Source organism: Eleginops maclovinus, chromosome 7 (genome assembly GCF_036324505.1).
Source record: "Eleginops maclovinus isolate JMC-PN-2008 ecotype Puerto Natales chromosome 7, JC_Emac_rtc_rv5, whole genome shotgun sequence".
In the NCBI taxonomy this organism is placed as follows: Eukaryota; Metazoa; Chordata; class Actinopteri; order Perciformes; family Eleginopidae; genus Eleginops; species Eleginops maclovinus.
In genome coordinates this window covers 2,631,467-3,062,761 of record NC_086355.1, presented here as the reverse complement: position 1 = coordinate 3,062,761, position 431,295 = coordinate 2,631,467, and the positions used below count along the sequence as shown (strand labels likewise).

The following is a 431,295-nucleotide window of genomic DNA, read 5'->3' as shown; positions in this document are numbered from 1 at the left end:
CTTTATATGAAGATATGTTATGTTATATGGAGTGAGCTGGTAGCTGGAGAGGTGCCAGTTCTCCTCCTAGGCCACTGCCGAGGTGCCCTTGAGCAAGGCACCTAACCTCTATCTGCTCCCTTGGCGCCGGGTACCTGGCTGCCTCTCTGCTCTGCCACCTCTCCTCTGCATGTGGTTGTGTGTGCATGTATATCCTCTGTGTGTGTGCATGTATATCCTCTGTGTGTTTAACGTGTGTCAACACAACAGAGTAGAGAAAGCAATTTCCCTGTAAGGGATTAATAAAGTATGTCTTCTTCTTCTTCTTCTTCTTCTTCTTCTTCTTCTTCTTCTTCTTTATTTGTCTTTAGAAATGACCTTATACTGCATTTCTTTAATTGCATGACCCTGTTGACCTGATTGCCTTAATTGGTTTGTGTTGAAAGTGTTTTAATGTAAGGTCCCCTCCATGTTGGGTCGGACTTCCTTGAAACACATCTCCAGGGGTTTATCCTCTAATAAACTTAAAAATATAAATATTGATGGTGCTGTCAAACATATGAATAATGATCTGTACAGAAGATTACATTTAAATGTAAGTTGTGTTGCTTTCAGGGCGTAGAGATGTTGGCTGCATAATGAGACTGAATAGAAAGCATTTGATCATTATCTTTAAGGTCATTTTCATCAGGTGTACTGACAAAGGTCAAACAGCAGTCATATATTAATGTCGTATAGTTTTTCTGTAAATCTTGCTTGCATCAATTTGCGGAAACATGTACTTTTTTATGTTAATGGGAGCTTTCCATTCAAAGGCTTCAACTTAATCAATTGTAGACGTTTGACGTTTTCATGGTGCAGTTATTGATGGATTTCCTAAGCTTTCATTTTCAGATTTCTATCAGCAATATCATAAAAGGGACGTTGTTCTTCACAGTGTTGATTGACAGCTAGATTGGAAGAGAGCGAACATATGGATCTTTCCGGAAAGGATGCAAATCATTTTGATGACTGCCTCACAGAGGAACTCTTTATCGGTTCCAAGCAGAGGTCTCTTTGCTTCAATGACGTCTGGGGTTTCAACCAATTTCTCACAGCGTTGGCATTTAAAAAGATATCATTAAAGAACAAACTTATACAGGATGAAGAGAAGTTCAACCCAACAAAACAAGGAGGTCATTGGGAGGCTTTCATAAGAAACACAGCAACACAATGATGAGTTGAAGAAGCAGAGGTTAGGTGGAGGACAGGCGGACAGATGAAGGCAGAGAGCACGTTGACGTCACGGAAATAAAATCCTGAATGGCCCAAAACACAATTATCCATAAAGGGAAAATGGCTTCTGTTAAGGGCACTTAAATCTGACCAGGCCTTGACTTTGTATTAACAGCCCTGTGCGCTCCGTTTCTTAAGCTCATATTGCACTAGTTTAAAAAAGCTTGATCCTCCCCTCCAAGAAAACCCAACAAAAAAGCAATGCAAATCATGAAAAAGTGCCTGGTCCCTATGAAAATCCTCCGAAGGTAAATAGGGGTTGAGAGGCTGTTTGTATCCTTAATCAGCCGGCTCTGCTCGCATCCCAACAACAGCACTTTATCTCTGGAGACCTGCGTGACCCGGAGACTGCAAACTCAAGAAACTGCAGTCTCAAAGTCACTCCTCAGCAGCAGCATATCTACAGAGTGCCCATAGAATACACAGGATGAAATGTAAAGAAATAAGAGAGAGAATACAACACTAAACCAGACTCCTTCCTACTAAAACTACTGCTACACTGATTTATAAATGATCTCATTGCTTCCGCTAAGAAAAAATAGTCCGTTCGACTACCGTGTTCCTGTCAGTGTTTACTTCCTGTCTGTCTTCTGCTGATTTCTCTGCCCTCCATCATCTTGTAAACTCTTTGTTTACTTCTAGAGACAGTTAAGCACACATGAATCCAAAGTATCGTGCTGCTCTCCACAAATCAAGCTAATGTTTATTGTCGACAGTTGACGTTAAAACGACCGGACTTCTTTCCGCGGATTGATATGACTGCATATAGTCCCTTGATCCTCCTTAGCAATGGCCTGTTAGCCAAAATCCACAACCTCTGGAACGTCCAAATTGACCAATAAGAATGCAGTATTCAACTACGCTGTGTAATGAATCATAGAATAGTTAAGAAAAGTTTACAAAGAAAGCACTTGCAATCTTGTTTTAGTAATTAAGTATTAGGAATTACAAGACCTGAGGTCTGAAGCCTCATTTGACCTTAAGAAACATACAGACGATAACATAACGTTTGTTCTCAGGGTGGTGAGACTAAAACAGTCATGAATCCAAAGATATCTAACCACTATTAAATATCTTCTAGGGAACACTAGTATCAAATCAGATTTCAACAACCCAATAAGAGCGAGCCTTGGACACGTTTCCCAGGACCTTGATGCTAAAAGCAACGTTTAGAGTCTTTAACATGCTCGTCAACGTCGAATTGCAGGCAAGATTCTCTCTGACGTCGATGTGAGCGGGGGTCCCTTTGAGGTCCGGTGCAATTTCTCATAATAAAGCCATCAGTGTCACATCTGCTGAGTGGTCCATTTGTTTTCTTTCTGAGACGAATGTCAAAAATAAATACAAAAACTGCTTTCACCAGGGCTGGCCGTCAGCTCAGCCACCCGGCAAGGTCGACTCCCATTTATTTTACTGAGCCAGCAGCGATGCCCGGTGCTTCTAAAATAACTTTAAAACCTGTTGTCAGGCTCTGGATACTCTGTCAGAACTACTCAGGTTTATTCAGACAGACTATTATTGTGTCTAGTCTCTATGTTTGCCATGAAGAGTTGTGACGGGGTTTTTTTCTCCATCATTCAACTGAATAATATTACTGCTGTAAAATCTCTTTCCGTGGGCTAAAAGCTTTCATTTTGAAGGGATTATTTGAAACCTCAGGAAGAGTGCAGTATTATGACCCAGCTTTGTTGAATACTTTATCGTGATTGGTCAATTGGGACATTCTGCAGGCTGTTAATTCTCGCTAAGAGACCGTTGCTAAGGAGAACAGACCATTGCTAAGGAGGATCAATGGACTATTTGCAGCCATATCAATCCGCAGAAAGAAGTCCGGTCAATTTATCGTCCGATGTGGCCAACTAACATGTGTCTTAATCCATCAGGAAAAAAACTAAGAGGAATACTTCTGGATTACTTATTTTTATATATGTGGAGAGCACGAAACATTGGATTCATGATGGTGAAACTGTGCCCAGTAAAGAAAAGTAAACTGGAACACGGTATAGGCTCTGGCTGTATTTACAGACTGGTTAATTGAAAAGCAAAATGTTGGACAGTTTTTTGGGATACAAGAGAGGGATAGAGGTTAAAAGACAGCGCTCTAAACGTTGCGTGCCAATTTGTTTATAATGACATTGACCTATTGACGGAAAGCATGTTCAATATCAGAGCAAACATTGAATTATCATTAAGCACAAAGTACAGCAGATGGGAAGCCATTAGTTCTGCAGGTTAATGGACCATAAAAAGAAAATAATGGACATATCAAATGTTGACCTCAAGGAGTAGACATTTCACAGTTGATTAAGTACTAACCATCATTGCAATGCTTAGAGTTACTCCCCTTATATAAAAAGCAGAACGGTGTGTGTTGTAGAGAAACAAGTGAAAAGTCTTTTGGAAATCTGTTACTTTATTGTCCTTACTGCAAGGGGAAACATTGTACGTATGGGCACAGAAAATCAACGGAGGGAACAATGACTTCTTGGCATTATTGTGACAAATTCCCACACAACACGGGTCACTTCGGGTCTCTCTATTATTCCACCAGTGTGGGCTGTCACTACAGAGGCCCCTTAACAAAAACAAATGGAAACAGCAAACAAAAGGTAATGGTTTTTCCCTCCAGAGGAGGATGAACACCTAATTATATCGATACGTTAACACCTAACTGTGTGAAGCGCTCATTCAAAATGCTCCTAACATACCAGGAAGTATTAATCATAGTCACACTGAACACAGGAAAGTGTTTGGTGCCAGCCAGAACATTTAGACAGTCTCACTTGGAATGAGTTCATAAAAAAAAAAAATCACCACAATAATGAAATGGTTCAGTAACAGCTACTGCAAATATGTCTTATTCAGCACAGCACTGTTTCTAACTCGGGGTACAAATGTAAACAATATTTAAATTGGTGACCTAAGGGCTCGAAGTGATTCAGCTGGAATGCAAAATTACAAACAAACTAGTTCCCTTTAATTGTGTTTCGCTATCCCTGAGAACCTTATTAATGAAAGTGTTGAATAATAAAACACAAGTCCAGCCACAGATAAAATATTTATGGTGGTCGAAGCGTGGGAGTTGAACACACACAACAGAAAATGCCACAAAAGTAATGATGATGGTGTTATGCGGACAGAAGTGGGAGGGGGTCTGGAGACTTCGTTAGTTCTTGGGATGTACCACAAATTCATCCCCTGAATTACGATGTTAGGCACGGGGAGAGCTAACGGAACCGAGCATTTCCAAGCCAAGAGACACATGGAGTTTGGTCAATTGGGCTCCTTTTAGTTGTTCAGTTCTGTGTCAGAAATGCATGGGAATAAAACAGAAAGGTACTCTTAACAAAATAAAAGATAACAAACCCCTGAATGCCCAAAGTGTAAACCAGAGGTCTGATTTCTTCCAGCGTCTCCCTGAAAGCAGAGAGGATTGTGAGGTGGAATCCATGCCTATCTTTCTGTGGACGGAGGGGAAAGATTCATGGACTGTTTACCATCACCATGCAATATTTAGCTCCCCCTACACTGTATGTAAATGAGCCTCGCTGAATCCCCTCCCAAAAAAAATAAAGGACAATGCAGAAGAATATTTGGCGTTTCATGTTCATGTTTGTTCGTCTCTGGTCCACAACCTGAAGACACTGCACGGGCACCAGGCCTCTGATTCCCCATAATTCTGCAAATCCAGCATCATGTTTTCATCTTTTCTTTAGATCTTTAAGGCCACAGTTTTTAGCAAACCAAAAAAAATAAATGTAAAGCCAAACAAACAAAAGCCAGGAACCGTTCAGAATATTGATCCTTGGGCTGAGGTTCAAACTGCTTCATAGCTACCGTGCCTTTTTACTACAGCAGCACGTTTTACTGGGCTTTTTTTTAGGTGTTAAATGCAGTTTTTTATCGAGTAATCTGCAGAAAGGCAATATTCTGGATGGTTCTGGATGTGACACATTGAAATATTGGAACAAAGAGGTGTGTGTTTCTATTTCTAGAGACACAGGAGGGTAGATGGGACTGTATTCGGACCCCTGGGTATTGACAGTCAGTGCAGCCCACACCTTTAACTATTGATGCCCACCACCCACCACCACGTCGGGCCCCACAGGGCTGAGCAGGGGTCAGTATTGCATAGATAAAGTATAGAGTGAAGCTTTTCACATAAAGTAGTCACAGTGTTTGGGCCAAAAAAAAAAATCTTGTTTTTGTCCGTGTATTTCCCGCCCCTCCCTGAAAAAGGAGTCTGGTGTGTGTGTGGGGGGGCTCTCTGTTGGGTTTATTACAAACGTGATCACCACGGTATAAAAAAGTAGCTGAGGTCATCAAGTCTCCCACGTCAGTGCTGATTGGGCCCCTGTGTCAGGGTCAAGGGTCACAGTGCAATGACAAACTGTGCAGTGCAACTCCCCCTCCCTGATCCCCCACCCCCCCCCTTCTCAGAGCTCTTCCTTCTTCTTCACCTGATCACGTCCTCGGAGGCTGCGCATGAAACTGATGAAGCCCGCCTCCTGAGGAGAATCAGACGGAGAGTCGGGGTTAAAAATCTCCTCACAATTTCACCGTTTTCATCAATAATTAAATGCCGTTTCCTGTCATTTCCAGGAGTCCGACAGCTGAAGGACATTAAGATTTAGGACTTTTTAATTACACTTTTAATTCCAATTTACTCAAATTGATGCAAAATAACAACATTGGTGCTACTGGCTGTAAAACAAATGGTAATGCACTGTATCTGGAAAGATGTTTAAAAAAGAATATTAAAAACTGCGGTTTCTATTTTTTAAAAGTCAAATTAAATATCTGAAAAAATGGATTCAAGGCATTTTAATATCAATACCATTAGCATTTCAATTCTAAACCCACTGAACCTGCTGGATGACACCAACAGCCCCTCAATGGTTCGGGTATTTTAATAAGGCTTAAGTCCTTAGCTTACGTATGCGATGCATTTTCTAAGTAACAACAAAGAGAGAGAATGAGACGAGTTGTTGCAGAACTTACCCCACGATCTCCGTTGTATTTTTCCACAAACTTGCCGTAGTTGTAGTGGTTGAAGGTCGGGTAGCCCTCCACTCCCTCCTGCTTACAGAGCTCGTTGTTCTGTCCTTTTGTGCAGTCTACAGCCGCGTACACAATCTAAGGGAAAACAGAGCAATAACCGTCAGTGGGATGTTGTACAGCGCATGCTACATAAAACAGCTTTCACAGAGAGAGAGAAACACAGGGATTTTAGCCTTTGCAGACCATTTACATGCACACAAACCCATATAACACACAACAGGAATAGGGCCTCTTTGAATGGGTGCTGCAGGTTCAGGTGAGCTGAGTTTATCTAAGGAAATTAAATAGTAAAATATCAAAAATCAACGACTCATTTATTGTATGTGGTTCAAAAATGCAGAGTCAATTTCTATAATATCAAAGTGTAAATGAATAACCCATGATTGTCCTGTCTGTGGATATTAAACCCAGAGGACACCCTTGCCTTTGTGCAACCTTTGTAGAAGTTCATTAAAAGCTTGGTCTCATATTGTTTTATAGTTCTGTCACAATGATTTAACTCACAGCTGCATTTTTTTATTGTGATGGTTTCCCTTTCTCATAAGCACTCTGAACCGTTTGATCAATACTACGAAGGAGTACACACATCACATAATGAAATGGTAATAGAGACTCATTATAATCAGCTGTAAAGTTGTAATCTACTACGACAACTTCCTGTTTCCGGCCTTGTGGCAACAAGCTGCTCACATATTCCTTTTTCCAGATTTAGACCACGAGTTCCGCCCTCCAGGTTACAGTGAAGTGGCAGATGCATTGCTGTTCAGCGGGCTGGTGGGGGGATAAAATCCCACAACAATCACTCGGACATAAAAACAACGAGAGAGATTTATGTTCCGGGGCTTTTGCATCGATTAGTGACAAGCCGCCCCGATGAGGCGTAAAAAAGCCACCGCAGCGATACGCTCAGCTTGGACAGCTCAAATGTCCGCCTCTCTGCTGCCGAGCGCCGCACATTGAACTTGTCATCGTCAAATAATCGTTTCCCGTCCACTTCTGTGCACGGGCTGGATGTGGAAATGACAGCGGGAGAAAAAACGCGTCCTGTGTGCGGGAAACCGTGAAGCGAACGCTCAACACTTCTTGTTATAATTACAAAAATACAAGAGCCCTCTTCCCCACAAATGCAGAGTATCTGCATCAGCGCCGAAGTATTGTTCGATGAGCACACACTGCTGTTGAGTGGGGGCTTTGTCTGCCTCAGCAGCTGGGGGCACAAAGGGAGGGTAGAAAGTCTAGGAAGACAGAGCCTATAAAAGGGATGCGTCAATGTGCTCCCACATCAAAAGGGATCCATGCAGAGTATATTCAGCAGGACTGAGGTGGTGTTTCACCTTTAAAAAAAGCAATATAGTCAACAGAATTTTAGCTGACAACATGGCCTGGAATCATCCTATTATTCATGCACCTGGGCAGCACCGACAGAAACCGCTCTCAGACCTCGGAGTTATTTTGAGACACACACACACTTTGGGCTGCAGCTGCAACGAGAGACATGATGTAACTGCCATGAGACTGCACTTATACTATCACATAAGTATGCTACAAATAACTATCAAACACGACACGCAATAAGAAGAGGTTCATGTTACCCAAAACTAAGTCAAATATGAAACAGAACCCAGTCATTTACAGAGCCATGGTCAGCTGGAAGTCATTCCCGGTCCATATTATTAAAGTACAGTTCAAAAGTTAGGTAAGAAATCATCACTGTATCATAAAGAAAAAACTGAACTGGGTCAGAGGGGATGTTTGGCTTAATGGTGGTTAAATAGGATGAGAATTTTCACTTCATATTGAATTGCTCTCGTGTTTTATGTGTGTGTGACTGTGTGTGTGTGTGTGTGTGTGTGTGTGTGTGTGTGTGCAGATGCGAGGACGATTAGCCAATGCTCTTGCTAGTGCTAACAGGGATAAGCTGGTGCCTGTGTGGTATCAGTCAGAGTTCCCGTGGATCGACAGGGAAAAATGAAGCCGTACGGTCGCCGATTTCAAAAAAAGGTCTGCGGCAAATCCAGTCCCTGATCGATCTTCAGGCGACAGGAGCCCCACATCATTTCATTGATCCCATTTCAGAGGAGCTGCACATTACCATTCGGCTCGGTCTCAATCCGTCAGTGTCACGCTGGAGAGCGGAGCAGTAATAACACGGCGCTGATAAACTCACACTTCCCCCTGATAAGTCTGGAGCTACAGTAAATCAAAGACAGGAATAATCTCCCCCTTTTTAGTTTGATTATTTATCTAAACACAAATTGAACCAAACAGACAGGCCCCATCGAGCTCAATTAGAAGAGAGGGAAAGAAGGCGAGGAACTCCACGATACTTCAGAAAGACAACAGAGATTTGAAGATAAAAAATGAACTGAAAAATGATAGAATTCATTAACTCCGTGGACGTCTTTCAATTACACTACACACTATTCTTTTATCTGTGACAGCTATTTGCAAGGTTTGTTTACCCACACACCTCCTTTAGTAATGATATAGCATGTAAATATAAAGGACACCTTATAAAACATAGCTGAACGATGATGTTAATTATCTTAATGCCACTTTTTGTGTATTTTAGCGTTACCTAACTGTTGACTATTGGACGGGTTTCACTCCCTTTCTGTATTGATTGTATGCAACTCCTGCAGAAAGGCTCCCATGTTGAGGTGGATATGTGTGACTTTGTATTACAACGACGGGCCTATTTTTTGTAGCTCTGGCCATCATTCACGTTAGATATAAAAGCAACAACAAACTCTTAAAAACAACCTTAGATTTGGAAGAAGGAACAAAAGGAACGTCTGCAATACTCAGTCATTGCACAGCCGTACCTGCAGTGATTCCTCTTTCAAAACGTTCCCAGATCTAATTGGTAATTAGTCTTTATAATGGGATGTTATTACTAAGAGGACGTTTTGAATGATGATGATGTACAAAAATATAAACCAGGTAGAAAACTCCATGGCTTTGATTGAGGTCTTCATCCCGGATGGGGAACAGTGCAATTAGCACCTCGGTCACGGTCAGCATCTCTCTGTTCAGACCATTAACTTAACGGTGTCAGCGGTGAAGGCAGGTCAAGTCCATAAAAAGAGGATATAATGCTCAGTTTGTTCACAGCTCTTCCAGCCAATGGGCTCCTTTAAAGCTGCTATTGATTAAAAAATGTGGGGGAAAACACAAACAGCTCCGAACCGACCCTGAACACTGCCCCCCCCGCTGACATACAGCACAGAATGTGGAGTTTTAATTGATTGCGTCTTCAAAGCCGGAGCTAAGTCCATGTTTGTCTTTGGTAAATGACGCGAGGGCAGCTAATAGAGTGTGATCAGCACCGGCCATGGACAACCCACCGGGGCTCGGCTTTATAAATAGAGAGGACGGCCAAGTAAACACATGGCCAGTTCTCAAGATCTACTCCCGTTCAAACACAAGCTCACACCTCCGCTGGCCACTGGAGGGACTACGAGAGGGGAGCTATCCTGCATTTGTGTAACCTTCACAGGTATGAGGGGATCAGCAACTGGTGGAGGAATCATCGCACAGATCCTAACTCCAAAGCTGGGGAACCGTGCCAAAGAGCCTCAAGCTGTTGTGGTCTGAAAATACTGGATATTCCGAAAGTTTTCTCTTAAAACCCAAAGTCAATATTCTTCCAAGAGGTAGGAAGGGTCTGAAAGGGGCCCTATTCTGCTCATTTTCAGGTTCTTATTTGTATGTAGTGTCTCTCCTGGGACATGTCTCCATGCTTTAATGTTCAGAAAGCTCTTTATGTCTCTCATACTGCCTGTGCTGCAGCACCTCTTTTCACCCTCTGTCTGAAACCAGAGCCCAGTCTGCTCTGAATGGTTAGCTGGCCGGCTCTGTTGTGATTGGTCAACCACTCAAGAGATGTCCCGCCCCTTAGCCTATCACGTAAAATGTGTTGGAGCGCAAGCCAATAGTGATACTTTGTGATGTAACTATGTTCAGGAAGTAAACAAAGGAGTCCAATGGAGGCGTTTGGAGGGAGGGAACTTTGGGATTTTAGCCTTTGCAGACCATTTACAAGCACTCAAACCTATAGAACCCACTACAGGAAAGGAACAAACCCATAAAAGCAGAATAGGGCCTCTTTAAACGCTTGTTTCTGGATGGCTGTTTAAAAAATGAAGCTCCATCAAGGACATATGGAAGCTTATGCTTGTTTGTGTCCCAGTTAATAAGTCAAACCTGTCTTACAGTTGATTTAATTACGATGATGTCTCCCTATAGAGACACCATATCTGTATTGTAGGGTCCCATACTGCAGATGTAATCTAAGGGCACTCTAAGAATGATGGAATAAAGAAAGGCATGTCAAAGATCCTGAAGTTGCAGCTGAAGGGCACGGAGTTATGCAGGAATAAAGCAACCTTATTGTTTCTGAAGAATTGTTACGGAGGGTTGCCTCAGAAAAATGGATAACTAAGTTATCGGGGATACGTCATCGTTCCTCACCATCTGGCAATAATTGTGGAAAATTCCAAACAAATGAGAGTGCAGCGTTGCCCGAGCGCCTGGAGAACAATGTGCATTAAGCATCTGAGTGAAACTTAAAGAGCAACAGTATGATGTTGTTTTTTAGAGTGTCACTTTGAGATGATATACCCGAGCTCAAAGTATTTCTAGACACGCAATAGTTCTTTTTTCTCTTGGTGAGAGAGTGAGTCACACAGCTACAGTAATGAGGTTTTGGAAACACTGAGGCCTGCAGGCATAGAGGGTTTAAAAAGGGTGAGAGCAGCAATGGGAGGGTGTCACAACACCAAGAGGAATGAAAGGGAGAAGAGATGGTGGAGGAAGAGTGTTGTGACTGCATGCACCTCGGATAACCTGAAGCTCCAGGAGTGCAGGAGATCGGAGGAGACTGTGACGGCTCCAGAGTTTTATTCTCTCACACTGCCTGCTCCTCTGTTCACCCCTGTCTGAAACCAGAGCCCAGTCTGCTCTGATTGCTTAGCTGGCCGGCTCTGTTGTGATGTGCCAACCACTTAGAGATGTCCCGCCCCTTAACCACGTACAATGTGATGGAGCGCTAGCTAGTAGAAGCACAAATGTTCCATAGTGATGTCATTATGTCCCGGAAGTAAACAAAGACGTCCAATGGAGGCATTTGGAAGGAGGGAATTTTAGCCTTTGGAGACCATTTACCTGAACAAAAAGCTATATAGAACACACTACAGGCAAAGGAAAATCCCCCAAAAAGCTTAATAGCGTCGCTTCAATATAAAGTCGAGGTATAAGAATACAAAGTTATTGAACACGGAGCAGAGGGATAATAAATGAATCAAAAATAGCTTGTGAGTTATCCAACTACATATGTTTGGGTCAGAGACTTTAAATCTTATGGCAAAAATAACTGAGCTGTGGGATTGCAAGACATCCCAGTTTAAGGGAACATGCAAAAAGCAGCTCATCCACTCTGCAGACATTCATGTCATTGAAACTTATCTGACACATCATAAAAACAATGCATGTGTTCCTAGAAAACCATATCAAATAATAGCTATTAAAGTGTCTTTTACTTTGAACAAGTCAATTGGACTGCATTAAATAAGGAAGTCCCAATAGATAATGATGATGCAATGCCAGTTCTTGCTTACTTTCCTACTCAGAGTCCCAGCAACATATCGATTCAGGTTTCTCTCTCGAAGGTCTGGCCGGTCGTCTCATTGACACAGAGCATCTTGTGCACTTAACCCAAGTAGAACTGGAAAACGGGGCGCAGTCTAGGAACATTTAGCTTATGATGGGAGATCTCTCGTGACTATCTAAAGGCTTTTAAATGATCTGTATTGGAGCAGAGGCTCAGCAGTCTGTGTTGTAATGATTTGACACCTGCTTGAGACACCATGTGCAATACGCTGCTCTTTTATGTTACCTTCTTCAAGGTGTTTTGTTGAAACATGCCAAACTGGACTGAATTAGTCTCTTATTTGGGTTTCTTCTGTGTGTGATGTGCAGGTTGTTAAAGACAGAATATAACCAAACTAAATCCAAAGAACTGCGATAGGAAGGAAACCTGAGTACGCCAGCCTGGAGTAACTGGAGCGTGTGTATTTTCAGTCTTTACAGAGTCTTTGTGCTAAGCTAAGTTAAAACACAGCTAAGCTCTACAATTTCACTGAACACACACACACACACCACCACACACAACTGTTGTCTTTATCTTAAGGTGTCACACACCCTTACTGCTGCTGCTGGGTGTAAATGTGTGTGTTAAAAAAGCACCGCTCACCTTTCGGTCCTCTTTGAAGAGCTCTGCTGCCGTGCTGAAGTGGGGCACAGAGTTTTTACAGTGTGGACACCCTGAGGAGGACAAGAGGGGATATTAGTACACAGCTTATTACGACACATTTACACAATTTGTAACTTAAACAGCAGCTTTATATCATGAAGCATATTCAGGATATACACCAACACATGAGCGCATACTACAGTTTAAAGAAGCAGAAGTTCAATCATGAAAAAAGAGAGAATTTGGAAAAACTCAAACTTAGAAAAAATGCCACAAATGTGAAAAAAACGACATTTTGGGGGAAAAAGTGAGATTTTGAACAAATAATTGTCAGTAATGATAAAAATTGAAAACTGAAAATAAGTCAGACCTTTTAGGGAAAAAGTGATCATTTAGAAAAATATTCTGGAATTCAAAAAAAGTTGAAATTAGGGAAAACAATCTGAAATTTGAAGAGAAAATCAAAAGAAATCTGCAGACAGAATTTAGGAAAAGTGAGGAATTTTTCAGAAAAAAAATAGCATTTGAAAAAGAAAATCAAAAGGAAAAAAAGTGTGAATTTTTAGAGTAGATGATCAGGGCCAGACGTAAAATATAAATAAAAATGAAGATCTAATAAACCAAAGAAAAGCGGAAACCATGAAGCAGATTCAGGCAGTAGGCGTTCAGATTCACACTGAAAGTATCAGCCTACAGAACAGAACAGCTCACAGAGGAGAGAGAACATCTGATCCTTTACAAGAAAAGGAAATCAGGGCTCTACATCGTTTACCGAGTCCCAAACATAAAGCAGTCCTACAGTTACTGAGAGGTTTACACCGCATTAGAGATGGTTCACTTGTACGTTACAAGGCTGTTAATCTCTTTATTGCTGTCATAAACACAGCCTCTCCGCTCCAGCAGCTGTACATTCACAGCGAGTCGATACTAACACAAATACACCGCCAGGAACCAGCTCACATTTACTGGCTGCAGTTCACTTCCAGCAGGTGGAAACATGGGAGCGGATTCTTGCTGTGCGAGGGGCTGGAGGATGTGTTGATGCACTTGCAGTGAAACAGTGCAATAACTGGGATGAAATATTCTTCTTTCTCTGAATTTCTGTAAAAAAAATGTGTGTTTTTTTGTTGTTCATGTTGCTGTGGTCCGACATTGGAAAGGTGAAAATGGCCAGTACAGCTTTTGGTGTGACAAAGACTGTCTAGCGAGAAAGAAAGACAGCTGGCAGTCGGGGGATAAGTGTAAAGGGTCGGGGATACTTTGGTCCTTCAGCTCATGACACATTATTCTAAATATGTCGATTATTTCTTAATTCTTTTGAAGGATACATATTTTTTGGGGGGGTGACAGTTTTCCTATGAATGTATTAGTGCTAATTCTGACTGTGACAAAAGGCACAGGGTAGAAACTGTGTCCATGCAACAGCAGAAGATGCATACCTATGGAAGAGGATTATGGCCCCATGTTTTTAATCAAACTAAAAAACCTTTCGGTCAGATCTTAAAATATGTGGCCCTAATCCTCCTCCGTACACAAGACACAAACAAGAAATAAAGTGTCCAGAGAGATGAGGGGATCTGGTTTGAATCTATCCTGCAGGTCCTTCCAATCCTGCACATAACAAGCAAAGACCCTCTGACACATGATTACAACATGTGCAGCGAAAAGTCTTTGGTGACGTCCAGCACGTTAGAGAGGTGTTGGATAAGGTTGTGCATTTTTGTATGCGAGTTTCAGCTGTTTGGTAGAAACTCCCCTGAATATGATTATTAAAAAGATAGAAGTATAGCAAAAACTGTGCAGTTACTCACTGTTGATCCCACTGTAAATATATTCCTCAAGGCTACAAGTGCACTGACTGGCTTCACATACACAGTTACCTCAATTATATTAAACATCCACTCTGCTACCGTCCATTTGCCAGCCTTTTCCCAGCTGCCTCCCTGAGCCAGCCTTCAGCAGGGTTCAGAAACCCATTTCCTGCTGAAGCACCCTTTAAGCTGCAACATTAAATGGCCTTTAAACCTCTAAAGGTTCTGTCTCAATTCTGAAAGGGATAAATCAGAAACCACAGCGCTGTGTCTGGCTTCCCCTCACATGGAGAGGTCAGAGTGACACCGTACGATAAAAGCCCGGGTTTTCACATCTCAGATAACTCCTGTCCTCAGAGGTTCTAGAAGCAGCTCAGAGGCACGTCTGCTGCTGATAAACACACTCTAATGTCTCTCTAACGGCACACACATTTCCTCCAGTTTTCTCATTATGACTGTAGATGAAAGCAGAGAGACAGCCAGGTCTTTTCTCCATCGCTCATTGATAGAGAAATATGCAATAAAACAACACTATAGAAGAGATAGCCTCGAATGGGTATTGAGACGATGCTCTAAATGTATAATTGAATGCATGTAGAGGTAAAAGGTGTGCAATGTCTTGTTAGAATGATCAGTATTTAGGGTGTAAATTGGGACAGTGCATTGAGCCTGAATGCATGATGCCGGGGTTTCAAGGTTTCAAGGTTTCAAGGTTTTATTTGTCATATGCACAGCAGATACAGCGTATATGTTGGCAATGAAAATCTTATGTCGCGTGCTCCTCCAACAACTCAACATACATGGTGCAAAAGATAAATAAAGTAGTGCAAAAAGAGAGAAGAATATTTACAATATTAACAATAAAGATTTGAGGATGTGAAATATATACATATGTGGAATACATTGAAAGTATTTAAATACTTTACACTGTTGAATGAGGAGGTATGGACAGATGCATATATTATGTATAACAGATATATATGGCAGATATGTATAATATATAGATATGTGTACTATAAACAGATATGTATGGCAGATGTGTATAATATATATGTATGTGTGTACTATAAACAGATGCGAGTAGACACCCACACAGCTCAGGAGTTCAGTAGTCTTATAGCCTGTGGTATAAAACTGTCTCTGAGTCTGGTGGTCTTGGTCCGGATGCTGCGGTACCGTCTGCCAGACGGCAGCAGACAGAACAGATTGTTGCTGGGGTGATGGGGGTCCTTTAATATCCTACCGGCCTTCTTCCTACACCGCTGGGTGTAGAGGTCCTCCATGGATGGCAACTCCGTCCTGGTGATGTGCTGAGCAGTTTTCACCACCCTCTGTAGAGTCTTACGGTTGAGGGCGGTGCAACTGCCATACCAGGCGGTGATGCAGCCAGTCAGGATACTCTCGATGGTGCACCTGTAGAAGTTGCAGAGTATCCTGGAGTCCATGTTGAACTTCCGCAGCCTGCGGAGGAAGAAGAGCCGCTGTCGAGCCGTCTTGGATATGACCCTGGTGTGATGTGTCCATGTCAGGTCCTCACTGATGTTTACCCCGAGGAACCTGAAGCTGCTGACTCTCTCCACAGGAGTCCCGTCGATGGTGATGGGTGTGTGTGCTTCTCTCTGCCTCCTCCTGTAGTCCACAATCAGCTCCTTTGTTTTGCTGACGTTGAGATGGAGGTTGTTGTCCTGGCACCAAGATGTCAGGGCTCTGACCTCCTCTCTGTACGCCGTCTCGTCGCCGTCTGTGATCAGGCCGATGACGGTCGTGTCGTCAGCAAACTTGATGATGGTGTTGGAGCTGTGTGTGGCCACGCAGTCGTGCGTGAACAGGGAGTAGAGGAGAGGGCTGAGCACACAACCCTGAGGGGCTCCGGTGTTGAGGGTCAAGGTGGAGGATGTGATGTTCCCCATCCGCACTGCCTGGGATCTGCCCGTCAGGAAGCTCATGATCCAGTCACAGAGGGCGCTGTTGAGCCCAAGGTCCCTGAGCTTAATGATGAGCTTGGAGGGCACAATGGTGTTGAATGCTGAACTGTAGTCAATGAACAGCATTCTCACATAAGTGTTCCTCTGGTCCAGGTGGGAGAGGGCAGTGTGGAGGGTGAGGGAGATGGCATCATCCGTGGACCTGTTTGCTCTGTAGGCAAACTGCAGGGGGTCCAGTGAGTCAGGGAGGGAGGAGGTGATAAAAGTTTTGACTAACCGCTCAAAGCACTTCATGATGATGGAGGTGAGTGCAACTGGGCGGTAGTCATTGAGGCAGATGGGTTTTGTCTTTTTGGGGACAGGGACAATGATGGACTCTTTAAAGCATGTGGGGACTACAGACTGGAGCAGTGACCTATTGAAAATGTCTGTGAACACATCTGCCAGCTGAACTGCACACACCTTGAGAGCACGGCCAGGGATGCCATCAGGTCCTGGAGCCCTGTGTGCGTTGATCCTTTTCAGAGATCTACACACATCTGCACTGGTTAAAACCAGTGAGCAGGGATACTGGGCCTTTGGTGCCTCCACAGCCGGGGGCTTCTCAAAGCGTGCATAAAATGTGTTCAGTTCATCTGGGAGAGATGCAGACACATCACACGCACATCGGGGCACAGTGGCATTTTAAATATGTAGAAAAATGTCACATGGCTCTTAATATATCAGGGTTTTCTCTAGAAGAACTATAGTATGAGGATGAGGGTGCTGATATATAAAGCCCTGTGACAACAGGACGGCCGTACAAGATAGCCCCATGGACGTCGCAAACAACAATCCTACGTCGGAGCTCCGTAAAAACAAACTGACAATTCTAAGGAACATTTATACAATGGGAAAAATGGACATATATGCTACGATTACAGGGACACTTTTAAAGAAACATGGGAGGAGGAAACTGGGATTAATAATGGGAGCATTATAAAGGAACTGGACTGTGTGACATGACTGAAATGTTCTGGTATATGGATATTTTTACTAAGAACATTGGACTTTGTAATATGTAGGATGACCTTATATATAACCCATCTTTTATTTGAGTTGTGTTATTTACGTGCTCGTGGTATTGTTGATTTGATTTCTTTACATTTTGTTTTTCATATTCTCATCCTGAAATTTAGAAAAATGGTCTGAAATTAAAAAAGTCAAAATGGGAAAAAAGACAGATCTTTCAGGAAAAAGTGATCAACAGTCGAAATTTTGAGGAAAAAAAATCAGGAGTGGGAAAAGGAAAAAATCGGGAGACAAAAAGGAAGGCGATCAGGGCCGCACGAATAAGGAGAAAATAGAGGGACATTTTTTTAAAAGTCAGATCATTTAGGAAAAAAAGAAATAGTCGGACATTAAAAAATGTTTGGGATCTGAGACCGTATACCTGTTGGGACCCCTTGATAAAGAAACCATTCATGTAAATGGTGAGTGCTATTGGATGTAAAGGGGAATGTGAGAAAACATTTGGACACGTATTTTTGGAGTAATTATACCATTTCTGACCAACAGGAATATTGTTTTCTGGCATCACTTTAACATTTTACGGGGGAAATCTGCATTTTGGTTTTAGGGCGCACGCCGACAGTACGAGGGAGCAGAAACCCTCTTACACAGAGCCCTGGTTATACCATTTCTTTGCATTCTAAACCTAAAAAGCAAATTGTGCTTATACGTTTTCTAACTTTTAGGCAACTAGACTAAATATGAACTCCTGTTATGGGAAAAACGACTTCCTGAACGAGCTGGAGAAAACAGAAGATGGATTTGATGGAATTCATTTTTACTCAAGTTTAATTGTGCAGGTTTGAGGGGTGACTGCAAACTTCTGTGTACAAAACATATGTTCTGTCTGAAGCATCTTAGCAAGCAGCTGCCTCTCATCAAACGCTCTATTAGACTACCTCTCCGATAAGACACCAGGGTGCAGATGGGGAGGGCGGGGGGGGGGCAGCAGGTTGCTGCATCTGGAGCGTCTCTTTGTGGACGGAGAGAGCTGCCTGACCGCTAAGCTTTGAAGCCCTCAGACACAGAGGCCAGAGGTGCCGGGTGCGTGGATGTGGGGATTGATAATGAGCCGATCTGTATTCCTCCTGCCTCTGTGTTTGCTTTGAGAACTGAAGAGTGTCAACACACCGGCTCCTTCAATTATTTAAGTTCAGCAACACAGGCTCTTTTTGGAGGAGTCTCATTTGGACGAAAAACAGGCGAAATATGGCCAAGTCTATCCGTCTAATATCTTTACACTCGATATAAGACCTAATAACTGAAGAAGTCAGTGAGATATAGGGTCTTGTTTTTGGACAATGCATCTTAAGTATCTTGTTGTCTTGAAAACATCTTATTCTCAGATGAATTTTGATTGGAAAAACACCAACTAACATCAGAAAACTGAAACCTTTGAGCTTTTCTGGCTCATTTAGTAACACAAAAGGTCCTGATTCTGGTAAAGGTATAAGTTCTCCCAGCTAATAACAAGATCTGATTTATGGAAATACCATCTCATTTCCCAAAATCTTACCAAGCTGATTTTCACTTGTTCTTTTGGCTGATTGTCTTTACTAATTAAAAGCAGAAATACATTCTTTTCGTTATTTTTTGGAGCAGCATTTCCTCCAGTGCTGGAGACAAACATGAGGAGTTGATTGAAAAGGGTTTGACCCACAATTCCCTTCACTATTGATGCCAGAGAACAGTTTATTTGAATGTCAGAAGTCCATTAAAAGCTACACTTCCTGTCTCCAGGAAAGCTGAATTATGAGCTGGAACTTTCTCCTGTTTTTCACAAATCTATTCTCAGTCGTGTGAATCATACCTCAGCCTCCCGGAGGCTTAGGCGGGGTTTATATATACTGCGTGATCGGGAGGCTGACAGGCAGCTCTGAGTTATGTAACGGCGCTGATTTAAACCCAAAGATATGATCACACCGGGTCCAAACGGAGACGGACTGGGACTCACACGCAGTTAACATTTCAATCAAAACAGCAACACATATAACATGTAGCCGTGGCAATAACAGAATAGCCTTTTCAGGACGTGTGATAATTAGTGCTAGCTCTTACAGGGAGCGTAGAACATCACCAGAGCGTGCTTCTTCTTCTTCAGCGCCTCTCGGAAATCCTCCAGTCCAAGATGGCTGACGCTGGAGGGCTGGTCTTCCCAAGACTGCTCCGGTGGAGGAGGCGCCGTGGGACTGAGGACACAAAGTAGTGATTATTAGTGAGGGTAAAAGTAGAAAGATGTAGTATGCGTATAAAGGAATAACCCTATGAATACAAAAGGATGTATTAAAACACCCGATGACTTAATGTCTGTTGACCTCTTCTTGCACACTTTCCCTTAATGGCGTCTTTAGCAGCTGGACTGATGTCATCGCAGGACGATTATGTTTCTCTGTGACCCTTTGCAAAGATTAATGCATTACTGGGAGAGGAAGCAGCTCAAGCCTTTAAACTCAGGACTAAATTACTGCCATGTCGTGGAGTTTGAGTCTGAGTGTGATGCCAAAAGCACACCAGGCGATACAGTCAAGGCAATGTCGCATTTTTCTGCGCAGGGAGGCGGGATTAAGTGTTTCAGGCGGGAAGACATTCTTTGTGACACGGGTCAAAGTGTCACAGGAGATTAAGGAAGTTAAATGAATGTTTTTGGGTGTTCCTCGACTGCAATCCACTGCAGAAAGTGTCCCTAACTTTTAGTTTTGCAGCAGTTAGAAGAGTGTAGAAGTCAGACAGAGGGTGAAAAGAGGTCCTGCAGCACAGGCAGTATGAGGAAAACAAAGAGCTTTCTGAACATTAAAGCATGGAGACATGAGTGTGTGACTCACTTGTGCATGAACTCGATGATCTTGTCTTTGCTCCGGAGGTGTGGCAGCGTGTACTTGTCTTCACCTTTCTCGAAATACTTAACGGTGGGGAAGCCGGAGATCTTGAAGCGCTCTCCCACAGCTTTGTGCACCGTGGTGTCCACTGCTGCCAACACACCCGGACTCTGTGGAGAGGAGACAACAGGGAGACTTAGGAGGTGATACAATGACTGTAGCGGCTAATTAGACCGATGACAGTCCTTTACGCTAAACTGTTACACGACCACAAGCCATTTCAACTTCCACAGAACAATCCAAGCTCCCCCTCTGCTAATGAGCACACACTGGTAGAGTATATAATAGCGCTGCATTAGTAACAGCAGCGGAGGAGGAAGGAGGGGAGAAATAAATGACATGCTGGGTCTGGAGGGCTCAGGGTGAAAGAGGCTTCAGTCCATCCATATTAGATAATGGCTTTTCCCATTGACCTCCAGCGCTGGGCAGAGAGCCACAAGGAGAAGGTCCAAAGCATCGGGCCGGGGAGACGCTCACGGATGAGATAATTGCAGCAGTCACCAGGCTGGAGGTTTATAGGCCCTGCCCCTGGCTGGGGAGTGTTGGATTACCACAGAGGACAGAATGGCGGAGAGGAGGAACACACCCGACTAATCAGAAACACATCGAGAGGCGGGCTGCAGGACACAGCGACCAGCAGGACGGCTGCACCGGCCAGAAAGCCTTCAGGCCAAGAGGAGGGATTGTTAGGAAGTGTTAATGAGGCGCTGCAACGCCCGGGTAGATCTGTGTGTGCAGCAGAGTGTGAGGTATGGAGAGTGGACGACAACACACGGGACTCTTAAGCGTGCATGCTAAACGAAGGTCGGGAAACTTACGTCCGCAGCTTTGTTGAGTATTTCAGCAGCTTCATCATACTCTGGCTTCATCTTCTTGCAGTGTCCACACCCTGGAGGAAGCAAAACACACATTAGAGCCCAAACCGTGACAGATTAATGAAACTGAAAGCTGATATTTAACAGACAACTCTTTTTAAAATGACACACATCTTGGCTAGAAATCCTTGAAATATGGTTATTAAAATGTTTGGATATTTGAGGCACAGTTTGCTTTCAATAAAGTAAGGTAAATAGGAAAGTAAATAAACATCATTTTACATTTTAAACAGGAAATATAATCACTTTTTACCTAAAAATCTAGAAAAATTAGGATCCTAAATAAATGAAAACTCCTCAAAACACATTTTCCGTAAATAATTGGTTATATGCTAACATCAGCTACCTAATCAAACAAAGGGAATTACCTCTCAATAAATAACTGTATATATATCCCTGAAGAAATGACTCCTAAAAAACTAGATCTCAGTGATGCAATGATGATGCAAACTTTCCCAGCATTACGTCCCGGAGCCGTCGGCTTGAATCAATAACTGCTGTAACTCTCTGGGGTTTTACAGATTAGTCAGAGGGGGGGTTACTGCTGACAGGCTGAGGGTGAAACCATAAATGAGATGACAAGAGTCTCTCATGTTTTACCAGGAGAGTTCAGTCATGTCTGATTACTTCCTACATGACTCTGCGTAAAAAAAGCTAGAGGTAGAACAAGAGGGCCTGGGTGAGGGCGAGAGGGGATACAGTAGTGTAGGAGGGAGAAACAGGGGGGGAGATAAGGTTTAAAGGGACCTGGTATGCTCAAATTCAGGTGTATATCAAATGTAGTGTCTCTCCTGGGACATGTCTCCATGCTTTAATGTTCAGAAAGCTCTTTATGTTTCTCATACTGCCTGTGCTGCAGCACCTCTTTTCACCCTCTGTCTGAAACCAGAGCCCAGTCTGCTCTGATTGGTCAGCTGGCCGGCTATTTTGTTATTGGTGAACTGCTGAGAGATGTCCCGCCCCTTAGCCTAATCACGTACAATGTGTTGGAGCGCCAGCCAATAGAAGAGTGAGTGTAACATAGTGATGTCACTATGTCACGGAAGAAGAAAAGCCATGAAATATCTTTATATAACAATATTTTGTTCTCAATAATAATCTCACTGATGTTCAAAATGTATAATAATATAAACTATGATTTTTAAAAGTCACCTTTCTGATTCTAATGGGAGTCATTGAATTAAAATAGCTCCAGATTTTTTAACCTGAGGGCCAAAATTCAAAAGTCCATTACATAACTTCCCCATCAGCCCAATGTATTTCTCCGTCCTTTAATCAGGAAGTCAGGCAGCATTACTGTGTTGTTGCACCATATAACTCTGTATCATGTGAGAGTTCTTGTGTCTGCTTCCCTTTTTTTCAAGCTTTATGAAATATACTCCCTGTTGGTGTGAAGGTGTGTTTAATATTGCATGAGCATTTTATTTTTGCATCCAAGACGAGTAAACACCATATTTGTCTCACACAGTGTGCAAGATGTCCATGTAAGGACGTAATGAAGACGCCGTTAGATTAGAAATGAGCGCAGCTTGTTGTTTGCTCGTAGCGTCGCTGCGCACAGATGCGTGAAACAATCTCGGCACATTTTTGGTGTTCATTTCCAAACATGCTAAATTGTCCTTGTCAAATCCGTTCAGAGATTCCTTTCTTCAAGATACAACGCAGAGCTGGCACAGGCTATTAATCAAGAGCGACATGCCTGGTGGAGGAAAAGCTCCTCTCTTTTAACCGAGTCACTGTGGTGTGTGATCCTCAGATCGGGTAGTGACTGAAGGACTTTGTCTGACCCTTCAAACTGATGAGTAAGAGAGGAACCAAACGTCCGTCCTGTGCCTTCAGAACGAGTGGTGCATGAGGGGCATGGTCACTGTGTGTGTGTGTTCAGAGATGAACTGAAATATTGCTGATTCAGAGAGCATGGAAGTACACACTGACCACACACACACACACACATCTCGGTAGCTGGGATAAAAACTGACGCACGCAGAGGAAACGGCTGGTGAGTTTCCTCAGTAAATGTTGGATTTTTGAGGTGCTGTAAGGTCATATTCCACGGGTCCACTGCAGCAGTGTGTTAGCCTGGAGCTACTTACTAAGTGGCCAGTCAGGGGGGTTGTTAGATTCAGTATAATAACTTCCTGATCTCCAAGCTGCAGCCTGAAGCAGACATTAAAGAATCCCACTGTAAAATATAGCCATATCTGCGGGAACAAGGGTCAGCAGTTCTGGAGGAGAACTTTTGGTCCCAAACATATCCAGGCTCACTGTGGGGATGTTTAGTTGGAGGTTTTGCCGACGTAAAGAGCAGCACGCAAACAACCCCCGCTGAGTGGTGTCCAGAGGACGCAGACAGAGGGCCGCTCTGAGAGGTGGACAGAAAATGCGAGCTGATGGTGGCGGTATGGAGACCATTAATCTCACTCTGACAGCAGGCCATTAAGAAAAGCTGCATTCAAGCAGCAAGGCTAGGCATCTGTCAGTGTGTGTGTGTGTGTGTGTGTGTGTGTGTGTTTATGTAAGACGGAGAGATATGCGGTGTAATTGTGTGCCGTGAATGCTCGTCTCATGGAGTGAAATATGTTTTTGATGTGTCTACATTGTGCAGATATTTGCGATTGTGTGTGTGTGTGTGATCTGAAATGATCTGAAGCCGTTTGTTTTAGCTGACTGCCCTCAAGTGTGTGTGTGTCTGCATGGTGAGTCAAGTGCAGGACCGAGCAGCTATGAGTCCACATGAGGACAGGGAGGACTATGGGCTGTTTGAACAGAACCATTGTACCATTTTTCAAACATTTTATGAGGATAAAGATTATGAAAGAAATCTGTTATTCAGTCATGTTTTCTGCCCTTAAATAACTTAATAGACTTGTGACATTAACTTCATTTCTGCCAGTGAGCTCGCTAATCTGTCTGATAAATCTTAAAAGAAGTAATGTCTTTTTTCTGGAGAAACTTCACATCTACAGTCATTAATCTTTTATTACGAATAGAGCAAAGTCATAGAGCTAACATTATGTTCCATTAGGAGAAAACGCACTGCACTTGCAGCACGACGCAAATATAAAAGCACATCTTCTCCAACGTGAAGAACCCTCGCACAGCGTTTACTAAAAGACACAAAACGCTGCAAGAAGCTCAGAACACAAAGGAAACAAACTCAGACAGTTTGCCAACTTTAAAATCCCCGAACGCCGAAAACGCGCTCGGCTCTCGGCTGTGTGCGTCACTTTATAGCGTCCCCCGGCTTCCGCTGTGTTTGGAGCGTCTGCAGCGCTGTGTTCTTGCAGTGCTTTTGGAAAACGATGAGAATGTTTCGTCAAATTGGTGAGGATGTTTCTTCAATTGCATGTGTTTTGGAGCATTAGTTTGGTAAATATTTGCAGCGTTTCTGAAAGTGGGAGTGTCATTTTCAGGCTGTTGAAACACGGTTGCCCCTGTCGGCCATCGTAGATTGGAGTGAAGATGGAGATTATCTTTCTAGAAGTTGTGACCTTATTCATACCAAAAACAGAACTAATGTTCATTTGTTTTACTGGAAATAAAGCCAGCTTGAAGAGTTGTTAACTGAAGTCAACCTTGCATACACTGTAAATCATCTATAGCTTATCTATACTTCTATGAATTGGTGAAGTAGGTGATGCTCAGCATAACAAAACAAACCTCGTTTTGTGTCCTTTTATTTTTAAATGGATGTTTTTAAAATGCAAACAGACTGATCTGATTAAATAAATGATGTCACTTGGCTCTTCTTGTTTGGCGGATCCAGAAATCCCACGACGTAATCTGCACTAGGCAGTTGTTTTAATATTTGCGCAATCATTTTTGGAGTTTTTAGGCTGTAAATAATGACGCTGCAGAATGTAAAAGGGGGGGGGGTGTTGCTGGAGGTATGAAAACTGCAGCAAAGTATGTGAGGAAATCTTGAAAACAATGAATCATCATTACGGCGAGGGAAAAGGACGCTCTTGTTAGTTATTCATTTATTAGCGGAGGCTGATACGAGGAGGGGGGAGGAAGGGGGTGAACAGTGGGTGAAGGTGATGGAGTTAGCTGCAAGAAAAAACTAGAAGGTCCAGAAATAGCAGCAGGGTTTGGTGTTGTGTCACACAATGCGTTTCTGAGCAGGGGGAATATATCTGCATGACTTCAGAGCGATGGGCTGCTTTTATCAGCACGCTGCCTCACACGCAGGACCAAAGACAACTCGCTGACAAACCCTGGCATGTCTCCAAAGTTCTGCACAGAAACGGCAGTATGGTGCGTGAATACAAACTGACAGGCGGGCTTACGTGAACCATATGGCAGCGGAGGAAGAGTGTGCTGTGAGGATCAGCTCCAGAGATACAAAAGAGCTAAAGTGACAGCAGCCGGAGCTCTTCGTTCCTCTCCTGATTTCCAGCCTCCGAGTATTAAATGTGATGATGACGATGATGTGTTTTGCGTGACTAAATAGCGGTTCAGCCCGAGAGGATTGGCAAAACAATGTCTAACACAGCAGGAAGGAATGTGGAGCTCCTCACACACTGCTGCACTGATCCTACTGTCCAGACTGCTTTCTGTATCTCTGACGGTGAGGAGTGGGTTGTTAAAGGACAAGCTGGCAATTCTCTACATGCACGTCTTATTATTGACAATATAAAGCATGAAAAGATCACAACTCACCGGGAATTAATGCTACAAAGAACATTTGACTGTGTCCACATCATTCACCTTTGCAAAAGAGCTCCAATGTTTTCTAAAAACTCCTCTCAGATTTACTTGGTGACTTCATGTCGTAGTTTAGGCAATGTCACATACTCTCTCCTGGAGCTATAAATACCTAAAGGAGCAAATGTGTATTAATCTGTGTCATGATTGTGCAGCAGACGCAGATAAAGAGAGACAAATATACATCGCACCTGCAGCTTGTTCATACGTCACAGTGAGTCAGGGAAATGTTGAGTCCAAAGCTGTTGCAAAAGCAGATACCATTTTTTACAGGCATGTGCTTCACACACACACACACACACCCACACAAAAGTTCTAACGCTGAGCCCTTGGGACAGACTGACAGGCTGGAGGCTGTAGGTACGGGATGGATTTGTGTTAAATGTGGTGTGTAAAGTATTCTAGATTAATGACTAAATGTTCTTATTAAATAACACAGCAGAAGTTCCTAACAGCTGATATTACATTTAGTTTTAACAGAGGAAATAGAGTACACGTAAATGGTCTGCAAAGGTTAAAATCCCTGTGTTCCTCTCACACACATTCAGAACTTCTCGGCTCCTATTGGCTAGCGCTCCAACACACTGTGCGTGACGGGCTAAGGGGCGGGACATCTCGAAGCGCTTGAGAATAAATACAATATGTCCTCTTTAAATTGAAGTGTGAACCGTGGCTGACCTGAAGTTTTACTACTCTTTTGTTGCATGAATGACACGCTGTATCATTTCACACATTTGAACATCTATACTGCTGATAAATGAATAAAGTTTGTCCTTAAAAATCAAACATTTGCTCGTTTCTTTTTGGAGATGTGAACATTTTTGTATATTTATGGCTCTTTTGGGCACTGTGTGATGACATTGTGATGATGAAATAATTGATTGATGATTAAATAATCTTTGGTTGTTTTTTCCAACTCCCCCCCCACCCCCAACCCCCCGGGATAGAGGCAGTATTCTGGCGGTTCTGCTCCGTTACTCACAGGGGGCGTAGAACATGATGACGGCTGCAGGATGCTCCTCCAGGAAACTGTCGAAGGAGTCGTCGGTCAGGTGGAAGACCGGGGAGTCCGTTTCCGTCCACGGCACCTCTGGGGTCTTCGGCTGGGGGGGCTGGGGGCTGAGACAGGAAGGAGGTGGGGGGGACAACAAGGACAACAGGAGTGAGGGACTTTTTTAAAGACCAAATTCCAGCATGCTCTGTACGAGGCAAAAATCAGACACAGCTGTAGAAGCCTCTCCACTCAATGTCTCACACACATCTGGACCAATGCAGCCCCGCCTTGATGACGGAGCACAATGCACCAATGCCAAGAACGAGTGGACATACAGTAAACAAGTGCATGCAAGTCATCCACACACACACACACACACACACACACACACACACACACACACACACACACACACACACACACACACACACACACACACACACACACACACACACACACACACACACACACACACACACACACACACACACACACACACACACACACACACACACACACACACACACACACACACACACACACACACACACACACACACACACACACACACACACACACACACACCTGCCTGAGCCCCCATGAGGCTGGATATCTTCTATAAACACTAGAATTGTGCAAACCCGAGGTGCTGCATCTCCTCCAGACGTTTATCTTTTATCCAGAATGTCATCGGACCAATATACATCTCTCTGATACGTAAAGAACTCGGGATCAGGGTTTATCTGGGGCTGGAGCTACACACAGGTCTCATCAGATCACATCTTCTGCAATATGAAGGTGCACTTCTGTCTCCCGCTGCATGTATACACCCACACCCACCCCATTATTGCTGCGCAGGACAGATATGATCACAAAGGACCCTTATTTCTGCTTCCATTTTTCACTAGACTCTCTGATATCGAGTAGACGCCAAAGAAATGTAACATACAAAGCAGGAATGAAGTTCTAACCTCCTTTACTCCTGTTTTCTTAAAGATTTAACAGCTGTAGATTTGCTAACTGTGTAGAAACTCCTGTCAAGCCAAGGATAATAACTCACTCCGTTGGAAGAGGAGGAAACATGGAAAGTCAGAGGGGGGTGAAACACCCTTTAGGAGAAGAGACAGCTGAATGCAAAAACTGGGGAAACAAGTAGGGGGTGATACACGTGGGAGAGGAGATAAAAAAAACCCTGAGGCAGGGAGAGCTACAAGAAGAGCACAATGGAAACAATGCCTCGAAATATGAACGCAGCAAATCCTGAGAAAGTTTGGAGGAAAAACTGATTTTTCCTCGTCTCAAACCGATCACAGATGTGTCGAATCTTGCGTGGAGGCCAATCCTCCCACCCCTTTTACCATATGGGACGTATTTATGTGCAACTGAAGGTCAGTCCATCTATGTTTTGTGGGTTAGAAAGAAGATAAAATCTCACCTATCCTCTCATTTTCGATCAACGTAAAACACAACTGTTCTGTCTGCTTGATTTCCTGCCCGGCAACCCCTCTGACTGACACCGCTGGGCTCTGAATAAGCAGAGCAGTAACAGTTTAGGACGGGGAAGGGACCTGCTCTGCCTCTTGGGGGCTAAAGGGAGCGTCGCCGGGATATATCCTCGGGATATAAACTCTCCTCTCCGTACCCTCTGCAGCCCGGTGGACGGTCATGGCTTTAACACAAATGGAAGATGGGGGAAGGAGAGCATGGAGGGGGAGAAAGCGGGTAGAGCGTGAGGCGAGGTGAGAAAGAAAAATGAGACAGAGCAGGTGTAGATTGATGACACCCTGTCAAGGTGAGTCGGGGTTAGGAGGAAAAGGTGCGATGAAGAGTGGAAAGGTGATGCCAGACATTCACAGTGAGACCCTAAAGCAGTTTGCTCATTGCAGGACGATACTCACTTCTTCATCCAGTCTGCAATATCCTTTGCTGTGCCTCCGTAGTTCTCGTAGTGGTGGAGGAACTTCCCCTTCCTGAAAGACAACAGAGCACAACACAATTAGTCCAAACCATATGTCAGAGGATATGGATTAGTGCTCTGGAAAGAGTTTAAAAACCACAGTCAATATAAAAACTGTCGAATCACACAAACACATTTTTTCTGCAGCCTTACTTCACTGGTTATATTCCTACAACATGTTTTTTATTTAAAGGGAATTCCCTCCCTAAAAACCAGTTTTCTTTTATAAACTCACTTAATTACAGTTGTAGTAAATACTCAAGCTGTAGTCAATCAACGAAAAGGCTTTACAGTTCAAACGAGGCTCCAAAATAATGGATTGAGAAGTCATTAAAGAAAATAAAGTCATTACAATTTGGTAAGATATAAATTTAACGACCAGCTTCAAAATAGTCGGTCCTTTACCGTATACCAGAGTGTATGGGTACCGAAATGTTAAAGAAGAAATAGCACCTAGAGATAATTAAAGGGGCTCTGTTTTGCTTTTCTTAGGTTTTCCCTTTTCTGTAGTGTTATAAAGGTTTCAGTGCATGTAAATGGTCTGCAAAGGCTTTTACACACACACTCAAATATATCAAAATATAGCGCTCCAACACATTGTACGTGATAGGTTAAGGGGCGGGACATCTCTAAGAGGTTGATCATCACAACAGAGCCGGCCAGCTAACCAATCAGAGCAGACTCGGGCTCTGGCTTCAGACAGAGGGTGAAAAGAGGTGCTGCAGCACAGGCAGTATGAGAAACATAAAGAGCTTTCTGAACATTAAAGCATGGAGACATGAGAGACACTACATACTGATATGAAGCTGAACACCAGCAGAATATGTCCTCTGTAACCAAAGTGCTGATTTAAATCAAATACAATCTGATCCAAACATTTACAAGCAAGCCTAAGAATCTAACTGGGCATTTTAATATTGAATTGCAGAAGATACATCTGATTCTTCATCACTTCCCGCATAACTTACTCGGAGAAAACCAAGTCATTCAGCTCATATTTGATGGTTACAAACACACAACATAGTCATGCATTGGAAACGAGCTGAGAGCATTCACTCCGCTGCACAGTCTGAGAAGATTAAAACAGGTTAGCAAATTTCAGCTGACTTCATCTCCTGTTCTCTGTGACTAAAAGAAGGCTGATAATTGGCGGCTCAGTGCAGGAGGATCAGTGTCAGCAGTGAGTGGCTCTGAGCAGAGAAACACAGTCACAGAGTGAACACTATTAAAGGTGAGACACGATTACACACACACTGGATTTTGAGCTTAAAAACGTGCATTTTAAATGACCTGAATGCGAGGAGCTGCTTGGAATTCAATCAGTGAGATTCATGAGCGACTCTTTGTTCACCTGCTTTATCTCTGCTGCTGTAAATCCACTGAAACCTTGTTAAAAAAAAGCTAAGTCGAGATATGTCGTTGGGTTTTTATTCTCGGTTAAAGGACACGGCAAAGACAAAGAAGCTCAAATAGTTTCACTTTCATTGTTGGTTTAATTGATAGGAAGGTGCTGCAGTACTGGCCGGTAAAGCTTCCTTAATCTGCGGCGCTGAAAAAGGTAAAAGACCTTGAACACTCGTTCCTGCAGTGGCGAGATAACTCCAGCGGTGTTGATGCCGATTTACCCCGCAGTGATTAGCTGCTGTTTATCAGCCAGGCGCTCATTACTGGAGCCGATGGCCTCGGATGGTCGTTAGCTAGCCCTGCGCTGACACTAATGCACCCCCGGCTAACGGACTGGCTCCGGCTCAGCTACACATGAGTGCATGGGCGCAGGAACACACAAAGAAAGAAGTGCAGGAAGAGGGCGAACACACACACACACACCGACTTACCACAGAGGCACTTAATCAGTCCCGGTCTAATTAAAAGGCCAGACTAGAATGAGTGAGTGCTTAATGCGGAAATGAGGGTGATAAAGCTGCTGCAGGAATAAGAAGACCAGAGCGGGAGCGGCACTGTAAATATGAGGATAGTAATTCTCTGGCTGGGGGGGGGGGGGGCTCTGCATTAACAAACACCATCAGTCTCACTCTCACCCCCTGCTGTGCTACAAGCTCCAGTGCTATAGTAGTAAACTGGAATGAGTAGATTAGCCAACGGCGTGCACTCCTTCCAAACACTAAAGAACAAACGCTGAATCGATCCCGAAGCGGCCGAAATGGGATTTCTCCGCAGGGTGGCTGGCATCTCCCTTAGGGATAAGGTGAGAAGCTCAGTCATCCGGGAGGGACTCGGAGCAGAACCGCTGCTCCTTCGCGTTGAAAGGAGCCAGTTGAGGTGGTTCGGGCACTTAGTGAGGATGCCACCTGGGCGCCTCCCTAGGGAGGTGTTCCAGGCACGTCCAGCTGGGAAGAGACCGAGGGGTAGACCTAGGACCAGGTGGAGGGGTTATATCTCTTCGCTGGCCTGGGAGCACCTTGGAATCCCCCAGTGAGAGCTGGTTGATGTGGCCAGGGAAAGAGAAGTTTGGGGCTCTCTGCTGGAGCTGTTACCTCCACGACCCTGACGGATGAGCGGGAGAGGATTGATGGATGGATCCTGTTTAAAGAGTTCTTTAAAGAGTTCTTTAAGATGAAGAAACTTTGGAACGGTGTATTAAAGCCTTTACATAGTGTGCCGTATTAATTATTTAAACCCCTGGTTCCTCTTTAGTGTTTGGGCAGCACTGCGAGAGGGAAGGCAGCCCCACTGTGTGAGAGAATGGGAACGCTGCGATGGCACTGTGTGGTTCCTGAAGCAAAGGGCTCCGGGTGAAAGAAGAAAACTTTGGGAAATATTTGGACATAGCGGGATATCTTATTGTTTCGCAAAGGTCATGACCAATCAAATATGAGAAAGCTAACATCCCTTAGGTTCAAACTAACAAAACAATCCAATAGTAGTAACTTTCTCCAGTTGTAAAATCCTGTCTCAGAGGAAAATGAGCTCTTTAACTCCTAGATGTTTCGGTTCAAACAACCAATTTTCATTTTAAAAGTCTTGCTGTATCTTAATCCCATCTAGAAATACTACAACCAATGGCAAACCAGCCAGTTTACATTTCTTATGTTGTCCGAACTTAGATATTCATTGTAATGTTATGTATGAGGCAGAGGAAATCTCAAAACTGCCCCAATATTCTCATTTTGTGACATGTCTCCATGCTTTAATGTTCAGAAAGCTCTTTATTTTTCTCATACTGCCAGTGCTGCAGCTCAGCTTTTCACCCTCTGTCTGAAACCAGAGCCCAGTCTGCTCCAGCTGGCCGGCTCCATGGTGATATTCTATCACGTAAAATGTGTTGGAGCGCTAGCCAATAGGAGCCGAGAAGTTCTGTAAGTAAACAAAAGGAGTCCAACGGAGGCATTTCAGACAGGGGGGGGGGAGTGTGTGGGAGAGAAACACAGGGATTTCTTTGCAGACCATTTACATGCACTAAAACCTAGAAGGAGGACGAGGGAATGATTAGCAATTTTGTTTGATAAATGGCTTCAACAATGAGTCAATAATCCAAACCGTTTCCGATGCATTTCTTTTTCCATTGACTTCTGCCTATTCCTTTCAGCTCTTCTTCGTAGCCCAGCATACAGCACCTCCTGTGTGGACTCTAATGGCACTCACATCTTGGACTTCTTCATGTGAAATGACTTTGTCCAATTTTCTGAGAAACTTTCCCCTTCACACCTGTTAAAGCAGGTTCTGAACCTCCATGGCACTTTGTAAGTCTGACACCACCCCGTCTCTCGGTGCTTGAGAGGTCTTTCTGTTTGAAGTGTTCCGACACTCAGATGTTCTGAGCCTTGGAAGTGTGATGCTGAGCCCTAAGTGAGACGGATGAGAGGACTGCACTCACTCAAAGTAGCAGAAAGTCGGGTAGCCTTTGACGTTGTACTCCTGCTTGAGGCCATCAAACTCGGCCGGGTGAACGTTCATCCCCGCCAGCACCTTGGGAATAAACAAAGTAAAGGAGAAAATAAGGTGTTGGTTGTCAGAGAGGTGGAGAAAGCAGAGACACAAGAAAGAGAAAGGACATCAAAACAGGTGAGCTATGATCAGAGGGCTGAAGCATAAAACTATGGTCACTCCAAGTATGAAACAAGTCTTCACTGAGAAAGGACAAACTGTAATTATAATTGATCTTTTTCAGTTTAATTAAAATAAAAGGACACGAAAATACGCTCCCCGGTATAAATCAGAACCACCTTTTATTGGGTGCAGCAAACTTACAATGGTAATTAACTTTATTTAAAATATAGCTTTTACTGTAGACAAAACACTAAGGGTTGTGCTTCACTAAAAGCTTTGATGTGACATAAATTCAAAGTGTTTCGCCTATTTTAGACATGCTAATGCTAAGCTCAACGTTGACAGATTTGGTTGAAATTCTATTATATAGCCTTGGCCTTCAGCTGGGGGCAATGTTAGCATGGTTTGTGTGTTTTAATGCTAATATTAGCATCCTAAAAAGCTCACAGATAGCTAAAATTGTTGGTTTACTCACATTAACTGGCTAACATGTGCAGTTAGCATATTAAAACACTCCATGACGCTGTGTCCGAGTAGCCCACAGTCTATCCAGTGAGTCAGACTTTAGCATCTAATCTTTAGTGGGTGTGTACATATATACACTCCGCCTCTGTGTGAATGTGTGGGAACTTTTTAGCACCACAAGAATGTATGTGTTTAATCCAGCTGACATTTCCCAGGTTTCTTCAGAAGTATTGCACAACAAAATATTTGAAGGAAAGCCAAAAACCGATTTCAAAACGTCCATGAGTCTTTGTCCTCTTGAATCATTCAGTTATACAGTGGGGCAAAAAAGTATTTAGTCAGCCACCAATTGTGCAAGTTCTCCCATTTAAAAAGATGAGAGAGGCCTGTAATTTGATCATAGGTATACCTCAACTATGAGAGACAGAATGAGAAAGAAAATCCAGGAAATCACATTGTAGGATTTTTAAAGAATTAATTGGTAAATTCCTCGGTAAAATAAGTATTTGGTCACCTACAAACAAGCAAGATTTCTGGCTCTCACAGACCTGTAACTTCTTCTTTAAGAGGCTCCTCTGTCCTCCACTCGTTACCTGTATTAATGGCACCTTTTTGAACTCGTTATCAGTATAAAAGACACCTGTCCACAACCTCAAACAGTCATACTCCAAACTCCACTATGGCCAAGACCAAAGAGCTGTCAAAGGAGACCAGAGACTAAATTGTAGACCTGCACCAGGCTGGGAAAACTGAATCTGCAATAGGTAAGCAGCTTGGTGTGAAGAAATCAACTGTGGGAGCAATTATTAGAAAATGGAAGACATACAAGACCACTGCTAATCTCCCTCCATCTGGGGCTCCACGCAAGATCTCACCCTGTGGGGTCAAAATGATCACAAGAACGGTGAGCAAAAATCCCAGAACCACACGGCGGGACCTAGTGAATGACCTGCAGAGAGCTGGGACCAAAGTAACAGAGGCTACCATCAGTCACACACTACGCCGCCAGGGACTTACATCCTGCAGTTCCAGACGTGTCCCCCTGCTTAAGCCAGTACATGTCCAGGCCCGTCTGAAGTTTGCTAGAGGGCATTTGGATGATCCAGAAGAGGATTGGGAGAATGTCATATGGTCAGATGAAACCAAAATAGAACTTTTTGGTAAAAAATCAACTCGTCGTGTTTGGAGGAGAAAGAATGCAGAGTTGCATCCAAAGAACACCATACCTACTGCGAAGCATGGGGGTGGAAACATCATGCTTTGGGGCTGTTTTTCTGCAAAGGGACCAGGACGACTGATCCGTGTAAAGGAAAGAATGAATGGGGCCATGTATCGTGAGATTTTGAGTGAAAACCTCCTTCCATCAGCAAGGGCACTGAAGATGAAGCGTGGCTGGGTCTTTCAGCATGACAATGATCCCAAACACACCGCCAGGGCAACGAAGGAGTGGCTTCGTAAGAAGCATTTCAAGGTCCTGGAGTGGCCTAGCCAGTCTCCAGATCTCAACCCCATAGGAAATCTTTGGAGGGAGTTGAAAGTCCGTGTTGCCCAGCGACAGCCCCAAAACATCACTGCTTTAGAGGAGATCTGCATGGAGGAATGGGCCAAAATACCAGCAACAGTGTGGAAACCTTGTGAAGACTTACAGAAAACGTTTGACCTCTGTCATTGCCAACAAAGGGTATATAACAAAGTATTGAGATGAACTTTTGTTATTGACCAAATACTTATTTTCCACAATCATTTGAAATAAATTCTTTAAAAATCCTACAATGTGATTTCTGGATTTATTTTCTCATTCTGTCTCTCATAGTTGAGGTATACCTATGATAAAAATTACAGGCCTCTCTCATCTTTTTAAATGGGAGAACTTGCACAATTGGTGGCTGACTAAATACTTTTTTGCCCCACTGTATCTACCTGACTGCACACACAACCTCCGACATCGACCTGAAGTGCATGACACACAGCAGAGTAACGTGTACAACTTTGCTGACCACTATCTCACTCTTCAAACCTGTCACTTCTCCGCAGAATTAGTCTCCTGTAATAACTGCCCTGCCTCCAATAATCCACTTCAGTCTCGCAAACAAACCCCTTCATGTTCTGTGCGGAGAGCTTGTATGCACACTTTTCATTTCCAGCTAAGAGGCTTACATTTCACAATCTAAAATGCTCCATAATCAGACAAACATGCACTTAATTATCGATTCCTGCTCTGTGTGAGGCGAGCACTACTTCACGCTCTCCTCAGGCAGCTGCCTCTCTGCCGTCCTCCCTCTGATCCGTCGTCTTCAAGTATTTGTGAACACAAAGCATTTGTTTCCCTCGCTGATCGCATACGCCTCTGGTTGCTTTTGTGCTGGCATCTCACCAGAGCTCTTAAAAAGTGGAAACGGAGCACCCTATTCCCCTCATTTCTTATTTGCTGCTTTAATACTGCTTGTCTGCAAACATGGGTATTTAGGGGGCCCTTGAGACCAGGGAGGGGGGAAGAAAACCGGATAAATACAGGAGGGAGGAGGTAGAACACTAAGACTGGAGAGGCTAAACTGATATTCAATCTATATGGGAAGTGATCACATTAGCCCTTAATTGAGGCTGCGTTGCCAGGTGAAATATAAATGAATTCCATGATTATAAACCTGTAAAATGATTTGAACAACTCATATAATTGACAACAGATTGAGATGCAAAGTTGGTAAAGTGTTGAAGGAACTACTGTGAGTGTCAAGAAACAGATTAAGTTTGAATCAAGTCCAGCAGAGAATTCCCTTCAAATTCCATCTGGGTTTTAAACGTCTGAATTAAAACCTATGGTAAAACCATGTCTAAAAAGGTAGTGCACTGGTGGGCATTTTTGCAGGAATTACAACAAGGGGAAGCTTTGATTTAGGCCAGTCAGACAGATTGCACTCCTGCAGACTACCAAGCTAACCTTCCAGACATCCACTGCTGACACATCTCATATAATCAGCAAACATCAGAGCCGCAGATCAGAGATCAGTTATTGCAACAGAAACAGCGGAACGAGTGGGAGCTGCAGACTCACATATTTCCCCTTGGTCTCGGTGGCTGCTTGCTGAAAGACGGGCTGCATCCGTTTACACACGCCACACCCTGCGACACAGATAGAAAACATGAGCAGGAGTTATGACGCGATGGGAACCAGCTTGCTGACGGCATCGATGCAACTGTCAAAAACATCCCATAATCTGCCAGCGGGGGGTTTGTCAATAGCAGCTTGCATTGTGTCGAGAGAGAGGTGATGAACTGACACATGGAAACACATAATGAATCTTTACCTTATTACTGCATATTTTTGCTTTTTGAACCAGAATGATTGGCGTTATAGGAAGAATTCAAGTATCATTTTAGTGGAAAATCAAATTAAAATGTTGTAATCTTAAATAATCCATCTCCAACTCTTTTTCGATTGCATTGGAATTTATTCTGCAAATAAAAAATGCCCTTTTATGCAATTTCTGTACGAGCATTTGGAACAGAAAGCATAAAACAATAGTGAGAAAGCAGGGAATAAAGTCTGGTTATTTCCCTTCATGTCGATGACAAATTTTAGTCTAATCTATTTGTGTCTTGACTCTAGGTCAAACAAAATGTCTCGAATTTATCACTAATTAAAACACGTACATTACAACACAGTATGTTTAAAAGGGTAACGAACGCCTGGTTTAGATGTAGAAAATCCCATTGTGGTATTGTTTCCTACAGTGGTGGAACATATTCACATAGTCCCAGACCTTTTACCTAGTGTGTCACTCACTCCTCCCCTGCATGCGGCCTTGCTCCTTATTATTGCTGTTATATGTCAGGCATAGGTTCCTACGGGATGTTTTTCTGGCTCCAAGGACATCTAGTAGTCCATTTTATCAGGGATACGTCTCCCCTTTAACACATTCTCTCAGCAAGGAGTCATGGTGCTTTGTTTGTTGATTATTCTCTCAGAACGAGCTATATACTTGGGACAGGGGGTACGAAATCCTCAGTATTGGTAAGGCTACAGCTTGTGCTCCTGAACGTTCCTTTCCTTTAACACCATGTACGCCCGAGTCCATTAACACACTATGTGCTCTCTCTATATACGGCATCTTGTATGTGTTTCATTGTTCTGCAGTCTCTTTTGATCCGAACATGGTTCCAGCGCTGCGTGGAGAGCAGCTCTCAATAATGAAAGGACTCACAGGGAGCGTAGAACATCATGAGCACCGGCCTCTCCTCTCTCTTCAGCAGCTTCCTGAAGTCCTTAGGAGGAAAGGAGAGAGCGGAGGAAGATTAACAAGAAGCCTTATCATCTATTAATGAAGGATAATTAGATAATGTCATGTGAGGAAAACGTTATACTTTGTCTAAATGAATAAGAAACAACCACATTTCTCCGAAAATATGACCAGCAACACTTGTTTTAATGTAATTACAGATGTATAAGGACTTGGAAACATGCTATATCCTGATGAATATATTGTAATTGAGATGTGAAAACATCCATATAGGGGTAGTTATTATATAGAAGGCTTTGGACAGTAAATCAAATGGCTAAATTCAACATTTTCCTCAGTATTTCTCCGTTTAAAGAGCTCTAAAACAACCAAGCACACCATCCTCCTGCAGCACTTTATTAGACTGAATGTTACACATCAGCAAACGCAGTTATTCTGACAGCAGGTGAATCCCCCCCCCCTCCCCGACAGTTTCCTCTGCTCCTCACACTTCCTAATAACTCACACTCAGCACAATCTTTTGTGGACGAGCGAAAACCTACAGAGCTGCTGTCCCTTAATTCACAGGGTGTTCAGAACGCTGTATCTCTATAAGTGTGTCAGGTTGTCAGGGGAATGTGCCATGTAACCTACTGGACGAGAGCTGTCTGGATTTCTTTCGGTAGACTTCCTGAAGCTCTTTGATGATAAAGCCCTGATATTGTACTTCTCCTGTGTGGGATTTTTATTGTTGCAGAGGTGGACATGCTGCTGAGTCAGCTTTAGAGGCGGATCAAACCCTCAGCAGGACAGGAGAGCAGGATCCTGCATCACATTACCTGCTGCCTCCGTCTAATTACCACAGTTACTGTCCATCAACACTAAAGAGGACGGATAACGCTCATTTCCAGGTTGTGTTTAGTGCCTGCTGCTGTCTCCAGGTTCAAAGGTTCAGAGGTTTTATTGGTCATATACACAGCATATACAACGCAATGAAAATCTTATATCCCATGCTCCTCCAACAACTCAACATACATGGTGCGGATAAGATAAATAAAATAGTGCAAAAAGAGAGAATATACGCAATATATGCATCTGTCTAAACCTCCTCATTCAACAGTGTACAGTATTTAAATTACTGTACAGTGTATTTGAATCATTTCCATGCTTTAGTGTTCAGAAAGCTCTTTATTTTTCTCGTGCTGCAGCACCACGTTTCACTCTGATTGGTTAGCTGGGCGGCTCTGTTGTGATTGGTCAGCCGCTCAAAGATGTCCCGCCCCCTTAGCCTTTCACGTTAAAGGTGCTGGAGAGCTAGTGTTGCAAAGTGATGTTCAGGAAGGTGTTGTTCAGGTCACTCCTTACCTTTTCTGTCTCTATGTGGACGATGTCTTTTGCCTCGGGGTTCTCCTCCCACAGCGGGGGTCCCGATGGGTCTTTTAAGAATGCTACCATGGACTGAATGGAGGAAAAAGAAGATGGAAAAGTTAGAATGATGAACAAAGGCAACACTTGGATCGTGCAACAACTTGTCACTGGTGTAAGAATAATTCTGTGAGTAAAATAGCGTTGCACAATTCATTTAAAATGTTATCCAAATCACAAAATGGACTGATGCGACATTCAAATCACAGGAAGGATATTTTTGGACACTAAATATGTTAAAGTACCACTTTCTTTTACAATTTTGGATAAAGATCCTCCTAAAAACTAAATCAAATCATGATATTTCAGAGATATTGAGAAGAAATCTGCAAAAAATGATCGGAATATCCGTCACAATGTTTTTAATGGTGCAGCCGTACTGCCGATGATTTACTGGAGCATTGCAGCAGGAACTCCTAAACGTAGTGGAGGCAGCGCTGGAGGCAGCGGCAGATGGAAGACCAACATGTGCGTCCATCCAGGAGGTGTCGGAGCATCTCTCTACCTTTAAGTGTCTGGTAAGGGGCTCGGTAAAGCTCTGTGTAAATATAATGAACCATATGTCTGTGCCGGCGACAGCAGGAAGTCTTTCATTCAGCAGCGCCACTACAATGACACTGTGAACACGGGAGGAATATTAAACGACCATGAAGTTATCATCAGGATTATTTGGGGATGTTTTAAATGTTGAGAGTTTTAGTGTTTTGTCGTTTCAGACGCCTTTCCATCTGCCAGTGGAAGAAATATGGGCGAACAACACTGGCAAGGAGGAGAATAACTTAAAAACAGTCAGACATAAAGCAGCTATTGCTCCCAGATGTCCTGATGGAGGAAAACTCCAACAAAGACAGTCAGTTTAGACGATCATTTCGGGGCTTTTTATGCAGAAATCTCACAGGGGTTTCAATTACATGGCATGCACACTTGGGTCAAAGAGGGCCGTTTAAAGGAGAGGGACCATTGATTTCTCCTGCTTTAATAACAGCTGTAGTGAATTTATTCAGTGAGCTTTAGATACATCTGTAAATTGGCCACACTATATGATGATACGTGGCTGCTGAGTGATGTACATGCTCTCTAAATACTGTATTTGGCCTCTTTCCGCTCGCCTTCACTGGATGTTCCTGTATGTTAAGTGTCCTACAAAAGGCTAGGACAGCGGACAGTGTGTGGACATATTGGGGATTTCAGTATTGATTTCCATCCTCAACAGCCAATAGATATCTCTCAGGCGACGGGAGTACCGTAAGAGTCTTTGTTCACCTTTAACCTGTGAGAACTTTTTATTTAAAAAACACTTGTTTGAAAAAATGGTGCTTATTTAGACATAAGGTTGCACGAGAACATGTCAGAAAATATCGCAGTCTTATTATTTGAATTTGTATTAATATGGCCACTTACATCCTTAAATGACAGAGAAAACAATTATAACCCTGATTTAAAAAACAGTTACTAACTGAAGCGTATTATTGAACATATCAGCAGCACTTTCTCATTAAATTGACTACAAAATAAAAAACAACTTCATCTTGAAGCTTTGGAAATGATTCACTATGATTATAATTAAATAGTTATAATCATTACGGTTTCCCATTGTAGCATGGGTGTAATATATATTGGTAATATGGATGTAAAATTATGTGTTATAAAGGTGTAATAACAGTGGGATATGGGTTTAATCTTGGTGTGGGTGGAAGAGGTGTATGAATGGGGTAATCACAGTGAAATATGGTGTTATATGTGTGTATGACGGGTGTAAAGATTGTGTGATAAGGGTGTAAAAATAATGATATATGTGTGTATAATGGGCGTAATAATGGTGTAAAACCAGTGGAATAAAGGTGTGATATTATATCAAATGTATACCCTAAATGGGTTATGTTTCTGAGGAGTGTTATTGGAAAAGTGAAGTTCAAATTTGCAAAAAACAATTTGTGAAAAACCATAAAAAGCCTCAACACATTAGAAAAAAGCAGTTCAACAGTTTTTAAAATGGTATGTGCGTACATGCCGCCCATTAAAGGGTTAAGCTTTCAGGTTGAACAACAAAGTACACAGACACACTGCACTGGGAAAGTCTTATACAATAGCTGGTTTAAAGAAAGCCGGTTTGAGCGGGTCACTCACCTTGAAGGTGGCGGGTCTGTTGTACTCGGTGTGGAACGTCCCGTCTCTGCAACACACAGCAGGCGCGGCGCTCAGAACAGCAGGGGTAAACGGCGAACAACATAATTCTGCGAACACGGTGCTGCCTTTCCAGAAAGCACTGATGTGTGGGGAGCTGTTTGACAGCCAGCTGAGTTTCTGGGTACTACTCACTTATAATGCAGCAGCTCCGCTCCCCCACGCTTCGAGCTCGGGTCCACCTTCACTTTCTTACAGAGCTTACGGCCCTCTGAGTCCCTGAGAGAGAGAGAGAGAGAGAGAGAGAGAGGGAGAGAGAGAGAAGACTCACACAATCACTTTCATAAAGAGTCATGCATTGAAGGAAAGGCATTTGTCCACAGAGGAAAGGTGGAAACATACTCAGTATTCGGTTTACAAATACACACGTTTCTTTTTAAATAATAAACACATCTTTAAAACCAACTTTTTTAATCAAACTATGATTAGTCCTCCCCAATTAGCTACTGGAAAAGGTTGTCAATGAATCATTTTTACCAGTCTTTCCTTTTCTTAGCCTATTTAATCTCTCCTTGGTGAAACTAAACTAATGTATATCTGCATAAAAAGCCTCCTCTCATCGTTCTTTATACAACACACATCATTTCTCCTCTGTTCAGTAACCGCTCGTTATATTCCTTGTCCTGCTAGTATATTACCTTTTATATTACGTACTAATTCTGTTTAAGAATATGCTTTGTCGGCAAGTTTTTTCCAATAAAGCTCCACTGAATATTAAGGAAAGTGGATGCTGCGAGAAGACATAACCGCATTTACATATCAAAGACCAATCGAATCACATGTATGTTCAGTGCTGTATAAACCAGGCTCTATTTATTAGTTGCTCCGCTACACATACATGTGAAATCGGATTATTATGCTGATTAAAAACCTATAATGAACCACTCGTACGCATACAGAAACTCAGCTTTAAAAGAGGCTTATTTCTGTAAATGAAATCTGCAAAGGAAACACATATGCATCTCACCACCTACACACACTTCACACTCGCTACAGAGAGGTTATATGAGCGGCTTGAAGTGCTCTTCCTCTAAGGTAATAAAAAGCCAGGTATATGTGCATTCACTTAGAGAGAGAGAAAGACATGGAGGGAGATCTGAGCTGGAGAGGAGGCCGGATGCTAATAAATTCAAAGAGAATCTGGAATTCAATTACGGCTCCGCGACCCAGAGAGAGCCAGATATATGTTCGGTGCATTTCTGCTTTATAAGAGGAGCGGTGTGCATGTGTTGACAGACAGTCCTCCAGGTAACGACTGTGTGCTTAATGCCATATTCTGCTGACTCATGAAGGCAGATGGCACCGGTCGGGGCCGGCGGGAGCAGATGTGACCTTGACACGTATCTGTGGAGGACGCTCAGTCATCCGATTTAAAACCAGTCTGCCACTCACTGAAAAATTGCCACGAGTGACAGAGGGTGAGAGGACAACACTGTCATAATAAGCCCCCAATTAAAAAAGGGACCCTTGTTTAAGTTGGCTTTTAATCATTCACAACTAGACATAAGGTGAATGAAACCTGGCAAGCTTCCTCTGGTTGCTCAATAAGTGACATTTGTGATTATAAATCCCTTTAAAGTTGGACTGTAGGGATAATTTCACAGAATAAATGAACCAAGGATCCCAAATTGAGATGGTGATGAATTAGAAAACCTTCTTATATGATATAACCTCAAACTGTTTCTAAAAAAACATCCTTCTGAGATTAAAAATTGTACTTAAATGTGTTTAAACAGAACCGAGCTGTACAGTCTGGGCATGAAACACCGTCAGGTACTGTGAGATTGCACATTTGGAAGGAATATGCAAAGGTAAGGTTACATTTCTTGACTCTGACTAGTACAACAATGGATATGGGGTTTTAATCCCTTACTCATACGGTCAGATACACACAGTCAGACTGTTGCATGCCGTTATGACTGCCGTTTCAGTGAATCAACCAATGACACAGCAGTACGCCTAACTCTCAGGACAAATAGAAGACCAAAGGAGTTAGAATGACTCACTCGCCAATGTTCAGCACACAAAGGCAATTAATGGCAGCTCATCAGAGACCCGTCCACCGGATGAGAGCCATTCATCTCTAGGGAAACTTCAGTGTATGCGTCAGCGAGCAGGAAGTATACAAATGTGACGGTATAAGAGGAGCAGGAGGAGGACAAGTAATAAGGTGCTGACAAACAGATGAGGTGAGGATACAGACACTCCAGTGCAGCAGATTTCAGGAAAACAACGGTCCAATCACGTGATGTTGGAACAAGTCACAATGTTCCAGGAGAAATATTGGTAAAACGGTATGATGACTCCAGAAATATGAAGATAGTGTCAGATATCTGATCAGACAGCAGAGACAGCTTACGGAGAATAAATAGGGGATGGGTGTCCGGTGGGTCTGCCGGGGGACGAGTGGCAGGCAGCAGGCTGACACTGAGACTGAGATTTCTGATCCTTTCTTTCACTCTCCTTTTTTCTGGAGAGGAAGTAAAGGAACTCTGGATTTATTTGTTGTTGGAAGTGCAATATATGACTCAGCAGCTTTAAGATATGAAGACACTATTATTTCTGCTTCGCTCGAATGCAGGATTTTCACCTGAAAGTGGGCGGGGCTTATTTTGACCGGAAGTGACGTTAGCGCCTCATGCTATATTTTTCTTTTTCGTGAGAAGAACATGTGGATTTAAATAAAACACTTTGAGTTTTCATCTTACTCCTTTAGTTCAAAGAGGCCTTGAGTTTGTTCCGCATCATCGAGGAAGTGCGCCGTTCCAAATATTCTGTTCAGAATGAGTTTGAATCATTTTTTATTTGAGGTCTTTGCTTGTTCCAGCTGGGTCTAACATTCTGTCCAGTTCAGTACTAAAGAGGTACGCTATTGTTGAAATGTCCATTGCCATTTCCAAAACCTTGGCAATCAGGTTGAGTCCCTTATTGTGACGGATTAATTATGGACTCATCACGCAAAGAGGATGAAGCCCTGCATGCCATTTAATTACTCTTCCGTCCTAATCCGTGCTGTGCTGTGCTTGTTTGTGCTCAGTTATTCCCATTGATCCAGATAAGATCATGCTTTTTGCACCGTGTTTTCTGTGAGCAGTACATCCCTTCCTGTATGAGATCATCCTTCCTGATGGATCCCAGTTGGCCAACACTCAGGTGCCTGTCATCTGTTCAAAGTGTGTCATTCTGGCCCCGGTGGCCCTCTTCCCTTTGGCAGCACTGACCGCTCTCACGCTGTGATATGCGGCCCGTTCTCCCTCTCCCTCTGTCCACCGTGAGCTCGCAGCTGGAGGGTCGATTTGGAAGCGAACCCTTTTGAGATGGTGCTGAAACATGTAGCACAATGCTTTCCCTCCAGAGCCTGGCTCCGGATCCCTGTGTCCTGCAGTGATGAACCCGGATCACTCTGGCTGACATGTCAGGAATTTGGCTTGGTTTAAAACAGAAATCTTATTACTATTATGTTGGCAGAGGAAGAAAGAAAACAGTCAAAAGTAAACAGTAAAAAATAGAAAACGGGTCGTCTTTGAAGAGGAATGTGGACGGTAAAACTTCTGACTCTCTTCCTCTCCGATCCCGGATAAGCCTGAGAGACATTGTGAATGCTGCAATGAGCGCTCGGTGTCAAAGGGGAGTTACAGCCTTCCTCACAGCTTCCTGTTTTATGATACATCCTTTCCTCTCCGGTTCACGCAGTTGATGGGTTGACAGGTAGGACAAAAATTAAATAAAGTAAGTGGAACCGAACACCAGGAAAAGAAAGAAAGAACAACAACAAGCCAAAGTCAGAACGCTGGGGAGCAGAGCAAGCTGTGCTGGGAGGGAAAAACATCCACGGAGGAGAGTCTAGCATCGGATTAATGTAAACACTTCCACTGTGAGGGCTGGAGATGGATGGGCTCTAATGTGAGGGATGACAGATGCATCGTTCTGCGGTAAATGCAACAAATGACTGCTTTAAGTTAAATAAATACCTGTTTTTAGATTTTCTGTTAATTGATTAATTGCTGAGGTGACATCATTAAATAGCTTGTTTGTCCAAGAAGGTCAAAAACTTTCTAATATTACATTTTAAATGATTTATTTTACTAGTATAAGTGTCATTGAGAAGACTTAAAACAGTCACATCATAAACCAATCACAGTCAAAACAACCTCAGACACAGTGGCCTGCTTCAGAGTCATTTAGAGCCGCTTTGAGTCTGTTCTAAAGGAAGCAGCTCTCTGAGTTTTGCAGCTGGTTCCCAACCACAGGCGCAGCGTGGCTAACCACCCTCTTCCCCAGTTCAGCACGGACTTTTTGGGACGGTTAGAAGAGACAAGTCCTCAGAGAGAAGCCGATGAGATCCTGTGCGTTTGCGGTTCACGTAGATCCAAGAGATGGGGAGGAAGAGCACCGGGAAAAGCCTTATATCGGAGGGTGAGCCACAGGGTCAGGGAAGACCGTCCCCCACCAGCGTATAAAGTGCAGTGGTGCGTCAAGGTTTGTAATGACGTATCCAAGACACGAGATAGAGAGGGATTTATGATTATCATTCTCTAGGTATTAAACCATTTGGTATGAAGTCAATTTCTATTATACTAAAAAACAAATTTAGAGAGAGCAATTTCCTCTCTTCAGTGATCGTGTTTAATTCGTTTTTGATGAGGGAAACAATTATCGTGTCAGTTCCATTTATTGTTTTATTTATGCTCCTTGTGTTTGAACATTTCCAAATGAGATCAGATTTATGTTTGCAAGGGTCCCAAAAATGTGGATATTACTCAAAGCAAGGTATTGAACCGTGGGCCATTAGTGCCACATTGGTCCCTGAATTTGAACTAGTGTCAAATAACTATGAGGATTAGAAATAATGACCCCATGGGCACATGTGTGGGGTTTGAATGCATTATTTGTTAGCTGTATCCTATATACTTTTTATTATTTAGACTTATGTATTTTAGTTATGCATTCAACCAGATTAAAACAACACGACTCAAAGAAATGTAAAGAAACACAAACCCTTGGCTTCACTCTTGGAGGGCAGAGAAGAAGCATGGCCTCCATTAATCATTAACCATGTTGAGATAATATGTACACAAAAGAGGAGAAGTGAAAAGGGAGAGTTTAAAATGGTACAAAGAGAAGTAAAACCATTAGACCCCGAGCTTCAAAACCTCTCCAATAGGTGAGCTGTGAAATTGCACCCTTACAATAGAGCCGCTGGAATAAGGTCATTTACACCCGGGTGAAAAAAAAGGAGCCGTAAATTGTGCAGATGGACGACGGTGGAGACATTCTTGGGAGTAGTAAATTGCTGCGCCTTTTTAACTGCTGTCAGAAAATTCCTCGTACAAGAGGGGCCGTAAAGTTGGAGAAGACAGGGAGTCAATGGGCGTGATGGAGGGAGAAGAGGTCCCACATCGTGTTCTTGAAAACCCCATTACTTACCCACAGTTGACCCAGGCGATAGTCCCCTGGCCCTTCACTGTCTGGGCCACATCGGATAGCAGTTTCAGGTGAGAGTCCCCTGATGTAGCTGCAGACACAGAGAACAAACCACGGTCAGCTTTGTCACCAAAACCAGTCAATAGCTCAGGACGAGCCGGCGGACACAGAGGACACTGTCCTGTCAGAGCGAGGGGAGGGAAGGGGGGGGGGGGGTTGAGTTACAGTGAGGCTCGGTGTCTCACTGAAGGAGTACAGAAGAAAGAGATCACTGAGTTTGGGATGGAAGAGGGGTTTCTTATGGCTTTCAGGTGGTGTAAGTTACATCAGCTTTCAACATGGTACAATAGTGTGGCTAAGCAGGGGATGGGAGGATTATACGGGCGGGGGGGGGGGGGCGGGGGGACAAAGACGGTTCGGGAAACGGACAGAGCTCAGCAGGTGTGTTTTGGGGATCTGCAGTTTGTACCTGCCGCATGCTGCTTCCTACCGTACCCTCAGACATGGACGACATGGAGGGTTTATGAGCGCTGGAGACTGGAGAGTCTGAGCTGTGCACTTTGCTTTGTGTCGGGAAAGTGGAGTGAGGAACTGAACCAGCTACAACAACAACAACAACACCCGGTACTATTACAGATTTCCATCGGATATGGAAAGCAAAGTAGATTCCTGCGAGTAAAGTAAACATAGTGTAATATTCTAGTCCTTGTGTAACATAATACATCATTAATAAACTGCCCCCCCTCCCCAACCCAGAAACCAAATGTGTTTTATTCCCTGCATAAACAGAACGATTCCTCCCAGCGCTCCAGGCAAACGCTATATTTAGACTCGGGGGGGCACTGGCATGACTCCCCAGGGTCTCACTCTGTAACAAAAACATCTGGCAATTCAGCCCCAGTTTACTGTATCACCGTGTATGGAGCACATAGGGCGGGTGGAATTTCAAATATGCTCTCTTGGGGGCGGGCAAAAAATGTCCTATTGCAATAAAGGTAATTCATCAGGTGCAGCATGTGGGGTGTCTGTATGAAGCAACAACGTGAAGCCATGTGTACTGTACATCGCAATACACATGAAATAGCAAAATATATGGTGGACATTTTGACACACTCAGAAAGGTGCAGGAATGAAATCTTAAAGGCCGCATTTTACCCCTTTTTTTGAACGGTTACATGTGTGAAATAAGGTCAGTGGTTAACACGAGCTTAAAGGTTGCATGTTATACTGTATTGTAACAATATATTATAGGTGTCAGATATATTCAAAACATGTCTCCATCACACCAAACAGAGCATTACAGCGTACCCTAAACCCCTGAAGGTGAACTTTGCAGCTGGAGGGGGGTTCAGGTAAGAGGGTGGACGGGGCTTACCGTGGTTTGGCTTGTTGCTAATGCCGTACAACCCACCAATGACGTATGAAACCGAATCCGGATTTTCTGAGCGGCTCTCACATACTTGGGTCAGGAGGGAAAGAGAGACAACCTTTTCTTCTGAAACTTTCTGAGACTCTTAACACAGGGGAGACATATCTATGGATTCTATATATTTTTTGCAAAATAGGGGACCCGTTTGGATTCTACGACATAAAATACATCAGTAAACCACACACTTTTAACGTCATAAAAACCAGTGTCTAAATGAGTCGACTAAACGTCTTCACGCCCAACATTAGCCGCCTTTAGCTTAGCGGTGGTGACGTGAAGTCATGTGACCGTGCTGTAGTTCCTTTATAGCCCAACATTAGCCTCCTTTAGCTTAGCGGTGGTGACGTGAAGTCATGTGACCGTGCTGTAGTTCCTTTATAGCCCAACATTAGCCGCCTTTAGCTTAGCAGTGGAGACGTGAAGTCATGTGACCGTGCTGTAGTTCCTTTATAGCCCAACATTAGCCTCCTTTAGCTTAGCGGTGGTGACGTGAAGTCATGTGACCGTGCTGTAGTTCCTTTATAGCCCAACATTAGCCGCCTTTAGCTTAGCGGTGGTGACGTGAAGTCATGTGACCGTGCTGTAGTTCCTTTATAGCCCAACATTAGCTTCTTATTTCTGCATACAAGTGGTTTTAATATGTAGGGATTAGCCTGTTGAACTATACATACAAGTATGATAAACGTGTGTTTGCCACAGAGCTTATTTTCTGCAATATTCCCGAATCCATTACTTTTGGTCCAATGAGCCTTTGCCATGCTAACTCTTTAGCCTCTGTTGCTACGCTCACTGTTAAACTTTAAGCTAACTGGCTAACTGTGACCTGCTGCAGAGGCTGGCGATGGGCAAGAACTGTGCAATAGTGTTTTTACTCAAGAGGGGGAATGAGTTTAATGTGGCCTGAAGCGATCAGATAATTGGCCGGTGAGGAAGACATTAAACCAACGTGGAGGAAAACGTGCGAAAGCCGAGGAGCCTTTGGTGTCTTTAAAGAAGGAGCGTCTCAGTGATGCTGCAACCAGTGATCAATCAGAGCCGGCTCGATACGTGGAAGCCTTTATCCAATGACCTCACTCGGGCCGATGTGGGCCATGAATAATAAAACAAATACATCTCGGCCAGAGTCCTGTGTAATTTATGGAGGAATCAGAGGGTCTTCTAAAGGGAAAATTAGTCATTTCTAGCAGCTCCATGCGAGTGCTTCCTAGAACTATGCAAATGAAAATGGAATTGAAGCCTAGCGTAAGGGTACCCAAATGTTGTGGAAGAAAAAGCTGCTTTAAAGCTTTGTTTTATTTTTCAATGCAACGCTTAATCTGTAATTCTAAGAGATAAGTGTTTCCAAGTTCATTACGGAGATAAAACCCCGAAATCCCCCCCCCCCCCACCCCCCCTTAAAGCAGGCTGCAGGCTACATCTGCACAGAACATTAATTTTTAATATATTCTAAGATACTGGGGTAAATGTTTTTTAATCTGTTCTATCAGATTTGGGCAAAGGGCCACGGTGCAATTGCATTCACTAATTATTACACAGGGAAGGAATTCTAATTAATTGAGTGTTTTACTGCAGAACGGGACAAACCAATGAAGAACCGCACTAAGGCATGGCTGTCAGGTGCTCTTACACTCACTGTGTGATGAGGATGGTGTGCTTAAGGTAGGATCAAATGTTGCCTGTATGGTATTACACACTATTAAAGGAAATGGCATTCAGATGAGAACTTGTTTCAGTTACAGATGGTTTCAGTTGTCTAGATGAAGATGTTAGAGAGACACATTATGTGGGGAGAGGCAGTCAAAAGTTTATAGTTGTAACTCATTATTTACTGTTGTCACAAGTGATTTACTAATGGAAAATCGAAGCTGTTTGGATGAAACTGTTCAGGTTCAGTTTCAGGTTATGTATTTGTATCAGTAGGTAGATTTGGCTTGCAGATAAAAGACAAGGGATCCACCACGACACACATTTTAAAACAACACAAACAAACAGACTGTCTTTTAAATGTGACTAAAGGCTTTAATGGTGACGGCTGCTAACCAAGTACCTGTGAAAATGTACGCTTCATTCTCCCCTTATGAAGAAATTCTGTTTAGTTATGCACTTGCACACGACCATAATGCATCCGCACTAAAGCATGGTTTACTTTTCAACACATTAGGTTTAAAAAGTATGATTTAACAATTAAAAAAATGATCAAATGCATCATTAACTTTAGATTGTGGTCTTCTTCTCGACACATTGGTCAACATATTTTGTCTGTGAAATATTACACATGACAAGTGTTCATTGGTTTCTTCCAGCGACCTCTACAGTGACAAGCTGTTTGAAAGTCAGACTCTTTTCCCATGACAGAAACAGGGATGCTCAACCAAACATGTCTGCTCTCAGGTAGTAGCAGAACCCATCACCGGCAGGATCATTATCCTGACCAACATATGCAACAGGATGCTGTTTCCTCTGACCTGTCTTGGTGTACGCCACCATGACGTTGGTTCTCGTCCGGAGCAGCTTCTTAAAGTCTTTGTGGTCGCTGACCTTCTCTATGAGAGGAGACACCTTCAGCGCCTGGAGCAGCGGCAGCAGCCACACCTGGAGAACACACACAAGCATTTATGTTGGAAAACGTATTGAAAGCTGACATTAGATGGACGGATCAATCGCATTTTATTTGTGAGGCTCTCTAGCACACATTAGTTGCCTCCAGGTTGTACAGCTTCAACACCCTCTGTCCGTAAACCCTTGTACAAATGGAAAAGCCCTCCTATGAACTTCACTAATGCTCTGAAAAAGCTGCTAAAAAGGAAAAAGCGTTTTCCTTGGGCAGATGAAAAAGTTTGTTGAATGGCTCAAGAACGCAGAGGAGGAGTCCGCGTCTGAGGAAGAAGAGACAGACGGATGACCTCCGGCTAAAACTACCGCCTTGATTTGTATTTTTGCATTATCATAGCACCAGATGCAGTAGAGGGGACTAATTGCCGAATTCTGTCTGTATTTAGTTGTCCGTAGACCCTTCAAACCCTCCAATGAACGTCACTGATGCTCTGAAAAAGCTCTACTTTTTTAGCTGCTTTCCTCTTAAACGTTGCTGTTATTCTCCCCGTCAAAATGTGAGTTTTAATAACCTTCACAGGCAACCGTTGGGGTTTGGACTTTAAGACTTGTTGTAAAATTAAAGTGTCACAAGCTATGTTAGGGATGAGTTTGATCTAAGTGACAGAGGTCGATGCAGAGCTACACTTCTAAAGCAGTCCGTAGGAGTTGCTGAGAGCCATGCTGTACCTCTTTACTGTGCTCATACTGGCCATCACCCCCAGTTTAGTGTTATATACTCTGAAGTGGAAGCTATAGGAGAGCTTCAATACATCTTATATGGAAACTGATTTATTTTTCCAACAGACAGGATGTTTCCTTCAGAACGGACCTGTGCAACAGATGGGTGCATCTGCTTCATTAGTCCGAATGGCGCATTCGACTTTCCCTAAGTTGGGCTAATGGTGTGTAGCACCTAATATGGATAACAAAGCCCCATATTGAGAAGCTTGCACTTTAATCAAAGAGCAGTAAAAAAAAAAACAAGAGTGATTACACTGGAGCCGTATGAAGTTAATTCCCTGCATTCTAATGGTCTCCGTGCCATCACCATTCATTAAAAACCTCTTAGTTTCTGCCTACGGAGGACTAAATTAGACACAAAACATCGTCTGCTCGCTCAGCGGATCCGGCCTGATGAGTGATATCACCGGGAATGAAAACAAGCACCTGTCAGGCTCATTTTCTCATTTTGATTCACAACTGGGTGCTCTCCTGAGGGAGGCTGATGGGAATCTTAAAAAAGGACACTTTGCACATGAGTACATTTGTAGATTAACAGAGAGGAGGCAGTGAGACGAGCAGAGCCCTTGTGTTTCACACTAACAGATTTTATTTGTTTGTGTTGATCTGGTTTTATTTTGTCACTCGATGTCAGTGCATGAGGCCGATCAGGTTGATGCAAGGACAAGATAAACACAAGCTGTGTGACCGTTTGTTTTCAGACATATGGGAATCACACTGCGGAGGGGGGGGGGGGGGGGGCTCAGCAACATGTCTGTGTAGGTGAGCATTTAGAGAGCGAGGGGATGTTAGGAAATGATTGCAGGCTGTGTTATTGCCTCAGCCCAGAAGTTGTGTTTTTTGGGGGGGATATTTATCAGCAACAAACAATATAATGACTGCCTGATTGAAATAAACTCTGAGGATGCTTAAAGGAATCCTCCGATTGAAAGCTCCAGGAAAGTTTGCTAAATCACAGAAGTCAAAATATAACACACATTGTACGTGATAGGCTAAGGGCGGGACATCTCTAACCGACTGACCGATTAACAACAGAGTTCACCAATCAGAGCAGACTGGGCTCTGGTTTCAGACAGAGGGTGAAAAGAGGTGCTGCAGCACAGGCAGTATGAGAAACATAAAGAGCTTTTTGAACATTAAAGCATGGAGACATGTCCCAGGAGAGACACTACATACTGATATGAACCTGCTAATGTGTCTTCTTCAATACGCAACGAGTTGTTGTCTCTCTTCTAATGAAAACATCTCCATCGATGGAATATTTAGTTTAACATAAATAAATATCTGCTTGCCATATAACTGATTTACTTTTGCAAACTGCCATCTCTGCACAAACCAAGTGTAAATAGACTATTGAGTTTTCTACCGTCACGGTTTCTTAGAAGTATTGATTGTGTTTTGAACAGTAGATTACAGTATTCAACACGCTGTAAACCGACTGACGCTCATTCACAGATTTAAAAACAACTACAGGTAATCAATAAGCAATGTGCAAACACACTATTAACCTCCTGCAGCATGACATGTACAGGCTTTAAGCTTCCCCCACACCATCGGGGAAGCTGAACAACATAGATGCTATTAAAACAATATAGCATGAGGCGCTAACGTCACTTCCAGTCAAAATAAGCCCCGCCCACTTCCAGGTGTAAATCCTGCATTCGAGCAAGGTGGAAAACAATGGTGTCTTCATGTCTTAAAGCTGCTGAGTCATATATTCCACCTCCAACAACAAATAAATCCAGAGCTCTGGTTTCTTTACTTCCTCTCCAGAAAGAAGGAGAGTAAAAGAAAGGATCAGAAATCTCAGTCTCAGTGTCAGCCTGCTGCCTGCCACTCGTCCCCCGGCAGACCCACCGGACATCCATCCCCTATTTATTCTCCGTAAACTGTCTCTGCCGTCTGACCAGACATCTGACTCCATCTCCATATTTCTGGACTCAGTAAACCCTTTCTGACCCACAGAGAGATTGTTTTCTCGCATCTCTTTAACATTTTACGGGGGAAATCTGCATTTTGGTTTGAGGGGGCACGCCGACAGCTTCCCTACAAAGAGTTATAATGACTGTTTCAGAAGAATCGCTCAACTGGAGGATTTTTAACAATTAAAACACACACTAGCAGCTGAAATGGAAAACTTGAATGAAGCAGAGGATTCTATCCAGAGTGCGTTTTGGGCGATATGAAGGATGGAAGTAACAAAAATTAATTGATAGTAAGAAAGCGCTGCGGGGAGGATTTATGCTCTTGTCTGTGAGTTATCTCCTCGAGTGTTGCTGATATCTTCTCTTCTGCTCACTTTGTACAATACATTTCCAACTTGAACTGCAAATGATTAATGTGAGAAAGTGATGATGAACGACATTTTTATCAGATCACGGTGGTGTGAATAAAATAAAAACACTTGTAGAGTTATCTCTCAGTGGTTCAGTTGAAATGAAATTCATCACATGGACTTCTTTAATATTACTCTCATTTAAAAAGGTCCTTATTTGTATTCACGCTCTATCTGCATTAAATGTTTCCTTTCAAAAAGGGACAACAGCATTCAAAACTTGGAAGAACATTTCAGAGGTAAATGATGTACTTTTACTCCACTGCATGTATTTAATCCTTTAGTTGCTAGGCAGATTAGGAATAATGATGGTAAATATAACCAGCCCTTAAATCAGACTGTAGTTCACCTGCAGTAAATCCAGCAGCTACCCTGCAGTATACAAAGCCATTCAAACTAGCTGCACCTTTACCAGCTCTGAGAACACTTTGATGATCAATCATTATAAAACATATCAGAGATATTATTCTGAAATGGACCAATCAGACAATGACTACTTTTACTGTCGCTACTTTAAGTACATTTAGAGGAGAGTACTTTCTACTTTCACTGGAGGAACATTTAGAATACTTTCACTGTGACAGAGTATTCCTACAGTCTGGTACTTCTACTTTACTCAAGTACAAGACCTGAGTACTTCTACTTTACTCAAGTACAAGATCTGAGTACTTCTACTTTTACTCAAGTACAAGACCTGAGTACTTCTACTTTACTCAAGTACAAGATCTGAGTACTTCTACTTTTACTCAAGTACAAGACCTGAGTACTTCTACTTTACTCAAGTACAAGATCTGAGTACTTCTACTTTTACTCAAGAACAAGATCTGAGTACTTCTACTTTACTCAAGTACAAGACCTGAGTACTTCTACTTTACTCAAGTACAAGATCTGAGTACTTCTACTTTACTCAAGTACATGACCTGAGTACTTCTACCTCCTCTGTTGAATACAACACAATTTAACACCTCTAAATATATGAAGCATCAACCTCTCACAGAAACGGACCACTATGACCTTAAAGACGGTTTATTGAACTGTATTTTGGACGTATGTGTGCCTGTGCACGGATACTGACACGTGTGATAAGCAAATTACAGATCATACGTGTATCAGGATCACAACATTAAAGGGAAGAGTTCATTAAAAATGACCTTGTCGAATTCACCGTTTCCACCGTGATCAAAACACAAGCTCTGTTCAAACGCCACGTAATCTGCTCTGTGTGAAGGCGCTCACAATCAGACGGCAGCGTAAATGTCAACTGGCATGTACTAAGTGTGACCTCTGAAAAAATAATCAATTTCCATAACTGTTATCTACCTGGAACTCTTTCATCATCGATCAAACAGGAAGCGGGATAATGCCTTTTCTGATCACATGACTCTAAAAATCTATTACGACATTACACATCCTCCTTCCTTATTTGCCATAAAGGTACGTCCCGTTACGTTGCTGTAAATACTGTGGCTGTTTCTAAGCAGCAGGTTCCCGGCCTCTTGCCTCTGAGCCCACACCCTCCATCTGGTGCCACAAACCTGCTTCAGAAATGCCATATAGTTCTAAGGGGCCATGCTAAGTCAGCACAAAACACACCGGTGTTTATCAGGCACTTGCCTCAGGTTTCTTGGGGCCTAATGAGCCATCAGGTGTGTGTGTGTGTGTGTGTGTGTGTGTGTGTGTGTGTGTGTGTGTGTGTGTGTGTGTGTGTGTGTGTGTGTGTGTGTGTGTGTGTGTGTGTGTGTGTGTGTGTGTGTGTGTGTACTGGCTGAATTTAAAGACAGGGCATCCGATAGCACACGCTAACACTGATCCAGAGGCTTCTTAGCTTTCAAATGAGCAGAGGAAGAGGCAATTAGCAGCTTCAGCATCCATTACAGTTCAGCTAGCAGCAATGGAAGACAGGGAAGCCGCTACGCCTGCTAACGCGCTAACAAACGGCTTCTGTTGAGATGATTTCTAATAACTATGCACCATATAAAACATGAACTGGTCCAGGCTTTGTAAATGCAAGGTCTTTTCTGTTCTATATTATTTCGAAAATAGATCATTTTGCAGGTTTTATTCGACTGTTGTTCAGACAACATTTGAACACATCCCCCTGGCTCTAAGGCAAGTTTATTTATATAGCACCTTTCAACACAAGGCAATTCAAAGTGCTTTACGAAACTGAAAGACATTAAGAGCATTTAGAAGTAGTGCAGCATAAACACATTATCAAAAGGCATTTAAAAACAAAGATAACTAAATAAACTCAACAGGTAGAAAATACATGAATAGAAGTTATACTGCAGAATAAAAGTTACAGTGCAGAGTTAAATAAGAACAGTTCAATTAAAAGCAGCGGCAAGAAGAAATGTGTTCAGCCTGGATTTAAAAGTACCTGCAGGGTTCTGGGAGTTTGTTCCAGAGAGCATATTAACTGAACGCTGCTTCTCCTTGTCTAAGGCAGGTAACAAAGATAGGTGTCGGACATTTGAGAAACTTAATTAAAAGTCAGTCCCTTCATTATTAAGATAGCTTTTCAAAAATGAGTTGCAGCCACCCTTAGGAAAATCCTGCTCAACGCAAACAGATACATCAAAATGCATGCATTGGGTAAGTGGTGAAAAAGAAATGCTTCCCAATAACCAAACTTTTCTTTCAGATAAACAGGGAAGCAGAAAATCTGTGTTGGGGAAACAAATCAATAAGGGCTAACCTTGCTTATTATGTGAACCTGGTAAACAGGTCGGGTCACACACATCGATTATTCCTGGCTGAAAAAACATTTGGAGTTTACCCGCCCTGGGCCACAGATAAATTGTTAAGTGTGTCTGCTGTGTGTGTGTGTGTGTGTGTGTGTGTGTGTGTGTGTGTGTGTGTGTGTGTGTGTGTGTGTGTGTGTGTGTGTGTGTGTGTGGAGAAAGTTTGGATTTAATTGTTTTGACAGACAGACCTCTACCACCCAGACAGATGACCTCTAAGCGCTGCAGTGGTTTGTAGCGTCTATTGAGGTGCAACCTCCATGTGCCCTGCTGTGCTACTGTACCAGTACACTACACACACACACACACACACACACACACACCCGCAGAGACAACACAGGCTACTAGTGGTGGGTGAAATTAGTCACAGCTTTATAGCAACTGCGGTATGTCATTATCAGTGCTGAAGCTTGGATTTATTTCCTATTATCCATTATTTTCAGTCAATAAAATATCCAAATTATTGTTTTAAAATAGGCAAATCACAATATCATAGGGTTACATTTCAAACTGCTTAATTTTTCTAATTCAAAAGTGTCAAAAGTACTAATTTTACAATGAAATAAAAGCCCATATTCTCGCACAATTCAGCAATACAACACATTCTTTGAAAATGCAGAATCCTCCACACCCAGACCAGAAATAACCAAACATTAAATACGATAACTTAAGGAGTGTCATTTCACTATACCGTGCATTTGGTGTGGCTGTAAAAACAAAAAAGCTGCAAATCAGCATGTTGTCACAATTTCTTTTCACAGCCTGTATGTTGTGGCACAGTTCCAACATGTTAACCCGTGTCACTGTACACACACACACACACACAAGATCCACTCCACCCATGTTTGCAGTGGCTGCTCTGCAACAGGAAGCGGAACAGGACAGCGACTTTTTTATACTCGTGTGACAATTTATAAGGAACACTTTACAATATGGATGTAGTATTTCTTGCTGTACTGCATTTGTTTCAGCTATGTATCCATCACACATTGACAAGGGAATGTATGCAAAGCACATGCAAATGATCTTACCTCCACTTGAAAGTGCTCTGGATACAATCTTCAAATGAGGGATAAGCTCCAGTGGACCGTGTGCTTGGAATACTAACTAGGTCTCTTTAATGGAGACAGGTATGTAGCCTAACGCACAAAAGAGTACAAAACTCAACATTACATTCAGACAGTAAATCAAAGTTTCATTGTGAACTTTTCCCCTGAATTGAAGCTACAACTCTTCCCAACACTAAATAAAATACAGACAAAACAACACAGGACTCACACCATATTCAAATGTAACACTCACATAGAGCTTTTACTTAAGTTATCAAGCAAAAATACCAAACATGTGAATGACTTATTTAAGTGTTTCGGACCGGGGCAATTTGAATAGTTTGGATTTGGAACATTTGCATATGCATTCTCATTATCAGATAAGAGAAGCAGGCGATAGAGCGTGAATTGTTAGCTGCAGCCCACACAGACCACACACTTTCCATGGAGGCAAGAGTAGTTTATATTCCCTCACCAATTCACTTCTCACAGTCACATGACACGGAGGATACTACACTTCTTCCAAAGGGCACATCTGTTAAACACAGAAACTAGAACACCCCCAGCAGAGAGTAGCAGAAACATTTGTTCCATGTCACCAACATTCAAACTTTCAATTCCCTTTACAAACTCGGTCGGCTGAACAGATCGGCTTCTGAGACTGTGAGTCATGCTGCGTTATTAACACGTAGCTACCGAGTGGATGAAACTAAAAAGAGCAACACGTTAAAAAGGGTATTTCCTGAGAAAAGGTTCTCAGATCAAGCTGTTTTCCAGGACGTTAGTTTTGGCCAGAGGTGTAAACTAACTACTGGATTTAGGTACTTTGAGGTACTTGTACTTAACATTGTTTGAGTACTTCTACTTTTACTCAAGTACAAGATCTGAGTACTTCTACTTTTACTCAAGTACAAGATCTGAGTACTTCTACTTTTACTCAAGTACAAGATCTGAGTACTTCTACTTTTACTCAAGAACAAGATCTGAGTACTTCTACTTTTACTCAAGTACAAGATCTGAGTACTTCTACTTTTACTCAAGAACAAGATCTGAGTACTTCTACTTTTACTCAAGTACAAGATCTGAGTACTTCTACTTTTACTCAAGTACAAGACCTGAGTACTTCTACTTTTACTCAAAAACAAGATCTGAGTACTTCTACTTTTACTCAAAAACAAGATCTGAGTACTTCTACTTTTACTCAAGTACAAGATCTGAGTACTTCTACTTTTACTCAAGTACAAGATCTGAGTACTTCTACTTTACTCAAGTACAAGATCTGAGTACTTCTACTTTTACTCAAGTACAAGATCTGAGTACTTCTACTTTACTCAAATACAAGATCTGAGTACTTCTCCCCCCTCTGATTAAGCTGACCAGTGTCCTTTATATTATTCGGGAATGGGTCATTGTGCACAATGACTACTTTTACTTTTGGTACTTTAAGTATATTCAGAAGCCAATGCTTTTGTACTTTTACTTGAGTAACATTTTCATTGCAGGACTTTTACTTGCATCAAAGTAGTCCTACACTCTGGGACTTCTCCCTAACCTAAAGTACACAATCCGAGCACTTCTCCCACCTCTGGAGTTATAAGCTACCAAGTGAATGAAAGCAGCACACACTGAAGAGGTGTTGCTGAGATACAGATAAGTTCCTCAGGTCTTGTCGGTGTTAACGTGTTCCTTGGACGGTAGTTATGGCTCTCTCGCAGGGGAGGGACCGGGTACACAGGCGACCGTTGGCCAGGAAAACCCCGCTTAATGTGGGCAGCTACATTCAAAACCCCGGTGATCTTACCCCAACAACCGCACAGCTCTCACATCATTCCTAACTGCTTACATTGTTTCCAAGTTCAGTCAAGGGCTGTCAACTTTACCTCCTGCACCGACAGGCTATGGACACGGATTTCTAATGTCGGTTCTCCCTCCTTAACGCCTCTTAACGGACACAAATCCCTCCGCCATGTGCATAAAGGACACCGAACAGCCCTGACCGTTTACCGGACACACAGACAGGGGTTTGTTTGACTCACCAGCAGCACCAACATGAACATTTTCGCCTCTCTCATCCGACTCCCGTGGCGCTGGTTCCAAGAGGCCATGATGCCGTTGCCACGTCTGGATACGCAGGCGCAATCGCTTTTCCACGGATTCTTTGGCACCGCGCAAAGCTTCATGGGAAATGTAGTTGTTATGGGGAAGATTCGGCTCGAGGTGTTCCACCCACCTGGCAAATCCACCATGGATAGCAATGAGTCAGAGGGAGGAGAAGTACTCAGATCTTGTACTTGAGTAGAAGTAGAAGTACCATAGTGTAGGAATACTCTGTTACAGGTAAAAGTCCTGCATTCAAAATGAATTGGTTCAGTTAAAGTACAAAAGTAAAAGCATAAAAATATACTTAAAGTAACAAAAGCACGAGTATTCAGATAGATAGATAGATAGATAGATAGATAGATAGATAGATAGATAGATAGATAGATAGATAGATAGATAGATAGATAGATAGATAGATAGATAGATAGATAGATAGATAGACCTTTTTTCAATTTAAAATTCTGACTGTTTTCCCAAATTTCGACTTTCTCAGAATATGAAAATTCTCACTTTTTCCCCTAAAATCTAATTTCTCTTCCAAAATTTAAACTTATTTCCCCATTTTTTTTAATACATTTCTGACAATTTTTTCAAAATCACATTTTTTCCCACAAAATCTAACCTTTTTTTCAAATGACTGACTTCCAAATTGAGACTATTCAGATGTCCTCTCTCCTCTGTCAGCTGTTCTGTTCTGTTCTAATACTTTAAGAGTGAATCTATACGCCTACTGCCTGAATCTGCTTCATGGTTTTCTCTTTCTTTGGTTCATTTGTTCTGTTTTTAATTCAGCAGCTGAACCTATGTGTTCATAAAAACGGAGCATTTTCTGTCAGCTCAGATTTTATTCCTGCTTCAGATATTACTTTTATATTGTGGTATTTAGAATAGGGTTTCTGATTACTTTTTTCTACAGGTATCTACTAATTGTAACCTATTACCCGTTAAAGTCACCCTCTCAATCCTGCATGTTACAGAGCATTGAGTGCGAGTCCTAGTATTCTACACGTTTTGTTTTTATCACCATGATGCAGCCATATTGCAACACAACTAATTACACAAGAGGGTAATCAGTGAATTGGCTTGTGAGTGAACGGCTGTTAATTAGCTCTTTATCAAATCGACTTCCGTTCCTTTGGTTTAATTATAGCTGTGAAACGTGTCCATGCACGGTATCTCATTCATGCACTGATTGGACCAATTCACTTATACAAAAGAATACATAAAAAAAGGAAAGTTTGAGAACAACAACACAAACATTTAATAAATCCTAGTTAGTTAAACTGAGGTATAAAGAAAGAAAACTCCAAAATAATTGGTTTGTTATTTTCTTGATATTTATTTTCGATTGTAATTGTTTCACTCTGTACATAACGTACCCTCGATGTTTTGTGTGTACAATGTTTGAGGTACATATATATTTTCCTGAATAAATAAATAAAACGACACAATACACATGGATCATTCAAGATTACGTTGCTCTACATGCAAACTAAAAATTAATTTAAATGATGTATGGAGATTGGCTAATAGACTGATATTACCCAGCATACATCTGGCTGCCTTAATGGCTGCTTGCTGAGGGACTGCTTGGATTTGAACCAAGGATCTCCTGTTTACCAGACAGACCACATCACCTCTTCGTCTGTCATCAAACAGGAAATGAAGATGCCTTCAGAAGAAATCTAAAAAGATAAACAAACCTCAGGTCCTGGATCTGTTCAGTCCAAACCTCAGGTACTGGATCTGTTCTGTCCAAAGCTTCAGGTACTGGATCTGTTCTGTCCAAAGCCTCAGGCACCAGATCTGTTCAGTCCAAAGCTTTAAGCAGCAGACCTGTTAGGACCAAAGGCTCAGGCACTGGATCGGTTCTTTCTAGAAGGACTGTCTCAAGAGGGTCAGAAGGAAGGTTTGCGATAGAAACCAAAGCTGTCCAGGGAATAATTATAAAAGAGTTCTCTGGAATCGAAGAACAACTTTGGGATAATATGAACAATAGCGATTGAGGTTCTTAAATCTGACACCTCCGAGTGGATCAAAAGTATTTCAGGAGACATAGTTGAAGACGTTAAGAGCCTGGAGGTCAGGGTCTCTGAAAATCCCATGTTAGAGCCTGGGGATGAGCCCGAGCCGTGATTGAAAGGAGTCGGCACAAAGATAAAACACTTTTTTGGCAAATAGTTTGCTAAACTGTTCCTTTATCGGATGGCGGCAGAGATGAGAGAAAAATCCTTCCCCGAATCTCACCACGATACAGAGGAATCAATGAGATCCTTTGATGAGGAGGTTGAGGAGCTGCTGTGGAACGGGGGTGAGGGTGGCAATGAGGTTGAGATGTATGCAGGAATATAAAAGCTTTTAAATGGAAAAAGCCTGATGTTCACAATATCAGTCAGAATCCTTGCACTGAAGCTGGTTTTAAGGATTTACAACACATCAAAGGTAAATAGCACACTTGGAGACCCCAAGGACGTCGCAGAGTACCTTTTTCAGAAAGTATGGGCCAAAGTGGAAGGAGTTGATTTTCTAAAATCACCCCGGAAACTTTCAAGAGCATCGACAAGATGGTTTACAACGATCTGTGCGACCATTGGGGCGATGCGGAGACGGTGCTGGTTAAAGCCAATCTAAAAGGAGAATTAGTGTATAATGTCGTGGCCTCCATCTTCAAACACCACCTGACGAACCAACCGAAGAAACGCGGCGCCGTCTGCAAGTTCTTCCATCGTGTAGGCCGAGCGACCAGGAAGCCTTTCAGATGCTCTCCTGCATCTGCTTGGGCTATTTAGAGGAATTTAATACAGAGCTCAAGCCCTGCACCCCAAACGTCGCTTCCCATCTTAAGCCAACTTGAGCTCTCGGTACTGGCTTTTCTCCAGGAGATCATTACACGCAGCAATGGGGCGATCTGTGTTCTGCCCTAAAGCTGCGTGGTTTCATCATTTTACTAAGTATTTAATAGAAATATTGGAATTGAATCTTCTGCCTGTGTCTCTTTGATTTGCCGTCAGAGCTGTAAATATACAACATAGTGTGTTTCAACCAAGTCAAAGTGTCTGTAGGAAATACAAAGAGAAAGTGTGTGTTGTGGGAAAGCCACACTAGCTATTGAGTGAAACAGGTAATAATCAGAGCTGTTGTCAGAGCTGGAGTTCTGCTCACCCAGCTTCAAACTAAGGTTAAAGAGGTACATCAATATGTATTACAGGTGAAATGTGAATGCTTTACAATATTCTACATAATAAGGAGTGGAATTTGTATTTTAGTGGAAGATTGACAGCAACATGGCTTTCAGTGAGCTCAGAAATCTTCCTTCTTTCTGAAAAACACAACCCGGCACTGATGTGCTGTCAGAGCCAATCAGCGCCTCCTGACCTGCATATAATGTTTGTCACTTTTTAACCCCGAGTCCGCCATGTTTTCCACACAAACAGTAAAACCAACATCAGACATGACGTATAAGATAGAATACAATTGAACAAACCAACGTTCTACCATAACAACATTAAATACACATTTAAACTTAAAACAAAGCTGTGCAATGAGGAACATGTCAATAATTAAATGCAATGAGGAAGAGTTTGTTTGGATCTTGAGCATTATCTCAAATCTAAAGAGGCATCTCAAACCTGCGGCGCTGCTGGGATTTGAAACCAGGTTCTCCTGTTTACCAGACAGGCCCTTTGACCCACTAAGCCACAGCATCTCCGTGAAGGCCCTCTTCTTTTTCCTAATCACTGCAGTAAAAGTATTTAGCAAACAATAAACAACACGATCTGAGGGCTAACTGAAAGGATGAGGTAAGACGTTAGAGATACTTTTCACCTCTCTTTATGAACTTACATTTGAGGTACATAGAGATAAGATAGTCAGTCTTTGGTCATCCTGAGAAGAATTACATCAAATCTAACGAGGAATTTAAGTTCAAGGGTTTTTATGATCATGTGCACGAGCTCCTCCAACAGTGCAACACATTAATAAAATAAAGCTAAAAAGTAGTGCAGAATGAATAGTGGATTTAATATAAACAAAATAAGCTAAATTATGCTTGGCATGATGAAAGTATATCAGAATACCTTTAATCGTCCCACAGAGGGGACATTTTCCAGCAGAAAGAGCCAAAGACAGCTTAATATTACACCAAGATACTAAAAAAACACATCACACAAACGCAAAATACACAAAAATAAGTATATGCAGGATTCTATGCAAGTGTATCTAAGTTATATAGAATACAATTCGATCCAGAGTTTAACCATATGTGTTTACTGTTTGAGTTTAAAAAAGGTAAACACTTCAATGCCCTGCAGAGACCCAGACAGCAACATGTGTATTATATTATACTAGAAAGGTTTGTTTACTTTATATTTCGTGGATAAATCAAGGTTAGGTTACTCTTTATGCAAAAATAATATTTAAATGTATGAATGGAGTTAGGGTTATATTTCCCAGCATACATCTGACCGCCTGAACAATAGGGTACACTGCAATGGCTTTGATCCAGAGTGTATCCTATGTGTTTACTGTTTGAGTTTCATTGAACAACACAGTAAACACTTCAATGCCCAGTGGAGTTGTATTGCCAGGTAACCCGCGGAGTCCCAGACAGCAACCTGCAGGAAAAAGCTTTTCCCAGCAGCCTCTCTGTCTCCCAGGTCCACGCTGTGATTCACTCTCAAACGCTGCCTGCTTCAGCTCGGGACGGACGCGTTGTTGCGACACTCTTCCAGCTCTCCGGGGGTGTCGAAGCGCACTTCCTTCCCGTTGCGATTTCAAATCTTTCCCGTACTATCCCCCCCTTATTCCCCCCCACCCCCACTCACCAACCTCCCCCGGCCCCCCCCCCCCCCCCCCTCACAACTCCCCTCTACCCGGTGGTATCGTCCGACTCTTGCGGAGAGAGAGAGCGCAGTTGTCGGCTGCAGGTCGCCGGAGAGGGACGCACCACATCGGCTGAGGACGTAGCACTAGAACCCGTCTCGGTTCCGTCTCTACTGTTTCTATCTGTGTATCTGCCTGGCATTTGTCATCAACTTGGGGAATTAAAAATATCTTCCAAGGTAAGAGGAAACCCACTTTTTTGTCTTTCTTTTCTTTGGAAAAATAACTGGTAGAAAAACACTTTTTTAAGCTGTGTTGTTGTGCACCCTGTATCCAGATTTAGATTTACAGGCAGAATGGATTGAGTTCATATTTGGATTAAAAATAAAAAATGGACACAATAGCCTGCTTAAGCTGGAGTAACCTGCTTAGAAAATAAAAAATATATCCCTCTATCAATAATGGATTTTCTAAGCTGTGTTCACCACGCTGTGGGGTCCGTTTTTCTCTGGATCATTTTCTATCAAGGTTTGAGCATTGTGGCGGTTTCCCTTTATTCTAAGCCTTTAACACTTTTCTGCCCACTTTAACTGTTTGAGGCGAGGTGTTTTGTCCGTTGATAGCATGTGTTATTCAGAGCAGTAAGCGGGGTCCTTTATGCCAAGCCAGTTTTACTTTCCACTCACGTTTCATCCCAGGATCAGAGGAGCGTTTGTGGGCTGCAGGATCAGCCTGTGCAGCCACATTAGACGGTCTCAAACTTACTTTGTGCTGCACTGTAGTCCCGACACAGACCAGATGCAAACCTCAAAAATAATCCTATGGGGAAACTTGATTGACATACTCTCTCGGGAAAGTGGAATGTCTAAGTGCTGTGCGTCTCGCTTGCATTGTTTTTCCTCAAATTGTCTCTTTTTTGTTCGAAGTAGCAACCTATTTTGAGCTCAAACTTACCATCTACTTGTCTTTTTTCCTAAATTAGCTTGAGCATACTGTCGTCCTTCTTAAGACTGCCCATAATGACCTCATTGCTTATCAATTCCAATTAGCACATTGCCTTTTTACGCGCGGAATGTGCACCCTTTGCGCACATTCAGGGGGTGATTTCAATTCATGTATTCTTTCCAAATCCCAGCAAACCTTCGTGGGACTAATTCTGCATGAAAACACTTCAATTCACCCCAGAAAGTCATTATTCATGAGCCTGTCACATGGATGAATTGCTTGTCCATTTTCTCCCCCGAAACATAGCCTTCACAGATCTGTTTTATTCTGCGTTCTGAAGATGGATGAGAAAGCTGGGGATGTCTCACAAATAAATACAGTGTTTTAAAATGAGACAATGTCCTTCCTACATGTGTTTAAGTTGATTATTCTGGAGTGCATTGTTGGGTCGGTGTTGCAAGGCGACAGAGGGCAGTGTTGAGCAGCTCTGTGCGGCTGTGAGAACACCTTGCCAGGTGAAGTGTTCTGCATGTATCTGCTGTATCCCCGCACAGGAAGAGTTATGTGTTCTGTATCCTGGAGCAAAGGTGCAGCACTCATCACGCTTTCACACATTTACACTTATGGGAACATTGCTTTAATGGAGTTTTGCTTGTGTTGCCGTTCTTTTTTTCCTTGCTTGATTAAATGTCAAGCACTTGTGAACAACAGGGAACAGCTCTCAGAGACAGTTAGTCCATGGCTGGAAATGAAGGCTTGAATATCACATTCACTTTTCAATTAATCAAAACCTTTTTCCTCTTGAAAAAGCCCTTTTTGTGTGTGTGTGTGTGTGTGTGTGTGTGTGTGTGTGTGTGTGTGTGTGTGTGTTGGCACCAGAGTAACCAGCACAGCCACTGGGGCTTTTAAAAGCTTCACTTGTTTTTTAATGTGTTACATTTTATTGAGCCTCAGTGGTTCAGTGTATTCAACAGCATCAATGAAGAGCCCTGTATTATTCATTAACACTCAAATGGCTCTCAGATGCAAATGAGAATGGCTGGTTTGAGTTTAGGGAAAACATGGATATAATGCATTTTCTGTGGAGCTCTACTTAATTCTTTTTGTTTCAATCCACTCTCCTTCTCTTTGTTGTGGGCAGAACACATTTATATAGCAGCTCCCAAATAATTTCATAACTCTAAATAATGATCCAAGCACTTGCTTCAGTATTATCCCTCCAGTGGAAGAAGTAATACAACACAGCATGCATTCTCCCTGTGTGGAATTGAAAACGATTTTTATTTCCCTCATTCATCGAATACCTCATTCATATTTTGATTGATATTCTTCCATTCTCACGTGTTTCATCGGGCCCACATGCTTGTCTTACGGATGATTAACACTTTTGTTATTTCGAGAGCTGTTTTAGTACCCTGGGTCAGTCTTTTCAAATGGAAATCAGGTTTTCATCTTTGATGAACTTATGAGTGCTCTTGACAGGTCCTGGTGGGGGGGTGGGGTCTGGACCAGCAGAGCGAAAGAGATCTGAAACAAAACTGTATTGACGACACCCCCCCCCCCCCCTCTCAAAACACCTCACTTTCCCTTATTTCCCTCTGCCTCTCCTGCATGTCCTTGTAGTTACAATATGAGAAAGTGGTTTTGATTATCCTCGGGGATCTGTCCGTGGCATCTGATGTCGACATTAATAATTCATTTTCATTAACTAATATGATGTGGAGTAGATGAGCTGACAGCTTCTTCATCAACATTTTAATGATGCATATTTAACTGTGCCGTGTGGATTATATCTGCTGGCGGGAATTATTCAAGAGGGGACAAACGGATATGAAAGTTTAATGTCTGGAGAACTTGATCCCTCCCGCTCGTCCATCCGATATTACCTTTCTTAGAAAAAGGAAAACAAAGCCATGTTCAATATAGACTGACCTCCACCTGTGTGTGTGTGTGTGTGTGTGTGTGTGTGTGTGTGTGTGTGTGTGTGTGTGTGTGTGTGTGTGTGTGTGTGTGTGTCTAAAGAGATAACAGACAGAGGCAGATAAGAAATATGATTCAGTCTGGATTGAGGTCACACTCTTCTACCTTCACATGCCTTCAGATCCATAAAACTAGAAAATCAGTTTTAAAGAAACCTATTCTTTCCAAATCCGAGCAAACGTTTGTGGGACTACAGTAATTCTCCATTTCTATCCGAAAGATAGATTCTGAGGATGGGTGAGAGTCCAGGAGACAGTTGGGGATGTCAGACAAATAAATACTGTGTTGTAAAAATGGGACAATATCCTTTTTGGCGTGTGTTGATTATTCTGAAGTCCGTCCGATTCTAGGAAGTGCAAAACAAAGCCATGTTCACTATAGTGTGACCTGTGTGTGTGTGTGTGTGGGGGGGGGGGTTTAAAGCGACGGATAACAAATATGATTCAGTCTGGATTAAGGTCACATTCTTCGTACGGTTACGCTGAGCTTAAACAAGAGCTTAAAAAAGCTTCAACTTAATATTGTTGCTCTCCACTCACCTGATACAGCTGTGTGAAAGCTGTTGACACATGTAGTCAGTGTTTCAGCTTCCTCAGAGACACCCTTCACATGTCTCCAGCTCCTTACAACTAGAAAATCTGGGGAAAAAAAGAATCCTTTTTCACAGAGCTGACGGAGTGTTTTGTTATTTCAAGGTGCTGCTTTTCATCGACCAAAACCAAGACGGAAAGCGACAACTTGTACAGCGAGACATTTTCCTATCTGTCATTCAGCTGTTTGGCTTTTCACCCACGTCAAACAAGCACTCACAGGAACCAGACCTCTGGTTTATTTATGCGCCGTAACACCCCATGCTCTTTTTCTCAAATCGTTCTTGAAAGCGGCCTCGACAAAAGATGCATTTCCACGCTTTAAAAACCTCCAGAAAAAGATGCTCTGAGAACAGCTGGCCGGAAAATAACATGGCTCTGCCTCATGCACACAGTTGTATTGGTGAGTGTAGTTCTGAAACAAGTATTGAATCAATATTTTAGATGATAAGTTATCATTGAGGGCTTTTATGATGCAACACTGTCTGTTAACTCTGGGGATTTGCTGCTTATTCTCTGTTTGATATGATTATTAATGGAATATACTTAGCTTATGGACTGTCAAACTGAACAAAGAGTGTGAAAATGTCACCAGGAACTTACTTAGAATGAACAATTAAAAGTAATTTCAATATAAAAAAACAGAAAGGATGCTCTGAGAGTGCTACAGCAGGGACGTGCTCTGCCGGTCTTGTTTTTGCCTGGTATGTGAGAGTGAAGCGGGGAGATTTTAGACTTTTAAAGTGGCCTTCTCGAGCAGGATTCACATGGTAATTAGGTCAGGGCACGCTGAGGAAAAACAAAGCTGTCCACATGCAGAGAGAGCAGAAAACATGCCGCGTTTTTGTCAAGATGTTTTCAAGGAGAGTACAGATGCTTGTGGCTCCCCATTCAGAGGATATGTCTATATGCTCCACGTTATGTCGACAGGTTTGTGGGGCTGAGGCTCATTGTGGCAGCCCTGTCACAGTGCTCTTTATACCCAGAATACAAAGCCCTGCTGCCTTGTCACCTGATTGTGATTATTCTGTCCTATAGCGCTGAAAGGGATGTTGCAATTTTCCGTTCAGTCTCTGACGTCTGATTGAGGTCCTGCACCCGAGTGCGTTTTATTTCAAATGAAATCATTCCTCAGCTTTTTGACGTCTTCTGCACAAACATACACATTTTATTGGGGCTTGCCTTTCTTTTTTTGAGACTTCTGTGACCAATTTCAGCACCATCTGCAGCTTGACTGATCCAACCCTAAAGAGAATATGCCTTTGACTTTAGTTCAGTGCTTTATAAAAACAGCTGATTTCTATCCCAGACGTACATACAAATGTATGGCTGCTGTCCTTATGATTACAGGAGATTCAGGAGGTTCCTTTTTGAAACAGCAGTAGAAAAGTCAGGCCCAAGAAAATGTTATAAAAATGGTCAGATTTGGTATGTTGAACACTTCCAGAGGGACCAACTCAAATATCATTATGTGCTGAGAGATGAGACCTCATTTTGAGTCCATTATAGTTATATACTTTTCCTAGGAGCGAAAGTAAGGACATCATATCATCTTCGACTAGCAGCAGTACTCGGTGTTCTGATTGCTAGACCTAATCGAGAGACAGCCGGTCCATATCTGTGAAGTCTTCCCCATTTCATGTAATATTTCAGACCAATATTCTTCAGTTTGACCAGAGGCAACGGGTCAGGTGGTAGTTCAGTCTTTTGTTCAGGTTGCGTGTGATAAGCAGACGAGTTGAGCCTCTGGATGCAAATGAATAATTTCACGATGTCTGTCTGGGTCCCTTCAGCCTCCCCAAGAAGTCATTGTTTCTGAGCGCAGGGTGCACTATGTGTGTGTCTGTAACCTGGCCTCTGTCTGCCTCAACACACAACCTCATCATGTGTGAAATGCGATACGGCTGCAGCGGCCCTGCACTCTTGTCTGCAGCCGTGCTAATTAATGCTTGACGCGACCCAACAGTCTCAATTTGTCCCGGGAATGTTATCATCGTTGTTCGCCCTCCCCTTTTCCTGTGTTGTTATTACTGTACCTCGAACAGGGTGAGCAGAGATTAGGGGCGAGCTGTCTGTCAAGCAGGAGTATAGAGACACATGATACACAAATATAGGAATTTCTAATGTTTGTAATTGAGGCTTTTTTATGCAATATTGTCAAACATTTGCTGTTTCTAGCCTCTTAAATCTGAGGATTTGCTGCATTTCCTCTGTTTTATGTGATTATAAATAGAATATCTTTCATTTTTGGACTGTCAAACTGAATAACCAGTATTGAAATGTACTTACACGAAACAGTTAATCAATTGAATTGTGGTCTTACATTATCCCAAATGTCTCCAACAATTTCCAAACCTATAGAAATTGGTATTTTTATTTCAATGTGACAGTGCTTCTCACTTGCACATGCTTCGACAATGTGTTTTTCTGCCAGAAGCTCTCATAAATTCACATTTCTACCCATTTAAAGCCACATTTTAATGATAAATATGAAGGATTTCACTCATTGGATGTCTGGATGATATGTTATCAGAGCGAAGGTTAGTATTAGACGAACGGTGGTGGAGAAAAACAACTCCCACAATCCCACGCTTCTTCAAAACGATACTAAACTCCATCTTTTCTTATTGTTTTCAATCAGAAAGCCTTAGTGGCAGAAAGTGGCATATTATGCGTGTTTGGATGAAATTAAAATGCTCATTTATTGCAGCCCTGGTTTGGTTAAAGTGCTGAAATCATCCTGAGAAAGTCCCACTGCTTTCCTCCTCTATTGCTCATTTGAAGGACATTTTTCTGAACTGAAGGTGTTTTTCTTAAGGCGTCAAAGCATTCAGTATTTCCCTTGCTCTCACTCACTCTCATTGTTATCCCCGGTGGTATTAGAAGAAGTGTAAGCATGCGCTCATACCTGCCTGTGCGCATGCGTGCATGTCTGAGCAATTTGATTTTTCTCTTTGTATGTGTGTGAAGCGGACGTGAAGGCATGTGCCTTTTCTCTCCTCTGTTCAAGGTCTGAGCAGGGCGAGAATGAAAGGGGCGCAAGAGGAGGAGAAAGTGCTCCCACAGTTGATTTGGCCATTGTGGGGGGAGGAACACTATTCCTATTGATGCTCTGGACGCATGGCTGAAACCCCTAGAAGCTTTAGGAAGAGAGCTCATTCAAGGCTCGATGTGACCCGGAGGACTGGGTTGGAAGATGGGTGTTGAGCCCATTGTGGGGACGGTGGGAACATTGTCCCTTGCTCTGCTGCTTTAGAAGCACTCTGAACCCCGGGCCCTGAGTGGGGTGGGCTCTCAGGTTGTCTTTAGCTTTTAAAAGACGCTGGAGAGGTCTCTTATGTGAGAGGTGGCGTGAGTTTAGAAAGTTTTCAAAGAGATCTGAGAGAATGTTTTCCTAGAGGCTCTCATCTGAGCAGCTATTATGATTTTATTCCTCTACATAATAGAGATGTGTTTCAATATAATACCAATATCCTCTTATGAGACAGATAAATGATGAACTGGTTTTCTATCTAGTGCCTTCCTGGTTCTTATTTGTCCCCCAAAGACCTTGAAAACCAGGTATTTGGACTAAAATATACCTTGACACATCATTGTATTCAAGATTCAAAAGCGTTATTGTTATATGCACAACAGTAACGCCGTAGTTATTCAACACAACAATAAACTTAATGCATAAAAAGAAATAAAATAGTGCAAGGGACATGAGTAAAATGCATGAATCAGGAAACAATACACGTGCAAAATGTAATGAGATGAGACAGAAAGTCAATTAAATACTGTGCAGTGTAAAACATATATGATACATTGACAATGCAAAGTGTAAACTGTGCATTTACTTACACCAAACACAAGTAAATCACGTCGATAGGTATGTTAGAAGTCTTATTCTGATATAAAAGTGATGCATAAACATGTTGTTTACTGCACTGAGTGTTGTTGTGTACATTTGCGTTGAATCCTCAGCTTTCCTCTCAAGGATCTCTACTCTGAAAAGCTTCATTGTGCACTCCTTTTTAAAGAGACCCTCCTAATGGAATAAGGCTCATTTTCCCCTGCCGTACCCTCCAAAAGTGTTATTTCTTCCAAATGGAGTCACAGGGCGAGAGCTTCTTGAGTCTGTGCTCCGGGAAGTAATAGGTTTGCAGTAAGCCTGCCAAACAAGGCCTGGATTAGCAGCACACAGGCAGCGGCTGCCGTGCTATTAATCTGCCGGTGGATTTTCACGGTGACAGGAGAAATATTGACTTCATCATATGTCTCACTTATTGTTCCATTGTGTTTGGGATTATTTGCATTTTTAAGAGGCTGTCGTGTCAACTGAACAATAACAGCGATGAGCTAAAGCGAACCTGATGTGTTTACCTAAAGTTGTATTAGCATTGGTTTGTCTCCGGCATCATACTTTGATTAACTGCAGCTGATAGCTCGTTTAACCGGCTCATTAGAGAGCACTGCACATGCATCTCTGCTGGTCAGCTGGTCTCTGTTTGCATATCTGTGTGTGTGTGGTGTGTGTGTGTGTGTGTGTGTTCCTACGCTGTATTTGCAGTAATGGCCAGGAAATCAGCAGTTAGCGTTAGCAGGCAGCTGGTCCACGCTTTCCCCGTCAGCGACACCGCTCCTGCCCCGTATGGCTCGTGTAATTGGACCGCCACATGTCAGGCCTAATGATTTTGCAACACTTATTATGATGAGCGCAGTTGTCCCCTTTGTCAGATGTATTGGCTCATTCTCTTCCTGACTCTCGATTGGATTTGTACGAGCTCTTTCCCCCGAACAACATTTCTGAACGTCAACAACCCTTCGCACTGAGGCTGGACCATGTCATCATATTAAACCTGACAATAGGTATTAGGAGAATCCATACGTGCTTTGAATTTTCTCCCTGGTGATGGCTCACTTGTGATTTCTTCGCTGAATGATTGCACGATCAGATGGATTTATGAACCTGTGCACTGAATAATGGGATAAACTTTGGGTTATTTGATTGGTGGTTGTAGCTCTTCTCAGTGTTGATTAATAATGATAAATAATATTCTTCTTTCTTAATTCTTTCTTAGATTATTATATATTTAATATATATATTTATTAGATTTTGGGGATTTTCCCCCATTTTTCGGTGTTTTTGCTTCTTTTTTTTATTTCCCTTTTTATATCTTAGTATCTTTGATTACTATCCATGCAAAAGTAAATAAAAACATTTAAAATAGTATTAATTATAGGATTCAGGGATGGTTATTGCATTTCTGTAGTAATCTGTGGGAAAAAAGGTCTTCCCGTCGTCCCCTATTTTTAGCTGTTGAAAAATTTCCGACCGATCTTTTTTGACCTTATCGGTTGTTTGATCGCAAACTACTGGGAAACACAACAAAGACATCCAAAATGTAATGCACTTGAATTCAAAGATACACATTTAGCAACCTTGCAAAGTTTCGGATGGTTTCTCTATCATTGTGTTCGTATATTTTGGCTTATTTTTCTTCTGTGACTTTTGTATGCGTCAGTGCTGGCCCTGAGCCAAAGACACAAAGCCTGCATGCTGGATGATGACATTCCTCAGCTGACATTCCCTGCTTTCAATATATTCTATACCCTCTACCTCCCACCTTGATAATATCATCTTTATGATTGAGCAGTGTTTCTCTCTCTGCTTTTTAGGGCTTCTGGTCAATCTATTCCTGGATAAAGAGAGTGTGTTTCTGAGTGAGACACGTTGTGGTTGTGAATTGAGAAAAGTGTGACAAAGGGAAGCAATAACACAGACCACATACTCCTTTGTGTGGCGTCTAAAAGGCCTATTTCACATCTCAGACACCAACACATCTCAGAATTCTCACAGAGAATCCGACCGGGCTATTATTCAGTGTCAGCGTCTGATAGCTTTTCCTATTCGACCTGGGTAGCAATGAGCTGTACTCCAGCTTAACCTGCCAGACGTTCAGGAGGAATTATTCTACTCCGTCTTTTGACCTTTTTGTTCGGCTCTTGCCAGAAATCTCTTGGTCTTAAGCCAACACACCGACTTGAGTTTGTCTCCACCAAAGTGGCTGATTTGTGATTCGTGTGTGCGGACTTGAAGCTTGCAGGGGGGGGGGCGGGACGATGCTGGAGGAGCTTTAATCAAGAGCTCATTAGTCAACTGGTGCTGAACATGGAGAACATGTGTGACCACAGCAGAACAGCTCTGAGTGCAAGACCCTTTCAGAAACAGACCCTGGACCTGGTTTGATGTTTGACAGCTGCAGTGAAGTGCATCATGGTTCCACAGCATTAACACATCTGAGGCTCAGGCTGGGACCCGCAACATATATCTGACATGAACCCCGGAGAGTTTACAGAATTACTTCCGACATCTAAAGTGAACTGTGCAGGACCGGAGCAGAACAAACAAAAAGATGGAGGAAGTCTAGCCAGGCCACACCAGGGGCTGTATGACCCAGAAACATGACATAAATGTGCCAATTAAAAATGTCAAGAGGCCCTATTAAATATATATACTATATCATGCTTCTTGGGGTTTTCCCTTTCCTGTAGTGGGTTCTATTGGGCTTGTGTAAATGACCTACAAAGACTAAAATCCCTTTGTTTCCATCTCTCCCTCCATTGGACTCCTTTGTTTACCTCACTAACATAGTGACATCACTATGTAACACTCGCGCTTCCATCGGCTAGCGTTCCAACACACATTGTACGTGATAGGCTAAGGGGGCGGGACTTCTCTAAGCAGGTTGACTAATCACAACAGAGCCGGCCAGCTAACCAATCAGAGCAGACTGGGCTCTGGTTTCAGACAGAGGGTGAAAAGAGCTTTCTGGACTTTAAAGCACGGAGACATGTCCCAGGAGAGGAACTGAATACTAATATAAGCTGAAAATGATCATTATTTGTCCCCTTTAAGCAAATTGCACTTGTTTTTATTCATGCTGTTCCTTTTTATTGGTTGATTTTTGTTTATTTTGGGGTTTTTTGTTAGATTGTTTGCTGGTTGTTTATTTGTTCCTTGGCATTACATATATTTTATTGCCTTTCCCATGTGTTTGGGACATGTTAGTTTGGATCCTCCAAAGGGTTTTATAATATATTTCTGACAAACATGTAAAACAAATGTATTTAAATAAAAAAGTGGAGCAAAAATGTTCAATGCTTATTACTTCCAGCCTCCTCAAGCTTCAAGGGTTCGGTCATCAACACATTTTTCGTGCCCCACTACTCCTGCACCACTGCTGCGCTTGGATCCTGGTTGGCTTTGGTTACTATGACGATAGAAGTGTGGGGGGGGGGGGCAGGAGGGTCTGCATCAGAACGAGGCTGACGGAGAGAGAGAGAGAGAGGGGTGTGTGACAGTGATTAATGTCCTGGCAGAAGCAGAGACAGCGGGCTCTCAGGGGCCCGTCGTCACCGTCTCCTCAACTCCCCCCCCCCCAAAAAAAACCACAACAACCAGGTTTAATCACAATCACGTGAATTATTTATTAAAGAAAGATCCATTACTTTTGCGTGAAAGCCGGTGTGAATTGAAACGTTGGATTATAAACCGAGAAGGAAATGAGATTCACCTGTGTGGCTCTCCGGGAAAAGAAATCAATCCCCGCTCTCCGGCTGATCTCCAACATTTGTCTCTGCCGCTCGCCTCTCATTCACAAACATCAAACGAGCCGAGGTGGCCTCCACCCCCTTTCCCCAGGTGTGTCGGGAAGACGGACTGCTTGTCGAGAGTCACGTGGTTCCTTCGGTTACAGCCTGTTAACAAGGAAGGGAAGTAATGGAGGGCCAGAGGACATGCGTCTGTGAGATAGAGATAAGCAGCCGCGCACGCTTCCACGTTTGCAACCCCAACGAGGCGTCTGGATATCTGGCCAGCATTATAAGCATTGCACCTTATTCCCCCTCCATATTGGACACTTTTCTCTATACAGAGGCGACCTCAAAGCTGGACCCTCTCTCATGTCCTCCCGCCTCGATCTCAAGGTCCATTAAAAAAAAAACGGTCTTTTGAGGATCTTGGACTCTGAGAGTTTTCGCACTTCACCGCACTTTCCCTCCCCTGCGCCTTTACTACACCGCTCCCCCGTATCACTGCGGCTGAAAGAGTCCTCTGTTAGGCCCATTGTGTGTGTGTGTGAGAGTGTGTGTGGCCACCGTGTCCATGCGGCTGAAGCTCATCCCGGCAGGAAGGCAAAAAGGCTTCTTCCTCTCCAGTGACCTCAACACCTGCATGGCGCCCCTCAAGCTCTCTCTCTGGGCCTCGAGCCTGTGCATTCACATCTTCGTAACGCAGCTCGAACTATGTGAGGCGTATAGTGAAGACATGATGAATGAGCTCCAGGCATACCGGAGTCCTTTGTGTATTCATTCGGCTACAGGAGGTAACATTAGCCTGTCATTTTTTACACACCTGTCTGGCTTCTTCACTTAAACTCAGTGGAATAACCTCCAAATTCTCCACAGGTATAACTTCAAGTCTAGCATTTTGCAGCGATGTGTTAATCCGCTGTTGGATGTTCAATGTCTACACTCCCTCACAGCAGATTGCTTTCGCCAGTGTGGGCCAACAGCCTCGTTCATCACCAACCACGATGGCAGCTTTAGTCGAGCCTTTTTTTATTTATTATTTACTACGGCTGAGGTCCCAATAGTGACCCTGAAGCTTCTCTCTATTACAAAATGACAATTGTAATTGATCACTCCCTTTTGAAGTTGTCAACCGCATTTTACAAGCTTCATCCTGTGAATGGAGATGGCTTCAGTGTCGAAGGCCAGTCAGAAAGCAGCTTTGTGTTTAAAAAAAGGGACCGAAGGATCAATCTCTCAGCTAAACGCAAGAGTAAATGTAAACATGAGAAGCTCTCAAAAATGAAAGGAGGCTCATCTAATGGTTCACATTCAAAACAGCAAGATTAAATGGTGTATTAAATTACATTTCCTGCTCATATCTGCTGCATCTGTGCGGCAGCTAACCATCTGTAACATAAAGTCTGGCTCCGACCAGAGTAGGCAGAGTTTTAAGTATCCTATCTTGTTTTATTGAATGCTTGAGAGCAAAATAACTCCAAAACAAGGTTTAAAAAACCCACACGGCTCATATTTTCTCACCATCAAATGTATAAGGTCTGCATTAGCAAACATCTGTCCAGCCTGCAGACATTAGCAATGCATCTGGTTCAATATTCACTCTCATTGTAGCTCTTTTCTGCACCAAAATACCCTAAGATAGCATATTATGTGCAGTAAAACCAAAACTATGAGCTAAAAGAGGCAAAACAGCTGTTTTTTAATCCTAAAAGTTACAAAAGAGTGGTTAATTTTATATAAAGTTCAACATGGGAGTCTTTTCTGCACCAAAATACCCTAAGATAGCATATTATGTGCAGTAAAACCAAAAACTATGAGCTAAAAGAGGCTGTATTCTGATCCTAAAAGTTAAAAAAGTGTGGTTTATTTTATATAAAGTTCAACACCAGACTCTTAAATAGATTCAGTACCAACAAGGCTCTCTTCCCACCTTATTTTGCAACTGGTTTGGTCTGCTCACACACACCTGGCTGGATAAAAGACTCCACGATGAAGGCTGATAGATGAACACTGATAGATGAACACTTACGTCACGTCACTAGCAATTATCACGGGGTCAAACAGGCAGGTGTGTGTTATATAGGCCCATGCTGCTCTCTCATTTTCTGCGGCGCTCTCGGGTTTTTTCGCTTCTCATTTTTAGCTCGAGTGAATTACGATGCCCTCGGGGGAGCGGTGAGGAGACAACAGGAGAGAGATGACTCTTCCTGCAGCGCTTTCAAACTCGGTTTTTTGTGCAACTTTCACATTGCATTCGTGGCTTTACTGGTGGGAAAACTCTGAAGGTCTGCAGAGACGGCAGGCCGGCACCACTCAAAAGCTGGTATTAGCGGCAGATGTGCTCTGCAGTGAGGTTGCATCTAAATATAAAAACATGTCGTATTTAACGTGAGTTTCATATGTGGCTTAGCAATATGTTGAGATGCTACTTGATGCAACAGTGTTATCTAATAATGTATATAACGGTAAAATCAGACATTTTTGAACTACTTTTACTGATAAATCATCTGTACTTTTACTTAAGTAATATTTTGAATGCAGGATTTTGCTTCTAATGCAGTATTTTATCATTAATGTATTGATACTTTTACTCAATGCATACTTCTTCCACCACTGAGTCAGACATGTTTGGGTTGATGGACATGAGGAAAACACATCTGATTGTTTTGCAGAGACAGGAGCTTTAATCTGCTGCAGCTCCAGCCTCTCTACTTCTGGAAGGACTTTTATTTTATTGATCCTGGCTGCAGGGATTAGCTCCCATTCAGCCTCAAGAGCATGCAACTCTGCTGTCTGGCTCGCAGTGCAGTCCAGGTGTTGAGTGGGGTTGAGGTCATCTTCTTCCACACTAAACCTTGTGCACACGCAGGATAATTGTCATGTTGAAACTGGAGAGGGGTTTCAATGCTAATCATTATAAATATTACACCTGATGCATTAAGATTTGCCTGTTTTTTGGAGCTTAGGGACTTTGCTTTTACCGTGGAAATCAGTCCCACAGCAGAATAGCAGGGAACACCATTCAACACACTATGTTGTTTTCTTTTAGCCCACTCTCTTAGCTTCTGTTCCTCACAAACCCTTCCTCTCTGTCCTGCGTTTGTCCCACAATAACCCGCCGCGGCCACCCTCTCTGCCCTTTCCTTGCTGCTTTGCGACAGCGTGCCCCGGCTGGCATGACGCCCAGACGCCCTTGGGCGATTTTACAAACCGGCGGTGATGGCAGGCCGTGCCCACACGTCTTTGACTTTGCTGAAGATGTGCTCCCTTTTCATTACGGCGGCACAAATGACAGAGGGCCGCTTGTACTCTGCGGCGAGGGGTGATAAACAAGACATAAAACACCGGCTGTTGGTCAGGGACAGCCAATTTGTGGTGGTTGGACTGTGTTTAACTTCAGGTGTCCCTCTGAATATCTTTCTCCTGTGCAGTGATTTGTTGTTTTATCATAGGGATCTGCAGGCGGTCAGAATGAGTGTTTTCCATTTCTGTGAGTGATTTGTATTAGCAGCAAAGTCCTGGTGAGCCTGCAATTCATGCAACACCACAAATGATTTTTTAAATCTTCAACAAGTAATGCATTTGAAATCCTGGCACACGGTGCGATCTGAGGGAGATTGGAGTTTTGTCTTTGTCATTTCGACGAGTTGGCTCTGCAGGTGCTGCAAACACAATATAACCGCTATTATATTTGAGGCTTTTGTTTATTCTGCTGCTCGCTTGTGCTAGGGACACAGAAAGCCATGTGCTGTACGGTGTGTCTGTGGGTTTATCAGAGAAACAATGCAGCTGATTTTGGAACGAAAGCAACATCTCTTCAGCACTTCAGGAGCAACATGTGTAATAGTTTCATTATAAAAAAACATAATCAAATCCTTTGGGAACAGTAGAGAAACAGCAATCAAGGTATTGTTCATAATTATAGAGTCATCATTTCAGAATAGTGATTATCTTATTGTGATCTCCTCAGTTGCTTCATCAGGTTACCATCGAAGTCTGTCTCAAAGGCTCTGATTATGGCGTCAGGAACAGTGACTTTGACGTCCTCTTGACCTTATATTTATCGAGCCTTGATTTGGTGTGTGTGTATGAGTGATGTATGCTCATTTTCAGGTTCATTTTTGTACTTATTATCTCTCCTGGGACATGTCTCCATGCTCTAATGTTCAGAAAGCTCTTAATGTTTCTCATACTGCCTGTGCTGCAGCTCCTCTTTTCACCCTCTGTCTGAAACCAGAGCCCAGTCTGCTCTGATTGGTCAGCTGGCCGGCTCTGTTGTTATTGTGGAGATGTCCCGCCCCTTAGCCTATCATGTACAAAGTGTTGCAGCGCTAGCCAATCGAAGCACGAGTGTTACAAAGTGATGTCACTATGTTCAGGAAGTAAACAAAGGAGTCCAAACTTATATACCAACACCCCCAAAAAGCTGAATAGGGACTCATTCAGTTTCAAATGTAGGTCCCACTCCTTCTTAGTAGCTTTTTAATCTGAGCAATAGCACAAGACAAGGTATCATGATATAAGGTCCATGGTGGCAGAGATTACTTTTCCTGAAAGCTAGTAAAGCAGAGCATATTGGAATTATAATAAAAACCAATTGTAATGCAGCTCGATCGATTCCATGAAATGTAAGCCGTGTTCCTTGAGATCTAAACCACGATGGAGACTTTGTGATGACGGAGGCTGCAGAGCGACCTCTCTGAAATGAAATATTCTGAAGTGAGATGACCTGGCGGGGCTCCAGCGTCGTGGCCCTGCTTCTGCTGACAACAGCCATTTGATACGGAGGACAGAGGACAGTCCTCTGCGCTGCTGTATACGTGAATGTGTTTTCTGACACTCCCTGTGATCTAGTGCGGCGCCCCCGGCCTCCAGGGACACCAAGACAGCCGGCTGGCACAGCAGAGTGACGGAAAACTAAAGGACTCAAGCCGTCCTCCTCTTCCAGCCGATGCCACTTCTCTGTGTTTCTGTGCCAGGGAGTCGGATGCACCACAGGTGGACGGTTTCAAAGCACACTGTAGACCCGAGGCTACGAGTAAAGAATCGACGATGTGCGAAACTGACAACAGTGAAAGAGGGAGTTTTTTGGCCGACGATAAAAGCATCTCTTCCCTCTCGGTCAAATCCGCCTGTGAGTGGATGGATGCTAAACATGCACTCATCTCCTTCTGCTGCCAAGCTTTACTGTACCTTTTTGACTTTGTTAATGTCTGCATTCTCTATAAATCGCTGACTGAGTGAAACCCATTTCAGGCGTGCCTTTTTGTCCCATAAATGATTCATTTCGGAGCATTAATTGTGCGGCATCCATCAGGATTAAGAGCTCATCATGCTGTCTCCGCACTAGTTTGTGGCTTATAGTTACTTACTGGAATGGCACTAAATTCAAAGGCTTCAATCTAATGTCTTCATTTAGAGGCACTGAACATGCTTTTTATTCATCGGCTTCTTACTAAAGGTCGAGTTAAGTCACTGAACAACACCCTTTAACCATCACTTGAGATAAGAAACTACTTCTCTTTGGTGCAGATTTGGGACAAAATGTTATGTATACATGCGTTTGTTCTTGTTAGGCAAGCTGCCAACATGATTAGACCTCTTAGATGTGATATTGTCTTTGGTTTAATGATCCCACTATTCTTTCCTCTTGTGTTTTAATTAATATAAATGACACTGATCTTTATAGACATTCATAAAGACATTTATTCCTGACCTTTGAAACTGTAGTCTAACTAACATGTGATGAACTGTAAGTTAAGTTTAGCCTGTTCTATTCAGGCGAAATCTGAGCCACTTTCATGATTAGATCCAACATTTAAGACTAAAGGTTTCTTTGGTTTATAGATTCCAGCATTGTTCTTTGCGTCTTGAATTAATATCAATGATATAAACTTTAACTGCTATCGATACAGAAGTTTATAAGTGGCCATGCAATCAGTGATCTGATTTCCAGACGGGCTTATGTCTTCAATTCAAAGCTGGAAGAAGTACTCAGATCTAGTACTTGAGTAAAGTAGAAGTACTCAGATCTTGTACTTGAGTAAAGTAGAAGTACTCAGGTCTTGTACTTGAGTAAAGTAGAAGTACTCAGATCTTGTACTTGAGTAAAGTAGAAGTGAAGTACCAGAGTGTAGGAATACTCTGTCACAGTGAAAGTATTCTAAATGTTCCTCCAGTGAAAGTAGAAAGTACTCTCCTCTAAATGTACTTAAAGTAGCGACAGTAAAAGTAGTCATTGTCTGATTGGTCCATTTCAGAATAATATCTCTGATATGTTTTATAATGATTGATCATTAAAGTGTTCTCAGAGCTGGTAAAGGTGCAGCTAGTTTGAATGGCTTTGTATACTGCAGGGTAGCTGCTGGATTTACTGCAGGTGAACTAAAGGCTGATTTAAGGGCTGATTATATTTACCATCATGAATCCTAATCTCTGCAACTAAAGTGGTTAAATACATGTATTGCAGTAAAAGTACACCATTTCCCTCTGAATTGAGGTGGGGTAGAAGTACAAAGTAGCAGAACATTGAAATACTGAATAAAGGTGCCGTTAAAGTTGGGAACAACACTTGAGCAGAAGCCTTATTCATGCTCGATAAGCTTTGATCTCCTGCCTGTAAAGAGGGAACATTGAACCACAACTTTTATTTGTTGGTAGGGTTGTGCCTTTCCTCACTCGGCTGATGAAACTTGATTAATTATGCATCACTCGTGCGCATTCTGCAGAGGGCACCTTAAGTTTATTTAAGGTGTTAAAGATGTTGTGTTGGCTCCAACATTTCTTCCGGGTGAGTCCGTAGGAATCTGTTGGAGCTCCGATTGAGAATGCACACTGACACGTTCAGACAGTGCAACACGCTTTACTGCTTCCCTTAATTCCCCCCCTCAGGCCGTGCTCTCTTTGAACCCAAATTAATAGCCTTCTTTACTGCGTCACATATAATTTGAACCTGTCTCTCCGTTCTGCAATTCAATCTTAATTGCAGAGCGCCTCCATTTCAAGAGTTGTTAAGCAAACGGCGCGTATGACGGATGATTCTGTGGCAGTAAACACTGAATTACTTAATCAAACCCGCTCTATCTTCCTCCCGCCTTTCAAAAAAGTCAGGAACCCGTCCTCCGGGAGAAGAGTTCGATAAAAGACAGGGGCGTTGTGATCTGCCACTTGCTTTTCTTTGCTCACATCCTTCTCTGCGCGATGATGAATGGGGGTTTCATTCCTGCACTTTAAGAGATGGATTGGGAGCTTGATTTCTCGGCACCTCGCATGTTAAGCGGTCTAATTCTTGCCGTCTCCTGCCCTTCTCCTTGTCACACTTTCAACATTTATCTCTGTCTGTTTTACTCTCTCCTATTTACCGTGTATCGCCCCGTATCATCTTTCACTCTCGGGCTCTTTTTGTGGCGCTACTTATTCCTCTGTCTGACGTCTTCCTTTTCAGCAAATGTTCTGCTTCTCACCGAGCCGCCCTCCTCTTTCGGCCTCTGATCCAGGAGGAATTGATTAAAACCAGACGTGGCCTGGTTCGCGTCTTCCGTGTCCACCTGACCAAGGCCGGCTCGGGAAGATGAATCACCTGCAGCTCCTTTTCTATCAGTCCACTCTCCTTCACCATCCTTCACTCTCCCGGCTGTCGACTGCAGGATGAAATGAGCGCCGGGCTGATTGTGTGTAGTTTTAGGAGATAATAAAAGCTTTCCTTTTTTTTGCCAGCTTTAGTATGTATGCAGGGTTTAGTCAAGGGAACTGTTGGTGTGAGTGAGGTTCTCTCAGTTTGTGCATTTTCTGCTTTGCTCCCCAAACGGAGTTAAAGGAATAGCTCAAATCAATCTTTTGAGTGTTAAATATTTTAGGTGGACCTTACATGTATTTTTTAAGCCCTAACCTTTGCACAGCGTGGATTCACAGCAGTTAAAACTGATTCATGGTTCATTAGTTGTCTTTAACAACACAGAGTTGCACAATAAATGTAGCTTTAGTTCCTTTGTGGAGAAGAGAAACAACAAGAGACTTTCTAAGATGCTTATTATTATAATATAGAGAAGGCAGCAAAGGGCTTCTGGTCAGAATTGAACCTGGGCGGGGGACATAAACTCTACCAGGTGAGCTCCCTGCATATGCACCAATACGTCTGGCATCTTAACATAAACACATTGGACATCAGAAGGAAAGAAAACCTTCAACTTTGACGTTGTTTGAGCACCACAAGTGTCCTTTGCTGCAGGACTCTTTCCATCCAAGTTTCCATGGATATACCTGGACAATTTCTTGCCGTGAGCCTGGATCTGTGGGCTATTTTAACTGCTGCGAATCCACAGTTGCCATCCTCCACAAAGGATCAAGCAACAAACCTGTAAGAGGCTTCCTTTCAAACCTGCAGGATGTAAGCGTTTGAGGCGCAACAGCTAAACATAGAGTTTGAGGCAGGCTTTTGGAGAGGCTTCAGAATCATACCTGCACATACCTTAAAACTGAACACCTTTGGGATGAGACGCTATCACCTAGCATCCGTGTTGGACATCCATAAACCTCTAATGGTTTGAATGGGAGCAAATCCCTGCAACCAGGCTCTAAGATCTGGTGGATAGCCTTGGTTTGGAACAGATTATGGGTCATGGTTTTGAGTGAAAGTGCTTAACCATCACATAATGGTTTAATGCCATCCTGTCCACATACCTTTGAGCATGTAGTGTACACTTTCTAGGCTTTATTGAAGTTTGCATTTCCAGACTGCCATGTGTTTTATGCATCACCGGCCGAGTTAATTCTAATTCTCCATAAATGTCCACGGGGAGAACCTCTACATCACATTAGTAGTTCAGGCTGTGTTTCCCCCACTGCAGGCTGAAAGCTGTGCTGGCTTAATGCACATAATACATTAGGCTGATGGGAACATTTCACTCCATTTTCTACTTGTAATTTACATAGTGGAGGGTATAAAAGCACACACAGCTCCAGCAGTTGATGCCCTCTCTGTTTGCATCCTGCAGCTGCAACTAAATGTAGTTTCACGTCTCGTGCACACAGGCGCTCCCCCGAAGGTGCGTTTTCTTCTGGGTATGCGTGGTGCTGCAATGCGCTCTCATCCCTCTCGTCTGTAACTCTCACTCGCCCACTCTTTCTTTCTTCCTCCGTACTTCGGCTCTGTTCACTTCTTCCCTCGATGGCGTCCGACCGACAGGGAAAAGCTGCCCTCCCGTCTGAAAGCAGGTGTCCTTTGGCATAATAAATAATTCCTCACCTCCAGTCCTTGCGTTGCTATCCTCAGGGCCTCATATTGAAGACATATGCATGGGAACAGCAGGTGCAAAGTGGTTCTCTTCTCCTTTCAATACCTCATACGGTGTGCTCCTCCTAAGAGAGAACTTCAGGACTGGATGAAAGAATTCAGTTCTGTATTTTCTGAGTGCAGCTGCTCTCCACCCACCAAAGTCTGGGGATTTAGCGAGCATCTCTTCGCCCGGTTTAATAATGTAGCGGCTGTCAGAGTTTTTCTTTGTGGAGGTAGAAGAAAAGTGAGAGGAAAACGGAAATCAAGAGCTCGGGATAATGAGGGACGGAGGGTTTTGAGTGTGCGCCGTGTGGGATATTCTCACAAAGCTTAGTCAGGAAGGTTCAGGATTAGACGTGGGGCGCACATGCTGTACTCTGACTCTTTATGAATGTGCTGCCCTGGTTCATTGATTCAGCTGCTGTGATCTAAGAGTTGTGGTTTAATCTGTGTCAGATATTCAATCCATCTTCTTCTTAAAATCCTCAACTGTTTTTTTAGATTTGGGTTAGAGTTCGATTGGGGTCTGCTTTGAAGATTTTGCTCGTTTAAACAAAGTTGAAATTGAGATCCCCTTGTGTTTGCTGAGTATGCACAACCTGTAGCTACAACTTGAAAGTGAGATGAACCGCAGAAGATATGAAATATTGATTGAATATGGAACGGACACATCAAAAAAAGAGGCTTATCACAGTTGATTTGCACGGCTAACACTGGAGATCCGGTCTGAAGAGTACGCTTAAAGGGATACTCCTCAATGAATGCACAATGCAGGTAGCTAATCAGAAAAAGGAATATGAAGAGACAAGTGTTTCAAGAAGACATTTTTGGGCAATTTGGGTAAAAGAAAGTATCATTCAGGTGGAGGGAAACCGAGCCGATAAAACTCCCCCCGTAGGGTCCAGACTCTGGTGGTGGTGGTGGAGGCATGAAAGGGATTGATGGAGGTCCGGTCTGAAGAGGAGGGGTTTAAGCTTGATGTGAACCCTGGATTCGGAGGAACCAGGAGGTGGAGGAGGGAGCGTCGAGTCAGGAGGGGAGATTTAAAGGTTTAACGATGCGCTGTGATTGGCTGGGGAGTGAACGCCCCCGATCGCTGATTGGAGGGTTGAGCGCCTACGGAAATATGTGAATGACAGGCTGTAAAGACGCTCTTCCTGACTGAGCTTCAAAGAAATAAAATAAAGATATGATCAGAGGTTTGACTGGGACTTTACACAGTTGTATGGTTAAGCCACTGAAACCCGGCTACCCTAACCCTTCTGTTGTTTACGTTGAATCAAAGAATCGTAAAGCAAGAGGGTTATTTTTCCCTCCCTCAGCTGTGAGCACTAGCCGGTTTAAAATGCCCTCGTTTCATTGATGTTCAGTCCCAGTTTGTTTCCCATTCTTCTGTGATTCACAACCCCAGCCTGACTGTGCCATTATGTAAATGTGTGGAGGAAATGCTGTCTGAATGTAAAGCAGAACGCATGCAGTCACTCATCCGACCCGCGAGTCACATCGTGTTTTGCTGCTTTAGCTAATTTGGGGTGAATCACTCCGAGGCGGAACAAAGCAACACTGATTATTACAAAAAGAACCCCATGATTTGAGTGTGTGTGATAAATGTTTAGCGCCACACACTTCAGCAGCCTCACATTAGGATCTCATGTGTGTGTCAAATGCTGTAAAACACATCCAGGTGTGTGTGTGTGTGTGTGTGTGTGTGTGTGTGTCTCTCTCTCTCTCTCTCTCTCTCTCTCGCTCTCTCTCTCTCTCTCTCTCTGCCCGTTTGACACAAATTGTATTTCCATTTGGAGGCTGCACAATTTGGACGTGAGGATCAATATGGGGCTCGATAGGTATAACGTTGGTCCGAGGCGGAGGTCGCTGCTGCCTGCAGACAATTCAATCCCTCCCACAATGCACTGCACTCTGCGCCCCAACACAACTATAGCAGTAATTGGAGTTCACTTACACACACACACACACGTGAGAAGCCTCCACTGCTTACAAATGCCCAAGGGCACAGAAACAGAGACGTGGAAAGACCTAAAGCACTTAATGGATACAGACAGAGACTGTTCCATTACACACACACACACACACACACACACACACACACACACACACACACACACACACACACACACACGACTACACACTAATCTACAGCCGAAGGACCAAATGAAGACTCTGTTGGAAAGACTTTTATCCCAGAGCAAACACCTGGTCCAGGGGAGCGAATGCACGGCCGGATCAGTGCTACTATTTTAAAATGACAACATGCTGCAGGTCTTCTGTATCCCCTCTCTCTGATATGGCTCTTATTTCACTTCCTCGCTGACTTGTTTGCTATAACTGAATTCTAAAAGAGACTCCTTTCAAATCCACTATAACAGAATTTCATAACAGTAAAAGTAAATAAGGTAAGAATCCTGCCAGAGCTGCAAGATATGTGATAATCTGCCGTTTGTGAGCTCTGCAATGTGCGGATAAAAGTCTGCATCCACATCTTATCAGAGATATATCGAATAAACGCTGATATTCATGGTTATTATGGGACTGAAGGCAAAGGCGTGTGAATCAAAAGAATACGGATCAATGCATTTTGCAGAAACATTTTCGGGCCAATAGAAGAAGCCTAATAAAAAGGCATTACATCTAAAAACTAAAAGGTCAGAATTCTCCACGATCTGTTTTAAAGCCTGACTACGATATTTGTGTTCAAATTAGGATGAGAGAGATTTGCATGTATTTGTTTTTTTAAAAGACCGATCTTGAATTTGTAAATGGAACTTGTTGGTTTCTTTTCTACCACCAAGTTTTCCATCAAGATTCAATATTTCAATCTGTAAGAGGCGATGTTTCTCACGATTGATGCATTTAGATAGCGTTGTTAGCTCCTCATTATTCCTCTGTTTGGTTAAAGGCTCCACAGAAAGCATCTATCTGGTATTTTGAATAGTTCTCTGATGTCTACAAAGAAGGTTTATAACTTTAGTTGATCCAAAACATGTCCAGATGTGGTTTTACAGGCCCATTTACAACCCTATGATTTGATCCTAGAATGAAACAAGTTGAATTTCCTTATCTGGGGGCTCATTTAAATAATGATGACGAGCTCTGCTCTGATTGGCTGGTTTACGAGCAATCCATGGCTGCCTCAGAGCCCACAGAAGTAAGTGAAGTTCGCCAAACTGTGAGAGATGAACCATGGAGGCTATTGGCATCCAACCTCACATGTGTGAGCCTTTATCGGAGGAGGAAACCGAGGAATCTGAAGAACAGCCAGTTGGTCGGAGATTGGAGAGCAACGTTACTGAGTGGTGAGTGTTAGCGTTAGTGTTTCCAGCAGCTGGTGTATGCAGATGTTGGGGCTGGACTACCGTGTGTTACGTCACACACAGGGATTGTTGTAATTAGTTTTACCGCTGTGATATGCATATTCAGGATTTGCACGTGAAGGAGGAAACAGTGATGTGTGAGGTTCACGGTATGTCAGTTCAATGTACCGAACTCTCCTTATGCAACTATGCCGAGGTAAATACAGTTTTCCATTCTATGGCACCTTGAAGATAAATGCTATGTGCTGGGAGCTCTGGACTTCTTCTAAGGAAATGGCACTTTATTACAGACAGACCTTCTTGAACTTGATCAATCAAATAGAAACACACACACACACACACACACACACACACACACACACACACACACACACACACACACACACAGATAAGAGGTCTGAAATTGGTTTTGAAGGGCAGGAACTCTTGTATTAATGCAGCAATTATTAAACCGTACGGAGGTGTTGGTGTGTGGGTGCATGAACACAGCGGCCATCAGCGATGCTTTTATTCCCTCCGGTCTCTACATCCAGTCCTTGTTTACTGTAACTTAAAGCCATTTGTCACCACTCTTGCAATAACACCAGCGACCTCTCCACTAACCCTGGGGGGGGCAGTCGTCTCTGAGAACAGGGGGGTGCGGGGTCAGAGGTGGAGTCGTATATAAACAGGTGTCAAGTGCTATGATGGAGAGCCGAGGACATATGAAACTGTGCTGGAAACCCGGCCCGTGGAGCCGGAGGAGCACGGAGCTGAGTAACCGGTGTAATGGATGACTTCGCCTGTCAACATGATGCCATGGTTTCAGGTTGTGCAAGTTAAAACGCCTCGTCTGTATGAGACGACCTTTTAGGGAGCTGTGTGTGTGTGTGTGTGTGTGTGTGTGTGTGTGTGTGTGTGTGTGTGTGTGTGTGTGTGTGTGTGTGTGTGTGTGTGTGTGTGTGTGTGTGTGTGTGTGTGTGTGTGTGTGTGTGTGTGTGTGTGTGTGTGTGTGTGTGTGTGTGTGTGTGTGTGTGTGTGTGTGTGTGTGTGTGTGTTACCATGTGAACCACTACACTGTAAAAAAAGGAAATTACAGTTGTTGTACTTACACACAATTTTATTGTAAGCTAATTCAGAAATACAATTTTGTCATCTAACAAATAAATTAATGTTTGCCCAACTCAATATTCTCAGAATTTGGTCAACAAGGAAATTTGATTCACCAAAACAAGATTTTTTGTTTCCCTCAACTTTCTAACAAGATTAGAAAGATTCTAACACAAAAAATTAAGTTTCCTCAACTGTATGTTCATGGACACGCCTACTACGGGGTTTCCTTCCTGTCTCCATGGACATACACAGGTCTCCACGAGTCGACCGTTCTACCATTTTCCCTCGAAGTTGAGAGGATTGCCAGACGTCAGATTCATATCAGGTAATTATTGTTATTTCTCTAAAATATGACTTAATAGAATGCGTAAGGCAAATAATTGAAGATAGATTTGGTCGCTGAACTAACCAGCGTCGTATATTTAATGTATTTCAACCAAATTAGCAAAGTTATTAGCTGATTTTAGTTTGCTAACTTAATGCTAATTTTTGAACGTGATGTTCTATGCACAGTCAGTAGCAGCAAATTGCTAAAATATTCAACTTAATTGTATGTACTCTATACACATGTTGTATAAGGACCGCGTGTGTTGCAGAAAGAACTGTCTGCTTAACAATCAAGCAGTAGTAGCTAGCGATAGCGACAGTAGCGCTAACATTGGTTGTAGAGGGAGAGTTAGAGTTTGTGCCCTTGTGCGGTAACCTACATACAGGGCATTCGTAAATTGTCACTCCGAGCACATTCTGAAACTTTTTAACCGTTCGAAACACTTCCCAGAAAGACAGTATTTCACCAGTCTCATGATACTGTCAAATCCATAGACTGTATATATCGGTTAAAACGTTTCAGAGTGTGCTCGGAGTGGCAATTTACGAACGCACCCATAGACTTATATATTGACTGATATATTTTTTCTCTCGCGTTAATGAATGCTGCTGTGGTTTTGAATTTACTGGTTTACTTTTAATTTGACTGTTCAGTAATTCATGGAAAATAAATATCTAAACTTAAAATTGCTAAAATATTCAACTTAATTGAATGTACTCCATACACATGTTGCATAAGGACCGCGTGTGTTGCAGAAAGAACCATGGGATGTCTGCTTAACAATCAAACAGTAGTAGCTAGTGATAGCGACAGTAGCGCTAACATTGGTTGTGGAGGGAGCAGTAGCACGAGGATAGGCAAGGGCTAGGTTGTGGGGTAACCTACATACAGGGCATTCAGTACTAATATATAGACTTATATATTGACTGATATATTTTTTCTCTGCTGTGGTTTTGAATTTACTGGTTTACTTTTAATTGGACTGTTCAGTCATTTATGGAAAATGAATATCTAAACATAATCTGCACTTGAATAATTTATGGTGTCAACAGTGCAAGAAAGATGGCCTGCACTGTTTTTTCCTGAGGAGGTAATGTTTTCCTTTATGTTTTGTGTGTATGGTTTTCCCATGTGTATTTGTGTACTGAAACACTCATTCCTGTGTACTAGGCTATATGGTTAATCTTCTGATACACTATCATTTGAAAATGTAGTCTTTTCATTCAAATGATGAGATGAAAGTCTTGTAATGCATTGGCAGCTTTAGACTGGCATGACTATACCACATTAAGTCCTGGTATGGATATTATAATTATAAACTGTTTTTTTTTTTGTGTCCAGATATCTAAAGAATTTTATAGAGTCACCAGCAAAAACCTCCATGAAACTTGGAATGCATCTCTTGACAAGTATACGTCCCGCCTGATAAAACTTTACCGAGCCAGGAAGACAGCTTTTGGTCAAGATTTGGAAAAGTTACTGAATTCACTTGATGAAGAGGTGGGTAATGTTCCTCAAACTAAACTGTATGTAAAAAAGAAAAATAACCTTAAATAATCAAAATCACATGACATTCGATGTTTATAAACAGAGATTCTTAATTTGAGAGTTATCTTGCTGCATTACAGTGTGTGTCTGTCTGTGTGTGTGTCTGTCCATGGTTGTATGCACGTGTTCACAGACGGCAGACATTGCGCGCCATAGAAGGACGACAGCATTGAGAGGCCTTCCCATTTTTGTTAGAGAGGATGCATCAGAGTTCTTTCTGAAGTGCATGGTAAGTCAGTCCAGAGCATTTTGGTGTGATTAATAGATTTGCAGTGCCTCTTTCATATCTCCCCAGAAGCTGGATACATATTGACTGGTAGTCTTGTCCTAAATGTGACTGTAAACAACTAAATTAGCTTATGTGTTGACCGCAATTGTAATGGGGTGTTGGTATCACTAAAACATTTGCTGTGTCTGTTTTTTCCCACAGAACACAGACCCTGAGGAAGAGGTGGTTGGAGGAGTGGCAGTTGCCATACTGACTGTCTATGACGATGATGATGGCACCGAATCCCCACCAGTGACTGAAATCAATGTCATCTTGGAAGGGGCAGTTATAAAACACGACCTACCTGACCTCGCTGCTGCCTTCGCCTACCTGTTTGGCCTAATGTATGCAATGGACATAAGCTATCCAGAGAAGATGAGGTACACCTTTGAGGCCATCCAGACTATCTTTTCCGAGCTTGGTTCAAGATGCTCGCAGCGCACGCGATCCTTGAAAGAGAAGCTTTTGCTGTGAAGCCTGTGTATGATTTACACTCACACACACATACACACGAACGCACGCACGCCCAGCTCTGTCATCACTCCTCCATGAACAAGCCTACACCAGCTCTTTCACACACACACACACACACACACACACACACACACACACACACACACACACACACACACACACACACACACACACACACACACACACACACCAGTAGCCCATTGATGTTGGAAAAATAAAAACAAATTGTATTCAATTAATTTGTTGTGTGTTGAATGATGGGGAGTGGTGAGGGGGATTGGTAGAACTAAAAAAACTGAGTTGGTAGAACTCCTGGAATCTATATGTAAAACTCATACAACTGTGTTGGTAGAACTCAGAGCTTAAAGGTGAAACTCAAAAAACTGAGTTGGTAGAACTCGGAGCTTAAAGGTGAAACTCAAAAAACTGTGTTGGTAGAACTCAGAGCATAAAGGTGAAACTCAAAAAACTGTGTTGGTAGAACTCAATATTAACATGTGAAACTCAAAAGCCTTTGTTTGTAGAACTCAAAATTTCTATGCAACACTCCAAAAACTTGAGTTGGCAGAACTTAAAAATCTTTGTACACTCAACCACAGTGAATTTAAGTTAAGAAAACTCAAAAAACCAAATGCATCACGTTGCCTAGAAAATCTGTGTTCTGTCAACCGTTTTTTTTTTACAGTGTAGGGTCTGTTATTATTTAACCAGTGTAATGGCCGTTATCACACGCCTCCTTTCTCTCTCTGTCTCTTTATCCCCATTAGCGTGTCCATTAGCTACTCTTCCTGGGGTCCACACACATCGTCTTAAACCAGAGCACTCTACAATAACCGACAGTATTTTATATACCATAAATGTACTTTATTAGATGCTCTTGTGGCGCACTGTGTTTCAAAAATCCTGATTGTTTTTTGCAGAGAACAGGCAACTTAGAGGAGCATTTCCAAAGCGTGGATTGGCATGGACCGGGTTAAATAATCAGTACAAAGGAGGATTAACTGCACTCCTTAACATCTGATTCTCAAAGGTGTGAAAGTGACATGAGAGGACAGTATAACTGTGAGACTACAGTTCCAATGTTCGACCCTATAACTCTAATAAATGCAGTTTTTCTGACAGATTTGAACCCATCCTTTTACTGCAATGCCGGTACAGCACACTGCAGACTAAACTATTACACTTATCAGTTATTTGCAACCTTCCCTGCCAATAGTTAGCTAATGTCGGCTTTGTTTTGGGGGTGCCTCTTAAAGGGATAGTCTGGCGAATATTGAGCCCAGGGTGTTTTTCGGCATGAAAACTGATCAAGTAAGCCCTCCAGAGAGTTTTGTTCATCAACCAGTATTGAGCTTGCCCAGAAAAACCGGGAGCAACGCTAATAGCCAAAATGGCTTCGATGGGGGCAGTGAGCAGACCGCTTCCAAAACGGCATTTTTTAACCACTAACATTGCTCGAAATAGCACCAAACCTCTGCTGTAGCACGACTAGGGTCCCTACAGATAAAACGGCGCACCAACAATGTAGTTTGCGAACCCGAAGTTTATTAAAATGAAATGTTTTACAAGACTCACCAACTGCCCCCCATTCCAGCTCTTCTCCGAGGAAAGTCCGCACACGTCGATTATCGAATGCACCGGAGTTCAGTTCAGGGAGGAATGTATAATTCCATGGAAATTCATATCTAGTGAGTGTTGACACAGAAATGAAAGGAGTTGCCTGTAACTTACATGCAACTCCTTTCCATGGACATACATCATACATTCCAAATCATTCCTCCTTGAACTGAACTCGGGTGCATTCGATAATCGACTTGTGTGGACTTTCCTTGGAGAGGAGCTGGAATGGGGGGCAGTTGGTGAGTCTTGTAAAACAGTTCCTTTTAATAAACTTCGGGTTTGCAAAGTACGGTGCTGGTGCTCCATTTTATGTGTAGGGACCCTAGTCATGCTACTGCAGAGGTTTGGTGCTATTTCGAGCAACGTTAGTGGATAAAAAATGTCGTTTTGGAAGCGGTCTGCTCACTGCCCCAATCAAACACTGTAAGCCATTCTGGCTATTAGCGTTGCTCCCGGTTGCTCCGGGCTCAATACTGGTTGATGAACGGAAAAAACTCTCTTGAGGGCTTACTTGATCAGCTTTCATGCAGAAAAAGACCCTGGGGTCAATATTCCCCGGACTATCCCTTTAAGCTGATTACACACAGGGTAAGATCTCACAAAACAGCTTCACCTTTGTGAATGTTTTTCCCACTCTGTTGGACATCATTCTTCTCTGTTTTTGTTGGTGTTTGTCTGGTTTTGTCCGTAGGCTTTGAATTGTAAGTGTTTTGTTTGTTCATCCACCTTGGGCTTTTTAATAGCCTGGTTTGAGTGGAGGCCATGTCTTCTGTTGAAACTGTTGACTGACTGTGATTGGCCCTTTTTTTTAAATTCTGATCAGGACCGGATAAAGGTCTATCTCTTCCCTGCATGCATGGTTTGAAACATGTGATTTTAAGTTTTCTGATTGAAGTGAATCCAAAAATTCGACTGATGCATTGTGTCAGCCATCAAGGCGGTACCAACACGTGTTTTGGGTCGTATGGAGGCATGAAAGTGACAGCTCATGACGCACAAATACAGCCTGGTGATTTGGAAACAGTGTCATCCTTGCAGGGTGAAGCTGGCAGACGCATTGTTTACCCTGCTGAGGTGCGTGGGCAGAGAAGCTTCTTATTTATTCCTAAACTGAAATTGGAAATAGCGACATTCCAGCTGTCTGAGTTAACACACATTACTGATGTAAACAAACCTTTACTGCACCACGAAACAAGAATACATGACTTTATATTGACTTCTTGTTAGTGTTTCAGTAAGACTGCTCCAATATATGGTTATTCGGTGACGGAGTGACACTTCTGACTTTCATAATAACGTGGCATAATCTTTTTTGAGCGACCATATTTTTGTCTGATTCATATTTACTGCTCTCGCTTGGGCACGCTCTCATTGGGTGTCAAAAGCATCATGATGTGTGAGGATATCGGTGCTGGGCAGATGTTCTTGAGTGTTTTTGAGAAGAGTAGTTGATGGAAACATACAATAATCTACTTGTTATTCTGGAGACTTTTTAGAAATTTGCTTAAAACTTGGATAGAAACATAAATAGCAAGAACCTTATTGCCCGAAATGATCAGTGAATGTAAGAGTCTATAATTTCACACAATCTACCACAGGTTAAAGTGCCGGTTGGTCAGTTTTTTAGACTTTATATCAGTGGAAAAACATTGATTTCTTTAACCTTTTTTGTACTGAATTGTATGTGAAAACTAATTGTGAATTTTAAACGTTGTATTTATTAAGATAAGCTTTTGATAGATATGATTTCCCAATGTTTATGGGCTTTGGGAGCACCTGTAATGGAAGTTTTCAGGACCCTAAAATGTTTGAATGCCCCTGAATAAGTTTACATGCTGCTAGGGTCTGATGTGACTTCAGAAATAAAAAGTAGTTCAGTTTGTGCCGCAGCCCCCTGCTACAGTCTGATGTCAACTGGAAAGCTGTGGGCGGTAACTCGCTGCTAATTAGACATATTTCATTTCCTACCCTGAAGGAAGTGTGTGTGTGTGTGTGTGTGTGTGTGTGTGTGTGTGTGTGTGTGTGTGTGTGTGTGTGTGTGTGTGTGTGTGTGTGTGTGTGTGTGTGTGTGTGTGTGTGTGTGTGTGTGTGTGTGTGTGTGTGTGTGTGTGTGTGTGTGTGTGTGTGTGTGTGTGTGTGTGTGTGTGTGTGTGTGTGTGTGTGTGTGTGTGTGTGTGTGTGTGTGTGTGTGTGTGTGTGTGTGGTGTGTGTGTGTGTGTGTGTGTGGACTTGTGACCTCCTGCTGTTTTGTAAGTTGCCTCTTCGCCTTATTCCCACTCAGTCTTTATCAAACTCTGTGATTCAGTTAGCGATAACCGGAGCCTAATGAGGAGGATTTCATTTTCACGGCTGGATGCGATGGCCAACGTCGATAAACACTTCTTTTGAATGGAGACCAAGGGGGGGGTTTCGTTGTTTTGCAAAACAACGCGTGTGATCTCGACCTCATGACTGCTTTGTCTGCATCATGCTGCTTTCAGAACAACCGCTGGTTTTAGAGCGCCTCGTTTCGACACACAAAGACTAAGAACTAAAGAGTTCACAGACGGAAGCAGCCATAAGTAGGCCTGTTATAACGTGGTGGGGAAGAAATAGAGACAAATGCATACAGTAATCCCCACCTAGTGCCAGCATGGGTGAACGAAAAGGCCTAAATTGGTTCAAATCTATCACGTTGTTAGTTTTTCAATATCTTTTTGTTGTGACTTTGGCAGGAAAACCACGGGTAAAACTTCACATTGTCTTGATTCAATTCAGACTCTCAGCCAGTCTTGACAGTAATCCATTATGCCCAATTACAGGACCCTGGAACTAGCTCACCTAATTACAATTACACCTGGCCTTTGCCTGCTATGACGAGCCAAAGTGCCTGCTGTAAACTACCTAGTGATAAGGTTTGTGGGCTGTGTTCGTTGGTTGCTCAAGCTAGACTTGCATATCTTAACAATTGTGGGATACATAGCCACCAAACTTGGCTCAGGCATCAACACTTTTCCTCTCGTGCAAACATGCAGTTCATATTTGTAGTGTCTCATCAATCGTGGAGTGAACACCTTGGTTCCCACCGGAGGAATTTGTGAAAATGCCATCAAGTCAAGTCCTATTTGTTTATAAAGTTGGATTAAGAAGCTACAGCCTTCACCACCCTATGTGCATGGACCTGGAAATCAATGTCCACAAATCCCCAGAAACCCTTTTGACTGGGTGCAAAAGGAAACATATTCAGGAAGAGCAATTAAGGACCGCCGGACATGCAATATGTTGTCCTCAAACCAAGTGATTTCTCAACAGCCTGCATGATGTCATCTAAATCTGAATTATATCACAGTCATGGGTTACACATCCAAGCAAAAGGTTCATTCATGAGGTTGAGCATCATCAGTCTAACGCCACACGAACACGTCTTTGTTTTAATTGAGCTAACTGCCAATTAACCATTTTTCAGTTTCAAGTTTACAGACTTGTTGCTCTGACAACCTTTGAATTGTTAACCAGCTTTCAAAGACCTACAAAATCAAGACTCATGTCAAATCATCATCATCATCCCTGACACTCTGATGTAATCTCTGTTGCGTTTGTGCACAGATCAGTTATCTAATCAATAAAGTATTTACTGAATTTGAACAGCATTGAGTATTCATAGACTTTTTTGACTGTCTGGCAGATGCATCCCTGCGGGGGGGGGGGGGTGTGTGTGTGTGTGTGTGTGTGAGAAAGACAATCAAACTATAGGTCACACAGACTAAGCAGTTTATGAGAGTTCCCCCTCCTCACTTGTTGCAGTGAATAAAAGCTGAGCCCACACTGACATTGGAGATTACGGGGAGTTTTTTTTGGTTTGTTTGAGCCGACACTTCCTGCTGCTCGGCCCTAAATTCTCAGCTTAGTTTAGCTTAGCGCCATAGTAAATCCCTTTTACTGCTTTTCTACCTGGCTGTTCGGAGTCTCAGAGCTGGACAGTCTGGGGGAAGAACTCTTTAATATCAGTGTACGTTCATTACCAGACTGGGTCGGACAAAACAAGAGATTTAAAGATGTCCCATTGGATTCTTGAAGCGTCTGATGGACATTTCCCAATATTTCTGATATTTTCTGGACTCATTTGCATATAGTTATTAGTTATACAACTTTTAAAACTTGATACCAATGCACACTTTGCACTATGGTTCCAATAGCCTTTGTTTGACCACCTGCAAAGAGTCTCTAAACATCGGTTTCATGAAATCATTTTGAATACTGAGAGGCCTCCTGCGATGTTATATATATGCAAATGATATGCAGATCTTTGGCTCTTGCAGTATGACATGGTGGGCTTCATGTTAGAGGAATGATGAATTGCAAACCCAAAGCCAAACGATAAATAATAGAGTTCCCACATTAATCATAAACAGTCCATGGTGCCAAGAGAGGTACACAACCAATCATTAAAGCCCAAGTCGCTCAGACTGTAGGTCCAAACATTCAGGAGAGGTTTTAACACAAACTACATTTATGACCAAGGAAATTAAGATAGAAGCTTTCACATGAGCAGTCCAGAGTTTATCCCAGGTTGCTGGAGAGCATCATTTCCTGCAGCATCACATGCTAGTATGAAAATGTTAGGGCAACGAGCCAAAGCAGGCTCACAGAAATAGAATAACATGATTTTATAGGGAAGCCCCAGAGACAGGAATCACGAGCAACAACATTAAGCAAAATGAATAGTTCAGGACCCTTCACAGCCTTTGTGTAATGAATTTGAATAGCTCCCATAAGGACGGCGATATAGGATTCCCAGAACAACAACACACATCTTTGACTCCTCTGTCATCTCACTGAACAAATGTCCTTAATGTCTCTCCATGAGCCTGTGGTGATGTAATGTGTCTGGTTGTGTTTGTGCGGGTAAATCCTGCAGACTGCTGGACTTATACAGTAAGCCTAATATTTATGCCTTGTTTATGAGTGTGACTATAGCTTCAGTAGTCTAAAACCAAGCCGGTTCTAGTCAGGTAAATGGTAAATCTGCAGATCAGTTATGATCCAGCAAAGTTAGGCACGATACAAGAGAAATAAATCAGAGTTTTACACACATGATTTCTGCTGTCTTATGCATTCAAGCACTTTCATCCCAAACATTTACCTCTCATATATTTGTTACGTATTGTTAACCCTAACCCTAGAACTACTGAAATGTATAGAAATATACTACAGAAATATATATAAATATACTACAGAGCTACAGAAATATATAGACATATACTACAGAAATATATATACATATACTACAGAGCTACTGAAATATATATAAATATACTACAGAAATATATATACATATACTACAGAGCTACAGAAATATATATACATATACTACAGAGCTACAGAAGTATATATACATATACTACAGAGCTACTGAAATATATATACATATACTACTGAAATATATATACATATACTACAGAGCTACAGAAATATATATACATATAGAACAGAGCTACTGAAATATATACACATATACTACAGAGCTACTGAAATATATACACATATACTACAGAGCTACTGAAATATATATACATATACTACAGAGCTACAGAAATATATATACATATACTACAGAGCTACAGAAGTATATATACATATACTACAGAGCTACTGAAGTATACATTGTCAGGTTTAATGCGTTGGAGCTGTTTAACTTTGGTATTGTCTAACCCTAACCCTAGCAGAGGAGCCGTGTGAAAGGTCTCCGAGAGTTTTATTTAGTGTGTGGTTTTTTCTCACTTGTTGTTGGTGGTGGGGGTGCACTGGAGCTCGGGTCGGGGGTCGTGGTGGTTTTACCTGTCTGCATTAACCTGCTCAGTTGTGGAGAGAGAGAGAGAGGGTCATTTCTACCGCAATTTTCTACCGCAATTTTCCCCCACAATCACAATCGCCTTCGCACTTGCACTGCTACTACTTGGACTGTATTGTTTGCCTGTGTTTGGAATAAGTGTTCAAAAGATCTGAAGGAGCTTTGAGCACGTACAGTATGTAACACCTTGCAGCTGTACGAGTTTTTGAGTGTAGTTTTTAAGGTTTGTACGCCTGTGAAGCCAAAGACAAAACTCCTCCTCAGTGGAGAATAAAGATCTGTACTCTATTCCAAAGCCTTTGCCAAAAACAAATCAGCTTTTAGTTGACAAGTTTCAGCAAACACAATCAAAGGCCAATCAATGAGCATGGTGTCTGAATGCACATTAAACATATAAGCAGAAGTAATGAGTCTAATTGGAGTGAAACAGCAACCCTCCCTCTATGATTCACTTTTCTCCTTCTGTGTGGAAGTGAAGGACGAGAGCGACGAGTGACGAGACGAGAGCGGTGGCAGGTCTGAGCTGCTCTTACAGGTTGCCGTAGAAACCAAGCCGGTGCTATTTGTTCCAATTCGCTCTGCGGCGTTGAGATCAAAAAGCTCGCAGCCCAAAGTGCTCTCTGCATATTAGCAACCGTGTCTGATTCGACACCATTGGGCTCCTCGTTTCCATCCGTGCTGTAGATTTACTGTCTCTCTGCTGTGTTTCATATACCCTATGTTACAGTGGGTAGATACTCTATCCATCCAAAACTGGGAAATGATCTCGTCACCATTGTGGTCCGGCATTACACAATTACACATATTCATAAAATGCAACAATATACAAATGTAAGAAATCAAAATGAGCCTTGGTTACAAGTGTATACAAATTCACAATAGAAAGGAAACACAGTATATCATTAGAGTATAATTAATACACAAAATAACGACAATATTAAATGACTTGAATACTCTACAATATACAATCTCACTAAGCTACAGAAATATATAGAAATATACTTCAGAAATATATAGAAATATACTTCAGAGCTACAGAAATATATAGAAATATACTTCAGAGCTACAGAAATATATAGAAATATACTTCAGAGCTACAGAAATATATAGAAATATACTTCAGAACTACAGAAATATATAGAAATATACTTCAGAACTCCAGAAATATATAGAAATATACTACAGAGCTACAGAAATATATAGAAATATACTTCAGAAATATATAGAAATATACTTCAGAAATATATAGAAATATACTTCAGAGCTACAGAAATATATAGAAATATACTTCAGAAATATATAGAAATATACTTCAGAACTTCAGAAATATATAGAAATATACTTCAGAGCTACAGAAATATATAGAAATATACTTCAGAACTACAGAAATATATAGAAATATACTTCAGAGCTACAGAAATATATAGAAATATATAGAAATATACTTCAGAAATATATAGAAATATACTTCAGAACTACAGAAATATATAGAAATATACTTCAGAGCTACAGAAATATATAGAAATATACTTCAGAACTACAGAAATATATAGAAATATACTTCAGAGCTACAGAAATATATAGAAATATACTTCAGAGCTACAGAAATATATATAAATATACTTCAGAGCTACAGAAATATATAGAAATATACTTCAGAACTACAGAAATATACTTCAGAGCTACAGAAATATACAGAAATATACTTCAGAGCTACAGAAATATATAGAAATATACTTCAGAACTACAGAAATATATAGAAATATACTTCAGAATTACAGAAATATATAGAAATATACTTCAGAGCTACAGAAATATATAGAAATATACTTCAGAACTACAGAAATATATAGAAATATACTTCAGAGCTACAGAAATATATAGAAATATACTTCAGAACTACAGAAATATATAGAAATATACTTCAGAGCTACAGAAATATATAGAAATATACTTCAGAACTACAGAAATATATAGAAATATACTTCAGAACTGCAGAAATATATAGAAATATACTTCAGAGCTACAGAAATATACTTCAGAGCTACAGAAATATATAGCTTTTGTCAGGTTGAAAGCGTTTGAGCTGTATTTAACCCTGTTATTGTCCGGTCTGGATGTAAAGGCACCTCGCAGGTCCTTTAGTCCCCCCCCCCCCCACATGGAGTCTCTGTTTAAATGCCATTCCTGCCCCCCCCCTCCATTGAGAAGTTGGCGGTTTGTTTACGATAGTGCCGGCCCTTCTTTGTGGCTCGCCGCTCTGCCCATGAGAAGGAGGTGAACAGCTAGTTAAAGACTCACCCCTCCCCCCCTTCTCTCCCTTTCTCTCTTCCTTCCTCCAGGAGTCTGAAAAGGACAGACGGCCCTCTCAACCCCCCCCCCCCCCCCCCCCACACCCTCCACCCTAACCCACAACCCAGTGATGCTTAGCTGGTGAGTACACTTTCATCGTCTTCATTTGGAAAGTTTTCTCGCAGCTTTTCTTGGAATTCCTGCCGTGTGTCTGTCAGGGAGTTTGATGCTTTTCTGCTGCAAACTTCTGTCTGCTCTTTTGGAGAGCCGTGAGGGACTGCCTATTATTCTATTCCTCTTATTATCACTCCCTCTAAATGTCTTCCCTCCCCCAATATCTCTGTGGACTGTCTAGTGAGAGTTTTTCTGGTGAAAGCCTTGAGTGAGTGATTTGAGAGGAGGGTGAAAGCGGGAGAGATGGAGGAACTCATGGAACTGCTTTCCTACGGGCGGCTAATGGATGAGTGTTGCCTCTCTTCTCCTGGGCAGACGTCCTTGAAGCTAATTGACACTGTGGGGTGAAATCATTGTTTGGATGAGGACACAGTCACCTCCACAAACACACCGTATGCTATTAGTGTGATTATAGCAACAGTGAGACACTATACTGTCATCAGGACACCCCCCCCCCAACAACTGAGGCTTTCTGATAATATCTATTAGGATTGTGTTTTTATTTGATAGGAAATGGAGGAAACATCGACCTGAAACTAATCTGCCCAGACTGATCAGCATCTAGTCCAGCTGCCAGCTCATAGACCCCAAAGTGTTACGATAGGAGTGTATAGTAGGGGTCTGCAGCACACAGAAACTGCTGCATGCTCATTTGCATATGTTGCGCAACTTGCACAATAAGCAAAAGTTGCGTTAATTAGCTTTGAGGAGTAATTAAAAACATGTTGTGTTTTTAGTTTGAGACTGCATACGTTTGTAACTGTCTTGTTTCATTTCATTATTATTATTTTACACGTTCAAAATAAAATACAAATGATGTGGAAAATAGTGAACAAATGGCTTGGCCAATTTGGAAGATGTTTGAGTGGTTTTAAGATAAGATAAGACTAGATAAGATGTACCTGTGTTAATCCCCGTGGGGAAATTCAGGACTTTAAGCAGCAACAGATGGAGAAAGAACCAAAAATGAACTTCATTAATATCTACAAATCCCTTATTTGACCAGGTAAGTCTCGTTGAGATTAACACTTCTTTTCCAAGAGAGACCTGGCCAAGAAAAGCAGCAACACCAGTGTTACAACGAACAATTCAGGCAGACGAATAAAACACAAAACACAGAAGAAGTGGTAAAAACCAGTCAGTATGGAAATAAAAGATACCGTTTAAAGCATAAAAACTGGCACAATTTTAAGACAACTTCTTAATTTAAGGGATAAAAGAGCAACCACAACCACCAAGAGTATTCTGTTCCTTTTCCTTTAAAATGGGGCTGCAAATTTAAAAGCTTTTTCCCCTAATTCAGTTCTTCCGTTTGGAACTAACAGCTGTAGGAAGTCATCGGACCAACCAATGGGTAAGTCTGCGTGCACACGGCGATGGGCATTTAGCAGCAGTGTACGAAGTTAAGAATTAAGTGAAGGTGTTTTGAGGATAATGAGTCCATTTCTCCATTTTCAGGATCAGAAAAAGCTGTTTTAACCAGAAAATGGCAATATTTGCACATATTTGATTCATTTTGGGTCGATTTTAAGGATTTAAGAGACTCTGGATAATTTTGGGCAGACAAATGGCACTCAAAATCAGCCCACCAAGAGTACAAACATGGCCACTTTCTGGTTAAAACTACAATTTCTGATCATGAAAATGTCATAAATGGACCCCCAAAACCCCCCAAAACCCTCCAAAATGGTCCAAATTGGCGAAGTCATTTTTTACCCATTGTCCAAATGCTAATTAAGCAACTTGTGCAAATTGCGCAACATATGCAAGTCAGCATCCGGCAGTTTCTATGTGCTGAGGACCCAAACTATACATTTCTATCATATAACTTTGGGGTACTAAACTAATCTTATCTATACCAGAAAACACTTGGATTGAGACGAGTTGAAGCTGCATGTTTTTCTGGATGTCAGATGTAATGTCCGCATTAAGGTTTTGCGAGAGGGTTTATTCAGCTGAGTAAACGAGGTCCTCTGTGACAGGAACAGAGCAGAACGCGCCTCTATTGACAGAACATGAAGTGGAGCATTATTTGCTGGCAGGCCTCGAGTATTCCCTCAAAGATATTGATGTTGATGCCGAGCAGCTGCACCAAAAAAATAGAAGTATTATTGATATTCAAAATATTCACCAGGTGCAAAACTCAAAGTTAGATGTAGACTTTTTAGACTTAGCACATCTGGGTAACACATCTGGAATCCACTGTTTGATTACTTGGAAATGGTGCTATTCTGGACAGCCTTCTAGGAAGAGGTCGGCAGAGCTCCGTAAATTAAAACAAGGCAACCACAAACACGTCTCATTTCTGTAGATCAATGTATGACATCAGTCTGGTAAAATCGAGCCCTGCTTTGTTTGCATTGAATGGAATAATGAAGACTTCGTAGATCATACTCAATCTGTTATTCTTCCTCCAGGCATTATTAGAGATTAGTGAGTAAACATCAACATGAGAAGACTGAGCAAACTCAAGCTCATTAAGTGATTTCGGCCCAGAGCGTGTCTTTACGGGAGGGAAAAAGGCAAGTACTTTGGGATGAGCACAATCCAATTCCTGAAGAAAGCACGGACCACTTCTGCTCCTATCTCACCCTCATCTCACTCTCTGTGTGTCTCATGTCCCAGAAGGCCCGCGTTGGCATTTGCTTACGTTTTGTTGTTTCGCTCCCTATCCTCACCCTCTCCTCTCCATCTCTCTTACTGGTCCATTCAATTTTCCCTAATATGTGTCATTGGAGCGGCGATGGCCTCTTTGAGTGAGCTCCTCCTGGTGTTTCCTGGTCCTCAGGGAGGAGATCGGGGCCTTGGCATGTCCTCTCCTCCCGGCTCTGTGGTTGTTTGCTGATATTTAGTTCAGGATGACAAAAAGCCGGAAGAAAACAAGCTCCTTTCAGAGCGACAGAAGACCAAAGGGGTGGACCGAGGAAAAAGAGAGAGAGAGACCTAGAAAAAAAAGGGGGACAGGGGGACTCATCCCTGGATGGGGATTCTCTTTAAGGCTTTCTGTCCGAATTAAGGGAGTGTCATTATCCCTGGCAAATTACCACGCTCCCTTTGTGGTCCGGGCCATGGTGCATTAGGGCATCTTAAAACGTGGCCGAGCCGTGCCCATTCAGCTCACAAAGAGAGGGGGCCGCTGGCAGATCCTTGGCCTGGCTCACAGAGGAGGCATTCACACCACGTCGGTGGGGGGGGATGGTGACGTGGTGACGGTGATTGAGGGGGTCTCCTGAGATGAGTTAGGATCGCTCGATGTGTGACACGGTCTCGAAGCGCACGCCAGCGGATGATATCATCACTTGGCTCCGTCTGGGTTTTGATCAGCTGTGGAAAACCCCGATCAGAGCCTCATGATGGTGGTTTCCATGCCAGTTCTGTCAGACCTGTATCCATCCATTACCCATACTCGGGGCTTGGAGGCAGTCTTTTCAATTGACTAATTGCCTATTAGCCGCGTAGCAACAAATCACCTGCTCGCTACAAATGAGTTTTATTTATTTTGTTCAACTTTGGGGATTTTCCGTCACCCTGTCAGTTAAACTGCAGTCAGATCGTTGTCTCATCGTACCGACAGAAGAGTATGTACTTGATATAACGTGGAAGTTATTTGTATGTTAGCCGAATACGTGCACCAGTGGTCGCCCAATAAGCTCTTTTCAGATTTCTTATTGATGAAAAATCTGTCATAAACTCGGGTTGTCCTGTGTCTGACAACGTTTTTTTAAGATGCCACCGGCCGTCGTATAGCTCACTGGGTAGAGCAGACAGCCATATACTGGGATTTGATCCCCATGGTTCGAATCCGGCCTGAGTCCCTTTGCCGCACGTCTTCCCCTCTGTCTCCCCGTTTCTGAACTGCACTGTCACTGTATTAAAGGCACTGGTTGCCCAAATTAAAATAAAAAAATGATGCCACCAATAATTAACGGCTTTGATTTATTGAATTTATCAACCCGTCCTTTAGTCCAAAGATGATATAGAAAATCACCGACAAAGCTGAGGTTGCAGATCTGCTCTTTTCTCTGATTCATATTATATTAAAGGTTTAATATCTGTGGGTTCAAGATGTCACCTTGGACTCTAGAAATAATAGATTAATGAAAATAATTCATATCTCCTTCCCTATGAAGTGTAAAATGTCTTAAATGTAATATTAATCCAACAGTTATATTAGTTATAATCACTGTTCAGACTTGAGTCCTTCCACAGTGTAATTATAGTACTTTAAACAAAAGACCCTAACGTTATGCAACCAGACAAAGGCTTTAGAAATGTAGTCTAATGGACTATCCTTCATTTTCAATCATAGAAACTGCAAATGACTGGCGATTAATGTCTCTTATACGTAGCGCTCTTATGAGCTCCCCGTCTCTTTCCAATTCCAATGAGAAAAAAGCTAATGCAGTTGGAAGCGACATCCATTAAAAGTTCAGCACCCGGCGTCTTTGTTTCGAGCATTCTGCCTTTTTTTGTGCAGCCACTCTGAGCGCTTTGAGCCTCACAAAAACTCCAGTGACGCCACAGTAGAAATGGCATGAAAAGCTTGTTCTTGGACAGTGTCTGTCAGAGGGAAATGATCATCATAAAGACAGAAAAGCTTGTCAGATCGGCCAGTTGGACACCGGGTGTTTCTGCTGATCAGTGCGAGACTTTTCTCGTCTTCAGTCGTCTTTATCCTTCGCGTTATTGCTGTCAGACTGAGCGGTGACAAGCTTATTTTTTACAAAGCCAAAGATTAAGAGTGTTCCTTTTGGTGCTTACAGTGAACAAACAATGTCAGGGAATTTACAATAGCATAAACGTTAGATAAAGTCCATGCTAGTCCGTCGTACAGCGTTCAGTGTGTAAGAAAGCCCCAAAGTATAGAGGCTCATGTCAGAACAGGTTCCCCTAGCCGGTCCATTTCTCAATTTGCTGCTCAGAAACACAGTGGTCTCGCTTTAAAATGTAAAGTAATGAGCAGGTGCACAGTCCAGGGGAGAAGAGGGAAGACAGAAAGAACTGGGGGTGCATTGTCTAATCTGGTCAACGCTTTAATGTTTCAGCGGGTCGTTTAAGATGATTGGATGAACCCCGGTGTTTTTTGATCACTCCCACTGGGAGGAGAAGAGTTGGTACCACTTTACAATAAGACTACTCTTATAAAGGGTTTAGTTTGTGATTCATTTATTAATTAGGCTGTGAACACTTTATAAATCATTAATAAGCCTTTATAAGACAAGAGATAAACAGGGCAACTGTGACCTTGCCAAATAGTGAGCCCACATTTATCTGGACTGCCAAGACTTAGACTGGATACTTAGCTTCCTTCGTCTTCTTCATCAGCCAATGAGAATCAACTCAGTGAACAAGAGATTTAGTTTATCATGTTGTGGACAGTCCCCATTAATTAACTGTCACAACAAACTGTAAATAGGGCAGCTTTAGCCGACATGGCTAATTTCCAGCTGATGTCCCCGGCCACATGGTAACAGACACCATAAAATCACAAACAAAATCACAATCATCAACAGGGTTAAATAAAAAGAAAGGACTAAAGACAAGTTGATAGAGACAAAAGGATAAAAGAGAACAATAAAATGCAAGCAACACACGTTACTACATACATGTCACATAGCATAGCACGTCACAGTCACTTAACAGACACAAGGGGCAACATCCATGAACACAACATGTAACACACACGCCCTATCCAGAACAGACTAGTGTGTGCAGGTGTAGATGTCAGGTAGATACCAAGGATGCTGACTGATGAAGAAGAGGAACGAAGCTTCTGTAGGTAGCCAATATAAGGCTTAGTCATCTTGCCAAATAGTGAGCCTGTGTTGATGTATGAACACGATGTTAGAACTGGTTTATAAATGGTTCTTAATAATTAATGAAGTGTTAATAAGCTAATTAAGAAGCCATTATGCATCCTTTATGAACCCTTTATGAATCCTTTATAAGGGCAGTCTTATTGTAAAGTGGTACTGGAAAGATTTAGGAGCTGATCTGAAGAGGAGTGTTGCAGAGTGCTTGCAACATAAAGGTCTGTCAGTCATGGACGGCATCTGCTACGATTCCTCTCCTTTTTGGAGGAAGTTGAGTCTTCAAACGTCAGCGGGTAGCTCAGAGGAATCACACTTGATCCTCTGGGCCTCAAATGGAGTGCCCACTAACAATTCAACCTGCACCGTGAGCTGCTATGTCCAAGCCTTCAAAGAAAACTAAATAAGAGGGCTGCTGCTGAAGGCACAGTAAAACTCCCCGTGTGTGAAATGTTTGTTCTTGGCACCTCGGCTTTTATTTATCATCTAATCAACTTGAAGCTTTACCCGGGCGATTGATGTCTCCTTCATTTTATTTTCCTCTCCCCGATAGGTGGGAGATTTGATTATTTTCCAACATTGTTTCCCTGCTTTATGGACTCAATCCCTCTGCTGGAAGAGAAGAAGGCAGGGGGGAGGCTGTTTTGTCCAGGGGTGAAAAAACCCTGAGCCTATAAATCGTGCACTGATCTTTGGATCATTAAGCTGTGAGCCCTTTGGTCCTTTATCACCAGGCCTGGATCCCAGTCCATAATGGAGGCTAACTGGCTAATGATTAGCTGTCCGCCACAGCTTCTCTTCCACTGCCCCGTCGGAAGCTTTGAAAACATATAAATCGTCCCTAAAATCGAAGTTGGAGTATTTTTCAGCTATTGAGTTTCCCACAAAGCCTAATGATGAATATAAATGGATAAACTCTACGTTTCAAACACTGAAAAGTTATAAAGATATTCATGTAACAAGTCCACAATAGACAGTGGAGCAATGTGCATATTGAAAATCAGCATTTAGCTCGTCTCAGTGCTGCAACAGATCACCTTGTGTCTACACAGCCTCCAGCCCGATGGATCTGAGAGGAATATCATTCAGTGAAAATGAAAACTGAGAGGCAGTGTTGTAAGTGATAAATGGAGTGCATTTATATTGCATTTCTCCAGTCTTTAAAACCCCTTAAAGCGTTTTACATATGCAAGTTATCATTCAAACCCATCAATGCAGAGGCAAGGTGCCACCTGCTCCAGTCTCTTGCCCAGGTATACACTCACATGTTGGCTGGGATTGAACCCACATCCACTATGTTGGTTCTTGTGGAACGATGCAGGCGTGTGATTGACAGAAGTTTGTCCTACAATCATTAATAATCACATTTCTTCCATTTGCAATGCAAAGGACTTGGAGGCAGTCTTGCTGTGGATTAATTGCCAATTAGCCGCATAGCAACGAATCACCTGCTCGTTACGAATCAGCCCGTGGTTTTTTCAACTTTGGGAATTTTCACCCCGTCGATTAAACTGCAGTCAGATCTTTGTCTCTTACCCACAGAACAGTATTTAATTAATATTATGTATTAAGTTATTTGTTTGTTGACCGAGTACGTGCACCAGTAGTCGCCCAATAAGCTCTTTTTAGATTTCAAATTGATGACAAATCAGTCATAAACTCAGGCTGTTCTGTGTCGTACGTCAGACAACGTCTTTTTTAAGATGCCACCAACAATTTATGGCTCTGATTTAGTGAATTTATCCACATATCCTTCAGTCAATACATAGATATTATATCAATCACACAAAACTTGGAAGTTGGACAGTTATGCAAAATCAGACATATTCAGTCCAATTAAACCGTACATTTTTTGGGGCGAATGATTATTAATTCAATCAGTATTGATAAACCGTATGGTCAAAGTTCAGGTTGGTGAAAATAACTCGGCCTCTTTGTCCCTAGAATGAACTAAATTGGGGATATTTCTGAAAAACGCGTTGGGCAAGTATAGTTATTGGTATACGCTTCAACACTGATAACAGCCAACCTCAACAAACACATTAACCAGGTCAAGTCGGTGCCTATTCTAACCAAATTGTATGTATTTGTGCGCCTACAGACGGACCGTCTTATCTCATATACCGTAAGTTGAGGTTCTGCAAATGTGAGACACACTTTAGATTTCGGGCCATAATCAAACTAACTTCATTGGTCTCTGATGAGAAACTTATTTCAGTCCTTTGCATCAGTCTAACATGCAACACACACTCACATCTGCCTCAAAACACACTGCTTCCTGCACTGGTAGCAATGTTTGCAATGGACTATAATTCATCAGGGATACTCGGCTGCTCTGCAAGAACACACAATGCTAACGGTACTCCAAAGAAGGTAACGGGCCCGTGTTAAAATACTCTGATGAAGCTCAGTTCCTTTGCTCTACACTTCCTGTAGCAGCCCTGACTTTACTTCTGGAGTTTGTAACCCCCCTCAGGAACAAGTGTAAGCCCAGCTTTAGCGTCTGTAAATTCCTATTAGAAACCCTTGATTTATTTTCGGGCTAAAGCTACCTCTCCTGAATCCCGTCCACGAAACAGAACTTAAGCGTCAGATTTTTCGCTCGGTAGGAAAACCACTCTGACTCTTCCCCGCCGCCGGGTTGTGGGCTGCTGGCTGTAAACTTGGTGCTTAATCATTCAGTAAGGATTAGTGGCACTGTGTGTTTTCTAATTATAGACCTGGACTGTGCACTCTCCTCCTCTGAGGGGTCAGTATCCAGCCCACCAGGCCCTCAGCCAGCGGCTTACTCACAGCTACTCTCCACATGTTTATTCGCCATTTTTTTGTCCATTGTCGTCCTTTATTTTCCTCCACGCTTTCATTCCTGTCTCTCTCGCACAACAAAGACATTTGGATGACATAAAACTCAATGAGGTAGCTGTCAAAATAAATCACTTCCTGTTTCAAGAAGGCACCAAGGTTTGTTCTGAAAGGAAAGTCTCCCCCCCCACACACACACACACACACACACACACACACACACACACACACACACACACACACACACACACACACACACACACACACACACACACACACACACACACACACACACACACACACACAATCAATCAGTTCTCTTTCACTTCTTTTTATTCTTAGAGAACAATAGGTTTGATTAACTCCCTCTGGGAAAGCTCATTATCCATTTCCATTACAAAGGTGTTGGTGAGACACTTGGATTTGAAACGCATGAGCCAAAAAATCAAAGGAATATATTGATGCCCATGAGCTCTGAGAGACAATAAGGGGAAAATGTCTGAGCTCAAGCATCCGGTTTGACAACGGCACATACGTGAATCCTCAAAAGCTTATATTAGATACAGTATATATATATGTTTGGTGCTTTTAAATAAGAGCTGACAGACAGTCTTGAGTTTTGTATTCAGAGTTTTATTTTTGACCTTGTTATGGTCTCTCGTGCTTCCATTGTTATGCCAGATCAATTCCAGATCTTCAAGGGACACCTAGGAAATGATTCAATCCATGTTTAATCAAAGCTCTGTTTTAGGCGTCAGTTCAGATTACTGTGAATACCATGCCGCAGTCTGACGTGGAGAGACCTGTTTATTTTCTGCATCATTTCACATTTAATGATGTAAGTATTTCATTTAGAGGTTATTACGCTGGTTGCTTTATTGGTGTTTCATATGCACATGGTTTTGTCATGTGAACACGGGTGTGCATGGTGCTGACTCACCCTTTGCACCCCAGCAGATGACACATTATGTAAAACTGCTTGTGGAATTCAAAGAGCTATATTCTACTCATTTTCAGGATTATATTTGACATGTCTCCATGCTTTAATGTTCAAAAAGCTCTTTATTTTTCTGCTCTGATTGGTCAACCGCTTAGAGATGTCCCGCCCCTTATCCTACGATGTGTTGGAGCCAATAGAGAAGTAAACAAAGGAGTCCAATTTGAGGCGTTAAGTTCCTCTTTTCTATATCCAGGTTAGATATCCAGATCACATGTTTAAACTAGATGTAATGGGGACTAAAAGTGTAGTTCCTACGCAAACAAATCAACGCTCAAACTAACAAGAGCCCGCATATAGGAGAGAGTAATGCGTCACAGTGTTGGCTTTTGATTTGCTGGATTAGTTTTACTTGCTTTTTCCACACCCCCACGTCTGAATCAAACCTTAAGGACGCTTTATTTCTGCTTCTCACCTTGTTATGCCTTTTTAAAAAGCAAGCATTGGCTTCTTCATATCAGAACAGGATTACATGTAATCCTTGCTCTTGCACAGGATGACCTCCTCCTCCCTTTTCAGTGGAACATTTCTTTATAGAATAAATCACTGTGAGGTTTGGAGCTGAGGAGTTTTCTTTGTGTTGTCAAATCTCCCGGTTCCTTTGTGTGTCCCCGGGCCAACATTAGGAGGCAGGATTAGTTCTGCTCACAGTGGATATGAAGTGTAGCAGGAGGGAAAAAGACACACAGACAAACAAAAGAGCTTTAATTGGAAATATGTGGCTGCATTAAACCAAACAGGCTCCATCAATTAGTTAATGGTTAGTCTGGTAATGAGATCTTTGGGAACCGGTCTCTTTGTACAGGTGACGGATAGTTGCAGCTGGATAAATGCTCATGTTTTCCCCTCTGAAGATGTCTTTGCTGCTCAGATTCTGGCACATTATAAAAGCATGCGCACACACTCTTTGATAAAGATATCCGTGCCATAGCTCCCAATTTACAGCTCAGCTTGATCAAACTGCTCATTTACAGGACTAATGAGGAAATGAACAGAAATTAAAGAATCATTTGGTTGTTGTTTTTCATCAAGAGAAGAATCTGCATTTCTGAGTGTGATCGAATGACAATTACAACACAACACGGCCTCTGAAGGCGAGGGCGGCGGCTCCCTTTAGGATTAAGAAACGTAGCGTGGAAGACGTGTTGTGTTTTCCAGCGCGGGTAAACAATGATCAGACTTGTTTTCATTTTCATCACCAAATTTCCTGGCATTATGCCTGGGTCACGCATCGGGAAGACTGTAACGAGAAATCGTGTTGTGAGACCACACAGCAATTAAAACAGGATACAAGATGTGTCTTTTTTCTAATTACATCACAATGGATTTAATTATAGCGCCGTGCTTTGCAAAGGAACAGCGTTAGCAGAATAGCGTCAGGCATTGATCGCCCGTCTTTTTGTTTATGACAGGATGTTCCCTCGCTCTCTGGACTGTAATCAGTGTTCGAAGACACTCTTTGATACGGGAAGCAAACACCGGCGCCATTTGGGAGATATAGAGGAGTTTATGAAACGGAACAAATGATCCGCCGTCTTTATATCTGTCTGTGCTTCAGTCTTACATGAACCTGTCTCTGAAGAACAGGAATCATTTACATATTATGATCTTCTAAATTACAACCTAATGATCTGCTGAGCTTTCTGTGATGATGATCTCACAGAGAGTAAACGACGTGTGGATTCTTAAAGAGGCCCGCTTATGTTTTCCCTGTGGTATGGTATATAGGTTTCTGTGCATGTAAATGGTCTGCAGAGGCTAAAATCCCAAAGTTTCCCTCCCAGACTTCTGCCTTAAATGCCTTCATTGGACGGCGTTCTTTACTTCTGTAACATAGTGACCTCACTATGTATCACTTTTAGCTTTCCAACACATTGTACGTGATAGGCTAAGGGGCGGGACATCTCTAATCGGTTGACTAATCACAGCAGAGCCAGCCAGCTGACCAATCAGAGCAGACTGGGCTCTGGTTTCAGACAGAGGGTGAAGAGAGAAAAATAAAGCATGGAGACATGTCACTAAAACTAATATGAACCTGAAAATGAGAATATGTCCTTTTTTAAAGATAAAATGTGCACAAAGGGAAGCTTTTATAAAAACCTTGAACCTACGCCAGCTGCGAAGCAGTGTGCTCGACTTCCTTTCTCCCTTCCCTTCTGTCTTTGTGAGACCAACAGGGACTGACAGCGCCGATCTGAACAGTTTAAAGTTTGTAAAATGGAAATGGATTTGTGGTTACTTCTGTTCGAGACGCTTTCCCTCTGCGAGAGAGAGAGATTGTTTGGATGTTGCACATGTGCTGGATCGCAAGAGCTTCTCAGAATCAATCTCCACTAAAAGGTTAGTGATCTGATTTGTCTTCCCTGCTCCCCTATGCAAATTACCAAGGATATCACTTCCACAATGTGTCTGCAGCAGTGGCAGAATATCCCCCCGGAGGACCGAGCCGGCCGTGAGCCATTGTTATGGTAGACAAAATGTTGCCTGGTTTTCCTGCAGGGCCCATTATGTTCTGCACAGCCTATCAATTGCAGGCGCAAACATGCCAGGAATGGTATTGCTAAAATAAACAGAAGGACGCCCAATTAAAGGAAATCAAAACAGCAGATGAGGAGTTATCTTTTTGGAACAGTGGTGTTCCTTCCTCCTGTGACTTCAGAGTGGAGTGTCTGCACAATGAAAGCTGTTCTGGAGAGATTTGTGTTGATTTTTGCCACAGTTTTTGAAGTTGCATTTGTGCAAAATGGCACTGGGAATCAAGAGTGCTTTTATATAAATCTGTCGAGGGTAAGCAAAACAACATGATCCCCTGTGAGAGACGCACTGGGGGGATAATTGCCTCACGATAAATATGGAAAAAACAAAACAGAACAGTGTCATGTATCAGAGTTCTCTCCAGGCATGTTTATTAGCTCAAGATGTGAACGTGACTCCATTTCCTCAGACAAATAGACGGTATGTAGATATGTATTCACGTTTCTTTACCAGAAAAACAATATGCTAGTCACAAATACAGGAAGAAATTCACTCCAATTGTTTCTTTAATCTTTATCTCTACAGGTATGGCAGCCATTCCGATATCTGATGAATTCCAATTCCGTAGTTTATAGAATACGACAAAATGATAATCATAATTTAACTGAAAGACAAACCTATAAAAACCAAGTCAAGAGAAAATGATGATGCTGAAGTGGTCTCTTAATTACTGTAGTATGTATATGTACATGTATATACTTCACCTGCACTACGTTTAGACTGGTCTAGCAACATAACCTGCACTCAGTTATCTAATTTATCTAATTTATCCTAATTTATTCTAATTTATCCTAATTTAATTGTATTATTTTGTCTATTTATTTTAACTTGCATTGTTGGAGGAGCTCAGGACCTAAGGTATTCATTGCCATAACTACTATTTAGCTACTGTGCATATCGTAATAAAAAACCCCTTGATCCCTTGAGTCAGCATGATGGGTAGAAAAGGATTTCAAACATCCATATAAACTTTCTAAAATCACTGAATAACGTATCCCACTTCTCCACTGTTTCAGTCAGAGTTTAGCAGAACAGTTCATATCATAGTTTGTGGTGTTTTGGGGATCCTGGACATAAGAGCGGCGATTATGATGCGATGTTGGGAAGAATTGTAGACATGACTTTAAGCCACCTTTCAACCCCACATGTTCTAAAACATAACGTAGACCTCGGGTTGAGTGCTTCCTAAAAGGGAATGCAGGGGTGGAGAGACGCACGCTGTGAATTACTCTTAAGCGTTTGTTGACATGAGACCCAGAGCTGCCCTCGCCTCGTTTTGCCTGATTAGATTCTCAGAGTGTGTGTTGACTGCCTTCACTGTTGTCCTTCGATCACATGAGATGGATTTCCATGTGAACAGGAATAAGGTGTGTGTGTGTGTGTGTGTGTGTGTGTGTGTGTGTGTGTGTGTGTGTGTGTGTGTGTGTGTGTGTGTGTGTGTGTGTGTGTGTGTGTGTGTGTGTGTGTGTGTGTGTGTGTGTGTGTGTGTGTGTGTGTGTGTGTGTGTGTGTGTGTGTGATTTAATTGTAATAAACAAATAAAAATGATGCTGAGATAACATCATGCTTTTAGCAAGTTTGTTTGCCAGACGCCGTGCAAAAAACCCCCGATTACACTCCCTGTTTTGTTTCCCTTGAATGGGGATGGTTGTAGCCGCTCCGTCCACACGCAAATAAATAAGACGTGCCATAGACCGCCTGTGGTTTGTACACATACATCTATAAACAACGACTGTTCTCCAGTTTTGGGGGAACGGAGCCCTGTGTTGATTTTGGAGCTCAACTTTTACTGAAAAACAACAGCATCTATTTTAAATGTAAGTAGGTTTTCATTTGAATGTGTGTGTGTGTGTGTGTGTGTGTGTTGATGCTGCAGCAAAGGCTCTTATTTTGAAAGGTTTCTATCAAGCCACCTAGACGCCTCAAAACATACCGTGTTTTACTCACATTCAACAGAGAAAACAGGCCTTTACAATAGTCAAAACAAACCGAACAAAAGAGGCAAAACTCACATGAAATAAGAAACGACTCAGATAGTCTGTCTGTCTTTCTTTAGGCTTCTATAACTTTAAAGGTAACTTAAACGGTTAAAAACTGTGCCTCGATGACGTCTTTTCCGACCATCTCTGTCTCTTTAGAAGCTGCTGCTCTGGGAATTGTAGTCCTTTAAACAGTTTTGACTACAGATGTCACGATAAGGTGGCCCTGGCCCCTGATGACGTACTAAAACCGCTCAAAAAGAAGCTCATTTTTAATGTGAATTTAGAATCTAATCCCCCTGTATTTTCTTTGGGTGTTGTTAATCTGACCTGCAGAAGTGTGTGTGTGTGTGTTTACAGTGTCTGGTTCTCATCTGTGGATGAGTGTGACTGGATGCTTTTTGTATCCAAGATCAGACCAATTAGTGCGGAGGTGACAGTGTGTGGATGTCCCTGAGGCGCTGACCCGTTGCATCCGGACATCTGAGAGTCTGAGGAGACTTGTTAGGATGCAGCGGTCTCCTGCGCTCAGTCTGCAGCCAATTGATTTTTCTCTGGACAGCACTGAGTCCACACACACACACACACACACACACACACACACACACACACACACACACACACACACACACACACACACACACACACACACACACACACACACACACACACACACACACACACACACACACACATACTGTACTTAACAGATATCCAGTCGGCTGCACAGACGTCTTTATTTCTGCCTTTTTACCGGCTGTAATCGGAGGCTTTTTGAAGGAGATTGATTGCCAATTTTTCTGTACAACTGTCAACAACTAAATGACTGGTTCCTCTGAATTTCCTCATTTTGGAATCACAAAGGCGCTCTCAAGGCGACAGACATCTGTGTGTGGTTGGCAGGTGAGCTTTTATTAATGCTTTGCAGCCGATCCCCAAATAAAACAGTGGTAGCGGGTGATGGATGCCCACAGCTGAAATCCAATAAGATGGATTTGTTGGGAACTGCTGCTCTTGCTCACTCAGTCACAGACACACACACACAGACACAGACACAGACACACACACACACACACACACACACACACACACACACACACACACACACACACACAGAGTCTCTCATCCACCAGCAGGGTTCAAAATCAGTCGGCAAATCAATGCTCTGTAATCAACGTGGGAGGCACATTGCTGCTTTTAAAAGGAAAACCTCCTACCAGTTTCTGCCCGGTCTGAAGTGGATTCACTGTGGCAGCCGGTGATCAACAGCGTCACACACATCAGGTGTCGGCCGTTATCTCCTTTGTCCGTGTCTGTTAAGTGTTAAAATGGCAGCCTGCTGGACAGACCACTTTGAAGGAGCCTGCTCTTAATTACATTCACACAGGATTTCTATTGGATTCCTGTGTGGCTGCCTGGCAGAGAGGACTCACTGCGGTGAATTACTGTACTTTTAAACTTGTACTTTATTGTGTTTTAAAGTTTAGCTGGAAGAATTATTAAAGCCTTAATGAATGAATGAACCTTTAAGGAGCTTCATCTCAACATATAAAGACACAAGGAGGACATATTATGAACATTTCCAGGTTCATATTTCTACTTTATGCCTCTCCTGTGACATGTCTCCATGCTTTAATGTTCAAAAAGCTCTTTATTTTTCTCACACCCAGTCTGTTCTGATTGGTCAACCGCCTAGAGATGTCCTGCCCCTTAGCCTATCAACTACATAGACAGATAGAAAAGATAGAAGTACTTTATTGATCGCAATTTGGGAATTGTTTGCGTTGCAGCAACATAAAGACATTACAATAGAAATAAAATACCATTTAAAAAAAGAAGTAGAAAATATACATGTCGGACTGAAACTGTGCACAAAATATAAAGCAGGATGTCATTGAGTGTGCAAGGTATGGAATATTATTGTATGAGTACAATGTGTTGGAGTGCTAGCCAATAGGAGCACATGAGGTCTTAGATCCTGTTGAAACATCAATGCATGATCAGTTTAATATACGTTTGTTTGAGGATGAGGAAAGGATGCAAATCGATCGTATTTCCAGTCCAAATCCCGCAGATCCTCTTGACAAAACACTGATTTCAAGCCCTACTAAAAAAAAGTCCTGGTGCCGAGGTTCAGTCAGAGTTTGCTAGGCAGGAGGACGCTGCAGGTGACGGAGTGTGGGACACACACCTTTTTGTTTTCTTCCTTTGACTTGAGTTATCTCTGCCCTGTGGGTAAAACTGTCCCAGCAGACAACAAAGACTCTGATGGATTGACTTTAAACTTTTGAGGAAGCGCATCCATAACACTGTCTTTGTGTCAAAGGCATCGGCTGTTTGTTGGTACGTTGTCCATCAGACTATTTCATTGATGAAAAAGTCATACAAACAGAAGAGGTTGAACTAAGAATGCACATGACATGCATTGGTTTATAAGTATGAATTAGATAATAATGCTGGCTTGCACAGCTGATTTAAACCTATGATATCAATTTGAAGATCACAGACGAGTCATGTGCCATTTTTTGGGTACAGTCACATGGCTCGCTTCTGGAGGGCACTCGCAGCCTGTTTTGTTATTTAGGTTTTATTAAGAGATATTAGTTTGCTGCAGGGCAACAAGTCATGCATAACCGGATTAAACAATTCTTATATAATAACAACTTCATTAACTGGGAAAAAAAACCAGCGTTTTAGACGTGGAGGTGTGCTGTACCTGCAGCAGAAGTGTTGCTTATTATCTTGTGATAGTGGCTCTTAATTAAATAAATGAATACAGGAATAAATCAAATAATAAATAAATCAAATATGGAAATAAATGTAGTAATAAATGCTGTATTCATTCCTCATTTGTATGACCTCATACTTCTTTAGCAAACATACAGAAATAAATAAATGTAGAAGCACATTAAATATATATAATAATGTGCCTTCTGTTTTATTCTCAACTGTTATTAATGAATTTATACATTCAGTGACTTCTTTCCATATTTATTCTTTCATTTATTTATTCTTTCATTTATTTATTCCTGTATTTATTTCCACAAATGGTTTAAACATCCTATTTACACGTTTTGGGCTTTGAAGAGGACATGCGATGCTAATTAGTGGTTCATAATTGTGTTTAGTGTCCTCTCCTGGGACATGTCTCCATGCTTTAATGTTCAGAAAGCTCTTTATGTTTCTCATACTGCCTGTGCTGCAGCACCTCTTTTCACCCTCTGTCTGAAACCAGAGCCCAGTCTGCTCTGATTGGTTGGCTGCTTCGTGATGTCCCGCCCCTTTCTGCTACACTTGATTTTGAATATTCAGCATGATTATCAGCAAAGGTCGCAACTCCATATATATTTGAGCATTGATCTTGTGATTTGATAAGTTGCATGCCATGTAAGAAGCAGAATGAAGGCAGATAACGAACGAGCCGCCGCACTTCGAATGTGACGACGAGGATGAATAAACCATCCACTGCCCTTTGTTACCCTTGGTTTTTCTATAATTGCTGCCCTTGATGCTTCCAGTGTCTGTTGTTTGACTTGTTATTTTCATCAGGCACGTCTTCCAGAGATGCGATCAGACATAATGTTCAATCTGGATGTCTGTAGAAATTGAAAATCCAAAGCAATTGTTGTGTTTCTTTCGGTGGCAAATACAGACAAATAGGAAAAACAGCTCGTGCAGCAGAGTGTGAAGAGCGACACAAGTGGTGTGTGTTGTGTCTGGATGAGCCCAGTGCCGCCGTCGCTTTGTGACACACACGCTCACACACACACACACACACACACACACACACACACAAAGAGCTCTTTAAACACTGAGCAGCAGCTTGTCATCAGGCGGCCTGTGATTGATCGCTGTGACACAGTTCAGCAGTGTGTCATTATTCTGAGAGGCCTTGGAAATGTGGCTCTTCTTAGATGAACTGTCATCGCTAATAAAACATAACTGTGGATCAGCTGCAGACTGATGCTCGGAGAAAGGACGCACAGCATTTGTATCAGTGTGCTTCTGTGGTGTTTAACGCTGCCTTTCCCCTCTTTTAATATTCGATCCCCCCCTGTTGGAATACTAATTCAAACATTTGCTTCGATGCTCCTTGAAGGTCCGCGTCCTGCGAGAGGAGGCTGGCATTTGCGTTGATCAGTCATGCGCTCAGATCATGCCTTCCTCAGCGTTCCCGCGTGTGCCGGTGGTGTCAATTAAACCTCGAGGTCCGCTGTGTGCTCCGGCAGGCCTCCTCCGTCTGATGGGGCTCCACGCAAAGAGACCATCCATAATAGAATTGGTAATGAGACACACTTGCAGGAAGAGGGCTCGGGTTATCATCCCCATCTCTTCTGGCCCTCAGAAATAAAACATTAGAAGCAAACCGGACCAAACCCCCGAGCCCGGCTGCAACACACAGAGCCCATGGTGCATTCAATTCAATGCTAGCCGGCTTCCTGGTGATCAAAGCTGTGTGTGTGTGGGTGTGGGTGTGGGTGTGGGTGTGGGTGTGTGTGTGTGTGTGTGTGTGTGCGCGTGCGTGCGTGCATGTGTTGATGTGGTGTTGTAGAGTTAGATCTGTCAGAGCAGAGAGGAAGACGGCTGACATGCAGAAGACTTCATTAGCACTCTTCTTTCTGATTGGTGTCAAAGAAGTGAAACCGATGAATGATACTGCTGTGGACGAGAGAGCTGTGCTCTAACGTATATAAAAATAAGTAAAATAGGTAAGAAAAATGCTAGATTTTAAAGGCTTTATTGTCAAAAACGTTTGTAAAACAGGTGAAAGCTGTTACCATACAGTCTAAATGTAACGTGTTCTTCTCGGTTTGTAAGACAGATTACAGAATACACTTCTGCCATGATTGGAATAACAATGGTGGAAGGGTGAAGCATATGCAAAGGAATGACCCACAACATTTTGCAGGGCATCCTTATCACGCATTGTGGATTACTGTCGTTAGTACTGCAGGATAGGGTGTAGTGTGGAGACAGGGAAAGTTCACGTGAACAAAAATCAATACACTGTTTAAAAGTCCTGAGGGAATACATTGCAACATTTTCAACGACTCTCGTGATGAGTGTACGAGAAGCTGCAGGAGTTGTTGGAATAAATGCCACAACCGGGAGATTGTTTTCCACAGAACAATTAGGGAAGAAAGTCACTTCAAGACTTGGCTGTAGTTGTATTCAATATTTCCTGTCTTTAAAAAACTGAACGAGGATATTTTCCTTTCCCATTCAGCCAAAAGCAAGCGGTACAAAACGATGTTGTTGCCTTGTGAAGTGTGAGATCTATATATCTTTGAAGACGGATATCTATAAATAAGATAAGAATATATATTCGAAGCGTTGCATTTATCCCGATTCTAAAAATGAAGGGCAGTATTGTGATGTTTTTTAGAAGCAATCCGGTGACATTATAGATGTGTGTGTGTGTGTGTGTGTGTGTGTGTGTGTGTGTGTGTGTGTGTGTGTGTGTGTGTGTGTGTGTGTGTGTGTGTGTGTGTGTGTGTGTGTGTGTGTGTGTGTGTGTGTGTGTGTGTGTGTGTGTGTGTGTGTGTGTGTGTGTGTGTGTGTGTGTGTGTGTGTGTGTGTGTGTGTGTGTGTGTGTGTGTGTGTGTGTGTGTGTGTGTGTGTGTGTGTGTGTGTGTGTGTGTGTGTGTGATGAGTGGCTGAGCGTCCCAGCTGCTGAGTGATGGGGTCAGTGTGTGGGATTGAAAGCAGCCAGGTCTAGAGGTCTACTCTCATTGCCCTCCCGTCTGTCCCGGGCCCGGCTGCTGCTGATGGGATCACGGCTATGGATCAGTACTGCTAATACACCCCCCCCACACACACACACACACACACACACACCCAGCCCCTCCCCTCTCTAATTGCCAATCTGGGTATTGCCTGCTGCTCACAAACACAGCAGCTAATTGCAACGTCAGCAGAGGCGAATACCAATGATTTGGGAGGGTGAGGCTGGAAAGTAATGCTTCCTGATTCCCTTTTTTACATCTTCTTTTATCGTAGCGCCGAAGCAATCAGTCAATTACACATTTTAATCATTTATAAAGCAAAAAAAGACCCAAATTATAAAATTCCTTCGTCTCAATTGTTTGGATTTTCTGTTCCTGTTGGCATTAGTCATACGGAGAAGCCCTATGTGATGTTTGCTCTAGTGTTGGGATGACTGGCATGTCTACACACACACAAATGAGGATTGGATGTTCATTAAAGCTTAAACTCATATAGGATTGAGGAAATAACCTTGTGTGAGGCCAACGCAAAGGTTTGACCAGATCTGTAGAAGTATAACACCTTTTTAAATACTATAAATTGTTTTCAAGACACATTTAAGTCTCAGCAATCTCCTCCAACTTTGTTTCCACCATGTGTGATGATAGACTGACCGTACACTTTCTACCCGGCAACAGACACCAACCATTTGTTAGTAGAACTTGATGAAGACCAAACAAGAGCTTAAAGAAGAGTGAGCGATATCCAACGGGATGGGAGAAACAACTCCAAATATTGCTTTGTGTCTGCTGGATGTGTAGCTGGTGTTTGTCTTTGTGCCAGTCCAAATAATCAATGTTTCCCAGTGTAATGACTGAATGATCAGCCCATGTCTGAATACATGAAACACACAAGCTGAGTTTGAATAAAACTCATACTAAATAGATTTTGGTTTACATTAGACTAAGTAAACATGAATTATTCTTTAATAATTTCACAAACTCAAGTAAATATCATCCCACTCACCAGCCAGGCAAACCGCATCAACACAAACACACATCAGCTGATAATTAGCTGTGTGCTTCTGCGCGAGTGTGTGTTGCATCCTGCAGCTTTCCTCATCGCAGGAAATGATACGTTTTGATCCGCGCTCTCTTTGAAGTCGGATGTAATAAATTTGCTCATCAATTAAGCCTTCTGGCCCGGCCTCCTGTGCGGGTTTTGTTTGCCGTCCGCTTCAGTTAATTACATCGAGTCGTTCTTCAGATTGTTGCTAATAAGGTGAGCGGCCAAGTCTCTGCTTAGCTGTCCTGGAGGAAAAGGATGCGGGATGGACCACCGTGTTTCCAGAGATCCTGGACCTCACAGGGCGGCGATGTGCGAGCTGCTGTGGGATTCCTCGGATTGGTTTCGTGACATTCCTCCCTCTCTTGATGTCTTGGAGTGGAGAGATAGCCGCGTGCCGCTATCTTGTGGTATCAGACGATCCGTTATCGGCCTTACGGGTCTGTGAGTCGTCACGTAACATCACGGACGCCACACTCACAGATCTGAAAGCCGAGAGACCACCAGGGAGGAGATTGAGGATATCTCAGGCTCTTTCAAAACTGACTTGTTTATAATTCCATTGCTACTTCAACAGATGTCCTTTCACCGACTTCTTCTTCTCCTTCTCCTCTTCTTCTCCTCCTCCTTCTCCTTCTCCTTTATTTCTGTCTTTCTTCCAAAGTCACAGAATTACATTCCTTTAATTGGACATTATATCAGATAAATGCCTCCCTATTATTTGCATTTACTTTTTAACATTGAGTTTAGACCGTTAGAATAACGATAATTGGTTAATTGCATTTATTTCATCTTCGACATCAAAGACAAACACAATTTGAGTTGTTGTGTTTTATACAAATACTATCTTAGATAACTGTTAACTTGCAAATATGTGTATGTGGACAAAGGGAGTCAGACATTTCCTATAATGGATCAACATTAATACAACTTTATATAAATCAATGCTTTTTTTACTGACATTTTCCTTCATTATTATCTCTTATAAAGTTGCAGTAAAGCGTGTCTCCCCTTATTATTGAATATAATCAAAAGGAAACAGATAGATTCATCCCTTCACTAGTTACAGTTTCTGTGTGATATTAATTATTGTCATGTGCACAATAGCTACAGCATGGTTTTGGCATAGAAAGTCTTACACGAAAAAGACATAAGTATTGTGAAATGCAGGAATGAGTAAGTTGTGTTCATGTAGAAAGAATAAGATGAACAGAAGGTGAAATAAAATACTGCCTTTTGTAAAAAATATTGAATTATTTAGACTCTGAGAAAAGTTCCATAATTGGTTAATTGCATTTATTTCATCACCAACATCAAAGAGAAGGCAAACAATATCAACAACAACAACAACAACAACAACATGAACTGAGATGTAATTGGACTCTGTGGTCCGTCAGGCTGCGGCTAAAGATGACTTCCCTTATCAATTAATTGTTTACTCTGTAAAGTATCTCACTCTGAGGACGGGGGCCCACTGCCGGCTCCCTAAGGGGTCCTCCTCCACTTTCCCATTGGTCTGAAATACATAATAAACAGATAAATGATGCAAATCCTCACAATGTGGGATCCGTTTCTGAATCAGATATTCTTCACCCGTCCCGCAGCGAGGACATAAGCTGTGTTTCAGATGCAAAGGGACAGAGCAGATGAAACAGACCCGTGCATACATGTAATACAAGCAACCAGTAAAAACAAGTGTAAGGAGCAGCAAAACAAAAGGACGAATATCTTGAATGTTTAATACGTGACTCTTTATTTGTTCCTAATGAATCAACTAATTGATTAAAGGCAGATTTCTGAAGTACTCGTCGCTTAACGTGGATCTGAAAGAAAGTTCAGACAGCCCGTCCAGGAAAGCTTATTGAATCTGAAAACTACAGGCAAAAACCAAAAATCTGGCTCACCTTCACACTCTGTCCTAGAAAGAAGCCTGGATAAAAGCCCCCCCATCGCCCCGAATCTCGCCTCGTCTCCGTGACCTTTGCCTCTCCAATTAACACCCTCCACTCTGCGCGGCGGCGCTCCTCCTTTGTGTCCGTGCGGAGGCAGAGATGTGTCGGACAGACCTTTTTGTTTGAGCGGTTATTCATGTCCCGGTCGTCTTTGTTCCCTAATGGCCCGTCATCTGGACCCCTGTCCCTCTCGACACCCCCCCCCCCCCCCCCCCCCACCCCTGACACATCGCTCTGCTAAACAACACGGAAAAGGCCACCATGACTCTGACGCCTGGAATTGTACGAGAGGTGATATCAACCTGTGAGGGAAGGAAAGGCAGTGAATGCATTGTTAGGTTGTGTTGAATGAATCTCTACTTTTATCACACGGCTTAGTCGAATACTCGATGCTGATTGGTCAATTTAGACATTCCATAAGTCTGCTATTTTTTGCTAGTAGACCGTTGCTAAGGAGAGCAGACCGTTGCTAAGGGTCAAGGGGAATTCAGTATGTACTGTCATATCAATCCGCACAAAGAAGTCCAGTTGATTTTGGAGGGACGGCAGTGGCTCTGACAGTAGGGACATGGGCTTTGAAGTGAAGGGTCGCCGGTTCAAGTCCCGATCGGACCAAGTGTGAACCGGTAGCTGTAGAGGGGGCCAGTTCCCCTCGAGCAAGGCACCGGAACCCCCAACTGCTCCGACAGACATTTCCATCCATCAGAAAACACTAAAACAGGTTCTTCTTAGGGAATAAAGTTGTTAGTGAGAATGATATATCCCTGCTCCAGCTGTTTTAGATAAAGATAGGAATAATATCCATAACCATTGAATTGCTGCTGCTTTGCATTTATTCAAAACCAGGTCTTGTAATCTTTGCTTCTCATAATAAATAATACCTAAAACATGCAGAAGTCTGACGAAAGCTTCCAGTGAACATCTAAAGACATCATCAGCGGAAGTCACGCTCACCTTTTAAAGAAGCAAATTGCTTTTTGAATGCCTTTTGTGTAAACGTGTGTTTGATGCTGCAGCCCTGGCATCTACAAGGCTTTTGAACCTACTTTAGGACTGTTTCATCTCTAGGCTCACTACCCCCCCGCTCTCTATACTGCAGCCTGCATTATAACCCTCTAATGGGAAAGTGGTGGCAGGAATTGAACAGTCTCTTACCACCCGAGCTCCTCTGAACTAGTTTTGTGAGTTTGAATCGATACGAAGCCTCGGGCCTCCCAGTTCACACAGTATCAGGTAGACACGGGGAGAAACGCAGTCGATTATATCACATTATAGTTGTGTGTGTGTGTGTGTGTGTGTGTGTGTGTGTGTGTGTGTGTGTGTGTGTGTGTGTGTGTGTGTGTGTGTGTGTGTGTGTGTGTGTGTGTGAAATCATAATAGAGTTTCTGAGGGCCAAACAGAGTGTGTTATTACAGACTGGGGATATGGCGAGGTATAGAAACGCTGGATGTTACAGGTGGATGTGTTTGAGGTTGGAGTTTGAATCCGTGTGTGTGTGGAAGGGAGAAGCGCCGTGTGCAATCAAAGCATGTTATAACACCGCAGGCTGACTCACCGTTTACTGACCAACAGACTCCGTCTAAAACCCGTTAGACTGTAATCAAACTTCAGTCCAATCACACACTTCTCCTGGCTGTGTGTTTTACTACATGAGGCCTTTGATTCAGAAAAGCTTTTACAAGAGGGTGAGATTTTCAGGGTAAGGGTTACTTTAAAAATGCACACACAGAGGAAGGTTTATAAAAACACATCTAACCCTGCAGGATTTTAGTTTTTGACCCAAAAATCACACCTTAATGACAACCCACCTCCTCATGTATGAGCTTTAGACCCGATATTACAGTCAGAACTCCTTGCTTATTTACTATAAGTGTACTTTATCAACTTAACAGCGATATTTGTGAGCGTTTCCTGAAAATATTCAGATTATTTTAGCACTGTAAAAAAGTCCATGGCACTTACATAACTGTCTAATAACAATTCCACAAGGCAATAATGAGCATGTGTATGTGTGGAAATGACATTACACTCCACCTGTTGAAAATCAGGATTAATAAGTATTCAAAATCTCAAATGACTACTCTCAATACCGATAAATATTGAGTGTCTAATATGTAGTGAGTGATTTCAGCTGTAAGATCTCCAGTTTCATGACAACAGACGAAATTTAATCAGCTGTGACGATATTGCAGAATATATGGGAGTTATTCAAAGGAAATTCATTTAAAGAACGGGACAAAGATTGACCCAGAAAACATTTACAAGGAAATCTGACGCAGCAAATGGGGATAGCATCACATAAATCAGCCAGGTTTTAGAAGTCTTCCATTTGGGAGTTTTTTCTTGTCCAATCAGAGGGTCTTAGCACATTCGCATCTGTATTTCATATCCTGAGACAGCCCCCTGAGACAGATGTGAAATGTGTGATATTGGGCTGTATAAATACGCTTTGATTGATTGATTGATTGAAGGGCGACTATCAATCTAATACGGGACATGTTCTCAAATTGTGGGACGCTGAACTGATGATAGAGATGCTGGGTTGTCCCACACAGCCTCCAATTTGATATCTGACACAATCCAGACAGTGCCTGCCAACCCATAACCTCATCAGCCCTGTCACTCAATGCTGCCCCCCCCCCCCCCCCCTCCTACACACAGGCATTTCTCCAGGCCGAGGTCAACCCTCCCTCCGTCCTATAGAACACCCTCTCTCCGGTTGTGCCTGCCCTCTCAAGCATGAGCGGAGAGACTCAATAACCTGACCCCCCGCTCACCCTTTCTTTCCTCGGAGAGAAAGAAAAAGGATCTTCTATCTCGCTCTGTAACCATCTTCATCGCACATTCCTGCATCCTCCCCCCCAAGTGTGTTGTCTACATGTTCGACCCCGTTCCCTTGAGGCCCACACTCCCCACCCTGCCCAACCCTCCCCATCACATTGCAGGCATTAAAAGAGATTGGTGGGGTTGTGCTTTTCAGGCGAATTAGACACGGTCAATGTAGCCTCGGCCGGACCAAAAAAAAAACCCCCCGGGGAAGAATGGGAGCGGGTGAATGGGATGGGAATATGGTGGCAATATGCATCTGTTGGGGGGGCTGTCGACGTTCATCACGATGTTTGTAAGGTCCGTTTGATTTGCTGGTTTGATTAAACTGGAGACTTGTTTGAACAGAGAACAGCTTTTACTCCGTTGCTTGATTTACACCCGGAGTTTGAGGCATCGATCTTGTGCTTCCTCGAAGAAAACAGGTGTTATTTCCTTTCGATGTAATTCATTTTTCTGTTCGAGGGAGAATCCCTGTGAGCTTTTGGATGAGGAGGTATTGGTATTCCTGTGCCATATGAGCTAATGATGAGCGTTGGGAGGATCGCAGCGGGGTGTGCGGGAACACACGCTCACGTACTTAAAGCTCTGGAGGGGCTTAAATTCAAATCCTGCTAAAAGATGCTTAACAATGATGTCTTATCACTGCTAACGAATCAAAGGAAATGGATCCTTCCTCTAGGGTTTGCTGCAGAACTCACCAATTAAATCTGCTTTCTGTACATATCGTTCCAAACAGTGGTGATGTTTTCACCCCGTGGCCGCCAGACTTCCTTCCTCTCCATAATGGCATCAAATAGGCAGGTTTAATACTCCACTGCTTTCCACTGGGCCAGAAGCAATTTAATCAGTGTCATAATAGATGAGATCGGGCCCGGGGAGTTAGCATTGAGCTGTAATTAGAGGCACTCCCCACGCAGGAGGGGTTGCGATGACGAAGCAAAGGCGCAGTGGACTCTCAAAAACTAGGGAGCAGACGGCAAATCCTATAAGGAGTGATGATAGGAGATACAAATAGGAAAGGGGAGAAGGTTTTACAGCTGGTACGAGGAGGATCAACACACCTGTCGAGAAACACGCTGCCCGGAGGAGTGCTCTTAGAATCACAAGGACATTTGGAAAGATTTGGATCCTACTGACCTCTTTACCTGAGTCCTTTTGTCTAGCTGAGGTGAAGAGTAACATCTGGAGCCATGTACTGACACCACAGTCTGCACAGGTGATGAGGGGGAAGAGATGTAGCTTTTATTACGCCTTTTAGTTCATGATTTACCCCTTTTTATATTCATAGTTTCTTATTGCAATACAGTGCTGAAAGGAGGATGATTGCTGATCTCTCTGGGGGTTAGCATTGCTCTGGCTCAATTAAAAGCCAATAGCGTTTTGACATTGGATTTTGGATTATTGCAGAAGGTAATCTCTTCTGCAAACAGAGATTTTTGATACCTACATGCTCTCTTCAGCAGGATTTTGAAGCGTAAATGCAATCTCTAGAAGTTAAAAGCTAATGCTAGACTTTAAAATCGAACTACACCACGGTCACATGACTTCACTTCAACTCAAGCTAAAGGCAGACTATGGTAGGCTAGGTATTCACTGACTTTTAACCTCTCTTAAGGTTCCTTTAACCACAGACATTGTTTCAAGAATCTAAAGCCTAAAAAGGACCGCAAGACACGAGAACCAGAAGCTCCCAGAAGCTAAGTTGTTTTGGAGTTTTAGGACTTACTGCTGGTTCAATAGAAAACAACATATATTATTAAATAGCGGTGAGTCCTTAAGCCTGGAAAAACACTGGACAGTACAAGTGTGGCTTGCAAGCACCAGTTTTCCTTGCACTACATTTCATTTAGGTGACACTTTTATCCAAAGCAACTGAATAAGAAGTAAACATGTATGTAGTGTCTGCAAAGGAAATGCATTTTCTAAACAATTTAGACAGAGACTGCTTCCTATTTCACCTCTTTGGTGTTTTAAACAGTTTATTAGTGATTTATTGGTTTATTGGACTTTATTTTCTGTGCCTTTTTTCAAGAATGAATGCCTTGATTTATCCAAATTTAAATGCATGAAGAAGCAAACTCAAAAGCAAGAATCCTGCAGGTGTCAGTCACTACGAGCTATGCCTTAGCTTCAATTTAAGCCAAACCTCCTAAAGTTCTAGAAGATATGCATATATATATCTATTCATATCAAAATGCATTTCCCTCGTTTCTGCGCACTCAAAGCCTTTCATTGTCCTAAGCACCTCTCTTCCCCACACTGTGTTTCATCCAGCCCCCCCCCCCCCCCCCCCTTTGGGAGACGGTTGAGGTCTGAGCTGAAATCCACTCAACCTGGTTCCCGCTGCTTGACTACCAACTTGCAGCTCTGTTGCCATAGATACACGTTGGCATTGGCAGGGACTTGTGAGAGAGTCTGAGCTCAGGAAGAAGGTTGAGATGCACCGTCTGCAATCTCCATAAAGAGTGGAAACTATGTTCTCAAAAACCCGCCTTTTGTTTATCCACGCTCCCGAATTATTTAAGCACAAAGACACCTTTGAGTGTAAGTCCCTGAGAGAGTTGTTGTTCTGCTTTAGGTTTTGTTTACAACAAGCTGGTGAAATATTAATGCAGTTCACCTCAACAGGAAACACACTGCCTCCAGCTTTCAGACGTTTAGGTCAAAATGCGTGTCTCCTGTGAATAGTGGAGAGAGGATTAAATCAAATATTGTACTTCGTTGCGGTTTAGGGTCGCGCTGCTTTATTTAATTTACAGTTTGACTTTATTTCCACACAAGCATGCCAGAGGAAAGGATCCTAGTTTTGAAACACATTCATTGCAGATTTCAGTGTCATTTTAAGATCAGTAAATATAATTCATCCAATGGGTTTTTCTAGAAGAGTATAGCATGAGGCGCTAACGTCCCTTCCCACCAAAATTAAGCCCCGCTCCCTTTCTGAAGCGGAAAAAATAATGGTGTCTTCATATCTTAAAGCTGCCGGGTCATATAGTGCACCTTAAATAAACCCAGAGCTCTGGTTCCTTTACTTCCTCTCCAGAAAAAAGGAGAGTAAAAGAAAGGATCAGAAATCTCAGTCTCAGGGTCAGCCTGCTGCCTGCCACTCGTTCCCCCTGCAGACCCACCGGACATCCATCCCCTATTTATTCTCTGTAAGCTGTCTCTGCCGTCTGACCAGACATCTGACTCCATCTCATATTTCTGGACTCATTAAACCCTTTCTGACCAACAGAGAGATTGTTTCCTGGCATCACTTCAACATCTTACAGGGGGAAATCTGCATTTTGGTTTGAGGGCAGAGACCCTGTAACCTGGTTTAGACTAAACCCTGGTTAATCTATAATCTCACAACTTTTAAAAATAAACTGTTGTGTTAAATGATGTGGATTAAGACAGTACTTCTTTGTTTTGTAACACTTGTGTAAGCGTGCAATACGTTTTCACTTATCGAACAAAATTTGACCGAGAACAAGGGCAAGGAAATATTTTATGAAGCTAAATAAATCTGCCAATAAAATAACTTGATAGGAGTTATTTTACCTCAAAGTGAGCTGAAAGTCATCCCAAGTGTCAGAAATATCGTCAACATGTATTTTTTATTACTTCTAAACAATTAGAAGAGGAAAAGTGTCTTCAGGGAAATATCAAAAAGGCTCCTTTTTATCACCAGCAGCTGGAGAGGAGAGTCAGTTCAGGGTTATCATTTTTTTATTTTACTCTACATATCATCTCGGGCAGTCAGTGTGTTGTCAGCGCTGGTATTAAAGAGACCATAGCAGCAGCTAAATGGACCGAATTGACATTTGCAGATATGTCCTCATGCCGTTTAATGTGCTGCAGCTAAGCAGCTAATTAGCTCTCAAGACGTTAGCGGTGCCCATAAAGGTTTTGCTTTGATGGCTCGTTTGGTAAATGGAAGTGCAGGACAAAATATGTGATCATGTTTGTTAGTAAGATAAGAATGGAGATTTGTGCAGGATGTCTATGTGGGTTGTTGTAGTTTACAATGTCTGTTGTGTTGTGTAGCATGCTGCCGTCTGATAAAATAGCTGCTTTATGCCAATATACTTTAATTAAGGGATTTAATTGGATGCATGGGATAAAGTTTATAGGATTCAAAGGGTGAGTTTTATCACCTTTAAATGTTGTGTAAATCACAATTCAGTACATGCAATCTACTGTTTATGGCTGATTTGCTGTAGCACTTATAAGAAAAAGGAAATTACGCTGGATTTTGACGCTGGAAGATTTGAAAAAGACTTCATAAAAGCAAAGCAAGTTCAGAAATAAATGAATAAAGTGTGGCATTATCTTTTATTTCAGCTATGCTTTAAAGGCTGCATTAAAAATAAACGTGTACGGGATCAATTCTGCATGTGGAGAAGCTTCAGTAGCATGATTACACTCACAGAGGGACAGAAACCCCCCCTTTCTGAGCTTGTTGGAGCCGCTATGGCTTGAAAATCTGCTGTCCTTGGGTCAAATTTGACCTGTTCGCTAATGTTTTTATGTCGGGATAAAGGTTTGTTTTATCTTAGTGACATAAAAATAACACGTTTGATCCCTTATATTAGGTCTTGGGTTTTATTCACATTTATAGCATCTCTTCTGGGGTCAATTCTGTAAAATCATTCAACATTTTTACCTTTTTTCAACACAGAAATTAGGTTTGATTTTGTGTAAATGAGGTCTATTGACCATACATTTAAAAAGGAAGAGTAATAAGTAGGACTACAGGAGCTATCACACATATCTGGGTGAGTATTATACAATATGCTTCATAAATAGTCAAGCCAGGATCAGAAACAGTTCATACAAACCCAACACACGGGTTAAATACTTGAGTGTATTTGCAGCTTATTGTTCTACTAGCTGCAGGACTTTTAGTATGTTTGCATTGTGGCTTTTAAAGCACGTCTTCCTCCACTTCAGACTCCATTTCCACAGTTTTTGAGGCTCTCCTCATCACAAAGTTATTGACAGAGAGACGTGTCTGGACATGTTGTTTGTCCAATACACACAGGAGTCCTCAGCATACAGTGCAACTTTAATCAGTGTTTCCATCAGGGGGTGTGTGTGTGTGTGTGTGTGTGTGTGTAGTGTGTGTGTGTGTGTGTGTGTGTTGGGGGGTTCTGCTCACCCAACGGTATGGATTGTTGAGAATCCTTGCTGACAAACGTGCTAATCCAGAACACAGCAGGACAGGAAATTGGATGGACTCTATCAGGCTTCTTCGGATTGGCTTGAAGAGCCAAACTTGGTACACACACACACACACACACACACACACACACACACACACACACACACACACACACACACACACACACACACACACACACACACCTAAGGAGGGCGATGTCGGCACACGGCATGTGTCAGGTCTGCCCACTCGCTCGGACCCAATAAGGAGTGTGACCAGCTGTCCATGGCTGGATGTTTCCCGGTTTTCAGAGTTTGTGAGAGTGTGTGTGTTTGAGTGTATAACATGACTTTCTTGACATCCACGCACTAACTTCCTCCTGCTGCTGACGGTGTGTGTTTCTGTGTGTGTGATTATGGCAGCTCCTCCAGCAGAGTCTGAACCAGCAGCAGGTCATCTGTCAGGATCTCCTGCCGGCTGCTCTCCGGCCAGCTCTCAGACTAATGAGAGGATCTGTAGAGTCAGTCTTTCTGACTTTCAGGACTCGCTGATTTAATGTGAATTATGTCCCTGCCAACTCCACTGCACGGGAGGAGAGGAATAAAGAAAATGGGATGTCTTAGTAACGGAAACTGTAGGCATTTGATTTCACAAGAACTAATCGCACATGTCAACCTGTCCTCCTCCTCATGTTTCATGTCGCTCTCTACTACAGATTATTCAAATTAAATGTTCAAATTAATGTAGGGACTGCAAAAGAAATGCATTTTCTAAACATTTTAATTTTAGCATTAATTGGATTCTTTTGTGCCTTTTTCAAGATTCAACGCCTTAATTTAGCTGAATTTAATTAATCACAAACTAGGAGTTTAGAAAGTTAACATCTCAGCTTGCACCTCCCCACAGCTCATTAGTAAAGTGTTAATTAAGACATGAACAGCCAATCAAGAGAGGCTAAAAAAAAAGGGAACATATGGTCCCAGTTTTGAGTTTTAATTGAATCTAAAAACTGCAACTTTTTGAACAACACTTAGAGCCAAAATGAAGGTTGAATATTTAACAGAAGCATGCACTGTGCAAACTCTGACGAGGAATTTGACATCCAGAACTTAAAGTTATCATCTCATTCAATGAACTAGCTTGCAGATAAAAAATAACTCTGAATTTTAACTTAAAGAGTGTTTCTCTTCTCTGAGATGTGTCAAATAGTGGATTCTACTTTTCAACCTTCCATCAGTCAGTGAATTTCTTGCTTTTTTGTGCAGACAGAGAAAAACCGAGCTCGACTTTTGTTGGTCCTGTGATCTGAGACACTGTAATGTGAGATTGCCAAGGTTTTGGTAACAGAACCCAAAAGCAGAGAAGCAGCAAATAGCACTTAGGGTTAAATGGTAGATTACTTGGTTGTTGGGCCAGAAAACAGTCTGCAAATAGGAGCGATCAGTCACCAGCTCCGCACGTCACTTTCAGCTTTAACATTGACTTTTTATCCCCGAGAGGAAGAGTGTCTCGCAGCCAGGAAAACATAGAACCTACAGGGGGGTATGACAGTCTAGGGTACAAATATCTATCAGATGATGAAGAGGACTCTCAAATGCTAATCCGACAGACAGAACAGGCAACCATTTAAACGCTGGCAGACTAATGTTGATTAACTCAAAGTGCACACAGGGATTTAGCTAATAAGAAACACGAGAAGAGATGCAAGGCAGTGCTGAGGTCGGATTAAGAAGTCTGAAACACAAAGACAAACAAAAACCAGGAGGAGGAAGAGAGTGGCATGATCTAGTTTTGAGAATCTCGACTTGATGGCACACTCCAACAATCATGCTTGCTCTATAAACAACAAACAACTCTTTGAAAATCAGACATCTGCCTGCAGGAGGGGGGCATGTGACACCACAGATTTAAGCTTATTTCCTCTCTATTGTTCAGCCTGGATGGCAAAAATGAAATGTGTGAATGAAGGAGACATCGCTGACTGACTGGTCTCGCAATATGACCTAATTTATCCTACTCTGTTTCATTTTGCACTATTTTTGGTTTATTTAGTATCTTTTTTATGTCCTATATATTATATGTTGCGTTCTTGGAGAAGCTCGGGATCTAAGATGTTCATTCCCATAACTATGCAACATCCTTTGAATCCTTGAATCTTCGACAACTTGACTACACCCAGCTTTTAGAAAATACTGTGACATAATTGTGTGTGTTTGGTCAGTAAATTTGAAACGATAGCTACGTTAGCTAGCTAGCTTACAGCAATAATATCTGAAGGAATCCTGTGATCACGCTGTTAAAAGACAATACAACTTACATTTTAGGTGAGTTTTCAGGGACAATTGGCCAACTTTATTAACCTTCAAACCAAACTCTTCAGTCCCAGCTGTGTGCCTCACTTAGTGTCTCGTAGCGTTTAGTTTATGCAGGTAAACTTTGCACATGTTCGGTCAAGTTGGTGATAGTTTTCTAAATTCTGCATGTGTTGTTTGTTTCTTCATTTCCATGTGTGTTTTTTGCACATTTGTCTTTCTATATTTGCCTGGTTTTAGAAAGTGCAACATGTTCTCTTAATGGAAATGTTTCGGGGCGATGATGCACATTTGCACCTGTCGGCCACCATACCTTTGATACCCTAAAAAGGCCTTGATGTGGGCCATTTATTTGGTGGGAGCAGACCAATATACCAGGCTTTTTAGCAACACAAATGCTGCTTAAGTATTAAAGGACTCGATTGACAAGAAGCCTATGCACGATGAAGAGCCTGACTGATATACGCACCACTCAAACGGGTCTTTCTGGGTTGCTTTTAAAGGCAGAACATTGCATTTTCCTTCTGAAGTACTTTCAGTCTGTGCTCTTAACAGAATGAGTCAGGTCCAGAGCGTATTGAATACTTCCACCTGTTTCTCCAACTGTGTGTGTGTGTGTGTGTGTGTGTGTGTGTGTGTGTTGGCAGTAGCCGGGGCCCTGTTGACTCCACTGTTTTGTAATGACAAACACAGGCCCTGCGCGCATTTGCCTAATTAGTTACCAGCTGTACAGAGAGGGATAATTGATTGCGAAAATGGTTGATTTGCGACTCAACCAAGCTAATAATTTGTTATTGATTGACGCATTAGCAAGGAAAACACTACAGAAAGAGACGTAGAGTGCTGCAGGAAGTTGACGCTTTCAGTTTTTAATCTACTTAAATGATATTACACCTTGCTAAGCTAACATCATAAGGACAGATGATGAACTGCGGGGTTCAGCTCTGCACCGCACACTCATACGTTACGACTGGAGGAGATTACATTTACTCAGGAAGTGTGTGTTTTGTGTAGGAACAGAAGTGTGTGTCTGCCGGCTGGCTCTGCACCGGGATAAGGAGGTCAGAGGAGGATGACTGGATATTAGTCATGTGTTGATAAGCCTCACAAACCTGCACTGAAATAACTCAGGAAGTTAATCGTTGTGCAGACATTTTCACACTTTGGTGTTTCTGCTTCATCGACTCGTTGGAGCTCTCGCCTCATTGAGCGGTCCACTCATTTTCTCATTTCAATCAGCCATTAAAGGAACTCTCAGAGTTTAATTACACATTTTAAATAATTATCTCAAGGTCAGAGGTGAGGTGTTTCTTTGAGATGAGGAGTTTTTCGTCCTTCATGCCTTCATTCCTCTCTTCTTTTCCCTTCAGAAACGTCCATAGTATTTTAGTTCTCGGCTTCATATTTTCCTCTTTTCCGCCACCCTGCAGTTATCCTTGCTTTCATCCCACGGATATGTACTTTTTTACCCAAAAATGATTTCTTTTATTCTCTCTCTGTGGCTGGATTTGAGAGCCAGGAGCCCAGAGGAATTGAAAGTTGGAGAGAGGAAATTATTTTGAAGTAGCTGAAGAGAAATCGCTTGTTCCCTTTGAAGGCAGGTATGAAAATGTGCCGCTGAAGTCATCCTCTCTTCTCCTCCGCAGCTGTATCCCAGAGGCCCACCTTGGCAGTTAGAGGAGAGGTCATCACCATGACGGCGTCCTCGCAGGACCCCACCTCCTCGTTAATGGCCGGCCTCCTCTTCCTCCTCCTCCTCCTCCCGACGGTCTTCATGCAGAACTCGGCCGACCCGACGACCCCGTCGCTGTTCGACCCGCTCTACCAAGCCGAGTGCACCAAGAAAGAACATCCAAAGGTTTCCATCCAAGGTCAGACACGAGGTTTCTGTTATTTCTGATGACTCTTAGAAACTGTTTTCTTGGGACAAAGCAGGTCATGGTTACTGAGAGACAGCTTAGTTATTCCTCACAGTGCAGACCTGTCTACATTTCATAGTGAAAAAAAGCTGCTTGTCTTTATTTTAGTGTCAGTTTCACTTCGTTTGGATTGAGTTCTTTTTTAGAAACAGGGACCCTCTGCTCTCAGTAATGATGCTGACTCTCATCTGGTCGCCCCGCTGCCCCCGCAGTACCTAAATATCCTGGATAAACTGACTGACACCTTATCGGTTAAAGGATAATTCTGTCTTTTTCTATTTACATCTTGGCACTTATTTAGTGTGGGGCTGTATCACGGATATGTAACCAGATGGGATGAGAAGCACGATTAGAAAGAGTGTGAAAGTCCCTGGAAGTGAAGACACATTGATACCAAAACTTTACTAAAATTAATGAGAGTTCAAGCTATGAAAGTACAAGTTGAAATAAGATAGAGTTCTTGTTTTAATGTTGTGGGGTCCAGATGTTCGGAAAAGGATTAAGGGCACACGTGAGATTTCAAAGGTGAATTTCTCTTTTCAATTCTGACTTTTTTCTCACAATTCCCTCCTAAAAAATGCACTCTTGGTCAGATTTCTAAATGTATTTCACACGCTGCTTCCAGAAATGTTAAGTAGATCAAATAATTGTTACGTTCCCTTCTATAATCTAGGGGTACAAAGGCAAGTAAGAACATAACAAATAACCGGGCGAAAAAAAGGAAGAGGAAACTGATTTGTGAAACCAAAAGATAATATTTTAATTAAAATTTGCAAAAATAAACTTAAGACGACATTTCATATAGAAGTGAGTGATTAAAATACACACAGATACACGTCTCTCACACAGAGACACCACACACTACCCAGAGGAGAAGGGAAGAGACGGCCTTTATGCAGACCCTGATTGGTCGATTGGGAGCACCTGAGGAGAGGCTGCACCTTGAGGGAGAGAATCAGGGGGAGAGGGGGGGAGAGACACAAGCAAACAAAACAATAATCCACAGAATGCGTTCAACTTTACCGTGACACTTAGAATTTTGAAAGTTTTATGTGTTTCGAATGGGCTTCAATAAAGCAAAATGTGGCTCTTATGCGTCTGAAAGAGAAGATCTTTCCGTCTACACGTCTCAGTCACTCAAAAATAATTGTGTGCCAGCTCAAATGAATGTCTTCTTTCAGCGTAACAAAATAAACTGTTTCCATAAACATGGTCCTGTGCCAGTTGCAATAAAGCCTCCCAGTTTAGCATTCATGCGGGCCGGCGTGCAGCTATAAAAGTCACAAGAGAAAGCGAGAGGGCGGGGGGGGGGTACAAAATAGAAAATGATTGTGCAGAATAATGGTTGCTCGATATCTCCCTCGTTCATCTGTACAGTGGGCCAAGAAACAAGGTTCTTCCTCGGGGCGTGAAATGGAACGGAACAGTTTGGGGCGCTGACTCTCAGATAGATATGGCGGGATGAAAAGGTAAACACGCACAAAATTGCTGTGTTTATTTGTGAATAGGGCTGTTTGTGTTCCCCTCTGCCAAGAGCGCTGACTAAGATTGGAGGACGGCGGAAAAATCGCTGGAGGACGGAAACACAAAACAAAAATTGAAGATATGGCCAGAAGGTTTTCTTGTGATTAGAAATATACTCCCCCCCCCCCCCCCCCCCTTGCACCATATAGCAGACATTTCCTCCAGTGGTTTTGTTCTTTTTGGACTGCAGTGTTGTTCCCTGCCAGGCCTCCCTCTGTGATTTAGGGCGTCTCAGCCACAATGTGGCTCTGAACCCCGTCTAATAGAAGTGGAAATGAAAAAAAAAACCTTTACACTTTCTGTGTAATGGCTGTTACGAGAATTAAAGCCATTTCGTTTCGGACTTTCAATCCAAAGAACGGGTAAAAAGGCTTTCTATCGTTCGCTGAGGTCACCTATAGGCTGGGTCTTTGCCTCCTCTGTCCCGCTTCACCCGACCAGGCCTCCTGTGAGTCCTGTTTCTGGACACTTAAGTATTCTCTTTAGCTGCTAATCTACTGTCTCCACCAGCTCGACGTGTCAATTGGTGCTGAGCAGGTAGTTTAGTGAGATTTTTAAATTAAAAACGTGTACTGATGGAGGTGGAAAACTACGCAAAGAGGAAAGTGAGACTACAACAGATATGCTGCAGCCAGACAGTTTAGTAATGAGCTGAAAGTCAACTAAATGCTCCCTTTTACTGTCACATCTTTGCTCTTTTTAAAAGCATATGCCAGCACAACATCCACCTGTAGGCCCCGCGGGGTAGTTATTTATAAACCCGTCAATGTTCTAAGTAAAATATATGTGCGGGGTGTGATGACTCCAAACTCAAACTTGGTCTAATGGAAGTGAAAATGGAAAAAAACACGTTGCCATTTGATCCTTTGTTCGGAAAATCAGAGCCTTTTTGTCTCAGACTTTCAATCCAAAGAACGGGTTAAAAAGCTTTCTATCGTTCCACGCTGCGGTCACCTATAGGCAGGGTCTTTGCCTCCGTCGTGCTTCACCCAACTGGGCCTCCAGATGTCCAGATTAGACCCTCGCTCGGCCGGTGCTTCACTTCAAAGGCGTGCCACTTGAGAGCGGCCCTGGCGGCGGGCAGCTGCAGGCCTCTCAGAGACCATTATGTGGAGGTAGCCGCACAGAAAGGGCCGGCACAATGAAAGTGTCAGGGAGAACCTGAGATTAGCCTCTGTGATTGATGAGCGTTTTATAGCGGCTTGTTGAAGCACTGCCTCGGTCACCTGGAGGGAGAGCAGGGAGCAGCCGTGTGTGTGTGTGTGTGTGTGTGTGTGTGACAAGTTTTTGTTTGTGTTTGTGTTTTTCTGCTCTCTATCTAAGTGGGCTATTGTGTGGCAGTTAGCTTCTGCAGTGATTTTTAATCCTGGCGGTGTGTGTCTGAGGGGATCAGTCGCCCTGTGGCCCCGGAATCGGGCCCTCCACTGGAGCGTGTTATCTTTAGAGCCCGGCTCCATCCTCTGGCTTTAAGCATTTCTGCTCCGGCTCAACAGACACTTTGAGCAGTTACACATTCACTCAGACCTGAGGTTTGTCATTTATTGATATTTCCATCAAAAGCACACAAACTGTTTCACGTGATCGGACAATCAATCCTCTTATAAAGTAAGTACTTTCTTGAAGTTAAAGAAGCTCATATTAGTATTTTCTGACATGTCTCCATGCTTTAATGTTGAGAAAGCTCTTTATGTTCCTCATACTGCCTGTGCTGCAGCACTTCTTTTCACCCTGTGTCTGAAACCAGAGCCCAGTCTGCTTTGATTGGTTAGCTGGCCGGCTCTGTTGTGATTAGTCAACCTGCTTAGAGATGTCCCGCCCCCTTAGCCTATCACGCACAGTGTGTCGGAGCGCTAGCCAATAGAAGCATGAGTGTTACATATTGATGTCCTGATGTTCCAGAAGAGGGATCACTTTAGCCTTTGTAGACCATTTACATGCACACAAATCTACAAAAACTCACTACCGGAAAGGGAGAACCTCAAAAAAGCTTAATATTTATCACAACTTGGTGCAATTGGAAGATAAAATCAGTAATGAAAGAGATCTTTGAAACCATGCTGGATGTTTATAACTGACAGTGTGGGCAATCATTTGACTTTTTAACAAATTGTGCACAGTGGAAACCAGTCGTCATGTCATGAACTTTTAAGTTGAACATAAGCAGTAAGTTACTTATTTACACATCCAGCAGAAGCAACTTCATCATTTATTTAGAGTCGTGTTTCTGGACCACTCAAATATTCTCTCTCTATTAGCTCAGTTCCACTAACTCCCGAGGGAAGTGTGTGTCTCTTCAGCTGCTAAATGCTCCGCGATGTTCACCGGCTAACTGTGTGTGTCTGACAATTGGTGCTGAGCAGGTAGTTTAGTGCTGATTGCTGCAGGCGAAAAACAATGCAAAGAGTAAAGTGAGACCCTAACTGTAATGCTGATGCCTGGACAGTTTAACAACAAGCTGAAACTCTCTTAAATTCTCTGCCACAATTGAGCACTTATTTGGACATAATAGAGTGAAGACTGCAAGCTAGTTCAGGCAGAAGTAAATCCAGATAAATGCATGAAAATAATACGGGGGGGAAAAAGAGATTTGCTGAATTTGTGCAGGTTCATAAAATGCTACATAACCATAAGCCCTTGAAGCAAATTTTCTTGGTATGTCGGTTCATTTTGCATCAGGTGTAAGATTTAAATGTCAAAAACTAACACGGTAAGTATTTTTAACAACACAAAATAAAATGTGACAGGTTGTAAATACAGTAGCTGACAGCAGGCAAACATCCACCCTGAGCATCAAGCCTCCCCAGAAGCTTCCCTCTGACAGCTTAGCATCTTTTTCCAATCTCACCGTAAACACGTCTGCTCTTCTAGACGACGTGTCTGTGTTTTATGCTGGGAACACAGCCCTAAAATCACATGAACTCCACCCGCACGCACGCACTGTACAAGCCGCCAGCTTGTGATTTAGATGGATGATAGCGGCGAGAGACTGCGGGTCTGATGAGAGCGTGGCACGAGGGCAGAAAGTGAAACGCTCTGAATCTAGATATGGAGTTATATTGGGAGGGGATTTATGGCGTCAGCTGTGCATTTTTTTTTGTTATGACTTCCAGAGAATTGTGTAAAGGGGTCGAGAAATAGATAAACTCTGCCTCTTCATCACACCCAGAGCAGGCGATATCCATCAAGGCAACGAGATGTTTCATAAGGGAGCGTGTGTGTAGGAAAGTGATGGTGGATAATAGGACCTTTCGGCTCATTGTTCTTCATGGAGCCGAGGAGGAGGAGGTGTCTGATGGAGCAGATTGGCTATTCTGCTCAAATCACTCCGAAGAGGAAATAGAAACGGCGAATGTCGTCGCTCATTTCCTGTTCAATTGCTTGTGAACCTTGTCTTTTTCCATTTGCTTCTCATAGCCTTTCTCATGTCCTGCCGTCTTATCTCCTCTGCTCTCTGATTCATTCTCCCCGTCTTATATTCCCTTTTTCTTCATCTCTCCAACGCCCTTTCCCTCTCGACTCTATAATAGGCAGAAAAATGTCTTCCATCTCTCTCACCGTCGGGGTAACTGTGCTGTCGTTACGCCGCCATCTGAAGAGCTCTCGAGGCAGATCGATCCAGGCCGTGAAAAGTTAGCTCGCAAGAAAAAAGTAACGGCCAAGTTTACATTCTTGTCTTACTCTGCCACCTGTCCGGGTTGCCCTCCTCACTCCTGATTACACTGGGTCTAATTGGACCGGTGCTATCAGAGCTGTGATGTGTTTTTCAGCCGTCCATCAGGCGGCTAAATGGAGCTGCGTTTAGAATGCTGCCGGGGCCGGCCTCTCACCCACTTGTCAGGGATATCTGATGCTTAAACCGAGAGATATCAGGGAAGATCAAAGAATAGAAAACTTTTAAAGGCTTTATCGTTGCAGGAGAGTAGAGAGGCTGCAGGTGACTGCTCTCTTTGTCCATGTTGTTTCATGTCCCACTTACGAAATGTGCCTCAATGTGAAATGCAATCCCAAGGTTAAATCTGCCCTCATGGTTGAATAAGTGCAAAAATCAAGGCTGCAGATGTATTATTCTGGAACATTTTGCTTGAATTTTCCCTGAATGGAACAGAGTTAGTGGCTTAGCTCTTTCTCAAATCATTTATTTGTATTTATTCTTGCAATAAGAGGTGCAGAGTATCTCTTTTGGGAGTTGCATATTGCATTTTATGACAGCTTAGATTCTGATTAGGCAATTTGGACATTTCAGAGGTTGTTAATACTCGATAACGCACCGCTGCTAAGCAAAATAATGACCGTTGCTAAGGAAGAAGAAGGGAGAGAAGGAAAGAGGTTAAAAGACGGACTTTTGGACATCAGAGAGATCAACAGAAGAAGACAGACAGGAAGTAAACACTAACAGGAACACGGCATTGTTTATGGACTTGTTCATGGAAACAGAAAAAGTTGAACTATGCTTTCGTCATTTCAAATTACGTTGCTGTCGCCGCAGTTAGTCATTGATTGGAAATATTCCCTCAGAAGCTTTATGCTGCTGACAGTAAACACAGGAGCGGTTAGAGCCAGTCATAGAGGATCGAAATGCACGTTAAAGCTTTGAAAACGCAAAGGGTTTGAAGGGGTAAACGCATATGTTGTGTCGCCTTCTTAAACACACTGCAACACATTCATTAGGGATCCTTTTTCGTCCACAAAGACAATTCAAATGTGTTCTTAATCGATGTGAATCAGCTGTGGGCCAACAGGAGGACTACGCGGGATCGTTTCATCGGGGAGATACGTCTATGGATCGGCCGTGTGGAGGGAATATGAGCCCCATCTAGTGCGCCAACAAGGGTACCATAACTGACTGAAATCCCGGGTGCTTTTATTTCTGTTGTTTAGAAACGAGTCGTGGAATATGTGTTGTTGTTATTAAGTTGACATGTTATCAAAGTAAAGTGTATACAGATTGACAATCATTTCAGGTACAGTTCGGGTATGGGTTAGGGTTAGGGTTAGGAGAGCTTATAGTAGATCCCACCACAGTTCCTCCCATGCTCGTAGTTCTGTCCTGAGCTAAGTGGTTGGGAGGGACTACACGTAATTTAAACTACTCTTTTCATTTTGCACTATTTTTTGGTTTTATTGTATTACCTTTTATAATATGCTGCATTGTTGGAGGCGCTCATGATCTAAGACGTTCAATGCCATAACTACTATGCAGCTGTTGTGCATCGACAACAAAAACCCTTGAATCTTGAAACCTTAAAAATGTACTCTTAGTTGAAGAAGAATCTTGGGGAACCTTGACGTTCTTCAAAGAATAAAAGTATCAAAACTTGGCAAAGACAGCCGGAGCCCTTCAGAAAGATGTAGGCCTAAATGCTGTGTGGACTTTTATCTATCTGGCATTCCTGTAACACTCAGGGCTTCATCCTCAGGGGTTCCTTACTGGTAAAAAAGTATTTTTGCCTTTATGATGGTCATTTATTAAACCACAGACTCATTCACCAGAGAATAGCACTTCAAAGTCCATCGATAATCCTATCATTATTTGCTCAACTCTTACGCTGCAGGTGCCAAATAACGAGTGAACACGAGTCCCTCACGGTTCTTTCAGAGCCATTGCATGACATTTATGTAGCAGGTACTTATGTTTAAATGCTGAGATGTTATTACTTTAATATAGATATAAAACCAGCAATTTCAGAGCTGGCATGTCTGGGACTGGTACAACTTGTCAGTAGTTTTGTGAACCAGACAGACATCTTTACTGGGGTCTGACTGAGAGGTTATTAGCCGGCTCCTTTCCTCCCGTAGCTGCTCGGTCCCTGGTCTCTGCAGGCAGTTATTTTCGCAAACCCCCCCTATCTGTGAGCTCAGTCAAGGGGGGAGGAAGGAGCGCTGGGGGGATAGAGGGAGAGTTGTGGTCCACTGAGGCACTTTCCCCAACTATCACCTTCTGCAAGTGCAGCCACAGTGACAATCAAAAGTTGGAATAGAGTAGATAGTGGAGATCGGGACAGGGAGTGAGCGTGAGGAATGGCAGACAGTGATATGAAGAAGACCAAACAACACATATTTCAAGGGATTTTGTCCAGATAAGGCAGAGGTGTGAACAGATCTGGCACTGAAGGAGAGTTCTGCTCCGTGTGAACTGATACACACTTTAAATTGTGGTTTTTAAAGTGCATTAATGTGCTTACAGTACATTGAGCTGTATGTGGTGCTGAATGGATTCTTTCCTGTATTATTATTTTTGCCACAACTGTTATTTTCACACTTGAAATATGAGTAATATTCTCGGAAAGGAAGAACATTGCTGTGGGTTGAGCTACATTTATTCAGAAAGCAATCATAGAGTTTGTGTGCTAATTGACACTGGAGGTGATGCTCCATTCACAGAATCATCTGCCAGATGGTAAAAAGTCTCCATGTGACCGCTTTCATTAACAATTTTGGATTGACTACCTTGCCCCGAAGATAACCGTTTTTATTATTTCCTATTTTCAGCGAGTCTTCCTCCCATCAGCCCGGAGGAAGATGATAATAGACAGATACCTTCAGTGCAATGTGTGTCATTCATCGCTCATTAAACAGAGCAGTGCCCGAGGCAGGAGCTCCGCTAGGCGCCTGATAATAATGCTAATGATAAAACAAACGTGATATATTTCAGGATGTTATGATGTGAACATGTCAGATGGGAGGATACAAAAAGTGTGGAAACTTTCTGAAACAAACTATTTGGTATAAAGATAATCTCCTCTCCTGCATTTTCCTTTCAGTCATAGCCCTCATGTTCTACCAAAGGGATTTAAAGCCTTTTCCAAACCTTTGTTCATCAACTGAAGCTCGGTCTGATCAGTCTGGCTACAACTCCCCCATACTCTTAGTTTCGGTCCCTGCTTGACGGAAATTGTTTTCGGAGTCATGTTAGACTGGAGTATAAGCCCTACCTTACTCTGTTTGTTATTCCTGTTGTCAAAAGTCAGGCAGCGTGGTCAACAAAAGCACAATTAGAGAATCACGTCACATTAAAATACAATACACTTATTTTCCCCCAGGACATTTGTTCTCGACTCCATCCTGCAGTTCCACAGAAAACCAAAAACCACACGTTTCTAGTAGTGTGTCATATAGGTTTTAGTGCATGTAAATGGTCTGAAACATCTCAATTGGACTCCTTTGTTTACTTCCAACAAAGTGAAATCATTATGCCACGTTTCTAAAGAGGCCCTATTTTCGTTTTGTGGTATTCCATTTCCTGTAGTCTGTTCTATAGGTTTTAGCGCATGTAAATGGTCTTCAAAGGCCAAAATCCCTGTGTTCCCCTCCCTTCCTGAAACGCCTCCATTGGACTCCTTTGTTTTATTTCCGTAACAAAGTGACACCACTATGTAACACTCAGGCTTCTATTATCCAACATTGTACGTGATGGGCTAAGGGGCGGGATATTTTACGCACATCACAACAGAGAACCGGCCAGCTGACCAATCAAAGCAGGCTGGGCTCTGGTTTCCGACAGAGGGTGAAAAGAGAAGCTGCAGCACAGGCAGTATGAGAAAAATAAAGAGCTTTTTGAACATTAAAGCATGGAGACATGACCCAGGAGAGATAATAAGTCCCGAGATATTAGCATTACATGTCCTCTTTCACACATGACACACCTACTGACCTTTTGCATAACGTGCTCATGGCCAACATCTATATCAATCAATGTGAAACGGTCGCTGTGATGGTGAATAATGTTGTACAAATCTGACCCGAGCAGCAATCTCTGATGCAAGAAAATAAAGCCAATAGGGCTCACATTTTACCCTCCGTGCTCTGTCGCCAAAACCTCTTCTGTTCTGTGAAACGTTGTATTTTCTTTCACTTCTTAAACCCTCTGTATTTGAGTTTCCACCGAGCCCTAAATGGCTGACACCATCCTCTTAGCTCGGAGATGAACAAAGTTTGATGGGCTGGCAAACAAACGAGCCCAGGGGCTTGAAATTTAGCGGGACTAGATGAAGGTAAGATTGGATCTTTATCAAATGGCCCCCTCTGAGCTCCAACTTCAGGGGACCTCAAATTCCATCAGCTCTTAAGCGATAAGCGATTCTGATAGTGCTCGATCTGTGTGGTTTTCCGTGTGTGTGTGTGTGTTTGTTTTTCCTGGAATATGTCGTGCTTTTGGTTCAATAATATGTTGGCATTTTCCCGCTTTGACTGCTCTTCATGCGGGCCCCTGTCTATTAGCCGCCTCAGATCAGTCGGCGTGCCACTTCTCTCTGCCCACATGCTGCTCGTGTGGGAAGGAGCTGAAGAAGCAGATAGAAGGGTTATGATTTATGTCCGTGCGAGACGAAGTGTCTGAGCCACTGTCCTATCCCTCTCCTCATCCCCGCTGGCAGCCACGCATTAATCCGTCTGCCAGCGGATCGTGGAGGGGGGAAAAGAAAATAACACAATAATCGTTCATCAAGTCCAGCTTCGGGGCCCCCGTGAGTCAACCGCGAGGGAGGGAGCATTCATATCCATCCTGCTTTATTGTCCCCTTCCTTTGGACCCACCGGCGGCCCCGACAGTTATGAGGGTAAGGGAGTGAGCGGCACATATTAAAGCACTTGTAAGCAGGAGGATAAATGTCTGAGGATGAAAGACCCCTCACCGTGGAGCAGAGTAAACACGCAGCAGCCTCCCGCACACCGCTTTCTTTACAGGAAGAGATATTCACGATGCCGGGAAATGTTTATATGCATATAATGCTTCGGAGTTGAAACTTGAGATGATTCATGCCCCACATTAAAGTCTCTGAACTGGCTCTAACTGCTCCTGTGTTTACTGTGAGCAGCATAAAGCTTCAGAGGGAATCATTCTGCTGTTATCTCTTCCTCCGCTGCACATTCTTATTTTATGCTTCATGTCATGTGCTCCCTTTAATGGGTTTATTTTATGGGAACAGTAAGTCACTTAACAAACATTACATTTCTATTCCTTGATGTTCTTTTAGAATGTATAATGTTCACCCTCTGTCTGAAACCAGAGCCCAGTCTGCTCTGATTGGTTAGCTGTTGTGATTGGTCCACCACTTAGAGGTTTTCTTTAGAGACCATTGACGTGCACACAGACCTACAGTGGGGAGAACAAGTAGTTGGTGTTTGTGAGGTTGGTGAGGACTCGAGCAGCAGCGTTCTGAATCAGCTGGAGCTTTCTGTTAGATACAAGTCTAAGTTGCTAAAATAACTTACTTTCATAGAAAGCTTGAAATAGACCTACTGCCAACACAAATGATGAAATCATTTACCTACATTTGATAGTTTTTTACTAACTACACCTCATCTCTAGTTATTGGCCGAGCCCTCTCTGTGTGGCCCTCAGTGGAAAAAATTTGGACACCCCTGCCGTAACTGAAGGGCTCTAAACGTCTCGTGAAAGTGGATTTTCAGGATACAGCGATTGTGTCTTCACTGACACGTTGAGGGACAGTCTGCAGTCTGTGTTCACAAATGCTGCGGCTGAGTGCAGACCTGGGCCGGTGTCGGACCCTCTAAGTGAACTTCAGGTGTGTTTATATGAGAGTTTGAGGCTAACGATGGCTCAGCACTCCCCCGCTGCCCTCTGCTCCTCAAACCCCGTCCTCTGCAGACATTAATCAGAGACAGACGTGCAGATGGTGCGGCTCGCCTCCCCGCCCCGGCCTTGTATGGTTCCTGCACTGTGTCAGAGACTCTCAGCCGCAGATTAATGTGCATATGTGTAATATAAATATTTATACAGGCGCTAAGAGATGGTGGGTGTTATTAGAATTACCCAGGGTCATCCGGTGATCTATTATGCATTCTGAGGTATCAGGGATTCAATCCTATGTCCATTATTCATTTTGATAGGTCGCATTAGTCTAGGATGTGTCTGGTAATTGAAAAATATCCTGTTTGTGTTTGTCCTGTGTTCTTAATGAGAGTAATGGTGCTACTTCTTGACTCCTAAGCTCATAAGTTTCCTTTAGGGCTATAATAATAATTTTAAAAATGCATTAATAATATGTAGGTTTTACTTGGCAGACATGATTAGAAATTGTAATTACTTTCTGACGATTGAAAGTCAATGCCTTATGGTTCAACGTGCATCAAACCTGAAATGTTTACACCAAATAAAATCACGTTATATACAGTGATAGTTGCTCCCACGATCCTCCACTCTCTTTTAGAGAAATCTAAGTAATGTGTGTTTAGTTTTAGAGAAAGATGCCTCACTTTTTCCTGCTTTTTTTAGGCTTTCGTGCATGCACTGCACACATAAACAGACCGAGCTGACGGTGACCCTCCCCATTTGTTAGAGACCGTGCAACAGTTGTCATTCTTGCAGACACTCATCACCAGCTGTTAAGTGTGCTGTACGGTGTCAAAAAGACCCAAATAATTCCTCTGGTGTGAGTTGCATTTGTAAATGACAAGTTGTATACTCTTTTTCAATCAGAATAAGTACTGGGTGTACATACAGTATAATATAAACATTGGTTTACCACTTTTTAAGCATGTAATTGGTCAGTAAGCACAAGCCACAATTTTTCAGAGGTAGGATTCACTAGTTTTAAGAGGATTGCCGTTTGGAATTGAGCTCTTCTAATTTATGCATCAGTATTTATATTTTATACATCTCTATTTTGATCTGTTATGATTGTTAGTGTTATAGGCACCAGGAAATGCCCGACCTCACCATGTTTAAATCTCAAATCAAAATCTCTCTCCCCTTTTCAAAACGGCTTTTAATCTGTGAATTAATGGCGTGTTTTAAATACATGAATTATGTTTTGTTCCTCTGGAAAGTGTCTTTGAGTTTTTAGTTTAGTTTTTAATAAATGGATTATTGATTATGTGTGTTCCTGCCGACGGACTGTAGCTGGAAATGGGTTTTAAGATAGAAATGACTTCATTAATTCCAAACTGGGAAATGTTTGTGTTGCAGCAGATAGAAAATACAATACAAGGCATAGCACACCATTGGAAATAAAAAGAAGAAATAAACAATTCTAAAGCGTAGAGATCTCAAAGAATACAAATACAAATACAAATGATATATATATATATATATAGTCGACTATGAAGATAAATAATGTTTAAACTTTTTAGCTATAATCTATACAAGTGGTTGAGGTTAAAGTATTTGTATGCATGGTCCTTATTCGATAAAGACATGATAATATGACTGTTCTTTGCTAAATGGATGAGTCATCACCTCCCTTCGCTATAAAACCCTGAGTCAAGATCAGTCTGACAGCAGCGCTCCAACATCTGGAGGAAACAGGTTGTAGCAGATCATTCCACTGAAGTGTGTGTGTGTGTGTGTGTGTGTGTGTGTGTGTGTGTGTGTGTGTGTGTGTGTGTGTGTGTGTGTGTGTGTGTGTGTGTGTGTGTGTGTGTGTGTGTGTGTGTGTGTGTGTGTGTGTGTGTGTGTGTGTGTGTGTGTGTGTGTGTGTGTGTGTGTGTGTGTGTGTGTGTGTGTGTGTGTGTGTGTGTGTGTGTGTGTGTGTGTTAAATCTGGAGCACCATACTGTATCTGCAGCCGTCTTGTCTTTGCATCACTCATATATATATACGTAGTGTCTGCAGATGACAGAGCCATATGGGCCCCATCACTCCTGAATCCGGTTCCTTTTGCACGTGTTGTTTCACCGAGACTTTCTCCAACGCTTTGATGTCGCCGTAGCCCCGGAGCTCAGACTCTTTAATGTCTGAAGAGAAAAGAAAGGTTTTAAATGTTTGATGATTACCTCCCTAATGACTCCTGTTATTGGTCTTTGTGTCACTTCAACAGTCGTATACATTCATTTGCGCACATGAAAGGCATTGAAATCTTAATTAAAAGCCACTTCTTTGTCATTTTTCCTCAAAGCTTTGTTGGAAAAAGCTATTTAACAAAGTTCTTGAAATTGGTTAAGGGAGTGTGAGCCCCCACCGACCGCTGTGATATTGTGTACAGCATGGGAAACATGGGGAATCCCTTTATGCCGCGTACCAACCTCCCATGTGGGGAAATCCGTTTAAAGGGTCGGCGCTTCGGGGTCCCACAAAGATTGAAGGGGAAATGCTCTTTTCCTGCCGGTTTCAAAGTGACTTTAAAAAGCCCCGCCAGGAGGTGCTTTGAAATTTAGATTTTTAAAGCCAGTTTCAAACTGCGTCAGTGTCCAGACGTCAGGATGTATCAGGATTTTATGCCTGATTTGACGGCTTTGTCCCTGTCTGCAGGACACACATCTCAGCACCAACATGCTTTTCATGCACTTTCTACCACTACAGCTGCAATTAGGACTCATAGTTTGTCTCTTATACATTAATGCATCAATCGTTTGCTCTTAATAATTGATTCTTAGTCTAGAAAATGTCAAAATAGCGAAAATATGATCACACAATTGCCTTCACAAATTTCGCTCATGACTCCCAGTTTCTCAAAGTTCTACCCATTCATTTAAAGACATGCAAGGCATTAAAATCACAATTGAAACCCATTTATTTGTCATTTCTCAAAGCACTACTCAATTGTCAAAAATGCTGAGACATCTCCAGGTCAAACGGCCGAAAAACTGAATAGTTTTCTAATGATATAGAAAGGGAAAAATGAAAGACCCTCACATTTCAGAAACTGGATTCATCTTTTTAATTCAATAAATAAGTGTGTTATTTTCCAGCTGAAGAAGCGCAAACACTTCTATAAAGAGCGTGATGTGAAAGCCTTCCATACTTTACAGTTCATGAGTATATGTCACAGCTTTTATCCCCTGAACTATGACATAGTTTAGCTTTTCTAATGCCTTTCTTCTCCTCTCTCTTTCTCTCCTCAGCGCTCAGTCCGTGGATCTCCTCGTTCTCCCTCCCCGGCGTGAGAGACTTCTCGCAGCTCACCCTTGACCTGACGAGGAATGAGCTTATTGTGGGTGCCAGGTAAGACACAGTGAGATCCACTCAGCCGTTCACCCCGCGGAGCAAATTACTGAGAATGTGATACCCTCTCCGACTTACTCATGCACCGTGGTTTCCAGATAATGACGCTTCTTAAGTGCTCGACTGGGGCCTCGTTGGACCGAGTCGAGCTTTCGGATTTGGCAGTAGGGGAGGAATTAGGAAGAAATACGTCATGTTGCAGTAATGTGTGGGTGTGTGTGTTATCGTAAGCTGACTTGAGTTCAACCTTTGCCCAATTTGAACCTTGATAAAAACACACAGATGCACCTCTTATATTCAACTCAAAGCAATGACTTAAGACCAAATCCTCTTTGCAATAAGCTGACAGCGGCTCAGATAGCCTGTCTTTCTACTTATTGTTTGCATTTTTTGGAGAGGATTTGTCATATTGTGCACACACTTACACATCTCTTGTTTTCTCTCTTCAATCCAGGAACTTCCTGTTCAGACTGGACCTCAGTAACATGTCGCTGATACAGGTAGGAATGCTAATACATCTGTTTCTCTGCTGAGGATTTGCATTTCGAGTGGTCTTAAAGTTGTTGTTTTTGTCTGGGAAACAAGATATCTTTTTTCTGCGAGTTCAATCTTGATTCAAGTGTGTGTTATTGTTTTGCACAGTTTGAAAACACAGAAGATTGCACAATGCAGGGAGAGGCACTGGGCTTATTTGGAGCCTGCACCTAAATAATGTCAGAAATAAACAATAACAACTTAAATTGAGTAAACATGGCAAGCTTTAACGACAAATGTATACCGACATGCATCGAATTTTCAAGTGTGATGAGATGAACGGTCTCAAACCAGCGTCCTATCGGTTCCAAGTCCCTACAGACTGAGCCACTGCCGCCCCAGTAGAGCATTTCCTTGGCTGGAATAATGGCCTCTAACATGAGCACAATATTCCATCTGTTATATCTGACATTTTAGATGGTTTAATTAAGTAATGTATAACCAACAGTCAAATAAAGTATATTTGACAAAGGTCCCAGGTTGCAGAATTGGTCAAATGTCCACTAAACTAGTGATTATATTGTCATTTTCTGCTGTGGTTTCTTCCGTACCACATTGAGAAGAGATTACAAGTCAATAAAACCGTGTTAGTCGGTAATATGACACTCCTTTCTGTTGATTTTCAGTCTCTGTAGCTGATGCTTTATGCCCGGTGTTTACATGACCATCGATTTATTCCAAACTGCTAGAAATATAACACAAACATCAGGGGCGTGTCCAAACCACGGTTGTGTTACACAAGTTAATGACAGGGATATTTATTTACATGTTCTAAATGTGTTCATATGCAGAGGAAAGAACATAAACATGTTGTTATTGTCCTCCGTGTCGCAGGGGATGTAATTAAATAGTTGAGTTTCTGCACATAGACATGAGTGTGTGTCCTGCCTATGGGTGTATTGTGTGAAAGGCCTGTGGTGGTGTGTGTGTGTGTAAAGTTGTGGCATTGCCAGGGTGTTAGCTCCGGGGCGCAGGGTTGCGGTGCGCTTGCATCAGGCGCCACAAATGACGGTCCCCCGACTCTGTAAACCGGAGCCTCTCTGTCACCCTTAAAGAAGTCTGTTCACATGACCGCAGGATATCCTCTCCTCACTCTGCCAAAGTTTTCCACTCATACACGGCACATTTAATTTCATATTCTGCCGAGGTTATTAAGTTTAATGCTGTTGCTTTTAACTCTGTAAAGTATGTAAGTGAAGAGGACATTAGATTAAAAGGTTCATATCAGTGTGTAGTGTCTCTCCTGGGACATGTCTCCATGCTTTAATGTTCAGAAAGCTCTTTATTTTTCTCATACTTCCTGTGCTGCAGCACCTCTTTCCACCCTCAGTCTGAAACCAGAGCCCAGTCTGCTCTGATTGGTTAGCTAGAGATGTCCCGCCCCTTAGGCTATCACGTACAATGTGTTAGAGCGCTAGTCAATAGAAGCTCGAGTGTAACAAAGTGATGTTGCTGAAGTAAACTTTTTTGCCTTTGCAGACCATTTACATGCACAAAAACCTAACACACTGCAGGAAAGGGAAAACCTCCAAAAACCGTATAAAGAGAGGTCTGAACTTAGAGAAAACGGTGTCATTTGATACTAAAAACACAGGTATTAATGCGCAGATATTGTGAATGTGGTCGACTATGGTGTACTGATATAAATATTGAGAGGGTAGGAATCTTGAAATGATTGGTGTCCTATGAAGACTAGTTTTAGAGGATGTTGAAGCATGTTTAGGGCGTTTTCATCTACATACCGTGGGATGTACTGGGCTCTAGTTTGATTCCTCCCCCCTTTCCACATCCCATTGCTTATCTTTCCCATTGTTAATATTGTTTTGTTCTGTAGTACACTTGCGTCATCATCATCATACCAGTTGCAAAATCCCAAAGCCGGTATAAAGGAGGCAACCTTTGCATCCTCCTCTGATCCATCTTGATCAAACATCGAGGAGGATAAAGCTGCACGCATGCACAGATGGAGAAATGCTTTAGCAACCTCACTAGACTTCAATGGCCGTGCACCTCCGTGCTTTAGTACAAGCAAGCCCTGCGTGAACCCTGGACTTTGGGGTCAAGTGTTCTTGATTCGAGGCCTGTGGGAGCCTCTTCAAACCACAGTGCTTAAACTCAAGCTCCAACTACTTCCTCGGTCCTGATTCAGCCCACGTTATGAGCTGTTTCCTCGCAGGGTTGTGTAACGTTGTTTTGAATCTTTTTAAAGGAACCATAAGTAGGTTACATTCGCAGCATCGGTTACATTATTATTTCAAGGGACAAAGCCCTGCATTATTTTACACTTACATTTCCCCCGTCCTCCTCACAGGATCAGGGCACATCACCAGACTCGACGTTCTCCTGACAAAGTCTCCTTTCACAGCAGCCACGACTGAATGACACGATGTGTACAGCTGCCACCCGTGTGTCACCGCGGATATCAATGCGCCCTTTGTCTGCGTGTCCTACTTGTCTCGTTCTGGAGGAGAGAAGTTGACTTATGTGGGTTTTTTTATTTGTTTTCCCCCGTGTCGTGTTGTTCTCTGCAGCTCTGTGAAGCCTTTCTCTTTGTCCTAAAAACTGCCAACATCCTTAGGAATCTTTTAACCATCACATACCCATACTCTAAACGTGTCTTCACCCCCCTCGTACACACACGCCTACACATTGCTTATTGTGAGCTATAGGGATAAATGACTTGGTTCCCTTTTTTTCCATCGGCCAGTGTGGAGGTGTCACGCGTGATGCCAAGGCTGAAATCAATGAGAGCGATATACAAACGGCCCAGTGAAGCAGAGAGGACGGTCTGTACCCCCGGTGCTCAGTAAACCAGAGCTGTCCAAAGCAGCGGAGGAGGCCGGCATCTTAAAATACTCTCTTTCTTTTGTTGTGTAACCCACTGGAAAACAAACCCAGATCTACTGTACCACTGCCAGCGCTAGCCTCTGATTCAACATCAAAGGCTCATTTCTCTGACGCATTTTGTTTAGATTCCTGAACCAGAATATTGAATATCCAAAACCACCTGTCAGAGGCTCAGGCTCTTTTTATCCTGGGTTTGTTTGTTTTAATTCAGTTGTTGGCACTCCCTCATTTCTTGTGTCTCTCCTGGGACATGTCTCCATGCTTTAATGTTCGGAAAGCTCTTTATTTTCCTCATACTGCCTGTGCTGCAGCACCTCTTTTCACCCTCTGTCTGAAACCAGAGCCCAGTCTGCTCTGATTGGTTAGCTGGCCGGCTCTGCTGGGATTGGCCAACCGCTTAGAGATGTCCTGCCCCTTAGCCTATCACGCACAATGTGTTGGAGCGCTAGCTAATAGAAGCGTGAGTATTACATAGTGATGTCACATTGTTACGGAAATAAAAGTCTAATGGAGGTGATTCAGGAAGGGGGGAAACAGGGATTTTAGCCTTTGAAGACCATTTACATGCACTAAAACCTTTATTACACACTACAGGAAAATGAAACCCCAAAAAGCACAATAGGGCCTCTTTAAAAACATTGCCACAAGATGAATTCTCGATCCAGTTTAAGTTAGAGGTATAGGTATTACGAATGTGATAGTTGATGATGTAGAAAGCATGTCTGAGTGTCTGAGCTCATCAGTGTCCTGAACACCTGGACTCCACTCTCCTAGGAAAGAAATGACTGGTCATACATTAAGCTCCTCATACAGTACGTCAGTGAGGCTTTTTATCTTTCGCATTTTCTCAAAAAGGCCGTAAACGTACCCAACTACACTTGCACTCCAGCCACCGCTGCATTGTGACACCCCCCCACTGCACTCCCAATGCTCCTTTACAATTTGGCGGTCTATTTAAGCTGTCAAAAATACGCGGCAGCTTCATTAACTCTGCAAGTTTCTCCACAACTATCACTGCTGGGCTCTAATCAACGTCACCCCTGACTCCAGGGGGGGAAATATCTTCTGTCATCACTTCCAAAACTTTCTCCCGGTGCAAGTTTTAATGTAAGCTGCAGGGGCTGATGAAGACACAGGCTGGAAGCTCAACATTAACTCTACTCCTGTGAGGTACAAAGAAGCTGTCAATATGGAAGTACGTTAAACATTCATGCTGTGTCTCAACTGGTTCTAAAAAGAAGCCTCATTATATAGAAGTCTAGGAGAAAATTACACAACTTCTCACTTGATTAAAGAGGCCCTTTTGTGCTTTTGGGGGGTTTCCCCTTTCCTGTAGTGTGTTCTATATGTTTGTGTGCATGTAAATGGTCTGCAGAGGCTAAAATCCCTGTCTTCCCTGCTGCAGGTATTTCATTTCCCCCCCATCTGAAACTCCTCTATTGGACTCTTTTGTCTACTTCCAGAACAAAGTGACATCACTATGTAAAACTCTATAGCACTTCTGTTGGCTAGCACTCCAACACATTGTATGTGATATGCTCAAGGGGCGGGACAGCTCTAAGTGGTTGACCAATCCGAACAGAGCCGGTCAGCTAACCAATCAGAGCAGACTGAGAAAAAAAGGCAACTTTTGAAAGCTTGGAAACATGTCACAGAAGAAGAAAAAAATACAATTATGAGCCTTAAAATGAGAATAATAGATCCTCTTTAATTACCATTACTAAACCTATTCCTTATAATGGTTTAAATTCTTCCTCAATTCAGCAGGATGTTCACTTGATAGTCCTATTTAGAGTAAAATGGATGATGGTGAGGTTATCTTGTGATCAATAAGTTGTGATTTGATCTGAGTATTTTATCCCTTCAAAGTTTGCTTTCAGTTTATGGAAGTTAATTGCCAGAAAATGGTTTAGCGGAAACTTGTCCTGTCGTTGTTAATATTGGCAGAAAAAAAGTCATGGTACTGATTTTATTCTGCACTGAAGCGGTCTGGAACCATCACATGATTCTGGTATTGTTTTGAGGTCCTTACTGTGTGTCTGAAAAGCATTTGTAAATTTGCAGGCTACACACTTCTGTCTTAAAGTTAGTGGTGTTATTTTGTGACTGACAAACCACTGATAGATGCTATTTAGGACGATGCATAGGGCCAATTTATACAGCAGCAACCCCTGAAGAGTGAACTCATGCATATCATCACAGCTCTTGTTTTCTACCATTTTCTCCCACCTAGCACAACCTTGAAGTAGTTGTCCGAGTCCTTCTGAAAAGAGGACAACGTGAAGTTTGTTTGTCACCTTTCAGAAAAAGTTCTCCCAAGTTTAAACCACTTTAGGTATGCTGTGTACTTTACCCCCATAGTCAAAGATACAGCCTTATCTCAACTCCACTCTAACCGGCCGAGTCAACCTGTAGGAATGGGCCGAGCGCCGTGGGACACAAAGCATGACTGGCTTTACCTTCAAATAAAGAGCGGGTGAAAGTCACACTGACGCGGTGGAGAAACGACTTGCTGATTGATTGAAAAGCAAACCGAGGAGGGTGGCCCTTTTTCAAAACCGTCTAATCACAACGCTGCTTTCTCCCCTTTCCCATTCATCCGCTGGGCCCGGTAACCCCACACCGATTCCCTCTCTGCAGTGTGAAGCTATTAGAGACCCTATGGTGTGTGTGTGTGTGTGTGTGTGTGTGTGTGTGTGTGTGTGTGTGTGTGTGTGTGTGTGTGTGTGTGTGTGTGTGTGTGTGTGTGTGTGTGTGTGTGTGTGTGTGTGTGTGTGTGTGTGTGTGTGTGTGTGTGTGTGTGTGTGTGTGTGTGTGTGTGTGTGTGTGTGTGTGGGCATCCAACAGGCTATCCATGACGGCACCAAATTAGAGAGCCAGCCCAGACCAATCACACCTGGAGCCAAAACAAACACTGAGTGACTGCCAGCAAAACAGTTGAAGGGCAGTATATGTGTGGTGGGTGTGTGTGTGTGTGTGTGTGTGTGTGGAAGGAGACAAGTGTGTAAATGCCAACTGTAGTCTTACGGTTCGAGGGGTTTTGAAGCGGGACAATGCCAGAGGGGGGATGGAGGAGGGTGAGGGCCACCAAGGTGCTGATTCCAGAGCTTTTAAAGGCTCTGTTCAGGCACCTGGGAGAACACCTGCCACGGACATTAGCGAGCAGGCGAGCGTAGAGGAGCAACTGCGAAGGCAATCAGTGGAGAAAGAGAGAGACAGGAGAAGGACAACGACAGAGAGAGAGAGAGAGGGGGGAGGAAGAGGGAGGCAGGAGGATGAAAGATAACAGGGAAAGAAGAGAGCAAAGTCACACATGCAGAGCTGAGAGGAAGGCGAATGAGAAAGAGGAGATGAGTGAATATATAAAGGAGAGAGTGTCAGGGAGGTGACGAGCTCCCAGTGTTTTTTCTCTGGATATTTTCTCTGTGGACTCGTAGAAATATAGTTTCCCCAAGCACGCAATACCCGAACAAGACGTGTCCGTAGAGAGTTTCAGAGACTCACTGTGGTGCTGCTGTGCATGAGGAAAAGCAGAACAGAACCTGGAGGTTTCCAAAGAATAAGCCAACAAGTCTCCACTATGCATGATACCAAGAAGAGATGGAGAAACAGAGCAAAAACAAAGGGTTCAAAACTGTCCTAAGTGGTTTTGCATGATTAAAAATACCCATTTTAGATCACACTGTTTACAATTATGCAGGATCTGAGAGGAAAAGTCCAGTTTAGTTTGATTTGCGGTTCAAATTATACTGCAGTCACACTTCTAACTGGAATCAGCTGCTCCATTCATATTTTGCCCTCAATGGTTCATTCACTCCTTGCTTGGCGACCAGCTGACCTTCAACATCCAATGGTACTCGTTCTGTTATCACCATCTCCAGCTGTGTGGTTTTCTGGTTGAATTAGAAGAATTTAATATTGAAAGATGTGCTGCTCCGTGGAGAACGAGCCTCTTTCTCTGTGCTATAAATAGACACTTTCTACTATTACTTCCTTTATTTCCTACACTATCTACTGATGAAAACAGAGGTTTTCCTCATCAACTTTGTTTCTGATATTTGGAAAACCTTACTTAAGAAGTGTGACAGGCAATGTGTGTGTGTGTGTGTGTGTGTGTGTGTGTGTTGTTCTCCTATGCAAAAAGTGATTATTACCAACATTTCTGTGGATTTTTACTTTTGGTTTGATCTTTATATCACATTTTTTTAGCTACTTTGAATAAATTGATTCAGTTTTTTATCCGACCAACCTTTATTTACCACGTTGCTATTTTCCCAGCTTCTGCATTTAAATGTCTGCCATCAAAACTAATAGATAATGGACACAACTTTTGAAAAGCTAAGTTGTAATAAAAAGGAAATATCGATTAAAGTTGGGATTTATTTTTTAGATTGAGATTTTTTTTACTCAGAACTAAGGGTTTATAAATCAGGAGCTTCTTTATAAAGTCAAATCCTGACAACCTTTTGACACTACTTCAGAATAAACAATTCATATATATATGTGTTTACTTTGGTGTCACAAGCGCTCAGGAAGAATTAATAGGCATTTTATACCTTCAGAATAATTACACTGCAGGCGCATGTTCTAATTAATGACAAACAATTAGAGACGGGACGAAGAGGAGGCCCTTCACTAATGACTCTTATTACCGAGGAACGCTGTCACACACTTCTAATGGATTTAATGAATGGACACACTCGAGATACAAGCACAGCAGGTTTACCAGCTTTTAAAATCCATTAATCAGGAAAAATACAAACTCTGCGACACAGAACCACAGCTTCCAGATGATTTGAACAACTAGATTTTGTGCTGAGCGATCTGTTCTTGAATAGACATCACACGTTCTTTTTATAAATAGTTTTCATATCATACATTTTTAAGGTTATTTGAAAGCACCCAAAGACTTTAGACGATACACAAACACCTACCCTCAACATTTGAGAGGATATGTGTCAATAAATCGCTGCAACTGACTTCCAGTAAGTTTAATTGTGTGTTGGATAGAGATGTAGTGCTGGTATTTACTGTACATTTACATATTTCACAGTCTTGTTTCATTTTGTGCTGTTGATGTGTATTCATTATTACATCATGTGTACTTCATTTTTAATGCAATATAATGACTTTTTTAGTCAACCCCTTTTCCTCCTCAGCTCTTCTACTGTTACTTTATATATATATATATATATATATATATATATATTATAAGTACTACATTCAGAACAATAGCAAGGTTGAGTTTCACGTTGCTTTTTGGGCCCTAAATTGTTGGGAAACAGTCAATATTGGTAGCAAAAGTGACAGAAACAACCGTACAATTTAATTTTCTCCCCTAAAAATGGTCTGTCTGCAAAATCGGTCGGCGATGCATCAAAGAATCGAGACATTTCCACACACACACACACACACACACACACAAACGCTTGCATCACCCACCCAGCTACCTCACCCTGGGACCGCTCAGCGTTCCCACTTGTTCAGAGCTGTGTAAATCAGATGCTGCTGTGTATTCTTAGAGTGCGGTGTCTCTATCCTTCCTCCTCCTCCACCTCTTTTCATTTATAACTCCTCCATGTCTTTATCTGGTGGGTCTGACGGCCATCCACCCACACGCTCCGTCCTCACAGCTCCCACTGACGGAGCTCTGTGTGTGTGTTGTGCTCGCTCGGCCTGATCTCCGCCGCAATCACAACAGCAGGAGGGAGGTGTGTGTGTGTGTGTGTGTGTGGTTGAAACTGTGCTGTAGAAAATCTCAAGTATTCGCTGGTGGGAGAAGGAGAAGGAGAGTCATGGTTCTGATTGTCTGTTTGTTCTTTCTATGGGATGCTGATCTGCCAGATGTGCAAAGAGCAATGCCGCTGCTGCAAGCAAACAAAATGCAAAGAAAATAACAGCAACTTTTGATGGGCAAACTTTTCAAATCTGACATCGGAATGAATGCCAGTCTTTCATTCTCCTTTTTCCTTTCATCTCACCTTCTTTTGTAGTTTCAAAACTATACACAACAACACTAGAGCTCTGTTTAGATGGCTTTTCCTTCCTTTCTCATGTTGCAAAGGTACAGACGGAGAGAGAATATTGATTTGTGTCCTGCTTAGGTCTTTCTGTAAGACGATGAATATAGAAAATAATGTCTTTGTTTAACTGGATTGCTTATCCTGTTGAGTTTTGTAAGTCACCATTGTCAGCGCTGCCAGGAAAGGTCTTCACACAATGCTGCTCCGTGCCCATTTCTCACATATCTACACATGCATTTCTATCTTTTCCCTTCACCTGCACTCGCACACATTTATCTGATGAGTTTGAGGCTTCAAAGGCTCCAGCGTTGGCCTTGTGAAAAGATATTGAAGAATGTGACTCCTGCGATCAGCCGGTACAGAGTCACAGCTCCACTGACCTTTCTTTCTACTGAGCTTAAGTACGAGCATTGACAGAGATGGAGGGGAGAGAATACGATTGGAAGGGAGGTAGAAGTATGCAGGAGTGAAAGGAGTTTATTAACATTCTCTACACTACAGTGACATTTCTGCAGGATTGATGCAACCGAAAGAACATCAGGTTTAATAAACTGAAGAGCAGAATAGGAAGTTACAAAAAGTACAGCCAAGGAAAAGATCCAAATAGAGGCAGCCATTGTTTATTTTCTTTGGTATCAAACACTCACCTCCTGCGGGTTTGAAAGGTTTTGAGATCAGCAGCTGTACTTTCTCAGCTGGATGGACTCCAACAGGGACAAAGCATCATGGAAAACTAACGATATTTAAGATGTGCATGAGATCAGCTGTTCAGTGAAGTGCTCAGTGGGTTACACACATATCTCTGTCAAAATATGTAGATTTCGTTTGTTAGAAGTGGGTTAGCTGGGTATTGTTGTTGATTAAAAAGAAAGGAAAAAGACAAACAAGATGGATAAGATTGTTCTCTATCTGCAAATGGAGATGTACTTTTCTGATTGCAAATAAAAGGACGGTGTGCAGGAGACCTTTATTTTGCATTCTTCATCTTTGGTCCTCTCATAAACTCCTACCTGCAATAACAGGTGTGCATAAGCCTGCTCTCTAACAGTATGCATACACTGAAAAACTGTTGACCTTTTATTTTTCCCTTTCCTGTAGTGTGTTCTATAGGTTTGAGTGCATGTAAATGGTCTGCAGAGGCTAAAATCCCTGTGTTCCCTCCAGACAGTTTCCTGTTAAGGGCAAATAAAGAAAAAAACGGCTTGAAAAAAGTAAGGAGCAGAAATACAACTTTGAAGCAAAATATAAAATAAACTTGTCGAAACGAATAATCAGAATCAGAATGTTATTCGTCCCACAGAGGGGAAATGTATTTATTTATTATCTACAGCAACAACAGAGCCAAAGACAGCTTTAGGAAAATAATAATAATAATAATAAAGATACAAAATTAAAAAAGGACATTTAAAAAAAGAGAAATAATTAGAAAATACACAACCTGTAAGAGATACAACATAAATGAAAGAGGAAAGCAAGCCCAGGAACATATACTGTATGTGTGTAACCTGCCCTCACATGTGGACAGTCGATCATAGAAGAGCAGCAGCTGGAGTAAATAGGTGTTTGCTCGACTCCCTGCAGTGCGTGCAAAGGTAGAGAGGTCTTTGTCAGTCCATCAGATAATCCCTGCAAGACGGCAACACCGTGGAGGGGGAATGTAAACAGCATATTACTGTCTGGATCTTCACATATCTGTCTCCCTCCAGCTGCATTAACCCACCCCTCCACCTATTCTCTAAATCCCATCTGCTGGAAATATCACCCAGGATATCTCGGTGACATTTCCTCCCAGGAGAACATTATATTTGCTCCTGATATGGAAGTGCCGTCGCATTTCTATCAGGTTCATTCCTCTATTGAATCTCTCTCTCTCTCTCTCTGTATGCGTCCATTCTGTCGCTCCGCTTGCTTCCCATTGTGCGGTTCGATTGTCTATCGCTATGCAGACCTTTTACTTGAAGCAGTTATTGTGCTGCGGACGATAATGGACGCACACGACAAAGCTGCTCGTTCATCCAAAGCGCTCCTGACGTCACGGTACAGCTGCTGGAAAACATTCGCAGGAGAAAAAGTTCAGCTTGACTTTTTGTCTCCAAAACACACACACACACACACACACACCGCTCTGATCCTGTAGGTTTGGAGTTGCACTGTTCCATGAGGCCGAGCACAGTTGCATTGCTCTTTTTGGAACTGCATTGTGGGGGTGATGGGGTTTGTGGAAAGGGAGGACGGTGTTTTTGCTCGGGGTGATTTCACTCTTTCCAAAAATACAGTTTTTATTGGATATTTCATGCCTGATTAGAAAGTCCAGTCACCTCGCCCTTGTCAAAACCTGACTCTATGAAAATATATGAGACTGTTTTATAATGTAGATCAATGTCAATGAGCTCCCAGGTCCTGGCAGTGTTTAAAATGCATATTTTTGGGACCTAGAAGTCAAGAATGTATTGTTATTTTAGCTCTTTTGTTAAGTTTCATATTGATTTTCTTTCTGAATTGAGACTTTCTTAACAGGATAATGAATTCATGCTTTCATAATTTGTATTGCTTTTATTGCGTTCATTATATTTGAGTGTTTTTTCTTTGCGTGTTTTCATCTTCACTTTGAGAAACCAGCAATAAACCCCCTCTTTCAGAATTGGTTATTTTTTATGTTGTCTTTCTTTATATATGCTTAGTCAAAGAAACATCCCTCCTCCCTGATACGAAGGGCCCCAAAGAGGTCTTGTTTTTTTTCCAGGACAGCACTTGCTTGCCCTCTAGGTCACCTCTATTTCATCTTGTCCTTTTTTCCACGAGGAACACGTCTTCTAGTTGTTTGTTGTCCTTTCGCTGAGAACACATCAGAGACAGGAGCTCCCCAGTGTGTCTGGGGCCTGGGGTTGGTCCTTGCCGCCGTGTTTGTGATGGGGTTGTTAGAGTCGAGCTCCCACAGCTCGCTGATGATGAGCGGCCCCCAGGTGGCCGTCCTGCTGCCTGACATGATGGCCCGTCTCTTTAGTGCTAAAGACCTCTTCACCAGATGTGAGGCTGGGAAACAGGCTGACAGCGGTACTCAGGAAAAACTGTGGAGCTACACTGTGTGTCTTTAACCTTCAGCAGAGCCAGTGGAAAGAACTCCCTCTAGATATTAGAACATCTCCCATTACACACTGAAAGATTCTCAGCAAATAAAAAAGAAGGTTGTAGCACTTTGACTTTTTTTATGCGCATTTGGAATACTTTATTGTCCATTCAATTCAATAAATGTAAATGTAACGTGGTTTTGGCACCGGCAAATAAGATAAGATAACACTGACCATACACAGTTCAACATACAGTTCAAACACACAGATGTAAATCATTTAAATATGTTAAAATGAGGTGATGGTATTCGTAGCAGCATGGCAAAAGAAGGGTCTTATATAATGGAGTGAAATGTGATAAAAGGCAGAGCAGAGGGAAATTTAATAGGATATGATGATGCTTTATTATCAAATCCACTCTGAAACATCTCTTGCATCACAGCAGCTCCTTTTGCATGACACATGTTAAGAGATACCGACATTTAGCATAACATTTAATAACAATACGTGCCTTTTAACGTACATTTGATGAGGGGTTTAACTCTGTATTTAATTTGAGGATGCACAATTACTAAAATATATTGGAATAAATCTCCAGTAGTTACCCAAATCAAATTGTCAGTCAATTAACCAAATTCAATTAACTGAAATTAAATGTTGAAGCACCAGACCTCTCAGCTCATATATCACAGTAGCATGAAGTATGTCACTTGAGGTAGAAACCATCAGGTCTGTCAGACGTTTCCTGCCGGAGGGAACAGCTGGAGGACAGTTTGCTGATGTTTGGTCCCATCGAGCATCTTTTCCCTGAAGGTCAGGAGATCAGAGCTGAGGTCAGGTGTCACTGTTTGCTCCTTTCAAACAGGAAATTCCTCGTGCAAACAGGAGAGTTTGCTACTCGTCCCACATGACCCGAAGAAACATGAATGCATTTGTTGTTGTAGCTGTTTTTCTTAGACATTCAAACTGCTCTGGGACCAGACTTGGCCTCCAGTTAAGCTTAAGACACACTGAAGGTAGCATTAGTGTGCAGTCATGCATGTTGCATATATTTGAATGATTTCTCATCTTTATTATGCATGGTACATTCAACGATTCAGCGCCTCTATTTGTCATACGCACAGATTTGGCATTTCAAATCTGAAGTCCTAGGTTCTGTTTTTGTATTATTAACGTGTGCATGCTTAGTTATTTTTTAACATGTAAATCTATTCTCTTTACTACTTCTGCTGTTGTAATAATGTACATTTCCCCGTTTCGGGCCAAATTAAGGAATTCTGATTCTGCTTCCAATGCAACAATCATTATATTTAGCATAACGTGAAAAGATGTAAAGCAGTTCAATAAAATGGGAGTAGGAATATTAAAAAATAAACGCATATGAGATTAAAAAAAAAGGTCAAACAATGTAAAATGAAATATTGTAAAGTAAAGTATATATTGTGTGTACTGTACACTGAACACTTAACTGTTGACTTGAAGGAAAGGTATTATCTCAATGTAATGCATAATTGTTTTAGGTTAGTTGAAAGCAATGATATTAAGTTGACCCGACTAACCCGATGCAGTTATGAGTAATCTGTTGACTCAGTGCATTTAATTAAAGTCAACGTTTCAGTTTCTTCAGTGTCTGCAGAGCTGAAGGGCAGAGTGGGATCATGGAGGATGTTATGAATGAAATGAAAGGCCAGGGGATGAACATTAAGCCCCCCCACCCCCACCACCCCTTGACTCTCCCTCAGTATCTCCCTCCTCCTCCCTCTGCCCCCGGTTTGATGACTCATGGCTGATTTCCTTCACACTCTTCATTAATTTCTGCAGATTGGCCGAAGATTTAATTATTGATGCAGTGTTTGTCGGAGCAGAGGGGTAATCTCTGAGCTGCAGAGCGATGGGGGGGGGGGCAGTTTGTGCTTATGTGCTGCAGCATGTCTCTAATGGTGTGTTTGCAGAGCTACCTGTCCTGCATGTATACGTTTCTGCTTCGCACCGTTGTTGGATGCTTTGTCATGAAGCAATGTTTGGAGTGCTTAATTGAGACTCTGATTGGATTATGTTGCAGGTGATGGATGTTTTTACTGAGTTTGTAAAAAATAGTGTGTCTGATTGTGCGTTTGCAACATGCAGAAGATCCTAAATCACTTTTATCCGCGGTCCTAATGAAACAACTTAATTACATCCTATTTATCGGACAGTAATCCTTGTGATGGTTGATTGTTTTTCCTAAAGTTTTAACGAGTTTCTTTGATATGAATGTTTGTTTTATTGGACCCTAGGTTTCTTTATTTATTAATGTTTTTCTTCTGATACGATTCATATAGACGTCTCTACCTCATTATACAGTATTTCCAAGTGAAATTAAAGGTTCATTAATGAAAGATTGTATTATTGATCATGTAGACACTGATTTGAAATATTAGGGTGATTAGCCATAACTCGCCAAACCAATATTGTGAATTTTCTTGAGCTACAGTTTTTTATATTTGGGGTTACTAATTAAAACTGTTCCTGAATCTCGATCTGTATACCTCTTTTACTTCTTCCCTGGTTGTTTCAAATCGATGACAGCTGTTGTGAACGTGCCGTAAAATAATGATTGACCGCTTCTTCAATCCTAGTTTTGCTTTAGTGATCGTCTTCCTCGAGTCAAGAGAAACTGCTTTACATTACTTTACATTTTCACTTATAGTTATGATATATTTTTAATCTACAGATCAAATCTGCATGTAATCAGTGTATATTGATTAACCTTATGTATTTATCCAGGAGAAGTACTCAGAATCAGACTCATTGAAGTAGGTTTACACATAACAGGAATTTGCTGTGGTGCAAACGGTGCATAAAAAGACACAGGAAGAAGAAAATATTGGGTTTTTTATATAAAAATAGTGTTATTTTGAAACTAATCAAACAAATAAAAGTAAAGACAATATTTACTGAAAATATGAGTAAGAAAGAGATCAAAAATGAGTTTACAGAGAATCCTGATGGACAACACATTAGAAACATACTGTATTTGGTGACAATCTTTAACAGCATCTAAAGTATCGGACAGATTCCTGCTTCCCGGTCATTAAGGAGCACTTTATATAAATGAGTTAATGGATTATTGCCCATTCCTTAGGAGCGTTATGTAGTTTAATACCATGTCCTGTACTACCGGCTCCTCTCAGCGGTGTGTGGGAGTGTGCAGCTCAGTCAGGGTTTGGGGGAGAGCAGAAATAATCCTGTGTGCTGGTTGGCTGCTCACAGAGAGTCTGCTCTCACCTGTCAGCCTCCCTAACGGGGGAGTCACAGCGAGGGGGGGAGGGGGCAGGACGAGTGGGCAGCCTCACACTGAAGCACTGTGTTCAACGCTTTTACATCACAGGAAGAGGAAGCAGGTTGGAGTCGCTTGAAACTGTTTAGTTTGGAAAACACTCCGATAAACACTCTTTCCTTATGGAATAACTACAGAATTTATTCAACATTTGATTGTATTTCTTTTAATCCAACCTGTATCCATCCTTCTCTCCACCTTTCTTCCTCAAGCGGCATCTTATTGGTGCAAAAAAAAACCTGGAAGATCTTTAAATGCATCTTTGAAATGAAATAAAAAGCAAACGTACAAACTGTAAAGCAAATATTTCATTTAGTTTATGAGATGTATATTGCCTTCTGCATTAAACAACACACTGTTATATCACCAAGTTTCAACATCAAGTTGTTTGTAATGAATGCAGGGATCCGATTGTCAGTGATTGATAAGATATTACATTTGAGTAACACCTTTGTTTAATAAAATCGGGTTTATATGTTCGGTCAAAGCTCCTGTAGGACCGTTAGGAGATTAAACACTGTCTAATTAGTCAAATGTGGCTTTTTATTTAACAATTCAAAGTAAAAAAAGGCATTAAATAAATATTGTCATATAAGGACAGCTGCCTTCTGTCCTCTACATTTTCTTGGACCTATCTAGAGCTTGTCCTTCCTCACCTGTCCACCAGGTGTCCTCAGAGTCTCCTCACCTGAGCCTTGCTCTCTCATTAAAGTCTTTACTGCCCGATATTTCACATGCATTTACAGCTTGTTTGTTTTAACTCTACCTCCATGTTTGCATCCTTTTGCTTGTCCCAGTTTATACTCACTGCATGTCTGTTGCCAAGTAGGTTAACATTGAGTCCCTTTAATTCAACCTCTTCATTTGGATCCTCTACTTTTGACACCAAAAGAGTTCTTTATATGAATATCTTCTATCATCTTTTATACAAACTCTTGGAGCATGAGTTGTTGTTCTTTTCTCAACATAAGCACTATAACTTATCCATCATGCAGCTGTGATTTAGATTGGTTAATATCTCAAATCTGCCTTCAATATTTAGTAGACACAATTTGTTCCAGTATGCCACCACAGATGTTTCCTACAATACCCGTCTTTAGTGTGAGATTGAATCATTTTCAGCGGGGCAGTCAGGCATATATGTTGAGTTTGACTCCACGCTGAATACACAGAGCTTTAGGGGGAAATATTTGTGTCGAAGCGCCGCTTTTCACAGTTACAGACAGGCGGAAATATCACAAGTTGTCAGGAGTGTTTGTAGCGTTTTGTTCACGGCTGGATGAGTATTTGCTGCTGTCTGTCTGTCTCTGCACCCTCTGTGTGTCTCAACAATGTGAACATTCACTCTGACACACACACTGAACACTGCACCCTCCATGGCTGCAGCAGTGTGTACATGAAGGTGTGTGTGAGAGAGAATGAGACACAAAAGGAGAGGATGTGGGTGTGTCGATGAGACAATGAGCTGCGAGACAAAGGACTGTTGAAAATATTATTTCGTCCATCTGTGGTTTTGTATTTGGCTTTGGAGAATCTATCTGTGTGTTTATAGCAGTGAATGTGGACCTATGGGTGTTCATTTATCTAATCAAGTATGTGTTCATCCAGATATTCATTCATTTAATTGCAGTGAATGATCAGTTCGCCTTATATTATGGTTAAAAAGTGCTTGGTTGGAGATAAATTAATGATTATAATCCCGGGTTTTCACAACTATAAGAGCGGGTAAGACAAACACTGATGTCTCACCTGTGAAAAGTGCCTGTGTGTCTTTGCAGGGGGTGCCGATTGTGTCTCCTCTGCACCTCATGGAAATCGACTTGTGCCAGAATGTGCCATATTGTCTAGGTGTGTTTACGTGCTGGGTGTGGGTTTATTGCTTAAAATAGCAGATCATGTGTGGGGAGGAAAAGGCTGGAAATGAAAGGGAGGAATCCATGAGGAGGAACTAGCTGCAGGATGACCTGAGGAAGGAAACACCAGAAGCTTGTGAGGAGGAATTTAAGACATTGACAGCCCACAGAATATAGTTTCCTCTCTTTGGCCCATAACTTTGACCCAGTTTATCATTTTGTACTCCCCTCGCTGAGCACAGCTGATAGAGTGCGCTTCACCTGTTTTATTTTGTCATGCAGAATGTTGACTATCCTCTCAGAACCAGCTAAATACACGGGACCGGGGACTGGGATCTTCAGAATTGGTTTGTGCAACCGCTGTGTCACCTCGTGGCTGCAGCACATGTCCTAATCAATCCTCCGGCCGTTAATAAATCAAATAAATCTATTAAAGTTCCAGCTCTTCATGTGTTTGGACTCCATGCTCCAGAAGTCTCCATTATACCTGCTAATGTGAATGATTTATACACCTTTTTATTGAGTTTTTATGCCCGATGCGTGTTGATTTTAGAGATTGAATGTCCTAAAAGCATCCACTATCATCCACATCCATTTAGTTAAAACATTCTGTCAGCTGTACATATGAAATTAAAGCTTATTCAAGACTTAACGAGGCTATTATTCCAAATTGTTTAATATTTTTGAAGATATTTTCCTAGACTAAACTGACTCGATGCCACTGAATTGGTATGCAAATCTATCTTGAGTATAACAAGTGGCAGACAGCTCCTATTCAAACAACCATTACTCCCCTGACACACTTATTTACAATATTCATGAGTTATAATTACACATAATGTTAGCAGTGTGTCGGTGAGAGGAGGCCTTATCAACACAGCGCCACATTTCAGGAACGACCACATTTCAGACTGCTGCTCGGCAATTCCTCTTTACTTCATTAGTGTTTCCCGCTCCACGTCTCGCTCTTTCTCCTCTTTGTTTCTCGTCGGAAAAAAATAGAACTCATTCTCGAGCGCAGCCGCAAGCTTTCAACAGGAAAAGTCTTTGCTGCCACTAATTGTATTTTCTGCTGTTTCGTCTCTCCCTTTCCTCAAGGCAAAAATGCCGGAGGGGAGATATTCTTATTGTGTCTTAAGGAGCCGTGAGATTGGGAGAAATGTGGTGTCAGGCTCCGGGGGGTTGGAGGGGGGATTGATGGCTGTTGGTTTTTCTAAAAGATGGAAATGAACTCATGCATTTTAGGCTACAGGCAAATCATAAACAGGGTCTGACGCTCTGGGCATGAGCAACGGAGACTCATTAATTCCCGGTGTTTCCTGCATCAAGGATGGTGATTTAAATTCAAAGTGAAGAGCTGTTATTCCTCCAGATTTACAAGTTGTTTATGTCTTTAAAAAAATCGGAAATGTGATTCTATTCACTGTAAAAATCAGTATAAAAAGCTGAATAGAACCCAGACCAAATATTAAAAACCTATTGTTGGTTCTCCTCTAAAGGGCCGAACTCTAATCAGGAATCATTGGGTAAACCATCCTTTAACAAATAGGAAAAACAGGACTCATGTTCCCCTGAATGCATTTTAGGAGCCATTCAGGGAACACCTAACTTCAATAAGCATATTTTTTATTCAGTGAGTATTTGCTATCAGTCTTTTCTCAGCAAGAAAACCTGTTTTTTTCCCCAAAATGTCGTATTATTCTAAACACCAACACATTTTTTTACTTAATTTATTTCATTTTGGTGCATTTAACTCTTAAGTCACTGAGATGTTCTTCTACACAACTAAAGGAATAACTGAATGTGTGAAAGAATGGTGTTCCCTCACTATTTTTTACCTAGATTGTAGTATTTTTGGGTGAAATATTAAGCAGTGCGACAATAAGCCCACCCACTAAAGCTCTTTAATTCCCCCCGTTGTTAGCAGCCAGGCCACGGAGCGCTCAGTGCAGAGTGGAGGTATTTCAGAGAGCATGTCGAGGTTGGTGTTCTCACAGCCTCTGAGTGAGTGTGGCTTTGTTCCAAAGTGGTGTGAAGAAGAGATGGACAGAGAGGAGAGGAGGGGGAGGAGGAGGGAGAGGAGGGAGGCACTTTCTGCTGAAGGTCAGAGGGTTAAGCCGATGGGGATGCTTGGAGACGGAGCCCTGCCGAAAACATGGTAATGCCCCGAGCCATGATTCACCGCAAAGGCATCCGTCACCCTGTGTGTGTGTGTGTGTGTGTGTGTGTGTGTTTACAATGACGTCATGCCATCAGTCCCCAGGCTGGCAGGCAGGCAGGCAGGGGCTGCAGGGCGGAGGAGACGTGTTTTCATTTCAGCTGCAGAGTGATGGAGCTCTGAATGAAAGCTGCCACGCTGTGCTCATGGGAGGAGGATCCGAGGTCGGGGCTGAGTGTTCGGCGGCGAGACAGTGAAGGTCCCGCAGAGCGCATTAGCCACTTTTTTTTTTAACTTTGGATTTCATCCGTCCTCGCCTGTACTTCATGTGCAGTGCCCCGGAGCTCAAGTTTCATTTTAATCACAGTTTACTCAGCCCTCCTCCGCTCCCCGGTGCGGGCTGATACAGGTTAATTGAAGCGAGCTGCGGAGGGAGAGGAGCTGTAACTATCAATATGGACCAGAGCCCACTTACCGCTGCTCTATCCACTGCAGGAGCTAAACATAGCTTCAATAACGCTAATGCATCCGTCTCAATGTACGCCTAAAACCTGCGCTTATGTAAGGTTGTAGAGTACAGAGATTTGATCAGATTTTTAATCTGCTTGCAGCTGCCCTTATCAATAATTTACATTACCAATAAATTAAATGACTAAAGCTAATGTGTAACTCTTGTGGCAAACACACACCTATCACTGGATTGGTTTCTAGTTCACTTCCACAGACCTGTTTTCCAGCTGCAGCAACAAACCTAGTGACCACAGTGATACATTTGGCAGCTAAACAAGCAGATGTTCCCCTCAGGAGTGGGTGGAGAACATCCGGATCTATGTTATCAGCCTGTTTGAAAGAAGTGTTAGCAGCTAATTTAAATACTTGATTCTGATTGGTCAATTTGGACCATTTCAGGGGGTGTTAATACTCACTAACAGGCCGTTGCCAAGGAGAACAGACTGTTGCTAGGGCACTGATTTAGGGACTATATGCAGTCATAACGCTGCACATTCTTCCTTACTTCACACAGTGGATTACTGAAGGACGGAATACAAGAAGACAACGGGGGCTTGTAGCTAAAAAGGATGGGATGTGTTGTCTTTGTTTTCACTCTAAATCAGGTTTAATTTCACCTTTACTCCACAAACAGTTATTTTTACCCTAAAGAAAACCTTTTCCTTACGTTTCTCTTCAAAACCTCAGTCTCAACTCGTTGTTTTTAGGTTTCTCTTTGATTTTGACCACGCAAGTGTCGTTTTATGTGTCTCAAACATTAGAACATAAGCGGATAAGCACCGTTCAGACCCAAGTAACAGCATGAAACTGCATGCCATCACCATGGGTGCAGAGCCTAAAACTGAGCAAATAATAGCGTGAATGCGTAACTCTTAATCATGACTACACACATGTGCTTTATATGGGATGAACATTGAGGTGCAGCTCCGACAAAATCAAGTTGAATTAAACATTTTTGCCACTAAGAACTGTTTCAAAACAAACTTTTCCCGTCATCAAAAGACTTTATAAAGTTATTTTGTACAAATATATGTTCTTTTAAAGTGTGTTTCTGTGCAGCTGATGAATGCAAGTCTCTTTTAGCTTTCAGAATTACTCCCTCAAGGACAATATCTGTCTCTTTAGCGAATTAATATTCCACTTTCTTTAGCAGCTAGTTGCTCATTTTGTCTGTCAGCCACTTGTGCTGAGCAGGTGAGTTTGTTGAGAAGCGGAGCTTTAATTTGTCACGAACAATCAAACATCACAAGCTGGTTTATTTCCTCTGCAGCTCTGGCAGTTTGAACAATCAAAAAAACAACCCATGAATGTCTATTAATATAAACTTAATGTAAAAGCAATAAAGAGAACTCCCAGACTGGCTCATTAGGCTGTGCAGTGCTCAGTTCTGTCTGGCGGCTTCACTCATCACCCAGGATTCATGCAGAGGCTATTCATCCAAAATCATGAACTTCCTCTCCTTCGAGCGGCATCGATATACTTCATGATCTGTGAAATGAAAGATCTATTTATACTTTAAACAGAAAGAGCACTCAGCAGATTAAAACTTAACATTTTGTCCCAAGAAAGACTTTTAGCAGGTCTCATTAAATGTACGTTTGGATTCCTAAAGAGCAGAATAGACCCTGCACTGAGCATTTAAGGAAAGAAATATATGATTAACTTAAAATCTATATCATCCCTGCAGAGTTCCCCACTGATTCTCGGGGCTTTACAGTGTTAGTCCCTTCTGCTGCGCTTTAATTAAAGCATAACGAAGATCCAGAGTTATATAACTGCAGGGCAAATTCACACCTGAAGAATGAAATTGTCCAAGACTGCATGTGGGTGTTCAAGATGAGCGACATAGTTAATTTTCAGAGTCATTTTCAGGTGTATATCAGTATGTAGTGTCTCTCCTGGGACATGTCTCCATGCTTTAATGTTCAAAAAGCTCTTTATTTTTCTCATACTGTCTGTGCTGCAGCTCCTCTTTTCACCCTCTGTCTGAAACCAGAGCCCAGTCTGCTCTGATTGGTTAGCTAGGCCAGATCTGTTGTGATTGGTCAACCGCTTAGAGATGTCCCGCACCCTTAGTTTATCATGTACAATGAGGCGTTTCAGGCAGCGGGGGATTGTGTGGGAGAGAAACTGTCGTGCTTTTGCAGACCATTTACAAGCACAGACACCTATATAGCACACTACAGGAAAGGGAAAACCCCAAAAAGCACAATAGGGCCTCTTTAAATTCCCTGTTTGTTTGAGCTCTCCATTTGGCTCCTGTAATACTGACCCAGTTTAGTGTTGACTCTGCCTTGGCCTCAGTTGGCGGGCTCCACTGCATATCGGGTCACTAACTTTGTCCCACTGGCCTGTTGTCCCGGGGAAGTGCAATTCATACATTTTTAATAACGATCTGCCTCGGCTCCTCTGGTGACTGACAGGGAGGAGAGAAACATATGAAGACAAACAGATCAGTTTGATGCTCGTCTTACTTTTAGACATTGAGGCCATCTTCTTACACAGGCAATGCGATCAGAGAGGAGGAGGAGATGGAGGAGGATGAGTAAAAGGAGGCCAGTGACACCCAACAGGGGGTCTCCTGGCACCTCGCACATATACAGCGCATGCCAAGAGAGGGACATCTCTCTAAAAAGGCCCAGTGCTACCCCGGTGGCCGAGCAGCATGTGTGTGTGCTCATGCATTAGTGTGTTTGTCGTGCAGCGCTGCCGCCTGCATCTATAATTAAGCCCTAGACACAACCATCAACAGGAATCTAATTGGCCGGTAGGAGTAAAAAGGAGGGGTGCTGCAAACTTTTCTGAGCAAGAGGGGGAGAAAAAGCGAGAGAAAGCCATTTACATGCTAATGGCGTCCCCAGCCCTTCTCCCGCTCCCCTCCAATGAGCTCTTGGCGGGCAAGCCGGTCGCCATGTTTACACAATAAACAAACAGCAGTGAGGTTAGAGTCCCTCTGCCTACAGTACTAGCAACAGTCGGCTCTTGCGTAACTGTTGTGTCGCGTCTGCAGCTGACTGCTTTTTTCAGCCTCTTTCTCATCCCTGTTTTCTTGTTTTTTGTCTCCCAGGCGACAGAGTGGGCACCGGACGAGGACACCAGACGCTCGTGTCAGAGCAAAGGCAAAACAGAGGTAACCCCCATCCCCGCCCCCAATTACAACACACTGCTGCCGGGCTCACAGAGAGAGGCCATCTTGATATCTCCTGCTCCTCATGGGGAGGCTCTGCACAGAACAGAGCCTTCGAACGAGGCTGTTTTTTCTGGCGCTGAACACAGAGGGCAAAAGGGAAAGTGCACGAGAAAGAGGGCAAGATAGTGAGACTTCCTTTCAGATATACCCAACGGTTGCTGCTTCCTTCCTTTGTTTCCATCAAGCAACACACACTCAACAAAGAAAATAGACCTTTATTATAGTCAAACCAAAAGAGGCAAAACTGAAATGAAATAATAATTAACTTAGAGCATCTTCCTTTCTTTACGCTGACATAACTTAATCATAACTTAACGGATAAAAAACTGTCTCTTTGTAGCACAGGTTGGCCATCTATGTCCCTTAGGATGCTGGGAAATGTAGTCTTTTCTCGATTGGACTTCAGATATCACGATTACGTAACAATATTTGTCCCTTTTACAAAAACAAAAGGCTGTCTCTAACACCAACGAGGCCTCAGCTTTCTTTCTTAATTTGTTTTGAGAATATTTGATTGCAGCGTCACATTTATCTCCCTCTGTGCCGAGGGGGTGATATCTAATACTCAAAACAATCAATCCTTTCTGAAACCTGCTCCACTGCATTCACGTCGAACACAAAACACCACCATTTCCTCCCCAAAAATGATACTTGCTTAAACCGTTTCATCACCAATAAATCTATTTCACGCCTTTTGTTAAAACAGATTTGGCTCTTTTCTACGGAAACACACACTGCAGCGCCTCGGTCGATGTCACAAACAGGCTTCCATTCAGCTGCAAAATACTGTTCTTGTGTCTGAACAATAGCCTTACAAGAGGGAAATGTGCAGACTCTGAATTGCTTTTGGTTGCGTGCCGGTCTGATACCAGAGGACCGGCTCTATTGTTCTCCTCGGCGACACGTCAGAGAATATTTATCCCGCCAGCTCAGCTTTTTTCTCCGCTCCTCTGCAACTTTCTGAAAGCTGTTTTTGTCTCGGCCCACTTCTCTCCTGCAGATTGAATGTCAAAACTACATCAGAGTCCTGCTGGTGAACAAGACTGAGGTCATGTCCTGTGGAACCAATGCTTTCCAGCCCCAGTGCATCACCAGAGAGGTACGGATAAGTGTGTGTGTAATGTTGTTTGAATTAGGTGAGAAAACTTGTCTTTCCAAACCTCTTTCCCCTTAACCCCAGTAAAAAAAAACGTCCTGGACTTCAGTGAAGATGTGAAGGAGAATCATCAGGACTCAGGAAAAGAGGCTGCACTTATTTATGAAGCAGCGATCGATGGTATTGATGTGTGTCTGCTTTGAGGAAACGACAACTCTCCGCAGATGGACTCCTCAAAAGCACTTCTAGATACTTTGCCCCATTTGTTTCATGCAGGGTTTTATAAACGTGGATAACAGTATTATTAATTACAATAAAAAAGGTTTGGTTGCTAGCCTTTACCCTCACCCTGATTTCCACACTGATGAGTGTCATTATTTAACACAAATAAATAAATAATACTTCATGCAATCACTTAATCTACTATTGTGCATATCACCATTAAAACATGTTGAATTAGCAAATAAAAAGCTTAAACTCTGAAATTGGACTAGTTTAAAGCTTTTACAACTGTTTTAAGTCAAACGTTAATAGTGCACCTTTTAGTTTAACATATTGCTCAAAGATTAACACATAAAAGCTCTTCAGCAAGATATGGCATCATTTGGAAAAATAATAATAGCTTTGAACACTTGCATGAAAGGAAGCATTGAAGCTCCTTTGCGTATCATCTAGAGAATACAAACAGCTGGTATCATGGCTGACTCGTAGGTTATTTCTGGGTCAACCTGACTCTCCATCTCCCCCTGCATGACAGGTGGGGAACCTGAGCAGCGTCCTGGAGCGGGTGAACGGCGTGGCCCGCTGCCCGTACGACCCGCGGCACAACTCCACGGCGGTGGTGACGGAGAGCGGAGAGCTGTACGCCGCCACCGTCATCGACTTCTCCGGCCGGGACCCCGTCATCTACCGCAGCCTCGGAGGCATGCCCCCCCTCCGGACCGCGCAGTACAACTCCAAATGGCTCAACGGTACGGCAGCAGCTAACACATGGGATGTTCACGGTCGCTCTCACTCAAAATGGTATTAAGTGTTGTGCTGAAGTGAACCTTTGAGGTACTTTTCTTGAGTATATTTAGCTAAATATTATTTTCAATTTGTGAAAAACAGCCATCACTAGCTCCCAGAGTCCAATGTGATGTTTTGAAACACTTAGTTTGGACCTACATATATTCAATTTACCACACTATTACACAGAGAATCATTTCAGAGCGTTTCAAACACAGATTTTTAAACGGAGAAAATAAGATATACTTTTCTAAACCCAAATTGGGAAATGTTTACGTTGCGAGAGCATGTAAAACAAAGTATAGCACATAATTAGAAATAAAAGAGTCGAAAATACACAATTATACAAAAGAAATATCTCAAAATAGATGATAAAACACAACTGAAAAAGGGAAAATCTAAAAGTTAAACAGTGTAGATAAAAATCTGTGAACTCTACAGCTAACACAATATAAAAGTAGAATATTATTTACATTTAGTGTGCAAGAACGACATATTATGTAGGTTATGTTTGAGTTCCAGCTTTGTTCAGTGTTTTATTTTAAATGAGAGGAATCTAATCCCATAGAATAAGTCATCCGATGGGGTTTGAACTCTCTCCAAAAGCACACAAGGTTAATGTTGTATCAAACAATCTCTGAGAGTCCCCGCTGTGACCTCAAACTTTTCCCCCGGCCTGCCATCAGCGTCCGATGCTCAAAGTATGTGAGTAACTGTTGTGTTGCCGCCGGGATGGATCGATGTGACAGCGGTGCTTTCAGAGGATTACAAACACTGTTTTGGATTTGAAGTTGTGTGGAACACACGGTACAGGTATTTGTGGGATTTATAGAGCGGCAGGAGGACATGAAGTGCTCTCAGTCCCGCTGGTGTGGGTGTCAATAATCTCCCTCCTGCTGACTCTGTGCCTCCCCCCCCCCCCCCCCCCCCCCTCCCCAACGAACAAGCTGAAGCAAGAAATCCATTCAAACACATCCTGACGGCAGCACAAATGTAGATGGACCTTCCTCTGGCGGAGGCGGCGGGGAGATTACTAGATTCGTGGCAGGGCGCAGGAAAACAGAAGTGGGAGTTATTTCAGGCGTTCATTTTTCTGGAAGGAAAGGTCAAACTCACTTTCTGCTTCACAGACACTGATGGGCGGCACTTTGGAGACTTCTGGTTGAATTTGCAGCTCAATAGATAAGGGACTGTTAGGAAGAAACTTGGTGTTTTGTCTAAGAACAAAGTCCAAGCTCTGGATTTAAAATTGAGGCAGAAACATGCATGACAACACCTTGTGCAAAAGCAAACGTACACACAGGTGGAGATAACAAGGAGGTTTATCTGCATCGTACTATAGGAAAGAAATCAGAAAACATAGAGAATAAACGGCCAGAGCTTTGTTGTGATTGTGATCGTGCCACTGGCTGCAATTCTGAGGTGACAAACTGTACTCCAAAAATCAATGACACGTGAAATTGGTCTTTGTGGTCTTTCATCGAGTACATGAGTGGGTCATACTTCAGGTCAGGCTTCACCCAATACATTCACTACTGTCCTACCCTCATTAAGTTGGGTATTGCATATTTGCTTTCTGTCAATCATGCACACAGATGCAGAAAGAACCCTAGAGAAACTAGACACCATCTTGCAAAGCAGCTTCAAACTTTATCCTGATCTTGAGTCCAGACCTGGAGAGTTGTGTGAATGCATCTTCAGTGATTTTGGTTTTAAGACATTTTTTTGGACCATCTTGAGTAGTTTTGACGCTCAATCTGTTCCCACACGATCAGACTCGAGGGTTAACCAGTCTAGCTGTCCCTGCAGTAAATAATCAAACCCCTCACAGACCATAAGCTTTGTAAACGATAGAAGAGCAGACCAAAGTGATTCTGCTGCAGCGAGGTGCATGTGTGTGTGTGAGAGAAACAAGACGAGGGCTTTACAGCGGCTTTGACATTTTCAAATTGCTTGTTTTGTCTGATCAGCGCTCCAAAGCTCCAAAACCAGAATATATTAACTCCAGTAAGAAAGTGAGAAGCATTAAACTAAAGCTTGCTATTCTCTGGTTGATTAAAGTCTTAACCGATGAATCCATCATCAGAGGTGTTGTGGTAATTAGTTGTTGCTTAAATCAACTATCATCAGATCTAAATGAAACAAACAAATACTCACGACGAGATCAACAAGATCTGTGACTGCAGAGAGTTGGTCAGAGTAAAGTGGAGACAGAACTGGAGAAGTAGGATGGATTGGGAAGATAGAAGCAAGCGAAAGTGGGAGAGGTACTCAGGTGTGTGTGTGTGTGTGTGTGTGGAAGATGCGGTTGAGAGGGAAGCAGAGAAGATAGACTGAGCAGTCAGCAAGCGATGTAATTATTCTTCACGGCAGGGAGAGGGTGAAATTACAACACACAGCAGGCTTCACACCACGCAGGGTCTCTGCCTGTGTGTGTGCGTGAGTGTGTGTATACATGTATCTAAGCCGTGTGTGTGTGCACTTCCACATCTGTCCATAGCTATGTGAGTGTTTAAAAATGGACACACACAAAGATGTGGGCGGAAATAGATGAGTAGCAGAGCGGAGAGAGTCCTCATTAGCATAATCGCAGACACACTCACACACACGTGTTGCACTTCATACCATCACACACACACACATCACGTCTGTTAGGGTTATGGAGTTGAGTTCCCGCTGGATTGGGGGTGTGAATGAAAATCTAATTTCCAGCTCTAAGCCTCTCAGATTGAGGCGAAGGCAGGAAGGGCTGTTGGATCCAATCAATCTGCTCCCTTATTGGATTGGTTGCCTGCCAGGCGCAGGCCGACTGTTTTCCATCATGCATCTGAATGACACGAGGCGCTTCAGAGTCAACAGTGGAATAATGTTAACAATGCGAGGAAGAAGCGGATCTGTGCACTCCAAAGTGTAAGAGCCACGAGGAAGGGAATATTTAGAATCCTTTACTGCTGCGACTAAAGCATGGAAACAACACGTCAGGATTTGAGTTTTTATTTTAGGTTGAATGATGTCGGCTTTTTGAGGATTCAACCCCAAAAATACAGGTTTTTTAATCGTTGTGGTTAATTGCTTTCACATTTTGTAGCCCTTTATCTACAGATCAATATACGGAGCAACTCTTCCCCAGTTTATAAAGGTGTCTTTGCTTTTCTTAAAGACCTATATGTAACAACACATTCATCTGTCTTCTCCCACGCTGAATTGTATTTTTTTAAATGTTGTGGTCGTGTTTTGGCAATTTGAGGTAGCTTAAGAGCTATAAAAATATAAGGAAATGTTTATTAGAAGCCAACAACTATCAACACGTGAACCCAGAATATGCACATTTATTTATTTTTCACTTTTCTAGAAAAAGAAATGATCCAATTCTGACATTTAACATCCCTTTTGTACAGTTATATATATATATATGTCGAACCCCAAATCAACATCATAATTACCTCAGTCTTCGGTCTCAAAGGCCTGTGCTTCACACGCCTTAGGCAACGGTGCACTGTTAGTAAAAAGAGCTGACATTGAACACAACCCACGGAGAAAGAATATATCCTGCAAGACACATATTAGAACTCGATAATTTTGGTGATTTTAAAAGCGTGCATTAAGACCATCTGTCCTGTTTGGATATGAAATGTTTTGCAGAGCCCGTTTTGCATTCATGCAGAATCCTGTCTGTGAATTCTAAGCAGCCTCGCTCTGTAAACTGTATCCGTGTTTGATGTAAAGCGCTGTCACGTGATGCAGCACCTAACCATCCTGCCAGAGCGAACAGTCTGTTTACTGCTCTGCAGGGTGCGGAGGAACTCGTCACATTTGCACCCACGCAGCTTCAGTAATATTATGCAGAATCCGTGCGCTCCACCTGCCCTTTGCCTCACACACACTGCGTACAGTATGCACACTCACACACAGGTATGCGAACACACTCTGTTGTGCATCCACAGAGCGGCTCAGGCAGGCTGTATAAACACATTATCTCTTAGCCTACAACACGACAACATGCATAAACACCATTAGATCCTTCACGTGGCCTTTAGCTGCAGGGAGGCAGCTGTGAGCAAAACGCTGTCTCTTCAGTAACACACTTCATCTGCATGCTTGTTATCATCGATGCACTTGTTTCGTTTGGTGTACAAGCTGTTGCATATATACACATTAAATGATACCTGAGGGTGTCATGCATAATGCTAACAATTATACCAAAGAATCAGCTGGTAAAAATACAGGTTTTAATTAAATCGGTTTAATATTATTCCACTGACGGGGACCTCCACTTAATTTCATTTAAACTGGGATATTTGTTTGTATCACCTGCAGAAATAACCAGCAGCCATCCGACGTTTAACTTACCATGATATAACATATTCGTTTCATGTCATAATACACGGAAATACAAGAAAATATCCGATTAATAATCATAATTCATCTCAGTTTTTTTTCCATTCTCACACCAATCTTTACCTCCATGCACTCGTGTTTTGACTCTCAAACAAAGAGACAAAGAGCACAATAAACAAAGTTAAAGAGAGTTATTGGTCAATAGATATCCCAAAATATTATTACTCAGGACTCATTCAGCCACTCTGAGCTGACTGTGATCTTTGTGATATTTAAACCACCATGTAAAGCTCCTATTGGCTATAGCTCCAACACATTGGCAAAGGGGGCGGGACATCTCTAAGCGGTTGACCAATCACAACAGAGCTAACCAATCAGAGCAGACTGGGCTCTGGTTTCAGACAGAGGGTGATTGAGCTGCAGCAGGCAGTATGAGAAAAATAAAGAGCTTTCTGAACATTAAAGCATGGAGGCCGTGGAGACACTACATTTGGAAAGATTTCAACTCTCCCTTAGCTTGTGCTCTTGTTAAAATCTCATGCCACAGGTGCCTCCACCATGCAGTCGGTCAGAACCATGGTGTTTTTCTAATCACAAACTGCAGATATAAACTGGGATAGCAGGGGCAGCAGCAGCTGTGTGTTCAGCAGTTTTGTCTCCTCTCTGCTTCATTTTTAAAATCTTATTCCCTCATAAAAAGCCTCACCGGCCCCTGAGGCACATTCCATTAACAGGTCATCTCCGCTGTGTGTGTGTGTGTGTGTGTGTGTGTGTGTGTGTGTGTGTGTGTGTGTGTGTGTGTGTGTGTGTGTGTGTGTGTGTGTGTGTGTGTGTGTGTGTGTGTGTGTGTGTGTGTGTGTGTGTGTGTGTGTGTGTGTGTGTGTGTGTGGGGGGGGGAGTGTTTTTATAACTTAAGCTTCTCCTTGTTTTTTGGGGGGTTTATAGGCGTGCATGCATCTGTGCAAATTAAGGTTTCATTCCTTTATTTATGTTTGTGCTGGCGCGAGTATTGTGTGACATCACTTACGGTTAATGGGTCCCAGTGGAGAAGTGAGGCGACGGCAGCATGGGAGGTTTTCTGTTTCTGCAAACTCGCCTGAAAGCGCCATAAACTCCGGTGTGTTGATGCACAGATGGATGTGTTCTTTTGGGAAACTAAAACTTGGAAAAAGTCACACTGATGTTGCTGTTGTTATTCAGTTACAGAAAACACAAGGGATTTAAAACTATTTTCAATCGCGAATAATTCATTATAAAAAAGGTGTATATCTCTTTCAACATTGACTTTTCTACCCTTTTATACCCGAGTAACTAGGCAGAATCACCCCACCTGGTTAATAAAATGTGTTTGTCTTAGTTTCTTTGAATATTTAGACAACTCTATTTACTCCAGTTCCCCAAGTTGTCATAATCATTTAAACTATAAAGGATAGAAAACGCTCCAATAAAAACCCTTAATGGAAATGGATTATCCAGAGTCACGAAGACATTGTCTCTGAACGAGATGCTGCTTTGTAAATGTGTTGTTTTAAATGCTCCTCCAATCTCCTCGGTTGTAATGAGGTGCAGAAATGTCGTCTACAAAACAACTTTATGTCTGCACATGAAACCCAAACCACCTGTGTGATGAGAAAACAAAAAGGGAAGCAGGGGATTAAAGAAGTTGCTGATCCTTTAATCCTTTACCTCCTCAAATCTAGATGTTAAATCCGCCTCCATGTGTTGGATGTTAGTCTAATTTGGATTTACAGGTCTAAGCTGTTCCCTCTGCACGCGTGCTTATGGCAATCCATAAGCATCCAGTAATGAGTCATGTGTTTACAGAGGATGACAGTAACATCTAACCGTTATTGAGCCAGCTTCACGTGAAGGACCGTTAATCACTCCCAATGTCTGCCAGGGTGAGAAAAGCAGCGCGGACATCCAGTTAAACAGACATAGAGCCATAGATTTACCATCAAAACATCAGGCGGATTTATTAGTCACCATTTTTTATTTCCTCCCCCCCCTCCTCCTGCTCCTCTCCTCTCATTTACACATTTGACATTGAGGCTCTTTTCCCAGGCCATCTCAGGAGCGCACCACTGGAATTTTTTTATTTGCAATCAATATTGAGTGCAGGGTTCAAAGCAACACCAGCTAGAAGATAAGTGTTGCAAATATTCCCCTGGAGTCACATGTAATAATCCTCCCCCCTCCTCTCTCTCCCTCCTCCCCACAGAGCCCCACTTCATCTCGGCCTACGACATCGGCCTCTTCACCTTCTTCTTCCTGCGGGAGAACGCCGTGGAGCACGACTGTGGGAAGACGGTGTATTCCCGCGTGGCTCGAGTCTGCAAGAACGACATCGGCGGGCGGTTCCTCCTGGAGGACACCTGGACCACGTTCATGAAGGCCCGGCTCAACTGCTCCCGCTCCGGGGAGATCCCCTTCTACTACAACGAGCTGCAGAGCACCTTCTACCTGCCCGAGCAAGACCTCATCTACGGCATCTTCACCACCAACGTGTGAGTGCACTGATCTGTTTGCACATTTTTACCCATATGGTTGCTGATGTGCTGTCAGTTACTCACTCAAACTTCTGGATACATTTGCACCATTTAACCCTCCTGTCGTGTTCAGGTCATATTTGACCGATTTACTACATTCATTAATCATAAATATTGTGTTTTACATATCATTGCTTCAATGCCTTGTGATATCGTCAATAGTGTTGACCGGGAACACCAACGTAAGGGGGGAGAAACTAACAAGCATGAGGGTTAAAGACATATTATTCTAATGTTCAGATTCATCTTGTGTTTTGTGCCGCTAATGACGACATGTTTTCGTGCTTTAACGTTCAAAAAGAGCTTTTCTTTCCACCCTCCGTCTGAAACCAGTGCCCAATCTGCTCTGATTGGTTAGATGTCCGGCCCCCTTAGCCTACCACGTACAATATGTTGGAGCGCTAGCCAGTAGAAGCACGAGTGTTACTTAGTGATGTAACAAAGGAGTTGCACATGCACCTGTATAAAACCCCCAAAAAGCGCTAAAGGGCCTCTTTAACCCCTTGGCCGAAACCTTTCTATTAAAAACACTTGCCTTGCACTTATTCAAACATACTTGTTAAATGCAGCGCAATACATCCAGACTGGAACATTTTTGGGTGAAATACTGCTTGTAGCATCCGTACCGACACGGTGGAACTTATTGTAGTGAATCCTTATCCATGCATTATACTCCAGCACACCCCTCGTGTTGAACAGAAAGGACTCACAGCCCCACACAGCAAGCTGCAGCTGTGCTAAAGAGCCCCATCATCACCAGAGAGAGACTCTAAAACATCAAAAACACTCCAACTTCTTTTCATGGAGCCCTCAGTATTCATCACTTCATAAAGTTTGCTACTCCAACACCCCCCTACCTGTACAGAGAGGCAGCATGCGGCCTCCTGCTGCTGCTAATGATCAGTGTGCAGCTCTGGCTCTACACACTTCTCCTGACATACACTCACTCTGCTGTGTGATTGCTGCAGGTGGGGGTGTCGCACACTTAAACACAGAGTAAACACCGAGCCAAAGTGTGGGGATCAGAGTTCTTTCTGTACGTTTTTATCTTCAGTTAAAGTGTAATTGCAGCACTTTAGGTAGGACTGGAAATTGACTGTTTTAACGGAGTGTGTTCAGTCTGTCCGACTCTATAATCCACAGTGAGATTTTTATTTTCTAGGATTCTGAATTGATTCGGGACCTCCGCCATTGATATTTAAAAATCTAAAATAATTTGCCACAACATTTTTTTGACAGCAGGAGGATAAACGCCTCCGTTGGACTCCTTTGTTTACTTCCAATACATAGTGACATCACTCTATAACACTCCTGCTTCTATTCGTTAGCGCCCCAACACATTGTACGTGATAAGGTCAAGGGGGCGGGACATCTTTAAGCGGTTGGCCAATCACAACAGAGCCGGCCAGCTAACCAATCAGAGCAGACTGGGCTCTGGTTTCAGACAGGGTGAAAAGAGGTGCTGCAGCACAGGCAGTCTGAGGAAAATAAAGAGCTTTCTGAACATTAAAGCATGGAGACATGTCAGAGTAGAGACAGTACCTACTGATATGAACCTGAAACTAAGCATAGAAAGTCCTCTTTAAGACGTGCGTGCGTGCGTGTGAACGAGCATACTTGCTGGTATTCAGGCGTATTGTGTGTTCTGTCGGGGGACAATCCTGCCTCTCACCTTCTGCTCCCTCACCTGTTATCTGCTGCTCACCGACACATGGCTGCTCTCCCTCAGCCTGCAGCCATCTTTAGCAGCACTTAGAGAGACGAGGAATGGAATGCTGAAGTGACAACAGAACGAGGGGGAGAGAGAGATGAGAGGAGGTAATGAGAAAAATCAGCGAGCTCCCAGCTTTTGTCCGCCGTCCTTTGTCTCCTCCTTGGTCTCCGGAGCAGCTCCTCGGTCCTCCCTCCTCGGGGTTGGATATGTTAATGTAATCACCACAAACACTGTCTCCATCTGTCTGGCCTAAATTGAACAGGCTCACAGCTGCTCCCAGGAGTTTGGGGCTGTAAGACGGAGCAGGAAGAGTCTGAGTATTTATCCTCGCGGTGTGGGACAGGTCTAAATACTGCAGTCGCCTCGGCTCCATGTGTCCTATGATGCTCTTTAAACGTCCACAATGGACTCTTTAATGTAGTATTTACTCCTCTATTGAGAGGCTCGGGAGGGTTACTTTAAACATGTATTCTGTTACAGGTACTAGTTACAAGTAGAACAATGTAATACCTAATCTGCGTATCAAAATATAAAAGTAACTGCTTACTTTCAGCTTGTTTCGGAGTATTTAGGCAGAAAATGCAGTTTGCCGCCTCTCAAATATGGAGAATCCCTTCATTTCTCTCTTACCTATCATATTTAAGTCACTATTTTGTGGGTTTTAGGCATTAAAATACAACATTTTTGACACTACACTTGACTTTTAACAAACTTTGATTAACAATTTGAACTATTGTAACTATTGCAACCAATCGATTTGTCTAAAAAAATGATCTGCAGATTAATTGAAATGAAAATAATTGCTTGTTGCAGCCTTAGTAAAGAAATAATAAGCAGAAGCAGAAATAAACAACTTATTAAACTCCTTTCCACCTCATAAAATCACACTTTTCCACCCCTATACTCAGCATTAGGCCACTGTTTCTTTCATTAAGCAGTTTTTGTACTAAATGCTCAACTGATTCTGAAATTGGACGAGTGCCCCTTTTATCAATCCATCTCAGTAAATAAAATCCAACAGATCAATCAGTGAAAGCATGAACCAGAGGACGAGAGGAGGAAGTAATCCTGCTGTACTTTCATCCAGGCGCTCAGCAGCCAGCGGAGCCTGTCGGGCGCCGATGTAGCGTGTAGCATTGCTTCAGAATAACGGACACTTAAGACCTCCGAGCATGGCCCCGTCTTTTAATTAACTCCGGGCCCCCTCATAGAGGACGGGGTCCTTCTGTCGTGGTCGCGCTGAGGTGTCTGATCTGCCATTAGTAACTCATTACGAGGCTGCTTATCTGTCTGTGGGTGACTTCACCGACCCCCTCCACTTCCCCGGTTCTGAGAGGGCTGGGGGCGGGAGATGGAGCCCCGTTAATTGATAAGCAGTAGCAATTATTTGACACAATTATGAGAGGAGTGTAAATGACATTTTTATTTGAATATGTTTGGGTTTTTTAATTGTTACTCATGCAAAACAAGCCATTTGACCTTGGGCTCTTGGAACATTCGAGGGCCATTTGTTTTCGGATTAATTGAGAAAAAATAAGAGACAAAAAGGCATTTAAATGATTACAATTCTGGGCTATTTTTCATTTGTTTACCTGAGCAGCATTGAGCACTTTTCTTTTAGAGAATTCGATTGTTAAAAAGTCCCTTTTTGTTTGTTATATAAGTTTGTGTGCATGTAAATGGTCTGCAAAGCCTAACATCCCTGTGTTTCTTTCCCACACTCCCTGCCTGAAACGCCTGGAGCATAGTGACATCATTATGTAACACGCACTTCTTTTGGCCGGCTAAAAAGAAACAACTGGAACTAAATAACGTCATAAAACAGAATGACAGTTCAGTGATTGTAAGGCTAAACACTTATACGTTATAACCCTTCTAATGCTCACCCTTTCATGCATTTTACACTTCAAGCACACATATGTTCTGATTTATTCACACCGGTTATAGACCTTGAAATCCCTCCAATCCATAGAAAATATGCAACCGACTTCCAAATGAGATCAGACTCGATATGGCAGATAGATGATTTGTGAAGCTCGCCACTTCACTGAGAAATGTTCCTGATTTTACGTCCTCTCTACCTGCCGACTTCAAATCTACCTCGAACTAAACTGCAGTCCCTCGGTGGAAGACCGAGCCTGATCTGAATGCAGTTTGACAAACCTGCTCCCTAGCTGTTTTATTATTGCTTTATTTTAATTTGCACTTTGTTCCTTCACTCACTTTGCATTCGACTATAGAAATGCTGTGGAAATAGGTCAAGTGAGGCTGAGAGTGAAACAGCGCGGTGATGAAATGTTCCCATGCTCCACAATGCTATTATACTCAGCCAAGTGTACAGCAGAAACCCACCGCCTGCTTCCTTGTGAACCTGTGCTGGTGCTTTATTGTCGGGTGTAGGTGTTGCTGACTCAGTCTCCCTCCGAATGTGGCTGTTCCGGGCCAAAGCTGTTGCTTTTTGCCGGCCTATTGTTGTGCGGTATAAAAATATGTACGGATAATCCTGGCAGCCGGGCTTCAATTTGTGCTCCCTGCAGCCGAGGAGCTGTGCTGACTTCGCCATTTTTCCTTTCTGCTGCGCTGCAGGTATTCACCGAGGGTGAAACATTGGCCCTAATGTAGTTTTAGCCGTTCCTTTTTTCACATAAAAGGGGGTTAGGCGCATTAGCTGAAAACCTGGGGATTGTGTGCAATGCATGTGCGAGTGCCAGTGTTCTTGTCAAGTCGGTTATTGTTGTGGCACAGAAGCATCGCAGGTTCACCAAAGTGCTTTTCAAGACAGGTTAATAATGCAATCTTAGGAATATTTCTGAACTGCAGAACAGAAACAGACAAAGCAGACCCACACAAAAGGTGCGTTTGTCAGTGGATGGTCCCATTCCCCCAGCTGGGAAGACAACATCCAGGCTTGTTTAGAGCATTTCAACTACATGTTCACGGGAGTTTTTGCAGACAGAAACACATTTTTTTACACCCTCGGCCCTCTCCAGCAATACTAACGAAAGAATTAAATGTGTGTAACACCCTCGGTTACTTGGATCTGCTCCACAGTTTAATGGGCTTTTCCTCGGGCCACTCTGCACCCTTCAAGTTTAATGAACATTAGGCCAGTTGTTTTTCTGTAGACCTGCTGAATCAAACAAAAACAAACAAACCAATCCTTTAAAAAAGCTCATGAGCAACAGACCGAAAGCCACTGAATAAATAAAAGCATGGTATGACGGATCATGTAGTCAAAACAACTAAGAAAAAGAAGAAATCATGAGCACCAACATCTCGGGGATCTTCTTTAAAGCGTTCAACAACAACCACACCAGCATCCAGCGTCTAAAGATAAGGCTTTAGACTGAGATGCATATCGGCTCTTATGTTTACCACACACACTCCCTGGTGTTCGTACAGATAGTGGCTCAGCTCGTCACCTTTCTAACACTTCTATTTTGAGTTTAAACCCCACATCAAACTGCTTGTGCTTAGTCATTTACTTAAGAAAAATACTGGCTGTATTCTATATCTTTCTCATTGCATACAAATCTCATGCAAAGAGATGGAGGGAACATAGGGATTTTAGCCTTTGCAGAACGTTTACATGCACAACGCACTCCTGAAACAGCTGGGTACTCGAATATATCGTTGAGCTCAAACAGTGGATTTGTAAGGGACTATTTTCAGCCCAGGATTATTCCACATTTGGTGCTCTGGTGAGTTTTTCCCTGGGTAATAAGTCAAAATAAACTCCAGTGTGTTTCTGGTAATAATGAAACATGTCACTCGGTGCGACGGTGAGGCTCACTGGTGTATTTTAAATAGAGTCTGAACAACAAATGGGCTCCATGGCACGGAGGGGATAACATATATCAAGCTTGCATGCACACACAAAAAATCAGTCGGATCAGATTACTGTTGGTTTTGTTTTTTACGGGATTTCATGACAGTGGAAAAATGTAGAAAACCACCAGCTGTATAGCTTTATGTCACACTAAGAATAAAAAAACTCAAAATAAATCTAGTGTTGCATTCATGCAGCTTTCTATTGTTGTTCCTGGAGGTGGATGACGGCAGAGGATATCAGACGTCGATTAAATGGATTTAACGGTGATGAATTCTGTAAAACAAGACAGGGAATCAAGCGGCATCCCAGCAGACTCCCAGTGACTGTTGGGATGAGATGAGTCGTGGGAGGAAGAAGCGTCGGTCGTAATGAAAGTGATCACGGTGGTGCGGAGAGCGGCAGCAAACAGCATAGCAGATGTCAAACTGCTTCTCAATCACTTTCAGGGCTTTTAAGGCTGACTCAAAGCATATGGGCTGCTTCCATTAGTGCCATGGGCTGTATTTCTTCCAGAGCTTCCCCCTGTTCTCTTGGGGCTGCAAACAGGGATGTATAAATAAGAGCTGAGAGCTGAACCATGCTGCTTGTTTTGACATGCATATTGCAGAGAAAAATCTCCCTATCCACCATCATTATAAAAGAGACGTCTGTAGAAAATGCAAACAGGGTCATTGATCTAACTGACTGCGTTATCCATGATGCCAATACTGCCACCCTAAGTAGCTATTGATGAGAATGTATCCAGGTTTATCCCTGACGCTTTTGGCTCCTCTTCAGAAACCGTAACTAGTTGAGATACGATCTCTTGGCGTGAGCATCTGAGTTCCCCGATGAACCATCTCAGTTTCTATGTGGTTAGTAAATTAAATGTGGCCATGGCGGCAGGTTTCCTAAAGTGTAAGGGTTTACGATACCACTTTACAATAAGACTACACTTATAAAGGGTTTAGTTTGTAATTCATTTATCAATTAGGTTGTGAATGCTTTATACATCATTAATAAACTTTTATAAGACAAGAGATAAACAGGGCACCTGTGACCGGCTGCTTGCCAAATAGTGAGCCCACATTTATCTGTACTGTTAAGCATTATATTGGCTACCTAGCTTAAGAGATATCAAGATGGATGGGAGGGGGGAATCAACTCAGTGAACAACAGATACCCAGGAGGCTGTCTGATGAAGAAGAGGGAGGAAGCTAGGGAGCCAATATAAAGCTTAGTCATCTTGCCAAATAGTGAGCCTGTGTTGATGTATGGAAACTATGTTTAATCATTAATAAAGTGTTTAAAACCTAATTAATAACCTAATTATAAACCCTTTATGAATCCTTTATAAGGGTAGTCTTATTGTAAAGTGGTACCAGGTTTTCCCACCTGCTCAAATTGAAAATGCGTGTCAATGGGCAAGTCAGCTGGAGTTTTTGTCACCTCAGGAGCCTAGGGGGCGAGATGGGATACTAACTTTGGTGTAATGAAGACATCGACAGAACCGGACATATTTAGCTTCTGTAATCATGTAAATGTATGAGTGTGGACTCAAACTTCTGGGATTTAGAGCAGATTTAAATCCCCCTGATGAAGTCATCCACATTCAGTCCCTGACACAACATTTCTATCTATCGAAACCATGTTAGTCCAGTGAAGTTGAGAGTCTGGAGTCCTTTTCATTAATAATAATAATAATAACTTCAACTTATATAGCGCCTTTCATGGAACCCAAGGTCGCTTTACAAATAGGGAGGGGAAAAGGGGAGTGGCGGTTAGGGATCAAATTTTCATTGGGCTGCTTACCCTGGATAAAACCAACGTTTCTTCCGTACCAGACGAGGATTTTCTCTGCACTGAAAAAGTCATCTCTGTTCCCAGTTTTCAGATCTAATGAATAAATCTATGTCTGCATCTCACTGTCGGAGCAGGGATCTGAAATATGGTGTGCAGTGTCAGGCTTTCTGTGGTTCTTCAATGCGAGCTGCAGCACAACCACAAAGCCACAGTACAACTTCCTATTCAAAGTGTGTGTGTGAGTGTGTGAACTCTGTGGTGGCTGGCTGCCGCTCACTCATTACAGCTGATTTTCCTGTGGTTTCCTGCACTTAAGAGTTTGGTTTCTGCCACCGCTTCACAATCTCTGCCTCAGTGCTGTCTACATAACGTCCTTTGAAAGAAAAAGGAGAGAAAAGTCATTAAAGCACTCTTCCACCCGTCAGTAATGACAGAACACATCAGCTTTCTCACCATCCTGAACTGGATTGGACTGAGGGAGTGGTTTCCAACACAAAAACAGATCTTAGTTATAGAAATAAGGATGTTGAACCCAGAGGAGAAGTATCCAACGAATCATGATTAAAACTCTTCATGTTTTAGATCAGATAAAGTTCTGATTAATTAGCAGATTGACCTTCTGTTCTTCCACTATCTTCCCTATGTGTTATTCCTAAAGGTCAGTAATGAACATCCATTTGTTCTGATGTAAATTCTTATGAAAAAGTGCTGCTTGTAACCCTCAGATCTTGCCTCTCATTCTCATACTTTTTCTTTAAAATAGTTTGCAGTAGCAAGCCTCACTAAAACTTGACCCAAACCCTGAGACGCAGCTTTTTCCGTGAGTAGCAGCGCTGTCTGATTCATACTCCAACGAAAACAGCTCAAACCATAAAGTCAAACAAAGGTTTTCCTTTCTCTCTGTGTCTCATGCTGTTTGTTTCTTACTTTCTCACTATTGTATTATCTCTCACTGTCTGAGTCATAGTGTGGATCTGGGTGTAAGGGGAAAGCAAAGAGGGGAAAAAAAGCAGTAAGCAGGAGCAGGCAGTTAAGAAACTCATTACCTTGCAGCACATTTTGGAACCGAGAAGAGCGCCCTGATAACAACTTTACTTCACTGCCGGTTTAGCCGGATTGTGACACCTGTGAGGCAGTGTGTGTGTGTAATCTCTGCCTCCCATATCTGCCACTTAATGCTGTCCACATTCACTGTGCGGCGCTGATAGCATAGCTTAGCCTCCAGCGAGCGCCTGTTTAGTGCCGGTATAAATGATAGGACTTCCATTAAGGGGATGGAGCGCATTACAGAAAGGCTTTATTGCACAGCTGCTGATTTCTGATAGAGCTACACATTTACTACCAACTTTAAACTGTTATGAATATTATTGTTGAAATAATTTGTATTTCCTATCTCTCTTTCTCTCTCTCCATCCCTCCCCCTTATATCCTCCCCACCCTATCTTCTCCCCCTATCCATGTCACTATAAAGCAACAGTATTGCAGCCTCGGCGGTGTGTGCCTTCAACCTGAGCGCCATCACACAGGCCTTCAACGGGCCGTTCCGCTCCCAGGAGAACCCCCGCTCCACCTGGCTGCCCACCACCAACCCCATCCACAACTTCCAGGTGAGTTTAACGGCCCTATTTTACTCTTTGGGGGTTTCATTTTCCTGTAGTGTGTTATGCAGTAGGTTTAAGTGCATGTAAATGGTCTGCAGGGGCTAAAATCCCAACGTTTTTCCTAAAGGACTCTTTTATTTACTTCAATATAGCAGAGACATTATTATGTAACTCTTTAGGACTCCAAAACATGGTATGTGATAGGCTAAGGGGCGGGACATCTCTAAGCGGTTGACCAATCACAACAATCAATCAATCAAAATGTCTCTGGTTTCAGACAGAAGGTGAAAAGAGGTGCTGCAGCTCAGGCAGTCTGAGAAAAATAGTACATTTCTTTCTAAAAATCACATATTTCTCTCTAATCTTTAAACTCTTGCCTTTGATAGGAAACAAGTTTGAAATCCAGTCCAGGCTTTTGTGGGAATAAAACATCTAACTGGAAGAATGTTTGCCAAATGTACTGATTGCCTCAGCTTTCTGCATAAAGATATTCAAAATCAACCCAATTACTTTCAAATCAAGCCTCCATCCCAACAAATCTACAGAGGAACAATTATGTCTCAATAAAGTCTTCTGTGCAGTTCGTGTTGAACCAGTCCATATAACTTTTGTATTTATTCAGAAAAACCTAACCATTCCAAGCTAAAACTTAAAACCAGTTTGTGACTAGAGCTTGCTCACTTCTTACACAGCACTGGGGGACTGAGGTGAACCTTTAAGACCTGAACAAAGGGATCAAATAGACAGCAGGTACCGTCTAAAATAGAAAAATCATTGCTATACTAAAAAAAATGGGAGTCTACAAACAAATCAATCTCTCATTTTAAGCCCCAAAAAACGAGCAGAAGCTGCAAACCACATCTTGTGCAGCCAGACAAAGCTTTCAGAAGGCTGCTGTTTATTTTTATTCTCGTCACCATCATTGTTCAGTAGTTTCACACCCCAGAAAAACTTGCAATTACTGAGAATAGAATTAAGAGTTGAACAAAAATCTAACCAGACAGTGTATTGATTTCCTAAATGCAATAGCTGTGAGGTGCTTTGCCATTGTTTCTTTTTTCCGGCCTGCTTTGTTACAACCTCTTTTGACCCCTCACCCCTTTTCCTCCCCCTCCCCAGTGTGGCACCATAAACGACGAGGGTCCCAACGAGGGTCTGACGGAGCGCAGCCTGCAGGACGCCCAGCGGCTCTACCTGATGAACGACGTGGTGCAGCCGGAGTCCGTGGATCCGCTCGTCATGCAGGACGACGTCCGCTTCTCCAACCTGGTGGTGGACATCGTGCAGGGCATGGACACCCTCTACCACGTCATGTACATCAGCACGGGTGAGTGAAGGGGGGAAGAACACACCTTATCTTATCAGGGTGGGGTATTCCTACTGAATACGCATCCTGAAGATGAAAGATCAAATTAACTACAATATACTTTTCCTCAGAATACGGCACCATCTTGAAGGCCCTTGCTACGCCCAATAAGAACCTGCAGGGGTGTTACCTGGAGGAGATGGAGCTCCTCCCAGCGGGGGTGCGAGAACCCATCCTCAGTCTGCAGATCCTGCACAGCGACAGGTCGCTCTTCGTCGGGCTCAACAACCGAGTCCTGAAGATCCCGCTGGAGAGGTGCTCCACCTACAAGACGGAGATGTGAGTACTGCACAGAATCTGCACAATGTAGGGAGGAATTGATCCAGGAAGTTAATGTTGTTGTTAACAAAGGGAACCCAACACTTGGTATTCATAAATTTGATATGGAGATAACTTGGAAAAAAGAGCAGAGGAACTGTGGAAGTAAATAATCTGTAAGATGGAGGATTACATTCAAGCGGAAGTTCCTCTTACCTGTGTTGCTAACCACCGAAACACACCTGCCAACAAGTGATGCAAATCTGTCCTCCATGAGTAGAATCATCTTCCTTTTGCACAGAGATGCACACTCTTCATGAGACTTCTCAAAGAAAGGGAAGTCTCATTCTTCTAGAAAAACAGGTCCTCGTATTGTGCCTCTCTCTGTGCATTACCTTAGTTTAAAGTCCTTAAGTTGCAGGAAAAGTGAGGGAAACTTTGATGCAATTTGATAGGCTTGGGATGCAACTGTACTGTAGTTCCCAAATGTTTGCAATGCAATCTTTCTGTCCTGTCGAGCATCAGTGATGGGAAAGGACGGCCATCATTGTTGCAGGTCAGAGCGAAGCCATATTTATAAGCCTTTATCCCGTTACTTTTGCAAAATACCTGCAGCCTGTAGCGGTGTACTAAGATGCTCAGTGTTTAGTGAAACGGCCGAGGCAAACACCTGCATTTTCATACTGTTCATTCTATTTAGGCTGCAGGGTGCTACTCCCACATACAGTAATGAGCCACCTGAGGTAATGTAGTCCTCATTTTGCAGCCGTGTTGTATACACAGTGTACTTTTTATTGTTCTCTTTATCCCTTTTGGCAGTGGATTGATTTTTACTCTGTTTGGTTTTCTATTGGAGGTAATTATGTGTCCTCAACGAGGATTAATGTCCGTGAGACGTTACCTATAATCATTACAGTCCATATGGGACCAGACAAATGAGCGGGGCGGTGTCGGCACCCTGGAGAGAATAATTTGTTGTGTGTTTCCTACAGTGATGGAAGTTCTGAATAATTCAGAGAGAGATGCTTCTGGCTTTTTGTTTGTGTCTGAATCAGAGGACAAACAAAAAGTGTGTGTGTGTGTGTGTGTGTGTGTGTGTGTGTGTGTGTGTGTGTGTGTGTGTGTGTGTGTGTGTGTGTGTGTGTGTGTGTGTGTGTGTGTGTGTGTGTGTGTGTGTGTGTGTGTGTGTGTGTGTGTGTGTGTGTGTGTGTGTGTGTGTGTGTGTGTGTGTGTGTGTGGTACAAAGACACATAGAGAAAGAAAGAGCTCTGCCATCTTCAACTCCGACGTGATTCATGTGAAAATGTGCGTCTGGAGGGCGAGGAAGAGGAGGAAAGCTCGCCTGCTGTTTGTCCAACCTTTCTGTATCTCATCAGTGCTCTCAATCAGGATCCTCAGCCTGGCCACCTCAATCCTTCAAAGTCAACTGCAGCTTAACATAAATATGACTTGGTGCTATTTTCAGTGTGTGTGAGAGTCTGTGAGTGTGTGTTCCTATAAGAAGGGCATAAGAAGTGTGATTTGTGTGTGTGGGCTGATGCCTGGATGAGTTTTCATATGCCTGATGAGTCAGCTCGCTATTTTATACTAAATCCAAACTCCCAGACACACACACACACACACACACACACACACACACACACACACACACACACCACACACACAACACACACACACACACACTGACACACCAGCAGCAGAGGAAAACCTTTGCATTTAATAAGATGTGGGTGAGATATGCAGGATGAGAAAGACACACAGAGGAACAGGAATGAGAGAAAGAGCCAAGAGGAAAACACAGACACAGCGGGGGTGAAGCGATAACAAGAGTGGGCTTCAAGGGCACCAGAAGGGGGGAGGAGGAAGGGAAGAAGGTAGGACTTTTTAATCCAGACTGCCATGTTCTCCAACGTGGCTACAGGTTAGGACTCATGCAGAATAGCCTCCTTCCAAAGCTGCAAATGATTCTAAAACTTGGGTCTCTTCTTCTGTTCATGCAGGTGTCTCTTAGTATTCAGATGTGAAAGAATGGGTGCTTTCATTGCTTTGATTCCAGGTTATTGGTATCAGCATAGAAGCACATTTCAAAAGCTCAAAGTACCTTTGCTGCTTGAACAGAATTTGTCTGATGCTTCCTTTTGGCTTAGTTGTAAGTGAAAAAGATTAGCTGTCATTTCTGCTCAAGGAAGCAAATGTTGAATCTGAATGTGCAGCGTGCAGCAGAAAGGGCTAATGGGTGATGATGAGTCTAAAAGGAGGCCAGGTAGCTTTAGCTAATACCTACATTAGTAAAACATGCTAATTGCAATTAGCTAGAGCCAACGGTAACACATTATCCCAGAGTAAAGGCTCAGGGGAAAAAGGGATTGGGGCCATTTAGAGACTTTGGTTTGAAAAGTAGACAAATATATATTTTAGGTTGTAGTTTAAAGTATGAACTTTAGATTTTATGAATGAGTGTGTGATGTCACGCTCCTCCTGTAGTGTATGAGGCTAGTGATGGTCTTTAAAGAGGCCCTTCTATGCATGTAAATGTTCTGCAAGGGCTAAAATCCCTGTGTTTCCTCCAAAGGGAGTTTCTCTGCTACACACCCGCCCGAAACGCCTTCATTAGACTCCTTTGTTTACTTCTGTAACATTATTACATCACTCTTTACTCGCACTTCTATTGGTTAGCGCTCCAACACATTGTACGCAAGAGGCTAAGAGGCGTGACATCTCCAAGCGATTGACCAGTCACAAAAGAGCTGGCCAGCCAACCAATCAGACTGAGCTCTGGTTTCAGACAGAGGGTGAAAAGTGGTAATGCCAGAGTTGACAAAGAAAATGTAATTTGTGGAAAGTCAACCTGAGAAAATGTTCGAGGATTAGCTCTCTTTTAACACTTTGGCAGGTGTAAACCTAAGGCCAGTAACATAAAAAGTTTCCGTTTACTCGAGGTCAAAACCAGGTAGGCAGGGGAGAAGTGAGAGAAGTATATAATAGAGGATTGGAGATGCAAGCAAGTGTACAGAAGGCAGTAGAGGTCATTACAGGTACAACTCAGTCAGGCAGAGGAAAGAAGAAAGTGGCAGGAATGCACTTCAGACATTCATGTAGGTCAGTATTTGCGCGACTGGACTATAGGTTGGAACAGGTGTGCAGGGGAGGTCAGATGAGGGGTAAATGATAGGTCACTGCAGGGTTAGAAGAACCTGAAACGATAGGAGTGTAAGTAAATGACGGGGGGGGGGCAAAAGTAGATAACATTAGGAAATGTGAGAGGAGGAGCAGGCTGACAGAAAAGAAGAGAGGGTCTCCCAACGAGGGCAAAGGGTTTAACTGGTATGTGCTTCTTACAGGTTCTCAAAGCAATTATCCAAATGTTTTCTTCTTTATAGATACTTGAGGTTAGAAAGTTGCCTTAACTTTTCAATGGAGCCTTTGCCTTGTGCTCCAACACTTTTTCGATATTTTCTATTTAAAGAAATATCAGCATTGTCGTTTTTCTGTTGATTACTGTTTCTAAAGAGTGACCGGGCAGGTAAACGTTTCAGAACGAGGAATTGGAAATAATGAGGATCCACTTTTTTGCAGCTTTTACTGCCCTGCCCTGCCCCTGGGAATTCAAGTCATCTTTAAGTGCCTTCAGAGCTGAGCTAGAATCACCTCTCACTGCAGTACCTGATCATGGACAACACTTACTGCTATTTGGTTGCTCTAAAGAAATCTAAAGCTGCTGATTGAAAGAATTATTGGCCAACAGGAAGGAGGCTTCTACTCTGACACTAAACCTGGTCCCAATGTGCCCGTGCAGTATTGCTCTGTCTGCAACTCTGCCAGATTACAGACTGGTTGAATCAGGGCTTGTATGCACGGGAACATCCCCTCCCAACACATTTGCATCCCTAGATCTAACTCTCCAAGACTTTTATCGCACATTTTATGCTCAGGTTCAAATTAGTATTTCGTGCCTCTGCTGTGACATGTTTACATACCATGACCACATAGAGATGTCCCGCCCCCTTGGCCAATAGAAGCGCGACTGTTACATAGTTATGTCACTATGTTCTGGAAGTAAACAGGAGTCCGTTGGAGGCATTTCAGGCGCGTATGTGAGAGAAAGTTTGGGATTTTAGTCTTTGCAGACCATTTACATGCACACAAACCTATATAACACACCACACTAGTGGATAACAAAGAAGGAGAGGCATGATTTATGAAGTCATAACAAATCCTTTTTTATTCCACACCCTCCAGCGGGCCTGTGGCTGTCCAGTGATGCATAATAACCTCATGTTTGTGAGTGCTGGTTTCTAACTGTTTAAACATCCAGTTAAAATGCTGACTCTAACAGTTTAGCTCACAGCAGCGTAAACAAATGTTGGCTTGAATGCAGTCGGAACACACAATTGCATTTTAGTGCTTTTTTTTGTGTTCAGTTTTTCCTTTTGTTATCAATCAGTTTGAGCAACTCCAGTAAAACATTTACATCATCATCTCTAACTGAAGTGCTTTTCTGCTAAAGCTGTCGGTGATTTGTTTCCTTTTAGCTCGCAGACGAACGCTGTGCCCGTTCGTCCTCTATGTGGTGATTGTATTTGACCTGGCCACAATCGGCACCTGTGGCAAACAGCAGCACTATCTCTCTATCTCGCCCGGTTAGTGGAGTGATTTGTGTTGGCCGCCGCAGCAGCATGCTAGCTCTGCTGCAATGTTGCATCCATCCTCCTTTCCCTGTGATGAGTGAGGTCGCTGCCAAATAGAGGAACACTCCCGGGCATTGGGTCTCAAACAGCTCTTTTAAAATAAAATGTGTTACTATTGTTTTCATTACCAGGACAGAGACAGACAAAGGACAAGAAAATACATTCAAAATAAAGTGCAGGAAGATGCACAATGGAAGAATAGACAATATAAATGTGAGCAGAGAACAAAAAGCGAGAGAGGTGAAAGTGGGAGCAGCGCTGACACATCATTTCAGAACTGCAGGTGGAGGAGGATGGAAATGTGTTGATTTAATCCATGCATCTGGACTTTCATCACAGGGTGCCTCCTTCTTTCTGCATCTTTAAGCAAAAATAAAGTTAGGAATAACTCAAAGTGTTGCTTGCATTTAAAGCCTTTATTTGAGATAGTGGAGAGAGACCAGACGAGGGTAAAGGAACGGAGATGGAGCGTTGAAGGAAAGGGCAGTACTTTGCAAAACATTTGTCAAAAAGAAAGGTGTCAGACAAGAAGACTTTTACAGTAAGTTGCATTCTGCCGTAAACGATAAGACGAAGGAACAGATAAGAGAAATATGTATATAGAATAAACTAAAGGCTGAAAACATGAGCTGTCGGGGAACAGATCGGGCTTTCTGCACACGATCCGCTTTAATCCTGCAGACAGACCATTTATTTCACGGCCTACATAAACATTACATTTTATTACAAGAGCTACACTTGTCCTGCTGGCAATTCTTACATTCCCTCCTCAAGGGGCTTCAATTTGCAGAGTGTGTATGAGTGTGTGTGATTTACAGTGACCTGGCAGCTCATCCTGCATGCAGCAAGACTTTAAAACGTCAGGAAACCACTAAGTGGGTATCGAGGAAAACCAGTGACCTTCTGTGTGTGTGTGTGTGTGTGTGTGTGTGTGTGTGTGTGTGTGTGTGTGTGCTTGATAAACCAGTGTATGACGCGTTGCACAGACACCGGTCTCTATAGGACTCAACCAGTGGACAGTGATGGGGAGGAGTTCACACGCTGATCTCTGGAAAACCCATTGTACTAACTGTGGCAGCCTGTCAGCCTTTAGAGCTGCTGACTATACGGACTATCGGAGGAGCTCTGCACCAGCCAGGGACTGAGAGAGGGGGGTTTTTATTTATGCTCCAGCATGCTGTCACTTTTATCACAGGGTTTCTTCCGGCTGCAGCCCGGAGTTATCGCTCTGCCTTGTCTGCACAGCCCTTTATGTCCTGCTCTTTCCTTCAGCCTTGACTTGAACCTGCACAACGTCTTAACCTCCAGCTCGTCACACTTCATATCCCCTGATGCTGACAAAATCAATCTACTCTGCTGCCTTTTTGGGGGAAAGTTTGTAACATAGATGAGTGTTTGGACACTTTGGTTCCAGCAGAATATCTTGGTTTTCCAAGCTCAGAGGAAAGCAAGGAAAGGATTACCTGCAGCCGTCATTATTTGAGCTATAGCTGATACTGTGCAAGCTGGTGTCTATATTCCAGAATATCTGTGTTTATTTGTGAGGAAGACGAAGATCCTACAGTTTTGTACAGAGGCAGCTTGTCCTCACTTCGAATTTCCAGCGGATTGTTCCCCTATCCTCTCTGATCATACGTCTGGTCTCTCTCCACTATCTCAAATAAAGGCTTTAAATTCATGCAAATCTTTACATTTGAGTTATTCCTACCTTAAGTTGCTTAAAAATGTTAAAAGATGCAGAGAGAAAGGGTGCCCCCTTCGAAGAAAGTTCAGATGCATTGATTAAATCAACACATGACGTGTCAGCGCTGCTCCCACTTTCTCCTCTCTCGCTTTTTATTGTCTATCCTTCTTCTATTGTTCCCTCCATTGAGAGCATCTGCTGGCACTTTATTTACTTACTCTTGAATGTTTTTTCTGTCTTTGTCCTGCTAATGAAAACAATAACAACACATTTAATTTGAAAGGCGCTGTTTGAGACCCAGTGCAGTGGAAAACCTCTGCCTCTCTTTTATGTCTTCATGATGATGCAGCTTCTTTTTATTCATCGGGGGCTAAAATTGAACACGGAGGACAGCAGGCGCTTTTTGGCAGACAGCCATTTCCCTTTTGTTTCCCTGATTCTTTTTTTTGGGACCATCAGTCTTCAGTCTGGCTCCTACTGGGCCTAATTGGATGTATTAGCGCTGAGTGCTAGCAGGAGTTCTCTGTGTTTTCTGATTTATCACGGGCAGACTTCCTAAATGGTCAACCCAGCACAGCGGGAGGGAAAAGCCCCAGGGATGGGCTCCCTCCCCCTTGAGAGAGGATGAGGGCTGAGCGCCTGTCAGTGGTGGTCCCCTGGGAGCGGATCCAAAAAATGCCACCACTCAAAGGCTGAGAGAGGCTAGTGTGTTTAGACATATGTTTCTCTGAGTCAGAGACAGCCTCTCCTAATGTAATCCCACCCTGTCAGCGCTTACAGCTAATAATGGCAGATTCAAATCCATAATTTATCACTTCGACTGATCATATTTGCAATTATGCACCGGCGGCGTGCCATTACAGGCGAGGTGAACTATTGTTTTAATGTCTAGTTGTTAAAGAGCCGGTAATAAAAGGAGACTCTGGTTCTAACAGCATTCACAAACGATTTTAAAAAGCCAATTACACCCCGCAGAGGGAATCGGGTATATTTATCTCCCGATGCCACTCCAGCAGACACATTGTTACGCAGACTGGGAGGTTTTCTCCAATTTTTTGTCTGTTTAAAATTGAACAGGCTCCGTTCCAGGGCTCCTCTGTTTTGATAGAGCCACCAGCCATGTTCCCCGCTGAATTAAATATCATCCTGCTCCCTGCAGACTTGTCAAAGAGATGCTCTCACACCCACAGCACTGAGACACGCCCTCACTGTGTACACAGACAGCGGGTTATGCAGAACACACACACTCACACAGCCTCACATGTGCATACTCATCCCTCTACATTGAGCAAAATGATCTTTTTTATCCCTGTATTTTCCGCCCACACTACCTCTAATTGACTTTTACATCGGCCCTGGACAGGAAGTCAGTGAAAGTGCTTGGCTGGTGCTTTTTGTAGCTGCATAAAGGTCAGAGTAGGAGCTAAATGCTTCGGCACGCCCTCCTTTTTCCACCCCAATAGTAAATCCTCGTTTATTTAATGGCCTCTGCTGGAAGAAAATACTGAGACTGCAGATCTGTGCAGCTCCGAAGTGGAATACAGTGTTTATGCTTTACATGTCACTATAATATACACTTTCTGCCATCAGTGTAAAAAGAAATCAATGTACTTTACGGTTTTGCACTAAAAGAGAATGACGCAATGTATGTAGGGATGTCAATCAAAGCTGAAATTGGAATTCCACAGTCGATAAAACTCCACGAAGACGGAGCAAAATGTTTTGCCTTGAGAATCAATACCAGTTTTTAATCTTCCCTTCAGCTTTCTGTTACCGTCAAATGCAATCTGTTTTAGTGTTCTGCAGCTTTGAGCAGCCACTTTCTTCCCTTTGTGCATTGCATTGTGGGATAGCAGTGTTTATAAAGCAGCTTTTGGAGATGTGGAGCAAAGATTTGAGACAGAGAGCTAAATCCAAATAGGTGTTGTTGTAAGACTAAACCTGACTGAGCATAGGTTGAGTTTTAGCTGTGTGTGCTGCAGCTGTGCAAACATCCCACCCCGAAGCATTTATTATTATTCTGACCTGCACTGCAATCAATTTCCCAGCATGTCTTTCCAGCTAATTATTATTTCTGGTTTTAGAGCTCCCACTGAGCGCCGCTCTTATTTCATATTTTCATCAGCATTTTCCTCTAAATTCCTGCAAACACGGTGAATCCAGCACCAACCGAGTGTCTCTCCGGGATCAGAAGCCTCTAAATCTGCGTCTCGGCGCACTTTACCCAGAGCTAATTAGACCTCAAACTTCTCCCAACACTCCCTTTCATACAACCTAATTTATTCCATCCTTGAAATAAGCACACAGTAATTGTTCCGCTTAGCTGATTGCTGTAATGGTGTGTGTGTGTGTGTGTGTGTGTGTGTGTGTGTGTGTGTGTGTGTGTGTGTGTGTGTGTGTGTGTGTGTGTGTGTGTGTGAAATCAGAAAGCCAAATGAGGATTCTGGAGACATGATGACCATGCATCGCAGACACAACAAGGTCGACCTTGAGCTCAAATGGCACCGCCGCCCTTTAGAACGCACCGAGCTGTGGGTTTGTGTCTGACCTCATTGTGATTATTGTTTCATCATTATTTGAGGTGGCATCCGGCGTCGCTTAATTAAAGTGACACACACAAAGGTTAGCGGTGGATGTGTCGTGGAGGGAGGAAGTCGTCCTCTTCCGGCTGCCCCTCTCTGTTTCCTCTTGTGTCTCTTTTTCTCTGTCCTCCGTCCCTCTTTTGTGTAGTGCTGGGTGCCATCGAGCCATATTTGGGATAAAGAGTAGGTTTGTTTGAGAAACAAAGTCAGATTTCCGAGAAAGAAATTCAATCAATCTCTGAAATCATATTCGCCTCTATACACATTCAAAAAAAGAAAAAGTTGGCAAATGTCCCGAAAAACTCTCTGGGATTTGCCCTCCTCCGGCTTCACACAAGATTAAAAACTTTCCCAGATTTTAGTAGCTGCAACTTGTGTTATTTGTCAAAGTTTTCATCATACTCAATGAGCCTTCGAACCCCACCCACTCCTGTCTTGAGTGATTGACATCTGACACAGGCAATGGTGATAGCCCTCTCTTGCTTCCTACACTGCCATTGGATAAAAGCCGAGTTTCAGAAAGGCGTCTGTCAATCAAATGCGAACATCGGCTCAATACACGGTTTTGCACAAGGCGGACACCTGGTTAGCCCTCCTCTTGTGCCTTTCTTCTCCCTCTTCCCCTTTGTCTGCGGGTCACCTCTGATGTGCTGGCTAAGCAGGAACGTCTTTATTGGATCTAAGCCGACCTCTGTGAGACCTGGCACAGCAAGCTCGTATCAACACTTGGGAGATTCCTCACCCTCCAGGCTGAAACACTACAAGGCTCTTCAAATAAACCATGAAACCCCGCGCCAAGGAAAGAGAGAAAACACAACAACAACAACAAGAATCTGTCCTTTCAGCTGAAGGGAGCTACAAGGAGTGGAGAAGGATGAGAGAGAGGGAGGGGAGGTAGAGAGTGAAGAGGGGAGTCTTTGAGAGAGTTATTCAGTCGATGCCTTTATCCCGCGTTCCTGAAGCATCCGGATCAGCTCTGCAGCTTAGCGTCGTCATTAACAGCTTTAGATTTAATTAGCCGTCATTAAGCCTCTGTTTTTCTGGAGGAGCTTACAGATATTTAATCACTGTTTGGGCGATGTACCGTGTATGTTGTTGTTTGCTGAGGGAGGAACAATGCAAAGAAAAGTCTGGGAGTCATTTATAATGCATGAGCAGTGTAAATACAGCAGGTCTGAGGCTGTCACAGTGGTTTTAAACGCTGTACCTTGACTTGATATTATTAATTTGTTCTTATGGGATTTTTCTGTATTCTCAAGTTTCCAAATGTCACAGTTTTATTATTTCAAATTAACTTTTATTATTTGTATTTGTTTAAAACTAAACCCAACACTGAAAACACAATCCAATGCTAGGATTTCATTTGGATTTATTTATTCAGTCAGTATTTATTTGCTTTGGTTTGACACTATTTTGAAACAGTGACTTATAATTGATTATTTCTAAATATATTTGCATGTTTTGAGTTAACACAAAAATTAAGATTCATTTTGAATTTTCAACTTTCTTAAAAATGTCACTATTTTCTCATTTTATCGAACCCCCTTTCGTTAGTAGAAAATACCTATAACTGTTCTATTTTTACCATCAATTAGTACCCTATAGTGTTCAATGCAATGGCAATATTTCACCTTTTTCTGTGATTTGATGTCGGGCACATATTTCAAGGAGGTTGAAAGTTGCTTCTTAAGCATTTTTGTGAGTGACTTCTAATTGATTATTTCTAAATATATTTGCATGTTTATTTGAGTTCAATACACTAAAAACAACCAACGTTTGCGAAACTATTTACTACATATATGCGTTTCTCTAAAGAAAATGATTTTAGAGTTTAAAATCAGAGAACCTTGGTTCCTCCTGTTCTGTTCTCCAGGCTTCTTTCACAATCTGTGTAGAGTTGCAGTGTTTTGTGTTTTCAGCTTAAAAGGAGTTTGAAAGTTGCTTCTTCAACATATTTGTTATAAGTTTATGTAGTTTATCCTTCTCTAGGGTAATTGCAAAATCTGTCCAGGGAATACAGATGTAAAATAGTCTTTTGTCTCACTTGTAATCTTTATTAATGTGTCTTTAACTAAACACCGTCCTCCTGTCCCCTGCAGGCTGTGTTTGGAGGCCAGGGACCCGTACTGCGGCTGGGACTTCAGGCAGCGCAGGTGCACCACGCTGGAGGAGAGCTCTAACATGAGTCAGTGGAAGCAGAACATCACCGTGTGTCCGGTAAGAGACACGTCACCGCCCAACTTACTGTAAGAAGGGCTGACGGCGTATCATGTGACCTCATGGGACCCTTTAGACTCAGGATCCGTGCTGTGATGTCATCCTCAACATGTGTCATTGTTTGGCATCATCCATGACGACTTGACTGATTGGTTGAATTTATTTTAGCTTCTTAATATCATTTTTTTCCAACGTTGACAAGCTTTTTGGAGGTGTGTGTTGTACAGGACAGGATAAAGCAAATCAAAGCAAAGGAAGGTGAATTGGACCTAAGTGGAATGGATTAGATTGCACTTAGATCAGCTAGGCTGAATTTGGCTGAAGTGAAGCCAATTGAAGTGCATTTATTCTGCTATAAATTATAGGGGGAGTGAATGTAGAAGCTATAATCCTCAGAAACCTCTCTCTCTTCCTTTAAGAAGGAAAGTCTGGCAGAAAAACTCTCCTGCTTTAAACTCCGAGTGTAGGATCGGTGATGTTTGCTGACCTGATCTCGCTTTCTTCGTGACTCACAGCTGCGAAACCAAACCACCAATGGCAGCTTCGGACCGTGGGCGCCATGGCAACCCTGCAACAACGATGACGGCGTGGACGGCGTGAGTTCCTGTTTGTGTCGCTCCAGGTCATGTGACAGCCCGGCGCCTCGATGTGGAGGCAAAACCTGCGAGGGCTCCACCATCGAGGTGTCCAACTGCTCCAGGTAGGAGAATATTAGTGGATTTTGACTTTAGTGATGATGTGTCTTTATTTTCTCCCCTATCAAACAAAGAAAGGTTATCAATTGTCCCTCTCAGGCTCCCTTAGAGTCAAGATGGCTGCAAAGATAACAAAAACAAGGATTTCTTTTGCTCATATGATGCATATTTACAGTGCACTGTCTTCCAGAAAACTACAGCCCAATCAGAAATGAACCACAGAACAGAGCAGATGAAATCCTGTTTCTAAAACTTTAATAAAAGATTATATTTTAAAGAGATGTTTCTGGTTTATAAATAGCTAAGAAGCCTTGGAGTATAAAACATTTCTTATATGCTTCAGTAATATACACCTCAAAGGTCACTTAGATCTTTAGGAAGCAGTACATCATGTTGTATTACACTGTAACTGTATTCATGATACTTTGGTTTTTGTCAATTTTTCATACTTTCTGTTGTCTTTTGGGTTTTACCTGTTGCTGTAAGGCCTTTATATGTAGAGCACCTCTCTATGTTTGAACAAATAAGTACAAAAAATCTTGCTTTGCCTAAAACAAAGTTGAATTCAAATGGATTTGCCATAAAAAATGTTTGTAAAATGTGTAGGAAGTACTTTGTGAATAAAAAGATGGCACCAAGTGAAGGTGGGTTAGCTTGGTAGCTGGTTGTTAGCTATAGCTGGATAGAGTGGCTCAGTGCACTTGTAACATTGCTCTTAATTATTATATCTTTATTGATCAAGGAGCATGCATGAAATCACATTAATCCCTAAATGAAGAGATGTTGAATACCAGGTTATAACTGAAAGTTCATTTCCATCTGCAACAATTAAAGCAGATCAAAGTACAGATGTGTACATTTGTCAATTTAACTATAATTTACAATGTGTTTAAACTCTGAAAGTAAAGTAGAATTGGTTATTTTGTGAATGAGAGCGCTAACATTTTAGCTATGCTATAATAGCAGCGATGTCCTGGCTGACTTTCAGTCCTGGGGCTCAATTTACGCCCCGAGAGAAAATGAGAAAGATCCTGAACGTGAGGAATCTTATTAGAAAATGTGGGCGACACCCAGGTTCTCAATGTGACACCTCTCATCACCTCCGTCTGCAGTGGGGAGGTGGTGGGGGGGGGGCACAATCAGCCTTCAGAGACGCAGCACAGACAAAGGGCTCAGCCACCTTCATCTCACCGAGCCGATGCACCAGATTTAATCCGTGGTGCCGAAATTGAATTGTGCTTTTGCAGAACGGGGCAATTAAATCATGAGAAGTGCTACCCAGGAACAAAGCACTTTAGCAAATTGAATGAATGTTTCCCAGGCAGTGTGTGTGTGTGTGTGTGTGTGCATGTCTGTTTTCAGAAGCTCTGAACCAGAGCGATGATGAGAAGAATCTAAAAGGCACTTTTCTTTTCCCCCCCTTGTGCTTCAGAGAGCATCCGCTGGGAGAATAATACCAATAAAGCATTGCTGAATAATTACGCAGGATTTGGGACGTCTGTGAAACGTGTTGCTAATGCCTGGCCATATGTCTGTTGCCATAGAAATGGAGGCTGGACGCCGTGGTCGTCATGGGGACAGTGCAGCACCACCTGTGGCACGGGCTTCGAGCTGCGTCAGCGATCGTGTAACAACCCCTCCCCCCGACACGGTGGACGAGTGTGTGTGGGGCCGAGCAGGGACGAGAGGTGAGGAGACACACACACACACACACATTTTTCCCTGGTTCTCAATTTTTTCCTCAAAATTTCTATTTTTTTTGCAACTTTTTTGCCAAATTTTCATTTGTTTTCAGAATTTCCCTATTTCCTTAGAATTAGATTTTCTTTAATATTTGGACTTTTTTTCAGAATTTGAATTTTTCAAAGGTTCTCACTTTTTGCAGTTTTTGTTACAAACACTCAAAATGTTCCCCTCTGCTACCTCCACAGGTTCTGCAATGAAGGCGTGTCCTGCCCTCAGCCCATCTTCTGGTCCCCGTGGGGCTCCTGGACCAAGTGTAGCACCGAGTGTGGGGGGGGCGTCCACTCCAGGGTCCGCAGCTGTGAGAACGGCAACAGCTGCCCAGGATGTGCGCTGGTAGGAAACACACTCAGTAAAACAAACAGAGACATAGGAGAACATCTGTCAGCCTCAGGGGGACCGTCTCCCCGCCTCTCCTAACATTTAATAGTTTTGTAATATACCCAAAGCGTTTTTCTGTCTTATGTAGCGTCAGAGATTGGTGTTAAATTGATCTGATTTTAAAGACTGATGCTTAATGATCCCCTCAATCAACACCTAGAGACAAACACATGGGACACATTTAGATAAAACTCAATTCAACACTGGCTGCTCTTAAAAAACTGACAAAAGCACTCGTATAAATGAACGAAATACGTAAAGTAAGAGCAGCGAAACCAATCAATCAGGACATACAAGTGACTGAAGTGAAGATAATTGTTCATTATAACAGATGAAGTGTGAGAAGAGAGAGAGAGATTTATAACCGAGGGGGGTTTTCTGTGACAAGCATCAAGATAAATCCTCAGCAGTATTAATGAACTAAATAAAGGAAAACATTCTTGGTTAAATTAGGAATAAAACCCTCTGACTCCTCCCGCCCCCCCCTGCAGGAGTACAAGGCATGTAACCTGGAGGCGTGTCCTGAGGTGAAGAGGAACACACCCTGGACCCCCTGGATGCCAGTCAATGTGACTCAGGGGGGGGCCCGACAGGAGCAGAGGATGCGCTACATGTGCCGCGCTCACCTGTCCGACCCCCACGAGCTGCAGATCGGACGCAGGAAGGTGGAGACGCGCTTCTGCCCCAACGATGGGACGGCAGCCTGCGAGACAGACAGTAAGTCAGAGACAGATAAGGAAAAATCAACCTCAAATTTATAGAGATTGACTTACGGGGGAGCTATCTTACAGTTGGTCCGTTTATTGTAGATTTCTTATTAATATGAGGTGATAAAATGTCTGTTTCCCTCTCTTCCCAAATGAAAAGAGGATTAAAAGAACAAGAAAGCAATTACATATTAGCAGGGCTTTACTTTCTCTCCTTAAGCTAAACATCACCTTGACAGTTTTGATGAGAAAAATGGACGCACCAAAGATAAGCTTAATCATTCTAAAGAGAGGAAAACTAAAATGGTTTGCAAACTCACTGCCTTTCTCATATCTCTCCAAAATACATAAACAAAAATTACATAATTTAAGGATGGCCCGGCTTCTCTTTATTGAACCCTTATCTATCTAACCAAGTCCCCAGGAAGTGCACCATACCGTTAAGCAACTTGTAGTAGTGGTCAAACAGAGGTACTACAACTTATGTGTCAGTCCAGGGCTCAAAAATACGTTTTCCCATTGACTTACATTGGGAAAGAGATGCCTATGGTCCCAGATAGGGGTACTTTTGATCTCAAGAGGCATGCTTTTTTGGCTAAATGCACAACTGAGCAACTGACCAATTAAGCCAATTAAGAAATCTTCATCCTTAAAACTGTAATAAACCAGTTAGAAAAGGTATGTATCTATGTATCTCTCACACACACACACACACACAAACACTCCCTCGAGGCAGCGGCGTGCAAACGCTTCTTCCAGTCGGAGCATGACATGTTGAAATGGCCCTCCGTTAGCCGTGTCAGCCCCATACATGCTGTTAGTGACGGGGTCTCAGTGCAGCTCCTCCATATCCACTCAGCGACACAGGGTCACAGTCCACTGCTCTTCACTGGTGGCGCTTTCATGCCTCCTTCCCCTGCCCTGAATCGATTGCTTGTCTCCGCCTGTCAGCCTCCTGTGGGGCCACATCGACTCTGACAAACTGATGAAACGCCGACAGAGGGGAACAGGGGGACGTATGAGAGACACAGATAGTTTGAGAGAAGGACATACGGAGTGAAATGCCTCCTGGCAAAGTCAAACACACTGTGTGACTTTCACTCAAGAGATCTGCATGCTTCACATCTCCCTTTATGATCTAAAAACTCTCAATCTGACAGCACTGCATACATTCATTTCTGGGACTTTTATCTACCTTTCTTCAGGCTGAACAATCACCCGAGAGACCACCACACTATACACACTGTTGCAACGGTGTGTAATTATTTGTCTTTATGCAACGCTGTTAAATCTGATTCTGATCCTGGTACTTGTCCCTGCAGCCCTGGTGGAGGAGCTGCTGAAGACCCCGGTGGTGAGAGTGCCCGGTGCCGGCTGGTCGTCATGGGAGACGTGGTCCACTTGCTCACAGAGCTGCGCCAAAGGATACCGAACCCGCCGGAGATCCTGTGCCGGGCCAGAGGGGAAGAGCGCCCCCGTGGCGTGCCGAGGGTCGCCGGTCGAGTACCAGGACTGCAACGTGCAGGCGTGTCCCGGTGAGTGGAGACAAACCAAAACAAGGGCGATGCTAATTTAAAACTCATTATAGTATTTTAAAAAACAGTGGTGCAGGAATGAGTCTTTAACCCGGAAATTAGTTAGCATTTTACCACTTCCAAGTTTCCTTAAAAGTCGATTTAAAGCTGTTAGGTGTTTTACAAAAGGGGGTTACTAATACGTGTCTAAATGAGACGACTTAACATCATCACACCCAACATTAGCCGCCTTTAGCTTAGCGGTGGTGACGTGAAGTCATGTGACCGTGCTGTAGTTCCTTTATAGCCCAACGTTAGCCTCCTTTAGCTTAGCGGTGGTGACGTGAAGTCATGTGACCGTGCTGTAGTTCCTTTATAGCCCAACGTTAGCCTCCTTTAGCTTAGCGGTGGTGACGTGAAGTCATGTGACCGTGCTGTAGTTCCTTTATAGCCCAACATTAGCCTCCTTTAGCTTAGCGGGGGTGACGTGAAGTCATGTGACCGTGCTGTAGTTCCTTTATAGCCCAACATTAGCCGCCTTTAGCTTAGCAGTGGTGACGTGAAGTCATGTGACCGTGCTGTAGTTCCTTTATAGCCCAACATTAGCCGCCTTTAGCTAAGCAGTGGTGACGTGAAGTCATGTGAACGTGCTGTAGTTCCTTTATAGCCCAACATTAGCCTCCTTTAGCTTAGCAGTGGTGACGTGAAGTCATGTGACCGTGCTGTAGCTCCTTTATAGCCCAACATTAGCCTCCTTTAGCTTAGCAGTGGTGACGTGAAGTCATGTGACCGTGCTGTAGCTCCTTTAAAGCCCATCATTAGGTTTTTACTTCCGGAAATTGCATTTGCCTAGTGTGTGTGTGTGTGTGTGTGTGTGTGTGTGGCAGGCAGACATTGAGGCAGAGAGTTGGCTCCCCTACATGCTGTTAGTGAGTGAGTCACAGTTAGCATGAGTTTCATTATTCATTTCTTTAGAAAAACTTAAACACCGTCCTTATTGTCAAGTTTGTACTCCTTATTTTTGGAAACACAGACATTATAGATATGGCTCTGTAACATTCATGTACATTTTTGGTCCACATTTTCACATGCTGTTGTGTAAAACTGATGGAGAACAGATTGGGTTTTATGATAGTGCTTTAATATAATGCCAAACGAAAATGTAAATGAAGTTCTCCATATGTTATTGAATCATTAAATCGAGACCTTTTTAGTTCACAAGCTTTGAAGGGGAGTGATAAAACAACATCATATTTAATTGCTTATCTGTCACTGTTGGATTTGAGTTTAATCTGATCCTAGCGATCAAACGCTGCAATCATGACAGTTAAAACACTTCATGTGCTTTATGTCCACACAGCGTGTCTGTAATAGAAATTGAATGCAAATAGGGTTCAGATAAAGTCACTTTCTTTGCTAAATGAAGGGTTCATATAGGAAATACTTGCACACTAAGAGACACAGAGAGAGAGCGAGAGGAAAGGTCAATGGTGGAAGTGATACAGCGCTGAGTGGAACATTAGCTTCATTAGCTAATGGTTAGCTGCAGCAGAGCAGGGAGAGTCCTTGGACAAATTAACTTATCTTCTTCTAAGTCCTCATCAAGCCATAATCAGCTGACCTAGGACTCTGCTGACCACAAACTGCCGCACTGACGGGCTCCACTTATTAAACCAGACTCGGCACACACACACACACACACAGACACAATGGCTAGCGATACACAAACGTCCTCTTAAGCTCTCGCTATCTTTATTCAAGAGCGGTGCCAAATGAATTAAGCATTTATGATGGGATGGTGCAAAGCTGATTACATTCCCGTAGTGTATTGGCATCCACGTTAAATCCACAGCTGTTAGCTTAGCAACTTTAGCTAAGAAAACCCTGCTTAGGCGGCATTTGGTAACTTCCTGCTGCGAGGGAGCCAATCAGGAAGCTGGGGGTAGGAGCTCTGTTAAGAAAAGGCCAGTGACAAAAAGAGACTGAGTGCAAGATAGTAATTGATGAAGAGATTAGAGAGCAGGGTGGAGGCGGTATAGATTGCTGTGGAGATTGAAATGAATAGTGTGTATGGAGAGTGTAGTGTGTGTGTGTGGAGGGCATACTGCATCTGTGTGAGAAAAAGACCGACATTGAGTCAGACATTGACTCACAGTTAGTCTGAGTTCAATTATAAGTTTCGTTATAAGAGCTTCTGGCCTAAAAAACTTTTAAGTTATTCTGAAACTCCATGAAGGTGTTTTTCCCAACAGTATGGTTTGTAAAATAATCAGTGTATTGTGTGTGTGTGTGTGTGTGTGTGTGTGTCTCATTAGCAATCTGAGAAATTTAAAAGCATTTGAACACAGTTTTAACACTGATGATAACCAAAACAGACATCAAATCCAGAGTAGTGTGTGTGATACTTCCAAAACAGATCAGTCATACAAGTCCAGCCCTAAGACGTCTGGTAAGTTCAAGTCAAACCATAAATCAGACCTATCAGGGTCAGGTTTTAAGTCCGGTCGGTCAATAACTTTGGAGCATCCAGCTTAAACCAAAGTCCCTTTTGTTCCTGAGCGGCCAAACTAACACACGAGGACACATTTGACACCTTTCAAGTTCATGTTTCTGAACATAAATTAGCCACGGGGGAGGCAGGGCTGACGATGAGAGAGCGATAGAAGCAGGAAGTCAGTCCGGGTTTGGTTCAGTTCAGTAAACAGCCAGTCAGAGTGGTGTCCAGCTGTGAGTTAGTCAGATCTAAGTGGTCACACTAATCTACTCAGCTAATAGAGGAGTCTGCGGCGCTGTGACGTTACCAGGCAACGGCGCCTCTCTCCGTCAGCGAGACGCACATCAGCAGCTCAATTAGCCAGTCACGCTGTCCTGATTAGATCACACACTGAGACATTAACGGTCCCCCCGTGGGGAGACGGGTTCAATCGATAGGACGAAGCAAAGACACAGTGGATTATGATCGGGAAGAAATGTACTGTTTTGTAATGTACAAATTAGAAAATATAGTATATGCACAAGGTTATTGGAAACTGCATTGTATGAAGTGTTTAACAGAAGGCTTATTGAGTTTTTTCTCTCTCTTTTGAGACCCTGTAGCTGCAAAATTCACAGTAAAATGTAAATAATGAATGTATTTCTAACAAACAAGCTTAGTAAAATGCTCTTTCTTAAATAAGAGTCAAGTTTATTAGACTCAATGATCATTTGTAATGCTAAAAACATTCATAAGAAACCCTAAAAAGCATTTCATAAGCAGATTATAATCTGGTCACAACTTTATTAAGGTGCTTATACATGTCTAACAATAACATGTAAATGATTATATACTCTAATTTTAAGGGCCTTATTACGGTTTACCTAGCGCTTATTACAGCAACATTAATATAAAGCGTTACCTCACATGTTAATCGTTTGAAGGACATCATTTTTTCTAATATGGTTGGTGGTTTCCACGATGCCAGCGTCACTAGATTGACTCAAGAGGTTAGCCATAGCCTGTTAGCATTAGCAACGTCCAGCCTTGTAATGAAGGTCTGCTCACAGTCAATGTGTTAAACAAATGCAAAGGAAGGGGCCAAAGTGGTTTAACTGTGACCAAATACACACAAATACAAACAAACTAGCAGATCTGGGGGTTCAAGTCAAGTCCTAAGTCCTCAAAAGTCAATTATGATGCAGGATTTCAAACACTGACCAATAACCATCCCTTGTGTTGCAGTAAAAGGTGCGTGGTCCTGCTGGTCGTCCTGGTCCCAGTGCTCGGTGGGCTGCGGCGGCGGTCACTACCAGCGCACGCGTGCCTGCAACAGCCCAGCGCCCGCTAACGGAGGGGACATCTGCCTGGGGCTACACACTGAAGAGGCGCTGTGCAACACACACACCTGCGATGGTAAGGTCACGCATAAATTCAGACTGGAACCCTGTCCTGCGCCGCCTCTCATCCCGCCTCCAGACAGGCAATCATCTCTCTCACCGTGTTGTTGCTAGACCCTTTCATCTTTGGCTGATGAATAAACCAGGTCTTACTGTAGCTGCAGAAGAGAGTAACAGTTCATGCTAAAAAGAAAACAACCCATCCTCACATCGTGGTGTTTCTGCAGCTCTGAGCTCCACCTTTGGAGAGTTTTTAAAAGATCTTTACTCGAGTTGTTTAACTTCAGAGTTATTTTACATAAAGTGTCCAAAGGTTTGAGAACCTGTGCATGTAGAGGGCATGTTTTTATACTGGTAATATGCAAAGAAGTGTCACACAACCATTTCAAAAGTTTAGTTTAGAACAGTACCATTTCAGAATCCGTTCACCTGAAAAACAGCTGTTATTTTCTCTTCTTTACAGTCATGTAGTTTTATTAGTCGGAGTTTCAAGAAGTTTATTGTTGATGGTATTGTTTTGGTCATGCACTTTTCTTCAATGCCTGATGACGATCCAAGCTCCCTGAATTACATCTCCAAGCTGTGCATTGGAAACCCATTTCTGATTACCAGCTGGTGAATGGGATTTTGATTACACTGCAGAAGCATCATATCCTTCCAGAATTGGGGCTTCTTCTACCGACCGATAAATACTTAGTTTCTGTGTGAAAGAATCATATCGTTATTCAATGATAAGCCTTTAACAGACACAAACAATCTCAGAGGTAAACGCCTTAAAACCTGGATAATGAAAAGCAAACTATCAACACTCCACTTTGGCTGAGGTTTTTTAAGCATAAAGTGATTATTTAATAACTTTAACACATATTAAATAACACAAGAAGACACAAAACAAGTTTGAACTATTCTTTTAACTCAGCCTTGCTTCCGCCAAACCCCCCGCACCATGATGATAAGATGTGAGATGTATAACAACCCCATTCCATTCTGCTACAAGGACACTGAAATATTCATGAGCCTGTTAATCCACCAGGAGAGTCCAGCATCAGGAGTCATAATCAGGATTCAGCCCGACTCTGATTCTGAGGCTCAGCCTTCACGATTTGTCACCAAACATGTGATTCCCACCTTGTTCAATTTGCTGGAAAACCAAAATGGCCTCGACAGATAATCACTGCCAGAGGGGGATTGCAGATTTGTGTTTTACAGGGACGATGGATTTAGCTAAGATGTTTCCTTCTCATGTTGAATCAGCCAGCCTGTCATTCACCTGGAAAATGTCCCTTCAAAGTCAGCCTGGCTTGTAATTACAGTTAAAAAGGGAAATGGCTGTTTTATTTCTGTCTTTATCGGATTAATTGCTCCGTATTTGACATGAACCCAATGGGGTATTTATGTATGACTGTCAGCTAACAATCACTCCAGCCCCGATCCGTCTCCCCGTCCATTAGTTTATTGACAGGCACAGCATCAGCCATCTATCAGGGGTCCTGCGGGTGCCACCACCACCACCCCCCCCCCACTCTGCATGTGTAATTAAAGACAAGCTGGCTGTCAGTCACGGGCATATTTGAAGCCTCTGTCGCAGGTCATTTGATTAAAGTTTCCAGCAGTAATGGAGGACAGCGGGACAGAGTGCAGGGACAGAATACTAACGAGGAGCCTCGGGTTCCTCCGGACTCAACAGTACGATCACGCAGGTCGTCCGGGTGACAAAAATAAATGGGAATAAATGAAACAATTAAAGTGGGCTGTGTTGGTGTTTTAAACAGGTGTGTGTGTGTGTGTGTGTGTGTGTGTGTGTGTGTGTGTGTGTGTGTGTGTGTGTGTGTGTGTGTGTGTGTGTGTGTGTGTGTGTGTGTGTGTGTGTGTGTGTGTGTGTGCGTGTGCGTGTGTGTGTGTAGAGGGTTGTGCATTGAGAAGGGAACAGATGGTGCAGAGGGAGCAGCCTGACGGTGAGCAGCTGACTGATAGGAAAGGTAAAGGAGGCCTGTCTCTCTGCCAACAGTCTACACCCTGAATAACAAACCATCTTCTTCCATCAGCCTTTCATCGTCCTGCTTTTAAACGGAGGGTGAACGAGTGCATGGTTCAAAGGGGGACGTTTGTTGGGAATTTCTTCTTGGAGAGCAGCCTTTGTTTACGGCTCGGTCGGCTGCTGCGGGGAAACGGCACTAAAGCTTGGCTCAGGAGACAAACATCTCCACTATGCACTAAACAAACTCTCCGCGGGGTCGACTCTCTCCCGGTCCTGTTTACATCACAAACTCTCTCTGGTGTGGTGGGGGCTGTTTGGCTGGACGGTGGGTGCCGACAGCTTGGGTGGGCGCGTTGGTTTCCAGGAGTTGGACATGGCTCTGTGGGTTTGTATTGATCTCCCTTTTTTCCTCTGTGCTCAGGTGGCTGGATGGCCTGGTCGCTGTGGTCCGCCTGCGATGACTCAGGCCTGCAGATGAGGAGCCGGGTGTGCGGGGCCCAGGGCAGCAGCCCCTGTGTGGGGAACAGCACTCAGCGCCGAGACTGCAATGAAATACCCGGTGAGTCAGACGGAGATTCACACTGACTCCTACTAAACTGTCTGAGCTTTCAAAGGTTCCTCGAGTGCAGCAATTTCACGGGAATATTGAGGAAACAACTTGTGAAAATCCCCAAATAAACTGCACGCTCTCCACTTGTTTTACTAGCTTTTTGGGTAACCTTTGCCAGGAAAAGCCTTCAAATTGAATCGTGTAATCTCTTGTGTGATGTCCTCTTTCTTCTAGTGTTTGAGTCTTTTAAACATGGTCACACATTTTCTGTTATACATAATAAAGCAGAAATAATCCAACAGCTGAGAAATGTTAACAAGCCTAGCAACTGGTAAATAAAACACCTACGTCGTTTAGTCCTCCTTTATGCCAATTGGCTGCTTCATTCATGTGATTTGAAGACACTTGTTTGTTTGTCATCAAACATGTACACAGTATCATTCAGCGCCATCAGTCATCCTCTTCCCGTGTGTGTGCAACCGTTGTCTTCGTGCACTAAATGAATCTGCTGCAGTTTAATTAAGCGTAATAGGACCGTGTGAATCCTGCGAGTTAGCGCTTTACCCCGCTGGCCCCGGCGCACCTTGTTATGCTGATGACTCGCTCAGAAAAGTTTCTCATGAGATGATCTTTCATGGCCCGCCAGCAGAGGCCTCTCCACGAGCAGAATCCCTAATGAGTCCAGACGAAGGCGATTAATATTAATGGGTTGTCACAACACCAAATCACAGCTAATTTTTATTGCAGATTTCAACGAGGCGCTGGATGGATTTGTTAAGGTCATACGCAGAGGGGAGGCGGCTGTGAGCAAACTGAAGAATTAGGCCAAAAAATTAATCAGGAGATGCAATTAAATCTGCACACACACACACACACACACACATTAACCCTGCCTGCTCCCTTTTAGGATTTGAGGGGTATTTGTAGCTTTAAATTATTGCATTAGATGTAATGTATGCATCTTTAACGCATCTAGGTTCAATCGTATCTTCTTTTAGGCGGTTTTCTCCAGAAACGTTTGAAATTCATGCAAAAGAAACCTCTCAATGGACGGTTTGCGCAACATTTCTAACAATCATATTCACTGTTTTTGTGTCTGCATGCGTCAACCCCCCCGGTGTTTGTTGAATGCTGTTTCTGCAGAGAGTGTGTGCATGTGTGTGTGCATGTCTGACCCTGTGTTCCTCTTCTCTGCAGTCATTCTCCCTGCATCTGGTTTTGATAAGGACCAACACTGTGGAGGTGAGTGGATTAAAAGCTGCCTCACTTTGTTCCTGTGTGCATGTTTAAGGTTGGCCCTGTGTGTTTCCTCAGATGTCCGTCCATGTTGTGTGTTTCCATGCATTATATGTGCATTTTCGTGTCTGTCAGAGGAGCGAGACGAAAGTAATGTGTGTCACAGGGATGGGCCACAACTTGGCACATCTTTTAAAAAACGTTGTGAGACTCATGTGCAGACTAAAGACTCTTTTCACAACCCTGTATGAAACCAAAACGAGCGACCAAGGAAGTACAAATCCAAAAGTACAAACCTGATGGATTGATTTCCCCACCAACACCCCTGCGTTAGGCGCTTTTGCTCTGCCTATTAAGAACTTGTCTTAAAGGGGCCCTATTCTGCTCATTTCCAGGTTTCATATCCATTTTCCTATCTCTCCTGGGACATCCTTTAATGTTCAAACAGCTCTTTATTGTTCTCATACTGCCTGTGCTGCAGCACCTCTTTTCACCCTCTGTCTGAAACCAGAGCCCAGTCTGCTCTGATTGGTTAGCTGGCTAGCTCTGTTGCGATTGGTCAGCATAGAGATGTCCCGCCCGTTCGCCTATCACTCACAATGTGTTGGAGCATTAGCCGAGAGAGAGAGAGAGACTTTGTTGATCCCAATTTGGGACATTTTTAGACCTAATCCTGGCCTTTGCAGACCATTTTACATGCACTAAAACCTATATAACATACTACTTTTACCTAATTCTGAATTTAAATTGTATTGGATGTATGACATAAAGCCAGGGGGAACAAAGAAGGATGTGATGATGTGTTTTAAGACTCCACGTATCCTCTTCTTCTCCCAGCATTCACCTCCATCCACCTCATCGCCACTGGAGTGTCCTGTTTCCTCGGGGCGGGGCTGCTCTCCTTCCTGATCTATGTCTACTGTCAACGCTTCCACAAGCCTTCGCAGGAGTCCGCCGTCATCCACCCCACCACCCCCAACCACCTCAACTACAAGGGCAACACCACGCCAAAGAACGAGAAGTACACACCCATGGAGTTCAAGGTATAGAATAGACAACACAGGTGGAGAGAGGTGTTGCTCTCGCACACACACACACACACACACACAGGCTGAAGACTCAAGGGCGATGTGATTCATGTTTTATTTAGAGACTTTATTCAGGCATTTATCTCAATGGAGCGCTAACCGCAGAAGATGAATTACCGTTCATTTTTTATTCCTCCTCGCTCTCCTGCAGAACCTATAGGCTTTACGCCGTCCTGACTGCCCGTAAACCAAGTCCTTATTAATGGGTCCCATTAGCTATCCGGCGCATTAGTAAGGCCTCGACCTCCCATTGCTATCGCTCCACTGTGCATTCACATTTACAGAACGTCAAGAAACTACGTTCCCCAGAGGTTTATAAACATTCAGTGCAGTTTTCTGGCCTCTCCACAACTTTCATTGGTGGTGTGTGTGATAATAAACTGCAGATACATTAGGTTTTAATAACCTCAATCAAATAGAGTTTGATGTTTGTCACCACTATCTCAGTGTCCGTCAGCTCCAATAAGTCTGTCAGCGCACAAACGAATCACTGATGAAAGTAAATTAGATTTGGATAATCCCACATCTGACACTTTTCTCTCATGACTGCGCATATATTTTCCAAAGTTCAAAACTAATATAATATTCCACGTCTCAGAAGCAGCACAGTAATTCATTTCATTCAAAGGTCAAGGACCCTCCCAATGGATGCTTTTCTCCACATGCTGATACTGCTCTGTGATTTTGTATTAAAGCATGTGCTGTTTTTATGGGATTTGAAACGAACCAAACCCTACGATATTTCAAATTGGACTTTTAGTTTTACACGTCATGTTTACGCCTGCTGTTCTTAACACATAAACTACAACTATGGGGCTCGAGTGGTCTCAATAACATCTGTGTCATTCATAAATGCAGATAAGCAAAATAATTCCACTAGTTTGTGTTAAAACAAGCAGAGAATGGAGATCTATGAAACACATTTTCGATCCACAATAGAAACTGATGGAAGAGAGAAGTTCCTTTTATTTCATTTGTAAATGAATTATAGAATTGAGAAGTCTCTTTTTATTATTATTATTTTGCTTATTTGCAGATCCATTTTACATTTGCTAAATATTTTCATTGCATTTGTGGAAGTATTTACATTGACAGATGACATTTTTACTCAGGGATTATTTGTCTGTTCACACAAACATTATTGAGACAAAACTAGCCCCACATTCGGCCAGAGACATTTCCTTTAAGAGAAATGCGCTGCAGCTCCAGAAGCAATACAAATATCAAAACACATGCTTGACAAGACATGTGCAGCATTTAGAAAACATTCTCCAACTTCACGAAACATGTGCAGGGTTTTCAAACAGCGTGCATAAACGAAACGCTGCAAGACACAAAAAACGATGCACGTTGTTTGGACTTGTTGACGTTCAGCCAACTGTTCATAACTGTGTTACGTCAGTACATTTGAACTGACAAGGCTCTCTGTCGGCCTCCGTAGAGTCATGTTAACCGGACCTGTGAACCTGCCAGAATCAGAGACCCTCACCAAAGCGTGGCGGGATCACGTAACCACAGCGACCCGTCCCTTTGTGTCGACACGATGATCGTAATGGCTGTTATTGTTTTTGTGGCGCTGACAGCGGTGCTGAGAGCCTGAACTCATTAGCTTTAACGACAGGGGGGGGCCGCCAGACAGCGGGATGTGCAGCCGCTGTGACGGCGCTCGGCTGCAGCGCTGTTCATCCTGCAGGTTCCTTCCCTCCAGGCCAATTTATGATGCCCAGCGTTTGTGTATTTCAGCGACTCTAACCTGATTATCCTTCTGCCTCGGTCCCAGGAGCTGTTCAGATGGATTACATTAGTCTAATGCTTCCCCTGGAAAGTGTTCCACCTGATGTTTGGCTTTTACCGTGGACTCAGCAATTGCATTAGAATAATATGTGGGTTTTTAGTCTTGTTTTTATTTAAGAGACCTGCAGTGAATTCCCGCCATCTCGTATATTAGAGCAGTGAGTATGCTTGACATGAACTAAATTAAATTTGTTAAATTGGTTCGCTTTGGTTGTGAATACATTCAGAGCACACAGGCTATAACCTCGAGGCTAGTGGAGGTATTTTATTCACCTGGGAGCTAGAATTACAGATATTATTCTTACTTCTTACATTAAACAGTGTCCACATTGTGAAGAATTCCAACTTTCAGACTTTAATTGAGTCCTCAAAACCTAAAAAAAAAGCTGAAAAAATCCAGCATAAAAACTCAAGACACATATGAGCTCATTGTTTGAATGAAGAACAAGTTTTGAGAGCGTTTTGTAGTCAATAATATGGCATAAAATAACATGATTCAGGGTTTTGTATAAACCTGGTAACAGGGTCTCTGCTCCCTCTCTCTGACGGCGTGCGCCCTCAAACCAAAATGCAGATTTTCCCTGTAAAATGTTAAAGAGATGCCAGAAAACAATCTCTCTGTGGGTCAGAAAGGGTTTACTGAGTCCAGGAATATGGAGATGGGGTCAGATGTCTGGTCAGACGGCAGAGACAGCTTACGGAGAATAAATAGGGGATGGATGTCCGGTGGGTCTGCGGGGGACGAGTGGCAGGCAGCAGGCTGACACTGAGACTGAGATTTCTGATCCTTTCTTTACTCTCCTTTTTTCTGGAGAGGAAGTAAAGGCACTCTGGATTTATTTGTTGTTGGAGGTGCAATATATGACTCAGCAGCTTTAAGACATGAAGACACTATTATTTCCCGCTTCGCTCTGATGAAGGATTTACACCTGAAAGTGGGCGGGGCTTAATTTTGGCGGGAAGTGATGTTACAGCCTCATGCTATATTTTTCTAGAAAAACCCTGGGATTCATTCAAGCTTTGAGTATTTGCAACATGAATGTTTGAATACTGTAATATGCTTTTATGTCACTTAGTTTTACTCAAATTGCCGCTATGGTTTGTGTTTATTAGTCTTCATCTGTATTTATTTGCTAATGTGAGTTTGTATTGTTTTATCATTGCATGCCTTTTCCTTTCAACCTGCTCTTCCGCTCTTGCTCTAACACTGTAAATGTAGATTCTGATTCTTAAATCTTTATTTTCCCTCTACTGTTTTTTTCCAGACGCTCAACAAGAACAACCTGCTGCCGGATGAAAGGTCCAACTTCTACCCGACGCCGCTCCAGCAAACCAACGTCTACACCACCACCTACTATCCCGCAGCACTCGGCAAATTCGACTACCAACCAAACTCCTCCCCTTCGCCGTGTCGGACCTACAACCAAAACAACAACAGCTGAGACTCGCCCCTCCGGCTCTCCGAACCCCCAGCCACCGCCGACAACGGACACCACCCCAAATGCCACGGTGATATAACTGAACCGACGTGAACTGTAACGGACAGGTTCCTCATCGCCATTTCCCCGTCGTCTCTTCCGCATGGTCGGGTCCTCAAGTTTCTGGAACTTTCCATTTGGCGTTCGGACGAGAAAAAGGACTGGTGCAGTCAGGCTCTTCTGCAACCGGCTGGGGGGGTGTTATGGTAACGGCCTGACTGGATATAGCAGTGTCAACTCAAAGCTTCATGGGGGGATGTAGTGGAAAATTCCAGGAGGACGAGTTCTGGCTTTAGACCGATTGCACAGGTGATGAGTTCATATCCACAAATCCACACGGACAGAACCGTTAAAACAAAAGACATTTCTCTGGATCTGGGTCACCGGTTTTTCTCTCCATAACTAACCACATTCTGGGCCTGCGAAGAACTTTGAGTCCCCCAACAACAGAAGCAGTTACTGCAAACAAACGGAGCGTATCCTCGTGTCCTTGCAGAGCGAGAGAGCAACAAAACAAAAGACTCAAACAAGTCGATGATGAAATTAATTAGAGATCAATATCAACCGGGTTGTTTTGGGGGCGAACGCACGCCCTGCATTGTGGGTATTCCACGTGACGGAAAGATAAGAACTTCTGAGTCGGTTGTTTTGTAAGAGTCACAGCCCTCAACGGACAAGGACGGCCAGGATTGTGGGAAGAACTGTACATAAAGCTTTGGGAATGCCTTGGGTGCCTGTATGCAAAAGAGGGCAGGGGCCAGATCCATTTCTACTTCTTCACTTTTTTTCTTCAGACTTCTGAAAGGGAATCGATTGATTCTCCAATCGATTCTACTGAGTGCTTAATAGCTCGGTGGTCATATCAAATATGGCCAGTGTGCTGAACAACTGGATAGGGGGTTTTTCTATGATGGTAGAATAAGCTAGTAGACTGGCACTTGTTTTTTTGAAATGTTTGTTGTGTTCCTAAACGAGCTGTAGCATAGGAGGACATATTTTCTTTGAGTAAGATAGAGCTGATTAATTTCTTGTTTCTCTAATTTCACTTCTGAATGAACACATTGCTTTGTTTTTCTTGAGTTTGCAAAAGCGTCTTCGATATGTGAAATAAAACAACGATAAAACAACACAAATATTGACATGTTTTTTACACAGAACGACGGTAACATCACACACATTTGGGGCCCGCTTTAACAGTAAAGAGTAAATTATGCTTGCTTAGGTGTGTGTGTGTGTGTGTGTGTGTGTGTGAGCACAGAGGGTTTGCTGTATTTTGTACAATGTAAATGCTTTCATACATATGATTATATATGACGATGTGTGTCGAAGACGTGCATTTTTTCCCACATCCTGTCGCAGGCGTTTCTATATTTCATACCTGAGGAGTCGGTCATTGTAAGTTAAAGCATCGCAGGAGGAACTGACAACTATTTAAAGTCAAAGCTTGGTTTATAAAGGGCATTTTCACAGCTATATTTTATTATTATTATTGCCTGATCGATGAATGCTAACCCAGCAATGCTTTTCAGTTCAGCTACTGTACAACGCACGAGACCAGAGCTCTATCTGTATATAGGAGCGACCGGTGTAAGGACCTGCAGAGGATCGTGTAAATGTATCTGTATATTGTATAGCTAACACTGTTTGTTTAAAAAAAAGAAAAAAAAAAGCCTTATAGTTGTTTAAAAAAAAGTGCAGCAGCTAAGTACACACCGACCGTGGGGTTTGTTTGGGGACAGAGCTCCACAACGTGACCGCCCGCCCGTGGCTTATGACCTGAAACAGCTGCTCACAAAGAGTAATGAGATAAGGGACAGAAACAAACCATACAGACAGCAAATAGTCAAATATAATGAACATGTAATTTAAAAAAGTCATTTCGATCCAAAAACAAGCCTTTTATAGGCGTCGTCTGAAAGCCAGCGATCTGATTGGTCCCCGTCGAGCTCTGTCCCCTGTGATGTGAGGCTCTGTGCCCTTCTATGCAACTTACCAGGTGTACTGTTAGACCTGTCATGTAGACTGTAATCACTGCCTTTTAGACACTGTGAATTTTTTGGTACCCTATATTTTTGTATATTGTACATTATAAAGGATAATAAACCTTGATGCCAACACACCCGCGTGCTCCGTGTGCTCCGTCACAGTCCTGGGGAAGATATTTAAAAGCTAAGAGTGTGGGGGGGGGGGGTTTTCCCCAAATAAGAGACTTGAAGATGCTGCGGCTTCACTCTAGAAAAGATGGATAGAAGTACTTTATTGATCCCAATTTGGGACATTTTTTCGTTGCAGCAGCATAAAAACAAGGCCTTATAATTACAATAAAATAGCATTTAAAAAATATACATTCAGGACAAAAAATGCACACAAAATATAAAGCAGGATATTATACGTACAATAAGTGTGAAAGGTGTGGAATATTAAATAGAATAAATACAGAGTGTATGGTATGGTTTAACACACAGTCGCCAGGGGTTAATGTTATAAAAGCCAGTCTTGTGTTTAGGAATGACTCTTAAGGAGTGGTATTTTTATCCATAGAGGTATTTTAGAAAGCTGCGAGGGACACGTGAGATTTAAAAACAATGTAAATGAAAACGTACCAAAAGCCTCAAATATTCATACTATTGTAAATAAATGTCAATCTGTTTTCAATAAACCACATTTTACTTTCATATTACCGTTTTCAAAGCAAGTAACAGTTAATGTAGTTTGTTCAGAGACACCGGGAAGGCATGAAGTTTAATGACAGAAAGCAATCCAAACTATGGATTTGTAAATGAAACACAGTGAAATAAATCAAAGAGACTCTGTTTCTTAATGAATTGCATCTTTCCACCAGAAGGTTGAGGGTTGGATCCCGTGTCGACGTATCCTCGGGCAAGATACTGAACCCTGAGGGGCTCCCGATGGCCGACGGTGTGTGAGTGTGTGTGAGTGTTGGCTTCCCTAGAGCAAGTGGTGCTGCTCTGCATGAATGAGGCGTGAAAGGGTGAATGACTCGTAGTATGTGAAGCGCTTTGAGGGGTCGAGGAGACCTGATGAAGAGCTACTGTCTGTTTAGCATTCACCGTTCTATAATGCTATCTTGTATTGCATGGGTAACACTGATTGGTTAGCATTCATTGGTTGAAATAATACATCTTAAAGAGGCCAAACTTTGGGAGAAAGTTTGAGAAACTGTTTTAGTTCTGCCCTATAACAAATGGCTGCGGCGCTGTAGGAGAAGAGAGGAGATGGATGGGACGAACGAGCCGAGTCATCAGGCTGTGTCCGGCAGAGAGACCGTGGATCACTGCTGGTGCCAGTGGCCGAGACACCAGTCCTCTGTCATCACACCACCATCACTCTGCTGCAGAGAACCAGGAGCAGAGCCAGAGAGCAGCTCCTGGCACACGGGAAGAGGAGGGAGGAGTACTCAGGTCTGGTACTTGAGTAAAGTAGAAGTACTCAGATCTTGTTTTTGAGTAAAGTAGAAGTACTCAGATCTTGTACTTGAGTAAAGTAGAAGTACTCAGATCTTGTACTTGAGTAAAAGTAGAAGTACTCAGATCTTGTACTTGAGTAAAAGTAGAAGTACTCAGATCTTGTACTTGAGTAAAAGTAGAAGTACTCAGATCTTGTACTTGAGTAAAAGTAGAAGTACTCAGATCTTGTACTTGAGTAAAATTAGAAGTACTCAGATCTTGTACTTGAGTAAAGTAGAAGTACTCAGATCTTGTACTTGAGTAAAGTAGAAGTACTCAGATCTTGTTCTTGAGTAAAGTAGAAGTACTCAGATCTTGTTCTTGAGTAAAGTAGAAGTACTCAGATCTTGTACTTGAGTAAAAGTAGAAGTACTCAGATCTTGTATTTGAGTAAAGTAGAAGTACTCAGATCTTGTTCTTGAGTAAAGTAGAAGTACTCAGATCTTGTATTTGAGTAAAGTAGAAGTACTCAGATCTTGTACTTGAGTAAAGTAGAAGTACCAGAGTGTAGGAATACTCTGTCTCAGTAAAAGTATTCTAAATGTTCCTCCAGTGAAAGTAGAAAGTACTCTCCTCTAAATGTACTTAAAGTAGTGACAGTAAAAGTAGTCATTGTCTGATTGGTCCATTTCAGAATAATATCTCTGATATGTTTTATAATGATTGATCATTAAAGTGTTCTCAGAGCTGGTAAAGGTGCAGCTAGTTTGAATGGCTTTGTATACTGCAGGGTAGCTGCTGGATTTACTGCAGGTGAACTACAGTCTGATTTAAGGGCTGATTATATTTACCATCATTCATCCTAATCTGCCTAGCAACTAAAGGGGTTGAATAAATGCAGTGGAGTAAAAGTACACCGTTTCCCTCTGAATTGTAGTGGAGTAGAAGTACACAGCAGCAAAAGGTTGTACAGTACTTAGTTACTTTGCCCCACTGAACACGGGACACATAATAACATCTGATAAAACTCTGTGCGTCTGCAGCCCTCACATAAATAACTGAGTGCTCCCTCTGTATTTTGCATGGAGGAACTATATCATTGGATGTCAGATGTAGGCGCACTTTTCATCCCTTAAAATAACCCCACATGCCCAGGATTGCACATATTGCATAAGAGCTTCTCATTTGGTTGAATGCAGCCCTCGCTGTAGCTCTCAATTACAGAGAGCGGCCTCTCTGCAGCTTTATTAATGGCCGCAGTGAAAGCATTAATCAGTCGGTATTCTGCTGACGGACAGATGCAGTGATCGGCACTCTGGCGGGCGGCCAAGAGGAAGTTTGCCGGGGGGAAGCTGTGGGCTGGAGGAGGCCGCTCAGATAAGATGGGGATGGGGAGGACTCAGGGAGGAGACGCTGCTCGGATTTATAACTCAGCCTCCGAGTGACAGTGAGGGATGAGAAACACCAGATCCAGCTTTGTGATGATCCCTGGGTTTCGTTAAAAAGAGGGGTAGCAGCTATGTGGAAAATGACTCGGCATCTTCTAGAAACAAGTTACTGAGAGCCACATTAATCATGAGCTCTCTTTGAATCATTACCAGTGTAAGCGAATGGAAGAAATACCAATACATATTAAAGGTATTTCTTGCACTTTTATAAGAAACCGTGGGGCCAGGTTTTGCAAAGGTCTGACAGGTTTATTAGTTGTATTCACGGCTAATGTTCCCACTTAAGGAGCTTAGACTGCAGAATATTTTTGCACAATTTCTTGCAGCAGCTTGTTACAACCCGGCTCTTGGGCTGCAACAAAAACCTGTGAGCCGAGTCGAGGGGTATGAATATATAACGATTTATTTACAGATAACAAATAAAGACTGCCACGCCGCGAGAGGAATGAGAGCGAGAGAAGAGACTCAACGGGATGTCTTTTAGCGGGCAGCACTCGAACCTGCAACAGGAAGCACAGAACAGAACCCCTGGGGGTGTGGAGGGGTCGTCACAAGGGCTATACTGCTTTATGGCAACGAGGGTCCTCAGAAAAATGGTGTTTCCATATGTGCACGCGTGTTAGGGGTCGACAGAAGTGGAAACAATAATGAGAAACACCTGTACAATCCTTAGAGGGTAACAGCTGATCCTCTAATCCCTCTCCTCTCCATTTCTAGACGCATGGGGGAGATGAAATCTGTTTCCATCAAGTTTAGAAACAGAGGTACCAGCTACCTGAAAAATGACTCAGCATCTTTGTCAAACCATGCCCTGAGAGCCACATTAATTATGAGTTATCCGTGAGTTATTAGCTACCTGAGAACCAGTGTTTTGTTTTGCAGGTGGAAGAAATAAGTCCTTATCAATAAAGACATAATAAGTATTAAACGTTTTTACAGGAATTTAATAAGGAATGCTGCCGCCAGGTTCCTCAACAGCTCTATTCGTTGTAACTACAGGCTTCCTGCGTGTTCAGTCATTATTCATGCTCAGTAAATGAGTAATAAACCATTAATAAGAACTGGTTAATGGAGAACTGGTGTTTCTGGTTGGTGCACATGCACTACAGTAACCTCGTTTGATTTAGTTTAATAACAACTGGATCAAAAGACTCTGCAGAACATCGCTCTGTAATCCCGTCTATAGGATGACTACAATGGTGGAAAGTAACTAAGTCAATAAAGTACTAAAGTACAATTTTGAGATGCATGTACTTGAGTATCCCCATGATCTGTTGATCTTCTACTCCGCTTCACTTCAGAGGTAAATGGTGTACTTTTACTCCACTACCTTTATTTAATACCTTTAGTTACCGCTGATAACTTCCTCCAGATTCAGTTCACAAATGAACGTGAACAAACACATATATCAAGACGTAATTGATCCCCAGGAGGGAATTCAGAAGTAATGCATGCATTTTTCTCTCCATAAAATGCAGTATGAGGGCAACACTGTGGCGCTGGTCTTGTATATAAGATACGGTATGTTAATCAACAACCTTTATCCAAAGCGACTGACATACTCTCATTACTGAGGACAATCCCCACAGGAGCAATTTGAGGTGCAGTGTCTCGCCCAGGGACACAACGACATGCTGACCGCAGTGGGACTGGCCACCACGCCGCAGCCTCCCTACCTGAGGGCACCCACCTTCTTTTAAACCTCCCTACGGCAGATTTCCCTTAAAAAACCATCAGAAACTCAATCGCCCCGTAGACTTACCTTCCTAAACTCAGGGAGAGACGGTTATTTGACCATCAGGGAAATATTAAGGCCTTGTAGGAGGAGGATTGTCTCTGATCTTGATTATAATGCTGGTGATGCTTGTGTGTGTGGCGATGACAGACTAGTCTTTATGTATTCTTTAAATTGCTGGTTTGCTGATTGTTCATTCATCTCTGTTACTGTGCCAAATGTTATATCATGTTCTGCTGCACAACCAATAGCCCTGCGGAGCGCAATGAAGTTCAAGGTTGGCTTTTAACACGTTCCTTTTGATACAGAAATCCCTGTGATGAATGTTGGACGTCGCAGCGGCTCAGTGTTTCTGAGAGAAACTTCAAACACTCTGAGCGTCCAGCATTGATCACAGCTGCACGCTTTCACCAGCTGATGTTTTTCCATGTTGTCATGTTTACGGAGCGGCTGTTTTTGATGTGTGTGTGTGTTTGTGTGTGTGTTTGTTCTCACACAACGAGACAGGATGGGCAGATCACACAGCATCTGGAGTGGCGGCCAGACAACGCTCTCAGGGTCTGCAGGGATCCAGACTGTGTCGCCTCCGCCATCACAGCTCTCCACAGAAACACATTGTTCCATATGATTCATCAGCTTAGCATTAATCCACTGGCCAGTTCCTCTGTGTGTGTAAGTGTGTGTGTGTGTGTGTGTGTGTGTGTGTGTGTGTGTGTGTGTGTGTGTGTGTGTGTGTTTGTGGTCTGAGCAAAGCCTGTCTGCAAGGGGAATTGATTAGTATTGGAAGTTTAATCAAAGGACTCAAAAAGCCACTCAAGTGCAATCTGTTGAAGAATAACGTCAGCCTCCAGGTCTGTCTCTTCCACTGACCAGCAACACTACCTTATTCCTAGTTTACACAACTTTAGCCCTGCTTATTTCTGCTCCATTCCTACAAATCAAGTGTGAAATGCTTGAAGTCCAGCATTGGGTTTTCTAACATGTACATTTTCATCTCTATGCTGCTCATTTTCAGGTTAATTTGAACATGTAGTGTCTCTCCTGGGACATGTCTCCATGCTTTAATGTTCAAAAAGCTCTTTATGTTTCTCATACTGCCTGTGCTGCAGCACCTCTTTTCACCCTCTGTCTGAAACCAGAGCCCAGTCTGCTCTGATTGGTCAGCTGGTCAGCTCTGTTGTGATTGGTCAACCGATCAGAGATGTCCCGCCCCCTTAGCCTATCAGGAACAATGTGTTCGATCACAAGCCAATAGAGTGATGTCACTTTGTTCCGGAAATGAAATCCAATGGAGCCGCTTTAGCGTGGGAGAGAAACTCCCTCTGGAGGGAACACAGGGATTTCAGCCTCTGCAGACCGTTTACATGCACTAAAACCTATAGAACACACTACAGGAAAACCCAAAAGAATAATTGGGCGTCGTAAACAAAGCCTGCAACACAAACAGCATCATCGTTTGCATTCATGAAGCAAAAATCAGGCGTAAATTTGGACACAGGTAAAAAGGCCAAAACTAAGACTGACTCAACTCTGTCAACAAGTCTTTGAGAAGCAGCCCTTAGAGGTCATAAGGTCGTGGAGCTGAAGAAGTACTATGGGATGCTCTCCTGGCGATTAATTGTCAGAGGACAGCGTGGGTTAATGATGGCCGGAGTTAACCCCGGCTGACAGAGAGCGATGAGAGGGGGAGACGCAGCCGGCAGTGATGGAGAGTCCTCTCCTCCTCCTAATAAAGCAGAGAGGGGAAACCTAACGAGGTTAAATCTCCTCCAACGCCTCCCTGTCTCAGAGCCCGGCTCCCGCATTAAAGTAGCCGCTGCAGAGTGTCGCTCATAGACGGACGACGTTAGGGTTTATGGTAGTCGCACAACGCAGATTTGAGGGAACCATTTAAGTTTTATTCAATCTACTTAACCAGCTGACGGAGGTTGTAAAGGCTGGCAGCTGCACTGAGTGGCGGCAAAATTGATGACGGGGTCGTAAATAAAAGTGCTGACGGCACGGAAATACTGACGGGGACACTGGTACCACTCAGTGTAAGGCGAGGTAGAGTTACCTCGAAGCTCCTCCTGCATCTGAGGTCCTCTCCCATGTACTGCTTGTTCACATTACGCTTTGCATTCTCTGTGTGACATTTCACTCAGAAACCCTCTGCAGTCTCCCGTGAATGATCTTGGTTGATCTGAAGTGATCACAAGATGTTTGACGTGGATCATTTATACAGCCCACAGCTCCGGTTCTACATTACAGTTTCAGCTTATCCCTTGTTTGTAACACAGGAATTTCAAAGCGCTTAAACAACAAAAAAGGCAAAACATGGGTATTAAAGTTTCAGGAAAATGACAAAGTGACAAAGTAATTGCAAATGGGTTTCTGTCTACGCATTCGCCACACGCTCCGACAGGCTTTTAAGCAATTTCCCTGTCCTTGTGCTTGTTTGATGCCTTCTCCTGCAATGTCACTGAGCACACACACACACACACACACACACACACACACACACACACACACACACACACACACACACACACACACACACACACACACACACACACACACACACACACACACGTGCATCAAAGCCATTGTGTTGCTCCATTTACTGACAACTTCTCTCAAAGTAAAAGCTGCCATGAGGAAAGTTTTCTCTCCTCCGTGCCCTCAAAATGTAGACATTGCTACCCCCAGATTACAGGGAGCGTTTTAATCATACGGAGCCGAAACAACACTGTGTTGTATTCACAGCAGCGCGTTTACACAGGGAGCGGCACTGGGGTTGACCTCTGACGGCTTCAACGCTCCACGGCGCTGCAGAGAGAGAGAGACGTGCTAATGAAAGGAGCACGAGGTGAGTCTTCAACATCTCTCTTTCCTCCCTGCCTCGGGGCATCATTACTTGCCGTACTAATTTAGCTTCACTCCCCCACCGCCTCCTCTCCTCTCCCCAATAACTGAAATGTTCTGTACAGCTGAAATGCCGCATGCTCTGTAGCAGGGCCTGAAAAACTGACTTTGCATCCCGTTCTCCTGTGTGATCCGCGCTGCAGGTGGGCGTTGGGAGCCAGGAAAGCGTAGAATTACAGTCTGGCTGTGCACAGTTCTGCTCGGCATCCCAGTTGTGAAATCAGTCAAAGCGGAAAATAGCTGCAAAGCTTCTGAGCTGTGAGCATCGCTAGAGGAGCTGACAACACCACGCATATCTGCTCCCCTGCCCCGAGCCCCAGGTACAGCCAGCAGAGGTGAATCATGGCTACACTGTGTTTACCCCGAACACGACAAACAAGGCTCACTGTAAAAAAAACCTAACCCATGTTTGCGCTCGGCTCTGGTTGGGATTAGGAGGTTTAGAGCACCTTCACAGGAACAGATTGTGCTGTTCGCTGCGCAGGGTGTGAACATGAAGCTCTACACGACTCAAATGAATTTAGATGGATTCACAAAGCCTGCTGTGTGTGTGTGTGTGTGTGTGTGTGTGTGTGTGTGTGTGTGTGTGTGTGTGTGTGTGTGTGTGTGTGTGTGTGTGTGTGTGTGTGTGTGTGTGTGTGTGTGTGTGTGTGTGATCTTTCAGTTCTATTTTTCTGATTCAAGTTTTAAACTCAAGGACTGTTTTGGAAAGGGAGGACCACTCTCACTTCTTCAAAGACACTTTTTGAGATTTAAAACTTAGTTAAGGCAGCGGTCGGCCATATACACTTTTTGAAAGGAGCACATTTAATCTTGGAGTTTGAGGTTATTCAATTAAAATAAGTTTAATATATTGTCAACATGCGTCACGTCTCATACGTCTACGGCCCTGCGCATCAGACCCCAGGCCTCGGAAAACTATCCATGGAAAAAGCCCCAAAAAAGTCACGTAGAAAATAGAGAGCTTATTTCTGCACGTGCAGATTCCTGATTGCTCTTACAGCCGACTCACAGAGCATTTGCTATGTCCTATGTCATCATTTTGGGGTAAAAATCGCAATAGACTTTTAGCATTTACCTTTACAAACAAACTAGTTGCTGTAAATATAAAACGGTATGAGTTGTGTTGTCAAATATGCTTTTTTGCGGCTCTAGAATAAACTGTATTCGGTGGCAGTGGGGGACACAATGGCGAGGGCTTTTAGGGTGCATTTCAAAGCTAATCTTATCGTTTAAGGAGCTAAAACCTCAGATTACTGCAGCTTTAGAGTGCTTTGTGGCAAGGAGAGTCCTCAAAAATAATGCAAACACGTGTGTGGCATGTTTGGGATCTGCAGGAAGCTGGACAAAATAATGACACGATCCACAAATGGGAAAAACAGGTCCTCTGATCCATTTCCAGAAGCGTGTGTTTGAGACTATGTGCTCTAAAAACACAATCATCACTGCTTGCATTAAAAGGAAACAATTGAGGGAAAGAAAGGCCATTTTTATGCAGCCTTTTCCTCTCTCCAGCAGAAGATTTAAGACCCAGTGGAGTGTCTTTTGGGCGGATAACTTGGCTCTTAATCGAACTTCAATTTTCTCTTGTTCCCTGGAGCATTCCTCACCCACACACATATTCACAGCTCTCTCTGTGTCTCACAAACAAACCACACGTGTCTCTGTGATTTCAGGCGGCTTGTGGCATCTCGCTGCAGCTCTCTGACGTCACTCTCCGGCTGCACCTCGGGAACACAGCCTGGACTCTCACACACCCTTCAATTCTGGCCTGTTGGGTCACAGAGGAAAACCCCAGATCTCTCACAACGACCACAAAGACTCGGCCATTTGATTTTAGTTCGATTGTAGTCCTGCAGCACTGAGACAGATAATCACATTCAGCTCGTTCTCATTGTACAGCTATTCTGTTGACAGACTGTTGTTTGCTGTCTAGACTCTGACCTCAGCCTCCACACAAGTACAAACCAAGGTCATCAGAGACAGGAGAGCGACAAATTCAACCATTTAAAGAGTTTTGGTTCTTGTCCGTTTCATAAGGAATATAAGCTGGTACAAAGTGTGTAGCAAACTGGAACAGCGGCACTCAAATATACTGCTGAAAATCTCCCTTAATTCAATGATGCAACACCTTTTGACCGCATGGTGATGTCAGACAGCTAAATAATAGGATATTAAGTGCATTTAACTGTAACCATGAACACACAACTGTGTCAATACACACACACACACACACACACCAGGTCAACCTGAGTTCAGTGTTTGTCCCGAGGCCAGGGTTCGATCAACGACCAAATAAGAACGATTGACTGTTCATTGTTTTGAGAAGAGTCAATTAAGGCGACCCTAACGAGCTGGAACAGACGACCCTTCAACAATAAGGAGGACTATACTCAACGTACACCATGAAAACACCAAACAACAACAACCAATTATTTCAACCAGCACATATTGTCTGAGTGTCTAAAGTCTGATGTATTTCTGTAGGAACGCCAAATTAATGTAGCTTGAAATCCTCACTGCAACACCAAATGTATATATATCTGCCTCATATTACTCGAGACAAACGCTCTACTTACAGCTGTGTGAGTAATGTTGAGTAAAAATAAAGTGCCCAGCTGTTCTGGGGAATCAGCTTTGAAAACATGAAGCTCATGGTCTGTTTTTTTACATCATAAATGGGATTTGAAGACTTTTCTAGAATAAAATGTACATTTTAGCGAGGAAATTAGATCCATAGACTGTTGGAAGTGTGTGTGTGTGTGTGTGTGTGTGTGTGTGTGTGTGTGTGTGTGTGTGTGTGTGTGTGTGTGTGTGTGTGTGTGTGTGTGTGTGTGTGTGTGTGTGTGTGTGTGTGTGTGTGTTTAGTCTTCCCTTGTGTTCCTTTTCATCGTTGATCACTTTGTTTGGTCTCCAGTTTTGTCTGCATGTTTGGATTCCCCTCGGCTGACCTCCCGTGTCTCCTAAGTCTTCCCGGTTTGTTTCATATTCTGTTTGCCAGTTTCCTTTTGTCTCATCTGCCTGCCCCTGCAGTTTTGGTATGCAAATGTATATTGGTTCCTCATATCAGTTATGGATCTCCTACCTTGACTTGAAAAATAGTCAATAGTCAATCCCAGCTGATCATAGGTTGTATTTACCGTGCAACATGTCATAAACTCACTGAAGATCTTTTCATTAATTGCCTGTGTGATTTAACTTGGAAACAGCATTAATTAAATGTCTGCTCGTACAGCAGGGAGGATATGTGTTCTTTTATGTACTTTGACTCTCATCTGACTCAGTTAATGAAGTCCTCCCCTCTGTGAGACACGGGTCAGACGGAGTGTGATTTCTTCAGTAAACTCTAATTAAGATGTTGTATTTGAGCTTGTGTTGACTGTCTGGCTCTCTAAACTCAAACCTTTGGATTGTGTTCTGATAGAAAGTTAAATTATGTGTTCCCTCGGAGCCTTTGTGGTGCTTCGATGTGCGTCCACATGCCGCTGAGGCAGGGAGACTTCACTCAGCGCTCCGCCCTCACAGAAGCACCTTCACTCACCTTTGATGAGGAGGAAGGGCACGGAGAAACAAATGGTGTTTCAAGTGGCGAAACAGCTGCATATCATGACAGGAGCCCACAGGAGCCTGCTGAGGGCCCAGACTTCCCTTTCAAAAGCCCATCTACATTAGAGGGGGACGGCGTCTGCAGGGGAGGCGAGCGGTGATTTGAATAGGCAGCCTGCCGGATCAAAGCCTGTCACGCTGCTCTCCTGGCTGCAGCCTTTCCGCTTGCATGCTTATCATAATTGCTCTTGCTCAGAGGACATGCTGCTTCCGTCAGGGCCACGTCCTGCTGCATTAGAGCTGAGGAGCCGAGCAGAACCTGGCTCCGCAGGTGGAAGCCTTTTTTTCCCCTCCCCTCAGAAGATCTCAGAAGAAGAAGTTGGACACAGGGAGTGGGAGGAATACTAAAGAGGTGCTTCATCAGCGGCAGCATCATGGCTCATCAATTTCAGACAGCCTTGACCTTTCTAATGTGCGTTGACCTTTGAAAATTAAATGTAACTTTCCTTTCTCTTAAATTTAAAACTCCTCCCAGAATCTAATGAATATAAAACGTGTCTCCCGCAGGTTTGGAAGATGTAAAACTTCCCAGTTAACCGAGGCGATGGTGACCTTGAGCTGTAAGAGTTTTTACAGACATTTCGTGACGGAAAACCCTCAAGAGGTTTCTACAGTATGACTTAATGCCCCTTCTGGTTCTCATTATTGTCCTTTTTAAACAATACATCTCTTCCTAAAATCGAGGCATATGTTTGTGATCTTGTTGATGAATTCTTCCAAAAGCTGAAATCCATAGTAACCTTTCTTTATCCAAGCAGACTGAAAATATCATTGATCCTTCAAACTTTTTTAAAGTCACCTTTTAATCCCTGAAGCGGTAATTCATTACTGAGGAAAAGTACTTGGAGATCAAGTGCCCTCACTTGCTATTGGCAGGTCTTTAAGAGTTAATACACGGCGAGGTTTTCTTGTTTATAAATGTTCAAATCAAGCCGTTTATATTTGTAGTCTTTTTGGTTATTCAGCAGGAAGCAAAAAGAAAATGGATGATGTGCAAGTATGTGGGCTATTTAGATGTAACGGTCACATGTACTGTACTTTTAGAGAGCAGGTTCTTAAAAAACGGTTGAATTCCTTCAACCCTGAGTCTCAATGTTTGTATGTTTTAAGCTGTATTTAGCCGAGTCACATGATTGGACATTTTTTTACCTGAACATGATGAGTGGTTTAGGTTTATGAGATCAAATATATAGATCCATGTGACTTACAGTATAATCTTAATCAGGTGCGATTAACAATGAGGATGCACAGCAAGAATCCTGCACCTTTATTTGTGATCTTTGGTCTCAGATTTCCATGAAAAGGAAATAATAACCCAAACTTTTTTAAGTGTAAGATTATTAAATCCCAAACTGGGACATTTTCGAGTAGCATCAAACAAAAGAAGGTATTGCAGATAATTAGAAATACAAATAGAAACATCTCAAAATAGAATAAAAGAAACCAGCTTTAGAGTAACAGGACATAAACAGTTCAGTGAAGGAGTGGAATATTACTTTAAACACATTGAAATGAGAAGCGTTTTTACTTTACATTTGTAGGAAAGAAGATTTTATTGGCAAACTGAAGTCAAAACAAGTGTAGGAACTCTTCTTCATAACTGCAGGTAACCATGCTCACTAATTACCTGTGCATGCATGTGAGGATAGCTTCACATCTGTTGCCTAGCTTGCAGTGTGAATGTGTATCGTCTGGTGATTTTATACATGGTAAAATGTAATTAATGAGCACATGGGACTGTTATATGGTCCACTGCTGTCATACAATAACAGCCACAGCCCCATAAACCTGTAAACAAACCGCTCTGTAACCACTGCATCCACCACTTAAGTGTGTGTGTGTCTTGTCTTCCTCCCATAAGTCTGTCTCCAGGTTATTATGAATGCTGCTGGAGCATTTACACCTTTAATATGTTGTGTTTTCCCACAGGAGCAGGAAAAATACCTCAAATTCACCGGTGATGAATTGGCAAATTAGCAGCCAGCTGTCAAATGCGGGCAGGTTGGATTTTTTTTGCAGCCCATCGCTTCTAATCTGAAGCACCGAGCACTTTTGAATATGTTGGAGATAAAGTAACCGGCTCTGTGATAGCACGGCTGCTAAATGAGCCATTTGAGAGCATGGCTCATTTTTCACAATCATCGAGAAGTCAATTAAGGGACTTCTGGGACACCCAAGGAGACATTGAGGTGCGACAGAAAAAGCCACAAGAGGAAGGAAAAACAAGTAGTGACTCAACAGAAACACACCAGGGAAATGTTAGGAGCAGCGTATGAAAGGAGGAGACAAAAGAAAGGGTATGAAAACATCAGAAGCGGTGACAGCGACACCGGTTTCCTGCCAGACAGCTGCTTTTATAGCACTGACAGGCAGCGACAACAAAAGCTGAAACACCAAACGTGCTGCTGGGTAAAAGAAAGCCTTTGTTTCCCTGTGAGGCTCCATCCCGTCCCCAGAGAGCTGCGATAGCACGCACAACAAACCAGAGGCAGGGATCGGAGATGAACTCCAGCTGAAAGGCAGTCGATAAACAGTGAGTGAAATGCATGCATCATTACCGTATCGCTCTCCGACAAGAAACACACCTCCAGGCACCTCTGTGGTCCCGGGGAACTTTAGGGTATTTGCATAGGGTTTGGATGAGGGCTCAGTGCGAGATTAGAAGTGTCTCCTCCTTTCTAACATCCCTCTGTGGGGACAGAACGACTCCTCTGGTTGTAGTAATTCTCACTTCAGATCAAACTGGGATGACTCCTCTGTAGGCGAGAGCCTCCCGCAGCTTCTGTCTGTCTCTGATATCTGAGAGTGACGATTTGTTTTGGTACACTTCAAGATCTGATTGGTTCATCCTTGGATTAAAGAGGCCCTATTATGCTTTTGTGTCCCTTTCCCATAGTGTGTCATATAGGTTTTAGTGCATGTAAAGGGTCTGCAAAGGCTAAAATCCCAGTGTTCCCTCCAGAAGAAATGCCTCTATTGGACTCCTTTGTTTACTTCCATAACATGCTGACATCACTATGTAACACTTGTGCTTCTATTGGCTAGCTTTCCAACACATTGTAGGTGATAGGCTAAGGGGCGGGACATCTCTAAGCGGTTGACCAATCAGAGCAGCTCTGGTTTCAGACAGAGGGTGAGGTGCTGCTATATTTATGTTTTAGTAGATGGGTCTGTAGAGTAGGTATGACTGATTCTGTTATGTTTTGTATTCTTCAGATGCTTTATTGAAATGTAAATATTTGCTGTTTATTTAATTCTGTTGGTTTTAATTAGTTTTACTTAAATTTCAGAAGAATAAAGTATATTTCATCTAAAATAATCAAATCGTTTTCTAAGAAATAATGAAATAAATCAACAGATTTTATTATAGAAAGTTGATTTATGAGATATTTGTGTTTATGAATTGAAACCCTGAAGGGCAAAACATCCCAAAGTCTCATTTTTAAAAGTTTGATATTAAACGTTCCCCAAAGTGTTTGGCTGAAGCAACTCAACAAACAAACAAGGGATTAAATGCATCCATTATTACCAACCGAACACTGTTTACTCTGCTTATTTACATTGTTCATTCATATGCAGGAGTTCGCCTTCCCCAGTATTATCTTATCCATTACATTTATAACGTTTGGTTTTATCGCAGTGCACAGGGGACGCAGGGGACAGATGCAGGAAGAGAGGAGGAAAAAGCTGAAACTGTGTCAACAAACTGAGGAGCCAAAACAAAGCGAGGTCCTTCCCTCTGCAGGAATCGTGACAGAATCATGTGACAGCTCCTCTCAAACTAAACAGACCCCCATAAACCAACAGTGGGTTCAGTTCCCATCCTGCAGGCCGGGCTTTGCACATGCTATGCAATAATTTGAGGCCTAAAAACATCCAGATTGGGGCCAGAGTCATTATATCCGAAAGTCATTTCAGTCCTGAAGTCCCGGCCCGGGTCAGGAGTCCGAATGGCATCAGTTCAAAGGATCATGAGCAGAACAATCGTTTGTAGACGAGGTGAGATTAATCTCAGTGTCTCGCAGTTCAGAGAGACGCTGATGCTAATGGGAAGCAGACTGGAGACTTCAATAGCGCCAGAGACATGAGCTCATCTGCAGCTGGGCCACCAGAGCAGGAGGGGGACGATGAGGATGTCTGTACACGCAGCAAACAGCGACGTCATGCCTTCAGGTCATGCATGCTCATCCGGGGTTGTATCCATAAAGGGGAAGCAGGATACAAAGAGGTTTCTGGGAAAGCAGGTGTCCTCTGAGAGCTTCCTCCACTCCTGCAGAAGTGCGAAAACATTACTGAGCTGCCAAAACAACACAGCAGAGGATCTCAGGGCCCACCAGGGTGTGATGGCATCTGCTGCTTAAAGGAACAGTGGCGTCCAAATATAAATACAGTATATTGACTGAAATATTTCATTTAGTCTAAAATCCATAGACTGGTCTCTCATGACACAGACAACTTGAGTATTTCCATGTTATGCTACTGTGTACTTCTACTCCACTGCATGTATTTAACCCCTTTAGTTGCTAGGCAGATTAGGATTAATGATGGTAAATATAATCTCCCTTAAATCAGACTGTAGTTCGCCTGCAGTAAATCCAGCAGCTACCCTGCAGTATACAAAGCCATTCAAACTAGCTGCACCTTTACCAGCTCTGAGAACACTTTAATGATCAATCATTATAAAACATATCAGAGATATTATTCTGAAATGGACCAATCAGACAATGACTACTTTTACTGTCACTGCTTTAAGTACATTTAGAGGAGAGTACTTTCTACTTTCACTGGAGGAACATTTAGAATACTTTTACTGTGACAGAGTATTCCTACACTCTGGTACTTCTACTTTACTCAAGTACAAGACCTGAGTACTTCTACTTTACTCAAGTACAAGATCTGAGTACTTCTACTTTACTCAAGTACAAGATCTGAGTACTTCTACTTTACTCAAGTACAAGATCTGAGTACTTCTACTTTTACTCAAGTACAAGATCTGAGTACTTCTACTTTACTCAAGTACAAGACCTGAGTACTTCTACTTTACTCAAGTACAAGATCTGAGTACTTCTACTTTACTCAAGTACAAGATCTGAGTACTTCTACTTTACTCAAGTACAAGATCTGAGTACTTCTACTTTACTCAAGTACAAGATCTGAGTACTTCTACTTTTACTCAAGTACAAGATCTGAGTACTTCTACTTTACTCAAGTAGAAGATCTGAGTACTTCTACTTTACTCAAGTACAAGACCTGAGTACTTCTACTTTACTCAAGGACAAGATCTGAGTACTTCTACTTTACTCAAGTACAAGATCTGAGTACTTCTACTTTACTCGAGTACAAGATCTGAGTACTTCTACTTTTACTCAAGTACAAGATCTGAGTACTTCTATTTTTACTCAAGTACAAGACCTGAGTACTTCTACTTTTACTCAAGTACAAGACCTGAGTACTTCTACTTTACTCAAGTACAAGACCTGAGTACTTCTACTTTACTCAAGTACAAGACCTGAGTACTTCTACTTTACTCAAGTACAAGACCTGAGTACTTCTACTTTACTCAAGTACAAGACCTGAGTACTTCTACTTTACTCAAGTACAAGACCTGAGTACTTCTACTTTTACTCAAGTACAAGACCTGAGTACTTCTACTTTACTCAAGTACAAGACCTGAGTACTTCTATTTTTACTCAAGTACAAGACCTGAGTACTTGTCCTACCTCTGGATATGCAACATCTCAACATATCCCAAAATGACTGGATCTATGTTGTATATTTATTGGTTTGTGAGTTTTATTCATCCCAAATATTCCAACAGTTTTCAAACCTAGAGAAATTTGAATATAGGTAAAGGTGCGTTTGATTCGACCGCCTGTAATGGTATAGGAATCCCTATGAAGGGAGACACAGATACACATCTTTCCCAAACTACATCAAAATATGGACCCAAATGCACTGCAGCTGTAACGACTCAGCAGGGAACCAGCTTTGAAGATGCGGGACTCAAAACCTCACGTTTACCTGCAGTCAAAGATCAGGAGAGAGTCTGAGCAGGCAGCAGAGTTATCCGGGGCAGGGCATCCCGCTGGAAGGCAGAATAAAGTGTGGATGAGGGGTGGGGGGGAAGCTCGGATGGAAGGTGAGGTGATGGGGATGGAGAGGACAGGGGGCAATCTGCAGGGCAGGAGGGAGGGGCAGCGTCTGAGGTAAACACATCATTAGTTTTGGAAGTAGAAAACAAAGCAGGCGGTGCTATCGTTAGCATGCATGGTGCAGCTCAGCAGCGAGGATGGAAACACGGCTGAATGATGAGGAATAATTCACAAATGATTGTGATTATTTCGACTGATTTAGCTATCACGATTATACCTAGAATGAATCATTTATGAACTCATAATCCCACCCAGAACTCTCAGGTCTTCTGGGAGGGGTTTGCTTTCTGTCCCCAGAGTCAGAACTAAACCTGGAGAAGCAGCGTTCAGGTATGATGCTCCAAACATCTGGAACAAACTACCAAAGGTCCGCTGCAACTCCTACTCCTTTTCAATCCAGGCTGAGACTTAAGAAGAAGAAGAATGGGAGGATGAAACCCTCTTTATTGTCACATACATGCACACAGCAGAGCACACACAGTGAAATTTGTCCTCTGCATTTAACCCATCCTAGTACTAGGAGCAGTGGGCAGCTATTGTGCAGCGCCCGGGGGGGTTTGGAGGTGTCCAGTGCCTTGCTCAAGGGCACCACAGCAGGGCCTAGGAGGTGAACTGGGACCTCTCCAAGTAGCAGTCCAGCTTTCCATATTTTCAAGTCTGTTCGGGGACTTGAACCGTACGGTTCCCAGTCCAAGCCCCTACTGACTGAGCCACTGCTGGACAGACTTTTCTTTTTGCCTCTGCTTTAGATTAAATCAAATAACTATCTGACTGCATTGTCCCTTTTGTTCTTGTATTTCAAACCTTTCTTATTGCGCTTGTTTTCTGTTTAATGACTGCTTCTAAATGATGTGTTTCTGCTGCAGTGTATCCTAATGCTTGTTGATTTATTCCCTTGTGTTGAAATGTCCTAATTGCCTTATTATTCACCTAAAACATATATTTAAACGATCACGGGGAGATATATATTAAGAGAGTATCCAACAAGCATTTGGTGTTGTTCGTGGTGCCAAAATAATGATACAGTTTTACTCATCTTGTAGAATCTGCTCTATGACGTCTTCTGTGTCTCCAGAAGAGCTGAGAAGTTTACCGGAGAGATGATACGTGTTGCATTATGGGACATGCTGCAAGCAAGGCGGGCTTATAATGTGCAGTGACACCTTGTTAACTCTGTATTTAGCACGATGGAGTGTTTACGACACCCCCATGCACACTGCATGAAACAACCACCTGTGAGCAAAGACTAGAGTTCATTCCCTGTAATGAAAGGGAAATAAAAGGCTCTAATTGACATGTACAAAGTGCAGGAATAGCTAAAAAAAAAGACAAGTTAAATCTTAAGTCATCTTGAACCTTTAGAAACCAGGAGGACGACAGCATCTTAAAATGTTTATTTATTAAGGTGCTGGAAATATTCAACAGTCACATTTGTTCATTTTGCTTTTTCACAGAACAATGTATAACCCAGAGAGTCCGGGAGACTGCAGAGTGTGTGCTGCAGGACACAGGAACATGACCTTTAACAATATATACAGATACAGATAAAAGAGTCACAGTGTGTGTGTGGGGGGGGGGGGGCTGAACGCACAGCACTGGGCAATTAAGGCAACACGTCAAAAAAGGTAAAAAAAAGACAACCTTTTTCTGTACAAGGAGAGTAAGAAATACAAAAAACAAGCACCAGGAGAGACGTCACGGAGCCTCCTCTGACCCCCAGAGGGACACAAACACTTCCTTTAGCTGCTGAACGAGACAGAGACAGACCACGGACGTGTTGGAGACGGCTGAGTCTGCACGGGACAGATGTTTTTCATTCGCCTTCATGTGTTTCTTTGTGGTTTTGTCCCTCCAGATCTGGAAGTGGTTTTTTGTCACATCTCCAGTTTTGTCAGTCGATTCATCCGAGCAACAAGCAACTTCCTTTTTTCCCCCCTTCAGGTTGAGTTGTCTCTCAGCGGAGACTCCTGCTGGTGCTTTGGAGGAGGAGCAGCTTGGCAATAACCACGTAATCCTCCCGACGCCGGTTTAATAAAGTGATCTCCCTCAGGCTGAAGTCGTTTCAGCGACCGTGTTTTAGTGTTGAGACATTTCCAATAAATACTGGCAAGCTACGGAGTAAAATGTTTCAAAAGACTGTAAAAATGATAGAGTTAGATTAAAAGGCAAATCTCCACAAAACATTGACACATGATTATCCATAAATAGGCTGAACAACTTCAGAAGTGTGAAGGTGTGACTTCTCCTTTTGCTGCTTCCTGGCCGCCATCCAGTCGTCAATTTGGTGAATCAATTTTGCATAATGTTCATCTAGAGAGGGCCGTAAAAAATTCCACAAGTACCCGCCTCTCTATGACAGTATCACAGGTCCCCCAGTAGCACTAAACTAGCAGGAGGTCGCCCCGTTTAGCCCCGACTCAGCACAAATCCAGGCCTGCTGATTGGCTGACGAAGCATTACTTCCTCGTTAGGGGTCGACGCTCGATGCTGATCTGGACTCAGCGTCAAGTGGCTCTAGAAATACGACATAATCTGTAAACAACGACCTCTAACAGTCCGTCATGCCGCGCCTGGTTAAGAAAATTAAACCGTTCACAAACGTTTGTTTACACACAAACACAGACAGGTAAATAAAAACAGGTGATGTGTTAAACAGTCATATGGCATCAAGACGTCTAAAGAGTAAACAATCCATCAGCAGTGTTAGCATTATATACATACATACTCAAATCTAAAATAACAGTGGGGGGGGTGTCTCCACTTCCCCTTCGCCTCCCTTTTTTCTCCTCTTCTTTTGTGCAAGATTAGTAATTTAGTCCTCAAGTGTTTGTTGTTGTTGTTGTTTTAGTTGTTGTTGTTGTTGTTGTTGTCCTCAGCGGTGTCAAACAGAGACAAAGACGTCCAGGTAGAGGCGGTCGTACGACTCCCTGAAGAAGAGGATGAGGACGAGGCTGAAGAGACAGGAGCCGGTGAGACACCAGTTCAACCAGGACAGATCTGCAGGAGAGAGAGAGAGGAATGTCGGGTCAGATGTTTCGGTTTGTATCTCTTCTGCGATTCATCGTAGAGCCAGGTAGGTATCCTGCTCAAAAACATTAAATCATTCACAAGCAGCTTAAAAATATAGGCTTAAGAAGGAGCTTTCCCTCTCCTGTGCGTGTTATATAGGTTTTAGTGCATGTAAATGGTCTGCAAAGGCTAAAATCCTGTGTTCCCTCCATTGGACCCCTTCCAGAACATGGTGTCATCACTATTCAACACTCACACTTCTACTGGCTAGCACTCCAACACATTCTGAGTGATAGGCTAAGGGGCGGGACATCTCTAAGTGGTTGCCCAATCACAACAGAGCCGGCCAGCTAACCAATCAGAGCAGACTGGGCTCTGGTTTCAGACAGAGGGTGAAAAGAGGTGCTGCAGCACAGGCAGTATGAGAAAAATAAAGAGCTTTCTGAACATTAAAGCGTGGAGACACGTCAGAAAATACTAATATGAACCTGAAAATGAGGAGAATATGTCCCCTGAAGGGGCCTTAAAGAGACAGGTGCTTCATCTGTTGCAGACAGAGGGTGGATACAGGTATATTCAGACTCACAGCGGGAGAAATTGTGGGTAATGCATGTAGAATTACTTTTAAACCTGCCTCCGTCCAAAGGGACTGACCTGAAAACATGTGAAAAATGAGCCGTCTACGTACATCCAGAAAACCCAACGAGAGCTACTATGAAGAGACATTGAATAATTTATGAGCATCACAAAGGGCTGATGGGTAATCAATCCCGGACACACGGTGTAGTAAATAAGCACAGCCGTCTGTCACCGCCATTCTGAATAATTCAATGATGCCGGTCGTGTTCCCCGTTATCATTGACCTACACTTGAACCAAAACATGGTGCAGAATGAGCTGTTCTATTTCCTCAGCTTTGTTCAGGCTCCATTAGACACCGAAGAGCTCCTCAAGCTGTCTGCAGTAATGCTGAGTGTGGAGGCAGATGGGGAGCCTGCAGCTGCACCGAACCGCTGGCATCTTAACTTATCAGCACTCGGACGAATAAGCTGTTCTTGTTCGGCCTGTGTGCGTTTCCCCCGGACAAAAAAAAACACCCCAATCAATAGTCTTTCTTCTGCTGCTTCTTTCACTTGCATTAAGTGGCTCTCTCGCTGTGCCGTGTCTCAGGTGTCCTGACAGAGGCGTTAAGCAGAGTCTACGGTGCACGGTGGAAACCTCTCAGCCACGACGGGCGGTGCGGTGACAGCAGGCAGCTGCCGGGGCCCTGATAACAAGGCGGACTAGATTTAGAGAAATCAGGAAGTAGCGGGGGCTCTGCAGCCACAATGTATGCCTTAGTTCTGCAAAAGATAGCAAATCATAAATATAAATGTGATGGAAACTTCTGGAGCGATGGAGTTGAAACAGAATGAGAACACGGGCTGGACACTGAAGGTTTATTATGGAGTTAACGGCCGGAGAATTGACACGACAGTTGCTGCAGCCACGAGGTGACAGAGCGGTTGCCCGAAGATGTCTTCCGTAGCCCGAGGTTTTAACCAGTTCAGAGTGTATAATCAACATTCCTCATCAGCGTACTAAACAAATATGGACCCTGAATCTAACTAGAGCTGTCGTCCGTGGAAAAGAAAGTACGCCAGGGAAGCTACGTCCCAGATAAGAAGGGCTTCTAGATGTCCCTGATCAATAAACTATCTCATGTCAGCTTGTGCTCGGTCAGAAACTGGCCTCAACAGCGCGCCCAAGCTGCCCCTCCTTAAGGGAAATAACAACACCCCAAAGCCAAAGAACTGTGCCATGGGAAAACAGAAAGAGGAAGGAGAACATGATGAGCTGTGTCAAAGGTTTAACACCTAAGCTAAATATTCCCTAACAATAAATAATACAAAAGACACAGAGAACGTACCGACCCTGACGCCCTGTTGCACAACTCCCATGCCCGATATTGCCATGAATGAGTGTTTGCACCCGATGTGTGTCAACTCACGTCAGCTCCACCTCAATTCCAATATCAATTAGCCGACCGAGGCATAAAGACTTCTCGTGATCAATGCACGGAGAGATCGGCGGTCTGATTGTAAATGAAGAGGTTTGGCAGAAACCCTTTGTGCTTGATCCTTCACTGCTTGAGAGAATGAAGGGTGAGAGGTGTGAAGATGAAAGAAATGGATGAACGGAGGTAGAAGAGGGGGAGGTGGAGGAGCCTCATTAATCAGCAGAGATGGAGCCGGACAGCAGGAGCCCCCGTGAGGACGCGGGGTTTATGGAGTCGTGTTTATCTTCTCCGTCTCGCTTTCTCACGTGCAAAAACACTCGTAACAAAAAGTTGGAGACACAGCCTGTGATGGCGCGCTGGGTAATTTGGGAAACTCAATCAGGTGATGTGATAAAATTGGAGGGGCGCTGGAATTGCTCCCGTCTGATCTTTAAGGGTTGGAGTTCTGAGGCAACAGCTGAGGTTTGTGAGCAGACTGAGATGAAGGGACAAAATGAGAGCAAATGAGATAAAAGAGAGCCACTTTTCTCTGATTTCTGGAGGCCACTCAGTTTCCCTCCTCGCTCTAAAGTTGATTACAGTATTAGATTATAAAGATCACTCTTAAAGGGCAGATATATAAGTTCTGTTTTTACTCTATTGATTAGGGTGTACACTGATTGCTGAAGCACTCTGAGCTGCTTTATTAATGGCTGATTAATCAGAGCTGGACTGATAGAGTTAGTAGACTCAATAGACTTCATTTTACTAATTGCTTATTTTCTTATGGATTTTCCTTTGGTTTTTCCTCCATTTGACCACATTTTAGCAAATTGGTGCTAACGATGCTGTCATTTTGAACACTAATGATGCTTACAGGCTCCACAATGGTCCGAATTATTCCAACTTCTGTGTCTTTATGAGTTTATAGTCATGGTGTGGATCAACATGGACGCTGCAAGGACGATATATTGTGTATTACTGCTCTAATTTAGGGGGCTTGAAAGGTCATTTTCAAACAAAATGATTCCAATCTGCTCCAAAATGTAAGGTGTCCTTCCTGCGCTCATGCTTCACTTCTCCACAGAGTTACATTCAAATCGGGCCAGTAGATTTTCCCTAATCCCGCTCACAGACCAACAAGCCGACTAACCCTAACCCTCAAACACGTAACTCCTTGGCGAACGTTATTAATAAACAGCTTTGTTAGCTTCACAAAAGCAGACTTTGATATATTCTGCACCCTAAAAGTGAGCATGACGTCTAACTTTTACTCTAAATATCTTCCAAACTATTTATTCCAGTGAGTCGAAAGACACCTGTTGCTGTAATGAGTCGAAAAAGAAGTTAGAAAATGAACATACAGTATGTGAAGTGTTTACATAAGATGTTATGCAGATAGAATTAAAAACATGCTATAAGACCCACCATAACAGTCCTCCATCAACCCTACGTGATGATGCCATTGCTCACCGGCTCATATAGCGGCTGTATGATGGTGATCAGAGGACGTTAGCTCCGGACAGTTCATCATATTAACGGCCTATTACCGCGGCTGCCAGCGTCAGCACATCGCAGCTGCAGATGAAGATGAAGACAGAGACGCGGGCCGACAGGCGTCTTATGGCCTAAATCGCTCTTAATTGAGGTCAACGCAGCGTTATAATGAATGAGGGTCGGGCTGTGAGGAGACCGGCGTCACACCTCGAGATACAAAGATAAGCTTTGTGTAAAGAGAGAGATCGTCCGTCACCAGAGCTGCTTTACACTGAGAGGGGCTCGTAATGCAGGAGGAAGGATCCTTAAAGAAGTGCTGGAGCAGTGTGTGGTTTTAAATAGCAGCTTTGCAGTTCAACATTTGTAATGCATGGACTGTACGTTTAGAAAGTTAGAACACCACTAGCTTGGTTTGTCGGGAGAGGTAAATGAGTGGAGGAAATTCAGCTGATACCAAGAGGAATAACATTTAGAAAGAAAGGAATACAAAGAAAGCCACATGGGGAAACTTTATATTACATTACGAGTCATTTAGCTGACCGATTTTGAACCCAAAGGGCAGAAACGTGCATGAGGTTTCAATTCATTCACATGACGCATGCAGTGTCTGGGCATCAAACCCATGCCCTCTCCGATTGATCGACATTCAGCTTCAACTCGAGCCAACGTAACGTGGCCAATCATCAGGTCATTGCAGATTGCATGAAGCCTATTGGAGATACCTGTGAAGATGTATGTGATCTAAAGTACCACTTCCTCTTTATGATGCAGAAGTATGAGCTGCAGGCGGGTGAGCACTTAGAGTTGCCGTATGATTCCTGATGAACAAAGTAGTACCCGGAAGAGTAACTGTGCTTCTGTTCAATTACTCCTTCAGTGTTGCTTCTCACTCACGATACAAGACTTTCTCTACAAACCAGCAGAGGAAGAAAGGCTTTTCATTCTCTCAGGAGCGACATAGCTCTACAAAGAGAGGCTGTTTGTTTCTTAAACACCTCCACAGTCTTAACAGGGGGTGGAAAAAAGTTACTCTGCAAAGGCATTTTCACATCTGACGAGAATGCAAAGTTTAGCAGAGAGGGGGAATAAAGAGACGTGGCAATTATTTCTCTGAGCTGAATAATTCCCCCCATGCAGGAGGCTCTAACATCTTCCTCCTCCTCCTCCTCCTCCTCCTCCTCTACAGAACCTTTGAGGCTCTTTTGCTCCACAATACCTCTCTGCTGCTTTGTATTCTGCCCGATGCACGGCGCTAAATGACACACAGCAGATGAAATCGAAAAAGAGCAACAAGCGCAGCTCCACTGGCCGGAGGCTCCATTCATGTTTGGGAGTCACATGGTTCAGAGAGTTTGGGGATTTTCAGAAACAGGACAACAGAGTCGAGAGGGTTCTTACAGAGCTCAACGAACCAAGACCGGCCTCTCTCATGGATATTAAAATGGACAAGGAGGTAAATTCATAAACACCTCGCCATGAGAATGCATAAGAAGCCAGAAGGAAAACCCCCCCTTTAAAAATGAACTTGAAAAAGAGATGGGAATCTTTAGAAGGCCAGGGCTGGCTATTGTTCAATATCTGGAGGTGCAGGGGATTCGAAAAGACGAGGCTCATGCAGAATTCATCAGTTTTAAAAAGTCTGCATAATATTTTGCTACATCCATTATGCGACCACAGAGAGGAAATTACAGTAATGAGACGACCCGGCAGAACACTTCCAATGGGAATTAACATAATAATCTAATTAAACTTCTCAGGACTGATCTCCCTGCAGGCTCAACTGAATACAGTGGATATCTAGCAATGCATATATTTTCTTTCTGTCAAAATGTGTCGATAAATTCAGTCCAAATGGTTATAAATGTAATAAAAACTGCTGAAAATGACTAATGGACCAAACTCACAATTCTGAATAATTCATTGATAAAGTTTTAGAATTCAAATGCAAAAATATACGATAAAATGATAAATAAATAAAATGTTTTTGGATTATTTTAGGTTTTAAGAATACTTAATGTCTACTAATTTGTTTATTTTACAGATGGAAGACAAACCATATGTAATGTCATTTAAACTTAAATTAATGACCAAAAACATAACAATATTGGCTTCCAAAGAGTAGTATAAAGTACCATTTAACTCTGATGCACTTTGAGTTTTGTTTACTCAAATGAAATGATTATTAAATGATTATAAGACTGAACAAACTCAGAAAAAGTTCCTAAAAATTGTACTTCAGTAAATGTGCTTCGTTGCTCTTTTTCCCACATAAAAGTTACTTGATTGCAACTCATTTTCCACTGGAAACCACAAAGAAATCCATGTTTTTGTTTTTAATCAAGTGAAATAAACTCTCATACCTTAAAGCTGAAGATATTTTTCCATCCACACAGAAAAAGCCTCACACACACACACACACACACACACACAGTCAATTAAGGCGACCCTAATGAGCTGGAACAGACGACCCTTCAACAATAAGGAGGACTATACTCAACGTACACCATGAAAACACCAAACAACAACAACCAATTATTTCAACCAGCACATATTGTCTGAGTGTCTAAAGTCTGATGTATTTCTGTAGGAACGCTAAATTAATGTAGCTTGAAATCCTCACTGCAACACCAAATGTATATATATCTGCCTCATATTACCCGAGACAAACGCTCTACTTACAGCTGTGTGAGTAATGTTGAGTAAAGATAAAGTGCCCAGCTGTTCTGGGGAATCAGCTTTGAAAAAATGAAGCTCATGGTCTGTTTTTTTACATCATAAATGGGATTTGAAGACTTTTCTAGAATAAAATGTACATTTTAGCGAGGAAATTAGATCCATAGACAGTTGGAAAGTGTGTGTGTGTGTGTGTGTGTGTGTGTGTGTGTGTGTGTGTGTGTGTGTGTGTGTGTGTGTGTGTGTGTGTGTGTGTGTGTGTGTGTGTTTCCACCTGCAGTTCTTCACATCTGGTATATATTTCAGTCCTATCTATGATTGATCACCCTGCGGACCGCTTCACAGAATTCAAAATACATGGCCTGTCATCTGGATCACAATTCCTCTAACAGTCGGAGTCATCCCTCAGCTCCTGTCCGTCCGTCTCTCTGAAAACTACAACTGAATTAAACGAACCCATGCAACAACATCCCTCCAGCTTCATTCTCAACACTTCAAACCAGGTCTCTGGGGGGGGGGGGGGGGGGTCACTGCTTTACAGCGGGTTGTAAGGTCTCTTAATTCTGGATATAATTTAAAGAGGCCCTATGATGCTTGAGGTAGGCCTGAAACGCCTCGATTTAACTTCCGGGAACAAAGCAACATCCCTATGTAACCTCGCGCTTCCATTGGCTATCGCTCCAACACATGACGAGTTAAGGGGCGGGACATCTCTGAGCAGGTTGACCAATCACAACAGAGCCGGCCTACTTCAAAGGTGGGCAAGTTAAAACAACTAAAGGGGCGGCAGTGGCTCAGTCTGTAGGGACCTGGCCTTGTTCGAGGTGACCCAGGAGGTGCCAGTTCACCTCAGTGGCACTGCTGAAGTGCCTTTGAGCAAGGCACTGAACCCCTGACTGGTTTTCTGGGGATCTTTGGACAAAAATAAAGTAAAAATAAACAACAGACAAACCCTTTAATACTGTATATCTTGCTATTATGATGCCAATGTTACTGAACCTCACATTATGATGTCTATATGAGTCTTCTGCTCTAACAAACTGTGGTTGAACCAGCAGAGACTCTACTCTGTATCTGCAGGCAGGTAGTTTCTGGCACTCCCGCACTGAGGTTGTGTTCTGCACGCACGCATCACAGCGCCTGCAGCGGTGTGAACCCTGTGACAGGAAAGCTTCGATGCCTCATGCTCTCTGAGACGACTTCAGGAGGTGGGGGGGGGGGTGAAGGAAAGAGCAGCAAAAGCCTCCGTCGTCTCAGCTTGATCTTCTCCTCGGCTGTCGCAGGGAACTGTCAGGATCCATCTCAGCACATCACACACACTCTGGTTCGCCCACACAAACACACACACTTGTGTTGACGCTCAAAAAACTAACTGTGCACCCACACAGGGACACAGAGTGCAAACACACACATTCAGATGCAAACACACACACGTTGATGCCAAGCAGTCCGAGGGAGTTTTGTCAGTGGAGGATACATCGTGGATTTGTGTGTGTGTGTGTGTGTGTGTGTGTGTGTACTTTAAGCTCCGTCTATCCACACCTGGCATATATTTCGGTCTAATCTATGATTTATCACCACTCTGACACACTTATCGGCTCAGAGGATTTAAAAATACATAGCTTGTCATCTGGATCACATTTTTTGGACAGTTTGAGTTTTCCCACCGCTACTGTCCTTACGCCTTTATGTGACGGTGATGGGGAGGAGAAAGACAGGAAGTGTGGGGTACTATACGTAAAGAGAGTGGGTGGGCTGACATAGATCAGACGCTGGGACAGCTGGGACTCACTGCTCAGAGTATTGGTGCCCTAACCTCCCTTACTGTTCTATAACTCAGTTGCAGTAATCCACTCAACAGCCCTCCAGCTTCACTCTGACAAACTTATTCAGTCATACCTGCATCTGCACTAAAGGCCTTTCTTTGAGCATGTCAATGGTCTGCAAAGGCTAAAATCCCTGGACTGACATCAGTATAGAATAGAAAACCTTATAATTACATAGTGATATACAACCAGATTTGGAGTGCAACTCTGTCACACGTGCACAGTAAACGAGAACACGCCAGAAGGGCAGACGAACGTAAACCACAGACAGGGGGAATAATAGTTATAGAACAATGGCATAGAAAGCTATAAAGTGCATATAAATTAAGTTATGGAAACAGTATTGCACTTAGGTATGTACCACTTGCACTCCAACACGTATAAACTAAGGGGCAGGACATCTGTTAGCAGTTGACCAATCACAACACAGCCAGCCAGCTAACCAATCAGAGCAGACTGGGCCTTCGTTTTAAGACAGAGGATGAATTGAATAGTAAATTGCCATCTTAATATGGTTGCATTTTCAAGGATTTAAATGTTTGAGGCATTTCATTTGCTGGTTTTGTGTCGCTGGCTGTCACATCTATTAGCGGGCCCCAGAGGGCCTTTGATCCCCACGGCTGTTTATGTTAGGCGATATTAAATCCACCTGCACTGACGCGAATAACTAAGATACAGGATCGAGATAAAGCAGCTGTCAGAAGGACGCACATGAATATTTACGAGAGGCTGAGGAAGTATATCTCTTATTTACTGAAGCAAACAGACGGAGTGTGTCTGATTGGCGCCGTGATGCAGCCTCACTCACGGCAAAGGTTAATGAAAGTGAAGACAGGCGGGCAAAGATCACAGCGGAGCAAAGTAGGGCCTGAGTACACACACACACACACACATACACACACATACACACACACACACACACACATACACATACACACACACACGCACGCTGACATGGATGATTGAGCTCAGTGTACTTTTGATTTAGCTTTCTCCTGTGGATGCCAGAGGAGGGAGAGGACGACTGAATGATTATGTTACATTTTGCTGCCAACTGGAAGATAAATCTGAGGCTAAATTATAGCGGGGAGTTTTCTCTCTCTTTGTCCTGATTGTGTCAATTGCACTGCAACCTAAATTTTCCCGCCGTCCGCCTCTTATCGGCAGAATCTGCAGGGACTGGAGATGGATTTTTGGGAAATAATAGAGCCTGTGGGATTAGGGAGGAGGGGGAGCCCAGTTTGGCACCACTGAGGTAAGATAAAATGGTAAAAAAAGGCCATAAAACAAAATAATGATATGTATTTTTGGGTTATATGACTTTAAAAGTGCTATAAAAATGAAATGTATTATTCTATAAATTCAGTTGAGTTCAAATTATTCCTAAAAATGATATAAAAGTAAATACAATATACTAAAAGAAAAGAAATCAAACACTACAGCATCAGTGATTTTATCCACATGCAGTCCTGCTTTCTCACCTGTACAGTAAAAGCTGAGGAAGAAGAGCAGCAGGCCGGTGACCAGGTTCCCCAGGAAAGTGACCACTCCACAGGTGATGCCTTCAGGGACCGGGTACACAGTCTCGATGAAGAGCTCGAAGAATATTGGCACGCTGCTGTTGATGAAAATGCCCACCAGGATGCAGGACGTGTACAGGATGGCTGTGGAAGGATAAAAAATAGCATAGTTCAACAACAATAAGTCACAGTTTAATTAGGAGCTGTGATATGGGAATCAAGTCCCATCGGAGCAACTCTTTTTAAAAGGGATGGCACACCGATCAGGTTTATGCAACAGCAGCGGTGATTTATGCCTCCGTTGACGGCTTCCCACTGAACCATTTGTTCTCAGCAGCGTAGATTTATGAAGAGCCCTCAACCTGAGACAACATTTCATTTAGAATCCCTTAAGGTGGCAATTTACCAGACACAAAAAACAAAATATCGTAGGTGTACGGATGGAAAGAGGCCAGCTGGCGAAGAACTCCAACCTCACCTTTCACCATGCTCTTCAGTCTGTTTCTAACCTACTTAATGTATGTTGTAGAAAGTAATTAAGTATATTGACTGTGCTCATTTATACTTCTACTACATTAGAAAATATTCTACTTTTCAGTCTTTACAACACTGCAGGTTCATAATAACAACAAAACATATAACATCTATGTTTTATTATGGGTTAAGAAACCAGGAAGTCCACCTTTAGCAGCTGCCAAATTAAAATGATGAACAGACAATGCATCAGCAAATATAATCCAGGAGTAGGATAAATATTCATTATACAAAGAGCTATTCTGCACAATAAATACTTAAATGATGACATTTCCCAGCAGTAAAAATACATTGCAGGACTTTTACTTGTAGCAGAGCAGTTTTACACTAGGGTATTACTACTTGTTATGAGTACAAGATACTTATTACACCTCTGTCTGTATCACATTCCTATGTTACGCTTCAAACTGGTAACAAGAAAGCATCAAAGTTTAAAACCAAGCACTTCTTATGACTCACTGCATTGTAAGAGACTCTAGTGTGTGTGTGTGTGTGTGTGTGTGTGTGTGTGTGTGTGTGTGTGTGTGTGTGTGTGTGTGTGTGTGTGTGTGTGTGTGTGTGTGTGTGTGTGTGCGTGTGTGTGTGTGTGTGTGTCTTCAGGGTATTTAGAAAACCTTCAGTGTTTCCATACCTTTCTTAAAAATCGAATTCAAGGACTTTGCAGGACCACTTTCCTTAAATTCACAGACCCAAGGTGGCATAGTTTGAAACACAGACCAAGGTGAAGAACAGTTTGAACACTGGAAAATATAAAATAACGAGAACCAACAGAAGATAACAGCTTCTCTTTATCGAAAAAATGTTTTATCCTCGACAAAATATATGAATTTGAGAAATCTGACCCGTGTTTTTGTGGAAAAACCTCAAGGCTTTGATATTTCCTCCTCTTATTGACCCCCACCCACCCACAGGGACCCGTGGGAACCACAGGCTCGCTGTGTCTGGATCTGATCCCAGCTGCAAGTCCTGTGGCCGGGGCCTGGAGTGCGAGTGGATGTTGAGACAGATTAAGCCATCACCTCTGGAGCATCACGGCTCCCTCCATCTCTTATCGCAGCAGATTGGTCCAAACGGGCTCCCCATTAGCCTGCACGTCCCTCTAATCACGCCGCCTCCGGGGGCCCTGGCCGCCCGGCTGCGTGATGCTGGGGAGCCAACCAGCCGCTCAGGCTGCTGCGAATAAAGACATGCTGCCCGTCTTTATTCCCCTCTAATGAAGCGCTGATATCAAACACTCAGGGCGCTCTAACCACCGCGCCACACTCAATAAGGTTATCTGACTCCTAGAGGGCGGAGAGACGTCTTCAGAAGAGAACATGTGGGGATCACAGCAGCACAGGAACAAGGGACGGGTCTTGCTGGCTCAAGGAGAAGATTTTTATTTGGAGCGAGATGTTAAGTCGAATGCAATTTTTTTAAGGAAGGTCAAGCCTATATTTGATATGTCCTTATATGCTGGTTTTTATCCTACGCTTGTAGTACCTGCCTGTTTGACTGTACAAACAACAGTAAAATATCTTCAAATGCAGATGCTACGTGCAAAAAAGGTGAACCAAGTGTTGCTCTTTCTAAGGGATTTGCAGGGATCAATGTGGACATTTTTAGTTCTTTCTTTTTGAGGCAAAAGATTTAACTTGTTTAGCCGTGTTACAAAATTAGGAACGAGCTACAGAAAAATGATCACACGGTGCTGTAAGATTACTTGTTTCTCCTTAATGACCTTCAGGATGTTTAGCTTGAAAGAAAGGACTACTGTTATTTAGTTTTGGACCCTCAACCTTTATTTGCTGAGTTTCAGATGCTTCTATAAAGGCAAAGATATCAGTAATGTGGAGGACACGGTGCGTGCAAAGTTTTGGTTGTGCTGCAGCTTGATTTCCTATCCTCTGTAAGAAGGGGTCGAACGACTTGTGAGGAAGAACGGCTGTCCACAGGCAGTTCCAACTTTAACAGACTTTATCGCAGGTCGATGAACTGAACATTGATGTAGGTTTAGTAGGGGTTAGCGTGTTATTCTTTCGTGTGGGTTTGTGTGTAAATGTGTGTGAATGTGTGTGTGTGTTCTATTTTTCATGCAGGCACACGCATGTCCACAACACACAGACTCCGCCAACACTATAACACAGTTATGCGGTTATAACACAATAGTGTCCGATCGCCATCAGTCTCCTTGCTTCCACTGAACAGCAAGTGCACGTTGCGAAATTGCTTGAGACCACTTGTAATTCTGGCTAGGGGTCACATGGAATAGTCCAACTAACGGGGGAGTTTTATACAAGTAATATATATAGATTATCCCTTAATCCATCCGCCTTTTTAAACCAGCAATAATCCTGTTGTCATTATCTGATATATGCATCTTGTTGTGTGCAATTTATTGTATGTATTTGTGTGTCCCTACGGTCTGAAATTAAGCAAATCAAACCCCTGTTAACGTTCCTTTTGCATGTGTGTTTTTGAACCTGCATCTGAAACTGGGGTTAGATTACATTTAAATGACTTCCTGTATAAAAAGGGCAGCATGACTTTGAATAAGTCATGTTAAGTTCATTTGAAGGATATCAAGGATTTTATAAAGCACTACTTTAGAACAGAAAACACAGATCCCACTGATCTGTGTGTGTGTGCTACGGACCGTCCCATACCCAGATTATGAGGTGTTTTGGCAGACCGGGCCACAGACAGCATCACACCCCCCTCCTGTATGATACGGCAGGTGGATGAACACGAGTCGGGTGTGAGACAGAAAGAGAGCAGAGCCAGCGCCTGCACAACGATGATGGATGATGATGATGGCTGGAACCAGTGGATATGAACGACTGGTGCTGGTCGGCTTATTGTTCTGGCTTTGGAAACAGTCCGCTGCTGTGTTAAGCACTGCTACTCTACTAATGGATTGCTTGAGTGTTACCAAAAACACCCACATACATCTTTTTATCGTCTTGGCTCTGTTCTATAGCATTCAATCAAAAAGTTACTACAGACATTTGAAAAAATAATCAGATTTTTTTTAAAGTCGACATTTTTAAAAAAAATCCAAGTAAAATTAAAAAAAAGTCGAAAATGTTTAGAAAAAGTGATGTTTTTTTTTAAAGAATCGGAAAAAACTGAAAAGCCGACATTTAGAAAAAAATCCAGAAATTAGAAAAAAATACGAACATTTTGAAGAAATATTTGTAAATTCGAAAAAGTCGAAATTTGGAGAAAGAACATCAGAATTTTGAAAAAGGGCAGTGGTGGCAAAGTGGTTAGGGGCTAGGGGCTTGGCCTGGGAACTGGAAGGTCACCAGTTCAAGTCCCCGAAAGACCAAGTGCCACCGTGGTGTCCCTGAGCAAGGCACCGTTCCCTACACTGCTCCCCGGGCACCGTACATATGGCAGCCCACTGCCCCTAACACTAAGATGGGTCAAATGCAGAATTCTCGAATTTCCCCACGGGGATTAACAAAAGTACATCTTAAAAGGAAATCAAACGCAAAAAGAATTGGGAGACAAAAAGTGTAAATTGATTGATTAGAATCATGATCAAATAGTGGGGCCTTTTTAAAGGTGTATGCAGCATTTTTCTGCATAGAATGAATGACCTGAATGACCCCTGAACCGACTACTGAGATGGATTCACTCTCTGGGTTGTTTCAGGGTCTGCCGGCTGCTCTGACTGCATGTGAAGTCACCTTGACAGTGAAGCTGCTGCGGACCTACCTGCAGTGGAGGGCAGGTGAGTGAATGAGCTCAGACAGGTGAGAGTGAACCAGGTGGAGGACAGAGAGGCTCCCGCCAGCATCAGCACCAGGATCAGCTTCAGCATCCCCCGAATGGAGTCTGCAAACCTGAGAACGGGTGGGAGGAAGCAGGAAAATCAATTAGTAAACAGACAGCTGTTAGACACGTCTTTTTAGATGAGCTTTTTATTAGCGACACCCCCTACTTTTAAACTTTATTATTTACTCATTTTTATATTGTTTTGATTCATTTTAAAAGGTTTTTACTTTGATTATTTATTTTACAACTTTATTAGCAACATTTCCTTTTAAATTGGTGTTTTAATCTTTTCACATTTATTATTCTTATTATTTATTTTAGTTTGAATTATTATTATTATTATTTATTTATTTTAGTTTGAATTATTATTATTATTATTTATTTTAGTTTGAATTATTATTATTATTTTAGTTTGAATTATTATTATTATTATTATTATTATTTATTTTAGTTTGAATTATTATTATTTATTTTAGTTTGAATTATTATTATTATTATTCCATTTTAATTTAATTTAATTTAATGTATTTTATTTATTTATTTATTTTATAGGTTTTTATATTCGTATTTATTGGTTTTGGAGACCTGTTAAAGCACTTTGAGCTGTTGTATGAAAAGTGCTATACAAATAAAGCATTGTTATTATTACAAAGAAAGAGCCCAACATATCCAAGATACCAGTCCTTAAACTACACCGGTACAAAGTGAGACGAGACAGCTGCTTCAGAAACAACAGGCGTCCTTCGTAAAAACAAAGAGCAGCTCCTTATTCCTTAACGTCTGCTTCCTCCGTGTCATAATCTCTTACTGGAGACATGCATTGTTTTGTCAGATCATTTCCTCTCTCCCACTTGTTCCTTGTCATCACACGAGCATGGACACTTCTCTGCGAGTTGATTCAATTTGTTTCAGCAGCTAAGAGGCCTATTGTTATATATCGTAGAAGACAAGCCACTGGGCCATTCCCAAACCCCAACTCTCTGGAGCTTTGTGGTTTCTCTTTGTAGCCGTTTTTCCTAAACCCGTCAATGTTCATTAACTCCTCTCGGCTCCTCTGGGTATGCATGTGTACGCTCGTGAAAGATTAGATGAAGCTACTCCAGCCCGAAAGCAAAGACAGACACTAATTACTTTTGTTGTGTTGCTCACAGACAAGATGCTTGAGAAAAGAAGGCTGAACTCCACAATGAACTTAATGCAAGAATAAGAAAAGGAGGAAATGGCTTATTAGTTCAGCTAGGTTGTGAGAGGTTTGTCAGCATGCTGAGCGCCAGGGGAGGATGGCAATCATCCTGTGGACGGATAATGAGAACATCTCCACTCAGACATTCTACGTTTGCATTTGCAAAACTTTCATTTCTTCCGGGGTTCAATGGGCTGTCGTTTTCTGTCATACTGTTTTCTGTTATTGGCATCACTTTGTTTTAAAGAATGCGCTGATTCTAGAGCGAGTCAACACTGCCAAAACCTTTCATAATCACCTTGTTTTTGTTTACTGCTGAGTGACTTAAAGAGGCCCCATTATGCTTGTTGTGGCTTCCCTTCCCTGTAGACAGCGGCTGTCTTCTTCTACGTTTCTATCAAAAACTAATAAATGATAGTTTTTGATTTAAAATAAAAGGGATTACAAAGGAAGTGTTTGTTGTTCCTGTTTGTTATTGTAGCCTATGGAAAAATCCCACTTAAGAAACAACACTGTGTAATATTTTTACACCAGACCAACGTTACACGTTTCATCTCGCGCAGCCCCTGGTGGCAGCTCGCGCACCCCTTTGGGAATCCCTGCTGTAGAGTGTTATACAGGTTTTAGTGCATGTAAATGGTCTGCAAAGGCTAAAATCTAAAACTCCCACACACTCCCTCCTCTGACTGAAAAGCCTCCATTGGACTCCTTCAGGTGACATTACTATGTAACAAATCTATAGGCTAGCGTTCCAACACATTGTAGGTGATAGGCTAAGGGGCGGGACATCTCTGAGCGGTTGACCAATCACAACAGAGCTGGCCTACTTCAAAGGTGGGCAGTTAAAACAACTAAAGGGGCGGCAGTGGCTCAGTCTGTACGGACCTGGCCCTTCGAGGCGACCCAGGAGGTGCCAGTTCACCTCATGGGCACTTTCGAGGATCCTTTGAGCTAGGCACTGAACCCACCTAACTGGCAGCCAACCAATCAGAGCAGACTAGGCTCTGGTTTCAGACAGAGGGTGAAAAAAGGAGCTGCAGCACAGGCAGTATGAGAAACATAAAGAGCTTTCTGAACATTAAAGCATGGAGACATGTCCCAGTAGAGGCACACAATAAAAAAGCTAAATATCCACAACTCTTCCTGACCTTGTAATTGTGTATCCTGATATCCATAGAAAGAAGATAAGTGGTCGTATTGAATTACCGCCCAGCATGTTGCACTGGAAGAGGCAGTGCAGTCAGATGGCTAAATGTTTGAACACAGAGAGTCAGGTCTCTCTGCCCACAGTTACACCCCTAAAATCTGCATCACCCATCTGCCACTGACTGGCTCAACCCTTCATGCACCACCATTGATGCCAGAGAGGGAGGAAACCCTGGACCCAGCCAAACCCCTCATCACGCTGCAGAGAAACACGACTATCAACCCCAATCTGAGCCTCTGAGCAGGAGAAAACACAAGTAGCTTATTTCCTAAACTAACTCTGAGTCCCTTTGATACAGAGCTTTGTTCTAGATAACACAGCTGCATGACGGCTTTGAAAACCACCGGCTTTTAGTAGAGAAATAGCAATTTAAATAAACTATCATTATCTCAGAAATGAGTCAAAATAAAACATGTTTTTAAAGGTAAAGACTGCAATATTCTATCTATTTCTCACTGTCACAGTAACAAGTAATACCTTAAAAAACTCACAGGAAAATGCATTATTTAATCCTTTTTCAGAAGGTAGGCGTTAAAAAAGACAGTGCCTTTAAGACCTTACAAATATTAACGTCTTTTAATAGAAACTAAGGACAGAGAAGCGAAGTCTGTTCATCAAAACAATGTGTTGTTGTTTTGTTGTTTCCACAGGATTTGTTGCAGAACACCCAGAGGTTTGCACAACTCTACTGCACTGCAGAGCCGTGTCACACTCCTGAATGAGTGACGAGGGGCATGTCATCTGATGAGGTAACGGCAGAATTAAAAGTCTATCTTTTACTCTGCTCTTACAGGATTTATCGGCCATAAAGATAGCATCATTTAACATCATGTGGAGTCTGATTCAATCCTAGTGCCTGCGGGGGGAGAAAGATGAATATCATCTTCAGTGGGATGTTATCCGCCGGGCCGGGTGTGTTTTTAGTGAAGGGGTGTGCAGTAAATAACCTCACAGGTGAATGATAGGATGACCAGTAGCAGGGGGAAACAAATCAGGCTGATACCCATGTGTTCCATCTCCTCTCATTAACCTTGAGGATTGTCTGGCCTTTCTGACACCAAGAGAGTCACCTGGTTTCCTCTCACCCTCTCTTTTCCCAGGGCGTGTAATGGGAAGCTAATGATGATGCTTGTTAGTTATTCTTTCCCACTTCCTCAAATCGTGTAAAAAGAAAGCGTACAGCATCGTCCAATCAGCTTCAGCCTGAGCCACACAATTAAAGAGCTCCAGGGTAGTTTGTCAAATGTTTCCGTGACGGGTGCCACGCCTCGGAGCACCCACCACTAATGGAACCCGCTGCAATCAGCTCTCTGCCATTCAGCTATCCACCGGCAAGCTATGAAATGTTGTTTTTTTGGCAAAGGGCAAGTGCTAATCCCCCAAGACATTACGCTTTCCAAGAGGCCACTTAAAAAGTGAAACTGCAAAACCTGCAGCACAAAAAGCCTTTAAAAGAGGGGACGTTTCCTGCCCCCTGTGGCAAGTTGTGCTCAGCATTGGAGCGGTGCTTCGCTGGGGGAGATAGTGGCAAATAATAAGTCACATCTTGACATTAATGTCTTAAAATGCTACTATTGGGCGAGACAAGGGAGGAAAAAGTGCTCTCTGCTCAGTTCATTACCACAATCTAATGGAGCCATATTGCAGCAAAGCGAAGAAGAAGAAGAAGAATAAGGAAAAACGCAGATAAGCAGAACTTAATTTAAAGGGAGTAATAAGAGAAAGAATCAATTAATAAACGGTTAGATTTATTTCCAACATTCTGAGGTATTTCTGTAATCAAAGGACCTCTGTCTCGTCTCTACGGACGTTTCCAATCAAGGACAAGAAGGGCAGAAAGTCATCAACCGGTCTGATGATAATTAACGAGAGGAGCAGCACTTCAATCAAGTCGTAGCTTAGCATAGCATCATTGGGTGTACACCACAAAAGGTGCGTGGTTACACGGCAACAAAAACCTTTAGGATTCTGAGATAGTAGACGATAGAAGTGGAAATGATGATTATCAAAGTAACAGAATGCTATATAACTACTCAGAGAGCCTTTACAACTCTGAAACCTGAACTAGCTTAGAGTTTTTAAAGTCAGGCTCACATTTTACTGTAGGTCAGGAAAGATATATAAAGATGAAACACTTTTTGACGGTTAAAAAGGACATACTTTGGTATCAAAAATGCATTAAGATGTTATTAAGTATGTTGTCAGATCAGTAAAACATCAAATATATAAATAAACATTGTCTATTTATTCAGCATCATTGCAAATACTTACATAAAAGCTTTACTAGCAGATATACACAAAGCAAAATATCGATATGAGTGTGTTACATAAACGCTTAGAGATGCATCTGTACATTAAAGGTCTAAACACAAACTGAATTGAAGATCATTATTGAACCGTGAAGGTGCTCTAAAAATGTTAAGAATAAGGCTTGCAGACATTATTGAATGCTGGTGTCTAAATTGCAGGAAGATGTGGTTGTGTTTTTATATCTAATAGTTGTGTTTTTCTATGTTTCTGTGTCCTGGCATTAAAAAGAAAATCTAAATCCGAGGTGTCAGGGTTTACTTTCCACGTACAAAACGAACCCTTAGAGAGGATTTTCTACAACATGAAAGTGAATAATATTCCTCTCAGTCATCTAATGCTAATCAATACTCCGTGGCAGGAGATTCAAGACCTTGGACCAGCATGTAGAGCAACGCTGGATTTTTCTCTTTAACTACCAACTGTTGCAGCAGAAGAGCGCCCGATCAATTCCTCCCGTGACTCAGGGTTTATGTAATCAACACCAATAATTCAGCGGCTCTGTTTACATACACTTTCATCTCGTGCTGCAAACAGCTTCATTGATTAACTGTGGGAGTTATGGGCTCATTTCCCTGATTACAGCTTTTAGAAAACACTGGGCCTGCCTGGAAGTGCTGATTGGGCCTCGGCCTGCGATAAACATATATCCGTCAGAGCGGGGGAATGAATCCTTTTGCTTTTGCAGAGTCCACACTTTGTCTTATAGTGCCGAGGCTCACGATCCATCAGAGGAGCTGGAGTGGCCGTTGCATTAGCATCTATTCCCGTCACTCTAACAGAGCAGCATCCCATCATATATTAGAGGAGAGGGGATGAGATTAGGGGGGCAGGAGAGAGACCTCGACGCCTCCAGCAGCTATTATTTATATTCGGTTTAATATCACAGACGAGGTTATGCTTTCATCTTGCTTTGTCAGAAGGATTAGGGTCAGATTTTTGGAAAGGTGCATGGGTCAATAAAGAACTTGTCATATTTTAAGCTGATCTGGGTAACAAATAAGGTTTAGCTTCATTAGCATTGAACTATCGGCCGTTTGTGCTCCATTAATAGGTGTGGGCATGATCTGTAACGACCCTTCAAGTCAGAAAACAATAACTCAAAGCTTTGCCATTTTTTGGCTTTCACTGACTTGTCAAATCAGGCAGAGACAAAAGCAGATACTTCAAATCTCCTTTGTAGCTTCCATGTTGTTTCCATAATGTGACTCAAAGCTCATAAACACACCATCCAAGGAGCACCTGAATGCCCCATTTGCCCTAAAGGAGGTCCGTGTTCTCCAGAGGGACATTGTAGATAGGAATAATATAAACCATACAGCTGTCCTATTTCCAGGCGGGAAAATGAAGTACAACATGTGCAGGACGTGTGTTCAGAGATGTGAGGACGATTCACTAGCTCTTAATCTTCTTGGTGTTGAAGCAGAGGAACAGCCAAGGCTATCAAACTGAGCGTGGGTGGTTTATTTCCATGCTTTTGTAAATAAAAAAGGCTAGTTGTGTCACGCCAGAAGAAGCTTTTATCTTACATATTCCCCCAATATTGGGAATAAGATGGTAAACAACCTGTTATACTGTAGAGAGGATAGGTGTTCCTCTAGATAAGGGATGCATGGTTATAGCTGACATGATTTTGATCAATATTAAGATCAGGAGGTTGAAGATCATTCATTTATTTTAAGGAAAACCTTTTTTTATTTCACATTTAATAACCAGAGAACTGCTTTCACGTCTCATAAGCGCTACATTCATGCTTATGTGCAAAGCTTTGTACCTTAATTAGTCCTAAAATAACCTGAATTAAGTGCATTTTTTCTATTTAAACTGAAGATCTACGTTGTCTAATACAATACACCTCTGGTATGCGGGTATAAAATGAAGTCAGTTTGATAAATATCATATTATTTTGCAGCCCTTTCTAGATATGCATGTAATAGCAGTCTTGTCTTGCTTGGACAAGTTAACCTAACTATCGTTCCCCTTCAGAAACCTATTCAATGAGCCTGCCATGTGACACCCTACAAAGGAATCAACTGATGTAGGTGTGCAGCTGCTCACCTGGCCATTGCCACTCCGACCACGCATCCTCCAACAGTCGACCAGAAACCAATCCAACCGGCGTTCACCTGTGTGTGAGATAAGAAAAGGGGGGGAAGGAGAGAAGGTTATTCAGTGTTCAACATGCAAACTGTGACGACAGAAAGGGAGAGCAGTCCCTCAATCATGGGTGAAACTATGAGAGCAGCTGTGAGAGTGTGTTGTCCTTTCTTATTTACACAGAGGAAGGCCAAGAGATAACGTCAAGAGAAAGGACGATACGGAGAAGGGACCGCGGCAGAATCAATATGAGGTAGAGTGTCGCACGTGTGCATACAAACACACACACATGGACGCAAAGCCAATCAGTGTGTAGCACCCAGGCGAGCATGTCTCTGAGTGCCAGTGAAGGTGTTTGGTTCCCATCAATCTCCCCGAGGCAATAACTCACATTCAACCAAATCCAACCAGATGGAGGATGAGTCGGCGAGGGGAGCAGAATCTCAAGTGGGATCTGGAGCTTTCTGCTTAATCATGCTCTGCATCGACCCGTCATGAAAGTGTATAATGAAGAAAAGTGGACTATCAAAGTTATTAATTGTAAAATGTCTAGCGGCTGAGTAAGTGATGAATGTCATTATGTTTTCTGTTTGGCATTGAAGTCACAAACATGTCACCCACAGCCTAAGTCCACCTGTAGCTGCTGCTGCTCATTACCCATGCAGGCTTTGCAGCACCAGAGGTTTCCAAGGCGTGCAATGTCGCATGAGTTTGTGCACCAATTTAGGAAGCCGAACGCACATTTTACTTGCCAAGCCAATTCAATTCCGAGATGCAAATGACTGTGTTTCATGTGTGGGTGGTGAGTTAATTAACTGCAGTATTCTTAGTGCCTTGGAAGCCTAAAAAAAGAGGCCAGATTTGAAGCTTAATCATGTCTGCTGTATTGCGATTGTGTCAATAAGCTTACAGCTGACTGGTGAGGGGGAAGCCAGGACTCGATACTCTTGACACGTTCATGTGTTTTTTAGCTATTCTCTCTTCCTCTCTCAATCTATTGTTGCGCAATACTTTGTTTAAAGCCAATATTCAGCTTCTTTATCTGTAGCTTTGGTTGTACATGGAATTGTTACACCAACGCACTTCATGTTATCCTAGAAAATCCCCTGAAGTGCTTCATGTGAAGACAGAGGAGGCTTTGTCATTAAGTTCAACAGTCCTCAAGAAATTCACAAGTGATTTTCGAAGGGATTAGAAAGCTGTGATCAAACAAACAGAAGTTATGTGCATACTAAATGGCGTTTTGCACTAAGAGGCTCTATTATGCTTCATCCTGTAGTGTGCTGCTATATAGATTTGTGTGCATGTAAATGGTCAGCAGAAGCTTAAATCCCAAAGTTCCTAAGCAACACTCACGCTTCTATTGGAGTCTAACATGTCATGGTGAGCTTGGGAAAGACATTTAACCCTAAATTGCTCCCATAGTGTCCGTTATTAAAGTGTATGTGAGTCGCTTTGGCCTCAGCTAAATGACACGTAATGTAATAGAAAGGATCCAAATGTGGGTAATTCAGTGAGGCATCTGAACAAAGAGCACTGGGATATGATCAGGCTAAGGGGCGGGACATCTCTAAGAGGTTGACCAATCACAACAGAGCCGTCCAGATGTCTAATCAGAGCAGACTGGGCTCGTGTTTCAGGCAGTATGAGAAAAATAAAGAGCTTTTTCAACATTGAAGCATGGAGAAATGTCACAGAAGAGGCACTAAATACAAATATGAAGCTGAAAATGAGCGTGTAAGAGCTCCATCTTAGCACAGCACGGCACCTGTTTCAAGAGTCACACTCACGTTAAATCCTCTTTAACGATTCCCAGTTCCAAGTCAGACCCAAACCACCAATTATACACCTTAGCTGTTGCCTGAGCATTTCTACTTTCATCATCTGTTCCCCGTTTTCGTCTGACTTCTGTCCTGGTCTCACCCCAATTCCCACATCCTACTTATCACAGACCCTGTTTTCAAAGGATGCCGTCAAAACATAATAACGGCAGGAAGGATGGACTGCCCGCATTTGAGAATAATGCACAATCTCAGGTGGAAAATGGAAACAAGGTTGGCAAAGCAATCACCGAGATGTGCTTCTGTCAAAGAAAAAACTGCCCAACTACGTTGTTTTTATTTCTTTTTCTGGCCAAGTGGCAGCCAATATGTCTGCAGGGCTGGAGTCAATGGGGACCGGCCTAGAGGAGCAGGGCAGGGTTATTCTCACTCGAAAAAACACTGTCTGGATGGAGGTAAACTCTTTCACTTGGGGCAACAGCTCACTCAGCAACGCAGAGGGTAATATAAACCTGGCAGAGTCATTTAACATTGGTCTTGTAGCCACCGTATTTCATTCAAACGACTTTATACTCGGTCACACGACGCCCAGTGTGAGCCAGGCGCCAAGAGGACTAAATCACCGGTGAAAAGCAGAACGAGGAGGCATCACCTGTGCACCCTCTCTAGTTATTATTCACATGGAAATCCATAACAGCATTGACAAAAAGGTTCAGTCGACAGCAATTGCTCGACTTCCTGCAAAGAATAAGAACACTTGTCCATTTGTTATTAAAAAAAAAAAGTGGTACACAGCAAAGATCAAATCCACATTGCTCTGAATATTAAGTATGAGCATCGAGGCACCATCCCTGACCTCTGCTTTCAGAAGGGACCTCGGTCTCCCTGATCCAGGCAAGGTCCTTCCTTTCAAATACCATGGCCACATCAAAGTATCATCAAATATAAATCGTTCCTCACCTAGTGTCCTTCCCATGTGTTTGCCTTGCACCTTTTAGAAGTTGGTTCCAGGGGTAAAGATTGAGGCTTTGACCTCCACCAATGGTTGCATTCTTCTCACGCTTTCTTTACAACACAGCTTGATTCAAAATGTTCAGCACCACCCAAAAACCTAGCCTAGGCGCAGTCAGATCACCTCCTGCTGTTTGCCATCCATCTAATCCTTGCCCCTGCCTCTCTGTCTTTCATTAATTGAACAAAACTTTGCAAGCAGTAAAACTCCCCAGGTGCATAGTAAACACTCTTAAAATGTCAGTATTGTGATGAAATTCTTTGAGCAATGAACTGGAACACAAGAAGTTCAATAGAGAGCGTTGAATAATGCCAGACACCTTTGATTTATACATCTACTAATCTGATAAATGACTGCATGAAGCAGAAGTATAGCAAACATATGCACCTTAAAACAGCCCTGTATGTCTGCAATACAGAAGTCATTATGGGATATGACTCAGAGCGCCAGACCTGCCGCCTTTGAGCAGCAGCGGAGATGGATAGGAAATGGAAGGAAAGAGAAATACCACTAAAAGTCGAAGCAGAAATGTGAAACTAGGACACAGAGTGTGCAAATGAACCCTGATGGATGGAAATTGGCTCGTAGGAGGTTAGCATTACATCAGATCCTGATGGGGGAGCGACAGGAGGTAGGTGTTGCACTTATCCGAGGAATCAGCATGGTTGCATCCTGCCCGTTCGGAGCAGGATCTCGCCTGCCTTGCTAACTCCGACTGGAGCTGCACGTTGTATGAGGACAGACTGACACATGCTACACAGGAAGGTTGCGCAATTCGTCGAGACGTTGCGCAATATTCAAATCACAGGGAGCACAATCATTTTGTAAAGAATAAATATGTGTTCAAATACCATTTTTAAAGGGTAGATGTAATATTTCTGGTACAGATCCTCTTAAAAAGCCACAGCATGATTATTTAAATGAAAGTAGTAGAGGTCCTGAGGAGCTGGTCTGGCTCAGTAATCCCTTTGACTCCTGATGTGTCTTTTAAGGGACAGATCTTAAGTACCACCTCAAGAGGTGCTTTCCCTGTTATAATGGTTGGTTTGAGCATCAAAGTTATCCTGAGACATTGGAAGACCTCTGGATATGAAGGAATGGGTCAATGCAGTGGTTGAGACTGCATCATGGATGTATAATAAGAATAGCATAGCGTCACAAATTACCCATCATGCCTGGTTGTTGAGAGCATAGATCATGCGCAATTGAGTTTTCCCTTAAGCCCCGCCCCTGATCTCCCGATCTCGGCTCAGTAGAATGAATCAGGATTCAGCTTTTAGCGCATTTGACTACTTTTTAAAACCTAATGATTCAAATAAGGGCTATAAAACTGTTAATGCTGGGTAGTTTATTTAGTATCCGCCTCTTTCCCAAAGTAAGTCAAAGGGAAAAAGCATGATCCTGATGGGGAGCGACAGGAGGTAGGTGTTGCACTTATCCGGGGAATCAGCATGCTTGCATCCTGATTCAAGCATGCTGACGCCCAGTGACGTCACAGACTGACACGTCATTTGAATTGGTTAAAAGGCTGTTCAAATGGTACTCCTTGGGAATGTTTCTGAACACATATAAAAGCCGATTAAGAATTTTTAGTTTCAAAGGTAACCAAAAGTCCACAATTTGCTCACTTTCGCCGATCGAAGTCATGATCATTCTGTCCTATATTGTCATCTTTTCCACACAAAGCATCGTATTATTGAACTGCAAGAAAAAGTAGAACCAGGGTATAACATCAGTGTGTGTGTACACCTGCATGTAACCACCAATAAGCAGCAAAATGAACTAATTATTGGAAAGCACGAGGAACTTAATGGAAAGTATGAAATTGGTATTTTGCCATCAATGCGTTGTGCCCCGAGGCTTTCGCCGCATACTTTTAATTAACCAGAAAACAGTCAGTCACATTTTTCATGGCTGAGGCAGAGATAATAAAGAGCGAGGGAACAGGGCACAAACAAAAAATAATTGTGCAACCAAAATGCACCGAGGTTTGGAGACGGAAGGAGGACAAATATATACTTACCATCTTTTGTTTGTTCAAAGTGCTTATACCTCGCTGAACCACATGTTTCTGTGAGGATTGGGATCTGACTGAAGCGTACAGCAGATACTGAAACAGTTATTTGATTCTGCGGGTTCAAAATGGGTTTAAAGGGGCTTTATTCTGACCATTTTCAGGTTCATATTTGCATTTGTGCCTCTTGTGACATGTCTCCATGTTTAATGTTCAGAAAGCTCTTTATGCTTCTCATACTGCCTGTGATGCAGCACCTCTTTTCACACTCTGTCCGAAACCAGAGCCCAGTCTGCTCTGATTGGCTCTGTTGTGATCGGTCAACCGCTTAGAGATGTCCCGCCCCTTAGCCTATCACGTTCAATGTGTTGGCCAATTCTAATTATGTATGTGTATGTGTTGCTGCTTTAGTCGTCCTCCGCCTCACTGTGTTTAGAAACACATCTATCCTGTTTTATGTTTAAGCTCAAAGTGTTCCACCCAGGGATATCCTGTAGCTCAGCTTATTATTTATAACACACTTTCTTATTAACTAGTATGAATGAGAGCATAAGTCTTTCAAGAACAAATGAAATCTAAGAACAAGTTGGTGCTGCTCCTCGCTCAGGTATAAAGACGGAGGTGTGACGACTCGTCCTCCGCTCTGCTCCGTGTGATCTCCTCTCCAGCAGCACCTGTCTGATGATCACCTTGAAAAGACGCTGCCTTCATGTTCTGTCGAGACCTGGGAGATGTGAAAGTATACGGCGCTCTCTCTCTCTAACCTGAAACACAATCTACGGTCTTTGTTCCGTCTGAAGATGGCGAGCATCAATGCAAATGGAGAATTGTAGCAGATTGGGCCCTTCATGAAAGGTGGACAGAAGCTGATTGTAAAGTAGAAGAAAGACAGAACGTTAATTCTTCTGTCTGAAATATGACCTGTTTTTTAATGGTGAGGGACAGTTAACTTTAAGAGAGCGAGTGAAAAGAGGCCCTATTAAACTCATTGTAGTTTTCCTTTTCCTGTAGCGTGTTATAAAGGTTTTAGTGCATGTAAACGGTCTGCAAAGGCTAAAATTGTTCCACTCCCCCTGCTTGAAACGCCTCCATTGGACTCCTTTGTTTACTTCCGGAACATGACATCACTACGTAACACTCGCGCTAGTATTGGTTAGCGCTCCGACACATTAGACTAAGGGGGCGGGACATCTCTTAGCGGTTGACCGATCACAACAGGGCCAATCAGAGCAGACTGAAGGAGGAAACTAAAGAGCTTTTTGAACATGACAGCATGTAAACATAACACAATAGAGGCACGAAATACTAATATGAAGAATGAAAGGCCCCTTTAATAAACCATTGCAGTAAAGCTCAGTTACCTGGAGGCCTTTATGTGTACAGAGATATACTCCTCATGTTAGTGCAGGAGCCTTGGGGTTAGTTACACCTGAACATCTCCAGTATAACGACTCTACTTTAAATAGCTATCCTGTATTTCTAAAGAGCGTCACATGGATAATAACAGGCACCACTCTCTCTCAGGAGACTTTCTGAAAGGTACTTCAAGATGCAGCCAGAAGAGCAAGTGATTTGTTCTGTTTATCATAGGAGCGGCATATAGTTGTAGAAAGCTCTGTGTAATCCTGGCACGCTGTAATGCAGAGGAGCTTCTGTTTCTCTCAAGCAAATTACCCACCGAGAGGGTAAACAAATTGAAGGCCAGAGAATAAGTGCTCACTATTTTATCAGCTTGAACTTTTGGATCAGAGGGTTTTTGCAGATTGCTGTACGGATTCGTTTTTTGCAAAATGTGGACAGCAAGCAATGGTGCCCACATTTGTTTTGTTAGGGGCTTAGTGCGTGTGTTTGGCGCTTACCTGGCTGACTTTAGCAGGCGTAAGCACCATGTCCAGGACTCCTGTCCAACCGGCGATCACTCCTGTGGGGACGGCATAGGCCAGCGCTATCATCAGGAAGCGCAGGTTACTGTAGGGGACACAGATTTAGGATCAAACTCACATAACAGTCTTATACTTTGAAGAGGTGTGACGATGTATCACTGGATGTGTCCTGGAAAACTCAAAGCCAACGACTTAATAAGAAGTTATTGTCTGTTAGTGCACTTGAAGCCAACAGTAACGCCTGTAAAGAGCTAACAAAATAATAAAAAGGCGTCTCAGACAAGAACGATTCCTGAATGTCTGTAAAGTACAGGACAAACTCTAGTTGATAGCTGCACTTCTTTTTGTTGAAAAGACGTTGGTTTGTTGTTTTGTTCCCCTCTGGTTTATTTATTATCCACACACACTCTTAGAAAATAAAAAATGGCAGATAGCTTTGTAGGCAGGTCGGTCCCATTGCTGTCCTCTGTGTTCAAAGAGCTTTACTCTTCAAATACACAAATCGAGCTCCACAGGGAACCAATAAATGGTTCACAGCACATCGATAATTCATTGACACAGTTTCTTGTTTTGTGTTTAACACGCAGAAGTTTGTTTAGAAGAGTAGTAGCAGTAGTGATCGGTCCAGACTTATACTGGGTCGTGGTCAGTTTTAAAATACCAGAGCATACCACGTTGTGCACATTTCAATTGGTTTTGGTGCACATTTGGTAGTCAGACTGAGGTCTGTTACCTTTTTACTATAAAATAAATAGGGTTAAAATAATTTAACATCCTGCAAATATCTTTCCAGTTGATTGCTAAATATTTAAGGGGTATCAGGTTGTGAACGTCAATAAGACAGCTGTCATATCAAATATGTTTTGCAGGTCCAAAAAAAAAACGTATGTGGTGTCAGGGGGGCGAAGTGGATCCTTTGATACTCAAAGATGCCGACCCCTGCCCTAGCCCTGTAATCAATGCAATATTATTCATTTACAAGTGATTCCTTTTCTATCCTGGTTCCAGACTACTTTCCTTTCCATGGATGTTGTCTCCTCAACACTAGCTAAGTGTATTGCCTATGAAGCCATCAGGTGAAATCAAACTGTGCAAACAGGTGATAAAATAAGCTCCCCCCCCCCCACTCCCGGCTGTAAGGAATAGCTCCAGGCTGCAGATACTGAGCTACAGGGTTTGATCGAGCCGTCTGCTAACGCCTCACAGTGTGCTCTGATCCACAGGAAACACAAAGGGAAAGAGACACCTCCATATGCCTCGTCGTTATGTATGCATATCCATATCTCTGGCAGCCCTCCAATCAAATGCAACCCAATTACAATCACTCGGAGCACCCTGCGATAATCACCTTCGCCCAATGAGGTGGCGTGCTGATTTAAATCAGTGCCACCTCCTCGACCCAAACAATATGATTAGAATCGTTGGGCGTCTGACAAATGAGCCGAGGCTGGCACAGCGGGCGACAGATTCATGGATCGTTTTGTTTTCCCGTTCCATTTTCTGTTTATGGACGCTGAAATTTATATATCGTCGTTCATTATAACGCAGGCCGCATCCCGCAGTATCATGAGGGACATCTGGAGAACACCTTGGGGCCTCCTGCATCCCCGCATAGCCTTCAAACACACACACTGATGAAGTTCACACACACACCTACAGACAGTCTTTGTGTTGCAGACTACGCAGGTAACTTGTCCCCAGACACAACGCCCTGTTGCTGTAAACATACACACCCTTTTCCCTTTCCTGACACTGGTGCACAATGAATCTCTTTTATCCGCAGACTGCTCTGAGTCGCAGGAAACAGACTGTGCTGCTGGCCTGTCTCGTACTAAGCAGTATGAAGCTACTTGGCCTTGGGGACAGTATTGAGGCACGGTCATAAAAGCACCGTGATGGAGCACCCTCTTCCTCTTCCTCCCTGCACGCTTTTCATTAACCTTGCCATAACAGCAAGAAATCAATATCCATGCACCTTTTCTCCGAGTCTGGGTGCTTATTCAGATAACCAAATGTGAGCTAGCGGACTTGTAAGTGAGGGGAAATGTGTTTTCCCTTTTCCTCTCCTCATGGTAGTAAAATATTTCCCAATAAGCAGCCCCAAAGCTGGCGGTGTCATCAGCTAAGTGCCATTTGTCCTTGGCAGGCCCGGCTGGAGATCAATGCATCCAGACGACAACTTTCAGAGCTGGAGTGAGTGTGAGGGGGCCGGGGGATCATCACTTCTCCGGGGGTTTGGGCTGATCAGAAGTCAATGCTAACTTTCGTGCAGAGACGTTCAGGCGTCTAATTAGACTGCTGCTGAGGAGGCAGATGTGAACAGCTGGGAGCCTGCATGAAGCTGAACATCATTAACCAGTGCTCACACTCTGATAGGATAAATGGAGGAACAGGAACACGTGTATCAGAGTCTCTGAGGAGTTAGCTTCCACCTGCAGTAAGGGATGAGGCCATGACATGTCGATTCTGATTCTTTTCAAGCAGATCCACATGTGACCGATCCACTTTCAATACAGTTTACTCATCAGGGTCATTAAAACATGCTTTATGCTGCATTTATTAGATCATGGAAGAACAAGACTACCTTCGTTTTTACTCACGTAGCAAGCTCTAGTCTTATGTTCCCTTACATAAGCGTTGGCTCATGTTTACGCAGATTTGGCTCAAGTATGCGTCTACAAATCAGAGAGTCAACGGTTTGATCCCCAGCCAATGCAGTCAAAGAGTCCTTGTGCAAGATATTTAACCCTAAATTGCTCCCATAGTGTCCGGTATTAAAGTGTATGCAAGTCACTTTGGATAAAAGCCTCAGCTAAATGTCACGTTACGTGATAAAAAGGATCCAAATTTGGTTAATTCAGTGAGGAATTTGAACAAAGAGCACTGGGATATGATCAGGCTAAGGGGCGGGACATCTCTAAGCTGTTAACCAATCAACAGAGTCGGCCAGCTAACCAATCAGAGCAGACTGGGCTCTGGTTTCAGACAGAGGGTGAAAAGAGATGCTGCAGCACAGGCAGTATGAGAAAAATAAAGAGCTTTCTGAACATTAAAGCATGGAGACATGACCCAGGAGAGGAACTGAACACTAATATGAACCTGGAACTTATCATAATATGGCCCCTTTAACAGAGCCCTTCAAACGTTCTGTATCAACCCATGGCTCTTTAAAGTTGTATTCCTTTCTTTCCGAAGTTTCAGTCTACTACCTGCATGAGTGCACGTGGAAACATAAGACTCAGAAATCAGTTTCCTGTTTGCTCCGGGTCCATCCCTGCAGGATATCTCTCAGTCTAGATGCTGCTGGATGGAGATACAGCGCCTTGCCCAAACAGGCCACTGGAAAGCTGCCTATCACGGGTGGAACAGAAACCCTCTCAACTGCATGGCCTAGTTACATTGGCCCGTCTGTGTGTGTGTGTGTGTGTGTGTGTGTGTGTCTGTGTTTGTGTGTGTGTGTGCATCTGTCCAGAACCATGCACTGGGTTGATATCAGCCTGGTTCCTGTTATCTATCTGAGGGGAGCTCTTAAGCCTCTCTGTGCTGGTCGGAGGCATGTGGAAAGCATGGCACTGCAATGAAGCAATTTCATTCTGCAGGGGACCGGATGCAGCCAACAAGGCAAGGCCAAATCCCCGGCTACCCTCGCCCAGAGTGTCCTTCCCCCTTTATTCTGCAGCCACTGCCATAGGCTACATTCCTCCACATGCGAGGCAAACAGTGCCTGCTGGACCAATACTGCCCTGGTGGAAAGAGGGAAGGGTATTTACAGTGGGGACGGGTGCTCATCACGTGTTCCCCAACAATCAGATTAATTTGTATAATTTGGTCAAATGTGGTGGCAGTGTATGAGTGTAAGAATAGCCGATGCTCCTGCTAGTGCTAATGGGGATACTAAAAAAGAATAAGAGTAAAAGAAGGACAAAATGATGCTAAAACCTACCAAACTGCAACCAAACCAGGACTAAAGTATGGATAATAAACTTGGGATGCCTGCTTCAACGACAGCGATATGTGTAATATTTTCTCATTGCATAAGGGAGGCTTACGTAAGGTCTTGGACAAGGCTTGGATCCTCATTCGGCCCCCCCCTCCGAAAGAAGGGTCTGATTAAATCATGTGTGATTGTGTTCAACAGATACTGTGCTTTAACTTTCACAAAATGTGTTTGGTTTGAATCACTTTTTAACAAAGCCGCTGAATAATTCAATCATGGTCTTTTGTGCGCTATGACTTACTGTCTTTTTGTCCCACGTCTAATGTCCCCCTCTTATAAATTAACTAGCACCCTCAGTAGAATTGGTTTAGTCGGCCACTGCCTGTTTGATTAGAAATACAGGTTAATATTTTATTATTTGGCAGCACTAGTGAAGTAGGCCTTCCAGCTGTGAACTTGTTTTGACATATAGACACCCATGGTGCTGCAGTCGTTGGAGAGTGATTCAATCACAGTCCCTACCTTTTCTCTGAGCGGTTTCCCACCGAGGGAATAAACAAAGGTGGTGAAACATGAATAAATGCATCCCAGCAGTGCGATTCAGGCCCTTGTCATCACAGACTCTCTTTGTGTAACCGCATGCATCAGCGCTGCCTGGAGAATACCCTGACGGTTGACCCTGATGCAGAGGATGATGTTGATTTCAGAAGCAACCAGTGTATTATAGCTAAGTAATTAATCTAGAGGGAGAGGCTGGGGTTTCTTTGATAACAACCCAAGCAGATGGTGAGTGGCAGACCCCTTCATTAAGATTCCTCATCCTTCTCCAGCCTCTGTCACTTTAACTTTCGGAGACAAGGAGCACGCAATGCAGCAGCAAATAAGAGAAGTATGCTCCTGTCGGCTGCCGTAGTCTCAGGTCATACAACAAAACAGAACCTGAGACTCATTTTAACAGCCAAACTTAATCAAGGACACATCAAGGAAGGCATAGTGAATAATGTTTGGACATAATGGTGCCGTAGATTGGTGGTAGTGGACTTCAGTTTTTAAAGAGGCCCTATTATTGTTTTGGGGGTTTCCCATTCCCTGTAGTAGGTTTTTGTGCATGTAAATGGTCTGCAAAGGCTAAAATCCCTGCCTGAAACGCCTCCATTGGACCCCTTTGTTTACTTCTGTAGCACAGGCTAAGGGGCGGGACATCTCTAAGCGGTTGCCCAATCACAACAGAGCAGAATGGGCTCAAGATACAAATATGAACCTGGAAATTAGCATAATATGTCCTCTTAAAATACAAACACATTTGAGGGGATTTAACTTTCCTTAAATCCAATTTTTTGAGAAGGTGGATCAATATGATCTAAAAACTCTTTCCCATTGGAGCCTCTGGAGTCTTAAAGAGGTGAAAGGTGATGTTGGTCTATCAGAAAGACTGTGTGTCCTTCAGCAGGTGTGTGTATTAAGGTGAATAAGTGTGTGTGTGTGTGTGTGTGTGTGTGTGTGTGTGTGTGTGTGTGTGTGTGTGTGTGTGTGTGTGTGTGTGTGTGTGTGTGTGTGGTTGTACCTCAGAAGTCTGCAGATGCTGCTCCTGTAACTGAGTCTCTGGCTCGCAGCGGCCACACTGGGAGGGATGGGAGGACGTGTGGGGAAATATATCAGGACGGCCACAAAAAGCACAGCAATGGCAGCCAACTCTGCGGGAGCACAGGGACCAAAGATCAAACACACACATGTTAGTACAAATAGAAGACGGTCACACTCATTTGTCATGAAACTTAGAAAAGCACTGGTTAATATCCCAACGAGAAAGCAACCCTTTTTGCTATTTGGTGGTGTTGTAAAAGCTCCATTGTCATTTCTTAACCTCTCAACCTGTGGATTGATCGAGCGGCGGCTGCCTCACATCGATCTGAGCTTTCTTTTGATGACCTCTAAAACTTTAGCTGCACAAACGTTTGTCTGCTTTGTCCTTTTGAAAATTAATATCAATACTACCTTGGGTTGAACAAAAAGCTGCAGCCTCGATCCATTACTTGTTTCTCCTTTCGGCGTGCTTTTAATTTTCTGAATCAGTTAAGCATAACAGTGCCAGCGATGTAATTTGCAGCGGGCGGTTATGAACAGTGTAATTGGGCTTTTTTGGCATTTCTGTTAAATTTCTGGATCCCCCGGCCTGATTGTTTTTGTGTCCCTCGACGGGGCTGACATGATGTAGAAATGATGTGCTATCGATCCTTTGTGCCCCCGGAGGTTCTGGCTTTCCGTTAGTACCTGCATACATAACCATCTGGATCCGGTCCCGGATGAAGTTCTCATAACCTGCCGTCACCGTCGCTGTGGCCGTGTTGTTGGGGGCCGGCACCACTAGAGGTCCGATTATGAATGAAGCGGCCCCTCCCAGGTAGGAGAAGAGGGAGGCCACGGCCGTCGCGGTGGCTCTCTGGTCCGGCGCGAACCACGTGGTTGAGAGGAAGGGTCCGGCGCTCATTATGGTAGGGCCCGCCAAACCGTTCAGAAACTGGCCTCCGTGTATAAACCTGTGAAGGAAACAGGAAGGAGGAAATCACTTTCATTTACCAGGAAAAAAAGGACAAACATCACCACATTTTTGGAAATTGTTGTAGTTAGCATTAGCCTTAGCAGTTAGCATTGCCCTGGTTCCCTTGACCAAAAGGGATTTGCGAATATTGTAGAAATAAGATCTGTGCAATACAAACATTTGGGATACTTGCACGGTAAGTCCAGCAGGATAATCTCCACATATTAACATCTCTTTTATGCTTTTTGAGGCCAGAAATGCAATCACAAGAAGTCAAAACGGAACTACATCACAGTCACATCACCACCGCTAAGCTAAAGGCGGCTAATATTCGGCGTGATGACGTTCAGTAGACTTATTTAGTCCCTTTTTTGAAGACATTTAGATGCTTCAGACATTCATGAGTGCCACAGATCTTATTTAATCTTATTGCAAAAACACGTTGACTTGGGAGACATGCAACCAAAAGTGTTCAAATGCTGACTAATTTCTGGGTTTTAGGGCTCAGTCCTGCACCACTCGATGTCAATAACTGTAATCGTGTAATGAGCTTTGGTGTTCACGCTCCTAATACATTTTCCGCAGCACGGGGACTCATTTAAAATGCATGTTAAAGAATAGCAATAAGGTTATTATATGATAATGGTGAGACCAGACACTGAAGGTACTTAAGTGAATCTGGCTCATTAAAGTCTAACACCCATCCAGATGTGACAAATCTATTTTTCTCAGCTCGGCTGCTTTCAGCGAGGGTAATGACGCTGAGTCTGTCTCTGGAAGGCTGAGTGTGAATCTGCAGTGACCTTGAAAATGTACCATGGGTATATTAATGAAAATCTGATCCCATATGATATTTAACTTTACGCTGTCCCTGAACAGGAGGGAGCTTTCTGCTGCCAGCTGTTGCAGGGAGGTTGCACGACACTCAGGTGTGGAGGACTGTGACGCCTTTAAAGGTTCGTAAAACAACCTAATCAGGAGTTTAAAAAATGTCTAGGTAGGAGGACTTCCTGCGCTCAAAACAAGTTTGAGGGGGCTCTCAGAACGAACCCTGATGAACTTTAGCATCCAGCCATGGGATTTAAACAGGTTTAATGGGTGGCAATCAACCAAAAGATCACTACCACCTGGAGATGGTGCTGTGACTTTGTGACCTACAGGGGGTGTAGACAAATACAATCAATAATCATAAGTTTGTGGCACAATTTACAGAAAACCTGTTGTTTTCCTTGAAGATTGTGTCTTTTTTTTGACTGAAAACTGTATTACAAAGGCCTTTCCTTTGTGTCGGCCCTCTTAATAACACACTGCAATCAGATGTTAAACAACAAAGACGACGATCAAACGCGGCTGCAGCAAAGAGCCTCGGTGCTACCGGCGTAAAAACAGAGGAATGAAGCTTTTAATAATATCTGATGAGATAATGACAGGCTAAGGAGTGGAGATGAGGTGTAATTATCTCTGGGGATGGAGCAGACGGAGTCCAGCACGTATCAAAGTACAGCAGCTTCAGACTGAGAGGTGTGAGACAGATGTTCTGTAAAACATCCCTCTGTCTGATTGTCTGTGAGCCCAGCAAAACTGTTCTTAAGTACACATTTGAGGTGCTTGTACTTTACTTGAGTATTTCTATTTAATTTGGTACTTTATACTTCTACTCCACTACAATTAAAAAGGGAAGTAATGTCATTTTACTCTACACTATATTTATCTACCAGCTTTAGCTACTTTTAACAAAATGCATCTCTAAAAATTAAACTCCAGGACTAACTCCACATTTAATCATTATTATATCATTTAAGTATTTTACAGAAAGTCAATCAGAACTTTGTCAGCAAATAGCAACAATATTATGTGGAAATATCACATAAATAAAAGAATTACATACACACATAAATGAGTACTTTTTATACTTCAAGTACATTTAGCTGATACTTTTGGACTTTTACTCAAGTAAAGCATCTGGATAATTATTCTTCCTTGGCTCCCGTGTTTAGTCTGTATTTTATTCTGGTGTTTCTGCATTAAGATTGTCAATTTGACAGCTTGAAACTTTATCTGATTCTTATTCAACATAAGTGAGCGCCGGCTGGAGGGAGAGAACTGGATGTGTGGAACGTAATTCCAACTTAACTTTAGGACCTAGTTAACACCAATCTGGAAGACTGAATAACACCAATTAGTTATCAGTAGAAAATGAAATAACATGTTCAGGTCTTAAGGGCGGATGATAACCCCTCCACATTTACTATTTAATATAATACCAGACTTTAGTTAAAAAGCTGGTTTTATGAGACTGTTTTGAGACTCACTGACACACATAGCTGTAGTCAATCAATGTCAAAACATCATTCTGACAATTCTCGAAAATTCGCTGTGTGGGGATGACAACTGTATTCAGACAGGACTCAACACCAGTGCTGACGAAACTGCGGCCACACTGTGTTCAATCTTTGACTGAATAGAAAACAATATTTATTCTTATTTTAAAAAACTATGCGATCAGGGAATAAGGGAATGAAATCTTGACAGAAATCTGACGCCAATTTTCCATGTGCTTCGACGTGTTGCGTTCAGGTACAACGTGAATATTGTTGAATATCCCAAACTGCATTTATAAAGGAAAACTCTTCAGGCTTAAAAACTCTAGAGATCAGATCCTAAATACTCTGTTGGTTTTTTTTATTCACCCTACTCCTTCTTTCTTTGTAGATGAGTCTCATAAACTACAAGACATCCATCAAGTTGGCATTCCTCAAAACATTCTTCCCTTTCGATTTACGAAAACATGCCAAAAAAATAAGCAAATCCCCTCAAATCCTTTTGTGATTTCTCAAACACAAAAAGCTGCAGTTCAAGCTTGTTTGAAAATGGTATTAGAAGTTATATATCCAAACATCGATCCAACATTATGAGCCCTTTGATTGAACTTTCTGAACTTTTGAAAACCATGCATTACAAAGTTTGCTCAGTACTTTATTGAGTCCCGAGTGTTCCTGTGCATGCGCTCCCAGGCAGGATGTGGCTGTGGAGATTGCCTTTAATGTGACAGGTGATGAGGACGGATGGAGAGTAACGTGAGGACGAGGGGTCCCACGGGGCGGCACAGAGGCACAACTGGATGATGTATTTAATAAGTATTGATGAACCCTGTCACACAGACTCTGACCGAGGACAACAGACACAATATATCCATCTCAAAAGGGGTCGGCCAGTCCTGTGTTAGTCCCATGACCTCCTGCTGTGCGTGTTTTCCAATCAGTGTCTGAAGGAGTCTGAGATGCCACTGATGGACACTTACTAATCACACACGATTATATTTATCTACATATTTAAATAAAAAACAGAGGCAGAGAAAGGGTGAGAGAAAGCATGCAAACACAAGGGAATCACGAGGGTGAAAAAAACGTCTTATCTTTGATTCGAGAGTCGACCTAATCACAGCGAGGTCTAATCAGAGCGCTTTCTCTCCTCGTGTGAACTTCACCAAACAAACTGAATTGTTTTAAAAGTCAAATAACTTCCACAACAATTCCTTGATTTCCCAGAAGAAACAAAGGATCTTAAAGCTCAAAACAATAAGGTATAAAGGGGTTTACTTCCTCGAGAGGCTTGTGTCTTAAAAAGGAAAGGAAGTCAAGGCGCCTATCAAACATGAAAGAGCACGAGAAACAATCGCAGCTCTGCAGGGGGCTGTCGAGGGAACTTCTAAAACTGGGAGAACTTTAGTCAAAACCCATGTTTGATCGCTCTTACAATGCCCTTGAACTCATCACATTAACATTTCTGGAGACTCCACTGTGAGGATCCCTTCCTGTTTCTGAATCACCATCTAAGAAAGCGGGGGTCCAACCTACACTAGTTACTTCTTTATAAATTACACAGTAGTATTCATAAACCCACTCTTCAAATAAATTCAGTCAATACAAAAAAAATTCTAAGAAATCTGAGTTGATACAAAAAAAGTTGGAAAACTTATTTGCATATCAAGCTTGAAATAAACCCTTCATATTTCCCCCCTAATCTGAGGCTTCTGTTTAAGGGATGAGCTGCAAACCCTTAACGAGATAAGTGAAACCCTATGGAGAGCCGTCTTAACTTAAGACGAATAATTGACCTACATTTAATTCAATCAATCAGTCAACCCTCACATCGGACAAGCAAGAGCTTCCAAAGCAACCCAAAAGTTAACGTGGAAAAATGGAAGAAACCTCTTCCAGGACGGACAGACGTGCAAGAGATGTCATGTGTCAATAACAAAAAGGGAACACAGGTAGTCCAATGCATGTGTCCATAATAACAATAAGATGGATCCAGGTGGCAGCCATCAAAGAAGTACTAAGTTATAGCATCAGCATCATGTTGCTAACTTATGAGGCGATATACCTCACCTCTACTGATTGGTCGAGCCCTTTGTGCATTTCTCCGTATGTGGCCCTCAGTGAAAATATTTGGATACCCCTGATCCAAAGCATACTTATAATATGACTTCATGAAAATGCAGGTCACCACACAAAGCTCTTAAAGCCTGATCCTGTTCCACTCCACTACTGCAAAGCAAAGAGTGACATCTACTGGCGATTCGTGCAGCTGCACGCTCCCATCAGCCTGTCTGTCCTTTACTGGGATCGTCCTCCATGGCATCCATTAAAACATGGCTTCAAGGGGTTTCGACCTATCACATTTAAGATGCAAATGAGGCTGAACTGTGTCAGATCTCACATTTGCAGAGTGATTCAAGTTGTCTCGTTGAGATCAGTGAATACGGGATCTAAAGAGCTGAAGGTCACGGCTGTGAAAGGTTGGCCTTATCGTCCAATGGGAAAACAGCTGAGAAGTCTCATCTGGGCTACCTTAAACTATGACACACACCAAGAACTGACATATATGCGTTAGTAGCTGTATTTAGGGAACCAACACATGCTGGAGCTGCTGGTTTCTCTACCGGACTGAGGCTTCAATGTTGCTGAGCGCTGGACAGTCCTGCCCAGTCGTGATTTTGCAGCCCTGTTTCTGTTTGATTCCATTTCCCTTTTACAGTAAAGGTCTCGGGCAATAGCGTGTTTTGCCCGCATGCTAGACTGATGTGCTTTGGATAGGATCATCCAACAAAGGTCCAGTAGATTTGCAATGATGCTGACCAACATTAACGAAAAATTGAAGTGGTGACAGATGACAAATCTGTGAGAGACCCCACATATTACGGCATGTTATGACAGTTTAGTCCTCTGGGTTCCCTCACTAACAGATCAATATTTGTCATTTGAAATTGGTGCAGCAAAGATGGACTTCAGAGCAGATTGGGGATGTAAAATACACTGTTTACAAACCTTAAACCACAGAAATTGCCTTTTTAAGGGGGAACAGAACCAAAATTGCAGTGTGCATTGTTTGTATGTTGAAAAATTGCTTCATTCTTCACTGTTAGGAGGAGGGAGACTGACTAGACAAGATTTCATGCAGTGTGTATACCACATTAGGAGTGTTCTTGGCAGAGGGTCTGGAGAAAATTGAAGACTTCAGGATATTAATTTAGAGATTGTTATGAAGCTTAAAACAAAGCATGGTTGCTATTTTGCTGAAATCAAAGGTCTATAGCCTATTATTAGAAGGGAAACGCCATCAATTGCAGATATAGGACCATTTTAACTTGTGAAAACTGTGGTATAAAGCAGTCTGTGACTAAGGGGAACGTTGTCTGAGATGGTAGTTATCTTGGCTTGGAGTTACACCTTTTGTTTCAAACTCAATCTGACATTTACCAGTCCAGTAAAAATCATACGGGACGTTAAGTGTATGGTCAGTATAAGTGGCTCTTACGACAGCCTGAACGTCAGGATATCTTGGCCTCCCACGCCTCAATTTATGACCAACAAAAGGACGACATAAGACAGAGTACACTTTAAAGGGGTCGAGAAAGATAAAACAAATAGTCCGTCCCCTAAAGGTAAAGGGTTTTAGTTTTGATTTACAGATATAACTTCAACTACACCTATAATTCCTGACAGACCATAAAATAAAATAAGGCTCAGAGTTTGTGAGTGTGGTTGACTTCGCCGAACAGGTACAGTAAATATAACCTCCTCAAAATTTAGACCGCTCCACTTTTATAACGGAGGATGACCGTTATAACAGCTTGGTACAGAATTAAAGGAAGGCCCTGTTCACTGTCAGACCTGATGTAACGCAGTGATCTATGAAAGGTTTGGAGTCCAAGATGACACGTAGCAATCATGCTTAGTCTACATGCGTGTTTGAGTGTGTAGAAGTGGACTTATGTAAAAAGACTTCACCCTTAAAGGTGCCCTGTTTAATTTCTAACTTTTTTGTATTTCATTCCTCTCCTGGGACATGTCTCCATGCTTTAATGTTGAGAAAGCTCTTTATGTTTCTCATACCGCCTGTGCTGTAGCACCTCTTTTCACCCTCTGTCTGAAACCAGAGCCCAGTCTGCTCTGATTGGTTAGCTGGACCGGCTCTGTTGTGATTCTTAGAGATGTCCCGCCCCCTTAGCCTATCACGTGCGATGTGTTGGAGCGCTGGCCAATAGAACTTTGGGATTTTTGCCTTTGGAGACCGTTTACATGCACTAAAACCTATATAACACACTACAGGAAATGGCATAATAGGGCTTCTTTAATGTAATGCTGTGGAACACACACACACACACACACACACACACACACACACACACACACACACACACACACACACACACACACACACACACACACACACACACACACACACACACACACACACACACAATGATAACACCACAGATCCAGCTGCAACACTTGACATTTCACAACAGATTTGACTCCCTCTCAGCTTCAATCATAAGGGATTCTTTCCCCTCCTCTTCTTCCTAATCTACCTTAAAAAGTGGGGTTCTTATTTCACTGAGCCTGTATCACTTCACCCCCGACTCCTCACTCCACAGCCTCATGAGACACAGAGGGAGATAAATGGGAAAGTAAAATGGATTTCCTTCTCATTTAAAACCCAAATGTAGTTTTTTATATAAATCCTCGAATCCGCAGAATCAAAAGCAACTGATTCTGCGGGAATACAATTTCCTCTATGCATTGATATTCGCCCGCCTCTCTGTGGAGCCCCATGGTAATCATTAGACAGATTACCGCTCACATAATATTCTATGAAATGACGTTTTGAAGAAGCACATTATGATTGAGTGACCTTCTCTGGGACACTCCGACATTGAGAATAATGGGATTTATTTAGGGGGAGTTTTCCAATGATGGCCTGTCAAAGCGCTCTCTTGTACGGGAAGAAAAAGGAGGAAAGGAAACGTAGAATAAGAACATTATTCCAACAGAATTAGACTGTCTTTGTATTTTCCTGACTGTCGCTATATGTACTTTCAGTTCCATAAAAACACTTCTTGACGGGAATCAGTTCAGCTAAATACAAAAAGACAACCCTATAAACTGCAATTATATTTAGCAGTTCCTGTTCACTGGTGTTGCTCCTGCTGCTCGTACTTTCATCAGTAATAGCAACACGTCTTATGAATGGTAATGTCTGTCTTACAAGATTTACATGTCTCAACAACTAGTGGATGAATAAATGTTTTCATTTTATTGGACATTTTACTTTTACTTCATTCTAAAAAAAGAGCAACTGCATTATTAAACCCAATTTTCCTTGGGATTAATAACTCTGATTCTGTTAGAGACTCAAGGCCATCTCAGGAAGAATTGCCAACACTTTGGAGACCTTAAAAAAAAAGTAATATATGAACCCTTAAATACCAAACACCTGCAAAACTAATTAAAGTGACACAGACTCCTTTGTGTTTAGAGCCAATTAGCAAATGTTATCAACATAGATGAATCTGCCATTATTTATCCAAGTCATTCTTTTGTGTTAGAAAATAGTCAAATATTCCCAAGGTGACATATAGAAGTTTCTATCCGTCCAAAATCCCAAAAAATATGAAGTTTATCAGGGGAGTTCTTCCAGAAAAATAAAGTATAAGGGCAATACTGTGGCGCTGATCTTGTAGATAAGATCATGGCGCCCGTATACGAGGTGGCGTTGGACGTTAACAACAATCTGAGCTCGGTAAAAACAAAGCTGTCTCTGCCGTCTGACCAGACATCTGACACAATCTCCAATATTTCTGGACTCATTATACCGTTTCTGACCAACAGAGATATTGTTTTCTGGCAGCACTTTAACATTTTAGGGGGTAAATCTGCATTTTGGTTTGAGGGCGCACCACGTCAGTAAGAGGGAGCAGAGACCCTGATACCCGGTTTAGACTGAACCCTGATTGTTATATTAACTTAAACCAGGGAGGGCTTATAAATTGACTGAATCCTTTTTCAAATGGTGTCTGATTAATTTCCCGTGGATTAACTAATCCACTAATCTTGTAAATTAGATCACAAATCATGGAGCACTCATTAGACGAGGAGAGGTCCTAACTTTTGGCAGGCTGCTCTTCTAGTCTATAAACTGATGCACGTAGCTGGCGGTCTGATGGAAAAGTTTGCATAATAAATCAAATTATGTAAAATTATGGAAGGTTTATGACTGCACCGAGGATCACGAGTCACTCTCTGCCCTCTTTTTCCAAAACCTCTCAAATAATCATCATCAGAAGGAGGAGGCTCACCATCTCCTGAGAGGCTGTTCCGTCAGAGGGAGGCTCCGCAGGGCCGCTCCGAGGAGCATCAGGAACCCCGAGAGGAGGAGCGACGCCCGCAGTCCTGGAGGACACAGAGAGGGTGATGAGGAGGGGAGAAAGAGTTCATGTTGACAAATAATTAAATGGGGTTCAGAGGCTAAACACGGTTATGGTCACCACCTCGTTCTCAGGTTTCCTTGAAAGAGGCCGTGTCATGCTTTTTGGGATTTCCTGTAGTGTGTAATATAGGTGTTAGTGCATGTAAATGGTCTGCAAAGGCTCCCTCCAGAAGGAATTGCTCTCCCATACACTCCCCCCCCCTGCCTGAAACACCTCCATTGGACTCCTTTCTTTACTTCTGGAAGTGACATCACTATGTAACACTTGTGCTCCTATTGGCTAGCACTCCAACAAATTGTACGTGATAGGCTAAGGGGCGGGACATCTACAACAACAGAGCTGGCCGGCTAACCAATCAGAGCAGACTGGGCTCTGGTTTCAGACAGAGGGTGAAAAGAGGTGCTGCAGCACAGGCAGTATGAGAAACATAAAGAGCTTTAAAGCACAGGTGAAAGAAATACTTCACAGACCAAGTTCCTTTCTGCGTCAAATTGTTAGTTTCTACTCTCAGTTACCCCCCCCCACATGACGGCCAATTGAGGAAACTCTCTCCACTTCCCTGTTCTCCTTTTTCCATGCCGGTTGCAAAAGCTTGAAAATTCACATTGTCTTTGTGAATTCATCATGTCAGAATTCTAGTGCTGCAGACATACAATGGACTATTCCTCGTGCACGCGGGTTAACATTTCCCTGCATTTGTACAACTTAAAAGTCACTAACCTATAATCCTCAGAGGCCTTTAAAGCAGGACTGGAGTTTCACCACCACTCACTGAAATATGTGAATGAGCTCCTTTTGACACCCCCTGCACCGTCAGCATATGTACCTTTAGCCTCCCTTGTGACTTCACCACACATGACTTATTCCAGTACCCCAGCCTCTGTTGGATGGCAACTATACTGTGCTGCTGTTCATCACCAGCCTCCAGCCTCAAGGAAGGGAAACTCCCAGCGGAGCACTTTCCACACTAACAGGTTGGAGAAGAGCCACTAAGTGTGTGTGTCTGTGTGTGTGGGTGTGTGTGTGTCATACACAGACAACAGGCCTGAGGCAGCCCCTGGATGTCCTGTTGGGTTTTTTAAACGAGGTCACACCCCGGCTTAATGCAATTTGTGAGTGCTGAATGAGCTGCACTGACTCGATATGTAACTCGGAGGCAGAATAAGCTGCACGCTGGGTACAAATTGAGTATTATCTTTACAGGTATGAAGAGAAACTGGATTATTTTACTTTTTATACAGTCTTACATTTATTACCACTCACTTAGAGCAGCAGATGTGATGAGCAGGCTTCCTTATCCTTTCCCAAAGTCGAATTCCAACACTTTTCAAGGTGCATTTTGAAGCACCTTACAACTGTTGTGAATACACCTGTATACAGCATACAGTATGTTAGTATACTGATTATTGCACTACTTACCCAGTTTAAATTAGAAGTGTTTGTCCTTTTAACAAACAATATGATTTCTTTCTAAAAGAGGTTGAAAACAAATCACAACAAACGTATTTGTTTTCAAATGTGTCGCCTTTTAACAATAAGACTGAGCTTTCTTGTTAAGCTTAATTAAAAGAAAATGCACTTTTAAAATATTTGAAACACAACATGTCACTGTTTTCAGGGATTTCCCGCAGCTGTAGAAACCGTGGATGTGATAGCCTTTGTTTGAATTAAACAAACCACACACGCAGCAACCTCTAATTGTCGATGAATCAGCATCACAAGGTACGTTTTGCAATGTCTTAGTCTTTGTTTGATGAGGATCTTGGTGACTGTGGTGTTGCTACTGCGCTGTAAGTGTTTATGCTGTCTGACGGTGCAGCCGGGTCGCTGTACAGTCGGTCAGGTGGTGCAGGGGAACTGGTTAGGTGAAGTGAGCTGTGACTCAGCAGCTCAAGTCAAAAGCTCTACTGCATGCCAAGCATCTTACGAAGGGTTCAGAGGTTTCAACACCATTGTGAATTTAGAAGATGTACCACAAGTTGTTTTTTTATGCATCAGCACTTTTAACTTTCACATTCGTCCTTATCTGATGCACGACAGAGGACACTGAAAAAACACTTTGCACTAAACTTATGTTCATTTTAAAAGTGGCAGGGGTTTCAATACACTGTTTTTAATGCCAAGTGTTCAAATTAATATACAACTAAAACTACTTCTGATCAATTTTCTTGTTGAGTATGTTATAAAAAGACCAAATACTTGCTTTGGCTGCTTGTTGATGTCTCTGTTTAATACCAAAAGCCTTGACTACTGGGACCATTACACGTATTTATAACAGTGTTTACAGAACTTACTTTTCTGGACTTTTACTTGTAACAATATAGTGTAGTAAATAAGTAATACTTAAGTAAACAATCTGAATTGATATGATATAACAGCTATTGAAATATGAGAGCTCATGAAAGCATTTTGAGGATGGAGGCTTGTTTGTTAAACAACTATAAGGAAAAAGTGAATATTTAGCTGTGATCGACGTCTACTCGAGTTACAGGATCTGACGGATCAGTAAATAGTCTGCAACCTCAGACAACTGACTAACCTCTGTGTGAGATAAGACTATCAAGTGGGTATCAAGCAACAACAGCAAACATTTGAGTGACTCATTCATCAAACATATTAACATATCAGGAGTTGGGGGGGGGGGGGGGATTCAAACAAGAGGCAGACAGTTATGCTAGGATCTGTGGTGTAAAGAAACTAAGTTCATTTACTTGAGTATTTACATTTTTTGCTAATGGTGTACTTTTCCTCCACTACATTTATTTAACCCCTTTAGTTGCTAGGCAGATTAGGATGAATGATGGTAAATATAATCAGCCCTTAAATCAGACTGTAGTTCACCTGCAGTAAATCCAGCAGCTACCCTGCAGTATACAAAGCCATTCAAACTAGCTGCACCTTTACCAGCTCTGAGAACACTTTAATGATCAATCATTATAAAACATATCAGAGATATTATTCTGAAATGGACCAATCAGACAATGACTACTTTTACTGTCGCTACTTTAAGTACATTTAGAGGAGAGTACTTTCTACTTTCACTGGAGGAACATTTAGAATACTTTTACTGTGACAGAGTATTCCTACACTCTGGTACTTCTACTTTACTCAAGTACAAGACCTGAGTACTTCTACTTTACTCAAGTACAAGACCTGAGTACTTCTACTTTACTCAAGTACAAGATCTGAGTACTTCTACTTTACTCAAGTACAAGATCTGAGTACTTCTACTTTTACTCAAGTACAAGATCTGAGTACTTCTACTTTACTCAAGTACAAGATCTGAGTACTTCTACTTTTACTCAAGTACAAGATCTGAGTACTTCTACTTTACTCAAGTACAAGATCTGAGTACTTCTACTTTACTCAAGTACAAGATCTGAGTACTTCTACTTTACTCAAGTACAAGATCTGAGTACTTCTACTTTTACTCAAGTACAATATCTGAGTACTTCTACTTTTACTCAAGTACAAGATCTGAGTACTTCTACTTTACTCAAGTACAAGATCGGAGTATTTCTACTTTACTCAAGTACAAGATCGGAGTACTTCTACTTTACTCAAGAACAAGATCGGAGTACTTCTACTTTACTCAAGAACAAGATCGGAGTACTTCTACTTTACTCAAGTACAAGATCCTGAGAGTACGTCCTTCAAGTATATATTTATAGTGCATTGTTTGAGGAGTCTAGGACTTAAGGTTGTCCTTTCCATAACAATACAGTAACGACTGGTTCATCAACATTTTAAATATCGAAAATTCAGACAGCACCATTATTTCAGTCTCAGGACACAGTGTACCAAACTCACCTCTTTTATCCATCAGCCACATAAACAACAGCCAAGGGACGAATCCCACCGGGCCCCACAGCACCAGAACCGCGATGTCAGACTTGGTGAAGCCGAAAGCGTGGACGGCTGAGTTCTGGATCGGGCCCCAGAAGTTCCACACCATCCCCTGCATGAGAGCCAGCAGGGAGAACAGGGTCAGAACCAGCCATCTTCTGCCGTACACTCGGCTGTTAACTGGGGCACTGTTTGTTATTGTTTCCGCATGAGAAGGGACGAGAAGCGGCTCCCTCTCGGCCTCGGTGCTCGGACCGGCACCCATCGTAAGTAAAGAGTCTGTGTTGTGTTAAAAATCCACGTTTCAAAGGCTGCACATTAACGTGAAAAAGAGACTTCTGTCGAGGACAACAAAATAAAAACAGCCGATAGCTTCTTGTTTCTGTCAGTTAACTATACTGCGCATGTGCAAACGGAGGTTTCCTGGGTAGTGGAAACTGTGGTCCTCTGGCAGCCATTGTGGCTCGTCAGGTTTATTTAGTTTCATTTTATTTTCATATAAAGTAAATATATAAACAAATAAAAAGGAAAAATACAGTTTCATATCTCACATTAAATCCATCCCTCCCTTTTTATAAATATGACTATAATAGAAGAAAAGAAATTGGTGAAGTTTTTGCTCCTGTTCCAGAGCCGGAATGGAGTAGTTTCACCGTTACGGGACGTATGAAGAAGCCTGTCATGTGACGTTTGTTTACTTCCGCCCAAAGCCTCCACTGCACGTGTAGTGAAAGGTGAGTTGTTCGTAGTTGTTATGTCTCTACTATTTCTGCGAAGTTAGCTTTCAAAGGATATTAGCTCATTGGAAAGGAGAGCTACGCTTGTTTCAGATCGTAAACAGAGACCCTGGCTAATAATAGTCTGCTTCTGCTAAGACAAGTTCAGCGGATAGTTTGGCAATTTGAGAAGTTCATGTTCTTCTTAATGTTATCTGAGTTTTCTGCTAACGTCACAAAACGTCAATATTCTTTCATGTAATTCTAGATAGTAATCCGAGATGAGCATTGTTGTCATGAAAGTGCTTTACAGTGAATACGATCAGACAGGAAGTAAAAGTCAGATACGTGATCCTTTTATAGACGAAAACAAAGGTGAAGTATTGACAGCAACATGTCAGTTTACACACTTATATGCCTTAACTGATGATGTTTTTTAACTCAAACACATTGTCAAACAATAATGAGGATTTTTGAAATCTGACAAAGATGTGAACTAGAACTTTGTTTTCCACTTTATTAAACAACTTATCAAATATACCAGAAAAAGGCACATCATACACAAGTGATCAATTACGGATTAAGGTGTGTCAAAATTGGTGAAATTGTTGGGCTTTTTTACTTTTACAACGTTTAATCCCACACAAAAACAGTTATTCAGAAGGCATACAAATTCCCCTTTCTCCTGCTGAAGTTAGGAAGCGTATAAGGTAGTAGGCACAGGGATAATATCTAAACCAGTTGTTTAATAGCTAAGCTGCTTAGTGTTTTAACCCACAGACCATGGCTGCCCCTGACTCTGTTAAAGCCTTCAGCCCAGAGAAGGCTCAGCAGATTCTGCGTCACCTGCAGCAGCCAGCAGTGTTCACGACATGACCGACGGCTGGCCGGCTCTGCGCTGGACTGCAGAGCACCTGTCCGGCTGCCTCCACAAACTCATCCGATTCAGACTGGGGAGAAAAGAGGAGACAAACAGTAAGAACAGGAGATTTATCCTCAATGAATAAAGCCATTTGTATTTATTGATCTGGATTCAACATGCAGAATCTTAAAGATTTCCTGATTGAGTAATCAGTGGTTTACTTTAATGCAAACTTCCCGCTGTTAGACATCAATCCAAAGCACTTTCCTAATGGCAATGCAATTTCCATTTCCATTCAAAACCTCCTCCATTATTGATCATTTATCAATTTCAGTTTGGTAGACGTTTTCTACCGTCACAGAATTTTCAGTGAGCAGATAATAATTAACTGCTCATATACAGATTAGAGTGTAGTTAGCATGACGTCAAAAACATCACATAAGAAAACTAAACACTGAGGGTCGTAGGCCTGGAGCACCTGGTGTATTTTGGCTTCCATGTGGCTCTGAAAAAGCTGCCGTAATGATTCCTCCTGTGATAAATATCAGAGAGCCTGTCCTCTGATAAAAGCCAGCTAATTAAATTTGGGAATAATTTTTCAGCTGCAACAGCTGACAGGAGGGCATTTCTCAGGAGGGATTATAAATGCCATCACTCAACCATTGACACACTTTGTTTACTAGAACAAACACAGGAATAAATCTCTACATCTGTGATTTATTTTTCTCATAGAAATGGGTGAAATTAAATTCCATGCCTCTGTGATGATGCATAATGCCGTGATGCTGGTTTATAACTTGTGTTGTTTTAGCATAAAACAGTGGAATTGTTTACAGAAACTGTGCCATCATTTTCCAGTGATTACTCTCATTCTTGTTCTTTTTCTCGCTCTCATAGCGCCTCTGTTTGAAACCCAGTGTTCCTACGTGGAGGCAACACTGGAGCACTTCCTCAGCTGGACCCGGGGCCAGGCGGAGGGTGATGTAGGGCCTCTCTGTGAATACCCCAAATCAGATTATTGGGCCTACGCTGACTACAAATACATCGCCTTATTGTTTCAAGATCAGCCTGCCATGTTTGAGGTAATCAACTTCCTGTGAACATGGATGTTGTTAAATCACAGGTGTCTCTACCGGGACATGTCTCCATGCTTTAATGTTCAGAAAGCTCTTTATTTTTCTCATACTGCCTGTGCTGCAGCTCCTCTTTTCACCCTCTGTCTGAAACCAGAGCTCAGTCTGCTCTGATTTGTTAGCTGTTGTGATAGGTTGACCAATTAGAGATGTCCCGCCCCTTAGCACCATCACGTACAATGTGTTGGAACGTTAGCCAAGAAGAAGCGCGAGTGATACATAGTGATGTCATTATGTTATGGAAGTAAACAAAGGAGTCTAGTCAAGGTGTTTCAGGAACCTCTGGATTTTAGCCTTTGCAGACCATTGACATGCACAGAAATCTATATAACACACTACAGGAAGGGAAACCCCCGCAATAAGCATAATAAGGCCTCTTTAAGAGGGTTTTCCATTATGTGTGTGTGTGTGTGTGTGTGTGTGTGTGTGTGTGTGTGTGTGTGTGTGTGTGTGGCGTGCGTGCGTGCGTGCGTGCGTGCATGAATCTGTAGGATTTGGATTTACACATGACCCAAAAGCATGATCTCACATCCTGTAGAAGCAGACAACTTTAAATAGAATATTCTTTATGTGATATTAACTTCTAAACTCATGGCAAGTTTATCAACAAATTCAACTTTTTTTAGAAAGAGCCAAAATATTAACTTTTCTAGTCGTTTTTCTTAGATACTCTTAAACATTTGATCCATTTTTCAATTTAATGTTAAGCCGTTGCTCATCACGACTTTATATTAACTGCTATTCTCGTCCTCTGGAAAGTAAAGACATCAAAGTGCCATCCTTTCTAAAGCCACTGCCACAAATTAATTTCCTTTTTTATCTCTGTGCTAAATCTTTATTAGGCATCCACCTGCAATTATTACCAGCTGACATTCATGCCTTTAAGACAGGCAGGCGGGCGGGCGGGCGGGGGCTCTTTACAGGATAAATGGTGCTGGGGAATAAAGTCTGAGATTGACCAGTCTGTCATTTAAAGCTGCCTGCATGTATGGTAATGACTTCATTATTCACGATGCTGTCGGTGTAGCTACACCTACACTGACAGGACATGATTGACAGACCGGTTTTCTTTAAAACATGACAAACACTGCACAGAGACTTCCGTTGGTTGCTTATAATAGGCCTTGTCAAAGCGGATGATGAGGTGGGGGTGAGCTTATAGCAGAGTCGTGAAAATGTCATGTCATCACGGACAAAAAGCGCATTAAAACTAATTATTTTTCCCATTATTTCAGATTGATAATAGGCATTTGAATGTGTGTTGCAGGACGTACAGTGGTCCGAGTTTGGTTTCGAGGGACGTAATGGGAGGGAGAGCACTGTGTGGATCGGCACAGAGGGGGCCAACACGCCGTGCCACCAGGACTCCTACGGCTGTAACCTGGTGCTGCAGGTACAAGGACGGTAAGGAGCACCGTAGGTAGACTGAAAATCAAATCAAAGTTTATTTTACAGCCCATATTCTGAAAATGTGTCTGTTTCAGTGGGCTTTACAGATTAACAGACATAGTAAATGATACATAAATGAAAAGAAGTACATCTGAATAAATAAAAGATCAAATACAAAACAATAAAATACAGTGTAATACCGTAAAATGTAAGGCTCAGGAAGACACGCATAGGGAAATGTCTTCTGGTGGTTTCCCTGACGTCCAGTGCTCCTCTTTCTTTCCCTCCCTTCTTCCTCCTTAGTAACACTCATTATTTTGCTGAGCAAGCGATGTGTTATCGAGTTTTAGCAGCCTCTGAAATGTCCAAATCGACCAATCAGAATCCGGTGTTCACAGTGCAATAAAACTTTAACTAAATTGACTTCAAACAACGATCTTACCCTCTTTTCTTTTAATCTGAACTTATACTATGTCCCGTGTGCAGGAAGCGCTGGCACATCTTTCCTCCGCGGGACACCGTCCACCTTTACCCCACCAGGATCCCCTATGAGGAGTCCAGCGTCTTCAGCCAGGTGGATGTCCTCCGCCCGGACCTGAGGAGGTTCCCTGCGTTTCACAGAGCCGGGGCCCACATTGTCACTCTGCAGCCCGGGCAGGTCAGGACTCTTGACACAGTATTGTTTTGCAGGTCCTTCATTTTAGACTTTTACTGGGATCGTATCGCACTGTTATGTTTATTTGATGGTAAATGCAGGTGGGTATTGTCGTCTATTGGTCACCAAATGTGTAAGTTACGCTTTCCTTTTTGCTCTGACTTTTTAAAATTCAATAACCGTGTACACTTTAGGTTAGTTTGGTGATTTTCTACTCTAGCAGGCCCCCAGTTATTGTTTTATTTCTGTCTTTTAGAGGTATTTAAAAGGTCTAAAAGTCATTAAATGTGCACTTTAACCATGTTCAGATGCCCTGAATGCACCACAGAGATGACATCATTTGCTAAACGTCATCAGTTCTGCTCCCTTAAGGATGCCGTTTCTTTTTGTTTTGCGTACATTGAATGCTAAATAGTGAATTAAATTAAGAGTTGACCTGTCATAGTGTCCACTGCTGCCAGAAAATGAGCAAAACCTGAAAGAAAAAGACAATTTCCTTCGCCATAAATATAAACTCAGTCCCCATTAAGGTGGTACATTTTAATTTATGACCCAATGAGGTGTTATTGCGGAAATTGTTTATATGTTAAAGTTGGAATAGTGATCGAGGCATCATTTTGTTCTTCCTTTAACTGTAGTAGAAGCTTTTCTGCTCATGAAAAGAAGGGTTTTTACAGAACAGATGGTTTTCCTTCCTGTTCTTACCTAATTTTAGACAGTAGGAAGACTTGAGATGAAATTAGGAGTACACATTTTATCACATTTAACAAACTAAATCATGTTAAACAATCTCTTGGTCCAGCTTTTAAATTATGAGGGATTCCTTAATCGACAGTAGACTTAACTAGTGATTCATTAAGATTGAATGAGGGAATTAGTCTAAATATTGATGAGAATAATTGTATGTTGCAACCATTATAAGACTATTAAATAAAACAGCTTAATCTGATCTGAAAAGTTATAACAAATACAAATCTCCTGCAGGTACTGCATGTTCTCAGTGAAACCATACGGAATAGTAAAGTAATAGATAAATAAAAAAGGTGTCAACAATTGAAATAAGTCACCACATTATTTTCCTCTGTTGTGTTTTTCAGACTCCACCATAAGTCTTCTGCTGATGTTATGCAGCACTGTAGATCTATTATGGGGCAAACTGCTTGTGACACCGAGGCAATAACCATGAAATATTGCTTTATTGGTCCTTAAGAACAGAACACCTGAAAGAAAACTCAACAGTGAGATTTATTTGCCGTGATGTCCTCCATAAATGTGTGAAACCAGGCAACTGTCGTGACTTGGGTCCCAATTAAGATGAGGCCTTTGGTTATATTGCATCACCTTTAACGGACTGCAGATTTTTTATGGCTGGAAGTGGAAAGTTTAGTCAGAAGCTTCAGGAGAAGAGTAACAGGGTCAAGTGACAGGTGATCAAGTGACAGGGTCTGTCAGAGTGCCGTCATTTTCTCTACTCCAAAATCAGCTGAGTGCAGAGAGGGCAGCATTTATGATCGAGGTGTAGTGCAATCAGAAAATGGCTGTCACGGTGTCCTGATTTCCCAGCCTTCTGTAACTTTTAAAGTAGTTCCCAACTCTGACTTACTGCAGAACTTTCTGATGTGTTCGTTCCACTTTGCCTTGTTTCAGATTCCAGCTGCATTGTTTTTGTTTTCCAAGAGTCAAAGTGGTGACAGAGCAATTAGCCTTCTGTCTCTTTCCACTATCTGCTGGGGCCTGAGCACACTAAATACGCTCCTATCAGCAGCGGCACATCCAGCTGTCTGGTAACTCTGAAGGAGTGGGGGGGGCGGCGTGCAGGTAGGGGTCACCACTGATTGGGCCGCTCGATTAAACACCTTTAATATCAATTAAGAATTGACTTTATTATAAAGATTAAATAATCAATATAAAACTTGTATTGAGACTCCTGATACTGGTTTTGTCTTCAGGTTTTAAATCCAGCGCACGCCTTTCATTTACAGTGTTGTTCGTTGCCCCCCACCCACTAAAAGCCCACATTTTCTAGACAGTCAGGTAAAGTTCAGAACGAGCCAGGATGAAGGAAAGCGAGACTTTTTTTTTACCCAAACAGAGTCTATTTAAATTATTTTTCTCGATTATTTAAAATATAATTACACTTGTATTTCTTATACTTATTTATTTCATCTTTAATTTATTTAATGTATTTCTTTCATAATTTATAGTTACTTTTATTTTATTTTATTTGAAATTTAAAGAAAATACATTTGAATTATTTCATTTTAGGATTTAAAGTCAAAGATCATTCATTTAAATAATTGTGATCTCAATTTTGCCCAGAATAACGGTGATCATGGTTTTTTCCATGATGAGCAGCCCTGTAGGAAAATCATAATGCTTTTTAAGGTCGATTGATAATGGGAAAAGAACTGGGTAAAATATCCTAACTGTATTTAGTTCCCAGTATCACAACCTGTTGTATTATTATCACAGCAAAAAAATACCTGGCCAGTGATTGAATTTGAGAGCACAGATCCATTTCCATTCATTTTATTTATGTAACAGGACTGGGAAAGTGGTAGCGCAGCAATCAAAACAGAGGCAGTGATTGAATCAAAAAAGGCTTTATTTTTACTTAACTCAAAAATACCTTTCAAAACCAAGGCTAAGGTAGCTGGGCCGCTAACCGACTTACCAGCTCTCCAAACTTGTTCTCAGAGAGGGTGCTTCCTGCTGCCTCCGTATGCCAACACTAACTGAGCTTCTCTGTCTCCTTTGTCTCCCTTGAAGGAGTGATTAGCACCTGCTGTGTGGGTCTCCACACCTGCTCCCAATACTGCTGATTGGGAGAGGGTGGAGCCACCTGTTGGGGATGTAGGTGCCTCCAACTACCCTGCCTCTCAGCCCCTTACATTTAGTACAGACACAAACAAGAGGACATTCCCATCTCACAAAGAAGTGAAACACAATAATGTAATAACATTAATACCACTCATGAGACAAAAGTAAAAGAACAAATCAATAAACATTTAATAAATAAAGACAAGAAGACAGAAAAAACAGTTAATAAGATCTCTATAATATTTCAGATAACTAGGCTGAGAGTCCAATACATCCAACAACCAAAAACACACACATTTGATATCATTCCAAATCGTGCCACTCTTCTCTTTGATTCTTTGTGGCGACATTCTTTTTGAAACACCTTAAATCCAGATCACTCCTTGATTGAGTTTTACCCAGAGGAATAACTGAACGATCGCTACAAGTTCACTTCGATTATTTCCACCATTGCCCTTTTGAAATACTCCTGCAGCTGACACCGAGTGTAAAGTTTTGGTATCTACAGCCATCTCCTGATAGATCGCTCCACCTCTGCAAATCAAATCAGAGGACGGATCGTTCCTCTTGTCTTGTCAGACGGCCGCCAGCGAATGAATCAGCACTGCTGACCAGGCAGGGAATCAATAATGAGGCTCCCTCATTTCAATAAAGCCGCTGTATTGTAAGTCACTGTGCTGAGGGGGGAGAAGGCGTATGCTGCCATCTAGAGGAGGATCATCATGTAGATGTGCATCACAGGACAAAAAGGAAAAGGAGTGGGTGAAAAATCGAAGCCTCTGCTGACGTGTTTATCTCCTCTGCTCAGGTGCTTTATGTCCCCCGACACTGGTGGCACTATGTGGAGTCTTTGGATCCCATCACTGTCAGCATCAACTCCTGGATCGAGATGGTAAGAAAACCCAATCCTGAGCTATTCAACCGTCCTGAAATAATAAAAAGAGAATCATCATCTCTGCTTTTTGTCTTTGCCCTGAAAACCTCCTGCTGATGTTGATCCTCACAGCGCTCAACATTTAAATCAGGCCCCTCTCACTTTGAATAATGAACCGGTCCGACAGTAAGAGATTCCCTGTCATTACGATGAGTGTGTGTTCACAACAAGGATTGTGTGCTGCATTGAAAAACCTCCCCCACAGCCACACGAATGTTTATCTAAAGAGAGAGTTCCTCTTCAGCTTTCCCTGCAAGGTCAAAGACAATCTCGCTGCAGACTGTCTCCATCATTCAGGGTAATTATCCCGAATTCTCACTCTGCTCTGTCTTCCCCTTCAGGACGAGGACGATGTGGCGAGAGTTGGTGAAGCTGTGACCAAGGCTGTCGTCTGTGCGTTTAAACGTGATGAAGACCCGGAGGACTGGCTCAATCCCACCGAGGTAGCAAAGAAATGTTCACTTTTACAGTTCAATTATCCAGGGTTGGATCTCTGGGCGATCAATGGGGTTGATTGGCAGTTCCAAGTCTTTTTATTTCTATTTTACAGGATAGATAAGAGAAATTAATAGGTCATAACATAACAGTCCAAGTACACCTAATATTTGTCTTCTTAAAAGGCCCAATGTTGGATTCAAACCTAAAAAAAACCTCCTACCTCCTGCCCCACAAACATTATGCATTGTATAAATGCGCATCATGTTAACAACTCCTCCTTAAAATATAATATAATATCCTGCAATGTGTCATATATTGTCATATATTCACTGTACAAAGTGTATTTAGTTTTGTATATTTATATTTGGTGTAAATACTTTTTTTCATGTTAATTGTTAAACTTATATCCTTATGTTGTTTATGTTTGCACCTCCAGACACCAAAGCAAATTCCTTGTATGTGTAAGTGTACCTGGCAATAAACTCGATTCTGAAAATGAAAATGATGCCGTGCACAGTTATCATCACCTTCATCAGTGTGGATGGTTGTATGGAGATGTATTGCATTTGGATATAAAAGCAACCACACACAGGAGGCCTTTTTAAGTACCTGGCTGCTGTTTTTTGGATCTCTCTGTGACAGCTTGTCTGTGTTGTTCCTGCAGGAAGGCGTAGCGTCCCATGATGAGAACATGCAGTGTGTGAACCTGGCAGTGAGAGCTTGTGCTCAAAGACAAGGAGGCTCCTGCCACAGAAAAGCGACCCAGGACCCAAGAGACAGCCGCACATTAAAGCGTGACTCCAGTGGACAAATCAGGAGAAACAGCAATTTGTTCTCAGATTCTGCACCTTTCAGTATTCCCTTCGGACCACATCTCATCCCCGTGTGCTGTCAGCAAGAGTATTCTCTGGAAACCGAGAAACATTTGGAGGTCAAACCTTCCCGAAACTCTGAAGTCAAATCTCCGGAGGCCTGCACCGTCAGCTCAGATGCAGCACAGAGGACAGCCGCTGTCAGAGTGCAGCAGGACAAACATGAATGTAGCGATGGTTCAAATCAAAGTACACCGCGTGACGGTGCAGTTTTGACATCACATATCTCTTCAGAGGATTATGAGGAACCTGTGCACAGAACAATAACCACTAATGACCTTTTGGACTGCCTGCTGCATCCTGATATCATCGCCCGTGTCGCTGAGCTCTTACTGGAGCGGCAAACAGATAGTCACAGAGACACGCACCGTCCCAGCTTTAATATTTACTGTAAAACATTTTATATACGATTTTCATTACAGCTGTAATGTTTGGCTGTAATGAAAATCGTATGCTCTTTGCATAATGATGGTGCTGCAGGAACGAGTCCTAAAAAGTCGGCATTTTTGCATTGCTGTTTCACTCTATTGGTTTTGCTTCGAAACAAGAGCTGTGGTTAACACAAGCCGAAGAGATTTTCATGTTGTCTTTTACCAAATAAAATATGTCAATGTTTTCCCTCACTATTTTTGGTTCTTGCCAAGGTACACATAGACATGCTGGGGATCGAACCTCTGACTTTATGATTGTTAGACATCCATTTACCCCTTGAACCAAAGCCACCAGTACATATTGCCATGAAATGTTGCCGGGCTTGCCAGTTTTAGGACACCCACCTCCGACAAAATATATAATAAAAAAATACATGAACAATAACCATATATTTTTTTAAATGTTCATGTGATCCACTGAGCCCAAATCAATGTGTTTTCTGCTGTATAGCTCAGTGGTTAGAGCTGGCAGCCCATAAACATATACCCCCCACCTCTGAGTGACATAATAAAAAAATACAATTATAATTAAAAAGAAAAAAATACAATTAAATAATAAATAAATCTAAAATTGTATTAATAATAAAAAATACAAATATTTAATAAAAAACATATATTAACAATAAAATTAAAATAAAATAATGATAAAAATATCACAGATTCAAATTAAAAATATAATAGAAATATCAAACAAATAATAAATATATATACTTTTTAAAAAATGTAATAATTAAAAAAATACATATTCTCAATGCAGTACTTTTATTTGTAATTGAGTATTTTTACACTTGTATTTCATTTTAATAAAACAAATACAGATGAATAATAACACTTTTACTTGAAATAGTGTATTTTATTCTCTGGAATCTGTACTTTTACTCAAGCAAAGAATGTGAATACTTTTTCCATCACTGTTACCTAAACTGAATTCATTTCTAATTCCCCTTACCCTAGAATTGAGCGCTTCAATCGATAATTCTGAGTGTGACCCGTTCTGCCTTTTCTGTTCATCACAACAGTTCCATTCAGTGTGCAGGCTTCGATTCGTCAGGGCTGTTTGTGGACGGAAGTCGGCTTTTTTTTTGTTTCTTTACAGATGTCTTCGCGGTCGGATTAATTCATACATTGATGTCAATATCATACAGTCCACAGGTAATTGACATGTTTTACTTTCACGACAGTTCAGCGTAATGTCATGCGTCAACTTGACCGATAAAGAGGTTTTTTTAGCTCAATCGGCTAGTTAGCATAGCAGGCTAATCTAAGCTAGTTTTGCTACAGCTGTTCTACTGTGCAAAAGCGGCTTGAATTATGTTAGTTAATATTCGGTATTTGATGTTGTTGGCACTTACTGCTAAATGCAATTGAACATTTTGTGTTTAAGCTTGCTTAGGTGGATTTCCCATCGTCAAATTAGTGTTTTTTATAAAGCTCTTATTGCAGTGTGTTTTTCAGTTCTTTAATTTTCATGAGCTTGTTTCTTTTGTCATTCATTTTCAAACTGGCTTAAGTGGTCTTAATCTTAAATAAGGACTCCTGTTATGATTGGTACCACCTTTAGCTCGCAAACCATACGTTTCTGCCCTGTGTACTTGCATGAATTGCTAAGCATGTTGTGTGTCAGTTAACCACTGGACTAGCAAACTTGGCAAACCCTTTAGTCATTGTTGGATTCTGAATAGAGACTGGACTCTCTGATTATTCTGCAAAATAAAAAACACGATGACACTCAAATCAAACAAAGTGTAAGGTGTCTGCAGACTATCAGCTCATCCGAGTGAAAGTGAATAGTATCCGGTATGAATGAAGACGGTGCCATAAGGGCTTGGTCCTTTTAGCCTGTCAAGTGACCAGCAACAGGACTCATGCTACGGGCCTGTTGTGGTCACATGATGAGGCGGAGAATGTGATGCTTCCACTTCTGCTTTTTTCTCTCCCACGTTTTAAATGATCTAAAATGGCATGCATCGCAAACTCAAAGTCTGTAGCTTTCTTCAAAGGGTGAGTCTGAGTGAGAATTGAATGGGTGTTTTTTTTACAAAGTTAGTAGCTAAATAAACAAGGAGTCTGCGGCTGTAGGGTGGAATGATCAGCTGACTGTTACTAATCAATCACAATCAGCTGTTCATATCATAGGTTCATGTGTCAAGCAGTGGAGGAGGAAACAGATGGAAAGATGGCTGGATAATTAGAGAGAGAGAGAGAGAGAGATACTTTATTGATCCCAAATTAGAGAAACTGCTTTGTTACAGCAGCAGTGTGTTCAGGCATTAAAATATTTCAAAGTTAGAATAAAATACTGTATTTCACACATCTTCTAATACCACTATACCTGCTGCATTAATGGTAAACACTCTTTGCGGTTGGAGCTGTTGTTATATTACAGTTAGTATGGTGGCGATCACATGAGTGAGATTATAGAGCTTAAATACCGTTCTCTTTAATTACTGCTGCTGTTTGTGATTGAGTTTCATACCGTTGCATTTCCTTTTAGCTCATTCTCATGTTTGACGTAGTGTTTTATTTCCTGTCAAATTCTGTTTTCAAATTCACATTGTTGTGGATGCAGTTTTGAAGGCAGCAGTAACAGAATGTTCATAAAACTACAATTCGGTTTAGTCTGTCTTACATTTAACATCCAATATCCGTTATAGGTTCACTAGATGTACCTGAAAGGTGGTCCCACTCTATAATTGCCTTTTAAACAATTACACAACCAGTCATTTTTGGAAGGTCCTTTATTAACTGCAGGAATTGATTAATGATTTGCTGGAAACAAACATCTAAAGCTGAAATCTGGTTTAGTTATAGTAACGGGTTTTTAGACGTTAAAGAATACCTGTGATATAAATGAAACATAAAAGAGCAGGTATGTGATCTCTGAACAGGGTGCCACATCGACTTACATCATAGCAAAAGAAAGAAATTGGAGAAGGGTGCACAGATGTTTTAAGCCGTAGGAGCGTTACAAATAAATGACATTACAAACATGCTGGACATATTTGCTGACAGCTTTGTAAGTCTTCAAGTCTGTGTGTTTTTAATCAGCCTTTATTTTTGAATTGTTTATTGAAGGCTCTATACATGTTTAGTTGTCTGATGTGATTTGTGTAGTAATATTCCATTCAGAGCTGTTCGATTAAGCATGTTAATGAATAATCTAGGTGAAAGAAAAACCATGGTGAATATTATTTCTGTTCTTCTGTGTGATTTAAGTACTCTCGTGTGTTTAAGAACTGTGGTGTAAAATGAAGACCATAGTGCCAGGGAAAGTGTATTTATATAGCACATACGAAGTGCTTTACAACAAATACAAAGAAAAACATTAAAAGCGACAGAAAAATGTCCTTAATAAAAACAAACAAACCAAAATAAATCAAGCTAAAATAGAATAAGGCGGGTATAAAATGAATAATAAAAGTGACAGTGCAGTGTAAGTTTTTGTTATTGGATTTATTCCACAGCCAAGCAAAATTATATATATAAAAAATCCATTTCCAAAAAAACCCTGTTTGTTAAAGGCACTGAAATGAGTGGTTTTGTAAAGAGTGATGTAAAAATGAAACCACAATCTTTAAATGGTATTCTTTGTAAACATTTCCCCTGAGTTTTTCTGGGAAATGTGATTCTGTTTGTGCTTCTTAATCAATTAAGAGGATGATACGGGTATAACGATATTTCTGATTGTATCATGACAGTCCATTGAGAGACGATAAATCAAATTGACTGATTCTACTCCTATCGGTCTCTGAATCCACAGACAGCAGAGTACTGTAGACGGAGACACATCCTGCATCATGATGTGAAGATGAAACACCATTTAATATTCCTTATGATGTAACCGTGTCACCCTGTAGTGAAACTGATCAGTGGCACATGCTGAAGATGTTTTCTGTTTGCCTCTCCAGCCGCAGCAGCAGTGAGATGGCTGCTGACGACAAGTCCTTGTCTTCCTCCTCTACGGACTGGAGCGCGGATCCGCCCATCATCTCGCCAACAAGCCCCTCCCACCTCACCCACTTCAAACCACTGACCCCGGAGCAGGACGACCCCCCACTCCGCTCGGCGTACAGCTCGTTTGTCAACCTGTTTCGCTTCAACAACAAAGGTCAGGCAGACACGCTCACAAGCAGGTTCATGAAGTTATGGATGAAGCTGCGTTATGTTTTCTGTTTCCCCAAAGAGTGTTTGTGAGAGTCGTAGACATGAACCTTAAAAACCAGTCCGACTTTTTTTTTAATATATATATATTTTTGGGGGGCTTTTTTGCCTTTAATCGGATACGACAGTGACAGGAAATTGGGAGAGAGAGTCGGGGTGGGATCCGGAAAGGACCACGGGTCGGGAATCGAACCCGGGTCGCCGGCATACAGTGCAGGTGCCCCAGCCAGTTACACCACGGCCGGGACCCAGTCCGACACGTTGGCAAAATCAAGATGAATGCACCTGCCGCCACAATCTGCGCCTCTGTAGTGTCAAAAAATATGTTTTTTAGTGCATAAAACTGGAGTTTGTCAAACCAATTATCATCCTCAGGAAGTGCAGCCGCTATAATTCAGGGGATGGGATCACCTAACTTTGGGCTACAACTTGGACCTATTTTTTTTGCCCCTATTTCTTTACATTTTGACAAATGAACACAGCAATTTCCTTTGTGTGATGTATTGATGAATGCTCATGTTCATTCAACAGATTATATTATGATATAAAAGGATTATTATTATTATTCTAACCGAGGCCTGGAGCTGAGTTATTGCAGCAGGAGTTAAATTGAAAGAAAAACAGGTGATTAGAAATCCTAAATCCTAAAAATATGATTTTCTTTTTAGTCTTTTTCATTTAAATTCAAAGTTTTGAGCCTTTTCTTAAACCTCTATTTTACAAACTGGCCCTGAAGTCTGGACATTTATGGGATGTTCAGAGCTTTGTTTGTCATGTTTGACTTCAGTTAGTAAGTCAGTACAGAGAGGTCATTTGTCATAAACTCCTTTCCTACACGTGGAAGTTGCTGGAGAAAGGGACCTTAAACTATTTCCTTTTCAAACTGAATTATGTAATGAGTCAAAGAGCATGAATTCTTATAAAACAGCACATGTATTTACTGACTCTTACAAACTCCAAATCCTTTAATTACTACAGAATGAAAAGCAGAGTACATTTATACCACAGCACCAAACACTGCAGCATGTGAGATCCTCTCCGGTAGTGTTTTGTCACTGCCTTACCCAGAGTCTCGTGAGGTCATGTGATCTGAACTGCGTTCCAGGAAACAGTGAGCCACATGACTCGTGTGTTTGAGTCCCACCTCTGCACACACACACCACACTCCTCCCCTCACTGTGGCAACACGAGGCTCACACAGACGCTTCTTACACATTATTTTTAGCAGTTATTAGAAATGAGATTACAAGCGCAGTTACTTCTATCTCACATCAAAAATAACTATTTTGACAATAAACTCATAGTTTAGGTACATTTTCCTGCTGAGATGGTAAAGAAAAACCTCTCAAATATAGAGATTTCACACTTTTCTCTTATTTTATTTCATTTTTAACTGAATAAATTAGAGTTGTAGTTGAAAAAAGGACATTTAATCAAAGATAGATAAGTGGTTATGTTGTGATAAGATTAATATTTCTCTCAGAAGGTTGACTTTCATCATTTCTAAAAATATATTCAAATATAATGAATGCTTGTGACATTAAACTGAAAATGTCCCCTTTTGTTGTGTGGATGTCCAATCAGTGTTGATGGTAAACATAGTTTTTCAAAGCTGTCATCTCCTCAGTACTCGCTATAATGAGGGTAAATCTGGGATCAGTGTTATGGGAGATTTTGCATCAACGTTCTCAAAGGTCAAAACTATCCGGAAAACAACAGAAAAAACGTACCTTTTTTTTAACCAAAATTTGCTGAGGCTTTTTGATGTGTTTTCTGCACTGTCTCTTACTGTGTGTGTGTGTGTGTGTGTGTGTGTGTGTGTGTAGAGGAGGGACGTCCTCCTTCATCGCTCTCAGAGAAGTCCGATGTGGCGTCGTCCCCCTCCCCTCAGTCGGAGAGGAGGAGCTGGTCCTCCAGTCCAACACACTCCCTCTACAACTCCATGACGCACCACAAGCCCGAACACCTCCGCCGCACCTCCACCACCTCCGGTAAAACACACACACACACACACACACACACACACACATACACACACACACACACACACACACACACACTCATGCAATACGTATTGATAGCATTGTTAGAGCTGTTTTCTAGGCTTCAACTGTTTTTTTACAACTTTTGCTGCAATTTATTCTTAATTTCTTGCAGCGTAAGTCGGCATAATGTATCATAGACATCAAGTCCCTCAATATCTTAAGTGTCATTAATCAATTACAGTCGTAAATTGAGTTTTTAAATCTGTAAAATGTTGCTGTTTATTTACTACAAGTGCTGTTTCTGTCACTGGCAATCAAACACAGCCATGAAGACTTTTCTACTGGAATTAAAAAGGAGGATTTACATTTTACAGGACACTTATTTGATTCCATCTGTCTTTACGATGCTATTCTTAAACTGTACTGTATGAAAACTAGTGATTTAGTGTCTGTTGCTTCACACACACATTGATTGCATTATCTGTACTTTGTAAATGGACTCAAAGCCTCTGTCTTGTAGTGAGTAAAGTCATCTAACACACTGATAACAACAGCTTCAACGGTGCTTCAAGGAACTGCAGTTAGCGTAAGACGTGAAGCGCTTGAATTTAGCTGAAGGAAAGTTGTTGAATGACAGTATTTATACATCCTGCTCTGTTAAAGAAAAGGTAACAGTGAGGCTGCAAAACTAATCAAAATGTTGATTCTATCTTAACATGGTCCAGTGTACACTCTTTGTTTGGTGCAAATCCTCCAAAAAATAGATCAATTTAAGGTGTTTTTCAGTGATAATGTGAATCCCTTTTCCAAGATGATCATTACCTTTTAAATTGCAAACCACCAAATCTTGCAGCCCGATAACAGACAAAATGTGCAATACATATTTGTCTTTTAGAGAAAACTGCAGCTAAAAAAGGAGCATTTAATCCTATGTTTTATGATGTTTGGGCTTGAGGAATATATTGTCTATATTGATTGAGTGAAAAGGCTGTAACGTGGTTCTCATGTCTTTTCTGATTACAGTGGATTGGCCAGGTGAGGGTCTTCTGCTCCGTGTGGTTTTTTACTAAAGATGCTTTGAGCTTTAACAACAGAGAGTGGCCTCAAACTGTTTCAGTGCATGCCAGTGCTTATTATTAGTCTTTGGTTTGCCTTAAAGTTTTCCATTCAGGTACTAATAACAATAATTGGAATGATGTGAATGACTTCCAAGCTAACATTTCTATCCAACATGTTTTTGTTTATTATTGCATCATGTGGTCTTTTATACACATTTGCAACTTTTTAAGCAAGTTATTCCTGAGGTGTGAGAGTGCATTGTCAAATGTTTGTCTCTTGGTAAATGCACTGCAATGACTAGGACTTGAATTATCACCTTGCATTCAATATATTTATAAAAGATGAAGGCATATTTCAATGCATCAGGACGGAGAAGTGTATTTTTCTTTTTAATTCTGGTGTTTATTTGTGCTCTTTGTGTTTGTGTCATGGTTTTAGATGGCAGCAGGAAATCAGACACGCCTCTGAGTAATCACGACCCCCGCACAGCCGTGCAGCTCCGCACTGCCCTGAAGAGGCTGAAGGAGATCATGGAGGGGAAGAGCCAGGTATCCACACCTGAACAAACACATCCTTTGCTTTACTTGTGCATCTGGACGTGTCTCAAACACATATATATAACCACTGGCTCAGCAGGAAACACTTTGAGTGTTAAAGCAGTGTGCTGTGGTGTTTGTGCCCCCCGCAGGACAGCGATCTGAAGCAGTACTGGATGCCGGACAGCCAGTGTAAAGAGTGCTACGACTGCAATGAGAAGTTCACGACCTTCCGGCGCCGACACCACTGCAGACTGTGCGGACAGATCTTCTGCAGCCGCTGCTGCAACCAGGAAATCCCCGGGAAGTTCATGGGCTACACGGGTAGGAGACATCAGAACCGTATTTTGAAAATACAAGCAGAATGATTAAAAGAATGATGTGCATTTCAAATTATCAAACTGGTGGTGTAATTATAAAAAACCTTCAACAAAACTTTGCAGTTTTTAATATTTGAAGTCCAGGATTGCGTATTGAAAGTCCTCTTGTGTTGTTTCAGAAACTGTGGGTCTATGTTTGTTCATATCCCATCCCCCAGAACTTCCCTTTCTGTGTTCATTCACTCTCTTTCTTCCTCCCTCTGACTCCAGGAGACCTGCGGGCGTGCACGTACTGCAGGAAGATCGCTCTCAGCTACGCTCACTCGGCCGACTCCGGCTCCATCGGAGAGGACCTGAGCGCCCTGTCTGACTCCCCCTGCTCTGTGTTGGTGCTGGAGCCCAGCGAGCCGCGCACGCCTGTGGGGGGGCGGAAATCCAGCAGGAACACCTTCCTGGAGGAGGACCTCACCTGGCAGAGGTACACACACACACACTGGGTGAAATGTGTGTCTAAAATCTCATATAATTCTACTTATTTATTCAGAAATAAGGCTGCATGATGCCTTCTGATTGAATGCCCGATGGGACGATGTCACAGTATCTCACATTAAGTTGATTGTAGTGAATATCGTCACATTAGTGAATTGTAAAAGCTGTCTAGCTTACTATCATAGTAGAGAATTAAAACATTGAATACATTCAGTAATTATCATGTGAATAGAGCAGACTAACACCATGTTGCTGGTTATTTTAAATCCTTTATTCATGCACACGGTGGCTTTATGTTTCTGAATGAAATGTGAACGATTCCAGTTTGTTTGAGTGCCATTTTAGGAGATTTCTGGATGATTGTAATGTGTGAAGATCTGGATAAAATCATGAATCGCAATTATTTCGACCAGGATAATCATGTCATAAGTCTTCATGTCATTCCTCCACCCATCATCTCTGTGTACCAACAACCAAGAAACCTGACTTTGTTTTGCACATCTTGTTTGCTATTCTACAGATTTTCATATTATGATTCTGCTCATGATAGAAACACACTGCCCTAGTTTTTCCTTCCTGCCTCACATCTGTTCTCGCTCTTTTTCTGCTGTGATTTTCTGCTGTTTAAAACGTGCGTGTGTGTGCTTGGTGTGTAACTGAACCCTGTGCATGGTCAAGACTTATGAAACATGGCATGTTAGATATGCTAACATTAAGAGGAATTAAATGCTGTTAAGTAGTGGCATAGGATGTTAAGGAAAGACATTAAGAAGACACAAGACGTGTGGAAAAACTGTCTGTAATTATTGAACAACTTCAAAGTAGAAAAGAGGAACCATCTACGAGGACACGTTAATAAAGCATGACGTTTTGGGCACTTTTTAACCCATAAATTGACCTTTTTTAAAGATGTAACTAACCATGCACACAGGTTGATTGTTGAATGATTGTTGAAGACTTTTTCTTGAAAGCGTCGTAAAATAACCGTGAACTTTGTAACCCCCTTGCAGTTTTTATCGCTGTGCTTCCTGCTTATTTTCTCTGTCAACCTGCCTCAAACACAATCTGTTTCCTCTCTCTTTCTCCTGGCATAGAAAAACTCCTATTGGGATGAGAAAGAAGTGAGTCTCGCTTGTTTGTTTTATTTATTTTTCTGTCTGAGCTTTAGCTGTCTGCAAGTAGACGCTTTCGAGCTCTATAGAAACATCTGCATGCTCAAAATCACAGATCAAACCGTTTAACTCATAACCAAGAGGAGGTGTGCAGACAACTACAGGATGAATATGATTAAAGGTGCTGTGTGTGTGTGTGTGTGTGTGTGTGTGTGTGTGTGTGTGTGTGTGTGTGTGTGTGTGTGTGTGTGTGTGTGTGTGTGTGTGTGTGTGTGTGTGTGTGTGTGTGTGTGTGTGTGTGTGTGTGCATCAGTATGATTCACCAGGAGCAGCAGAACAGCGGGCTGACTTCCAGACTCACAACGCTACAGGAAGACGTCGGAAAGTCACCCGCGAGGAAGAGGTACCGCCTTCCCTGGAACATATATTGTATTCCTGCTGGATTTAGGAACGTTTCTTTGAATGATCCCTGATGTTTGTGTCCTCCTCAGGTCCGCCAGCGTGACCAACCTGTCTCTGGACCGCTCCGGATCCTCCATCGTTCAGGCCTACGACAGCTCCGTCAGCCCCCCCTCCAGCAGAGCCATGTCCGGCACCAAGAGCGGCACCAAGCTGGACCACAGCGAGGAGGAGAGGAAGATCCTGCTGGTGCTTATTCTCACACTTTCAATACCTCGTTTAAAGAGTTGACTGATTCTTTCTCTGGCCCTTTGCTCTGTCTGTGCTTCTTATCCCAATCAGTTTCATCCGAGTCAGAAGCCTGTGAATCTCCGCTAACCCCTCCTGCCTGGACTCAAACACTATGCCTGTGAACTTGCTAAATTGAAGCATGCTGAACTTGTTGGCTAGTGTTGTTGAGGCGGTGAGGAGGGGCCAAATTTCAAAGCTATGTTTACGACAAAAAGGGACAAATCATAATTATTCAGCCTTTAAAAAGAGCAAAAGAATACGACCATTACACACCGAAGAGAGCAGGTTTGTTATGTCCCCGGCATTGAATTAATTGATCTAAAAAAGGCATTAAGTGCGTTTAAAACGTCTTATTTGGTCTTTTAAATTCTTAAAAATCTTAAGACAGAGGAGGTGGGGTATTGTGATCATGTTTTTGTTCAAAGTTGCATTTCAAAATCCTGCTAGAAATCTACAGAATTGACAAACCCTCAAACTTTGCTGTCCCAGTTCCACATTTGTGTGCAAAATCTCTTCATGCAACGTGATTTTTACATACTGCCGTTCTTGTTCTGCAGGACTCCTCGCAGCTGAAGGACTTGTGGAAGAAGATCTGCCACAACAACACGGGGATGGAGTTCCAGGACCACCGATACTGGCTGCGGACCTACCCCAACTGCATTGTGGGAAAAGAGCTGGTCAACTGGCTGCTGAGGAATGGCACCATCTCCACCAGGTCTGATCTCACTGGACAATCCTTTCTGTGTAAAAGCTGCTCCTGGTCTTGAGTTTTACTGTGAGCCCTCCCTCTCACCCTGGTGCTTCTGTGTTGCAGGGCACAAGCGATCGCAATAGGTCAGGCGTTAGTGGACGGCCGCTGGCTGGACTGCGTCACGCACAATGACCAGCTGTTCAGGGACGAGTACGCTCTCTACCGCCCCCTGCAGGTAAATCACTCATTCGATGCAATACTGCTACATCTCACAGGTTTACACTGATTGATTGAACAGCGTCCGACCAGTATCTTCACCCAGCGTCTCTTTGTCTGGTCTCCAGAGCACGGACTTCTCAGAAACGCCGTCTCCAGACAGCGACAGCGTGAACTCTGTGGAGGGACATTCAGAGCCGTCCTGGTTCAAGGACATCAAGTTTGACGACAGCGACACGGAGCAGCTCGCAGACGAGGCGGAGGACACCATGCCCAGTATGTATCGCATGTTGAATGCTTTAATAGACCTTTATTTTTACTCCTGCAGCTTTCATAGTTTATGTCATTGCTCTTGGAACCAGACGCATGTTTTAAGGAAGCTTAGTTTGCACTGTTGGTACACTTTGGGATCTGGGTTTCTTTTGATGACATTTCTGATCTTTTTCAGAATTTATACCAACCAACAAATACATTATTGGAGAGAACAATCAGTATATTATTCCATAATGAACATAATCATTAGCATAATAGTCCAAAACAGCTCCATTTCAACCTAAATCAACAGTACACCTGCTTGCAATTACAGCTTTCTGTTTGAAATGACAGTGTGGCTTAAGTATTTGAATCAAAGCAGAATCCAGAATATACCACAGTTTGTTAGTATTTGTAAACTTCCTCCATCACTGTGTGTTTCTGTGAATCCCTGAGCTTCCCCTCTGTCCACAGACTCAGCGAGCCCCAGCAAGAGAACATCAGTCAGCAGTTTCCAGTCAGCGGTGGACAGCGACTCGGCGTCTTCCATCAACCTGAACATGGAGCAGAACAACGTCAACTTCCACATCAAGAAGCAGGCCAAATACCCACACGTGCCTCCTGCCTCTGAGCAGAAAGGTAAATAAATAATATTGCACGATGTAGTTGCTGTGGAATAAAGACACTCTCAGGATTTTGATTGGTTCCCTGTTTCACTTCTCAATTCGGTTTACCACAGAAACTTCTCTACTTCCAGCATTTTGAAGTTTTTTCTTTTATATTCTGTACTTTTCTTGTTCAAATTCTTTACTTTATTTAGTTGTTTAAGCATCCAAACTACAGAAAGTGATCATTAAATCTGTAAAACCACCAAACACTCAAAGGTATGACTTCTAAGTCCTGTGTCTCTTCTTCCAGCTGAGTACCTCCTGCCTGAGGACGGAGGACAGAATATCGTCATAAGTGATGCCTTTATCAAGGGTAGGAACTCTGCCGCACATCCTTTGTCGGTTTAATCAGATAATATATTACATTTCCTAACTGGTGACACAAAGCTTCTACTCCCTCTGACATTGTATCCCCGCAGAGTCTCTGTTTAACCGTCGGGTGGAGGAGAAGGCCAAGGAGATGCTGTTCACTCCGCTGGGCTGGCACCACAGCTCTCTGGATCAGATGAGGGAGGAGAACGGAGAGAAGAAGGCCATGGAGAGGCTGCTGTGAGTCGGGATAGAAACCCTGTCTGTGTCCTGAGTGTTTATACATCACAGCAGCAGTCCACTGAGGCTGGAAGGAGAGGATTTATTCAATTTAATCTTATTTCAAACTTAATCATAGTAAGGAAATCAGACAAAACAAGACCTTTGAAATAATCTAAACAGTCTTTTACACAAAAATAATCAAGTTATAAAATAGATAAAGTAAAAATATGATAATTGATCCTCCGAAGCTGGTAGTGATTTTATTTTTGAAATATCTTGATTCATAAAAAGTCTAAAAAATCCAATAAAAATCTAGTGTGAAATATATTTAGGGAGGTGTTTCTACATCAGCACTTTGTTCTATGCCATTAAACAATGCATATATAGAAATATATATATTATTTATCTATAATTTAACTTAAAAAAACACTGCACTTATTTTTCTGGTATTTAATTTGAGTAAAAATAGTCTTAACTGAATTTATATGGACTATATATATATATATCTATTCATTAAGTTACCAGAAAACGTGTAAATCTAGTTTTGTTTTATTTATATCTGCACTATTGATAATGTGGTCTACACAGAGAAAATAACAAACAGGAAGTAGTAATAGTAGCTTTTGAAATCTAATTTGATCAGACATGACATTTCAAAACGAGTGATTTAATATTATCCTCTCACCTCATCCTCCACCTCTCTTTGTCCAGCTCTGCTAACCACAGCCACATGATGGCGCTGCTGCAGCAGCTGCTCTACAGCGAGTCTCTGTCTCTGTCCTGGCGGGACATCATCGTCCCCGTCGTCCGGCAGGTGGTGCAGACGGTTCGGCCCGACGTCCGCAACTGTGACGACGACATGGACATCCGCCAGCTCGTCCACATCAAGAAGGTCAGACTGCTTTTATACGTCACGCTTTGGACATCACATGCACTCAATTAACGGCTGATAAGTCTGTGTGCTTTGATTTTACTACTGAATCTCCTTGTTTCTTCAGATTCCAGGAGGCAAGAAGTTTGATTCCACGGTGGTAAACGGCTTTGTTTGCACCAAGAACATCGCCCATAAGAAGGTAGAGTCAAGTCCTCCTCTTTCACCTTCTTTGTCCCTTTGAAACCAGCAGTAATGTCTGGAAAATGTTGTTGTAAGTGTTGATATTTAACCTGATTGTTGTCTGACCTGTGCTCAGATGAACCCCTACATCAAGAACCCCAAAATCCTGCTGCTGAAATGCTCCATCGAGTATCTGTACAGAGAGGAGAGCAAGTTCTCCTGCATCGACCCCATCGTGCTGCAGGTCAGTCAGTGCCTCTATCTACAGATTTAAGGTACCTCCTTTTGTTGGTTTTTACTCAGTTTACATTTACTGAATGAGAGACGCAACTCAAGATGCATTTCTGGAAATATTCAGTTACTGTTTACCCCATAAAATCTGATAAAATAATGAGCTTCAGAACCAGAAAACGTTCTTTATCCTTGTTAAGAGTAAAAGTAAAAATATAATAAAAACATAAAGATACTTATCTATATATATATGAGAAGTTAAAGTGGAAAAAAGGTAATAAATCAAATAGAATCAATAAGAAAAGTAGCCTGGATATTAAAGTAAACACAGTGGTTTAATATCTTACCATCTAATTATTGTATTGCCTCAGACCAACCCTTCTGAAGCATCCGTTTACACTGATTAAAAACAGAGAACATGTGTAAAATCTTTCTTCTTTATTTAGTAATAATGTAAAACAAGAGTGGGACTGGAAAACAAAAAATGAAAACATGTGATAGAGCAGAAGAAAGCACAATGACTCAGTTCAGAAAAACCAAATCAAACCAAAACAGAAAAGGAGAAGAACAGGCGAAATGACTTCCCCAAACGGGTACCTAGATTTGTTGTTTTTGTTTATAACTACAGATTTCACAACCAATTTGCTTCGGTTTTCCAAAACAAACTAAACATTTCTCTCCGTCTGTCCCTCAGGAACGAGAGTTTTTGAAGAACTACGTGCAGCGCATCGTGGACGTCCGTCCCACGCTGGTGCTGGTGGAGAAGACGGTGTCTCGGATAGCTCAGGACATGCTGCTGGAGCACGGCATCACGCTGGTCATCAACGTCAAACCGGTCAGTGTAGTGTCAGCGATATATAATTGGTACTTTGAAGCCGTCTTATTTTTACCCATTTTTCTGAATTCAGCAAGTCCTGGACCGGGTGAGCCGCATGACGCAGGGAGACCTGGTGATGTCCATGGACCAGCTGCTCACCAAACCTCGCCTGGGGACCTGCCACAAGTTCTACATGCAGCCCTTTACCCTGGCCAACAGTAAGAAACTCCTCCTCTCTTAAAGAATACTTTTACGTCGTGTTTATTCGTGAGGATGGTTCTCAGACGAGAGTAAATCATGATGGTTTCCCCGTCCCTGCAGATGAGGCGAAGACTCTGATGTTCTTCGAGGGCTGCCCCCCTCACCTCGGCTGCTCCATCAAGCTGCGCGGCGCGTCCGAGTACGAGCTGGCCCGGGTGAAGGAGATCATCATGCTCATGGTCTGCGTGGCCTACCACTCCCAGCTGGAGATCTCTTTCCTCATGGACGAGTTCGCCATGCCGCCCAGCCTGGCTCAGAGCACCTCGTTCCCCTGCCTGCTGGAGGGCACCTCTGCAGAGGAGGAGGAGGAGGAGGAGGAGGAGGAGGATGGAGAAAGCAGAATGACAGATATGAAGGGAGAGAGCCAGGAGAAAACTGAAGACTCTGCACAACTTGAAGAGGGAGGGTCTGAGTCCTTATCCAAGAATGGAGATGTAGACACTCTCCAGGTGAAACAGACCTCCCCTCCTTCAGTCCAGGAAGAGGACTCTGGAGGTGCAGAGAAACTGACCTCCTCTCCGCTTTCCAGTCACTTCGCCCCGATTCTACCGTTCTCTCTGCCGTTCCTCATCGAGGAGGATCCGGAGACGAGCTCGGACACTCTCATCATGCAGCCGGAGGGGGAGACGATGGAGGAGGGGAGCTTAATGAAGGGGGAGTCACAGGATATGGAGGAAATGGACAGTTCGGAGACCACCACTACACCCAGGTTGTTCCGGGACCCCCTGCAGGACGACACGGGGATGTTTGTCGCCGAGCAGGTGGCGTCGACTGATGACCGTCTGAAGTCCATCTCTGCTGTCTTCAAGCAGGAGCTGAAAGACATCATCCTGTGCATCTCCCCCTTCATCACCTTTAAAGAGCCCTTCCTGCTGATGCCTGCAGGGATGCACTGCCCCAGCAGGGACTACTTCCCCGAGCAGGTACCTCTAGTTGTTGGTTTATATTTACCGAATGAGCGACGCAACCTGGGATGCATTTCTGGAAATATTCAGTTACTGCTTATCCTGTAAAATCTGATAAAATAATGACCTTCAGAATCAGAAACCCTTCTTTATCCTTGTTAAGAGTAAAAGTAAAATTAAAATAAGTAAATAAAGATATTTATATATATATGAGAATTAAAGTAGAAAAGAAAGCAAATAAAATATTAATAACATTCAATAAATAAGAAAAATTAAGAACGTTTAAAGAGAATGTAGAATAAAAATATAAGATAAAATCAGTTAAAATAAATATAGTTATATAAACATAAGAAGTTTAGGATAAATACAAATGTATTCAAACAAAGGAAGATAAATAAAAATGTGCACATGGGAATTAAAATCAATGGAGTAGTGTAATCTAATTATATTATTGCCTCAGACCAAAACTCCAGAAGCTAAAATGAGTTGGTTTACACTGATTAGAAAACAGAGAAAAAGTACATTCATTCTTTATTGTGTGGTAATCGAACACTAAAAATGACAGCATAAGAAAGCAAGATTTCTAAGTTCAGAAAAACAAAAGAAAACAGAAAACAGAAAACAGAAATGTGTAAAAACTGTTTTTATTGTGTGTGAGTTTGGACGAGCTTTGTGTGCGAAAGATACAGAGAGTCCAAAGAAAAGTAAAGGACATTGTTTTCAGGAACTTTGGAATAGAATGAAAATAAAGGCTGAAATCTGCAGTTTTTTTGGCTTTTTAGCTTCAAAAATTAACATTTCAAAATAAAAGGATTTTATTTATATATATGATTTATTTGTGGAAAGCATACAAACATAGACCCTCTCATGTACGACTCATTAAAGGAGTGAAAGAGACCATTCTACCAGGGTCAACAATACCAAAAAACAAACAGACAAAAAAAAGACCTGAACAACAAAAAACAAAATTTAAATTATTATTATTATTATTAATAATAATAATCATTATTATTATTATTATTATTATTATTATTATTATTATTAATAATAATAATAATAATAAATAATAATAATTATTATTATTATTAATAATAATAATAATAATAATAATTATTATTATTATTAATAATAATAATTATTATTATTATTAATAATAATAATAATAATAATAATAATAATATTATTATTATTATTATTATTATTATTATTAATAATGTGGATATGTTTCTGGCATTTATTTAGACTGAAGTTAGTTATTGTCTCATGCTCCTGTGTGTTGCCCCCCCCCCCCTCCAGGTCTTCCTTTCCCCTCTCCTCAACAAGGACTTCAAGGAGCTGGACGGGCGCCGGAAGCGGCAGCTCCTCAAAGACTCCGCCCCCTCCTCTCTGGTCAACGGACAGACGAACGGCGCCCCCCCGCCGAAGCAGCCCGTGGACGTCCTGCCGTCCCACAGCCTCACCAGCACCCGCATCATCGAGCAGCTGAGCGGCAGCCAGGATCTGGCCAAGATGCTGGCGGACTACCGAGCCAAGGGGGGGCGAATCCGACAGAGGGAAGCCCCCGACCCCTTCAGCAGCGCCGGCCTCCCAGCTCCCGTCAGCGCCCCGACTCGGACTGCCGAGGCGGCGGGGAAAACCCTCCTGAAGACCGACAGCGAGGAGGAGAAGACGGGGAAACTGAACGACGTGAACTGGGCCCCCAAGGTGAGCACTGGGGAGACTTTGAGTCAATATAAACACAAACAGAATGTGTGATTCTCTCTTTTAGGGGAAACATATTTACAGTCATTGCTAGTAATCTGCTTCACCAGTCGTAGGTGAGTGTAAAACCTCTCAGTAATGGGTCTTACTTTACCTGGAAATAAAATGCAGAGCTCACAACTAACACTGGACTGCATTTCAATAAAAAAGTACTTAATACTTTCAGTCATTCATCAGCCAAAAACGACATGATTTTATGCCGTTTTATTGGACAAACAAGAAGAAGACACTTGGACAGGATTTCTGTTCACTATTTCCTTATATTTAGAAAAGAATAACAATAATGAAAACAACTGTTCATGAAAATTCAAATAAAACAATCTAAATTCAAAAGGTAAAGCAAGGTACATCATTTCCATTTTCCAGCTTCACTCCTGCTGAATATTTACAGGTCTTTGTGGTTATTTTATATAACTTTTAACCCGTTTATGTCTCTGTTGTCCTCAGCTGGACTGTCTGAACCCCGTCAACCATCAGCGGCTGTGTGTTCTCTTCAGCAGCTCGTCAGCGCAGTCCAACAACGCGCCCAACCCCTGCGTCAGCCCCTGGTAAACCTGTCCGTCCGGAGTTCACTATTTCAATCATTTCACGCTTTGTTTTGTTTTGAATTTGCACTCATTGCTTTTGTTGTCAACAGGATCGTCACGATGGAGTTCTACGGCAAGAATGACCTCTCTCTCGGCGTGTTTTTGGAGCGATACTGTTTCAGGTAAGGCAAAAATCACCTTTAAATAAAATTACAAAGCTTCAATGAAAGATTTGTAATCAGAGAGAAACTCAGGGACTAAATCGGAGCTTTGGGGCTAATTTTTTAATCCTAAATGGCTTGTATACATTTCTGTAACTTGCAAATATGTAGCTTTGTCAACCGTTAGTTCGGTTTAATTCAAGTAAGCCTTACATTTAGTGTAATTAATCTCGTTGTGTGTGTGTGTGTTTTGCTCCAGGCCGTCATACCAGTGCCCCAGCATGTACTGCGAGACTCCCATGGTGCACCACATCCGGCGCTTCGTGCACGGCAGCGGCTGTGTGCAGATCGTGCTGAAGGAGCTGGACTCTCCGGTGCCGGGTTATCAGCACACCATCCTCAACTACTCCTGGTGCCGCATCTGCAAACAGGTCAGTAACAACCTAAAGTACCCGGCAGAAGAGATGTTGGAGAACGGGTTAAGAAAGACTAAATAAAAACAGAATGTGAAACTGAAACCAGTCCCAGGTGAGACTTCCCTCTCGTGACTCTCCATCTCTGCCTCTCTTCCAGGTGACTCCCGTGGTGCCGCTGTCCAACGACTCGTGGTCGATGTCCTTCGCTAAATACCTGGAGCTGCGTTTCTACGGGCACCAGTACACCAGGAGGGCCAACGCTGAGCCCTGCGGACACTCCATGCACAAAGACTACCACCAGTACTTCTCCTACAACCAGATGGTGGCCTCCTTCAGGTGGGTCCGCTGTACTTCAACCACCATTCATACTATGTGTTGGATTTCTGTGTGAGATTTTTTTAGGAGCGTCACATCCAGTGGTGGAAAGTAACTCTTTATTTATTGACATACTTCTCCCCTATATTTAAGGGACATTTTTGTTCTTTTTACTTAAAGGCAAGGCAGGTTTACGGCAGTTCAAGGTTATAATAAATGTCTGGATACTTTTTTAACCACTAGTAACTTAAGGTAAGTACTTTATTGATCCCCATTTGGGAATTGTTTGCGTTGCAGCAGCACAAAAAGAAAAGGCATTGTACATCTGAATAGAAATAAAATAGCATTTAAAAAAAAGTGGAAAATATTCATGTTGGAATAAAAATGTACAGTAAACTAAATCTAAAGTAGGATATTATATATACATCAAGTGTGTAAGGACTGATGGAGCACCTGTTTACTGCTTCTCTCTCTCAGCTACACTTCTGTCCGGCTGCTGGAGATTTGTCTTCCTCGTCCCAAGATCTTCATCAGGAACCTGGGACCCTCGAAAGCCAGCATGCAGCAGGACCTGAAGGACTTCTCTCTAAAGTAAACAGCTCTTCACTTCATTATGATTTAGTTAAAATACATTTCCTTTAACCCTGATGTGTGTCTTGACCATGACATCCACTGTTTCCCTCTGGTTTTCCTCAGAGTGACTCAGGTGTATCTGGCCATAGACGACCGCCTCACCTCCCTGAAGACCGACACCTTCAGTAAGACGCGAGAGGAGAAGATGGAGGACCTGTTCGCTCAGAAAGACGTAGGTTTTTCCCTCCTGTGTGTCTCACTTCTGGGTTCAGTGGTTGTTTTAGACTCATGGTGGTGTTCCTGTGTGTGTAGATGGAGGAGGCGGAGCTGCGCAGCTGCATCGAGAAGCTCCAGGCTCGGCTGCAGGCCTGCTGGGTGGACTCTCCTCAGCAGGTGCAGGCGGTGCTGGAGTCTCTGGTGATGAAGAAACAGAGTCTGTGTGAGATGCTGCAGTCCTGGAACAGCAGGTGAGAGTCCATGGAGACCCCTTTTTATATGTTTTGATGGATATAATGGTGTATATTGATATAAAAGCACAAAGTACCAAAGAATGAGGGACTGCTATTTTTATATATTAAAAGGAGCTTCCAGGCTCCTTATCTCCTCTTGTCCTCACTTTGTCGCCTCTCCTCTCCTCTCTGCAGACTGCAGGACTTGTTCCAGCAGGAGAAAGGCAGGAAGCGTCTCTCCGTGCCCCCCAGCCCCGGCAGGCACAGACAGACCACCACAGACGAGAGCAAGGTCTGTACCTTTTTCCCCAAATAAGCAATATTCCTCCTCAGCAGTTTGCATGGCTAAAGTCATTCTCATGTGTTCTACAGAGCGCACTGGAGTCCTCCCCCCGTAACCCCTCACCTGTGGTCCAGAACGGAGACAAAGGTGAGTTGTCTGTCTCGTATTTATGTCACCTAATGAAGGATTGAAGGTGACTCTGACTGGTGTGTGTTCCCTGACAGAGGACCGTCACCTCTGCACGCTGCCCTCCACCTCCTCCTCCCTGCTGCCGTCGCCAGGAGACTCCTCGTCTGAGCCCTTCACACCTGGACCCTCCTTCACCGAGCAGGACTCTCTGAGCCTCCCAGAGGGTAACCACACACACACACACACACACACACAGACACACACACACACACACACACACACACACACACAGACACACACACACACACACACACACATAAATGATCCCTTGTAGCTTACAGTATGTGTTTACATTCTCTCTCATTGTGTCCAGATGTGTTTGACGGACACCTGCTGGGCTCCACTGACAGTCAGGTGAAGGAGAAATCCACCATGAAGGCCATCCTCGCCAACTTCCTGCCCGGCAACAGCTACAACCCCATCCCCTTCCCGTTGTAAGTGACGCCTTTTTCTGAGTGCTGAGCAAATGAGTGAAGACACTCAAACAGACGTTGAACGCTCGGTATATTTCACTTGTTTGTTGTCGGGTTTTGCAAAAGCATACATTTGTTACTCCCTCGTATAGGAAGTAGGAAAGCAAAGATTCCCCCTAACAAGATAAGATATTGCTAAACTGTCCATTTAATGTTTGATCAGATGTGTTGAGAGTGTATTGAGAAATTCAAACATGAATACTACAGGAGTCTTTCAGCGTCTTTTGGTCTGAATGAGTATTACAACAACAACTATTGTAGTCCCATATTCCTGTTTTTATCTCCTGATGTGTAGGTATCAGCACCTATAACTCCAGCATCACAAATATGTTGCCAATGAGTGATCTGTAAAGACAGTTTCCTCATGCTTTAACGTTTGTTGATGTGTGCTCTGTGTCCACAGCGACCCGGACAAACACTACCTGATGTACGAACACGAGCGAGTCCCCATCGCCGTCTGCGAGAGAGAGCCCAGCTCCATCATCGCCTTCGCTCTCAGGTGACGAGCGCCTCCTTTCTGAGTCTTACCTCGGCTTTAAGAAGGTCTGATTTATTGTAAAACGTGGTTTGTGTGTCATGTGTGGCTCTCCAGCTGTAAGGAGTATAAGACAGCGCTGGATGATCTGTCTAAGGCGTCTAACACGGGCGGGGACGAGACTCCACAGAGCACCAGGTACAGAGGAGCCATGTGGAAGTCCCTCAGGAAGCAGGGGTGGAAAGTTACTAAGCATCATTGTTATAGTATAATATTAGGATGTATAATATACTACAGATATATTAGAGGTTGTTTCATTTGGATGGTTGGTGATTTTTAGTCAAAACTCCAGTAGATCATTCATTCAAACCTGGTCAAACCAAACAGAGAAACAACTCGTGTTTAAAATGCAGGAAGAGCTCATAATCTTTTCTCCTCAGCGCCGGAGACAGTCGGGCTAAGAGCAGCCCAGCGAGGCCCAGCGAGTCGGCCTCGTCGCAGCAGAGCCGCAGCAGCATGGACACTGACCCCCTCAGTGAGTGATCACTACATTAATAATAATAACCCACTAAGACTTTTAAAACACTCACCATGCTCCACTTTTAAATGTGTTTTGTGCAGAGGATGCAGACTTGGCAGACAAACAGAAGAAACAAACCATGAATCCACACGTCGAGCTACGTGAGTATTTCTACTATCACCTCTTTCATCCTCACGAGGCGGCGAAGGAGGACGTTTTCTGCTCTGGAATTACTCCTAACAACCTATAAATATACCGTAATAATTCCTGCATTGACGTTAAGTGTGTTAGTATCATGCAGCAGATGCACTGGAATGATTTGAAGTGTCCCCTGGGACTTTTATAATATTGATCTTAATGTAAAAGCAGGATTTTAATGATTAATTATGGAAGAATCTGCTCACTAATTGATTGTATTTTAGGGTTTTTAAACATTTACAAAATAATCAGAAATGCTGTCACAATTTAACCAGCCCCACATTTACAATATGGCATCATAATCTCAAAAGAAATAAACAAATTCTTGCTCCGTTTCTGAGAAAAAGCAGGAAATGACCAGAATTGATTTAAATCCCATTAAAATAAAATGTCATTTCCATTCAGTGGAGAGGAGAGTACAGTTTTCCCTCTAAGCTGCAGATTTAGCATATGTGCATGCCAATAAAACTCAGTAACGTAAAGGAATCTCAAATTTGTACTTAGTTAAATGTCCTTAGTCCTCAGAGGTTCGCTGACCTGTTGAAGTCCTCGGTTGTGAATGGATCTCTATGTCTGATCTCTTCTCGTCTCGTCACACATTAACCTTTTTCTGTTGTGGGATTCTGCAGAATTCTCCGATGCCAACGCCAAGTTCTACTGCCGGATCTACTACGCCGAGGAGTTCCACCAGATGCGAGAGGAGATCATGGAGAGCTCGGAGGAGGACTTCGTCCGCTCGCTGTCGCACTGCGTCAACTGGCAGGCTCGGGGGGGGAAGTCTGGAGCCGTGTTCTACGCCACAGAAGGTTAAAGATAAATCTCACAGATAAAATCACTGGCAAATAATGGGTTTCTGACGGGGTTTATGCATCATTCTTTGGATTGAAATACAAGATGTGTTGATAAGGGAGGTTTATTGTTGGTTAAGGTATTTTTATGGGATTTGATTATGAAGAGAAGCGCATATTGGAAACAGATTTGTCCTTTCTGAACAAAAAGAAGAGGACATTGTCACGTTTCTGAAAAGAAGACTTGATTCTCTAATAAAGCTGTCATTCTTTAATTCTTATCACTAACCCAAAGTGTTAGTCAGTCCTTCAATCCGGATCCTCTCCTCTCTCCCTCCCCTCAGACGACCGGTTCATCCTGAAGCAGATGCCCCGGCTGGAGGTGCAGTCCTTCCTGGACTTTGCTCCGAACTACTTCACCTACATCACCGGAGCCGTGCAGCAGAAGGTACGCAGCACAGAGCAATCTATATTTATATCTGGGGTTTAGTGGCTGAGTTGAAGTGAATAACAAACCCTTCTCCATACCTCAGAGGCCGACGGCGCTGGCCAAGATCCTGGGCGTCTACAGGATCGGCTACAAGAACTCCCAGAACAACACGGAGAAGAAGCTGGACCTGCTGGTGATGGAGAACCTGTTCTACGGACGCAAGATGGCTCAGGTAAAGTGCTCGTTGTGCAGTGAAATGTTCTCTGTTTGACTGTAATATATGTAGTCTCTATATGAAATCACCATGTGTGTGTGGCTCTCCAGAGCTGAAATGAACCCACCCTCCTGCACCGTCCCTGATGTGTGTCCCCTCCCTCTGCAGGTGTTCGACCTGAAAGGCTCTCTGAGGAACCGCAACGTGAAGACGGACTCGGGGAAGGAGAGCTGCGAGGTGGTCCTGCTGGACGAGAACCTCCTGAAGCTGATCCACGACAACCCGCTGTACATCCGCTCGCACTGCAAGGCCATCCTGCGGGCCGCCATCCACAGCGATGCCTACTTCCTGTCCAGCCACCTCATCATCGACTACTCGCTGCTGGTCGGCCGCGACGACGCCACCGATCAGCTGGTGGTCGGGATCATAGGTGAGGGGAGGAGGGGGAGATAACCTTCAGGTGTTAGTGTAAATATTTTAGTGTTTTAAAGTATGTTTATGGTTGTCCTTCTGCTCTCCCCTGCAGATTACATCCGGACCTTCACCTGGGACAAGAGGCTGGAGATGGTCGTCAAATCCACGGGAATCCTTGGGGGTCAAGGTGGGTTTTATTTTGGCGGGGCTGTGCTCCACATCCTGTTTCAAGGCTCGTTTTTAACACTCTCATTAAATCCCATTTTATGAATCAACTTCTTACATTTTGCGATTCAATATTAAAGTGAAGCCTTATCAATTTGGGATAGTTAATGCTTATATATTTAAGAGTTTGAAAAATGAAGAAATTGAAATACTACATGATGAAATACTCTGTTTGTTGCATGATGAACACATGTGGATCTCTACAAATGAGAAAACAATACGCAGAAATATGCATTTGAAGTAAGAAATAGGCAGTTACAAAATCTCACAGATTTATTTGTATTTTTAGTGTAGTGACTGAACTGGTTGCTGTTTCTCACAAACACATGTATACTTTTACTTATGAATGGCATTAAAGTATAAACAAAGCCTGCTGATGAGGTGGAGGGTTGGGAACAAAGGGCATGTTTTTGAGTAAAATAGGAGAAAAGGTTTGTTGTTTATTCTGTCTAAAGACTTTACATTTAAACCTCTGGGCTTTGAGTGTTTTTGATGATTGGTTTACAGATGTTATGGGTCATACATTACTTTTAGGATGAAGTGTATCTTCTATATCTTCGTTCTTTTACTTTCAACTGAAGCTTTGAAGTAGAAGATGCATCTGTTTTGATTGAATAAGATATCTGCTGAATTTGTACGTTGAAGATATTGTACTTGGTGTCTTGAATGTTGTTTCCTGTCTCTACCGTCGCTGTGTCTTTGTCTCTCAGGGAAGATGCCCACTGTGGTTTCTCCAGAGCTGTACAGAGCCCGGTTCTGCGAGGCCATGGATAAATACTTCCTGATGGTACCGGACCACTGGACCGGTCTGGGCATCAACTGCTGAGCGGAGCGTGTGCAGAAACACAGAATCCAACAGGAAGTCCCTCGCCCTCGGGGTCCAACTCAAGCACACTGGACTGTAAATGTTCCCCCTGTATATAACGCAGCACCGCATCATTCCACATGAAGAGGATTTTTACCACGTCAGTATTACAGATTATAATTTATCCCCTGTGATCGTAGTTTTATTGGTGCCATGAGTCCACGCTGTTTCAAGAGGACCCGCTGAACACGTCCAGGATCATAGTTTGGTTAATGAACTCATTAGTGTAATTTAAAGTTTGTAAATGTACAGAGAGTATGGAGCTATTAAAAGATTATCAACACTGATTTGTTGAAGCTGTGGGTGATTTTTACATTTACAATAAAGCTGTTATTGTTCACACTGAATGATTGTTGTTTACAGCTTCTCAAGTCTGTATTAGAATGAGAATCCGAGGATGAAAGCCTCTTTATTTTGTCACACAGCCCAGCTTTTAACCCATCTTAGTACTGGGAGCAGTGGGCAGCTATTGTCTCCGGTGCCTTGCACAACGACACACTCCAGGAGGTGAACTGGGACCTCTCACCAGTCCACACTCCATATTTTAGGTCTGCTCGGGGACTTGAACCGTCTACGATTCCCTGTCCAAGCCCCTACTGACTGAACTTACAGATCTTAATTGCCTTAGCATTTTTTTTATAATTTTGGTCAAAGAAACGCAAAATAATGGAGAGATTAATCCCCCCAAAAAGTTTTATGCAGCCCAAATAAAAGTCCATAAATCTACATAATGGAAATATTTAGAATTATATTTAAGGATATATGAATGTTTTTATAAACGCATTGAATGGTTTCTAAATCCCCAAGATTAATAAAAATGAAATATTTAAAATGATTTGATTTCAGATAAAAATGCTTTTTAATAATTACTTTTTTTGCCATTGTTTGATTTTTTAAAAACTATTATGGGATGCTGTATACTTTTACTTTATGTTGACCACAAGTTCCCTCTGTTTAGGATTTTGTTTACTTGTTAGTTTTATTAATATTAATATTATTATATTTCAACAAATTGATCCTAAATTTGCTTCAGGATCAAGAAATCAAATTCTCAAAACATGACCAGAAACTAAAAAGCGATATTTTCCACACTGTGAGGAAGGATTGAAACACCATATGAAAGAATAAACAACAACAACAACAACAACAACAACAACAACAATAACTTCAAACTGATTTTTATATTTGAACAATTTCTATAAAACAGCGTGTGGTACTGCATCAGGAACTGTATGAAAGTCATCAGACACTCGACCCACGATTGTCCCGGTGAAGCTCATCTTTCTGGTAAAATAACATTAATAATAATAATAATAATTATAATAATAATAATAATAATTATAATACTGGCAGACAGGTTCAGTGTCTCAGGGACAAACCGTGTGTGTGCTTATCGCCTCCGTTATAATTAACTGCAGCTGACAGGGATCTGAAATTAAAATAATTACAGTCTGGGAAATATTACTGGAGAGGTCACTCAGACGTTTTTACAAAGGTTTGAATCCACATTATATACAAAAGCAGTTCAATTTCATATCAGTACCTAAAGCTAACACCCTCACTCACACACACACACACACACACACAGAAAGGACAGTCTGGAAATATTTGTATTACTGTCTGCAAAGCCCTCGAAAAGATCCCTTCTGCACACGGTGCTTCCTGACAACAGTGAGGATTAATCCACCGCTAAAAGTAGTCCTCAACAATCAGATGTACTAAGGAGTCATTTCACCTTCATATTTAAATCAAAGCAAGTATTTTTGGGCATTTTTTAAGGATTTTTGGTGAATTTCTGTATGAATTCATGTCTTTTCGAGGGATTTGTTGACAGTAGAAATATCAAATATCAGCAGCTTAGAGGAGAGAAGACAGTGGAGGGAGACATCATTCACAAAAAACAATAATCATCTGCATATCGGTTGCTCACACAGAGCAAACCCTTCGTAAAATGTGTCTCTGTAACCTAAACGTCCACATTATGATCCACACATTAAAGGACTAGTTCACCCAAAACTGCAAAAAGGCATCTGGTTGTCGTCGTGCATTCAGTTTGCTTTGTGTTTGTCAAGGTTTTCAGATAATTCCTGCCTTCAAGACAGTGTTTGTGTTGATGAAAACAATAGAAAATAAATAATAACTCAACAGTGATGAAGAGAGGGCAATAAGGGATGCAAGTTACCAAATAAACAAATACAAAAATGTTGTTTTATCCCATTTTAACACCGGAAAAGCTGGAAAAAAGAGCCAAAATTTGCATGAAATGTTGGAAAGATTGCACAAAAAAAGACGAAGAATTTAAAAAACAATTTGTGTATTTTTTAAAACAGTAGCTGATGTTTATCCTGTTGATTGGCTCACAGTTTCAGCTAAACCCAGGACAATGTCATGCAAAATGCACAAAAAATAAGGGTTTAGATTTCATAAATCTGACACAAGTATCTCAAAGCGGACAACGGACAACGTGCACGGCTCGATTCCACCAGCGATTTGGGTGAACTGATCCTTTAATCAGCAGATTGTTTTTATCATCTCATCACAGAAATTAAATCAACATCAAGGCACTGGACACATTTCAGACAATGGCACATAGCTGGTAGACACACAGAGGGGGGAGGAGGGGGGAGAGTGGTCAAGGCCCTGTGTTTACATTGTAAGTGCTGGCAGTATCTGTACCATAGATAATGAATACCACAGGGAGCTAAAGGGAGCAAGACATCAGACATTTGGGATTCTGCAGGACATTTAGAGGGGGGGGGGGTGTTAGGGTTCTCCGTGTTTACTGGGGGGGGGACAAAACAGTGCAGGGGCTGCAGGAGGAACTGCATCTGATTCACACTGCTGCTAAAACCCTGTGCTCAGTCAGTGGGTGCGTCTCAATTCTCTTAATTGGTCCTTATTTCCAAAAATCGTCCATTAATTGAGTCAGACTTCTGCACATCAGAGTGATTTTCCCCTTCTTTATAGTAGTTTAGATTAACAAAACCAACTCCAGTTGTGTATAACTCCAAAAAAGGGAATGCAATCATTACAGTTTAATAACAAATCTCCTATAAAACATCCTTTAATTTCCTTTCCGTCTCACTGAAGAGCGGTAAAGCCACGCATTATGGGGGGAAATGAAATTGAAAATGAGTTGAAATGTCGGGAATAAGTTCTAACTTTAAGTATATGATTAAATATATTTAATAAAATGCTATTAAACTCTCTTAAGACATCTTCAGACCTTCTTTTGTGATCTTTAATGACCTCTTTTAACATGTATGGCAGTCTTTCAGCTCTCTCAGTCTCTTCAGATCTTCATTTTTAAATCCCGACGTTTAAAGATAATCATTTCGATTTTAACTTGTACTTTCAAAAACCTTCCAGCTACTTTAAATCGTCAGAAAATTACGAGACATTCTACTTAGTATCCGTATTATTTTTAATATAGAAATGATAGAAAGAAACTCAATACATAGGGACACAAATCAAGTATTTAATTTAAGTATTTCAAGTATTACCGATAAAAATAGTGTGCATACATTTCATAATTTCTCTACAATTGTGTAACTTGAATCCTGAATCACCTCACACACATTTAAGGGGTGCAATTAAGGGAATTGAGATGCACCCACTGTGTGTCATAACTGATTTTCTCGTGGGATATTAAAACATCTTATTCACATTTCAGCGACAGATCAGCGAAACCTAAAAGCATTTGTGCTTCAGTCGTGTTACAAAAGTACCTCTCCATCAGTTATTCACCAGTGGAAGTCAAATATTTGGTACAACAACACGCCGGGAAATCAAATCATAGAAAGGTTCAAATGACGACTTCATTTTTTTGTACAAACAGTTAAAAATGGCTTCTATTTTTTTACATTTATTTAAGACAAAGTAAGTCTCGGAGGCGGCGCCGTGCGGAGACCAAAGTACCGAGGTCGGTTTGGATTTAAGCACCCGTGAGTTAAAGAACAAACCGTGGTGTGAGTTAATCATGCAGACCCCTCCTCTTCCTCCTCATCTTCCTCTTCATCGTGGAGGTCATTGTTTTTGGAAAAAAAAGGGGGCACTGAGAAAAAAAGCTCCCGGTGCCACGCAGGATTCTGTACAAAAACATCCAAGTCTCTGCCCTCCTCCCTCAGGAGAAGAAACACCGCATGGTCCCTGGGATGGGGGAGGAAGAGGAGGACTTGGGGGGGGCGGAGCGAAAGAGGTGCATTGTGGGTTCGATCCCAGCCCAGTAAAGTCAACATGTCAATGTATCCTTGGGAGAGATATTGAACCCCTGGTTGCTCCCGATGACAAAGTGTGTGTGTGTGTGTGTGTGTGTGTGTGTGTGTGTGTGTGTGTGTGTGTGTGTGTGTGTGTGTGTGTGTGTGTGTGTGTATGTGTGTGTGTGTGTATGTGTGTGTGTGTGTGTTTCCTTGAGCAAAAATGGCACATTGATCTGTGTGAAGGAGGAGGAGATGTTGAGGGGTCATTGGATAAAGCGCTATCATGTGTGTGTTGAGGTTGGCTGTTATGCACTGTGTGTGTCGTAGGGTGTCGCTGTCTTATGACCAGGTATTGAAGGTGTGTGTCGCCACAGGAGTCTGTGTGTGTGTGTGTGTGTGTGTGTGTGTGTGTGTGTGTGTGTGTGTGTGTGTGTGTGTGTGTGTGTGTGTGTGTGTGTGTGTGTGTGTGTGACCCCCAGAGGAGCTCGAGTATTAGGCTGAAGATCCTACAGTCCGAGGCGGGAGGGCAGAGAGTTGGTCAGAAGGTCTCCGAGTCCTCCGAGTCGTTCTCCGTGGTTCCCTCGCTGGAGGGTCTGGAGTTGGGGTTCCTGGGGCTCCGTGGCCCGCGGGGTCCTCCGACGCCCGGGCCCTTCACCCCCTGGTGGGGTAGCTGCCTCAGCAGGGAGCCAGGGGACGGGGCCCCGGAGCTGCAAGGGGAGCAGAAAGGCATCATGGTAGCCAGAATGAGAGCCAGACAGTCAGCCACCTCTCTGCTAGGAGCGCAAGCCAGAGCAGGCGTCAGACCTGAGAGAGGGAGAGAGAATGTGGGGGGGAGAGAGAGGGAGGGAGGAAGAGGAGGAGCGAGACGAAGACATGGAGGAAGCGATGGAGGCGAAACAGAGACAAGGGAGGGACGAAGCAGCATTCAATTAGTGTTCAGCCAGCTGACACAGTACAGACATGAGGGGGGAACACACACACACACACACACACACACACACACACACACACACACACACACACACACACACACACACACACACACACACACACACACACACACACACACACACACACACACACACACACACACACACACACACACACACACACACACACACACACACACACACACACACACACAGGGACTATCAAAGCTACATTGCATTACACAACAAATACATGGCAGAAAAGCAACTTGTTCTCAGCTTAAATCAGGGCTCCCACTGACGGCAGGACGGGACATTTTTGGGGGACTTTTGGGATTTATTCGCTTATTATTAAACACTTTTAAATCTTCCAGACCCAAAACAATCATTATTTTACACAGAAAAGATGCACAAATTGCACTTCTTTGTGTCTGAGAACTATAATCAACAGGATACACAGACACAAGTGTATCCCTTACATCATTCAATGAAAACGGACGCCTGGTTTTTACAAAGAGTACGAACTTGTTGAGTAAAAACAAAGATATTTAGATCTGTTTGATCGTGTTTAAATCCCTGGAATATTCCATCATGAGTGGGAACCCTGTTTAAAGACATTTATTGCAGCGCACATGGAAACAAAATCATTTCAAATCATTCTCTAATAAAGCTGGAAGTAAGAGGACCTTCATGCAGATCCATGAGCACTGCATGCAGCTCAGAGAGGGAGCAGGGGGGGGGGCTTCAGGTCTTCAGGGTCACCTACCGTTCTCGTCCACCGTCTGGACGTTGGCTCCTCGGCTCAGCAGCTCCTGCACCGCCTTCTTCAGCCCGCTGCGAGCCGCCAGGTGGAGCGGACTGACGGGGAGAAGAGGGAGATGTTGTCCGAGGAAAAGGAATATTCTGATCCCACTTTCTCACCCCTGAAGTTAACCTCGCCCTGGTTCCTTCTTTAATGCACAGAGGGATTAGATACTCACGTTTGCAGCGCTGCATTGGTGGCGTTGATGAGCGCAGTGTCCGACAGTTTCTCCAGAATCATCATCACACAGTCCTCCTTCCCCTGTGAGGAGCAGGGGTTGGATTATAGAGAGCTTATTCTAAAATAAAGCACCTGTATCGAAGCCATGGATGCATAATAAGAACTGGATACAGCGTTGGAGGCGGGGCTTCGTTCATTCCTAGCTGCTCATTGGCGCATGAAGACGAAATGGCCTGAGATTCTCGAGAGCAAAATGTCACAAATTACCCATCATGCCTGGCTGTCGAGGGCATAGAGCATGCACAGTTGATTTTTCCCCTTAAGCCCCGCCCCCGATTACCCGTTCGGCTCAGCAGAATGAATGGAGAGGAAATAAATCTGGGTTCAGCTTTTAGAGCATTTTAAACTTTAAGGACCTAATGTTTTTAATGGGATATAAAAGGGTTCACACTGCGCAGTTTTTTTGTATTATCCACTGATTTATAGGCGTCTTTTTCCCAATGTAAGTCAATGGGGAAAAGTCTTTCTGGGCCGGGTGACGTCACGGACTGATACGGAAGTTGTAGTAACCACTACGAATATTTTCCTGGGGACTTGTTTGAAGCCCAAGGTCAAGGTTCAAGGGTTTTTATCATCATGTGCACAGCTACAGTGTAGTTGTGGCATTGGAAGTCTTAGGGCACGAGCTCCTCCAACACTGCAGCATATTATAAAAGGACAGAGTACTTTAAATTAGAGTAAAATAGAGCAGGTGTTTTGTTACACCTGTCAGAAAAATAAATAAGCTATAAGTTATAATCAATGATGCAAGGGATGCTGAAAGTGAATAGAGTTGAATATAAAACAACAGGGTGTCAGATAGAGATTAAATATGGTAAAGTGAATCAAATACTGTTTGCTCTGCTACTATTAAGAGACGCAGCCAGATAAATGCTCTGGGTTATGGAGGCACTTTACAATTCCCCCTGAGGACGAGTAAAGGATTCAGATTCTGGAGATGGGGGGTTGCAGACTCACGTTACTGCAGGCCAGATGCAGAGCCGTGTTTCCGTCTTTGTCCGTCTGACTGAGGGTGGCGCTGGCGCTGGTCAACAGCACCTCTGACACACACACACACACACACACAAATATATTAAAAAAACCATCACAGGATCAGAGCGAAATCCCTCTGCAGACGGTGAAAGCAAGGTGTGTACCGAGCGCTCCGACTCTGCCCTTCTCCGCCGCCATCATCAGCGCAGTGCGACCTGATTGGTCCACAGTATCCATAGGTGCATCATGGGAGAGGATCAGCTGCACGCAGTCGACATGACCAGAGAATGCTGCGGCGTGAAGAGGAGTCCTGCAGGAGAGAGAGGAAGATGCTTCAGTAAGAGTAATAACAGCACACTGTGGGGGTACGATACTGACACACACACACACACACACACACACACACACACACACACACACACACACACACACACACACACACACACACACACACACACACACACACACACACACACACACACACACACACACACACACACACACACACACACACACACACACACACACACACACACACCTCACCTGTCTTTAGCATCTTTGCAGCCGGCGATGTCCGACCCCATGGCTTCCAGCAGCAGGGCAGCACACGGCTCGTGATCATTCACCCTGTATACACACACACACACACACACACACACACACACACACACACACACACACAAATACAAGTTTAGTGTTACTGTAGAGGGTATTTAATGATCTGAAGAAATAAAAACAACAAGTTCTAACTGGCAGGATTAAACTTCCTCACTCTAAATCATTAGTGATATTTTATGAGCTTCAATACTCACACAGCACAGTGCAGCGGAGTGAACAGGTTTCCTTCAATACAGCGGCATCCTTTCTGCTCCAGAAGAACCTCCACACACCCCTCGTGACCTGCAAACACACACACACACACACACACACACACACACACACACACACACACACACACACACACACACACACACACACACACACACACACACACACACACACACACACACACACACACACACACACACACACACACACACACACACACACACACACACACACACACACACACACATTGAAAGCCACGTTAGCAAAAGAAGAAGGATGGAGTTGAATGCATACTTAATATCTATGCGTTACATCATATTTCCATCTATATATTAATGGATGTGCAGACTGACCGTAGTAGCAGGCCCAGTGCAGGGGGGTGTACCCGCTGCTGTCCCTCAGCAGGGGGAGCACGGGGGGCTCGGAGCAGGCGATGCTCAGCAGCTCGCTCAGCCAGGAGGCGTGACCTCGAGCCGCCGCCAGGTGGATGGGGGTCCGACCCCGAGAGTCTCCGATCAGAACCGAGGCTTCCTGCTCCAACAGACACTGGATGCACTCCTCCTGCCCACACAGCAGCTGGGGGGGGGGGGGGAGGTAAGATCAGATGGAGCTGAGAGAGCAACAGGCTGCAGGTTTGTGCAGGTGTAGAAGTAATCAAGCTTCATAATACCAAAATGTCTGTCATTTTATTAATTTGATTTACTGTCCAACCGTCAGAGAAAATATCCCTCAATCCGACATTTTTATTTTAGTTAAGGATGACAGCGATGCTCACCCCGAGGTGCAGGGCGGTGAGGCCGTGTTTGCTCGCTGCGTTCACCTTCGCTTCCCTCTCCAGCAGCAGCGACACGGCGTCCACGTGACCGCCGGCCACCGCCAGCATCAGAGGAGTCCTGCAGGAGGAGGAGGAGGAGGAGGAGGAGGAGGGGAGGTAAGATAATTAAAACTATACCTTCTTAGACTTAAAAGCAAACATTTTTCGAGGACTTTTCAGGTCAAAGTGAAAATGAAAGCCACTCACTGTCCCTGAGCGTCAGCAGCATCCACCAAGTCTGCACCATCCACTTCATCCAGCAGGAGGCGCACACACGTCGTGTGCCCGTTCATCACTGCAGGAGGAGAAGAAGAAGGAGAAAAAGAGACAGAAATGTTAAACTATAATTAGATCAGCAGAAAGTAGATCATCTTACAATTATTCACAATTACTAAGTTGCTCCACAGACGGCAAAGCTCCATAATGTCTCCTCTGTATCGACTTTACGCTGTTCCATGAAGGGGAAACACACACACCTCCACACACACTCCTCCAGACAATACTTTATTCTATCTGTTGAGGTTCCAAAAATCTAAACAGCAGAGTGTGTTCAGTGTTCCTCTCTGCACTCACCTGCCAGGTGCACGGCGCTGCGTCCGTATTGGCTGTCGGTGGCGCGTGGCGACGCCCCCTGGCTGAGGAGTGTGTGAACGCACTCGGCGTGGCCCCGCAGGGCGGCGAGGGCGAGTGGTGTCCGCCCTGCCTCGTCCCTCTGATCCACCTCTCGCTCCCCCTGCAGCAGCACCTCCAGCGCCTGGGCGTGGCCGTGGTACGCCTGCAGAGACAGAGACGCTCTAAATTAAACCTCTAAACAATGTGTGTGTGTGTGTGTGTGTGTGTGTGTGTGTGTGTGTGTGTGTGTGTGTGTGTGTGTGTGTGTGTGTGTGTGTGTGTGTGTGTCACTCACAGCGAGGTGCAGAGGGCTCTTAGCGTTCAGAGCCTCGGGGTCGTCTTGGTGACTGTCGTCTCTGTCCAGCAGCTGCAGGTCACACACACAGACATGAGACACACTGTACACTCAGATAACACACACTTTATTCCTTATATCATACTCAAGCGGTCCTTCTGTGTGTCCTGGATTAATACTCGAAGCATTCTGTACATTTATAAGTCCAGGCTGAAGCAAGAGAGCAGAACACTGGAATGTCTTTGTGTCGTGTGCAGAGAAAACATGATCAGACAATAAACAGACAAACGCCTCGAGTCACAATACAGCTACTTCCTCTGTGTGTGACAGTGTGTGTGTGTGTGTGTGTGTGTGTGTGTGTGTGTGTGTGTGTGTGTGTGTGTGTGTGTGTGTGTGTGTGTGTGTGTGTGTGTGTGTGTGTGTGTGTGTGTGTGACAGTGTGTGTGTGACAGTGTGTGTGTGTGTGTCTGGACACTGACCAGCTCCAGACAGTGCCGATGTCCGTAGGCAGCGGCGTAGTGCACGGAGCTGTAGCCCTGTTTGTCTCTCAGGGACGCCGTGGCTCCGCTCTGCAGCAGGAACTCCAAACATCTGGAAACAGAAACACACACCTCTGTTATTATTCAGGACACAACACAGCTCAACATCTGGGGGGGAAATGTCATCTCAATGTGTCCGTGAGATAAATAATACGTGTAATACTTAGGCTTTAACTAATTAGCCTCAACTTTTCCAGTAAACTCTTCCTTGAAAAAGCTTGTTAAGATGATTTCTGACAAATAATAAACAATAAATGTAGTCACTGTTTCTGCTTTAGAATTTAAACAGCTGTCTCAGATTAGCCTGTGTGTCATTATATATAAATGTGCAGACTCACAGCGCCGCCTCCTTCTCTCTCTCCGCTTGAACGCCTTCGCTCTCCGGCTCCAGGTTCACTCGCCGCCTGACGACCAAAGAAGAAATAAGTGAGATGAAGAAGATGAAACAGACCCCAGGTCTCTCACTCTCACCTGCACATCGTTTCAACTCTGTCCTAAATGTTGACTGTATTATAATGTCCAATAAAAGAAATGCAATACAGAGTGTCTGCCCCCCCCCGCCCCCTCACCTGCGGTCCAGGTCCGAGGCCGCAGCGTAGTGCAGGGCGGAGCGCCCCCACTGGTCGGTGGCGTTGATGGCGGTGCCGCAGGCGACCAGCGTCTCCAGACACTGATAGTGACGACTCGCTGCCGCATAGTGGAGGGGGGTTCTGGGTAATTACAGGAAGAGACAGAGAGGTAAAGAATTAAAAAGGCTTTTCTGAAATACGGCTGGCCTCTTCATTCTATTATTAAACTCATACATCTACAGGAACAGATCAGCTACTCTAAGGTAGAAACACTTTGTCTTTATTTAGCCCTTAAGACTGACGTTTGTGTGTGTTTGCATGAAAAGGGACTTTCAAATGTCAGGTTGTTGATCTTCTTCATTTGCTATTTATCTTGACACCACAGAAAATCGCATTAACTGAAGTGTTGTAAAACCTGATCTGTGTTTTATCCTCTCACCTGCCGCACTTATCTCTCCGGTTGTGATCTCCCCCGCTGCTCAGCAGCAGCTTCACACACTCCACATTACTGCACACAGGAAACAGGAAGTACCGTTAGGATTACTACAGAAAAACCCTTTAGACCGTATAAAACTATGCGTTTTGTTTTTGATTACAGCTTGAAAAGAAAGGGTTGGAGCAACTCAATCTGATTCTAAATAACCCCCGGAGACATGTGTGAAAGTTACTGCTTCTTATAACAGATTATATCAGGATTTAGAAGAACTAAGGCCTAATCTTTTTAGTTTTAATGTTAGTTTCTATATTTCTATTTCTTGAAAACATTTATTTTATGATAGTTTTTTAAATATCTTCTATAATAAAGTTAGTTTTCCTCATGTTTTACAACTTCATTCCCCTAACACTGTTTATGCATGCACTAAAACACACTAACACAGGATGTGTGTGTGAACCTACTGAGAATAACTAAGGCCTTTTTAGTTTTAACTGTTGATTTATCGGTAAGACGAGGCGAGTAACACAAGCAGGCAGACACGTTTTAACATGGTGATAAAAGAGGAAAATACTGGATGTGTTAATCCTTTTTTAGACAAATGTAGAATGAGAATTGTAATACCAAAATTTAAGAAAAAAATGACGTCAAAATCAGTAATTATTGGTTTGAAAAATATCAAAATAAGGAAAGAATAAAAACTGTCCACACTCAAACATGCTCTGCACATTTCTCCTGAGCTAACTCTCTTTCTCTGGTTTATTGTTCAGGATAAACTTTCTACGACCTTTTCTGATCATCTGACTTATTGAGTTGAGTTCTTGTTCTTAAGGCCTTTCAAACCTTCCTTTTAATACCCAAAGTATATGAGCTAGTATAGGGAAGGCTGTGTCTCACCCCCCGGCGGCGGCGGCGTGCAGGCAGGTCCTCCCCAGGCTGTCCGGAGTGTCGATCTGGAAGCCTGCACACAGGACCGAGTCATTACACATTATGCTAAACCTCCGGCCTGAAGGGGGAAGCGCAGGGAGACGAGGGAGGCAGAAAACACACAGCAGCAGCAGGAGAGATAGACAGACAGACAGACAGGAGGGGAGAGAGAGACAGGTGTCAGTGCGACAGGTGGGGGGGAAGGTTAGGTGAGGCTGGAGTGCAAACAGGAAGACAGGAAAACACCTATCAGCTACGAGTTGGACAGAGAGAGGGTATGTCCTATATTAAATATAAGAGGAAGGAAGAGACAGCTTTCACCATACATCATAAAAGGGTTCTGATTAACAGAAAGGACTCCAGGAGAGTAACAGGTGCCAATATCCCATACGTGTTATTCATTCATGTGAGTTTGTTTAAGCTACCAGCAAAAATATGTTCGAGATCATCCAATAAGTAAGTAAGTAAGTAAGTGAGTAAAGAGGTAGGCAAGTGAGTAAGTACATCAATAAGAAAGAAAGAAACTAAGTCAGTAAGATATGGAAGAAAGCCAGTTAGTAAGAAGTAAGGAAATAAGTTAGTAGGTAAGTGAGTAGATGATAAGCTAGTAAGGAAGTACGGAAGTAAGCAAGCAAGTAAGTATGTATGTTGATTAGTAGAAGAAAGAATTAAGTAAGAAATGAGGAAGAAACAAAGGAAGGAAGGAAGTACAGTATGTAGGTAAGTTTAAAAAGTGCTTAAGAAAGTCAAGAAGTAAGAAAGGAAGTAAATGGAAGTTAGTATGGAAGTAAGAGGGTTACTAAGTAAGAAAGCAAGTGTCTGAGTAACTAAGTAAGTATGTAGGAAAGTAAGTAAGTAAGTAAGTTGGTAAGTTAGAAAGTCAGTAAGGAAGGAAGGAAGAAATGAGGAAGTACAGTGTGATGTTAAAAACTAAGTAAGTAAGAAGTAAAGAAGAACGACAGGAGGGAAATGTGAAGTAAGAGGGTTACTAAGTAAGATTATTAAGAAGTCAGTAAGTTAGAAAGTAGGTAAGAAAGGAAGGAAGTTAGTACAGAGTGTCAGTTAGTTTAAAAAGTATGTAAGTAAGATAGTAAGAAGAAAGAAGAGGGTTACTAAGTGAAGAAGTAGATAAGCTCGTAAGGAAGTGCGTAAGTATTTGTGTCTATATGTGTGGGTTTGATGCTAACTCAGATATGGGGTTTTTCAGTTTCTATTTGTTTGAAAGTATCCATCGCATGAAGGAACCGTAGCGCCACGGTTTCACAAAGTGAATCAGTGTGTCGTCGTCGTTGTCGTCTTGTCTCTTGGCTTCAAAACCTTTCCTCGTTAGAATCTGTCTAATGTTCCCGCTCTCAGATGTAGAAGAGACTTTGGCGTCTGATTTATCTCCGAGTTTAACAAAGACAAAAGCTCAGCAGCACTTCTGCTCACACACACACACACACACACACACACACACACACACACACACACACACACACACACACACACACACACACACACACACACACACACACACACACACACACACACACACACACACACACACACACACACACACACACACACACACACACACACACACACACACACACACACACACACGCAGCAGCTGGAGAGGCTCCTCACATGTAAATGACTTCTTTGTTGAAAGCAGAAAACAGCGACTCAGCAGAGACTCATGAGGAGGTTCCTCCTGCTGCTCGCCTGCAGACTCAAGATCTCCAAAACTATCAAGAAGATACTGTTCCTACTCCCAGAGGAGGAAGAGTACTCCTCTTCATGTATTCCATTTTTAATTCAGATACACTGTAACATAACTCATTATTGTATTTCAATATTTTTCTATTTGTGTTTCTTGAAAACTTTTATTCTTGAATATTTTTAATAATATAGTTTTATTTTTCCTGCTTTTTTACAACTTAATTCCCCTAACCCTGTTCATGCATGCACTAATACACACTATAACAAATTATGTTTGTGTGTAAAAATAATACAAATAGACCTGGTTCTTTACTTGAGTCAAAATAATAATAATAATAATAATGAAAATAAAAATGATAATATGGTCTCAAAATTCTTCTTTACAAATAAATCCTGAATTCAAATTGTTATTCAAGCAGAAGTACATAAGTAAGTGGAGTAAAAAGTGGGATATTTGCCTCTAAAATAAAGTTGAGTAGAAGCATAAAGTATCAACAAATACTTAAGTAAAATACAGTTATGTTAAAACTGGAGGGATTGTACTTTACTGTCCACCACTGTGCTGATCTTATTCCTCCTCTGTCAGAAAACAACAACAATACTGAGTAAACGTTTCAGATGCTGATCACAAATCTTCTGGCAGTGTGAACGCTTTAAGAGGAGGATCAGCAGAGAGGAGCCATCAGTGAGTCATTACTCTGGGAGGCAGAGAGAAGCCTCGTTGTGTTTCTGGAACATTGTGACTTGAATTTGGCCGAGGCTGAATATGTGTTTGTGCAGGAATTCACCACGGAGTTACAGACAGAAGAAAAGCAGCAGGCCCAAAGATAAAGTTAAGAGAAGGAGGCTCTGAATCTGAACATCACCAGGAGAACATTTCAGTAGATACTCACTAACTTCTACTGACACAGTACAGAGATACACCTGGGTGACAGTTTAACCTGGATGAAGGAGGATTGATTGCAGAACTCCCTCTCAGTTATCTTTTAGTAACGATGCAAATACAAAAGTTGCAGAACTCCTCCGTCTCACGTTCATTTCAGCCGCTGTCTGCACTGCTCTGTTCATGTTTGCATCTTAGCTGTGTTTAAGGTGTTTAACAACACCTAAAACATATAATTCCTGTTGTTTTCAAGTGTATTTTTCCACAGAATATGGATGAATGGAAAACACTTCTGCTGTATCGCACATTTAAAATGTACTTCATATTTTAAGATTTTGAACGTTTGACTTCTAAACCTTTATCGTTTAATCTATAATTCATATCATCTGACCTTTTATTTCGATTCTTACGGCATGTTTTCTCCTTTAATGCCGCTAATGTAGTGTCTGATCCTTATCTTAATCTGGAAAGAGTTTTAAAATCCAGACTCCAGTAAATGTGATCATGACACTGGCTCTTTGTTTCTGTTTGGTTCACCTGAGGAGAGCAGCTTCCTGCAGCAGTCAGAGTGAGCGTTCAGAGCCGCCAGGTGCAGAGGGAACATGTCGTGGACTCCTCGCCTTTAGAGAAGAGATGCAGAAAGTAAACAACAGTCTCTTTTCACTCATTGAATGCATTCAACAAACAACTCTGAGCAAACAAACCTGGTGCAGTCGGCCCCGCTGGTGATGAGCGTGTTGATGAGGAGTTCATGACCGTATCGAGCAGCGATGTGCAGAGGAGTGTTTCCATCTTTGTCCACGCAGTCGATCTCCCCACCTGACACAAATCGTAAATATATTTAAAGAGAGAATATGCAACAGGTTTAAGTTCAAGTCACAAAGACGATCATAAAGGGGTCTCACCATTCTGGATGAGAGTCTGTGAGCGAGTGAAGCGCCCGTGAACCGCCGTCATGTGAAGAGGACTCTTCCCGTCACGACTCTGGAGAAAGAGGAGAAAAAAACAACAGATTTATGGTTTAATTTGCCAAATAAATGTAGCTTTCAGAAACAGGAAGGTATGACGTACAGTGAGCTACTTAGAAAATAAATCAATAAATTGCCAAAAATAAATTACAATTAAAAGGATTTTATTAATTTATCTTTTTTTTACAATTATTTAATTGATTTACAATAATTCTATTTATTTTGTTGATATAGAAATAAAATGTAATATTAAATAATTTGACTGTTTTATCAATTATTAAATTGATTGATAATATTTGTATTTATTTGATTTTGTTCATTTAAAATAATGTAAGTGATATAAAAAATATTTAATTGATAAAGAATTATTTTATTTATTTAAAAATGTAATGCATTGATTTAAAATGATTTATTGAATAAAACACATATTTTTAATTTCAACTCAAACCCAGCAGACACAAAGCAACAGTAGCATTAATACTTTTGTCTCTTGCAAATGAAAATGCAAGATGAACTCTTATGTAAGCTCTGGTTTGGTCTTTACCAACTCCTTAATTGAGCATTTACAGAGAGAATATTGGACTTACTTTCAACAGGTCGACACAAACACACCTCAAAGTGAATAACAATGCTCCATAAATCCTGGATGACTTTATTATACGAGACATTCGGTGTACCTGTACGTTGACGTCCGCCCCGTTGTTGACCAGGAACTCCAGACACAGCGCTCCGTGTGTGGACGCAGCAGCGAAGTGCAGCGGGGTGAAGCCCTTGTTGTTGGCCTGACTGACGTTAGCGCCGTAATCGATCAGCTCGCTGACCACGGCGTCCTGACCGTTAAAACACGCCACGTGCAGCGGCGTGTTCCCAAACGCATTCGACTCATCGATCTGTTGTCACAGAGAACAAGACCAAGACGGAGGGTTGTAAAATGCACGTTTGTAATTTACTTTTTATTTCGAATATTGGCGTTCATGTAAAAGTCCTCACAAGTATAGAAGGACCAACTTGTGTGTGTGTGTGTGTGTGTGTGTGTGTGTGTGTGTGTGTGTGTGTGTGTGTGTGTGTGTGTGTCCTACCTCCACAGACAGGTTCAGCAGGTGTTTGACTACGGCGATCTGCCCGCTGGAGGCCGCTGTGTGGAGGGGGGTGTATCCCCGTTTGTCTTTACAGCTGATCTCTGCGCCCTGACTCACCAGCAGACACGCCACGTCCAGGTGGCCTGCAGGGGGCACCGCAGAGAAAAGGAGAAACGGTCATTGGTTAATAGCTTAAGGGGACATCTCCAGCTACAGTACACGTTTGTATACATCTAAAACGGATTTGTTGTTGTTGTGATAACTCAGTAAGGTGTTGTTTTACTCGTCTCCAGCTGTAATGAAAACCTCCTTTATTCATTGGGTGACTCAGAAAGAGGCGCTGACTCATTCCTGCTCTAATCTACTTCCAGGAAATGAAAGGCGTGATGCGTGCTCAACACACACTCCGTCTCACCCATGAACGCCGCCCAGTGCAGCGCCCGGCCGTCCTTCTTATCGAAGGCGTTGATGTTCGCTCCTTTAGCCAGGAGCAGGTTCACCATCTGAGAGATGGAGAGGAAATCAGACGGTAGAACAAGATGTGTGTGTGAGTGTGTGTGTGTGTGTGTGTGTGTGTGTGTGTGTGTGTGTGTGTGTGTGTGTGTGTGTGTGTGTGTGTGTGTGTGTGTGTGTGTGTGTGTGTGTGTGTGTGTGTGTGTGTGTGTGTGGGTGCTGGTCTTTATATAACACCACTGTAAATACATCGCTGGGCAGTGGTTGCATAAACACTGAGCAGAGACAGAAGGAGCCGTTCAGAAATCTGCCGCCTCTCCTCGCTTATTTTAGACTCAGCATATTTGTGAATGATTCCCTGCAACAAAAGGAGCGTTTCAAAGTGAACAGCCCACTTAATAACCTCACTGACACAGCTGCAGTCGCCCACCTGTTTCCTCTAACCAGAAGTAATCCAACCAGAATAGCACAAAGGCTGGTTACATCACCGCCTGCTTATTGGGGACTCTGCTGCAGCAGGAGAGTGGATTCTTGTGTTTTCTGTTAGTGTTTGAGTTTCATTTCATTGTAGCTGAGCCTTTTATCCACCGTGACTTCCAATAAGTGCAATAAACCATACAGATACAACTCAAATATAAAAATGCAGATATATCAGCTTCAAATCAGCAGAACCATTTCAACTGCTGGTCGTTAGATTTAAAAGTGCTAATCCAATTAAACATTTTGTGTGTGTGTGTGTGTGTGTGTGTGTGTGTGTGTGTGTGTCAGGTCTAATGGTTAAGGTACAAGAAAGACAGGTGGGTCAGTCTGCGATGGAACATGTAGGGAGGTGCGTCACATTTTAATTTCTCAGTGGAAACAATTCAATCATGCCTGGGGTTTTTCCTTCCCTGCAGTGTGTTATAGTATGGGTGTGTGTGCATGTAAATGGTCTGCAAAGTCTAAAATCTCTGGATACAGGACATCGCTGAGCAGTTGACCAATCACAACAGAGCTAATCAATCAGAGCAGACTGGGCTGTGGTTTCAGACAGAGGGTGAATAGAGGAGCTGCAGCACAGGCAGTATGAGAAACATAAAGAGCTTTCTGAACATTGAAGCATGGAGACATGTCCCAGGAGAGACACTGAATACCAGTACCTCTGTGTGGCCGTTGAGCGCAGCGTGATGCAGGGCGGTGCGTCCGCCGCGGTCCGACACGTTGACGCTGCTCAGCAGCGGGCTGATGACCTCGGCGCATCGCAGCGCGTTGTTGGCCGCAGCGACGTGCAGCGGCGTCTGCCAGTTCTTATCCCGAGCGTTCACGTCGGCCGAGTGACGGAGCAGAACCCTCACTGACTCCTGAGGAGGAACAGAGCGCTTAATAACTCACTCATCAGTTGCTTATCTATCAGGTATTTGCATAAACAGTATTAATGTCTATTTATGTTCACACCCGACCAGAGATAAATAATACTGAGGGTGTTTTTAAAGGTCATCTTCGGCTTCTGAAATGAAACGTACTTCACAGGGACACAGAGTGAGAATATGTGGGTGAGCATGAATTATAAGAGAGATTTAAATAGAAGAAATGGAAAAACTGACACATGAAACACTACCGGAGGAAATGTGTGAAATGAACCTGATGCTGCAAATAAATAACATGTAAAAAAGGTGAAATATTTTCCGAAACAGGTTTTGAACCGCAAATGATGTAGTCATTATTGGATGTAGCATGTATTTATTGTGGGAGAAAACATTACCACAAGGTCCATCTCCAAACAAACAAAGCATATTGACAACTGCTACATCAGCAGACTCAAGACACCGAATATTTAGCTATTTAATCATGTTTTATCTGAGGTATGTAGCAGACAGCTGTGAATCATTTAAAGCTACTCAAGACCTTGTAAATCTAACTGAGGATACTCAGAAAGCTGCAGGCCGTAAATGTCCTCCCTCTTTCTACCTTGAGGTCAGTGTAAAATATCCCACAATGGACGGGAAATTATTTTATCCAAAGCATGAATGACATATAGTTCTGTGAATGGGTGATTTCAGACACAGCTTTACAACCCTTCGATGTTTTCCTACGATGCACTTTAAACTTCTCTGGATCTAAATGAAAGAAGATGAAGAAGATTCAACTTTATTGTCATTGCACAGAGTACAAGTACTAGGACAACGAAATGCAGTCTCTGCATTTGACCCATCCTAGTGTTAGGAGCAGTGGGCTGCCATTATGTACGGCGCCCGGGGAGCAGTGTAGGTAACCAGTGTCTTGCTCAGGGACACCACGGTGGCACTTGGTCTTTCGGGGACTTGAACTGGTGACCTTCCAGTTCCCAGGCCAACCCCCTATGGACTTCGCCGCCACCACCGCCCTAAAGGGCAGAGCACTGAGGTTCCTCCTGCAGTTATTCCAGCCATGCTGATTTTCCAGTCTGTGCACTGGGAGAGATGGCGACAGACTAACTGGTCCAACCCACATTCCCTACGCTATTGTAAAGACCAAAGTAAAAGATGCTGAGTGAGCATGCCGGCATGTTTTCAGGTAAATATCACAGCTGCACCTTTACACCTGAGACACAGTGGAAAGGAGAGGGTGTGTTAAAAAAAAAGCTATTTATTCAAAAGTATTTCACCTGCTTTTTTGACATTAATAATCATTTCCACGTCACTTCTAAGATTACTTATCTTTTTGTGAAGATTTATTGCCACTGGTTCAGATTATTATTATTAAGATTTGGTCATCACATAAATCCTAAAAAGAATGAGCATATTTCCTAAAATGTTGAACCACATAAAAAAAAATAGAAATTAAGTGTGTGTGTGTGTGTGTGTGTGTGTGTGTGTGTGTGTGTGTGTGTGTGTGTGTGTGTGTGTGTGTGTGTGTGTGTGTGTGTGTGTGTGTGTACCTCGCTCCGGGATGCCACCGCCCGATGGAGGGGGGTGAGCCACATGTTGTCTTTGGCATTGACCCGAGCCCCTGCAGAACGAAGAAGAAGGGAGCAGAGAAAGTCAGGCTTTCAAACCGAACACTCTTCTATGGGTTTCAAAATAAAAGCTGCGATACACAGGACTGCAATCATCTAGTAAGATTTAAGACTCAGATATATATATTAAATGCCAAAAACAGAGACCAATACATGTGTGAATAATTACCTGCTAACGTATTAGAACGCCTGTATGAGTATTGTACATTCTTCAAATCAAAAACAGAACAAGGCTTTAAAATGCTGGCCTTTGTAAGAATTAGGACGGTAATTTAAGACGTAAATCCTATATTTAAAGGACCTTTTTTCATTGTCAATTAACCCCATAAAGAGACCAGAAATGCTGTCTGTTAAGGACAGGGTTAAGGGTCTATGGTTATTGCAATAAACACATTGCAAAAGACTGCCATTTGAACTCTGGGGTTTTTATTTAGAGTTTGATTTATTTGAGTTATTATTTATTTATCTTGTTTTTTTTGTATCATTATTTTTATTTTACATTTTTGAATCTTTGCCTTTTGTTTTCATTTCAAATGTTGAATTTGTTCTATATTTTTTTTATAATTAAACAGGTCATTTAGTTTTCAGAAAGGCAGACACGTTCTGTCTCATTATGTCAATATGTTTCCCATAATTTCCTGATATCACGCCGCACTAATCCTAACGCAAACCTGAATGAGGCGTGCTCCTCTGAGCCTCAGCGCTCCGTTGTTGTGCACAAAACAAATGTTAATAAATGTAATATATTAACACATCAATGACACACAGGTGCTCTCTACACACTGCAGTTTATTTTGAGTCAATCCCACACACACCGACCTGCTGGCACAACTACTCACTGCTACACCTAATGTGTATTCATCCGCTGCTGAAAATAGTCCTAAACATATGCACCATTTATTCCTGTTTGGATAATATCTGGTGGGAACTACAGAGCCCTTCCTCTGTAGGAACCAGTCGCCTTGAGGTGTAATAGGAAAGGAGAAGACTAAAGCTAAAGCTTTCTTTATGATCTGGCATTTAAAGGACAGATGTGATATGCAGAAACACTGACTTGTATAGAAGAGGTTGCATACATCGGGAAAGTAGCAGGCATTTTTGGAGCATTTTTAAAAGAAACATGGAAGATGAAATTCAGAGACGGTCGATTATTTACCAGAGAGGATGAGGAGCTCGGTGATCTCTGCATCTCCCAGGAAGGCGGCAGCGTGCAGCGGGGTCCGCTTCTCTGCATCCTGCAGGAGGAGGACGGTGATAAAATTGTCATATTGTAAAAGTTAAATATGGTTTCAACCTTAAGCAAGAGCCTCACTTATTCTAAAGGGCTGTGGTTTAAGAGAGTGGAGGTGAATTGAAGGAGCTTTTTTATACAAACACAGATATAAAACCCCACCAAAGCAACAGTTTAGATATCTTAACGCTCCAAAGAGCTGGAGTAACACCGGATTTAGGTCGTAGGAGCAGAGGGTAAAAATAAAAAGGGCACTCAAAGATTCCTACAGAGCATTTAAAATGTAATTTCACAGTTTTCTAAATCATTCATCCCTGATACACAGCACCAATAAGACTTGACCTCTCTCACACTCACACACACACACACACACACACACACACACACACACACACACACACACACTGTAATGTCCCTTATCATAATCTGTGACTCCTCCATAACCGTGCACAGAGGAGGAGTGATATCAGAGCTGAGAGCTTCAACGCATCCATTGTTCCTGCTCCACCACATGTGCCAGAAAGACAGTCCTGCATCACCCTCTCCAGACTCCGGGGAGAGGGTTGCACTCTGAACTCTGACCTCCTCCCCTCGTAGCTGAGAGCAACAGGAAGTGAGGTCTGACGACAACTGAGCCACGTTTTTATTTCCCTAAGAGCTGATTTGAAGCAGAGATGCATAAAGGAAAGGGATATTTAATCTTAATGTAGATCTACATTTGACTCAAAGTACATATTGAGACAGACTTTCAACTTTTAGATCATGTGTATAAGTATTAGGGTGTAGTACAAGAAAAACTAAGCTATTCATCTTAAGTTATAGCCATACAATGGAGATGAATACATGCAGCTATCAGTAAAATCCTGCACAAATGAATGCAGGATCTCTCAGTGTTCATATGCACGTGTTGCACAATGCATTGCTGGGTTATTGTACACACACTTTCTCACAAGTATGACTTAAATGTCTTGTAATTTTGATTTTGCATGCCATAATTATGACGTAACAGACCCAGTTACAAAATATGCATTTGGCATTTGATAGAGATATGTTCTCTCGTAGGTTTAAGTCATACATTTAGAAATTGTGAGGAGGTAAATTATGAGGCACAGATGCTACCTTTGTATCTCTAGTGTTGCTTTGAATCAATGCATGATGATTGGTTCCCTTTTTCTTTGTATTTTTTCAACTGCAAGAGGATGCAAACGTAGCAAAGTGAGGAAGAAGAGCGAGTGAACATTCATGTGAACAATACAGGATTTTAAATATGTTAACTTTGCAGATGTTCAATAAGAAAGGAAGTGCACTCACTGAATGTTCCTTAAATGGCCCCCTAATATGAAAATATATATATTCCAAAAAGGTTTTACAAATAAAGGACTGGGAGAATGATTAGTGAGGGACCCCACTGTGTTGTTGTTTACACTTTGTTTGTTTGTGTTTCCTCACCAGAGCATTGATGTCTTCAGATTTATAGATGAGCATCCGGATCTCCTCAGGGTCTCCGCTGAAGATCGCCTGGATGAGAGGAGGCTGGGGGTGAGGAGGGAAGGGGAGGGGGGGGAGAAAGAAGACATTAATCACATGACCATGGCCAGAGGCAACATGGCCGACATGCAGAAACACACAGAGCTTTTACAGTGAAGGAATTCATCAGAGAGGAGACGTGACCAAATGGAGTGTTAGGGGGACGATTTACCGCATGTTGCACAAGAGGGGGGGAGCATGATGTGTGTGTGTGTGTGTGTGTGTGTGTGTGTGTGTGTGTGTGTGTGTGTGTGTGTGTGTGTGTGTGTGTGTGTGTGTGTGTGTGTGCGTGTGTGTGTGTGTGTGTAGGAGCAGCTGAGCTTAACTTAAAGCGGTTTACAGAAGCTTCTACTGTATACAAAATGCATCTTAATACCGCGAGGATTTTCTTTTCTTTTAAGGTGAAACTCACTTCCTTCATGAAGACGGGAGTAAAATATTTTCCCCGAACAAAGGAAATGTTGTTGGAGAAGAGTTCTTTGTAGATAAAAATCGCAACAATAAAACGTCTGTGCGGAGAAAGGGCTTTAATGAAGGGCACCGCGCGGAGGTCATGTCTCTGAGGCCCGTATTTTCTTTACCAGATCCCAGATAGCAGGTAAATAGAGGACACACACACACACACACACACACACACTCTCCCTAACCCTCTCTCTCTTCTCTTTCTCCTTTATTTCTCTCCTACCGACTTATCTACCTAATTTCCTTATTTGCTTTCTTCTGACAACGAACTTAGTTACTTATTTACCAACTCGCTCAAGTCCTGACTTACTAAAGGACTCTCTTCCTTACTCTTTTGTACTTCTTCTCCACCACATTTCAGACGTAAACAGTGCTTTTTGTACTCCATTATATTGCTCTTAACTATGGCAGAAATATAAGCAGCACCAACTATAATGAGAATGATGCAGGAAAAAGGATCAAATGCAGTTCCAGCCTCTAAAATATGAAGATAATTCAGATTAAAAGATCATGTATTTGGGTTTGGACTGACAAAACAAGACTTATAAATGAATCACATACTCATTTAAGGGATCATTTTCACTATTTTCTGGCTATTATCTTCAGTTGCAGACTAGAATGCAGGACATTTTACTTGTAGTGGAGTTCACAGTGCAAATGGGATGGATTTTACACGATTCAAATCCCTGGTTTGATCCTTTAACACCGGCTGACAGAGTCTAAGAGCTACATTGATTATTTAAGAGAGTAAAAGTCGATGTCAGAGCTCTGCAGAAATGTAGGCTGCAGGTTCGATGTGTTCCTGATGATGACTCAGATCTAACAGAGAGAGGCCTCACTTCACTTCCTGTGTGCCGCCTGCCTCACTTCCTGTTGCACAGTCCGTCCTTCTCAGAAACAAGAGAGGAACTACAGAGTCGTGTTTCACTTCTGCTTTGAGGAACACGGCACACACTTCCTCTGCGCTGCTTTCTGCTTCTCATTTTTATTTTATCTGGCTGCTTTAATGTCACAACTAGGGCAGGTTGGAAAAAATAACCAATTGTGATTATTACGACAGAAAATGCTATTTAGATATGATACAGGATATTACAGCTAGCCAGTAGAAGCACACGTGTTACATAGTGATGTCACTATGTCCCGGAACTTTGGGATTTTAACCTTTGCAGACCATTCACATGCACTAAAAACCCATATAAAACACTACAGGAAAGGGAAAACCCCCAAAAGCATACTAGGGATGGAAGGAGAGCAGATTTAGAGTAGGGAGAGGAGGAAAAGTGGGGGTCTGTGCCTTTAAAGAAGCAGCCGATGCTTGGCAGCATATGGCCTCTTTAGCTATGCTTTTCTCTCTCTAAGTGCTGCACACACACACACACACACACATTAACACTCAGCTGGCAGCAGAGTGTGTTTGAGAGCTGGGGTGGGGGGGGGACTGGTGCTGGCTCGAGAAAAGGAAAAGAGATTTAGGGAGCATCCGCGAGAACATTTCCTCGAACGCATTCCAGCACACCGAACAAGGCTGATAAATATTTAAGATGACTGAAATATCAGACAGTATTTGTTTATAATCTATCAAAGATGGTTTTAAATATAACACAAATTCCCTCGAGGGTGGGATGTCTTGCATTTGAGAGATCAACGTTTCAATGTGAGAGATGAAAATAAACAGGAATTATCGAGCACTAAAAGAAAACCCACTACAAAACCAAATGTATTGTCCAATCCGAATCCAAATGATGGCCAAATATACATTGAGATTCAGCCTGTATTTCTGAAACTCAATAGACTACCATCTCTTTTTGCATATCTGCTAATATTAGCTAGCTAAATTGTCTGAAAATCAAAGTTTAATATGTTTCTATGGATTTGGAGCTGTAATACTTTTCTGATGCAAACTTCCTACTCAACAGTGTGTGGCTTTCTTTATATCCACAACAAGCACTATACAATATCCACTGTATGTTTCATTATATTTATTAAAAAACACAATTTCCCATGAGTCTAAGAAGTTCTCAAGCCATAAATTAGAAGCACGGTGGAGAGATTTAAGGATAAGGAGGAATCCAAGTCACGATCCTTCATCTAACTTCATTTTGAAACAAGAAGATTGAAATTCCTAGTGAAGCAGAAGCTGCAGAGAACTGGCTTCACTTTCACAGAAAAGACAGATAAGTGAAATGCTGACGGAGAGCATTGAGTCACAGCAGCTAGCGGCAAACAGGAAGTGACATCATGACCTCAGCTCTGATCTAATATTAACCGAACACAAGTGTGACTGAAACATTACAGATCTCACATGCATATTTCCTCATCAAAACTATGATGAATGTGTATCCTTAACACAACCAGTGTCTCCCAAACCTCATAAGAAACAATTACAGTGAGAAGGAGTTCCTGGAAAAGACATAATTGTATTAAAAGTCCATGAAAATAGCAAGAACATCTCCTAAATGCAATATTCACGGGGTATAGTCTGCTCATAAATCATCCAAATTGCATGTTTTACACACTTCCTGCAGGTATTGCATTCACTATTTGGGTTAGCTTATCATTTATTCTGCACTGTTATTGTTATGCATCGACTATAACATGAAATATCAGTCAGATGTGTCACTTAACGTCAGACAGGGTGCGTTTGTTTGTACAGTTTTCAGGAAAAGGGACTGAAAATACCTCATTTTCACTCTATTCCTCTTTTTCTTAGCCTACACAAACTTCCTCCATCAGATAACCTTTGTTTTCAATACAAACACACACACACACACACACACACACACACACACACACACACACACACAACCACAAGCTAACCTGCAACACCTTAATGTCTCTCACACACACACACACACACACAGAGGCCTAACGCTAACCGGCTCATCTCCTTCCTCTCGGGGTCAGCGACACACTTCCTAACTGTGCAGTGCTTCATAGAATAAAATCAGTATTCCTGCATGGTATTAGTCTTTCCCTCGGTTTCCCGCTCACACTGAATGTTTAACCCGTGTTTAACAGACAGGAGACAATAGAGGAAACCATTGGAACAACAGGAGACAAGAGAAAAAAACGCAGGAAATCTGACAAGCGTCTGAGGGCACTTCCACTGCAGAGACACACTTGCGTCCGGAAAGTCAAAAGTCAACAACTTCCTGAGCTTCCTCTGGATCTGTTTAGCGGAAAATATGAGCTTATTGCCCAGAAAAACGTCAGTATGGTGCATGTAAACATCAGGAATCAGGAAGTGGTCTGTCCTGAAAAGTACAAAGGTGTCAAACTTGACTTAAACCGGACTTAACTCAATATCAAACTGCATTCAAACTTTGCTGTCAAACCCCTGCAGTGTAGAGAAGGACAACATTTTCCACTGAAATTACTCTCTGAAAAAATGCTGCAAATCTCTATTGGGAGTGACTATAAAAAGTGTATAAAATGCATAAAAATATATTAAAAATGTCTTCAATAAGGATTAGGATGTTTGTAATTAAAATAAACACAAAACCTTCTGATTTTTGCCCTTTTATGAACGTTTTTAGATCCATCTTGTTAATATTTGGGCCATTTTTGCCCTTTGCTCTCCTTAATTTCAGGCAATACTGTGGCTAAAAATCATGAAGTACCAAAATAAGGAAAATACTAATACTAAGTGAAGTATAAATACCATGAAGTTGTACAAAAGTGCAGTACTTGAGTGAATGCAGGTAAACAAAAGCACTGTTTGCTTTTATTTGCAGCAAACCCGACATGTAACGGGACAAACCCTCTGAGCATAATTGAATATCAAAGGTTATCACATAGCATGATAGCAGATTTTCATGTGACCCCCCCCCGCCCCACTGTTGAGCACATGATGAAACAGTGAGCTGGGGCCTCCACTTATCATCCTCATCAGCACGTTGTCTGAAAATAACAGGAAGTCTCAGTTTCATAAAACAACTTCTTCCCTTCCTTGAAGTTAACGGCACATCTGATACGCACTGAAAGAGCTGCGTTGCAGGGCTAACTCTTACTGTACTTTGTGCAACGTTATACTTCTACTCCACTCCATCTCAGTACTGCAGTTTGTGAAGCTTTGTGAATGTCTGAAGTGTTCCTTTATACGTTAAGCAAATGATCCCCCTTCACAAGTTAAATAAAGTCTCTAAACGCCTCTTGGATCAGCTGGAAATGCATCGTCACATGGCTGAAAACAGGCTGTTATTCTGAGGAAGTTACATGGGTAAAGCTAAGGACATGCAGTGCACTGATCTTATAGATGGGGTGGCATTGCTGCAGATTAACTACCCAACAGGTAGCAGTGATGTGATCCTAATAACAGCATATTAAGTAGAAAGTAAAACACTGAATACAAGCACTTTTACTTATCTTAAAGTGAAATCTAAATACAGTGTAGCTGCAATGATACGTGGACTACTCTAGAAGTTGATCGACAGAAAGTTTTTACAAATATAACAATTATTCTGATAATCGATAAATCCTAAAAGCAAAATATGCAGTTTCTTTATCCTCTTAAATACAGAGATGTCCTGCTTTTCTCTGTGTAAGATAATATTAAAGTAATACCTCTGGGTTTTGAAATACAGTAATTGACAATGGACAATTTTTTAGGTGCAGACCTGAAATACAAGACTTTGAGTAAAAATGTAGTATTTTATTAGTTATAATTAAACTATTCCTTGATTTTTACACTACTGTTCGTATTTTATAGACTCACCAGGTCAGTTATTAATAGAAATAAAGAATAAACTAATTCATCTCGATCTGCTAGACCTTATCCCTCTCTGATACGCAGTTTTACAGTCCACTTCTGATGTTGATTGAACAATATTTGCAATAGTATTCCTTAAGTAGCTGCTTTGGAGCTTTACACTGTCACGCCATCTTATTCAGCAGATTTAGATGTTTAAATCTCTACTTTTCTGAACACTTTAAGGTCTTTTCAGAGCAAAAGGGAGATCGAAACTCTGCTGAGGAGCGTCTTGTGACAAAAGCAAAAGCAGATCAGCTAAACAGACCTTGAGGTTCTCAAAATGTCTCCTTGGCATGACATCTGATCAGAAATGCATGCATTTGGAGGTCTGCTGCATGAATGTGTGCTCTTTGAAATATAAATCTGCATCTTCTTAACTGAGGATATTTGTGGTGTGCAGCTGTGATGCTTTGCGGAAGCACACAGAGCAGGAAGTGAAGTGGGCTGTCCTAAATTTAAGCGAAAATATTACCGACAAATGCAGCATAAATCACATTATTAAGGTGCAGTTTGAGCAGCTTTATCACTGCATCCCATATCAGTCTGCAGTGGATACATATGGGTATTTTTCTCAGCTGTTCCCAGAGTATCCACACACAAGGACTTCATAAATACATTCATATCAAGTGTGATGATGAAGCGTTAAATGCATGTTATAAACCACACTTCACTCTTCAGAGCTAGGCTCGTTTTATTTTAGAAACACTGCTGCTACTCACTATCGACTTGAATGTGTACTTCTGTAAATTGTAATAATTGATAATACTATATGCAGGTCTTTTTATATAATAGTGCTATATTGTCTTCGCCTGCTGTATCTCTACCTTTCTGTAACAACCTGAATGTTTCCTTCGTGGGAAGAATAAAGGAATTCTGATTGAGATTCTGATGCCTGTTTTGATGCTAAGCTAACAGCTCTACCTGTTCGGCCAGTTTGAGGACAGCCATCTCTGGGTCCTCCTCTCCCCGGTGCTCGGAGCACCATGCACGGCTCCTCTCCTCTCCTTTCCCCGGTGCTCCTCTCCTCGCCCCGGTTCTCCTGCAGCGGGGGTCGGTGCGGCAGACTGCCGGTGCAGCAGCAGTTTTGTAGCGGCTTGTCTACCACACACACAGACGGTGGTTGATGGTGCTGAAGGCCGGGGCCGAGAGAACCAGGGCCAGCAGCCCGGCTTCTCTCACACTATCCGCGGGTACGCCGCTGCGCCGAGGCGGGGGAAGCAGGAACAATTTGACCCCAAAATAATCCACATTTACGCACTGGTGGTGCACGGAGCTCCCCCTACATACACCCCCCACAGAAGCCTCCTCCTCCCCGGTCTGCAGAGCCACAAGCCTCCCGGAGAGAGGCTGAACTCAGCTGAGACACACAGGAAGTTGGAGCCTCTTCCTCCTCCTCCTCCTCCTCCTCTCAGATGCAGAAGTGAGGAGCAGCTTCCTCAGCATCAACAAGCAGCACCTCCTCCTGCTGCCCTCCTCTGGACACACTGGGAGGAAATATACCATATAAAAACAGCTGAGGCCCACAGAAGGAATAAAAGAATGCAGTAGAATCTATTTTCAGCTAAAGATTATGATATAAAAAGAAAAATGGGAAATTGTGTTTTCGTGTATCATTAAAAACCCTCAATCTTTTCAAACTCATTATTTGTGGAAATGGTTCAATTTTATACAGATATTAATTGAAGCTAAAACACTCTAATAATATTTAAAATAATAATACAATTTAAAAAGTTAAAATGAGGACAATGATTATAATAATACAAATATAATATATTGTGTTAAATGATATGAAAAATAGAACTATATCATTGTTTTGAGACATGAAAAGAACAAAAATAATCAGGTTTATTAGATACTTTGAGTCAAAGTCGATTTTATGTGAATTAGAGGAGAGAGAAAGGCAACTTGTAATAAAAACGGTACCAGGTAATGCTCTGTTGGTTGGTTCCTTTCACCAAATGGAAATTATAGTCCACAATCTCAAACTGTCACTTCATGTAACCTCCATAATGATTCACTGTGGAAACATGTCTTATCACAGTCATCTCTCTCTCACACACACACACACTCTCTCACACACACACACTCTCACACACACACACACACTCTCTCTCACACACACACACACACACACACACACACACACACACGCACACACACACACACACACACACACACACACACACACACACACACACACACACACACACACACACACACACACACACACACACACCATGTATTTTTCATGGAGCCGCATTCCAAAGATTCTAAGGGAAGGAAACAGGATTGTGTCTGGGAGATGAAAACAGAACTTCAAGATGCTTTTTATCCACAGGTTCACCACTTTAGGTCAGACTGAAATATCGTAACAACTACTGGTATAAAATGTAATCCAGATATTAAAGATAGGGTGATTTCTGCTGACTTTCAGGAAGATTTTATATCATGTTATTCTATCAATAGCTCTACCAGCTAATGTTCAAATGTAATGCATGAAATCAACTTTTCAAAGTGTGAATTTCACAGAAAGGTATGTGTCACAAAAAATACTTTCCCCCAGGATAAATATGAGAAAGTGTTTGTCCTGATTTACAGATATTAAACTGAGTTGTTGTATAAACATTATACCTGCTTAGCATGTGTTAGCATTAGCTTATAGCATGTTAGCTTGTTAGCCTCAAAGATCATCACATGATAAATGCATGTATTCAACCAATTAGCCTCACAGCAGCAGGTGACCCGGGTCAGACATGCAGCTCAACCAAGTGTGAATAATGCCGAGCAATAAAACACACACACACACACACACACACACACACACACACACACACACACACACACACACACACACACACACACACACACACACAGTAAATGTTCGCATAAGCTTCTGGTTTTAAGGCATAACAAGTTTATTTAATTGGCCAATTTCAACAACAAGGCAATGCGAAGTGCTTTTAAAAAATCATTAAAACCACAGGACATAAAGTAACATTGAAATACGTTTTAAAAGCTAAATTAATACACATTAAAAAGAACTAAAGTAGAATAAACCCAGTGCGTGAGATATTAATAGTTATTTGATTCATTATAAAAGGATTCCCCTCTTCTTCAACCTCACACACACACACACACACACACACACACACACACACACACACACACACACACACACACACACACTTCCTCCTGTTATGTCAGGGTAATCTGGGTCAAAGCTTGAAGCTGGCTGCAGCAGCATGGGTGAGAGGGGGGAGGTTTTTTCCACTGTGTGTCTATGAGCGGTCATGCATGCTTTTTTTAGTGCCAGTGATTCCCATTCATTCCTCCTCTGTATAATGGAGGGGGTCACACTGGAGGTGGTGGACAGTGACTGATTACATTTACTCAAGTACTGAATTTAGGTACACATTTAAGGTACTTTAACTTTACTTGTGTATTAAAATGAATGTGCTCTGATTGTTCCAACATATATATCTTTATACAACTTGTGTTATCACACTCCTGATTGTGGTCCTTGCAGTTTACGGTCATTTTGGTATCATATTTAGTCTTTAGCCACATGGTAGGCCTACTAATGTTCTTTTAATAGAATGGAATAGATGGTTATTTAGAAGACCTATATTTAACAATAAATATAGTAGAATATAAGTAAGAGACTCAAACAGGTTTCCATAATTAATCAAATGACGACAGAAAGTCTGCAAATGGAAAATTCCATACAAGATGGGCGTGTGTTGCCCTGAATATACGTGGTTAAACTGGGATTGGTTGTTGTAAGAACTGAAGAACATCCAAATGCTATTGCTAAGTTCACCTGTAAGAGACCCCCTCACTCTCCGTCTGTTCCTTTCTTTTGTTGAGTTAATTTAGCATTTAAAATGGATAAAGTCTGAAGCTCACATCAGTTTCTACAAGCAGTCTGTGGCAGGAAACTGGACTGAACTCAGAGTTGTGCCTCCATTATGTCAGATCGAGTTCCCCACATGATGTGAGGAATGGGTTCGAGCTAAACGAGGCCACAACAGACACCCCCCCACCCCCACTCTCCTTACACTATCTGGCTGTTGTGTCTCTGCAGGAAGATAAGGAGGATCCTGCCCAACAAAAAGTAACCCTTAAGATTCCCATGTAGTCTAAAACCTCTAAAGGATTCAATGATGCATCTGTTTAGTAACGGATGAGTGGAACAAACACAAGCAGTTCAATCATATCGTCATCAGTAACTTTTTATTCAAGAGTTTGCTCTAAAATGTTATTCCCTGAAGCCTTATATTGAAGCACTTTTTACTTTTGCAACATATTCCATTCCTCTATCAGCAGAATGTGCGTGTATGAAACAATAGGAGTCTTTGGTGGTTTTTTGAGAGCTTTGATTATCTTACAATGAAGATGCTTGCATAATAAAACATATGAAGTCAAACTTATGAAGTGTCTGCTATTGTTATAGTATTTCTTTTCTGCGATTCATTTCAAGGTTTCTCAAACGTCAAGATTTATAATATTTGTGTTTGGAAAATAAAATGTGACAGTTTCACTTTGGGTAATTGTAACAGCGATTCCCACTTACTTCTGAAGTATGATGAAGATGAAGATTCAACTTTATTGTCATTGCACAGAGTACAAGTACTAGGACAACGAAATGCGGTCTCTGCATTTGACCCATCCTAGTGTTAGGAGCAGTGGGCTGCCATTATGTACGGCGCCCGGGGAGCAGTGTAGGTAACCAGTGTCTTGCTCAGGGACACCACGGTGGCACTTGGTCTTTCGGGACTTGAACTGGTGACCTTCCAGTTCCCAGGCCAAGCCCCTATGGACTTTGCCACCACCGCCCACAAGTATGACAATCAATTGATTAATAAAGAAATAATGAGCAGATGAACCCTTTAAGAAAATAGTAATTGGTCAAAGAATTAGAAGGAAAACATGTCCAGACAGCAGATACAGGGCTAAAGGAAGAGTTTTTTTCCCTATTAATTGGATCATGTATTTGATTGGATAACCTTGAGGCAATTTTACTAATAAATCCCCAAAAAATCTTGTATGAGAAGCTGCTTCAACTCATGAAAAGAAAACCCGTAGAAACAAACTGGAGTTTTATACACAAACATTTTATTCGGTTAAATAAAGCAACAATCTAGTAAGAACAGAGTTGTGAAACGAGGAGAGAGGTGTGTGTAAAGACAGCAGGCGGTACAGAGGCCTTTAATTACACACTAACGAAACAAATTGAAATATTTAAAACATCGTGATAACTTCTCTGTATTCTTCACATCAAGGCTCGTCCGACCTCGGCCATTCCTCACAAGGAACAGTCAAAAAAATAGCAAAAAAAACAATACATTCAGACTCTACAATGTTCCTTTTATTTCTCCTAACTTCATGCTAGTTTTTCAAATCAGGATGAAGAAAGTTTGCATGAAGCAGAGGCTGCATGTTGGGGAATATGACAGTTGCTTAATAAAAACCGACTCAGTCCTGGACCGAGAGTACAGACGATATTGGACAGTGGAGGGGGGGGGAGGAGGAGGGGCGGAGGGGAAGCAGAGTATTTGATTTATTTATTTACAAGGCGTAGTCCAGCTCGTAGCGGACGTACATGTTCTTCTCGTCGTTGTAGACCTGTGGGAAGTGGGCGATGAGGGCGTCCTGCGAACCGATGTAGATGGAGTTGTAGATCTTCCAGTAGACGTCTCGCACCTTCCTGGCCGGGTGGAACAAACCCTGGAAATAAATACGTCAGAGTTAGTTTTGAATGTTGATGTTGCAACATTGCCCAGTTTTGACTGTACTTTCCTGTGTGTTTCTACCTACTTTAAATCCTGTGTTGATTACAAATCTAGCAGTGTGTTTTTGTTGTGTTCATTCATTGGAGGAGTGGTTTCTCACGGAGGTCTGAAGAGATGAACTGTATTGCAACTCTGCCAACTACCTCGCTAGATTTAGAGGATTTTGGAGCCAATCGTGCTAGCTCACTTTCATTGGAGCAGAGTTTGGTTTACTTTTGCTGTGCTTCTCCAATCTTAACCACCCTTTACAGTTCTTGGACCACACTTGGAACACTATCTATAATTATGCCAGCTGTTTTTATGGATACAACTAAAGTATGACATTTCTTTCATTGGAGGTTATCATTGTTTGGTATACAACAGGTAAGATAAATCATCATCCTAATATCTACTAAAAAGGGAATATATTCGACAAATCAATATAGTGTTCCCTCCTCTTAGTTTTAAATGTGTTATTTAACTGTATTTTCTCCTTAATTTGGACATTTTTCATTGTTTTGGGGCGAAATATTGGCTTATAGTGGTTAAAAAATGTCACCAGGACAGTATTATTTGAATCATTATTACAAGAACAGTTGCTAAGTATCTAGAGCATGTTAAACATTTCTCCGTGAGGCTCCTCGTGATCCTCACCTGTAAGCAGTACTGCAGCATGCGGCAGGGCCCGATGGCGACCCGGAGACCCTCGAGGGCCCCCATCACGGCCTGGATGACGTGAGGCGACGTCTCGAACACGTTGGGCCACACGTAGTTCAGGAGGTGGTTCAGGGAATCCTCACAGCCGAACCCGTAGACGCCCAGAGACATGTGCTGCACCACCGCACTCGCCGTCTGTCTGTGGACCAGATCTCTGCGGGAGGACGGGGAGGACAGGTGTTAGTCATGTTTAAATATGCAAGTGAGATGTCATCTTATTCTATAAGTGCTGGAAGCTGGATCTCACCTGTCCATGAGAGCGTCCTCCAACAGCGGGGTGACGGCGTAGATGTAATCTTTACCCATCTCTCCGATGTACTCGAACAGGAAGGAGAGAGACTTCAGGACGCCGTTCTGCACGTTGAGCTCTGGCACACGGTACTCGTTCATGAGCGCCGGCAGAACGGTGAACGGGGAGCAGGTCTCAGCCACGATGGCGATGGCCACCGTCGTGCAGACTCTGTTCTGACGCTCCTGCACCTTCAGGTTGTTCAGCAGAGTGGCCAACACATCGTGAGGGCTGAAGGGGAAGAGGGAGAAGGGGGGAAAGTGTTAGGTAAGATTTTAGAAGAGAAACAGGAAACACTTTGATCTTTAAAAATAGGAAGAGAGTTTCTGCAGGCGTTCGAAAGTTACATTTAAGGCTTTAATGGCACAATGCATTTTGTTGAATGATCAAACAGAGTATGAAGATGTGAGGGATTACTAAGAGAAGATCTGGCCTACATTTATTTAACAAAATAGTTGAACGATTTATAGTGGTCAAATACAGGACGGAAATAAAAGGACAATGCAAACCAAGCATAGTGCAGAATTGAGTCGTTAAACTAAAGGATATTTGAAAGCTGGAAAAGACATTCAACATTTTGTAAGCGTTTATTTTATACATTTATGAAACTCATTAAAAGGCTCCAGATACAATAAACCTATATAAATAATCAATAAATACAAAAAGATTGAGTCCAGGGATGACAGTTGTAATGAGACTCACCCGATAGCTTTGGCGATGTAGCCGAACGTGTTGACGGTGGCTCTGCGGATGGCTTTCTTGTGAGCCTTCAGCAGCTCCAGCAGCTCAAAGCAAATCCTCATCCACTCCCTGGCTGACACGTACTCAGCACCCCTAAAATACACACAAGAAGTTAGTAAAAACCTCTTAATTACACACTGCAATCTGCTCAAATAAACTACAATCTGTGGTTTGACTCGACTGACCTGTCGGCGATCCTGCCCACCAGGTCGATGCAGTTCTCCTGCACCTTCTCGTGTCTGTTCTTCAGGATGGGAGTCAGACGAGGAAGCAGGTCTTTGATTGGTGGAGTCATCTTGTGCATTCCTGCAACCACAAGAGGAATTATTAAGCAGCTGTCCAGGTGTTTACTTTTATAAACCATGAAATCTGAATCAAAACTAAACAGGTTTTCACTTTAAAGGGTTTCATAGGCAAATCAGATTTAAGACTAACCACAAAAGTGTCCATGTTTCTGATTAAAGTAAGTTCTAAGTATGCATTTTGCAATGTAGTAACGACTTAGCGTCTGTAAAGGACATCAATTACTATTAGCAGACTGCTGTTTTTACTTTATTCGTTATTGGTTGCTTTATTTTAGTTGTTGGGCAGATTTCGTTTTTAGAAATGAGAAAATTGTCACTTTTTATGATGACAGAAAATATATATTATATAAAGGAGACATACCGATGACGTTAACGATGGCCTTCAGAGCTCCCAGGATGCTACCCAGCACCTCGGGGTATTCCTCTCCCAGGTACTCGTACAGCACAACCCCCAAGTGACCCATCAGCTTCTCCTGCAGAGACAGAAACAGAGCACGCATTAGCATCTAAAATAACTTAAATAGTTGTCTTAGAATATCTGTGTGTTTTTATAGCGTACCTCCTGGCAGGTCTTCATGACGACGGCTGTGCGTGAGATCAGGTCTGCAGCCTGCTGACGGACTTTAGCCGACTTGTTGTTGAGACGCCACAGCACCGTACCGCAGATCTGAGGCAGGTAGGGCTTCACTCGCTTCCCGAGGGCGTTCACCACGGTGCCGAAGCCGTTCAGCATCACAGAGTCCTGGAGGAACACGAGAAGGAGAGAGTTAACAAAACACAAGACCCTGACTTTATCTAGTAATCATTGGAAAAAATGTGAATATTTTAGGCCAATATATATATCTCTATAGCACCACTTCTTTGACTACTAAACTGTTGCAAGATCTCTTCAGTATCGTGGCTCTCACCTCGGTGGTCTGTTCCTGGAAGGCGTAAAGGATGCCGTCGATCAGCTGCTCCTCCAGCTTGTGGTCGATGTCAGCGGCACCCAGGTTGCCCATGATCTTCTCGATGGTCTCCATCACCATCTTCCTGTACTGCTCCGCCTCGTCCTTCAGGTCATCAACGATGCGGGAAATGATCTCTGCTGCTCCCACTTTGTTGGCCAGCTCCACCGTGGTGTCCACCAACTGTGCAGAGGGAGAAAGGTGGTTAATAAATCATGTGAGGGATGTCGTTTCAGAAGTTCCCAAGAACTGCTATAGCATATTACATCTTGACAAGACCACGCCCTTTGATACAGACTAAATGTTAAGGAAATTAACTGGTATTCTTTACATGCAAGTATAATCTAAAAAAGAAAAACTCAAAAGATGCTCTTGAGATTAAGCCAAACGCCCCAAATAAAAAAAGGCACTTTTGCTTGCTTTACTTATATAATTTGCTTTTTCAATGTGCATAAGGTTTGATGACATGTTGGCATAGCAATTCAGTTCCTTTCAACCTTTAATGAGGTAAAGTAAAGTCATATTTTGTGTACAATTCCTAATTTGTTTTCATTCAGCATATATTGTGTACACAAGCGTGCACTGAAACTGTACAGATGTGTCATAAAAATGGCAATGACGTAAAATAAAGCAATAAATACGATTCTATAAGTGGAATATCTGATTGTGACCAACGGGTGCAGGTTGAGAACAGACGAGAACTGAACGTCTCGTCTGATAGTTCTCGTGTTGGGAGTTAATCTAGCGAACGACTAGCCCTGATCTGACCATGGACGGGTTGAACAGGCGAGAATAGTTCGCAGTTTCCATCTTTAGATGGTAAAATATAACCAAATATCAGTCGTTGTGGATTAAAGCACCAGCTAAATGACGTGCAGTAAGATCTCAGCCTCTGTAATTGACTTTCTTTTTAGTTCAAGATGATTTTCTGCACGTTTACTAACCTGTCTGTAGTTGCGTCTGTCCAGAGCCATCCTGTGCTGCCAGAAGTGTTTGAAGAACGGCGGCAGAATCTCAGTCTTGATGTAGTTTGCCTCCACACCATCAGTGCCACAACACTGCTTCACCACCTATAATGAGAGGAAGACACAAGAGAAGGTCAGAGAAGGAAACTGAGGATCTTTACTATCGAGTTCAGGCAAAAAGCTGATGTAACCAACGGGTGCAGGGTGAGAACAGAGTGGACGCGGAGATCCTCTCTGCTAATTCTCGTGCCGGTGTTCATATAGCGACATACTAGCCCTGACGCAGCCATGTGGGGACTGAACAGGCGAGAATGAGTCGCAGGGAGTCAGCTACAGGAGTAAGGAAGACAGTCATTCATCTGTTACCTTGAGTACAATCTTCTTCATCTCCTCGTCAGGGGACTGGAACTCTCTGATGAGGATCAGCATCACCTCTCTGGTGTAGTAGTTTGCGTACTCGGCGTCCATCAGAGGGATCAGGTAACCGATAGCTTTGAGGAAAGCAGCCAGACCCTGGTGACAAGGAGGGAGAAATAAGCTGTGAATAAAAACTCTACACTGGAATCTTGTAGACTTTCATAATAACAAACTTTTCATGGTGCACTTTTCTAACACCTACGGTCAATTACATAGTTATATCCAAAACATACAGTATTTACCGTGCACCGATAATATTATTACTGTTGCACTTCTTTTGTCACATTAAATGAGGTGTCATTGAGCTGTAAACAATGCAACATGCAGGCTTAGTGTCTTTCTTATCACCTTTCCTCTGTGCTGTCTGATACCCTTCCAGAGGGGCTTGAGGACAGAATCAAAGGACTCGATACCGTAGGGTGTGGCGGCTTCAGCGAGGGCAGCGATAGCCAGAGCGCTGATGGTCCTGACCTTCTGCTGCTCGTCCACCAGACCTGCAGCATGACAGTCAAAACGTCAGAGATTAAACACAACGTATTTCAGACATTCTGACAGTGTTTGTTGCAATGTTATGAAAAGAATCGAAGCAATAAATACAATTCTATAGGAGAAATATCTGAATGTAACCAACGGGTGCAGGTTGAGAACAGACGAGAACTGAACGTCTCGTCTGATAGTTCTCGTGTTGGGAGTTAATCTAGCGAACGACTAGCCCTGATCTGACCATGGACGGGTTGAACAGGCGAGAATAGTTCGCAGCTTAGATCACCTGTAGCTTGTTCAAAAGTTATAACTTTTACTCACTTAATGCTTAGCTTTTGAAAATATAACCTGAAATGGCTCAAATAAACAACATTCAGCACTTTAAAAAGGTTCCCATTTGATAGGTATCAGCAGTGCAAGTCTAAGAAGACCCATTTATGTGCAAACCATGACTGACCGTGTTCGATGATCTCCACCAAGCTGCGCAGGTGGGGTAGGATGGCGCAGCCCATGAGGATGGCGATCTGCTGCACGATCTTGATGCCTGTGTGTCTGGCCTGCCACGACTTCTTGCTCTTACACACAGCTTTGAGGAAAGGCAGGAGGGAGGGAATACCGAGAGCAGAGGCCACCACGGCGAAGGCTCGGGCTGTCGTGTTTCTGACATACTCGTCCATGTTGTCGATATCGGGTCTCATCGTGGAGATCATGGTAGCCAGACCGGCAGCCTGAGGGAGACAGGAAGGAGTTGAAACAGTTGTCCGTAATAACAGTGTTTATCATTATTATTCATCTATTTTATTTAACTGTGACCAACGGGTGCAGGTTGAGAACAGAAGAGAACTGAACGTCTCGTCTGATAGTTCTCGTGTTGGGAGTTAATCTAGCGAACGACTAGCCCTGATCTGACCATGGACGGGTTGAACAGGCGAGAATAGTTCGCAGGAAGTAAGGCAGAGTGTGTGGAACAAACAAAAAGAGGTTTCCATTACCTTTGCCAAGTTGGAGATAATTTCTCTGCCTTCTACTCTGGCATAATAGTCTTCATCAATCAGCAGAGGCTCAATCACCACCAGGATCTGGATATGAGGAGGACAGTTAGGATCAGAAACATACAAGTTGTTTTCACATAGAAGGAATTGGAATATTTTCCTATAGGGCTTACCTTGTGTACGTATGGTCGAACCAGGTCATCCAGTTTGTAGAGGATGCGGTCGATGACTTTGACCAGCAGATGGCGCTCCTGGTCCTCCAGGGTGGGGGACATGAGGAGCGGCAGGATCTGATTGAACAGAGGACCTGCTCCAAACTCACGAGCTTTATCTGTGATCTGGCGAAGAGCAGCCTAGAGTGGGACGAAAAGTAGATCTTTAGTCATTCAGAGAGACAGTAAGACAGACGGGCTTCGGTGTCAACAGATGTGATGTTTCTGTCTGCTGCTCCCAGCAGAGCATTACGGCCGACACTTCGACCTCCACTGGAAGCAGCAGCTCCTCAGAGAGGAGCTTCTTTAGCAAGCAAATATTCACACTGCAGCCACGGACAGGCTGAGCGCTGGGTGTGGATCTTGCAGTAGATAGTATGATGTGCTTTATGATAGCACATCCTTAGATTGATGGCATGAGAACAGATAGACAGGATTGTTCAAGGAGAATATATAGGACATTTGGTGAGGTTTAAGAAAGGGATATTGATCATAAAGCGCACATTTATCTAACCTTCATTTGATTTGGACAGAGGTTCATTGTGCGCTCTAGGTGATTACAGGTAAACTTTCTTTGTTTCACCTGAACCAAATTCAAGAAACCCTAACAGTTTTTTCTGGAATTCTGGAGAAACCCTTGCAATCTTTCCTTTAAAAAAGGAATCACTTGTCCGTGCAATAGCTGATTAATCTCATTTGTATGCATGTTTTATTTCCTCAAATCCCTTTGCAATGAATGCATGATCAAATGGGTCCATACAGTGTCAATGCACACATCTTTCTCCTCTTTCAATAGCATGTTTAATATACTGGTGGTTTTGGGGTGGGATTTTTAGGTGTTCAAACATTTTTCTTCAGAAAAGGACTCCTGATAACATTCCTGCAGCTACAAACCTTTCTCATAGGCGGTGTTCCATTTTTAATCTTCAGCAGCAGCTTCATGATCTTCCTCTCTTTCTGCTCCTCGGGACTCAGCGTGGACTCATCGACCTCCACCTATCAAACAAACAGAGATACGCTTTAGCACACACGTTGAACTTCAGACAGGACAAACATCAAGCTATCGATTCGACAGCGCTTTTACCTATATAATGTGCGTAAATGTGATGACTCACCAGCAGTTTGTCAAAGTACTGGATGTCGTCAGGTTTCAGGAAGGGCAGGTTGCCTGAGGGCTGGTCGTTCATCTGTTTGGTGGTGCGGTCCTCCACCTGCATGTGGAAGCCTGTCATGCCGCCGATGGGGGTCGGTGTGGCGGACAGTTTACGGGCTGGAGTACGGATCGGCACGTACCCTGCTGGAGGAGGCAAGACCTGTGGAGAAGGACACACTGTCAGTACTTTGGCTATCTCTAAATGATATTAACTTTCTAGAAAATGTAATGCAAGTGTTACTGACCTTGTATCCCTCTGGGAACATGGCATCGAGCTCATCGTCTGTGAGAGGGCGATTCCTCTCATCAATCTCACGCTCCCACCTCCACGCCTGCAGCTGCTCTGGAGTCATGCTCATCAGGTGACCTGAGGAACACAGAAGAGGATGCAAATTTAAAACACAGTAAAAACCCACTGAATGAATATACGATTTCCATTAGATTGTAAAACAAGAACCAACGTTAAGGCGTATTTACCTGGTGTCGGGGTAGCCATGTTCATAGCTGGCGTTCCGATGGGAGTTTTTCCCGGGGTGAAAGTTGGTGTTGAGGATCCCATCTGACTGGCGGGGGTTTCGTCCCACCGAGACTTCCTCTTACTCGCCCCTGGGGTCGGAGTCTCGCCCACCGACTCGTCTCCTCTGTCTGTGCGCGGGGTCTCAGCCCAGCCGCTCCCGTGTCCCGGGGTCTCCCTCTCTGTCTTTGGGGTTTCGTCCCAGCGGTTCTTTCGTACACTTCCCGTGGCTCCACCGTGGCCGGGGGTGGCGTGGCCTGGTGTGTCTCCCCTGCCCGGGGTGGCAGCGCCGGCGGGGGTGTGGCTGGGAGTTGGGTCCCACATGCGGGTACTGGGAGTGGCCCCTGGGGTGTCGCTGCCCTTGGGGCGGCCGGGGGTTTCATCCCATCGGCTGTTTGAAGGTGTGTGTGCAGGGGTGTGTCCCGGTGTGTGACCTGGAGTCTAAAAATACAAGAGCCTTAAAATAACATAGATTTTATGCTGCCAAAGTGCAGTTTGCTCTCTTGCTTGCAGAACAAAGGAAGGCCCACACCTGTATAAACTAGCAGCATTACTGGACCATGAATTACAGTTTTATAGCCACAATTTCACAACTCTATTCTTACACCATTAAAAAAAGTGCCCTTATGTCTGGATTCCCTTAAGCTCTGTCATACTGAGTACTTAAACAGGAATTGAACAAGATATACATCGCTGCTGTAAGGAGACTAAGTTATTCATCAAGCAGTAAGAGTCTGAAACTTGAGGGACTTACCTCAGCAGAGTTGTCTGCCTGGTCCCAGCTGGACACCTTTTTGGGTGTAGTATTTGTGGGGGTTTGGTCAGCTGTCTGGTCCCAACGGCGTTTACGTTTTGCGGCGGCGGCAGCAGCAGCTTGTGATGCAGCGGACCCGTTGACCACTTTCAGCTCCCCGGATTTGGCCTTCTCTACCATCTGCTGACGAATCTCTCTCTGCAAGCAAACAATGCACAAACGTTAGGCAACCAGGTCCCGAAAAAACATTTCAAAATGTATTAAAAGAAAACCAGGCAGCCGCTCACCTCCTCTTTGGAGAGGTTCTGCTCCAACATGACGTCCACATACGACCTGACTTGCAGCTTGGGGTCCGGCGTTTTGCCCCCTGCGCGAAAGAGCACGAACAAGAACATAGGACATTCATTAGTACACACTCTCGGGACCCGAGTGATTACAAACACAGCAAGCACAAACACAGCCAGCTATCCCTGACTCTCTTTACCAACAGATTAACTTACGTTCCTGTTCTTAGTAAGAGCTGATTCACAAAACATTCCTACTGACTTGCATACAATTATACACATTTGTCTTTCTTCTTACATACAGTCATAGCATTCTATTGAAAAACAAGCAGATACATAGAGAGAAGAGCTGAGGTTGAGGTGTTTTCTTTAAGTGGATTCAGAAGTTATAGCCATCACTGATGCAGGGGTCCTGGGCTGTGCTCTTCAGAATACGTACACTTTCAATGCCAAGGGTCCTTCTGCAGTCAGACTTCAACCGGCAGAAAAGAAGCCTAGAAAATTTCTCTTTACCATTAGTAACACTTTGGAAAAGGGTTTGAACTCACACACAACAGTATACCACCTGTGTTGCAATGATTTATGGCACTCAAAAAAACAAAAGTATCTTCTTGGGGCTTAACCAAAAAATAAAAACGCTGCATATAGGGGGCCGGGTCCAGAATGTGTGTACTAGCATATAAAAATGAAGTCAAGATGTTGAGGCTACATCTAGGAATAACATTACAAAATATGAGAGTCTACTCTGACATTCAAATATAAAAAAATGCAGCATTGTACATTTAAATCTTGACTTCCTTTTCAGGTCTAAAGTAGCTCATAAAATATGTAGGTAAATATTTGGGCAATACTTTTCCATCATGAATGCATGGGAAATGTTACCTAAATTTGCAGAAAAATTATAAGTCAAATTAGAAAAAACTAAGAGGCTCTTGGGGGTTGAGGTTTGTGGTGGCTTGCTGCATCTGATTCCCCAAAACAAGTAGCCAGTGGACCCTGACCAAACTGACCAAGTGCACATTTCTCTGTGATCCCCATAACCTACACAGGATGAGTTGCTGCACCCTTAACAGAGTGCAGTACAGGACTGGCATAGCAGTACTGCTGTAGGAGAGAAATTAAGGACAGTTAGTATGGGCCTGTGGTATCGTGGTACACAATTTTTCTTGATAACATATTTCTATTTTACAGAGTGTAAAATAAAAATATATTTACACAACAACTTTGTACAAAGAGCTATGTCTACATGCAGGCTTCAGATAAGACCTACTGAGACTGAACCTCTCAGGCCGTTTCATAAAGTCTGTGTGAAGATGCAATAAAAATGGGAAGGAATATAAACTAGCTCCCTGATTGTTGAATGTGTCACACAATTAAATCTAGACTGCCTTTTTCAGGCGCAATATAAACTAAGTTATCTATAAAATGGTTTAATGAATGACAAAATAGACAAACTAAACCCAAATAAGCCCCTTTCCTCAAATGAATAAGAAAAACGGGCTACTTTTAAAAATCGGTAAAACCAACTTCTAATGTCCCGTGCAAGGACCTTGCATATCTAGCACGTTTCTCAAGCCCAAGAGGTGGTTAAGTTACCACAAGTCTCTTAAATTACAGCCCAGACAACGAGAAACTAGGAAGGCATATTATTATTTAACCCTGATATAAGTCTAATGATCTGAACATGCCTGCGCTAAAGTGACCACGCATATTTCTCTCCACTGCCTGGCTGGGGATCTAAAATGATCTATGAGCGAGCTGGTGGTTTTTCATCAGTCACTGAGCTCTGCAAAGCAGTTCATTGGCAGGTGAATTACACCGTAGCTAACCCTCAAACATGATTTTTTAAGCTGGTATGCTACGACAAGCGGACACTTCACCGATCCTAATTTAGGCTGATGTTCACATGGGATTGTTAACCCTTCGACTCACACACAACCTATCTGCGACCCACGTTTGTTAGGTGCAAAACCCCCTTTTGAATATTGAACACCTAACCACCTCTCCCAATGAAAAGCATGGCAACCCTTCCTTTTCTTTTATTGGACGCAACAATTTCAATTTGCACATTTAGAGCCCATACTGACATTTGCTGCAATGTTGAAAGCCGATACAAATGCAGATCCTATATTAGGAAAAAAGAAACAAACAACGACACAAAATGTTCTCTGAACCTCAGAGGATTGACCACGGGGAAGGACTGAAGTCTGGGAAGCAAGCTGTTGCATTGTGGTCGAAGGGTTAAAAACAGCAAAACTATGGGTGCGAAACCATTGGTCATGTGGGTCACAAAAAAGTGAACCATGAAAAGGGGGAGAAAATGGGGAAGGTGTAATGAAGTCAAAAAGTAGCTGAATTTACCGTCTGCAAAAGGGTCGAGACGCTCTGGGGAGATGATCATCATTCTTCGCCGGCCTTTGTATTCATCTTCCCGCTCTGCTATCTTCTGTGGACGATGCTCTGCAAATGGGTCATACTGCAAAACAAGGATAAGGGAAGAGAGTGTAAGTGTATGTCTGAACCACAAAGGTAAAAAGCTTTTTTCGAGGAACACATTCAAAACAAAACTGCCCAAATTCTGCTTTATTCTAGGATTTAATAAATCTCACTTTCACACACCACAACATCTATTTGATAACACAACAGTGATGAAAATGTATATTTAAGAGGCAGTTCATTAACACATACTTGCTCGTCTGACTGAGGAATGGCATTGAGTATCGCCACCGGCGCATGGTACCCTGGCTTCTTTTGTCCCAACAAGCTTGTTGATGAATCCTCTTCATCATCCTGAGGAGAGACAAAGAAACAAGAGTCTAGTCAAATCTCACCAAAAAAGGCAAGACTCTCCTAGCTCACATACAATAGGCAAAGAGGGGCAGTCAAGCTCCCAAAAAACTGTGGAAATGAAAAGGAACAGTAATATTTAAGTACAGTTTTGAATGCAGAGGGCTAACTATGAATCTGAAACGTGTTTTTCGGCTGGCCCGGGTTATGAAAATACTTACATCCTCCTGTTCATTGGCAGCAATGGAAGTGACATATCCAGCAAAGCGACTGTCGCTGCCTCCATAGATCTCCTGATCAAAAAAGCCAGTGGAGTCGAGGCCCACTCCTTGGTCTCCTTCCTCCAGGAGATTGGCCTTCATCCCCTGGATCTCGAGGATCTGGGCCTCGATGTCTACATGGAAAGGAAGAAAGTAACGAAAGCGTGAGAAAGGGTCAAAACATCCCGGGCTGCAGTACAAATTTAATTTAGTTTTAGAGGAATGTTAAAATGTTACTGGTAGCTTAAGTACAGGTTTTAATGCAGGATTTTTACATACAAGTGTTGTATTAGTACTTTAATAACAGGGAGAGGTGGCAGAGGTACTCAGATAGTGAGTAATTGTGCTGAAGTACACTTGAGTAAATGTACTTCGTTACTTGACATCAATGCTTCCAACGCAACTCAAATCACATTAGGTCAACATTTTGAGTCCTTCTACTTCTGTTTTCTTTAAGCCTACTTCCATTTCACAACATTTACTTGTTAGTTTTAGTAACTTTATAAATTCAGATAAATAATATCACCAACGGATTTATAGTTATAGATTAAGATCAAATTCATATTTAAATGTAGTGTAAATAATTGTCTTTATTCGTTTTTAATGCAAAATGTTTTATTTAAAACACTTTGCTTTATTACCGTTATATTTTAGATCTACTCTTGCAACTTATTTTCTTAGATTATTTATGTTTGCACAATACCACACCAAAGCAAATTTCTTGAATGTGCAAACGTACTTTGCAAATGTGCCAATAAACTTATTCGACTGAACGCAGGCCTTATGTGTAGCGTGTTGTGTTGTTAAATGAAGCTAATGCTAACGGTGCTTTTATTTGTATTCCAACATTAATCAACAATATATATTGATTAGCTAGATGTACCTTTTGAGTAAAACACGTGTTTGTCTACTTGTGTGATTATGAAGCCAAGTCTGGTGAGGAACTTATGTGAATATATCAAATAAAGTGTTGAATAATGCATGTTGTCTGTTGCTAAAAAGAAGCTACAATGCTAACTAGCAACCAGCGCCATTATCTAGACCGTCCGCGTTGCGTCGCAGAAAGGCCTAGTTTTCATCGCGTTTGAACACAATTCAAGACATCAACATGGGCTACAGAATCGGCAACGTGCATGACCTAATTTCTTGAAACATAATATCTTGAAAAGTAATGTTAAAAATAACGTTTTTATTGATATTTTGCAAGTAATTTACCTTCGTGGGTTTTGGCGATCTTCGCCATTTTGGTGGTGGATTGAGTCTGCCACCGGAAGTGTGCTCTTCAAGACTTCCGGCTCCTTCTAGCTGTTCTCAGATCCGTTTAGGAATGATTTTATTTATATTAAGTAATACTAAATAACAGAAATCAGCGATTTCATCTTTGTAATGAACAGATACCAAAATGTGGATACACATATATACAATAAATAGGCCTACGTACAAATTCAAATATATTTCCTATAAAATGTGTTTAGGAATGTATTTATTATCTATTAAAGATTTTAAAAGAAGGAAAACATTCATCTGTAGCTTTTAAGGAGGGCTGAGAGAATTGCTGGTATATTTACATATGTCACTCAGTTCTGAAGTTGTTGCGCATTATTTATTAGCCATGGATTTATACTTACCTACGTATTTGTCATTATTTGTATTCCAGTATAACTATTGTGTGCCTTTCTTCTATTTTCTAATATGTCAGCTTATTCTGTGTTCATTAAAACATTTGAAAGGTGGAATCAAGTAAAGACATGATAAAATCTCAAATCTAAACATGTACAGTTATAAAGTATAAACATATCTACAGCAGAAAATAGATGTATCACAAATAATACACAATATAAATATTCCGGATTAATTAAAATGATCCATAAAAGACCAACAACAAAAAAATGCAGCAACAGAAATAGAGATTTATACTCCAGAGCAGAGAGCAGACAGTATTTGAATTGGAGATAAATTAATAAATATTAATAAGGTACAATGAGCTTGGTTGTAGCTTTAGCGTAGTGGTGGAAGTCTAGGATTAGGGTGTGGGGGTCCAGGGTTAAAGACTCAGTCACAATACCATTTTATGCTCCAAACATTTTTATCTTAGTGCATGTTTTTTTATTTACACACAATATACAGTTTTTACATGTAGGTTGCAGCCATGCGTCTGGAGAGGTGCACATGCATGCAGTTGGGGGTTCAGTGCCTTGCTCAAGGGCACATCGGCAGCCTCATTCAATGTGAATGGGAAGGTGCGTCAAGCGTCAACGCAACGGAACCGTGTGGACGGGGTGACGTCAGGCGTTACCGAACTGCCTTGTGGTTCCGTCGCTTCGCTTTGGCTCCGTTGCTCGCGGTGAAAGTTGAGAAAAGTTCAACTTTTCAAGCGTCGACGGAAGCGCCAGCCAATCAAATCCCGCGTATATGCCCGTACAAACGCTAGGGCGGGAGATCAATGTGATTGGTTGCTGGTAGCGTTACCGCCAGACACGCCCACCGGCAAGCGTCAACGCAACCGAAACCGTGTGTACTGATTATGACTCATGTTACACACTCGTGACATTCTTTCGTGAAGCGCCTGACGTCACCAATGTCTGTTGACGGAGCCAATGGAATCCATCGGTAGGGCAAACGTCATCCAATGGTAGGGCGACATTCGGAGAGGGGGCGGGACAAATGTCAATTTTCCCACTGGCAGAGAGTGAAGAAGTCCGTCAAAGCAGCAAAAAGGCACGATGGCGAGAGGTGGTGGGAACCTGAGGAAAGTGGCGGAGTGCATCAAACACTTTCCTTCTGCAGCCAGCCGGGAAACACACATTAGGAACAGCGTAAGGTAAAGTCTTTAATATATTATTTTAATCTGGGTTAAAACTGGGAAGTGTCAGGAGAGGACCCTCCTCTCAAAAACAAAGAGTTTTCCACAACACCGAAAATACCCAGATGGGAAGTGTCATCAAAGGTGTAAAGTAACTAAGATTTACACAAGTACTTAAGTGCAATTTTGAGGTACTTGTACTTAAGTATTGTTATTGTGTTGCTACGTTGTCCTTCAGCTCCACTACAGTTCAGAGGTAAATGGTGTACTTCTACTCCACTCCTTTTATTTAGTACATTTAGTTGCTAGGCAGATTAGGATTAATGATGTGAACTATAATCCCTTAAATCAGATTTTAGTTCACCTGCAGTAAATCCAGCAGCTACCCTGCAGTATACAAAGCCATTCAAACTAGCTGCACCTTTACCAGCTCTGAGAACACTTTAATGATCAATCATTATAAAACATATCAGAGATATTATTCTGAAATGGACCAATCAGACAATGACTACTTTTACTGTCGCTACTTTAAGTACATTTAGAGGAGAGTACTTTCTACTTTCACTGGAGGAACATTTAGAATACTTTTACTGTGACAGAGTATTCCTACACTCTGCTACTTCTACTTTACTCAAGCACAAGATCTGAGTACTTCTACTTTACTCAAGTACAAGATCTGAGTACTTCTACTTTACCCAAGTTCAAGATCTGAGTACTTCTACTTTTACTCAAGTACAAGATCTGAGTACTTCTACTTTTACTCAAGTACAAGACCTGAGTACTTCTACTTTTACTCAAGTACAAGATCTGAGTACTTCTACTTTACTCAAGTACAAGATCTGAGTACTTTTACTCAAAAGTACTCGGGTCGTGTTGTAAATATAGCAGTTTAAGTACTTAGTTACCTTTTATTTTACAAACAGCTATTCACGGACATTGTTTCATAAACCTGCGTTTTTTTAAAGTTAATTGACATGCTTACTGGCAGTGGTGGGGCGTTATTAAGTACTTTTAACATCAATTAATTCACCTTAATGTACTTAAGTATACATTTTAAGTACTTGTGTTTTTTTTCTGTATGCCTACTGTCACTTCAATCAATAACATTCATAAGTTAGTTGTAGTTATCCTACATATTTATATAAATGATATCTCCAACATAAATTATGATATGTTTTTTACAGATTAAGATAAAGTACATTAATTAATTCCATTATATGCACATGAATGCATCAATACATCAATCATTTTGCACTTTAAGTACTTTAGTGTCTGGGATCTATGTATGTAGTTTGGAAAGCCTTACCCTTTTTCCAAGAAAAAGAGGTAGCTATATTTGTCAGGATTTGTAGAACCTGTGACTGCAGTTGCAACTGCACAGTGTTTTGCAATATCTCTGGACAAACATTTTTTTTGTCTGGGGCCTAAAAATCCTACACAGGAAAAAGTGTTTTCCTGCCAGCTGACAGGTGTTGGTTTAAGATAAGACCCCTGCACGAAGCCCCAGGTAGAGCACCAGGCTTTGAACCCAGATTTTGTAGTGTCCAAACAGTGGAAATACATCTTCCATGTTGGTATGGACGCCATGTGGCCAAAAGACATGGTGCTACAGACTTTCATCAGGAAAGAGACCTCTGTAAATCATCAGATTGAGCTTAACATGTCATTTCAGTAATTTGGTCCTAAAGGTTGCGGTTTTCCTATTCTTTAACGAGAGCCCGCCTCCAACCCTGTATCCAGTTTCTGTATATATATCCATACGCTGCACTCTCTTTTTTCAAAACCTGTAAAAAGATCCAAGTGAACCTCTGACACAATGTCCTGGAAGTGCTACATGATTAGAAGAGAGGTAGTGTACACACTGGGAAAAGCATTTTTTGAACAGTTTCTTTGCCTTTTTGGTCAAAATGTTGCCGTTAAACTTGTGATCTTCAGACTGCAAACCACCCTTTTTTGTCCTGCATTCCCAGTAATTTGGTCTTTAATGTGCACACTCACTGTCCTCCTCCTTTGCCCCAATTTCTAAACCCCATCTCTGGATTTCTGCAGCCATACACTTGCATGGCTTGTCAGTCTGAGGTCGGTGCCATGCTGTATCACATTTCAGGTAGTAGTGACCGGGCTCCCAATGAAGTGACCAGCAGGCCAATAATGGAGCAGGAATTCCAAAGAGTGCGTCACAAGAGGCACAGAATAGGTTAAGCTGATGATGATATTAAGATGACATTAAGTGGTGACATAAGAGCTGCCTGAATCCAAACCCATGCCCTGGGTTTGTATGCCAGGGACATTGTGGAACAGGGAGCCACAGGTGACAAGTCCAACTATGCGACCCTGCAGGACGTGAGCTGAGTTTTATGGTCGGATTGAGGTTACAAGCCATCCAGGATTAACAGTCCTCACATTCATGGAATCTCAGAGTTACGTCAGGCTTAGAGAACATGATCACACTGATCCAAACAAATCCGTAGTAGAATAGAAAGGGATAGAAGTGGAACATTTTATTATTCTGATGGTTCAGTTGATTAAAACATTTGAGAGATTTACAAATCATAATTTGTCTGATCAACATTCAAATATATATGAATTGATTAATAATATATGAACAAATCAGGGAGAATCAACAATCAGATTTGAATACGGAAGAGGATGAGGACCACATGACAAACATTTTGGGATGTGACTTCTGAAATTAAAGTCAGAATTCTTAGGAAAAAAGTCTCAATTCTGGGATTTTCAGAAAAAAATATGATTATTTTTACTCTCCAGTTCTGACTTTTCCCCCCAAATTTTGACTTTAATCACAGAAAAAAACCCATTTGATCTCAAAAAGTTGTTCCCAGGTCGTCCTATAATCTTGATACATGAAAAAGATGTATGAAAACTATTATTCTATCCACAGACAAACTGATTAATCAACACATTTTTGGCACTAGATAGAATACGCTGGAGCCATTGTGTAGCCTAGTCATGTCAATACTCCCCCAGGCCAAACAGAAAATACTGAATATTTTAAAGACGGGCAGGGTTGGTGTCCTCGTTCACCTCGTCTGGTTTTCATTTAATGGCCTCTGTGTCAATGTGACTGAATCAAAGCATAGCAGGTGTTGCAAGAAGGATTTGTATGGAAAATATCCAGATTCCCAGGAGTAAAGGAGTGTGTCGCAGCTTGTTGCTTTCATTCTTGACTCGCAGGTATTAGAGGGTAAATAGCATCAAGCTTTTCAATCAGTTTTATCATTGATTGTACTGACACCAAGAAAAAGGGTTATGTCTGAGGCTGGAATCAAGCAGAAAACAACTAGGCAAGATTATTTATAGCACCATTCAGACACAATGAATGTCAAAGTACTTCACCAGGGCATTTAAAGATATTAATGGCTTCAAACACAAGTCGTTAAGATTATCGTTTAAAAAATGATTAACAAAAAAAACAAGCAAATAAAAGTTGAAGATTACAAAGAAATAGCATTTTAACAAAACAATAAAACTAAAAGTAGTTTTATAAAATGTAAGGATAAAAATCAGCAATGCATCTCATTTTTGGATAAAATAAGCCATTAAGCCCTGATTCAAAATCATTCAGGGATACTCTTTCACAGATTAGGAGAACAAAATCTATCTTTTCAAACTAATTCTCCAACAATGTTTTTGGAAACAACAAAATATAGTTAGTGTTTTTGGTAATTTGTGGTTATTTAAAGTGATCTTTCCCCCGGTGTGTGCTAATGTTGTGTTTTTTTTCCTCAGGTACCTGTCACCATGTGGGGTCCTGAACACTCATATGGCCCCCCGGCCGGGTGCAGCCATGGTGGGGCCCGTCGTCACGTTACCTGTCCGCAGCTTCTTCAACCTGGCCGACAGCTTCTCCAAGAGGAAGGAATACTCGGAGAGACGAGTCATCGGGTGAGTAAATGGTTATGTGATGCAACATGTTTTTGAAAGTGTTTTCATTTACTGGGTTTTGCAACAGCATACAGCTGTAACACGAGTAGCAAAGCGAATCTTCATTAAAAGAATCAGTCAGCTAGTACAAAACTGCGTCAATAACAAATAACCAAAGGGAATTATTATTGGTGAGGACAATATTATTTGCTTCATATAAATACAAAGATGCAGCTTGAATACAACGAAACAATAATGATAATTAATTGAGGAAAGGGTTCAATCAATTTCCCACTGAATTAAAAACAAAAGGCACCACCTATCATAACCCTTCACACGTTAATGTATGAATGATTGTTTTAATGCCTTATCTGTTATGTGTGCACTTCTGTATGACGCACACAGTGTTCCATTTGAGATAAAGAGTTAAAAAGATAAATCTGCTTGTATAAATAGTACCGGCCACTGCAGATATTTCCCCTCAGCTGGGGGATGAAGTTATAAAGTGATTGGGTTGAAAACACTCTCCATCTGTGTCTCATTTATACCTTTTTTATGTGTCTCTTTCTTCTCTCCCTCTATCTGTGGTCCTCATCGACTTACTTAAATGAATCATTAGTCTTGTTGCATGCCTGCCTTGTTTAGTGTTTAATGTTAAGTCACAGTCACTGACCTTCACCTGCTTCCTGTCCTGTACACACACCAACACAAACACACGCACACCCGGAGCTTATGACTTGTTCCCCTCTCCTCCTCCTGCCTCCTCACCCCCCCCCCCCCCAGGTTTTCCATGCAGGAGATCTATGACGTGGTGAACGGGGTGGAGAACTACCGCCTCTTTGTTCCCTGGTGCAAGAAGTCCGATGTGGTGTTCAAGCGCGCCGGGTTCTGCAAGGCTAAAATAGCTGTGGGCTTTCCACCTGTGATGGAGAACTACACCTCCCTGGTCACCTCAGTACGCCCCCACCTGGTCAAGGTGAGGTACTGCATCATAGGCCATGATTGCTAACTGCATACTGTCAGAAATCCACTCTTGGTTTGCATGGTAGAGAAAAACCTTGATATTCTAATTGCCCTTGGTTTCACAGCATTGCTCGTGAGCATCTCAATTACTTTCGCTTATGATACTTGCATAATACATGTCTTGTACTTCATTTTATACAACAATTGAACCAGATTCAACCTTAAATACTCGTTCTTTGCAGAAAAACTCATTGCATTAACATGTATATTGTGTCTCTTGCCAGGCGGCCTGTTCCGATGGTAAACTGTTCAACCACCTGGAGACGGTTTGGCGTTTCAGCCCTGGCCTCCCGGGATACCCTCGTACCTGCACAGTGGATTTCTCTGTGAGTAGATGCAATGTACAGCATAACATGAGTTTATTAAAACAGGGGAGAGTGTTGACCTCTCGTGTGTGATATGTATTCTTCCAAATGTTTGGATTCTCTGTGAAGTTTCAAACTCTAATCTGCGCACTGGACACAATTTTTGTGTCGCAATTACATTAATTACAAGTTGCAATTACATATAAAGTCAATGCAAAGACGCAGATAGAGGCAAATTCTGTGCAGCACAACTTACACAAGCGGTGCAATATTGGGCACACCTGCAGTATATGAAATTAAGCTCCTAACTTTGTCCTGTCATCTCTCCTCAGATCTCCTTCGAGTTTCGCTCCCTCCTCCACTCCCAGCTCGCTCACGTCTTCTTCGACGAGGTGGTGAAGCAGATGGTTTCTGCGTTCATGCGTCGCACCTCCAAGATCCACGGAGCCGAGACGGCCATCCCTCAAGAGCTCATGTTCCACGAGATCCACCACACGTAGCGCTGCACAAACACCGACACCAAAACAGACAGAAAACACAACGCCTAATGCCAAAGTCAGGGAGAAAATGTAGAGAGGACGAAGAGACTTCTAGTATTTTAACTGATAAACTGTCATGCCTTTCTCCCAGCAACGACCAATTTAAACCCCAACGTTTCCCATTTCTCTCTTTTTATACTTTTAATACATTATATCTTTTTGATGTGGATCCACCAGCTCATTTTCATCTTGGTGCTTAAAACAAGTGCAGACTTGCTTATTTCAATTAATTTCCATTATGGGAATTGAACAATAGGTGCCTGGTTAGGAAACTTGAGATCACGTGCTGTCGGTCAAGATTAAAGAGAGTATCTGATCACATCCTGCAACGATTAGATAATAATTGGCAACTTTTAAGAGCTGTTTCATGCAAAAATGTCCTTGTAATATATCAGAGGGAAAGATAATGTATTAAAAGTGTCTTGTTCTCTCTCAGTAACAAGAAAATATTCAATGTATGAGGAAGAAAACCCACAAATAAGCAATTTCTTTAAGCTGGAAACCGAACATTTTTGCTTTAGAAATGACTGAAACGCTTGCAATTATTTTCTATAGAAAGACTAATTAATCAAATGACTAATTGGGTTCACCAAACACTGGTTAAAGCAACACAGGAGGCTGATGAAAGCTTGTTTACTAAAGTGGAAACAAAGGGTTGAAGATGTAGTTGGAGGTTACCTATGGATCTTGTTACAGAGGTTAAAGAAATTGAGCGACATTCATCTTAACTAGAGATGACGAGGTTTATATAAGCAGAAGCACGAACTACCAGCGGGTCCAGATGGATGATAAAAACATCAATGCTTTCCAGTGATTACCTGAGCGTGAAGGGCACAAAGCAACTAACGAATTTAATATTTAAACTCCTGCTCCACCAGGCAAAGAAAAAGAACCTCAAGGGCTAATAAACAATAAGCTTCCACCTTCACCGTGTCACCACACAACTGTATATTATAAGAATAGGTCTCTGGAATCATGCAGTTAAGATGTGTACAAATGACTGCAGATAGATGTACTTCATGTACTGTAAACTATCAGAAATACACACACCTTTTTAGAAAGGGTGCTGAACTTTTATTTTTGCTTTAGTAGAAGACAGTGTTTATTTCTTCTTTATGTTACATATACTGAGCTCTCAACAACATTTAGAGAGCAACGATGGACAAGATGTTGGTTCACACCACATGCAAAGGATAACTGAGGGATAACTACAGTGTTATTAACCTAAAATATAATGATTTTGCTGTAATTCTTGTGCAGGAAATGAATCAAAACGATGCCGAATTAACTATATCTTGATGCCAATTTGCAAAAAGTCAAAATGAATGCTTTTTCAGGTCTGTTTGCGAGATGGAAAAACAAGTACATTTTAAAATGTGTGTTTTCTAAATGGAGTTTGGATCGCTCATGCTAGGCTAACAAAGTAGCTGCTCACTCGACACTTATAACTTCTTATAAATTAGGTATAAATAAGAAATACTTGTTATTAATTATACACATTCATATCTACATACTGTTAACTTCTAAAGTATATAAGCTCCCTGGCATTTGAGATGTTCATTATTATATAAAGCGTTATTTTCGCGGTATATTTCGCTCTTAAATTGCAAAACGTACATTGATTTAATGTAAATACATCAAGAAAGGAAAGCTATGCATTTGGTGTGAACAGACCACTACAATTAAAGCTAATTATACGACAAAGTGTGCAATATCAGTCGTATATGTTACTTTTAAATGCAATTAATGCTGAAAATGCATTACTCACTGTCAGTCATGACACCTCCAGCTGTGCCTCCTAACAACATATTTATCTGTTTATTTTTTAGACATTATACTCATTTTTATCATATTTATTATCTAGTTTAAGTGTAAATGTTGGTTTGAAGAACCTAAAACACTGCTTTTAAATAGAAATGGGTGTGTGTGTGTGTGTGTGTGTGTCATGAGAGGGGGATGTAAATGATGTTTGTGTCTTCAGAAAGATGTACCAACTGCATGATTTATAAACTATTTTTTCAACAAAACCAAAACCCTGACTCATGTTTTATTTTGTTTTTCTAACACTTGATACTGAGGTGTGTTCATGGTCGCAGTGAGGGGACAGGAATAGTGTCATCATGTGAGCGGTAAGAATAGAGCGGTATGAAGCACGCTGAGTCTGAACACTTTACAAATGTCACCGCTCTCAAAGAGCAGAGTAATGTATGGCCTCACTGTGACCTCTGACATGATTTAGTAAAGTCAAGTCAAATGTTATGTCAAATGCTTTAGACCTGACCAAATCAGACTCGAGCTTTTGTCCTTAAAAAAATGGGACACCTTCCCTCAATCCCAAATATTATAATGTATATAATCAACATGCCACAATCAAACACATGTCCCTGAATTTCCTGCATTCTCAGCAAGTCATCACTTAATCCTCCAGAGGGGTTTTCACTTTCCTGCAGTGTGTTGTATAGGTTTTTGTGCATCTAAATTGTCTGCAAAGGTTAAAATCCCTGTGTTGCCTTCAGAGGGAGTTTCCCTCCCCCTCCCCCTCCCCCTGCCTGAAACAACTCCATTGGACTCCTTGGATTACTTCCAGCATATCGTGACATCACTATATAACACTTCTATTGGCTAGCGCTCCAACACATTGTACGTGATAGGATAAGGAGTGGGACATCACTTAGCAGTTGACCAATCACAACAGAGCCAGCCAGCTAACCAATCAGAGCAGACTGGGGCTCTGGTTTCAGACAGAGGGTGAAAAGAGGTGCCGCAATGAGAGAAACAAAGAGCTTTTTGAACATTAAAGCATGGAGACACGTCCCAGGAGAGACAACAAATACTAATAGGAAGTTAATGATGAGCATAATATGACCCTTTAAACGTTTTTTATTTGGAGGGGCAATGCATATGTTCTTAATATTAAATGGTGACACTGAAAAATATGCGAATGTTTCCTCTATCTCTATAGCATACACAAGCTCCATAATAGCGATTTAATTAGTATCTTAAATGCTGTTTCTGGCTTTAACAGCAAACATTTGAAAAGAACTCGAGTGACAAAAATGTCTGAACAATTGAATTTATTAAATTAAAAAAAGGAAAGAAAATCACCGTTAATCATCGTCTACATTGTACAAACAGAAGGTGAGTGAGCACTGCTGTATGCGGTTTTCACACAGGAACAACGTCCCGTGAGTTTAATGTAAGTATGTAGAGTTTTCTGGATGTGACTGAAGTTAAAGCAGAGCACATGAGGGGAGAAATGAAGGCCAATGTTTAACAGCACAAGGACACACAGCATTTCACATTTAGACTGTGTAACTCGAGCCCACCACCCTTCACTTTAAGTCAGCATACAGGAAAGAAAACACACATGCATGAAGATGACTCCCACAGACATCTGCGTAAACATTACTCTGAATTATACAGTTTCTTACACTGGTAATTTAGGCACTCGTCACCCAACTGAAGAAGGAAAAAAAAGTCACAAAAAGCTCAGTAAGAAAAATGGTTTAATTAAATCGTAATGTTAGCTTGGGGGGGAAACAGAACAACAGATATATAAAAAACAAAAACAAGAATTAACAAAATACTACGACAAAAATAACTGACAATCATGGCTAGGCATCTGTTCTCTTAGTGCTAATAGAGCATCAACACTAAAGACTTTATAAATGTGTATAATCTTTCTTTCTGTAGCCATTAGAGTGGAGTAGAGGTGTAGTAACTTGATGGGCTCCATCCTCAGGGTTCTTCAGACTCCTCCAGAGGAAGAATTGTGTAATTGGTTGAAATTCAGGGAGGGCGGGACAAACATTTGCAGCTCCAACATACACTCATGGCCAGTCAGTTTGGACAAAGTCTGGCGGGGGTGGGTGCAGTTTTCTTAGAGGATTTTCCCCCCTCTAAGCCCCCACCCAGCACCGCTCTGCCTGTATTAGTCTGTACAGCGGAGGTCAGGAGGGCTGGCTTTAGAAACCCATGCCGCCTCCCATGCCACCCATTCCTCCCATGCCGCCCATGCCGCCGGGCATCTCCTTCTCCTCCTTGGGGATCTCCGTCACCACGGCCTCGGCGGTGGAGAGCAGGGAGGCGACTCCTGCAGCGTCCATCAGCGCCGTCCTCACCACCTGCAGGGAGAGGACGTTATTAGTTAATGCTTTAGGCTTGATGCATATATTGCGAGGCTTATTTTCCATATCATGTTTAAAGCTAAAGGATCAATTCATTTGAAGATGAACATCTGTCGGCACATTTGGCAGTAGAAAGTGGAGCCTTTATCTCCCTGTGGTTTAAATATTCTGGATCTGTAACAAAAATCTTCAGTCCATATTGTAAATATCAGATCTAAAGTGAGCCTCCCAACCACTAGGTGGCAGTAGAGACCCTGTTTAGATCTCATATTACGCTCTAAAATAAAGGGTAAATGTGATGCGAGCCTTACCTTGGTGGGGTCGATGATGCCCTTCTCCACCATGTTGACGTACTCTCCCAGCATGGCGTCGTATCCGATCTCCGCGCCCTCCTGCAGGATCTTCTCCACCACCAGAGAGCCCTCCACACCGGCGTTCTTAGCAATGGTCATAGCGGGGATACGCAGCGCCCGTCGGATGATCTCCACACCTGTCGGGAACAGAGGAAGTTGGATTTAATAAATCTGAAGATGTGTTCGTTGCTCAAGAAAAATGGAAACTGTTTAAAATGTACTGTAAATGTGCTCTACAAAAGGATTTAGTATTCATGTTATTAAACTCAACTTTAAAGAGTAGCATAACACTAAACCCACTAATATTAGTAAGTAAATTAGATTACAGTTACTTTATTATATTAAAGATGAAGTATTGTTCACTTTCTAAAGTATTTATTGCAACAAAATACACATTTAGTAAAGAAAACTCAGTATTCTCCTTCGTTGAAACCCCCAAACTATAAGGCTACGTCACGTTCACTGAACAGTGCTGGTGGAAAGTAACTTAGTATATCTACTCAGAGAATTTTTTCATTTCAACCCAATATATTAATTTGATACCACAAGTAACATTAAAAGATTCAGCAAAAACAAATATAGAACTATTATTTGAGAACCTTTTGTCAAAACTATCTCTAGAATCCCCAAATGTGTAAAACACAGTATATCTTTACTGACCGATCTTCTGGTCAGCGTTGACGGTAGCGATGGTGTCCAGGCAGGGGATGCAGCGCAGCAGAGCGCAGCCGCCGCCCGGCACGATGCCCTCCTCCACCGCCGCCCGGGTGGCGTTCAGAGCGTCCGTCACACGGTCCTTCTTCTCGTTCACCTCAACGTCACTCGTTCCTCCGATCTGAAGTACAGAGCGACACAAATTGTGTTAATCTGCCATTCTTTCATTCATGGTTGGTTCATCTGTACTGTAACCGACTGTAAAGCTCTGAGAGACAAAACTTTATATTTGATTTGCTTTCTAGTCACTGTGTTTCGAGACCCACCTTGAGCACGGCCACTCCGTCGGAGAGCTTGGCGAGCCTCTCGTTGAGCTTCTCCTTCTCATAGTCGCTGGTGGTGTTCTCCAGCTGCTCGACGATCTCCGCTGCACGCCTGTCCACGTCGGCGGGGCCGCCGCCGCCCTTCAGCAGCAGGCAGTCGTCTTTGGTGATCTGTACCTCGCCCACCTTACCGAAGTCATGAGCCTGGATGTCCTCCAGAGCCAGACCCACAGCATCATCTCCAAACACCTGCAGAGAGGAGGAGATAGAAAGATATTTAGAAATCAAGACACACAGAGATGGATTATCACACTTTAATTGGGAGGTTCAGACAATTTCATGGAGTAAGTACTCTGATCTTTTTCATTGAAGTTAAAGTATTTGTAGAAGTAATGGTCAGTTCATTTGAAATAACCGGCTACAAAGGCGCTAGCACCACATATAAAAATACTTTCCTTTTAGCTCAATGTATTTAGTTATATCTAATTATTAAAATGTATTTTATTAAATTAAGAGTGAGAAGCGAACTTACGGTTCCTCCGGTGGCGACGGCAATGTCCCTCAGCTGGTTCTTCCTGTTGTCTCCGAATCCTGGAGCTTTAACAGCCACAACCTGGAGCCCCACCTTCAGCCTGCAAATAACGACATGATTAATGACTTTGATAAATATATACATTAAGAACCAAGCTTTAGAACAATTCAACGCAGCACAACACGAAGAACTCTCAATTTCTGATTTCTGAAAAGTCTGACCAGCTAATTACATTTCCTTTCTTTAAAATAAATATTATTATTATTTATTTTTTGGGAATGTTTCTTTAATGCAGAATGGAAGTTATGATTAAATTCAAACATTTAAAACTATATATTTTACATTTCGATTCACAGCATACAAACATGTTCGTAACGTCTAATGGATTTTTGTTTGTTGTTTTTAATGTTTATATTAAAGCATTTACTTTGAAATATGAATGTTTTAATTGAAAAATGAAAATGTTTTGTTACTTTTCTATTTATGGAAAATGTTAATGAACTTAAAAACATTGAGTATAAAATATTAACATTTTTCCAAAAACTGCAGCAAGTTAAAAGACCTCGTTCACCCTAAGCTTAATTGAACTTGCAGGAGTTTCAAGTCGCACCTAAAACAATCTGCCACATGAGACCGCTGCATCTCTACTCCCAACATTTCCGTCTCGTATGTACCTGTTGAGCACCAGGGTGCTGAGGGCCTCTCCGTCCACGTCCTCGGCCACGATCACCAGAGGTTTGCGGTTCTGGTTGGCGAGCTCCAGAGCGGGAACGATGCTCTGCACGGTGGAGATCTTCTTCTCGCTCAGCAGGATGTAGGCGTCCTGGAACTCGCACTTCTGACCTGGAAACACCAACAACACATTCAGCATGGAGTCTCTCAATGAAGACAAAGACGTTTAGGCAGCCAGTGTGAGCTCCGTTACCTTTGGCAGAGTTGATGAAGTAAGGGGAGATGTATCCGCGGTCAAACTTCATTCCCTCGATGATCTCCAGCTCGTCGTGGAGGGTCTTTCCGTCCTGAGAGGCAAAGCATTGATTAGCTCACACACTCTATTACAGGCTAACTGTGCCATTATTTCCAGTGATTGTGTTGGGAGTCTGTGGATAGGAAGGTGTGACAGTATTAAACGCTACTAACCTTGACAGTGATGACTCCCTTGCGTCCGACCTTCTTCATGGCGTTGGAAATGATGGTACCGATCTCAACGTCTCCGTTGGCTGAGATTGTGGCAACCTTAAATACAATTAAAAAACATTTAGTGTTACAGTCGTAGAAGAAGTCAAGCTCAAAAGTAGGTCCAGTGGTGGAACACGTTTTAATAGCCTTTACTTTTACACTGTTTTAAACACTCCATTGCAAATGAAAGTCCTACGTTAAAAATCTCACTTAAGTACGAGTACAAAAGTGTTGTCAGTAAGGTGTATTTAAGATATCAAAAATAGTCTTTATGCAGAAAAAAATATATACATATAATGCAAAACTTAACTAATATTTAAAAATCCATGATTTCACTTTTAAATGCAGTAGAGTAGAAGTCAAGTAGTAGCAAGAGAACTCGAGTTAAGTACAGGAGTTAATGTACTTAATTACTTTCAGAAGTCCAAAACCTCACTAAAATCATGCAACTATTATCTGCAAAATGTACTAAAAGTATTTGATTTTGCAGTCAAATGTGTCTAAGTACTAACTATAGTTTCAGATGACTGCTCTATGTTTACTTCTCATTGTTCTTAAGTAACTGTACTAAATGTGTTAAATGTGTATCCTTGCTTATTATGTATTGGTCAAGTTTGATGCATGAAACTACTTGTACTATATCCACTACCATTAAAAACTGAGTTCCCTCTTGTTGGATTAATAAATGTCTTCTTCTTCCACCCCCCCTGTGCTCATCTTCATCACTTAAATAAACTGACTCCTCGTCATGTTTACCTGTGCGATCTCCTCGGGTGTGGTCACCGGCTTGGAGAGGTTCTTCAGCTCCTTGATGACGGTCTCCACGGCCATCATGACTCCGCGGCGGATCTCCACGGGGTTGGCTCCCTTGCTGATGGTGTCGAAGCCCTCCTTGGCGATGGCGCGGGCGAGCACGGTGGCGGTGGTGGTGCCGTCGCCGGCCTCCTCGTTGGTGTTGTTGGCCACGTCCTGCACCAGCTTGGCGCCGATGTTCTTGTACTTGTCCTTCAGGTCGATGCTCTTGGCCACCGTCACGCCGTCCTTCGTGACCTTCGGGCTGCCCCAGCTCTGCTCGATGATCACGTTACGACCCTGCAACACAGACAGGAAGTGCTTAGATATAAGGGTCCAACCATGGGATCTGGACTACGTTACAAAAGGGCTGAATGAAGAATGCTAATCTGATTTAAAGGAAAGGCTAATCCAATGAATCACTTTGTCCAAATTGAGTTTTTCTATTTGAGGACTGTTTCAACGACAGACACTTGGACACTTCGATTAAACATGACAAAAGTGTGTAATTCATCACTTAAAAAACTACAATATTTAATACGATTATTACCTTGGGGCCCATGGTGACGGCCACAGCGTCGGCCAGCAGGTCGACTCCCTGCAGCATCAGAGCCCGGGCTTCAGCCCCGAACTTCACGTCTTTAGCGTAGCCTCTAGTGAGGTGAGGAGCGAGCGCCCGGCACACGGGCCTCACCTGCTTCATGATGGTTGGGAGACGAAACATCTCTGAGGAGGGAACAGACACAGAGGAAGAGTTATGCAACATGTTGGAGATGAATGGACGTTGTGAAGTGTCCAATTAAACCTGCAGAGTCACCAGAATCTCTGCTTCATTTAAAATACACATGTATACTACGTGGTGTTAAAACTGCACTGAGGTATTGGCACATCCTAAATAATAATTATCCAACCCCCCCACCACCCCCCCCCCTTCCAAATGTCACAGGAGGACAGATGATGTGTTACAAAGGTTAACTGAGCCCCTGGTGGTCACTAGTGGTATCACATGACACTAGTAAATGAATGGATCTCACTCATATAGTCAAACATTCTCCATTCTCTCAAAGTAATCTTCTACAAAAAGGTTACATTTACAACCACAATTCAATCTAAAGGCTGACCTTGTGTTTGAGGGGGATGGATTTGAGCACACTACAGTTATTACAATTTATAGGTTTTTTTTTTTATTTCAAGGCCATGCTTCCAACAATCCAGAGAACATTTAATCCTGAGGGTTGCAGCCATTACCATCACATTGTTCATATTGATGTGTGTCTCAAACTAGCAGTCCAAATCATTAAGGACACTAATATAAAACCAGCAAATTCTTATGTTTGAGCCGCTGAAAGAAACAGAATGAGTGGCCTTTGTGCTTTATCTAAATTAGCATTGAGTGACTAAACTAATCCCTTATGGCAATACTCAGAAGATAGATAACAGTGTTGTCAGGATTCAGCAACTCCATTACTACTAAATACCAGTGTTGTTATTAAAAAGTAAAATACTTCCCTCTAAGTATCCATCCTATTTCTAAGCTTCCCTTGGAACAAATTATAACTGTATCTGCTTCTCTGTTGGAAAATGTTGTTGTTGTTGTTTCTCTTCTTTGATTATGTCATTTTGAAAAGGAGTGTCGCTCCATAATTATCTCAGAAATGCTAATTAATTAAAGCTTCCTCTCACTTGTTAAGATACATTCTCTACTCATAAGTATGATGTAGCATAAAGCAGAAATACTACCTTAAAAATGTGTCCCAAGTCCAGTACTTTACTAAATGTACTTCCCACCAGTGGCTTCAATTAGCTCTCAGATGCAGTACAACCACCCATTTTTCAATTTGGCAAATATTCCTAATTTACAGTGCATACAAATAATAAAGCATATGGTGTTTATTACCATTTATCCTGAATCGTGACTGGATTATGAAAAGCACCCCCCCGAAATCTAGTTCCTGGTTCCCCCCCACCCCCACGTGTGCTCTTCAGGTCGTGCGTCACAAGGTCATATTGTAAAAAGCATGTGCGGAAACAGCCGCATCATCAATGAGAGCCCATCACACTGTGCGACAGCAGGAATACATGCTGATAGTGTGTATAAATGACCTTCAGTTCTTATTAAATGCACTGAATGTAAGGTTGTGCACAGCTGCATTATGGTGGAGGATGACAGGCAATGTTACATCATGTCAAAATCACACATTTCTGATTAAATCAAATTAAATATCAGGGTTGGAATAAGTATATCATACAGTGACAGTCACCTCAAAGCTGTAGTCACGTTTCAGCTTGTATGTCCTTGCAGTTACGAATGAAAACCCTGTATGCTAGGTAGTATTTAAAGCTAGTTGTTGCCTCATAGCTGGAGCAGAAATCCGCCCTAAATGTTACATCAAAGTGCAAATACATTGTTATATTCGCCATATCGGCTTTTCAATAGTTAACAAGGATGTCAGTACTTACTTGTGAGGTATAAAAGAGCGAGTAGCTGCTTCTTGGTGGAGGTCTGCAGGTCTGAATGAGAGACGATCGGAGGTAAAAGGACGAGCCGTGTGCTGCAAATGAGATCCTGATGGAGCTGCACATGGGCTTGTACATCCGGGGCATTCACCGGCGAAACCCCGGACCATGAATAACTGCAGGACCCTTCTAGAAAAATGTCCAATACATGCTATAACAGCAAAATGACTGACTTTCTTCCACCTCTTTGAGTATATTCAATACATGGAGTATACCTGTTGCAGTAAATATATAGAAAAATAGAATAAAACAAAGTTAATTAACGAAATATAGGGGAAAGAAAGATGTATACATATTAAAATAAATGGTTTTAAAATGGATAATATTGTCCTCATAATAATTCCAAGACAAGATCTGTAGATTTTACATGTATATTTAATTTAATATGTCAGTCTTGCACACTAAATGTAAATAATATCCCACTTTTAATTTATCTTAGCTGTCATTTAAGCCCTTAAATAGTGTTTTATTTGTCAGATAGTTTACATAATTGTTCTTCACGGTCAACTTTTATATTTTCACTCTTTAGTATTGTTTTATTTCCTATTTCATGATGTTTATATTGTATGATTGTGATTTTCTACTCTTTTTATTTCTAATTATGTGCATTACTTGTTTTACATGCTTTTGCAACAAAAACATTTGCCAATTTGGGATCAATAAAGTATGTCTTAATATCTTATCAAGACATCGATCAGTCAGTAGTTTACATGTTCCAGATTTCCTTTTTAAAGTTTAAAATATATATATTTAATATTATTATTAATAATAATATTAATTAAATAACAAAAAAAGCCATAATTTCTTATACATATACACAAATAATTACACATTAAATAACAAACAGAGAGCTTTACTTTCAGTGTTTCCAATCAAAATATAAGTTCATTAAATAATAAATAAATGTGCACTTGTGTAATTCAGAATATCTGTCTATGCTCGATCCGGGGCTGGCGTTTCTAGAAGCTTCTCATGTGCCATTGGAGGAAAAAATAGAGGTCAAAGTTTATATAGTGCAACATTCCTGCGAGATTTAAACACTGAATAAGACATAAAACACAACCAAAACACGCTGTATTCTCATTAAACAACAGTTATGAATGAAAACATGTTGTTATTCGCAGTTAGGTGTTGTGGAATCTTCTGGAAGGCAGAGAATCCGGTGCCAATTTTGTTACATAGCAATGCGCATGCGCAGTCCATTTCACGTGGAGTACAGATTTCCCCTTCAGTCTGTGTCACAGCACGAAAACCTGCAGCTTCACGTCGTCTCCCAGACCACTCACACATCCAGAAATGGTAAGATACTCATCTTTAAACAACTGTAGGTGTTTATAATTCAAACTAAAGATAGATCAATGAGTTAACTACAGGATTAAACAGGCTGCATGTAGCTGCTGTGTTGTAATACGCAGCTAGCTAATGTTGTGTTAGCTACCTTTAACATGGTTTCACAAGGTCAAGCGATTAAAAGCTGAGAGAGAAGGATACGTTTACTAAACAAAGGCATCTTTGTCTTTATAATGCATTGTACTCACTGTTAAAATAGAAGACTGGCACGCTTTAACTTGTAAATGGAGATATAATGCGACATATTTCTGCTTTCTTGTGTAGTATTAGGTATATTCGGTCATAAATTCAGACATATGTGGTTATAAATGCAGGTTAATTAATGTCATACTTTTCTGATCCTGACATTCATTCATGCATCCTTGGAGCAGCAGTCACATGTGAATGAATGAACTGTCGGTGATGCAATAGAAAGACCAGAATGTATTCTAATTTCGTGCTTTTATCTCTTAAAACTGCTTATTATTACATGTTTGTCATTTACATTTTGTAATATTGCACCATGCATGCCCTTGGTGGGTGAAAAATACGAATTGCATGCTCGTTGAAATCATTTCCTGCTTCCGTTTACGTCGTCTCTGACATCACGACATGTCATACTACAGGTTTACCTTTGGAAGGTCCTCCTGAGAACTGGGGGTGCAAATATAACCCACAATAAAGCCAAAAGAATAATTCAAGATATGTTTTTCTATAGGATTCTGTTGCCAGCTAATTATATGCAGAAATAAACAGGAGATTTAGGAATACAGTTTTAAAGACACTTATATCTGATTAAAGAGCGTGGACATGGTCTGTCATAGCCACTTATTTGACCTTCATTAATCTATAAAAGAAATGGATTACGATATTTATTTCAGGTTTTTATTACAGTAAAGCTGTGAGGAAATTTAACTCCTAAAGCTCTAAGTACAACAGGAAATGCAGACTATTATAAAATTAAGAAAATGGTGCTCAAAATGTGCTATTATTATTATGTGTATTGTGTAATAAATCCTACCTAGTTAAACTAATACTCATTTTGGAGGTTGTTGTCTATGGTACGGAATGGAATTGAGAGGTGTTAATTCTGATTGATATAAACGAGGGGGAAATATAAGAAAAGTGAGAAAAATATGATGCAGTTATGCAACTTGTACCCCTACAACCTTGTTAAAAAAACAGTCTGGTAGTCTGTACAGCTGGCCTTGAGTGTTATCTTCTCGTGTTTAAAAAAACCTGGAGGTCGTTTCATCATCAGTCAAGGTGTTTATCCGACCCCTGTTTGTTTCTGACTCCAGCGGTGAGCGATTCCCCTAAAACTCCCAAGATTCTTCCACAAAATAACCATTAAAGTACTTTATCAGCTGTCCTTGTCCTCGGGTTAAACTGTCACCATGAATGAGTTACCCCACCTCTTTTGGATCAGTCAACAAACTGTGACCTGTCCTTCCCCCACACCCTTCCCCCCGTTTTAACTCCCCCTTCCACCACCTTGTTCAAAAACAACCTTCAACCAAGGTCACTGGTACATCTGCTGTGATCAGACATGTTGGCTGCAGCTGGTGTTATAAATCTTGTCGTCCCTTATTCAGCTGCTGCTTCTCCCGGAATATTGGACAGAGAGAATGAAGAAATGCTAACATTCATTACACTGAGCTTTGTAATAACTCCACAAAGGCTGCCTCTGTGGAGGAGCTGCTCACTTATTGTTGAGATACTGTCTTTAATTAAGCTTTATTTTTGCCTTACTCCACCTCCCCCCTCTTCTTCCTCCTCCTCTATTTACCTTCCTCCCCCTTTCCCAATAGATCGACCAGATGGGAATGAATCAGTCCTGTTACACACATTTTACCAAACCCTTTTATGTGTTTTGAATATGAATACTGTAGATGATTAACTCCTATTTATCAGTGTGTGTTTGTTTCAAAACTCCCTATAAACTCAGTGGGGTAAACTGTCTTTAGGGTTGTGTAACATGAGCTTCTTACAGTAAATAAAGGCTTCATTCATATAAAGTGATGTAACATAAATGAAATGTGATTTGTTCCAATAATAGTGCTCATTGGATTTGAGTTTTACACAGAATTTGGTGAAAAAAACCTATTTTTTAATAAACGAAAGTGCAAAAAGGACCAAATAATTATAAATATTTGCAAGGAGATAGAAAACATATTAAGGATTACACTTTAAAAGGTGTAACTATGCAATGTCTCCATAATTAATGCAGCAATTGTATGTCTACAAATGACTTATAAGGAGATTTAAGGCTCTTAGATTCAGCTTATTCAATGAACAGATGCCATATTTTTCTAATTTGTCAGCATAACCATGAAGTATAAACCTGAGTTTCTTTAGTTTTTATTGCTTTATGACCTCTCTTAAAACTAAAATGTTATTCGATAGTAATTAATATTATTTGCTAATGATTTCCTCTCTTTGTGGTTACTCTACAGGCCTTCAGAAAATTCCTCCCCTTGTTCGACCGGGTGCTTGTGGAGCGCTTCACCGCAGAGACGGTGACGAAGGGCGGCATCATGCTGCCGGAGAAGGCTCAGAGCAAAGTGCTGCAGGCCAAGGTGGTGGCAGTCGGGCCGGGCTCCGTCAACCAGGTGAGATAACCCAAACTTACCTGGTAGTGGTGCTCATTTTCTGGATAACTGTTAGAGATGCAGGCAAATGTCCGATATGGAGCTAGGGGTAACATTCAGACTGAAGGAAACATAGAAATTACTGGATGATTTACGATTACAAAAACATAGATATTCTCTGATATTAAGGAGGTGATTTTGCAGGAAAAACCACAACTTTACATTAATAGGATCCGCATTGCTCATCATAAACCTCATCACATGACAGAAGTTGAACAGGAAAGTCCACAAGCACTCATTATGGAGGAGGAGCAACAGTATGGAATGTATATCAAACATTTACAGGATATCCCAATTTATTTTTAGTCCAATTACCTCTTTTATCTCAAAGAATATTCAATTACTTTCTAGGAAATTTTAAACTTAGATCTCCAGTTTCTTTTCTTGGAATATCTCCCCCTCTCCCAGGCTTTGGATTCACCCTTTAATGCCCCTAATCCTGCTGTATAGTTGTAAAGCTTTGTCTCTGAAGACTGTTGTGTAACTCTTGTGTTGTATTTTATTTTCTAGAAAGGTAACTTGATGCCAGTCAGTGTGACGGTGGGAGAGAGTGTCCTTCTTCCGGAGTACGGAGGAACTAAAATCAGTCTGGACAACAAGGTAGAGTACAGTTTCACCTGGATCAGAAACAAATGTGTTTCCTCTCGTGCCTTTCCTTGTTTTAATGTGTTGTTTTCCTATTCTTTCCTCCAGGACTATTTCTTGTTCCGTGACGGAGATATCCTGGGCAAATATGTCGAGTAAATCATCATTTTATTTTGTGTCGCTATGGATCATGTCAAGTCCCGAAACTTGGAGAGAAGAAATTAAGTTGCCTCTTTCATGTCTGTTTTTCTTTATTATTATTTTTCAACGTGTTATTGCAAATGTAAATAATTCTAATCCAATTTTGTTACAATAATAAAACTGAACTATTGATCGTTGTCTTGTTGCTTTCTTTAATATTTTGAAGTCAAGGTTCATTTACTACCCTTAGTAGATTTGACTGTGTATAACATAAGGAGATAATTTCATACAAACAAACTGAGAAAGTAAAAATAACAAGCTGTGTATACAATGAAAAAGGGAACTGAAACTTCACAAGAGCATATGGAAACAAAAATGTTGAGGTAAAGGGATAGTAGTGTCATAATATAAAAGCAGTGTAAAATGAAAATATGATCTCGAATACGGTTCAGAAAATCAGTGCAACATGCATATGGACAGAACATAAAGTATATACCGGCAGGATATCAAACATAAAAACTATGATGTGGGTTTGATACAGATAAATATAGTATTTGTGGCAAAATATAACATATAGAAACGTGCCTGTTCCTGTTATAGTATTACTGATGCCTTTTAGGCAGTATTTATTATTGCAGCTGGTAAAATCGGATAATGTACTAAGTGTATATTAACCTGTTGGATGCCCGGAGGGTGAACCCTTTCTGCAAGGCTCTTATTTATTTTTGGGTCAAACCTACTTAACAAGAAGGCTTCAGATGACTGATTATTTTCTGCATTTTGAATACAAAGATGCAAAACATTTTAATGATCCAAGTTGTCACATGTAAAGATTTCCTGTCTCTGGAGGTGCAGGACTATTTGTTGGAGAACTCGGAACTAACCAGACAATAAATCGACCCTGTAATGAAGAAAACAGTTTTTCCAACTGTAAAATAATGAGTTATAGTGTAATGTAATATGAGGATGTTATAAATACTACATTTCTGTCTGCTTTTACTATAAAAATCACATTCCCCTGAAAATATTTCAGTAATATTCTTTGAGATTTTTTGATATATTAGTACTTTTACCTGAGTACAAAAAGGCACAAGCTCTTACATTTTAGTTAAAAAAGTTACTCGAGTAAAGGTTGTTACTTTCTGTCACTTGTAACACGTGCATTATATAAAAAGGTCAAATAAAAACGCGTTAATATTTGACTGTGTGTGATTCACACCGCTGCTGCTACAACACAGCGTCTGACGAACATCCGGGTATTCTGTCGAGATGGTCATGGCGGAGGGAGCTGCAGTTCTCAGGAGGAATCGGCCTGGAACCAAGGCAAAGGTGCGTTTACACCCCGCAGAAACACCCCTACATCACTGCAAACAAAGCCTCTCGACTCTGCGATGCTGTCTCATTTAACTCGTGTTGTTTTATCTCACGTCTTTCTGTCGATAACTAAAACATAGGAAGAAGGGCCTGACCTGGGAATTGCCAGCTAGCTAGTTAGCATTTTGGTACCGTCTTACTCCTGGAGTAACACTAATTTAAGACTTGTTTACTTTACATTTTGGAACTCCCTGTTATAAGAAATGGTGCTTAAATAATCACACAGCCATATTTCGGTGAATCAGGTTACACAAGAGACTATCAACCTAATACATTGTCACCTTTCCTACAATTCTCTCTAGTTAGCTGTTAGCTTTCCAGGAAGTAGTGGCACCCCTAGTTGACGTTATCTTAGCAGCTAGCGTCAAGTTAGCTTAGTAGCTGTGTAATAATGTAGACAAGCTCCCAACTTTTTCAATTAAAGGTATTCTCATAGCAAAGCTTTACTTATAACCAATAACCAACTTCAGCTAGCTAACCGTAGCTACTTTGACGCCAGTATGTTATTAGTTATATTAATGTTAATTTATTCTATATATTTTATAATGTTTAGATACTCCTCTGAATATACATTAATGTTGTGTTTTACTTAGAATAAGTATAACTGGTTTTTACATGTTGAATGATCGTTTATCTTTATTTCACTTTTATCTTTATTCTATTTTTAAAGTACTTTTGTCATTCCTGTAGATTTACTGTCAACATGCTGTCTGTCTGTCTGTCTGTCTGTCTGTCTGTCTGTCTGTCTGTCTGTCTGTCTGTTTTATGTGTCTGTCTTTCTGGCTGGCTGGCTGGATGTGTTGTTGTTGGTGTTGTTGGTTAATGTCAGATGACAGCTATGTAGTTTCTATGTAGATGCTTCGTTTAAACAGCCAATGCTACAATGCTAGCTTGATCACTTGGAGTGGATAACGTTGGACTAAATTTATCCTCCATGTGTAGGATTTCTACAACTGGCCGGATGAGTCATTCGAGGAGATGGACAGCACCCTGGCTGTCCAACAGGTGTGTTGACATGTCGTGTGGGTGTGTCCTCCATATGCAGAATGGAAGAAGCACTAAATTGTAATGTTACAAGTTTAAGTCCTTTTTATTGATTTACAAGTATGTTGCATCAAATTACAATTAGATGAAGTAAAAGTAGTCATTACATTTAGATGTAATGTCCTACAGAGATATTTGCTCCACAGCTGGTGCCCAACATATTTACACACAGCAACACATGTTTCACACACAGCAACTGAACACACAACAGATATAGCAATAGACACTACACAAAATCTGAGTCCAGATTTGACCACAGTTAGTCTAATCAAGATGTTGGTGATATTATGGCCACGTTTGCAGATTAAGTTAATGTCAGTCAGCAGCAGCCAAACAGGTTCTGAAAAAGCAATATTCACATGCTGAAATTTACACGGATTGAGGAATGTTTGCTGTAATTATTCCTCCTGTTCATACTCGTCATCATGTGTTCCCTTCCTAATGTTATTCATATGTAACGATGAAAGAGAAGGGGATTTATATCAGAGGTTGGTTTGATGGTAGCTTTCAAAGTTGTCTTCTTAGTCTGACATTTTCTCACTATACTGTTGCTCAGCAGGTAAATGCTCTAGACTGGATTATGTCCATCATCTGCCAATGTACAAATGTTTTAGTGGGAATTGCATTTCGAAGAAGGTTACATCCGCACACTCCATGCCTCAAAAGATTCATTAGGACCGTGTTTGAATCCATCTTGGATCTTCCTCGGGTCAGAAAGAGATCCAAGTACGATTGGACCTTTTGACATTATTGAACTGTTGTGGCGTGGAGTTATTGTAGAGGTCTTAGCCTTTTCCCCATTGACCCGGTTTCCTTATAGCCTTGCACCTAAGTGATGGACGTCTCATTACTCTCCTGAAATTGGATTAAGATGTAGGCAACAAAAGAAAAGGCCCTATCCTTAACCTGTAAGTGGCATTATTTAAGAGCAGGAAATCCTATGTTATGAAGCCTCTTTATTTTTGTTGTAAGTTACAACTAAAATCAGAAGTGTATTGTGACCATACAAAGGTGATTCTGTTGCTGTGAGTGAGGGTCTCTACTTAAACGTGGTTGCTTTGTATTTCAGTACATCCAGCAGAACATTAGATCAGACTGCTCCAATATCGACAAAATCCTGGAGCCTCCGGAGGGTCAGGACGAGGGAGTGTGGAAGTATGAACACCTCAGGTATGTTGATAAAGTCAACACCACATTCACACTGTGTTTATTTGTCCTTAGCTTGAAAAATCATTAGTTATTGAAGCAGAAATCCTAGTAGGATCACTTACTCATGCTCTTGTTTTTCCTCTTCTCACTGTGCTCTTGTTCTGTCCTGTTGCAGGCAGTTCTGTCTGGAGCTCAACGGACTAGCTGTAAAACTTCAGGTAAGGGGTCAAAATCAAAGGACTTTAACATGTCTGATGGCAGGATTATCTTCCTAATCTTGTGTCCATATCCAAAGCAAAGATCTGAAACTGAAGTTGTGTAGAGCTGTATAAAGAACAGGTTAACCTTTGTTTTAAGGAGTGTTTTAAAGGTGTGTCTTTGCTTGTCTTTGCAGAGCGAGTGCCATCCAGACACCTGCACCCAGATGACAGCCACAGAGCAGTGGATCTTTTTATGTGCTGCCCACAAGACACCCAAAGAGGTCAGTCAAGACTGCAATATAAGCTGTATCACCTCTTTATATATGAGTCCATAGGAGTGATTACTGTGTCTTTGTGTGATGCTCCCAACAGAGGTTTCTAAGTGTGTTTTCTGCTTCCTCCACAGTGCCCTGCCATTGATTACACCAGGCACACGCTGGACGGAGCTGCCTGTCTTCTCAATAGCAACAAATACTTCCCCAGCAGGTCAGTCATCCTCATTTTAACCTGCAATAACTGATTTCTTGTTTGGTCTTTTGGGGGCTGTCAATACAAAGTGTGACCACAACATAATCAACAGAGCTTAAAAGCACTATAAAGATCCTTTCAGGTGTTCATCCTTTGCAGGTTCCTCACTACGAATGAACTCTTTCGATAGGGACAAAAAGCCGGCTGCTAATAGAGAGGGGGACGACTAATCAAATGTCCAATTTAATATAGCGTGGGACTTTTTTGGAGACATTTATAGAGTTTTTTTACACAGAAAGTCACAGAAGTGCTAGTGTGTAAATTCCTGCATACCTTGTCATCTCTTAAACTTGGCTAATTGCTGCGAGAACTTTAATGACTGACAATTTTTAAGCTTTGTTAGTCAAATACATCCACTAGCTAATTTCACAAAGCTACCAGAGCCTCATTGGTCCTTTTGTGTTTGCAGGGTGAGCATCAAGGAGTCATCAGTGGCCAAACTGGGCTCCGTGTGTCGTCGCATCTATAGGATATTCTCTCATGCCTACTTCCATCATCGCCAGATATTTGACAAGTATGAGGTAGGTCTCCCTGGAAATATATCAACCAACTAAACCTAGAATGCTTTTGTTTTGGTGTCTCTTCTGGATTGTTTTGAGGTACAAATAGTTTTTTAAATAGCCCAAAAACGATAACCAACCAATGTCAGGGACGCCTCCTTCACTGGATCTCTACACGACTCTGTGTTCTAAGAATCAGAACGGCAGATTTACTTTGTTGTGACGTGTTTTTCTGCGTACAGAACGAGACGTTCCTGTGTCACCGGTTCACGCGCTTCGTCATGAAGTACAACCTGATGTCCAAGGACAACCTGATCGTGCCCATCCTGGAGGAGGAGGTGCAGAACACCTCCTCAGCTGGGGAGAGCGAGGCCTAAACACACAGCTGCCACAAAGGGAGACACATGTAAAACACACACATGACATGAGGAGACAAATTCACACACACACACACACACACACACACACACACACACACACACACACACACACACACACACACACACACACACACACACACACACATATAATATATATAAATATATATACACACTACAGTGTAATAAGGCTCCTGTCTCGTAACACTGTCCATGTCCCTCCACCCTTGTCACCTGTGTCTATCTCAAAGGAAGTGAGGGGTAGGGGGAGCAGAGTTCAGCCATGCCTGCAGGACAAGTTGTCGTTTTCTATCCTCCTCACTCTCGCTCTGTGTTCAGATCCACCCCGTGTGTCTGGACGCAGCCCCTGCTCTCACACTACTCTTCCTGGGGAAACCCCTTTTACCTTTTAATGTTCTTTAAGCAGCTGGATTTGCAAAAATGTAATCATGGTGACCTGTATTGTTGACAAAGGCACACGCTGACAGCCCCCTCCCCTTGTATATAACCCCCCCACCCCCCCCCCCCCCCCCCTCTTAATTCACTATCATGTTTTCTGATGGTGCTTCACTTTTTCGTGTCTGCTTCTGTTTCTCTATACGCTTATTGTGTTGCCTACCAGCCTGTTTTTCGGGGGGTCGTTCTATGATATGGATCAATAAATTAGCCTGCTGACTTAAAGGGATAGTTCAGATGTTTTTCTGTGGGGTTGTTTGCATATCCATAGTTCAAGTGTGACCTACAGTAACTCTGAAAGCAACAAACTCCTTTGTCAAAAAGGCTAATTTTACATCGCTGAACGCAGGAGTTGTTGCTCCACTGCTGCCTCATGGAGTACGTTTGATTTTATTGTGACTTTGGTGTTTAAAGTACTTAGTTTGGATCCATTGAAGTCACTCAATTACACAATAACCTACTGGTAGAGGCGTGGGAAAACCAGCAACTCCTTTGTTCTGCGATAATAAAATGACTGGTTTTGTCAGGTGGCTGAAACAAGAGCTAGATGACACTTAAATTCCCCGTGTAACGACAAGGTAAAGCGGATAAAATCTCGTCATCTACTGTAGGTAATGCACTGATTTTAGAACCGAGAACAACCCCACTTCAAACCATCCCTTTAACGATGCCATTGAGACACAAAACGTAGGTGTGTGTGTGGCTTGTGTGGTAGTGAACAAAGACAAACGTAACGTCTAGCTTTGTATGCGTACTAGCAGTCAGATATTCTTTCTCTCTTCCTCTGAAGTGTTTTCTCTAGAGTATTCAGGAAGGCTAACTCTGATCCTGCTTCGTGGCATGCCCCCATTTTAATACTGAGTAAAATGTGTCTGATATTCCCCTCTCCTCGACAGGATTGACTTCAGGGGACTGTGCTGCTGCAAGCCAGTTTTTACTAACGCATTACGAGGAGTAAAACTCGAGGAAAGTGGGAAATGTCAGATACATTTACCGGAGCACAACCGCCCTCTTCCTTTTACCCTCCCCCTCATTAAGTTATTTTGTGGGAGGAGTCTTGTCAATCCAAACCCACTTTTTTTTTAATGGACTAAAACAATTTTGTTACTGTCGACATTTTCATGATGTCTGTTAATAAAAAAGACCTATTATTCAGGGGTTTGTGTGGTTTATCTGGCTTTTCCAGATTTCTAATGACTACAGCGGTAAGACCAAAAGTAAAGCTAAACAAATATTGGAAGAAGAGAAGCATTCCCAAATAATGACATGTTATCTCTGCTTTAATCCATAGTTGTTAGGCTTTTTTGTTTTCTGGTTAAGATGTGTCTCTTGCCGCTCAAATGGAGGCCTCCACTGAAGATTTGTATTAAAGAAGTTGTGTTCAAAACAAAGTTAACCTCACTTCAGATTGAAGATTCCGTTGAAGGATTTATTTACATTTTTAGGGTGAAAGCTTTGAGCTGTCCTGTGAGACATAACACTTATCTAATTAGGACAGGAATAAGTCATAATGAACAATGTATGAGATGCTATTAATGCAACAACTTTCAAACCATGGGAAATAAATGTTGAATACAATTAGAAACTGGAACCAAAATGTACAACTCAAAAGGAAAGGCTGGAAAGTTAATACTGACATTTAGTAAATGCTGACAGGTAATTGGAGGAGCTTAATACATTTAAACATGTATAGATGAGCGGTATGTACATCACTGATATACCTCAACTAGAGTTTAGTTGCATTTAATCTTCTTTCTTATCCCCGAAAAAGCAAAATAACATGCATCACAATTATCTGAAACACTTCACAGCTAAATATATATACAATTATATTGTCCTCTTAAAAAAATCCCTTTTAGCTCTAAAAGGAATCCACTTTTCCCTCCATAACACTGTTAACCTACTGTTTCATAAAAAAAGTATAAAATCCATGAAATGGTTCCTCCACACTCGTCTTGACCTGTTGCCTACATTACCCACAATGCAACGGAAACAATAGGGGGTTTATTCTGAGACGAGTATTTGCACCATCGTCACCCTTCCTCATAGTAATAGTGCTTTGAATAGAACTACAAACAGACTTCATAATGCATAAAATGGATGAAGTTCTCCTTTAAAAATACTTCAGTTTTCATTGTTTGAATATAAGAAGGTAGCAGGAGTATTGCCAGTACCATAAAAGCTGCAAAACAGCACTTTGATCTAAAGACAACAATGCAAATCGAGCATGAGATACTAAATAATACTTTAAAATGCATGCATGATGAGACAACCATTTCCAGAATGATTATGAAATCAGGAGGGATGTTAAAAACCCTGATATGAAATGTTTCTGAAAAGTTCCTCATAGCACCAAAGTACTTCAAAGTGTCCTCAGAGAAATACTGTGTTCAAAAGTATTACTGTCAGTACCAAAGTACACAGGATAAAAGTGACCTGTTAACCTTCACACCATCCATCCTTTTATAAGGAGAGGAGCTTTTATTTTGAAAAACCAGAAGCTAATGTGAAGGTGTAAAAAGTAAATGTGTTTAATGTGAATTCATTCAACTTTTAAGATGATGTGAGTTGGTTAAAAAAACATAAAGAAGTGGAGCCATTTTTCCCTCATTTCACCACCAGTGTTTCCAAAAATGTGCAGAAATCTGTGCTTTATTGTGAAAATCCCATGTGCTCTTGAACTCATCAGAGGTTGGAAATCTCCTTTAAAAAAACAAAGATTTAAGAATGCATAAAGTGTCTCCCATGGAGGTGTTTCTCCCCTTAACATATCTTATAGTCTGGACATAAATCTGAATCATTCTCATTATGGCTTCATGAAAACATTTATGAAAGTGCAGAGTTCCTCTCCGTTAAAGTCTCTTAAAATAAAAAACGTCTGTGGATTTTCCTTCAGTAATCCCACAGTCCTCAGCCTCACATGCAGGTGACCTCGGCCGTCCCCTCCTCCTGCTCAAAGCCCCCCTCTTCCAGGTGGGACAGGGCGCTGGGATATCCCCCACCGAACACAGGGAAGCCCCCGATGCCCCCAGCGGTGGGAGACGGGTCCTCAGGAGGGGGGAGAGGGCTGCTGACCGATCGACTCACGGAGCGGTTCGAAACCTCGCTGTGCACCGAGAGAGTCTGCAGTGGAACACGAGTTGGATACACGAGTGTGAGGAAGGATTAAGATGAAACAGTCTTAATAATCTGTATTGTTTTACAGTCCTTGGTTTAAAAACACTGACAGAACAAGTAGATATTTTACTTATTTAGAGCAGTAGCACACTCAGGGCAAAAGTCCTCCTTTCAAAATATCTTGCATAAAAGTGTGAAAGCATTCAAGTTTTATTGCTTCAGGTATAAAGGAATTCTCTTTGATGGATAATGGTGTGTAAATAAACTGTAAGAGGATTTAAGTAGTAAAATAAGAGCTAATTAATTATTATAAATACTAATATAATATAAAAAACGTGTTAAAAGAAACCAAATAATATAGGAATGTTTACTGAAAATATAAATATATAAAAAAAAAGAAAATGAGGAGGAGGAAGGAGGAAGGAAGGAGGAAGGAGAGGAGCTCTGCTGCTTTTGCGGTGCTGGGCAGAAATTATTTGTAACAACTCCCAATTTGATCTTTTAGTTTGATATTAAATTACTTTGATGGATGGCATGCAAACTATGTAAAAACACAATGCAGAGTTCATTTGTAAAAGTCAAACTGAAGTTGAACCTTTATAGAAATTGAACTTTCGACTATAATTGCCTTTAAATTGTAGTGGAGTAATCAGAAGTCATACCATTTTCATTTGTCGCACCAATAGACAACTATAACAACTTTAGCTGTTGGAATGTGTCCTGACATGTACAGAAATCTAAGAAAGCTACCCAGTGTAAAAAGGAATCTCTGAAAAGGGGCTCCAAATGTCTTCTAAGTAAAGTGCAGTCCCAGCTTCGGTCAGCAGGGGGCGGTGTAGCCACATAAATAGTTATTCAGCTCTGAGCCCTTTAAATAGATTTATTAATTATAATATATACAATTATATGTATTTATTGATGGCATATACATCACTTCATTTTCTAGTATTTATACATTTTTTATCATGACTTTTTTATTGCTGTCTTTTTCCTCTAAGTTTCAAATAAAGAGTACAAAAATACTATTACCGGGATCCTCTGTTGCCCCGCTGCCTGACCTCTGACCGGACGCTGCAGGAACACAACCTGCTTCGTGGCCAGATTCCCATCACTGCACACACACACAACACACACAACACACACACAGAGGCATGTTAGCTTATTGTAATCTTACAGCAGGTGCAGATCAGACTGAGTTGGTGTTTAGATCTACCTGTCGTGACGGATGATGGGGGTGGGCAGCACACAGGTGAGCAGCCAACCAAACTCAGCCAGAGTGTGAAGCAGGGGTCCGTAGTCTGTCTTCACATTAGAGCCCTGAGAGTAAACACAATATATACATATATAATCAGTGTTGAAGGAGGAAAATATGGTACACGTCTTCCTTCATAAAGCTAGATGAAGTAAACCTAAGTACAGTTATTTACCTCTCCTAGCCCTGTCTTAGTTTTTGGGGGGATTTAAATCGAATGAACCTTTAGCCCAGGTTAGCCCGGTGTGTAAATAGGCAGCCTTCACGAGCATGCTCATGATACAGCTAGCTGATGGTCTGGATTTACTGTGACGTCACCTGTTGGTTATAGACGAGGGTTTTACGACTTGAGTTTGGCATTTAGGCCGTAGCCATCTTGTTTTTTGGGACCAGAAATGACAAAAAAAAGGCTCAAAAACACATTTTCTAGAAGAAACGAGTAAAAACTAAATTTAGGGATCAGGAAAAATGAAATGGCTCTACATATAAAACAAATAATAGTGGCTTAAATAATAAAAATCAACAAGACAGTAAGACTTACTGCCCTCTCACCCTTTAACACATCCTGTTTCCTGCCTGATTCTACACTTTCATTGTCATATTAAGTTACTGTGGTCAGAATGAGGTCATGCACAATCATTATTAAGGAGTACACACACACACACACACACACACACACACACACACACACACACACACACACACACACACACACCTCGATGACGGTCCACTGCTCCACGACGATGGTGTCGTTGGCGGGAGGAGAGGTGCTCCTTTCTTCGTACACAAACAAACCCTCCAGAGATCTGGGCACCGGCTCGCCTGAAGAACAACAACAAAAAGTCACTTTAAAATGTGAGCAGGTGTTTATGTGGTTAGGTTTTATTATTGCATATAGTCACACACATTTATTACAGGTGGGAAATGATAAATAGCAAGTCTTTCAGTGGTGAAAAGCCCAAGGAGGAAACAGTGAGAGGATGTCTTTGGGTTGATATTGACCCAGTTTTCAGAAATAGGTTAAACTCTTTCTATGGAGGGTTCTTGTTGCTGCAGTGTGTGTGTGTGTGTGTGTGTGTGTGTGTGTGTGTGTGTGTGTGTGTGTGTGTGTGTGTGTGTGTGTGTGTGTGTGTGTGTGTGTCTTATGTCCATTTATTTCAGGCGTCTGAGGTCTCTGTCTGCTCCTCCGCAGAGGAACAGGAAGTGAGTTCGCCGAGGTCGGGAAGACGGCTCCAGATTTAGACCGTCAGCGGGACAGAGGTGAGACCGCAGACAAAACAGGAAGTGGCTGAGTTTATGTGTGTGTGTGAATCACTGTTTTATGAGAAAAATAATAATGGAAGAGGAAGGAAAACACCAGTTGGCTCTTAGCCCTTTTAACCGAAGGATTTCATATACTCTTCACTCCCTTAACTTAGCACTATCGTACAATTTTGAGGTATTTTATTTGGGAATTTTTATTTTCTGCTCCTGTATACTTTTACTCCCTTACATCTCATAGTTAAATTGACTTTTTACTGCATTTATTTGACAGATTGAGTTAAAACTCAACGATATAATGCAATACAATGCTACCAATGTACCATGGTAGCTAACAAAGTATATCCAAAGTTTTAAAGACTCAAAAATTATCGATTATATTTTAAAAAATGATCAGAAATATCTAAATTGACACAAATTGACAAACTATAACAATAAAAACACCTCACTTCAATAATATAAGCCATCTATAACACTTTGAGAGGGAATTTGACTCATAATACTTTGGTTCTTTCACTAAACTTTCATTTTGAATACAGTACTTTTACTTGTATTGGAGTATTTTTCACTGGTATTTCTACTTTTGCTTAATGAAGAGTACTTCCTCCCCCGCTGCCTGTAGTCATTCAAGGTTTAGGAATGTGAATCCGACTGAAACCGACCTTTGGGCGTGTCCCAGTACACGAAGGAGTCCACCAGCGACCAGCCTTTGCGGTAGTAAGCGGCGGTGAGCTCCAGCCAATCAGCTTCCAGGGAGCTGACCACCTGACCCTTCCTGGAGACGCGCATAGAGAGCGCCCCCTGGTGGTACTGACAGGCCAGTGAGTCGAGAGGAGCGCAGCCCGGAGCCCAGCAGTGGAAGAACACCAGCAGCCTCAGGTCTGCAACAGGAGCAGGAACACAAGTACTTTACTGGATCACCACCGTTTGATACTACTTCTACTCCACTACATTTGAGAGGGAAATATTGTACTTTATACTGCACTGTACTTTATGTGACAACACTACTTATATTGGAGTTTGAGACTATAGAGATATTAGATATTCTTTAATAAAAATAACCAAAGAAGTACGAACTTGCAGGGAGAGCCTCACCAGGACTGTAGGTGTGCTCCTCCAGCTCTGCGTCTCCGGGTGGAGTTCGGGGAGGGGAGCGTGGGGGGGAGCGGCAGCCCCTCTTCGGACTGTGAACTCGACCGTTAGTGATCCCGCTCACCTGCTGGAGGACCGAGCCGACGAATCGAACGCCCCCACGAGCGCTGCTGTTCACCTGCCAGACGAACAAACAAACCCAGAGTTAGTATTTCACTTATTTTAAGCACGTTTAACTTCTGATAATGTGAACATATTCTATACTTTATTTAATGTAAAAGTGCTAAGGGCTTTAATAGGGAAAAGATAAACAATATTTTAGGGATTTTAAGACTAAAAAAGTATTTTAGAATCATGAAAAGCTTCAAAAATATCCACAATTTTTGTGTTGTAAGGATTTTAGAGTCCTGTCCTGTATGTCATTTCTTTTAGGAATGTGTATGCCTTTATTTTATTGAAGAGTCTCATTAAGGGTTAAAGTACTCGGTATTTCAGCAAGTATTTTCCTAAGCGTCTTAAGAACCCTGAAATGATAAATATATTCACTATTTAACATTATAATTAATGAGAGTCTTTAAAGTCATGAAAATAAAAAAAAGAATGAAAAAATCTTGCTTTTTTGTAGGGATTATTATTATAATATATGATCCAGTATTTATTTAAAGTCCTAAAGGGATGAAAAGTACACAGTATTGTTTCTTTAAAGCATAAATCTATCATCTGCTGACCCCTCTGAGGGTGCAGCTAACCCACAGGGTGGGAACCACAGGCCTGGAGTAACATTTGAAACACTGCTCCCTCGTGTATTTCTATATACTTTTAGGGCGTCTAAAGTTGCAGTAAATCTTAATCTCGCTGACCCTGTCGATGAGCGCTCGGACCGTGTCGCCCGTCAGTGAATCTCCAGGTAGCGGCCACTCCTCCACCTTCAGCATCGGCACGCTGTAACACATGGACGCCATCTGCTTACTGCAACACACACACACACACACACACACACACACACACACACACACACACACACACACACACACACACACACACACACACACACACACACACACACACACACACACACACGCAGAAAACATCTATTAGAAAGCAGAAGTCGAGCAGTGACAGTTGATGTGTCTTCGGGGAGTTTCTGGATTGGTGCCCAGCTGGAAGGTTCAGAGTTCACTTGTTTTTGTCACAGAGCTGCAGACACCCACACGTCAATGATTTAGGCTCAGCAGGGGGCGGCTGCAACCTACTGTCTGAGCAATTAACTCAAAGGGTAAACAACAATTTAGGCAACTGAAGTGATGACAAGTCGTAAACAACATCGTGCATTTCCAACATGAAGGTTAAAAAACAACATGGTAGGGCTTCAGTCGACTTATGCAAAAGCACATCTTCATGCACAAATGAAATCTCCTACAAGTTACTCATTTACTAAAGATATCTCAGTCGACCGACACTCCTAACTGTTGACTAATTGATCAGATGATTAAGTAGACTGATCTGTAAAATCTGTATTTCCTGTGGTTCATCATTACCATTATTAATTCACCTCCACTGCCATCTTATGAAATAAAAATCCTCATCATAGTAACAGTATCTTAACCTATAAAGACCTCAGCGCTGATAAATACTTCATCCCCATTGGCTGCTGGGGGACCCCTGTTGTCGGGTGGATTTCCAGCCAATAAAAATCAGGGTAGACATTCAGCGAAACCAAAACAAAGTCTACAGCAGGCACGACAGTCTGACCTCCTACCAGCGCTCTGCATTAAATATGCAGCTGACTTCATCCATCATTCATCTATTTACTAGACGGTGTGGAGGTGAACATGTGGGCGCACAGTGGGGAGGCATGTGAGGCAGAGGGAGGGGAGTCACATACTGCATGTGTACGTTAATTACAGTACAGATACTGTTTGTCATTACTGAAGACAAGGTTTAAATGAATATCATACCAGAAGAAGTTAAAACCACTTGTAATCAGGAATGGGGTTCCACAGGGAGCTGGACTCGGGCCACTCCGATTTCAAATATACAGAAACTAAATCATTTGTCATAATCGGTACTTCAATGTTTGCTTTGAAGCAGATGATGCACTTTTGTATATCCCTGTCTCCACTGAGGCTACAAGGCTCATCTTTAGTCTGATTAATAAGCCAATATTTCCTTTGTTTTAGGATTTTGGAGTTTGACAGAAGTGAATATATTTAGTAATTGATCAGATTATAGTCCTGAAAATCGGGAAATATTGAATATTTTACTTTTTAATGATTTTGAACGAGTCCAGGAGGTTTCAGTATTCAATATTTCTCTTAGTTAGGGATTTTTTACATTTGAAAAAGTGGAATTATCCAAGATATTTCTATTAGAGTGACACAAAAGTAAAGTTTTCAGTATTTAACCTCTGGAGGTATCCTGTATTTTACATTTTGGGAGATTTAGTTGCTGAAAGTTGTGAAGGTAGTATTTTAGTCAGTGTTAAGATAGTTGACATTTTGAAGCGGCATGTATTAAAACCGCTTTTTCTTTTGCTTTAAGGATTAAACAGGGTTAGTTTTTGTGTACCTGGATCTGGGTCGGGCCATGATGGCGCGGTACAGCAGGCTGAAGGGCAGCGATCGACTCCGGCCCACAGACAGGATGATGGGATGCAGGGCGGTGAGGACGTAGCCCTGAGTGTAGTACGGCTGCAGAGCCTGGGGCAGCTCGGAGAGGGAGGACACATACTGCACCGTGGGGCGGCTACCTGCAGGGACGGAGACATAAAGGGTAGGGAAACATGTCAGGAAAGGGCAGCTGGTTTATAAAGTGCATTTCAGACCATCAACCCTTTAATGTGGGAACATATCTAAACACTCATATGTTGTAGAAGCTCCAAAATCTTAAACACACCACCATCTTACATGACAAGCATTCTCTCGTTGTCTTTGTCCGACAGCTGTAAATAATATTCAATCTATGATATTCTCAAGCAACATCGCCAAATACTCACCTGTATTAGCTTCTTAAATGGGAGGATGTGTTGCTTTCTTTTCACACATGATAGTAACCTGGATGTCTCTCAGTTCTGGACTGTTGGTCGTACAAATCAAGACATCACATAGGAAACCTTTACCCTCTTTTTGGCATTTTATATAAATAATCCTTTCATTGATTGATAATGACAGATAATACTTAGTTACAGTCCCAAAACTTGTCTTGCAGCATACATTGATATGTCAATTATAACACCTAATGTGTTTTATCCTACATGGAGATTATTTTGGCTGCAAGAAATCTTAAAAATAAGAAGCTGGAGTGAGCAAATGAAATTGGAATCGTCCTCAAAGCATTGACAAACCAAGTCTCCATTGGAGTGATGCACGGCCACACACCAGGACCATTTGCTCCATTCACAACACAACACCAGGCCAGTATCTCCCACAATGATAGCTCAGTTAGCAGCAGTGTAAAGCTGCAGTACCATGAGGGAAAGCCTGAAATGGTGAGAAAGGGATGTGCTTTGTGGGAAAGTTGTTCTTTACATCACTTCTCCACGGTTGCTACACACACGCAGTACTGTAAACACAAAAACACAACGTCCGCCAGAGAGAAATGTTAATAACTGAGCTTCACATTTACTTTACATTAGGTTATTCCGTCAGCAGAGAAGGTGCTATTTTAAGATCACACATATGGAACCACTTGGTAAACTACCCACATACATTATGAATACAACTCCTTTACATCCAGCCTCCTGACATACATAGATTATGAAGACGTTGTGGATCTGGAAACTGAAAAATGTCTTCTAGGTCTGACAGAGTTTTAAAATCTCGAGTCCAGCTGTGTCTCAACGCTCAGATGTCGCCCGTTTAAACACCAACCACACACCCCGGCATGTTGAGGGAAACACCACATCAGCACGCTCTTACGTAAGGTTGTATAAATACATACAAATAAAAGTACACACAGCGCACTCACACAGACTGAATGCATATTTTTAGAGCTGCGGGTCCAGCTGTGGGGTCTGATGTGGGGGTTATGATGGTTTGATGTCCATTATGAAAGATGTGGCTCTGGGACTGGTTCACACACAAACAGAGGAAGAGTATAATCTAATAGGTTAAAAGTTATTGTAGGGTTGATTATGTCACTATCCATTCCTTTCTCACTTATTATTAAGCCTATAAAACGTCTAACCGGTTTTGAAGACTTCTAAAACAGCAGCAAGTTCGTTCATTCGTTCAGAAATCACTGCAGAAAGTAAAACCACAGGCAAAAATGTGTCTGAAAATAGTTAGAAATGCTGTTTAGAGTTTCCTAAAACCAACATTTAACTATTTCTTACTCTGTCAAAAAACAGTGGGACAAACAGAAGTATTTCATAATAAAACCTAAAAAGCAGGCGTGTACATTTGGCCTAAGTGCTTTTTAAAAAAGGTCGAATTGCGATTATCTTGGCTGATATTTCGGTTGCGATATGAGACCTGATTGAGTGATTCATTGAAGGTCATATTTAAATGATCAAGGTGTGGTTTAGGAGGATCTGGAACGGTCTCACGTCTGTAGAATATCGTGCGCAGACTCATCTCTGCAGCATGACAATATCAAATCAGAAACTGTATTTCTAAAATCAGCTTTTATAAAATATGCTAGGAATAGTTCAGGACCTTATTACGGCCCTTCAAAAGTTCAATTGAGGAAAAGCCATTACTTTCGATTAGTGACATACATTTAGTCATTTCTTTCTGCAGATTTGAAGCCAAACTTTGTCTGTTTCACTGCATTTTGTGGCTCAAAATGTTGCACAATGAATCGTCTTACAGTTCTGTAATATGTGAAAGGACTTTATGATATGGCCCATAACCGTCTATCCCTGTGTCTCTTCTGTATATACTGTAGATGCCTGCATAAAAGGAAGCATAGTGTAAACTCTCCCAATGCTTTTCCAAAAGGCTGTAATCTGTTTTATCCGTCTCTCATTCCTGTCCTCATGTGATCCATTTCCTCACCAGTCGGAGGTATAAAGAATTCCCAGTGAGAGCTGAGGAGCTGCTTCTGTGTTGTGTTGTTTTTCTAGAAAAAACTCTGGCTGGAAATCCCTGTGACCATCACCATACTTCCTGTGTCCACAAAGAGTGGCTGTTCACAGAGGGGGCTTGGCTGTGTGCCCCCATGAAAACACACAACACATTTCAACTTCAGTGTGTGTGTGTGTGTGTGTGTGTGTGTGTGTGTGTGTGTGTGTGTGAGAGAGAGCATTCCTCACTACAACCCCCCACATTCTCACGGACAAACACCCCAGAGAGAGGAGAGCGGACCACAGCTGAGATCACCGCAGCCTCTCAATGGTTTGTCTGGCGGGCTCCATTATGAGACTAAAGACCACCACCACCTCAGAGAACTGCAGCAGGGGCCGGGCAGAAACAGCTACAGTTTACAGGCATTCCTGTGGCTCTAAAGCCTGCTGCAAAACACTTTCATTAGAGGAGAGTGAAGCTCAGTGCACTTTGAGATGACGTGTTGTTCTTCATATCAGTTTCTTATTTCCACATCAACTTGTTTAAAAGCAACATCGTTAGAGCTGATATTTAGAGAAAAAGGTCTATCTCTTTAGCTGCTAAATGCCCCACTTTGTTAACCAGCTTGTAAACGTTTCGGTTTGCTGTTTTGCAGGTAGAGTGCAGTCTGTATTTACAACTTTTTCTCTGAAAACGACACTTCGAGAGAGGTGAGTGCATTCAAACTTCCTGCAAAACTCTTTAATTGGGATGCAAGACGGGCGTGCATGTTGCAGCTCACTTTCGAAGTTGCAGAGCATGCTGCAGATAATGGAGGCCCATGATGTCATGCACACACACCTCCACCCCAGGCTTTTGTTGAACGCTTTTTTGCATGTCTTGCCCCCTTCTTTGAGTCCTTACACCCCCCCACCTCCTCCTCCCATCCTGCTGCCGTCACCCAGCACACTGAGTCCTCTGTTCAGCACTGTGTGGGAGAAAAAGTGAAGAAGGGTGGACTAGCAAAGAGGGAAAAGAAGTAGAGGTGGCAGGATGAAAGGGGGAAGGGGGGGGGGGTGAGGCACTAAGAAGAGTTGCGCAACAACTGAGAGCACAGAGAGGGGTGACTCTGGAGGGAGTAGGGAGGAGGGAGGAAGGAGCCAGACAGCAGTTACAAGATGGATTTTATGAGCCGGTTTGTAAATGGGAGAGAAGGTGTGAAAAGGAGAAAAAGCTGCCCGGCAACAAGGAGCGGAGAAAACAGGAGGAGCACGAGAAGGACAAACAAGCAGCTCTGAGAGGCTCAATGCTAATGTTAGCATGCTCACAATGACACGTTTAGCAGGTATAATGACAGATACTTACGTGTTGCATTAATGATCATCTTTGTGTCCTTCCTCTCACTCCGTACTTTAAATCCTTTGACAGTTTTGCACATGTCTGCCGTGTACAGCTGTACAGCGCTTCCTCATTTCACAGGTATGAATCACAATAGATCCACTCTTTTATACACACATTCCTGCACCATTAGACACCAAAACCATTTCTTTGTATGTGAAAATCATGTCATAGGACGTGAATTGTAATAACGAGCACTTGAGTTGCTTTATCATCGGAGCTGTGATTCCCAGTCTGAGGTATTGGGAATTTCTGACTCCCAAAATGGAAGTAAAACCTTCATCATCTAAGCATCTACATGAAATAAATCCAGCTAGTTCAAACAAAGATCTACACTGTTCCATTGCATCTGTTTTCCCTTGTTGACATGCAGCTACAAATCTGTAACATCCCAGAAACAACGAATTCAGGCTGTTTGAAAAAGTAGGATTTCCCCCAAAACATCTCCTCTAAATCACCACCTCGAAGTGTTATAGTGGGGTCTGTATTTGCAGAGACCCTCCCCTATCCTTGTGTTTCTTTATTTTGCTGTGTTTGTGACATTTCTGAGCATCAACCTCTCTTAAAACGTAGAAACCAGGTGCAAGATCGTAAGCAAGACAGAAAGAGATCAAAGAGAGACAGAAAAACAGCAAGGAGATGAAGCTCGTTCAAAACAACAGGAACTCTGGGGTGAACCGTAACCCCCGTGAAAGAGGGGCTAACTTTAAATGTTGTGTTTAACAAAGTGAAGCTGACAAAGCCCTCTCATTCTTAGTATAAATAATAAGGATGATCACCTGTTCTTGCCATTTCTGTACAGATTTCCTAATTAGTTTTATGCCTAATTGGTGATATTCGAATTCGGTAATAATGGTGATAAATGCGAAGTTAAACAAACAGCAGTAACAACAAGGCATTTCACTTTTCAGAGGATATGTTGAACACACACAGGTATAGAAACATCTGTCATTCCTTTATAGTTGTGTTTGTGTCAACTTGATTTTCTACTGTCTTCCAGCTTTGTCTGGTCTCAAAATCCTTAGAAAAACCTCTGTGTTAGAAGCTTTGTTTACCAGCTCTGTTTGCTGTTGAGCAGGTAGAGTGCAGGGACTTTATCTCCCTGGAAACGCCCCTATGAGAGGAGTGAGAGTTAACCAAAACAGTGAAGTTGTGGGACTGACGGATCAACACCAATCTGAAACTCAAAGCCATAAACCTCGTGAGGATTAGAGAAGACATTTCACACACTACTGCGCTACACATTTTGCCAACCAAGAGCCCTCTGAGAACAATAGTTCATGGGTTGCCAGGTTGGTACTGACTTGCCCTGCCCTCCAAATCTCCTCTAAATCTAATAATGAAAGCACTGCCTTTTAATCTGAAATAATCCAGCATGTGGTATTGGATTCCCAGATTAGGGTTAGGGTTCGGAGATTACAGAAAATTGCACTCATCCCTGGAAATAATGACGAGTCCCGGCAGGATGATAGATTCCCTCTTACAGTACCATCAGGACGGACGATCGATGCGTAGCTCTGTCAGAACATATCAGACGCCATCTCTCCACGGATTGGAAGAAGGTTGCAAATTAAAGCCACATTTCTTCAACCCGAGTTCATCCAGCCGGCGATGAAAGCACGTCGCTTCAGGTTAAGCCATCTCTCCACCCGCAAATCCCTTTGTATTGCCCCATTTGTTCATCTCGTCCTGACCTGCCATTGCTGAGAGCACATCATCCTCTTATCCTTCATTCCCCTCAGAGTCCACTTCCAGTCTCTGCCTGACACAGGGGGAGGTTCAGGCCGAGGCTATCCCACTGTCAGGACGGCTCTCAGCCCCGGGCTTCATGCAGGAAGTCGTTTACAGCAAGAGGAAACACAGGATTTCTGTTGTCTTTACAGGAGGAAGCTATTTCAGGAGAACATAGGATAGAACTTTATTTAACCCCCAGGGAAACTGTTGTGCAGCAGCTGAAGAAAGTAGAGGATCCAGCAGATTGTTTTGTTGATAAGACTATGGCCACGCTAGGCAGTACTTAGGAGGAACCGAGCTTTGTTTATTTAAAGACATAGGTTTAGGAGCGCACACTAACACACTCTAAATAAAATTGCTGACAATAACCGCCAACACACTGTTAATTTAATAGGGTAAATTGAGCAGTCTCCAATAATTTGGTACTGCAAATAATCATTAGTAGCTTACTAGCTAACAGCGGCTATCATCACTTCTATTAGGGCACAGCAGCCATATGGGATTCAAGCCAAAACTACAAGGTCCAAAGTCACGCTGCATAAGTGATCACAATGCATGGCATGGAGTCCACTAAGGGAAGCATGTGATTTAAGACGGAGCAAAAGTGTGTTTGCATGCTAAATGTATGCAGTTATATTTCAACAAATTAAGCCGAGGCTTCAGGACCTCAAAGGAAACAGGACTTAATTGATGCATCCTGAAGAACTTGAGTAATAAATGCACATTTAAGGACATCCACATGTTCCTGACCTTCACTCCATCAGAATCACCCACACTGTGTTTCACTAAAAGTCAGGATCAGGTTGTTTTCATTCACACTGTTTTAGATTTTTGACTGATGGACTGTGTTTATATAACCCTTTTCTGTTGAAGCGAACACTCAAAGCGCTTTACAACACAAGTCATTCACCCATTCATACAGAGCAGAGGTTGCATGTGAATTACCAGCCTGCTTATCAATACGGGGGTTTGGGGGTTCAGTGTCTTGCTCAAGGACCCTTTAACTCTCTCTGTAGGACATAGGAATATTGCCAGAAACCCTCAAGTTTCTAGACAACAGAGGCTGCTACCTGGACTGAGATTTAAAAGTAAGGAACACAACGAGCAGTGTGCAATAAAAAGATCAATACCTATATAAAAACCTCTGCAGAGTGCACATGATTTCTGGCTCTCACATGTGCAGGGCTGTCAGTAATGAGTTCAGGGAGGAATTAGCTTGAGGAAGTCTGATGTGCTGCCTCTGGCTCCAGGCTCCACGTCCAGCAGTCTCCTCTCGTATAAACCAGGCCAAGCTGAGGGGAGCACTGCAGCTACTGGGCACAGTGGGAGATACACTGGTGTGTGTGTGTGTGTGTGTGTGTGTGTGTGTGTGTGTGTGTGTGTGTGTGTGTGTGTGTGAGAGGATTGAAAGTTGTGACAGCAGCTTCGAGTGTGTCCCAGAAACGCTTCCAAGGAGAATCAAGGCCAGAGAAGGGTGGAGATAATTCTCATAACGGCATCCTGTAAACTCCAGTGATCTCTGCATGTTATTCAAATATATCTGTGCATTTGGAGGTGAAGGGGGGGGGGGGTGCAAACTTGCCTGAACAGAAACCATTAGAGGAAAAGCAGTTCAACAACACCTGCAACATGAAGATGCATCAGACTGAGAGACAGCTGTTGGCCAGGTGCTCAGCAGGAATGTCCTGACAGATGTGTTACTTTAGAAAACACACTGCACACGACTACTGACTCTTCACACCTCCTTCAACTAATTATTGAAGGTTGCTTATCTTTAGAAGAAGAAGACATACTTTATTAATCCCTTACAGGGAAATTGCTTTCTCTACTCTGTTGTGTTGACACACATTAAACACACAGAGGATATACATGCACAAACACAGAGGAAATACATGCACACACAACCACATGCAGAGGAGAGGTGGCAGAGCAGAGAGGCAGCCAGGTACCCGGCGCCAAGGGAGCAGATAGAGGTTAGGTGCCTTGCTCAAGGGCACCTCGGCAGTGGCCTAGGAGGAGAACTGGCACCTCTCCAGCTACCAGCTCACTCCTATTTATTTTGGTCCGATCGGGACGTGAACCGGCGACCCTTCGGCCCCAAGGTTGTTTCAACTCATCCTTATGTGCACTCTCTGTTAAGCATGTATGGATCAATACATGGTCCATGGCTGGGCGCTCACACTGAAAGTAAACCCCTCACCCACGGCCTGTGTTGTCCCTTTGTCAATGCCAATAAAGTTTATTTTAACATCATGGTTTCCTCCTCAACTTTGACTAAGAGTAAAGTGTTACTTCATGCAAAAAACAGAGGGACAGAATGGTATGCAGCTTCAGTCATGCCTCCACATTACATCACACAGGCTTAAGGAATACTGTATTATATTGCTGTGTGTTGAACATTTTCAGCACCTTTTTTGCCTCACTTTGCTTTTTCTAGGAAGTGAGAAAAACACCTTGAGTGAATGTTGGATCAGATCTGATGTCCTCTATCCTGAGAGCAAAGTGAACCGTGCAGAGTCTCATGATGAGTGAGAATTCAGTCTGGTGAAAAGCCAGGAAAACAAACATTTAGCGGCACATTTTGTACGTCTGTTCGGCTTTCATTCTGCCAGAAAAACTAGACTGATTTCACCAAGACATTCTAGGATAGTGCCAGTTATTATTTATTAAACTAAACCAGAGACTCTTTAACAAAGCTGCTACACAAGTATAGACAATTAAGGGTCTTGTGTGGGGATGCCAGTCATCACCAGACTGCACATGACTTCTAGAGATGTGATTCACTCCCAGTTTATCTTTAGCTCTGCCAATTAATGCGACTTCACACTTTGAGAGAGATGCACACTGACACATTTCAAGACAGGGATAATTATGCAGATCAAGGAAGACAGCGTGCAACATGAAACCTGCATTTCAACCATTTACTCACATGGTGAACAGCTTTTAGTGTGCTATATTCTTCACAAAACACAGATTCAATGCCTCTAGCTACATGTGCAAGTACTTTTTAGGATAGTGAGTGCTTGTTTGATCATTTGCAGGTGAAAAAGTCTTGCATTTGCATATGAAACATCTGGATCCAGTTTACCTCTGACAAGATTTTCAAGTTTGCATCCCAAAAAAACAGCTTCAGAAAGCTCTAAGTCTAAGAGAGATGGATTGTGATTGCTGGTGTTTGTTTAAGGTGGATCAACACACAATGTATGACTCACACACACCCTGTCTGAACAACTGTATTAATAAATGCGTCTGAGAGCAGAACCCATGACTCCCTGCTGACGACAGGCGCGAAGAATCAAAACGCTTGTGGAAAATCTACAAAAACAACCCTTAAATGACATAAATCTGAAAAAGTGCGGCCTGTTTTTGGCCCCTGATCCTCATCCAAGTTCATTGACTGTATATGGATTATCTGTCAAACTGATGCTTATATTGACCCAATATTGATAAATATGCATCTTAAAACATTTAAATAACTGCTTAATCTGAGCCATCTGGTTGGTCATAAGCTCCATCCATCCATCCATCCATCCATCCATCCATCCATCCTCTCCGCTCATCCATCCATCCTCTCCCGCTCATCCATCAGAGTCTGAGGTAACAGCTCCAGCAGAGAGCCCCAAACTTCTCTTTCTCTGGCCACATCAACCAGCTCTGACTGGGGGATTCCAAGGTGCTCCCAGGCCAGCGAAGAGATATAGTCCCTCCACCTGGTCCTAGGTCTACCCCTCGGTCTCTTCCCAGCTGGACGTGCCTGGAACACCTCCCTAGGGAGGCGCCCAGGCGGCATCCTCACTAAGTGCCCGAACCACCTCAACTGGCTCCTTTCAACGCGAAGGAGCAGCGGTTCTACTCCGAGTCCCTCCCGGATGACTGAACTTCTCACTTCATCCCTAAGGGAGATGCCAGCCACCCTGCGGAGAAATCGGCCGCTTGTATCCCTAAAGCACGTCCTGTTTTATTGCTTTTATATTCTAAATGGCCCCATACATTACAAAATGAACATCATGCTGCATGGAAGAAGGCTTGAAAGTAGGGAGTGAGATACTGAACTCATCGGGAAAGTGTTTACTGAGCAGGACTGGGGTCATTTTTTCATAGACTTCCATACAATCTGCTGCTGTTTTAAGTCGTCTCCTTCTGCTCATTAGATAGGACGCAGGTTTAAGGCTCTATAATAAAGTCTTCTATGAATCTAATGGAGGTATGTTGGGTTGGCACTCTTTGGTCTCACGAAGAAGACGTTTGAACACTTAAGACTCAGGAAACAACGGTCATTTTTCACCGTTTCCTCATGGGTTACAGACTTCAGTTCATTAGTCAACAATGAACGCCATCGTGAGTCTACATGATTGGATCCAAGCCGAGCGTCGGCCAATCCTGAAGTCATTACTTCCCTAATATGGAAAGCTCCACTTTTCCTCCGTGATTCATTATCGTGCCGGCCCGCTGTTTACTTGCCCTGTCTCCCATTCAGAACTTAATCACCATTTCCTTCCAAATAGGTCACAGTCACAACAGCCAGTCCCAGGACCAGATGACGGGATTATCCCTGAAATAAATGGCAGCCCCCATCGGCCATCTGAGACTATCACACGTGTTTGAATTAGATTTCATATCCCAGCAGGTGGGCTCCTCTTTGCTCTATGCATACCACATGGAAAGGGGGGGGGGGGTGGGTGTGTGTGTGTGTGTCCATTTGTGTGGGCAGGGAAAGAAACCCAGTGTGACCTATTTCTTTTACGCTGGGAAAAAAAAAACCGTCCTGTTGCTAGGAAAAGTCCACTGTTAGCCTAGATGCTGTAATGTTACACACGTGTCGTTTTGAAAGGGTATTAGAATCACATTTAAAGCATTTACAGGAAATAAAGCCCCAGTGTGAATACTAAACTTATACTGTGTTCCTATAAAACAACCGTTGACTTGTGGTCTGCTATTTAAGACCATTTTAAATAGGGACGTTTTAAGACCCTATTAACATGACAAAGGCTGAATATCTTAATATTTATTAAAAAGAAGCAACTAAAAGGTGAATAATTAGTGCATTCAGCTCCTTTAACGGGACATCAGTGACAATAGTTTTCTGTCAGAGTAAGATTAATAAATGCACTGAACTGTGGATTGCTCCTAAACTGTCATCACAATGTCCAAAAGTTCAAAAGGTGACTCCTGACAAACAAACAATGCTGAACTTTTAACACGGGAGAAGCTCGAACAAACAAATGTTTTGGGTTTAAGATGAGGATTACTTTCCGATCAACATTTTTAACAGCTTCAGGTTGAATAAAATGTCAGAAGAGTTCCCAGGAGTGTGACAGCTTCCTTTAAAGCCAAGAAAAAGCATCAAATCCTGACTGGAACCAGATTAAGTGTGCCATTTATTTCTTTGCCTGGTAAACTGTGCATTATCCCAATTTTAATGGACACAAACACACAAAAACAGCTGAAAATAAGTGAATTAAAGCCTCTTTGTACGATTCATTTATCCGATGTGTGGCTAATTAACTGTTTGTCCATTTAGTAATCGGTTAATTGATTATTGTTTCACATTGATTGATTGGTTTTGCTCAACACATGGTGGTATAAAGCATTATCTCCCCCTACCTTCCAGGCTGAAGTCCAGCAGCACGTACTCGTACACAGTCTCAGTTTTTGTCTCCACTTGAGGTCTCTTCAGGGTGGAGTAGATCTTCCCGGGGCTGCTGTCCTCCGGGTCTTCCAGCTTCCTCAAGCCGCAGCCCATGGCCTCTGAGGCGGGGGAGCAGCAGCAGGATGAGCGGGGTGGGAGAACCGGAGGGTTTTTTTTTTCTTCCCTTCAGCCTTCAACTTCACCGGGACCGCTCCATCACATCCTCCGCGGGTAATCCCTCTGAGTGCTCACAGATAAATACTAAATAAATAAAAAACACTGTAGCTGCAGAAGACTGCCGGTAACCGGAAGAAAGAAGGCGGTTGTTTGTGGGGAAAGTGCCCGGGTGATGTGGACTCAGGTCGGACGCGTGGAGAGGAGGAGTCGCTCTCTCTCTCTGTCTGGAAGAAAAGTTTCCTCCACAATCAAGCCCGCAAGGATAATACAACTTCCGGTCATCCTTTCAAAATAAGATGCAGGAATTAAAGCTAAATCAGTGGTGGAGGAAGTACTGGCAGATGCTTTTCTACAGAAATAAAACCTCCTTTGTATCCTTTAAAACTGCACAGCTCTACCACTTACAACATAAAGGATAATATGAATATACTATGGATGTATTTTTACATTGTATTAGTTATTTCAAAGTATATTATTTATTATGTCTATTTATGTATTTACATTTTTTAATCCTAGTTTAATACTAATTATTTTTCATTATTTTCTTCCAATATTCCATTTTTATGTCTCCACAGAATACACTGAAGAAAATTCTGTGTATGTGAGAACCTATTGGCAATCGTGACTTTGATTCTGTACAAATCGGTCCTGCATTGAAAACATCAACAACATACAATTGAGTTAACAAAATAATGTTTTCCATTTATTTGACAAATGTATTTGTTAGCATTTTTCTTTTCCAACACAAAAACACATGGACAGGATTTTACTTTTGACTTGGAGTATTTTAGTAGTGTGGTATTTTTACTTAGGAATAGGATCTGACACTACATATTGCTTTGAGTTTCCGTCCGAACTGCTGTCCGCCATCTGCCCTCTTCTCCTCCCTGACCTTCATTATGAACGAGTAATTTAATCAGAGGCATTATCTGTCAGGATTTACTTTCTGCACGGGTGTTCTGTGTAACTTTAGACTCTGACGCCGCCTCGTTTTGTAATACGACCGCTCTCAGGTTATCTAATGAATCTGTGAGCACATCTGGACCGTGTGGCGTCAAACGGCGGGGTCGCTCTGTGAAACACACACACACACACACACACACACACACACACACACACACACACACACACACACACACACACACACACACACACACACACACACACACACACACACACACACACACTTTAAAATCAGTTGACCTCTGACCTGTGCCACTCTCTGACTTCCACTTAAGACCATTAGCAGCACAGAGCTGCAGACTGATGCTCAGCAGGAGGCAGACGGCACGCTCCACCAAAAAGAGTGTGTTTACCTTTTTCCTCCAACAATCACCAATTGAGTCTTTTTCATATTCTGGTATTTGGTGAATGCATTAACTAAGTACATTTACTGCTGTATACTCAGGCAACATTTTGAGGTACTTTCATTCTGAAGTGGTCCTACGTTTAGGATAACTATGTGAAGTCTTTCTTAGTTTTACTCAGAGTTTGACACACTGCAGTACCACCTATTTTACTGAAGTGAAATATCTGTATCAGTAGAAATGACTGAACGGTATGCTGCTTTGTTTATATGCTTTCAAGATCAGAACAGGAAAGAAGAGGAGAAATGAAAAATGGTCTCAAATTGTAAGACACTTTACAATATGAAATCTGTTTACACATTTCTAATACTCAACAATTCGCACAATATCTTTAAATTGGAGCGTATAGTCCCTTAAAGTGTAACATTAATTGAAGTCCTGATTCAAATTTTGCAGGTGTATTATATAGGAGCTTCTCTTCTGGTGATCTTTAAGTAGAATTTCTTGTGATTGAATTTCTATGTGAGACAAACAGGTAAGGGAAAAGGAGAAAACAGTGTGCATCTCTGCTCTTAATGTCTCTCTCTCTCTCTCTCTCTCTCTCTCTCTCTCTCTCTCTCTCTCACACACACACACACACACACACACACACACACACACACACACACACACACACACACACACACACACACACACACACACACACACACACACACACACACACACACACACACTTTGATGGAGGAAGTAAAGTCAGAGTAGCAGCTGAGACTCTGAGCCAGTAATGCCAGCTGTAGATCGTCATGCAAAACCACTGCCAGGTGGTCAAACACACACCCACACACACACACACACACACACACACACACACACACACACACACACACACACACACACACACACACACACACACACACACACACACACACACACACACACACACACACACAGGGATTAATTTCATCTCTCCAGGATCTCCTCATCTGGTCCATTGTTGACATCAATAGAGAGACAACGGCCTCTTTCACACATGTTGTTGTTTCACAAACTCTGGGATTAATTCCTGCCTTTAAAACTGATAATAATAAACCTCATTATTATGTATTGATTGATATAAGTTTTCCTGTTGTCTGAATGAATGACAGGAAGGAGAGGAGGAAGCAGCTGGGGAGGAGAGGCTTCATTAGAGGAAGGGAGGACAGTAGAAATATTCATTGTGAATAAACTGTGTTTATGATTGTTGTTGTTTATCTGGCTGCTGTTGCTCAGAACAAACAAATGCATGAATGTCTAATACCATTCTCTACTTAAGACCCCCCTTATTTATCATTTAAAGCCCAGTATAATGTTGTTTTAATCAAGTATTCCTATAGGAATCCATAAGTAGGCGTCAAGTTTTTCAGTTTCTTAACCAACATAGATTACTTTAATCAGCTCAACGCTTAAAATGTATTGTTGTAATTAAGAATATTTGCATGAACTCTATGATTTGATATGAAATAATGCTTCATAACTAACTCCAAACTCTGAGCCTCCAGCAGGAAACCTCCACAATCATCCAGGAGCTCCACCCGTCTGAGAGGCGCTGGTGAGGAAACCCGGGGCCTCCTTCACTAAAGGAGGAAGAGAGGAGTTTATACAGCAATCAATAAAACAGTGTGTTCAGATCTTATAATTAGATCATAATGAGATCAGAGAAGAGCTGTCTATCATCATGTGTGTGTGACACCTTTTTATCCCATCATATGATGTATATCTTCACATTTGATCCCATTTAATTGGAGTAATGCTGAATTCTTACCACATGTTGATGTAGTTTTTGTCCAAATGTTTTACAGGCAAAGTTATTTCAATGCATGTAATAAAAACTAAACCAGGCTTTGTAAATGTTACCGGTAACATCTGTGCTTTTGCTACAAGTCAGGCAGTTTAGATCATTATTTATCCCCAGGATTTAATGTAGGATCATCTTCTGTGTCCTGTGTTGATTTATGTGGTGGTGGCGCCCTCTACTGTTAACAGCGGTATGGTAGAGGAGGGAGGGGTCCCTGAAATTAGAGTAGCCTGAATTTGTTTTTAGATCTTAAGTTATTTATTTAAACTCATTTAATGATATCTCTGTTTCTTCACAATTCAGGGGGAACATTGTTCTTTTGACTGCAATATATTCATTGACTTAATTCTAAAATATTTGCTGTACTTCAAAAATAGAACTGCATAATAAATATACAGAAATGAGACAATTAAAAATAAAAAAGTTAAAGATTTAAACGAAAACAAAAAATAAATAAATACATAAATTAACAACAAAAAATGACAAAATATTAAAATAAAAAAACTTTATAAAAATTAAATTAAAACAATTAAAAATGTCCAAAATTAAAAATAATAAACAGAAAGTTCAAATGATAGCAAAGCAAAATGAGCAAAATTGAAATATTTATAACAAAATAAATATATGCTATAAAGCCATGTGTCTAATTAAATTGGGATGAATACAAATTACAGTCCTAGGAATTGAAGTAGTTTTAATTTAACCTTTGTTACCATGTGCTAATGATCTCATTTGTTCAGAAAGTGAAATTCTTTATTTGGTATTCAGACTTTATGTCCTGTGAAGAAATTCCCAAAACATTTTGGTCTTTTGTGTCAAAATGATTGTAAAGTTTGCAAGAAAACTGGGAAATATTGTCTGAAATACTTTTGGATGTGTACTCAAACACCTGTTTTACCCTTTACATGCAAACACTTTTCCTGGAGCATCCTGCACACTTTGACATGCAGATACTACCACACACACATCCTCACACACGCATAGCAACAGTGTGTGTGAGGATGAGCAAACAGTGAGGAAAATGTCCCCATGTAGAGACAAGTGGAATTCGCTAGAAGAAGCTCTCAAAGCGTTGACGTTGTTGATAATCTCTCACAGGCTGATTTATTGCCTCTAACTCTGTGATGATTGCATGGTTTTAAAGTCGCTCGGCTGGTCTAAACGTCGGGAAACAAAGGGATAACAAGTTGATCAGCCACCCAGGAGGTGGCTTTCTGCAGATAAATGGTTTACACGGCTGTCAACGTGAGTAATGTTAGGGTAAATAAAGAGGAAGAGGATACTAATACATCTGATGTGGTCAGATCTCAAAGTAAACTGGGGCAGAGAGAGTGTAAATAAAGAGCTGTTTACACCAGTGATAAGCACAGGAAGTAAAGTACTGTGAAGATACTACTGCCTGGTGTCTGTCTCGTTTATTTGTTGTCCTTTTGTTGTTTTCATGGTCAGTTTGTGTGTCCTTATTGTCAGAATTTGTCTTTTTGTGTTCATTTAATGTCTCTTTGTAGTCATTTTGTGACTATTTGTGGTCTCTTTGTAGTCATTTTGTGACTATTTGTGGTCGATATTTGTCTTTTTGTGTTAATTCTATGTATATTTGTTGTGATTTTGCGTTTTCTATGGTCATTTTGTGCGTCTCTATGGTTGGTATTTGTCTTTTTTTGGTCATTTGAGTCTCTTGAGTGTCTCTAAGTTATCATTTTGTGACTGTTTGTGGTCGATACTTGTCATTTTGTGTTACTTTGGGTCACTTAGTAGTCATTTCATATCTCTTTGTTGACGTTTTGTGTTATTATTGGTGTTTGTATGTGTCTTTGTAGTCAAAATGTGTCCCTTTTCATCAACATTTGTCTTTTTGATATCATTTTGTGTCTCTTTCTAGTGATTTTGTATCTATTTTTGATCAGTAATTGTGTATTTGTGTTCATTTTATGTCTCTTTGATGTCATTCTGTGGACTTTTTACGTCTTTTTGTTTCATTTTATGCATAATTGTTATCCTTTTGTGTGTCTTTGTGGTCAATATTTGTCTCTTTGTTGTCCTTTTATGTAAATGTGTGGTCAATTTGTGTTATATGTGTTAATATTGTGTTGTCTTGCAGCCTTTGTCTTTGAGGTCACAGAGGCGAAAACAAAACACAGTAAAGTAAAAGTACCTCAAAATGTTCTTTAGTAAAGTATTTGAGTACTCATTTACTCTCCAGCCCTGGGGATAAGATGTCCTCTTCTCTGGGTGTTTTTCATTTCAAGGTCCTGTACTGACAACAGCGTGCACCTGCAGACCACACTGCACATTTTACACTTTTGCACACACACACACACACACACACACACACACACACACACACACACACACACACACACACACACACACACACACACACACACACACACACACACACACACACACACACACACACACACACACACTTGGACCCCTGAACCTTCTCACACGGTGGTGGCAGCCGTAGCATGAAGGCATGAATTTCAGCAGCAGTGGGACATTGAGTCACATTCCTCCGTCACCCTCTGCTGACTCTCCTCTGCTGGGAATAAAAAACATTACATATATTTCTTTTTGTAAGAGCTTTATTAAACCGTCTCCTCACCTAAAAAACCTTTTGTCCTTTTGCAGCGAGGCCAAGAGAACTGGCATTTAAATGTCAATGACTCCCACTCTGCAAAATAAACAGGAATCTGAATCTCATCTGAAATAAAATACCTTATTGTAACGCTGGAGGACGTTTGCGTTGGGGTGGAAGGAGCGCTCTGAAGTTTTACTAAGTAGGAGTTGCAATACTTGGTGTAAACGTTGGATATCTACTTGGCAAAGACATTGTTGTTCTTTAGCCTCTCTTTTGGAATTGTGTACCCTTTTGTTCTCATCGTGTGTATTTTGTTGTCATTTCTGGACAATTTGTGTCTCTTTGTGGTTCAGTTCTGTGTCTTTTTTGTATATTTGTGATATATCCGTCATTCTGTGGTTTTTTGTGCCTCTTTCTGTGATATTTTGTGTCTCTTTGTTGTGTCTTTGGGTTTATTTTGTCTCTTTATGGTCGATTTTTGTATCTTTGTAGTTGATTTCTGTCATTTTATCGCCATTCTGTGTATTTGTGGTACTTTTGTGTCCCTTTGTGGTCATTTTATGCTGTTTTTGAGGTTGAGTTTGAGTCTTCTACTGTTTGATTTGAGTCTCTCTGTGGTCTTTTTGCTGTAGTAATATATTAAAATGCATTCATGCGCCTCCGAGAGAAGAAGGAGAATACATAATAGATTTCTAATGCTCACTTTTGACACAAATTTGATTCACACGTCTTTAAATGCCCTCCTGTAAAGTATGTGTGCAAAGCCACAAGTGTCAGCGGAGGCTTCACTTTCTATTCTTGTCTTTTTCTGTCGATACGAGAAAAATTCAAACATGGCAAACCGTGTCGTTCTGCAGAAGGAACTCCGGCTCCACGAATCCTCGCAGAGAGGTGAGACCTGTGAGCTTCTTCAAGCACTAATAACCCTCACCAGCTGACCACATTCCACAGCTGTGTGGCTCAAGGTCCACACACACACACACACACACACACACACACACACACACACACACACACACACACACACACACACACACACACACACACACACACACACACACACACACACACACACACACACACACACACACACACACAGCGGTGTATGGCACCTCCAGAAAATAATTCAGGGGATTCGGTTTGAGTCTCAGCTACCTTCAAAGTGTTTCCACTGAATGAAAAAGGCTCAGAGTTGATTTGAGATTATGAACCTATGTTTTTTTTAAACACACGTGATCACCTTCATCTCATACCGGTGGGATAAAACGGTATTATTTTAAATTAGAGGGACTTGCAGGACTCCTGATATTACACTTCAATATGTTTTGCATGCTGGTGTTTTAGAGCAGCACCCAAATGATGTTTTCATCTACAGGTAATATTTCTATTTCAAATTCCTTTATCTACTCCTCAACGTCTCGGATGTAAATAATATTAATACAGTAAATACATTTTCCTGAATTGACTGAAATTGCACTGAAGGACTTTAGCTTTAATCAGGACACTTCATTTATCCTATGGAGAATTGATGTTTCGTCAGAGATGCTGCATTTCAGGATACAATAAAAAAAAGTCAAGTTAAAATAAAAATAGAAAAAATGTTTTTCAAATAAACCAAAAAAAATGTAAATTTGATAAAACCATAAAAAATGGAAGAAAAAATATATTTTACGTAATAATTTAAGTAAAAAGTGCACATTTCTACCACATATAACAGGTATGCACATTGTAAAATAATATTTAACATTAATAAATAGGTAAATATATATATATGATAATATATACAGAGGCGTTAAAGTATTGATTTATTGAAAAGTCCAATACAGCCATAATCCTACATTATATAATAATAATAATTATAAAGACATGTCTGTTTACCATCAACACATTGTAGTTCAAGCATCCGGCTGCTGATGTGTCCTTGAGCAAACACTAAATCCTCGCCTGCCTCCCCGACCATGACCTCTGACCTCTCTGCAGGACGACCAGCGCAGAAAAAAAGACAATTTTCCCCAGCGATTAATAATTGATCACACTTTTATTACACTTCTACATCTCCCCTACCTACCTCACCGCGCTGCCTGTCACTCTGAACCAACGGCAGCAATAAGAGGAGGTCAAAGGTCAGGCGTGCAGCTCACACTCCTAAACCCACATGAGGATTAACAGACAGACTCAATAAAGAGGGTGATGAGTCTTTGAGTTTTTTTTACAAGCAATGCTCTGCTAGAAGAAGTACAATGCTTTGCAAACAAGAGCATTTTGGAGGATTTGCGTGTAAAAGTTGGAGAAGGATCCTTGAAGTTTAGTTTATTCTTCACTTTTATTCAAGATATGACTTCATTTCTGGATTGTTTGGATTTATATTAGGCCTTCAAATGACATCTTTTTTCAAAACCAACAGAACAAAAGATAATTAAATGAGAGAACACAAGAAAATGTCCATTATGACTTGAAATTTAGGGGCTATTTTCAAGCCTAAAGTGACGATAGACAAGCCAAAGATTTTCTGTTTATTTCCCTCTTATATCAAGAAGGTTATGCATTTGATTTGCTTGTTTCTTTGTCAGTGGAATATTTGAAAATTAAGCAGATGTATTTGATTCAAATAAGCCATGAAATTGTAATTGCTGATGCACTAGTTGAACTTATAATAAAGATGTTGTCATATGCATAATAGAGTGTAGTTTGGCAATGAATATCTGAAGTCCCAGGCTCCTCCATCAATGCAACAATAGTATATATACACATAAATAATACAAATATTGCAAGAAGAAACAGAAATATAGATATTTTACTGAATGTTGTAAGTAAAGAAGAAAACGCTGTGCATGTAAAATAGAATGAGACCAAATAAAAGCATGATATCAAACGAAATACTGTATCGTGAAATAAAATGCTGCTTGTTAAAACAGGTTTCTATTGTCTTAAAGGTGATAAGAAGTCCCTCTCAGTTTCATCACCCTCCACCAATCAGAGCCTCGCATTTTTTCCCAATCTCACCCCGAGGATCTGATTGGCCGCTTCGTGGGTCACTCCCGATTTTGGGCGTCTGGTGGGCGGGACCTGCTGTGAGCGTGCAGGGAGGGGTGGCGGGTTGGAGGCGGTGCTGCTGTCAGATGTGTTCCATATTCTCGTCAAAAGTCGGCTGTTTTTGCTGTGGAGTAAAAACCAGCACGGTCTCACACACTGGGTTCAGTCAGAGCACGCGGACAGGTGGACGACGTCGCTCTCCTTTACGCACAAGTTTGCCTCTGTCTGCACTTTGACATCGCTGTGTTTCGAGGGGAGACGGA

General features: G+C 42.3%; 13 protein-coding genes across 21 annotated transcripts in view; 7 read left to right on the top strand and 6 right to left on the bottom strand.

Moving 5' to 3' along the window:
* Positions 1-3,648: 3,648 nt before the first annotated feature.
* On the bottom strand, positions 3,649-59,488 carry pdia5 (protein disulfide isomerase family A, member 5). Its single transcript, XM_063887521.1, has 17 exons — positions 59,416-59,488; positions 50,381-50,507; positions 46,490-46,577; positions 41,198-41,281; positions 41,006-41,051; positions 38,819-38,911; positions 37,439-37,499; positions 36,289-36,356; positions 32,599-32,690; positions 28,705-28,776; positions 26,795-26,931; positions 21,049-21,119; positions 20,177-20,340; positions 19,413-19,543; positions 12,569-12,639; positions 6,256-6,390; positions 3,649-5,762 (listed from the first exon to the last, which is right to left on the bottom strand). Exons 1-17 carry the CDS (start codon positions 59,482-59,484, stop codon positions 5,691-5,693), a joined length of 1,581 nt encoding a protein of 526 aa, XP_063743591.1. The 5' UTR covers positions 59,485-59,488; the 3' UTR covers positions 3,649-5,690.
* A 4,863-nt stretch (positions 59,489-64,351) lies between these two features.
* Positions 64,352-224,466, top strand: sema5ba (sema domain, seven thrombospondin repeats (type 1 and type 1-like), transmembrane domain (TM) and short cytoplasmic domain, (semaphorin) 5Ba). Of its 5 annotated transcripts, XM_063887158.1 has the most exons (24): positions 64,352-64,539; positions 101,496-101,586; positions 136,398-136,622; positions 150,994-151,093; positions 151,548-151,593; positions 174,473-174,535; positions 175,596-175,694; positions 176,449-176,662; positions 183,259-183,544; positions 192,386-192,521; positions 193,635-193,842; positions 193,953-194,160; positions 205,193-205,310; positions 205,826-206,010; positions 207,550-207,693; positions 207,937-208,084; positions 208,621-208,846; positions 210,159-210,371; positions 214,069-214,239; positions 216,128-216,202; positions 216,623-216,760; positions 217,949-217,993; positions 218,825-219,030; positions 222,135-224,466. In XM_063887158.1, the coding sequence occupies exons 3-24, from the start codon at positions 136,445-136,447 to the stop codon at positions 222,309-222,311; spliced, it is 3,384 nt and encodes a 1,127-aa protein (XP_063743228.1). In that variant the 5' UTR covers positions 64,352-64,539; positions 101,496-101,586; positions 136,398-136,444; the 3' UTR covers positions 222,312-224,466. The 5 variants fall into 5 exon arrangements, with proteins under 5 accessions (XP_063743228.1, XP_063743227.1, XP_063743231.1 ...); XM_063887157.1 differs by lacking the exon at positions 101,496-101,586; XM_063887161.1 differs by lacking the exons at positions 101,496-101,586; positions 216,128-216,202.
* An 18,518-nt stretch (positions 224,467-242,984) lies between these two features.
* slc49a4 (solute carrier family 49 member 4) lies at positions 242,985-291,357 on the bottom strand. Its single transcript, XM_063887336.1, has 9 exons — positions 290,944-291,357; positions 287,002-287,095; positions 278,090-278,355; positions 277,383-277,512; positions 271,858-271,966; positions 265,153-265,220; positions 258,338-258,465; positions 254,063-254,245; positions 242,985-244,596 (listed from the first exon to the last, which is right to left on the bottom strand). Exons 1-9 carry the CDS (start codon positions 291,242-291,244, stop codon positions 244,481-244,483), a joined length of 1,395 nt encoding a protein of 464 aa, XP_063743406.1. The 5' UTR covers positions 291,245-291,357; the 3' UTR covers positions 242,985-244,480.
* A 362-nt stretch (positions 291,358-291,719) lies between these two features.
* On the top strand, positions 291,720-301,414 carry hspbap1 (hspb associated protein 1). The gene is given in 8 exon segments (XM_063887335.1): positions 291,720-292,560; positions 292,563-292,670; positions 293,455-293,639; positions 294,958-295,094; positions 295,566-295,737; positions 299,363-299,446; positions 299,830-299,931; positions 300,591-301,414. Coding segments are annotated over 8 exon segments (1,506 nt in total). The 5' UTR covers positions 291,720-292,478; the 3' UTR covers positions 301,227-301,414.
* Positions 301,415-301,919: 505 nt separating this feature from the next.
* Positions 301,920-326,830, top strand: pikfyve (phosphoinositide kinase, FYVE finger containing). Of its 3 annotated transcripts, none has more exons than XM_063887334.1 (43): positions 301,920-302,381; positions 305,138-305,337; positions 307,217-307,381; positions 308,873-308,982; positions 309,123-309,294; positions 309,561-309,768; positions 310,874-310,900; positions 311,205-311,294; positions 311,383-311,539; positions 312,139-312,296; positions 312,396-312,507; positions 312,617-312,764; positions 313,215-313,379; positions 313,659-313,721; positions 313,828-313,957; positions 314,651-314,831; positions 314,938-315,012; positions 315,130-315,237; positions 315,919-316,059; positions 316,133-316,259; positions 316,363-317,225; positions 318,504-318,911; positions 319,416-319,516; positions 319,606-319,677; positions 319,916-320,087; positions 320,230-320,408; positions 320,865-320,978; positions 321,084-321,192; positions 321,273-321,427; positions 321,605-321,701; positions 321,782-321,839; positions 321,917-322,045; positions 322,195-322,315; positions 322,758-322,853; positions 322,947-323,027; positions 323,270-323,364; positions 323,451-323,510; positions 324,177-324,353; positions 324,680-324,783; positions 324,869-324,997; positions 325,148-325,409; positions 325,506-325,580; positions 326,329-326,830. In XM_063887334.1, the coding sequence occupies exons 2-43, from the start codon at positions 305,154-305,156 to the stop codon at positions 326,442-326,444; spliced, it is 6,294 nt and encodes a 2,097-aa protein (XP_063743404.1). In that variant the 5' UTR covers positions 301,920-302,381; positions 305,138-305,153; the 3' UTR covers positions 326,445-326,830. The 3 variants fall into 3 exon arrangements, with proteins under 3 accessions (XP_063743404.1, XP_063743402.1, XP_063743403.1); XM_063887332.1 differs by lacking the exon at positions 301,920-302,381 and adding an exon at positions 303,166-303,230; XM_063887333.1 differs by lacking the exons at positions 301,920-302,381; positions 310,874-310,900 and adding an exon at positions 303,166-303,230.
* An 815-nt stretch (positions 326,831-327,645) lies between these two features.
* Positions 327,646-356,058, bottom strand: ankrd44 (ankyrin repeat domain 44). Its single transcript, XM_063887163.1, has 28 exons — positions 355,595-356,058; positions 349,384-349,467; positions 347,860-347,938; positions 346,626-346,696; positions 344,869-345,069; positions 343,692-343,779; positions 343,277-343,419; positions 342,875-343,087; positions 342,135-342,213; positions 341,934-342,048; positions 341,767-341,849; positions 338,613-338,676; positions 337,722-337,790; positions 337,283-337,423; positions 337,052-337,117; positions 336,654-336,765; positions 336,175-336,246; positions 335,841-336,042; positions 335,475-335,562; positions 335,229-335,346; positions 334,807-335,029; positions 334,438-334,525; positions 334,169-334,252; positions 333,790-333,935; positions 333,611-333,693; positions 332,592-332,674; positions 332,378-332,469; positions 327,646-331,486 (listed from the first exon to the last, which is right to left on the bottom strand). Exons 1-28 carry the CDS (start codon positions 355,619-355,621, stop codon positions 331,221-331,223), a joined length of 3,180 nt encoding a protein of 1,059 aa, XP_063743233.1. The 5' UTR covers positions 355,622-356,058; the 3' UTR covers positions 327,646-331,220.
* Positions 356,059-359,766: 3,708 nt separating this feature from the next.
* On the bottom strand, positions 359,767-373,562 carry sf3b1 (splicing factor 3b, subunit 1). 2 transcript variants are annotated; one of them, XM_063887798.1, is made up of 24 exons: positions 373,480-373,562; positions 372,226-372,398; positions 371,906-372,007; positions 371,579-371,693; positions 369,221-369,300; positions 368,934-369,131; positions 368,143-368,620; positions 367,911-368,032; positions 367,628-367,825; positions 367,407-367,508; positions 366,474-366,653; positions 366,301-366,387; positions 365,766-366,036; positions 365,174-365,319; positions 364,775-364,921; positions 364,388-364,513; positions 363,405-363,626; positions 363,056-363,238; positions 362,858-362,969; positions 362,377-362,497; positions 362,153-362,284; positions 361,409-361,681; positions 361,099-361,315; positions 359,767-360,400 (listed from the first exon to the last, which is right to left on the bottom strand). In XM_063887798.1, exons 1-24 carry the CDS (start codon positions 373,505-373,507, stop codon positions 360,242-360,244), a joined length of 3,972 nt encoding a protein of 1,323 aa, XP_063743868.1. In that variant the 5' UTR covers positions 373,508-373,562; the 3' UTR covers positions 359,767-360,241. The 2 variants fall into 2 exon arrangements, with proteins under 2 accessions (XP_063743868.1, XP_063743870.1); XM_063887800.1 differs by lacking the exons at positions 371,579-371,693; positions 371,906-372,007; positions 372,226-372,398; positions 373,480-373,562 and adding an exon at positions 369,657-371,344.
* A 1,357-nt stretch (positions 373,563-374,919) lies between these two features.
* On the top strand, positions 374,920-382,852 carry coq10b (coenzyme Q10B). The gene is made up of 5 exons (XM_063887801.1): positions 374,920-375,085; positions 378,818-378,973; positions 379,736-379,928; positions 380,200-380,301; positions 380,613-382,852. The coding sequence occupies exons 1-5, from the start codon at positions 374,988-374,990 to the stop codon at positions 380,778-380,780; spliced, it is 717 nt and encodes a 238-aa protein (XP_063743871.1). The 5' UTR covers positions 374,920-374,987; the 3' UTR covers positions 380,781-382,852.
* A 1,026-nt stretch (positions 382,853-383,878) lies between these two features.
* Positions 383,879-391,396, bottom strand: hspd1 (heat shock 60 protein 1). Its single transcript, XM_063887910.1, has 11 exons — positions 391,240-391,396; positions 389,330-389,505; positions 388,744-389,079; positions 387,949-388,044; positions 387,734-387,827; positions 387,483-387,651; positions 386,809-386,908; positions 386,280-386,525; positions 385,960-386,134; positions 385,258-385,436; positions 383,879-384,943 (listed from the first exon to the last, which is right to left on the bottom strand). Exons 2-11 carry the CDS (start codon positions 389,501-389,503, stop codon positions 384,785-384,787), a joined length of 1,728 nt encoding a protein of 575 aa, XP_063743980.1. The 5' UTR covers positions 389,504-389,505; positions 391,240-391,396; the 3' UTR covers positions 383,879-384,784.
* A 982-nt stretch (positions 391,397-392,378) lies between these two features.
* On the top strand, positions 392,379-396,192 carry hspe1 (heat shock 10 protein 1). Its single transcript, XM_063887341.1, has 4 exons — positions 392,379-392,595; positions 395,082-395,237; positions 395,787-395,876; positions 395,970-396,192. The coding sequence occupies exons 1-4, from the start codon at positions 392,593-392,595 to the stop codon at positions 396,018-396,020; spliced, it is 300 nt and encodes a 99-aa protein (XP_063743411.1). The 5' UTR covers positions 392,379-392,592; the 3' UTR covers positions 396,021-396,192.
* A 1,013-nt stretch (positions 396,193-397,205) lies between these two features.
* On the top strand, positions 397,206-402,785 carry mob4 (MOB family member 4, phocein). The gene is made up of 8 exons (XM_063887340.1): positions 397,206-397,331; positions 398,319-398,381; positions 399,490-399,590; positions 399,745-399,787; positions 399,964-400,050; positions 400,176-400,255; positions 400,707-400,818; positions 401,040-402,785. The coding sequence occupies exons 1-8, from the start codon at positions 397,272-397,274 to the stop codon at positions 401,172-401,174; spliced, it is 681 nt and encodes a 226-aa protein (XP_063743410.1). The 5' UTR covers positions 397,206-397,271; the 3' UTR covers positions 401,175-402,785.
* Positions 402,786-403,038: 253 nt separating this feature from the next.
* Positions 403,039-422,522, bottom strand: rftn2 (raftlin family member 2). Of its 2 annotated transcripts, none has more exons than XM_063887337.1 (9): positions 422,073-422,522; positions 410,920-411,100; positions 409,212-409,320; positions 408,337-408,529; positions 407,922-408,140; positions 406,715-406,821; positions 405,961-406,064; positions 405,777-405,858; positions 403,039-404,753 (listed from the first exon to the last, which is right to left on the bottom strand). In XM_063887337.1, exons 1-9 carry the CDS (start codon positions 422,209-422,211, stop codon positions 404,547-404,549), a joined length of 1,341 nt encoding a protein of 446 aa, XP_063743407.1. In that variant the 5' UTR covers positions 422,212-422,522; the 3' UTR covers positions 403,039-404,546. The 2 variants fall into 2 exon arrangements, with proteins under 2 accessions (XP_063743407.1, XP_063743409.1); XM_063887339.1 differs by having other exon boundaries at positions 408,355-408,529.
* Positions 422,523-431,144: 8,622 nt separating this feature from the next.
* Positions 431,145-431,295, top strand: part of plcl1 (phospholipase C like 1) — a 76,642-nt gene continuing 76,491 nt past the window's right edge. Inside the window, exon 1 of the mRNA XM_063887935.1 lies at positions 431,145-431,295. This exon is cut by the window's right edge and continues 665 nt beyond it. The gene's annotated coding sequence lies outside the window, so the exon portion shown is untranslated.

Excerpts from the sequence above, each read along its gene's own strand:
- sema5ba (XM_063887157.1), top strand. The coding sequence starts at position 136,445 with ATGACGGCGTCCTCGCAGGACCCCACCTCCTCGTTAATGGCCGGCCTC. Across the intron at positions 151,094-151,547 it reads GAGCTTATTGTGGGTGCCAG|GAACTTCCTGTTCAGACTGG; the intron begins GTAAGACACAGT and ends TCTTCAATCCAG. Across the intron at positions 216,203-216,622 it reads GCAGCTGACTGATAGGAAAG|GTGGCTGGATGGCCTGGTCG; the intron begins GTAAAGGAGGCC and ends CTCTGTGCTCAG.
- rftn2 (XM_063887337.1), bottom strand. The coding sequence starts at position 422,211 with ATGGGCTGCGGCTTGAGGAAGCTGGAAGACCCGGAGGACAGCAGCCCC. Across the intron at positions 406,822-407,921 it reads GTACTGGGACACGCCCAAAG|GCGAGCCGGTGCCCAGATCT; the intron begins GTCGGTTTCAGT and ends GTTGTTCTTCAG. Across the intron at positions 404,754-405,776 it reads CGGGGCAACAGAGGATCCCG|ACTCTCTCGGTGCACAGCGA; the intron begins GTAATAGTATTT and ends GTTCCACTGCAG.
- sf3b1 (XM_063887798.1), bottom strand. The coding sequence starts at position 373,507 with ATGGCGAAGATCGCCAAAACCCACGAAG. Across the intron at positions 369,132-369,220 it reads AGAACCTCTCCAAAGAGGAG|AGAGAGATTCGTCAGCAGAT; the intron begins GTGAGCGGCTGC and ends GTTTGCTTGCAG. Across the intron at positions 364,514-364,774 it reads TGAAGAAGATTGTACTCAAG|GTGGTGAAGCAGTGTTGTGG; the intron begins GTAACAGATGAA and ends CTCTCATTATAG.
- pikfyve (XM_063887332.1), top strand. The coding sequence starts at position 303,187 with ATGGCATGCATCGCAAACTCAAAGTCTGTAGCTTTCTTCAAAGG. Across the intron at positions 313,958-314,650 it reads AAGGCCATGGAGAGGCTGCT|CTCTGCTAACCACAGCCACA; the intron begins GTGAGTCGGGAT and ends CTCTTTGTCCAG. Across the intron at positions 320,979-321,083 it reads CTGAAGGACTTCTCTCTAAA|AGTGACTCAGGTGTATCTGG; the intron begins GTAAACAGCTCT and ends GGTTTTCCTCAG.
- coq10b (XM_063887801.1), top strand. The coding sequence starts at position 374,988 with ATGGCGAGAGGTGGTGGGAACCTGAGGAAAGTGGCGGAGTGCATCAAA. Across the intron at positions 375,086-378,817 it reads CACATTAGGAACAGCGTAAG|GTACCTGTCACCATGTGGGG; the intron begins GTAAAGTCTTTA and ends TTTTTTCCTCAG. Across the intron at positions 379,929-380,199 it reads TACGCCCCCACCTGGTCAAG|GCGGCCTGTTCCGATGGTAA; the intron begins GTGAGGTACTGC and ends GTCTCTTGCCAG.
- hspd1 (XM_063887910.1), bottom strand. The coding sequence starts at position 389,503 with ATGTTTCGTCTCCCAACCATCATGAAGCAGGTGAGGCCCGTGTGCCGG. Across the intron at positions 387,652-387,733 it reads CTTCATCAACTCTGCCAAAG|GTCAGAAGTGCGAGTTCCAG; the intron begins GTAACGGAGCTC and ends TGGTGTTTCCAG. Across the intron at positions 386,135-386,279 it reads ACGGAGTGGCCGTGCTCAAG|ATCGGAGGAACGAGTGACGT; the intron begins GTGGGTCTCGAA and ends TCTGTACTTCAG.
- hspe1 (XM_063887341.1), top strand. Across the intron at positions 395,238-395,786 it reads GGCCGGGCTCCGTCAACCAG|AAAGGTAACTTGATGCCAGT; the intron begins GTGAGATAACCC and ends TTTATTTTCTAG. Across the intron at positions 395,877-395,969 it reads AAATCAGTCTGGACAACAAG|GACTATTTCTTGTTCCGTGA; the intron begins GTAGAGTACAGT and ends TCTTTCCTCCAG.
- ankrd44 (XM_063887163.1), bottom strand. The coding sequence starts at position 355,621 with ATGGCTGTCCTCAAACTGGCCGAACAG. Across the intron at positions 341,850-341,933 it reads AGCGGGGCCGACTGCACCAG|GCGAGGAGTCCACGACATGT; the intron begins GTTTGTTTGCTC and ends TCTTCTCTAAAG. Across the intron at positions 334,526-334,806 it reads GCACTGGGCCTGCTACTACG|GTCACGAGGGGTGTGTGGAG; the intron begins GTCAGTCTGCAC and ends GTGTGTTTGCAG.
- mob4 (XM_063887340.1), top strand. The coding sequence starts at position 397,272 with ATGGTCATGGCGGAGGGAGCTGCAGTTCTCAGGAGGAATCGGCCTGGA. Across the intron at positions 397,332-398,318 it reads GGCCTGGAACCAAGGCAAAG|GATTTCTACAACTGGCCGGA; the intron begins GTGCGTTTACAC and ends CTCCATGTGTAG. Across the intron at positions 398,382-399,489 it reads GCACCCTGGCTGTCCAACAG|TACATCCAGCAGAACATTAG; the intron begins GTGTGTTGACAT and ends TTTGTATTTCAG.
- slc49a4 (XM_063887336.1), bottom strand. The coding sequence starts at position 291,244 with ATGGGTGCCGGTCCGAGCACCGAGGCCGAGAGGGAGCCGCTTCTCGTC. Across the intron at positions 277,513-278,089 it reads CCAGATGGTTATGTATGCAG|AGTTGGCTGCCATTGCTGTG; the intron begins GTACTAACGGAA and ends GTGCTCCCGCAG. Across the intron at positions 254,246-258,337 it reads TCACCTGCCCTCCACTGCAG|CCATCCTGTACACGTCCTGC; the intron begins GTAGGTCCGCAG and ends ATCCTTCCACAG.
- pdia5 (XM_063887521.1), bottom strand. The coding sequence starts at position 59,484 with ATGGCCTCTTGGAACCAGCGCCACGGGAGTCGGATGAGAGAGGCGAAA. Across the intron at positions 38,912-41,005 it reads ACAGACCCGCCACCTTCAAG|TCCATGGTAGCATTCTTAAA; the intron begins GTGAGTGACCCG and ends TCCTCCATTCAG. Across the intron at positions 21,120-26,794 it reads CATCATGTTCTACGCCCCCT|GGTGTGGACACTGCAAGAAG; the intron begins GTGAGTAACGGA and ends TGCTTCCTCCAG.